The sequence below is a fragment of the Dama dama genome, chromosome 32 (genome assembly GCF_033118175.1).
Source record: "Dama dama isolate Ldn47 chromosome 32, ASM3311817v1, whole genome shotgun sequence".
Lineage (NCBI taxonomy): Eukaryota > Metazoa > Chordata > Mammalia > Artiodactyla > Cervidae > Dama > Dama dama.
This window is the reverse complement of record NC_083712.1, coordinates 49,393,537-49,970,252: the sequence shown is the minus strand read 5'-3', so window position 1 is coordinate 49,970,252 and position 576,716 is coordinate 49,393,537. Positions and strand designations below refer to the sequence as shown.

The window sequence follows — 576,716 nt, the reverse complement described above, 5'->3', positions numbered from 1 at the left end:
AAGGGGGAATATCAATATCATTTCAGCTGGCTGACAAAGGGTGAAACGTCCCAGGCAGGGAGCTGTGCAGCTCAAGGAGAATTAATTTTGTAGTTTGCTGCAAATTTTCTCCTTGCCCACAGGTCCCCCACGGAAATGCTTAAGTCTTAGTCACATACTGGATGGATGAAGTGAACAAATAGCCTGCTGGGGTCAGCTGGGATTGTGGTCATCTGCTTTGGAAGGCAGTCAAGGAGTAATTAGGCATGGGTCTCGCCCCGTCCAGTCTGACAATCTGGAAGGTTGGTGGCAGCAGAAGGAGCCAGCAGAGGCCCTTGGGTAGCAGGGAGCATTTGCAAGCCCATGAGCCTTCCCAAGTTAGATGTCTGGTATTATTTTTCTGGTATTATTTGTCTGATCACTTGCTTCCTGTAGCTCCTACATCAGTGCTGCTAAAATCTGGCTGATGATCAGAGTCATAGGGGGAACATTTTTCTTAAACTGTGTGTGTGTATGTTGTCAACCTCCACCGTAGATTCTGTGAATAAGAATTTCTCATGGTGGTTATCAATAGCATATAGTTTCAGAAACATTGCTCAAGCATTTCTAATGATCATCCACGGTTTGCCTCCACAATCTAAGATGGGATGATAGGGCTTTAACTAGAGAGGTTGCCCATTGAGGGGTAAAGCCATGGGAAAGGAAATGTTTTTCTGTTGCTGCATGCATACCTGGAGGGTTCTAGATTAAATGAGAAAGTTAGTCTTCTTTACTTTCTTCGGAGTGCCAGCAATCCAGCCACACACCACCACTGGTGGTTGCCTTGGTTACAGCAGACTCTTCTGTGAAATCCACTGGATGTAGATGGATGGGCCTCCCTTTGCCAGTTTGGCAGAGCTCCGTCCCAGACCACGGTTATAAGGGAACATCTTCCACCAGAAACACTGCAATCGGCAGGCTGTTGTATATACAGATGGAAACGTCAGTAGGTTAATATTTAACACACTTTTTGCAGTTTTATTAAGAAATGATTACTGCACATTATCATATAGCTTACGGTATAACACTTAAAGGTTCGATTTACACATACTGTAAAATGATGACCACAGTAGGTGGGCTTCCCTGGTGGCCCAGAAGGTGAAGAATCTGCCTTTAGAAGAATTGAGACCTGGGCTCAATATCTGGGTCAGCACTGGAGAAGGGAATGGCAACCCACTCCAGTATTCTCGCCTGGAGAATTCCATGGACAGAGGAGCCTGGCTGGATACAATCAAGGGGGACACAAAGAGTCGGACACATTGAGTGACTAACACTTTCACTTTCATCATCTCATATAGATAAAATATTAAGGTTTTTCTTACATATCATACAACAATGTTAACTATATTCAGTGTTGTACATTATATCCCTAGTACTTATTTATCTTATAACTGAAAGTCTGTACCTTTTAAATAATTACCTTCAAACCCCTCTTTCCCCAAACCTTGCCTGCAATCTGATCTCTTTTTTTATTAATTTGAAGTGGGGTTTTTGTTTGCTTCTTTTTTAGAATTCACAAACAGGTGAATAACAATACTAAATTTTTACCTATAAATAATTATTTTCACATAAATGGATAAAATTTTCTAATCAAAAGACACAGATGGCTGAAGGGATAAAAAAAAAAATAATCAATGATATGCTGCCTACCAAAGACTCACTTTGGTCTTAAAGGCACATATTGACTGAGAGTGATGGAATGGAAAAAGATATTTCTCACTTTGTCTTAGACTTTTGACAATTTAATTATGCTGTGTCTCAGTGCAGACTTATTTTGATTAAATCTATGTGCTATCATTTGAGCTGCATAGGTCTGAATGTCCATGTCTCTCCCCGGGTTTGGAAGTTTTCAGCCATTGTTACTTTAAGTATACTTTATCTTTCTCTCCTTTTGGAATTCCCAGAATGCAGGTATCATTTCTTCTCATGGAGTTCTGCAAGCTTTCCTCACTGAACCTTTGCTGTTCTGACCACATAATTCCCACGTCCTGCCGCCCAGGTCCCCATTTCTTCTGCATAGTGAAGTAGTCTGCTTTGAAAGTTTCTGTTGAATTCTTCAATTCAGTTACTGTGCTTTTCAACTCTAGAATTTCTCTTTGGGTCATTTCAATGGTTTTCATTTCTTTCTTGAACTTCTCATTTCTTGTTCATGCATCATATTCCCAATGTCATCTAGAGGACTGTATCTGTGTTCTTGCAGTTTGCTAAACTTTCTTACGAGGATTATTCTGAATTCTTTGCCTGATGGTATATAGATTTTTTTTTTAACTTTAGAGTCAGTTATTGGCCCTTTGCTAGCTTTCTTCAGTGATGTCGTATTGATCTGATTTTTTTGACTCTGACTGCTTGGGTTGATTAATAAAGTTCAGTTCAGTTTGGGTTTCTGGGCAAGCGGGGGCTCTCATTATGGCCTCTCTGGGGTGAGGCAGCTGTCTGAGCGGAGGCCCGGGCCGGCCAGTGTTCTGGCTGAGGACAGCCGCCCAGGACCGCCGGCTTGACTCCCTGGATGAGTGACGCTGTAAGATGGGCTCGCTCCCTGGTCAGTGCTTCGGGTGGCTGGGGCTGTGTACTCTACTGAGTACATGAACTGGTTTCCCTCATTCATGAGCTAGGGCCATGAACTAGTTTCCCTGCCTTGGCTGGGCAGAAGAGTGGGATCTGGGGCCTATACGGCTTGCCTTTGAGCTGCTCAATCAGGCAAGAGTGTGCGCTGAGCTCCCTGGTCAGGCAAAGTCGCTGGTTCTGCTCTGCAAGCGGGGAAGCCGCAGGCTAAGCTCCCCTCCCAAGTGTCACTTTAAGCGGGGCCGTGGGACGGGCTCACCCCTTCTCACAGGCTACATGCATCCGGTCGAGCAGGAGAACAGCTTCGAGTCCCCGTGTGTGTGTGTGTGCAGCGGTGGAAGCAGCTCCAAGCCAGGAAAAGCCTTGGGTGTTGTCCTAACTCAGGCTGACTCGCACCCCGCGTTCCTTGGCTGATCAGGGCCGCTGGCTTTGCTCTTCAGACCGTCGGCTCTGCCTGCCTACTGCTTCAGTGCTGCTGTTAAATATAACTTCCAGGTTTGGGTTTTTTCCTACCCCTTCTGGCCAGATGGAGCTTGGAGACACTTGCAACACTTTGGGCTGTCTTGGTTCCCTTGCCTTGGCTGGATGGGGAGGGGGCGCACCAGGTTTCTGCCAAGCTCTCCCAAACAAGTTTCTGGCTGGAGGAGTTGCAGATACCCTCACTCTGAGCTATCAACCCCCTTGCCAGGACATAGCAAGGGAACCCTGTATACCCAGTCCTGGATCTATTCTGGAGTGACAAGCTCCACCTGGCCACCTCTCAGCTTGAACATTGCTGGTTACACAGCTTCCAAAAACTCTTACCAGTCCTTTGAGTCCAATGGGGTCCGCACAGTCAGAATGGGTGGTGTTAGTTTCAGCTCATGTGCCTAGGCAGAATAGGGAAAAGCCGATTGTCCTCAAGCAGGCTTTCTCTTTGGAGGAGGCTGGGAGCTACCTTAAGCCTTGGCTATGAATCATTCCTCCTGAGCGTAGTGGGGGAACCACCTACACCCGGCATTGCCTTTGCATTTCGGGTGCTCAGCTTCACCTGCCAGCATCTCAGCTTGAATGTTGCTGGACTTCAGAGCTTCCTGGCGTCCTGGCCGCGGCTCTGGCCATGTGGGGGGCAGGCCTCTCTCCACAGTGGGTGGGGCTACGGCACCGGCAAGCCAGGCTCTGGGGCCAGCCGAACTATTCGAGGACCACCGTCAGGCAGCTCTGCGCCTCCGTGAGTCCCCCGGGCAGGATGCGCCACCCACTCGGTTGTCTAGATGGACAAAGCCGCCGGTGGTCACTGCACTGGAACACTGCAGGGATGGATTCAGCCGGCCAGGATCCCTGGGCTGATACATGCCGCTGCCCCGTGCGCACCACGGTCATCCCCGCAGCTGAGCCCAGATCGCCCGGCCGCTACGCTGAGCAAGACCAGGCCAGGCCTTGCATGAAGAGACTCGCGATGCTGGGGCGCCTGTGTCTCCCCGGGGCTGCCTTTTCCCACTGGAGAGGTTAGGTCCTCACGGCGGGAGTCTCAGGGAGGAGGCGCATCCCGGGACGGGCTGTGTTGTCAGGCGCCCTTGCTTCCCTCCCTCGGAAGGCGGTGCGCTCCGTGTCCGTGGGGCAGGGGCCGGCCTCCCCCTCCGCTGTGTCCCGGGGTCGCTCCGTGACTCGGGGTGGCTGTGAGGCCTTCTCCTTGCAAAGGGGGGAGATCGGCGGCAACCTGTGGGGCCGTCCTGGGAACGTCATCTCTCTGAGAATATTTACATCCATCCTTTGAGTAAAGCAGATTCTCCTCCCTGTTGCCCACAGGCTTCATCCAATCAGGCCTCACGAGCGAACCCCGAGGGTCCCCCAAAAGGAAGGAATTCTTCCTCCAGACTGTAACCTAAAAATTCTACCTAATTTTCTACCTTTCAGACTCAAAACTACAATACTGTGGGGAAGGAAAAATAATTTTCCCTGTACCATTCCAGATTCTTGGCTAAAAGGCCCCTGTAATAAAAGACAGATAAACAGGAGAAAAACAAGCAGAGGTTAGTAACATGCATTCCTCTTGCATGTACGACAGATAGCATAAGAAAACTGAAGAACTCTTTAAAATGGCCCGCGCCACCACCTTGAATACCATCTAAAGCTGAAGACAAAAGATGTTGAAAAGGGGGTAGCCAGTTATGGGAGATATTTGGTAAAGCACAGCAAATGAGGGTGTGGTTATCATGCAGACTTAACATAGCACCTTCTCTATTGATAAGAATTCTAGGGATTTGGTCATTCTCCATTCCTGACAGACCAAATGACCATTCCTGATAGAGGGAGACACCCTTAAAAAGAGAGGTTCCCATTAAATATATAAATGTCTCTAACAGAAGAGTAAGTTCTCAATTTTCATGGCCTTTTCTATGCTTATAGTTTCTTTAAAATAACCAGCTCAAAATAAACACTGTGCCCCAAAGGCATGTTCTAAGGTGGTATGTTCAGCTCCTTTTCAGTTCTCACCTGTGAAATTTTCAGTAAAGAGTTTCGCAGTCCAGAACCCAACAGCTAGATGCAGCACATCTCACTGAACCGGTCTCCCAGTCCTGAGAGTCAGTCATCCCAGCTAGGCAGCTGTGTCTCTCATTTCAGGAAGCAGACTTGCAGGTGAGCTTTTCAACTTAGGCCTGTCTGGTGTGAGCAGTGGGGATTTCATAAGAGGCCTTTCCATGGAAATACAACTCAGAGAAAGGTTAATTGTCAGGAAAGGCTATATGCGAAATCTGAGTCTTGGGAACTGCTAGTCCAAACGATCTCCAGATGTGATCAGAGCATCTTTTAATGCTTCTGATGGTGTCATCATATGCTCAGGTGAACTTTCTGAGTGGGCCGCATAGCAACAGGCATGAGGATTTTCTAAAAATGAGCTAACATCTCTGAAATTTATATCAAGTCATTCTCATTCAATTTTCAAGGCTTCAAGGAAAAGGACAGTTTTTGTTCTTAGTGACTCCAAGTCCAAAGTTGGGGAGAAAATAGGAGGTGTTAGTTTGAAGATCCATAGCATGTTTAAGGAAATTAGAATTTAGGATCCAGTCCAGTTTATGGGTAGAAAACAAAACTTCAAAGATGGTAACAGCACTAGAATTTAATATCTATCAAGGAACAAACATATTGTGTTTTCTCTCTCTCTCTCGAATCACCCACATTTCTACCAAAGATAATCATGGTAAAAACTAATTTGTTTGCAAATTATGTCTAGTTTCAATAAACTTGACCTGGTTATTTACGTAAGTGCAGCAAGAATAACTGTTGACCATATGTGCTAAGTGGCTTCAGTTATGCTGTGTCCGACTCTTTACGACCCCATGGACTGTAGTCCAGCAGGCTCCTCTGTCCATGGAATTCTCCAGGCAAGAATACTGGAGTGGGTTGCATTTCCTTCTCCAGGGGATCTTCCCAGCCCAGGGATAGAACACGCATCTCTTACATCTCCTGCATTGCAGGTGGGTTCTTTACACTAGTACCACCTAGGAAGTCCATATAGAATATATCAACCATATAGACTCTTTTAAATGAGCCTTGATGAAACTTTGAATAAGGAATCTCAGACTGAACATTTGAAAGTGCTAAAGGCTAGGAAGCCAAGACAAGGCAAGTCTCGCCCTCTGATTTTGCCTATAATATTTAAAGATTTGGGTAAATTCCTCTCTTATTTAGGTCCACAAAACATCTCAAAATTCCTGGGCTGCCAGGAAGTGAGCTTTTTAGTCAACTGGTAAGGCTACCATGAACCCTGTAAGCAAGATATCAGGATGTTTTCCCAAGAGGCTTTATTGGATCTGTAAAGTCAACCTGAGTCCCTGAAAGCTGCCTGGTTATATCTAAGTCTGTGTACATCATTCTCAAATACAACATTCCAGTCAAAGTCTTGGAGATATAACCAACATTTCCAACTGTGTCCTGTTACAAGAGGGCAAATTCTTATGGGATTTATGTAAATAACTTATGTAAATGCTCACGAGAAGTTTTCAAATTCTGGAGGGAATAGGCAGGGAGAAAAATTAAATGTTTTATCTTAGTTCACAAAGATAAAATTTACCAGAGTGCTGTAAAATATAGCTTAAGAGAAAGTTTTCTTAAATCTGGAAAAACACAATATTAAAGAAGCAGCAACAGCTTCAATGGAAACTCATGTGCATTACAGTCACCCTTATCAGTTTATTCAACCCCATGAAATTAATTCTTGTGGATTTTTATCTTTTGTTAGCAATTTTATGAATCCAGTTTTTTCATAAAAGTCTTTATAAATTTCTTACTCAGTTCAATTTTATGATTTAAAGATTTTCAGAAACCTGTATCTAGAGTACTTTTTCGAGTCCTTTCTATGAATCTCTCTGAAGATGAAACACTTTCACAAAAGCATCTGAATTTAAAAAAAAAAAAAAAAAAAGCATATCTATGAATGACAAAAATACTTAAAAATGCCCATGGTTAAAATCTGATTAGAGTTTATTACAATGCAGTTGACAAAGAAATTTGCTTATGCCCGTGACACACATTTCAAGATAATAAACAGAATTATGACTGATAACTTTATACCAGGACATATATTAATTTTATGTGTTACATATAACAATTTCTGGAATACATAATATATACCAATAAAAATACAACTTAAAGAAGGCTTAGTATTACTTCTTTGACAATGATTTCCATATAATTTAATACAGCAAATAAGCCTAATTAGTTAATACACCTCTCTTCTTTTTTAATAAGAAGAGAGAACAAATCTTTTGAGATGTTTTAGGGACTCTGTGGAAAATCCCAAAATTAATTCAATGTCAACCAGAATTCATTTAAAATTTGATTTTGGAGGTTTATCAAAACTAGCAATAGTTTTAGGCATTGACTAAAAAGGATCACACATCATTTAAAAATAATATTTAATGACAGTAAGTTTTCAAAGGAAAACACAAAAGATTAATAGCTGTGAGCAAAATTTAGCTGTTAATACTAAGACTCAGTTTTCCTGAATAGTCAAATCTGATAAAGTGCAGGAAATTATTTTGATAAAAACAGAAATATTTTGCTTTCTATATAGATTACTTCAAAGCTAAAGAAAAAGTTTTTATAACTCCTTTTCAAGAGTAGAGCAATAATAGTCCAACAAAACTTTGTTATTTTAGCATGTATAAAAAAATTAAGCTTTAGTTTTACGAAAGTACAGTGTTTATACTAAAGTTTCCTTTAAAAACTTATAGTACACTCATTAAGTTTTTGCCAGCTTGGTCACACAGGAGAAATTCTCTCCCTCTCCTCTCTTTCTCCCCAGCCCCCAATATACTGACTCTGTCCTTTATTACCCCTTTCCTACTCAGAAACAGCTTCTTTTATTGTAGGACAAAATTACTTCCATTTCACTTAACAAAAATACATTTCCATATCTCATAGGTTTTCCTACTCTAAAACATATTCTACTTTCTTTATATACAGAGCTGCTTCACTTATTATTTCCAGTAGTTTGAATTATACATATTAATTAGAATTACTAACCTATAGGACAAATAGATGAAGGGAATTAAGAGGTACACACTTCCAGGTATAAAATAAATAATGAACAGGTACGTAATGTACAGCCTTGTCTTGTTCCTTTCCCAAATTTGAAGCAGTCAGTTGTTCCATGTAAGGTTCTAACTGTGGTTCTTGACCCACAGACAGGTTTCTCTGGAGACAGGTAAGGTGGTCTGGTATTCCCATCTCTTTAAAATCAGTTTCTTGTGATCCACTCTGCAGTGGCCATAGGACTGGAAAAAGTCACTTTTCATTCCAATCCCAAAGAAGAGCAATGCCAAAAAATATTCAAACTACTGCACAGTTGTGCTCATTTCACACGCTAGCAAGGTAGTAATCAAAATCCTTCAAGCTCAGTTTCAGTGGCACATAAACAAAGAACTTTCAGATGTACAAGCTGGATTTAGAAAAGGCAGAGGAACCAGAGGTCAAGTTGTCAACATCCATTAAATCATAGAAAAAAACAAGAGAATTCCAGAAAAACATCTACTTCTGCTTCATTGACTGCGCTAAAGCCTTGAACTTTAATACAAAACTCACTATTTTATATTATACATAATAGTCAGATTCAAATTGTGTTTCTGGCGTTTTACCCTTACAGATGGCCAAAGTTTTTTCTTAATGATTGTTAAGGAGAAACTAGATTTTTCTTTAGCCGAGTTCCCCAAAAGCTCTTTTGTTTTTCTCATGAAAATCATTTCCCTAAAGTTTACATTTGAAAGAAGTGGCTCTTAGATCCCAAATAAGATGGCATAGAAAAATCTATATCACAAAGGCACAAAAACAGTATACAAACTTTCTCCTAGGAGTTTTCAGGGTATATTTGCAAATAATCAGATGTCTAGAATAATTGCTATTTAAATGTTTCCTTCCCTTTCTTAAGTGTGAGATCATTCTGTTTCCAACATCCTGAAACTTGTAGGAACATTGAGAGAAACAGTTCAGGGTTTGGGGTTGGTAAAAGGAGAGTCAGGCTTTGCTTCTCCAGCCACATTTCTTAATTTGTAAAGATTTGTAAGGAAATATAGTTGCTTTTAATTCCTCTAGTAATTGGATTGCAGCCTTAATGATGTCATGGGGCTGACTTGTGCATCCAAGTACATTATCTTCAATTTGCTTCTTTATATCAAGGAGAAGACTTTCAACTAAAGTGGAAATCAAAAGATTCCTGATCTAGAGCTTTAGGGTTTAATGAGGTATGGCTTTATAAGATCTGTGTAAAGCATTCAACAGCGGCCTTTGAACGCTCTCCTCTTTCTGACTGTACAGTTCAAACCCAGATCAATCCACCTTAGGGGGAAAGGTCTCTACTGTTTCTTCAATCAGACCTGAACCTTGGTTTAAGGTGATCCATTTTCTGATCATTTGCAGGAGGGCCTGGAGGAAATTATAGTCATTTTTTTCTTCTTTGAGGGAAAATCCCAGGGGCTGTGTGGCTTGTCTGATAATTACAGTACAATCACGGGCAGGAAGAACATCACTTAGAAGCAAGCAGGACCTCTGTCCGTGGGGTCTAGGTCAACTGTGAGCGGCCATTGATCTAGCTCCTCTCTGCATGTAGAGACTATAGAGGAGGCAAGAAGGGCTTTCTGATTTCATCCTGTTAGGGAAGTCCCTAAGGCCAGCTGCCATGCTCCTTTGAGTCTTCTTTTCTATTTAATCTTTCCATTGGTACCAATAAGGCAATTGTTCAGAATGAGTAGTCTGTATTTTTTTAATATAGAAGTATTTTCAATTCAAAAGAGCCATCATCTGGCCATTGATGAGTAGGATCTTATGTTAATCAAAGTAGTGACTCAAACCACCAAGCCTTTCTATGGCTACAACCGTGGCTATAAGAGATATCCCCGAAGACACAGCCCACACTAGATCCAGAACGTTCACTCATGAACTTAGCCTGTAAGAGCAAAAACCTTCACTGTCACAGGCAGGGTGAGTGGCGTCATGGAGACAGTGCCCTCGGGTTCCCATGAGAACATGAGAAATCAGTGATTCCGGTTTCCCACAAGAAGATGAGGCACCTCCAATTACACACTAGTAATCTGTGGCACCAGGCGGGTGCTACTGGAATGGAACTTTTGCAGCACTTACGATACAAAAAAGACCCCCTATGGACTGAAACCCCTGATAACAAACCCTCCTGAGAGCTTGCACGCTGGGACGAAGAGAACACTACTTCCCAGAGCCACAGCCCACGTGGCTGTCTACCAGATGCGTGCCAGCAACAGGCATCTTCTGATGGGCAGCAACTGGAGAATAGCATCCTGGCCAGGAAGCCAAGTTCTCAAGACAAGAATAAGCAGAAAGGAAAATACATCTGGCTTGTGGGTCTCGTCCTTACGATGAACAACACAAAAGACAAGGGGAAAAACTCCCAGCTTTGGGAGGAAGAAGGATCAATAGAAAACTAGACACTAATATTTTCCCCTTCCAATCTGCATTTGGAAAGGAAAAGGCAAGATTAAATTGTTACCTTCCTCTCCCAACTGAGCACTACAGTGTGAGAGCCAGGAGAACTGACTTTGGTAAAAAACGTTCCCCTTTGCCAGCTTCCATGTTTTCCAGGATTCGGTCTGCAGGCTCTGAGGGAATATGTTGCTTTAGCAAGTCACATCATGGGTCGCCAAACTGTAGAGGAGGAACAATAATTTTCCGTCTGCCATTCTAGTTTCTATTATTACAGAGATCCCTGTAATAATAGGCAGATAAATTCATAGGAGGGAAACAAGCAGAAGGTTAATAACACATGTATATTTTTTATACGTGGGAGACATCTGGCAAACTGAGTAACTCTCCCAAATGGTCCAGCCACCACGTTAAACACCATCTTCAGCTAAAGAGAGGGGACGCTGGAGTGGGGGCGGCGGGGGGCGGTGTAAGAGTTTATCAGGCAAAGTACAGTAAGTAAGGATATGGCTGTTCGGGAGGTTTAATTCTGTGCCTCCTCTGTCGATGAGTTTCTAGAGATTTGTCATCCTCCTTTTCCTGGTTTAGGGAGGGAGATGTCCGTAAAAAGATTTCCCTTATAAATGTTCTTGTCCCTTACAGAAGGGTCACTTCTGCCTGGTTTTCAGAACCTTTCCTGTGCTGGCTTCTTAAAAACAACCAGCTCAAAATAATTATTGTGCCAATGAAGCATATTTTGGGTGATATTTTCTGCACCCTTTCAATATCAACTCTTGCCAAAATTTCAAACCTGCCTAATGTACTGAGAATTTCAGATTTACCCACAATAGCAAGAGCCAAATCCTTAAAACCCACCCCACTTTCTCTCTCTCCACATCTATATTCTCTCTGGAAAATTCTCATTACTTAAAACAGATGGAACTTCAAATATTAAAAAAATCAGTCCACAGAAGTAACTTCATCATTGAAAAAGATACAGTGTAGGGAATAGGTACATAAAGGAAAAGTGGGATGACTATTCATAAAAATTACATATAAATTTTAAAGATACATAGACATACATTTGACTCCTTAAAAGTATAAAGCATCTGTAATTCCTTTAATCTTCCCAACAAATAAGTAAAAATGCAAAATCACATTGAAACATAATTACTGTAAAAATGAAAACAAAAGACAGTCTTTTACAAGTGTAATATTTGCAATATTTATAAGAAAACCTTTAGGCTCTTAAACAGTGGAAGTTAAGAGCCTGACTAGATAAACGTTAAAGAGTAAGTACTAGTAACATTGTATTAAAAAATGGAAAATCTAATGATAAAGGAACAAATGAAAACAATTTGACATTTTTATGTGTTAAATAAAGATAACAATGATAATATTGTTCATATTAGTGTGTATGTGATATAGGAATTATGGTAGCAACTGAAAATTGGGATGACATTTTTCTTATAGTATTATAGTGATATATAGCTTTTTATCTTGAGCAATTTGACAATATATAGCAAGTGTTACAAAATTATTTATAACTTCTATTCCCATAGTAAACATGCTGGACTCTCTTCTAAGAAAATAATGCAATGTATAGAAAACTATCAATACACAAAAACTTGATTTTAGTGTTGTAACAGTGAAAAAATATAAATGCTTAATTATGGCAGAATAGTTAATTAACTAATTAATTATGGCACCAACATCTATTGAGATATAATATAGAAATTAAAATTATGACTATGAAGACACATAAGTCAAGAATATCAAATTTTTAGATTAGAAATAATAAAGAGGTAAACTTTAACATATGGCCTTATTGCCATTTGTAAAGAGCATACACATGTGATGAAATACTGGGGAAAATAATTTTGAACCAATTATCTTATTGGTGGGAAGACATTCAGAAGAGTTTGGATAACTTTGCTTTTATCACTATGTTTCAATTTTTTTTTTTTTTAATAATTTCATTCTTTCCATTGACACTCTTAAACCTTTTAGTTTTCTCTTTTTCTTTCCTTTTTTTTGGGCCATGACACGCAGCATGTGGAATCTTCCCAGACCAGAAATTGAAACTGTGACCCCTGCGTTGGGAGTGTGGAGTCTTAACCACTGGACACCAGGGAAGTCCTGTTTTAAATTTTCTGTACAGGGATTACACATATGTTATTTTTCTTTTCAAAATCATAATTCAGCTATAAACATAAGCAATTTTATTTCAACATATCTTTCTTCAACAGTTTGTTAATGTCCAGCTGTTTTAATTGAGTGCTCTATTTGTGGAAATTATATAAAAATGATTATCTTGTTTTCAATGAAAAATACTTCTATAGTTTATGTCTACTTTTTAGTACACAGGGCCATAATCAAGCTATTTAAAAAGGAACACTGGAAAACTCAAAAACTGTAGCTATAGATAAAGTATAAATGAAAAACTAGTAGAGTGTTTCAAACAATTAAATCATGCATTCAGAAAGTTAATGAAAAATATAATATATGATCAACTCTATAGATAGCAAAGGTAATTTCCTTCCTGCATACAACCTTGAATTTATTCCAATCTATTTTGGGAAAGTTTGCAATGTAAGCATATACTAATCAACCTCACTTGAGGTGATGGTGTTCCCTTTGTGGGCAACATTCGTAGGCAATTAATGCAAAAGAGATAAAGTCTGGACCAAGGTCAGGAATATGTGAATCTCCATCGTGCAACCAACGTGTAAGCAGCTGAGGAATTAATTATGCCTGAATTGAAGAAGAAGACCAAGGTCAATCACCCTTTCAGTTATTTAACCTCAGAGAATTATCTCTCTCTCAGATAATTCTGGAAACTCATTAAAAGACCTACTGGATTAGTCTCTCCTCTAAAACTTAGGCTGGAAATAACGGACTAACAAGCAGAAGCTGTGAAATGGCAGACCTCCATTAAAGGACTTGTTTCTATGATGGGAGCTGGAGAACCGATTTTGAAGCTGCCTGGTCTTGTTAAGAACAGGGCGGTAAAGTGCTTTTCCTTCTCCGAACTTGGGGACTAGCAGATAATGTTCTGGGAGCTTTCCAATGTCTCTAACAGGAGTGGATGCTAGGATCAAAACAGACCTTTCCTTTGTGAAACTGATGAGCTTACAAAGAAATGAACTCTATAGTACTTCTTATTCAGGCACTATATTAAACTAAAACTTCAATATAATTTTATGCACATATATATAAATTTAGATACACTTGCATGCTGAGTCATTTCAGTTGTGTCCAAGTCTTTGTGACCCTATGGATTATAGCCCACTAGGCTCCTCTGTCCATGGGATTCTCCAGGCAAGAATACTGGAGTGGATTGCCATGCCCTCCTCCAGGGACCTTCCTGACTCAGGGGTTGAACTCGTTTCTCTAATGTCTCCTGCATTGGCAGGCGGGTTCTTTACTGCCAGCACCACCCGAGAAGCCTTACAGATATGCATATTTGGTTAAATAAAGGTTCCTTAATAATCTGTATTCAAAGGATTATTCAAGGTAGTGTCAATGATCCATGAACTCTAGGATTAAACTAACTACTTTATACAGAAATAAAACTAAAGTCCACAAAACTCGAATTTTTCCAGATAGAATACAAAGTATCTGGATGATGTAGAACCAGAGCCAGGTCTGGATGTAGCCCTCTCAACACCTGCCCTCGCACACCGAACCTGCTGCCCACCCTGTCTATTACCACATTGTTAAGAAAGCTACTGGTTACAAAGGTCTCTCAGAGGGGAGTGGTCGATGGACCGGAGCCAAGCCCCCCATCGTTAGACACCCGTGCAGTGTAACTCACAGTACACAGCTGCATATTTGTCACAGAGTCTGAGCGGCTCGGACGGGGACATGTCTACCCCTGGTTCCGTCGACCGTGACCACCGGAGCAGAGTGGAACAGTGTAGACGAGGATGCTGGGCACCAGAGGGTCGTTCCTAGTACAGGAGTCTCTCTACCAGTGGCATGCTTGCCAAGAGCTGCTGACGGTGGTCTTGCAAGACAAGAAATACATGGATAGGGAGAAAGTAAACAAGGAAAGCATTATGAAGTGAGAAGGGGCACATTTCCTGGGCAGCGATTATGGGGACGTGAAAGGAAGACAGAGCACAGTAATCAAAGCTAACGCTGCAAATTTGTGTTTAAGGGCAGTAATCGGAAAAGCAGGAAGGAGCTAGATTGTGAAAATCACTGAATACCATGGCTGTGATTTACACCTGTCCACTGAATCATAGACAATGGAAACTGATCCTTCTGAAGGAGGGAAAATCAGAGAAAACTTAGGTTAGAAGAACAATTCTCTTGTCTTCCCGCAGACTAGCCTGATCAAGGCAAATGCTGGCTCTAACGCCGTTTGTGGTGGGTCAAGCTCCCTCAGGGCCCTTGTTCTTCTCCATCTTCCCTGAGTGTGAGAGGCCATAGGATAGTTCTGACAGATGAGCTGTGATCACAAATGTCACACAGAACAGAACCCCTCCAAAGGGCAGGGGGAGGGAGACGGACAGACCGGGACTTTGGAATCAGCAGATGCAGACTATTACATACACGAGGGATAACCAACGAGGTCTACTCTACAGCACAGGGAACAATGTCCAAATTTCTGGGATAAACTATAAAGGAAAAGAATATGAAAAGGTAATGTATATGTGTGTGTAACTGAGTCCCTTTGCCATATAGCAGAAATCAACACAACACTGTAAATCAACTATACTTCAGTAAAAAAAAATAAAATAAAATATTTAAAAGCTAATAGACTAACTTCCCAGCTCTGTCTCCCTTTGTCTCTGTGATCCTGGAGGGCTCGTGTTGAGATGTCAGAAGCCACAGGATAGAAATTGTTTTAGTTTTTGAATCACCATTTGGAAAAATACTGCACTGAAGAGGTCACTCTAACACTTTGTATGAGTGATAAAAATGCATACGATATGTTATGTCTCTGAAATTTAGGGGGTTATTGAAGTGACGTGGTAGTAACTCAGTTGTGTCCAACTCTTAGCAACCCCATGGACTGTAGCCCACCAGGCTCCTCTGTCCATGGGATTCTCCAGGCAAGAATACTGGAGTGGGTTGCCATGCCCTCCTCCAGGGGGTCTTCCTGACCCAGTGATTGAACCCAGGTCTCCTGCATCACAGGCGGATTCTTTACCATCTGAACCACCATGGTGGTCCAATTAACCAGTTCAGTGGTTCTCAACTCAAGCAGGCACTGACATCCCCATGCTTGTTAAAGCATGGCTTGCTGGCTCCCATCCCTAGAGTCCTGATTCAGAATATCTCCACCAGAGTTGGAAACACTGCATTTTCCATTAAGTCCCCAGGAGCTGCTGGTCCTGCATTTGGGGGAGCCCACTTTGAGAATCATTGGTCGAGATAAACTGGCAAAATCAGACATCTCCTGCAAAATGAGTCTCATTTCTGAATAAGAGTGATAGCAGTGAAAAGTTTTTAAAAAGACAAATATAAGGAAGTTAAAAAAAAAGAAATTAGACATCTTATCCAAAATTTCTGGTGTTGGGGGGTTAACTGCAGAAAAGCAATCTCTTGACATATACTTTGAGCCTAGGTGACGCTGGATGCTATCTCTTTTCGACTTAGTGACTGCTCAGGGTTTTTTTTTTTTTTTCTTTCCAGTTTTAGAAACTCATTTTCCTGTCTCCAGTCTTCTCCTGTGACTTCAAACTCTGTAGACACTGATGTGAGATTAATCCTCACTCTAAACTACTGTGATAACAGCACTTCTGACTTAGTCTCTACTTGTTCAAGATGTCCTTGCTTATTTTTTTTAACTTTTAAAATTTCATAGTGGAGTAGAGTTGGTTAACAGCATTGTGTTATTTTCAGGTGTATCGCAACAGGATTCAGTTATCCACACACCTGTATCTATTCTTTTTCAAGTTTCTTTCCCAACTGGGTTATTACATAATACCGAGCGGAGCTCCCTGCGCCCTACAGGAGGTCCTGCGTGGTTACCCATCCTAAAGACAGCAGCAGCGTGTACATGTCCATCCCAGACTCCGTCCTTCCCCCTTCCCCCAGCCTTCCCCCTGCCGCTGCCGAGTGGCTTCAGGCGTGTCCGACTCTGCGGCCCCATAGGCGGCAGCCCGCCAGGCTCCGCCGTCCCTGGGGCTCTCCAGGCAAGAATACTGGAGTGGGTTGCCATTTCCTTCTCCAGCCCTTCCCCCTGTAACCATAAGTTCATTCTCTAGGTCCGAGAGTCTGTTTACCGTTTAGATTCCCCACCGTATTTCTCTGCCCTGTTTGACTTCCTTCACTCGGTTTGACAATCTTGGTCCATCCATGCGGCTGCAAGTGGCATTATTTCATTCTTATTGTCAGGAAGGAACAACCAAATACGTCTTGTTGGCCCCACTCTCCCAACTGGCTCTCCTGCCTCTTTCACCTTTAGTATCTGTACCTAGCAAGAGGAGCAGGGAGGAGCAGTCGCCTCCGCGAAAGGTCTGAGAATCATCGGGCCCCTAACGCTTTCCGCCAGAGCTGGAGAGGTGTCAGCAGCCGACACTTGAAGCAGGCGGAGCCAGAGACTCTAGCTGCTGCCAAAGAGGCGCTGATTCCTCACATGTGAGTGCCCTTCCGCCTGGGGCAGCGGCTCTTGACACCCGCCTTTGCACTGGCTTTCCATCCCCGATTATAATCACAGCTCTCTGCTTTGCTGACCCCTCGGAGCAGAGGGCTCCTGGCGGTGAGCTGGGATGAGGGTGCATGGCTAAGTCAGGAGCACGCACTCGAGATGAGGTCCTAAACTGGGATGAATGCCGCTGGGCGCAGCCTGGGGTGTCCTTTCCTCATCCCAGCCAGGTAACTGAGAAACAGCGCCACCTGCTTTGGAGAGCGTCTCCTGGCCCCCTCTGACCAGGACGCTGGATAAGATGACAATGCTCCAGCCAAGAGGGGGCGGGCAGAGCTGCGCGTCTGCAGAGCGCAGCCCGCGGTCCTACTCGGGCAGCGAGCATGGGGTGCGGGTCAGCTTGAGTTCAGACAACAGAGGGTTTTACTAGGTTAAGAGCTGCATCTCCCGTGTGCCTGGAGTGGGAAACTAATCCATGTCCTCACTCGATGCTAAATGCAGCCTTCAGCCTACACACACAGGGAACCTAACCCAAGCAGGCAGGAAGCTGTTCACCCATCCAACAGCGCTGCTCATAGAAAGCCCACGGCTCGCCTCATTTGCAGAGTGCATGGGAATGTAAATTGATGCAGCCGCTACGGAAAATGGTACGGAGATTCCTCAAAAAAATTAAAAATAGAACTACCATAAGATCCAGCGATTCCACTTCTGGGAACATATACAAAGGAAATGAAAATTCAAACTTGAAAAGACTTCTGCTGCCCAATGCCCACAGCAGCATTATTTTTATAACCAAGACAGGGCAACCACATAGGTGTCTATTAATAGATGAATGAATAAAGAAGCTAGGCATACACACACAATGGAATACTACTCCACCATAAAAAACAGATGAGGAAGCTGTACTATTTGTGACAAGATAGATGGATCTTGCTCCCGGGAATCTTGAGTGCAAGTGAAGAAGAACTAAAGAGCCTCTTGATGAAAGTGAAAGAGAAGAGTGAAAAAGTTGACTTAAAACTCAACATTCAGAAAACTAAGATCATGACATCTGGTCCCATCACTTCATGGCGAATATATGGGGAAACAATGGAAACAGTGACAGACTTTATTTTCTTGGCTTCCAAAATCACAGCAGATGGTGATTGCTGCCATGAAATTAAAAGATGCTTACTCCTTGGAAGAAAAGTTATGACCAACTTAACATATTAAAAAGCAGAGACATTACTTTGCCAACAAAGGTCCGTCTAGTCAAGGCTATGGTTTTACCAGTGGTCATGTATGGATGTGAGAGTTGGACTGTGAAGAAAGCTGAGCACCAAAGAACTGATGCTTTTGAACTGTGATGTTGGAGAAGACTCTGGAGAGTCCCTTGGACTTCAAGGAGATCCAACCAGTCCATGCTAAAGGAAATCAGTCCTGGGTGTTCATTGAAAGGACTGATCTGAAGCTGAAACTCCAATACTTTGGCCACCTAGTGTGAAGAACTGACTCACTGGAAAAGACCCTGATGCTGGGAAAGATTGAAGGCAGGAGGAGAAGGGGATGACAGAGGATGAGATGGTTGGATGGCATCATGACTTGATGGACACGAGTTTGAGTAAGCTTGGGGAGCTGGTGATGGACAGGGAGGCCTGGCGTGCTGCAGGCCACAGGGTCTCAAAGAGTCGGACACAACTGAACTGACTGAACTGAAGATGGATCTTGAGGGCATGATGCTATGTGAAAAAAAATCAGACAGAGAAAGACAAATACTTTATGATCTCACTTATATGGACTCAAAAAAAACAAAAATAAAGAACACCAAACTTAAAGAAAAAGAGGTCAGATCTATGGTCCTCAGAGATAGGAGGAAGGAGGTGGGAAGATTGGAGAAAGCTGGTCAGAAGTTAGAAAGTTCCAGTTAGAAGATAAAAAGCACTAGGGATGTAACATACAGCGTGATGAGTATAGTTATTGCTGCTGTGTGATATACTGAAAGTTATTAAGGGAACAGAGTCTAAGTGCTGCCATCACAAGGGGAATTTGCTTTCTTTCTTCATTGTCTCTCCATGAGACTATGCGTGTTACTGAAACCCATTGTGATCATCAGCTGACAGGCCATCATGCTGCACAACTTATACTGATATACGTCGATTTATTTCTCAATTAAACTGGGGGAAGGGGAAGGAAAATAAAGTGTCAATCACATCTAAAAATACCTTCATAACAACATCTTGATGGATGTGGGACCAATTAGCTGTTCCCTAGCCTAGCCAAGATGACACATAAAATGAACCATTAGTACTATGACATATTTTGCCTTTAAGTGGGAGGTAAAGCTCAACATTTTTCAACATTAATAAGCATTTTACAACTTTAGATAAAAGCCATTTATTCTACCAATTTTAAAAAGTTCCACAGTATGTCAATTTTTCTACATATTTGGTGATTTTAAACTATTTATACCCAGCCATTGTTCTGTTACTCTGCCTATATCAAATAATTGTTTTTAATATGTGATAGAAAAGACAACTATGGCTGTATCACTTAAAATATATTGTACTCAATCCTTCTAAAAACACATGGAAGAGACATTATTAGTATAAACTACAAATGAGGAAACTGAATCTGAGAATTTTGTAGTAATTTGCATCTGATAAAAATCACTTAGCAATTAGATGAGGGTCCTTATGAACCCAAGCCTGTTGAATTCCAAAACTCTTTTCTTTCCAGACTTTTAAAATTCCTACTCTTTCAGAACTATCTTTGGGACTTTTCCCTATTTAATTTTGCAGAAATGTAGTTGCTCCTTTTGTTGTTGTTGTTCAGGTGCTCGATTGTGTCTTACTTTTATGACCTAATGGACGGCAGCACGCCAGGCTTCCCTGAACTTCACTATCTCCCGGAGCTTGCTCAAACTCATGCCCATTGAGTCGGTGATGCCATCCAACCATCTCATCCTCTGTCATCCCCTTCATCTCCTTCCTTCAGTCTTTCCCAGCATCAGGGTCTTTTCCAAGGAGTCAGTTATTCACATCAAGTGGCCAAAGTATCGGTGCTTCAGCTTCAGCATCAGTCCTTCCAGTGAATATTCAGGACTGATTTCCTTTAGGATTGACTGGTTTGCTCTCCTTGCAGTCCAGGGGACTCTCAAGAGTCTTCTCCAGCTTCACAGTTTGAAAGCATCAGCTCTTTGGCACTCAGTCTTATTTGTGGTCCAATTCTCACTTTCACACAGGACTACTGGAAAAACCATAGCTTTGATCATATGGGCCTTGGTCAACAAAGTGATATCTCTACTTTTAATATGCTGTTTAGATTTGTCACAGCTTTTCCTCAGTTAACTAAAATGAATGGGAATGGGTGAATTTAATTCATCCTTTTTATCCACTATTGTGAGCAAGAATCCCTTAGAATAAATGGAGTAATCCTCATAATCAACAAAAGAGTCTGAAATGTACTTAGTACATTACTAATGTGTTAAGTACTAAATATACTTAGTACTTAAGTGCAATCTCAAAAAAGACAGAGCAATCTTGGTTCATTTCCAAGGCAAACCATTCAATATCACAGTAATTCAAGTCTCTGCCCCAACCACTAATGCTGAAGAAGCTTAAGTTGAACAGTTCTATGAAAACCTACAAGACCTTCTAGAACTAACACCAAAAAAAAGAAGAAAAAGTTATTTTCATCATAGGGGACTGTAATGCAAAAGTAGGAAGTAAGAGATACCTGGAGTAACAGGCAAGTCTGGCCTTGGAGTACAGAATGAAGCAGGGCAAAGGCTAATAGAGTTCTGCCAAGAGAATGCACTGGTCACAGCAAACACCCTCTTCCAACAACACAAGAGAAGACTCTGCACATGGACATCGCCAGATGGTCGACACCAAAATCAGATTGATTATATTCTGTGCAGCCAAAGATGGAGAAGCTCTATACAGTCAGCAAAAACAAGTCTGGGAGCTGACTCAGATCCTGAACTCCTTATTGCAAAATTCAGACTTAAACTGAAGAAAGTAGGGAAAACCACTAGGCCATTCAGGTATGAACTAATTCAAATCCCTTATGGTTATATAGTGGAAGTTGCTCCTTACTTGTACAATAAGAATTTTCCCAAAATTATTTCAATAAATCTAAAATTTCTACTATATATTTTGTTTATAGCCATAAACATCATACCAAAACTTAATACATGTAAAAAAGGGAATGAAAGAAAAATCCCCATAAACTCCATTTCAGTTAAACTGGGAGCATAGATGATGTGTATGACCACTATGTTTTCTCAGACCACTGAGAAAACAGCCAGTTATGCAGGAAGAGGTGAAGAAGGAGCCCAGTAGTGGTGAAAGGACCAACAGCAATAGATCATGGAAAGTATCAAAATTAATATTTCATTTTGGAGAAAGATTGTTTTGAAATACACATGGTATATTTTTCATTTGCCAAAAGGATTCAGTGAGTCACACATAAAAGCCATACATGCAGGAAATCATCTGAATCAGTGATGTTATCAGGATGGCTATTCCTCTCTGCTGTCTCCCCGCACTCCAGGAAAGTCAAACAAAAGCTACTACACACAAATCCACCTAATTTAACAGCTAGCAATTAAGAGAGTATTGGCACAGCAGAAAGATGCTTTATAAAAATGCAGAAAAGACCACAGTGAGTCCCCTATGTAGGAACCGTCAAGTTGGAAACTTCCAAAGATACTTCTGTGCGTTGTCATGTCCAGTCACACAAGCTGGTTCCTGTGTCTGGATCCCTGTGATGTGAACGCATTCTCGACAAGTAGTTGTGCTTTTGTGTACTTTGCAGTACTGTGTAGAGTACAGTGGTGCAGTATCTTTATTTCAAACCAAGGGTGTTCAGAAGCCAATGGTAAAAGCAGCAGCGTATATACCTGATTGTGTTAGTTGAGTACCTAGGCTAACTCTGTTGGGCTTATGGACAGATTGAACTTAAGAATGAACACGCTCTCAGAACAGAGCTCATTCATATGTCGGGGACTTACTTACCATGTTAACATAAAGACTATTAACCAGAAAAATATTAGAGTATATCAATTAAAACTAAATACCACAGAAAAGTCTAAAAAGATTAGTTTGGAAAAGTCCAATTAACGCAGCAATCGGTAATTTTAAAAGGGGGGGGTTCTGATGTAGCATCATGCAAAATTCCTCAAAAATATCTTAAAAAGTAGTAATACCTACATAAAATGCAGAAGATCCACCAGTGCAATGTCACCATAGGCCATTTTTTAAAGCCACTGTGTTTTTGAAAAAGATCTCTAGTTCACACCATAGAAAAGTGAACAATCTCCCTATTATATGGAAAATTCCTAAAACTTCAGAGGAAAAAAACACAATAAAACTATGGAGAAATAAGACTGGCTGAAGATATATTAGACATATTATAATATCAGAATATATAATATATTCTATATTTAGTAGAAAATGAAAAAAATGCTGCTAAACATGTGAAAAGATGTTCAGATTCCTCAAATTCATTTACAACAAGAGAAATGCAAACTAACCACATTAAATTTGGTGGACTTACTGCAACTGCCCCTTCAGTGAATCATGCCTCCAGATGGTAGTGCTTTTGTGAGGTTCCCTGCACTGGGACTTTGGCCTGAATCCCGGGAATCGCCTAGCCATTAGGACATCAGAAAATGTGATGCATGTTTGGGATCACCTCCTGGAAGGTTGCTGCCACCCTGTAAAAATGTTCAGTGTGGCTTTTTTGGGAATGATAGACCACATGGAGAGACACAATCCATTTTCCAAGGAGACCCGGAAGACCCAGTCCCAGGAAACCTCCAGCTGAATGTAGTTACATGAGTAAACCTAGGAAAAACCAGCAGAACTGCCCAGCCACCTCCCAGAGTGATGCACCACACTGACACATGGTTATTTCAAGTCAGTGCTTCTTGGGGGCAGTGAGAATGTTAGTCACTCGATTATGTCTGACTCTTCGTGACCCTATGGACTGCAGCCCACTGGGCTCCTCTGTCCATGGGATTTCCCAGGCCGGAATACTGGAGAGGGTAGCCATTCCCTTCTCTAGGGGATCTTCCCAACCCAGGGATTGAACCCAGGTCTCCTGCATTGCAGGTGGATTCTTTACCATCTGAGCCACCAGGTAAGCTTGGGGGCGGGGGTTGTCACATAAAAATAGATCATCCACATCCTGAAATGCCATTTTCAGGTACAGAATTGAGAAAAATCCATAACTTTCACAATTCACTTTAGTATAAGCTATGGGGAAAAGTGAACTCATACACTGCTGGTGGGATAGAAAATTCATATACTCCTTTGTAGAGGGCAATTTGGCAATACCTACTGACATTTCAAAAGCTTATTCCCCTCAACCCAATAATCATATTTTTAGAGAATTATTCTACAGATATATTTACACAGGTGCAAAATTATGTATGTAATGAACGTACAAGTTGATTTATGCAGTACTTGATGTAACAGCAAAAGATAAAAATAACCCAAAGGTTTATGAACTGGAGTCTGGTTAAATACACAATCGAATTATGATCTGTAAATTAATAAAAAATCAGGAATCCTTCCCTGTGTTTATGTGGAAAGAACATAAAGACATCATTAAGTGATAAAAACATACTGTAAAATGACAAAAATGGCCTGCCACATATTGTGTATGAAAAAAAAAGAAAAATCTATGTTTGTATGATTGAATGGGCATTTTAAAAACTCTGGAAGATAAACAAGTCTATCTGTGGTGTTTTGTGGGTTGGACACTTGGGATTTCAGCTGATAGAGAATGGGGCGTGTGAGAGACTTATCTGTATTATATTTTTATATCTGAGGGACTATATAAACATAAATATGTATTTTGTAAATTTAAAATAGCTCTCTGAAAAACTTTAATGTTTGCATAATATGCTGAGACATTTATCTAATGAAATGAAGCCCGTGGTTATTACCAATTTGATGCTACTGTAAACAATACTGCAGCAAGCATTTTTGCAGGATTATCTCTATAAGTTCTTTTTAAATCCCTCTCATCTAGGAGACCTGACTTTGGTAAGAATTCTCACCCTTTCCCAGCTTCCGCCAGCTTTCCAGGATCTCATCATAGCACACGGTTGATGCTTACACGAGGCCCCTGCACAGAACCTGTGAAGCAGCATGTGAGGCTGTGAGTCAGCTCGTTGCATTAAGTACCCGATTAAGGGTTCTGCCTCCACATCCTCAGGAGACTGGGCCAGTCCTCTGCCGATACGCACGGTGACCCCTTCACACTGAGCAGTGCATACAGGGGCTCCACAACCGCCTCCTCTCCCTGCAGCCAGCATCTCCTTGTCGGCAGGCCGCCCTGCTGCTGCCGGAACTACGTTGGCTCAAACTGGGAGAGAGCCAGGAATTCCCCTAATTAACCTGGGGCAGCCCCCAGAATGATGACCACCGGGTGCAGAAGTGTGAATCCTCTCACTCCCGTGGTACCTGATTAGGATGAATCTGAAGGCGTGAGCTCCATCACTCTGCCATCCCCAGAGCCCCCTGGACAGCGGAGGCGGGGGGCCCTCCCCGCCTTGCCTGCATCCTTCACATCCCGCTCACCCTTCCACCTCCCTTGTTGCTTCTCCTTGATCACACTCACTAATGAGTCATTGTCACATGACTGCTTGTCTGAGGCTGTACTTTGTGGGAATCCAGAGACATCATCTATTATTTCAATAGCATTCCACTGGCCCCCTATTAAACTGAAAATCATGGAGCTGTGCAAACCACTGAGGCTAGGAAATAAAGGAGCAAAATTATCAAATATAAATGCATATATGTTATCTCTTTTGCCGTGTTTCTGGCACACGGAATTGATCAAAGGCAAGCAGACTAGGTTGTTGAATGCACTTTGCTATTTAAGAAACTATCAGCATGACCTTCAAAGCCCGTGGCTGTTTGACACATGAAGCTGCCCGAGGACTCCCGTGGCTGCAGGAAGAAAACTCTCCCCAGTGCCTGTTTCAGAGGGGCCATGGCGTGCGAAACAGAAGGAAAGACTCCCAGAGCAAACACCCCAAACTGCTGAAGAGAACTGTGTCCAAACAAACGAACAACTACTAAATGTGCTATGGACCAGGAACTCGCCTGTGGGCCGGGACCAGGGGTGGTCAGAGTCCTGGCCCAGAAGACACAACTGTTCTGAACAGCAACCGCCGAGTGTTCCCCGTTCCACACCTTCTGCAAGGAAATGTTTTTATTACAGACGTTCTCTGCCCGCTTCATTCTCCATCATTCTAAATTGGGCATCGTAGGGATTAAGACTGCGGCAAACTCCTTGTATTCTAGTTTTCAGGTAGCAGAGCAATGAAAGGACACGCTAAGAACAGAAAACTCACAAACCCAAAGATCTTAAACCTGGGGTCAAAGGGAACAACTCGACGGGACTCTGACTCCTTTGGGTAGGAGCTAGTGATTGCGTTCCCAAAGAAGCTGGCAGAAGCTGGTTCTAGTTCTCCATCCATATCTGTCCTTCTTCCGTCCTCCTACTTCCGTCCTCCTACCCTACTCTCTAGGGTAACAGAACCTCTCACCCTAAACGGGGTGTGGGTGTAGCTTGGTCTCCCACCTAAAGACATTTCCCAGCCCCCTGTGCAGACAGGTCAAGCCGCAGAGGTTCTGACCAAGAGTATATAAATAGAAATTGTGAGTTTGACTTTCAGCTGATGCCCTCAGTAAAAAGGCTATGTCTTCCTTTGTCCTTTTCTCTTCTTTTTATGGCTTGAATATGCTTGTGATAGTGAGAGCTAAGGAGCATGACCATATCAGACCTGGATGACTTACGTGACAGGAGAGAGAATGAATCTGTCGTTTTAAACCACGTTTACCTGGGCTCTTGATTTGGCTGCTTAGCTAGTATCCTAAGGAATAAGAATAAATGTGCATGCACTCCTGAGTTTGAACTTACACTAACATATGACTCACCTTCTTACCTCTAACTAAGGAAGTATCAGTTGCAAATAGAATTTAGTTCTCTAGGTTTCCCAGACCCAATACCAGCAGGTGTCTGCTTCCTTCCAGCTTCTTTGAACCTAGGAAGATAAAAAAGGTGTGCAGCCATTACTTGAGGCTACCAGGGATAGATTCCCAACTTATCATAATAAACTACTACCAAAATAAGTCACATAATGATAAACTAATGTTTCTAAGAGCTTTCTTTATATTTTCTTTTTCAATCCTAATACCTTATAAGGTATATGCTATTACTATTCCTGTTTTACAGATGAGGAAACTGAAGCAGAGAGGTAAATAACATCTGGGATTAGAATCCAAGCAATCTATTTCTGCTTTGCAAAGGAATTCCTTTGTGTGGGGGATGGTGAATTAGGAGACTGGGACTGACAGAGACACACTAGTCTGTTTATTTCATTTTATTTTTTTATGCTTTTTTTTTTTCATTATTTTTATTAGTTGGAGGCTAATTACTTTACAATACTGTAGTGGTTTTTGCCATACATTGACATGAATCAGCCATGGATTTACATGTGTTCCCCATCCCAATCCCCCCTCCCACCTCCCTCCCCATCCCATCCCTCTGGGTCTTCCCAGTGCACCAGCCCTGAGCACTTGTCTCATGCATCTAACCTGGGCTGTGATCTGTTTCACCTTTGATAATATACACGTTTCGATGCTGTTCTCTCAGATCATCCCGCCCTCGCCTTCTCCCGCAGGGTCCAAGAGTCTGTTCTGTACATCTGTGTCTCTCTTTCTGTCCTGCACACAGGGTCATCATCACCATCAAATAGACAAGCAGCAAGGGCCGACCGCAGAGCACACGGAACTCCGCTCTACTCTGTGATAACCTGCCCGGAAAAGGATCGGAGAAAGAGTGAGCACACGCATGCGCACAGCTGAATCGCTCTGCGGTACCCGAAACCAACACGTTTATTGGTGAGTTAAAAGGGGTGGGTGTGTTTCTATTTGTTTGTGTTGGGGTCATTTTACTTGGCTTCTGCTCCAAACAGGTGATGAAGAGAATCTGAAAACCTCAATAAAAGAATAGTTTTCAGTTTTGTTCTTCCATTCCTCAGAAAGTAAGTCACCCCTCTAAGATGATTTTTCTCTTAGTGTTCAGATCTCCAGCCTCCTGGAAGGGCTGACTCCTGTTAAGTGGTATTACAGACCATTTCCAATGCAGAGGGCCAGCTTAACCTACTCAGGAGAAAGTAAAAACATGTGTTAAATTGAATCAGCCAGTGGGCCTTAAAGTGATGATCTGGTTTAGAATCAAAGAGATCTTCAGCAAAGGAGACAAAGAATCATGAAAGAAGTTAAGCAAAATACATGGAAGTTGCTTTAGCCTGGGAGAAGAAACATGATTATTATTCCAAAAAGGCTGTAAAGAGGAGCTGAAAAAAATCCCAAGTAAAGTTGGGAATAAGAGTGTACATTAAAATCAAATGTCTTTCAATGTAGAAACGCACTGAAATGTCAAATGTACATTAATTATCTAGGATCCACTTTGATGATGTCCTATTGTGAATTCATTTGTCAGACAGCAAAAGTTAGCAGCCCCAGAAGGAAGCCATCAAATGTGTAACAGACAGGGAGATTTGGCAGGCAGGCAGGGAAACTTTAGCCAAGCCAACACTAAACCACTTAAGGAAATGTAAAACTTAAGAATGTCCAGAGTAAGTCCCGGAACTCAAGACCTGGCAGATTTAGGCCCCAAGGACAAAAGTATATTTTTCACTTACATTTGCATGAATATGACTCTTTGGAAACTGACCTAATTTAAAGCAGGTTTATATGTTTGACAGTTTTCTCTTCCTTGTATAAAGCATTTCATTTAGTAACAGGAAGTGCTCTCTCTGGTTCTGGCGTGCAGGACGCATCGCGAAGAATCCTACAAATGTTTTTTGTTTTTTTTTCATTTTTATTAAACACATTATTTTAGCTACAAAGACCCTTATCTAAACAAAATGCACCTGCCAACAATGACTTAATTTCCCAAGTTGCTTGAGAAAGTCGATGGAGACTTGCAAACTTCAGGGGATAAAATTTAGACAATTCAGGTTTGGTTACACGACACCAGAGTGCTTACTTCCTGTTCCCTGGTCCTCAGACCAACAAAGATACATCCAGCCATAATGCTGGCCTGTAGAGTGGCCACAGCACAACCTCCCGCTCCATAGGAGACCGGGAAGGTTATGTTCTGGTTGGCTCTGATTTGACTGTTTGTAGTTAAGATAAATGACTCTTAGGAAGATGTCCTGAATATACCTTGTCCAGCAGATGCCAGTTGTTTAGACTGGGACTTGAGGAGATGTCATTTCTGCAGGTGAGTGAGCAGGCTGACCCAGAAAGTGACATGTGCTCTCTGGACTACCCCAGTAGCTTGAAAGTGAGTGAGAATTACTTGACACTCACTAACTATAACTAGGAAATGAATACTCTGCAATTTAATAATTCAATGTCCTGAAATGAGGAGGACTTTAAAAAAGATCTCCTTACCCTTAAAGGAAAAATTAAGATATTGATTGGATGTTCATCTCCACAGTGACTCTTTTTCAAAGCATTAAAACTATTAAACTCGTCTTCCACATTTGTTTAACTTTCTTTGGAGGGGAAGAAATAAATAAAATTCTCTTTATTCACAGACAAACTGATCACCTATTTAGTTAATCCAGTAAAATCTCTAAAGAGTTACTAGAACTGACAAATGATTTACCAAGATTACACGATACAAGATCCCCATCCAGAAATCAACTGTATTTCTATGTACTAGAAACAAACAAGGAGTAACTGGAATTATAAAAACACTGTTATTTTTCGTCATTATTTCTTTTATTTGTTTAATCTCCATTTTTTCCAAATGATTCTTTTTTCCTACCGTATACTTAATTTTGTTTCTACTCAATAGCCTTCAATAGGACGTATCTCAACCTTTAATGAATTTTTTCGAACAAATGCTCTGGAAAGTCCTTAGACCAGTGCTGCTAGTAGAGTGTTCTGAGATGAGGAGGACTGCTTCTGTGCTGCCCAGGACAGTGACCACTAGTCACATGTTGCTGCTAAATGAGCACTTGGTTGGCTGGTGTGAATGAGAACCTGAATTTAAATTTGAGTTAAATTTGAATTAACTTAAATTTAAATAACCACATGTAGCTAACTAGTGGCTACAATTTTGGACATTGTAGCCTGGAAGACCAGAAAACTTACCAGCAGAAATTTAGCGAGTGTGAGTGATTGCTGATTTCATATGTCAATTGAAAGAATCTGTCCAAAGTGTTGAAACTGATATTTCAACTGGAGGGGTGTTCAAATGAGAAGGGTTCATGGAGTTTAAAAGTATAATTTTTTGATCTAGCCCAATTAGGGTGTTTGGCAGAAACTATCTGTATTGATCAAAGAGGGGGGATTTCTGTGAAAGCTGTAGGGAATGCTCCAGAATGAAAGGAAAGGCTAAGTAACCAGACAGGGGACAGCGTCCAGTGATGGTCCAGAGAAATGAGCAGGAGGAGGACACGGACAGTCTCTCCTGGAACGTCCCACTGGGATGGGAGTCCTCCAACTGTGTTCCTTCCTGGAGTTTCTTCCCCAAATTCAAACTCCAGGCGCAGGTGGTCGCATTGAGCTGGTTTGGATCCTACAGTGTTCTTTTTACAGGGACAGTCAGGCATCTAGACTGAGAGTTGTATCATTAGCTGTCCTGAAAGAAAAATCCAGAAAAAAGAGGGTGCAAGTCCTTCATTGCTCAGTCCTGTCTGACTCTTTCTGACCCCATGGACTGCAGCCCACCAGCTCCTCTGTCCATGAGGATTCCCCAGGCAGGAATACTGGAATGGGTGGCCATGCCCTCCTCCAGGGGACCTTCCCAGTCCAGGGGTCGAACCCAGACCTTACGTATTGCAGACGGATTCTTCACCAGCTGAGCCACCAGGGAAGCCCCCCAAATGGAAAGGGCAATCAATAATAGACATCAGCTTTCAGGAACTGGAAAGTGTAATATTCAATACATGCCACGCTCTGTGGTTTCAGATTTGCCCCACAACAAACGCTTCTCCATACTCTCAGCCTTCATATTTAGTATGTGTACATCCTCAGTCATTTCCAAGTCTCTGTGACCCCATGGACTGTAGCCTGCCAGGCTCCTCAGTCCATGGGATTTTCCAGGCAAGACTACTGGAGTGGATTGCCATTTCCTCTTCCATCTTTTTAGTATATTTTAATTCCAAATGTAAAAAGATATATATTGAGCATTTATCATGTTAGGTCATTTGATATACACAATTGAAGCCCTACAAAAAAAATTTTGAGGGAGGTATTAAATTTTTCCAGTTTTCACAAGGAATCTTGCTCTCAACATTTTAAGTAACATGTTTGATTTTAGAAAGAAACATCTAGTCCATGCTTGAAGTTATTGCATACAAGGCCTTTTTTTTTTTTTTTTTGCAAAAGGCAGCACCAAAGAATTAAATGTTGTTAGACATGGATGAGATGGTCATCTTCTTTATTTTACAAATGAAGACCCTCACAGTCTAAAACTGCATTTTCCAGTGGCTATGAGCCACATATGGCTAGTAAACACTTGCAATGGAGTTGGTCTGAATGGAGATGTGCTGGAAATATAAAATACTGTATTTTACAGATTTATAATGAAAAAAATGTAAAATATCTCAATAATCTTGAAATTGATTTCATGTTTATATGATAATATTTTATATATTTGGTCAAGTAAAATGGATTTAAAATTAACTTCACATGCATGTGTGCATGCTAAGGCACTTCAGTCATGTCTGACTCTTTGTGACCTCATGGACTGCAGCCTGCCAGGCTCCTCTGTCCATGGGATTTTCCAGGCAAGAATGCTGGAGTGGGTTGCCATGCCCTCCTCCAGGGGGGTCTTTCCAACCAAGGGATCAAATTCGTGGTTCTTATGTCTCCTGCATTGGCTGGTGGGTTCTTTACCACTAACACCACCTGGGAAGCCCCTAACTTCACATATTTCTTTTTAAAAAAATTTTAATGTGGTTACTAGAATATTCAAGAATACATATAAGGCATGTGTTTGCTGCTTGACTTTTAGTCGGTTGGCCAGCGCTGGTCTAGGTTAAATGACTTGCCCGGGTGCTCACAGTGAGGCAGTGGCCAGTTGGAGTCAGCCTGGTTTCCTGGGATCTTCCCCCATTCAGCAGGGCTGCAACTGTGCTTCACACGGCTTAATTACTACTTTTTTTTTTTCCTGTTGGTATTACAGGGAACATCTTTTTGTCGCTTTTTAAAATATTGTACCTCACAATTATGTAAATGTGCTTAGGCCTCTATTATTATAATTAAGAAACCATAGTCCAACAAAAAACACTGGACAAAGAGATATTATGTCAATCCATTTTTTTTTTTCCAAATTAAAGGAGATAGCATCCTTTCAAGGACGTGTGCCCCCAAACTTCTATAGACTGTTTTCTCATCTGCTTTTTAATTTATTTTATTGAAGCATAGTTGATTTGCAGTGTTGCCTTAATTCCTCCTGTATAGCAAAATTATTGTGAGAGATATATATATATTTTTTTTTCATATTCCTCTCCATTGTGGTTTGTCACAGGATATTGAGTATAATTCCCTGTACTGCACAGCAGGACCTTTTTTATCCGTCCGACATGTAACAGCTTGCCTCTCTAATCCCAGAGTCCCAGTCCATCCCTCCCCACACACTCTCCCCCTCAGCAACCACCAGCCTCTTTTCTAGTATAGGTTGCTTGCAAATATCTTCCCTGAGAACATTAGATGTTGCACCTTTCCACTCCCTACCTTGGAGACAGAAGGAGTGTAGGAGGGTCACAGGAGCTGTTCAGGTTTATATCTATTTATACTAATTTAAAAATCAACCTACTTGCTTCCCCCCTCTCTTCCTCTGCATTATTGTTTGGGAATCTTCAGAAGTAATTGCCTTTTCCCGCAAGAGGCCGCGAATGGAGTCCTACTTTGCCCGTGACCAGGCTTCTTGGAGGCCTCTTGTCATCTAAGAGCTGACTGCTCTGCTTCCTTTAGAAGAAAGAGCAATAGCATGAGGTGATTAGGGAGGAGGATTTAATGACAGAGGGCCAGATCGTTTGCTGGTATCACCAACTCAATGGACATGAGTTTGAGTAAGCTCCGGGAGATGGTGAAGGACAGGGAGGCCTGGCGTGCTGCAGCCCATGGGGTCACAAAGAGTCGGACATGACTGAGTGGCTGAACAACAATGACTCCTCCAGCCTGGAAACAGGAACTCTCCACGTAGACTGATAACAAAACAGACAGCTGAGATTCCAGCGTTTGAATTCATTGACTCCACCCTAGAGATTGGTGAGAGGTGAGAGCCTTTCTGACGTTTTACTTGCCACTCCTCAACCCAGTCCTGCTTTCATCGGACTGAGGAAACTAACCTACACATTTGTCATTACTTAGACAAGAATTTGATGTTTATCTATGTATTAAAAAACTGCTTGTCTCACAGATAATTTTTAAAATGTGCTATATGCCTTTGGGTAAATATTTAACAGTGTATGCTTATACTCTCAAGAAGACATGGAAGCCTTCTGCAACTGTTGCTGCAAAGGATGAAATCTCTAGACAGGAATGTCCAGCCTCTCTGTAAGAATCGTCTCGGGGAGTCTCCAGGCCACGGCAAAAGACGGATCAGTGTTTGAAGGACATTTATCTATAGTGTCAGCTTCCACCTAAACGCCCTCAGCCAGGTCCTGTCCAGATTTAGGGGCTCGTTTTGTGATTTTTTTTTTTCTTTTGGTCACACCGCATGGCATGCCAGACCTTAGTTCTCCCCCCAGGGATCAATCCTGCACCCCTGAAGTGGAGCACAGAGTCTTAATCGCTGGATCGCCAAGGAAGTCCCTCTGAGGTTACGTTTAATCTCTTTTTTTAACTATAAACATATTGAAACTCAGAGGAGCAAAGTATCTTTCAAGGTTGTGAAACTACTTAACACTAGAAAGTTTAACACTGGTTATCTGACTCAAAGTTTTGTCCAGTTTCTTTCTACTATACAGAAATGTTTCTTCAACTCCATGTGTGTATATATATATATATATATATATATATATATATATATAGTTGTATATTATATATACAGTGCATCAGTGCATTTAATATACACCTCCAGTAAATTTAATTTGTGGTTATCCTCACTCTTTAATCCCAAATAACTATGAAGAAAATAATATTATTCATGCTGCCTCCTTGCTAAGAACAGCTTCCTTGTTCTGTACCCATTATTTCTAATACTGATAGACGTGGAAGGAAAAACGAGAGAAAGCCAGCTTCCCTTAATGTGTCTATCCCGTTTGGCTGTACTTCCTCAGAAAAGACACCTGTGCTTGTAAAACACTGTGATTATAGAGAATGTCTCACAGTTACACGTGACTGGTTGAAAAGTCCTCTTGCTCAGTCAAGCCGAGTCTTCGGCTCACAGAAAGTCAGCAGGAAGTGAGGAGAAGCTTTGGGAACATACACAGTGCAATCGTCCTTTACAGGAGGAAGAGGAAACTCAGGGTTAAGCTTGCCTTGGGCTATATTGAGACTTTTGTTTGGGAGATGCAGAAGCTAAGTGACCTTACAGGAGACAACACTCAAACCACGTAAATGTTCAATAGCAAGTGTGATGTTTCTTTTAGCAATGTACTAGCAAAAAATATTTTAATATGGCCATCAAAACTGAGATTGACAATTGAAGATCCTAGAACAAACTGACCAATGGGCTGGTACTTTGAATGAAAGAGTGTTTACTTTCAACTAGAGTAGGATTTACTGAACTAATAGGAGTATCACTTTACTATTATATTTGAAAATGTGTGGTCATTGCTCTTTTTGTTCTTGGCTTTGTTCGGATTTCATATTACAGATCTTTCTCAGGTTAAGTTTCACAGGTTATTTTTATCATTTAAAATATGGACATTTATATTTTAAAAAACTAAGTAATTTTAAAGCATATATGTTGGTATTTCTTGATTTACTTTCTTTAAGCTGTCAGTGCAGAAAGTCCTCTGTGTTACACCAGTCAGGGCCATCATCTGGTGGACGCTGATAATAAGGAATAAAAAATTAGAAAGAGTTTCCCAGTTTGCCTAAGACATCCACGATAGAGACATGCTGAGAAGATCCATTGGTCATAGTGTTCAGCTTTGACATGGAACTCTAGTCTGAAGGAGAGCTAGAACAAGAGAGGGAACGAGTGAAAAGGAAATTGAGCTGAACTCTAAACAGTGAGAAACGTGTACCTCCGTCCCAGACACAGCCCTCCCTGCCTGCTCGTCTCCAAGGACCTGTGTCCACCCGAGGCAATGCCTGTCAGAGGAGCGGGTGCTCACATGGCAATTATCCACACGCGGCGGCCAGCTGCCCCTACCAGAAGCATGGGCATCATCCAGTGAGGAATTGAAAATGTTCCTGACAGAAAGTCAGGGTAGAGTTCTACAGGGATCCATCCTCCTCTGGCAAGGGGTGGCTGAAGGAGAGGCAAGAGAATTTCAATGAATAATTTACATTAATTCCCGAGCATGACTCATTTGGCACAGTCACTTTAAAGTCAGTGGGGGGATATCAGCATTCATTGCTGAGATTGCATCTCTGCTGCAGTTCCATTAATGCATTTTCTTTTTTTTCCAATGACACTATTTTAGAACCTCTTTGCAGAGAGCAGCCCCTGCAACCATGTAAGCCATTTTCTTTCTTTGTGTGTGTGTGTGTGTGTGTGTAATAAAGTTTTATTAAAGTATAAAGGAGATAGAGAAAGCTTCTGACATAGGCATCAGAAGGGGGCAAAAGAGTACCCCTTTGCTAGTGTTAGCAATGGAGTTAGGTGTGGTCTTTCCGTGTTGCTCCTCCAAGAATCCTATCAGTGAATTTGGCCTGGTCAAAACTTACATTTGTTTTTTAATGTGGACCATTTTTAAAGTCTTTATTGAATTTGTTAAAATGTTCCTTCTGTTTACGCTTTGTTTGTTGTTTGTTTTTCCCTCTCACAGCGTGTGGGATCTTAGTTCCCCAACCAGGATCAAACCTGCACCCCATGCGTTGGAAAGCAAAGTCCCAACCCATGAACCACCAGGGAAGTCCTCATAATCTTTTTTTCATAGATTTATTTATGTATTCAATCGTTGGCCATGCACACAGCCGCTCTCTGGTTGCGGGGGTCTGGTCTGCTCTCGAGCTGCGGCGCTCAGCCTTCTCTCGGCAGTGCCCTGGTTGCAGAGCACGGGCTCAGAGCGCTGGCTCGGTGCTTACAGGACGCGGGCTTAGCTGCCCTCTGGCAGGCGGGGTCTTTGTGGAGCAGCGATCAAGCCCATGTCCCCTGCATTAGCAGGCAGATTCCTAGCCAGTGGACTACCAGAGAAGCCCCACAATTCTTGATACATTAGTTTTCTTCTTCTTTGTTTCCCTGACATCTACTAGCAACTGGATCACACAGCTTTTGGGAGATGACTTAATGCAGACATCTCCAACCACAAAGTAACACCATTTACCTGTTCATGGGTATTCATAAAAATCCTTGTTCAAATCTGTCCCTTGTATCTTAAAAAGAGTCAGTCCGTTCATCTCACATGATAAAAAGGGAAATCCACCTGTAAGCATTGGTGCTCAACTTAATGGATGCTTGTCAAATCCTACCCTTGCCGAAGCTTGTTCCAGATCTGACCTCATGCAGCTCAAGGAGAATTTTATCTCCTTTTTCCTTTTTTTTTCCTCTTAATTTAGGCATAGTCAATTTATATTGTGCTAATTTCAAGTGTATGGCAAAGTGATTTATTTCTGCATATATACATGTATATTCTTTCTCATATTCTGTTCTGTTGTAATTTATTATAAGATATTAAGTATAGTTCCCTATGCTATACAGAAAGACCTTGTTTTTCTCTATTTTATATATAATAGTATGTATCTGTTAATCCCAGACTCCAAATTTATCTCTCCTTCTGCCTTTCCCCTTTGGTACCCATAAGCTTGTTTTCTACATCTGTGAGTCTCTTTCTGTAAATCAGTCCATTTGTACTTTTCTCCTTCTTCTGTGCTTCTTGTAGGAATGCAACTGAACAGTTTAACTGAAGCCAAGACAGAAAAGAGGAAGGGCTTGAGGCAGCCTAGGGAATTTCCAAAGAGAAGAGCTGCTCTCTCGAAATCTGAAACTGTCAAAGCAAAGTAGTCTATTAGCCCTTGCACACATCCACAGAAACCCGCAGGACTTGAAGAGTCATAGGTAAAAGAGGAATCAGAGGCAGTAGGAAGGTTTATTAGTATGTCTGTACCATCTGGACCTATTGTAAATTTCTAAAATAGCAGGCTTCCCAGGTGGCGCTAGTGGTAAAGAAACCACCTGCCAATGCAGGTAGACGTAAGAGATTTGGGTTAGATCTTTGGGTCAGGAAGATCCTCTGGAGAAGGGCATGGTAACCCACTCCAGTATTCTTTCCATGGAGAGAAGAGCTTGGAGGCTATAGTCCACAGGATTGCAAAGAATTGGACACAACTGAAGTGACTTAGCACACACGTACCATCTGACCTATTGTAAATTTTTAAACTTGGGAATATTTACAATAGGTTAAGAAAAAAACCAGAGCAAGAATATCATCCCGGGAATTCCCCGCAGTCCAGTGGTTGAGACTTCACTGTCCAGAGTTGCACTGGTATCTGCCATACAACAGTGCAGATCAGTCCTATGTGTGTACATACGTCCGCTCCCCCTGGGGTCTCCCTCCCCCTCCATCCCACCCCTCTAGGTCACAGAGCACCAGACCAGGCTCCCTCTGTCAGACAGCAGCTTCCCTCGGTGCTGGGCGGCGCTTAGTCGCTCAGTCATGCCTAGCTCTCTGCGACCCCATGGACTGGAGCCCGCCAGCCTCCTCTGTCCATAGGACTCTCCAGGCAAGAATACTTGAGTGGGTTGCCATTTCCTTCTCCAGGGGATCTTCCCAAGTCAGGGATCGAACTCACATCTCCTGTGTCTCCTGCTTGACAAGCAGATTCTTTACAACTGAGCCACCTTTTAAAGGACAAGGTGGGACCTTTACAGGCAAGGGCAACTTCAGTTCCTTCTGAGCAGACAGACATGCAGGTACTTTTTTCAATATTGGAATACTGGATACACTGCACTTGTAAGAAGTTTGCAAAGTATTTATCTTTGTGAGAAACTGAATAACTCCTAAGACAAGACACCATATAGGCTGAAATCAACAAGCCCATCATCATATGTCCCTCAAACCTCCTGAGCAATTTGCAGCTTAATTCTTAATGCTACTCAATTGTTATGTTCAATATTTTTTGAGATCATGCCATAGTTACGTATGAATAACTCTCCTAGTTTCCTTGTTCATGACCTTAAAGATAGATAATCTGAAACCCAGTGAACCTCAGCCCCAACCTTCAGACAGGTAGGTAGATTTCAGAAATTTCAAGCTGCAGTTTCAACCCCTCATATCTCTTTACCAAAATGAAGCCCCTCTCCCACCCTGCCGATCTGATTGAATTTTAGGAGCATCCATCCTAGACACCTTAAATTCTCTACATTCCTGCCAGGCCCCTGAGCAGCAGGGAAGGGCAAAGAGCTTTTCGATGGTCTAGGAAGATTCACAGACTACAGTTTAGCTCTTAAGGTGTGCTCAATGGGCTTGTGTGATGATCTATGCTGCTGGCTTCTGGCGTGCTCCTCCTGAATGTATCATCGTGTCTGATCAGGGCCCAGGTGAACGCTAAGGGATTCAGCTCTCTCTGTTTTCCGGGAATAATGTGTGGAGTCGTCCACTTTGAGATTCAGATGGAGAATGTTGTCTGTGCACAAATGTGCAGTCGCCAGGAGTGCCACTCAAGGCAGAGGATGATTTTTATCGACCCATCTCGGAAGAGGAGAGCTTGTGTTCTTTGGTGTCAGAAGAAACACTGGTTTCATTTAATCACGGAAGGGAAATTTGCTCACAAACCTGTCCTCAGGACAAGTTCACGGCTTTGGAAAGTCTAAACAAAACAAAACTAGGGGATAAGGCAGTTCAGTTCAGTTCAGTCACTCAGTCGTGTCCGACTCTTTGTGACCCCATGAATCGCAGCACGCCAGGCCTCCCTGTCCATCACAAACTCCCGGAGTTAACTCAAACTCATGCCCCTCGAGTCGGTGATGCCATCCAGCCAGCTCATCCTCAGTCATCCCCTTCTCCTCCTGCCCCCAATCCCTCCCAGCATCAGGGTCTTTTCCAGTGAGCCAGCTCTTTGCATGAGGTGGCCAAAGTATTGGAGTTTCAGCTTCAGCATCAGTCCTTCCAATGAACACCCAGGACTGATCTCCTTCAGGATGGACTGGTTGGGGACAGGGCAGGGTGTGGGTAAATTAGGAGCTTGGGATGAACACACACACACTACTGTGTACAAAATAGATAAGCACAGGGACTCCACTCCATACTCTGTAATAACTCACATGGGGAAGGATCTGAAAAAGGCTGCATACATGTACGTGTACAACTGACTCACTTTGCTATCCACCTGGAACTCACACAACACTGTAAAGCAACTATACTCCAACAATAAAAAGTAAAAAATAAACACACCAGCTCGATCTGTCCCGTGGCTATAGTGGTAACAGCAGGGACGGGGAGAAGTGTAGGAGAGGAATAACAACAATAAATTTTAAGAAGACAGTACTTTTTATACACTGGGCTCCAGAATTCACATGTGGAGAAAGAGCTTTTCCATTTAGGATGAGTGACTTTATCTCTAGGTTTGTCTTTCATCCTCAGACCCAAGACAGGGTAGTCGCAGAGAAGCAGAGCTATTGTTTTCTCTCTTAAGCAGGGAGCTTAGAAAAGTCAAACTGCAGGTGGCCTTCCATTCATTCAGATATCTTCAAATATCTCCTCCAAATATCTCCAAACCCTAGAAACAATGTTATCTATCACTCTTTTCTCTGATTTCCAAACCCCCACAAGCCTGGTAAAAATGCAAAAGGCACTCAGGTGGAGAAAGGGCGGAAACACTGGTAACACCCAAATTCACAACACATCTGGTCCAAGCTGCAGGCTGGACAGTCGGTCATGTCCTGCTACCGTTACAGGCGTTTCTGTTGATCTTTACACTTGGAAGTTCATTTGCTGTGTTTTTTCTTTGTGACTTGTCCTTCATACATTATTCATACACGTAATTACTGAATATGCAATATTCTTCTATTGTTATTTCCCTCGTGCCCTAAAACCCCCCAAAAGCTTTCCACAGTGAGTTTCGTTTACCTAACCTTGACTCTACAGTCAGACTTTTTGAAACGGTGATGACAGGGTATTTGATACTCAATCACTGTCTCCCAGTCTTCACTTTCATCTCGCCTCAGCATCTGGAAATCTGAATTCTTTCTTGGCCACACTATTCAAACCACTCTTACCAAGGTAACAGCTGCCCTCCTAGCCTTGTGACCCTCAGACCCGCATGGAAGGACGGGGTATGGTTTTGATGGCCACACCTTTGGAAATGTTTCTGCTCCTTTCTGAATCCATGATAACACTTGTATCTGGTTTTCCTTTGAAATTTTCCTTCAAACTTTGTATGTTGTGTTCTCAGCTGATTTCTTTCCTTATCCAGAGTCTTCTCTTTACATTACAATTTTCCCCTGTTTTTACACTCTGAGGAATCCTCTGCATGCTATTAGCCCCTCTCTTGAGATCCAAACAAACCCTGGAAATGTCTGTGTTTCACACTTACGTTACACTAGGCATCTCCAAAATTTAACTTTCCAAATTCTCTGTAAGCTCATCGCAGCTCATGCATTTCCTTTCACAGTTAAAGGCGAAGCCGTTTGGCCAGTTGTCTCAGATAAGCGTGATTCATAGTCATGTGTAAACCCTTCTCTTTATTAATCTCTACACGTGGCGTCTCTTAGAGCTTCTGTGTTGGTGACATCCAGGGCCTCCACTGCACAGTGCTTCAGCAACGCTTGCCTGAACCTGGATTATTTTGAGTTTCCTAACTTACTTCAGGGTTACTCTTCTCCTGTCTACTAGTAACTTTATTCTGCTTCCAGTGGCTTAGCTGCCATATTGTAATTCATTAAAAAAAAAAATGTTACCCCTTAGAAAAACTATTTACAAGGCAGACACCATAGATTTTAACATTTTATTATGGCCAATTTCAATCAGATGATAAAGTACTCTGTTGTAACAAAATCAATATACTTGATAATGTTCCTAATGTATGGAAGAAAAGTGATTTAAGAAAGGAGTGTCTTATATCTCTTGCACACAGGTGTCACATGAAATAGTTGACACTGAAAAAAGTTAACTTTCTAGAACATAGAATTGCAGCATTTCTCTGGTTAAGTCTTCAATTCTTGACACTTGAAGGATACAGTCTAAGCTCCTTAGCAAGTTGTATGAAGCTCTGGACACCTTGGCCCAAGTTTATCCAAGTATATCTTTCATACTCACTTTGTGCTTCAGAGCCACTGTGAGGGCTTGGGGTCACAGCTGTATCTTTTTTATCTGCTTGGACTCTCTCCAACTCCTCCCGCCTATTTTCTACTTGCTTATCAAAATATAAGTCAAAATTTATCTTCCTGATAAGGTACTCCCAGGTACTATTTATTAATTCCTTCACCTATACATTTATATTTATACCAATTTATATATATAATGTATATAGAGAGTGTAAAATTGTCTGGAATTTAATTAACTATGTTTTAGGTTGAACTGTGGTATTGGAGAAGACTCTTGAGAGTCCCTTGAACTGCAAGGAGATCCAACCAGTCCATCCTAAAGGAGATCAGTCCTGGGTGTTCATTGAAAGGACTGATGCTGAAGCTGAAACTCCAATACTTTGGCCACCTCATGAGGAGAGTCTACTCATTGGAAAAGACCCTGATGCTGGGAGGGATTGGGAGCAGGAGGAGAAGGGGATGACAGAGGATGAGATGGCTGGATGGCGTCACCGACTCTATGGACATGAGTTTGAGTAAACTCCGGGAGTTGGTGATGGACAGGGAGGCCTGGCATGCTGTGATTCATGGGGTCACAAAGAGTCAGACACGAACTGAACTGAACTGAACTGAGGTTGGACTTAACACATAGGTAGAATCATACAAAATTGCCATCAAAAAATGATCAACTATTAGCAATTTCCTATGGCCCAAACTACTGTTTCTCCATGTGTGGGGCTGTCTTTTCTGTATTATTTGTTTATCTGTTAAATCAGCTATTTACTTTTGCATGGATTTTAAATCTAAATGGTTGTAAAAGAGAGAACATGTGAACATGAAAACGAACACAAGAAGAGCATGTGGTGGAGACTGTATGTTGCCCCACAAAGCCTAAAATCTTGATTTCTTCACCTTATATAGAAAAGTCTGCATATCCCTGCATTGAACCATTACTTACTTGCAGTAGAACTCTGTGTTTCCAACATACAGCACAGTGCCTGGAACTCTATATACTCAATGCTTATCAAACTGAACTAAACGACTGGTGAATTTCCTAAGAAAAATCAAGATGAGAATGGTCACAATTTCCTTTTGCTTTCTCAAGGAAGCTGGCTTTTCAAAATAGGACACAAAATGTTTGCTGTCTTGAGCACACTTTGCAGCTCACCCAAACCCAGCAACCTATGACCAAGAACACTGTAGTCAAATGACCCAAAGCCAGCATGCTCCTACACTGCCAGCATCAAGGCCAGAGATCAGCGTTATCTGTCAGTAATCGAAATGAAAGGAACTTGGGGTGGTGGTGGGGAAGGCTGTGTGTGACTCAGGGCTGCTATTAACTTTAAAATGTGTTGACATTGAAAGTCTTTACAAAAAAAAGAAAAAAATCTCTTCCTGAAGCACATCATTGCAAAGTACTTAAGGACTTGGTCCAAGAGCCCAAGTGCTTCATCACCAGTCACATTCCTGCTGAAGAAATGATCTAGCGAAGACTGCTCCTAAATCAAAAAATGTGAGATTGTACTTGGCAGCCACAATGCAGGGAAGAAAGATTCGCTTGGAACAACAGCCTTTTGCTCTATTCTGTACACTCACTTTTCTTCTTTTCTCTTGCTTTTTATTTTTATGTTTGCTGCACCCTGACAGCTTAGAGAAAAGGGATCTTTTTCAGAATCTTTTTGAAAGTGGGGTGTTCTGAAATAATTGGGTGAGTTAAACCCAATCCCTTCACAGTTAATCTGAAAAGACACTGTTGTTGGTATTTTCACCACGGCATTTAAGAAGTACTTTGCAAATGTAGAATTATTGAAATACTCATTTCCTGTTTTAGGTCTGTGCTGTATCACAGCTGTGCTCAATTAAGGCTTTTTGAAAAGCAGCAGACAGGAAGGAAAACAGTGCCTTTTCTCTCTTCTTTGTAATTCTTTGAAATAAATAAATAAACTCAATGCTTTCCACTGGAACCCCCTCCCATGCTTTTAGAATTATAGACGTATTAAAGCTTTGTTTCTAAGCAATGGGGAAAAAAAAAATTGCATGTTTCTAACAAACAACACAATGTAGGGAAGCCCTTTGTTTCCAACTATATCTCAGACTTGCTAGTTTCTGATTGAACTTCACATCTGCCGAACTAAGTCATTGAAACTCACCATGAAAAGCTTTTTAGTGTGCAAAGACCACAGGGTTTCAGAGATGAGGCATCCATGATATTAATAGATTCTGCCTTAAGAAAGTAAAAAGTATGAGAAATTCAAGGAGTAGCTATAACTTTCAGTCCAGGTTTAGGAGTTTATCCAGAATACTGGCCCGCCTAGCTCTCTCAGCGGTTGTTTGGCCCCTATTCTCCCTGCCAGCCCCACCCCACGCTGGTGCACAGCCATCAAAGAAATCTTTCTACAACATGAATGGATCAGTGTCACCGCCCCCGCGTGATCAGGGACTCTCCGGTGACTAAGAGCGCTGACTATGAATTTTGGATGGGCAATAACATCTCCTGCAGAGCTTTCAAAGTGTCTGTATGCTCCTCTCAACTTCAAAAGTGTCTGGATCTTTGGATCTGGGTTGGAGACACAGGATCCAGGGGACTCTGCTGCACAAAACCCAGACAGACAATCTCGAGACCGCGGAACAAGAGCCAGACTTCGGGATGACATACAAGCCCATTCCACTTGGGCTCATGACCTGCCAGGCCCAAGGCGCATATTTCAGGGCCAATCTTCAGACTTCTCAGTGGCATTTGAAAGCGCTATTTCTTGTGACTCTGGATATGCGTTTCCTTTTACATTGCTGTGTGCTCAGCTGCTCAGTTGTGTCCGACCCTCTGCAACCCCGTGGACTGTAGCCTACTGAGCTCCTATGTCTATGCCATTCTCCAGGCAAGAATACTGGAGTGGTCTGCCATGCCCACCTCCAAGGGATCTCCCCAACCCAGGGATCGAATCCGCATCTCCTGCATTACCTGCATTAGCAGGCAGGCTTTTCACCACTGCACCACCTGCGATCTTGTCCTCTATCACCTTCTTCTCCTTAAATCTCTTTTGCATATTTTTCTTTTCTTCCAGTCTCTGAAATACTGGTGCTATCGGGCCCTCTCTGCGGACGCTGCTGCCACTCTGCATGCTTTCCTTGGTCACGTGTCCACGCTACTGTGGTTCCAATGACCTCAGTGATGAAGGCCATGGACTCGTGGACCAGGTTTTCAGGATTCAATTCTGGATCTGTCACTCTCCTTGTCTGTGTTCCCTCAAATATCTACATCAAAGTGTTATTTTGAAGATTTAAGGAATTAATATGAATAAAGTACCTCAAGTAATTGAATAATCATCAGTCACTGAAGCATAGAAAGTCCTCACCATTATTGTCTTTCTGTTGGTGACTTACTACTGTTCAGTCGTGTCCTACTGACCCCATGGACTGCAGCACGCCAGGCCTCCCTGTCCATCACCAGCTCCCGGAGCTTACTCAAACTCATGTCCACTGAGTCAGTGATGCCATCCAGCCATCCCATCCTCTGTTGTCCCCTTCTCCTCCCGCCTTCAATCTTTCCCAGCATCAGGGTCTTTTCAAATGAGGAATACTGAGGACTGCTTTAGTCCTTCAATTCAAATCTCTCTCCTGAGTCCTGAAACAACACATCCGACTGACTCCTTGACATTTCCACTCAGAGGTCACAGGAACTCCAAAGAGAAGTTGCCTCTAAAACAGATCCCTCTTTTTATCTCTCATTCCCAGTTTGCTCCTTTTTCTGGGAGCCATACCTTGCCCAACTACCACCAAACGGTACGTAAGACGGGAAATTAGGCGTCAAATCTGGCAGTTTTCTATTTTGATCCACCTGAAATCCATCAACAAGTCATGTTGACTCTTGACTCAAATTCTTTCACTTGTTTTAAATGCCCCTTGTCACAACCCTGTTCAGCCACCTCAACTTGTTATATCACATCCTAAGTATGGTGCCTGTGACTTTTAAAGTAATGTCTCATTTCCATTCTATACTCTCTACTTCAGCCACAGTAAATGTTCTAAATCATGTCAATGACTATCTAAATATGTCCAATGGCTTTTCATTGCCTTTAGAATAAAATTAGATGTGCTTCTTATGGCTAACCATATCCTTCAGAGTCTCCTTTGCTGACGCCTCCAGTCTAATTCTCTATCACTTCCCACCTTGTTCTCTATACTCAGCTGAGGTTGAAATCTGTTCAGTTCCCTAGCATCATCTCCCTGGTCTCTGATGTTCTGCATGAATAGCCCTCTGCTTGGATGCTCTGTGACCCACAATTAGCCTCAGCTAGTACCTTGCTTCTCCAGGAAGCTCTCTTAACATATCATGTCCCAGTTAGGCATTCTCTCTCTACATGCCCCATGATACCTGTTACACTTATCATGTTACATTCTAATTGCTTTGCCTTCTCCTAAAACATAAATGCTGTGAAGGCAGAAACTTAACTCTTTCTATTCACTGCAATTCTCATATCACCCGGCACATAGTAAGCATTCAAAAAAATGTGATGAATAAAAGAATGGATACGTGAATACAAAAATTCCTTGTCACACCTCGTGTTTCATCCATGTCAAAACTTGATTCTACCAACACCTGTCTTAAAATCTCCTCTTATTGTTTTTCCTAAATGTGTAAATACCAGTAAGATAAATTTAAAACTCTTAAAGCAAGTAACATCTGTAAAGTATAAGAGATGATAAAACACAGAGTGTTAACATCCTTTAATACAATAGATTTATTATGGAAAATTGTTTTGAAATATTAGCAGGAATTCCAAATGCTGAAAGCACTGGCCCCTTGGGTGTTCATCTAAAACCTTGTCTGATTGTGGCTAACCACAACATCTTTAACATTAATCTGAGCATCTTACGAGATTTTCATTTCTTCCGGCTTTCTGGTTTCTGGCTCGGTTAGCCTGTGAAATCTGGATTTTGTTTATTCTTTACCAAGACAAGTACCTTATTTTAGAAGGAAAATGAATCAAAATGCATGAAATGAACATATTGGAAAGATATTATTTAAGTTTCCAAGGAGTGTCAGTGCTTATAAAAGATATAATATAAGAGTTGGAAGAGATCTGAAATATCACCAAGTCCAGTGCATTCGTTAGGTGACTAGAGAGCTACTACTTAGCCAAAGAAGTTCAGTAACTGACTACAAATCACCAAAGTGCTTGGTTTGGTGAGCTTGAATTGAATCACCAGAAATGGGTTCGAATTTGTTAAATCTTGTGCACTACTTATTCATATGACTTAAGAGAAATTTTATGTAAAGCTTTTTAGAGGACTGTAAATTTCTTTCACCTAAGGTAGTGATTGATTACTTCAGAAGATTCACAGATAACATTGGCTGTGAAAGTGTTGAAGAAAATACCATTGGGATCATTCTTCACACCTCCTGTCTACCTTTAAAGAATTTCTCAGGCTCGAGATCAATAAGTACTCTCCTGACTCAGGTGGGAGTGAGGAGGACAACTATGGAGTTAGACTATGAAGAGAAACAAAACTGTGGCAAGGGTGAAGCAAAGAAAGCCAACATATTTTGGAAAAATTCTAAGATTCCTTGTACAAAATGTATTATTCCATTTTATCCAGCTCTCTTTGGAACTCTGATTGCCTTCTAAGGGACAGAAAAGGGGAGATACTTGGTTACTATGGGTCTAAAGAAATGCACTCCAATTACTGCTTTCTTCATCTCTTAAGATTCTCTGAGAACTATAGTCATCAGTGCAGACTTAAAATGTTTATGCAGATTCCCACCTATGCCACTTGTTTTTTAATGGGTACCCCATTCTCAGAGTACATTCTCTATTCTGGCAACAGATTTCTTTCCAAACCAGAGGACTGGTCATATGGTAGACTTTGGTGGTCCCAAGAATCACATCTCTCACTCAAAATTTCAAAATTTTCAAGAATCTAAAACTTTCAGTGAATTTTGATAAACAATTCCTAGACTTTGAGAGATTAAAAGTTTTGTTTCTTGGCATTTCAAGACCATCTTTACCCCTTAAGAGCAGATTCATATGAGACTACTCATAATGCTAATGAATAAATTTTGAATGCCAAAAACCTCTTTATTTTTCCCCTTTGAAGGAAACTTATTCATCTCTCAATTCGACACAAGTTATCCCTGTATGCAGATTACCTGGGGAGCCAGCTTCTGATTAGATGGTGGCCTACACAGTGTGAGATTAGAACTGAGTGTTAGCATAAGCATCCGTTCCATGCCAGCTCATGAACTCACCATGTCAGCTCATCTAGACTCATCCTCTGCACAACAGGAAGTCACAGACTATATCCACGTGTTGAACAACTCTCCTTGGACAGAGATTTCAGGGTCTCTTCCAATTATCTCCATGAAAAAACTTGCCTATGATGGGTATAATTGAGGTGTGACCTAAGCAAAATTGGAAGAGCTTCAACAAGTCAGCCAATCATTTCATAAAGAGGTTTATGAAGAAAAGATGTCAGGGAACTAAGTTTTAAAAGATACAATTTTTGGAACTTTTTTCTTTTTATCATAAGAATGGAGTAACTTTCAACTAATATTCTTTTGAGAAACTTTGTAAATTTTTTTTCAGGGATGACATTTTACCTACTATTAAAAAAATAAAATCCCACATGCACCTAAAGAAAAACTTCAATTTGATAAAGAACGTCTACCAAAAAACCTAGCGCTAATATTGTACTTACTGGTGAGAACTAGATCATTTCTCGTTAAGCTTGGGAACAAGATAGTGGAAACACCACAACTATTCAGTATTGACCTAGAAGTTCTAGCTAGTGCAATAAAATAAGAAAAGGAAATAATAACCATAAAGACTGGGAAGGAAGATATAAAACTCTTTTTCACAGTTGACATGATCGCCTATGTAGAAAAGCCCAAAGAATCAACAGACATGCTCCTGGAACTAATAAGCAATGATAAAAAGGTTTCAGGACACAAGATAAAGATGCAAACATCAGTTCTTTTCCTATATACTAGCAACTAACAATTGAAATTTGAAATATAAAACCACAATACTATTTACAATAGCATTAAAAATACTATAGCTATAAACCTAACAGATATGTACCAGATAATCATGTATAAAACTGCAGAACTCTGATAAAAAATTAAAAGAATACCTACATAAATTAAGAGATATTCTGTGTTCATTGATTGGCAAGCTAAACAATTGTAAGATATCAGTTTTCCCCAATTTGACCTGTGGATTCAATGTAATCTCTATCAAAATCCCAGCAAGTTATTTTGTAGATGTCAGCAAACTGATCAAATGCTTATAAGGAAAGAAAAAGGAATCAGAATAATCAATGTGATACTGAAGAAGAATAAGGTTAGAAGACTGACATTAATTGACTTCAAGACTTGCTTTTAAGCTAGAGTAATTAAGACAGTCTAGTACTGGTGAAAATACGAACATATGGATCACTGGAACAAAATGACACAGGAATAAACCCACAAATATCATTAACTGATCTTTTACAAAGGAACAAGACAGTTAAATGGAGACAGTATAGTCTTTTTCAACAAATAGTGCTGGAATAATTGAATCTTCATAAGCAAAAATGTGAATCAAGACACAAATCTTACATCTTTCACAAAAATTAACTCAAAACAAATTACATACATAAATATATAGAAGAAAATCTAAGTGATCTTGTCTTTGGCAGTGAGTGTTGAGATACAACACCTAAAGAACAATAAATGACAAAATAATCAATAAATTGGACTTCATTAAAATTAAAAACTTGTATTCTCTTATGATACTATCAAAAAAATAAAGATAAGCCCCAGAAACTTAGCAAAAATATTTGAAAAATATGTATCTTATAAAACATTGGGTCCAAAATCTACAAAGCACTCTCACAATGAGACAATAAAACAGAATGCAATTTAAAAAATGTCAAATAACCTGAACAGGAAATCAACATATGGGAAATATGCATGTGGAAAGCTGTCCACATTATTTGTCACTAGGGAATTGCAAATTAAAGCAATAATGAGATCTTGCACACCAACCAGGAAGGGTAAAACAAAACAAAGACTGAGAGTGCGAAACACTGGTGAGCATGGGGTCCAGCAGGAGTGGGTGCTCGTTGCCAGGGGGATGCACAAACGGTGCAGCCGCACCACAAGACAGCCTGGCAGTTTCCTACAAAGTGAACACAAGCTCACTGGGCAACGTGTTAATCCCACTCCAAGTATGGCAGCTCCCCACCCTTGGGCCCCTGGGTTTCAATGTCTACAGTTTCAGTTATCTGCAGACAACTGTGGTCCAGAAATGTTAGATCAGGATTCCAGAAATAAGCAATTCATAAGTTTTAAATGGTACCCTGTTCTAAGTAGCATACGAAAACCTTTCCGCACCGTGCCCCATCCTGCCCAGGATGTGAACTATCCCTTTATCCAGCACAGCAATCTGTATATGTTACCCACCATTAGTCACTCAGTGGCCTACTGGTTATCAGATCAGCTGTCATGGTATTACAGTGTTTGAGAGTGAGTCTTATTTTACTTAATAATGGCCCCAAAGTGCAAGAGTAGTGATACTGGCAATTCAAATATTCTCTTACTGACTTATAAGTTAAACTTTATCATAAGTTTGTATGCTGATATAGGAAAAAACAAAGTATATATACAGTTCCAGTTTCAGGCATCCACTGGAGGTCTTGCAACATACGCCCCACAAACAAGGGGACCCTATGGCTGCATTTATCCAACCAATTAAAAAATTTATGTCCACACAAAAATCTTGATGTGAATGTTCATAGCAGTTTTACTAACCATCACCAAAACTGTAAGCAGCCCAGATGTCTTTTTGATAAACTAATGATAATGAGTTGGTACTTAAGTACAATGGAATATTATTCAGTGATAGAAAGAAATGGTCTGTCAAGCCAAAAGAGATATGGAAGAAACTTAAATATATATTGCTAAACAAAACAGGCCAACCTTTAAAAAGTGACATACTTTCACTTACATGACCTTCTAGGAAAGATAAAAGCGTAGCGATGGTGAAACTGTGGAGACGGTATGGAGATGGATGGGTGCTGGGACAGGAGTGGGTGATGCTGGAGCTGTGGGAATGTTCCAAGCAGCGAGGATACTGTATATGGTGTGGAATGCTATTTCCATGGCATTATGGATTGGTCAAAACCCAGAGAACTTTATACCTAAAAAGCAAATATTAATGTATTCAACAATTTTTTGAAATGGTTTAGAAGTTCAGGGTCTCCAGGAAGAAGTGATGACTGGGACAAAAGAATCTAACTGTATTTAAAATGTACGTTAAGGAAATAGTAACAGATGTTAACTGGACTCATTATATTGTACACCTGAAACTAATACATTCTTATATGCCAAGTATACCTCAATGTGGGCTTCCCCAGTGGCTCAGCAGTAAAGGCTCAGTCCACAGGCTCTCAAAGAGTTGGACACAACTGAAGTGACTGACCACGCAGGCAGGCACATACCTCAACTTTAAAAATACGGGAAACGACCTTACTGAAAGGTGTGTGTGTGGGGGGAATTGTTGTTGTTTAGTTGTTAACTCATGTCTGACTCTTTGCAACCCCATGGACTTGTAGCCCACCAGGCTCCTTTGTCCATGGGATTTCCCAGGCAAAAATACCAGAGTGGGTTGCCATTTCCTTCTCTAGGGGAGCTTCCTGACCCAGGGATCGAACCTGGGTCTCCTGCATTTCAGACAAATTCTTTACCAATGAGCCACCAGGAAAGCCCTGATGGGGAAAAGTACCCAAGCACTTTCGGACACTAGGGAAATCTATAAAATAAAGACAAAAGTCCTATATATCAGCACTGCATGCTCATGATACAGTTGTTTCCATTTGGCATGTGGATTAACAAGTCTGACATCATCTGGAATTAAATAGCTAAGTAAGTGGATAGGGGATCATGGGAGCCAGATTTCTCCCTATAAGAGTGTGAGGTTCAGATCAGCAAGTGGAGGAAGTTAAGTGGTCCATGCAGTAAGGGATTAGAGTTGAAGACATTCCTATGCATTTATGTTTAGTTTGCAGTTGGTACAGATCACTAGCTAGCTAGTGAAGTTGCTCAGTCGTGTCCGACTCATTGTGACCCCATGGACTGTAGCCGCCAGGCTCCTCCGTCCATGGGATTCTCCAGGCAAGAATATTGGAATGGGTTGCCATTTCCTTCTCCAGGGGATCTCCCCAACCCAGGGCTCGAACCTGGGTCTTGTGCCCTGCAAGCAGACTCTTTACCGTTTGCACCACCAGGGAAGCCACAGACCACTACATATGAAAATACTGGGTTGGCCAGAAAGTTCATTCAGGCTTTTCTGTACCATCTTATGGAAAAAACCTGAATGAATTTGTGGGCCAACCCAGTTTTATGTGCATAAACCTAGCTTACTATGGAAATATCTGTTCTCACTCTGTTCGATGGAAGGGCCTAAAAGCAATGGCATCCTAGCAGCAATGAGCACATCCAAACCAGATCGTGGTCTCTTCTAAAAGGAATCAGCACTGCCCCTTGGAGAAATGCCTGATTCTAGAACAGAGGCAGGAGATGCACAAGATGATAAGAGCAGCCTACCACGCCAGAAGTCAGGAAGGTCCAACAGTGAGAAAATAAACCACACTGAGAGGACATGTCGAAGGAACGCAGGAGCCAGTCCTACTTTCACTTCTTCCCCAGCTCCAGTGGCCAAAGCCGAAACAGTCTGAACACAATAAGACAGTATTGCAATACTTACATGAAAGGGAAAGAAGTGAAGTCGCTCAGTCGTGTCCGACTCTTTGCGACCCCATAGACTGTAGCCCACCAGGCTCCTCCGTCCATGGGATTCTCCAGGCAAGAACACTGGAGTGGGCCGCCATTTCCTTCTTCAGGGGATCTTCCCGACCCAGGGATCGAACCCAGGTCTTCCACATTGTAGGCAGACGCTTTACCCTCTGAGCCACCAGGGAAGTCACATATATATATGAAATATAAAGTAAATACACACAGTTCTATAATGATATGCATATATGAATAAATACATAAATGTGGAACAATAGGCAAGTCTCCCACACAGAATTCCAAATAACTTACATAAATACTCTGCTGTCAAAAGAAAGGGTTAACTTCCCCCTCCTTAAGTATGTGCCATGCATAGCAGCTTCCATCCAAAAAGTGAATGACAGAAAGGCAGAAAAAAATGGGGGACCTACCGTATGACACAGGGGTCTCAGCTCAGCATCACGTGATAGCCTGGACGGGAGGGAGGTTTGGGGGAGAAAGCATACGTGAATACGTGTGACTGCGTCCTTTCACCATTCACCTGAAACCATCACAACACTGTTCATCGGCTATACCCCAATACAAAATAAGAAGTTTAAAAAATAAAAAAAAAAATTATAAATTTTTTAAAAGGAGGTAGATTTTTAAACAAGATTAACATCAACATTGATAAACAGTGTTGTATTGATACATATTCTCTATGTGATATGATAGAAATGGGTCTCATAACTATATTTTAATTATGAAAAACATCTTAAGGCAAATATCAATAGAAGGGTATCCTAGAAAATGCCTGACAAGTACTTCTCAAAAATCGTCAAGGTCATCAAAACCAAGGAAAGTCTAAGAACTGTCACAGCCACAAGGAACGTAAGAAGACAACATGTAAATATGTACTATGGTATCCTGTGGAGTCTGGGAACAGAAAAGGAACATTAGGTAAAAACTAAAGAAATCTGAATTTAAGGATAAGACATCGATATTGGGCATCAGTATGAATTGATATAATTCATTGATTGTAACAAAGGTATTACACTAATGTAGGATGTTAATAATAGCAGAAGCTGGGAGTATATGGGAACTCCATATTTTATTTTATTCACTTTTCTGTAACTCTAAAGCTATTCTAAAGAATGCATTTTTAAAACAAGGAAAACAAAAATCAAAGTGCCTAGTGGCTTTAGCTGGAACAAGTTTAGCAAATGAATGATAATATTGTAATACAACCCAAAGACTAAAATAAATATCCTTGAGTCCATTCTGATAAAAACAAAATAAATAAACAAACGTAAAAGCAATGGTGAAAATAGAAAGTTCTCGTTAGAATACTCAGTAAAATTTGCTGCAGGCAGGAACCACTGATAGATGTTGAAATTAGTGTACAGAGTTTAAGGAGAACAGGTATTTGCATAGCCTCAAAGCATCTACTCTAAAAGAATTATTTATAAATTGCAAAGGGAAAAATAGTAACTTGACAGGGAAGAAACTAGAAGATACCACTTTAAGGATAAAGGTTAACATTATCAGCAACAAAACATTTGGCGTAATGTACCCTTGATCCAACACACAGAAAAGCACGTCATTGCATAAATCCAGTGCAGTCATGACAAAACATACGATGAACCAACAATGGATATTGTACGGAATAGCCATTCAGTACTCTTCAAAAGTCTCAAGGTCATGAAAGCCAAGGAAAAGCTGAGGGACTCTCATGGTTGGAGGAGACCAAGGTAACATGAAAATAAACGCAATGTGAGAACCTGGATTAGATCCTGAAACAGGGTGCAAAATGAAAAAGGTCTGTGGTTTAGGAAAAAGTCTGTGGCATCAAACAATGTTGACTCCTTAGAGGATAATTATATTGGAGCTGCATAAAATGTTAACACTAAAAGGGCCAGACTCACTTGGCTGTACACCAGTAACTAACACAACATTGAAAATCAACTCCACAAAAATTATATATTTTTTTAAAGAGAGCCAGGTTGGAAGGGATAAAGGGAATTCTTTGTACTAGTTTTGCAACTCTTCTGCAATTCTAAAAATATCATAAAATAAAAAGTAAAAAATAAACAAAAAACCAAATCTTCATTACAAAATTTTTTACACCAACGAGAATTTACTCATTTTATTTGAGAGACTTTTTGAGGCAATGTCTTTTCAGCTAAGTGAGGGCATTTAGCTAAGAACCATCAAGGGATAAATAATCTCTGCACTCTTAATTAAATGATAAGGCAACATTTTCCTTCTTCAAGAATGTAAGAACTCTTTCAAAATATATATTCTCCTGTCATTTTTAAAAGAACAAATTCCTTGCTCTATAATGCATTCTAAAATACCTTCAGCTTGGGAAGGAGATTTCTTTCAGGTCAAATGGGTTTCAATTATTTGAGAAACTGTATTTAACTATGACTCAAAGCCAGGTGCATAATAGAAGCCAAGGAAAGAAACAACTCATCCAGCCAGTTCAGACATCCAGTGACTTTCTTCAGCCTAATAAGCTGTTACCATAGTCTCCAATTTATCAACAGCTAAATCTCTTAGAAACACAATGTGACTTGTAGCATTTCATGAATGTATTCATTCCAGCAGTAATTTTACCAAGAAAGTACCTTTATCTATGTAAACTTACTCAGCTGTATAAACTAAATACAAACTTTAGAGGAGTTTGTAGGTAGAAAAACCCAGAGGTTTTAATCTGATAATCTGGTAACATAATGGTAGGACTAGATTTAAAACATGTTACTTGATAGTCTTCCCAAAGTTCCAATTCTATTCCAAGGGCCAGCTACAAGCGAAATGCCTTTCAGGCCCTGAAGAGACAGAGTTCTCTGTCATGGGATGTGATCCTCCCCACCCCTCCCCCAGGACTTTTGCATTAACCCAAATATCACTTTTTTTTTTTTCTTAACTGAGTTAAATTAACATATAATAATTTATTAGCTTAAGGTGTATGGCATAGTGATTCAATATTTTTATGAATTATGAAATGATCACAGCAGTGAAACCAGTTACCATCAGTCACCATGCAAAGTTGTTACAACATTATTGACTATACTTCCTCTGTGCATAACATTATATCCCCAGGACTTAGTCATTCTGTAGCTGGAAATTTGTAACTCTTTCTAGAAAAACATATCTTCATTTTTTGTAAGTTTATGTATTCAACAGATGTTTACCATTTATCTGGACCAACTTTGTGCTAAATACTGAGGATAAAGACATGAAAGAAAATGAACATGTTCATGTACTAGTGATGATGATGTTCATGAAAGCACATCACAATTTCTTCTGAAAATTATGTACATTCCTATCCTATAGGAGCAGAGAGATGGATTACACTGGGGAGGATGAACCTTATGGAAAGGAATAAAAAGTCTTCAGGAGGAAGGATGGCCGTTTACTATAATTCTCCATTTTCCTCACTGGATTGAGGATCACAGTTTCCTCATGTTTCATGACAAGGACCAAAAGTTACTAATGTTGAAGGAAGGAAGGAGATTAGTTTTATTTTGTCCTTTTCAGTAGAAGCACTAATGTAGATAATAGATGACATATTTACAGTATATTTCTCTGGAATGTTGTAAAGGAGTGTTTCTATATAATATTTCTAATCAGTCATTCCAGTTGACTGATTCTGGAGCTCTTACGCATGCTAATCTACCTCTAAACCCATGGGGCTTTTAATCTGACCATGTCCCTCAGAATTAGGCTCACTGGGCTTCCCTGATGGCTCAGATGGTAAAGAATCTTCCTGCAAAGCAGGGGACCTGGGTTTGATCCCCGGGTCAGGAAGATTCCCTGGAGAAGGGAATGGCAGCCCACTCCAGTATTCTTGCCTGGAGAATTCCATGGACAGAGGGGCCTGGTGGATTATAGTCCATGGGGTCACAAAAAGTCAGACACAGCTGAGCAATTTTCATTTTTACTACACCAGAACCACCATTAATTTTTATTCTGTTTCAACTGTAGATAGCTAAAAGATCAGGAAATTAAAATTTTTATCAGGCACGTCTGAAAGCATTTACAGAGTTTGTTTTTTTGCTGCCAATCTCTGCCTAACAAGGTTATAATTATTTGCCTTGGCCTATTATGCTTATCACTGTTATTAATTATTTCATAAATCCTCAAAAGGCAAAGATTTGAAACTGAAGCTGAAGTACATAGCAATACACAGAACTGTTCTGGGGTTTTAAATGAGGGAACTAGTACTTTGGGTCGGAGATAGGAATTAACACATATTTTTTAAAGATGTTGGTATTTGAAACACAACTTGACTACTTGGCGGAGGAGGTATTCCAATCAGAAGAACCAGAATTAGATTAGAAACCAGAGTACAAGGAGAAAATAGAAAACAGTCACCAAATGAATAGGATGACAAAAATGAAAACGTGTGTGATTTAATTACTTTCCTCATGGAACCCACAGGCTAATGAGATATGCCTGGAAATTCACTATCTAGAGAGAGATGCCTAGAAAGGCACATTAGGAATATGATGTTGAGACCAGGCTGAGATGATTCTTCAGTTAACAAGATATAGGGAAGGATTTTCCTGGTGGTCCAGTGGCTAAGAGTCCATGCTCACAATGCAGGTTCAATCCCTACTCAGGGAACTGGGCCCCACGTGCCAGAACTGAGAGCTCACCCAAGCCTCAGCTAAGACTGAAGACCCCATGTCCCGCAACTAAAACCCAGTGCAGACAAATGAATATTTGTTTTTTTAATTTAAAAAGCAAGTTATAGGTAGCTATTGAGGACTTTTAATTATGAAAAATAGGTGCTCAAACCTGTGCTTTATGAAATTTAAGCCAGAAGCACTATTTAGGACAAACTGTAGTGTGATGAAGCAAAAGGCAACAGCAAGTAAAATAGCACGAGAAGCATTAAGAGAAATTTTACCGATAAAGAAGGTTTCAAATCCTACTGAGGCAGGAGACAGATGCTCCCCACCCCCCGGGGTAAAGCTATTGGAGATTCATTCCCTGTGGATCGAAACTCCAAGACGAGAATAGCAGGACAATTAAGACAGGAGTCTGGGCCCTGCAAAGACCATGTGTTTCTCTTTCTTGAAGTCAGGAGACTTCCCTGATTCCACATGCGCAGAAAGGCTCCTTGGGGTCAAAGAGGAATTACGACAAGGGATGTTCTACCTGGATGCCTTTCCGGTAAAATCCATCTTGACTAAGAGATGTATGTGCCCACATGGGAGGGTCCTGAGAGTCACCAGATATGGGCTCTGAACGAGGCAAATCAAAATGATTGGCCAAAGGAAAACCGGAAGGAATGCCCCGTGAAAGTAATTCAGACTGCCGCCAGGGCACGACTCGGAGACTGTCTCTCCGTGAGTCTGCCCGTGTGTCTATCCGCACATACTGTACATTTGCCCCCTCCTAATAAATACTTCACTGTCTCATCACTTTCCATCTGTGTGAAAATTCTTTTCTGCCCAGCTGAAGGGCCAGGACCCTGGTCTTGGGGCTAGGATCTGGAGCTTTCACCACCACGATCCAGCCCGTCTCTGGCTGGGAACCCAAGCCCTGCTCCAAGTCATTGCAGGACAAGGCCACTTGAGATCACTACTGGTCTATAAATTCCTGGGGCTCAGAGCGTATCCACTTTCTTCACCGCTTTATTTTCAGTGTCCAATCTGGGATTAGGCAAGCAACAGGGCCTCAGGAAGTATTGGCTGAATGAATGAATTTCATCCAGATATTTTTATTCTTTTTGAGCAGATAGATATATTATTAAGGTATAGTTGATCTATATTATTTCCAAGTATCCAACAATGATTCAACCTTTTTCATAGATTATACTCCATCTAAGATTGTTATGAAATATTAGCTATATTCCCTGTGGTGTAGTAGAATTGTTTATTTGTATTATTTATTATTATAATTATATTTCTGAGTTATTAGAAAACTTGCTTATTTTATAGCACCTTGTGCTTCTTCAGCCCGTTTCCCTAACTTGCCCTTCCCCGCATCTTTCTCCCAACTGGGAACCACTCGTTTGCTCTCTTTATCTGTTTTTTTACAGTCATTTTTTTTTTTTTTATAGAACTCCTAAATTATTAGGATGAGATGCACATGCGAAGTATGGGGGGTATCAGAGGGGCGTCCCATGGGTAACTAGCCTCTCCCATGGCCTGGATATTTAACCCCAGAGATTCTCAGAAAGATGGAGTTGAGTTCTTCCATCTCACTCATGGAAGAGACGGAAGGATCTCTGATCACACATTCAGACAGGATATAATCGTTTGTAAGAAAACTGCTAAGGACATTAATCTCCATGAAATTAGGTCTAATTTCCTAGGCAATTCCTTTCTCATCTTGGACATCTGTTCTTAATAGCAAACACCCAGAGTGGCAAGATAAGTCATTCTGGACTTTGCTCCCCTCACAGGAAGAACAACTAACAGCTACTGATGAAGAAGACATCGCTGAGAGAATCCTGGAGCCTGGTGTTGAGGCTGAAGAGCCCCATGCACGCAGAGACCAAGACAGACTGCACTGGAAGGCAAGGAAACTGGTTCAACTTGACCACGCCGCCCTCCCCCAAGAGAGGTCTCCCCGAGTCTGTGCTCCTCCAGCGGGAAACCGGGGCCCAGCAAGGACCAGCAGCCACACAGGAAGGTGGGTCACCTGGCAGAACCCCTGTTTCTGTTCCGACCTCCCCTCCGCACCCCCGGGATTGCAGAGGCATCTGCAAGGCCCAGCCACTGGACACCCGATCGGAGAGACGGGGAGAGGGCTCGTGCTGGCCACCGCCGCTCAAGCAGTATCCCCATGGGAGGCCTCGCTTTTCTGCAGATCACAGTGGGTAACTGCCCAAGGACGTCACCAACAGGCACAGCAAGACCCCCAGTCTGAGCCAAGGGCTGAAGGAAGGTCTCTGCCAAAGCAGACCTGTGACATCTGGAAGAGTCTGATCACTCAAATGAGCAGACACAAGGAAAGGAATCATGGGTAATGAAAAATCAGGTAAATACAATGGTACCAAAGGACACCAATAAATTTCCAGTCACTAACCCTAAAGAAATGGAGATGTATCGACTTTCAGACAAGTAATTCAGAATAATAGTTTTAAGGAAGCTTAGTGAATTTAAAAAAAGCACACAGATAGACAACAAATTAAAAGTAGGGAAGCAATGCATGAACAAATTGAGAAGTTCCACAAAGGAATGGAAACTTTTTTTTTTAAGAAACGGCAACCTACAGTTGAAAAAATATTCAAACTGAATAATTCAATAGAGACTTTTTTTCAGAACTAAACTCAATAATGCAGTAAATGTATCATTGACCTGAAAGATATTCAAAATTACATAGTCAGAACTACAAAAAGAGTAAAGAATAAAATGGGGTGAAGAACATCTACAGGATTTACAGGGCACAATGAAAAGAAACAAAATTTACATTTTGTTAATTCCAGAAGGAGAGAGAGAGCAAGAGACAGAACATATACTTAGATCAATAATGGCTGAAAACCTCTTAAACCTAGGAAGAAAAACTGACCTCCAGGCTAGGATGCCTGAAGGACCCCAAACAAGTCTACACTTAGACGTATTATAATTACATGATCAAAAGTCAAAGGAAAATAATTTTAAAAAGCAGTCAGACTAAAGAGAAAAGTTGCATACAAGGGAATCCAAGGTGGATTTCTCAACAGAAACTTTCCAAACCAGGAAAGAAAAAAAGGACATATACAAATATTGAAAGCAAAAAACCAACAAACAAACAAACAAAATCAGTCTATCGAAAATTCTACACCTGGCAGAGCCATCCTTCAGATATAGAGGAAAGAGAAAGACTTTTCTGAAAATCAAAGGCTGAGGAAGCTCATTGCCTCTGTACCTGCCTTGCAGGAATCTCTGAAGGGAGTTCTTCCGGGGAAAACAATGACACTAATTAACATCAGAAAAACCTGAGAAAGAGAACATAACATTCACTGGGAATGCTAAATACACAAAGTTAGGCTTTGCATATGGTCGTGGTGGTGCATAATTCACTAGCCACTGTAATTTGAAAGTTGAAAAAATGAATATAGCAATAATAACAATAAATACAACAATCTCCTATTAGTTACACAATATTAAAACATGTAAATTGTAATAGTAATAACAAAAATGTGAGGGGGAGGAGAAATGAAAATGTAAAGTTTAGGAATTCTATTAAAGTTAAGTTGTTAACAACTTAAAGTGCTATGATTTTGAGATTACATAAGCCTCATGGCAGCCACAAGGGAACTGTAGCAATTACACGAAAGAACTTGATAAAGAACTTAAAGCACTGATGTTAAAAGAAAGAAGACAGCAGGATAAAAAACAATGAATCTACCCGCCCCCCCAAAAAAAAACAAAGCAATGAACAAAACGGCAATAGTGAATCTTTGCGTACATGCTTAGTCATGTAAAGACATGGAGTCTTTACAGCTCCATGGATTGTAGCCTGCCAGACTCCTCTGACAAGAACACTGGAGTGGGTTGCCATGCCCTCCAGGGGATCTTCCCGACCCAGCGACTGAACCCGAGTCTCTTGCATCTCCTGCATTGTCAGGCAGACTCTTTTATCACCGAGCCACCTGGGAAGCCCTAGTAAGTATTTATCAGACAACAGTTCACAATAAATAAACAGGTTAAATTCTCTAATCAAGGGCATGAAACGACTACAGGTTAAACAACAGGATCTGAGGGTATGCTGCCTACAGAGACTCACTTTAAAGAAATATATAAACCGAGAGTGAAGAATGGAAAAAGATATTTTAAGCAAATGATAGCAAAACAAAAGCAGGGGTAGCTACACTTACGTTAGACAAAATAGACTTTAAAAAGAGACAAATAAAGTCTTTATACAATAATAAATTGATCAACCCATCAAGAAGACACAATGGTTGCAAATACTTATGCTTCCAGTAGTGGCACACCTAAATACATAAAGCAAACCCTAGAAGAGCTAAAAGTGGAAAGAAACAGCAGTTCATTTATAGTCGGGGGCTTCAGTACCTCACTCTCAATAAGGGCTAGGTCATTCAGACAGAGAATCAGTAAGGAAATTGCACGTTTGATCTATTTTGTGTCTAAATCCATTTGCATGTTTACACAAAGCTTTATTTCAAAATTCTGTTTGTAACTTGCACAACTCTCCTTTTGCACATATTTTCAAGCTAGCCTGACTTTTTTTAATTAAAGAATGTCATCCACACCCTTATCTCTGAACTAGTTACCCCATTATAATATTTCTCTGTTCTCTCGTTCTCTCTACTTTTATGAAAGCAACTACTCTCTAAGAACTTAGCTCAAGTTCTTCTTTGAAGTACTTCTTCCTGTTCTTACTTTCCATTTCTCCTCACCACCCACCCATTACAGAATCTCGTGCTACTTTCACAATATTAACTTGGTACCTGTGCTTTCTTGTTTCGCTAGCCTCTTATGTATGCATCTTTTCTCCCCAGGAGAAGGTTCCACTTTTCTACTATATAAGGGTAGGACCATTTTTCTTATCCCTGATATGTCTGTATAAGATGAGCAAATGAATGGGAAGATACATTAATGACAACTTTGGCTATTCTCAAACTGCATATTCTTTAGGATGAACTTGCTCATACATCTGTTCTCTGAATTTTTGGAAGTTTTATCTACAGAGTTCTGTATCACCAAAGTCTCCAAGTCACCTTTTACAATTTCATAAAGAAATATAGGGGATGAATAGACCCCATTATATAGGCTGTTTTCCAGAGCTAAAGGTCTGCCCTTAAAAAGTGACAACTGCATAAGTGTGTGTGGTTGCTCTCGATCACAGTATTTCTTACTGTTACAGTTCATGTTCAGTGTCTTTTCCTTAGTCAAATAGTTGGACATATTTTAAAATATCCATGTTCAAACACTGTACAGTCATAATGATACACACAGTGAAATGGGGAATATAGTAAAACATGATCCAAGAAACATTTAGAAAACAATGTCTTTGAGGTAATTCTCTTTTTAAAAACATGATTGTTACTGCTCTTGAATATACTTGACAGATTTCCAGATGACCATTCAGCTTTATACACAATGTGTGTGTGTGTGCGTGTGTGTGTGTGTGTGCGTGTCTGTGTGTGTGAATCATTCAGTCATGTCTGACTCTTTGTGACCCCATGGACTGTCTCCCACCAAGTTCATCTGTCCATGAAATTCTCCAGGCCAGAATACTGGGGTGGGCAGCCATTCCCTTCTCCAGGGGATTATTCCAACCCAGGGATTGGAACCTGAGTCTCCTTCGTTGCAGGTGGATTCTTTACCCTCTGAGCCACCAGGAAAGACCTATACACAGGGACCAGAGGATAACTATATTCCCAAATTTCAAGTTAAGTTTACAAAATTAACTTCTTCAATCTTGTACCATTGCCTTTTATTAAAACATGATTTCATGATTCAAAGATCCCTCCACCACCTTTGCCCACTTTTCCCAGATAATATTTCATGATTTGGCAAATTAGCTAGAAGTCTGGTTAATAATTTAAAGGTCTCTGATAAAGACTACAGCTCAGCTATCTCGTAGCTCAAATATTTTAGTAATGATAACCCAAAGTCGAAGCCAAACACATAAATCATTGAAGGATTTTTTTTGCAAGATGACAGCTTATTTTCCTTGGCTTCTTCTCACAGCTCACATCAATTCCAGATTTACATTCACAAGCTGAATCTCAGGAAAACTTCATGTTAAAGTACAAAAACTCAATATTTGGTAAGACATGAAAGGGGACTTCTGCATGAAATATTCATAAGCATCAGACAATTATTTACTCATAAATTAAAGCTAGTTAAATTTTATAAGTTGGGGGTGCAAAATAGCAAGCACTAGATAGGACTCCTCTTAGCCATAGAGTGGTTTTTCTTTGATGGAATACCCCTGAATAGCTGCCAGAAATCAGTCTGTAAGCACTGTGGATCATGCCTTCATTCACATCAGGAGGGGAGGCTGCCACCCCAAAGTCAGTTCAAGTAATAAGAGTCTGCCCTGGCAATTGACACGCAATGGGAGAAAACTCTAGGAAATGTGGATACAGGGAAGTAGCAGTGAAACCTGTGGGCAAACAGCAGTTGATTGAGGTTTGCGCATTCATTCCACCAAGGATTACTGAGCCCTGTGTTCCCTGGGAATGAAAAATGGTGCAGACCAAATCCTAGCCCATAAGGCGTCAATCTTGGAGGAGGAAATGGCAGCCCACCCCAGTATTGCTTCATAAAGAGTCGCATGGACGCAGGAGCCCGATGGGCTCTCGTGCTTAGGGTCACAAAGAGTCAGACACGACTGAGCAACTTAGCCCACACACACATAGGGCGTCAATGGGCTTAGGTTGATCTAGAAAGCTCTTCTTTGGGAGTAAAGACATTTAAGAAAAATATCTAATTTTTATGAAGGCAGAGAATAAATACTTGGTGATTTCCATGCTACATATTGAACCAAGAATCAGACTCTGTTTTAGAAAACAGAGGCAAATGTTGGAAAAATCATGACATGGACTGTGTGTCCTCTTACTTCCTCAACGTCCTGGCATTTTCTACCACTCTTTATCTTATCTTGCTTCCTTAACTCCTAACTCCCAAATATATTTATGTCTGGCAATATCTTCTCTATTCTATCAAAAATCATCTCAAGCACATTCACACTCAATAAAAGCTACTCAAATTCCTTAGACCATTGTTTGCTTCCAAGGGTATTTGCATTTTACCCAGAGAAAGAAAAATAGAGCAACAGCGTCTGTTGAGAAATCTTAGGTGGCAGGCTGCAGATGAGGCAGGCTCTGAAGGTGACTGTGGACACCACTGACTCCTCAATTCCTCTGCTGAAGACGATAACCTATTTCCAAAAAAAAAGAGTGGTGAGATTGAACTGATAACCCAGATCCATTGAAGGACATTAAAATTTGCTGCTACTAACTCTCATCAGGCACAGATTCCTCCTACTAAAGTTTCTGTCACTAAGTCAATACATCAGGGTATTGACCTTACCTGGTTCAGCTCTGAACCCTGGGTGGGCTGCAACTGTGAGTCAAGTTTGGTGTTCCCGTCGGCAGTCGGTGAAGGCTGTCCTTGGCACTCTTATTCCCACACTGGCAACTTGGGATTAGTTGGTTTTTTCATTGCTATTACTTTTGACCTTGTACTAGTAACAGGAACGAAACAAAACCAAAAAAAAGCCCTTAAGCACTGCTGCTTTTTCCACATCCATCTCAAAACTGAAGACCGGGGCTAAAGGTGCTCAGGACTTTCCCCTCTGCTCAGAAAGATAAAGCTGTGTTTGAATTCCATGTGGCATTACGTTGCTTATGGCAGCTTCATAGAGCCAAAACGTGTAGAGAAATTAGTTGGAACACAGCTATCACAGGTAATCTCAGCTCATTACCTACTACAAGATATAACATGCTAGGTAATGTTCAGAGTTAAGGACATTCTTCCAAGGATATAGTTAAAACTAACCTCTTCCCCCTCTAAAAGCCCCCTAAATTTTGAAAAGAATCTCAAACTCAAAGAAGTTGAGGGAACAGGCATACATTAGACACTCATTTCCCATTCATTTAGATTCAACAACTGTCAGCATCATTTAGGCACATTTGCTTTATCACCTCCCTATCCGTTCACCTCTCTTTCTCACGGCTCCCCCTTGCTCAGCCGTCTTCTAAAAGACCCTGCAACTAGGGTTATATGACTATTTCCTCATGGTTAGATTCAAGAGAAACACTTTTGGCACGAATGTCACAAAGATGAGATGACTTATTTTCCATTGCATTCCACTGGGAGCACATAATATCTATTTGCTCCATAAATGGTGATTCTAAGTTTTGTATCTGACTTTAGATATCTTATCTCTTCCTCATAAAGGATTTTTTTTTTCCCTTTTATAAGTACTCAAGAGTCTACATGTATATGGCACTAAAAGACAAAGATTCTGCTTTTCAATAACCTTTCATCCAAAGATTTAAATATTTATTGCATGCTCCCTGCTAGAATCCAATAGAGCTGACATTTGAACAATGAGAGGTTGGGGGTGCAAACCCATCACACAGCTGAAAATCCACGTATGTTTGTCTGACTTCTGTATCTCCATCAGCGGATTCAAGTAACTGCATGCAGTACTGTGGTATTTAGTGAAAGATATCTGCATATATATATGGATCCTTAGAGTTCAAACCCATGCTATTCAAGGGTCAACTGTATTAAATTGTAGCTGTAAAATGATGATTCTGAAATTTTAAAATTTCTGCCACATATCTCAGTCATATCACAGTACACTTTGGGTTTGATCATATACATAAAAGAAAATTTTATGGCAATCAGAGCACATAGGTCAAGAAGGAAAAGAGTGACCTGTATCAGTATTGTATAAGCTTGCTTTGCTATTTGTATAGTAATATATTATCACTTGAAAGCAGTTTACAATAAACATGCACACTATGAATCCTAATGTGTCTATTAAAACAATATAAAGAATTCCAGCTAAAAGGCCCACAAAGGGGATTAATGAAAGTCATTTTAAAAAAATCAGTTGATCCAAAAGAAGGCAGGAAAAGGAAGAAAGAGAAAACAAAGTATTGTGGGCCTCCAAGACGGCAACACAGTAAGATTCTGAGCTCGACTCCTCCCGAGGACACACGAGCCCACAGCCGCTTACTGAATGGTCTCCTCCAAAAGGACCTGCAGGCCCGCTGAGCGGCTCGTCTCGGTCAGCACAAAAGCAGAGGCCCCCTGTGAGGCCAGCAGGACGGACGGGGGCTTCTCGCCATAAACCTCACCACTGATTCACTTTGTTGTATAGCAGAAACTAATACAGCATTGTAAATCGACTATATTCAAATAAAGATTAAAAAAATAATAATAAGCAAAGCACGCGCACGCACACACACACACACATGGAAAGCCCCTGGCCCTCGGGTCGCTGAGAGGCTGGGGTCTGCCGAGCTCCTCTCCGGGGACGGGATGCGCTCCCAGCTCCATGGCAGCCCGGAGGAAGCGGTCCTCCCGCCGCGGGCGCCGTCTTTCCCCGCCTCGGTTCTCCTTCCCCGCGCTCCGCGGTGCGAGTCTCTGGACAGACAGGTGCCTCAGGTTCCGCAGGCGAAGCCCAGGACACACCCTTTACCTGCCTGGCTCTGAAGCCCATGTGACTCTCAAAACTGCCCCAAGGAACAGCTGATGATATCCTACTGCCGTTTTATAAAGGAGAGTCTCTGAGCGTCAGAGAGTGCTCAGGACTCGACCCCAGTAGCCCCGTAAACTAATTCTGGAGACCCTGAGTAAGCCCAGTTCCCTCTGGTGTTAAGGTACGGAATCTGATCTTTACACTTGGCTGACCCCAATGACAAATTTTAGAAAGGATCTGAATTATCTGTTACTGTGTAACAAACTACCCTCAAAGTTAGTGATCTACAATAGCAACAATTTCTTACTCAACTCACACCTCTGCTCTCTGGGTAGGGCTCAGCAGGGCATCACATGGGTGGTTCTGACATCCACTTCTAAGGAGAGTCACTTACCTGGCTGACAAATTGGTTCCAGCTGTCAGCCAAGCGCGTTGCAGGGATTTTTTGGCTGAAATACCTGCACAGGACTTCATGTAGCTTTTGGCATAGATTAGCTGTACTTTCTTCATTTGTATAGCAATTAAATCCCAAAAGTAAGCCTCCCAATAGTACCAGGAAGAAGCTACATCATCTTTTATAATCTATAAACCAAAAGTTACATAGTATAGTCACAGCTCACCTGGATTCCAGGGGAGGTTATGAATTCCTCTCTCAGTGGGAGGTATACCAACAGCACATTATAAAGAGAACAGGTTAGATGGAGCATGATGAAGGAGTCATCTTTAAAAAACAAATAATCTAGGGTGTTATCTCTCAAAGTATGGTCCTTATACCATCTCAACAAAAACTACCTGGAGGACATGCTCAAATAATGTCATATGTTCATGCTGAGAAATATATAACTTAAAACTTTAATTTTCAGTCCCAGGAATATACATTTTTAACAAATTATTTGGGTGAGGTTTTTGCAGCCTAAAATTTGAGCATCGCTTATCCAGCCAAACTTTCTCACTTGAGAGAACAAGAAAATAAGAACTAGAGAAGTTAAATGACTTTCCCAAGAATACAGAGTTAAATATACAGCCTCTCTTAAGGAGTGTGTTACTGTTGAATTATAGGTTTACCTGAGAGATATCATGGGTTTGGTTCAGAGGAATAAACAAATATCACAAACAATGCAATAAATTGAATATCTCAAAAAAGTGAGTCACACAAGCGTTTTTGGTTTCCCAGTGCATATAAAGTTATGTATACAATGCTGTATTCTATTAACTATGCAACAGCATTATGTCTAAAAAGACAATGTGCGCACCTTAATTTAAAAGTACTTTATTGCTACAGTTGCTAACCACCGTCTAACAACGCAGGGCTGCCACACAGCTTCAATTTGTAAAAAAGACAGTGTCTTCAAAGCAGTGTGATGCGGTAGTGAGGTATGTCTATATCTGCATTAAAAACAAGGTCTTTTGTGATATTTGTCATAAAGATAAAAAAATATTAAGCCCAGGAAGAGAATTGCAAACTCAAACGCCTACAGGGGTGAGGAGATGGTAGAAATGATGGTGTCAGACCAGATAGTAACATAAAATAAGATAAAACAGGAAACTAGGGACTTCCCTGGCCATCCAGTGGTTAAGACTGCAAATGAAGCAACTGACAAAGAATTAATCTGAAAAATATACAAGCAGCTCATGCAGCTCAATACCAGAAAAACAAACGACCCGATCAAAAAATGGGCCAAAGAACTAAACAGACATTTCTCCAAAGAAGACATACAGATGGTTAACAAACACATGAAAAGATGCTCAACATCACTCATTATCAGAGAAACGCAAATCAAAACCACAACGAGGTACCAACTCACGCCAGCCAGAATGGCTGCTATCAAAAAGTCTACAAACAATAAATGCTGGAGAGGGTGCAGAGAAAAGGGAATCCTCTTACACTGTTGGTGGGAATGCAAACTAGTACAGCCGCTATGGAGAACAGTGTGGAGATTCCTTAAAAAACTGGAAATAGACTTCTATATGACCCACCAATCCCACTGCTGGGCATACACACCGAGGAAACCAGAATTGAAAGAGACATGTGCACCCCAATGTTCATCACAGCACTGTTTATAATAGCCAGGACATGGAAGCAACCTAGATGCCCATTGGCAGATGAATGGACAAGAAAGCTGTGGTACATATACACAATGGAATATTACTCAGCTATAAAAAAGAATGTATTTGTGTCAGTTCTAATGAGATGGATGAAACTGGAGCCTTTTATACAGAGTAAAGTAAGTCAGAAAGAAAAACACCAATACAGTATATTAACACATATATATGGAATTTAGAAAGATGGTAATGATGACCCTATATGCAAGACAGCAAAAGAGACATAGATATAAAGAACAGATTTTTGGACTCTGTGGGAGAAGGCAAGGGCGGGATGGTTTGAGAGAATAGCATTGACACATGTATATTACCATATGTGAAACAGATTGCCAGCCCAGGTTGGATGCATGAGACAAGTGCTCGGGGCTGGTGACTGGGATGACCCAGAGGGATGGGATGGGGAGGGAGATGGGAGGGGGTTTCAGGATGGGGAATACATGGATACCCATGGCTGATTCATGTCGGTACATGGCAAAAACCACTACAATATTGTAAAGTAATTAGCCTCCAATTAAAATTAATTAATTAATTTTAAAAAGACTGCATGCCAGTGCAGGGGGCAAAAGTTTGACCCTCGGTGGGGGCAGTATGACAGTCAAAACACGCCGAAACAGCAGCAGGAAACGGGAACGGGGCGGAGCTATAAACCCGGAACAGTCTGGCTGAGCGCAGACCCAGGGGCACGTGAGATCCCATTCAGGACTCGCAACACTTCACCTGGAAAACAAAACAAAAACCACGGCCACTACAGAAAAAAGGTCACAAAACGGAAACAGACTCTGGGCATGGAGGACTAACATAGCCCCGGAGAGCAAGGGCGGAGGGGACAGGCCGGGAGTCCGCACGGACACGTCCACGCTGCTGTGTTTAAATTCTGCGGCCGACAAGGACTACCACACAGCATGGGGAGTGCGGCTCAATACGCTAAACAACCTGAATGGGGAGTAACTTGAAAAATAACAAATCCACGTATATTTATAGCTGAATCGGTTTGCTGTAGACATGAAACTGACACAAACACTGTCAATCCACTAAGTCCTAATATAAAATAAAAAATTCTAAAAAAAGATTACAGAATGATAGAGAAATAAAAGATCTGTGGAAGTCAACCATTGCTTTGGTTCAAAGATGATTTCAGTGCTTCACACTGTACTTTAAGGCAAGAGTGTTTGCTGAATGTTTATTGAATAAAAGGTAGGATTGGGTAAGAAAAATCAAATTCCAGGGTCTCCAAGAAGTGGCTAAAACTGAGCAAATGACACACGGACTCATTTGTCCTAAGTATGCACACACATGCACACACACACTCACACACATACACGCCTAGACTAATAGAAGCCTTCATAACTGTGATTATGCAGAAAAAATTCCTTTAGAATTGATAATTCTATGAACATGCTTTGTCACTTCTGCAGATAACGGAGTCAATCAAGAGTTTATTGTTCTCCCCAACAGATGTAAGTTCTCCAAAATCAGTCCCCAGGGTTCCTGCTGACTCTTGTTCCTGACCCTTTCAAAAAACAGCTTGCCCTTTTGAGAAATGTTCAATTTTCATGTTTTAATGTTCCCTTATTATGGAAATAAAAACAGCTTGCCCTCTCAAAGCCTGCTGGATCAAAACCTGTTTCTCAGATACTAGTCTTATTTTTATGTAAGAGGAGAAGGAAAAATATTCTTAAATTCTGGTGAAGAGCCTACCTTTGTTTTATCCAAGTACATCTAAATGCAGCAGAAACAGCCATCCTTTTAAAAAAAGAAAAAGAAAAAGAAAGACTCCAAGGTAAATAGCCAGAGGCACAGTGGCAAAAACAAGAGCCACTTTTACACTTCTGGGCCACTGAATAAAGTGTGTTTGAAAGCATCAGAACCAGCTGAAATGAGGAGGTGCTGCGGCTGGGGCCTCTGCCGCTGCGAGCCCCCTGGTCTTTGCCTGTTGGGGCCGCTGGGATGCGGACACACGCCTCTCTTGTCTCTCTGCCATTGCTGATTGCTAATTTCCTGAGTATTAATTACAAAGTTCAGTCCTCCCCCTGTGGAGTCTGAAATAGAGAATGAGGGCTAACTTTAGAACAAAGGCTGTCAAATTCCCCCATCCACTCAGTACATTTAAGGCCAAGGACACACACAGCAAAGAGAAACTTTCCTCCCCTTTCAGGAAAATCTCTGTGAAATTAGAATGACTCAAACATTCCTTGCAGGTCCTTAAAATAAAAGGTGACTCTTCAAGGCGTTCCATTTTTAAATGGTCCTAAAAAGATCTTTTTTTTCTGGGAGATCTAGAAAGAGGGGTAAAATTGTCTCAGCCCCTGAACTGAACACAAGCCAATGTCCTGGTTCTCCTTCCGTGAATGATTCCACCATTGTCTTAGTCACATTGCTGGCCTCCGATTCCCAAATGTGTGCATTGCCCTAGTGTTGTTTTTCAAGAGGAGATGAGAAAGAATTTTAATTAAGCTTTTCACTTTTGATCTCAGAGACACACGACACACAGTGGGGTTGCCAGCTCCTTTCAGCCACAAGGTTCAATTTACAAACCCCCTCTTAGCCCCCTACCAAGGAGTTGTTTCATGGTTAGTGATTCCCATGGGAACCAGAAAGTCAGAAAGACGGAGGTAAACCACCTTCCTTGCTGATGTGGCCTGTGGCAGTAGTGAGGTGCTGTTCTAGCCACAGACACGATTTGACTCACGCACTGTTAGGGGCTTCCTTTAAACCAGAATACAAGGACTTCTCTGGATGCCCAATGGCTAGAACTCCGTGATTCAACTACAGGGGGAATGGGTTCAATCCCTGGTCAGGGAACTAAGATCAGTGGCAAGCCACGTGGAATGGCCAAAGAACCGTCCCCCACCAAAACAAAGCAAAACAAAAACTCCAACAAAATATATCTTCCATTTTAAACATTTCCCAAACAGTTAAGTGAATGCAGATGTTGGGGATAAGTGAAATCTGAAGCTTATAAACCCACATCTACTTCTCAGAAACTGAAATATCACCCAGGAAAGAGTTTTAGAATTCTATAATGTTAAAAAAAAAAATCATAAATCCTAAAATCAGATTGAAAGCTGGTAATCAATCTCAGTATTGTTCAGGGACTTCGTGATTCAATCTAGAAAGACATTAACCTTCTGCAAGGCCTCTGTTCCCTTATCAGTAAAACAAGAGATGCAGGAGAGGACAACGGTCCCCAGTCTGTTCTTGCTGAATTTCTAGAGCCATGCCCTGCTTCAAAAGCCAATGGATGTGGTCTTTATGTTGTTGCTGAAAGCTCGCCTTCTCTGTACAACAGTGCCAAATCAAATCTTGGAGACAGTTTTGGGTAGAGTAGAAATGGATAGCTTTATTACTTTGCCAGGCAAAGGAGGACACCCTGGCCTTCTTGAAAATCTATGTGTCTTAACCTGGAAGGATGTGATGAGAGATTTTATAACAGTGGTCCAAGGCCAAGTTTGCTGAGAAGATTAGGTCTCAGGTGGCCTACCTCCTCATCCTGATGAACTTCTCTGGTCCCTTTAATCCTGCCTCAGGTGGTTTCCTGGCTTCTCCACCCTTGATTCAGTTCAGTTCAGTTCAGTCACTTATTCCGACTCTTTGCGACCCCAGGGACTGCAGCACGCCAGGCTTCCCTGTCCATCAATACCTCCCAAAGTTTACTCAAACTCATGTCCATCACGTCAGTGATGCCATCCAACCATCTTATCCTCTGTCCATCCCCTTCTCTTCCTGCCTTTATATTTCCCAGCATCAAGGTCTTTTCAAATGAGTCAGCTCTTCACATCAGGTGGCCAAAGTATTGGAGTTTCAGCTTCAGCATCAGTCCTTCCAATGAACACCCAGGACTAATTTCCTTTAGCATGGACTGGCTGGGTCTCCTTGCAGTCCAAGGGACTCTCAAGAGTCTTCTCCAACACCACAGTTCAAAAGCATCAATTTTTTGGCACTCTGCTTTCTTTATAGTCCAACTCTCACATCTATACATGACCACTGGAAAAACCATAGCCTTGACTAGATGGACCTTTGTTGGCAAAGTAATGTCTCTGCTTTTTAATATGCTGTCTAGGTTAATCATAGCTTTTCTTCCAAGGAGCAAGCGTCTTTTAATTTCATGGCTGCAATCACCATCTGCAGTGATTTTGGAGCCCCCAAAATCATTTGATTAACAGCTGTTCAAATCTGCCCTTTGGAACTCAGGACAAGTCATGGAGGCTGGAGTCTTGCCTAGAAGAAGTGGGGGTTACAGGGCTTTCATGCCTGGGGGTCCCATGGGGTTTCACTTCACTTCAATATATAAAATAAAAATGCCCATCTAGCTAATCATCCTTTTTGCTTTAGCTGGATTTAAATCTATTCTAAATAGATAAGTAAGTAAGTGTATGTTCTCAGCCATGTCCAATTCTGCGGCCCTATGGACTTGTCAACTACAAATTGGCACTTGCCAAGAGCATTGCCAAAGACTGATCAGTGGGGGTGTTTGCCATCTGCCTCTATGGAGATGGAATCCCATGCTGTTGACCCTCAAAACCCCTGGGGAGTGTAGGGTGGAGTGAAGAGCTCTGTCCTCCAGGGAATCTGGTGGGACAGGTCCTTAGATAGCTGGATGTCTTTAGGAGCAGATGTTATCATCTCAGTCCTTGCATCTCCTCATATCTAGAGAAACACTAAATCCCTTCATGGTGTCATCAGACCCTGTGACCAGCAGAAAACCTTCTGTAAAATGAGTGTGTCATGGCCTTGAACTCCCCCCGCACCAGAACCTTATATATTGACCTCCCCCACTGCCGCTTGGGAGCAGTCTCTCAGAGCTGTCTGAGGTGCTGCCTCCAGGCTGCGGTCCTCATTTTTCTTCAAATAAAACTTACCTCACAACTCTCCAGTTGTGCTTGCTTTTTAGTTGACAGATGCTATCCCACCAGGCTCCTGTGTCTCTGGGATTTCTCAGGCAAGAAGACTGGAGTGGGTTGCCATTTCCTACTCTAAAAAAATGAGAGTGATCATTCTACACTGGTCAGAAGGCAAAGATCAGCTTAAATCCCTCTGACTCACTGAGACCTGCAAGAAACGGACCCCCCCTTGCTGGTGCCCCACACAAGCGGGCCATCCCGTACCTATACCACCTGCCTGACACTAACCGTGGTGTGACTCCCAGTCCATCAGCCCTCCGCACCAAGCAGTCTGTGGACGATGACCACATGTTGCTAAGCTTGTACCGCCTCTTCTCTCTTCCCTCCTCCTCTCTGATTCTGTCCTGGAGCAAGATATGTACTATTTAAAACCATCGAGCTTTACTTTTTGAAACCGTATTCTGTCCTTGAGTTCTCATTTTCCTCTCTAAATAACTTTCTTGCTTATTTTTACCTTTTCAAAATAATATCGCAGTTGTTGAAATACATTATTTCCACTCCCTAACACATGTTACTTTGATGAATAATAATGCTTTATGTCATTTGCCAAACAAAAATAATAAGAAAGCATTAGTTGGGCTTCTCTAGACTAGTGTTTGACCAAATATCTGGTTGTCACAGGCTAGCCAATTTGGCACATAAAATTAGTCATCACAATGAATTATTACTCATGTTGAATGCAATTTGGTCAATCAATTCTTTCAAAATATGAATTCCAGGTGATGAAAAGTTTGAATACTATAGATGAAGAAGTTTTTTTGAGGTCTTTCCCAAATCCATGGAAAGAGAAATATCCTGACTCAGCTAAGTTTGTTTGCTGAGTGGTTTGGAAGTATTAAGGTTTTCTCCTAACCTTTTAAGTAACTTTTGAAAGGTCCTCTATTTCTGTCCCCTGGACTCAGAGTGATAAAAATCTGTTTTTATCTGATACTTCCTGAGAGCCACTTCCCGCTTGCTTCTCTCACCTTTTATTTATTTATTTATTTATATTTTTTATTTGCTTATTTTTTATAAGATAGTCTTAGAACCAGAAGAAAGGGAAAGAAATGCTGATTGTTCCAAAGATTATCTCCTAGGAGCTTTTAAAGTATATGCAAATATGAAAGAAAAACTTTTAAGTATTGAGGAATTTAAAATAAGTCAAAATAGTGTAGTAACTGTTTATGAATTTCCACTGGAAGGACCTAAGTAAGTTTTCAAGTCACTCTGGAATAAGCTTTGCGGCAATCAACATTTCCTCTCTTTCTCCTGCAAAATTTTCCCTTCCATATCTGGCCAATCAGAAACAACTAGGAGTGTGGGACACGGCTTCCCATATCCTTCCTAGATCGAGGCTGTCTGTCACTCTATGATAGTGAAACCAAGCGGGACCCTGTGTGTCTCCTGGGCACAAAGGCCTTTCTGTGTCCCTCGTTTCTTGATTACAGGAAATGGGCTTCATTCATTCTCCACGACATTCCCCGAATTCCAAAGGTCCAAACAGGTGCTAACCAGGGAAGGGGTGAATGTGGAGACCAGTCAAGAAACCACAGTGCATCCTGGGGGCAGGGACACACACGATGGTATCTTTGAGCTGGTTGGCAGATACTGAGGCCCCGACCAGATGGGAGGAGTCGACTCTCTGCTCCCCAAGAGCATGTAGATTCCGGACTAGTTGAAACCAGCAGGTTGAGGATGCTGACCCCGCCTCCCTCACCACCAGCCAATCAGGAGAATGCCCACGAGCTGACCACGCCCTCTTTGAACACTTAACTACAAAACTCTTCACTACCCCCTCCAGATCAGGACTTGCAGTTTTGAGGGAATTAGCCCTCTGTGGCCTCCTTTGCCTGGCAAAGCAATAAAGCTATGCTTTTCTACTTCAACCAAAACTCTCTCAGAGATTTAATTCAGCATCAGAGTACAGAGGCCAGATTTAACTTCAAATGTCTTCCATCTCTGAAAAGTATGTCACATGGAAGAATTTTTCTCTAAGTGGATAAATGACTATAAGGATTTTACCTTGTCATATTATATTTGTTTTTCAAATATTTATAGAATTAGATCTAGATATGTTTAATTAGATAAATTCATGAACCCCTGTCTTCCCACATATGACGACTCCCTTCAAGATATGTTCCTGAGGAAGAAAAAGCCCAGGCATATTCCAGATCCCAATATGAAAATCAGAGTTCATCACTGAAAATAATTTTTAGAATTAATGCACTTTAATGGAGTTAAAAATGGAAAAATAATTAGATGCTATCATCCTTATTTGCATTCTTCAGACCCATCCCTGATTAAATTAAGCTAGTAGGGTGTTTTTTTTTTCCCCTTTCTATTGATGGCATTTTTTGTGAAGTGGCAATTAAGTCTCAGTCATGATGAGTGACCCACCGGCACCATAGGAAAGCCATTTCCCCAAAAAAGAGTTTTCATCCAGCCTGTCTAAAAGGACACTGTTTGTGAAATTAGAATTTTTCAGCAAAGGCGCAAAGGCTGTGTGCTATCAGAACTAACACTCATAAGCTCTGAAAGGAATTTCCTCCTGGAAACTGCTGAAATTCAGCCCTTACTCCCCTGGAGTGTGTTTGTGTGTATGCATTGGGACTGAAGGGGGAAGAATCCCAAAACTCTAAATTTACAGACACAAAATGTGCATGCCACTGAACTCAGCTGCAGTGTCTGTTGGATGGACTTGGCAAGAAACCAGAGCTGAAAGTGTCACCCCATTACTTTCAAAGCATCACCCAATTACTTTCAAAGCAATTGATTCTGTTGTATCCATTATATCATTCTGGATTTACAAAGAAAAGAAAATGGTGTGGTTTTTCATCTCTCCCTTCCAATGGATAGAAGCACACCTTTGCTCTCGGTGTGGGGTAAGTGAGCCTAATACAAGGTGTTCCTCGTCAGTCTCTGCATCTGACCCCGTGATGGGATGATGGGAGATGCACGGCCCCATCGCCAACATGCACACGTGCATCTCTGTGCGAGTCAGTTCCTGCTCTGTGCTTATCTACAGCAGCTTCCAAGAGCTAGACCAGCTTAAAAGAGGAAGAGACACCTCTCAGCGTCTGTCACTGCTCAACGCCTGAAGATAATCGATCATGTGACGGTAAGACAGCGGGAGGGTTGTTCAGGAGCTGGCACTGCTACTACTATCCGTCTTCATGTGACTTTTGCTGTTTACAGCACGTTAGCTAGAAAGAGATGTCATTGATTAACAGTACATATGTCGTCCTATGGAGTGGATGTTAAACCAAGGTAAAGAAAGTTAAAGAAAATTCAGTGCTCAATACCAAATATAGTTACTCAAGCATGCAACATAAGCTCTTTGTTCAAAGCTGTTCTGCCAAAATGAGCTTAAAAAGAAATAAGCAAATTCTCCCCAGAATACATTATAATATCAGAAGTGAAAGTTAAGAACAAGGAGAGTCAGGTATGTTTTGTAGGATAGTTGTTCCTTGGGTAGGAGTAGTCTACGCTGACTGTTTTATGCTGGTCACAAGGAGCAGGATGTGGTTAGAAGAAGACTTGCAGCAGGGCTCCCAGTTGCTTAGGTGATGACCAGTACATCTTTGGTAAAGCACAATGGTTCTGAAACGCTGCTTCACACTGGGATGACCTTGGAGTTCTAAAATACCCTGATGCCTGTGTACCACTGGCAGAGATCTGTTAAATTTTCTGGCTTTTGATCTGGTTATCAAGACGTCTAAAATCTTCCCCCAAATTTTTGGGTTTTGACCTGGTTATCAAGACTTCTAAAAACTCCCCAAAAATTTCAATAGGCAACCAAAATTCAGAACCCTAATTCTCAGAAATGAGGTCCCTATCATTTCCAACTAACTCGTCAATGCAGCCATTTGAACTCAAATTGGTCTGGGTTTTAGGAAATCCCTGTGACCACAAAACAAGGATCCAAAGCTTGTCTTTTGATGTCTTGGTGTTAATATCTTCAAACACCACTGAAGTCACATTTTTATCAGAAACAAAAGCTCAACTGGGAATCACTTGAAACATTGGAATGGCTTGCTAAAATTCAATAAATTCCAAATATTGGTAGCAAGGTATCCTTTAGCTTATAATCCATCTCTCACAGAAATTTGATTGAGGTAAGAAAATTCAAACCATGAAGTTTTAAGGGTATAAACTTCTAGTTATAAGAGGGAAACAGTTAAGAGGCCTAATGCAACATGGTCACTATAGTTAACAATATTTATATTGTGTATTTGAAAGTTGCTAAGAGAATAGATCTTAACGGTTCCAATCATAACAGCAACAATTTAAAATAATTGACTATATGAAGCAAAGGATGTGTTAACTTTTATTGTGGAAAATGTTTTACCATATATACCTGTGTCTATCTTCACACTGTGTACCTTAAACTTACACAATGTCATATATCTGTTATAGCTGTTATATAGCAATAAAGTTGGGAAAAAATGAAGAAACATTGATAAAGTTTAAGTGTTGATGTGTAGTGTTCCTTTCTAAAAAAGCACTTATTTATGTAAACTGTAATCTAAATCAATGGAATAAAGTTTATTGTAATAACTAGCACTTCTTTATCTGGAAGATGACATTTACATAGATATGTGGCTCAGCTGGCAGAGAATCTGCCTGCAATGCGAGAGACCTGGGTTCAATCCCTGGGTTGGGAAGATGCCCTGGAGAAGGGAGTGGTTACCCACTCCAGTATTCTAGCCTGGAGAATTCCATGGACTATATAGTCCATGGAGTTACAAAGAGTCAGACACAACTAACTCTTTCACTCATAATATATAATGTGTATTAAATATATATATATAGTGTATTCACTCATAATATGTAATGTGTATTAAATATATATATGTATATATTCCACATATGCATAAGTAAGCTTGTATATTTGTTCTATTCACAATAATTCAAAAAATGGAAAGGAAAACCACCCCCACTTTGCAAATGAAGAAAATAAGCTTTTACAATATGAAATGACTTGCTCAAGGCTGCTCATTTCCAAAGCAATGGAACAGAATCAAAATATTTGCTTCCTCATTCCAAACTAAGATACCCTTTCTCTGTGAGAGAGATATACCATGAAGTGTCTCAGAGTCTTAGCTTTCCTGAGGAGTAGTTAATTAAAATTTGAAAATTTTCCTTTACTTAAAATCAGAGCCAGTAGCAAAGTGATAGGAGGAAACACGTCTAAATACAAACCGAGTTTGAGGAAATGAGGGCATGCATGGCTGGACATCGATGAGTGTTTGAAATATGGTGCTTGGTAACTGCCTTGTGTAGGAACTGACTTGTAATTAATTAGAAATATATCAAGAGAAATAGAGCAAGAACTTCTTTCCCTTTTGGTGGTGGTATATGAAAGGCTGCAGAAATACTGTTCATGGGGCTTCCCTGGTGCCTCAGGGGTAAAAAAGCCACCTGCCACCGCAGGATACACTGGTTCGATCCCTGGTCCAGAAAGATCTCACACACCGAGGAGCAAATAAGCCCGTGAGCCCCATTGCTGCGACCGGAGACAGCTGGGAGCCCAGCTGCTGCAGCCGGTGCACCCAGAGCCCCGCTCCCGACCAGAGAAGCCTCCGCGGTGAGAAGTCCGCTCACTGCAGCCGGAGGAAGCCCCCAGCGGCGAAGACCCGGCACGGCCCCAAATAGTAAGAGTTACCATTTAGAAAGTAAACCTTTGTAGGTAATAATTCGGTGGTTTTTAAAGGTTATGTTTAAAGCCCACTTCTGAAAGTTTGAAAATATTTTGATAAATCTGTCACAAGCATGTTAGGATCCTGAGAGATATATTTTGTCCCTGGTGCATTTATAAGATCGTGATTCATAAATTAAGACTGCAAAGTTAAGAGTTAAGTTTACATAATGATTCTTAAGTGTTATTGCCTCCCAGGCCTCTTTGAGAAATGAATAAAAGCTATAGAAGTTATTTCTAGAAAGAGGGCTCATCATCATAGCGTTCCGACTACGAATTTGGTACAGGGCAGAACCAGCGGGCGCTGCCTGTGTCAGGGGACCATGGTCAGTATCAGCAGTGAGAGTCACGTAAACTGTGGTACCCTTGGCATGATGTGATTAGAATGGACAGCCTCTGTGATCTTTCTTCCAAGAACCCATCAGTGCAGTTTAAACATGAGAAAATACCAGACAAATTTCAATTGAGGAACATTTGAAAAAACACTTGACCAGCACTCTTCAAAACTTTCAAGGTTATCAAAAGCGAAATAAGCCTGAGAAGCTGTCACAGCCAAGAGAAGCCTAAGGAGACATATATATATATATGTCAGACAATAAATATATATATACAGACAATAAATATACTGTGGATGGGAGCCTGGAATAGGAAATGACATCATGTGAAAACTAAGAAAACACAAGTATACACTTTAGTGAATATTATTATATCAACATTGGTTCATTAATTGTGGAAAAAGACCATCTTTTTACAAGATGTTAATAATAGAAGAAACTGGATGCACGGCATATGACAACTGTGTACTTTCTTTGTAATTTTTCTATAGATCTAAAACTGCTGCTGCTGCTGCTAAGTCGCTTCAGTCGCGTCCGACTCTGTGTGACCCCACAGACGGCAGCCCACCAGGCTCCGCCGTCCCTGGGATTCTCCAGGCAAGAACACTGGAGTGGGTTGCCATTTCCTTCTCCAGCGCATGAAAGTGAAAAGGGAAAGTGAAGTCGCTCGGTCTTATCTCACTGTTAGCGACCCCATGGACTGCAGCCCACCAGGCTCCTCTGTCCATGGGATTTTCCAGGCAAGAGGACTGGAGTGGGGTTCCATTGCCTTCTCCGATAGATCTAAAACTATTCTAAAGTAAAAACTTGATTTTAAACTTACATAATGTTTATCATTTGTCAAACTCATGTCTCAAGGGTATTAACTTTGCCTTGTTAGAATGTTATATCTACAAAAAGATTTACTCCCCATTTACTCTCTATATTCTGTTTTTCTCTATCAGTTTCTGTATATATGTGTATATATATAATTTACTTTATTCACAATATAAATCTTATAGAGACCTCTATTATCACATAAAACAGTTATTTCCCATTTTTCTTTGCTCCCTGACATATATTTAGATGGATGTACACTGTTTTGTTTCTCACTCTCTCTTTTTCGTGAAAAAAATCTACATTTTTTGTTCTGACAAATGTGAATTAAACTCCAACTGCATTCTGTCAAAAAGAACCGGTTTACATTCAACAGATTAACTTTTGTGTTGACCAACATATTTTAAACGGAAACATAGCTGATTTACAGTGTTGTGTTAGTTTCAGGCATACAGCGAAATGGTTCAGTTATAAGGAGGTTATTCCAAAACATTGAGTATAGTTCCCTGTGTGTACAGGAGGTCCTTGCTGGTTTTCTATTTTATATACAGTCTGTGTTTATTCCAAACTCCGCCCCCCCCCCCTTTCTCCTTTAGTAACCATGCTTGTTTTCTATGTGAGTGGGTTTATTTCTTTTTTGTATATGTGTTTATCTACATTTTTTGAATTACACACATAAGTGATATCATATGACATCTTTCTTTATCTGACTTACTTCATTTAGTATGATAATCTTAGGTCCATCCATGTTGCTGGAAATGGCATTATTCATTTTTTGATGGCTGAGTACTATTCCATTCTATATAATGGAATTAAATAGGTAGATAGATGGATAGATATACTACATCTTCTTTATCCATTCATTTGTTGATAGACATTCAGGTTTCTTCCATGTCTTGGCTACTGTGAATAGTGCTGCTGTGACATAGGGGTGCATGTATCTTTTCAAATTACGGTTTTCTCTGGAAATATGCCCAGGAGTGGGATTGCAGGATGCTTAGCTCAGCTGCTCAGTCACCTCTGACCCCATGGACTGCAGCACGCCAGGCTCCCTGTCCATCACCAGCTCCAGGTGTTTACTCAAACCCATGTCCATTGAGTCGGTGATGCCATCCAACCATCTCATCCTCTGTCGTCCCCACCTCCTCCTGCCTTAATCTTTCCCAGATTCAGGGTCTTTTCCAATGAGTCAGCTCTTTGCATCAGGTGGCCAAAGTATTGGAGCTTCAGCTTCAGCATCAGTCCTTCCAATGAACACCCAGGACTGATCTCCTTTAGGATGGACTGGTTGGATCTCCCTGCAGTCCAAGGGACTCTCAAGAGTCTTCTCCAACACCACAGTTCAAAAGCATCAACTCTTTGGTGCTCAGCTTTCTTTATAGAAACTCCAACATCCATACATGATTACTGGGAAAACCATAGCTTTGACTAGATGGACCTTTGTTGGCAAAGTAATGTCTCTGCTCTTTAATATGCTGTCTAGGTTGGTCATAGCTTTTCTTCCAAGGAGCAAGCTTTATTCTTCCAATAAAGCAGAAGGATCCTATGGTAGCTTTACTTTCAGTTTTCACAGGAACCTCCATATGAACTTGTAACAACACTCAGAGGAACCAGAGATCAAATTGCCAACATCTACTGGATCATGGAAAAAGCAAGAGAGTTCCAGAAAAACATCTATTTCTGCTTTATTGACTGTGCCAAAGCCTTTGACTGTGTGGATCACAATAAACTGTGGAAAATTCTGAAAGAGATGGGAATACCAGACCACCTGACCTGCCTCTTGAGAAACCTGTATGCAGGTCAGGAAGCAACAGTTAGAACTGGACATGGAACAACAGACTGGTTCCAAATAGGAAAGGGAGTATGTCAAGGCTGCATATTGTCACCCTGCTTATTTAACTTATTTGCAGAGTACATCATGAGAAACACTGGGCTGGATGAAGCACAAGCTGGACTCAAGATTGCTGGGAGAAATATCAATAACCCCAGATATGCAGATGACACCACCCTTATGGCAGAAAGCAAAGAGGAATTGAAGAGCCTCTTGATGAAAGTGAAAGAGGAGTGAAAAAGTTGGCTTAAAGCTCAACATTCAGAAAACTAAGATCATGACATCTGGTCCCATCACTTCATGGGAAATAGATGGGGAAACAGTGGAAACAGTGAGATGCTTTGTTTTCTTGGGCTCCAAAATCACTGCAGATGGTGATTGTAGCCATGAAATAAAGACGCTTGCTCCTTGGAAGAAAAGCTATGACCAACCTAGATAGCATATTAAAAAGCAGAGACATTACTTTGCCAACAAAGGTCCGTCTAGTCAAGGCTATGGTTTTTCCAGTGGTCATGTATGGATGTGAGAGTTGGACTGTGAAGAAAGCTGAGCACAGAAGAATTGCTGCTTTTGAACTGTGGTGTTGGAGAAGACTTTTGAGAGTCCCTTGGACTGCAAGGAGATCCAACCAGTCCATCCTAAAAGAGATCAGTCCTGGGTGTTCATTGGAAGACTGATGCTGAAGCTGAAACTCCAATACTTTGGCCACCTCATGTGAAGAGCTGACTCATTGGGAAAGACCCTGATGCTGGGAGGGACTGGGGGCAGAAGGAAAAGGGGACGACAGAGGATAAGATGGCTGGATGGCATCACCAACTCTATGGACATGAGTTTGAGTAAACTCCAGGAGTTGGTGATGGACCGCTAGGCCTAGCGTGCTGTGATTCATGAGGTCACAAGGAGTGGGACATGACTGAGTGACTGAACTGAACTGAACAACACCCTGAAAAATAAGTTACTGAAACTGGCCTATGAATAGCTTTACTCTACAGTTGCATCCTGTTTGATCTGTAAATAATTAACAGAGGTAACCTTGATAATAAAGACTCACCTGCCAAGCTGATTTTCCATATTCTCTGACTTTGAGTCTGCTGTTGGGTTATCAGAACATGATCAGGCCTTGAGTGCCTGCCCCTTATGGCATGTTTACCACTGCACCTGAACACGGGCACAGGCAGAATCATAAAATGGCAAATTGCACGTTCAGATGCCAAACTGCAAGTCCAGATTGCTATTTACACCTGCAATTACAAACCAAGCTCACAGTACATTGTATGCTCCAAAGAGATCTGAGCTCACATTTTGCTGGTGCCGTCGGACTGCTGGGAATCATGGCCTTCACTGGCACAGTGAGTTCTTTGCTATAATCATGATTGCAGTTATGGGACTATTTTAGAGTTATGATGTGAAGGAATATCTTCCATTCCATGTTCCAGCTTCAAGGCTGCTTCTGCAAAAGAGATAGATTAATCATTTTAACTAAGATAACTAAGGATAATTAATATTCATTGCTGACAGAGATTTTTGTCATTCTGTATCTCAAACTCTCAGAGTAATTTTTTAAGAAGTTTATTTCAATATGGACAAGAGATGAAAAAATTGAAAATGATAGAAGTGGGTAAAACATTTATTAAGTGAAATTCTATTTTACATTGTGAATTACATGGAATGTTAAGTCACACAGAGTTTCTGGCTACAGAAATGTGGAAGAAAAAGATGCAGGGTGAGGGGAGAAAGGAACATATGCAAGATATAAATAAAAACTATACTCCTCAGGGAGACTTAGCCAGGGAGATGAGAAGACACTCAAATAAATATTCACTTCTCAAAAGAAATTCTGAAAATATAATCTTTCTAGAAAAATGTCTCAAGAAAAAGATGGAAATAGTCAAAGAAGATATTTCAAGATAAAAGGGTATAAAAAATGTGAAAAAAAAATCTAAACATGACAGAGCTGCAAGTTGAAACCGTTGTTCAGTCGCTCAGCCGTGTCCCAACTCTTTTGTGACCCCGTGGACTGCAGCACGCCGGGCCTCCCTATCCTTCACTGTCTCCTGGAGTTTGCCCAAACTCATGTCATTGAGGACGATGCCATCCAACCATCTCATCCACTGTTACCCACTTCTCCAGCTTTCTTCAGTCTTTCTCAGCATCAGGGTATTTTCCAATGAGTCAGTTCTTCACATCAGGTGGCCAAAGTATTGGAACTTCAGCTTCAGCATCAGTCCTTCCAATGAACATTCAGGACTGATTTCCTTTAGGATGGACTGGTTTGATCTCCTTGGACTGAGAGTCCAAAGGACTCTCAAGAGTCTTCTCCAACACCACAATTTGAAACCATCAATTCTTTTGTGCTCAGCCTTCTTTATGGTCTAAATCTAGAGGAACCTTTGCCAGCAAAGTGATGTTTTTGCTTTCTAATACGCTCTCTAGATTTATTACAGCTTTTCTTCTAAGGAACAAGCATCTTTGAATTTCAAGTCTGCAGTCACCATCCACAATGATTTTGGAGCCCAAGAAAATAAAATCTGTCACTATTTCCACTTTTCCCCATCTATTTACCATGAAATAAGGGGACCAGATGCCATGATCTTTGTTTTCTGAATGTTGAGTTTTAATCCAACTTTTTCACTCTCCCCTTTCACAATGCTCTATATTTCCTCTTCTCTTTCTGCCATTAGGGTGGTATCATTTACATATCTGAGGTTGTTGATATTTCTCCTGGCAATTTTGATTCCAGCTTGATTCATACAGCCTGGCATTTCACATAATGTACTCTGCATATAAGTTAAACCACTTCAATATTCTTGCCTCAAGAACTCCATGAACAGTATGAAAAGGCAAGTTACAATACGGAAGGTGAAAAAAATAAATACAAATTGAAGTACAATCAGTGATTTGTTGGGCAGATCAAGGGAAATATTTCAAAACAAAATGTTAATGAACTAAAATGTAAAAGTTATAATTAAAATTATAAATATAGAAGACCAAGGAAAGTTAAATCCCTGAAGATCAGAACTAAGTAAAACAGAAAACATTAGAAGAAAATTATTGAATATGCAGATCAAAATAGCTCAGTAGATCCTGGGATCTACTAATTCAGAGTGAGATTAGAACTAAGTGATAAAAACACTAAGGTCAGTTTTAGAGAAAACCTGTATGAAGAGCAACATTCCTTCAAGTTAGAATGTGCTCAGTTTGTGGTTCCCTGATAACCAGTGAGAGATTGAGTAAATGGGCACATATGCAGGCCTTGACTGCAAAAATATGTAGTATGTATTATATAGAATATGTAAATATAATATACACATATTTCTTATATATGATCTTTCTGGAATTTAGAAATCAAAGTGATTACATTTATAATTAATACAATATATAATAATAAATGTGTCCATCATACAAAAGGTGATTTCAGAATCCATAGACCATTAAAAAAATCAAATTAGATTTAAAAAAATTGATAAAAGAGTTTCTCTGCTGGACAATTCATGGTTTTGGTTTCCCTGGTTTCATCGTGAAGAAAGCATGAATAGATAAAACATAAAAGTTGCTTTTTGCATTGATCTAGCAGTTTATGCTATAGTTTTTGATTGAGTCTAAAAGTATTCTGAAAATAGGAGGCTGCTAAGTCACTTCAGTCGTGTCCGACTCTGTGCGACCCCATAGACAGCAGCCCACCAGGCTCCGCCGTCCCTGGGATTCTCCAGGCAAGAACACTGGAGTGGGTTGCCATGTCCTTCTCCAATGCAGGAAAGTGAAAGTGAAGTCGTTCAGTCGCGTCCGACTCTTAGCGACCCCATGGACTGCAGCCTACCAGGAGTCTCCGTCCATGGGATTTTCCAGGCAAGAGTACTGGAGTGGGGTGCCATTGCCTTCTCTGGAAAATAGGGGGAGAGATTACTTATTCTGAGTAAAGCAATGAATCCACCATGATAGAGTTCTTTTCTTCAGCTCATTTTAAACTTAGGATAGCAACATTTATAAGAGAAAAACCTGAAAGATATAGGTCTGTAATAGTTAATTTTATCTGTCTGCTTGACTGATCTATGGAGTGCCCAGACATTTGGTTAAACATTTTCTGGATATATCTGTGAGGGCAATTTGGATAAGACTAACATTTGAATTATTAGACTAAGCAAAGCAGATGGCCCTCTCTATAATGTGGGTGGCCTATCCAGTCAGCTGAAGACTAGATAAAAAATGTTGGATAAGAGGGAACTTCTCTCCGACTAACTGTTTTGAGCTGGGACATTGATCTTCCCTGCCTTCAGACTCAGAGCCAGACTAGAACTATGTCGTTAATTTTCCTGGGTCTCTACCTTATAGACTGCAGATGAGACTTGGGATTTCTCAGCCTCCATAATCAGGTTGTTTAATTCCTTATAATTTATATATATATTATATATATATATAATATATATATAATACATATAAATCCATTCTTATATCAACCTAATTTATATTTTTATGTCTATCTATATCCTTTCTATGTATATATTTTTTATTGATGACATTTGTTTTATACTCATTTTTAAACTTATTTCAGTAACATTTCAACTTATATATAATTTAGACACATTTTAGTTTCATGGGTTATTTGCAAAAAGTGAGTTTATGTACATGTCTTTTTTTTTTTAACATAAAAAGCACATAAGGACTGACATGAAATGACGAATCTCAGCTGGGGATTACCCAACACTTTAGCTCTATGGCAGCCACTGAAATATCTGAAAAAGCAGAGAGAGCAGAAAGCTGAGAATTACCCTCAAAGTAGAAACTGGATGTTGTCTCCCCATCACTTTTTAGGGCACATACACATATATCCTACTGTTCCATATCTCTGGGGAACCCTGGCTAATACAAGGTCGGAATTGAATATGGTAAGAACCAATGTTAAAAGTACAAAATTAACAAGTCTACAGATGTCTGACACCAAGGTGAGACAACAGGCAAGCTCATGTAAGTAGGGGCTGATAACCAACCACATGCTTTGGTCAGCAACTGGTAAACCAAGAGCCAGGATAACAGTCTCAAACCAAACACAGGCACTAGAAGCAGTACTTTGGAAATAATTCATTTCTTACATATTCAGGAATGTGTTTTCTTTGAGAGTTGGAACCAATCAAAAATGCATAGCCCTTCCAAACAGAAATGGATTGAACACATGTGGAATCTGATCATTCAACACTTAATTGAAAAAGTCTAAAAATAAGAATGTCTTTTGAAAGCAATATTTCATTTCTAAAGGGATAACAGAGGTTTTCTTTTAATGACAAATGGAAATCTAGTGAAGAAAAGTCACATAAAGTTTGTAACACTAGGTTATCTATCTGTGAACATCTAACAATATATTTATTCAAGTTGGACATGGCGTAGTTGCATGCTGTGGACACCGTGCTGTGTCACTGGGACAATCTACGTAGGACAAGGACAGTTGCTTAGAGTGCTGCCAGCCTCCAGCCCTCAGACGTCAGCTTCCTCCAAGAAGTGTCCTCATCCAAACAGAGTCCTTGCCCAGGACCTCTTCTGACGCAGCTACATCCGCTGGCTGTCGATGTGAAGGTCCAACTTCTGCCACTCTTCGAATCAACACATAAAGACTCTCAGCTTTGGAGTTTCCCTCTGGGCTCCTCTACCGTCTTTGTTAAGACTTTGTTGTGGTTATATCGGAGGCAATCACGTCTTCCTGTGCAACCTTGCTTCATTACTTTTCCCCATAAATTCCTCCTTCTCTAACCTCATGCAGAAGGTAGGCTTGAGGCAACATTTTAAAGACAATACCTTGTCAGGACAATATTGCATTCAGAATAAACTCTAAATTCCTATGTACTATATCATGCTTTGCTCCCCAAAGTAGAATGCAGGGTCCTTAAACCAAAGGGTGAAAACAGGGGCAGCTTCTCTAACCATCACTTTGAGTAACCCACCTCAAAAATCCGTTCCTCCACATCCCCAGAAATCCAGATTCAAATCTTAGTTCCCAAATGGTTCTTCTTCTACCAAGGGACACAGAGAGTATAGTGGAACTTTAGCGTATGGCTGCCACCACATATTTCAGACTCCTTAGGTTCAAAGGGACCAGTAGGAAGTAACAAGAGGAAGTAAAGGCTGCTCTTACACAATGGGGCCAGGGCTGGTGTGTGTTCAGCACCCAGACCATCCCCTTAGGCAACTCTGGGCGCTCCATTGCCCAGTTTTAATAGGAAGTGGTCAAGGGCAACAGTGTAGGCCTGAGACAGGCATGGTGACAAGAGACCTAGGTATGCTAGGAAGGAGGATCTGAGTCAGACCAGCAGAGAGGACTGGAAAGGGTGGGAGAAGGTTGGGATGGTTTGCAGAGGAGGGAAACAGTGAATATAAATTTGGGGACACCAGCTTCAATGGCAGAAACTACCATTCATTCTCCTAATCTTTGTGTTATAAACTCACTCCAGGAAGATGAGACCAACATAATCCCAAAAGAGTGACTTTCAGAACTTAAACACAGAAATGTATTTGAGCAAAGCAAGGGATGGGCTTCAAAGTTGGGTCAGTCATTCAGACGCCCCTTCTTTCCCCAGATGCCAGGAGTGCTGCTGGCTAACAGACTGAGTTTGGTCTACAGCAAACCATCTAATCAACATGCATTAACCATCTGGACATAACATGAGCTTTCTGAAGTTGACTATAACAGATGTTATCTAATTGCCCAAAACTGAAGAGGGCTGCCTCACCAGAATTGCACCAATCTTGTGGGCAGCCTGTATCTGATGAAATAGGGTATAAAGGCCTGGCCCTTCTGGCTAACCTTGGGATAACTATGAAGGTACAATCCCAACTTCCCAGCACTCTGTGGGGTCATCCAGGGTCTTTGCTATGATTGCATCATGGACCAGCTTCTCTCTCTGCCCAGTTCTGCGTTGAGTCCTTCCCACACTAACGTGAATACACAGTGTCCCCTAACTTCCTGGATGGCAATCTCTGCATCAAGGTTGATTTAATCTTGGGGAATTTAATCTTCAGTACTATCCAAAGATGAGAAATAATTAATTGAGTGGCTTCTATCCTTCAAGATAGAATGACCACCACCACCTACTATCATGATTTCCAAGAATGCTTGGTAAGGTATATAAAATTTCATAAGGTAATGTTGAGTGAAAAAGAAGGAAGGTATAGAATTTGATGGGGCTTCCCAGGTGGTACTGGTGGTAAAGAACCCGCCTGCCAAAGCAGGAGATGTAAAGAGACACAGGTTCGATCCCTGGGTTGGGAAGATCCCCTGGAGGAGGGCATGGCAACCCACTCCAGTATTCTTGCCTGGAGAATCCTATGGACAGAGGAGCCTGGTGGGCTACAGTCCATGGGGTCACAAAAAGTTGGACATTACCGAAACGACTTAGCGTGCATAGAATTTGATTACGAAGAGATGCGAGAGAGGCAAAGAAAGAGAAAGAGATCCAAAACGAAATGCTGCAAGGGCTTCCTTGGTGGCTCAGTGGTGATAGGTTCACCTGCCAATGCAGGAAACACAGGTTCAATTCCTGCTCCTAGAAGGGGAAGGAAATGGCAGTACTCTCCGGTACTCTTGCATGGAGAATCCCATGGACGGAGGAGCCCGGCGGACTACAGTCCATGGGGTCACAAAGATTCGGACAAGACTGAGCGACTTCACTTTCAGTTTCTGCTCCTAGGAGATCACACATGCCGCAGAGCAACTCAGCCAGTGCCTCAACTTTTGAGCCGGTGCTCTAGAGCTTGGGATCTGCAGCTCCTGAAGCCCAGGCTCCCTAGAGCCCATGCTCTGCAACAAGAAGCCTGCACCCCACAACTGGAGAGCAGCCCCTGCTCCCCAAAACTAGAGAAAAGCCTGCAGAGCAACAAGGACCCATCACAGTCAAGAAATAGATAAGTAAATAAAATTTTATATATATATATGTGTATATATATATATATATATATATATAAAGTGAAAATGCCCCAAGATGTTTAAATGGGCTTTCTAGACTCTACAAAAACTGTGATTGCCTTCTTTGTGCTCTCCTGTGTTTCTCGGCACTTCATAATTAATATGTATTGGTTTTTAATGAGAAAGCACTATAATTGGCCGGCATACCTTCAGGGCGGTCAGTCCCAGGACCTGCCCAGATGGGAATCCACAGTGCTCTGGACCCGTGGTCCTCCGTGCTAGTGAATTCTGCATCCTCTCCGACTCTGCCTTGGAGGATTCACCCAGGCAGGAGGTCTCATGTGGAACCCACAGATATGGGGGGTGATTGTCCATTTATTTTTTTTAAATCCTCTTCTAAGTAGACCCATGTAATTCAGATCCCTGCTGTCCAGGGGTCAACTGTATTTTAATTAATATCGCAAAGCTTGCTCTGACAGCACAGTGCATTTTAGTAAATTTTGATGTCAGTATGATTTTCACCCATGGCTATGATGAGTTTTTCACATTTGTCATATTAAAGGAGTTATGAGTTTCTTCATTTTAGCCAATATAGTAATTTTTGATGATTGAGGTACATTTTCTGTCTCCAAGTGAGATGAAATAATAATTATTATTTTCAAATGTCCACCCCTCCAGTGAGTGCCTCCAAGGCTAATTTCTGACTGGTCTGCCTTTAGGACAAGAGACCTAGGTGTGCACTTTGCCCTCTGCACTTCCTCCGACGCCAGGAGTGGGCGCTTGTGCAGGCTGCTGTTCTGGGACTGCGGCGATGCGTCTCAGCCCCGGCGCCGGCGCTCCGGTCATCAGGACCCAGGCTTTCTGCAGGTGTCACCAGGGCTGCGGTCAGCTATCAGTTTCAACCCCACCCCTTAATCCTGAGAGAGCCAGTTCCTAGGCAGGTTGATAAGACGTCCGGGATCCCCGAGGAGGAGATGGGGGTCTGGAATTCTCAAGGGGGAGGGAAGGACAAATATCTTTTCTTCCTTCTATATTCCTTAGTCTCAGTCACATAAAATGTTTTATTCTTTAAGTCTGAAACTGATGATTACCCAACAAACAACTCAGTTTAGGATTATATAACAAGCATGTATCCCGCTTGAGGACAGTTTCTCCTTCCTGAAAACCTTCTGACTAATCCTGTTATCTTAGAATGTATATTATGGGAGTGGGTCTGGTAAGATCTTTCTATTGTTAAGTTCTAATTCTGTCCCCTTAAAATGTAAATTGTGGGAATGGGTCTGGTAAAAATTTTTATCACCTTGAGACAGTCTTCTGATTTATTATAACTAATTAGAAAAATATCTACCTCCCTTACTTAGACAAGCAAGGGGACACTCTCTACCCCCTTCTGATGTCTATGTCAGAAGCTTTCTCTGCCCCTTTTCATACTTTAATAAAACTCTGCTTTTTTAATAAATAAACTCTACTTTAATAAAGCTCTTGAGCGATCAAGGCTGGTCCCTGGTCCCGAAGCTAAATCTTCTTCGGAGATCACAGATCCGACACCGTTCGCGGTAAGCTATATCAGTACTGCATGCAGCCTTCTCACAAGTCGCCTCTCATCTGATTAATTTACTCTCTTCTCTCCCTCTTCCAATACTGCTGTTTAACCTTGGGCCCAAGAGCAATAGAGGCAGCTGTAAAGGTGTGTGTGTGTGTGTGTGTGTGTGTGTGTGTGTGTGCACGCGCGCACACACGCCTGTGTGTGTCAGGAGCACGGTGCTATCTTTTTTAACAGCCCATTTCCTGGAGAGCTGATCTTCTAAATTGGAAAGATCCTTTATCTTGCACGACTGGCTGATGCGATGTCCGGTTAAGTGATTGCCTTCTGAGTGCTGGCGCCGGTGACTGATCCAGGCTGACAGGCCCAGGTAACTGAAATAGGCATCTACTGCCAGCTGCTGTTAACTGAAGCAACGAAAAAGAGGAGGAAAACACCCTCCACCTGTGGTCCGAGAATGAAAGGCAGCAGCGCAGCCGCGGCGGGGCGGGGAGACAGGCCTTCACCAGCTTCCCTTCTCCTTAGCACTTCCAGCTGAGCTCTGTCTGCGGAGCCAAATCTCACTCCTCCCGCGGATTCCCCGAAATGCTCCTGGTTTCTGCAGGTCTCAAGCTATCCTGAGTCGGCTACAAGCAGTCTCTTCCTTGTGTTCATTTTCCTTTTAATATTCTCTCCCAGCAAAATCAATTTTTTTCTAGCAAATAGAAAATGAAGTATGTGACATTTGTTATCAGAAATGAAAATACACTTGCCCTGCTTTTGGTAATTCATTTCTACCTCTCTTTTTCCACATTTAGTTTCGGTTATTATTTTGAAACACACTGAACCTTAAAAACTGGCCTAACAACTTGTGTGGAGTATATATAGCTACTAAAGAAACCTGAATCTTCGGACAAAGCTACCAACAAGTTAAGAAGGCAGACGATTATCCAACAAATGTCAGTAAAACCTGAGGTTCCACATTGTAAAATTCTTTCCAAGGCCTAATCAGCAGCCCATCTATTTTAAGTGATATTTGACACAGCATGATATTACTGCATCAAAGGCCTGTGGGCAGTCTTACGGCATTCCTGCTCTGATGGGTTTAGCTAAGTGAAGAAGGTTTGGTTTATTCTGGAATCTCTGCTTCAAGTGCAAGCAATTTAGAACTGACTATGCTTGAAATAGTCTATTGCTTTCTCCCCTATGTGCCAAATTTAGGTGTACTGTCACGCATAAGCAATTTGCCCAAATAAGAACTAACAGATTCACTACACATTTAATTATTACTTGCCAAAGAGTCCAAATCTGGCATCTTCATTAAGAGTAACTGAGCTCACTAGACAATGAAAAGTGCATAAAATAGTCAGAGTAGGTTAACTACGTGGCAGTGTGTGTGTTTAACTTAAAAAGAGAATACAAAATAATCAAGAGCTGAATGGTTGATTTAATTTCATTGACAAACACAGTGTTTGAAATGGAAATCAGGGGAAATATCTTGATAATTGTTTTTACAGCAATTGAGACAAAAAGGTTCCTGAAATATTCAGATAATTGTTTTACTCATCCATTTTTTACTTCAAAATACAGATTTTTTTTGAGACATTGATGATCAGAAACTTGTCAAATACAGTCACTAAAAGGAGAAATATATTTATGCATATAAGTGAGATTAATTTTTGATAAAAGGAATGAATATGAGTGAATGAAGCGGATAGCTATTTAGCTCCTTCTGTGTTTCAAAGATTTTTGCACGTTTATTTATTTTTAATTTGTTTTATTGAAGTAGAGTTTGTTTGCAAGGTTGTGTTAATTTCTGCTGTACAGCAAAGTGATAAAATTTCTTTTAACATTTTTCCACTTCAGCTTATCACAGGGTATTGAACAGAGTTCTCTGTGCTCTTCGGTAGGACCTTGTTTATCTATCCTGTGTATAACAGCTTGCATTTGTTCATCCCAAACTCCCAATGCTTCCCTCCCTCACGGTCTCTCCCCCTTGGCAGCCACAAGTCTGTTCTCTACATCTGTGAGTCTGTTTCTGTTTTGTAAGTAAGTTCATTTTTTCACATTTTAGATTCCACATGTAAGTGATGTCACATGGTGTGGTCACTGACCTAGAGCCAGACATCCTGGGGTGTGAAGTCAGGTGGGCTTTAGGAAGCTTTACTCTGAGCAAAGCTAGTGGAGGTGATGGAATCCCAGCTGAGCTATTTAATGTCTTAAAAGATGATTCTGTCAAAGTGCTACACTCAGTCTGTCAGCAAATTTGGAAAACTCAGCAGTGGTCACAGGACTGGAAAAAGTCAGTTTTCATTCCAGCCCCAAAGAAGGGCAATGCCAAAGAATGTTCAATATACCAGACAGATGCTTCCATTTCTCATGCTAGCAAGGTTATGCTCAGTAGCCTTGAAGCTAAGCTACAGGAGTACATGAACCAAGAACTTTCAGATGTATAAACTGGGTTTTGAAGAGGCAGAGGAACCAGAGATCAAATTGCCAACCCTTGTTGGATCATGGAGAAAGCAAGGGAAATTAAAAAAATAAAATAAAATCTGCTTCTGCTTCATTGACTGTGCTAAGCCTTTGACTGTGTGGATCACAACAAACTGTGGAAAATTCTTCAGGAGGTGGAAATACCAGACCACCTTACCTGTCTCCTAAGAAACCTATATGCAGCTCAAGAAGAAACAGCTAGAACTGAAACAACAGTTTCAAGATTGGGAAAGGAATATGTCAAGGTTGATATTGTAGTTCTGCATATTTAACTTCCATACAGATTACATCAATCAAAATGCCGGGCTGGATGAAGCCCAAGCTGGAATCAAGATTGTCAGGAGAAATATCAGCAACCTCAGACATGCAGATGACACCACTCTAATGGCAGAAAGTGAAGTGAAGAGGAACTAAAGAGCCTCTTGACGAAAGTGAAAGAGGAGAGTGAAAAAGCTGGCTTAAAACTCAACATTCAGAAAACTAAGATCATGGCATCACTTCACGGAAAATAGATGGGTAAACAATGGAAACAGTGAGAGACTTTATTTTCTTAGGCTCCAAAATCACTGCAAATGGTGACTGCAGCCATGAAATTAAAAGATGCTTGCTCCTTGGAGGAAAAGCTATGACCAACCTAGACAGTGTATTGACATCACTTTGCCAACAAAGCTTTGTATAGTCATAGCTATGGCTTTTCCAGTAGTCATGTATGGATGTGTGAGTTGGACCATCAAGAAGGCAAAGTGCAAAATATTGATGCTTTTTAATTGTGGTACTAGAGAAGACTCTTGAGAGCCGTTTGGGTTACAGGGAGATAAAACCAGTCAATCCTAAAGGAAGTCAACCTTGGATATTCATTGAAAGTACTGATATTGAAGCTGAAGCTCCAATACTTTGGCCACCTGATGCAAGGAACCAACTCATTGGAAAAGTCCCTGACACTGGGAAAGATTGTAGGCAAAATGAGAAGAGGGCAGCAGAGGATGAGATGGATAGATAGCCTCACTGACTCAACGGACATTAATTTGAGAAAACTCTAGGAGATAATGGAGGACAGAGGAGCCTAGCATGCTGCATGCAGTCATAGAGTTGGACATGACTTAGCAACTGAACAACAACAATATTTGTCTTTATCTGACTTATTTCACTTAGTGTGATAATATCTAGGTCCTTCCAGGTTGCTGCACATGGCATTATTTCATGCATTTTTAGAGCTGAGTACTATTTTATTATATATACAATTGTATATTGTATACATATACCACATCTGATTTATCTATTCTGTTGATGGATTTGTAGATTGTTTTCAATCTTGGCTATTTAACACATGTACTTTAACTGCTAATTATAAACAGTAACATACAGAATTTAAATTTGAGAATTTAATTTGTTTCATTTCTCACCATGAATACCAATCCATCCTAAGCTCTACCTCCATTATTTATAAAGTAAAAACACTAGTATATAGGAATATGCACCCCTGACTGACCAAAGACTATAACACTACTCATCCATCCTTCACTCATTTCTTTGACTCATGCATCCGTTCATCTATCAATTTAACAAACACATATAACTCTCTACACTATGCTGAAACTGTGGTATATACAAAAAGAAATAGACGTAATGTTTGATTTCTTAACTCTGGTGGCTATACTATATATGGAGAAGCTGAAACCTCTGACATCTGGGTTAAGAGCCTGATTCTGCCACTATCATGGTAGAGATTATTAGTTGTCTGCCCCAAATCCATCCTTGACTTTGATTTAGAAATAGAAACATTTTCTTCCATCCCACAGCCCCAGCAGCAGCGTCGCTCTCATTTGTATGTTGTATGTGGCACTTAATATAGAGGTGTTCGATGTGGATGGCTTCCAAGAAAAGTCCTCAAGAGGGGGGCACAAATCTGCATTGCACCAGTTCTATCTCCCTTGCGACTTCTTCTGCTTCCTCAGTGAACTATAAATGTGATTTCCAGAATTCCAGCAGCCACTTTAGGTAATGAGGCAAACTTGAAGATGAATGTGAAGTACGTAGTTTGGCAGAGCAGGAGGAGAAATAGCATGGGTATGTGAAGACTTATTGGAGGCTCCACATGAATCATAGAGTGCCTACTTCAGAACGTGCTTAACCCATGAATGAAGTTAATTTGTATTATGTTTATGTTAACAGTTAACTAACAAAAATTCTCTTCGGTATTCTTGCCTTGAGAACCCCATGAACAGTATGAAAAGGCAAGAAGATAGGACACTGAAAGATGAACTCCCTGGGTTGGTAGGTACCCAATATGCTACTGGAGATCAGTGGAGAAATAACTCCAGAAAGAATGAAGGGACGGAACCAAAGCAAAAACAACACCCAGTTGTGAATGTGACTGGTGATAGAAGCAAGATTCGATGCTGTAAAGAGAAATATTGCATACAAACCTGGAATGTTAGGTCTATGAATCAAGGTAAATTGCAAGTGGTCAAACAGGAGACGGCAAGAGTGAACATTGACATTTTAGGAATCAGTGAACTGAAATGGACTGGAATGGGTGAATTTAACTCAGATGATCATTATCTCTACTATTGTGGTCAAGAATCCCTTAGAAGAAATGGAGTAGCCCTCATAGTCAACAAGAGTCTAAAATGCAGTTCTTGGGTGCAATCTCAATTTCAGTCTGAATTTGGCAATACGGAGTTCATGATCTGAGCCACAGTTGGCTCCCAGTCTTGTTTTTGCTGACTGTATAGAGCTTCTCCATCTTTGGCTGCAAAGAATATCATCAATCTGATATTGGTGTTGACCATCTGGTCAACATGTGTAGTGTCTTCTCTTGTGTTGTTGGAAGAGGGTGTTTGCTATGACCAGTGTGTTCTCTTGGCAAAACTCTATTAGCCTTTGCCCTGCTTCATTCTGTACTCCAAGGCCAAATTTGCCTGTTACTCCAGGTGTTTCTTGACTTCCTACTTGTGCATTCCAGTACTCTATAATGAAAAGGACATCTTTTTTGGGGGGTGTTAGTCTAGAAGGTCTTGTAGGTCTTCATAGAACCGTTCAACTTCAGCTTCTTTAGCATCACTGGTCAGGACATAAACTTGGATTACTGTGATATTGAATGGTTTGCCTTGGTCAGACCATTCAGGTATGACCTAAATCAAATACCCTTACAATTATACAGTGGACGTGACAAATAGATTCAAGGGATTAAGTGTGTTAAACAGAGTGCCTGAAGAATGATGGATAGAGGTTTGTGACATTGTACAGTAGACAGTGATCAAGACCATCCCCAAGAAAAAGAAATGCAAAAAGGCAAAATGGTTGTCTGAGGAGGCCTTACAAATAGCTGAGAAAAGAAGAGAAGCTATTGGCAAAGGAGAAAAGGAGAGATATAGCCATTTGAATGCAGAGTTCCAAAGGATAGCAAGAAGAGATAAGAAAGCCTTCTTCAGTGATCCATGCAAAGAAATACAGGAAAACAACAGAATGGGAAAGACTAGAGATCTCTTCAAGAAAATTAGAGATACCAAGGGAACATTTCATGCAAAGATGGGCACAATAAAGGACAGAAATGGTATGGACCTAACAAAAGCAGAAGATATTATTAAGAAGAGATGGCAAGAATGCACAGAAGAACTATACAAAAAAGATTTTCATGACCAGATAATCACGATGGTGTGATCACTCACCTAGAGCCAGACGTCCTGGAATGTGAAGTCAAGTGGGCCTTATGAAGCATCACTCTGAGCAAAGCTAGTGGAGATGATGAAATTCCAGTTGAGCTGTTTCGAATCCTAAAAGATGATGCTGTGAAAGTGCTGCACTTGATACGCAAAAAAATTGGAAAACTCAGCAGTGGCCACAGGACTGGAAAAAATCAGTTTTCATTCCAATCCCAAAGAAAGGCAATGACAAAGAATGGTCAAACTACCTCACAATTGCACTCATCTCACACGCCAGCAAAATAATGCTTAAAAGTCTCCAAGCCAGGCTTCAAGAGTACATGAACCATGAACTTCAAGACATTCAAGCTTTATTTAGAAAAGGCAGAGGACCCAGAGATCAAATTGTCAACATCCACTGGATCATCAAAAAAGCAAGAGAGTTCCAGAAAAAGATCTACTTCAGCTTTATTGACAACAGAATAGCCTTTGACTGTGTGGATCACAATCAGCTGTGGAAAATTAAAATTCTTGAAGAGATAGAAATACCAGACCACCTTACCTGCCTCCTGAGAAATCTGTATGCAGGTCAAGAAGTAACAGAACTGGATATGGAACAACAGACTGATTCCAAATTGGGATAGGTGTACGTCAAGACTGTATATTGTCACCCTGCTTATTTAACTTATATGCAGAGTACATCGTGAGAAATGCCAGGCTGGATGAAGCACAAGCTAGAATCAAGATTGCCGGGAGAAATATCAATAACCTTGGATATGCAGATGACAAGAAAGTGAAGAAGAACTAAAGAGCCTCTTGATGAAAGTGAAAGAAGAGAGTGAAAAAGTTGGCTACAAACTCAACATTCAGAAAACTAAGATCATGGCATCTGGTCCCATCACTTCATGGCAAACAGATGGGAAAACAATGGAAACAATGAGAGATTTTTTTTGGAGGGGAGGGGGGGTGCTCCAAAATCACTGCAGATGGTGATTGCAGCCATGAAATTAAAAGACACTTGCTCCTTGGAAGGAAAGCTATGACTAACCTAGACAGCATATTAAAAAGCAGAGACATTACTTTGTCAACAAAGGTCCATCTAGTCAAGGCTGTGGTTTTTCCAGTGGTCATGTATGGATGTGAAAGTTGGTCTATAAAGAAAGCTGAGTACCAAAGAACTGATGCTTTTGAACTGTGGTGTTTGAGAAGACTCTTGAGAGTCCCTTGGACTACAAGGAGATCCAACCAGCCCATCCTAAAGGAGATCAGTCCTGGGTGTTCACTGGAAGGACTGATGCTGAACCTGAAACTCCAATACTTTAGCCACCTGATGTGAAGAGCTAACTCAATGGAAAAGACCGTGATGCTGGGAAAGATTGAAGGCAGGAGAAGGGGATGACAGAGGATGCGATGGTTGGATGGCATCACTGACTCAATGGACATGAGATTGATCATGCTCCGGGAGTTGGTGATGGACAGGGAGGCCTGGCGTGCTGCAGTCCATGGGGTCGCAAAGAGTTGGAGATGCCTGAGCGACTGAACTGAATTGAAATGAACAAAAATTAGTAACTGATAAAGGACATCATCATGGTGAGTCTCCTCTTCTCTCTGAACCTTCTTCTCTTCAGCTTTAAAATAATACCAGTTTTATAGTGCCAACTAAAAATTGTCACTCACCATCTGGCTCTAGAATAATTAAATCATTAGCCACTGCAGCTGCTGACCTTCCACAACCCCTGAAAAGATTTCAGGGTGGAGATCAGGAACGAGGCCCTCGGTGCTCTGGCAAAAACTGCCAGAACAGACTTCAAATAGATATTTTCAGTAGAACATCTGATGAGCCCACGTTGTTGCATCTTCTTTCATCTAGAAAACCACTAAAATCATTAGCAGAGAGATCTGCTCCTCGTGAGTAGCAACAACTTTCTTGTGACTAGCAGCAACCCTCTGCCAAAATATGTGCTTCATGTCATGCCTGCCCCTTAAGTAAAATCACATCCAGACTGCCCTGGTCCCTGCTTCTTCTGAGAGTGCCTCAGAGCTCCCAGAGGGGCTGTTTCCTGGGCTAGAGTCCTCATCTGACCCCAAAGAAACTTATCTCATAACTCTCATGTTTTGCTTTTTTTTTTTTTTTAAGTTGACTGTTTAATTTTCAACTAAATGGTTAAATGTTTATAAAACAGCCAGCATCTAGGGGGAGGCATAGCGGATATTCCCTGGGCCTGGAACACTCTGAAGTAGTCCTAACTGCTTGATGACGGTGCGCTTGGTTTTGATTGGTCAGAATATATGTCTCACAAGGGGCTGACCTGGTTTTGAACACCATGCCAGAATGTGTTATGAAAATTAGCTCCTCATATAAAGAGATTATTTATAAAAAGCTGAAATCATAATAGGATTTAAATAAGAAATTCAACAGAAATGTCCAAAAGCAGTAACACTGAGGGATCAACTATTTGGTGCCAAACATAAGGATTTGTGTGTTTTGAACTCTATAATTTTTTTTTTAACTTTACAATTTATGAGTTGCTGAAAGAGGAAAATACCAATGAGAAAGATTTATGTCATATACATGGCATGTTGGCATTCACAGAGGAAGCCATTTAAAAAATTATCAACAAAATATAGGATGTACATCCTACTACTGTGAAAACTGAAAACTGAAAGGTAAGAAAATCTCCTATGAAAAAGCCAAACATTGTAAACAAATATTGTCGACATTGCTTTATTCAAACCAAATGCAAGTTCTGTGCAAGTTTTTAGTTTAATTTTATTTAATCATTTCAAGTACACCTCAACTATGTGTATCTCTTTGAAACTGCCTGAAATGCTTTTTAGAAATAAGTGGATATACATTCAACAATAGTTATTAAATAAGTAAATTGACAAATAAATGTAAAAGTATGTAGTGGAAATAGGTAATAAATAATTTTGTTTCTGACTTTAGGTATAAAGGATTTATTATTTCAACCTAGTCACAACATGCAGAACATTTCCAAAGTATTGTTTGTGTTTGTTTTAAGCCCTGATGGTTAACCCAATTAACACAAATAAAGGAAATAATAATTAATACACACCAGCCTCTACATGACGTTTATGGCCTTCAGTGTGATGAATGAGGGGAAATACTGGCGTTTTGAATGATGTGATAATTAAGTAGGCAAAGGAGAGGGATCCATTGTCACTATCATGATGAAAGGTGCAAAGACATTCTAAGTACATGCACTGCCTCGGAACTTACCCAAATTCTTCCTGAGACCAGAAAAGAAATAATAGCTGGATGTCTTTGTGATCTGTCTTTACAGGAAAGTTGAGAATTATTGATGACCCTTCAAGTTACCCCCCTGATTACAGAATAAATGCAATTATAAAAGTGTGCAGTCTTTTACTCTGCAGTCAAGAAGAGGGAAAAAGGCACTTCCCTGGTGGTCCAGTGGTTAAGAATCCTCACTTTCAATGCTGGGGACTCAGGTTCAATTCCTGGTTAGGAAGATAAGATCTCACCTGCTATGTGGCTGAAAGATAAAAAAAAAAGAACGAAAAGAGAGAAAGCAACAGCCATGGGGTCACAGAGAGAAGTGGGAGAATCGTGGAGATCCGAACTTGCATTCTGCAGATAAGGAAACCAGGTCTAAAAAGAATATAGGTAATTCTTTAGGAATTTTTCTTGTCTGTGATTTTATGTCCGTTTCATAGACAGGATCATTTGTGTCATATTTTAGATTTCGCGTATAAGTGATATCATATGGTGTCTGTCTTTTTCTTACTGACTTCACTTAGTATGATAATCTGTAATTGCACCACTGTTATTTCATTCACTTTATGGCTGAGTGGTATTCCACTGTATCTATGTATTACCATATCTTTTTTTTTTTTTTTCCTTAAAGAGTGTGGTACCTGTGTCTTAACTGACAGTAAGACCAATGAAACAAAATGGAAATGCCAAAATATGTTATTGATATACAGCATTAGGATTGTTGTTTAGTCACAAGTCATGTCCAACTCTTTTCAACCCCATGGACTGTATTAGGCTCCTCTATCCTTGGGAATTCCCAGGCAAGAATACTGGAGTGGGTTGCCATTTCCTTCTCCAGAGGATCTTCCCCATCCAGGGATTGAACCTGAGTCTCCTGCATTGGCAGGCGGATTCTTTACCACTAAGCCACACTGGCATTAATGGAAAGAAAGAGGTGACGTCCCAGATCAGTGGTAAGGGCGCTCACCGTGTTCTTTATTCCCTGTTGGTGGCCGTGTAGGTGGCCTTCATGTCTTGGCTACTATGAGCAGTGCCGCTATGAACACAGAGGTGCAAGCGTCTTTCTGAATTAGCCTCATTAGGGCTTGGTCCAGGAGTGTGCCTGCAGGATTGTGTGTTAGCTCTATTTTTAGTTTCCTGGGGAACCTCCACACTGCTTTCTATAGTGGCGGCCCCAGCTTACTTTCCTACCAACAGTGTAGGAGTGTTCCCTTTTCTTCACACCCTCTCTAGTATTTGTTATTCGTAGACTTTTTGATGATGGCCATTCTGACCTGTGTGAGGTGGTACCTCATTGTAGTTTTGATTTGAATTTCTCTAATCATTAGTGATGTTGAGCATCTTTTCATGTGCCTACTGGCCATCTGTTAAGACATCTTGCAATTCTTGAGACCATCTGGCACAAGCAAGAAATGATCTTTATTATACACAATTTTCAAAAAAATAGCCACAAGGCAGTCAAATAAAGGAAAAGCTGACTGTATTTATCTGAACCCACACACAGCAAGTTTTCATAAAATTTAAAGTATTTTAGCAGTTTTATTTTATTTATTTTTGGATGTGTCATGTGGTTTGTGGGATCTTACTTGCTCAATCAGAGATTGAACCCTGGTCGTCAGCAGTGAAAGCATGGAGCCCTAACCACTGGACCGCCAGGGAATTCCATGACACTGTTTAAATGTATGCTGAAGGCTCCAGGAAGCGGAACTATTGTGTGTATAGAGTAAAGATCTTCCTTTGTTTTGTAAGGAGTTTTATATGGAATTGTTTGTTACTTCAGAAAGCTACATGCAAGCAGCAATGCTTTCATGATATTTGGGACTTCGTTACACACTCCTATATTCATCAGTATTTGTAGTTGTCTCATTCCAGGAATTCTACAGTTAGATGGAAACATCTGGCTACTTAATTTATCTTTTAGGATTTGTGTATCAAAACTATTATTTCATTATCATTTACTTTCCTTTTACATTATTTACTTTAGAATTCATAAACTTTTATTAATTTATGATGTGTATAGACAGTTCAGTAAATATGATTATCATTTCAGGATGCTAAAGAAGCATTACAAAGTACCTGTTATCAAAAGAATGCGGTGGGGCCCATGGTCTGCACTCCTAGTTAACTGAATTATATGATGTCTTTTGGTCCTGGACACTGGATGTGTAGAGGTCTCTCATTAGATTCCAAGGGCATTGCTATTGATATAAAGGGTTAGAATCAATATTGTGAAAACTGGAAGCCTCAAAAGACACCCTTGAACAATCAGGGAGGATTCTTTGGATTTTTATACTGAAATGACATAAAATAGATGCATGTTGTCTAAGGTCCTGCTTGGCTGACAGGCCTGACAGATCCAACAAGGTGGAGTTTGTCTGATAAGGGAGGAGGAGAGCAAAATAAGAATTTCTGGGAATTGGGGAACAATGCCCAAAGCCAAAGATTAAAAAAAAAATTAATGGAGTGTTAAATACATTCTGGGTACTCTAAAGGATTCCAATATTGTAAGGGAAAAATCAGAGTATAAAAGTTCAGGTGTAGGCCCCTTTAAGGAGAAGATAGTGACCATAAGTCAAGGGTCAAGGGTAAACAACTGATATATTGAGCTGTGTTTAAATAGTTAACATTGCACAAAATAGGGATCATCTAGCCCTCTCCCCAGCCCTAGGCATTTCATCAAGATGCACTGGGTAATGCATTTATCAAAGTATCTCAGCTTCTAAGTATGGGCCCTACCTATAGGTCCCCTCAAGTCTGATAAGCCCCCCAGACTGTGGTATTCTGTTGTAACATCCCAAATGAACTAAGACAGAAGAAGTTAACTCTAGCTTTGGGTTAGAACCATGTCTTTTGATCTATAAAAGCCACGGCATTTAAAAAAGAAAAGATAATCCACTTCTTATTGTTATGAATGCATCTCTTCATCCGTAACAACAGTTCTTCAGTATCCAAATGTATACATTTGAGCTAAAAAGTATACTGGGCTTCCCTCGGGGCTCAGTGGTAAAGGATCCACCTGCCAATGCAGGAGATGCAGGTTCAATCCCTGGTCCAGGAAGATCCCCTGGAAAAGAAAATGGAAACCCACCACAGTATGCTTGTCTGGGAAACCCCACTGACGGTGGGGCCTGGTGGGCCACAGTCCATGGGGTCACAAAGAGTCAGACACAACTTTGGAACTTAAACAACAAGTAGATTATTTTTTTTTTTTTTTTTAATGCTGTTGCTCTTATAGATCAAAAGATCCTGTTCTAACCCAAAGCTAGGTTAACTTCTTATTCTGTCTTAGCTCATTTGGGATGCTATAACAAAATACCACAGTCTGGGGGACTTATCAATAACATAAATTAATGTTTCACAGTGTTGGAGGCTGGAAGTTCAAGGTCAGGATGCCAGCACAGTCAAGTTCTGGTGAAGGCTTTCTTCCAGGTTGCAGGCCTTCTTTCTGTGGCCTCACATGACAGAAGGAGCTAGGGGGCTCTGTGGGGTTTCTCTTATAAGAGCACTAACCCTGTCCATGAAAGCTCCACTTTTGCGATCAAAGCACCTATGGAAGTTCTCACCTCCTAATAACATCACACTGGAAAATAGGATTCGACATATGAGTGGGGGTGGGGGCACAGACATCCAGACCACAGGTCATGAGGTTGAAATGGACTGTTCCATTGGGAGCACTCAGTGAGCCTTGCCTCATGCACTCATGTCTTATTTACCTCTCTCCCACATGGACTCCGGACTTGGCCGAGTGACTTGCTTTGGTCAATGAAGCATCAGCTAGTATGATGCAAGCAGAGAATCAATAAGCATTTGCACATTATGTGTTCCCTTTTGAGATGCTCGTATTATGTTCTTAGTTACTCAGTCGTGGCCAACTCTTTATGACCCAATGAACTGTAGCCCACCAGGCTCCTCTGTCCATGGAGTTCTCCAGGCAAGAATACTGCAGTGGGTAGCAATTTCCTTCCCCAGGGTTTTTTTTTTCCCAATCTGGGGATTGAACCCAGGCCTCTGGCATTGAAGGTGGATTCTCAGCTGAGCTGCCCGGGAAGGCCACTCATACCATAAGGGAGCTCAGCTAACCACAAAGCGGGGATGTCAACTAAAAAAGATGCACAACTTGAGAGCTGTGAGTTAAGTTTTATTTGGGGCAACATGAGGACTGCAGCCCGGGAGGCAGCACCTCAGTTAGTCTGAGAAACTGCTGAGAAGGTATATACAATTTTGGTGAAGGGGTAGTTCAATGCAATGAAGGGCTTACTTTGCAAGAGGTTTTCTACTCGTCACAAGGGTCTGATGTTATCATGAAGGGATTTAGTGCTTCTCTAGATATGAGGAGATGCAAGGATTGAGCTCATATAAAATCTGTTCCTAGAAACATCCAGCCATCTAAAGGCCCGTCCCACCAGCTTCCCTGGAGCACGGAGCGCCTCACTCCATCCTGCGGTCCTCAGTGGGTGTTGAGGCTCAAGCAGAGGGCTCAGTCTCACAGAGGCAGATGGCAAATGCCCTCGTTCTTGTCGTTCGGTCGCTGGCAAGTGCTCTTGGCAAGGGCCGACTTGTAGTTGACAGGGGCCAAACTGAACACAGTGAAAGAAAATAGCCCAGAGATAGAACCGAGGTCCTGAGCACATGACTCCAAAGCAGTCACGGGCAGCCCTTGGCGAGTGGGACTTGATCTGTGGGAGCCCTGGACACTGCGGGGAGACACAACCCATCTTTCGCCCGGCCTCAATTCCTGACTTTCAGAAGGCTGAGCAACAAAAACAAAATGGTGGTGGTTTTCAATCACCAAGAGGCAGAAGATAAGGGAAACAGGGAGCCTTTATAACCCTCAGCCAAGGCTGCTGCACGTGTGAAAGCAAGCTGATGTGCTTCACTATTTTTCTGTAGAAATGCTGGCTAAAGTCTCTGCTTCTGCTTTCCAGATCAAAATTCAAAGTATCTCTGGATATACTAAGTAGCATTTTTCAATACAAAATCATATGAGGGTTTGGGCATGACATGGATTAAGTTATTTCCTATTTGTTAGTTTTAAATGTCAGCATCATGCCATTTCTACAGGGTCAGTGGAAATTCTCAAGAACAGAAAATGGGGTGGAAAATTGGAAGTTTGACTCTTTGTAAAAATGAATATTCACCAAATGAAAAATTTGTTTTTCAATTTAGAGAGTAGGATTGGCAGTCTACAGCTCACTGCATTTGCACAGTAATATCATTAATATACTCTTACTAGTATACAGAATACCATGTAAATTGACCGTAACATGCATGTACTGCAACTTAGAAATATTTAACTATTTGTTTCTTTTTGATTCTAAAACTTAGATCCACATACTGTGGAATGTGTTTTTGCTTGCAGTGGAGCATGAGGGCTGTGATATTTTAATTCTTCCATCAACATTCTGTTTGGGCAAAATTTGAGTGTCTACAGTTTAAGATCTGTAAGATGCCTGGAAGGCCACCCCTCTTCCCTATCCTGGCTATAATTACATCATCCCCTACTCCACCCTTAGTGAATAACTGTTCCACAAAACCTGGCACAAATGGGTAGTTGTGTGGAAAATCTTGCTTTGCCCTGCTACGGGCTTGAAAGGACTTGCTGTCCCTAAATGCAGAGCCACTTGGTAAAGACACCCCAGGATTTCCACGAAGAACCACACCATCATCTTTCCTGATATGTTTGTATTGGGTAGATTCCCCAATTGTTTTGACAAGAAAAAATTTAAATTGAAGTTTACATTGTTTTATTTTCCTTATAATAAAATTATTTTCTAAGTCAAATCAAAATGTATACAAATGGCTATATCTCAAAAGCATAAGCTGAAGCAGTTATTTTAGCCATATTCTCTCATGCAGGCATGCCTCTTTTTGTTGTGCTTTTCTTTATCATGCTTTACAGATATTGCAGATTTTAAGCATTTAAGTTTACTGGCATCTCTGTGTCAAGCAAGCCGCTTGGTATCATTTTTCCAATGATATTTTCTGACTTTGTGCTTCTGTATCATATTTTGTTTCTGTCTCACAATATTTCAAACTTGCTCATTTCTGTATTTATTATGGTCATCTGTGACCAGTGATCTTTGCTGTTACTCTTGTCATTGTTTTCAGGTGCCATGAACTGTACCCATGTAAGGCAGTGAACTTAATCAAATATTTTGTGTATTCTGACTGCTCCATGGATGGGTCACGCACGCCCCCACCTCTCTCCCTCTCCTCTGCATCCCTATTCGCTGAGACACAATGACACTGAAACTAGACTATAATGTCCCTATAATGTTCCTAAGTGTCCAAGTGACAGAGTCACACACCTCTCATCTCCCATCAACAGCTAGAAATAATTAAGCTCATTGAGGAAGGCATGTCAACAGCCCAGACTGGCTAAAAACTAGGCCCTTTGAACCAAACAATTAGCCAAGTTGTAAATACAAAGGGAAGGTTCTTGAAGTGTGACTCCAATGAAGACAAGAATGATAAGAAAGCAAATCAGACTTATTGCTGACATGCAGAAAGTTTTAGTTGTCTGTATAGAAGGTCAAACCTGCCACAATTTTTTTTTTTTTAAGCCAAAACTTAGTTCAGAGCAGGGCCTTAGCTCTCGTCAAGTCTGTGAAGGCTGAGAAAGATGAGGAAGCTGCAGAAGGAATGTTCGAAGGTAGCAGAAGTTAGTTCACGAAGAGCGAGGGGAAGAAGAAAGGAAGTCAATCTCCATAACATAAAACTGCAAGGTGAGGGACTTTCCTGGTGGTCTGGTGGTTAAGAATCCACTTTGCAATGCAGGAAACGTGGGTTCCATCCCTGGTTGAGCACTAGGATCCCACAGACCTCAGAGCAACTAAGCTTGTGCACCGCAGCTAGTGAGCCCAGTGACAGCTGGAGCCTCTGCGCCTCGGCAAGGGATCTCACATGCTGCAGCTGTGGCCCGAAGCAGCCAAATAAATAGATGTTTAAAAATGAAGCAGCAGCAAATTATCCAGAAGATCAGGCTAAGACAATTAACACAGCTGGCTACACTGGAAAGCAGCTCTACAACGTAGATGAAACAGCTTTACATTAGAAGATGCCATCGAGGACTTTCATAGCGAGAGAGGAGAAGTCAATGCTTCAAAACTTCAAAGGACAGGAAGACTCTCTAGTTAGGGAGTAATGCAGCTGGTGACTTTAAGTTGAAGCTAATGATCGCTCACCATTTCAAAACCCTAGGGCCCCTAAGAATTGTGCTACATTTACTCTGTCTGTGCTCTCTAGATGCAACAACAAAGAATGGATGATAACACATCTATTTAAAACATGGTTTACGGATTATCTTAAGCTCATTCTTGAGACCTACTGCTTGGAGAAAACAGATTCCTTTAAAAATATTACTGTTCATTAACAATGTACCTGGTCACCCAAGAGGTCTGATGGAGTGATGAACAGGTATAAGAAGATTAATGCTTTCATGCCTGTTAACACAACATCCATTCTGCAGCTCATGTATTAAGGAGACATTTAGATTTTCAATTTTTTTTTTTTTTTAAGAAATACTTTTTGTAATGCTATAACTGTGATTCTTTAATGCATCTGAGTAAAGCAAATCAAAAACCTTCTGAAAAGGATTCATCATTCTATTTTTTTTTTTAATATTTGTTTATTTGGTTGGCTGCTCTGTCTTAGTTGCAGCACAACGGACCTTCCATCTTCGCTGCAGCATGTGGGATCTTTAGTTGTAGCATACAGATTCTTAGTTGTGGCATGTGGGATCTAGTTCCCTGGCCAAAGATCAAACCCAGGCTCCCTAGGTTGGGAGTGTGGAGTCTTAGCCACTGGACCACCAAGGAAGTCCCAAGAAGTCTCTGGTCTAGATGTCATCTTAAAACATTTGTGACTCACAGGAAGTCAAAATATCTACATTAACAGGAGTCCTGAAGATACCGATTCCAATCCTCATAGATGACGTTATGGTGCTCAAGGTGTGAGTTGAGGAAATACCTGCAAATGTGGTAGAAATCGCAAGAGAACTAAAGTTATAAGTGGAGCCTGAAGATGTGGCTGAATCGGGAAAATCTCAGGATAAAACTCTAAAGGATAAGGAGTTGCTTCTCGTGGAAGAGCAGAGAAAGGGGTTTCTTGCAATGAAAAATGCTCCTGATAAATGTGCTGTGAAGATGATTGAAATGACAACAAAGGATTTAAAATATTCTTGTATAGTCACTAAGTCCTGTCCAACTGTTTGTAACCCTATGGATTACAGTGTACCACACTTCCTTGCCCTTCACTATCTCCCTGAGTATGCTCAAACTCATGTCCATTGAGTCCATGATGCCATCCAACCATTGCATCCACTATGATCCCCTTCTGCTCCCACCTTCAATCTTTCCCAGCATCAGGGTCTTTTCAACTGAGTCTGTTCTTTGCATTAGGTGGCCAAAGTATTGGAGCTTCAGCTTCAGGATCAGTCTTCTAATGAATATGCAGGGTTGATTTCCTTTAGAATTGGCTGGTTTGATCTCCTCGCAGTCCAATGGATCTCAAGAGTCTTCTCCAGCACCACAATTCAAAAGCACGTTCCCAACCCAGGGACCAAACCTGCATCTCTTACATCTCCTGTATTGGCAAACAGATTCTTTATAACTAGTGTCACCTGAGAAGTCCTTAGAATATTACATAATCCTATTTGATAAACCTTACCAGGTGGTGCTAGTGGTAAAGAACCCTCCTGCCAATGCAGGTGACATAAGAGACATGGGTTCAATCCCTGGGTCAGGAAGATCCCCTGGAGGAGGAAATGGCAGCCCACTCAGATATTCTTGCTGGGAGAATCCCAAGGGCAGAGGAGTCTGGCAGACTACAGTCCATAGAGTCACAAAAAATTGGACACAACTGAAACGACTTATCATGCACACATGTGATAAAGCGGCAGCAGGGTTTGAAAGGGCTGACTCCAATTTTGAAACAAGTTTTATTATGGGTTAAAATGCTATCAAACAGCACGGCATGCACAGAGAAATTGTTCATAAATTAAAGATTCAATTGATGTGGAAAACTTCATTTCTGTCTTATTATAAGAAATTACCATGGCCACTCCAAACTTCAGCAACTACCACCTTGATCAGTCAGCAGTCAACACTGAAGCAAGACCCTCCAGCAGCAAAGATTATAACTCATTGAAAGCTCAGATGATAGTTTGCAATTTTTATCAATAAGGGCTTTTTAATTACAGTATTTACATTTTTAGACATAATACTATTGCACACTTAATAAACTATAGTATAATGCAAACATGACTGTTGTATGCACTGGGAAAACAAAAAATTTATGTGCCTCCCTTGATCACAGGATTCACTTTATTGACGTGGTCCAGAACCAAACACCCCATATCTCCATGGTATGCCAGTAATGCTTTTGCAGAATAAATTTGAAAGAGAATTTCTTGTGTTTTATTTTCAATTCCACACTAGTTCTGTAAACCTACTTCCCTGATTCTTCAACCATGACCTATTCCAATCAGAGGTTATCACATTTCAGATATTTCTGAGGTTGTAGAAGAGGAAAGCATAAATGGAAGAATGTAGCCATACTTGCAGGCTACCATGGAGAATCTTAAACTGAGAAGCTGGGAACCAACATGCCATTTCCAATTTAAATGAACAGCCAGGGAAGTGTTAGAAGTAGAAGGTGGGAGCCTGCAGGAGAGGAATGAGGAAGAGAAGGAAGGAACATGATGATGAGGCAGGAAGTAAAGGAGGAATTTCCTTCCAGGCTTATGTCAATTTCACTAATACTGTTCTGCGATCACCTCACAGTTTTAACCCCTTCCCAGCCTACTGCTTTGCACTATTTCTGTTTGTCTTTTGGTTGTGCACAGTAACTTCTCTGAATGTGAATCTTTAGATTCAACTGTCATATGTTAGGGAGGCCCCTGATTAGCAGAACCTTCAAGGCTCCTGAAAAGACAAGGTAACCTCCAGCCATGAATCCCACAGGGTGACAGAAAATGCCCTGGACCAAGTCTCAAAGCACAGGTTCTCTCCCACTTCAACGAGGAGCTTTGGTGGAAGCCACTTAATCTTTCTTCAGCCCAAGGTTGTTGTGAATACTGAAAACGGAGAAAAATGCTTTACTCTGTGGATCTCAAGAGCGACTTCCAAGAAAGTCACCAGTCAGATATCACTGCAACAAGGAAAAAGGGTCACAGTTCTTAATTTTCATCTCTGAAACCCAAACACGCTGACACCATGCAGTTGGTATACATATGTCTGTCTCTCTAAGCTTTATACTCTATATTTTAATTTTATGGTAAAGCTGAATACACACCTTTAAACTGCAATTTTGTAAATGGACCTTTAGTTTCACGCTGTACAAGAGTCACAGAAAATAAGATGAAATGGGTGAGATAGTAAATATTTCTAGGTCATACACAAAATACATTTAGGTGTATATTGAATATATTCAACGGGCTTCCCTGGTGGCTCAGATGGCAAAGAGTCTGCTTGCAGTGCAGGAGACCCAAGTTCAATCCCTTGGTCGAGAAGATCCCTTGATGTAGGAAATGGCAACCCACTCCATACTCTTGCCTGAGAAATTCCACGGACAGAGGAGCCTGGCGGTCTACATTCTATGGGATTGCATAGAATCAGACATGACTGAGTAACTAAACTACAGCAATAATAATTAATTCAGAGTCAATCCAGAGAGTCCAGGATAGTCTTCCCATCTCAAGATCCATACTATAATCGCATCTGCAAGGTTCCTTTCATGATATAGAGTAACATTCTCAAGTTCCAGGGATTAGGATATGTGTATCTTACCTTACCACAGTCACTCATTAGGCTAAATTAAATATCCTATTGCATGCCTGTGGAATATGCAAAGAAATTTGAATCTGTCATTTGAAATGTAAAGACAGAAATGTACAAAAGGAGAAAGCAATCAAACACGTTGACTGGATTTAAAAAGATATAGAAGGAAAATACAAAATGATATCTGAAAAGAAGATAAAATTATAAGATATTCAAGGAAGAAGAAATGTAAAAGAAAAGTAAATAAGACACATTATAAACAGACAATGGAGGAGACACAGGGGACCAGGGTTCAATCCTTGGATCAGGAAGATCCCCTGAAGAAGGAAATGGCAACCCAATCTAGCGTTCTTGCTTGGAAAATCCCATGGATGGAGGAGCCTGGCAGTCTATAGTCCATGGGATTGCAAAGAATCAGACATGACTGAGCAACTTCACTATTATATAAACAGACAAGAGAATGAAAATGAGATGACAACGTTAAAAAAGAGAGAGAAAATGGTTGAAATGAAAAAGAAGAAAAGACACTATGATACGTGCTAGAAAAGAAGAGGAAAACATTTGAACAGAATAGATGTGCAAAATTATGACCCAAGAAAAATTTCTAGACATAGTACAAAACATGAACGGTTCCACCAACTTGCTCTAAAGGTGGATGGGCAAGAATCAGCTTTGAGGTATATGTTACTATAATGATCGGAATTCAAAGGGAAAGAATACATCCTCAGTGTTTCCAGGCAAAAGAATGAAATAACTCAGAAGGATAAGATAACTGCACAGGCATCAGAGTCATTTCAAAACAACTTAGACATCCAGGCACGATGGAGTAGCATTCTCTAAAAACAAAGAGTCGATGAAAGCTTTCTTTATTAAGTACCAAGTTTGTTGGAAAATAATTTTAAACACGCAGGCACTCAGAGAAGCCTGCACTCCTGTGTTCTCTCTGTGGGGTCTACTAGAAATGAACTTGACCCAACCAAGGTGCCTGAACAAACTTAGACCAACAGAACAATGGTGAGTGTTTTATATATTTAATTTTACAACTTTGTCTAAAACAAAAAGTGAAAGAAGAATATGCACATGTTATATGCTCTGGTAAAATAAAGAATGTGATGGAAGAGCGGGAGCATGAGAGAGAGGAAAAAGGGAACAAGTCACAGGTTATTGTATAGAGATGCCAAGGAATACTGGCCAGGTGGTAAGAGGTGAGTAAAAAGCACGAGAAAGGGGGACTGAGAGCACTTTAAAAAGTGTAAAAGTAAAGTTATTTCTAGAACAAACAGCACAAGCAAAAACTGAAATCTTCATATCTACCAAAGTAAAATTTTAAAGCAGAGAAGACATGCCAAACACAGAAAGAAACACAGTAAATATAATATGCACAGTAAACAGGAAATGATAGTGCAGTTGAGCCCAAATATACCAGTCCCAACGGGAGCCCGTGGGCCTCGCTTACATTCGGAAGGAAGCGTTCCCAAGTGGGGTGAGCGGGCCTCCCTGGCGTGCCAGTGTTAGCACTTTGCCCTCCAGGGCACGGGGCGTGAGTTTGACCCCGGTGCGGGGGCTAAGTGCCCCCATGCTCCACGCTCAAAAACCAAAACAAAACAGAAGCAATGTCATAAGAAATTCAATAAAAACTTAAAAAATGGTCCACATCAAAAAAATCTTTTTAAAAAATTCGATCAGGAAGCAAAATCTACCTCAATGTGTATGCAAGAGAATACCTAAGAAAGGGATTCAAAAAGGCCGAAAATAAAGACAAGGACAGAGGCAAAGGAGAATTATATGAGAGCGTTGACTGCAATTCTGGTAGCCAGATAAAGCTGAATTCAGACCAAACAAAAAAGAAAAATTAAGAGGGCTGTATCATGCTAAGAGTACCCGAGCGGGAGAAAACGGTGTTGTGTTCTACGTCTAGTTCTCGCCATAAGGCTGATATCACAGGGAAGAAATTGGAACCCCCATTTTCCCGCATATGCAGTGGTAATGATAACTTTATCACACAGATATTACTGTCTTTCTGAAATAAATACAATCTACCTTCAGATAATGGGGAACCAATTCCTGGTACCAACCAAATGTCTGCATTAAGCTGAGTAGCATATACATGTTCGATTTGAACCAGTGTCCAGAGTGTACTTAAGTGCTCCTCAAGAGGAGTTTTTAAGGATATATCATTTAAAGCTAAGAACTTCCTGACTCTTTTGGACTTTTGAGATGACTGAACTATATTTCATGTATGGGTCTCCAAAGGAAGTAACGTGTAGACTCCTGGGGTAACACACCAGGGAATAATTGACAAAAGTCCACCTGGCTTTTAGCAAAATCCGTGTTTTTTATCCTCCTTTGGAGTAAACATACATTATTGAATCCTACTATGTACTTGAGGTCTTGAGGCCTTTTTTCTCATATTGGGATTTTTTTAAGTATTTATTTGGTTGCATTGGGTCTTAGTTGAACGCACACAGGAGCGTTCACTGTGGAGCATTGGATTCAGTACTTGTATCATGCAAGCTTATTTGCCTCATGGTATGTGGGATCCTAGTTCCCCCACCAGGGATCGAACCTGCCTCCTCTGCCTTGGAAGGTAGATTCCTAACCACTGGTCCACAAGGAAGTCCCTGCACTGGGATTTATTCTGACTTGACACGTTTTTGCTGAGGGACTGCTGTGGCAGGCACAGGGGTGGCCAGGGCTGTAGATATAAACAAGAGACACAGCTCCCAGGGACCTCACAAGGCGGCCTGAGGTTCCCCTCTCCTTACCCTCAGGAATTCTCATGCTCCTGTCCTGCAGATTCTGAAAATGACTCTTTGCCTGCTGCCCAGCCTGGAGGACCTGTGAACATTAGGCGGTGGTGATGGAAGCACAGCCAACAGGCTCAGGACTGTCCAATGTGGGTCAGTAAAGGAAACCCAACTTGACTTTCACAGACTGGATTCGGTTCCAAAGCTGTTGAGTGAAAAAAGTCAGAGAGCTTTTCCTTGCTGCCAGATACACACAAAGTTTTCATCTGAGCCCTAAAAAGAGGAAGGATGAAAGACAGGGAGAGCGTGAAAGATAAAATGAGAAAAACAGGAAGAAAGACAGGGGAGTTGCCTTGTATAGATTTTCAACTTCTGTCACTTAAATTGGCCTTTGAATATCACCAGAGTGTACCTGCTTTTGACTTCAGCTTTTGCATTATGTATTTATGTAAAATACGTGTAGCCAAGAGGAGTCTTTGAAACTGTCATTACTATTCCATGGGGGAAACTTAAAAACTCATTCTTGCTCATACAAACTCAGAGAGAGTTGTCTGAGGTCCTCTGCCATTTAATTGTTTAATCTGAACCTGACTGTCATATGTCTCTTTTCATTCCTTCCATCTGATTGACTGGCATGAAATTATCCCATGGTTAATATGTTTCATTAATACCTTTGGGTCCTGTATTTCTATTTTTGTTGTGACATCATTTGAGTAAAAATGCATTAGGTAGGATCAAGTCAATCACCTACACTGTCTCTAATAGTTAGCCACCTACAGAATTTCCAGATGTATTTTCAGGTTGCAGAGTAAATAAAGAATTGGGAACCTCAGTCATCATCCTGACTAAAAGTTGGAACTATTCATTGCAACAGTAGAGCCTGAAAGAACAGGCATTCGAAGATGTGAGTATGTATGTGAGATCTAGGGGAAAGGTGTAGATGAGCCTATGGGCAAGGCAGCAGTGGAAGCACAGACCTAGAGAAGGTGTGTATGGACACAGGGAACGGGGGACGGTGACCGGGACTCGGAAGCCTGGAGAGTGGAGATTGGCACATGTGTACTATTGATGCTCAGGACAGAACGGATGGCTAAGGAGAGTCTGCGGCACAGCGCGGGGAGCCCTCCGCCGGCGCGGTGGGGCTCTAAGTGGGAAGGGATCCAGAGCAGAGGGGTTATGTGTGCACACAGCAGATTCACCGCTGCGCTGCGGAACTAACACGGCACTGTAAGGCAACTACATTCCACTAACGATTATTTTTAAGAAAACAAAGATGTGAGCTGATTTTATAAGATTTGAGGACAACTTAGGGCATATAAGTTCTCAGATGTACAAAACCACCTGAATGAGCCATCTATTTATGCTAATATAAAGCAAAATCCATAACAGAAAACCAAATATTGGGGTATTTGTGACTGTAAGGCCTAATCAATGCAATAATATAAATATAAAAATTAAATATATTGTAAACATGAGTTTATTAGTTGTCTTTTCCTGGGGATGAACTGCTATGCTTTCTTATCAAGATAATGAAAATTTAATTTTTAACATTGTAAACATTGCAATCATGTATTCTAAGAGTTTAAATAATGAAAATGAGAATGATCCCAGTTCCATTACTAGCATGACCCAGACAACACCAAAAGAGAAGGCTAAGTGCCTGTGTTAATAACAGGCGGAAATACAACTGGATGAGGAAGGCAAATGATCGAAAGGGAGCATGTTAAATAACATGCAGAAAAGAATTTGGAAGTGAACTGGGTGGAGAAGTAGACAATCTCACAAGTTTGGGATTAGATACGCTAGTCCTTCTAAACCAAGTAAAAGCTTTTTGATCTCCCCCAAAGATATTGATGCTCAATAAAAAGCAACCACTGAATCAACTTGACATTCTTCACTTCACTAATCTGACAGGCTTCCCAGGTGTCCTAGTGGTGAAGGACCCGTCCTGCCAATGCAGCATATCTAAGAGATGGGAGTTCTATCCCCGGGTCAGGAAGATGCCCTGGAGAAGGAAATGGTAGCCTACTCCAGTATTCTTGCCTGGAGAATCCCAGGGACAGAATCCCTGGACAATCCCGGTGGGTTGCACTCCATAAGGTTGCAAAGAGTTGGATGCAGCTGAAGCAATTTAGCAAGCACACGTCTGTTTTGGCTTTTTCAAATTAATAATTGGTAGGTAGAAGCCTGGATCTACTGTTGGATAGTGAGCCTGCATTCAACAAAAGACTATGAGGAAAAGTGAAACAGAGAAGCTTAAGATAGATCTTTAAAGAAGTATGCGGCATGCCTCAAGGGTCCACATGGGGAAGTCAACGCAGGGCTCAGGCAGAGACAGCTGCAGGGCTTGGGACTGTCTCTTCATTAGGGTTAGTGCATGGGGTGCTTTTGGGTAGCGAAGCTAAGGCTGGGTGAGTCAATTCAAACCAAAACCGTGGATCTTTCAAAAGCTCCATGGGAGTCTCATCTAAGAAGCATGCAAGGGAGGGCCCGGGAGGAGGGAGACTGGACCACAAGGGCCGCCGGCAAGGCCACAACTGAGACTTGCATTTGCCTGTGACTCTGCCGGCTACTATCTAGGATGTGAAAGGATTTCAATGAAATGGAGAATCCCACACATTTAAGGTGGTGGGGGAAAGGTGGGCAAAGGGGAGAATCTCAAGAACAGGGAGACTCATTTCCCCTGCCTGATCTACAGAAAACTGTAATTGATCTCCTGATCAATGAATATCTGCCAAGAATCCCTCCCCCTCCTTAAACCAATTAATTTATCACATGGACTCTATTCCCGACATCCCACCCTCGGGCAGTCTTTGCATTCCCTGCCTGTAAATACAACCCATCCCAAACTTTCACCAGACCTGTTCATAGTTTGCTGCAATTTGCGTTTCCCAAATTATTTTATTTTTTTAATCCACTCTTTCTTTTTTTTTTTCTCCCCTTAAAGCTCAACATTCTGAAAACAAAGATCATGGCATCTGGTCCCATCACTTCATGGCAAATAGATGGGGAAACAATGGAAACAGTGACAGTCTTCATTTTTTGAGCTCCAAAATCACTGCAGATGGTGATTGCAGCCATGAAATTAAAAGACGCTTATTCCTTGGAAGGAAAGTTATGACCAACCTAGACAGCATATTAAAAAGCAGAGACATTACTTTGCCACCAAAGGTCCATCTAGTCAAAGCTATGGTTTTTCCAGTGGTCATGTATGGGTGTGAGAGTTGGACTATAAAGAAAGCTGAGTGCAGAAGAATTGATGCTTTTGAACTGTGGTGTTGGAGAAGACTCTTGAGAGTCCCTGGGACTGCAAGGAGATCCAACCAGTCCATCCTAAAGGAGATCAGTCCTGGGTGTTCATTGGAAGGACTGACGCTGAAGCTGAAACTCCAATACTTTGGCCACCTGATGCGAAGAGCTGACTCACTTGAAAAGACCCTGATGCTGGAAAAGATTGAGGGCAGGAGGAGAAGGGGACGGCATAGGATGAAATGGCTGGATAGCACCACTGACTCAATGGACCTGAGTTTGAATAAACTCCAGGAGTTGGTGATGGACAGGGAGGCCTGGCATGCTGCAGTCCATGGGGTTGCAAAGGGTCAGAACAACTGAACAACTGAACTGAAGTGAACTGAAGATCATTTTCCCATATAGCCCATTTCAGAATATTGAGCAGAGTTCCCCATACTACACAGCAGGTCCTTTTTACTTTTTTAATAATTTTTTAATTGGTGGGAAATTGCTTTACAATTTTGTGTTGGTTTCTACTGTCCCACAGCATGAATCTGTCATAATTATGTGTATATTCCTTCCCTTCTGAGCCTCCTTCCCTTCCTCTCATCCCACCCCTCTAGGTTACCACCAGGCTGGGCTCCCTGTTATTTAGCAACTTCCCACGATCTACATTACTCATGTTAGTGTGTATATGTCCGTGGTCTTTTCTCAATTCACCCCACTCTCACCTTCCTCCTCTGTGTTGGCAAGTCTGTTCTCTACTAGGTCCTTCAGTATCATTTTTCTAGACTCCATGTATATGTGTTAATACATGACACTTGTTTTCCTCTTTCTGCTTACTTCATTCTGTATAACAGGCTCTAGGTTCACCCATTTCACAACTGGCTCAAATCATTCCTTTTTTATGACTGAGTAATATTCCATTGTACAAATGTACCACACTTTCTTTCTACATTCATCTGTCAATGGACCTCTAGGTTGCTTCTGTGACCTCGATTTTAAATATTGCTTCAATGAACACTGCACGGGGTCCATGCAATTTAAGCTTGCCTAGTTTACCTCTTTACCTAGATTGGCAAGGGTACTTGCAAGAGAGGGCCCCACCCTGGCAGAACAAAGTGGAGGCCAAGATGGTACCTCCAGTAAGTGACCTACACTGTGGACAATATTGTATGACTCTATTTCTTATTCTATGAAAATGTGTTTCTGCATTTCCTAGTTCAGAGATGCAAACTAAAATGTCTTATGAGTAGGAAATTTTGAAAATATCTTGGTTCCTTGGAGTGTGTAGCCCTTTTTGTCATATCTTATTAACAATCATACATTTTATAGTATCTCAAATGATGGCTGAATCATAGAAAAAGCAAACAAATGCAAATGTTATCCCTAGCTATCAGGTACTTTGTTTGAAGAAGGTAGTTTGAAATTACTTTCTAAATTTCTATGAAGATTTTAATGAAACATGAGTACATGTTAAAAAATGTTGATATCCTGTCCAAATACCCTCTGAACTCTGCTCATCAAACTGTTGATTTGGCCAATAAAGCAAAAGTAAATTTTGAAAAATTCCATTCAGTTTATAAATGTCTTACAAAAGAAAACAAAAAGAGTTTACCTTGTTGAATTTTCTGCAAACCTTTACACAGTAGTGCTAAAGTGTGTGATTTGCTTATCTGTGAGAGTGAGGATTTTGTAGTGAGAATTCTTTTTTAACCACTTTTCAGTTTCCTTGAAATGTGTAGAAGAACATTTATGGTGTTTTAGACTTTATTGAAATAAAAGGTGATAGCCTTTTACATGTCTAGAGGATGACTCTGTGATATTTAGTTGCTCAGTCGTGTCTGACTCTTTGTGACCCCATGGACTGTAGCCCACCAGGCTCCTCTGTCCATGAGATTCTCCAGGCATGAACACTGGAGTGGATTACCATGCCCTCCTCCAGGGGATCTTCCTGACCAGGGGTTGGTCTCCTGTGTCTACTGCATTGCAGGCGGATTCTTAACCACTGAGTCACAAGAGAGATATTAAAGTGTTGGCCTATTGTAAAATCACATTTCAAAAGTTTGGGACAAGAAAAACTTTCTCCAATTTAGAAATATTTACATGGAGGATAAAAAATGGGAGAGGAATTACAATAAAACAGAAACTTCTGTGCTGTTTCTTTTAAACTGTTTAATGATCTTAAAAGGGCCATAATGAGTCGAGAAAAGGATGAACTGACTGCTCATGAATTATTTGATACTATATGTGGGTTGCAACAAAAATTCATTTAATGAAATACATGACACATTTACTGGAAATTCAAAAGTATGTCTACAGAAAAGGGAAGCCAAGTTTAATAGGACTTTCTCAATATCTTTACAAAAACTATAATTTAAAATTTGGAATCCAGTTTTGATTCTACAAGTTCAAATTATCTCTGAATATTAAAACCATTTTCCTGTGGAAATGTAACTTATGATGAAATCCATTGAACTTCTGAATGCTTAAAAATGATGGGTATTTGAGACATGGCTAATCTATATAAAAACTTTATAGATGAAAATGACCTGAATGGCAAGCTGTTCATCTGCCAAAACAAGCATCTAGATACAAAGTGGATGACTTTATTGTGCTTTTTATTTTAGTCACTATAAAAGGCATGCAGTTGCATCTCCTTTTAATTTGCGGTTCATTAATGATATATGATGTTAGCATCTTTCTCATATGTTTATGTGCCATCTGTGCATTTTCTTTGTTGAGTTTCAAATATTTTTTTACATTTTATAATTGGGCTTTTTGTTTCTTTTTTATTGAAGTATTTTGGTTTCGGTTTTATAGACTAATTTTTAAAGCACTTAAGACAACTTAAATATAAGTCTGAACAGAGTTAACTCTCAAAGTCCACAGTGATGCAGAAATGCATTCTTACTTCCAGACACTCACCAGCATCTTCCAAGTTTTCTCTTAGTGAAGAAACAGAGTCTGATATTTCATTCATATACATCCTTCTTATCTACCAAATAATCTACAATGCTGAGGCAGCATGGGAGCCCTTGTCTTTTTCCTGGTCTTAGAGGAAAATCTTTACACTTTCCACCATTGAGTATGATGTTGGTTGTTGGTTGTCTTATGTGGCCTTTATTATGTTGAGATATGTTCTCTCTGCACCTACCTTGTTGAGTGTGTTTCTTTACTGTTGACTTTTGACTTCTTCATATATTTTTCATGCAAGTCCTTTGTCTGACAGGATTTTCGCAAACGTCTTAATCAGTAACTTATCTTTTCTTTCTCTTAATAGTGCCTTCATAGCGTTTTTAATTTCAGCCATATTCCACTCATCACTTTTTCTTGATTGACTGTGCTTTTGGTGTTATATCTGCAAACACTCCAGGAGCGTATAACTTGTGAGCCGGTCAGCACTGAACCTCTGGCAAAATCATTACTTGAGTATTCCTGCTGGTACTCAGTTCAATCACGTGCTTTTGCTCCAAGTAAGCTGTGAATCCCTTTAGTCAACTGTCTCTTCAATGCCAGGGTAGGGTCTTGATCTAGAACCTCAATTCTTTGATAGATCAAAGAATAGCTGATGATTTTTAGTTTGTTTGCCGTTTTTTCCTATTTCATGGACAGGACTCTTAGCTTCCAACCTCTTTACATGTCAGACCGGAAGCTGGGAGTCTCTGGGTGACATTACTGGAAAATTGAAAATTAATTCCTACAAATTGAACAGGACTGCCATTGCTGGTAAGTAAAACCCTCAGTCTTCTGAGCTCTCATACTTCTGTTGGAGCCTATTTAGTCTGATGCTGCCGTATTAGACTAGCACCAGGAATCAATGTAGTATAGCTTTGATAAGGACAAAATTTCAAGTCAAAGTGAATTTTACCTTTAACTATGTTCAACTTTGCCACTACATAAAAGAATAAAAAGATATCCTAAAGGCAAAATGAAGTTCAGAGAAGTATTATTGAGAAGAAACAGAGAGATTAAAAGTATCTTATTCTATTGTGGAATGGAAAAAAAAACACACACCACTGTTATTTTTAAATAAAATTTAGGTAATATTTGTTTAACTCTGTCCATTATGTTGATGTTCTCCTTTAAAAATTCTTAAATTTATGTACCTCTAGAATATACAATAATGCGACCTGCGAAATAAAGAATTTTTAAAGTTTAACCGCAGAATCAAAGGACAGAAGGGAACATAAAATTACTGCTATATTTTCCACACATATTGCCTTTTATTAGTCTTACTGTTAATTACTATTAATTGTCACTGTTACTAGTCCGATTGTTGCTGTGCTTAAATAATAGCTGTATGTAACAGGAGATTCCCAGGTGGAGCCAGTGATAAAAAACCTGCTTGCCAATGCAGGAGATGTGGGTTTGATCCCTGGGTCAGGAAATACCCTGCAGGAGGGCGTGGCTACCCACTCCAGTATTCTTGCCTGGAGAATCCCACAGACAGAGGAACCTTGTGGGCTATAGTCCATATGGTCACAAAGAGTCGGACACAAAAGAGAATAACAACAATAAAAAGAAATATTAGATAACAAAAAAGAATACAAAATTTCAAGCATCTGTTTTTCATACTTTCGTGTTAAAGTAGTAACTCATAATTTAAATGTGAACAATTATTTCATATGTTCTATTATTATAATATTTTTGTCTGATATGTCTTTGTCCTGACTGCCTTTCTAAAGTTCGGTCACCCTATTTAACCTTCATGCTAAGAAGTATAGGCTTTCTCATGGAAACATGGGCACTCGAGGCTATGGCTGAGGAGCCAGCAAGGAAGCAGGTATAACAGATGCCATGATGAAATGCCAAGACCTATCCAAGCCCACAAAGTATCTGCCACTCATTCTTTAATAAAACCCATCCAATATTGCCAGCCTTCTGCAAGACCACAGAGAATAGAGGGAAGGGATTTATACACAAGATTGAAAACGGGTGGACAGGAAAATATAAAATCTGCACACCAGCAGGGCTCGAGGATGAAAATGTACAAGAAATAAGTGAAATCTTGGTGCTGACCATGACGTTGATCAAAGGTGAGGCACAGTGTCGAGACCATCACCCAGCGCGAAGCACGGAAGAGGGCTTCTACGTAGCTGGGGTGGCGGAAACACCAATAGCTTGAAAACTACCTGTGAGCATGGAAGACGTCTACAGACGCCCAGAAGTGTTGGGAGAAATAAGAAAGCTTGCAGGACCCGCATCGATGAGGGCCAGGCGTAATGACAGAGAACACATTGCGATAAAGATGGCAGGCTGCAAGCTAGCAACGATGCTTGTATTAGTCTGACTTTATTTGCACATAAGGAGGAGGAAGCTTGGTGACATTCAGGTGTCTGTATCTGTAAGGCTACTCTTGTTAATTGTATAATTCATGACCAACCTAGACAGCATATTAAAAAGCAGAGACATTACTTTGCCACCAAAGGTCCGTCTAGTCAAGGCTATGGTTTTTCCAGTGGTCATGTATGGATGTGAGAGTTGGACTATAAAGAAAGCTGAGCACCAAAGAATTGATGCTTTTGAACTGTGGTGTTGGAGAAGACTCTTGAGAGTCCCTTGGACTGCAAGGAATCCAACCAGTCCATCCTAAAGGAGATCAGTCCTGGGTGTTCATTGGAAGGACTGACGCTGAAGCTGAAACTCCAATACTTTGGCCACCTCATGCGAAGAGCTGACTCATTTGAAAAGACCCTGATGCTGGGAAAGATTGAGGGCAGGAGGAGAAGGGGATGGAACAGGATGAGATGGTTGGATGGCATCACTGAGTCAATGGATGAGTTTGGGTGAGCTCTGAGAGTTGGTGATGGGCAGGGAGGCCTGGCGTGCTGCAGTTCATGGGGTCTCAAAGAGTCGGACACGACTGAGTGACTTAACTGAACAGAATTTTGAGTGATGTTGACCATCTTTTCATCCGTTTATTAGTCATCTGTATGTCTTCTTTGGAGAAGTCTCTGTTTAGGCCTTCTGCCTACTTTTTGATTGGATTGTTTGTTTTTCTGATATTGAGCTGCATAAGCTGCTTGTATATTTTGGAAATCAATCCTTTGTCAGTTGATTCATTTGGTATTATTTTCTCCCATTTGAGGGTTGTTATTTCACCTAATTTATATTTTCTTTGTTGTGTCAAAACTTTTAAGGTTAATCAAGTCCCACTTATTTATTTTTGCTTTTATTTCCATTATTCCAGGAGGTGGGTCACAGCGGATCTTGCTGTGATTTATGTCAAAGAGGGTACCGCCTATACTATCCTCTAGGAGCTTTACATTTTCTGGCTTTATGTTTAAGTCTTTAACCCATTTTGAGTGTATTTTTGTATATCATGTTAAGAGGTGTTCTAGTTTCCTTGTTTACATGCAGCTGTCCAGTTTTAACTTACCACTATGCTTAAACATTTTTTGCTTTATGGGTTTGATTGTATGGTGCCTAAAGCTTTGTCATTATAGCATCTTCCACATAAGCTTCCTGCCAGGTGTGCTTTGAATTTTTAAAGTGAAATATTTTACTCACTATTAATTGGAATCCAGAGAACTTTTTTTTTTTTTTTACATTTTAATGTTCTAATTTTGTTCATCTTTTTTGTATGCCTTGTTAAATAAATTTTTCATTAGTCTCATAAACAGCTCAAGATTGAATCTTGTTTTATAATATAAACTAATATTGTGTATGCTTGCAGTTATTGATTACATTGGTTCCATTTTCAGTTATTTCACAACCTACTTACTGTCTTATTCTTGTCCTCTTGTTCTAGTTTCTCGTCCCACTTGGCCATGATGGGAATTATTTATAAATTGCTGAATATTGAATTTTACTTGGTATTATTTTGTTAAGAATTTTTACTTCTCTATTCAAGAGGGATATTGGGTTGTATTTCAACTTATCTTTTTTTTTTAGTACTATCTTTGTTTTTGTTATCAGGGTAACTAAATTCACAAAATAAACTTGGAAATTTTCTCTTCATATTAGTATTCTTCTGGAAGAGATTATGAATTGTTAATTCTTTAAACATTAGATAGAATTCTCCAATGAAACCATCTGGACTTTGGGACATTTTTAGGGACTTTATTAATTATAAATTTAATTTACTAAATAGTTGTAGGGTATTTCAAATTATTTATTTTAATTTCATTGATTTTATCTGTTATCTTTATTATTTTCTTCCTTATAATCACTTTGGAATTACTGTGCCCCTTTTTTCTAAGTCCTTGAGATCTGAGATATATTACCAATTGGATGCTTCTCCTCTTCTATAATGTAATATTTAACACTGGAAATTTCCCTCTCAAAACTGCTGCAGTTGTAGCCACAGATTTCATGCTATAGTTTTGTTTTTATCCAAGTTCAATTTATCTTTAATTTCTCTTGAAGCTTCCTCTTTAACTCAAGAGTCATTTAGAAATGTTTTGGTTGGATTCTAACTATTCAGAGATATCCCATTTATACTTCTGTTATTACTTTCTGGTTTGAGCCCAGTGTACTCAATGAACATAATTTGTATAAGTCTTTTCAATCTGTGTTTTGATGCACCATACAGCCTGTCTTAGGTCATGTCCCATGGGCACTTGGAAAGAACATATATTCTGTTGTTGGGTAGAATCTTTTAGCAAATGTAACTGAGATCCTTTTGGTTGATGGTTTTCAGTTCTTTAGTACCTAGCTGATTACCTCTTTAGCTGTTCTGTCAATTGTTGTAAGAATGGTGCTAAATCTGTACTTAAATTTTGAGATTTTTCTATTTTCCTTTCTGCTTTTATCAGTTCCTGCTTCACACATTTGACAGTTCAGTTGTTTGCTACATACACATTTAGGATCTCTATTGCAGCATGATGGACTTGCCTTTTATCATTGAATAATAATATTCTATTTCTCTGGTTATTTTCTTTGCTGTAAAGACTACAGAATTTAATATTAATATAGTCACTCCTTCTTTCCTTTGAAAAATCTTGGCATCTGATATACTATCTTCCAGCATTTTATTTTTAACTTACCTCTGGTTGAGGTGAGTTTCTTATAGACAGCATATGGTTGGCCCATGTCATCTTCTAAATATATTAGGAGATTGTTTTTCCTTTTTTGGAAATGTCCTCATCACCATGACAGACCAGCTAAGTTGGTGAGATGTTGGTTTCAAAGTCACTTTTGTGATTTATCAGCATTAGGTTTGGTAAGGACAAACACTCATTTCCTCCTATGAAGATAGTCTGACAGCTATTAGTTGGAAGCGTGAAATGATACTCCTTTGCATCCGTGCATGCTAAGTCACTTCAGCCATGTCTGACTCTGGACTGTGGCCCGCCAGCCTCCTCTGTCCACGGGGATTCTCCAGGCAAGCAAGCTGGAGTGGATGGCTGTGCCCTTCTCCAAGGGATCTTCCCAACCCAGGGAAGTCTCTTCCGTGTCTCGTGTCCAACCTTCATTGGCAGTGGGTCTTTACCACGAGTGACACCTGGGAAGCCAAATATTTCTTTGCTTGGTCCTTATTTCCCTCTGATTTCTTCCAACTCCTAGAACATGTTGGCTCAGATTTAGAAGAAGATACTCCTAATGAGGAAATGGATATAACTTGTTACTAAGAATATAAACCATAGAAAAATGCAGTTATGGTTTCTCTTCTACCTCTGTAAGCATTGGTTGGCTAAAAAAAGCTCACCCGGGTTTTCCTGTAAGATGTTGTAGAAAAACCCGGGTGAACTTTTGCCCACCTCAGGACAAGTTTGATGTGTCTCAGGGCCTTGGCACGTGTGGCTCCTGGGAGCTTCTCCCTTTTATTATTTACATGCTGACTCTCATTTAATTCATGGCCATGCAGAAGTGTCACTTCCTCAGATTCCTTCCTCAATATTTCTCTGTAAGATTCCCAGCCCCCTTCTACTCTCTTGGACTATGTCGTTTTTTTTGTTGTTGTTGTTGTTTTTTTAACACCAAAACATTTTGTATTGGAGGATAGCCCAATTAACAATGTTGTGATAGCTTCAGGTGAGCTGTGAAGGGACGCAATCAAACATATACACGGACTATGTCATCTGTCTTCATTGTATGATTGTTAGGTGAGCCGACCCAGGCTGTGAAAGAATTCACAGAAGTGTTAACCAGAGAAGAGAAGAGAGTTTTTATTCCCTTTCCGAGAGGGGAAAGGGGCCAGATGCATGGAGTCGCGTGGGCCCCAAGGGTGGCTGGTTGAGTCTTCGGTTGAGCTCTAATGGGCGAGTTGCAGGGGACAGCAGGGTGAGCTGAGGTCTGCTCTGGCCCCCAGCAGTATCTGGTGGGTGCATCTCTGTAAGGTGTTGTTTTTCTGAGAATAGACTTACTGACCTCAGAAAGTTCCAGTTCTGAGTGGCTATTGACAGGCGTTATTCCATTTTGAACCATGTTAGGTGGGTTTACAATGATCACTACCTGGCATTCTAGCTTATCAATCTGTTGGTTTATTTCCCCTTTTCCTGCCCCCGTCTAAAATATAAGATCTGCTGGAGGCTGGGATCTGTCTGCCTTGATCCCCATGATGTCATCGGTGCCTCCAAACAGTACCCAACTCAGAAGAGTCACTAAGTATTTATCAGAATGTGGCCAGAAAGGGGATTCAAAACCCCTCTTTGCTTCTCTAGAACCTTTCAGCACATGTGTTGCAATGTATTTGATTTATTACATTTTGCTCAAAATACGTGATTGTGGAAATAACTTATCATTCTTTTGGACGAAAAGTCATGTTTTGGCCTTTGAGGTTTACTTTCAAAACAATCTAATCCGTTCTATTCAGTTCAGTTCAGTTGCTCAGTCATGTCCAACTCTTTGTGGCCCCATGAACCACAGCATGTCAGGCCTCCCTGTCCATCACCAACTCCCGGAGTCCACCCAAACCCATGTCCATTGAGTCAGTGATGCTATATAGAGCTGAAATTCCTCTGGACTTGTATTAAGAGGTTTGGACCATTCCTTAGGTAGAGTAATGATTAAATGAATTTTCCCAAACTTTTTTTTTCTTTAAAATTCTTTTGACCAATTGCCATAAAGTGCAGGGGCTCAGGGGGAAAGATTAGGAACCCGCTTTTATCCCACCAGTTTTCCCAGGAGTCATAATATATTCTTTTCAATAATAGGATGTTGTATGAACATTCTAGAGCTGTGAGCATTCACTTGGTGATGTTGAGGGTACTGTGACTTAACAGGAAGGTATTTCCTCACACCATGTAAATATGAAACCTTGCAATAAACTAAATCCCTGGTTGCTCAGCAGTAAAGAACCTGCCTGCAACGCAGGAGACATGGCCTCCCTGGGTTGGGAATATCCCATGGAGAAGGAAATGGCAACCCACTCCAGACTTTTGCCTGGAGAATCCCGTGGAAAGCCCATGGGGTTGACAAAGAGTAGGACACAACTCAGCGACTAAACAAAGTAATAATCCGCATCTACTAATCAAACGTCTGTGCAGATGTTGTTAGAAGGAAAGAAATAATTCAATTTTAAAAATTGCTTTTTGTTATTAGTTCTTTTGATGTGAAGCATATGAATATGTTTCATTATGTATAAAATACATATTTCTATCTGACAGCAAAATTCAGCCTTCATTATATGAAGATCCTAAATATTTTCTAAACAATTTTAATATATACATATTAGGTATTAAAATGTAATTTACTATATGATGATTTTGCTTTCCTCACTGAAGAACTGTGGTTTTCAATGTGATAGACTTCAGAAAAGTTTGTGGATCTTCCACTCATGTGGTTTTGAGACTATGGGCATGCTAAAAAACTTCTTTAGGATTTCAGGGATTATTTTTCATGTATAAAATTCATATAAGAGTCTCTATCATAGCTCTGATAATTAAAAATATCTATAAAACCTATATAAAAGTCTTTAATACACCAAAAATAAATGTAAATGTTATGATTTTTAAAGAAAATTTAATTATACAACTAAATACTTATTGTTATGCATCTCTAGCTTTTTAATGTAAATAAAATCATAACTAGTAAAATTGATTATGCCAAAGAAAGCATATTGTTGTTTTGGGAAGCATGTTCCCTGGGATATCCTATTTGCTTTGGGATGTTAAAAATATTTGACAGTCAGCTATGAGAATGTAAATTACTTCTTTGTAATACTACTGGGTGGCACAACAAAGGCGTTTGGCCAAGAATGGGGGAAGGACTTGGTGGAAAAAAACAAAAACAAAACAGAAAAACAGGTAGGAAAGTATTAAAATTTTATACTTAATTTTCTTTTAAGTTTTTAAGTCCTGTATTTTAAGGACACAGAAAACTCCAGGACTGAATGACTGTTCAGTTCAGTCACTCAGTCATTTCCAACTCGTTGAGACCCCATGAATTGCAGCACACCAGGCCTCCCTGTCCATCACCAACTCCCGGAGTTTACTCAAACTCATGTCCATTGAGTCGGTGATGACATCCAGCCATCTCATCCTCTGTCATCCCCTTCTCTTCCTGCCCCCAATCCCTCCGAGCATCAGGGTCTTTTCCAATGAGTCAGCTCTTCGCATCAGCTGGCCAAAGTATTGGAGTTTCAGCTTCAGCATCAGTCCTTCCAATGAACACCCAGGACTGATCTCCTTTAGGATGGACTGGTTGGATTCCTTGCAGTCCAAGGGACTCTCAAGAGTCTTTCCCGACACCACACTTCATAAGCATCAATTCTTCGGCACTCAGCTTTCTTTATAGTCCAACTCTCACATCCCTACATGACCACTGGAAAAACCATAGCCTTGTCTAGACGGACCTTCGTTGGCAAAGTAATGTCTCTGCTTTTTAATATTTTATCTAGGTTGCTCATAACTTTCCTTCCAAGGGGTAAGTGTCTTTTAATTTCATGGCTGCAATCACCATCTGCAGTGATTTTGGAGCCCAAAAAAATAAAGTCTGACACTGTTTCCATTGTTTCCCCATCTATTTGCCATGAAATGAATGCCTGAGAGTTTATTTAACACATCGCCATAGCAACTTATTGAAGGCTGTGCCCTAAAGAAAGAAGTCACAACTTTCTAACTTCTACTAACTGGTGGATTCAGGTAGGGCTGAGACCTTGAAGCATGCATTGTAGAAATCCCTGTTGCAGGAGTTTACATCTGTTAGTGAGGTTGATGGCAATAACTGAGATACATCAAGTTCCCATTTATGGGCCAGTCATTTGCTGTGGGATTTGCACCAAGAGTTTATCCTAAACATGACTCTGCCAGGTACATCTTAAAATCTGATTTGGATTTTCTCATTTAAAAATATTTTATTATGGAAAATGTCAAATGCAAACAAGATAGAACAGTATAATAAATTCTCTGGAATCCATCGCTTTTATTAACTTACAACCAATATTTTTTTTCATCCATAGACCCACACACTTAAATCTCTCACATTATTTTGAAGAAAATCTCAACTATCTTATCATTTCAGTCACAAGTTTTTACTGAGTATATTTAAAAAAATAAAAAATCTTGTTTATGTTAATAATATAATCACAATTGTACTACTGGTCTTGATAGCAGGTTATTTGTAATGTTTTAATATCATGAATATCCCTTCAACAAATATCCATATTTTTCAAGACAGATGTGGAAGACAAAATGGAAGAAAAAAATAGAAAGTAATAGAAAATAAGTAAGAAATAATCAATTAAACAGAACAATATTATAATCACTTTAAATGTAAATAGTCCAAACACTCAAAAAAAGCAGAGAATGTAGGCTTGGGTAAAAGAATAATATTCACTGCTATATACAAAATAGATAACCAATAAGGACCTACTGTGTAGCATAGAACAATATTCTGTAATAACCTATATGGGAAAAGATTCTGAAGAAGAACAGATGTATGTAGACATATGAGTGAATCACTTTGCTGTTACTCCTGAAACTAACACAACATTGTTAATCAACTATATGTCAATATAAAATAAAAGGTTTTAAAAAAGAAAATAAAATGGAGTGTGGGAGGATGAGTGGGGTTGGTGAGAAATGAATCATGAGGCCAGATAGGCTCTTGAATTTTAAGCTGATTCCCGTGGAGAAGGGGCCCCATGAAAGCTGCTGGTTCAGGTTTGTCTGCCTACAGACAGTTACGCCTGTGCAGCACAGCTCCGTGAAGACCTGGATTTCCCATCCCAGCAAAGTGAAGTCGCTCAGTCGTGTCCGACTCTTTGCGACCCCATGGACTGCAGCACGCCAGGCCTCCCTGTCCATCACCAACTCCCGGAGTTTACTCAAACCCATGTCCATTGAGTTGGTGATGCCATCCAGCCATCTTATCCTCTGTCATCCCCTTCTCCTCCTGCCCTCAGTCTTTCCCAGCATCAGGGTCTTTTCAAATGAGTCAGCTCTTCGCATCAGGTGGCCACAGTATTGGAGTTTCAGCTTCAGCATCAGTCCTTCCAATGAATATTCAGGACTGATCTCCTTCATGATGGACTGGTTGGATCTCCTTGCAGTCCAAGGGACTCTCAAGAGTCTTCTCCAACACCATAGTTCAAAAGCATCGATTCTTCGGTGCTCAGCTTTCTTTATAGCCCAACTCTCACATCCATACATGACTCCTAGCAAACTCTGCTGTTAAAGTGCTTGATACGCCCTGCAGCTGAGCACGGACTCAAAGGTTGAGAGAAAAATGGGGTGCAGGCCACTAATGCTCCCGGAAGTGAGGCCTTGTTCACTGTCCCATTTCCCTGCACGCTCCCCCCACTGGAGGGCCTGGGATGACACAGGGCTGCAGGGCTGCAATGGCCTGGAGGGAGAGGTGGGCGACAGGCTGTTTTGAGGGGCTTCCCAGGTGGCTCAGTGGTAAAGAATCTGCCTGCCAGTGTAGGAGATGGGCTCGATCCCTGGGTCAGGAAGATCCCCTGGGGGAGAAAATGCCAACCAACTCCAGTATCACTGCCTGGAAAATTCCATGGACAGTGGAGCCTGGTGGTCCCCAGTCCACAGGGTCACAAAGAGTCAGTGGGACATGCCTTAGTGATTGAGCACACAGGAAACTGAAAAAACTACAGCTAAGAGGGATGAATTTGCTGTTTATAACCAAAACATGAAGACTTCATAGAACACATGTAAGAAGTGATGTTTAATTTTTTGAATAATTCTTGTGAACTGTGAATAAAAGTGTGAATAAAAGTCCATTTTGTGAATAATTCTTCAGTCTTCTTTAAATAAACAGCCAGGCTCTTGAAAATAAAAATAGAATAATACTCAAGTACATGCTGCCTGGACTTCCCAGGCGGCACTACTGGTAAAGAATCTGCCCACCAGTGCAGGAGACGCTGGAGACACAGGTTCGACCCCTGGGTTGGATGATCCCCTGGAGGAGGGCGTGGCAACCGATTCCAGTATTCTTGCCTGGAGAATCCCATGGACAGAGGAGCATGGCGGGCTACAGTGCATGGGGCCTCAAAGAATTGGACACAACTGAAGCGACTTAGCATGCACATAAGTATGCTGCCTATTAAAGACTCACTTTAAAAATAAAAACACAAATAAACTAAAAGTAAAAGATGGTAATTGCACAATAATAATAATAATAGTAAAGTGAGTGGCCATATTAATAACAAGCAAAGCAGATCTTAGAGCAAAGGACATTACCATGGATGAAGAGTAATTTCAAGAGCAGAGGGTCAGTTCTTCAAGTGGATGTAACAATCCTAAATGTTTTTTCACTTTACAGCAGATATTAAAAATAGATAAAGCAAAAACTAACAGAACTGAGAAAAGAAATAAGCACATCCATCATTATCATCAGAGATTTTAGCAAGTCTCTTTCCATAATTAATATAAGGAAACAGAAACTCAGTAAAGATGCAGAGTAGTTGAACAAGACTATCAATCAGCTTGCCCTAAATTGACATTTATTGAACACTCCAGCTAAAACCAGCAGCATACATAATCTTTTCAAGCCTGCTGCACGCCAGGCTGCCCTGACCTTCACTCTCTCCCGGGATTTGCTCAAACTCGTGTCCGTTGAGCTGGTGATGCCATCCAACCACCTCATCCTCTGTCGTCCCCTTCTCCATCACAACGTATGGCATACAGTTGATAGAATACTGAGAGATAAATCGCACTAAATGCTCACATTAGAAACAAACAAAAAAGCAAGATAAAAGGTCTCAAAGAACTCAGCTTCCAACTTAAGGAGAAAACAAAAGAGGGAAATAAAACAGGTGAGAGTAGAAATAAATGTAAATTAAGGAAATAAAAGGGAAAAGTCAATTAAATCACTTGAGATCCATGCAACCCAATAAGTGTTGGCCAAATTGATCATGATAAAAGAGGTCAACTGTAAATGTAAAATGTGACATGACATCAAAACAGACTGTGTGGATATTAAAAAGAGAATAAATGAATAATAGAAACCATTTCATGCCAGTATATTTTACAACCTGATAAAATGAGCAAATTCTTTAAAGACATAAACTGCTAAAGCTCATTGAAAAAGAATTAGGTAACATTAATAGTCCCACATCTATTAATAAAATTGGACTTGCAGTGAAAATTCTTCCCAAAAAGAAAACTTCAAGTTCAGATGGCTTTCCTCAAGAATTTCACTAAATGCTTAAGCAATAAATCATACTCATTTTACACAAAGTTTCCAAATAATTCAAGAGGAAAGTATACTTTCCACTTCATTCTATGAGGAAGGGATGAGTCTGATACCATAAACAATCCAAACAAACAAACAGAAACCAGAGATATTACCAAAAAAGTAAACTATAGACCTGAATTACACATTAAATTGGACACAAAAATTCTTCACAAAATTTTAGGAAATCACCCAATATATAAAAAAGATGATGCATCATTCCCAAGTATGGTTTATCTTAGGAATGCAAAGTTGATTTACATTTAAAAATCATTAAACATAATTCACCATATTGGCATACTAAAAAAGAAAAACTATTATCATTTCAATAGATTCAGAAAAAAGCATTTGACAAAATTCAATATCTGTTCATGAGAAAAATTCTGCACAAAGTGAAAAAAAGAGAACTTTCTCAACATAATAAAAGGTATCTACAAAAACTTCCAGTTAGTATTATACTTAATCATGAAATGCTAAATAATTTCCCTCTAAAATAAGAAGTAAGGAAATTTTATTTGTAATAGCCCCAAACTGAAGCAATCCTTTTGTTAAGCATTGTATTAGAGTGACTGCTAGTGCAATGATGCAAACAAAACCAAAAAAAGTTCAGTCAGGTAGGAAAGAGGCAGAATGATCAATATTCTCCGATGGCATGATGATCTTTGTAGAAAATCTGTTAGCATCTAAGAAAAAGTATTACAGTTAAGAAGTGACATTATCAAGATCTTAAGATATGAGTATACAAAAATCAATTCTATTTACACTGACAACAAATAATCAGATATTTAAATATCAAAGATTCCACTTAGAAAAACAAAATATGAAATACTTGCATGGGGAAAATTTTGACAAAAATGTGAAAAACTGTAGCTGAAAACTTCCAAACATTGCTGAGAGAAATGAAAGAAAACCAAAACAAATGAGTGATACCTTGGCTTCCGACCAATTCTGCAATTTATTTATAGATTCAGCATAATTTCAATCAACTCCAGTAGAATGTTTTGTAGAAATTAGCAAGCTGAATTTAAAATCCATATGGTAATGCCAAAAAGCCTTCTAAAACAATCAAGGTTGGAAGACTAAAACTACCCGATTTTAAGGGAATGTAAAACTACAGTATTGAAAATAGTATGATATTTACTCTAAGACAGATGAATAGGGCAATGAAACACAGACATACAGCCCAGAAATAGACCCACACTTAGATAGTCAGTGAATCCTCAGTAAATGTGCAAGGAAAATTATATAGGGGAAACGACAGTATTTTCAACAAATACTCCTGAAACATTCAGCTGAAATATGCAGCAAACAAACAAACAAAAAACCCACTTTGGAGTCATGCCTTGCACCATATACAAAAATTTATACAATTAGTTCAAAGATCCAAATGTAAAACTTAAAGTTATAATACTTCTGGAAGAAATATAAGAGAAAGCTTTTGTAACCATGCATAGTCAAAGGTTACTTAGACTTGACACCAAGAACATGAAACATATAAGAAAAAAACATAACTTGGAAATCATTAAATGTAAGAGCTTCTGCCTTTTGAATGACATTGTTAAGACCATGAAAAGAAAAGCCATAGGTTGGGGAAAAAACAATCTTTGCAAAGCAAATATCTGATAAAGGATTTGACTCCAGAATATGCAAATATTCTTTAGACTTCAACAATAAGAAAATAAACAGCTTAGTTGAAAGGGGCAAGAGGTGAGACTCAAGGTTCCTGGACCCAATTTCAACACGAGAGTGAGGGATTTCCCACACCTTCCAACAAGCAATCCTTGGATACTGCTAAGTGTCTGAAAATTCAGCTCACTTCTAACACTATATACCTGGAGACAGCATTACATTTCATCAGTAGAGAGCTAAATCCCACAAGACTGCTCGCTTGCCCCTACTTCAGAGGCCAGTTACAAGTCCAAATGCTTCTGACCCCACCGGCTAGAGATTGGAAACTCCAGTGACCACCTTGGGTTTCAGATGCCAGTCACAAGTCCAAGCTGTTGTCTGTCCTTCTGACCCACTGGCTCCCATGATCCCCTTCTTAGGTTTGATTAATTTGCTAGAGCAGCTCACTGAACCGGAGAAACATTATACCTGCTTGATTACCTGTTTATTATAAAGGATGTAAGTTGGGAGCAGCCAGATGCTACGGGGAGAGTGCGTGGAGCTTCCATGCACTAGACAGCGCCATGTCCCCCATTCCAGACGGTCACCAAGCCAGAAACGCCCTGGGCCCCATCCTTTCGGGTATGTGTGGAGGCTTCACTACATAGGCTGGAGAGGAAATGGCATCCCATGCCAGTGTTCTTGCCTGAAGAATCCCGTGGACAGAGGAGCCTGGTGGGCTGCTGTCCATGGGGTCCCACAGAGTCGGTCATGACTGAAGCGACTTAGCATGCATGCATGCATCGGAGAGGGAAATGGCACCCCATGCCAGTGTTCTAGCCTGGAGAATCCCAGGGACAGAGGAGCCTGGTGGGCTGCCGTCTGTGGGGTCGCACAGAGTTGGACACGACTGAAGTGACTTAGCAGCAGCAGCAGCATTACCTAGGCATGGCTGCTTAAAGCACTGGCCATCGGCAACTGGCTGAACCTCGAGCCCCTCTCCTCTCCCGGGAGGTTAGGAGTGGGGCTCCCTAATCAGACGGTCAGCCCCATCCTCAGGGACTTTCCAAAAGTCTCCCCATTAACATAACAAAAGACACCTTTGGTCACTTTGAACACTTAGGAAATTCCAAGAGTCTGGGGAGCTGTGTGCCTGGAACTGTGAAGGAAGACCACATACATATCAGAAATGTATTTTGGCCTTCAGAAGGACCAAAGTTATATTTTTCTTATAAATTAAAAGATTGCAAAGAGCTTTGAAGACACATTTCACCATGAAGATATACAGGTGACAATTTTTTTTTACATCAGTCTTTAGAACAAGCTAATTAAAATCACAATAAGATACTTCAGTTCAGTTTAGTTCAGTCGCTCATTCATGTCTGACTCTTTGCAATCCCATGGACGGCAGCACACCAGGCCTCGCTGTCCATCACCAACTCCCGGAGTTTACTCAAACTCATGTCCATTGAGTCAGTGATGCCATCCAACCATCTCATCCTCTGTCCATCTCCTTCTCCTCCTGCCTTCAATCTTTCCCAGCATCAGGGTCTTTTCCAAGGAGTCAGCTCTTTGCATCAGGAGGCCAAAGTATTGGAGTTTCAGCTTCAGCATCAGACCTTCCAATGAACACCCAGGACTGATCTCCTTTAGGATGGACTGGTTGGATCTCCTTGCTGTCCAAGGGACTCTCAAGAGTCTTCTCCAACACCACAGTGTGAAAGTATCAATTCTTCAGTGCTCAGGTTTCTTTCTAGTCCAACTCTCGCATCCATACATGACCACTGGAAAAACCATAGCTTTGACCAGACGGACCTTCATCTAATTAGAACCACGATGAGATAGTACTGCACAGCTGCAGCTGCTGACCTCCGACACCCCCCGAGGGGAACTCAGGGTGGAGAGAGAGGCGCCCTGTGCTCCAGGGAAACTGGTGGGACAGGTCTTTACTTCTTAGGTATTTTCAGGAACTGATTTCATGATCCCAACCCTTGCATCTCTTCACGTCTAGAAAAGCACTAAATCCCTTCGTGGTGACATCAGCTCCTCGTGACTAGCAGAAAACCTTTTTTTGTAAAGTAAGCTCATGATTGCATTGAACTCCCACTTCACCAAGATCCTATACATCGACTTTCCCCACTACACCTTTGGAACAGTTCCTCAGAGCTCTCTGAGGAGCTGTCTCCCGGGCTGAGTCCTCCTTTTGCCCTAAGTAAAGCTCACCTCACAAGGCTCACACTGTGCGTCTTTTGCAGTCGGCAGCACACTGGGGTGGGCTGCCGTTTCCTCCTTCAGGGGGTCCTCCCAACCCAGGGATTTAGTCCACGCCTCCTGCATCTCGTTCGTTGGCAGATAGATTCTTAACCACTCTACCACCCTGGAAGCCCTTTCTACACATCTGTTAGAATGGCTAAAATTAAAAGAACTGACCATACTGTGTGACAGCATACTATGTGGAGAGCATGTGGAGCAATTGGAAGTTCTCATAAACTGCTGGTTGTTATAATTACTTTGCAGCTTGGCAATTTCTTTAAAAAGTAAAACATATACATTCCATAAGACCCAGCTATTTCGGGCCCCGCCCCCGCCCGCTGCGCGCGCTGGCCGGGCAGCGTGGCGGCGGCAGAGGGCGCCTCCCCCCCCCCCCCCAAAAAAAAGAAAAGAAAAAAAGACCCAGCTATTTCACTTGGAGGTATTTAACCAAGAGATATGAAACCATAGATCAGTACAATGTACCCAACTCTTGATAATAATTTCATTTGCAGTAGCCAAAAACTTAGAGCAATCCAAATATCAATAGTATCAATAAAAAACTGGCATGCCAATGCCAGTGCAATGGAATACCATCTAAAAATGAAAAGGAATGACTTATTGATCCATGCAGAAATATAGATGAACCTCAAAATAATTACTCTCAGTAGGAAATGTTATACAAAAAAGAGTGCATCCTGTGTGAATCCATTTAGATAACGTTATAGAAAAAGTTTAAAAATCTCTAATGACAGAAGGAATATTCGAGATGGTCCTATGGAGATGTGAAGGGTATTTGGAGAGGGAAGAGATCACAGATGAAATTTGTGAGAATGATGAATGATTATTCTTACAATTATTATGTTAATTTAATGGATGTATACATGTCAAAACTTAGTAAATGTTATCTTTAAATATATACCTTTTATTGGATATCATTATTCCTGAATAACACATTTTTAAAACTACAGAAAATATACTTTTATAAATAGTATTGTTTCCATTTCTTCTACCCTATCTCCCCTTCCTCTACAAACATTCAAATTGCTTGCATAATTTATATTATTTATTAAATAAATAGTAGCATTCCATATAGAATTTACTCCACCTCACTTTTTCATGTGATTATATATCTTGAGATATATATCCATATACTACTATCCATATGTATATGGATACATTGCTCATTCCTTTTTTCAGCTGCATAATTCTCCAATGTGTGAATATATCAGAGTTTAACTGCTACACATTAATGTTGGGCATTATTTTCAGTATTTGGGTTTTAGTAAAATAATAATATACTGGTGCAATGGATGATCTTGACATTCTTTTCATACTTTTGATAGTGTATTTATGGTATATATTCTTACAATTGATATTCATCGGTGAAAAAAATGCAATATAAGTTTGCTAGAGATTACCAAATTCTCCTTCCTTGGGGTTGTACCATTTAATATGCCCTCTAGTAATGTGTGAGGTACCTGTATTCAGCAGAGTATCTTGTCCTGAATATACAGGCTGAATGGCAGAGTAACACTGGATCTTTGTCTGTATCTGAAAGATGAAAATTTTGCTTTAGCGATTTGGCTAAATAATAAGATGCTAGTGTCAGTAACTGGGCAATGTGGGGAGTCGAGTACCCCTGTATCACTGCTGTCATACATCAAAAACTTAACACTTCATAGTAGATTTAAATTAGCAGATTTATGAACAGAATTATATCTCTCCAGAATTCATACAATGAGGTCTCAAAACCTAGTACTTCAGAATATAACTGTATTTGGAGATAGAGTCTTTAAAGAGATAACTGAGTCAAAATCAGCTGTATGGGTGAATTCTAATCAATACAACTGTATTTGGAAATAAAACCTTCAAAGAGGTATTTAGATTACAATGAGGCCCATAAAGTGGGGCCCTAATCCAATGGGACCTAATCTAGTATGACCAGTGTTCTTACATAAAGACAAAGAAACTCCAGGGCTGCAAACACACAGATTAAGGTCATGTGAGGCCACAGCAAGAAGCTGACATCCACAAGCCAGGGACAAAGGCATCAGAAGAGAACAAATCCGTCAACACTCTGGCCTTGGAGTTTTGGCCTCTAGAGCAGGGAGTGTGAGTTTCTGTTGTTTAAGCTACAGACTCTGACATTGCGTCAAGGCAACCCTAGCAAGCTGACACAGTGTATCTGCTGTGGCGTCTTACTTAAGCCTATTGTTCCTGTTGGTAGTAACCACCAGTCAAAACGGGCTTCTGATGGCTCAGCGGGTAAAGAACCCTCTGGCAATGCAGGAGACACAGGAGATGCAGTTTGGGTCCCTGGGTCAGGACGATTCCCTGCAGGAGGAAATGGCAACCCACTCCAGTAATCTTGCCTGGGAAATCCCACGGACAGAGGAGCCTGATGGGCTGCAGTCCGTGGGGTCACAAAGAGTCAGACTTGACCGAGCGACTAAGCTCACAGTATCAATCAAAAAACATCTCATAGACATTTTATAATTCAGAAGACAGAACAAAAATGATGGTATTCTAACAATGGAGCAGGGAGTATATTACATACCCACTCTTTATTAAATCCAAGTGTTAACTACTGCCAACCCAAATACGCTTATTTCAATCTTACCCTTTCCCATCAGTAATTCTAAAAATGTGGGCACAGCATCTCCTGGGAACTTGTTAGAAATACACATCTTGGACCTCACTCCAAAGCAACCAAACCAGAAACTCTGCTGGTTCAGCCCAGCTGTTTGTGGAGTTTATTTATTTGAGTTTTTTTTAGTTTATTTGAGCTGTTTATTTGAGTTAATAAACTCAGGGGAGTTCAGTGCACACTCAGGTTGATAAACATTCTAATAATTCATCTCCGTGCATGTGCATGCGTTAAATCCCTGCAGTCGGGTCCAACTCAATACGACCCCACGGACTGCAGCCCACCGATCTCCTCTATCCATGGGATTCTCCAGGCAAGAATACTGGAGTGGGTTGCCATGCCCTCCCCCAGGGGATCTTCCCAACCCAGGGATCCAACCCATGTCTCTGATGTCTCCTGCACTGGCCGGAGGGTTCATTACCACTAGCACCACCTGGGAAGCCCAATTCATCCCCACCAATCACCAGAGCGAACTAGACTCAGAATGCAGGTTTCATCCTGTAGCTGCTCTCCGCTGCTCACTGTGATGTAATAAGTCACCCATAGCCAATATGATCTTCTGTTAGGAATTTAAACTAGAGGTGTTCAAATGTTTATGGTTATGATTTGGAGTTCATAGCCTAGGTCTGAATCCCAGGCTCTCACTTAATCTGTGTTCATGGACAAACTATGTAATTTCCTCCCCCTTGTCATAGGATAATCCCATGCCTACCTCATAGCATCACCGACCTGTGTGCTAAGTCTCTTCCGTTGTGTCCAACAATTCATGACCCCACAGACTGTGACCCGCCAGGCTCCTCAGTCCATGGGATTCTCCAGACAAGAATACTGGAGTGGGTTGCCATGCCCTCCTCCAGGGGATCTTCCCGACCCAGGATTGCTGAGGATCAAATTAGAATACATATAAAATGTTAGAACTGGGCCTGGTGTTTAATAAGTAGTCAGTAAATGTTCCCCTTCAGAGATCAGCTCCTTGTCGTGGCAAAGGAGCTTGTGTAACTCAGTGAAGCCATAGTCTTGCCATGTAGGGCCCCCCAAGACGGCAGGTCAGAGTGAAGAGTTCTGACAGAACATGGCCCACTGGAGGAGGGAATGGCAACCCATCCCAGTATTCTTACCTCAAGAACACTATGAACAATAGAAAAGTCAAAAATTATGACACCAGAAGATGAACCCCCCAAGTCGGAAGGTGTCCAGTATGCTATGAGGGAAGAGCAGAGGGCAATTACTGAGAGCTCCGGAGAGAATGAAGCGGCTGGGCCGAAGGGGAAATGATGCTTAGCTGTGCGGTGTCTGGTGCTGTAAAGAATGGACATGAGTTTGAGCAAATGTCAGGAGGTAGTCAGGACAGGGAAGCCCGGCGCGCTGCAGTCCGTGGGGTCTGAAAGGCCCGGCATGACTGAGCAACTGAACCACCACCACAATAAATATTAAATTAAAAAATGATTTATTATTTTCCTCCCACCCTTTCCTCATTAGCTAATATCACACTCCATCGCGTGTTGCTTCGCTCCAGTAATACTGAACCACCCTGGTACCCTCTATGTATTATGCTGTTTATTCTATCACTTTACATAGTCTGAATTTTTCTGAACCTTTTTTAAAGTCATAATGATTTTTGGTGTGTTAGGTCTCCGTTGCTGCGCGAGCTTTGCTCTAGTTGCTGCAAGAAGGCTACTTGCTGCTGCGGAGGCTTCCTTGTTGGGGAGCCCAGCGCGCTGGGGAAGTCGCGGGCTCCGCGTCTGGGGGGCGCTGCTCTGTGCACGCCGCGTCTTTCTGGGTCAAGGGTACCCATGCCTCTGGCCCGGGTGGGCGGATTCTTTGCTGCAGCGCCTCCAGGGAAGCTCCTCATAATATGAATCTCTACTTCTGTTGTTTCAGCCTTCTCGAGCACCCTCTCATATCCAGTGTTGCCTAGATAAGGCGTATTTATTTTTCAGCCAAGCCCAATGATGGTTTCTTCCAGGAAGTCTTTGCTTTTTCCCTCTTGACCACCCACCTTAGACTGAAGTTTGTAGTCCTGTTTTGCTTTTCCTTAGTATGTGTGCTTGATTCTGGGTTTATGATCCACATGCTCACAAACCACTTTCTTCCTCCTGGGCTCAAAGCGAGCGGATCTTTCCCAGTCTCCCCTGCAGGTAGCTGTGGCTTCCTAAGGGATTTCTAGCCAATCAGTTACAATGGGATTCAAGCAGAAGTGATGTGTAATTCTTCCAGGTCTGCCTTAGAGAACCTCTCTAAGATAATCCTCCGTCTTCTCTGACTGCTAAACTGAAGATGAAGCAAATGTTTTCAGAGGAGGCTGAAAGGATCCTGAGTCCTACATAAACATGGGAAGCCCATCAACTTAACCATTAGAAACACATATGTTGAAGTCATTAAAGTGTTAAACTGCTAAGACTTAAGAGATTGATCCGTTACAGTAGCTAGCCTTACTGCAAGGTATGCACTCTGTAATCATACTGAAAACTCAGAATGATTACAGAGTATTGAGAGGTACATGAAAACTACATATTGTAGATGATTAATAAATGCTATCTCATTTAACTTTTGCAACCATGCTTGTGGGAAATGTCATTTTCTCTGTTTTATAAGCAAAGGAAGGAATGCAAGAAGACAAGCATTTGGGCAAGGTTGACAGCCAGCCCATTGAGGCTGAGAAAGAATACCCAGATCATCCTAATTTTATTTAAAGCCCATGTGACCTCCTTGGAACATGTGTCACAGAGTCTGTGAAAATCTACAGTATCCATAGCCTTGTGTCCTATTTAATTTTTTTAAAGAAACAATTGGGCCATATTTTTGTTGCATGTTTCTCTGATGGAGAAGAAAACTTTTCAAAATCTCCCAAATTAATTTCCTTTCTAGAGAAACTTATCAGATGTTATTATTTTCCAAAATATTTTTGGTCAATCATATTCATCTATTTCATTTTTCAGACGTCTTTAGACTTACCTTTTGAATAAGTGCTCTAGGTTTTTTTTTTTTTTTTTAAATGGGAGAAAGAAGATGATTTTTCTTCAAACAATGAGGTAGTTTACGATTTAATCGAAAATAAAATACCAGCAACTTGTTATCTTCCAACAAGAACTCCGCAGTCTTTGCTTGCACACTCCTTATTAGTCTCCTTGGCAACGGGTAATCACTTGTTCCCCTTAAATAGATGAGATGCCAACAAATATGTAATAGTGGTTTGATACATCAGCAAAGAAAAGTGCTATAATGACAGCATAATAAATCTGAACATGAAAAGTTAATAGCTACATTAGTGACAGGCTAACTACAGAGTGAGAAGCGCATGGAGTCTGAATTTTCTGCTTCCGCTTCGTTCTCTCTGTGATACTCCATCCTCCCACTCCCCCTCCCTTTTCACAGCCTGAAACCTGCAAAGGAATACAAACCTTTCACAATAAAATAAACCTGTTAGTAATTTCTGTTTTCTTCTCATAAAAAAAAAAAAAAAAGGACTTTCAATTGTTTGGGATCCGGGTAAATATTTTTATAAAAAAATAGGAGCTTGAGGCCATCCTTGAAGAGTCAAATGTGTAATCTGAACCCAATATGTTCACCTAAATGTGTTGCCTTCGGGGGTGTTCACCTCGATCCCGCCCCATCGGGGTCCTTCGGCCCTGCCGGAACGCCCTCTCCTCCGGTTAAGCACCCTGCGGCCCTGGAGGCGGGCGGAGCTCAGCGCGGTTCTCCCGGGGAGGCCGGGCGACTGGGCGCGCTTCCCGCCTCTGGCTCTGGAGGGGAAGCCAGGGCCGCGAGCCCGCTGGATCCGCGCGGGGCCAGGCCTCTCATCACCGCCGCCGGGGACGCCTCAGCTCGGGAGGGGCCCGCGGGCGCCCAGGGCTGCTTCACACCTCTTCGGCATTACTGTCCTCGGCAGTGGCGCCAGATGTGGGCGACCGGGAGGGGTCAGCCGCTCGGCTCTCCAACCTCCTCCCTGCTGGTTTTCAACACCGCCGCCTCCACTTGCAACGGTTCCATCTTCCCGTAACCTCGGGTCCCCAGTTCTGTCTTTTTCTGTGATAGAGGAGCAGAACCATTTGCAAAATGTTTCTGTTCTCAGACACTAAGCAGTCCAACAACATGGAAAGATGAGACTAGAGAATGGAACTGACTGAAGAAGCAAGAAGCCAATCAATATAAACAATAGGATAATATTAGAATCATTGCTATCACCCGCCAAGGACCATGTATCAATCCATGTGTGAGATTCTATGCACGCGATTTCCACTCAACCCTTATAATATGGATATTGCTGCTGGGAGTTTTTAGGCAGCTGCCATTTTCACAGATGTCAAACATCCCGTCCAGAACTAGTTCCGTCCACAGAACAAGAAAGTGGCAGAGCTTGCGTGCTAGTCGTTCAGCTGTGTCTAACTCTGTGCGACCCTATGGACAGGCTCCTCTGTCTGTGGGATCTCCAGGCAAGAATACTGGAGTGGGTCGCCATGCCCTCCTCCAGGGGGTCTTCCCGACTCACGGATCCAACCCGCGTCTCCTGTGGCTCCTGCATTGCAGGTGAATTCTTTACTGTTGAGCCACTGGGGAAGCCCAGCAAGTGGCAGAAATCAAAATTTTAATCCACATCAGCTTGCTTCCAAAGCCAATGCAGAGTTGAAAGGGTCATTTAAGGCCAATTAATAATTTTCTACAAACTGCAGTCATCCTTCATCCAGAATTCTTTGAGAGTGATGAACCAAATTCTGAATAGTTCCAGGACCCTGCCTTCCGAGGCATCTACTGATAGTTAATAATAAGAGAAAGAATAGCTAATATTTATGTAATGCTTACAATGTGCCAGGCATATTCTACAATCCAGAACAGGATCTGCGGTTTTAACCACGGACTCTGAAATCACTGCATGAGTTAGAATCTTTATCCTAGGCTTGTGAGAGCTTGGGCCTCTGTACCTCACTTAACACCTTTGTATTTTTCATTTCTAACGTGGAGAGTCATAAGATTTCCTATAATGTATGGTTACTGAGAAAATTGGAGAAGGGCATGGCAACCCACTCCAGTACTCTAGCCTGGTGAATCCCAGGCACAGAGGAGCCTGGTGCGCTACAGTCCATGGCGTTACGAAGAGTCAGACATGGCTGAAGCAACAGCATGCACAAATTGTGAAAATAGGATGAGATCATATATATAACTCTTGGGACTGTGACTGCACAGATGAGGCATTCAGTAAATGTTAACTAGACTGCGAGTTATTCTTACTGTTCCTGTTTACGGGGCAATGTGCTAAGCCATTCACGTATTTCTCTTGATCCTCTTAGTAATTCTGTGCTTTCTGCACTATGATTATCCTTATTTTACAGATAACACAGATGAGGCACAGAGGGGTGAGACACGTTTTCTGAGGACACACGGTGGGGAGTGACTGAGCCAGAGTTCTAAGCCAGGCATGACGTCTCGGAAGCCGGCTTTCTCAGCATCAGGCACCCTGGCTTGATTGCCAGATGACATTATCAGTTCCAAAGTGTGCTTCTATGTGAAGCCAAACTCTTTATGTGAAATTTTAACCCCTTGGTCTTAGCTTTTGTTACCAATACTTTGCACACATCAGTGAACCACGAGAATGTCCTTTTTCCTTCCGTCTAAGGCTCCACGTCGCTCATTACCCATCCCAATGTTCCTGCTTCACTAACTTTACATCACGAGCCATTTGCTAAAGCTACTCTGGGGAAAAGGTGCAAAACCACTACAGGTAACTTAAGGCAAGAAGACAGATAGTTCACAATGTGTTTGACCAAAATTCTGTATAAAATTTACACAGGGATCAAGGGGTTTTTCTTATGATGGAAAATTAAAATAAAAGGCAATCCATTGAATCTGGGGATTTGTCCGCCAATTTTCCAAGAGGAGTCGGTCCTGTACCCTCTTGGCCCCCAGGACAGGGGCACGAAGTCCAGGTTCCACTACCCAGGAAGGGACAGTGGGCTCCGGCTTGGCCGCAGAGGGTAGCTCGCACCCACAGTGCTCCACCCTCCAGGAGTCGGCAGCTTGAGCAAAGCCCTGGGCCTGTTGCAGATTTGTATCATAGCAACATGCACATTTTTAATAAATAAATGGTTCTCCAAATAACTTTATTCACTGAGGAGCGATTTCCGGATCTTGCTGCTGTATCTGAATAGCAATTGATGTTCAGTCCTTCCTGTGTTGAATCTAAAAAACCACACAAACCCCCTTCCCTCTCTGTAAATTATTCTCACAAGTGGAAAGTGCTTTGGTTTTCAGGGGATGGTAAAACACCATGTGTCAAAATTCTCTGGAGTTACGGGAGAAACAATGTCAGGGATGAGAGTTTGATTTAAAAGGATGAATCTCTGTCGGATGTCATTTCCGAATTCACCACTAGAACAGTGACTTGGCTGAGGAGTTGTTCTGATTTCATTTCCAGTCATTTCACACTGTGCTCCTCTCAAGAATCTTGCAGTTTGCTCAGAACAGGGGATGGCGGGATGGAAAAAAGAAAAAAAAAAAATACGAGGTAGAACATCAAATAATTTTTACACACATAATTGCCTGAGGAATTAGGCAATTGAACCAACGAAATCAGTTCCAAGTAACCTCTGTTGAAATGTCAGCAATTCCATTTTAATTCATCCTTCATCCCTTCCCACCTCTGCCCCCCATGGTCTATGGTGAGGGGATTTAACACAAGCCAAAGAATCCTCTTATCAAATGTCTCTAGCTGTCTGAAAAAAAAACTTGCCCAGCCTCTGTAGACCAGCACTTCATCCTTTAGAAAGATCGTAGCATCCCTTCCTGCTTGGCTCTAGACTAATTTCAGCTCCTCGTCTCATCTGGAAGCCTCGCTGACTTCCTGTGTCCTCTTCCCCTAGAAGTCAGGCCCCTCTTGGGGTCTCACCACACTCTGTACACTTTCTTAGCATGGGGTGTGTGCTCAGCCTCTCCATCGCGTCTGACTCTTTGCGACTCCGTGGACTGTATCCACCAGTCTCCTCCGTCCATGAGATTCTCCAAGCAAGACTACTGGAGTGAGTCGCCATGACCTCCTCCAGGGGATCCTCCCAACCCAGGGATCGAACCCCGGTCTCCTGCATTGCAGGAGGATTACTTTACTGTCTGAGCCACCAGGGCAGCCTAGCAAATTTATATTTATTCATGTGCACATCCATTTGCTTTCTAAAGTGTGAACTTATAAAGGCAGATGCTAGGTCTTAAGCTTTTTTAAAAACCCCAATTGCAAATTGTCTTTTCAAGAACTATTTGTTGGATGGATGAATGGGTAGATGACCAAACTAAATAGTAAGACCTAACAGAAATCTTGGCATCACTACCTTTAAAGCTCACTAATTAAATACTCATTAATTTGGGGGATGATTAAGTAGAGTGAAAAAAGCAATTGGTTTTAAGGAAAAAAACACTTGGGATGGTAAACAATGTTCCAAAATTAGGTTATAGTAAATGTTGTACATTTCTGAAAATAAATGAAAAATCATTGGCAAAAGAAAAAAAAAAAGTCCTTGGCTTAAATGTCTACTATATTACTTACTTGCTATTTGGTCTGATTGCTTAACTTCTGAGACCATGAACTATCTCTTTTATAAGCTGGGCCTATTAAAGCTTGACTCAAAGGATTTTTATAAAAATGAAACAAGATTATGAATAGAAAGGGTTTGGTCAAATCTAAGTGCCCAATAAATGGAAGTTATCATTATTTCTAAACTTAAGAACCTATCTATACTCTAAAATATATTTTTGTTTCTAAAGTAAAATAATCGAAGATATCCCAGAATACACAAATGCATGCATAGACATATTTTCCTTAGCACTAAAATTCAAACCAATAGATGATTTATCATATATCCATGCATGCACACACACACACACATACACACACACAAACATATACAATCAGGAGTATAAAATGGATACTGCTCCCTGAAAACACCAGTTTGACCAAAGAACTCTTACTTGTTTGCTCAAGTCATCTTAAGGGATAATAATAATAATAACAATATTTATGTAGAGCATATGTGCCAGGTGCTGGATCAAGCACTTTACTACATTATGTTAGCTACTGAAATAAGAATACTTTAATGTGAGTGAATGATTCTTAAGCCAATTTTACAGGCAGGGAAACAACACAGAGAAATTCAGGAATTGGTTCAAGTTCATGCAGTTAGTAAATAACGTGGTTGCCAGACAAGTTCATTAAGGTAACATTCATACCAAGCTGTTGTTGTTGCTCAGTCACTAAGTTGTGTCCAATTCTTTGCAACCCCATGGACTGTAGCATGCCAGGCTTCCTTATCCTTCACTATCTCCCAGAGTTTTCTCAAACTCACGTCCATTGAGTCGGTGATGCCATCCAACCATTTCATCCTCTCGTCCCCTTCTCCTCCTGCCTTCAATCTTTCCCAGAATCAGGGTCTTTTCCAATGAGTCAGTTCTTTGCATCAGGTGGCCAAAGGATTGGAGCTTCAGCTTCAGCATCAGTCCTTCCAATGAATATTCAAGGTTGATTTCCTTTAGGATGGACTCGTTTGATCTTCTTGTAGCCCAAGGGACTCTCAAGAGTCTTCTCCAACACCAGTTCAAAAGTATCAATTCTTCAGTGCTCAGCTTTCTTTATGGACCAACTCTCACATCTGTACACGACTGCTGGAAAAACCATAGCTTTGACTACACAGACATTTATCAGCAAAGTGGTATCTCTGCTTTTTGATATGCTGTCTAGGTTTGTCACAGATTTTCTTCCAAGGAGCAAGTGTTCTTTTAATTTCATGGCTGCAGTCACTGACTGCTACCAACTTATGATACAAAGTTACCTCATTGTGAAACAGATGACTGGCAGGAACTAGCCCATGTTCCCAGATCAGAATACACCCAATCTTATCAAGCTAAACATCATGCAAAGGACTTACAGAAATGTGTGCAAGTCCAAAATACACGTGGTTGTTGGATCAGAAAGCTTCAGATTCTCACCCTGTGAATGCTGTTCCTTGACTGTCTGTATCTTTTGGGACCTCAAGGTGCAAGACCTTCAGGCATGATGGGTGGCAGGCAGGGGTCCTCAGTGTAGATACCCAGGGAGCCACTTGGATTTGGAGCTCGAAATACTGTATGTGATTTGTCTTTGAAGCCATAGCTGGGACATGTAAACTTTCTGGAAGTTCCCTCAGCTATGCAATCACATCAGCTGGTATTTAAGCCCTCCCCCTTATTCTGGTTGATCTGCATACCTGCTCTTTATTACAGTGAAAAATGGAGTCATCACACAAAATGAAACATACATATATGTATTCCCAATTGTTTCATCTATGGCAGTGGAGTAGTATAAATGAATAGCAAATCTCCAAATCAAGCATCTTTCACCTACATAGTGTATTTTCCAGGACAGAAGATTTATATCAAAGTGGAAAAATCCCTTTTATGTAAAAAGCCCAACCGTAGTGGTGACAGCATTCCAGTATTGCGCATTATGCCAAAGAGGTGGAGAAAGGCTACTGCAGGGTGCCAGAACTAGTAGTTCTTTTATTTACTTATTTACATTTGGAAAAATATTTAATTCATTTGGCCGTGCCAGGTCTTTGTGGTGGCACACAGGGTCTTCACTGCAGCGCATGGGATCTTTAGTTGCAGCATGTGAACTCTTAGTTGCAACATGTGGGATCTGGTTCCCTGACCAGGGATCAAACCCGGGCCCCCTACATTGGGCGCAAGCCATCTTAGTCACTGGAACATTAGGGAAGTCCCAGGAAGCTCTTTTAGCCAGGATTGGTAGTGCTAATGGTAAAGAGTTGGATTGCCAGTGTCATAAGAGACACAGGTGTGGTTTCTGGTTTGGGAAGATGCCCTGGAGAAGGAAGTGGCAACGCACTCCAGTACTCTCATCTGGAAAATTCCACGGACAGAGGAGCCTGGTGGGCTACAGTCCAAGGGGTCACAAAGAGTCAGACACGACTAAGCCGTCAGTCAGTCAGTGTTAATGCATGACAGAATCACCGAGACAGCTGGAAAAGCAAAGACACTGCCTCTGCCTCTCTCTCTTAGGCACAGGTCAGGAGCTTTCCTGGTGATTCTGGTGGGGGTGGCCGGGGTACCATACTTGGAAAAACAGTGCTCAAGGGCATCTTCAGCTATTTAACTGTTGATACTATTTGTTTTAAATGCTTTAAAGCCTGTAAAGAATTACAGACATGATCTCTTGACCCTTATGTCATTAGATCCCAAGATGTGCAGTTACTTTTGTACAGAAAATCAGAAGGCAAATGTGGCCTTGTGGATTTTTCTCCCACAGTTAAGATGCCCCTCCCCTGTCATCCATTTCATCTTTGTTGGTTGGAGCCCTTGTCTACAGACAGTTCAGTTCAGTTCAGTCTCTCAGTCGTGTCCAACTCTCTGCGACCCCATGGACTCCAGCACGCCAGGCCTCCCTGTCCATCACCACCTCCCAGAGTTTACTCAAACTCATGTCCATTGAGTCTATGATGCCATCCAACCATCTCATCCTCTGTTGTCCCCTTTCCCTCCTGCCTTCAATCTTTCCCAGCATCAGGGTCTTTTCCAATGAGTCAGTTCTTCCCATCAGGTGGCCAAAGACAGTAGAGGCAGAGAAATCTCTTGCCCAGAAGCCCAGGGTTTTATGCTTGCCAACTGCTGAAAAAGAATTCATTAGAATTTTGTCTGGATAGATGCCCAGGAGTAGGACTCGAAATAATGCCATTTGTAGCAATGTGGATGGACCTAGACATGATCAAACTAAGTGAATTAAGTCAGACAGAGAAAGACAAGCACCGCAGGATATAACTTATATGTGGGATCCAAAATATGACATGAATGAACCCCCTCCATGAGACAGAAACAGACTCACAAACGCAGAGAACAGATGTGGTTGCTGGGGAGGCGGGTGGAAGAGGGCTGGACTGGGAGTTTGGGATTAGCAGGTGCAAACTATTATATATAGAAAAACAACACAGTCTTATGGTATAGCACAGGGAAGTATATTCAGTATCCTATGATAAGCCATAACGGAAAGGAATATGGAAGGGAATAAACATGTGTAACTGAATCACTCTGCTGCACAGCAGAAATTAATATAACTGTAAATTAATAATACTGAAGTTCAAAACATAAATAAATATTAACTTTAAAAAAGAATTCATTAATTCAGCAGGGCCTCTCCTTGGTGCTGAGTAATTGATGGCCCTTCTAATATCAATCTTGTCATGGTATTAAAGCAACTACAACACAATGAAGACTAGACAAAAGCAATCTGTGATCTGAATACAGCAGGTATTACCAAGAACAGTGGAAGGGTTGATGGCAGGGCATAGATTTTGCACTTTGATCTGCACGTCTTAGATCCCTGTGCTGTAAAAGGAAAGATGGTAGACAGTGAAGAGCTCTGAATCCGAAGTAAGCTGAGTCATCGGCACCATTGCACCACTATCACTGTGATCATAGTCAACACTACTGTTTCACAGCCAATGTGATGAACAACTGCTTCCCTCACCTGTGCTGCAAACAATGATCTATTCTTTAGCTAGCTTCTGTGAAGATCTGTTAGTCTATGGAAGAGTCTGATTAAAATTTTTGTTCTTGTTCTAAGTATTGTCTCCAAAGCTCACTTACTGTTTATCCTGGGGCAGCTGCTCTGACCCTCTCTGGTCTTATTTATTTTATATTTGTTACGTGTGGACAGTAACATTTTATCCCTGTGATCATTGATCAGATGGAATTTTTTAAAAAGCAAAGGTTTGTGGTATAGAGACTGAGTGTGTTTCAGTTACATTCCCCTCACTTATCTGACATAGTAGAGGGTATGTAGCAACTGCCCACTAATAAAGAATGCATGAATGGAAGCATGGGGGAGGGAAGAACGGTCAAATAGAAAACATGATAAAACTTGATTTACAAGGCAAAATACCAATTATTCTTTAGGAGAGTCCCACAAAAAGCAACGTTTTATTTAATGGAAAGTACTATATCGAAAATTTTATTATTGGAAGAGTCCTTATATGTCAACTATATCAACCCATTCTATTATAAACTGGATAAAGGAGAGTCAAAAATAAACTCTCCATACAATTTATCAACCCAACCAGGACACCTTTTGTGCTTGAAATGGGGCACTAGTGACGATGTCATCGGCTCAACAGGTGTCAGCTTGAAGTGTTCCAGGCTGATGAGGACGACTCATCAGCTCGCCTAGGACAATCCACAAGGTGCCGACTGATGCCCGTCCCCTTTTTCCCTCAATTCAGCGTTTTCTGACCATCCCTGTCTCTTTTGATTGGTCATGTGCGCTCAGGCACTCAGCTGTGTCCCGACTCTTTGCAACCCCGTGGACTGCAGCCCGCCAGGCTCCTCTGGCCCTGGGATTCTCCAGGCGAGAATAGAGGGGTGGGTGGCCATGCCCTCCTCCAGGGGATCTGCTCCCGACCCAGGGATTGAGTCCATGTCCCTACAATGGCAGGCGGTCCTTTACCACTGAGCCATGGGAGAAGTCTCTTTAATACATGACTTTTATGTTATTGATCAAATAATACTTTAAAGCATTATTAAAACTATTCAGAGCTTCCCACGATGCCGTCCCGAAGCTCGCCCTTAGCTTCCCTCTCTGGCTCTGTCCTGCTTCCTTCATTCCTTTTCTCCCAAGAGCACCCCTCTGAGAAATCAGCTCTCGGGAGAGGCCCATTTCAGCCTCTGCTTCTGGGAGACCCAGTCAAAGACCACAGGACCGGTTGTGGACAACAAGTGTCAGAATGTTCGAGGGAAAAAAAGAAACAAGTTGGAGAAAAGATAGTTTGGGAGACCCTGTTCTGCTTGCCTGCACCTCAAACCGATCAAGGCGGAAGCTTTCGCGGTGCTGGTTGGACTCAGCGTGGAAATAACCCGTGGAAGGTGCCGCGCGGGCTGTGAGCGCCAGGTCCCGGGAAGCGCGAGCCGAGGCCGAAGGGGCTGGTCTGTCTCCGCCGAGCAGGTCTGCTGAGGCCCTCCCTCTAGCGCCCGAGAATGTAGCCCTGTTTGGAAATGGGATCTTGGTAGACATGCCTGTTCGGATGAGGTCCTAAACCCAGGGTGACCGGCGTCCTCAGCCCTCCAGGATAAAGGTGACGCGGAGACGCCCAGGGAGACCCCGGGTGGAAACCGCAGAGGCGGGCTCTGCGCCGAGCGGGTCTCGGACTGACGGTCACCCAGGCAGCCGGAGACGGCGTGGGGCGAGCCGCCTCGGGGCCGCAGGAGAAGCGCGCCCAGTCAGCGCCTTGACTTTGGGCCTCTAGATTCCAGAACTGGGCGAGAGTGGGTTTCCGCTGGGTTTTGTTTATTTGTTTTTTAATTGCATTAGAGCATGGTTGTTTTACAGTGGTGTGTGAGCTTCTGCTTACAGCGAAGTGAATCAGCTGTATGTTCACATGCATTGGCTCTTTTTTTTGGATTTCCTTTCCATGTCCACCGCAGAACACTGAGTGAACGTCTGCTGTTTTTTAAACCATCAAAGTTTATGGTCATTTGTTGGGATAGCCGTAGGAACTAATATGTCTAACTACACAATGACACTAAGTCAGTGTCCCTTCAGTTCAACCTCTCAGTCGGTCCGACTCTGAGACCCCACGGAGGGCCTCCCTGTCCATCACCAACTCCCGGAGCTTACGCAAACCGGTGTCCATCGCGTCGGTGATGCCATCCAGCCATCTCATCCTCTGTCGTCCCCTTCTCCTCCCGCCTTCAATCTTTCCCAGCATCAGGGTCTTTTCCAATGAGTCAGCTCTTTGCATCAGGTGGCCAGAGTATTGGAGCTTCAGCATCAGGGACTATAACCTGGGTTTTCGTTCATAAATCTGGCAGGACCATCTCTGTACCAGAGGTTGCCGGCAAACTTGTCTGGCCTCCTCCACGTCTCACCTAACTTAACCCAGAGGAAAAAACCGGGCAAAAGAGGCCTTGTTTTGTTCTGCCCTCTAAGGCATTCTGCTTCCATGGAGTCCTGCATCTTTAGCTAAATACACCACAAGTGTGCAGAGGGGATGATTGTGTAGCCTTTCCCATCACAACCCAACCCACCTAAAACACTCTGACACTCGCAAAAACAATTTGGATGAATGAATAAAACATGATCGGCTAATAATTAGCACTTGAAGGTGAACTCGTCCTCAGGAGGGTAATTCACTGCTGCGCTAATTGTTTTCCCCAGTATCAGACCTTAGCTGACATTTGGTTTTGACTTCAGCATAACAATTCCCAGCTATGTTTAGAAGGACTATGAGCAGTTTCCTAGGACTTCGCCAGAAATTATTTGCAATGCCTGGATTACACACTTTGAAAAATGTGAAGTTGTATGTTAGTCAAGATTCCAAATCTAGCTTTGGCTCAGGCTCCTAGCTTGGAATACTCAACAGAAACTTATGATCAGCCATGGCACTCCATTTCTAAGCAAAACAACATGAAGGAGACCTTTGCTGTTAGATAATCAGCAATTTAAAAATCACGGATGTGAATTAGCGTCAATGTGTCAGTTTATTGCCCAGCCCGGTAATAAGGATAGATATTTTGCATGGTATGGCTAATTCTATGGGAAATATGTTCCAAAATATGGGAATGAGCAGAGGTTATTTTGAACATTAATAATAAAAATCTTTTGTGTGGATTTTTTTCAAATAATCTGGCAGCTTCCAGGTATTCTGGGAAAGTTGTATGTGGCTCCTCTCCACCCCTCCCCACACACCCCCCCACCAAAAAAAAAAAAAAACCCCAAACTTATGTCCAGAAACATTATTATTTCGGATTTTTTCATCATGTTTAACTTGAAGAAAGAAACAAAGAAAGAAGAAATGTTTTTTCCTTCGTGTGTGAGATACTTGGTGTTTGTTTCTGAAATCCAATTTCTGCTCTTAGCTGAAGCCAGACTCTCCTAAAGGAAAGTGCAAAGAACATAAAAGAATCCCTTTTTGAATAAAGTTACCCACCGCCTGAATCAAACAGCTCCTGTGTCTCAACTCCAAGAAACCCACACACACTCCACTGCTTAATTTCTCACAAGTTATATTCTGGTAAAGGGAAACTTGACTGAAATAGATGGCAAAACAAGGTTCCCCAGGAAGCTGCCTATCCAAAACAAGAATCAAAAGCATTTGCAAGGTGAATCTAGGAACGACGATTTGACGGGGGTGAAGGTACGGGGATGCATGAGGCCCCGAATAATAGCTGCAACAGAGCCTGGGAGAGCTGAGGGCCAGTAAGGCCTTCTGCGCTTTGCGAGGCCAGGGACAGCAGTGGCCTGGCAGGAAGCAACGCGCAGATCACAGCAAACTGCAGCCCCCTCTCTCCCCAGAGGGGGCAGCAGGTCAGTTAGCAGCCAGTGGTTGCCTGATAGGAATGTGGATGGCTCAGGAAGGAATTCTCATGAAATGCGGAGAACCCGGTTCGATCCCTGCTTCGGGAAGATGCCCTGGAGACGGAAATGGCAACCCACTCCAGTCTTCTTGCTTGGAAAACCCCAGGAACTGGGGAGCCTGGTGGGATACAGTATATAGGGTCACAAACTTGGACACAACTTGGCAACAAAACAACACCAACTAGGGCTCTTAGGTTTTTCTGATTTTTCAGAGAAATCGGAATTTCTAATTTCAAAGGAAACCCTCTTTCTTTTCTTAAAAAAATATTTGGGAGCTAATTAAAATTTGTTTAGGCACTGTTCAGGCAAAATAAGCAAACAAGCAAAAAAGACCTTTTATGTCCTATGGAAACATGGAATATTATCCTGCAACATCTTGTCTGAAGTGAAATTTTATTTCAGCAAGGGCCAACCACTAGCTTTCGAAGTTATAAATAAAATGATTGTTCTGCGTAACACTTAATTGAAATGTACTAAATGATTAAAGATGAGAATTGGTGTCTTTCTAACAAGAGAGAAAGTAGGACCATAGAACAGTGTCCTTCAGAGATGAATAAACAGATAACATTTTACTCTGTCCCCCCATCAAAAAGCACATTTCTTTGGAGAAACAGTCATGAGATGCATGTCCTGTCACTAAATGTCTTAGTTGACACTTGGAACAATTGTGTTATATGGTTTTTCTGTACTTCTTGGAATTGTAAGATGTTGCAAACAAGTAGAGTAGAACATGCAGTCTACAAACTTGTTTGTTCTCAAAAGTCTTAAAGCTTCAACTAAGAATAAAAATGTGTCTTAAATTGGATACATTGCCTATGGGTTATTTATGGATGAGAGAATAATATGCAACCATCTTTATTTCATGAACTAAGTGAATAATAAAGACCCAAATAAACCAATCTCCTGAAATCGGCTGGAATGTCTGTTTACTTGGACAATTTTGAAATAGTCAGAGACAGAGGACAGGGCCTACCAATGTTTCTAGAACTGCTAAAGGAACCAGGGAGTCTTCATCACATAAAAACACCATTAGTATCTTCTATTTAAAATTGAAATAGAAAGGTTCTTTTTAAAGAATTCTTGATTTTTTAAAAAAGAGGTTAATTTGTTCACTTTGACTTAGTACAGGACCAGAGTCAGGATAGAATGTGTTATATTTTACATTTGAGTCAATAAAATGGATTCATTTCATACTGTGGAAATAGTTGGCACAGAGGGCATTTTTATTCCAGGACTTAGAAGAATGGCATGATGCAAATGATGTGAACTGTTCAGATTGTTATTATTATTTTGAATTTAGGACCTTACTGGCAGACCAGGGGACACTGGGTCAGCAGTGAAAAGAAGTAATATCAACAATGCAAAGAGTCATCACGCAGCTATCAAAATGTGAAACATGCAAAAAATTCCATCTCAACTGCCCAAGTCCACCTGGGGACATCCAGAACCTTTGATGAAAGGTTATTCAGCGTGATTTGGCAAGATGAAAAGAGCAAAGCTGTTCACCGCATGGGCGGGCTGAGGACTCGGCACAGGTCTGCAGCCTGAGCGCCCGGATCCCTGCAGCTCCACCGTGTCCCCTCTGATCCCGCAGCTCTGCCGTGTCCGCTCTGATTCCCCAGCACCTGTGTCCCCTCGGATCCCGCAGCTCTGCTGTGTCCCCTCTGATCCTGCAGCTCCCGTGTCCCCTCGGATCCCGCAGCTCCGCCATGTCCCCTCTGATTCCCCAGCACCCGTGTCCCCTCTGATTCCCCAGTTCCATCCCCTCTGATCCCGCAGCTCCGCCGTGTTCCCACCAGAGCGGCTGGAGTGGCCCTAACCCATGAGACATCAGTGTGGCTGAGTGATGGGTCAGAGATCCCCGTCTGTGTGCCTAGCATGTCAATTTCTCTAACCCTTGGTTCCATTCTTTTATTTTTTCCCCTTTCTTCATAAAAATCAAGCTAGTCATGTTCCCTATACAGCTTTAGTATTTCTGGTGATGCTTTTTTGAATATGAGGTATTATTGTTATCAGGTAAAATCTTATGAAACCTTTTGCAAGGCAGCTGATATTGGACAAAGCCCTGCTTGTATTCTCTAAGCTATGAGAATGTAGGAGGACAAAAATCACATACTTTCCCTCCTTCAGTAGTTCCCTCTGCCCTCGGTTACACAAATGTAGGACAAACCATAGTCTATTTTTTAAAATTTGAAAATACTACTCAAATGTTTAGAATGCTAACACCAGAGTTTCCCCTTAGAAGTCGGGTTGTCAAAAACAAACACAGCCTTCATTTTCGTTCACTAAATGCTTGTGGATTAGGTTATTTTTAGATCTTGAGACTAAGGCTCAAATTGGCTCCTGTCAGTAAATATCCGGGGTCATCACTCAATTCATTTGATAGGATCTGTCCCGTAGCTCTGTTGTTAAGAATCATACCATTTAAAAATAGTCACACAGGGAACTATACTCAATATTTCTTTTTATGTTTTGGTTTTCTGGCCCCAAAGTATGTGAGATCTTAGCTCCCGACCAGGGATTGAACCTGGTCCCATGAATTGGAAGACGAAGTCTTAACCACTGGACTGCTTCAAGATTTTGTGATAACCTATAATGGAAAAGACTCTGAAAAAAATATATAAGCATGTATAACTCAATCACATTACTGTACATCTGAAACAAACAGAATGTTGTAAATCAACTAAACCTGAAAAAAAATTAAAAAACAAAAATAACCAAATGTCCAGTTTTTGTTACAGTTGAATATCTCATCATATGTTGGCTAAATACTATATTTTCCTACAATTATGTAAAAAAAAAACAAAACTGTAGTTGAGCAGACATGATTTAAACTGATAAATGAAAAAAGAAAAATAAGACTAACAAATTTCCCAAGGAAAGCAATGTTCTTAGCATATAGCTTCATGTGTGTATAAGGCAGTATTTTTTGAAACAATCCATCAAGTTTCTTTTTTTTCAGGACAAAATTGTGTGTCTAATATAGCTGTATATGAGGTTTTGGAATCAGATCAGTTCCATATGCAGGAATATGAAACCTGTAATTATAAGGTTCATTTTTTTTTAATTTACTGAAATTTAGAGGAATTAGACTCAGGTTTGGAACCAATTTTGAGAGGCAAATGACTTGCTTTTACTACATTCAGCCTTTTTAAAAGCACATCTCTATAAAGTAATTCCATTATTACTCTTGTTTCTTCCAGAAGGGAATCATCAAAATAATGAGTTGCTTCTGTCTCCCCAGAGACGGTTTGTGCTGAAACTGGAAACCACACTGAGCGTTCTGTGACGGTCAGTCTTATGTCCTGACCCTGTGGTCACAGGGCTTTTCCCCAGTGCCCAACGCTTCCACATATGTTTCCATAATCCCCTTAAAAAACAGATGGCATACCATGAAATTCTTCTTGACTAGTTCATGAAAACTAAACTTTCTAGAATTTCAAGGACTTTTCTCCATCTAGTAGTAATAGCTCACAGTCAACACGAGACAGAAGGCATTTGGGGGAACATCTCTACCCAAGATTAGCCACCTCTAGCCCTAGCGTTGTGTGTTGAAATTATAAGATAATGTATTTTATTTTATTGGAATATAATTACTTTACAATGCTGTGCTAGCTTCTGTTGTAGAATGAAGTCAATCAGCCATACGCATGCACACATCCCTCCCTCTGAGAACTTCCTCCTGTGGTACCCCTCATTATCCCCCTCCCCAGGTCATCAGAGCGCTGGAATGATAACATATTTTAAATTGAGTTGACAAATATCCAAGGATATGCATATTGCTATCTGTAGCCAATAAAATTCTATATACTCTCACCATGGCTTAAAAACTGTAAAACTCTGTAACATTGTTTCTCAACGGATTCATGTCTCACTAAGTTTGGACAAATAGCAGAGTGGCTTAAAAAAACGTTTTTCCTGGAAAAAATGTAATCTGGGCCCCCAGTAAAGGATCCTCTCTTTGCCAGTTTTCTTTAGGCTTGTTTTACCTTGTTCTGCACACTACATGGATTGGAAGAAGATTGGATAAGAGTCCAATCCCTATGGTCAAAACGAGTAGACTGTATTCAATGATACAGTTGCATGACCCAACTCAAACTGCCAGCAAAGAGCCTTGCTAGAGAGTATGCTGCTGCTGCTGCCGCTAAGGCGCTTCCGTCGTGTCCGACTCTGTGCGACCCCGTAGACGGCAGCCCGCCAGGCTCCCCCGTCCCTGGGGTTCTCCAGGCAGGAGCACTGGAGTGGGTTGCCATAGCACCTTGATATTACAGCTGCTTGTCAACCTCCCCAATGCCCTAAAGTTAAGACTAAATTAGAGCTCCTCTTCTTAAAGTAAAATCAACCTAATCATTTTAAAATAAGATATTGAAAAGTGGTAGCAGGTAAAAGAGGTATTGAGGCTTACACTTAAAAAAGATGCATGTATCTCTCTGTCCATACACGCTTAGATTTAGATGCAGTGACTTACAACCTGGCTATGTACAAGTCCTTATGCTTTGTTATAATATCGCACACAAATCATTTCAGCTCTACTTTTTGGAAATTACTTTTAGAGGTGACTTGTCAGTCATGAAGAGAATAACCCCATTTTCTATTGCCCCTATTCTCAACTTGGTCACTGGTGTTAATCATCAGATTTGAGTTTAAATTTTGGCAGTCTCTAGAGACAACCGTCTGGGAAGAATGACTTCCATCACTGAGAATCGGGGAAAGAAGATGCTCATATTGAAGGCAGTTCTCGGTCCTGTCACGTCTGTGCCTTGATAACATAAACTCCGTGACTCTTGGCAACCTACTTGGGCTTTTGATCAAGGAGCACAGAGGAAGTTTTCCCAGTATAGAACCTGTCTTCCATCACCATTCGTAATTCTGGTAAGCTATAAACCCATTTCTGGAAGTAACAACCTTGTAGACCACATGAGGAAGATACAGCATCATACCCGTCTTTTCCTGGAAGCTCCGATACCCCTCTCAGCACAAGTAGGCAATGCAGACTTAACCAAAGACACGAGCCACTTCACTTCCTGATAGTAACCACTCTCATGACTGAGGATACTATAAAAAGACCAGAGAAGATGCTCTGGAAATACATCGGCCGTTTTAATGAAAAACAACAGCTACCATTTTGTAAAACATTCACTGTCAGGACTCAGTCCAAAAAATTCTTGCTGTGTCAATAACAAGAGGGCACAAGTGATACCCTTTGTTGGTGGAGGAAGTGGTCTAAATAAGGTGGCTCTTACCTAAAACACAGGCAAACTCAGGACAGGATTGGGGGTGGCTCAGAGGGGACCCCTTCCTGGTGAAAGGAGACAGCACAGCCAGGAGAACAAGGATGAGGCAAGTGAGTATCTGTGGCTGCCTTGGCAGGCACACTGCCGATTTTCTATCGCTGTTACTGGGGCTGGTTTCATTCATATTTTTCTATGCTTTAGACTGAAACAACAGACACAGTATATCCTAAACGACTTTGGCACGAATCTAATGATTAGCAAGTCCTCTAATAGTTGTCAGGACTTCCCTGGTGGCTCAGACGGTAGAGTGTCTCCCTAAAATGTGGGAGACCCAGGTTCGATCCTTGGGTTGGGAAGATCCTCTAGAGAAGGAAATGACAACCTGCTCCAGTATTCTTGCCTGGAGAATCCCATGGACCGAGGAGCCTAGTGGGCTACAGTCCATGGGGTTGCAAAGGGTGGGACACGACTGAGCGACTAAACTTTCTTTCTTTCAATAGCTGTCAGTGAGTCTACATTCTGATTAGTCAGATGAATGGAACTCCTGTGTGATGTATCCTCGGGAAAGAAAGGAATACAGAACACTTTTCTGAGCAAATGCAAATATTTGAGTGGTGGTATGGTATGGTTCGCTGTAAGAAAGCAGTGAGGATGGGAAAGGTGTCTTTTTGAATGCAGGCGTATTTAACCAGTTCGGTCTCTACTCACTCTCACTCGCATTGCTGATGGAGAAATGAATGCCAAAGCATTTGTTGACTATTGGAATGTTACCTGCTAGGCAGAAACAAAGTGCACGATAAGCCCTGAAATCTTTCGGGCTCCTGGTTTTCCTCATTCCTAGGGGCTTCCTTGGTGGTCTAGTGGTTAAGAATCTGCCTTGCAATGCGGGAGACCTGGGTTGGATCCCTGGGTTGGGAAGATCCCCTGAAGAAGGGAAAGGCTCCCCATTCCAGTGTTCTGGCCTGGAGAATTCCCTGGACTGGATAGTCCATGGGGTCACAGAGTCGGACACGACAGAACGACTTTCACTTGCAATGCAAGGGATGCCGGTTCAATCCCTGGTCCAGGAAGATCCCACACGCCGCGGGGCCACAAGCTTGACTTCTTTCAGGCTCCTTGTGTTTCCCTCACTTCTGTACGAACGCTCTCCTGTGCTGTGCTGTGAAGTCGCTCAGTAGTGTCTGACTCTTTGCCACTCCACGGACTGCAGCCCACCAGGCTCCTCTGTCCCTGGGGTTCTCCAGGCAGGAACACTGCAGTGGGTTGCCACGCCCTCCTCCAGGGGATCTTCCTGATCCGGGGGTCGAACCCGCATCTCTTCCAACTTCTGCATTGGCAGGCGCATTCTTTACCACTGGAGCCTCCTGTGTACAGAGAGTGACTAATCCAATGCCATCCACGCTAGTGTACAAGAAGGTGGTTCCATAGACCAACTGAGATTTGAAGGAAGTTTTCTCTCTAAACCATTCAAGTCATTTTTTTAGCTTTTTGATCTGATTTCTTCAGGAAAGTTGAAATATTCCATGGTGCGGAGACAAAGATATTAATCTAAAGTATTAATGGTAAGTGAAACTTGCTGCCCATAACCACCGTGTAATGGTTTTGTCCCTTGGAAACATATGTGAGCACATCCACAATAAACACAGAATAATCCTGGTTTTAAGCCTTTTCATTTTTATTCCTTTGTGTTATGATTTCCTGTCCTTTTAATTTCCAAGTAAGTATAAACGTTCTCTTGGCTAAACAGCTCCTTGGCAACAAAATATGTAGCACCTTTCAAAAAAACCAAATTCTATCTCTAATAATGGCAATGAATTATTGCAAGTGAAGAACGGAAACCCAAGAGGACCTGAAGACCGCAGTCCTCTGAGATGAGGTAGTGATATTAATGGCCAAAAGCCAATAGTGTTTGTTATGAGTATAGAACAACCACTCTTCAAAGTTCAGGACCAGGGAGAGGAGTGGTTTGTCACTTGTAATCACCTATTTTCTCCTAACAGAAATACACTGCCTTCCCCACGACTGTTTCCATTTGCCTGGGTAATCTGGATGAGGCACAACAATGCTTTTTCCAGAAGCATTTGGCTCTTGCAATGCATTTATATTTGTTTGAAATGAGGTCAGAGATGCCTCGTCTATCACTCCCTTGCCCATGGGTATGTGGCGTGAGAGGGGGCATAAGAATAAAGTCAGAGCCCCCTTGGGATGTTCAGAGCACCACTGCTGACCAATCTGAATTATTGATCTGTATTCATGAAAAGAATTTCCCTCAGGGAAAGGATAGAACTTGATAGCAGCTTGAACCACGATAGATACGGATCTGGTGTTGATAAATACATGGCAGGCGGGGAATCAATTCACAGAAAATCCAGCGTTAAGTTCTACGGTTAGGCTTCATCCTTTATTAGGTAGTGAGTAAAGACAACGGATGATTACAACTCCAACTTTAAAGACCATTTAAACAAAAATGGTTCCATAATGAAGTGAGGCTGAAGGGATTTAGGTGTTTCTGAGGTTTCTCATATGGCTGATGGAGAAAATATGGCTGATTTATTTGTCTCCCAGCAAATCATGAAAGTTAGTCACATCTCGTGATCCAGGGCTCCTCGATCGCACAGGCCCTGATTCCGGCGGGACCGGCTCCCCCACTTTGGTGAGACCGGGGTGGGGGGGAGGGGGGACAGCGGGGGTCACTGCAGCAAGACTGTACCGATCACACTGCGTTCCCCAGCAGAAGGAGAGGCTCTAAGAGGCGTGAATGCTGCTGGGCAGGGATTCGGGCTGACAGCGTGAACAGTGAAAATATCTGACAAAGCAGAATCTAAAGGTCAAGACTGTCCAAAACTGGTCACACAAGATATGGACAGACCCAAAGAACAAAACGCATGAGCTAACTCTCCACCTGGCTGAACAGGGGGGTCTGAGGGTGGAACAAAGCAAATGCTCGCTAAGACCAGAAAGTAGAGGTACTGGCAAACGCATTATCACCAGACGCTCTCAAAAACAGACTCCAGTCCTAGTCAACACGTTCAGGCAGAAGCGATATGGTTCAAAATCCCTTTTACCAAAGGCTGATGGAGCATTGTCTCTTTTCTCCTTTCCCTTCTGTCCTTCCTTCCCTCCTTTCTTCCTATTTGCTTTTGGTCGGTTGTTTAACAAAAGATATATAAAATCAACTGCTTTAAAGATGTGTTTACATGACAAATGTTTTCAGCTGGGTAGCAGAGAAGAACTCCAAAGACCATGTTTAATGTTGAGCACCAAGGACGCTACGGGTGTTTCTTAAATACAAAATGACAAATGATGAATACCCATCTCTCTAATGGTTTCACTTTGCATCTTCAGACCTCTCAAAAGTCTACTACATTTTAGATAAGAGCAATTCCAGGAAGGCCATACCCAGCCTTTCTGTATATTTTTAAATAGTTCTCTACAAAACCTTTTCAAAAATATTTTTTTTTCTCTAAACCTAAATCTGGTAGAGTGGATTTGTACATGTTTCCATTGTTTGAAGTTTGAGTGTCATTATTCTTATTAATGCAACAGAGCGGCTGCATCAAACCCCACCATAGGTGACAGGTATATGTTAGCTTTCTATGGGAAAAAGCAAATAGCCTTTACCACAAATTAAAGGCACAGCTATTTTTATGCCATTTGTTACCAACTTAATGATAACATGTAACACGGGATGGATATATAATTATTTTATATAGATTTTCTTTTTATAACTTATACTCTTAATCTTTCTAACATATATACAATATACATATATTTATATATACCCCTGATAAATCTTGTTTTAAAGGTAAAACATCAACTCCTTTCAGCCTTATGGTGAATATTGAAGGCTGTTAGTATTTCACAACTCCACTAGAGAAATGATGGCCAAGTGCAACTTAACAGTATTTTTTAACTCTATACCCCTGGTCTGAAATGAATGCAAATTCATTTTTCTTTGATTTTTTTCCCTAATATTTAAATATATATATATTACTTGTTTATATCATGTCAGTAGGAAATTAAAAAAAAAAAAAACCACCAACAACAGCTAATATCTACCATCATAGTCAAAGCAGAAAACTTTGCCTAAGAGACAGCCCTACTGGTATGATATAAAGGGGATATTGCAGAGGTGTAATATTCTTTGTTTTTAGTGGATATGCACTAACATGAAAAATCTGTAGTTTGCATTATCATGCTAGGTTAGGATTGTCCCTCGTCCTCGAAATGGAATAGTTGTACTGGTTTCTTTCTGGACCCCCACGATGCACGGGTTTACCTGTTTTCGGATAGAAGCACTTGAAAAACACTTCCTGTTTCCGGCAGCAATGCCCTGGTGTGGGGGAAAGCACTCTGCAAGCAGCTCTTTTTATTAAAGTCTCTCCCTCCTCTGTTCTGAGTCAGCCCTGTTCTTTTGCTCTGGACTGAAAGTCCTCTCCACGGTGGGCAGGACGGGAGGGTGGGCTGGGGACCTTCACCACGGCAGACGGTGCCGTTTATCTTCTGACTGCTTACCGGCAGGAAACAGTCGTTCACTGTACCTTTCGCAATTCTTGAGAACCTAGTGGCGTAGACTGAGACACAGCACTGTTGTTTCACAAGACGTCTACTGTATCTACCTCAGTTGGGACGAATACCCAGGAACTGCTGTCAGAGCAAGAGGACCACGGGTCATACTATTCACAGTGTTGCTTTTGCTTTTTGTGTTGTTGTTTTTTTTTTTTTTTTCCTTTTTTTGCATTATTTTAATCTACAGAGTAAATGATTATTTATATACACACTGGAACCAGTTAATGCCCTCAGACAATGTATAGTTGTCTCATAAAGCAGGAAAGACAATGCAGGGGGAACAGGTGCCCAAAAGGCGTGTCACAAAGGCTTCAGAGGTTCTAGGTACCACTACAAGTCAAGGCTGGAGATCACTTCTAAAACACTCAACGTTCAAGAGGAATGCTTTAATTTGGAGACAATACCACCCCTCCCGCCCGCCCCCAGACCGCCCTCTTTTTACTTCATCTTTTCTTTTTAATAATCTTTTCAGTTCACTATCAAAAGTCCTGGCTCTTCAGATATGCTTTAAACTATAAATAAACGCTGCATAGTTCTCTTTTCGGCGCGCGGCTTGTGAGTTATCGCAGTCCGCCCGCGCGCTCAGTAGGGCGCGAAGAGCACCGGCGCGTGCGCGCTGCGCATGGGCCCCGGCGCCGGCCGCAGCAGCGCGGGGGGCAGCGCGGGCAGCAGCGCGGGGGGCGCGGCCCGCAGCCCGAACGGCGAGCTCACGGCCACGGCGGCCGCGGCGGCGGCCAGCGGCCCGGGCAGCAGGCGCGGCGCCAGCGGCTTGGACGGCTCCTTGGAGAAGACCAGCTTCACCTGCGGGGGAGGGAGAAAGAAGAGCAGGTGAGCGGAAGTCTGCCCTGAGCGTCCAGAAGAGGGGCTGGCTCCGAAAGCAGAGCGGGCGTCCCCCACCCGGGTCAAGTCACACCCTGGGAACTGCAGCAGAACCCTGGGAGACGGGGATGCACGCCCGGAGTCCTGGGACCAGCCTGATGGAAGAGAACGCGAAAAGGAAGAGATACATTCAGAGCATCTATGGAGAAAGCCTGAACACGCTTCTTAGTCAACCCAATTATATACAGAGCATCTTATGGGAAGCCTGAACAAACTTTTTAGCCAACCCAATATATATTATATACCCTAACCCTATATATATATACACTCACAGATCATCTTATGGAAAATCTGAATAAACTTTTTAGCTTATTATTTTAGCTTTACATTATATATATACATACATGTATATATATACACACACATACAAAACATCTTACAGAAAACCTAATCACATTTTTTAGCCAACCCAATATATATTATATATTATATTATATATACAGAACATCTATGGAAAGCCTGAACATTTTAGCCAACCCAATATATATATATATATATATATATACACAATGCTGTTATTATATATTATATATGTATAACTGAATATGTAGAAATACTATATATGTATAACTGAATCACTTTTCTGTACAGCAGAAATTAACACAGAATTGTACATCAACTATATGGCAATAAAACAAATTTTAAAAGAATAATGGAAACTGTAGAACATCTTTCCTTTTGGAGGAACTGGAAGATCCCAGAAAATGGCTTGATCTAGGATGTTGAATGGATGTGCAGAAAAGTACTCTGCTATCTTATTTTTCATGATAAATATACCTCCTGAGGAAACTATTCATCTTGAGAAAAAATAAGGAATTTTTTTTACTCCACTCTTTACACACATTTTAACTAGCAGAGAATGGACATTTTAAAATGTTTATTTTATTTTATTTATTTCTGGGTGGGCTGCCAGCATCTGGAATCTTAGTTTCCCCACCAGGAGTCAAACCCACCCCCTGTGGTCAAAGTGTGGAATCTCAACCACTGAACTGGCTAGGCAAGTCCCAGGGAATAGACATTTTTAAAGAGAAATTGATTAATGCTGTCAGCTACTCTGGCTATGCAGATGTGACAAGAGAGTAGCATAGAAGGTGTGAGTACCAATCAAGAGATGTAAAAACAATAAAATTCCACTTTCACTAAAGAAGGGGAAAAAAATGATCTCCCCCAAAACTTTGCCATGTTTTGCCGCTCTCTGACACCTACGCTGCAATACCAGTTTATTCTCTGACTAGTACTGTTAGTAAGATGGCTGGTCTCATGAAGGGAATGTTCCCATTTATGGAAACAGTAACAGTGCTAGTTAAGCAGGAGGCTTTGGAAGCTAACATTAACACGATTTGACTTCTCTGTTTATTTAAGAACTATTCACTTGGTTGTTGAAAGTGGCATCTCCACCGGTCAGAAATAGCACTCAGGTTGTGGCTAGTACTGCTGAATCATCCACTCTGAGCAGAATTCAAAGTCTCTCACAGCAGCTAAAATGCATTCTATGCAAAGGAGCAAAGGGACTTCATTTGCATAAAAATGGGTGATGCTACTAAATTAATTGGGTCAGCTCATTCTGAGGTCTCACAATAGATGATTGCAGTTTTCCTTTAACTGTGTTTTCACGTGTCGGCAGCACACAATAGCACTGATTATTAATAAGATCTATTTTGAAGAAAACAGATTTCAAAATGCATAATTCAGCACATACTGTAGAGCAATTGTTCTCCATCTTAATTTTTTATACACACAGTTATGGTTTATTATAGCTAAACAGTGCAGAACCCTGCATCTCTCAGATGGAAGCTATGGTCACTTCAACCAGAAAAAAAGCCTATGCTTATAAATAATTAGCTTAAGATGTCAGGAGGCTTACAGATTGCCCCTAAAATCCTATAAAAAGTGGGTAGATCCCCTAAAATCCTATAAAGAGTGGGTAGCCTTTCCCTTCTCCAGGGTCTTTTCCCAACCCAGGGATGGAACCCAGGTCTCACGCATTGCAGGCGGATTCTTTACCAGCTGAGCCACAAGGGAAGCCCAAGAATACTGGAGTGGGTAGCCTATCCCTTCTCCAGGGGATCTTCCCAGCCCAGGAATGGAACCAGGGTCTACTGCATTGCAGGCAGATTCTTTACCAACTGAGCTATCAGGGAAGCCTATGCTTATAAATAATTAGCTTAAAATGCCAGGAGGTTTACAGTTTTCCCCTAAAATTCTATACAAATTCTAGGTCGGGACATCAGTATTAATATGCGTACTAGTGTAAAAAACAAGAGGGCAAGTCTCAGGAAGCACTTCCCAGGCCTTAAATAGTGTCCTTAGGTGATTTTTCTTCTTTTAAACGAGTCATGCCTTTCAGACTGTTGTTTAACAGCCAGAACTGTTGAGGGAAACAATAGCAATGCTTTATCTCTTGGAGATCTTAAAAAGCAGCTGGAAGAATTTGTTCCTCACCAACCTTTCTTAACAGTACTCGCTAACCTCGGGTTCAGATTTCCCGTGATTACTTACCTGACGCAAGAGACTGTCGGTTTCCTTCTGTCCCCATGCTCTCTATAAACCTGAGCCCTAATGAAAACATGTCTGACCTCAGCTAAGGGCGACAGGAGCCCACCCAACTCAGGGAACCAGTGCTTCTGTTGGCGGCACAGGGGCTGGACTTTCAAATCAACAGTCTTTACTTGGGCGTCTTCCGTTTATCTCCCTTAGTGTTAGTGGCTCAGTCGTGTCCGACTCTTTGCGGCCCCATGGACTGTAGCCCGCCAGGCTCCTCTGTCCATGGGATTCTCCAGGCCAAAATACTGGAGTGGGCTGCCATTTATCTCCTGTAGTAACTGACAAATGAAGTCCTCCGAGAAAGGCTGCACTCTACCTGGAAGCGAGGCGACACTCACCCCCAGCGGACGCGCTGCCTTCTGCAGCTTGTTGTAAGGACTGTACTTGGGCTTCGGGGGCTTCCCGGCGGCTCTGTCTTTGTGCCTTCTGCTGCTAATGTGCTATTGAAGGCAACGAGAAGGGACAGCGTTAGAGACCGTCCTCCACACCCCTCACAGACATGCTTTAACCTGGGGAGGGTATTCATTACTTCATGCAAGTTGCAGAAAGACAGAAATAAAAGAGCATGCCCTTTTGTCCTTGGTTGTGGATGCCTCAGGGAGAGAGTTTTATGCTGCCATTTTAGTCTATTTTTAACACATAGCAGGGTCTTCTTTTTCCCAGCTTCTCTCCTTATCAGAGCACAGATCTCAGTTTACAGACATTTACAAAGGAAAGAAATGTCTGAAGGAATTTTATGTGCAAATAAACCAAGGTGGCCAGGCAGGCACGGATTTATTTCCATGCTAATATTTACCCTCACATTTGTACAGCCAAATGTCAACCCCCTAAATTCTAAAGATAAATAACGAGGGTGCAAAAAATCAGTGCAAGAAGGTGCGTGTGCATATAAAACATAATACAATATGAGGGCTGGGACTTCAGGGAGCCCGGGAGACCCGATCCCTCTGGAAGGATGTTGGAGTAAAAGTGACTCGTCCCGTTAGCAGGCGGCCGCAGGATTCAGAACCGCAGCGCAGACCAGGAGGTAGGGCGGCCACATGAGGGAAGACCACAGGGCGGAATTAGCGGCAGCATGTGCGTGTCTAAACGAGGAAACACGGTGCCGCACTCTGACCCTTAACGAGAAGCAACCCTTTCGAGTGGGAGCCCTGGTAAAGAGACCTGCTGTAGCCCCCTGGCCTCCCACGCTTCATCTGTAAGACCCGCACAGACTCACTCGCTTCCGACAAGCTTGGAAGGATGTTAGAAGCCGTTGCATTTCAGTATATTCCTTTAAGCAGCTAACCCACGCACAGGTAAAGGGGGGTGAATCAGAAGCTGAGTGGATGGAGGGGTGGGAGGGGGCAGCCCAGGCGCGCGGCCCCGGGGGACCCCGCCCGTCCCCACGTCCGGAGTGGGTTCCGCCTACCTGTTTGAGCTGTGTCTCCGAGTTGACGTGCACATCGCAGATTTCACAGTGAAACGTCTTGTTCTGCAGGCCTGTGTTTCCCCTGTTAACCGGGCCCTTGCCTTTCACTCCCACCCGAGGGAAGGCTTTGATCGTCCCGCTTCCGTTCCGAGCTTCTAGCATAGTTTTGTGCTTCGTACCTGCCAGAAATTGAAAAAAGAAAGAAAAAAAAAGGAGAGAAGGCTTCTAGTAATCGCCTCCAAGACCCGATGCAGCAACACCGCGTGATGCGATGCTGAGTCTGCATGCACTGCCCCCGGGGATTCTGCTTCAGGCACGCTCATGACAGAAAATTGCAAACATGCGCTGTGACCGCCACGTGTAACATGACTGACCACGCATGGTTCCACGTCCCCTGTAACAAACAAGCACCAGCTACGGGAGTAAACTCGGAAGTCCTGAGAGGAAGTTAAAAGGGCGTGACTTCCTTTCCTCTTGATGCTGGTAAGACGTGAATGATATCTGATGAGGAAGGGTGATTTAGTTGCAACAGAGAAAGTTGGAGGTGAGGTGTAACAAATGCAATCAGCTTAAATAGGGTGTGTTTACATAAGTGGCACTAATTAAATACCCACTTTCTGAACAGAATACAAACACGCTTTCCTTGCTGTGTAGTTTAGACTCAAAGAAGGAACATAACAGTATAGAGATCTTAATGTCTCTGAAAAAAAAAAAAAGGTCCTGTTAGAATAGCAAAGTTCACATTGATTGGCTATTTAATTTCAAATGTTTAAAAAATAAATAAAAATGACTATAAAAGGGGGATTCACTGGCTAGGTGGGTACACTCTAAGAAATGCTTCTTTTTTATTATACCAGCCACATCTTTGCCCATCCCACATAACTAATGTTACTTTACTCACCAACATTTTTTTTTAACACTAAAATTCAGGATGGCAGTGTTCTCTCAAAATTTTTCTTCACAATTTCCTTCTTGGAGTTGATAAATATTCTTTACTTTCCTTGTTTAGCCATGTGTTTTTGCTCTGAAATTTACTTGTGTCATCATTTGTATTCTTCCTGCCATTCTGTTTTTTTTTTTTTTTTTAATTCTGTTTTAGAGGTTTTATCATCTTAATTGTGTTTATGAGATGGGTTTGATCCCTGGGTTGGGAAGATCCCCTGGAGAAGAGAAAGGCTACCCACTCCAGTATTCTAACCTGGAGAATTCCATGGACTATATAGTCCATGGGGTTGCCAAGAGTCGGACACAACTGAGCAACTTTCACTTTCACTTATCAGTTCTGGAAGCATAGGAAGAAAAAAAGAGATTCTTAACTTCTTGTTCTTGAACCAGCATCTCAGAACCATTCAACATCAATAAAGAAAGATGTCGAGGGCTTTCCAGCTTGGAGCCAGTCACCAATGTCTTCGATAAGAGGCAATGAATATATGGAGCAGGTTTATACCCATGTTTCTCTCTTGCAAAATGATAACTTTACTGAGTCCAATATTTAAAAATGCATATTTTTACAACTTAGGTCCCTCACTTTGAATCTCTATCCTTAGGCACAGCAATGAAGATATTCATATATCAACATATTAAGGAAAGAGAAAAGAGTCAGCATCTTGGGAAAAAACCAGAACAGCTGAAATATGGAGCCAGGGCACCTGTCCATGGTGGTGGGGGTGGTGAGGCTGTCTTGGGTTCGTTCTTACCCTGTCCCCTGTGGTCTAATGACCCAATTAGACCTACTTTGTAAGGTAGGTCCTTACAAAGTAGCTTCCTACTTTGTAAGAAGATGCCATAAATGAGAGTAGGCAAGCAATGTTTTGGGGAGCAATGCATACATATATACACACATAATGAATGAATGAACATGTCTATATATGCACACACACACATACGCATTACTCTGCCAAGCTTTCATATGTGTGATCCTTATACAGACCAGAGCTTTTATGTCACTACGTGAGCAGATGATTATCCAACATTCTCTATCCAAACAGATGATTTTATAAAAAAATTTTTTTTTTTCTATGCAGCTTATTCAGTCAAACTATGAAGCATTCTCAGGGCCCATGTGGCTTAGGAATGTCTAAGCAGCAGAGAGTAGGAGAAAATTCTCATCCTGGGCACTTCTCTGGTTCAGTTCGGTTCAGTTCAGTTGTTCAGTCGTGTCCGACTCTTTGCAGCCCCATGGACTGCAGCACAACAGGCTTCCCTGTCTGTCACCAACTGCTGGAGCTTGCTCAAACATATGGCCATCAAGTTGGTGACACCATCCAACCATCTCATCCTCTGTCATCCCCTTCTCCTCCCGCCTTCAATCTTTCCCAGCATCAGGGTCTTTTCCAGAGTTAGTTCTTCACATCAGGTGGCCAAAGTATTGGAGTTTCAGCTTCAGCATCAGTCCTTCCAATGAACACCCAGGACTGATTTCCTTTAGGATGGACTGATTGGATCCCCTTGCAGTCCAAGGGACTCTCAAGAGTCTTCTCCAACACCACAGTTCAAAAGCATCTGGTGGTCTAGTGATTAAGAATCCACCTTCCAATGCAGGGGATGGGGGTTTGATCCCTGGTTGGGGAACTGCACAGAACAACTAGGCCTGCATGCCACAACCAGAAAGTCCGTGGCCACAATGAAAGATCCCTCATGATGCAGTGAGGATCCTGTGTGCTGCAACCAAGACCCGGCACAGCCAAATCAGTAAATATTGAAACAATCCTCATCCTGACTTTCCTGAAGTCCCCTCAACTCACTGTGGTTAATATCGCCTGTGGTTTGAGCTGGTATTTGATAGTTGAAACCAAAATGAATCAAAAAGCTGTTTCCACCTGTGTGAAGATAAAAGTACTTTGTCTTGCTTGGGAGGATGATGAGAAAGTCTGGCTTGGGCAGTCTGACTCAAGATTGAGTGTCAGGTGGATTAGGAAGAGGAGAAGGAAATCAAGATTTGGCCCCAGTAGTAGGGGCTGAGCAATGGTAGGTAAAGATCTTAGCAACAGTAGGTAAGGATTCAGAAAACAACATGTTCTCCTCAATATCTTCAGACTCACCTATGTCTGACCCTAGAAGAAGAGATGTGAACAGAAGGTATGTGAACACTGGAGAAATACCAACCTCTCAGAAAAATCACTGCATCATGAGCATTGCTATTTCAGTGTAGTCCCTTCCCAGAAGCTACTAAAGATAGGAAATTAAGTATATCCACTCATGCATGCCTTGCCCAGATGCAAGCATGCACACACACACACACACACACACACACACCGCAAACACATGTTTAAAATCATGCCAAGATTGGGCGAAAAACTCCAGCTAATAGCTTTGACTCTGGGGTTACCATTCATCATCAAACACAGCGGAACTTTTGTACAGTGCAACCTCCTGCGCTAGTAGCAGATTGTCAGTCATAATTAAATTGCTATTAGTTTCAAAAGAGCTGAAAGCTTCAGTAGCCTGTCAGGGTAGCTATATTTGCTCCAAGTACAGCTACAATTAAGAATACACATACTCTTAATTCTGAAGCATTTACCTTTTTGAGAGCTCAGATGTGCATGGATAATCTGAAAACAGTGATTATTGGGAGGATTTGTGCCTATTGTGCTAAATTGCCTTCCTGCCCCTAGCTGCACTATGCGATCGGTGATGATATTATGCCCGTTTGAGAGATAAACTGGGACTAAGAACGGTTAAGTTACTTGCCTGGTTCACAAAGCAAACACTACTTGAAGTCACTGACAGGTAGAAGGTGGATTTCTAACTAAGTTCCTAGAACTATGGGGATTTAGCTAGAAATCCACTAAGGATGTCTGAGCTAGCTGAATTCCAGTTCCACAGGGATCTCTCACACCACCTTTAACTTTTCTATGTTGTTAACGCTGTCTTTTTTCTAAACTTGGATTTTAATATGAGTCTTCCAGATCCCCCTTCTCACTCTTCCCCTGTAAGACGCCTTTCTGCTCAGCAGAGGATCCGGAACCAGGGTGCTACATGAACGGCAGTGGTTTTGTGCTGGCTGGTTTGGTCACCTCTGGTTTTATCCATGTGTAAATATCTCGCCAAGCTGATGTCTTTCCTTGAGACTGCACAGCAGGGCCTCACAAAGCTGCTTCTGTACTTTGAGTGGGCTGTTTCCTTCCCATCACTTCTAAAAGGCTGGCGCTGACAATGACCTTCATTTAAAACTTCCATGTTTGCTGCAATGCAAAACCATCTCCAACCAGAGTTTAGATCGAGCAAGTCACAATGCTCCTAGAAATACTAATTTTGTTTGTTTGTTTTTTACTGGTTTGCTTTTGATTGCCTTGGATCAAGGTATTTTATCTGCAAAAATCAAAGTAATACGTGGTGTGGAGTGAATGGAGCCTAGCTTTCCCTTTTATCCCCCATCGTCTTTACAGATTCCACTTTTTGGATGGCTCTTTCTTTATTTGGATTTCATGCGTTCATTTATGGCTGTGCTGGGTCTTAGTTGCTGTGCGTGGGGTTTTCTCTAGTTGCAGCGACTGGGGGCCACTCTCTAATCACATGGTCCGCAGGCTCCTCGTCGTGGTGGCCTCTCTTACCAGGGGTCCAGGCTCTAGAGCACAGGCCAGGATTTGTGAAGTGTGGGCCTAGTTGCACCTCGGCATGTGGGATCTTATTTCGTGGACCAGGGATTGAACCCATGTCCCTTGCATTGGAAGGCAGATTCTTAATCACTGGACCACCAGGGAAGCCCCTAGATGGCACTTAAGTTATGTACTGGTGTAAAGAAAAGGGAGGTGAGCAAGAAAACTGGCAAATAGCTGTCTAAAATTAAATCAAATCAATCATCCATTAGGTCATCAGGGAAACTGGGGAAACTTCTTTAAAATGGAAATATATATATATATATATATAATTTCTCCAAGGAGTGGCATTCAGTTCAGTTCAATCGCTCAGTCATATCCGACTCTTTGTGACCCCCATGGACTGCAGCACTCCAGGCCTCCCTGTCCATCACCAACTCCCGGAGTTCACCCAAACTCATGTCCATTGAGTCAGTGATGCCATCCAACCATCTCATCCTCTGTCATCCCCTTCTCCTCCTGCCTTCAATCTTTCTGAGCATCAGGGTCTTTTCCAAAGAATCAGCTCTTTGCATCAGGTGACCAAAGTAATGGAGTTTCAGCTTCAGCATCAGTCCCTCCAATGAATATTCAGGACTGATCTCCTTTAGGATGGACTGGTTGGATCTCCTTGCAGTCCCGGGGACTCTCAAGAGTGTTCTCCAACACCACACTTCAAAAGCATCAATTCTTCGGCACTCAGCTTTCCTTATAGCCCAACTCTCACAACCATACATGACTCCTGGAAAAACCATAGCTTTGACCTGTTAAAGTCAGCCACTGTTTCCCCATCTATTTGCCATCAAGTGATGGGACCAGATGCCATGATCTTAGTTTTCTGAATGTTGAGCTTTAAGCCAACGTTTTCACTCTTTTCTTTCACTTTCATCAAGAAGCTCTTTAGTTCTTCACTTTTTGAAGTGGGTGGTATCATCTGCATATCTGAGGTTATTGATATTTCTCCCGGCAATCTTGATTCCAGCTCATGCTTTCTCCAGCCCAGCATTTCTCATGATGTGCTCTGCATATAAGTTAAATAAGCAGGGTGACAGTATACAGCCTTGACGTACTCCTTTTCCTATTTGGAACCAGTCTGTTGTTCCATATCCAGTTCTAACTGTTGCTTCCTAACCTGCATATAGGTTTCTCAAGAGGCAGGTCAGGTGGTCTGGATTCCCATCTCTTTCAGAATTTTCCACAGTTTATTGTGATCCACATAGTCAAAGGCCTTGGCATAGTCAATAAAGTAGAAATAGATGTTTTTCTGGAACTCTCTTGCTTTTCTGATGATCCAGCAGATGTTGGCAATTTGATCTCTGGTTCCTCTGCCTTTTCTAAATCCAGCTTGAACATCTGGAATTTCATAGTTCACATATTGCTGAAGCCTGGCTTGCAGAATTTTTAGCATTACTTTACTAGCATGTAAGATGAGTGCAATTGTGTGGTAGTTTGAGCATTCTTTGGCATTGCCTTTCTTTGGGATTAGAATGAAAACTGACCTTTTCCACTCCTGTGGCCACTGCTGAGGTTTCCATATTTGCTGGTATATTGAGTGCAGCACTTTCACAGCATCATCTTTCAGGATTTGAAATAGCTCAACTGGAATTCCATCACCTCCTCTAGCTTTGTTAGTAGTGATGCTTCCTAAGGCCCACTCGACTTCACATTCCAGGATGTCTGGCTCTAGTAGAGTGATCACACCATCATTATTATCTGGGTCATGAAGATCTTTTTTGTACAGTTCTTCTGTGTATTCTTGCCACCTCTTCTTAATGTCTTCTGCTTCTGTTAGGTCCATACCATTTCTGTCCTTTATTGAGCCCATCTTTGCATGAAATATTCCCTTGGTATAATTATCTTGAAGAGATCTCTTGTCTTTCTCATTCTATTGTTTTCCTCTATTTCTTTGCATTGATCACTGAGGAAGGTTTTCTTATCTCTCCTTGCTATTCTTTGGAACTCTGCATTCAAATGGGTATATCTTTCCTTTTCTCCTTTGCTTTTCACTTCTCTTCTCTTCTCAGCTATTTGTAAGGCCTCTTCAGACAGCCGTTTTGCCTTTTTGCATTTCTTTTTCTTGGGGATGGTCTTGATCCCTACCTCCTGTGTAATTGGCACCAAAAACTTCCATGTTCTCTGTCTGTTTTTATTCCTCTAAATGGCTAGTTGGAAGTACTGATGCTGAAGCTGACGCTCCAATACTTTGCCCACCCGATGTGAAGAGCCAACTCATTAGAAAAGACCTTGATGCTGGGAAGAGAAGGGAATGACAGAAGATGAGATGGTTGGATGGAATCACCGACTCGATGCACATGAGTTTGAGTAAGCTCCGGGAGCTGGTGATGGACAGGAAAGCCTGGCATGCTGCAGTCCATGGGGTCACAAAGAGTCGGACACAACTGAGTGACTGAACTGAACTGAACATTCTGTTTGTCTTGAGCATGAAACCACTCTTAAAAGAAATGGTACATAAAAGTACATGATAAGAAAATGCATCTTGACATAACTCTGAAATCACTCATTCTAGTTGTTCATCCATGAGAAGTCACTAAACCTGAAATAACTAAACTCTGAATGGTGACAGCTACATAAAATTCTTTGGTTAAATCATATATTCCAAATCACCCATATTTCAATTTCCAAAGTACATTATTTAAGAATTATAAGAATCTAAAAAATTCCAGCAGAACTATTCATATCCCTAAAGGATGATGCCATCAAGATTTTGCATTCATTATGTCAGCAAATGTGGAAGACCCAGCAGCGGCCACAGGACTGGAAAAGGTCAATCCTCATCCCAATTCCCAAGAAGGGTGGTACTAAAGAATGTGCTAAGCATCAGACAACTGCACTCATCTCCCACGCTAGGAAGGTCATACTTATAATCTTGCATGCTACACTTCAGCATTATGCAAACCAAGAACTTCCAGATGTCCAAGCTAGATTTAGAAAAGGATGAGGAACCAGAAATCAAATTGTCAACATCTGCTGGATGATAGAAAAACCAAGGGGACTTCAGAAAAATAAGTATCTCTCTTTCATTGATTATGCTAAAGCCTTTGACTGTGTGGATCATGACAAACTGTGGAAAGCTTTTAGAGAAATGGGAATACCAGACCATCTTACCTGTCTCCTGAGAAACCTGTATGTGGGTCAAGAAGCAACAGTGAGAACCCTGTATGGAACAACTGATTGGTTCAAGATCAAGAAAGGAGCACGGCAGGGCTGTCTGCTGCCACCCTGTCTGTTTAATCTATACGCTGAGCACATCGTGAGAAATGCCCGGCTGGATGAGTGACAAGCCGGAATCAAGATAGACAGAAGAAACATGGACAACCTGAGATATGTGGATGATGCCGCTCTAATGACAGAAAATGAAGAGGAACTCAAGAGCCTCTTGATGAGGGTGAAGGAGGACAGTGAAAGAGCTGGCTTAAGACTAAATGAAAAATCTAAGATCACGGCATCAGCCCCATCACTTCATGGCAAATTGAAGGGGTAGAGGTGGAAGCAGTGACAGAGCTCCTCTCCTTGGGCTCAGAATCACTGCAGACGGTGACGGCAGCCATGGAATCAGAAGATGATTGCCTCTTAGCAGGAAAGCTACGACAAACCTAGACAGTGTATTGAAAAGCAGACATTATTCTACCAACAAAGGTCCACATAGTCAAGGCTGCGGTCTTCCCAGTGGTCACATACGGTTGTGAGAGCTGGACTGTAAAGAAGGCAGAGTGCCAAAGAACTGATGCCTTTGAACTGTGGTGCTGGAGAAGACTCCTGAGAGTCTCTTGAACTGAAAGGAGATCAAACCAGTCAATCTTAAGGGAGATCAACACTCAATATACACTGGAAGGACTGATGCTGAAGCTGAAGCCCCAGTATTTTGGTCATCTGATGCAAACAGACGACTCATTGGAAAAGTCCCTGATGCTGGAAAAGATTGAGGGCAGAAGGAGAAGAGGGCGTCAGAGGATGAGATGGCTGGATGGCAACACCGATGCAGTGAACATGAGTTTGGGCAAACTCTGGGAGATGGGAGGGACAGGGAGGCCTGGCCTGCTGCAGTCCATGGGGTTGTGGAGAGCTGGACACAACGAGGTGACTGAGCAACAACAACAAAAGAGCAGACGTGTGTTCACGTGTAATGGATTCACTTTGCTGGACGCTGGAAACAGACACAGCATTGTACACCTACTAAAGGTCAAAAAAATATTTAAAAAAAAATTCCACTCTCTGATAGAAACTTCTGGGATGATGGAAATGGTCTTGATCTGTACCCACCAATATGATGGCCTTTAGTCAGAGACACTCTTCAGCACTTGATATGAGGCTACTGCAACTGAACTGGCCATTGATTTCCATTTAAATCACCACCTGAGGCTAGTGTTTACCTCATTAGATAGTACAGCTCTTGTACTCAAGCATGTCCTGCGTGAACACGTGTCACGCGAGGCTGTGTGGCTGAGCTGTCTTTTTTTAATCATTTGAAAGAAAGTTTAAAGAAGGCAGGACAGCAGACTTGTGATAGAAGAGTCTCTATGTTTTTTCCATCCAACTGAAGTCTTATCGTCATCCCAGAAGATGTTGAAGAGAAGTGATAGATATCTCTGGGCCTTAATAATAACAGGGCTGTGAACTTGGACTACTGCTGACTGGCTTAAATGAGTTTTTCACTTGAAACATGAAATGACAAATCTCTAGAGGAAACGAGTCTTTACACGGTCCCTTCCTGAACAGAGGCACGCACTGGACCTGAGCTTCTTGAAGGCAACTCCTTGATTTTGTTCAATTTCATTCTCAGGGCCCAATGCATGGTGGTCAATCAGTGAAGATTAACAAAGTATTGGATATTAATAAAGATCAGCAAACACAAAGTCATAAAGAGAGTTATGAGCTCAGGTTCTGAGATGGTATAAGCCACAGTTTGTCTCCATTAGGAGGTTTCAATTTACTGAACTGTTGCAGGAGGTACATTTTTTTATCTTAAGGTATTATTTTGGCATGTCCACAAACTCAAGAAATTTTAGTCAATCTTCTCTTTCTCCTTCTTAACATTGTTTTCATGTTTAAGCAAAAATTTAGAAATCTCTAAGCGTTCTAAAATCCAGCCAAGTCCATCTTTCAATAATGTTACATTTCTCTATATTAAAACTTAGTGAAGAAGAATAAGCTCTGTGTAGGTACAGAAAAGCTGGAATGTGCTTAGTGAAAATGATCAAGTGTTACCATTTTAAGTTATCACCAGAAAAATCTGCCAAATTAGTAATGAGGCTGCTTATAAAATTTCAAAGGATTTTTTTTCCCCAATTATATACAGGAACTCATTAAAATTGGCTAAGCAAAGCATTAACTTAGCAGGATGTTTGGGGGGAATTTCTGTAAAGAAAAAGACAAAACATATCTTTTGATAGTATCTGTGTCCATAACATAAAAATAAAAGGAGACTTCAGGGTCTCTTAGAAAGAGTGTGTCCTCTTAAGGTGTTGCAAGCATTCTTAGAAAGTTTTGTGAATCATGCTAGCAAGTTCAGGAGAATGGCTTTTCCTCCCAAATTTAAAACAAAAAAACAAAAAAAAAACACACAAAAAAACACAGAAATCCTATATTCCAGGGCTATTCCAAAAAATTAACTAACTTTGAATGGTTATATTGTAATGAAAAATAAAAAGAGCAAGCACGTGAAATAACACAGTGACCCAGCTGGGGCTCCCAGGCGACTCAGTTGTAAAGAGCCGCCTGCCGTGCCTAAGACACAAGAGACGCAGCTTCCACCCCTGGGACGGGCACATCTCCTGGAATAGGAAGTGACATCCCACCCCCCGTTCTTGCCTGGAAACTTCCATGGAAAGAGGAGCCTGGAGGGCTACAGTCCACGGGGCCACAAAGAGTCAGACATGACTGAGCAACTGAGCAGACAGCAGTTGCTGTGATTCTGCTAATAATCACACCATAATATTTCATCCTCACAAGGTGCATATGGCCTCTTAACTCCATGAGAGAGAAAGAGAGAGAGAGACGATGAACAGAGAGAGAAGGAGAGAGAAAGGGGCCCAAAGACAAGTGCCTTGCCCAGGTTCACACAGAAAAGTTCTCTGCAGATTTGAGGTAAAAATTAAATCTGATCTCTTCTAGTTCACTCTAGTCTATTACATTAAGCTGGAACAAAGGCAGTGTTTGATGAAAATTTGATGAAAATTCCCAATATTTATGATTAAGAATGCATTTTCAAGTCAAAATGTGGAAACAGCCTAAATGTCCATCAACAGATGAGTGGATAAAGGTGATGTGGTACATGTATATAATGGAGTACTACTCAGCCATAAAAGAGAACGGAATAATACCATTTGCAGCAACATAGATGGCCCTAGAAATTAATTACAATACTAAGTGATGTAAGTCAGACAGATAAAGAAATATATGATATCACTTATGCGTGGAATCTTAAAAAATAACACAGATGAACTTATTTACAAAACAAACGGATTCACAGACTTCAAAAAGAAACTTACAATTACCAAAGGGGAAACAAGGAGTGGGGAGGGACAAATTAGGAGGTTGTGATTAAAGCAGATAAACAACAAAGACCTACTTTATAGCACAGGGAACTCTATTCAATATTCTGTGTGTGTGTGTGTTAGTTACTCAGTCGTGTCTGACTCTTTGTGACCCCATGGACTGTAGTTTGCCAGCCTCCTCTGTCTATGGAATTCTCCAGGCCAGAATACTGGAGTGGGTAGCCATTTCCTTCTCCAGGGGACCTTCCCAACCCAGGGAGAGAACCCAGGTGTCCTGCATTGCAGGTAAATTCTTTTGTCTGAGCCACCAAGGAAGCCCACTCAATATTCTATAATAACCTATATGGGAAAAGAATCTGAAGAAGAATGAATATATGTATAACTGAATCACTTTGTCATACGTATGAAACTAACACAACATTGAAAATCACCTTCTCCAATAAAATTTTAAAAAGAAGAATGTGTTTTCCAAGATTAAGACTAAAACGTGTCTTGAAGGTAGTTGGCTTCCCGTGAACCGCCCGTAAGTACATAACTCTCCACTCAGTGTCACAGGCCTTAGCTCATGTCTCTGCTGCTGCTGCTGCTAAGTCACTTCAGTCGTGTCCGACTCTGTGCGACCCCATAGAAGGCAGCCCACCAGGCTCCCCTGTCGCTGGGATTCTCCAGGCAAGAACACTGGAGTGGGTTGCCATTTCCTTCTCCAATGCATGAGAGTGAAAAGTGAAAATGAAGTCGCTCAGTTGTGTCCGACTCTTAGCGACCCCGTGGACTGCAGCCTACCAGGCTCCTCCGTCCATGGGATTTTCCAGGCAAGAGTACTGGAGTGGGGTGCCATTGCTCTCTCTGACTCATGTCTATGACGTATTTCCAAAGGAATAAAAAAGAAAACACTTAGAATTACAATGTAAATGCAAAAGACACATCTCCCCATTCTGCAGCTGGGTTGCTTCTGATGACAACTGATATTCAAACCTGGTTCCCCTGAAAAACACAGCCAAGTCTTTTTCAGTGTTTTCCTGTTAATGAAATCTGGATCTAAGAAGAAACTGGAGAAGTCTTTTAAAGATCTATTGATGGGGTAGAGGTGAGTGGAGGAAGCAGTGGTGGGTATGCTTGTGGTCTGCTCTGAGTGCAGCTTGCAAGGTGGCCCTTAAAGAGAACTAGAAACCAGGGATTGGGTGGACTGCGATCCAAAGGGGTCCTGCTTTCCAGTAGCATCATGGACTGACAACGCTAAATGCTGTCATTGTGAGGACTCCTCTCTGAAAACTATTTTATTGGTGTATATTCTAAACAATGGGTGTAGTTACTGATGAGATCTAATATTTATTAAATTAGCAAACCATCTGCTCCATCTGTCAAACTCTCTATTATGCAGCCATCCCCAGAAACACAGAAATTCTACTACAAGCTTTAAGTTTCACTAGTCATTTCAGAGTAGTTCAAAATCCTCTGAGCTCACAAAGGCTGCATTTCATGCGCCTGGAGAATGACCTTTTTTTAATGTAAACAACAGATCGTAAATGGACAAGGAGAGCAATGCGATCGTAAGGATGGACGGCCCGAGAATCTGTCACAGAGTGAAGTGAGGAAGAGGAAAAAGCAAACAGTATATTGACGCATATATGCGGCGTCCGGAAAGGTGATGGAGACGAGCCAGTCTGCAGGGAAGGAGTAGAGGTGCAGACGGAGAGCGGACGTGCGCAGGGGAAGGCGGGAGGAGGGCTGAACGGGGACCGGGGCTCACACGCACACCGGCGTGTCACGCAGCCCGTGGGAGGCCGTGGCACCGCAGAGGAGCGCAGCGCAGAGCGCCGCGATGCCCTGCAGGGTGGGACCTGGCGGGCGCGGGGGAGGCGCCAGAGCGCGGGGACACGCGTATGCAGGCGGCGGATTCGCCTTGCCGTGCCGCAGAAAGGGACCCGGTAAAGCCACTGTGCCCCGGGCCTGAGGAAGCTCGGCTCCGCTATTCTGCGCGGCCCCTGGCAGGCCCGGCCTGTGAGGGATGGGGCCGGGCGGTCTGTCGGTGCAGGTGAGCTCCGCTGGGCCTCGTCAGCGGCCGGTCGGGGCCTTCGCGTCCCCGTCTCCTTCTCCCACCCCGATACCCCCCTAAAGCCCACGGGCCCTCAAACCCCTGCCTCCACACCTGCTTCCGAAGGTCCCCAAGCGGGAACCCAGCTCAACGATCTTATGGTGAGTCCGCCGAGGACCACTCCCACCCCCGGCAGGACAGGGGCGTATGTCGGACCTCGCCCTCTACAGTCCCCCGCGGGTTTCCGCTCAGCGTAACCCACGGGAAGGTGTCTGAGGCGGAGAGAAAAACACCTTAGAGGGAAGAGGAGGGTGTGGTGCGGTGTACCCCCCGCCCCGGGCTGAAACCTCGGGGAGACATGCCTAGAAAGGGGCTCGGGTCAGGGTGACAACCCATCACCTCCTAAGCCTCCAGGTGAGATGGGTTAGGCTACTTCTCAGCTCTGCCTGCAAAACGCTTTGCAACATTTTTGCTTTTTTTTTTTTCCCAAACACTATAGCTTCCCAGGCCCTGGCTATATAATAAATCAAAATCCCTGGATGTAGGAAATGTAGGAAATATATTTAGGATATATAATAGGATATATATGCAGGATATATGGACCTTCCATGTGGTTAAGTGGTAAAGAATCACATGTTCAGTCTCTGAATTAGGAAGATCCCCTGGAGGAGGGCATGGCAACCCACTCCAGTATTCTTGCTTAGAGAACTGCATGGACAGAGGAGCCTGGCGAGCTCCAGTCCTCAGGGTTGCAAAGAGTCAAGACATGACTGGATGACTAAAAAGCAGCAGCAGCAGTAGGGTATATAATAAATCAGAATCCCTGGATGTATATATATATTAATACATATGGAAATATATTTAAATAAGCATAAATGCATATATATTTAAATATACTTAAATGAATATAAATTTATTTATATATAAATATATGGATGTACTTTTATATCCATACAAAATATATGAATATATATTTATACATATAAAATATATACATATTTAAGGCTCCAAATGCAATTCTGACACACAAACCATAGATGACCATAGAACTGGAATATGGAAAATGCTGACCTGATGTGATAAAAACAAATAAGTCATTCCTTCTTTGCTCTTAATCAGATAGCTCTGATCAGAATTTCGGAAAGACTTCCAAATTCTTAATAAATTAACTGCAGCCTCCAAGGGTATGGTTTATCTGTCAAAATGGGCCTCCCCTCAAAATGAATGTTTCTCTGTCATGATGGGTAATGACCAGGAATGCTTGAGCACTGAATGGACATCCAGGAAGCATGTCTTTGCAGGAGGAAGGGGGGAAATCTGAAAGTCTGGAGTCTGACTTGGGGCCCGATGCTCTTCTCTGTGTCCCAGTCCCTGCCCTCCTGAACGCTCCCTGACTACGACTCGTGTTGCCTGCAGAGGGGGCGTGTGTGTGCGGAAAGAATTGTCCCCCACCTGCAGTTACACCCTTAGAGGCTTGAAGTCAATACTGGAATGTCACTTGGGCAGCAGCGATTGGTCAGTGACTCCATCCGTGCACAGCTGCACTATTAACTCAGGGTATGATTCACAAATGATTCTTTTCCTGTCGTAACAGCTGACAGAGACCTGGCAATGAACCCAGTCTTTCAGAGAAAAGCTGATCTTGGGCCAAAGGGCTGGCTAAAATCTCAGGCAGGACATAAATAAATAAATAAACAAAAAATAAGTAAAATCTTTATATAAGTCAATATAAATATATTCTCTCTCTCCATATATATTACAGATAGATAGATAGATAGAAGATAGATAGATAGATATCTAGTTAGATAGGCTTATATAGAGATATATAACATCTTTAAACATATATATATATATATAGATAGATAGATAGATAGATATAGAGAAAGCAAGTAGATGGAATCAAAAAAAGAGCAAGTAGATGGAATCAAAATATATCCAGAGAACATTCCATACTGGCTTATCAGTATTTTCAGTTCTGCTATATTAAAGTTTACTGTTTAAGATAGAGAGACCTGGGTTTGAATAATGGCTTGTCACCTAACCAATCATGTGTCTTCTCTGAACCTCAATCAAAGCAGGGGAATAGTATCTTTAGGTTGTCAGAAAGAATAAGTAAAATCTTTCACGTAGATACCTTACCTCAAGATAAGGTAAGATGTCTTATCTTGCTTCTGTCTATAGGAAGCATTTTCTTAAGTTTAATCGTCCAGTTCAAATAAATTTAGCCCAAACAACATTATTTACCATAAAAACCGTAATAAGGAGGTTTGAACCAAAATCGCACGGAGTTATGCAACCCAATTTTGCAACTCTATTATTGGTGCAACTTTAGAAAATTTCATTTAGAAGCAAATGCATGGAAATAACACAGCAATCTAGAAGTCATATAAACACAAAGCTGATGCTTTAGAATTATATTTTACTGTCTCTCCTCGTGTTTATAAAACACACACGCACATCCACACACACACACACACAGAGCACGGTGTGTGAGCCCTGGAAACCCTTCGCTGCCTTCATGCCAGTGACACTTTGCTTGTCATTTTTACTTTTTAATGGTTAATGAGTTCCATGTAATAATTGCCAGTTTTCTGCCACCCCTCTGTCCCCTGCTGCAAAAGATCTCATCTATTCAGAGGAGCATAATTGCAGAGCTGCTGAGACAGAGAAGGAACGGCTGCACCTCACCACTGTTGTGGGCCTCCAGCTGGGAGGCGGAGTTGACGGCGACCTTGCAGAGGGAACAGTAGAGCAGCCTCTTGGCCTTCTCCTCCTCCGTCTCCGCGGGGGGACACGAGCTGTTGCCGCTGGCCGGGGTGGGGCTCTTCTCCGCTTTAGAGGTGATCTCCGCTGTCATAACACTGCTCTTGCGAATCTCCACAGTCGTCGTCGTTGATATTGCTGGTGTCCCTGTGGTACTATCTGCAGTCAGAATACACAGGGGGAAGGCAAAGACAGTGGCATTATCTTTCCCTATTTGAAAATGCATCCCTGATACTGCATTCTGGTAATAATGAGAAACGCAACTAGCCCTGACCCCCTGTCAACCACGTGGCAATTGTCTCCTGAGGAAATGACACAGATGCACACTTACAGTTGTGTCTATTGATAGAACACATTTGGACAATTCTTGAAAATACATACAAATAGCTTTAACGTGCTTCCTTGAGGTAAATAAACATGCTCAAATTTCTCCTGTTAACATGTGGCCTTACTAAAATATTCTTTATAGTGCACTGTGCTTTGTATATGTCTGCTAGGATGGCTTTAAAAAATACAATGGAGAGTAAATGCTTCTAAGGTGTTTTCATTTCTCTTTACTACTTGTCTTTCCGTTTTCCTCTACATCTCTGTCTTTAATTTAAAACCAAATAGGTAAAATAGGGCTTCCCGGGTAGTCCTGTGGTTAGGAACCACCTTGCAACGCAGGGGACGCTGGTGCGATCCCTGGTCTGGGGAGATCCCACATGCGTGGGGCACCCGAGCCTGCTGAGCGCCATGACTGCTGAGCCCACATCCTGCAATGACTGAGTTGTCTGTACACCCTAAGGCCGTGCTCCGGAACAAGAGCCGCCACCGCAATGAGAAGAATACAGACTGCAACTAGAGAGATGCCCCCGCTCCCCATAACTGGAGAAAGCCCGTGTGCAGCGACAAAGACCCAGAGCAGTCACAAACAAATAAAATGAAATAAAATCATGGTCAAGACCCTTTAGAAAAGTTGGTTGTGATCCTGTGCGTGCTTGTGCAAAATATATGGTAAGTAAAGAACCCTGATATCACACTGCTTTGTCAAGATCAAAGGTTTATAAAATCCTTACCTTACTTACAAAGAGCTGTATGTTCAACAAATACAAAAAATCATCCATATACAAATAAGACTAACCCTAACCTGGCATATTTATTAAGCGTATGACCTGCACCGGGACGAGTTCAGGGAGTGTGTGACTCAAAAGGATTCAAACACCAATGACTACTCTTCATACGGAATTCACGGACTGGTCACACCATGTTAATGTCACAGCTTTCAAGAGTGTGATGACCAGGAAGGTGTTGATGCACTGTAACCCTGCAACCCTTCTGGCTCTGAACTCTGATTCTAAATCTGGAGAGGTCAACCTCCAAAGTGAGCCCACTTTGTCTTAGCTTCACTTGGGTAGACACAGCTCCCAACCCAAATAGGCTAGTTAACATGGTGTTAGCAACGTCTGCCAAGTCCAGCATGAATTGCAGATGAGCTCCATGCCCTCTGCTTTCTATTTTTATATCCCTTTTCACTGCCTCCCGGCTGGCTAGCTCGTAACCTCCTACTCAAAATATTCCCAGGCAGCCTTTCCAGCCACAGCTGCGCTTGGAATTGTTTCTCCTCCCACAGGCTGCCGTGCTCACCATCCAATGCTGCCCTAAAAGGTCCACGGTAAATGGAGTGGGCAGTGGTTACAAAGGACAGTGGTCTACCTGCAGTGAAGGTGTCCTCATAAAAATGCAGTTCTTGTTAATTTCTGTTACCAACAAGCCTTTGAACTTGGGTTTTCACTTTGATCTGGAGAGAGAGGTGGGAATATGGGTAAGGGTGGTTATGACTTCTTTCCCAAATATGGCCAGAAACACTAGTCAGTCAGAAGAGAGATGGATCCTTGTTGTTTGTTTTTAATTAATTAATTTTTACTAAAATTTTTGAACTATAGTTGATTTACAAAGTTTCAGGTGTACACAAAGTGATTCTGCAATATACATTTAGCTATTATATATCTACATATGTGTGTGTGTGTGTGTGTGTGTACTTATATATATATACTATATATGTGTGTATGTGAATATATTCTTTTCTGGATTCTTTCCCATTATAGAGGATGCTGAGGGATATTGGATAAAGCAATTTATCTGGAGCTTCACTTTGCTTGACCCTTCATATATTTTTAACCACTTATTCAGCTATAAGACCACTAAGGTCCCCTGCAGTATCATGGAGAACATCTTATAACTATGCTAGAAAAAATAGTCATAGTGTCATCACCAGTTTTTCTCATGGCAAGAGAAAAATAAATAAAATTAACTATCACCAATTTTTGCCACAAGAATGCATTACCTTGAACACTGAAAGGTCCACTTCCTGACTAGCTTTTACTCATTTTCTAAGGTACCAAAATTAAAATATCAGGTAATACCAGAAAATTTCAAATCCTATAAGATGACACTGTTAAAGTGCTGCACTCCATATGCCAGCAAATTTAGAAAATTCAGCAGTGGCCACAGGACTGGAAAAGGTCAGTTTCATTCCAATCACAAAGAAAGGCAATACCAAAGAAAATTCAAACTACCACACAATTGCACTCATCTCACAAACTAGCAAAGTAATGCTCAAAATTCTCCAAGCTAGGTTTCAACAGTACATGAACCGAGATCTTCCAGATGTTCAAGCTGGATTTAGAAAAGGCAGAGGATCCAGAAATCAAATTGCCAACATCCGTTATATCATAGAAAAAGAGAATTCCATAAAAAATCTACTTTTGTTTCATTGACTATGCTAAAGCTTTTTACTGTGTGGATCACAAATTGTGGAAAATTCTTAAAGAGATGGGAATATCAGACCACCTTACCTGCCTCCTGAGAAACGTGTATGCGAGTCAAGAAGCAACAGTTAGAACTGGACATGGAACAACAGACTGGTTCCAAATCAGGAAAGGAGTACGTCAAGGTAGTATATTGTCACCCTGCTTATTTAACTTATATGCAGAGTACATCATGAGAAATGCCAGGCTGGATGAAGCACAAGCTGGAATCAAGATTGCCAGAAGAAATATCAATAACCTCAGATATGCAGATGGCATCACCCTTAGGGCAGAAAGCGAAGAACTAAAGAGCCTCTTGATGAAAGTGAAAGAGAGTGAAAAAGTTGGCTTAAAGCTCAACATTCAAAAAATGAAGATCATGGCATCCAGTCCCATCACGGTGTGGCAAATAGATGGGGAAACAATGGAAACAGTGACAGACTTCATTTTCTTGGGCCCCCAAATCACCTCAGATGGTGACTGCAGCCATAAAATTAAAAGATGCTTGCTCCTTGGAGGAAAAGCTATGACCAACCTAGACAGCATATGAAAAAGCAGAGACATTTCTTTGTCAACAAAGGTCTGTCTAGTCAAAGGTTTGTCTAGTCAAAACTACTGGGTTTTTCCCAGTAGTCATGTATGGATGTGAGAGTTGGACTATAAAGAAAGCTGAACACTGAAGAATTGATGCTTTTGAACTGTGGTGTTGGAGAAGACTCTTTAGAGTCCCTTGGACTGCAAGGAGCTCAAACCAGTGAATCCTAAAGGAAATCAATCCTGAATATTAATTGGAAGGACTGATGCTGAAGCTGAAGCTCCAATACTTTGGCCACCTGATGCAAAGAACTGACTCATTAGAAAAGACCCTGATGTTGGGAAAGATTGAAGGCAGGAGGAGAAGGGGACGACTGAGAATGAAACAGTTGGACGGCATCACCAACTCAATGGACATGAGTTTGAGCAAACTTTGGGAGATGGTGAAGGACAGGGAAGCCTGGCGTGCTGCAGTCCATGAGGTCACAAAGAGTCGGACACGGCTGAGCAACTGAACAACTGTTCATGGGGTTCTCAGGCAGAAATGCTGATATGCTTTGCCGTTCCCTTCTCTAGTGGACCATGTTTTGTCAGAACTCTCTACCGTGACACGTCTGTCTTGGGTGGCCCTACATGGCACAGCATTATCCCCAGAGGATGAAGTACATTTATACCAAGAATGTCAAAGGTTAGAGACTCCTGACTGTCTATGGCTCAGGCTTAGTACAATACTGATGTTTTTTAAGGGAAGTCCCTTGCATGAGACAGGCTCAGGGAAATCAGGATCAAAACACTGAATTTCTGGTACTGATTCACCGGTGGCTCAGGGTAAAGATATGCCTACAATGCAAGAGACCCGAGTGTGATGCCTGGGTTGCGAAGATCCCCTGGAGAAGGAAATGGCAACTACTCCAGTATCTTTGCCAGGAGAATTCCATGGACGGAGGAGCCATGCAGTCCACTGGGTCGCAAAGTGTCGGACTCAACTGAATGACTAACGCTTTCACTCAACTTTGTTACATTTTTTAGGCCGCATAGCTGGACAAAGATCTGTTATTAATATTAATATTTTCTCAAGATTAAGGTTAGTTTGAGAGAAATACAGTTATGTTTTTCACTTTAAATTTAATATATAGATCTTGAGTCCATAAAGGTAAGAGTATTATTAATATATAACGAGATATGAATATTTCAGTTACTTTTAATTTACCAGTAGTAAAGAGGACTTTTTTTTAAACAAGTAAGGTAAATATATTTTAAGATTAAGCCATAAAGGAATCAACTATTTTATTTAGATGGCCCTTGGTTTCTGCATCCATTTTAAAATATTAAAAAAAAAATTCCAGAAACTTCCAGAAAACAAAATTTTGCTGTGGGAAGGCAATTATTTACATACCATTTACATTGTATTTGCAACTATTTACATAATGTTTCATAGTTTTAGGTATTAGAAGTAATCGGAGATGATTTAAAGTAAATGGGAGGATGTGTATAGGTTATGTGCAACTGCTACATCATTTTATATAAGCACTTGAGCATCCATAGATTTTGGTATCTACAGGGGGTTTGGAACCAGTTCCCCATGGGTATCAACGGATGACTGTAGTTGCATAGAAAATGACATATAGCAAAGCTATTTTCTTTAGTATGGAACATTAAATTACCAATTATGCATGATACCTATCCACTCATTAAAATAAAATTTTATATCATTGATCATGTTAATAACATACACTCTTGCTAGGATGTGATGAGACATACCCCTGTGATCTTCTTCCCAAAACTCATAACCCCTGTCTAACCATGATAAAAGCATAAACAAACTTAAATTCAATGACATTCTATACAATCCTTAATCAAGGGTCCTCAAAAATGTCTAGGTCACCAAAACAAGAAAAGTCTGACAAACTGTCATAGTCCAGACAAGTCTAAGGACTCAGGATGTCTAAATATAATCTGGTGTTCCGATTGGAATTCTGGGGCAAAAAGAAAAAAGGAACATTAGGTAAAAATTTAGGAAATTCAGAGGAAGTATGGGATCTTGGTAAAAACAGTGTATCAGTTCTGGTTCTCTAGCTTTGACAAATGCACCAAAATAATGTGAGATGCTAATAAGGAAAACTTAAAAGCATATACTAGAACCCTCTGTAGTATTCTTGTACCTCTTTTGTAGATTTAAAGCTAGTCTAAAATTGAAAGTTTATTGATAAAAAAGAACTAGAACCAGTCACCACACAATGCATCATTCAGCTGCTTTGCAGAATCACAGCAGTGATCTTGGTGGTTACATGCTACAGCTTTCTTGGTTTTTAGACGAGGAAATTTCCATAAAACTGGGACTTGACATTGCATCTCCCACTTCCAAATCCTTATTTCAGGTCCAGATTGTTATTCTATGTTGTAGTGATTCATGTATTTGAACTTCACTCCATCAACACTTATTGAGCTCCTGTAGCTCAGATGGTAATGTATCTGCCTACAATGCGGGAGACCCGTGTTCAAACCCTAGGTCGGGAAGATCCCCTGGAGAAGGAAATGGAAACCCACTCCAGTGTTCTTGCCTGGAAAGTCCCATGGACTGAGGATCCTGGTAGGCTAAACTGGAGAAACAATGTAGCTTTTATTTATATAGCTTTTAAAATTTTAATGTCATCATATAAATTTGTAAGTTATTGACATCCCCATAATAAGGAATTTACAGAAGGCTGTATCAGAAATGAGACAGAAATAATATTTACCTACCCATTAGTAGAAACATTTCATAAATCTCTCATTTGCCAGATATTTGGAAAAGCATGTTAGTGATGTTGTGCTTGTCTTTTAGTTATTTCCAGGTTCTAGTATGTGTTAACTTTTGTGGCCTAGGAAGAATCATCAGATAATCGTCACCCTGAAAGGTGAATTGATATTAGAAAGGGTTTTGAAACAGTAGGTGAAAACCAATTTCTTACTTCAGGGTAATTCAAGGTTTTTACCACAGTATGTGTTTGTGCTAAAAATCCACCAGTCTAATAGCTATGTTGGAGTAGCTGTAGAATGATTTACTTGTCGTGGCTGCAAAACTCATTGAGTATTTCTGCCCACTAATATCCCCTTTGGCTTCCCCGGTGGCTCAGACGGTAAGGCGTCTGCCTCCAGTGCGGGAGACCCGGGTTCGATCCCTGGGTCGGGAAGATCCCCTGGAGAAGGAAATGGCAACCCACTCCAGTATTCTTGCCTGGAAAATCCCATGGACTGAGGTTCCTGGTAGGCTACAGTCCATGGGGTCGCAAAGAGTCGGACACGACTGAGCGACTTCACTTGTTGTGCACTAGGCTCTACCTAAGCCACTGGAGATGGGAAGGATAACAGATGTTCATTACATGGCTCATGAGACATCCCATGATGATCTGAAATAACAGTGATAAATACACCAGCCCTTTTTCCATCCATTTTGTCCGTTCATACATCCTTGCATTTATACTTGACATAAAAATGCATTCAATAAATATTCATCCAAAGAAAACAATGAATGAATAAATGAACAAATGAATGAACAAGAGACAATTAGAGCTAAATAAGGTACAAGCAATTTTAAAGCATTTACAAATACTAACACACTCAATCATCATAAAAAACTAAGAGGGTATATTAGGAGTTTGGGATTAACTTTTACACATCGCTATGTATAAAATAAACAACCAACAAGGACCTACTGTATAACACAGGGAATTATACTCAATATTTTTTAATAACCTTATGAGAAAAGAATCTGAAAAATGATACACACACACATGAATCATTTTGATGTACACCTGAAACTAAAACACCACTATAAATCAACTATATTTCAATTAAAAAAAAATAACATAGGCATACCTTCTTTCTCCCCTCCTTAGAGAAGAAACTGGGGTGTGGAGAGTTTGGGGAACTTGCCCAATGCCAAAGCTGCCAGCTCTATGGCAATGATTTGAACTCAGCCTGGCTCAGAAGCACATGTTCTTTTTTGATAAAATTTTGAATTTTTTTCCTAAAAGAACTGATCACATCCCTTCAGTTTATTCCAATTGGTCATGATTTATTAGGATTGTTGGAAGACAGCATCTTAAAAATTTGACTTCAAAAGAAACAAAACATGGCCTGAGCTAGAGTCAATCATTTATGTCTAATCCTCTGTTCAGGCTAACATATTAAGTTGTTAGAGTCCATTTAGGAGAAGGGGAGAGAAGAAAAACCTACAGTTTTCAAACAATCTCTTCTGCAAAGTGATAAGAGTAACCCACAGGCCTTCCTTACTGCAAATTTTTCCTTTTCTTCTTTTTCCCCAAAAGATGTGAAAATAGAATAATGATTCACTTTTCTTAATGTTTCACAGGGGCTGATTCAGATTTCTTTCCACTGTTGCACCAATGATCCTCTAGGAACGTTATATCTGACAGGGAGTCAAAAGTAATGGGTGTGTTTTGGTGGGAAGGCAAGGTTTGAGATGGAACGGGTTTGCATTTCTGTGCTGTTCCTCTGCCAGCGCCGTGAAGCAAATATTCATTATTGTAACTGTCACTGTTTGGCTTTGGCACCAGAACATATTGCTAGTACTTTGTGGGGCGGTGCTCTAGCGGAGGATGAAAGGCAACGCGTCAGTATCCAGACTGGCCCACTTTGGCCCTCATTCTTGTATAAAAACCCTGGAGATACCTTTTAAAACATTTCATAAAGCATAAGAAAAGATTCCAGAAAATACTAAATTGAATTCTAGATAATAAAATAGAGTGGCCAACTTACATGGTCTGGGTACAAAAAGTATCTTCCTAGTTACAGATCTCATGATCCAACTGAGAGAACCAGAGGCAAGTTATGGAAATTCCTTCCAGGTAACAGAAATGAATGCATGCTCAGTTGCTCAGTCGTGTCTGACTATTTGTGACCCCATGGACTGTAGCCCGCCAGGCTCTTCCATCCATGGGACTCTCCAGGCAGGAATACTGGAGTGGGTTGCCATTTCCTCCTCCAGGGAAAATTCTCGACCCAGGGATCAAAGGCATATCTCCCGTGTTGGCAAGCAGACTCTTTACCACTGAGCCCCCTGGGAGCCCTGACAAATTAGTACTGTGACCCAAAGATGTTCATCATGTTTTCTGGTACACTGAAGACTCAGAATGATATTCAATTTATTTCCTTCTTGTTTGTGAGAATTTAAGTCTCAACCAAGCTTGCAAGCAAGTGAGGAGAACAGCTGCTTCCTGTTAAATATGCTGACATTCTGAAGTATAAAAAGGTGTTTCGTGACAAAACACACACACACACGCACAAGTTTTAGAAGTTATTACTGGCAGTTGTTTCTTTCTTCTGGGTTTTACCTCATTTAACCACCATCATCGGGGCAGCACTGCCCTCGTAGACACGGGCAGGAATGGGCCCTACACTGGGCTCCATACTTTTGGGGGCTCCACATACCACAAGCCACTGAGACAAAAGTCTATTTTATATTTTTTGATCTTATGAAAAATACTTTTTTCGAGTTTGATAACCAACTAAGCAAATGGGAATGTTAATTAGAAAGGGAAGTGAGAACTGGACTGGGTGCCCTGAAGGCCAGACTACAGAGTCAGAGAATTCACAAATATGCGTGAGCACGTGTGTGTAGAGGTTTATGAGTGTGTGTCTATGTGTGTGCATTGTGTCTATGTGTGCACATGTAGGTTTTGTGTGTGTGTGTGTGTGTCTATGCAGGTATGTTTTGTGTGCACATGTGTGTCTCTGTGCATGTGTGTACATGTATGTTTTGTGTGTGCATGTGCAGTTTTGTGTGTGCATATGTGTGCATATACAGTTATGTTTTGTGCGTGCATATGCAGTTATGTGTGTCTATGTGCACGTGTGGTTATGTGTGTTAAGAGGTAAAAGATCACAGCCTCTCTCTGGAAACTAGAGAAAGAGGCTTGTTTTCAAAACACCAAATGACGTCAAGTCACCAGATGTGCATCTACACAGAAAAGTCCCCCAAAGATACTGCCTCCCTCCCTGAAGGGGAAATGCTTCAGATTGGCTGGAAATCCCAAGCCCACAAAATGAGGTTGGGGAGAAAGGGTGCCTCCCCATCAGGCTCCCAGATTTGGGTGGGTCCAGTCGCCACCCAAGGGCTTTCCTGGTGGCTCAGCAGGTAGAGAATCCACCTGCAATGTGGGAGAGCTGGATTCAATCCCTGGGTTGGGAAGGTCCCCTGGAGAAGGGAATGGCTACCCACTCCAGTGTCCTGGCCTGGAGAATTCCACGGACTGTAAAGTCCATGGGGTCACAAAGAGTTGGACACGACTGAGCAACTTTCACCTTCAGTTGCCTCCCGATGGGCTGACTTGGGGGATAGCGTCTGCCCTGTCCCTGCGCATCTGTGTTACTCGGCAGGGCTGAGCTGACTCAGGCGGGAGGAGCCCCTGACCATCAGGTCACAAGGGCAATCCTTGGATACAGCCTACGGGGCTGCCAGGGATGCTTGCGGTACCTGATGAGCATTGAGCTGTGTGGTGTATGGTCTCCATTTGAGCTCTTGACTTGGTCCTGAAACTTTTTGGGTGGGCTTGATTGAATCCTCCTATGTTAGACCCTGTGTTAATCATTGGAGGTTAATAGGTAAAAAACGACATCATTTGTGGACCCAAGCGCCAGGCTGCATACCACAAGAGGGGAGGGAACAAGGGATTTGCTGTCTTTGAAGAGGTCGAGGAGACATCTCCAGAAAATACTAGAGAAATACTTGCACTTCAAATTCTAACTTTATCACACCTACAAAGGTCTGCTACTTGGAAGTATCATGCATAAAAATGATCCACTGTCCTTTTAAAATCAAGTCCTATAAAGACCTGATTAAAGCACTTAATGTCCCAAGGGATCAGGTGAGTAATTATTTCTACCTTTACATCACTTGAACTAGAGTTCCCAAGTCTTGTGCATATCAGAAATTCTATAAAGGCAAACAATTTAAAAACTTAAAAACAAAAATATCTAACTGCAAGTTTTGAGATGTTTCCTGAAGCTTCCTAATCTATGACTGCTTGAGGCAAAAAAAGTAGATTCAGACTCAGTGATCCTGGTTACTGACCTGCTGAACTCACTTTGGGTTGGGCACACCAGATACAGATTAGAACATCAATTGTTCTGCTGAAAAGTATTTGAGAGAGAGAGCCTGTTAAAAGAAATAGCTTATTCAACTTCTGAATTTCCCTCTTGAAGCCAGGACCATTTGATTTCATGGGGACTGGACACCATGTGAATCAGGTGATTTGAGAAGGTACTGTTAGATTGATTTCACAGAACAATTTATCAGGAATTCAGGCTATTCTTATCACTGACAACAATTTGGGAGGAAGAAGGCTAGAGAGTCAGGTTGCCAGATGAGTGAATGATTGCAGAAGCTCTCAGGAGGAGGAGGTGGTCAGAACTGGACCAAAGGATGCTTGAGCTGGGAGAGGCAGCGGAGAGCAGGAGGGTGGCAGAAGGAACAGGCCAAGAAGAAGGGAGACCAGAGGCTCCCGAAGCAAAGGGCCCGAGCAGGAGCCCCCGGGGCCCCAGGGAGTGATGCAGGGTCCAGCAGCTGGCCACCAGGAGCAGAGACCTACTCCGTATCCTCAACCTCAAATGTCCTTGACTTCAAAATGCATGTCTCTAGTTTTTTATTTAAATTTTATACTGATGTAGAGTAGATTGTATATTGGAGTATAGTTGGCTTCCTTGGTGGCTCAGATCTGGTAAAGAATCTGCCTGCAGTGTGGGATCCCTGGGTCGCAAAGAACCCCTGGAGGGAGGCACGGCAACCCACTCCAGTATTCTTTCCTGGAGAATCCCATGGACAGAGGTGCCCGGAGGGCTACAGTCCATGGGGTCACGAAGAGTGGACACGACTGAGCGACTAACACCTTCACACTTTCCTAGTTGATTAACAGTGTTGTGTTAGTTACAGGTCCACAGCCAAGTGATTCAGTCACACAGACACATGTTGATACATGTGTCTATTCTTTCCAAACTCTGTTCTCATTTAGGTTGTTCTATAGTATTAGCTTAAAGCCGAATTTCACCATATACAAGCAGGCCTCATCTCAGCAGTAGTCACACCACCCCCACCTCAGCCCCCGCGCACACACGCCCAACAGGCAGAGGCAGCAAGTGTAAAGGAGCGTGACACTGACACTGACAGTGTTGCTCACTGGGGCGCACACAACCCCACACAGAGGGGGCGGTCCATCGTGCCGTCCGGTCCGCCACCTGAGAAACGCCTGCCCGGTTTTACCAGTCGCTGTGGTTCTTACTGTGGTGAAGGCCAGAAAGTTTCACGTGAGATTTATGGGAGTTCTGTGTTAGGAGCCATGTGCGTGGTGTGCGTGAGTGTGCGTGGTGTCTGTGTGGTGTGTGTGAGTGTGCATGGTGTGTGTGGTGTGTGCGTGAGTGTGCATAGTGTGAGTGTGTGGTGTGTGTGCATGGTGTGCATGAGTGTGCATGGTGTGTGCATGAGTGTGCGTGGTATGCATGAGTGTGCATGGTGTGCGTGGTGTGCATAAGTGTGTGTGGTGTGGGTATGTGTGGTGTGCATGAGTGTGCGTGAGTGTGTGGTGTGCATGAGTGTGTGTGGTGTGCGTGTGTGTGGTGAGTGTGCGTGGTGTGTGAGGTGTGGTGTGCATGGTGTGCGTGAGTGTGCGTGGTGTGTGTGAGCATGTGTGGTGTGTGTGTGGTGTGAGTATGCGTGAGTGTGCATGGTGTGTGTGGTGTGCATGAGTGTATGTGTGTGCGTGAGCGTGTGTGATGTGTGCGTGTTGTGCAAGTGTGTGTGGTGTGAGTGGTGTGTGTGAGTGTGCGTGGTGTGCGTGAGCGTGTGTGGTGTGTGCGTGTTGTGCAAGTGTGTGGTGAGTGAGTGGTGTGTGTGAGTGTGCGTGGTGTGCGTGAGCGTGTGTGGTGTGTGCGTGTGTGTGGTGTGTGAGTGTGCGTGGTGTGTGTGTGCGTGGTGTGTAAGTGTGTGTGGTGAGTGTGCGTGGTGTGTGAGGTTGTGTGGTGTGCGTGGTGTGCCTGAGTGTGTGTGGTGTGTGAGTGTGCGTGGTGTGCGTGAGCATGTGTGGTGTGTGCGTGGTGTGTGAGTGTGCGTGGTGTGTGTGTGCGTGGTGTGTGAGTGTGTGGTGGGCGTGAGGTTGTGTGGTGTGCGTGGTGTGCGTGAGTGTGTGTGGTGTGTGAGTGTGCATGGTGTGTGTGTGCGTGGTGTGTGAGTGTGTGTGGTGGGCGTGAGGTTGTGTGGTGTGCGTGGTGTGCCTGAGTGTGTGTGGTGTGTGAGTGTGCGTGGTGTGCGTGAGGTTGTGTGGTGTGCGTGAGCGTGTGTGGTGTGTGCGTGTGTGTGGTGTGTGAGTGTGCGTGGTGTGTGTGTGCGTGGTGTGTGAGTGTGTGTGGTGAGTGTGCGTGGTGTGTGAGGTTGTGTGGTGTGCGTGGTGTGCCTGAGTGTGTGTGGTGTGTGAGTGTGCGTGGTGTGTGTGTGCGTGGTGTGTGAGTGTGTGTGATGAGTGTGCGTGGTGTGTGAGGTTGTGTGGTGTGCGTGGTGTGCCTGAGTGTGCGTGGTGTGTGAGTGTGCGTGGTGTGCGTGAGCGTGTGTGGTATGTGCGTGGTGTGCGTGAGTGTGCGTGGTGTGCGTGAGCGTGCGTGGTGTGTGTGTGCGTGGTGTGTGAGTGTGCGTGGTGTGCGTGAGCGTGTGTGGTGTGTGCGTGGTGTGCGTGAGCGTGCGTGGTGTGCGTGAGCGTGCGTGGTGCGTGCGTGGTGTGCGTGAGCGTGCGTGGTGTGCGTGAGCGTGCGTGGTGTGTAGAGGCCTGTGTGGACGCCGGCCTCCGCGGGGCTGCGGGCCGCCATGCTGAATGGCGTGTGGACCCCGAGCGCCGCGCCCCGTCCCGGCGCCCCCGACCGGCTCACGGCCGGCCTGCAGCTCTCCCGCCAAAGGCGAGGCCTCTCGCCAAGGGGAGAAGCTGCTGAGGGTTGTCTCAGCTTCTTCTTCCCCGGAGAACCTGCCCTCCTCCTTCCTCTCAGGGGAGAGCCTGCCCAGGACAGCGCCGAGGCGTCCGCGGGCCTCAGGGATTAGGGCCGAATGCCTCGGTGTCACCTCAGCGTGATGGCTCTATCACCGCCTCATCGTGTTGCAGCCTTGGTTTCTCTAAGTCAGCGCGGACTGTGTTCCCTACTCCTGCACCTTAGCTCGTATTTAATATATTCCACACGCGACTACGGCAAAGCCTGCGAGCTGTGTGGTAACTGACAAATACACAGGCTGCTGTCAGCAAATCTGTTCTGTCAGGTATTTGCCTTTCTTTCAAAAGTTGGGGTCCTGCCCGCATAAGGCACTAGACTGCCCACTGGTACAGCAAGATAAAGAGCAAATCTTTGACCTTATAATCTAAGTTTTCATCCTCATCCATTTTCACCTTCTAATTTCCTCCCCCTCTCTTCTCTGCGCTCCTTTCCCTCTCACAACATCCAGCAAGAACAGAGCCAAGATGCTGGAAACATCTGTGAACCGAGAGGCATCCTGTTCCTGTAAACGAGAGGTTCCAGGACTTTAGTATCCATGGAACCACCTAGAGGCTTAATCAGACACAGACTGTTGAGTCTGCCCTTAGAGTTGACGGCTCGAGGTCTGGGTTGGGGCCTGAATGTCTGCATTTCTGACAAATAGCCCAGTGCTGCTGTGGGGCTGAGGACAACTCTTCGGGAACCACCACTGACACGCCTGTCAACTAGTTTCTGGTTTGGCAACAGGTCTCAGCTTTAGAGCTATAATAACATATAAATAGAAAGTCATGAAGGTAAAACAGGGGAAGAGGACTCAGGGGACCATGGTCTTGTTCTGTCTGTGACTAAGGGAGCTTCTGAGACATGAGACTTTTAGTACTTTGGGGGACAGCCCCAGCAAGTCAGGACAAGTTGACCCCCCTAAGAAGTAATTTGGAAAAAGTTAAAGAAAACTCTTGAAAATATTTTAGGTACCTAAGCAAGCAATGAGTATTTCTTTTGAAAGGTACATTTTTGGAAACCGATGTGATTATAAATGAAGGAAAATGTAGATACATTCAAATGCTTAAAAGAGAGAAAACTAACTATGGGGTTTAACTAATCTGCCACTTGGCCTTGAAACGTGGGGTTCTTTTCGTAAGATAGTCTCCTCTCCCCAACCTAGAATCTGTGTTTTCAAGGCAATCTGTTTCCTACAGCACTCACAGAATATATGCGTCATCCCCTTCCTTCCAAACATAAATTATCCAAAGTAAATTAGTTCAAAACTAAATTACTAGAGCAAATATCACAAGATATCACTTATATTAACATGTGGACTCTAAATAAGACTGGTACAAATGAACTTATTTACAAAACAGAAACAGACCCACAGACTTGGAAAACAAACTTATGGTTTCCTAAGGGGAAAGACGGCAGGGGAGGGGTAAATAAGGGGTTTAGGATTAACATGTACACAGTAGTACATACAAAACACAACCATCAGGGACCTACTGCACAACACAGGGAACTATATGAAATATTTGTTAATAACCTGTAATGAAAAAGAATCTGAAAAAGAATAGATACATGTATATGTGTAACAACCACGTTGCTATACACCTGAAACTAACACAACATTGTAAATCAGTTACACACTCATATAGATAAAAATAAAATTCACATACACACTAAGTTACTTGGAAGGCAGGACCATGAGTCCTTGGGAGAGTTGATTCAGTGGTTCCACCACTGTCCATACAATTGATGAGCACCAAGAAGCCATCCTAAAGGAGATCAGTCCTGGGTGTTCATTGGAAGGACTGATGCTGAAGCTGAAACTCCAATACTTTGGCCACCTCATGCGAAGAGTTGACTCCTTGGAAAAGACCCTGATGCTGGGAGGGATTGGGGGCAGGAGGAGAAGGGGATGACAGAGGATGAGGTGGCTGGATGGCATCCCCGACTTGATGGGCATGAGTTTGAGTAAACTCCGGGAGTTGGTGATGGACAGGGAGGCCTGGTGTGATGCCATTCATGGGGTCGCAAAGAGTTGGACACGACTGAGTACTGAACTGAACGGAACTGAAGAAGTGGAGAGTTTTGTCAGAATCTATGAACTTTCTGATAAACATAACACAAGAGAAAGAAAGAGGACAAAAACACAATCAATTTATTCCAAAGTTATTTTAAGTGACCTGCATGCTACTAAAAGGCATAGGAAACTTTTTTGGGGGGGTAACAGATTTTTTTTTCCCCTAGTAAAGGAGAAGGAACAAAAACCTTTCCAAATTTATGAATGGTAGTTCCCCTCTTTCAAGAATTTTCTGCAGAGAAAAAAAGTACTGCATGCCACAGCGATACTTCCCACTTCATTAACAAGGAGACATGTATATTGAAAAATTTCCATTTTGGCAAAAAGCCAAGGCATAGCTTTTCAGCGACTGCCTTTGGTAATCTGTTGTGTTTATAAGGCGATGATCTTCCTTCCGACTGTGCTTTAGGCAAAGGTGAAGCTTTGCCTTGGGTGCTTAAATCTATAATATCTAACTACTTAGAATTAGGGCTTGATAAATCATGAATTTTGAAAGCTTTTACTAATTAAAATTGAACACAGAGCAAGGGAGAACCTGCTTTCTGACTAGTGAATTTAGAGCCTGTGGTGAATTGAGAAGGTGGAGACAGTCATGTCAAGCCATCGAGGACACAGATTCTTGCTGTAGAATCCTGTTAGGCAGCCCATATAATTAAAGGGAAGAAATAACTGTCAGCTCTTCAAATTTTGTAGACTGTCTCAAAGATAAGAAAATGAGCTCTCATAATGGATGGCACAATGATAAAATATTTAGTGGGGAAATGATTTAGAACATTAACCCATTTGGTCTGAGGTAATTCATTGTGTGCTAAGAGTTACATATAACTTTATGAACAGTAGCCCACTGGCTCTTGTGTCCTTCGGATTCTCCAGCTAGAATACGGGAGTGGGTTGCCATGCCCTCCTCCAGGGGGTCTTCCCCACCCAGGAATCGAACCCCCTTCTCTTACTTCAACCTGCATTAGCAGGTGGTTCTTTACCACTAGCCCTGCTAGGAAGCTTTCCAGGTGTCACTAGTAAAGAAGCTAACTGTCAACACAAGAGACCTCAGATGCTGGACCTCCATCCCCGCATCAGGAGACCCCTGGAGGAGGAAATGGCAACCCACTCCAGTTTTCTTGCCTGGAGAATCCCATGGACAGAGGAAGCTGGCGGGCTACCATCCATGGGGTTGCAAAGAGTCAGACATGACTGAAGCGACTTAGCAAGTAAGAGTTCCCTGGCTTCCCAGGTGGCGCTTGTGTTAAAGACTCTGCCTGCCATTGCAGGAGACATGAGAGTCGTGGGTTCAGTGGATGCCCGGGTCAGGACGATCCCCTGGAGGAGAAAATGGAAACCCACTCCAGTATTCTTGCCTGGAAAATCCCATGGACAGAGGAGCCTGGCTGATTACAATCCTTAAGGTCACAAAGAGTTCTAGTTTACAATCCAATAGTGTTTCATAAATTGACTATGAAGACAACAGTTTAATCAGACAGATACCATGATAAAACTGATATACATTCTTTTTTTCAAATTTCAGAACCAGGAAAGAAGTTTTCAGAGAGTAAGTTCTACTGGACAAATTATGGGGAATGACTGGCAAAGATGAGAAATATAGAAAAAAAGAAAACCTTAAAAAAATCAAGAAATCATATTGATAATACATATAGTTTTAATAAAAAATTTTCAACGACTAGGCATTCCATTTAAACTATAAACTGCATTGTTTCAAGATTCAGACTACCCAAATTATTTCATCCAAAACAGCAATTTATTATTATTTTGCCCACTGCAGGAAAGGGGGAAAAAGGGGGAAGTTATTACATAATACAATCACTTTTTGATAGAATTTCTTTCCTTGAAAAAGTTGTTTCCATGTAATGTTAATATACCTCAGCCAAGAAGAGTTTTAAGAGTTGGAGGACACATAAAAATTAGGGAGAATGTGCACATCAAAATGAATAGGAGAAATCAGAATTTTACTCATTATTTACTGAAAGGTTGCCTGCTGAAAAATTAATAGAACTGCTTGGAAATAATAAAATTCTGGAGCAAATGCCTCTCTTCACAGCAAAGCCAAAAGACCTATTTCCAATATTCCCCTTTTCAGCTACAGAAACCATATAAACCAGATTTTCACAAAATTCCAGATAAAATTGTCTCTCTTATTATAATGTCATAAACTGTCACACAGTTTCAGAAATTCCAAGCTACAGCAGACTGCCTCTTGCACTAAAATTCACCATACCATAAAATTTTCTTTTTGTTTTTGAGAATATATTTGATTGTAATCATATTGCAATTTCACCAAAACACTAACTGAAACACTAAAAACAAAAAATGTTAACCTTTCTTTTGTCTGAATAATGCAGAATAACCAATTAGATATTTCCTTAGACCTTATTGAAGATACTGGTCATTTTGACATTATTTCAACAGCTTCAAATCTAATTATTTATTCAATATTTTGAGTATATAATTAAGAAAAAAACACTTGTTCTTGGTTAGGTCTATCAAATAAGATTTAATTCAGTATGCTAGGGTAAATATATTTTAAGATAGAGCTGTGGTTAATAAAGAATACACTGTTAGATAATTAATTTAAAAATAGATTTTTATTATCTTTGACAGTTAGTCTGTATGGTAATTTTGATCCTGCAGAATGCTAACTATTTTTATAGCTACAAAGGGATAGAAATCTGGTCTCAGATGACCTGACCTCTGAAAGGATGATGGCATTTCTATTTCATCTCAGCCTTTGGGATCTCATTTCATGAGGCAAATCAGAACATTATATTCAAGACAATTTGATATGAATAGAAGTTCTGAAGTTCATCGTTAATTTGGATAAAATAATTTTAAAATATAATTCTTAATCTCTTTGTTTCCTAGATCACTTTCTTAAAGTTAACTTTGTTGAGAACTTCTTTTTTACGTGTCCTGTTTTCAGTAAACCTGTTTTAAATCAGCACTGGGTTCCTTTGAAGTTTCTCTAGACGTGGAAAAGCCCGTGGCCACATGTGACTGGCTCCACTCCCATCCTGCCTGGCAGCTCCGCTTGCTCCGGAGGAAGCCGGGCCAGGAACGCGCGTCCAGGGCTGGGCGTGGGGAGTCAGACGCCTGGGGGGACGGAGAGTGTGCAGGCAGGCACCACATCGACGCCTGGCGCTGGGAGGCCTGTGCCAAGAGGTCAAGATCCCAGCCAGGTCCCACAGCCAGTTCACAGGGCCCGGGAGAGAGAGGCTGGAGCCAGAGGCAAGCTGCTGGGAAGGAACGGCCCTGGGGCATCTGAGGACGCGGCCCTGCTCCACGACGGGCGCTGGTGACCTTGTCGGGTTATTTTAGCATGACGGACGGCCTCACGTCCTGGACGGCCCGTCGTGGTCGTACTGGAGAAGGGTGCTGGGCACCCGCGAGGCCAGGAGAGGCGGGTCTGTCCACTGCGCAGGCCCGGGCCTCGGGGCCCCGCTGGGAGGAACCGGCAGGAAGCACACGACTTTGCTTCCTCCTCTTCAGTCAACGCACCCACTCCCAGCAGCATCAAAAGGAGCAGTGCAAGGACCTCCCTCAGAGTCCGGAGGTGTAGACTCCGCCTTCTAACGCAGCGGTGGGCAGGTTCAATCCCTGGTTAGGGAACTAGGACCCCACATGCTTCCAGCCAGCAATCAAAACATAGACCACGGGGGCAATATTGTAACAAAGTCAATAAAGACTTAAACATTTTTTTTTTAAAATAACCGTATAAAAACTTAACACATGGATGCATATATAGCTCCCTCTGAGATTTTAATTTGTTCCTGTAAGCCACCACTCATTGAAGGCATTTCTAGAGAAAGCAAAAACTTTAAAAATCTTTCCAGGTCAGCTGGAGGTGGGGGGGCGGGGTGGGGGCGAGCCGCCAAGGATTAGGCAGGCTGACTCACAGAGTTAAGTTATATGATCTGGCTCATCTTTTCTCAGAAGCTCATTCAGAGAACATCACAGCTCAGGCTTGCCTTTGTAAAAATACAAGGCTTTTTATCAAAATTGAAGCCCCAAATAAATATGACTAGGTATTTTAAGCAGACAGGCAATTCTAAGTGTTGAGGCAATTCTTGAAGAATGTGCTTAGATTTTGAAGACAATATATTTTAGTTTCATACAACTTTATTTTTACTCAGCATGTGATTTATGGACTTTTAGCATTGCCATGCCATGATATCAGTAGTCATACTTTTTACTTAAGACTCCAGAAAAATACCTCTGTGACCTAATCTTCAAAACGCAATTCCAAAGCCGAGAGGAGTTTCACTGCTCGACTTGTCACCCTGGGTTGATACATGTCTCCTCAGACTGATTAACTTAAGGTGAATATATCTGAACGAGATAGAAATTATTTATTTTTCTTATTAACTCTTTTTTGGGGGGGGGGAATAAGAGAGAGCTAGAAACAAAAGAAACGAGAGAGAAAAGCAAGGGGACCACATCTTATTTGCCCTTTGAAACTACAGATCTTATAAGGAAGGAAGTTTTGTGAGCGTCTCCTCTTAAAAGATATTTTTATCAGTCAGTCCGGATGGATCAATATGATGAACCAATTCATGGGATTTGGATGGAATTCTTCTCTTTGGATCTTTGAAGGTCCCATCATCACAGATGTTCCATTTCTACTGAAGGAATATATCCTGTTAAGATTTCCGAGATGCTAACAGAAAAGGTGCCACCAAGTATGATGACTTACAAATTCTGATGTGAGTATCACTGAAACGCACAGATGAATGGTAAACGCCAACGAAGTCTGCACATGGTTTTACAAGATCTATCATGAGCTCAAAATGATAGATAATGCATCACTCAAAATGAGACAAAGACTATTTCTTCAGTTCCTTTTATGTCTCATTATTTTTTGCTGTTTTGCAGTTTGCAAGATACAGAGTTGCTCTCTCTAGTCAGGCCACAATTTAGCTATCTAGTTTTATAGGTCCTGAATCTAAATATCATCACTGTTACAGGAATCAGCTATCTAGCCTAACAGTGCACTCTCTTGAATGTAAACCTAAGTAATTACAAAATTAAACAAATGTGTGATGAAGAAACCTTCAGAGATACAAGATAATAGTGATATCCTACAATTGTTTGGTCCTTACTAGTTTTCAAATATACTTTATAGATTCTTCTTTGTTATCCTCAGGAAAATACTGTGAGATAGACATTGGAATTCTTATCTTATAAAAGAGAAAACTGGCTTACTGATATAACATCACATGCTAGAATCACATAATGATTAATTAGGAAAGCCATTATCAGTGCCAAAATTTTTTTAGAGTTTATTATTGCCACCTGATTAAAAAAAAGTCTTTATCATCAAGAACTAAGTTCAATTACATAATTTCAATAGGATATTGCAGAATCATATAGTAGCAATTGTTTATTTCAATAAAATGTTACAGATAAGACAATATGTATGACTAGGACACACTATATATTTAATTTAGACATTTTATAGTTTAATTCAGTTTAATTTAAATTTATAATTAAAATAATTTAAATTTTATAATCTAATTTAATTTAATATAGAGATTTTAGGAATTTATTCTAAATTTTATTTAGAATAGAGGCATACATTAACATTTTTGTGTGGTAACATTACTATGTTGCTTAATGTACCATATTAGATTTTAATATGAGCTTTACATGGTTACAAAGGTTTTTAGCATTACTTTTATAAATTATAATCATTTAAAACATAAAAAGACAAAGACATCCTCTTAAAATAAGAGTTATAAACCATCACTCTTCTCAACAGACCACAATAGCTCCTTATTTCACCCCAAATAAAAGCGAACGTCCAGCTGAAAGCTTTCTCCTCTAGATCAGGAACAAGACAACGATGTCTCACTTGCTACTGCTATTCAGGACTACTAAAAGTTCTAGCCAGGACTATTAAACAAGAAAAATAAATAAAAGCCAGATTTTAAAGAAAGAAATACAACTATCTCTCTTTTCAGGTGGCATCATCTTATATATAGAAACCCCCAAAGAATCTACCTTCCAAAAATAGATCTAATAGCCTAGGTCAGCATATTTGCAGAAAACAAGATCAACGTACAAAAGTCAGTTGTGTTTTTTATACTCTAGCAATGAAAAATCAGAAAGCAAAATGAAAAGGCATGAAAAGAATAAAATACTGAGGAATAAATGTAATCACTGAAGTGTGAAACTTGTATACTGACAACTATAAAAGCATTGCTGAAGGAAATCTTAAAATACCTTAACACAGAAAGACATTTTCTAAATTAATGGATTAGAGGACTTAATATTGCTAAGATTACTCCTGGAAGTGATTTACAGCTTAAATGCAAAATCTATCAAAATTCCAATAGCCTTTTTTCTCCCCCCTGCAGAATTGATAAGCTGAGCAAAATTTCATATAGAAATAAAGGGATCCTAATAACGCTTTTCAATACTGTAAAAGAAGAATGTTGTGGAGTATTCATACCTCCTTATCTGAAAACTTACTAAAAAGCCACAATAATCAAAATGGTGTGGCATAAAGATAGATATACAGATCCATGAAATAAAACTGAGAAATAAACCCACATGTCTATGGATAAGTAATTTTGACAAGGATGAAAAGATCATTCAAAGCATAAATAATAGTCTCTTCAACAAATGGTTATGGGAAGAATAGATAGTCACATGCCAAAGAATAAAGTTGGATCCCTGCTTCATACCACATGCCGCTCAAAATGGATCAACAGCATAAATGTATGGTCTCCTATAGGGAATGCAAGCACTCTAACTGGCTTCAGTCATGTCTGAATCTTTGCAACCCCATGGACGATTGCCAGTTAGGCTCCTCTGTCCATGGGATCCTCTAGGCAAGAATACTGGAGTGGGTTGCCATGCCATTAGGAAACATAGTTGCAAAGACTTGTGACCTTGCATTAAGCAATGCTTTCTTTAAAATGATATCAAAAGCATAAGGATCAAAAATAAATAAGTTGGACTTCATTAAAAAAACAAAAACAACTTTTATATGTCAAAGACACTATCCCCAAAAATGATGACAACAACCCACAAAATGGGAGAAAGTATTGTCAAATCAATTATCTGATAATAGTCTAGAGCAGACAACATATAAAGAACTCCTAGAACTCAACAATAAAAGACAGGGGGACAAGTGATTTGAATAGAATGTCTCCAACTAAGATGCAAATGGCTAATCAATGCAAATAGCCTACTTTACAAGTCATTAGAGAAATGCAGATAAAACCACATGAGATATCATTTCACATTGTGGCTATAATAATGATAAAAAGTTAAAAAAAAACAGAAAATAACAATTTTTAGCAATGCTTTGGAGAGATTGGGATCCTCATACATTGCTGATAGAATATAAAATGGTACAGTGCTGTGAAAAAGACTGGCAGCTTCTCAAATAGCTACACATAGAGTTAACATATGGCTCGGCAATTCCACTTCAAAAGTACATACCCATGATAAATGAGAAAATATTTTAACACACAAACATGTACATGAATGTTCATAGCAACACTTCATAATGACCAAAAGGTGGAAACAACCCAAGTATTCATCAACTAATGAATGGATACAAGTTTGTCCCTACAAGGGAATATTATTCAGCGATATAAAGAAATGAAGTAATGGCACATGTTAATGTTACAATATGGGTAAACCCTGAAAGTATTATGCTAAGTGAAAGAGGTTAGTTACAAAAGACTGCATGTTGTGTGATTCCATTTAGCACATCAGCCAACTCCACAGAGGCAGAAAGTCGGTTGATGAGAGGTGGCCAGGGAATAGAGGAAAGTGGAATTGAGAGGCATAGGTCTTCTTTGAGTGGTAATGGAAATACTAAGGGATTTGAGGGCTGTGATGGTTGCACAGCCCCCGCACAACCTCCACACTGTACGCTTTAAAACAGTGCATTACATCATGTGAGTTTTATCTCTGTATAAAATTTAAGCTGATGATGATCGATGTCTGTGCAACGGCCAGAAGACTCCCTGGTGTGGTTCCCCATCACCTATTTGACTTTTTCTTTTGCTGTCTTCCCTTCTGTTCTCCCTGCAGCAACCACGCTGCTCTGGCCTTCTCGTTCTTCTTCAAGAGCCCAGAGCATGATCACACGTTAGGACTTTCAGTCTGCTGTTTGTCTGTTTGGAATACTCTTCCCCCAGATAGCCACAGAGAGCATCTTCTCTCCATCTGTAGTCTGTGTCACCTTCTCCGTGAAGCGCTGTCTTCCCATCTGAAACTGTGCTCCCCCTCCCATGCCTGCAATGCCTCTTTCTCTTCCCTGCTTTCCTTTTCTCCATAGAATTTATCACATTCAAATGCTACAAAACATAAACAACCTGTTGTTTATTATCATCCTTCTCACCCCAGTGGAATGTAAACTCTACAAGGCAAGGGATTTTGGTAGTTCTGTTCTCTGCTGATTCTCAGCATCTAGGAATTTACTTGAAACATGACAGATTCCCAATAAATATTGAATATTTCTTGAATGAATGAATGAACAAATGAGACCACTGAGGAAATAAAATGATGCTCAGAAAGGAAGAATTAATCATAAAAGCAGGCAGAGAAAGACCCAATGTCAGTGTGTGATCTCATTTATGTAAAAAAAATTTTTTTTTACTCTCTAGAGACATTAATTTTTTTTTCGTTCAAGTGTGAGCTAAGTGATTAATTTAAGCAAGTGGTTATGATTTTTAATAAGGTATCTCATTCCATGATTTCTGAAATCCATTTCAGCTCTAAAATAAAATGATGTTTTGAGAAACATTTTTATAAAACTTTAGTTGTAAGTCCCACAGTTTCTAAGGAAGTGATTAATAATTTGAGAATTACCCACAGATAATTCCTCACTAGCCCTTCCATTGCCAAAGCCTGTCATCTAAATTAGATAGGGTATATGAGGAAAATAATTTTCTGTATTTGGAAAGTTATACCAGGAATCATATCATGAGAGCATTGCCACACCTTTCTCTCCCCTCCCCCGATCCTGCTAGGCCAGGAAGAAAGGGAAGATGTGGTCCAGAAAAAAACATTTCTGAGACTCTTGGGAGGAAAAAAAATACAACTAAACTTTAAACAGCTGAAAAAGAGATTAAGATAAAAGCTAGTAATGTAGGAAAAAAGACTGTGGGAAAATTTGAACTCTCAATCATCAATTATTTGTGTAAAGTCTAAGAAATGTGACTCAACATTAAGAAACAGATTGAGGCTTTCTCTTTAAAACCACAAGTAAAAATAGGAAGAAAAAAATTAATATTACTAAATATTATTGTTCTTTACGCCTTGTTCTAAAACTAAATGAATTTCATACATTATTAGGATGAGTTAATAGTCATAGTGTATGCTTGTCTATTTCATATTTTTGTTTTCCACACAAGCACCAGTATTGAGTAAGAACATATACTGTTTTTTTTTTCAGTTACTTTATTCTATGAGAAGACTATCTGCTAAGAGTATCAACCTAAGGATCCTTGATGAGTCATTTTTTACCTGGTAACTGAGAGTAAATAGTCTTAAACCTAATAGCCAATAAGTTGGTGCAGCCACTTTGGAAAATATTCTGATTCAGTTTTTCAAAAGGTTAAACTCAGAGTTATAGCCTGTGACTCAGCCTCCCCATCCTGTCCGATTCCACACATACCAGGAGAAAAGAAAACGTGTCCACACCAAAACCAGGGCACAAATACTCATAGCAGTGATACTGACAACACCCCCAAAGCAGAAAAAGCCGAACACATCAGCCATCAAAAGGAAAAGCAGCAACAAGGATGGGCCTGGTGACTGTCGTGCTGGGTGAAGTCAAGACAGAAGAGAAATACCGTACGACATCATCCCTTATGTGACGGCGGCCCTCGGAGCTCAGTCAGAACAGAATCCGCCTTCCGTGCAGCAGACCTGGGTTTGATCCCTGGGTCGGGAAGATCCCCTGGAGGAGGAAATGGCAGCCCACCCCAGGATTCTTGCCTGGAGAATCCCATGGAAGAGGGGCCTGGTGGGCTACAGTCCGTGGGGTCACAGAGGCAGACATGCCTGAGTGACTAACACTTAGTTTCACAAAGAAAGGTAAGCTCCCCCCGCCCCCTTATGTGTGGAATCTAAAAAGAAATGATACAAATTAACTCATTTATAAACAGAATAGGCTCAGGAAGTTAGAGAATGAATCATGCTTGGGAGGGGGTAAGGGGCAGTCAGGGAGTCTGGGATGGACGTGCACACACTGAGGGATCTGAAACGGATCACCAGCAAGGACCTGCGGTCCGGCACAGGGGCCTCTGCTGTGTCATGGGGCGGCCCGGATGGGACGGGGCTTCGGGGGAGAACGGATGCATGTATATGCATGGATGAGTCCCTTTGCTCTTCACCTGGAACTATCACGACATTGTCAATCAGCTATACCCCAATACAAAATAAAAGGTTTAAAAAAATGAATCTGCAAGAAAATTGAAATTAATTACAAAAAAGGAATTATACTAATTCACCATACTAATGAAAGAAAATGATTCAATTTCATAATGAACACCCGCCCCCGCTCAAAAAAGAGGAAAAATAAAGTGTGATCTATGCATGTGATGGATAATCACTCTAGTTAAAGAGGAATAAACACAGGATACATGTCACATCATGAATGAACCCTGAGGACATTAAGTTAGGTGAGAGAAATCAGTCAGAAAACACCAGGGATTATGTGACCCCATTTGCATCAACCACCCAGCAAAGGCAAATGTTAGACAGGAAGTCTTTCAGTGGTTGCCAGGGGAGAGGGGTTTTGGGGTAAGAGAGATTGACCACTAGTGGGTGTGCGGCTTCTTTGGGGTGGGCGGGGGCCTGAAATCATTGTGATGATGCATGCACAGCTCTGTGAACATACCAAACACCATCCAACTGTACACTTTCAACTGTTCAAACGTGGGTGAATCGTGTGGGATGTGAATTACATCTCAATAAAGCCGTTGGTTTTTAAAATGCTATGTTGTGCTGTCCTCAGTCATTCAGTCGTGTCTGACTCTTTGTGACCCCATGGACTGTAGCCTGCCAGGCTCCTCTGTCCATGGAATTCTCAGGCAAGAATACTGGAGGGAGTTACCACGCCCAGGGATCGAACCGAGGTCTCCCACGTTGCAGGCGGATCTTTTACCATCTGAGCCACCGGGGAAGTCCAGGAATACTGGAGTGCATAGCCTGTCCCTTCCCAAGGGGAATGTCCCGACCTAGGAACTGAACTGGGGTCTCCTGCATTGCAGGCGGATTCTTTACCAGGGAAGCCCAATTTTTAAAAATAGGTAATTAGTAAGGACCTCCTGTATAGCACAGGGAATCCTGCTCAGTACTCTATAATGCCCTATACGGGGAAAGAATCTACAACGGACTGGATGGATGTACAGAAGAAGCTAATTAGTCTTAAATCAACTATATTCCAGTAGTTGTCTCCAAAAATATAAAAAGTAATATGCTGTGAAAATTATGGCTCCATTTCTGATTTACTATGAGGAAGCAAGGTCAAATGCTGACTCCTGTCAGCTGAGACGACAAGAGTGGGGCGCCGTGTACACCAGCACGTCCGTGGGTACGGGGTGGATTTCAGATACACCAAGAGACGCAGGACCCCATGCTGCTTCTGCCTTCAGGCTGCATTTTGGCGATGCTGAGCCTTATAAATTAAAGCATGCAAAAAGGATGCAAAGCATCATATATCTCAAGCCAGAAAGACCCTCCTAAGTCAATGTTAAGAAAATCATGCCTCTGTTAAGAGCTTTGTAGAACAAAGTCTAAATTCTAGAGAAAAGGCAGGCTGACCTCTGAAAGCTTCTGAGCTGTGACTCCAGCTGATCCTCACCCACACACAGATGATCCTGTCAAGCTATCCTTAGGCCCTGGGTGCTACGATGTTTCTGAGCTTTGTGGGCATGCTTTGTCTAAGTCTTAGGACAAATGTCACCTTAGAAATTATTCCTTCTCCATATCCTTTCAATATCTTGTCTATAATCCTATTTTGGTACTAATCATGTTATTATAATTATTTTCTTAAATCCTGGTAACCAGGGAGGAAATGTGGGGAAAGGAAAAATTGGGATTCCGATTGACATACACACATTACTGACTGATGCTGATGCAAAGAATGCTCAAACTACTGCACAATTGCACTCATCTCACACGCTAGCAAAGTAATGCTAAAATTCTCCAAGCCAGGCTTCAGCAATACGTGAACCGTGAACTTCCAGATGTTCAAGCTGAATTTAGAAAAGGCAGAAGAACCAGAGATCAAACTGTCAACATCTGTTGGATCATTAAAAAAGCAAAAAAGTTCCAGGAAAACATCTACTTCTGCTTTATTGACTATGCCAAAGCCTTTGACTGTGTGGATCACCACAAACTGTGGAAAATTCTTTAAGAGATGGGAATACCAGACCACCTGACCTGCCTCTTGAGAAATCTGTATGCAGGTAAAAAAGCAACTGTTAGAACTGGACATGGAACAACAGACTGTTTTCAAATCAGGAAAGGAGTACGTCAAGGCTGTATATCGTCACCCTGCTTGTTTAACTTATATGCAGAGTACATCACGAGAAATGCTGGGCTGGAGGAAGCACAAGCTGGAATCAAGATTGCCGGGAGAAATATCAGTAGCCTCAGATATAGAGATGACACCACCCTTATGTCAGAAAGCAAAGAAGAACTAAAGAGCCTCTTGATGAAAATGAAAGAGGAGAGTGAAAAAGTTGGCTTTAAACTCAAGATTCAAAAAACTAAGATCATGGCATCTGGTCCCATCACTTCATGGCAAATAGATGGGGAAACAATGGAAACAGTGAGAAACTTTATTTTCTTGGACTCCAAAATAACTGCCGATGATGAATACAGGCATGAAATTAAAAGACGCTTGTGCCTTGGAAGATAAGTTGTGACCAACCTAGACAGCATATTAAAAAGCAGAGACATTACTTTGCCAACAAAGGTCCATCTAGTCAAAGCTAGGTTTTTCCAGTAGTCATGTATGGATGTAGGAGTTGGACTTTAAAGAAACCTGAGTGCCAAAGAACTGATGATTTTGAACTGTGGTGTTGCAGAAGACTTCTGAGAGTCTCTGGGACTGCAAGGATGTCCAACCAGTCCATCCTAAAGGAAATCAGTCCAGAATATTCATTGGGAGGCCTGATGTTAAAGCTGAAACTCCAATAGTTTGGACACCTGATGCGAAGAACTGACTCATTGGAAAAGATCCTGATGTCGGGCAAAACTGAAGGCAGGAGGAGAAGGGGACGACAGAGGATGGAATGGTTGGATGGCTTCACCGACTCTATTGATATGAGTTTGAGTAAACTCCAGGAGTTGGTGATGAACAGGGAGGCCTGGCGTGCTACAGTCCATGGGGTTGCAAAGAGTTGGACACAACTGAGTGACTGAACTAAACTGAATTGAGGGATGCTGAAACTCCAATATTTTGGCCACCTGATGCAAACAGCTGACTCATTGGAAAAGACCTTGATGCTGGGGAAGATTGAGGGCATGCAGAGAAGGTGAACACAGAGGATGAGATGGTTGATGGCATCACTGACTTGATGGACACACATGTGAGCAAACTTTAGGAGATGGTGTTGCGACTCCTGCTTTCTTTTGGTCTCCATTTGCATGAAATATTTTTTTCCAGCCCTTCACTTTTAGTCTGTATGTGTCTCTTGCTTTGAGGTGGGTCTCTTGTAGACAGCATATATAGGGGTCTTGTTTTTGTATCCATTCAGCCAATCTTTGTCTTTTGGTTGGGGCATTCAACCCATTTACATTTAGGGTAATTATTGATAGGTGTGGTCCCGTTGCCATTTACTTTGTTGTTTTGGGTTCACGTTTATACAACCTTTCTGCATTTCCTGTCTAGAGAAGATCCTTTAGCATTTGTTGAAGAGCTGGTTTGGTGGTGCTGAATTCTCTCAGCTTTTGCTTATCTGTAAAGCTTTTGAATTCTCCTTCATATCTGAATGAGATCCTTGCTGGATACAGTAATCTAGGTTGTAGGTTGTTCTCTTTCATTACTTTCAGTATGTCCTGCCATTCCCTTCTGGCCTAAACCTCGAATAGCCAAAGTAATCTTGAGAAAGAAGAATGGAACTGGAGGAATCAACCTGCCTGACTTCAGACTCTACTACAAAGCCACAGTCATCAAGACAGTATGGTACTGGCACAAAGACAGAAATATAGATCAATGGAACAGAATAGAAAGCCCAGAGATAAATCCACGAACCTATGGACACCTTATCTTTGACAAAGGAGGCAAGGATATACAATGGAAAAAAGACAACCTCTTTAACAAGTGGTGCTGGGAAAACTGGTCAACCACTTGTAAAAGAATGAAACTAGAACACTTTCTAACACCATACACAAAAATAAACTCAAAATGGATTAAAGATCTAAATGTAAGACCAGAAACTATAAAACTCCTAGAGGAGAACATAGGCAAAACACTCTCCGACATAATTCACAGCAAGATCTTCTATGACCCACCTCCCAGAATATTGGAAATAAAAGCAAAAATAAACAAATGGGACCTAATGAAACTTAAAAGCTTTTGCACTACAAAGGAAACTATAAGTAAGGTGAAAAGACAGCCCTCAGATTGGGAGAAAATAATAGCAAATGAAGAAACAGACAAAGGATTAATCTCAAAAATATACAAGCAACTCCTGCAGCTCAATTCCAGAAAAATAAATGACCCAATCAAAAAATGGGCCAAAGAACTAAACAGACATTTCTCCAAAGAAGACATACAGATGGCTAACAAACACATGAAAAGATGCTCAACCTCACTCATTATTAGAGAAATGCAAATCAAAACCACAATGAGGTACCATTACACGCCAGTCAGGATAGCTGCTATCCAAAAGTCTACAAGCAATAAATGCTGGAGAGGGTATGGAGAAAAGGGAACCCTCTTACACTGTTGGTGGGAATGCAAACTAGTACAGCCGCTATGGAAAACAGTGTGGAGATTTCTTAAAAAACTGGAAATAGAACTGCCATATGACCCAGCAATCCCACTTCTGGGCATACACACTGAGGAAACCAGATCTGAAAGAGACACGTGCACCCCAATGTTCATCACAGCACTGTTTATAATAGCCAGGACATGGAAGCAACGTAGATGCCCATCAGCAGATGAATGGATAAGGAAGCTGTGGTACATATACACCATGGAATATTACTCAGCTGTTAAAAAGAATTCATTTGAATCAGTCCTAATGAGATGGATGAAACTGGAGCCCCTTATACAGAGTGAAGTAAGCCAGAAAGATAAAGAACATTACAGCATACTAACACATATATATGGAATCTAGAAAGATGGTAACGATAACCCTATATGCAAAACAGAAAAAGAGACAAGAAGTACAGAACAGACTTTTGAACTCTGTGGGAGAAGGTGAGGGTGGGATATTTCAAAAGAACAGCATGTATACTATCTATGGTGAAACAGATCACCAGCCCAGGTGGGATGCATGAGACAAGTGCTCGGACCTGGTGCACTGGGAGGACCCAGAGGAATTGGGTGGAGAGGGAGGTGGGAGGGGGGATCGGGATGGGGAATACGTGTAAATCTATGGCTGATTCATATCAATGTATGACCAAAAAAAATAATAATAATAAAAAAAAAATAATTAAAAAAAAAAAAGAACAATGTGTATTTGTGTAACTGACCCACTTTACTGAACAACAGAAACTAACACAGTGTTGTAAAACAACTATATTCCAATTTTTTTGGTTTAATTTTTAATCTTTTCCCCAAACTGTGTCTCTCAAGAGCACAAGAGTGTTTACATTAAATCCTTTTTATCTGGCTGGCTGGATGAAAGATGGAATCTAGCTTTACATTTAACTATCTATTTGACATCTCTGCTCTGCAGGGAAGGAAGGAGAGGAGGAGTGACAGAATCCTTTAGAAATGAAATGGACAACTGAACTTACTGAGGTTGTGCAGGCCATCACAAAACCAATGAGTGGACCGTGGTATGGAAAAAGCACAAATTTACGGATTAGGGTATGTTTTCCTCTCATTGAGTTCTCAACGCCCATCCAGAGAGCATTCAACCACGGTACAATGAGTATATTTTATGTTTACACAATACTTAGACTTCCCTGGTGGCTCAGACGGTAAAGTATCTGCCTACAATGTTCAAGACCCAGGTTCAAACCCTGGGTTGGAAAGATCTCCTGGAGAAGGAAATGGCAACCCATTCCAGTATTCTTGCTTGGAAAATCCCATGGACAGAGGAGCCTGGTAGGCTATAGTCCATGGGGTCACAAAGAGTCGGACACAACTGAGCGACTTCACATTACTTTAGACAATGTAGCACTTAAGCCCAAACCCTCTATCTAGTGGTCACCCAACGTACCAAAGTCTATTGTACTGCTTTATGAAAATGGAACTGGTTGGACATTCAAGAGAGATGGCCACCATTTCAAGGGATGTCTGATGATACCTGATTTTCACCTTGGATGAAGGATTTAGAATCCAGATGGAGCGTCACTCTGTAAGGCTGCAGACTTAAGCTTCTGCTCCGGGTCTCAGTCTGACACTAACAGCGTCCTCCAGTGTGACTTCATAAGCCAGGCTGCAGCAAGCAGAGCACACCCCTAGACTTGCTGGCTGCTGCTGAACCACCTGTCAGGTCTTCTGAGTTCCCAGTCCCTTCACTCTGCATGTCAAGCTTGCTCTTCACATCCACGTCTCTGTGACGCTGACTCATAGAGGTCCCTGAGAGCCCGGGCCTGGCCTCAGGCTCACGCGCAGGTGCTCTGTCGGTAACACTGTCTTTTGTCCTTTCCGGCGCTGGATGAAACAAAATTCAAGGGTAGCTTAGTGCTGCATGTCCGACCTTGCATGAATGACTGAGGCAGATCTGGAGGGGTTGGCTTCCATCAGTCTGAGATTCGGATGCTCCCACCTACTGCTCTGTGTAACTATTCTGTAGACATCAGATCCCGTGAGAGAGTGTGGAGCAGCTGGTGGATATGGGGGGTCTGTAATATGAGTTGGCTTATACAGATTATATGCAGTAGAAAGCTTTAACAGCAAGCCTTTAAACTGTGCACTTCAGTGGGGACAAAAAGAGTAAAGAAGCTGATTCTTCTTGAGAATGCGACATTGCATGCCACTTTGAAATTAAATCTTTGTATATCATCTTGTAGGGAAGTTGCAACAAATGGGTCCTTTAATAAACACACAAGGGTTCACATGTGCAATCTTTGTGTTATGTATGTAAGAAGTAATATTTCACATCATTTTCTATCAAGTACGAAATTTTTCAGGCAAGAAGATGCAACAGAGGCACCTGTTAGAGCAGCTGTCATCTCTAAAATGGATGGTTTTCTTATTTGACACAGAGTCAGGATGTAGAATGTTCTAGAGAAAAGAGCAGTTAATAAAAGCAACTGGACTTGTGAGCTGACTCCTGAAAGATCTGAGACTCATCCTTCTCCCGTGAAAAATACATTAAATTAATGGCCTTAGTAATATTTAAGGTTTGTTTATCGCCATGCAATTTGCTAAATGCTTCATGCCTATTCATTGTCACAAAATTATTTTAAATCAGAGCAGCACTATTTTTGCTTCTTTTAAAATGTGGAGACAAAAGTTCACAGACTTGTCCTAGCATACCTAAAGACACAAGCTCTGAACTGCAGCTCCAAGACCAAGGCTGACTTCTCCCATCACGTATGGTGTCTTAAGGAATTGAGGTGAAAGAAGGATGTAAAATAGAAGGAGTCTCTCTGCTTTTCATCTTTTAAAATCATTTTCAAGTTTTAATTTTTTTTCTGGTTTTCACATTTTAAATAATATATGAATTCTTAAAATTTAAGCCTCTCTCTGAAGTTTTAATTTTGTTAAGTTTTGAAGAAGAAAGTGTAAGATAGTAACTCTGGTTTAAAAAAAAACAAAAAGGTATAAATTTAAGATATTCATGTTGGGCCAAATGTTAAATAGTAACTTAACTGCCTGCAAATTTGCACAGCAACTAATTAGGCCTCTAGCTATTTGGAGCCACACAGTATCAACTTGTACCTGAAAATGCTCATGGAAAGAAACGGGATGCTCTTCTGAAAGCATGCTACCTTGGCGGTTGCAAATGTCCAGTAAGTGCCTTGCTGGTGCACACGGCGACAGAAATTCATCCGCAGCCCTATTAAAGTATTTTTAACCTCGGAACACTTCCCACTGGGCTTAGAGCCGTGACTTTCTGGGCTCCCTGCTGGCTCAAGCACAACAGATACAGGTTGGTACCTCAGGTGTAGTTCTTGCTTAACAAATGTTTGGTCCTTTACAATATTTCTATCCCTAACCCTAACCCAAACCCAACAATGACAACATGCAAAAACAAATCCTGTGGACTAGAAATTCTAGAATGTCCTGTAGTGTTTTGGTGGTGGGAATTGTTGTATTCAAATCTAAATACAACTTTATACTTTGAGTTTAATCTCTTTTTTCCCCTAGGCTATCATTTTGTGAGCAGGATTCAGTATGCAGAAGCAAACATGTGCAGAGTTGCTGGACAAGCTGTCATGAAACTACCTGGAAGAGGTTTACTTCACAGCTGACCCTGACCTCCTCTGACGCTGCTCTCACTTAAGTAGGTCAAAAGAGGAAAGCTAACATAGAAGATAGGTAAACAGTAAGCAGATAAACAGTGAAATAGTGTTTTAAGAGTAAAAGGTAGACACTAAAATGTGTGTAACCATATGGTGGCTCAGACAGTAAAGATCCACCTGCAATGCAGGAGACCCAAGTTCAATCCCCGGGTCAGGAAGATCCCCTGCAGGAGGGCATGGCAAGCACTCCAGTATGCTTGCCTGGAGAATCCCATGGACAGAGGAGCCTGGTGGGTTACAGTCTATGGAGTTGCAAAGAATCGGACATGACTGAGCGACCAACCCTTTCACTTTTAATTTTAACTATGTGGTTTAGTTGATAAATCATGTCTGACTCGTGCGACCCCATGCACTGTAGCCTGCCAGGCTCCTCTGTTCATGGGATTCTCCAGGCAAGAATACTGGAGGGGGTGGCTATCCCCTTCTCCAGGGGATCTTTCCAACCCAGGGATCGAACTTGGGTCTCCTGCGTGGCAGACAGATTCTTTACTGTCCGAGTGACTAGGGAAGCCCCATTCAATCATCTACCAAGATTGAAAAACACTACATATACTGGGATCTCATTTTTATAAAAAATGCATCCTATATTTTTAAAGGGAGGCCAGAGGGTAATAATGGGCTTCCCTCATGGCTCAGTAGTAAACAACCCGCCTGACAATGTAGGCGATGCAGAGTTGATCCCTCGGTTGGGAAGATCCCTTGGAGAAGGAAATGGCAGCCCATTTCAGTATTCTTGCCTAGAAAATTCCACAGACAGAAGAGCCTGGCAGGCTATAGTCCATGAGTCGCAGAAGAGTCAGACATTACTGAGAGACTAAGGCAGCAGCAGATCTTACGTAAAGGAGGCCTGTGTACCCACGTAAATGGACTGACAGAAACTAAGCAATGCGCTGAGATGGGTTCCGCCAAAGTAAGTGCTCTATACAACTCCTGGCTTAAGCCAGAGTCAGCCTTCAACACATTTACATCTCTTCCTAAAGCCAAAGGTGAGGTTACAATATTCTCAGAGTATTTGATTAAAGTACACTTCAAATCATATAGCAGACTTCTGAGAAGGTAATTGCAGAGATTTCAAAATAACTTTATAATCCATGATTGGAAGGTTAAGGTAGGCTAATGCATGATACACATATACTGCTTTTGTTAACTATGTAATCCTATATTCTCAAGCGGAACACCAAAAGTCTGCTTCTAGGCGGGTCTGCTAACCTGAAGCAAATAATTTTTAAAGCTAAGAAGTACATTACATATACATTAAAAAACAAAAACACACATTCTCACGCTGTTTCCCTCTGTGTTTGTCTGTTCTCCCTGTGGAGGCACAAGCACATACACATATGCATGTATGTGAGCCCAGGGAACTTCAAACACTCAAATGCGTGTGGCTGCTTTCTCTCTGGAACATTATATTGGCTTCAGAAACAATAGCAGTTAAGTCTCCAAATAGAAGAGGCTCTAGAATTGCAGTGTTAAAACCACAGCTGTTAGAAACAGCAGTCCAAAGTTAATGTGTTTATGCCATGATTGCAACCCAGAGTCTCCAAAAACCCTTGTTTGTGAAAAACACAGACACATATACTCAATTATTGCCAGCCACCCAAAAGGAAACACACGGACACTCACGTTACCGTTTCTGCATGAACAGTGCTTCTGCAATAATTTCTGGATTAACAGAAAAGATTCCAGCAGATGTGGAGCACATTACAATGTCTGCAGAAACGTAACCCAGGAGAAAATGAGACAGCACTCCCGCTTACCAACCATCACTCAGCCAGGCGGCCGCTGCAGTGGTGTGCCGGCGCGGGGGCCCAGGCTAATTTATGAGGCTGTCATGTGACCCACTGCCGGCCAAAGGCTGCTACAAAGTAAGAAGCTATAAATTTCCTTCTCATTAAATACTTAGTCATCTTCACAGAAAGACTTTCGGCCCAGTACGCCATGTCCTGTGTTTAACAGATTTCCAGCCATGTCTCTTTATAGGGGACGTTTTCCATTTAATATTTTAGGCACATGTGTTTTCATGGTCCCCTTGCCTACCTGGAAAACCTAAATTGTATTTACATGTAGGTAACTATATTTACATCTAGAGTCGTCCCCATTTCTTTTGCTTTTAGGTTATATTTTTTTATATAACCCATCAAATGTTGAATGAAAAACACAAATTTTCAAAGATTCTCTCTTCACTGAATATTTTTTAGAACCATGGCGATGCTAGGCATTATGAAATGGTCTACCAACATCATACGTAATCTCTTGGTTGGAAACGCTTTCTCTTTTCTCAGTGGGAAGAATCATGCATTGAAATATTTCATGCAGAGCACAGATCTAATTGGCCTCTCCCTTCCTGTCTGCTTTTGCAAGCCTCTCTGCTCCCAAGAGGGCCACAACCTCCCATCACCCAGCATGGGCAGCTAACATGAGACAAAACATCTCAAAATCCAGGAAAAGTCAGAAAAGAATGAATGAATCAGAAGCCAAGCTTGCCAGCATCACCAGGGCTTAAGCCTAAGTTCTCAGTTCCTCCAAGATTGTGCTGGAGTTACGTACTTTTCTTGGCACTCAGGTTTCACATCTGTGTGAGTCTCAGGGCATCTTGTTTTCTGTCCTACTCTACTTCTCCCTTTCTATGAAAACGAAGCCAGGCAGAGTCCACCTGCGTGGATTTCTATAGGCTTTCTACAGCGTTTCTTGATCACCCGTCGTACGTTTGTAAATTGCAGCCCACTCCAGGATTCTTGCCTGGGAAATCCCGTGGACAAAGGAGCCTGGTAGGCTACAGTCCATGTGGTTGCAGAGTTGGACATGACTGAGCAACTTGACTTTTCACTTTTGAAGCCTGGGGCCGGGGTCAGATCCAGCACAAAACCGGACTCACTGCCTGCAGGCTGACCCTTCTCTGAGCTGAAGTAGCGCCTCCCAACTCAGGCTCCAGAGACGTGAGCGTGAGGGGCGAGGTTCCCTGCATTGGTTCCTGGTGGGCACCTCTCCTCCGGTTTGCAAGGATCTTGAAAAGTCGTTATCTCCATCTGCTTTGTCAAACTTATTCCCTTTGCCTTTAACATCAGTCCTCCACATCCAGGTGATATTCCTCTCTCAGCTAACAGAATTAATTTTCCAGGAAGCCTGCAGGGATCCCCCTGAATGGGCTATCAACCCCTCCTGCACGTGTGACCAACAGTCATGGATTTCAACACGTGTATCCCAATTTCCTGCCCACCAGTTAGCTGTGTCCCCCAGGAGTCTGAAAGCTCCATAAGAAATGATAACGTATTCATCTTCTCCTCCAGTTTGTCTTGTGATTCCTGCCCGAGGCATTTATTAGGCACAGAAATGAGTTAAATTAATGAAAGCCAGTTTCATCTCCTCTAACCCCACACCCCCCTGCCTCCCCCTGCCTCAGGTCTGTTGAGTCATTGGCCTTGATGAGCAAGTACAGAGACTTGCAGGAGACTGGAAACTCAGGGTATCTATTACTCAGGGTATCTATTACTATCGCCCCGTTTGATAAATGAGAGCACACTCGTCCAGAGAGGACACTGCCCAGGACACCGGGGGCAACGGGAGGGGGGCAGGCTCTAGACCTGGACCCAGTGCTTCTAAGTCCTGGTCGAGTTCTCTCGATGGCACCAGGCTACTCGCCAACGACCAGGAATTTCTCAACTATGTTCTCCCTCCAACTAGGTTCTGGTGTCAATACTTACACCCTGATTGATGGCAGATATTGATGGGGGTAGGGGGTTCATTTCATCCTTGACGCTTCATCAGTGTGTTCATTAGAACATACCAAAGCAAAACTAAGAAGGAAACTTGTCAGTAAAATTCTGTGTCAAAACTTGAATCTGCATGCACTTTCTTGATGCATGAACCTGGCAGCTTTTTCAAAGTGTGAAAATCAAGAACTAGTTTGTTTTCGTGGGTGCTGTATATATATATTTGCAAAGGCATGTTCTAAGTGCACATAAGTTGAAAAACTCAATAAGTTTCTTTAAGACATTATTACTAATATATACAGACTTTATAATGTCAGGGGAGCAAAATAGTTTCAAAAATAGAATAAGGCATTTTTCTTTTCCGATATTAAACATCTCCCAGTGAGTCTAACGTGCAAACAGGAGAAAGGGTAATGCTAAGAAACCTGCTGATTTCAGTTCATTTCTCCCGGGACGCCTTGGTCTTGGCCTTAGAGACATCTTTTGTGGGATCCATCACACCCTGGCTCTGCCCCAGCAAATCCAGGCTTCCTCTCTGTGATTATCTGAAGCTTATTTGGGTGCTACATTCTTCAGGATCCAGAAATTCCGCTTGCGGGCATTTGCATAGTAGCGGAAAGCACCCTGGAAATGCTGGTCCTGCCCCTGCCGTGCGGTGTGAGTTTGACTAAGTACAGCTTCTGCTTCTAGACCTTGGGAGTATTAACCTCAGTGGGAAATCCCATCACATCCTCTTAGAAAAGAATAAAATTTAAATAAAAGAATATCACTTCCATTTGTCGGCAAGAATATGGGGCAAGTGTCCAGTGTCTTTGGGCTCTAAAATGATACAATCTCATTGGAAAGTGTGACACTTCTTATAAACTGAAATGCAGTTTTTTCTTGGAATACAGCAATTATATTTTAAGTATTTACCAAGGAAAATAAGAATAAGAATATGTCCACACAAGAAGGTATACACAAATATTTAGAGTAGGTCTACATAAAAACACTGCTGCGAAGCAACCGAAGCAGCCGTCAATGGGTCAATGAATGCCTGTAGTAAATTCATAAATAGGGTGCAATTCAGCAATAAAACCTGATTAGCTGATACGAAAGCAGCACGGATGGAATTCAAATCCCTGCGTTGCAGAGAAACACTAGATGCAGGAGCACACGATTCCATCCATATCGCATTCTAGAAAAGGCGAGGCACCCTAAGAAAACTTAAAGAGGAAAAAAAAAGTCTGTAATTGTTTTGTGGTCTTGAAGTTTAAGAGTGGAGATCCAGGGCGATCTCGCGTTTCCTGCAAAGCACTCCACAAAACAGGTGCCTTAAGAAATAATTGCTGGGTGAGAGGAATAAGAATGGAGGTTCTAATGGAATGTGCTGACTTTAAAGTTGGATAAAATGGAAGTCATATCAACATAGCAGAACGGCTTTTCTCCCAGCACTTTGCTCACTGAGCGCCATGCTAGGCAATTACAGCATGTCCTCTCACCTTGAAAATACAAATTGTTGCATAATCACGGGGAGGGATAGATCACCTACTTGTTTTCTGTTTTCTTGCTTTGCCTAGTACCGTGTTGCAAACTTTCCAAAAACAAGTACTGATAGAACTAAAGAATTAAGAGCACATTTTTAAAGATCGTTACATTAAAAACATGCTTGATAGGAAGTAATTATCTACGTAGCTTGGACAAAGTAGGCATTTACCCAGATTCAGAATTCTCAGCCCAAAGTCAATAGCATTGCTTTGAAATGTGATGCGAGTGGGTGTTTCTTGCCTACGCTATCCTCAGATTTCTATAAAACTGGCAGAGTATAAAATGACTAAGAAAACACAATATACATTTCCAATTAAATCTTTCTAAAATGTTAAAATATTGTTTTATACAAGTAGTATCAAAAGACATCATTCAAAATAAATTAGTGGCATGAACATATATTTTTAAAAGATAAATTATGTGTGATATGTATCTAATATGATTTCTATCTTTAATTTTTTTTTCCGAGAGAACAAAAACAAATGATTTCCTATCATTTTATCAGGGAATGTTCTTTATTTTCGTAACACAGATCTAAACTGAGCCAGACCTACAATCTGGAAACTATTCCTGCAGATGGAATAAGTGTCCTCTGGGATTGACTATGGAGGTGAAAAAATAAAGGAAGGGCCTGGAGTCAACTATCATTGAGATGCAACTGTTGTTCTGCATGGTCACTCCCAACTTACAGCCACCACTGGGCTCAAGTATACCTCTATATATAGGTATATGAAAGTACACACCTTTTAAGGGCTTCCCTGGTGGCTCAGAGAGAAAAGAATCCACCTGCTATGCAGCAGACCTGGTTTTGACCCCTGGGTCAGAAGATCCCCTGGAGAAGGGAATGGCAACCCACTCCAGTATTCTTGCCTGGAGAATTCCATGGATTGGTTGCAAAGAGTCAGACACAACTGAACGACTTCCACTATCATATACCTTTTAAAAGGTGTAAAAAAGGTATACTTTTTAAAAGGTAAAAGTATACCCTGGTGGTGCAAAGAGTAAAGAATTTGCCTGCAATGCAGGAGACCTAAATTCGATCCCTGGGTGGGGAAGATCCCCTGAGGAAGGAAATGGCAACCACTCCAGTATTCTTGCCTGGAGAATCCCATGGACAGAGGACCCTGGAGGGCTACAGTCCACAGGAACATGACTGGGCCATTAACTTTCGCTTTCATAGCTTAAAATATAGGCAAAGGGCGAACGCATTGGAAAAGACCCTAATGCTGAGAATGACTGAAGGCAAAAGGAGAAGACGGCGGCAGAGAATGAGACGGTCAGATGGCATCGCCAATTCAGTGGGCATGAAATGGAGCAATCTTCAGGAGACAGTGGAGAACAGGGAGGCCGGGTGTGCTGCAGTCCATGAGGTCACAAAGAGTTGGACACAACTTAGTGGCTGAACAACAACATACCTTTACATGTGGGAGACACGCTGTGGGAAGGTTTTCAGTTATATTCCAACACGATGCGCCATTAAAGACTGACAGTGGGCTAGCACGTGTAGTGAAACTCCAAATCCATATTCCAAATCCAATTCTTGGTTAAAGACAAGAGAGGCTAGTGATCTATAAAATCACTGAAGGTTGGAATTGGACGGTGGGTCTCATAGCCATCCCGCTGTCACGGTCTGTGCCCTTACACCCTGACTTGTTCTCTTACCATTAGTTGGAAGGATCTATTCACACAAGGCTGTTATTTTTATGAACAAAGTTCAAAGCCATGGCCTTTTGATACTGCAGAGGTTCTGCTAACACATAACCCCTAAAACATCTGATAGGTTCACTGAAGAGTCCAGCGCAAACAAGCGAGCTCATTTCTCAGCAACACAACGTCAGCCTCTCACATTGATGGTGGGAATACCTCTGTGTTAATCAATCCACTACAGGAAACCTTCTAACGATCAAAAATGCCCATTAGATGAAGTACAGAGAACACGTCTCACCCTCAAGTTAAAACATCAAGATATTTTATTACAGTCAGTTTTGTCTTATTTGAAATAGCCTGAAGTATGTAACATTCCCCTTAAGACTCTTTAGTTGTGATACAGTTGGGAAAAAGATTTCTTTCCAATATATTTACAGGGTCTTTCTGAATATCTTTCTGCATAAATATCTCAGAGACAAAAGAAATCAATTGTTATTGGGTGGCTATATTTTTCCCCTCCCTGTTGGAGGGAAACATAATTATTTCTTCCCACTTCATTACATTACATGTTAAGTTCAGAAAACAAAATGCTCAAGTTTGCTAAATTACATTGCTTAATTTAGGGAGAAATTTTGGATTTATATGAAGATGGGTTGGCACTATTTTCATCTTGAAATATGTTCAAAACAGTGTGACCTTTTATCACTCTTTGATGAGTTCTCAAGTTGAAATTTCCAGAAGCGTCTAAAGCAATAATTCCTTATGTTTATAATACAACCATGTTCCCAAAGGTCAGAACATTTAATCCTATGTTAACCTTTGCTGAAACAGGAACTCTGCTAGGCACTCTAGGGAGATAGAAAGTTGACTTTGAAAAAGTCTAAGAGATCTCTCTTCTTGAAGAGTTTACACCTAGGAAAAAAAGCAGACAAGCATTTCACCCCATTGCAGTGCAAGGGGACATAAGAGGAAGGTCACAGCACAGGAGCAAGTGTGGAAACCCAAGAGCAAGGAGGCCTCCCTGCAGGAAGTCTGGTCCTCAGCCAGAGGACACCACCACGGCTCACCTCTTGCCGCCAGTCCATCAGCAAGTCCTCTTGTCCATCCACCCTGGTGCCTCAGACAGCACAGAATCTGCCTGCAATGCGGGAGACCTGGGCTCGATCCCTGGGTGGGGAAGATCCCCTGGAGAAGGGAATGGTTACCCACTCTAGTCCTCTTGCCTGGAGAATCCCACGAACAGAAGAGCCTGGTGGGCTACAGTCCATGGGGTCGCAGAGAGTCGGACACGGCTGAGCCCCCGAGCGTGCAGCGCCGTATCTGCCCCCACACTTGTCCAGGTCACCATCGCGTTTTGCCCAGACTGATGCAGTCACTTTCAATCAGTGCGGTCTCGCAGATTTCGCTCCTGACTTTGCAACCCATTCCCTGCACTACGGTAAAAGTACGAAAGAGATGAATCCACTTAAAACCTTCCAGTGGCTTCCCGTTGGTCATAAATGCCCAACCTCTGGTTGCAGCTTTCAAAGCCCCAGCATGATACAGTTTGTTCTCAAGCCTGTTCCTTCTTTAGCTTCCTTAATGAGCTTGTAATCTACTTTATCCCTTCGACCAAAGCAAGCTAAGGTGAATTCCAAATCCTGCCCTCCAACCCTGAGTGATGTATTTATCATCAGTTTCTCTAATATGCCAAAGTTTCTCTTGTTTTAACGTCTCTGCACATAGTTTCTTGCTTGATTGGGTTGCCTTCTTTGGGGTCCATGTGTTTTGCCTCTTGAAACAAATTTTAGCTCCTCAGAGATACTGTCTTTGACTGGTTAACTGGACTTAGATACTCCTCAATGTTTTCCTCTCAAACACTTTAAAACACTGGTTTTAAATTTAATCATAGTTAACATAAGCCGTAAAATATAAACATATCACAAAACACCAGATACTTTCTATCCCATATGTGAGATAGATCTATATCTACACAACTTGTTTAATCATAACTTCAGCCACTAACTTGTATGTCCTGCCACTTACTCCTCAACGTATATGTACCTACGTACCTTGGAGAGTGCCCGGCACAGATATTTAAAACACGAATTTTGTTGCTCCTAGGAGTTGTCCAGCATTTCAATTAGCCCGTTTTTCTTTCACAGCTGTTCATTTGACCATGACCTAGTGTGGAAACCAAGAGGGCGGCCTCTGTCCAGAGGGGCTGTGGGAGCCCCCCGACCGCTGAGGGAGCCAGGGGGCTCTGTCAGGGGTGTAGGGGGCCTGGGGTAGGCTGGCCGGGCCTGGGGACGATCCCGTCCATCCTCCGAGGCCTAGCAGGTCTCTGCATGTGGAGCAGGGGCTCGTGGAGGAAAGTGCGTTAAATGAACAGATCTCGCTCTCTCCTCCCACCTGTAACTGCGGTCCTGGGAGGTTAGCATGTGCTCCAAGGTCAATTGTGCTGTTTGGAGGGGATTCTAAGTTGGATATAATCAGATTCACAGAAATTATCCTTTTCCTCACACCATTCTCTTACAGTTGAAATGTCTATAGTTCTGAAATTTCTCTCATTTAATTTTTGAGGTCAGAAATATATTTCATTCTTTTTTAAATCCTGAGAGGGCAAATGTAATAACCTTTTGGGTGCTTAAACTTTAAAATGTATAGAATATTTTCTAATCAAAATTCTCTTACAAGCTGTGCTATCCCCAAAATCCAAAATGATTTTAGACAGCTTGAAGCCCAGATCGAGGCCTTTACTATAAACCTTATACATAAATGATAAATTTCTCATATTAATGACCACATTCCTCCTGGCACATTTCTTAAATAGTCTAATGTTTTAATTTTGACTAAGATAGATTTGCTGTAAATGATAAGGGCCTTTCCCTCTAGCTGCTTATATGGAAAATACAGAATGAATTAAGGAAAAATTTTGTTTTACAGCTAAATCCATGACATGTTATTCATTTTTCAGAGTCTACATTTTTCAGAGTCTACAGAGGGATAAAATGCTACAGAGACAGTAAGAAATTCAAAAGAAAAAATATCAAAAAATTTTTGTTTGAGGGAGGCAGTCATTATTTTGTGTTATTCTATTTATTATTACTTAGTACTTAAATTGATATTTATATTAGACAATTATATCTGAATTGATATTGGTGTTAGATTAGATATTTATATTAGAGATTTATATTAGACTTTTTATTATATTATATAGGTGTTCTATAACAACATGTCTGAAGGCATATAATGAAGGAGTCAACTCTTGTATTTGATGTTTAGGTAAATAATGTCACGTATGAAATAAGTTTGCTTAAAGTACCTTATAGCTCCTTTGTTCAACTTTTTTCTTGAAGAAATTAGAGATCTGATGTACATTTTTAACTCTCTCAGCTACTAAAACCAAAGTCTTCTCCTTTTTAAAAAGCCTGATGCCCTTACTTAGCCTGACTGCTCACATATTAAAAAGAACCAGGAGGAAATTCCCTCCCACTCCAGCATTCTACCATTGGGCAAATATTAAAACATCACTAGCTTTCTCATGAGCTAGGGAGCGCTGTTCTGAAAATGTTGGGAACACTTATATTTTGGGTTTAAAGTAGCCTCCATTGGCACACTTGGGAAAATCCATTTCTTTTCTCTTGGTCTCTATGGCTTGATGTAAGATCATTTCCAGAGTATTATGTATGAAAAAGATCTCATCGCTTAGGCACAGCTTCTGTGCACAGGCTTTCTGCAGGCCCAGTAAATCATCAACAGACATTTAAGCATTGTTGCTTTCTCAGCAATGCTGGTCATATGAACTAAGAGATAGAGCTCTGTTAAATATCTGTGATTATTTGAACACAGCTCTGTAAACATTCCTCAACTCTGAACTGCTGTTAGACGTTTAAACCACTGAAATTTAGGCAGAGAAGCTGCGAGCAATGATAGCGTGCATAGCCACTTTTTTTTAAGCACAGATCTTAAACACAAAATTAAATCTACTTTAGTTGTGGTCTCAGGCACAATTTAAGCATTGTCTCCATGAAGGAAGATCATTCCTCATTTCAGTGTTCACTCAGTCCCTCAAAGAGATGCGACAACATAAGAATAAGTAAATAATAAATAATAAAAAGGGACTGCTTTCAATGGGTTGTTAAATTTATTGTTAAACTTATCATTTAGGAGCTTAAAAATTAGACCCTCCACTCCTTTCATATATAGATTGAAAAAATTTTTTATTAGTTACATTGAACTCAATTTTCCCCTTCTTAACAGCAGAAGACACTGTGTGTTTGTTTGAATCATGTTTTTAGAAAACGTGCTCGGGGTAGGGGGGGCGGGCGGCAGTGTATGTGTGTGTGCAGTGTTTGTTGGAAGCAAGCCTGTACACTTTTTCTTTTTTTGAAAGTGAAGGACAATAAATTGCTTTTAAAAAATTGAAGTATAGTTGATTTAAAATGTGCCAATTTCAGGTGTGTAGCAAAGTGATTCCGTTACACGTGTACATATGCATGCATTTTTACATACTCCCTTTTATTTTGCATTTGTTGCACATACAATGTTAACTATTTTGCGGGAGAAGAGGCTACCCTTTTCGGATTATAGAACCTGAATTTAGATCAGAGTTAAACTAGAGCATGTCTCCTCAATGAAAGAAAGAATGTTATTTTCCAAACTCTATTTCTTATCTCCTTTCACCTTTCCACTCTGGGTAAAACCTGCTGCTGCTGCTGCTAAGTCACTTCAGTCATGTCCGACTCTGTGCGACCCCATGGGCGGCAGCCCACCAGGCTCCCCCGTCCCTGGGATTCTCCAGGCAAGAACACTGGAGTGGGTTGCCATTTCTTCCTCCAATGCATGAAAGTGAAAAGTGAAAGTGAAGTCGCTCAGTCATATCTGACTTGTAGCGACCCCATGGACCGCAGCCCACCAGGCTCCTCCGTCCAGGGAATTTTCCAGGCAAGAGTCCTGGAGTGGGGTGCCATTGCCTTCTCCGCTGGGCAAAACCTAGTTCTCCCTCAAACAGGAATCACGTGATGCTTTCGTTCTTTGTCTTCCAGGGAAGAGGTTTCGGGGGTAAGGGTTTCTGTAGGCAGAGATTCAGCCTGGCCCCCACCCCTCTGCTGGTCCATCCCAGAGTCGGGGTGATCTCCGGATCCCTGTCAGCCATCACACCACACACTCTCGGTCTGTAAGTCCTCCAAGCTGGTCTTTCAGGCGCGGCGGCCTGTCCTCTGCTACGTCTGCTAGACCAAGCCAGGAGACTGCAGCGCCCTTCAGCTCGCCCCTTCCTTTCTCTCCTACTTCCTTTCCTGTTCTGGGTAGCGACTGCATCGTAATTTACAGCTTCGCGAACATCTCCCTAGCATTCCTCTGTCAAGCCACAGCTGGCTCCCAAACATCCTACCAGTTGTCAGATTGGTTTCTCCAAGGTGAGGCCCTGAGCCCTTAATCGACTGTGCTGGCCCTTTCCTGTTGGCATTCCACCTTCCGCGTCCAATCCTGGCTTTCTAACTCCCTATTGACCAGCAGAACGTCTATTTCTGCATCCCTGTTTTTGTTCGTGGTTACTTTCACCAGGCTGGCTTTTTCTCTGACATCCCAAAAAAATCTGTGTCCAGGCAAATTTCATGCTTGAGCCTCATGCTCAAAGATGAAAACCAGTCAATATAATTCATGGCCACCCATTTCCACCCCTATACGCAAAGACCCCGCCTTTTTAAGAGACACCCATTTACGGGTATCAGTGACTTTCTCTGCTAGTACAATGGAGTTGGAGGAGGCGGCCTGCAAAATCGATCAGAGTCTTCAGGGATGTGTAGCAAAGTATCCTGGGCTCATTACCTCCTCCCTCTCCCTGACGAGAATTTCTTTCAGAAAGAAGCGTTTGTAGTCTCTAGGAAAGTAACATAAAATATCAAGCAATGTACTATCAATAAAAGAACAAAAGTATGTCTATGCTATTTGTTATTCAAGCCTAAACCGTAACACAAATCTTAGCACATATTAGACGCCCCAAAATATGTATCTCATAGACAAATATATACTGCATGGATATCAGCATCATTGTGGAAAATCAAATGTCTTCTTCAGATATCCAAGTGTCCTTCCCTGCCAGAGGACTGGACATGCCTGTGATCCACTGACATTAGGAGTCACATGGGACTGACTTTCACCCACCCCCAAAACTGACCCATGCAGGGCAAACCATTTAAAAGATTATGTTTTCCTACCATTTCTTTCATTTTCCCCACGTATGACAAGCAATGCCCAGACCCATCTGCCACGTCAAGCTATGCCCAAAATGAAGGCATCTTCAGCAGAATCAGAGCAGAGAACAGATCTTTGTTTTGTAAGCCTTTCAGATTTTGAGGCCATCTATAGCCTTGTGCGAGCTAAGTCACACAGCTGTGTCTGACTCTGTGTGACCCCATGGGCTGTAGCCGGCCAGGCTCCTCTGTCCATGGGATTCTCCAGGCAACAATACTGGAGTGGGTTGCCATTTCCTTCTCCAGAGGGATCTTCCCAACTTAGCCTCAGCTCTCTGATACTGAGAGAACCAAATATTTTCAGTAGAATTATTCTCTCTTGGTAGTGGCTATTGTTTCTGAAAGAAAGAAAGGGGCATTCCCTTTTATTCAGGCTTGTGAATATCGTCAGTACAAAAACACTGTCCCAGGGAGAACAGAAAAGAGACTGACTAAGTGGACAGAAAAAGACAAACCGTACCTGTTCTCTTTACCTTTGTTAAAATTTGGTAAGAGGACAAATTTGAGAAAGAGTGGATTCTAGGAAGTTTTTTAACTTTTAGGTCATATAAATTTCATAAAATGTGTACAATGAGATTGTACTATGTATAATTAAAATAGTAGTAATGATAAAAAGTATACGACAGGATAAAGCAACAACCAGAAATATCTTCTAAACATTGGGTGAAGATATTAACTGTTTCAGATCAAAACACAAATTATCAAGTTAATATTTTTATACTTACACTGGTGGACTAGAAATATTGGCATTATTCCCTCTCAGGAAAACTTTAGAAGATTCTAGAGTTGTAAATTTACTTAGTTCAATATTCAGGCAGAAAATGCATCTATCTCTGTATAATTTCACATAGGATACCACTTGAGAAATTTATCTCGGCTTTATGTAACTTTGGTGAAAATTTTCCTGCTCAGATCTGATCCATAATTTAGCATGTGTAATTAACACATGTAATGATGTGTTAATGATCTCTTACTTATACATCATGTAGCTCCAGTGAACACAGAGCACTCTATTTACTTAATTTATTCTCTAAACACATGCATCTGGAACTAACTTTGGACTAAAAATAAAATAACTCCATGAAAGTGTAGATTTCTGTAAAAGATTATTTTTTAAAGGGCAAGAATTAAAAATTAAGACATGGACATATTCTTTTACATGATGAACCGATTTAAGGGTTTTGATTTATAATTCAGAGGACTAGAATAGTTTCTCCAAACCTCTATCAGTGTTCAGCAGGCTCCCAATGAAGGTTCTCTAGGTAAAACCTTCCATTTTTATTAATATCAGAAGAACTTAATTTGTAACGAAAGGCTACTCCGCAGTTGCAGCTATTCTATATTTGCCTGCCTCTACAATCTGCTTCACTTACGGCTGTCTTTCACATTAATATTCATTACAAAAGCCCCCTTCCAATATTACTTGATTTGACAGAAATGCATTAGCTATGAGAAATGCTTCATAATGTACTCAGACAGTATTAATGCAAGCAGAACCTATGGTAATTATTGCTATTTAAACACGTAGATGATTTCTTTTGGTCTTTTATTTTAAAATGGAAATAACATCTTCAGTCACAAGAGATTAGAAATAGCTGCTTTTTAAGTACACTTTGTATTAATATCATTTCCCCTTATTAAAAGAGCCACATAAAGAAGTGGTACAGATGATAAACATGGTGGGTTCACATTTATTCAGAGAAAATAAGAAAATTTAAAGAAAGGATAAACTCTGCATTTGTATGAGAAAAAGGGTGACATCATGCAGAGAAGTTATTTGTTATCATAATAGCGTTAATAGTGAAAGTGAAAGGCACTCAGTCATGTCCGACTCTTTGCAACCCCGTGGACTGTAGCCTCCAGGCTCCTCTGTCCATGGAATTCTCCAGGCAGGAGCACTGGAGTGTAACCACTCCCTCCTCCAGGGGACTTCCAGACCCAGGGATCAAACCCAGTCTCCACACTGCAGGCGGCTCCTCGGGAATCTGCAGGGGTAGCCTGGCACTCACTATCGGTTAGGCCTCCGGAAGCCCCTTCTGCAGCCCGCCCGGCGGCCCTCACTGCCTGCAGCCAGACACCAGCTCCTACCAAGGAAAGGCCTGGAAGGTGACCAGGGGTTTCTGCTTTCACTTCAAGGAGCAGTGAGAAGGATAACACAGACGGCCTGATTCACTAATAATTTGTCTGACTGGCAGTGTTTGACGTGTTCAATCTTGTGAGCACAGCCCACGAACACAGTCATCTCCCCAAAATCCACGTCAGTAAACGGAGTCAGAGATCACTTCTTATCCGAGATTCAAGCAGCGTAAACCTATCCAAGATCCAAATACGTTCAGATGGATATCTGGATCTGATATTCTGTATGATTCTAACCCCCCGGCCGTGTCACTGACGGTCACTCACGACAGTCACCTAAGTCACCAGATGCCGTTTATTGTTTGGCTGTGTTATTACCTATGTTTCCATCTTTATTGATGTTGGGTCGTGACTGGTTCACGAGATCGAATTAGCTTCAGGCGCACAGCTCAGCAACCCAGCTACACATGTAGGTAAGTCTACTATTTTTCAAGTTCTTTTCCATTTAGATGATGACAGAATCATGAAAGCACATTTTTAGTTTAATTATCACATGTGTTAATCTTTAAATATTGATTTTATCTCTGAGATCCCCTAAGTTTATGAGTCGATTTACTGAGGCCTGCTTCAGGCTGGGCAACTCCAAGCTATCAAGACATTGGCCGCCCCATCACTGAGTAATGGAGCTTATCGAGAAGGGATGCAATTCAGATTTCCACTACCATAAAAACAGGGACCTAGGCAGAAGCTGGTTGAATTGTAGAAGCACACATAATATATATCAGAAGGTACAGACGGTAAAAGATTATGGAAAAAGGATGCAATCAATGAGATAAAATATAAACTACTGACATAGAACTAGAAGGCAAGGTCCAAGGAAAAGTAAATTTAGGCACTACTGAAACTCCAAAAGTAAATACTATTACTTACAGAGAATGTAACCTTTCAGATTCCTATAAATTGTCTCTTCAAATCTACAGATTGCTGACCATGTATTCTAATTTTGAATGGTTCCACTTGCTATGGCCTACTCTGATAAAATAGTTTGAAGGGACCTATCTCACAGGACACTTACAGCAATTATTATCTCAGTGGTTTTAAAATCTATTTTTTGCCAAGGGATTCTTTCTTCTGAAAAAGATTGTGCCGAAGTAGATGTCAGTAGATGGGCACAGTAACTCAGGCTGGAATAAGGAACCCAGAGTTCTGAACTCCTTCCCCGATGCTTCATGGAGTCCAGTGAGAGTCCTGGGTTCCCGGGGCAGACTGCAAACCCTGGTCCACATAAACTCCCCACTGAAAGGCCCCGGACCAGCTTATTCTCTGTGCTAGGTTGTTTTTGTTTGACTGTAAAGTCAAACAAGTTGACCCAGAGTAACTGGGTCCACGTGCAGATCTCTACATTTTCAGAGACGTCTGTCTCATGGAACTGAAATTCACCTTCCTGCAGCTTCCTTTCCCTGTCTGCTTGGTTAGTACCATAGTTCCCCCAGCCCCAGGGCTTTGCTGTCTGCACTTTCAGTTACCTACAGTCAACCAGGGTCTGAAAATATGAAATGGAAAATTCCATAAATAAACACAACAAATTTTAAACTGCACCTCCCAGAGTAGCATAATACAATGGACCATCCCACTCCGCTCCTCCCAGCGTGGGGACCTGTCCCGGTTTTCCAGTGTTAGGCACTCAGCAGCTTCCCAGTTATCAGATGGACGGTCACGTATCACACTGCTTGTGCTCAAGTCACCCTTATTTTCCTTGGTAACAGCCCCAAAGCTCAGGAGTAATGATGCTAGAAATTGGATATGACACCAAGAAGCGATACAATGGTTCCTTTAAGTGAAGAGGTGAAAGTTCCTGATTTAATAAGAAAAGAAAAAAAATTGTATTCTGAGAATCCTAAGGTCTAAGATAAGAAAAATTCTTCTATCTGTGAAACTGGGGAAGAAAGAAAAAAGAAATTCCTGCTAGCTTTTGCTATTGTACCTCAAACAGCAAAAGTTACGGCACAGTGCGTGAGGAGTGCTTAGTGAGGGAGGAAAAGGCACGAAACTTTTACAATAAGATGTTTTGAGAGAGAGAATATTCACACAACTTTTATTATTATTATTATTATTTATCATTGCACTATTATAATTGTCCTACTTTATTATTAGTTGTTAATCACTTGATGTGCCTAATTTTTAAAGCTTATATTGGCGTATGCCTGCTTTACAACGCTGTTAGTTTCTGCGGCACAGAGAAATGAGTCGGCCACCCGCACACACGCGCCCCTCCTTCTGGACTTTCTCACCCTCCAGGTCAGCGCAGGGCTTTATGTAGGGCTCCCTGGGCTGCATCCTGCATTCTCAGGGGTCACCTGTTTTACACGTAGCATCCCACTGTTTCATCAACAATGTACATGAGTCAATCCCGATCTCCCAATTCATCCCACACCCCTCCCCCTCAGCATCCATACAAATGTTCTCTACGTGTGTCTCTATTTCTACTTCGTAAATAAGATCACTTGTACCAGTTTGTTTCAGAGTCCACATACATGTGCTAATACACAATATTTGTTTGCTCTTTCTGACTTCACTCTGTGTGACAGCCCCGGGGTCCATCCACATCTCTACAAAACACCTGATCTCACTCTGCTTTGTGGCTGAGTAATATTCCACTGCATATCTATGTACCACAACTTCTTTATCTGTTCCTCTGTTTATGGACATTTAGGTTGCTTCCATGTCTTGGCTATTGTAAATAGTGCTGTTATGAACATTGGGGTGCAAGTATCTTTTTGAATTATGGTTTTCTCTGGGTATATGCCCAGGAATGGGATTGCTGAAAACAGAATTATCATATGACCCTGCTTAATTTATAAACTAAACGTTGTCATAGATATGAATGCATGTGGCACAAACATCGTCTATACAGGATCTGGTGCCATCTGCAGTTCCAGGAATCCAATGAGAGTCTGGTATCCCTGTGGATAAGGAGCACGTGTTATCTATCTCTTGGGCCATAGTTGCTGGATAAGTTAATAAACAACCGTAAATGTTTTAAGTCGTAAATTCATAATCTCTCTTCCAAACAGCGGAGTGCAGTGTTCAGACGTCATTGCTCTCAACACTTTCTCCTGGCCCGCTTGCTCTGAGTCCTTCTCCCACGGCATGCTTCCCAGGCCCTTCACCACCCTGTGTGATTTCTTCTGGCTTTGAAAAGCTTCATACACCTTCTTTAAAGCAAGAAGACCAAAGCTAAGTGCGACACATGAAGTATGGTTTGACAGGAGCCATTGGTTCCTTCACTTCTGGACATATTTCTGAGCAGAATTGTAAAAACTCATGGGCTGGGACCATCCCATGGTTGACATCTACTAACTGCATCACTTCACTCACTCGATCCTTTCCATCAGTGTCTACCCCTGGTCTACTGTCTGCTTTTGTAAATAAAGCTTTATTGGAACACAGGCACAACCATTCTTCTATGTATTGGGTTAAAGAACTCTTTGGCCAACCCAATATCACCTATGACTGCTTTAGTGACAATGGCAGAATTGGGTAGCCATGTCAGGGACCACGTGGCTTGCAAATTCTAAAATGTTTCCATCTGATCCTTTATATAAAAGGTTGTGGATCCTTGCCTAGGGCCAATTAAAGTTTACCGTATGAGATCATTTATACATGGAATCTAAATAAATGAAACAGAAGCAGGCTCACTGACACAAAGGACAAACGAGTGGCTACCAGTGGGGAGAGGGGAGAGAAGATACACGGGCGGGGAGGGAGAGGCATAAACGATTAGTGTGACACAGGCTACCTGCTAAGTTGCTTCCGTCGTGTCTGACTCTTTAAAACACTATGGACTGTGGCCCTGCAGGCTCCTCTGTCCCTGGGATTCTCCAGGCAAGAACACTGCAGCGGGTTACCACACCTTCCTCCAGCGGATCTTCCCGACCCAGGGGTCCAACCCGAGTCTCTTACGGCTCCTGCCTTGCAGGCAGGTTCTTTACTGCCCAGTCAACAGGGAAGCCCAAAATAAGCTATAAGGATATACTAAACAACATCAGGAATATAGCCAATATTTTATATTAACTGTAACCTTTAAATTTTGTGACTCACTATACTGCACACCTATAACTTACACAATATTCTACAGCAACTATACTTCAATTTTTAAAAAACCTAAAAAAAGTTCAGTCCAACATAAGCAGTGCCACCCAATGCCACAAACCCAGGGAACCAGGGAAGCTACTCCCTCCTAGGCAAAGGTAACTTTCGCCTTAGAATGCCTTGAAGTCAGCACTTTTTGGTTTCATTTTTACTTTCACACATTTTCAGACCAACAGAGAAGTTGCAGAATTAGTATAGAGAGAGCTCCCTCATAGTCCTCATCCGTATTTCTCCCCAGGGATAATATGATAACATTTTGAAAACCATCACAAATGCAATAGAGCATGAGGGGACGACAGAGAACAAGATGGTTGGATGGTATCATCGACTCAATGGACACGTGTTTGAGCAAACTCTGAGAGATAATGAAGGACGGGGAAGCCTGGTGTGCTGCAGTCCCTGGAGTCACAGAGTTGGACACCTCTGAGTGACTGAACAACAATAGCAAATGTGTCAAAATCAGAAAGCTGGCTTTGAATTCTACTATTAACTAAACCCCTGGAGGAGGGCATGGCAACCCACTCCAGTTCTCTTGCCTGGAGAGCTCCCATGGACAGTGGAGCCTGGTGGGCTGCAGCCTGCGGGGCGACAAAGAGCTGGACACGACCGAGCAACTCAGCACATTAACTAAACTAGAGACTTATTCAGATGTTAGCATTTTATCAGGTGACCTTTTCAGTGCGTATTTCTTTAAAATTTTATCGCATATACATATTCTGGTAAGGAAATAGTGTTACATCACTGCAAAGAGACTTCCTCATGTTCCCCCATTGCAGTTAGACTCTCTCCAGCTCTGAATCCTAAAAACTACTACAGAGTCTAATTTGAGAACGCTACATTCACGGAACAGTAAAGTATGGAGTCTTTTGAGGTTGGTTTTGTTCACTGATCGTAATGTCCTTGAGATCCACCTGAGCTTCAGAGGCATTCATAATTTATTCCTTCTCATTGTGGAGTTGCAGTCCATTGTATCATGCGCCGTAGCTGGCTAATCCATTTGCCCAGTGAAGGGCATTGGGTTATTGTTAATTGATCTTCTGTAGAGATTTATATCCAGTTTTCCTTCTGAGCAGAAGTTGTCAGTTCTGAGAGTTAAACACACAGGAACAGGACTGCTGGGTCAAGTGGCTGGTGTGTATCTACCTGTGTAAGAAACCACCAACCCCTCTCCCCATCGGCGGAGCCAGTTTGCATGCCTCCCAGCAATGAATTCCTGTTGCTTAGCATCTTCATTAAGTATGTTGGATTATTTAACAAATTTAACAACTAAATTTTGTTATTTATTTCACTGTAGCCATTCTAGTAATGTAGCACATTCTAGTGTGCAGTGATATCTTCCCATGGTTTTAATTTGTGTTTCCCTAATAGCTAAAGAAAAAGCTGGCTTAAAACTCAAAAGATCATGGCATCCGTTCCCATCGCTTCACGGCAAATAGATGGGGAAAAGATAGAAACAGTGACAGGACTTATTTTCTTGGGCTCCAAGATCACTGCAGACGGTGACTGCAGCCATGAAACTCAAAGATGCTTGCTGTTCGGAAGAAAAACTATGACAAACATAGACACTGTATTAAAAAGGAGACATCACTTTGCTGACAAAGGTCCTTAGAGTAAAAGCTATGGTTTTTCCAGGAGTCAGGTAGAGATGTGAGAGCTGGACCACAAAGAAAGCTGAGTGCCAAAGAATTGATGCTCTCAAACCGTGGTGCTGAAGACTCTTGAGAGTCACTCGGACACGGAAATCAAGCCAGTCAATCCTAAAGGAAATAAGCCCTGAATATTCATTGGAAACACTGATGCTGAAGCTGAAACTCCAATACTTAGGCCACCTGATATGAACAGCTGTCTCATTGGAAACAGCATCAGGCCCTGACTCTGGGAAAGATTGAGGGCAGTAGGAGAAGGGGATGTCAGAGAATGAGATGGCTGGATGGCATCACTGACTCAGTGGACATGAGTTTGAGCAAACTCCAAGAGATAGTGAAAGACAGGGAAGCCTGGCGTGCTGCAGTCCATGGGGTTGTAAAGGGTTGGACACAACTGAGACACTGAACATCAAATAGCTAAGGGTATTCGATATTTTCTCATGTGCTTATTACCATCTCTGCAGTCTTTGTTGAAGTATCTGCTCAAGCCTTCTGCCCACTGTCTAACTGGGATGTTTGTCTTCTTACTGTTGAGTTTAACGTGTTCTTTGTATATTCTGGATATAGGATCTTTGTCAGATGTATGAATTGAAAATATTTTCTCCCAGATGGAGGTCTGTCTGCCACAGAACAAGAGTTTTAATTTTGATGAAAGCCAATGTCTCCATTTTTGTGTCAATAGATCATGCATTTGGTGTCAGTCTTTATCACTCGGAGTCCAATCACAAGAGAAACTACACAGAGTTTTGAACATGAAACATTTACTATAATTCAGTATTAAGCTCTTGCTTAATGACGATTGCCTAGTAAGAAGTGACGAGACCTAGATCTAAGGAGCAGCCCCACCCCAGAGCTGAGTCCCTTGCCTAAAGAAGCGTCTCCCCCAGCCCCCCAAGCCCGAGCTCCAGGCCTCGCGGGAGAGGCTGTGACCATGTTCACTGAAAGGCCGCAAAGATGCTGCGGGGCCTCCCTGGTGGCGCTCGCTGGACACCCGCCCTCGAGGCATCAGAGCAAGCTATTCACGGAGAAGACCTAACGGGAGACGCAAAGCCACGCAACTGCCGTTTTTTACGCCAGGAGACGTTGCAGCCCTTGCGGACCGCAGGAGCTGGTTCTGTCCAGACGGCAGGAGACTGGCCAGGAAGGCCGGGCCGGATCCTGCCTCGGGCCGTGTCTCTCTCGCGCCCTCTACTGACGAAGCGGAACATCCCACAGCTGGTGGAGAGAGTGTTTGAGGACCGTCTTCGCAGGGTGAGGCCGTCCGTCCACAGACCCGCGGGGCCTGGTGGAGGGAACACGGGTCCGCTGGCCTCAGCGACGGGCACAGGCCGTCAGCGGGACGCTGGCCCCCAGCTTCTGAAGGGCCCGGTGAGCGGGGCGGGGCGGTTAGAGGCCCCGCTCCTCGCCCTGCGTGCCTGGAGGGGAATGCGTGTTGTCGAAAGGGCTGCATCCCACAAGGCTAGAAAGAGCACTAGGGGTCCACGAGAGGGCTCCAAGAGCGGCTGCGCTTCCGGCGCTGGGTCTGCACCCGCCGCAGTTCCAGGTGGCCAGCTGCTGTGTAGGCCGGGATCCATAGAAGGACAAGAAACAAACAAAGAAAAACACAAACATGCGCAAAAACAAACAGCCAAAAACACAAGAAACAATCCCCAAAAGACCAGGGAACGTCCCACCGGGTCATCCCTCAATCCCTGGGTCCCTTCTCCTCTTTTCCATTGTCACGGTCTTCTGATGGCCATTCTCTGTATTTTGTCCAGGGTTTCTGGCTGTAATCAGCAGGAAGATGGGATGGAATGCACCTACTCCTCCTTCTCTAGAACCAGAAACTGTTTAAATCAATTATTTCTTCGGGCTGGTTCCACGTGTAGGTGTTCCTGAGCTGGGGTCTTGCCATGAGCAGCTGGCTCAGAGAGATTCCTTCTAAAAACAGGGACCCTGATCCACAAGACCCTTCATTTGCTAAAGCTGGGCCTGGGCCATAACATGGGATTAAACAGATACCCCTGTTACCATGAAGGGCAAACTGAACTAAATAGTGGAACTGACTCAAGGAAAGAACTTGAACTGTCCTGAACTCCAGCTGGTGGAGCACTCGCCTTTCTAACACAGGAAAGGCTTGGGTGCTTCGGCATTGTATTGGCTAAACCAACATTTCTGATCCTGCTAATTATCAGCTTCCTCCAGGAGATTTGCTTTTAATGGCCCTTCCCATTTTTTTTCCCCTCATTTGTGAGACTCACAGAGGAGTGGGTACAAGATAATAATGATAATGACTGCAACAGGAAACAGTAACCGCCTGGAGAATTCCATGGACTGTATAGTCCATGGGTCACAGAGTTGGACATGACTGAGAAGCTTTCACCTTCACGATGTGCCTGGAATTATGATAGATGTCTTAATGGCATCATTGATCTTCTTTACTACAACTTACTATTTGGCAGATGAAGAAAACTAAATGGTACAGTAGAGTTTAGAAACCTAGAGTCTGATTCCCAATGCCACCTACTTTCCAATCCACCCCTAACCTTCACTCCTTCTAGCATATGTCTGTACCACCTCTTTTTGTCTGGAGCCTTAGGCACACATCATAGTATTTCCACTTTGGTTTCCACTAAATGAGACTGAAGTCTCCTTGCTGGCAGTGAATTTTCTTAGGTCCCAGAACACCGACCCAACACAGCACCCCGTGTAAGGTGCTGCGTGACTGCTGACTCTCAGCTGCCAAACAGGGGCTGTCCTCTCTGGAAACCGACTTAGCAGAGAGATTAAAAGACTTTATCTAGAGAGTCACAAATCCAGTCAGTGACCACTGAGTAGAAGGGATACTTGCTGAATAATGAGGCTAATCTGACTGGTGATCAGAGTTCGGCTATGCATGTATATGAGCACCCAACCTGAGATGAGGTTGCAGTAATTTACAGGCACGGATGCATTCCTTTACAGCTGCATGAGGAGAAACGGACCCAAGTGTCATTAATGCGAGCGCTGCCTTTCAAACACACGCTTTTCAGAGACACCTGGTTAGCGATGATGCCTGATAAAGGCTCCCATCAGTCACACCCCAGCCTGCTGTCCTGATTATAAAGTACAGGCTGCCCGTTTCTCTGAAGATGATGACATGCTATCAAAAGATGATAAATGTCCTCACAAACAGGTAGGGCTAAAAGAAATGTGTGCAATATTCCTCTGTGGTTTTTCAACAACAAATATCTTGACTGGATTTCCTATCGGCTGAGGAGTAAAAAGCAAAAGACTTTGAACTCTCATGAAGGCTCGAAAGTAAAGAAATAAACATCAGAGAATCTGGGCACTGAAATACTGTTCACATCTAGTAGAACCACAACACAAAGCTTGATGCAGAACATTCCTAACAGCTAGTCACATGACCTGTAGCAGAGTTCCTCAACAGCCAGTAAAATACCAGGAATGCCTTCTTTGATAGAAACCGCCTTTGTTCATTCATTCCTCCATTCATTCATTGGATGACTATGTATTTACACTGCTTTTTCTCAATGGACCAAGACTATACAGGGAAAGCAGCTTTAAACAAGACAAGACGTATTCCCACTGTTAAGGAATATTCCTTCCATGGGAAATGGCAGACAATAGACAAAACGGCACAAGAAATAAGTTACTGACAAATGAGATGGAGAGTCCCTAAATCTGAACCCACTGAGCTCTCTTGTATTTTTTTTTACCAAGTAGCCTGGGTCGTGTGCCTTCATGCCTCACAGAACAAGGCTGTTTTCATTCTTCTGCATGGTGACACCAGACACTCGAGGATGGGTACCGTCTTACCCTCAAACTTTTTTAGGACAAATATCTCCGAGATCTTTTTGACTCTTTCACCTTTGACAAAATGTGTGGCCCTTCAAACACCACTCTGGGCCCACATATTACATTTCTTTCTCTGTAAATGAATGACTCACAATCTATACTTTTGTTTATAATCACATTACCGCCAGTGAATCACACAGCCCCAATATAAATGCAAGACGGACTCGAATGTGGAGGAAAATATGTGAGTATTTAGGCAGCAGTGTCTCTACCGCAAATCCCAAATTTCACCTAACATCACAGTGGAAGATCTAACTACATTATCAACTTCCTCATTATTAATACTATACTTTCACTGATACTTCCAAGCATAATCACACACATGTATATACACTACCTAATATGCACACACAGAATAATATTAGCATTATTAATTATTATTAATAATATAATTGATATTATTAATATTAATATATTATTAATATTAATATTATGGAGAAAATTTGAAAGAGGAAACATTATCAAATATCATGCTTATTGAAACACAGCTGAATCACAGCCTCACACTGCAGGTGCAACATGCTCAGGACCAAGGCTCTGGGGAAGATTTGCTGGATTCCAGTCCTGGTTCTCTCATTACCAGCTGTGTGACTCTGGGTAAGTACTTAACCTCTCTGATCTTTAGTATAGGCATTTACAAAAATGAGAATAGAATCACAACCTTTCTCAAGTTATTGTGTGAATTAAATAAGCCAATCTATGTGACATATTAGAGTACTTGACTCACAGCGCCATAGTTGTCTATGATAATTTCTATTATTACAATTAAATGTGCCATGGAAATGCAATGTTATTCTTTGCTAAGCCCAAGTTGTGCATGCATGCTCAGTCATGTCAGACTCTGTGATCCCAGGGATTGTAGCGCGCACCAGTCTCCTCTGCCCATGGAATTCTCCAGGCAAGAATATTAGAGTGGGTTGCCATTTCTTTCCACAGGAGATCTTCCCAACTCAGGGATTGGAACTGGCTTCTCCTGTATCTCCTGCATTGGCAGGCAGATTCTTTTACCACTGAGCCACCTGGGAAGACTTAAAACCAAGTCAGTCTTCCTTAAAAACTTTTACCATGCTACGTTAGAAAGGTGAGGGAAAATGTATTTTAACCCTGAACTTACACATTTGTATCATCACAGTCCCTCCTGGGCTGATGATCTGGTTGATTTGGAGATGCTGGTTGACCAGTCTCTCTAAGGTTTTTAAATCTCTCTGGTGCCGTTCGGCCGCTCAGGCCTCTGTGACCCCGTCGACTGCAGTGCTCCAGGCTCTGTTCTGCTGCACAGTTAGAATTTATAACTCTTTCTCTTCTCACGCTTGATCGATCACTTCCTCGTCCCCTCCACTAACTTCAGGAAGATCACAGTCGTTCATCAGATTTGTTCTCATCTTCCTAGCAGTCAAGGCAAAAAGGGAAACGCAGCTCATTATGACAAGGGAGGAGTCCCACCGCCGCAGGAAGCTAATGTGACTGAGCTCTCTCCTGCCTGCATGTGCCTGCCCATTTGGAGCAGAACCTCCTGCCCTGTCCCATCCAGGCAAAGCTCCCAATCTCGGTCTAGTGCCTCTTGTTGTTCAGGCGCTAAGTCGTGTCTGACTCTTTGTGACCCCATGGATCACAGCACGCCAGGCTCCTCTGTCCTTCACAATCTCCCGGAGCTTGCTCAAACTCACATCCATTGAGTCAGTGATGCCATCCAACCATCTCATCCTGTGTCACCCCCTTCTCCTCTTGCCTTCAATTTTTCCCAGCCTCTGGGTCTTTTCCAATGAATCAGCTCTTCACATCAGGTGATGAAGTATTGATGCTTCAGTCAGCATCAGTGTTTCCAATGAATATTCAGGATAGATTGCCTTTAGGACTGACTGGTTTGATTTCCTTGTTGTCCAAGGGGCTCCCAAGAGTCTTCTCCAGCACCACAGTTTGAAAACATCAATTCTTGGGCGCTCAGCCTTTTCTATGGTCCAAGTCTCCCATCTCTGCATGACTACTGGAAAAATTATAGCTTTGACTAGATGGACCTTTGTCCGCAAAGTGATGTCTCTGCTTTTTAATACGCTGTCCAGGTTGGTCATAGCTTTTCCTCCCAGGTGCAAGTGTCTTTTCATTTCATGGCTGTAGTTCACATGTATCCCTTCCGTTTTTCTGATTCTTACTCTTCTGTCCATCCAGCATCACAGCCTTTTAGAAACAGGACAGAGTGACAATGCGGAGCCTGCCATGGAAGAGCCGTGTGCCCGCTGGGCCATGTGCCCCTTCGGTTCTGGCTGTTTTCTGAGGCCGGGGTTTTTAGAGCATGAATAAATCCAGCCCGCTTCAGCTCTCTGGAAGGAAAGCAGTGCCATTTATTTGTTTAATCTCTCCAAAGCAGCCCGAAAGCATTACCTGGAGGTAGAACTTGGAATTGGATTTGTGGTCCCAGAGGACCGTCGCTACTAGAGTGGGCCCAGCCCCACCGTGAACAGACACATTTGCAGTTAGAGACTATTAATAAACTGATGAAAGCTCCCTGGTTAAAAGCTGAAGAATGCGATTTAATGCTCTCTTTTGCTTTTAATGGACTGAAACCTGTTAAAACCTGCTAAATAATAAGGCATTTTTTTTTTCTTGCAGCTGATAGAGGGACAGTAGCTCACACATACACACTTGAGAAATGTATTTCAACAGGCTCTACACTTAAAGCAGCTGGAATGGAGCAGAACCTCGAGTCCACAGGGTCCAAGGAGCCGCAGAGGAAGGATGGAGATGAACCTGGAGACCTTCCTCTCAGAACTTCCGTGCTTGCATTATCAGCTTTTCCTGGGTCTGTTAAATCAACAGAGCAAAAGTGAGGCAGATGCGGTACGCAGACAGAGGCGGCCTGGCGCGGGGTGGAGCTGTAAAATGGCCCGGCAGACGTCCCAGGGCTTGATACCAAGGCGAGGCTCACAGGGCTCCTCTGGGGGCCCTGATGCAGAGAGTGGCTAATTGAGCACAGAAAGGAGAGAATGCGGGATGGAGTCTGAAGCCTCGCCTCCTTCTTGAACTTCCCAGATGGGCTGTTGCGTTTATTTTTGGAATCGTGATGTCAAAGCAGCCAGCTGACGCAGTCGTTTGGGTGAGATTTTTGCTTTGGGGACACCTGCCAGGAGTCAGCTTCACCATCTAAACCTGGTTCTCCCTTCCCACTGAGGCAAACACATCTGTCTGTCTGTCCCACTCTGTGCCACGGGCTGTCCTGGGCTTTGTAACAGCTTCCAGATGGCCACAAGGCCGCGGAGCTCCCAGCCAGGATGGGCTGTGACCTCCAAGTCAAGGGCATCTCCCGCTTCTGGTCATGGAAGCCTCTTCCTGATGCCCTGCCCTGTAGGCCTGGGCTGGAGCCACAGCTTCCTCTGAAAACGGGAGGCTCTGTGTTCATCTTTTAGGTACATTCCTGAACGTCTCTGACGTTGACACAGAGCTCTGTCTGGTGCTTCGAGCTTCTACAACTTGGGTTTCACTCCTTCTTGCCGTTGTCTCCGTGATCCAGGTGTTCTTCCTATTACAGTCCCAACCTCTCCCTTCATCTCCAAACCCTGTCCTGCCTCTTCTAAGGCTGCTGTTCAAATAGCCGAAAGTAGGGCGGGCTAGATTAAAACTCCACTGTGGCGGTGTCCTTTTGAAAGACGGCCTGAACAAGAACTCCCATTCCAGACGACCCGCTGGTGCTGAGCCTCTGCCTCACTGCAGCATCCTGAAGCCTTCCTCCGCAGCAGAGTTAAGTTCAGTGAAAGGGTCTTGGGAACTCAGAGGCTGGGCCATAAAAGCAATCAGAACTTCAGCCTGGCTGTCTTTCTGAAATGAAGATGTGCGAGGCACTCAGGGCATGCAAAGGCCCCCGGTAGGGCCTCCGGCAGACAGCTCCCCCACCCTGAGGCTCCAGCCAAAAGCGGCATCACCAACAGCCTGAGCTGGGGGTGAAGCAGGTCTACGGACAGCTCACCGCAAGCTGCCATTTGATGGTAAGAACACAGGAGACCTCCCCCTGACACCTCCACCCAAGCAAGAACTGCCTGCTGAGCCTCGGGATCATGAGAAGTTCTACAACGTAGTACTGATACGATACTAGTAATATACCCAATACCATGGGAGATACACCGTCCCCTACATCCGAGCAAGTTCCGCTCTGAGAGCCCACACATGAGTCCCATTTGGTCATTAGTCCAACAAAGTTGGCTCAGCTGGTAAAAAATCCGCTCTCAATGAGGGAGACCTGGGTTCGATCCCTGGGTTGGGAAGATCCCCTGGAAAAAGGAATGGCTGCCCTCACCAGTATTCTGGCCTGGGGAATTCCATGGACCGTATAGTCCATGGGGTCACGAAAAGTCGGACACGACTGAGTGACTTTCACTTTTACTTTTGCAGCAAAGTTAGCCTGTGCTGGGTGCTGTGATTAGTCGCTCAGTTGTGTCTGAGTCTGCGACCCCGTGGACTGTGGCCTGCCAGGCTCCTCTGTCCATGGGATCTTCCAGGCAAGAACACTGGAGTGAGTTGCCATTTCCTCCTCTAGGGGATCTCCCCAACCCAGGGATTGAGCCCAGGTCTCCTGCTCTGCAGGCCAATTCTTTACGGTCTGAGCCACCAGGGAAGCCCAAAGTGAGCCTAGACACCCAACTAACACACTTGGCTAAATAGACCGTAATAGGTTCACAGTGCATTCTCATCTCTGAAAGTTCACAGCTGTGCTGATGGTAAATGACGTCAAGCTTTAAGTGCTTTGTTGTTGTTGCTTCTTTTAAATTTCAACAATATTTTTATTACCACACTCACAAAGGGTTAACCCTTTAACCCAGCTAACAGAAAAACTGCACCTCTAACAGGAGCTGGAATGGAGGTACACACCTAATAAAGATTGTCTCTTTAACAAAAGGTTGTACACACACACACACACACACATATATATATATATACACTCACCTGTGTAAGTATATTTTTAAAAAAGCAAAATTTACCAGTATTGGGGAAAAAACCCAGGGAGTAGGGCACATTATAATACATGCTTTATTTTTCTTTCTGGAATCAGAAGACAGCTGATAAAATTGCAATTCCTGGATGTGCAGAAGTTTACATTGGGTGGAATTCTGATGAAGACAAAACAAAGACTTTCTCAGGTTTTTAAGTAAAAGAATATATTCAGAAAAACCAACATCTAAATTAAATTAATCTGATGACAAAGTACCCACATACTGAATGAGTTTTCTTTATAATTCTAAATGTGTTCTACCTGAAAAAAAAATTACTTTGTCTATGAAGTCTCATTTGGTTTCTTTCCTCAATTCCTCTTGGCATTACAAAAGAAAAAAATTAATTCCACAAGATGCAACTCAAAGAAACTGTCTTACCCTCCCCTGTTAATTGCAAGTTTGATAGAAGATGTCACCTTTACCCTTTGGAATAAAGAGGATATTAAAGTGAAGTCGCTCAGTCGTGTCCGACTCTTTGCGACCCCATGGACTGTAGCCTACCAGGAACCTCAGTCCATGGGATTTTCCAGGCAAGAATACTGGAGTGGGTTGCCATTTCCTTCTCCAGGGGATCTTCCCGACCCAGGGATCGAACCCGGGTCTCCCGCACTGGAGGCAGACGCCTTACCGTCTGAGCCACCGGGGAAGCCAAAGGGGATATTAGTGGGCAGAAATACTCAATGAGTTTTGCAGCCACGACAAGTAAATCATTCTACAGCTACTCCAACACAGCTATTAGACTGGTGGATTTTTAGCACAAACACATACTGTGGTAAAAACCTTGAATTACCCTGAAGTAAGAAATTGGTTTTCACCTACTGTTTCAAAACCCTTTCTAATATCAATTCACCTTTCAGGGTGACGATTATCTGATGATTCTTCCTAGGCCACAAAAGTTAACACATACTAGAACCTAGAAATAACTAAAAGACAAGCACAACATCACTAACATGCTTTTCCAAATATCTGGCAAATGAGAGATTTATGAAATGTTTCTACTAATGGGTAGGTAAATATTATTTCTGTCTCATTTCTGATACAGCCTTCTGTAAATTCCTTATTATGGGGATGTCAATAACTTACAAATTTATATGATGACATTAAAATTTTAAAAGCTATATAAATAAAAGCTACATTGTTTCTCCAGTTTAGGAAACTGTCAATTTTATGGAGCAAACTATTTATGACCATGAACTTTAGACTACATTATTTTTAAATATCATTGTATACTGATCTAAAATGTCTTAGTAACACAGGAAAAAGCATGTATTTATGGACCCTGAATCAATCCTTTTTTAAGTGACTGGGTTTTCAATTACCAAAATTACTGCACTAAATATCACTTTAGTTGACTGAAATAATTAACGCACTTTTCCAAAGTGAAAATTTCTAGAAGATAATACATATCCTTGGACTGCAAGGAGATCCAACCAGTCCATCCTAAAGGAAAGCAGTCCTGAATATAGATTGGAAGGGCTGATGCTGAAGCTGAAACTCCAATATTTTGGCCACCTGATGCAAAGAACTGACTCATTGGAAAAGACCCTGATGCTGGGAAAGACTAAAGGCAGGAGGAGAAGGGGATGACAAAGGATGAGATGGTTGGATGGCATCACCGACTTGATGGACATGAGTTTGAGCAAGCTCCAGGAGTTGGTGATGGACAGGGAGGCCTGGTGGGTGCAGTCCATGGGGTTGCAAAGAGTCAGACACAACTGAGAGACTGAACTGAACTGAATACATATCCTACCAGACTCCAGTCCCTTCCACTGAAGGCAGACTTCTGGTATCTTATAATTTTGTATATTCATTTAAAAAAATTCACATTTGACGGCCCCAAAACCCTAGACCTTGCTTTTTTTTTTTTCCTTTTGTATTAAAGTTCTGAGTTTTGATCTTGCAGAAAATTCTGTATTGTCTAGCTAGCATTACAAAATCAGTAAACACAGAAAATGCAAGATTGAGATGGTTTCACATGCAGCTTCTAAATGAACTAATATAAATTTTACATAGAAGGATCAAAGATGCTTCTTTTCAATACACACAAAGCTTTTCCTGTCTGGCAGAATAATAAAAATAACAGAATGGTTTCATTAAATAATTGAGAATAACCAAAAGCTTTGGCCCTTAACTTTATATTCTCTTGGAAGCCTCCACTCAGGTAAAAATCACAATAATGATGGGATGAGCTTAAATGTGGGCAGACACACAGGTCAGAATCTTTTAACAGATCCAAGATCTAATATGCAAAGGCAAATAATTTCAGCAGTACTCTTAGGGGTATTAGAGGGTTTTGCAAAATAAGAGGAACTCTCCTGGGTGATTTAGTAGTCCAGTAGCCTCCCAAATCAGAGCAGCGCTAACAAGGACGATGGGATTAAAGGGTTAGCTGCCCAAGAGGAGACCGCAGGTTGAAGGAATCAGAATGTGGTTCAAATCCCAGCTCTACCTCTTATACACGTGTGGACCTCAGTCAAGTTATTTCACACTGAACCTGGTTTCTTTATCTGCAAAGTAAGAGTCAGATTCTTCCATAGCCTTTCTGCCACAGATCCGGGACAGCCTCCTCTCTACATACAAAGCGAAGTCTTTCTTGGGATGCATAAGCCAGATTCATTGCTTCTCCTCTCTGGGCAGCTCAGAAGCCACGTTGTTTGCTCTGAGAGTCGCTGGCCACTTTGTGGCTATCTGAAGTAGAACTTCTAAAGCACTCTGTTGCAGCCTTTTGTTCTCAATCCTTCTTTGAAGTGAAACCACAAGAGGACAGGAGCAAATATTGAGCATGCCCTAAAAGGTTTAAGTGAAATAGTTAAGGAGTTCTTTTAGGGATTGCATACCCTTGATGTGCACTTAGTATTATTTCTGAACCATCTACTCCCTTCCTATGAAAGGCTCATTCCAGTTGCTCTGGATGCTTGTGGCCCTATATTTGCTATTGTCTCCTGATGAATCATTTCCTACCCTGGATTATACTTTGGGTTTATTTCTTGTTTTCCTGAGCCAGACTGAAGACATCTTGCAAGGAGCACTCCTGCTCTGCACCTTACTTTCCACCCCTGCAGTTATCTTTAATAGTGAAAAAATATTTGAATACAAATGAGTGGGCATGAATGAATAGGCAATTCAAAGAACTAATAAGTACCCTAGAGTTCAAGCTGGTCAAGCTCAAATCTCTGACCAGTTCAGAGAAGGATGGAAAAGATTTTCTTCTCCATATGTTCTTCTACTTCCTGGGCAGCATGAAAGAAATGCATTATTTTTTTAAAATCTGAATTTCATGAATTATACTACAGACTTGGTAAGAAAACCGAAAGCTGGGCAAAAAATAAGATAAGGTCCAAACGGGTCAGTATCCTGACAGCTACACATACTGCATCTTGACCTTCACGTTGGAGTTTGGCCAGGCACCAAATGTTATAATCTAAGGGTGAATGACTTGAGCAATCACGTAACTACTGGCAAGGCTGTCTACAGACAGTCACAACTGAAGCAAAGCGGATGTTGGGCACTGGCTGCATCGCCCGGACTCCACCCTATGCAGTTAAACACGCTCCCTGCCCTCAAATTTAACCTGATACCAGGGACACAATTTAGTTAGTGCAGAGTCGATCTAACTCAATAGAGCTTTTAAAAATGTTCTTAACTCTCATGAGAAACTGAAGTAGCAGGGACATTTAGGGATGAATCTGAATGCAATTATGATAATTAGAATAGCGACTTAATTTTATGCTGTCTCTGGGAAATGTTCAACTCACGGGTTGTGCATTCAAATTCTGAGTTAAATTGGTTAATATCTTTGATTTGCATTATAAAGTACAAGTAATAGAGTTCAATTAGTAAAATGTATTGACTCTAGGCATGGAAATGGTTACTATACATTTTGGGAGTGTGTTAGTTTTGACTGTTAAAGGAATTCCTAGGATGATATTGCTGAAATTAAAATTAGTGCATCACTGTTTATCAATGGTTTTATTTTTAAATTACATATGTATGCATATATTTGGCTTCACCGTGTCTTAGCTGCAGCATGTGGGATCCAGTTCCCTGACCAGGGGTCAAAGCCAGGCCTCTGGCATTGGGAGCACAGAGTCTTAAGTCACTGGACCACTAGGGAAGGCCCTATTTATTGACAGTTTTAATGTAAAACTCTCAGTGGCTGAATAAAGACATATGGGATAAAGGCATATGGTCCACCAAGCAGGTAAAATTTTGGTGGGATTGACAAGGAGGCAGATCCAGTTTCCATAGGTGCTGGGACAGGGCTGACACAGAAACCCGGATCTTTTTGCTCAGGTGTGTGTCTGTCCACGCACATTATCATTGGCGTGTAACACATGTATCCTCTGTGCATGGTGATGCATGGGGTGGAGTAAAGTATAAGGGAGCACTTTTCCAAGCACCAGAATGTATAGGCCTTGCCTGGGATCCTCAAGTGACTTTGGTGGGGTGGAGCTCAGGAGAGGTGTGAAGGACTGCCAGAAATGGTCCAGGCAAGGGACAGACCATAAAACGTCCTGATGTGCGAACTCCCTGGTGGTCCAGTGGTTAAGAATACACCTTGCAATGCAGAGGACGTGGGTTTGATTCCTGGTCCGGGAACTAAGATTCCACATTCTGCAAAGCAACTAAGCCTGCAACTAGAGAGTGATGTTCCACAACTAATACACAACACAGTAAAAAAAAAAAAAAAAAAAAAATATGATGCCATGTCTAAGAGTTTGGAATTCATAGAACATAAATGCAAGTATAAAATTTTTAATTTAAATATCTGTTTCAGTTTGTGTTTTACTAAGAATTCAATGGAAGCTTTATGCTGCTCGCCTGTAAGAAGTCTGCTGTGAGCATGTTTTGTTTCACATTTGTTTCACGTCCCTTACTAGTAGATATCAAACCCTTCACTTTTCCACTTTGGAGACAAAGTTCTCTAATGGTCCACGTGTTTTTTACATGTGCTCATTTCGTGTTCTGTCATATTTGATCACTGTTGAACTTTTCTGTTAGAGTTAAGAGTCTACATTAAGAATTATTAGTTTGCAGTTGAAATATTTTATCATTATATGAGCTCTGTGTGACGTGAGATATGCTTAGCCACTTAGTCATGTCCTACTCTTTGGTGACCCCATGGACTGTAGCCTGCCAGGCTCCTCTGTCCATGGAACCTTCCAGGCAAGAATACTGGAGTGAATTGCCATTTCCTCCTCCAGGGGATCTTCCTGACCCAGAGATCGAACCCACTTCTCCTGCATCTCCTGCATTGGCAGGTGGATTCTTTACCATTGCACCACCTGGAAAGTCCTTATGGAAGCTTATGTCCACTCAATTCCTAAGAAGAACATAAAAATAGGGGAAAAAAATCCCTCCATTAATTTAAAAAACACGCACAAGTGCACATGTAGACACAGATGTTTCCAGAAGTCTGACAGCTGTAGATGAAACCACTGGGAGTTTTAATTTGTTCGTAAAATTCATCCAGACGTCCAGCATTTCATAGACGCTGTTAAAAGATAGGTGCTCAACTTTCTATTTAGTTTACAGATTTGCTATTTCTGCTAAAGGCAGCCACGTGGAGCGTGGAAAGATACGCACACTCACACACAAGAAGTCAAGCACCCTGTTTCTTCGAAACAACAGAAATTGTGTCTATCTTGTCAATTTAGTCTTAATCTCCTTCCTATCAGGCACTCATACCCCAGCCCCTGACCACAGATGGCAGGTCCTTTGGAGATTCAGGTACACACAGCTCCACTCACTCATTATGTTTGGGAAGACAATGTGTTCCTGTCTAGAAGAGGAATTTTTTTTTGTGAAATTCTCTGATTCCAGGAGTGGGTTTCCGTAATGTATCTGGGTCAAAGCTTTTATCTGCAAAATACCATTCATTGTGATTTCCCCAGGCACAAAAGGGACAGACTGGAATATTGTTTGTGATTTCCATACCACCTTTAATGCAGAACCTGTCATCACTGATTCACACACAAGGATCCCAGGACCACTGTATTCATATAAGCATCAGGAGTTTGTGTGTGTGTGTTTCCTTTCTGAATTCCCCTTTTGTTTTAATCTCGCTAGAGATCTGCTCCCAGCACACTCTGCTGGTACTGATCATGCATCTTGATCAAGGAACACTCGAGAAAGTCCCTTTCTTTGACCAATCTGAAGCATGTCATGAGCCAGGGCTAAGAAAAGAAAAAACACTTAAGGCATCAGTGTTCTCACGATGGTACTTCAACTCCTCGCCAAGATGCTTGCAAAGGGGTCCTTTATTGCAGCAGTGATTGTCCCGGGGAGTCTTTGTTTGGGAGAATGGGTCAGAAGAGAAAGACCCCAGGAGCTAGTACAACGTCCACTCTGCCAAGAGGGGCGTGTGTACACCACTCCACTAGATTTAAGTGCTGACAGAAATGTGTCCGCTTACAAACGACTGCGTATTGCCTCTGAAAGGTCAACAGAGCCATGGCTTCGTAAGCCACAAAAGCTTGCGCTTCTCTTCTTAAAGAAAATGTGCAACACTAATAATGAAGGCCTGGTGTAGTGGGGTATTTCAGGAACATGTATTAAAGACAGAATCTTGCATATTCACAAATATGTGTATAACACATTTATATAATAACATACCATCTAATATATTCCATACTGTACTATATATACAAAGGTATAACACAGTTTCTTAAATGCATGGCTTTCTGATGTTAAGCCCAGCCTGTATTCTGTTATAACTTTCAACATTTGGGACCTTTGTTTGAAGCCTTTGTCAAGAAAGGCAAACTCTTCCCATCATCCTTATGAAAACAGAAACAAAGCTAAGTCCCACTTGTCCCTTGCCAAAAACTGTGTCTCTTTTCTAAACGACATCAGACTGGCTTTTCCTTACAGACTACTCAGCTACCCCTTTTATTTCCAGGTCACCATTCTCATGATTTGAGTGAGTGAGTGAAGTCTCTCAGTCTTGTCCAACTCTTTGTGACCCCATGGACTGTAACCTACCAGGCTCCTCCGTCCATGGGATTCTCCAGGCAAGAGTACTGGAGTGGGTTGCCATTGCCTTCTCATGATTTAGATTCAACCTAAATGGAAAGGCAAAAAAAGCATTTGCCTGACTTTGCCTGCCACTAGGCCTGATGTAAACAGCAGGCTTGGAGAGGGTCCTGCTCAGAGGAGAGACTCCAGACTAAGTGACCTAAAAAAACTGACTGTCATTCCCATAGAGGCTTTGTTTCCTAATGTATTTATTTACAGTCATTGGCTAGCATTTTGCATCAAACATCTTTATCATTAGAAAAGTACTCAACACTCTAAGTGTAAGTAATTTGAATTCCAGTAAATACATGGAATCAATTACTAGTTCAGAGTAAATAAACACTCCTTTGCATTCACAGACATTTTCAATCATAGATTCAGAAGTATTTCACTCTTGGGACCTTTGAGTCAGGTGAATACAACATCCTGGATGATAATTTTGGATTTCCCAAAAGAAAGGCGGGGGAGGGGGGGGGATTGATACAAAGAAGATTGAATTGTAAGAGTGAAAAGGGCAAATTTAACTTGTAACATAGTAGCTTTACCTAATAAAAATATTTGCAATTTTCTGAGACTTGAGAGAATTATGTGATAGAACCAGGGAGAAAGGTTCTTAGAGGGTACCAAGTAGATGTGCTACGTGCTGTATGCTGGGCTCAGGTGCTTCAGTCCTGTGTGATTCGATGACCCCATGGACTGAAGCCCACCAGGCTCCTTGGTCCATGGGATTCTCCAGGCAAGAATACTGGAGTGGGTTGCCATGCCCTCCTCCAGGGGATCTTCCTGACCCAAGGATTGAACTCATGTCTTCTGCATCTCCTGCACTGGCAGGTGGGTTCTTTTATCACTGAGCCACCTGGAAAGCCACGATGGCTAACGTAAATCTAAAATCTCAACAAACTAATTAACTCCTGATTGATAGTCACTGAAGGGACAGTAGAAATGTCAAATCTTCTTTACTTGTGTTAACTGAAGAATCTCAAAAGAAAACAACAAACAGGAAGTAAACTTAAGGAGTGAGACTTGACCATTATGAAAACCTGCAACTCTGAAATTCTCTGAGCAATATCTTAGAATTCCTTGGATTAATGAGAATTATTGTACTTTCATGGATTCAGGTATTCAAAGAACATCCAAAGAGTTGCTTTAATTCAAGAACAAAAGAGAAGAACTGATTGCTTCAAGTTTTCAAGCTATCTGTTATATAAAAGGGCTCTGCAAAGAAAAAAGGATAAATAAAAGGATCATAGCAAGTATGTCCTCTAAATGACCATGTCATCTGGAAACAGAAATAGACAAGACATAGGAATTATATTTGAGCAAGAATAGGATAGGGGAGCCAGGGGGTATGGATTCTTATGGGACTTCATAAGCAAGAGGAAGAAGAGAAAAGTGACCCACTTTCCAGGGAGAAATTTAGAACAGTATAAGAAACAAAGGTGCAGGGGGATCGTGTCTCTAGTGAAGAATACTGCAGGGAAATAACAGAAAAAAACATTTGAAAAGGTAGGTTGTGGTCAAACCACGGGGGACCATGAGGTCCAGCACAAAGGTTCCTTGCAGGTTTCTGAGTGGGTTGGCGCTCGGACTTACACTGTCTCCTGTAAGTGGGCAGAGGGTGAACGGTACAGTCGTCAGGGCCCGGATGGAGGCAGCTGGACTTGCACGGAGGTAAGGCAACCGTAGGGCTTCCCTGCTGGCTCAGATGGTAAAGAAGCCACCTGCCAATGAATGAGACCCAGGTTCGATCCCTGGGTGGGGACGATTCCATGGAGAAGGGAATGGCCACCCACTGCAGTATTCTTGCCTGGAGAGAATCCCATGGACAGTGGAGCCTGGTGGGCTACAGCCCGTGGGGTTGCGCAGAGTCGGACACGACTGAGTGATTAACACTTTGACTTGAAGGCAAGTGTAGGGGTAAAAACAGAGATCCATGCGGCCAGGATACGGGGAGAAATCATGCTTGAAAGGGTGAAAGACGCTTTCTCGGAACGTGAGGGGAGGGCGTTCCAACCACCAAGTAGACGCAGAGACTGGGACCGGAGGGAGCGGCTACGGCAGCAGGAAGGTTCCAGATCTACAGGCTGCGGGGCTTGGGAAGACAGAGGGGGAGAAAGCGGGTGGGGCATGGTCAAAGTTAGGCTTCTTTTTTTCTTTTTTTGAACCTGCAAAACAGAGGTGCTGCCAGCCCACCCAAGTGAGTGACCCATAAGCCACAGAGGTCAGGTCGGGTCTTGGGAGGACAAGGCTGAGATGCGGCCGCTGAGACTCGAGCACGAGGCGGTGGGAGCCGCGGTGGGAGGTGACGCTTCATTGCTCACTAGTGTCTGCTTCCCTTCCCGGAGGAAAATGTCTCTCCCCGCCCTTTACAACCAGGCTCGACCATGCGACTCACCAGTGAAAGCGAGAAGAGTTACGTGTCACTTCCACGAAAGACCTGTAAACGTCTACTGGTTCAGCCCCTTCTCCTCGCCTCTTCCAAAGAACTGGTGATGTCCACGTAGTGACGGCTCCATCAGCCTGGCCCCAGGGTTAAATTAACACGGGAAAGACGGCACGGCTGCTACGTGGGGTGGGAGAGCGATCACTCGTGGCTGTGTAAGCGGCGGGGTGTTACTGCAGTATCACCTAGCCTAACTAGCGGATAGACCAGGGAATGAATAAGTGTCCAGAAAGGGCAAGTAAAGGAAGACCGGGGGTGATTTCCGACGAGACTTAATCCAACAAGTGTGAACTGTCATTTCACAGAAAGAGTCAGCGGAGTTACATTTCCCAACTTACTTTAAGTGTAATTTCTCAATACTGGGATTACTTTTTCTGTATTAAGAATTTGCATCAACATAAGGGAAAGGATAAATTAGGAGTTCGGGGTTTAACAGATACACACTTCTGTATATAAAACAGACAAATAGCAAGGTCCTACTGTATAGCCCAGGGAGCTATAGTCAATGTCTTATAATTATCTATAAAGGAAAGAACCTGAAAGAAAATATATATATGTATATATACACACACATATATACACCTGTACCCTTGAAACTAACACAACATTGTAAAATCAATTATACTTCAATTTTAAAATAAATAAATAATTAAAAATCCTAAAACAGTTACTAGATCAGACAAAGTTGAAATATTCTTGAAATAGTCTGTAATGAACAGTAATCACCCTCCCATACCAACAATTCTGCATTCTAAATATTTTTAAAAATTTTATTTTTGCTTGTAAATTTTTCTGTGTTAAATTCACCAGTCTAGCACTCCTCATTAGATTGAAAGAACTAAAATCAGGCATTGCTCTCAAGGAGTGTGTTCTTGCTTAGCAGCAGGGGAAGAAGGCTTTCTGGGAGCCAGTGGGGGCTGATCACCAGATGGTGTCTACTGCTCACCATTGCAGCCTGCAGACTGAAGGGATGGAAGAGAATTCCGAGATCAGGAAGTCAAGGGACTAAGAGTTTAGCCAGCAGATCATGTCAGATATTTGTTAGCCTAAGACAGCAATTAAAACCCATAATACATGATATAGGGATCTCAAAGGAACTATTTGTCTAAATTATTTTTTAATAAGTAGATTTGGAATGAGAATTTGTTTTTCATGAGTATTCTATTTCTTGTATTTCAGAGAATCCAAAGCAATTTTTAAATTCAAGTCCACACCACTTCTTTCTGGTTTTTTGCTTTGCTTTGTTTTGTTTTTCACTATTGTTGCCCAACCTTCTCTTAAGATTCTTGTCTATCAAATCACTGTTTACTCAAGCATTTCTTAAAGGCAATTGGTTTATATATATATATATATAAGTTTGGCAAAATTAGTGAAAGTGATTTAACCTTTCTATACATTTTATGCATGCATAAATCACACACCTCAGTACATTAAGCAAGTTACAATTTGTTATTATTAAAACATACAGGGTCCCTGATTTCTGACTCTTCTCTCTCTCTCTCTCCTTCTGCTTCCATGTATTTAAGTATTCTAAGAAACTGGCTCAGAGACCCATTGTGTTTTTAGAGCTGCACCCCTTTCTAATCAGTATGAGCACCCAGACAGTAATAAAAGGACAGCTAAGAGCTTTAAGAAAACTCCCGTTTGCCAGCATAGGTGCCTTGGATTCACACTGCAACAAAATGGGATGAGAGTCTGTAATATTCCAAGAGCTTTCTGGGCTACTTTTCATAGGTAGTTTTGCAGAAATCCCAGGGACGGATAGCATTTGGCCTAAGACATCCAGTGAGTGTGCTGGGATTGTCAGTCTTTCCACCTGTATAATCTGTCTCTTTGCAAGCAGAGGCCCCCATAGGTCAGAAAGGCAGTGCTCTTCCAGACGTCCATCACCTCCTTCTTTTGGCTTTAAGATATTGGTACTAACTTTGCAGACTTTATTTTCCCTCTGGCTTCTAAAATTTTCTCCAGCTCCAGCTAGAAAGGGCCTTTCACCACTTCAGCACCACTCCAACCACTAGGTCAGTCTGGTGTCTCCACTGGGAAGCTATTTTATGTCGGCTGTTTCCCAATACCCAACCCCAAGTAGTTTTCACTCATCCTCTTAAAAGACAGAGCCCTGATGGCTGTGATCCTTCCCATTCTAGGCCCTAAGGTGAGGGATGGAGGTATGCATTCACAACTCATTTATGTAACAGAGATGAACTCACAAGGGAGCCTTTCTTAAGCCTAATGAGCAGCTCTACTCAGCATGTATGTATGTGTGTATATATATATACATATATATATGTACATATATATACATGTGTGTATACATATATGTATGTATATATATTAAATGGAGCTCATTCTCAGTGTAGAGGGATTTTTTTGCATTTTAAAGAAAAGCCAAAAGTAACTCAAACAGCCACTATTGATAAAAATGTCTAGGAATAGAAAAGTTTGAGAGCAAGCAAAAATTTACATCAAACTCATCTTTTTATATCAAATCTTTTACATCAAATTTACCTCTTTATTATTCCTACCTACCATCATTTTGTAAATGAAATATAGATCTTTGTGGCGAGCATGGCTTTAGGGAATCCCAGTTTGTGCCCAAATATCTGGGAGAAAAATGACACTCACTTGCTTCATGACTTCTCCTACAGTCCCCAAAATAAGGTAGTGAATTTTCAATTAACAGAGAAAAGGGTAATGTTTTCCATACAAGGTCTTACATCTGAACTAATATGATGGATGATTCAGCTCTTACTCAGACCTTCAAAGAAATGAACATGACAATTTTTTTTTCCTTTTGTATGTTGGGATACAAAATTGGATGAATCAGAGTTTTAAAAGGGTGAGAGAAAATGTAGCCAACAGTTTACTCAGCACCCACACTCCGTGAGACCTGGGGCCCGGGTTCAAAGGCAACAAGAGGTCCCAGCTTCAGAGAAGACACAGGGTCCTCACAGAGGAGGCAGACTGCATCCACAGTGATGCTCGCGTGAGGCATGTAAAATGCATTCTGGGGACTCAGGGGAATGCCATCACCCCTTACAGACTCACACAGGAGCAAGCATCTCCGCAGACCCTCTGAGGATGATGTGTATGTCTCACGGGTGTACCTTGTGTAATAAAGCTGCTTTAATCCGTTGTGTTCATTCACTGTTGTTTTTATATTTTCATCAGCCAAGGCCAGCAGATCTCTTCCAGGTAAGACATTACCATCGACAACAACATCAATGCTTTCTGCTATCTGTGGGGCCTGGGAAGCCACTGATACATAGCAGCCCTTGTGTTCTTGGAAAGTGATTTATTCAAGGCGCGTCCATGGATCACACTGCTTTCCTTTTATGTAAGTTCCGAGGACCAGGGGTCTTATATTTTAAAATGCCAGCTTACGGGAACCTCCCTGGCTTCCCTTGTTATGGATAAACTGGCTGTTTGAGGAGCTGTGTCAAGGGACCCTTCATAAGCCATTATTTCCCAGTGAGGACTGTTAAAAAGAATAGTTGGCACCAATAACACTTACCTGTATATGCAGAGGGAAGGTTACCCAGCCATAACAAGCCCAGCTTCACACAGCCACTACTTAAGAGAATGCAATATTTGGGATTTATGAGGATAAGCCCTGTCAGTAGTAATGCCCTTACGGGGGCCTTCGCGATTCATTTGGCATAGTCTGCTGTGTACTCACAGGTGAAGCAAATCTGCCATGCAGTTCTGGGCGAGGATGCTGCATACAAGATGCAAGTGACACACACTGAAAGGTTCGCTTCTCAAAAAGGGCTGGGGCTTCAAATGCCCTTTTGACTCTTGTGTTCCTCAAAAGCAGCCATTGGACTGTTTCCAGTACAAAATCTGCAATATTACTAGTGATCATCTGTCTCTCAAGGGTATTGGGAAAATGGGGGTGGGGGGGCATTACCATTACGCAGAGAGATGGGTCAGGCGTGAATCAGGGTGGCAGGGACATCGGCAGCGGACCAGGGAAGGAGCCCCCACACGACAAGGATGAGGGGGACAAGACAACAAAGAGCATCGCGTAACCTGTTTTGTCAGAGCTGGAATTGATGGTATTGGTAGTGATGGAGGTGAAGGTAGTCTTTGCGCTGTCCTTGGCAGTGACAGATTTCTGCTTATTTTTCATGGCTTCCAGTGCTTTGAGCTTCTTGGCATGTTTCGTGCCTTTGTAGTGGGCCGCAGCCTGGCTCTACAAAGGAGAACAAAATGAACCGTGCAATCAGGCTCATTTCTAAACTGGCATTCTCTGTATTACTGCAAATACAGACTCCCTTTCAATAATAGGTACCATTCAAGCTAATCCTGGCCGTGGTCAAGCAGTGGGGTTCTATTGAGAATGATGCTACGAAGCAATGGGAAGCAGGTTCTAAACCCTCTGGATGGAAGGGAGAAATATTCTATTGCCTCTCTTCAGAGAAATGGAGCTGCACACTAACATATCAACAACATTTTCTTTGTGGAGTGGGGGAGATAAATAAGAATTTACAGCCGCATTGCTTTTGTTCTGTCACCAAAGATGCTGGGCTCCCAAGATTAACAAGGGCCCTGGCAAAGAGCAGCTCTCACCTTCTTGGCTCAGGAAATGTGTTTTCTCCTTCTACAATGGGTCTTATTGACACAGGACCCAACAGGTGTCTATCAGGAAAGATTCACCGATAGCAATACAAGTAGGCACCCCAGAGACCGGGACTGAAGCGTGGGAATTCAAAAGCGAATGCCCTGTGAGGTCCAAATGGAGCCACGGAAGCCGGGCAGCTTTACCCTTCCTTCCTTTTCCTTGCTTCTCACAGAAGGTAGTCTGAGAAGTCCAAGGCAGGGGCATTCTTACAACACATGGGTCTTTTGTGCCCTGGTCCACTACCAGGAAGAGCCACTGTGTTTTGACTACTTCATGGGGCCAATGCAATTCTTTTGTTTGTGCTTTCTCAGATTCTTGTAAATAGCAATATGCATTTTCCCACATTTATATTTTCTTAACATTATTTTTTGGTACCAGAGAGACATTAGGTGAGTTAGAACATCATCTTAAAAATGTGTTTATTAATATTAATTTATTTATACCCCCCCCCATGGAGGGGGGGCCTATCATGGCTTAAGGTGAGGTGGAAGCAGTCAGGGAGAGTTTAGATTGGAAGGTTTTCCAGTTCAAAAGCTTTAAAATTGCCACCTCACAAAGAAGAAATCGCAGAGGAGGACTAAGTATACAGACATCACTTCCCATGACTTATTCAATCTTAATGTTCCATTTTGCCAGAAAATAATAGTCACACTGTCCTCTTTGTCACAGCAACTGTGATAGGGAGGGTGTTGTGGTACAATCTCTTTTTATAAATAGAGAAATATAAAATCCACACCTTCATTTGCATCATTCTGACAAGTATCCTCAAAGACCTAGGTACCCTTATTGAAAGAACACTGGACAAGGAAACTGTATATTAGAAACAGTTTGAACAGAAAGGACACTCATGCATCAGTTTTCCAACAACACATAACATCAAAAGACAGAGTGTGGGTCAAAATCTGAAGTTAAGACTTGTTATCATTCATTGAGGAACACAGATTGGATTGGTTTGAGCCTACATGGAGAACACTATTTTGAAGGACGGAGCAGTGTCCCTTTTTTGTCTTGCCTGACTTATTTTTAATAAATCAAATCCTTTTCATATGTCTTTTGAGGGCATGATGCTATATTTAATTAGATCGACGACATGTAGTCAGTCATCTTCTCCAGACAGCTCAGAACGCACTTTCCCTTAGAGCAAAGTTCATCTCCCTCTCCTGGTGCAGAAGTGAACACTGCACATACAACACATATTAAAATATAGGTGAGATGAACAGTGCTCTCCCCACATGTACTTTCAAAATGTACATTTAATGCATATTTTAAGGTACCTGGCAAACCTATACTCTTAGTGGTATTTCCAATCAGATAAGACTTTAATATACCGTCAGACCAAGTGATTGTCACTCTTTTGAATATTAAGAAAGTTACTCCAAAGGAATACTGCCAGTTAAGAGTGTACTTACATTAAAAAAAATAAATAAATACTCTCTGCACAGATACAGCTGAACCCATGCTTTTGGCAAGTGAAACAGCTCAGGGTGTTGTGGGGAGATCAAATCACCAGCCATCAGTGGGTCCCAGTCAAGACCCGACATGTGAAACAGCAAAACAAAACAAGACAAAAAGCATACTCACTCACTAACTGAACTACAGCCCCAAAGCACTCGGATAATAATTATCTTAATTTTTAAAAAATCTATTAAAAAAGCAACTGAGCCTTCCACAGATTAAAAAAAAGAAAAAGGTTGAGTGGTATGAACGTCCAAAATGCTATGGAGAGACCATGACGTGTAGACTTTCGGGAAATGAGGAGGCGGGGTGGGGGCTGACTATGACGCTGCAGAGGATATGTGTGTTGGGTGTGGATGTGGGTCTACATGTTGGAAATGCAGTGTAGAAAGATAACCCTCTGGATATTGCAAATGTTCTTTGTCATCGATCCTTATGTTTGAAGAATTTATTGGACGGCTCTTGCATTAATTACACTGGAATTAATTTCTATATCTATATACAGCTGCATCGCCACCCTAACTTTTTAAATGTTCTTTTACACTGTGGTTTATCATAGGATACTGACCATAGTCTCCTGTGATATACAGTAGGACTTTGCTGTGAATCCATCCCATACACAACGGTCTGCATCTGTGAACCTCACCCTCGCACACGGCTCCTCCCCCACCCCCACCCCCTTCACAACCACCGTCTGTTCTCTGCGACCGTGATCCTGTTTCTGTTTCATAGATAGGTTCATTTGTGTCATATTTAGATTCCACATAAGAGTGACGCCACACAGTCTCGTCTTTCTCTTTCTGACTTACTTCGCTTAGTACGATCATCTCTGTTGCCGTTGAGTCACTCAGGTGTGTCCAACCCTTTGCCACCCCAGACTGCAGCCCGCCAGGCTCCGCTGTTCATGGGATTCTCCAGGCAAGAAGACTGGAGTGGGTTGCCATTTCCTTCTCCAGGACATCTTCCTGACCCAGGGATTGAACCTGCGTCTCCCGCACCGCAGGTGGATTCTTTGCCACTGAGCCACAGGGGAAGCCTGTGATGATATCTAGGTCAATCCGGGTTTCTGCCAGCCCCTTAACTCTTGGCTCATCTTGATACAGGTGTGTTGCATAAAGGTGTGTTCTTGTGTAAGGAAAGAAGGTCCATCCAGCTCTCCCTACCCCATTACCCCATTTCACTAGACTGGACAGATTTTTCAGTCACATCTAACCTCTCTGCTATTGTAGACAAAACTTCAACCTAGGAAAGAATCCTTCTGGGAGAATTTTTTTAAAAAGTAGTAGTAGGCCAGAGATGTCTCTTAGGGGCTCATCCGCTTTCCCTTTGGGCAGAAGGGTGCTGGGTGTGGGTAACCTTTCCTTCCAAGGTTGTCTCGTATTATTTATCAGCCAGTCTCTGAGTCAGCTCATCCCCAGAAACCTGGGAACCGTCCAACACAAGCGGACAATTATTTTTCACAGGAACGATTTCAAGATTAAGTAAGTCTACGACTTCATCACAGATGTCAGAACTCTGCATTTTAAAACTCAAAGAGAATTAAGGGATTAGAGTACCCAGAGAAGGGAGCAGTCAAAGAAAAATTGGCTTCAACAATTTGGCTTCAAATTTGCCAACAAATTTGGCTTCAAAAAGATGCTTTTAGATCGTAGGTGGAATATTCCGGTATTGCACAATAAAAATCACTACTACCGACCTTGAACTAGCAGATGACAACATGAAATCTAACAAGTGTCATCCCAGAGGCAAGTGCTGCCATTAAAGATAATGTACACACATTCCTGCCGAAAAGCGTGCAGCCACTTTAAATGTCATTCCCATGTCCGTCAGCAGCAGCCAGTCAGAATTTTCAGTCTTCAGGTTTTGTCTTTAGCATTTCAAGAAGTCTTCCAGTTTAAATGCAACTGAAGTTCCAGAGTAGATAAAATTAAATGCTTAATGGCTAACATTTGAAAGAGGTACTTCAACATTTTGAAAAAAATGTACACACACATTTATTTTACTTAAGTTTTGTTATAAATCACTATTTTCTGTGAAGCTTACTGCAGATTTAATGTATATGTATGCTTTTGGTCCATTATCACCAACACCTTATACAGTTTTACTCTACCTGTCTTTTGCATAAAGTGTCTTAACATGATTTTTTTTAAAAATAGGAAGTTTACTATAATCAGACATATCTGATTATGTGACGAATTAATTTTCACAAACATATGATTTCAAAAAGAACAGACAAACTTTGCTAGTTTCTGACATCATTTAATTGGGTCACATTAAATTTTTACTAAGAGAAAATGAACATTATCCTATTAAAATGTAACATCAGAAAAATAAGGAGTGATTATCAAAGAAGTTACCTCTTTGGGGGAAGAAGAGATTTACTACTTGAAGACAGGAAATCTTTTTTTTTTTTTAATGTATTTATTCATTTACTTATCTTTGGCTGTGCTGGGCCTTCACCACTACAAAGGCTTTTTCTCTGGCTGTGGCCAGGGAGGGCTGACCTTCAGCTGCCCGAGCTTCACCTTGCGGGAGCTTCTCCCGCTGGAAAGCATGGGCTCTATGGAACACGGGCTCCAGCAGTTTCTGCCCAGAGGCCGAGCCGCTCTGTGGCATGGAGGGGGGGGTGGTAATGGGGGATCTTCCTGGATCAAGGATCAAACCTGTGTCTCCCGACTGGCAGGCGGATTCCGTACCACCGAGTCACCAGGGAAACCTTTTTCCATTTTTAAAGATAATTATCTGATTTCAAAACTTTAGACTGTTTTGTAGATCAAAAATCATGAAATGGTAAAATAATATAGTATCCTGAAAACTAAAACACCTACTTTAGATTTTTATTTTGAAAACTATTGACAAACTATACCTGGGAAAATAAGTTTAAAGTCTGTGTTTTACTCCGAACAGTTTTTCTTATGTTACATACATTCACTCAAATCTAACATCCAGGGCAACTGCACAGGATCAGCCAGGTGGCTTAAGATCAGTACGCATTCCCACTGGTCAGTGGCTTGTAAATATTTTAGAGATCACTTTTATATATACCAATAGAAGATTTTTAAGGTTTATAATGATTCTATTTAATTTGTTTATTATCAACTCTCAGTTTCATTTAGCATTCATATAAAGCATTAGTTCTCAAAGTGTGGTCCCCAGGCTGGTAGCAGCAGCAGCAGCTGGGCGCTTGACAGAAACGCAGAGAATTGCACCCAATATCTATATGTGCACCCACGGCCGATTCATGTCAGCGTATGGCAAAAACCACTACAATGCTGTAAAGCAATTAGCCTCCAATTAAAATAAATTTAAAAAAAGAAAAAAAATCTATAATGGAATATAATCTGGAAAAAAAAATGAATCACCATGCTGTGCACTTAAACCAACACAATATTGTAAATAAACTATACTTCAATTAAAAAAAAGCAATAAGATGATATTCTGTGAATTTGAAAAAAAAAAAAAAAGGAATGCAAATTCTCAACTTCTACCTCAAACTCACTGAATCAGAAACTATGGATACGAGGCTCAGCAATCCATGTTTTAAAAGCTGTCCACGTTTTCCTGGAACCACTCACATTAAATATTAGTGCATTTTCTCCAGAGACGGCTCCATCCAGTATAAGTGGCCAACATCTAGATTTTTACAGATTAACATAGAGTAATTTGAAAGATTGAATCTTTACATATGTCCAACTGTGAGTGATGTGTGTTACCCAAGAAAAATAATCAGAAGTTTCTTTCCTTAAAAACAAGTCATAATGGCCACCATCAAAAAACGTGCAAACAATAAATGCTGGAGTGAGGGGAACCCTCCCTCACTGTTGGTGGTAATGTAATCTGGTACAACCACTATGGAGAACAATGTGGACATCCCTTTAAAAACTAAAAATAAAACTACCATACGACCTAGGAATCCTACTCCTGGACATATACTCCAAGAAAACCATCATTCAGAAATATACATGCACCCGAGTGTTTTCTGCACCACTATTTACAATAGCCAGGATATGGAAGCAACCTAAATGTCCATTGATAGATGAATGCATATAGAAAGAAGATGTGGTATATAGATAGATAGATAGATAGATAGAATATTACTCAGCCATAAAAAGAACTAAATAATTTGATTTGCAACAACAGAGATGGACCCAGAGATTGTCATACTGAATGAAGGAAGTATGAACTGAAGTAAGAAAGACAAACATCATATGTATCACTTATATCTGGAATCTAAAGAAAAAAAACAAAAAGGGTACAAATGAACTTATTTACAAAAAAACTAGAGTCACAGATACAGAAAGCAAACTTCTGGCTACTAGGGGATAATTGGGGCGGGGATGAATTGGGGGGTTGGGGCTGATGCATACACACTGCTCTGTATAAAACGAATGACCACAGCCTGCTGTATGGCCCAGGGAACTCGAGTCAGTGCTCCGTAATGACCTACGGGGAAAAGAATCTAAAAAGAGAGCGGGCACATGTGTGTGCTTAACTGATTCACTTTGTGCACACCTGGAACCAGCACGACATTCTAAATCAACCACACTCCAATAATGCTTTTAAAAAACAAGCCATAAAACAAGCAAAAAATAACTCAGATAATGTACATCATCGGGGAACTTCTATCCAAGAGGGATGAATGCAAAATTATTATTAGCAGATAATAATAATAAATAGTTATTATATTTCCAAGTCCTTGTGGCTCTCTCTGTATATTTAACCTTTTCTCTCCAAGCTAATTTTTGTTTAGCATGAACTCTGACCCCAATATTTGTATCAGTGTTGGATGTTTTGGTATGACCCATTTGGTGTGGGCTGGAGGAATCACCAGCTTAATAATAATAAATAAAAAATTACACAAAAGCAAAGCCCTGTGTCATAACTCTTAAAACTTCACTATAACAAGTATCTAATTCACTATTATATTTAGGCATTAACTGATTTAGTGTTAGCCATGAGTAAAATTTTTCTTTATCTACGTAAGGCTTTTTTAACTGAAGGAAACTCCTAGCTAGTAGGCAAATAAAGGCCACTCTAGTAAGCCAAAAGAGTGGCTTACTTACTTCACAATTACTCCACTCAAATACTCAAATATTTAACAAAATATTTGAAGAAGAAATTTGAAGATAGAATAGTTCATTGTTATACATTTTCCTTTCTAATGTGAAGACATGTACTTTTCAAATTCTCTTACTCAATGGGAAAATGATGTGAGATAGATATTTTTATTCCTTAATTCCATATCCCATAAAGACTATTTATTTTAATTTGTGATTGTGCAGTTAACACAGAGGCAGATGACTACAGTATGAATAAAAATGAAAATTCACTTGCTTGAGTCTCAAAGTGAAAAACATGATTCAATTAAGAGTGTTCTTTTTGAGCTCAGATGATTGATGCCTTACTTTAAATGTGTTCCTGTCCTTTGTACTCTTCAATACAGAAATGAATAGTAACTGCCACAGAAAGAGGAAAATAGGAAAAGAAGATAATACCACTGGAGTAAAGTCATTTTTATATACTACCACTAGTCACTGGGAAAAAAAAAAAAAAAAACCAGATTTTAAATAAACATGGAGAAAGAGAGACATGTAAAAATTTCTCGGATACATTAGGTAAATCTGACTTTTACTAGATTTCCCAAGTGGCACTAGTGGTAAACAACTGCCAATGCAGGAGACCAAGAGATGCAGGTTTGATTCCTGGGTCAGGAAAATCCCCTGGAGGAGGAAATGGCAATCCACTCCAGCGTTCCTGCCTGGAGGATCCCGTGGACAGAGGAGCCTGGTGGGCTACAGTCCATGGGGTCACAAAGAGTCGGACAGGACTGAAGTGACTGAGGATGCAAAACTTTCATTTTACCTTGTCCCTGTGTGGTTGTGAAAAAATAATCTATATGGACTAACTTATCTTTTTCATAGCTTCTCAGCTCATCTAGAAACTTGATGATTTTTTAAATATTAAGTACTTAATGTTTTTAAGTATCTAATGTGGATGATAAGATAGCACTTATTTGAGCAAAAGAGGCTAATTTGAGAGTTTTTTCCTGGCTTCTGTTCTGAAATCACTTTTTGTTTATCTGGCATACAGACAGCTGCCTCCCTGACCTCTAATGGCGGGGGTGGGGAGGTGGGGTCTGGATTAAGGGACACTGGCTGACGGTGGGCTTTGGAAGCTGGGCCTCATGATCTGATAACTGACCAGGGTTCTTGGCCTCCCCAATCACTAGAAATAAGAGGCCAGAGAAGAAACTGAGGCAAGGCTTTGTTAATGCATGAGTGCTCAGTCATGTCTGACTCTACGACCCCGTGGACTGTAGTCCTCCAGGCTCCTCTGTCCGCGGAATTTTCTAGGCAAGAATACTGGAGTGGGTTGCCAAGTCCTACTCCAGGGGATCTTCCCGACCCAGAGACTGAACTCACATCTCCTGCATCTACTGTATTAGCAGGCGAATTCTTTACCGCTGCGCCACCTGGAACATCAGGCTTTCCTGGGGCCCCTGCTGCCCAGGGGGCAGTGAGAACACATGGCAGGTTTCCTTGCTCACTCCTGGAGGCCGCCGAGCGGGGTCCCCACAGCGGGGTAGGTGGGGGCGGGTCGGGGATCAGGCGGGAGGGGCGTCTGGGTGTTGCCCCCACCCCCGGTGGCGTTGAGTGCAGAGGCCACGATCAGTACCCTGCTTTGCGTCCAGCCCTTCAGAAGTGGAATTTGGTGAGGTTTTGGTTGTTGCTATTTTAGTCTTTCTGTATTGTGTTGTCCATAATGTGCTCCAACGGCATATGCACGCGGTTATTTTTTGCCTGATAGTCCCCTTGCATTTCATTGCTGGAGATGTTTGTCCAGGTGGAGCACTGCAGCCAAGGATCCCAGGTCCAGCGTGTCTCACATCCAACTGAGCCTAAAGGGTCACTTAGTCCTGATGATGTCTGCTCAGTCTTTGGGGGAGCTTTTTGTAAACCAGAGACGTCAAATGAGTTTTAACTCTAGTGATATGACAAAAATTTCATATGAAATTAAGTGAAATTAAAAAAAAAAACCCACCAGGTCTGACACTGAACCAGCAGACAGTTGACACTTCACTCAGTCTGTAACTGCCACGTGCCGTTTGAAAGCCGGGCGGATGGGAAACTTTGAATCCAGTCATGTCTGAGGGTCAAACTATCAAAGGTGTTGGTATCAGAAGCGGAGAAAATCTTCATTCCCTGATGTGACTTACATGCTTCCTCTAAGCAATCCCTAACCTCCTCCTCCTCCAAGCACCTCCTACCGACCACCCCGGTCACCATCTGCTCTCTAACGAGAATATCTGCCTGCAGGTCAACCAGGGATTGCTTAGTTTTGTTGAGGGCTCAGTCATGTCTGACTCTTTACGACCCCACGGATTGTAGTCCACCAGGCTCCACTGTCCATGGGATTTCCCAGGCAAGAATACTGGAGTGGTCTGTCATTTCCTCCTCCAGGGGATCTTCCCGACCCAGGGACCAGACCTACGTCTTGTGTCTCCCTTCATTGGCAGGCGAGTTCTTTACCACTGCACCACCTGGAAGCCCCTCAATAAGGAATAGCTCCCTCCTTTTATTCTCTTAAGGAAAGTGCTACAAGAAGAAATCGTTTTCAAAGCCTTCCCCCTCTGCCTGGCGCACCTTCACTTGCCTGACCGATTCTGTTTCATCACAGGTCGCCTCCTCCGAGGAGCCCTGGCTTTGCCCCCATGTAGCACTGACATCACTGTCATTATCGTTCATTCGCTCACTCTTGTCCGACTCTCTGTGACCCCAGGGACTGCAGCACGCCAGGCTCCTCCGTCCTTCACTCTTTCCCGGGGTTTTCTCAAACTCCTGTCCATCGAGTCGGTGATGCCATCCAACCATCTCATCCTCTGTCGCCCCCTTCTCCTCCTGCCCTCAATCTTGCCCAGCATGAGGGTCTTTTCAAATGAGTCAGCTCTTCCCATCAGGTGGCCAAAGTATTGGAGCTTCAGCTTCAGCACCAGTTCTTCCCATGAGGGCTAAATGTCTGTTTCTTCTGATAGAGACTAAATTCCTCAATGAAGAAAGACCTTATTTTATCCCTTGGACCTAGCAGATATTTCTAAATAGGTGTCTACTAAACACATGTTGAATTAATTCCACATTTTGATTTTAAAATGGAAATATGCATATGGTGTCTCAATGGATTCTGTATGTGAACAGGGTTCAACTTAATTCTCTGCCATTCTTTGGCACTCTGCCTTATCTGTTGAACACACTTCAGGGAATTTTTATAGCACTTAATGCTGGAAAAGCATCTGGCACAAACACAAACTATTATTTTTTCTCTGAGAGAAGCTTACCATCAACTGCAAATTGTGCTATTTATGGGAGCTCTCTTTGCATGGGATACAGCAAGGAATAATATTGAGATTGTTTCACTTTAAAAAAATTTTTATGAACAAGTTTTTCCTTTTTTTTAATCTAGGAAGTGCAATGAATGTTTCTGGTAATGATTTTGCATTTTAAGGTTTTTCTAAAAGTTCAAATTCTCTTAAATATGCATAGAGATATATTCAGTACTTGGAAAATGCTATTTCTCTATCAACACTATTGTTAATGTTTCCAAATGGAATATTTTATGCTCTAAAACAATATACAGAAATTAACTATGATATCATTAACCATTTTCCTCCTTACAAATCCACATAATAATCTATACCCCTGTATTTGCTGAAAAAGAGTATCTTCCATTAGGGGGAAATTGTTAAATTCCCTACTTTTCCATAAATCAAGGAAAGCCTTCCCTTTATAGTTTTATTGCATTTCTCATCTCAATTCGTGAATCTAAGAGTTATTCTGATTGTTCCTTTAATGAATTTGCTTCAAAGATCCCTTCTGAAACATATAATTGTTAATGAGATTTGTCCAGTCCACAAAATAATGGTATATAGCTGAGCAGATGTTTTGTCAGTGTTAAGTACCATGGCATTTTTCTGAAGGACTCAGTGCAGTGGGAAAAGATGATATTAAGGCCATAAATAACCTCAAGCGCCTTGACTCTGAGAGGCAGAGCAGAGCTGTATTCGCCTTTTCACCGCGCACTCATCCACGGAAGACTCACTGAAAGGCACGCAAACGCTGCTGCAGCTTTGTGGAGAGAGCGGAGAGTGAGGAAGACGGACAAATTCAGCTACGCTTACAAATCTCTATGAAAATACCATGAGAGTGTCAGTCGCTCAGTCATGTCAGATTCTTTATGGCCCTGTGGACTGTAGCCTGCCAGGCTCCTCTGTCCATGGGATTCTTCCAGGCAAGAATACTGGAGTGGGGAGCCATTTCCTTCTCCAGGGGATTGTCCCAACCCAGGGATCGAACCCACATCTCTTGTCTCTCCTGCATTGACAGGCGGATTCTTATCACTAGCACCCCAAAATACCATAGCAAACTCAAGAGGTTAGAAAAAAATACAAAACATATTAACAAGTGCTGTTGCAAAGATGTTAAGCTCTATGTTCCATAAAAAGTATCTAGAAAATCACGAGGAAAGAAAAAGTAATAACCATTAGAAAAATTAGCAAAGTGCTCACCCAATTCAATGAAATAAATTATGGCAAAGTACCTATGGCTTCCTAGGATAGAAAAGGGACTCAATAATGAGAACAAATGCTAATTTTCTTGTCAAAAGAAAGGGAAAACTAATGTTCATTTGTACAAGTCAATTTGGTGCCTCAAAGTTAAAACTCTGGAAATGGATGGAAATTGTGAAAAAACTACATTTTTGTGGAAATCGTGGTTCTAGGAAAAAAGGAAAAGAAAATGCTTTTAAATAAAGAGAAGCTTGGCCAACTTGACCTGACCTCAAGATATCCTTTTGACCAAAGAGGTCTGCAATAAGACATTTCACAGGCAAAACCTAGGGAAACGTACCTAACGTCTCAAATAATAGTGTCTTCCTGGATTTAGAAAATATCTGGGAGGCAGAAAAAAAGCTTTCACTGTTGCTTTCAATTTTCATTTACCAAAGTTAGAGGAAAACATGGCTTTAGTCCTGGATTAACTATCAGAGAAGACTGAGCAATGACTCCAGAACACTGATTTATCTGTGCACGTATAAATGCCTGATTTCTTGTTATGGCAAAATTTCTTCTCATTACATAAACACAGTTATGTTTAAGTTTCCTGATTGCCCATGGTGTAGATGAGCTGTGACAGCAAGAAAGAGTGCTAATCCCAAGAGTTTAGTGCTTAAGGAAAATGTCCACAGGCAGGTGCAGATAGCACGGTATCGGTACCCCTCACGCTCACTCAGTCATTCCTGGGCGCATTCTCGCTGGAGCGCTTTCCCCACGGCAATGCTTGGAAGAAGAGTTCACTGTGTCAGAATACAGAGAGTTCACTGTGTCAGAATACAATACTTTACGCCATGGGTGGCAAAGTAAGGCATGCATGGAGTGCTTCTCTGGGCCACGTGGTATGCTATACAGGTCATATACAAACCTTCTCACTGATATTTTACAAAGACCTACAAGGCAATTACGGTTATCAATGGCATCTTATAGACAAGGCGACTGAGATCCTGGATGTTAGAGAAGTTCAACCCCATAGAAACGGCTGTATTCCAGAAACCTCACCTGTAACTCTTCCCAATCCCAGTGAGAATGGACAATGGAGAGCAATCCTATTACGTGACTTCACCGTGGCTCCTCGTGTGAGACTAAACAGATATTAAACTCATTAATAAAAGTTGTTGATATCTGTGGTCATTGATTCATAGCATTTCACTCATGGTTTGTTGCAGGTCAATGCTTTAGATACTCTTATTAGTATCATTTTATCTGAGGGTCCACTAGTTCAATCCTTTCAATGCCAGATCCAATAAATCAATGCTGATGTGCTAAATACAGTGTTAGATGATATCCCCAAATACAAAGCCTTTGGGGCATCAGGGGTATCTTCAGCCACGCACCAGCTCTGGCAGAGGGACCTATAGGTGTGCTTCAGGATTATGTTCTTTACTCTCTGCTCAAGTGGAAGGCTGCTCCGAGGTCTTAACAAACAGACCATATAAACACGTTTGCATTGTCATGAGCTCACTTTGGCAGGAACAAAGAGACTGCATGGGAGGAGGAGGGCAAGGATGGGTAAGGAGCGGAGGGTTCTCTTCTGAAGGTTCGTGAAGAGACGCCCACATCTAATAGCTGGGTGATGACAGTGAGAGGAGGGAAGTGTGCACATGTGTGATTAGTATGTAAGTTAGAACTGTCAAGCCTTCATGGTGAATTTTGACGAGAGGTCACAAAGATGCTTCAACGGTTTCTGCTTGTAAATACATGATTAGAGGTTCCATCTCCTAGAATTGCTGATATTCCAAGAGGCCCAGATGTCTAGGGGAAGAGCGTGAGCTGGGTTGGGAAATGCGGGGTTGAAGAAGTCTTTAAAACATCTAAATAAAATGCGCGCTCTGCAGTTAGCTATATGGTCTAGAGATTAAAGATGGAGTCTGGGCTGTAGCTAATTTGGGGAGTTATCAGCAACAGATGGTAACTGAGGCCGTTGGGAAATGCTATTTGAAAGGCAAATAAAAGATTTTTTCCTGTTTAACCACTGAAACACAATTCTTAATCAGCTGCAACATTTGAATGAATGAACTAAGACTCCAAATAACAGATTTTCAGATTCTCCATTGAGCTAGAGTATACTTCATCACTCAGCTTTTCTTAAAAAGTGTTTTTCTTTTTTTTTTTTTTAAAAAAGTGTTTTTCTTAAAGTGCTTGAAATCTTCAAGTTTCAGCCATAGAGTGAATCATTCTCTTTTTGTCCTCACATTACAGTGAGTTAACTAGAAAGAAAGTGATAGGAACAGAGTAAAGGAACAAAGTAGGTGATTAAATTCCACTAAAGAATCATGTTGTCATTCAGTCGCTAAGTCATGTCCAACTCTTTGAGAATCATGAGAAAAGGAATCATAAGAAAAAAGTATAGGAGACCCTGTAAATTAATGATCACTCGAGAAAGTAGGTTTGCCTAGCCACATACCAAGCAGGCTTGCTTAGCAAAAAAACAAAAACAAAATAACAACCCTGCAACAGAAGAATGAGACACGCCCCCAAACAATAAAACAGGGGTGGCATGAGACCCACCTCCTGCCTGGTGGCCTTGGTAACTTAATAGTTCCTAGGACATGCTCCTCTGCCTAACTCTGTAAACAAAAATATAAGGAAAAGGTAACCTTACACTGAAACCCAAGAGGATTTACTGTTCTTCAGTCCACGGACCACCTCTTGACTATCGCTCCATGACCACACCAGTGTGACCAGGTAGGCACAAGAAAACTCCCCCACCCACGTGGAGGAGGAACTGATGATGCAAGCTTGATGTTTCCTCCAGGATGAGAAAGAAGATGATCTTCTGCACGCCCCCACTTTTCCTTTCATTATAAAACTGTAGCCCACGAAGCTCTCCGTGTGGCTCTCCCCTGCTCGCCTGCTGCTAAGACTCACAGAGTCCTATTCTAACGGGTTACTCCTTATCTATCACTTGCCTCTTGCTGAGTTCTTTCTGCGCTGAGACACACACAACCACAGCTCCTCAGAGCCCCCTGAAATGCATTTCTGTGGTTTCAGGAGGCTACACTTCTCTCTGTTACACAAGATGTCATACCCCCAGTGTCTGGTCTCTAGAAACCAGATTCATAGGGATAAAGGTTGTATCAGCAGAGCAGTAAAATGAGGATTAATAAAGTCTGACTGCTGCCAGTTACCATGAAATAGCCTCCCAACCTGGCAGAACCTGGCCCTTCTCTGTAAGTGAAAGTTACAGTGGAAGGAATTAGCCATTTACAGGGACCTTATTAAAGGGTAGGTCAAAAGCAAGAAGGCAGGATGGGAGTCCTAATCAAAGGCTGACCAAACGTGGAAGAAGACTGTGCTTAATGAATATTATTAACATGTCTGAAGTGAAACTATGTTAGTTGAAATAGGTTTCATTCTGTCTGCTTCTAGAAAAAGAGAAGTTAAAGACATTTCATATAAATTTCTTTCTCTCCCCCTGATAAGTACAAGGAAAAAAAAAAAACTAATCTTAATTTCAAATATTCTGTCTCTATTATGATCAAGAGCCAAGATATGTTCTATATTCATTTTTATATATTAAAATGTATTAAAATTTTATAAATGTGTTATTTAAAATTCTCAACAATTATAAATGTTTTGCACTCTGGTTTCTACATGTAATGAAACAAACAAAAAACTGCAACACACTGAGATTACTAAAACCATTTTTTTTCAAGATTTACTAATGTTAGTTTGAAATTTTTAAACAGACTTCTGATTTGTATGGTTTGGGGCAGAAGGTCAAAACAAGAACTACATTTGACAGGTGTTTTCCCCATAATACTTGTGATTAGCACTAAAAAAAAGTAGAGAAGAAAGCTTTATCTAAATAAGGGTAATTGAAATTTTCACTTGACAAAGCTTGAGAAATTTCTAGACCACTGGATTTTCTATGATATGATCTGAATCTCTAGGTTGCTTGAATTTCCAAGGTCAAGTAAGTTAACAAAATTAACAAACATCTATGTTTTCACACAAGCTGGGACATTTTGGATTCAACCCTAAATACAGGAGTTGTCTAAGTGGTGCTTGTTAATATCACTGCTTCTACTGCTTAAACCAGCAAGTGATTCCCCCCCTTGGGCATATATTAACAATTTACTTTTGCAGACAAGTGCACAAATATGATTAGCTTTTGCAAATTGCTCTTTATTCTGTTACTGGTAAGTAATTTTTATATTATTACAGTGTAAACAGATGCTATTTTCCACTACATATTCAGCTGTAATGAGCTAATTTAATGTGTTAAAACAACAAAAGAACTTCAAGAATGATTCAGTGATTCAAGCTGCATGGAAACCAAGAAAAAAATCAAACATGGGGTTTGCAAATGTTTTCCAAAATTCAGTTTTCAACAAGAAATTGTGGAGTCCCTGTTCATTGGGGTCATTTATCCAAAGAAGTGTTTCCACCTATGCAGGTTGAATCCTGCAAACAAACTTCAAAGGGATGAGCTGCTCGGCTGACTGAGCTCCCACTTCCTGAAACTTGCATCATGAGCCTCACGATGAGACTTAGTGATGTGCTTATTTATCTGCTCATTTAAATATTTGCGTATTCAACATGTTTATGCTGTGGGGCATTCCAACACACAGATAGGCACTGCAGAGGTGGAGCAAGAAAAGATGACAAAGATCCAGCAATGGACAGAAATAGGACAAAAACTTAAAGAATATGGTATCATGAAAGTCAAGAGAGACAAGAGCTTCTGGAAGGGAACAGTTTTCACCACTGGCTGCTACCTTGTCAAGGAAAAGGCAAGCACAGAAGTGTTCACTGGGTATAATGTTGGGATAAGGTTGGTGATTGTGATACAGGACAGGGTAATTTGATGCTTAGTTAATTGGAACAAAGGATTTTGAAAAGGTCTGGAATAAATGATGGATTGGAATGCTCAGTCATGGAGTTGCCAATCAGGGGGTCTCCAGATGCAAACTTCATCCTCCTGATACTATCATTCTGAACTGGGCACTACTGCCTTACTTAATTTGACTACTATATGTTTCTGTATATTAATATGTTTCTGCTTCTGTATATCTGGAAGCAGATCTGCATTTTGATTCCATCATTTGTAAAAGCACAATGATAACTTACTATTTTAATAACAGTTGTCTGAAAATACCTTCACTTTTAAAAATATTCCATGGAGTAGAAAATCTGAAACAATCTTAAATAAAGAGAAGGAATAATGTAGAATTACCTGTAAACAAATTATCTTGTATTACTGATACAAGATACTTATGGACTTTCAGGAATTATTTTCTATCATTAAGTATATCAGAGGTGCATAATATCTATTAGATGAATGATAATTATATATTATGGAAAAGGAAATGGCAATCCACTCCAGTTTTGTCTTGTTTTTTTTTTTTCCTGGAAAATCCCATGGAGAGAGGAATCTGGTGGGCCACAGTCTATGGGGTAATAAGAACTGGATACGACTTAGCAACTAAACCACCACCAGCAATTATATATTATCATTTGAAAAGATGATATTACACTCTTTACTTTTAAGTAACACACTTTATTCACTTATTAGTGTATCTTCAACATTTCTATATTTGATCAAGATTTTTGGATTTACATCCTCATGAGGCTTGTCACTCTTAGGGAGAAATGATGTAGTTGGTACAGTAGGAAAAAGCTAGAAAAGTGAAAGTGAGCCTCCTGAATCATCTCCTAACTTTATTCACACACCCGACATAAATCATTCCACTGCCAGTGTGAAATGTTCCCTGTCCCTAAAATAGAGTGATGGCACAAAAGGTTATTATCAGGTCACCGAGTGAAAGAATTTCTTAGTTACCGTGAAAGTAAACAGATGGATAGAGACTAAAAACGTGTCTGATCTTAATTACCCAGAGAGATATTAATTTCAGGTTTTCCTCCACAGATTAAAATTTTAAATTGGCTATCTTCTGATATTCAGTACCTTCAGTGTCTGCAATGGATGGCTGTGACTGGCTAAATCACCACAGACACGTGGAGCTGAGCTGGTGGCACCCAGAAACGCTCACTGCAGAGATCACACAAAAGAGAAACAGCCCTCAGGGATCTCTGGTTCTGTCTGGTTTAACGTCCATTGGGCACAACAGCTTAGACTTAATCTAACTGACATAAATACTCTGCATCGATTTTCAGGTGAGTAGCAAAGAACACAGGGCCCTGATAATGATAAAAATGTTGCTCGTGTTCAGTTGCTACGTCCTGTCTGACTCATTTTGACCCCATGGACTGTAGCATGACAGGCTCATCTGTCTTCCACTATCTCCCAGAGTTTGCTCAAATTCATGTCCATTGAGTCAGTGACGCTACTTAACCATCTCATCCTCTGCCGCCCCTTTTGCCTTCAGTTTTTCCCAGCATCAGGGTCTTTTCTAATGAGTCAGCTCTTCACATTAGGTGACCAAAGTATTGGAGCTTCAGCATCAGTCCTTCCTATGAGTATTCAGGATTGATTTCCTTTAGAATTGACTGGTTTAATCTCCTCACTGTCCAACAGACTCTTAAGAGTCTTCCTTAGCACCACAGTTTGAAAGCATCAATTCTTCGGCACTCAGCCTTCTTTATGGTCCAACTCTCACATCCATATGTCATGACTACTGGAAAAACCATAGTTTAGACTATATGAACATTTGTTGGCAAAGCGATATGTCTGCTTTTAATATGCTGTCTGGGTTTGTCATAGCTATCCTTCCAAGGAGCAAGCGTCTTTTAGTTTCATGGCTGCAGTCACCATCTGCAGTGATTTTGGATGCCAAGAAAATAAAAATCTGTCACTGCTTCCATTTTTTCCCTTTCTATGTGCCATGAAGTGATGGGGCTAAGTGATGATGTTAAGGTTTTTAAGTGTTGAGTTTTAAGCCAGATTTGTCTTTCTCCTCTTTCACCTTCATCAAGAGGCTCTTTAGTCCCTCTTCATTTTCTGCCATTCGAGTGGTATCCTTTGCATATGTGAAGCTATGAATATTTCTCCCGGAAATCTTGATTCCAGCGTGTGATTCATTCGGCCTGGCGTTTTGCATGATGTGCTCTGCACATACGTTAAATAAGCAGGTGTCGCATTCCTTTCCCGAATCTGAACCAGTCAGTTGCTCTATGTCTCATTCTGTTACTTCTTGACCCTCATTCAAAGAGCTATCGAATATCTGCCAACTAACATAGTCTACATGTGGTTGAAGGGACTCATATAAGGTTTGTAGTTTCCTTCAAAATTGCATTGTATCGTATCCATTTCACAGATAAGGACAGTGATTTTTTAGGTGTAATTTTTAGGTGACTCGCCCAAGGTCTGTAGGGAGTACATTCCAAAGGACAGATGTGAATGTGACCAGGCATTTCTGTCTCCAAGGCTCACAATCTCTCCAGATACCAGACAGAATTTTTCAAATATTTCTGCCTTTAATACAAATATTTAGCAAAAAAAAAAAAAAGAGAGAGAGAGAAAAAATTTTAAAAAAGAAGCATCTTTCTGATGGAGAAGATTTCCCAGTTTCTTCTATGATCTTCTATCTTTAACACAGAAACTAGACAGAATCATTTTTGCGATACACTAGCCAGTTTCTGGGTCACAATGTCTGGGAGATTTCTTCTTCTTTGGCCCATAGCTGAACTACTCAGACACACAGCCACTGAAGTATAATTAAAAAGCCACTTAAACTTCAGTGGCTGAGTGGCTGAGTGACACACACAGAGTGGAAGTGATCTGCAATGTGTCCAGCTGGGCTTACTAGACTCTGAAAATGGTCTTCCAGGCTCCTTCCACTGCTGCCCCTTTGATGCAGACAAGCATAGCCAGTTTGGAAGCTCCACGTTAATGATGTTAAAACCACAAGATGGAAAGGCTGGGATTCCTAACTTACCACTTGGAAGAGATTTGCCAGTGGACAAAGGACACTGTTGGATGCTGCAAAAGCAACATTTAATTAATTAGAGCCAGTGGACATCTTTTGATTGATTTATGCCACAGCTAGGGTTACATTAATGTAATGAACGCATCCACATTCTTCTTCTTATGCTTTAAACCTGATAAACAGAGAAAGAGAGGCTTCCCGGCCGATGTAAAGATGAAAGGGCAAGTGAGTAGAGAGGTACAATTAATGAAGCCTGCAAAGCTTATTTTTTAGCTAATATTTGCCTAAATGAAGCACCAAAGTGCTCTGCAATTCTCTCGTTTTGTGATTTTAAGAAACATAAGAATGTAAGGTGTCTTTCTTTTTTTAAAGTATTTCTCTGGATAGCGTGGAGTAAAGAAATGTCTAGGGGAGACACTGAGTTTCAGACCTGAACAGACCCAGGAGCCTTCCATACAACCCCTTGTTGGTTCTTATTAGATCACTGCTTTCCTGGTTCGGCAGGCACACCCACTTTCCCCAAATTCTCTACCTGAAACCAAGACTCAAGGTTTTTCTCATCAAAGCCAGGTCATTACCTGGCTTCTTACCACCATGCAACAGAATTTAAGTTTCTGAGATCCTATTTGACTTTGACAGAATACATCAAAAGACCCTCTCCTTCCTAAAGGGACCCACAAATGATTGATGAAATTCCCCAAGATTTTAATATCTTCAACTTCAAAACTAAGTACTACTTTTCCCAGGAACCCTTCAAATCTACAGCCTTTTATGTTCCTTTATTTTCCCTGGCTGTCCGTTCCCATCACACACTAAGAAAGCTTAAAAATTAAAATAATTTACTCATGTCTTTGAAAAAAAATTTTCCAGGAGACACAGAAATATAATCTTGTTATTCGTTTTTCAATCCTACCTGAATTTCAACTATCTATTTTAAATGCCTTTTGTAAATCATTCATTTTTCACTAACTTTGAGTGAAGAAGATAAGAAACATTGGTTGAAAATTGGTGTGTAGATGCAAAAACATATATAAATCAGTTTACAATTAATACAACCCAGAAGATCATGATCCCAGGTTACTTAAGCACTAGGCATTAATCTTATTCTAAGTAAAATAGATGGAAACTGATTTTCATTTAAAGTCTGGCTTCCCATTCACAAACTGTATGACCTCAAGCAAGTGACTATTCTTCAAACCTCAGGTTTTTCACTTACAGAATTATTATAGGAAAGGTTATTTTTTACTTTGTGGAAATCAAAGTTAAATAAGTAAACTTTCAGCGCCTTAAACAAAGACTAAATTTGAGTGTGATTTCTGGAATCTCCACCTCGTCTTTCACTTAATTAGCTCTTTATCACATCACAACCCTTTCGCAGAAGAGTTTGCTTTTCCTCCATCCAGTCCTCAGACCCATCTCCTGGGGAACCTTGACGAATGGCCCACAGCTACGAGAATGGGAGGAGGATTTATTACATCAGTAGTCTTAGTAACGTAGAAACAGAGATGTTAAGAATGTTTTCATAATAACTTACAGAGATTATATTAAAACAGAGCTTTGGCATGAGCAAACAAAATCTGTTTCATGGGCGTTTCACACTAAGGAACTTGACACATCTAAGTGCCGGCCCCCGCCCACCCCCCGCCCCCAAGCCCAGAGGATGCGGGATCTGAAGCTGTCCTCTTCTGCTGCAGCTCCCGCTAAGGGGAAGCAGGGTGGAAGGGGAGGCCCAGAGGACCAACAGTCCATCCAGCAGAGGCACAAGGAGAAGAGCTTGCCACGGCTGGGAAAGACCGAGAACACAGGAGCAGAGGGAATGAAGGAAATGAATGAATGGATGGATGGAGGAGGAAATTCGGGGGAAGGAATTCCCAAGTCCCATCCAAAGGGACTGATGCATGACTTTGTGGATGGATAGATGCGAGACTGGAGAGATAAATAAACCTGTGACTATGCACAGCCAACTGGCATGTGACTTCCTTACTGGCAGGAGGCTGGATCTCCCCAAGTTAGTATCACGGGCATAGCTACACTCTTACACGTGCTTGCAAAGCTTACACCTCCTCCTTGCAGGTAACAGAGCGTAAAGAGGAGCTGCTGGGCTGCAAGCCAGGGGTCGAAGGATGGGGGAAACAACCCTTGGGTGCTCGGTTGTCCTGCTCACAGATGCTGCTTCATGTCTCTACAGATGGAACTGAAGAACTTTCTCTGGGACCCTCAAAGGGAAGGGGTGGAGAAAAGCGATGCTGTCAGAGATATCTTTTCATATAACACCTTAGCTGTCACTGTCATAGTATATTTTTAAAAAACAGGAAGCAAGATATGTAGTGTTTCAGGAGAATTCCTCTGTCTTCTTCATTGAATAGTCTACCTCTGGTTAAAGTTACATGAAAAGACAAAATTCTGATTTACTTTTTCTTATAACAGATGGTGGGAAAATGAAAAATGGTGATGTTATTGTTGTTTCTTTTAAATTAAACATTGACTTGACTAACATCATTGTTAGTTTCAATTTCCACTCTCTCATTTTCTCTATAACTCAGAGGTGGGTCACATTTCCCCAGATCTTTCAAGAACACAGGAAACAAAACTGGAGTGCAAACTGCCAAAAGACGTATGTTCCCTTTTGTGATGGCTGCAAGAATCACTATGTTGAATGAAATTCATGGACTCTATGGTCAGAAGACCTGGCTCCAAGCCTAGCCTCACCCCTTGAAGGCACTGGGGGTTGACATAGCCAGAGCTTGAGCTTCTCATTAGCGAAGCTGAAGTAACAACGCTTGGTTATTTGTTCATTCATTCATCAAATGTTATAAGAATCCATACCATGGGCTCAATTCTGGGCTAGATCTAGGGCTAATGCTGAAAAAAAAAAAAGAAAGAAAGGACTCAATCCTTGTACTTGGTAAGCTTAGCATCGTTAGGATTAAAGGAGACTAAATTTAAAAAACAGTAAGTTCTTAATACATAATCATTACATCTACTATTGCCCAGAACACTGTAACTATTACGACACACAGACCAACCTTCGTTCAGGTTATGAGGTTTTTAGGGGATTTCTAGATTTCCATTTTTTTAAAATCAGCAAAAAAGAGCAATCTGCTTTCTGATGAAGTGTTTCTCCCACACTGGATTGCTATAAGAAAGACCAAAGTGAATTTGCATGCACATATGCATGAATCATACTGAATTGCTAGCATTTGGCCATTTCGACCTATAAAACCAGTGTTTTTATATGCCCATCATAATATGTCACCAGTGAGAAGGTGGTCATCAAAAGACATACGTGGGAAGGAGAACGCAGAGTGATGAATAGCACATGTTGCAAAAATTTCAGTCTATTCAACATCACATTTGACTAAATATAGATTTCTGATCATTAGACTTTAAGATATTCTTCAGAGTGGAACATTTTGGCTTCCTTCTGGTTTCAGCTCCAATGTGAGTTCTCCAAGTCTAATGAAAAATACCTTTGAAGTGAATCATCTGTACCCCATATCTGAAACAAAGGTAGGCAGCACTGCACAAAAGCCTCTGTCAGTGGTCTGTGATAAAATATCCTGAGTAAATATTTCAAGCAGAAACACATTCAGCATCTTCCCAGATCATGTTCTTCTTCACATTTCCTTCTTTATCCTTCACCAGTTCACTCCAGCACATACTGAGTTCATCCCATGCTTACTGAATGCCGAAGATGGCCAGAAAGCATTCTAGATACTGTGCATTCAAAAACACACTTGCAACAGTGTGTTTAGAGAGACAAACAGCCTATGTAACTTATTATCTGGCTCTCCAAAATATCCATAATGTCTGACTCCCAATACTTTCTGCAATCAGTTTCCACAGGTACAGAAATTTGAGGGGTAAAGATCTTGTGACCCGAAACCTGAGTCTATACTCCGTGAAGATGGATATAATCACTGCCATAAATTAGCCAGTTACGCATAAAGCTCCAGTGACAAACAAGGCCAGAAGCCATGCCAGGTCCCTGAAATTACTGATGCACGACCAAACCTACAGTGAGTGGGAACAAGTGGCCCTCGCCTGGGACAGTGCAGCTCTAAATCTTCCCTATGGGTTCAGAAATAAGCGCTTCACCATTTCACATGAGTGGAGGAACTCACTTCATCATTGGCCTGTCGTATGAATTGCTGACACAAGAAACTTATCCCCACTTAGAAAATCACAAATACCAGGAGATTGCTCATCAGTTGGAAAATGCCTGGCTTTTTCACCCATGCTGTCTTATATATGAAAATAAAGACCAGTTCTTACGGTGGTACATTTTGGAGCACTAAGCATTTAAACTCTAGCTTGGTGCGCTAATCCTCTAGCGGTAGACTTCTCGTGAATCTGTCAATGGCATATACATTTATTTATAACTATGCATCTATTACCTCCCTCTATGACTCAAAATGCCAGCAGTCTGATACCTGAGTAGCAATTCACCGGATAACATTTTGAAAAATGTTAGGTCAAACCTCCATTTATTACACATGATCTTGTGGTTGAGGATTAGAAAGTGAGAGAAAAGCCAGAATCAGCCTGTCTGTTTCTGAGTCAAGCTACAAACTGCTCCCAGAATTAACTGAAATCATTTATCTGTGTTTTAAAAAATAACATAGTGACTATGCATGTTCAAAGCTTCAGAGGGAGGCAGAACCGACCAAAAGGATAGACTCTACATTGGCAGAGCCTAATTGACATCAATTATCTAACTGAGGAAAAATGATCAAAGTACTGGACACTTAGAAAGACTTGCCTCAGACACACGTGTGGTTTTGAAAAGACGCTGAGTATGAATAACATGACTACCTTTATGTCACTATCAGGTATAAGAAGGAAAAAACAATTCACTCTAAATAACTGCTGGGAATTTGACACCTTGCTTATAATACTCTCTTTAATCCTCAGAGACATCTTATATTGTGGTGCTGGTATCTTTGCTGTACTGTTGAAAATCTGACATTCATAGACATTAAAAAAAGAGTCTTGCACAAAATTATACAACTAAAAAGCACCAAGGTAGGACTAGGTGGGTCCAAGTCCCTTAGACTGTACATTCATGAAGTTTGGGCAGACGGTACCCTGGGAAATAACTGTTTTATCACCTGGACTCCCACCGTGGAGCAGCTGCAAAACTGACAGTTGGGTCTTGGTGATTTCTCAAGGGATCATCCAGCGATTTTAAACAGTTTGCTCCATCAACACCTAAAGCTGTTTACTACAGCAGGCTTAACATGATCCCCTCTCTGTTCTCCAGAGAAAGGTGCTTCAGCTCTCTGTCACAGAGAGGCTGGGACGAAACTCGTCTCTCCTCAGCAGCTGTCCCTCAAGCTCTGACCGGGGGGTGAGCTGGGGCAGAGTTTCTGCGCGCAGCTCACTTCAGGAAGCACAGCTGGGCTGAGGAGACCTCTTTTCCTAAATTCTCTTGCCAAGCTGAATTTTATGATCTTCCCTGGCAGAGGATCAAATGCAAACTCCTAACTTACAGCCAAGTTATCTTACAGCAGCTGTTGGAAGAACTAATTTAGAATGCAAATCTGGTCCTTAATCTACAAAAAAACTGTTGCAATGATGGATGACTTTTGAAGCAATAGTTCATGAAAGACATCTCTAATGCCCTCTAGTATTACAGAGGAAGAGATATTTAGCTGCCATTTGCTTTTATTTGTTTGCTTTGGAGCAACAAAGCCCTCTAGGAGGGGCTTGAAATCCCAGGGAAAAAGGGTCCAGGTGTTTAAAATCTGCCTCAATTGTCTCTTCCACATAAGTAACACAGAGATCAGAAGACAGATGTGGATGTTAAGCTTCAGAGGATTTCTTTGTGTGCAGGACTTCACTGCATTAGGCTAAATCATCTAAAGGACAAGACACCCAGATGTAACAATTTGTCTAGAATTCCTAGCAATGTCAAGAAAATGGAAAAGTTCGTACCTATCACTGCTCACAGGATCCTGTTACTCCACTTATGAATTATCTAAGTTGACAGTGTTTCTTCTCTTTATTCACTTACTTGCCAGCTAACAGTGACCTTGTACAATACCTAATGTGTGAAGGGTTCACGGAATCTTTCCACAGCTTTGATCCTCAGGCCTTCAATCCACCAAAATCTCAGAAAATACTCAGTCCTGGGTATGAGGAAGTTTCTTATTTTTCCATTGAGTGACTAAAAAGAACCTGAACCTGGGGAATACCTATGCAGATCTCATCTGATGGCAGCTGTCAGAGAGAATGCAAGAGACCAAGAGACAAATGTGTGTCTCTACCTGTTCCTGTTTTATTAGGCATGAGAATGATGATGGCGGAGCTTCAAATCAATTCAAAGAACCATTAGGATAAGAATGGGATGGAATTTATTCATGTAAATAATGTTACTTTGAGAAATACAAACTGTAGAAGACAATATTTTAAGCAGAAAAAGTATGTTCTATGAGGCTATAAATTAAATTCTTAAAAGTATATAATTCATAAATACATATGAATATATTATAATAAATGTTATACACATCACATATTTATATTTATAAATATAAATATATGCAATGCATTATATATTTATGTAACATTTATTATGTATTGTATCATTTTAAATTTTATATTATATATAAAATTCTTAAAATAAAACATTTATAAATATATTTCATCTATATAAAATATAGTCATATATATGCATATATACTTATAAATTATATCATTTGCTTACAAATAATATCATGTTAAGCAATAGGACTTGATATTAATAATCAACAAAATTAGAAGAAAACAAAATAAATAATGAGAGATTGCTCTAAGGAGGAAAGAGTTAGAAAGGTGGAGATAAATCCACTTTGGGGTTTTTAATGAGTCTTTCAGTTTGGCTTTGTACATAATGGAGAAACACTTGTCCTCTAAGTAACTTAACTTTGACTGATTTATCTTGTGCTCAGGTGCTCAGTCGTGTCTGGCTGTGATCCCATGGGCTGCAGCCCACGAGGCTCCCCTGTCCACAGGATTTTCCAGGCAGGAACCCTGGAGTGGTTTCTCCAGGGGAACTTCCTGGCCAGGGGTTGCCCCCGAGCCTTGCAGCTCCCGCACTGGCAGGCGGGATCTGACCTCTGCACGGCCGGGGCAGCCGACCAGAGACTCTCAGGGCCTGCAGTACGCTTCTCACTCGTCCCTCTCTCCCGGGCTTCCTGCTCCGCCGGAGTCGGCGTGCTCAGAGCAGAAAGGGACAGCGGGGCAGGACCCACGCGTGTGTGCACCCTGCCTTTCCCCAGCCCATCCCACCACGGCTACCCGCGCTGACGCAGACACACAGCCGTCTGTGTTACTGACCCACCCGTCTGTGGGAGGGAAGGTGGGACTTCAACTGGGATCAGGAAACTCGCCTGGATTCCCAACAACAGGGGGGTGAGCGGGACCGACCGCAGTTAACAAATACCCTCTTTGCTCCCCAAGGGCACTGCCAAGGCCCCTGATCACCCTAAATCACGTATCTGGGCACTCATCCTGTTTGCTTTGGCAGTACTGGATGGAGGACCCCAGCAACACATCTGGTGTTAAGAATACCAAACAGATCCTGGATCCACCGTGGAACCACTGACTGTCCACGGAGGGACCAAATACTGTGGTATCAGAAAAGGAAGGCAGATCACAAGAGGACAACTCTTCATTCATGGAGGGTCCACTGGGGAGAGGGGCCTCCCTTCACGTCTTCTAAGAAGGCCTCCACTCCTTGGCATGGGGTGTGGGCTTTGATGGTGTGGCGAGGAAAATCAAGGAAGACAAGCTGCGAGAGGGCCGAGATACTTCCAAGCTCGGGTGAAACCAAGTCCAGGTATATCTACCTGCACGCATCATGGTATTTACTGAGTTGTTAATTTATGCACCCAGTAAATATGTATTAAGCAAGATATATCAAGTACTGCTCTAAGTACCTGGACAAAACAGTGAACCAAACAGGCAAAAATATTTGCCCCTATAGAGCTTACAGTCTGATTGACAGCAGACAATCAGCATAACAAATAAGTAAATGATGTAGCATAGTATAAGGTAATTAGTTCCTGAATGAGAATCACCAGGTAAGGAGAAGGAAGTGACAAGTGTTCAGATCCCAAGCACACAGGTCAGCATAAACATCACTTGGTGGTGACCTGGGGGCAAAGTTTGAAGAAACAGACCATGCAGAAATGAGGAAAGAGTGTACAGGCAGAAGTAAGAGTCCATGCAAAGACCTAGAGGTGGGAAGGCCTGGAGTATTTAAGACAGAGTCAGGACTGTGGGAAATTCTTCAAGAGATGGGAATACCAGACCACCTGACCTGTCTCCTGAGAAACTTGTATGCAGGTCAAGAAGCAACAGTTAGAACTGGACATGGAATAACAGAGCGGTTCCAAATCAGGAAAGGAGTACGTCAAGGCTGTTTATTGTCACCCTGCTTGTTTAACTTATTTGCAGAGTACATCATGCAAAATGCTGGGCTGGATGAAGCACAAGCTGGAATCAAGACTGCCGGGAGAAATATCAGTAACCTCAGATACACAGATGACACCACACTTATGGCAGAAAGTGAAGAAGAACTAAAGAGCCTCTTGATGAAATTGAAAGAGGAGAGTGAAAAAGTTGGCTTAAAACTCAACATTCAGAAAACTAAGATCATGGCATCCAGTCCCATTACTTCATGGCAAATACCTAGGGAACCAATGGAAACAGTGACAGACTTTATTTTCTTGGGCTCCAAAATCACCTCAGATGGTGACTGAAGCCACAAAATCAAAAGATGCTTGCTGCTAGGAAGAAAAGCTATGACAAACCTACACAGAATACTAAAAAGCAGAGACATTACTTTGCCAACAAAGGTTGTCTAGTCAAAGCTGTGGCTTTTCCAGTAGTCATGTATGGATGTGGGAGTTGGATTATAAAGAAAGCTGAGTGCTGAAGAACTGATGCTTTTGAACTGTGGTTTTGGAGAAGACTCTTGAGAGTCCCTTGGACTGCAAGGAGATCCAACCAGTCCATCCTGAAGGAAATCAGTCCTAGTGTTCATTGGAAGGACTGATGCTGAAGCTGAAGCTCCAATACTCTGGCCACCTGATGCAAAGAACTGACTCATTGGAAAAGACCCAGATACTGGGAAAGATTGAAGGCAGGAGGAGAAAGGGATGACAGAGGATGAGATGGTTGGAAGGCATCTCTGATTCAACAGACATGAGTTTGAGCAAGCTCCAAGAGATGGTGAAGGACAGGGAAGTCTGTTGTGCTGCAGCCCACAGGGTCACAGAGAGTCGGACACGGCTGAGTGAGTGAACGACAGCAATAACAACAGTTCCGGGCTGGGACCAGTTTGGGGTGAGTGCAATACTTGACTCAGGAGGAAATTTTAAGGGGATCCTAAAAGACTCAATAATCAAGATGAACACTATTTCAGTGCAGTATTTTGTAAACATTAAAGTCCATGCAAAATGGGACTTCCCTGGCAGTCCAGGGTTCAGCCTCTGTGCGTCCATGGCTGGGGTGCTGGTTCCATCCCTGGAGGGGGAACTGGGACCCCACACGCCTGTGCGGCCCAGTCAGAGAAACACACAAAGTCCATGCGAAATTCAGAAGTCCAAGGCGAACAAAACAGCAACGCTTGATACGGGACAGAATCTGACTCCGCACCGCCCAGCCCAGCCTCACTCACCCCATTCCCATAAAAGTTTATGCATAAAAACAGGCGGCCAGCCAGTGAGCCACAGCAGGCCAGGTCTGACTTTTTTCATGCTGCATTTGCTATTTGCCCTGGTGACTGAGCTGTCCCACACCGACTTAAACTCGGCATGTGCCTCGCTCACCTCGCCCTAGGCCTGGCCTGCGAAGGGGCCACGTGCCTGCAGAGGCGGCAGCGGGAGGAGGGGAGGTCAGGAAGGCCGCTGGAGGCCACGTGTCGAGGCCCTGTGGCTGGTTCAAAGACTCCGCCTTTCAATCCAAATGAAATGCATCACCCCTGGAGGGTTTTTTGTTTTTCAACAGAAAAGCCACCTAGTCTCAACTTGTCTTGTAAAAATGATGGGTAAAAGTAGAATCAGGGAGAATGACTAAGAAGATGTTCATGGTATTGGAGAAGAGAGGAGAGATGACCGTGTCGAGGATCAGCGGGAGCTGGTGAAGAAGTACTGATTCTGGAGGCATATTGTTTGTTTTGGTTGAAGTAGACTTGACTTACAATGTTGTGTGGTAGTGTGTGAAACTTCAGGTATTCAGCAAAATGATTCTGTTATACACATATATGTGTACACACACACACACACACACACAGGTTATTACAAGATATCAAGCAGAGTTTCCATGCTATACAGTAGGGTCCTTGTTAATCATCTATTTTATGTATTTGTTGTTGTTCAGCTGCTAAGTTGAGTCCAACTCTTTGAGACCTCATGGACTGCACCACACCAGGACCCTCTGTTCTCCACTATCTCATAGAGTTTGCTCAACTTAATGATCATCAAGTCAGTGATGCCATCCAACCATCTCCTCCTCTGTCTTCCCCTTCTCCTCCTCCCTTCAATCTTCTCAGCATCAGTGTCTTTTCCAGGGAGTTGGCTCTTCCTATCAGGTGGCCAAAGTATTGGAGCTTCAGCTATATCAGCAGTCCTTCCAATGAATATTCAGAGTTGATTTCTTTTAGGATTGACTGGTTTGATCTTCTTGCAGTCCAAGGGACTTTCAAAAGTATTCTCCAGCACCACAGTTTAAAAGCATCAATTTTTCAGTGCTCAGCCCCTTTGGAAATGAACTGAGATCATTCTATCGTTTTTGAGGTTGCACCCAAGTACTGCATTTTAGATTTCTTTATTGACTATGAGGGCTACTTCATTTCTTCTAAGGGATTCTTGCCCACAATGGTCATCTGAATTAAATTCGCCCATTCCCATCCATTGATTCCTAAGATGTCAGTGTTCACTCCTGCCATCTCCTGCTTGACCATGTCCAACTTACCTTGATTCACAGACCTCGTATTCCAGGTTCCCGTGCAATACGGACTTCATTTTCACCCCCAGATACATCCATGACTGAGTGTCATTTCTGCTTTGGCCCAGCCACTTCTTTCTTTCTGGAGCAATTAGTAATTGCCTTCTACTGTTCCCCAGAAGTGTTTTGGACACCTTCTGATCTGGAGGGCTCATCTTCCAGTGTCATATCTTTTTGCCTTTTCATACTGTCCACGGGGTTCTCTCAGCAGGAATACTGGAGTGGATTGCCATTTACTCCTCCAATGGACCACATTTTATCAGAACACTTCACTATGACCCATTGGTTTTGGTTGACCCTGAATGGCATGGCTCATAACTTCATTGAGTTACACAACCAGAAGGCTATGATCCATGAAGGGGCTTTTATATATAATAGTGTATATATGTTATCCAAATCTCCTAATTTATCCCTTCCCCTCTTTTCTCCTTGGTAATCATAAGCTTGTTTTCTATGTCTGTGGGTCTATTTCTGTTTTGTAAATAAGTTCAGCTGTATCATCTTTTTAGATTCCATATATAAGCAATATCACATGATACTTGTCTTTCTCTGAATTACTTCACTTGGTATGACAATCTCTAGGTCTATCCATGTTGTGGCAAATGACATTATTTCATTTTTCTATGGCTGGATATATTTTGGAGGTAAACTAACATGATGTGTGTAGAACTAGACAGAGAGGGTGAGATAGGAGGAAACGATGGTCTGGACATTATCATCAGGTGAACCAGAAGGATGGATTTGCCATTGTCAGAGAGATGCTGTAACAGAGAGCAGGTTTAGGAGAGTGGACCGTGGCCTTTAGCTCTGAATGTTTTGGGTTTGCGGTACCCAGATTTGCTCATCAAGTGAGCACACAGAGTGAGCAGTCGATATGACAGCATGAAGTGGAGGAAGAGATTTCAGCTAAAAATACAATATTGACACCACCTTGACATCTCTATGGGGCTTCCGTGGTGGCTCCAATCTAAAGAATCTGTCTGCAATGCAGAAGACCTGGCTTCAGTCCCTGGGTCGGGAAGATCCCCTGGAGAAAGGAGAGGCTACCCACTCCAGTATTCTTGCCCTGAGACATCAATGGATGGAGGGCTATCGTCCATGGGGTCACAAAGAGTCAGACACATATGAGTAACTAACATTTTGAAATTTGTATAGACAATTTATTCCCCTCTCTCACCTCCAGATACTGAAGCCACTGTCCCATGAACTGGAATTGAAAAAGCTTTTGTGTAGAGAAGACATCTCTTCATGAGATAGCAGTATGTTAACTTTCACTCTTTTGAGCATCTCCAGTGGCCTAGGAGTTTATTTAAAAACAAAAGAAACTGGATTCTCAATGAAGTACCTACAGTCAAGTTAGTTTCCACTGAGTTTCAATTCATCGAGCTTTTTTCAATTTAAAGATTGGCAGCGTGTTTTGGGCCAGAGGAAATGACAAGGTCAAACTGTTAGTAATGATGTCACAAATGTGTAACTTCCCAAAATCTGCATCACATTTCTTGTCAACCTGTAAAGTGCTAACAGAATTACAATGTAACTAAACACATCCACAGGGGGAACACAGGAGAAAGAGAGGGGAGAAAGGGAACTCTTCCCTGGGTCATTCATCTATATTAAAGATCTGTTATTTCATATACGTCTCCAGTAAACGATAATACATTTGTCAGACAATCTGAGTCTGTTCAGGTCAGTTCAGTTCAGTCGCTCAGTCGTGTCCGACTCTTTGCGACCCTGTGGACTGCAGCACGCCAGGCGCCCTGTCCATCACCAACACCCGGAGCTTGCTAAAACTCATGTCCATTGAGCCAGTGATGCCATCCAACCATCTCATCCTCTGTCGTCCCCTTCTCCTCCTGCCTTCAATGTTTCCCAGCATCAGGGTCTTTTCCAATGAGTCAGCTCTTCGCATTTGCCTTTGTTTTGTTTCACAGATTAATGTAAAAATTAATAATAGCTAAATGCATCAAATGAAAACAGCAGTCTCTCTTTGTAGTCCTATTTCACTCAAAAATAGAAATTTATAATATTTTGTAATAACCTATAATGGAGTAGAGTATAAAAAAAGAAATATATATGTCTAACTTAATCATTTTGCTGTGCAGTTGAAACTAACACGGCATTGTAAACCAACTGTATTTCAATAAAAATTTAAAACTCATGATTCCCAGCAACCAAAAAGTAGATGATGTATTAAAAAATAGAAATAAATCATTATCCTAGGCAGTCCATCCATAGAAGAAACTGTAGGTTTTGTTGATTCAACCTTTTGATAAAAAGGTACAGTTTCTAATTAAATCCATATTATTCTGTACTTCCATATTCTATGCAGGTTTTTTTTATAATGCTGTACTCTAAAAGTTAAAATAACTTTCATCCTTCTCTAACTTACTGATCTAAATTTTATAAAGTAATACAAATCCAATGAAATACAAGGAAGAAAAAATGTCTTTGTGGGGTACACAACTGACATATCAAATGTTTCTTTATATGGATGTTTATTTTAAATACTTTATGAAATCAATAAATATTTTTCCATGAAAACGTCTATCATTGCTCCAGTACTACTCTGAAAATGCCGCTGTTTTAAGAAATAAGAGTTGACTTAGAGAAATAAGAATTCCTTTTCCCACACAGAACACATATTACCATAGAGAAGAGACTTGAGGCTGCAAAGGAGGGGTGGAGGAGAGAAGGACTGGGAGGTTTAGACTAGCCGATGCGAACATGCAGGATGGATACAGCACAGGGGGCTACACTCCGTATCCTGTGATTCAGCGTCACGGAGAGAAACATAGAAAAGGGTACGCACACAGGTAACTGAGCCACTCTGCTGCACAGCAGAGACTAACACAACGTAAATCAAAAGTGCTTTAACAGGAATATCAGTATCGTCTTAGCTAAGAGTAATGCTGACTCTGAGCAATTGATTTAAAAACATTTACTTCTCAATGTCTTTTTAAACCACGAACAGAGCTAGTGTTACTTAAAATTAATTCAAAATTTAAGATAAATATTCCCGAGCCCAAGCCAAAACATAAAAGAAAAAAAAAAATCTAACTTGGGAAACCATTTTCAAATCCACAAAATTAGACTTGCAAACATTCTAGTAAAACGTATGCTAAACTGTCTTACAGCAGCATTGAATATTCATTGAATTATCATTCATATGATTTTAATTTCTACCATAACTGCATTAAGAACGGGAAAAAGTTAACACAAAAATAAGGAGAAATAGATTATAAGCTACTGTTTGGAATGAAGAAGGAAAAAGCACAATGATAAGAACAATACAGTAGAAATGACAAACCAGATTTTGAGTGCTATTTTGGGAGCATCTTTTGTATGAGGGAGCAGACTGAGGCAACGATAGCCGTGACAACTCAATGAGACCAAATGTAAATGATAAAGCCATGGACAAAAGCCTTGACGGAAAGTGCTTTTCCCTTCCCGGGGCGATCTGCGCTGGCCTTCCAGGTGTAATATGATGTTCACTGATGAGCTGATCAACAGAACAGAACATCTACCCAGCTGTAATCAAGAGTGATTGATGGTTGGGACAAAAAAGTTGATTATCATGACAAGTTCGCTGATGCAGAGAAAATAAGCCTCTGCTTGGGAAATGGATAAAACCTGTTCAGAGACTACCTCCTGAAACCTTATTATATGGAATCTAAGAGAAGGCTTAAAGTTGTGCAGAGGGGCCTCATGTCCCAATAAACCTGATAAGAATAAATCTGCCATACATCAATCTTCAGAGACTACTAGGTACAGGATTTAAAAATACATGTAGACCCAATAAAATGGAAGCCACGTACTCTCAAGGCTATGTGTGTGATTCTTAAAAGTTCTCTCTCCATGTCTCAAATTATCACTGAGAATTGCACACGGACACAGAATATTAAACTTTGACGGCAGAGCACGCCTCCACGTGTCCTCAATGCTCCTCCACACAAGGAATGGGCTCCCAAAGAACTGCAACGTTTACTACTATCAGATTCAATCTGTATCAAAACTGAGATTTGGATGGAGACAACAGATCCTGGAGGCAGTATTTTGCATTGAAAATGAGGTTTGGCAGGCTTCAGAAAGGTGAATCCAGGCCAGAACATAGGGTCCATGTACAGGTTTGTGAAACAGTGGCTGGATTATGCAGAGATCCACAGGTTGTGGAGATAGGCACCCCTCTTTTCAGGTTCTGGTTCTACCGTCATATTCTATCAATGCAACCTAAATTTAGTGCGTGATTTATAGCAAGCCTGGTACAGTGTCATTCTCCATCAATTCATGATACAACCAAACAGCCATTCCTCAACTAGTCATCCTAAAATATGCAGTGGGAGGAAGGTAGGTTCATCTCATCTCCAGAGAGATCTTTGGTCATGGGGACACTCAAGAAAGTTAAGTATATTTCATCACAATTACTGTAGTTAATTAGGGCTAGTGGTGCTAGTGGTAAAGAACCCACTTGCCAGTGCAGGAGAGATAAGAGACACTGGTTCAATCCTTAGTCAGAAAGATCCCCTGGAGGAGGAAATGGCAAGCCACTCCAGTATTCTTGCCTGGAAAATCCCATGGACAGAGGAGCCTGGTGGGCTACAGTCCATGGGGTCACAAAGAGTCAGACACGACCAAAGCAACTTAGCACACACACACTATAGTTAATTAATACAGAGAACAGGACTCAGGAAAAGAGACAATAACAAACACAGCTATAAGGAAAGGAAAAGTCCATAAAACCCAAAATGGCTTAAGAACAGTCTTATGAACTACCTCTCTCCCCCACACCTCTGCGCTATGTGGTCCTAAGTTTCCAGGGCTATGGTGAGACTGATAATATATGAAATGCTGAAATAAGTTACAGTGAAATATAATAAAAAATTGCAAGTAGCCTGATAAACAGTGACTACAATAAACGCAAATGGTTGAACAAACTTGATTTTTCAAATTTTGAGGCTTTTTATTATTGGCAACCATTAATGCAGTTGCTACTTTTGGTTTCTACAAGCTCATTAGTGCCTAGTGATATTATAAGAAATGCATATGGTGATAGAAAGAGATACAAAACAACTGAGGACATTTATAGAAGACATGTACATTAATGATTTCTGAGCCACGGGGCTACATCAAGGATCTTATTCCATGGCTAATAAAGACTTCATGAGTCAGAAAGTGAGGAGGTGGCTGGTGTTCTCTGAAACCTTCAGGGTATAATCATAAAGTTAAAATTGGGGGATTTGGACTACACTGATTTCTTTGCAAATAACTGAAAATTCAGAGGTTGTTACAAGGCAAGCTTTCCTCATCACAAGAACCAGCTTCGAGGCGGTTCTCAAATCTAATTCCACTTATTCATTTCTTTTTCAAGTCATGTGAATTTCCATTTCTCAGGTTTCAGGGAACCAGTTACTTAGGATACGAATCCTGCTTTGTAGGCAGGCGGTGGGGAAGAGGCAACCTAAAATTCCATTTTTTATCAAAATGCAGCAATTATTCTAAATGTTCTTAGTGAAGCTGCAATAGACACTGTCTTAGAAAATCCTGTTTCAATGTTCATTTTCTTGAAATGGCAATAAAGAAAAATGTTTCTGGTCTTGAGTACTTTGGACATTTATTTATTCAACATTTATTGAGTGATACCTAAGATTGGTAGAGCTCTCCCAACATTAATAGGCTGCCTGCCTCATCTTTGGGGGCAAAGAAAGAATTTTAGTATATTTAATCAGGATCATACCTCTTGCTCACCACGTTCAACCCTCCCCATCACACCCTGTCCTTGAATGGTTTACACATGCCTAACTCTCTTCTCATACTTTGCATCCAACAGGTGGCATTTGATGAAACAGACTTGCAGAGATTCTCTATTTCCCCCACCTGTCAAAACTTACTACAATAATGTTGCTTGCCCTTGAGGCAATTCTCAATTTTGAAATACGTTCCTAGGTTCTAGCAATCTGTACTAGTGGCAATCTTACCACTGGCATTAACCTTGACTAACTAGTTCGTTATTTGTGGAGCTGAAGTGACCGATTGTCTTGGCTGAAAACTCAGCCGACACCAATACAAGTCTTGAAATAAATTTTCTTTAGGGAAGGTCCCTTGATAAGAGAAGTAAAACAAGGAACACAAACTTTGATACAATAGACCTGTTAAACCTAATTGATATCTATAAGACATTTCACCCCAAAACAATGAGTTTCACCTTTTTATCAAGTGCACATGGAACCTTCTCCAGGATAGATCACATCCTGGGCCATAAATCTAGCCTTGGTAAATTCAAAAAAAATTGAAATCATTCCAAGCATCTTTTCTGACCATAATGCAGTAAGATTAGATGTCAATTACAGGAGAAAAACTATTAAAAATTCCAACATATGGAGGCTGAACAATACACCGCTGAATAAACAACAAATCACAGAAGAAATAAAAAAATGAAATCAAAATATGCATAGAAATGAATGAAAATGAAAACACAACAACCCAAAACCTATGGGACACTATAAAAGCAGTGCTAAGGGGAAGGTTCACAGCAATACAGGCTTACCTCAAGAAACAAGAAAAAAGTCAAATAAATAACCCAACTTTACACCTAAAGCAACTAGAAAAGGAAGAAATGAAGAACCCCAGGGTTAGTAGAAGGAAAGAAATCTTAAAAATTAGGGCAGAATAAAGCAAAAGAAATAAAAGAGACCATAGCAAAAATCAACAAAGCCAAAAGCTAGTTCTTTGAGAAGTTAAATAAAATTGACAAACCATTAGCCAGACTCATCAAGAAACAAAGGGAGAAAAATCAAATCAACAAAATTAGAAATGAAAATGGAGAGATCACAACAGACAACACAGAAATACAAAGAATCATAAGAGATTATTATCAGCAACTATATGCCAATAAATGGACGACTTAGAAAAAATGGACAAATTCTTAGAAAAGTAAAATTTCCAAAACTGAACCAGAAAGAAATAGAAAATCTTAACAGACCCATCACAAGCACGGAAATTGAAACTGTAATCAGAAATCTTCCAGGAAACAAAAGCCCAGGACTAGACAGCTTCACAGCTGAATTCGACCAAAAATTTAGAGAAGAGCTAACACCTATCCTACTCAAACTGTTCCAGAAAATTGCAGAGGAAGGGAAACTTCCAAACTCATTCTATGAAGCCACCATCACCCTAATACCAAAACCTGACAAAGATGCCACAAAAAAAAGAAAACTACAGGCCAATATCACTGATGAACATAGTTGCAAAAATCCTTAACAGAATTCTACAAATTCTAGCAAACAGAATCCAACAACACATTAAAAAGATCATACATCATGACCAAGTGGACTTTATCCCAGGGATACAAGGATTCTTCAATACCCACAAATCAATCAATGTAATACACCGCATTAACAAATTGAAAAATAAAAACCATATGATTATCTCAATAGATGCAGAGAAAGCCTTTGACAAATTCAACATCTATTTATGATAAAAACCCTCCAGAAAGCAGGACTAGAAGGAACATACCTCAACATAATAAAAGCTATATATGACAAACCCACAGCAAACATTATCCTCAATGGTGAAAAATTGAAAGCATTTCCCCTAAAGTCAGGAACAAGACAAGGGTACCCACTCTCACCACTACTATTCAACATAGTTTTGGAGATTTTGGCGACAGCAATCAGAGCAGAAAAAGAAATAAAAGGAATCCAGATTGGAAAAGAAGAAATAAAACCCTCACTGTTTGCAGATGACATGATCCTCTACATAGAAAACCATAAAGACTCCACCATAAAATTACTAGAGCTAATCAATGAATACAGTAAAGTTGTAGGATATAAAATCAACACACAGAAATCCCTTGCATTCCTATACACTAACAAAGAGAAAACAGAAAGAGAAATTGAGGAAACAATTCCATTCACCATTGCAATGAAAAGAATAAAATACTTAGGAATATATCTACCTAAAGAAACAAAAGACCTATATACAGAAAACTATAAAACACTGGTGAAAGAAATCAAAGAGGACACAAATAGATGGAGAAATCTACCATGTTCATGGGTTGGAAGAATCAATATTGTGAAAATGACTATACTATCCAAAGCAATCTATAGATTCAAAGCAATCCCTATCAAGCTACCAACGGTATTCGTCACAGAACTAGAACAAATAATTTTACAATTTGTATGGAAATACAAAAACCCTCAAATAGCCAAGGAAATCTTGAGAAAGAAGAATGGAACTGGAGGAATCAACCTGCCTGCCTTCAGGCTCTACTACAAAGCCACAGTCATCAAGACAGTATGGTACTGGCACAAAGACAGAAATATAGATCAATGGAACAGAATAGAAAGCCCAGAGATAAATCCACGAACCTATGGACACCTTGTCTTTGACAAAGGAGGCAAGGATATACAATGGAAAAAAGACAACCTCTTTAACAAGTGGTGCTGGGAAAACTGGTCAACCACTTGTACAAGAATGAAACTAAAATACTTTCTAACACCATACACAAAAATAAACTCAAAATGGATTAAAGATCTAAATGTAAGACCAGAAACTATAAAACTCCTAGAGGAGAACATAGGCAAAACACTCTCCGACATAAATCAAAGCAAGATCCTCTATGACCCACCTCCCAGAATATTGGAAATAAAAGCAAAAATAAACAAATGGGACCTAATGAAACTTAAAAGCTTTTGCACTACAAAGGAAACTATAAGTAAGGTGAAAAGACAGCCCTCAGATTGGGAGAAAATAATAGCAAATGAAGAAACAGACAAAGGATTAATCTCAAAAATATACAAGCAACTCCTGAAGCTCAATTCCAGAAAAATAAATGACCCAATCAAAAAATGGGCCAAAGAACTAAACAGACACTTCTCCAAAGAAGACATACAGATGGCTAACAAACACATGAAAAGATGCTCAACATCACTCATTATTAGAGAAATGCAAATCAAAACCACAATGAGGTACCATTACACACCAGTCAGGATGGCTGCTATCCAAAAGTCTACAAGCAATAAATGCTGGAGAGGGTGTGGAGAAAAGGGAACCCTCTTACACTGTTGGTGGGAATGCAAACTAGTACAGCCGCTATGGAAAACAGTGTGGAGATTCCTTAAAAAACTGGAAATAGAACTGCCATATGACCCAGCAATCCCACTTCTGGGCATACACACCGAGGAAACCAGATCTGAAAGAGACACGTGCACCCCAATGTTCACAGCAGCACTGTTTATAATAGCCAGGACATGGAAGCAACCTAGATGCCCATCAGCAGATGAATGGATAAGGAAGCTGTGGTACATATACACAATGGAATATTACTCAGCCATTAAAAAGAATTCATTTGAGTCAGTTCTAATGAGGTGGATGAAACTGGAGCCTATTACACAGAGTGAAGTAAGCCAGAAAGAAAAACAGCGATACAGTATACTAATGCGTATATATGGAATTTAGAAAGATGGTAACGATAACCCTGTATGTGAGACAGCAAAAGAGACACAGATGTATAGAAGAGTCTTTTGGACTCTGTGGGAGAGGGCGAGGGTGGGATGATATGGGAAAATGGCATTGAAACACGTAAATTATCATATGTGAAGCGAATCGCCAGTCCAGGTTCGATGCATGAGACAGGGTACTCGGGGCTGGTGCACTGGGATGACCCAGAGGGATGGGGTGGGGAGGGAGGTGGGAGGGGGGTTCAGGATGGGGAACACACGTACACCCATGGTGGATTCATGTCAATGTGTGGCAAAACCAATTCAATACTATAAAATAAAAAAATAAATAAATAAAACTGAAAAAAGAAAAAAATAGAGAGAGAGAGAGGTAAAACACAAAGCTGGGACTTAGGAGCCTGGTTTTCAGCCCTTGTATGATATGTTTCAATAGCTTAGAGACCTTGAAAAACTCACTATCTTGGCCTTTGGCTTTTCCATCCATACAATCTATAAAATGGACAGAATGATTTCTTAGACATCTCTTAAGTTCTAACTTAACAATTCTCTGAGGGACTCACAGTATTACATAGAAATATGAAAATCTCTATGATTACTGAAGGCTACATACACATCTGCTTGTCATATCTAAAATCAACTTTCTCTTTCTAGACTTTCAAAGTCAAATTTTCCATGTCTAGGGCAAGTCGATACAAAAGTGAATTTTATTCATTTGTTTTTCCTTGTTTATCAAGAAAACAAGCCCAGAGAAATATGGACTCTTTTATAAGAATTTTTCTTTTATTCTTAGTTCCTTACCCTTCATTCCATCCACAGCTGAAACTCTAGAATGTTCAAGTCTATTCAGAGTCCTAAAAGGTCCCAATATTGAAGGTTTATTTTTAAAAGCCTGACAAAGAAACACACCGACTCTTCAATAGATTCCCATATTCTTAACTGGCACATTGTCTCCCAAAATCTAGAACAGCCAGGCCCAGTATTTCTTGTTCGGTCTTACTGTTCAAGGTTTGTTTCCTGAGAATTCCTGGCAGGGTCTCGGGCTCTATGCAAGATGCAGAGTCGAGTGAACCGAGCACCCTCCAAGGAACCGCTCGAAGGAGCTCCTCCCATGGGCTGGGCCGGCGACTCCAGCCTACCGGGCCCCGATGGTGTCCTCAGGCGCCGACACTGGACTGCCCTGTCCTAGAACCGCATCTGAAGGGGCAAAGTGCCCAGGGGGAGGGCCCGACGGTCAGGCCAGTGCTCTAAATAGCCTGTGAGTCCCGGAGAGAAAGAGCACACACTTCTGAAAGAGATGCTTCAAAGTTGCCTGAAAATTAAATTTATAACTGGGTTCCTCTGAAGATCCTTTGGGACACAGCAGCAGCAGCAACAGACTTAAAGAGGTTGAGAGTTTTTTTTTTTTTTTTAAAGGCAGCTGTGCCAAGGACAAGTGGTACCTGCTGGTTTTAAAGGTAAAAGGTAAAGATTGACCTGGAGTGGGCGTCTCCAATGTTAACACAAAGATACACAAAGATGCTTTCAACAGGGTCGATCTCTGCAAGTACTTTTTTTTTTTTTTTAAGGAAGATATTTTCAAACTTCTATATTCCTTAAGAAGTACTTTAACATTTGAAGAGTGAAATATCTGTAACTTAGTTATTTATCCCATAAAATTAAAATGACCATTCCATTTCATTCACTATAGAGTTTATAATCCCATTGCCTACATGTTGCATTTTATATCCTTACAAAATGGCTATAAGAAATGGCTCATCATTTTAAATGAGATGATTGTGGAACACAATAAAGATAGGCTATTAAGAGAAAACACATCTAGACAATGGGTTGTCAAATTCCTGATAGAATTTTTTTTCTACCAATTCACTCAGCTTCTTTGGATGCTGTGTGTCTTCAGGTTTGAGGTTACATGGGTTTCCCCCAGGCATAGATCTGTACTAACCTTTCTCCTAAGATATCAATAAAACACTGAAATTTGAATGATACAACAATAATATCACTCAACTTTCCTGGGCATCTCGGAGACTGAAGATACGACCATAAACAGGCATGAAATATTTAGAAAATTGCAACTGAGACTTGCAAAATAAAATTTTCAATTTGGGATAAAACATGTAGCTTGAAAACCATAATAGGATAGTAGAGGCAAACATCCTTTATAAAACTGAAGCATACTCATAAAGGAAATTTGGAAAATAAGTAAAAACAAAAGAATAAATAGTTCTTCCACTCCAAACAAGTATGAGTTTTTGTTTTTCTCTCCATCTAAGCAGCGTTTCCTTTAAATATCAGGACTCTATCCGCCCCCCATATTATTGATTTAAATATTTAAAAGATGTGTCCTAAGATCTTATGTTAAAGACAGTGTAATTATCTAAGTTTGGTCATTTGGTAAGAAAAAATACTCCCATTAGCATCTTCATCATTATGATGCCACATTTGATTATGGAAGTTTTCAACAGAGATAGGAACTATATTCAAATGTATTGTTTGGTTCCACTACATTTCTGGGTTCTAAAATGCAGAACAACGATGATTTCTATTTTATAACACCATCGGGAAATGGATCAATTATACTGGTGATGCTCCTGAGGGTTCCCTCTGGAGGGGCTTGCAATCTGTAAAGAATGTCTTCTAAGGGGGTTGCTCCCCTCTGGTTCATCAAACAGTCCCCTGAAGTCATTACCACTTGGCTGTCTTGAGCCACACAGGATTTGTTCCTGCTGTATTCTAGTTCGGGGGTGTACACAGACACTTGCATTTTCCTTGTGTTTATGACTAACTGTGTGAGTGAAGAGCAGTGAAGGGGCATTGGGAAGGCTCTGCAGACCTTGCAGGGAGCGGAGCCCACGGGGTGGACGGCCCAGCACAGTGGACTGCCTGCCCAGGTCATTCCACCAGGCAAGGAGGCCTGGGACCCTCTCTCTGGGACGGCTGGGCGGGAGACACCCAGGACACCAGCCACCCCATCTCTGAAGGGGAGGCTGGCTCTCTGGGTGGACGTGCCGCCCTGCCTGGAGCAGGTGAGGCAGAAACGGCCTGGACACTCACACCAACCCGGCGCGGCCAGCCTCTGCCATGCAGCCTTGGACAAGCCTTCTCTGCACTTCATGCCTTAGTTTCCACCTTGAAATTAGCAAGCTTTCTTCCATCTCTAACATACCAGTAAGTGCTGTTTGGGGGACAGCCACCAGAGTGACGCTTAGATACTACAAGTTTGTGATCCCTCAGTTTTGGGGCCTGAGATCTTATTTTCCATTCTGTAAACAGTCATTGAGTAATTAATCATTCTCTACCTCACTTAATAATCTCACAGCCACGCTGGACTTGCTGTAAGTTGTCTTTCAAAGGCACACTTACTAACTCGTCCAGGCCAATGGTAATTTACACTTATTTTAAGATGTTGATAAAATAATTGGTCAAATTATAACTTTTCATTCTTTAATTGGAAGCCTTTTTGCATAACTCCATGTGTGTCCCACATAAATGCCAAAAAGAGTTTCATTTTTTCCCCAAAGTGAATGCCTGCACCAGGAGAAGGTAATCTGATTTAAAATGCATACAATATAATGTGCTACTTAGAAAAATATCCATACGGTGGAAAATGGAAAATGTACCACACAGGAAACATGTATGGTATAACACCAAACTACAGGCTTTATAACATGAAGGGTTAAAAAAATAAAAGCTTAGAGGGGAAGGAAATTGAATTTTCATGATGCAGAGATGAAAAGAACTACAAGCTATTATTTTCATTGGAAGAGGAAGAAGCTTTGAAATGTAAAAAGGTTCGTAAGGCAAAAATACTTTCCTATGTGACAGAGGATTCAACCAAGCATACAAGTGAATTACAGCGTCACTTTTCCAGATTCTAGGTTTAAGAATGGAAACAGGATGATAAATGCTTGGTATACGTGGAAAGAGCAAACAGGCAGTTTTATTGGGATTTAAAGCTTTTGAAGAATAAAATGATCTATATGCACATATATATGTATTTTCTCTTTATTTAGAGACATTTATATATGAATGAATGGATCATAAATCCAATTTATCTTGGCATTCAGTATTAAATATTTCATGAAATTGGTATTTATAGATATGACCAGTCAATGAATAAACAAATCTTATATTTTCAGCACATTAGTTTCCCTTTATTGACATCATAATGCCATAGAGACATTTTTAAGGTCTCAAAAGGAGTTTCCACTCCTATATTTCAATTTTGCAATAATTATATTTTGCTTGTACATCATAGTTAATAGGTTGCTATGCCATTCATAAACTCAATAATATTGGAACTTCCTACATAAAAAAATATAATTTAAAAAATGTGCACAGCATAGTAAATTTATATTCAAGGTTCAAGACAAGGAAAAATGTAAATAAGGGCAGTGAAGGCATGCGTCCTATTTGCACAGATCAGAGAACTGGCCTGTGCGAATGTTTGACACATTCAGGTGGCCATGCTATTCAGTCCAAAGCTGAATCAAACATCCACATGAGTATCTACTGAAGGCATGACAGGGATATTTAGGTCCTAATCCCTGGAATGATGGATATGTTGCTAAATTTAAAATAGAAAAGTTATTCTGGATTATCTAGGTGGGTCCACTGTGATCACAAAGGTCCTTAAATGTGGAAGGGTGAGGCAGAAGAGAGAGTGATTCCATATGAGATGAGCTCAGTCGGCCTTGTAGTCTTGAGGATGGGAGTGGGTATCAGGCCAAGGAAAGAGGGCAGCTTCTAGAAAAGAAAGACAAGGAACTGAAATTTCCCTAGGGCCCCCACAGGGCCATCACCCTGCTGACACCCTGCTTCCGGCCCTGTGAGACCCATTCTGACTCTCAGCTCCAGAACTATGCAGTGCCACAGCGGAGTCACCTTAAGACACTAAAGGTGTGGCACTCTGTTAGAGCAGCAAGAAGAGATGAACACAGCAGCATCTAACCAGCAGTCAAGCCTGCAACTGCTCAGTTATGTGACACTGATATGTGTCACACCTCCAAACACCGCAGGACTTCTCCTTTTAGAGGAATCTGAAAGCAAAGTTGTGAGAGTGAGAACCAATTTCCCTAAAAGGTCCATCCTGGTCCCTATATCACCTTGAAAATTCATTAGCAAATGAACACAAATACATTTTTTAATCCTCTCTTATGATGGAAATAAAATAACTTTACGTTTTAGAAAAGAAGTATGCAAATCTTTATTTTTATTATGTTTCATATGTTAATAATCATAATATGGTGTTTCCTAAAGCATATCTAGCAGCATTTCTAGTTTTTTTTTTTCAATCTGATTTTGATATCCATCTGGAAGGTTAGTAGAAACACTTAAAAAGATATTACAAAAAAAAAAAAAAGGATCAACTGTCTTGAAGTGGTGAGCTACCCATTACTGGAGGTCTTCAACCCACAGACTTAGTCTTGATCTGGCCAACGGTTTTCTTTCAATATGTGGGAGATTGGGTTAAATAAGCTTGAAATCTCTAAGACTTCAGTTTACAGGAAGTTTCCTTAACATGGACAAAAACATTAGCAGTGAAACTGTTGGCAGAAAGCTTGATATTTGAAGGAGCCCCATTAGATGTAAAGAGTGGAAATGCGGCTCCTGAAAGACTTCCTCAACATCATCCAGTCAGTTCCAAAGTGAAATATCAGAATAAAGGATACACTCAACAATTATGGAAATGTACAACTGCTTGCCAAGTATTGAAAAATGATCAGGACTGCACTACTAAGTTCAGAACTCTTGTTTGTATGTCAGGGAAACTTTTTGTGTACCAGCTGGGAGAGAATATTACATAATACTAATCACTTGAAATACTTGTAAGTCAAACTATAGTAATTTTCTTAAAATTCAAATCAAGGTGCTAATTATTAAAAAACAAACAATGAAACAAACAAACAAAAACAAAAGACAACCTTTCAAATAAAATGCTGTATGCTTACTGTATTCTTTCAATATTAATAGTAGCCCATTCGAGTGCTATGCAGGCAGACTCCTCTCCACGTTTTTAAGTCAGCAGAGGGAATGTTATAAAATTACCCTGGTGATTGTACCAGTTTAAGGATGAGATCATAAGACAATAGCAAAATTTATACAACATGAAATGTTCTCACAGAAGGAAAAAGCCACTCTTTTTGTGACACGTCTATTTCCTCTGCCTGATTATTTCATATGCGACCATCATCATCATATCACCTAAGGGACTTATTTGCCTAGGGTGATTAAATGCTAGAAGGCCTAACATTCTCTAGAACCCAGATTTTTTTGGTCATCTCCATACAGCACATCAATTTAGGGCCAGATCATGGAACCCTGGAGGGGTCACACTGACAAGCTGGGGTCCTCTATTTGCCAAGCGCACCCACAAATGTTCAATTTTTGTTCCTTCCAAACCTGCATTCCTTTTCTTTTCTGTTATCTCAGGACCAACTCCACACCAGGACAGGTTGAGGAGTGGCAGTATTTTCCATATGGGCTGCAAGCCAAATTAGCTTCTGTGTTGAATTCAGAGTTAACCTTGACTCTTAGAAAAGGTATAAAAGATGCACCTCCCTCTCTGTGAATAACATGCAAAGGGTCAGGTCTGCACTATCTCCCTCCTGCCATGTTTCCTCCTAACTTCTACTCATTAGGGGCTGGGCTCCCTTGAGGTCTTTAGAATCGCCTGTTAAAATGCTAGTCCTTCTAGGTCGGGGACTGGAGATCTGTAACACAAAAACAGTTAAAGGCACCAGAGCCGACCTGGAATTAAGCGTCATCAAAGCAGGAGAAGAGAATTCACAACGTCAAAACCATGGCCTTGAAATATCACCTGGGACCTACCTTATTTCAGAGATGTTATTTATTGAAAATCTCATTAGTCCTAAATTTTGACTGTTCCCCAAAAACAAGTGTGTTATCTAAATTTGGCGTTCCTGGGAGACTAAAAAATACCATTAAAGCACAAGTGCAGTTTGCTTAGGTGTGATTTTTCTATAGAAAATGACCAAACATAATATAACAAACTCCAAAATTAAAGCACATCAGGAGTTAAAATGTTATCCTTGAATTTTGACATCAATCACTGGAGAAAAATGTTTCAGAAATCTCTTCTGCAAGGTTAGAACAGCAAACTGCATTTTTTCAGTGAATACTAAATGGTAAACTTACATCAGAATTAAATCTCAACTGGCAAATGTTGCACGAAATGATCTGCTTTCTTCGATGAGGAAGAGGAACCCCGAAAGTATGATTTATTACAGCTTTCTGAATCGGGTCCATCTGTAATGACAAAAAAAATACAACAAATGGAAATAAAGCTTGTCAGTTCCATTGGAATGTTGCCTGTTTCATTAAAGAACGAATCTGGATAGCTTCAATCTACTGCTTGCACTAGAAAGAACATTTTTATTCTAAGAAACGGCATTTCCACTTTCTTAGAAAATAGACAACAATGAGTCGGAAGCACAGTGTGATAAAGAAATGATAAATGTACCCATTAGAGTCTGCATGCTAACCGCTTCTCTCATTGAGGATCCACAATGGTCCCAGTTTGATAACCCTCCTATATAATTAAAGATTTATCAAAACTCAAGTTATCGTGACTGTGTGAAATCTTACACAGCATTGAGTCTGTACCATTGCCTCAAATGGACTTCAAAATAGATGAAAATGGATAATTAACCTTCTGCTATGTTTGGTATCTTTTCTGCCTAAAGAATCTAGCATGGGTTTCCCCTGCTATCTGAAAGGAGAAGCCACTACCTTTAGCACCCATCTTGCTAACGGCTGCAAAATGCAAATGGAGATAAAGCACAGAGGTTCAGAGATACAGCGCAAAGCCTTGGTGCCTGGCCGCTGAGACACTGCGCGTGCTTCCCTGGAGAAAGAGCTAGCAACACCAACCTGCTGATCAGGGTCTGTGCCGCCTCAATAAGGGCTGTTGCAAAAACAAAGCTGGACACCATTTCCACCATTTGTCCTTTTTTTTTTTTTTTGTAAATCCACTTCGGATTTGCTTTGGTTAGTGAAAACAGGTATTAATACAGGTCTTTGGTTAAAGCGAAGTGATAAAAGACAAACTTCGAAAAATCAAGGGTTACTTGCACACAAATTCTGCTTTCTAAGAACTCAAAAATGTGGAACTATGGGTTCTTTCCACAATCACTGACTGATCACCAAACACATACTGCTCTCCTATGGGCTCATACTTGGAGGTCAGAGAGTTTGGTCCAGATGTCAGTTCTTTCTCTGCATCCCACTCCCAGGACAGGACACGGGACACCCAAGGCATGATGGTAGCAATCCAACGCTGGTAAAATGGAATGTCACCAAGGTTCGTTTCAGGGTCCTCATCCACTGTTCCCAAATGTTAGAATCAAACTTTGATTGTCTTCTTAAAACTTGCACAATCTCTGTGCTCTTTTGCATGTATCTCTTAAGCTTGTGACGAAGTTTAGTCATAACAATTCTTGAAATCACTTAGCGCAGTACAGTGCCAGGCACATTAAAAGTCAATAAATCTTGGCTATTATAGTTTCTCTTTTGTGTATACGTATGTGATGATTAGGGTAACAGGAGCCTCATATTCCTACAGTCTTTGTTGGCACTTTCTGTCTCTCACATATCCAAAAAACATTCCAAAATGATTTCAATGTCATACACCAGCCACTGATTCTGCTGAATGCTTGCAGACTTTGGAACTGTTAACTCTCATTCGATACAAAGTTCTTCTGAGAGTCTTCACCATGGTCTGAGTCAGTTCAGACAAGATTTGATACACACAACAGCTCAGAATAAGTCTGTGAAAGATGCTCTATGTGCTTCTGTGATACATTACAGTTCACTAATTAGCCTAAACCAGTCACTGATAAATTCTACCTCCTTTTGTGTATTTCAAGTCATCAGTACCCCATTAACTCATAGACTCTTTCCACCAGTAGGGAGGATAAAGGTTTTCTCTATTCACAACTTCTATAACGCTGTCTAGACACTCATAATGCACTGTTCTAAATAATAACAATAATAGCATCAACAAAGAAATGACAGTGCTCAGTATTTATTAAGTGCCCCTAGGTGCTAAGCACTAGGCTGGATGGTTTTTATATTAAACAGCTGTGATCAAGAAGAACTCATGGGTTCTCATTTTTAGCGTCCATCACCACTTTACATTTTTCCTGATGTTCATCCCAGATTTTGGATGAAGCTCAGCTGTCCCACAATTTTTCTGGTCACTTCCAGGATTTAACAAATTCTAGGATCCCCTCCCCAACTAGTGAATTATACCATACATTCTTTTCAACCAGTTTTAATTTTAATTTAAATACAATAAAGCTCACTAACGTTAAATTTACAGTTTGATGAGATTTGACAAATAGATACAGTCTTAATAATTACCTCATAGAACATTTCCATTACCCATAAAGTTTCCTTTTGAGGTCAGTTTGTGCCTTCCACCCCACCTGGTGAAATCACTGCTCTGCCTTCTCTAACTATATTTTTTCCTTTCCTCAAAGTTCATACAAACAGAGTCATACACCATATGATCTTCTGTGTCTGGCATCTTTCATTCAGCATGATGTTTTTAAGATTCACCCATGTTGTTGCATACATTGGTAACATTCCTTTTTACTGCTGAGTAATGGAGATCAGTCCTGGGTGTTCATTGGAAGGACTGATGTTGAAGCTGAAACTCCAATACTTTGGCCACCTGATGTGAAGAGCTGACTCATTTGAAAAGATCCTGATGATGGGAAAGATTGAAGGTGGGAGGAGAAAGGGACGACAGAGGATGAGATGGTTGGATAGCATCACTGACTCAATGGACGTGGGTTTGGGTGGACTCCGGGAGTTGGTGATGGACAGGGAGGCCTGGCGTGCTGTGGTTCATGGGGCCACAAAGAGTCGGACACGACTGAGCGACTGAACGGAACTGAACTGAGCAGCACTTTGTATGGGTGAACCCAGTGTGTGCTTCACTGGTGGCTCAGACTTTAAAGAATTCGCCTGCCATGCAGGAGACCAGGTTCAGTCCCTGGGTCTGGTAGATCCCTCTAGAGAAGGGAATGGCAACTCACTCCAGAATTCACGCCTGGAGAATCCCATGGGCAGAGAAGCCTGGCAGGCTCTGGTCCATGCGGTCACAGAGAGTTGGACACGACTGAGTGACTGACTTTCACTTTCACTCTAATGTGTTCATCCACACGTTAGCTGATGAATGAATTGTTTCCAGTAAATTCTATAAGTTTTTCAAATATTAATATATGACCCAAGCTCATTTCAAAATTCAGTTCTGCATCTGAATCCAAACATTAAAAATTAACATAAAGTTACAGGTTACTTTTCTTAGTTTGAACCTAGAGTACTCATCTGAAAGGTCATAGGGCATGGTACAGGATTCTTCTCTACATACACCGCCCTGTCTCCCACCCCAGTTAAGTCAAAACTTTCCTAAGCCCCACCTCGCCCCTGTTTCCTCAGAACCGAAGTGGACCATGGGCAGAACCTGAGAGCCAGCAGCCACAGGGCTGAGTGAGGGCAGGATGCTTCAGAGTCCGCCTCCTGCCTCCCCGAGTCCCTCTGACACCGCTCACAACTGCCATCACAATGCTTCTGTGACAACAGAGAGCTTTGGGGACAGCTTCCTTTCTGCCCAACAACTAAGGGGAAGTAAAAAGCTGAAAGAGGTGCCAATTTAGAGGCAGCTGCCTCACCATTTCTGTTGCATCTGTTTCATCTGCACAAACAGGGTCCATTTCTCTTAGGGATCAGGTGAATTACACCTATACTCTATTCAGGAATACTGAAGCGCCTTTATAAGGACACTGTGAAATAAAAATTAATGACATATTTATATTAAAGATGCTCTCTGAAAATACATAGTTTTAAGTTTATCATATTTTGAGAGTAGCTTTTTATTTTTGTCTTTCAGTAATGTTGGTCACTTTCGCTGACTGCATTCAATCCAAATCAGCGTAGGAGGTATTTTAGAAGCAGACACTTTAGGCAAATGTGGCATATTCTCTAGATTTAATTCTTTTTTTTTTGAACTGAATATTGTTCTGATCACTATAGCTATAAAATCAAACTTTAAAATGCAAAGTTTAAAATGTGTTCTTCTTCAAAGGCAACCTTATTTTCCAATATAGATTAAAAAAAAACAAAACACTGAATTATCCTTTAATGATGAAATCAACAACTATAGTTACACCACCACGAGTAATTCTCTATTATTATTTCAGGAACCTAGTACAACAAAATGACAAAAGTTTAATGCCTTCAGTAATGAACATAAGTCACACTCACCTCTTTAATAGATACATCTACAAATATATGGAAAACCGTTTACAACAAGGAATTTAAAAGGGCTAAATCTAAGTAATTTCTGCTGTTAAACAGGTAATTAAGTGATACCACGTGGTCTATGGTGGCGAAGGAAATGGCAACCCACTCCAGTATTCTTTCCTGAAGAACCCCATGGACACAGGAGCCTGGCGGGCTACCGTCCGTGGGGTCACCGAGAGTCAGACTCGACTCAGCGACTGAGCGCAACACATGGTGAATAACTAAACGTGCGCCTTCTGTCACTCAGGGACACATACAGCCACTTGGTTCATTTCGCCCAAACACACCACCATTGAGCACTGAGGATCCCGGGGACAGGGGTCTGGCGGGCTACAGTCCGCGGGATCCAGAGTCAGACAGGCTGAGGACGGCACACAGGCTGTGGATGCAAACTCAGACGCACGGCAATCAAATGTTCTGTGCAACAAGAAAGTCACGTGTGTCAGTTTTCTCTCTCTGAACCAACAGGTCTGATCAGTCAAAATAATCATACTTTATCGTGTGTATGTGTATCATCACTAGGAATCTGTCTACAAAATCAGTCTCAAGAAATGCAATGTGTGCAGGGGAGAAAAAAGAAGAAATAGGAAAAAAGGAGAAATAAGAATAAGAAATAAGAAAGGTCAAATACGTTGTAGGAAACCTGGGCACCATAGCCTGGGCATTCACAGTGCACATCTAACAAATTCTCTGCGATGTCCCACAAAACAAATTATCTGCTTTAAGTAACTATTTCTAAAATAATATAACCAAAGCTTTTGTTTGTTTTTAAATTTAGCATCTTTGTTCAACACACACAGTTTAAAAAATATGATCCTGTAAAATAAAACTTATATGAATATGAATATAATGTAAGCTTTTGTGCAAAAGTAAAGTAATTAAACTAAAAATGTAATACCCAGAAATCACAGTTGGACATTTCACTGAACCCATGCAGCCCTGAGTTAAAAACTAAAAAGAAATGGTAAAAGCTACATGGTATTTTAAGATATATTTATATAATACCTAAAGTGGGATATTTTGAAAGCTAACATTTTCCAAATACATTATCCAACACTCCCCAAGCCAACACACAAAAGTGAAGAATGATACACCAGCTATTGATATGCTCACCCCAACTCTAGAGTAAAATTCAATTTCAAACTCAGCCTAAGGCCTTATTTAAAGCCAAATGAATATGTTTTCCTTCATTTCAGGTTTAAGGATCTTTGGATTTCTTTCCCAGGCCTTGCTTTTCCCTCGTCTCCCCTCTGGGCTTTCTGCTAAATTGATTTATAGACGAGTGACCAGGGCCAGCCTCAGGTAAGTCAGCTGAGGTTCCCTTCCCAATTCCCTTTTCTAGGGTGCTGCTGCGTTTTCAGAGAGGATGGATGGGGCTTAACCCTAACTTTACCTTTCCTGCTCCAAGAGACCTCCTCTCTCTCTGTACCTATCAGTACTGTGGCTTTTGGTTTCATACCAAAGAGTAAGAATTTAAATGCCAGGATGTTTAGAAATCTAGAAATACAAAGGCTGCCTCTTCCAGCTGGTGTTTCTAGGTGACAGTGACCTGTGACATTCAGGCTAAGGTCACACTTGCTGGCCCCCACGGCGTATCTGTGCTTGTAAGCATTGCTTCTAGCCTAGCACCCTACCGAGGAGCTCTCATTGCCCACGGCCTACCATCACAGAAGTGGTAAGAAGCACAGCTTCCCACTCTGGCCCCCCCATCCAGCACCACAATAAAGCTTTGTGATATCCACTGTCCTGGAGTCTGTGACCCTGTAACATAAAGTGGCGCCACCGACTCGATGGACGTGAGTTTGAGCAGGCTCCAGGAGCTGGTGATGGACAGGGAGGCCTGGCGTGCTGCAGCCCACGGGGTCGCAGCGAGTTGGACACGACTGAGCGACTGAACCGAGCTGAGTATTAAGTGACACACAGTTTATCCCGTCGACTATGAACTAGTGAACTGTGTGTTTATATGACTCATACGCATGTGTGTTCGTTGCTTAGTGGTGTCTGACTCTGTGACCCCATGGACTCTAGCCCACCAGGCTCCTCTGTCCATGAGATTCTCCAGGCAAGAACACTGGAGTGGGTTGTCATTTCCTTCTCCATTATATGACTTACACATTATTAAAAATTATAATAATTGTGTTTCTTCAACAAATTTTTCCATTTGAGAAAACTTGCAACTTTTGCTCTCTTGTAAAAACAGACACATAATTTCCATACCCAAAAAGTGCATGCGTCTTAAAAGTATCATTAGTTGCCTTTTTGCAAACATGTGCCTGCTCCCATGGTATCCCCATTCCTATCAAGGACTTCAGCATTCCCCCTTTCTCTGAGGTTTAGGTAGGCAGGGAATTTGACAGGAACACCAATCACCCAAGACCAAGACACAGCTCTGAGAAGGGCTGGAGGGAGGCTGCCTGTGAAGTCTCCTGGTTTCTCTGCTTTTGCCCAACAGCAAAGGACACGTGTGAGCTCACTTCACAGATGCATTCATTCAACTAGAGGTAAGCTTTTTCCATCGTGCTTACTAATCAGGTCAAGCTCAAGTCTGCTAATTTGATACATTTAAGTAGGAAATTAAGGATACATTAAGTAGGCACTAGGGCACAATCAATTTTTCAATGCACCCAGCTTTCTTTTACCCTCGAGTCTTCTGCACATGCCTCTTCCTCTGCCTTGAAAACCCTTTCCCCACACCTTCTGCTTCATCTTCCCCTGACTAATGCCCACCTACTTCTCGGGACTCCAGATAGAACCCATCTCTTCTACCAGAATTCTCAGCTGACCTCCTTCAGAGAGGCCAGGTCCCCAACTCATGCTTCAGGCCACTGCACCGCCCCGTCTGAAGCCCTCTCTCATCTCGTGTCTCACCCAAAAGGGGGAGAGCCAAGGCGGCTGTGTCCCTATGCTCTTTGCACCTGGGAATTAACGGGGTGTCTCCCACTTGGGCCCGGGCCCACCACATGGCTGCTGAGTTGCTAAAACACAAACTGAATATTATTGAAGCCTGATATCAAAACTTAACATCAGTCTTGGAATGGTGTTAACCGCAGCAGTGAGAAAACCTGGGTTCACAAGGGAACCTTATGCATGAGGGGTGAGGAGAGTTTATTAGAGGTGAAAGCATGTGGATTAATGACCCCGTGATACAGCAGGGGTAGAGACGCTCCGAGCAGAGTCTGCAGCTGGCAGCCGCCACGCAGGACTCAGTACATTCACTTATGAACTCGTTTCTAGACACAGGTTCATTTAAGCACTGAAGCAATGGGTCACTGGTTCTCTTCCTACTTTACATGCCAACGTCAGACCATTTCCCCACCGGGGATCTTCCCAGGCAGAGGCTAACAGACACACAGTTCTGCTCAGCTCAGGAGAAGCTGATTCTGCTCAGAAAACCAGTGCTTGAACTTAAATGTGCCAAGCCATTTGGATGCTCTCCAAGTACTCAGGACATGTCCAAATGGAAGAGACCTTTCAGTAGCTTTCTGCCATGGCTATTTTCCCTAATCTTCTCCAAGCAGACTAATAATGTGAAATAGAGAGTTCAGAGTAAAGCATGATGAGCTTGAAGGGGTCGTAAGATATTATTTTTCTTGGAATCATTTATGTGCTCCGGCAAATTGCATCAACCAATGTATCGTGGCTCTGTCGTGCAATTCCCACGGGTAGCTGCGCTCTTGAGATTTTTTCCTTTTTTTTAATTAAAAAAATATTGACATATTTGATTCATGACACTATTAGTTTCAGGCATACAGCAAAGTGAGTCAGTCACACACACACATACACATACGTATATTCTTACTAAGATGCTCTCTCATTACAGGTTATGATGAAACACTGAGTCTAATTCCCTGTGCCGTAGAGTAGTCTGCTGTTCATCTGGTCCAGGTCTAGCAGAGTGGGTATCTCTGCTCATCCCAAATCCGTCGGTTTATCCCTCCAGCCTCCCTCCCCTTGGGGAACAGCAAGTTTGTTCCCTTTGTCTGTGGGTCTATTGCTGTTTTGCAGATCAGTTCATTATTGTATGTAACATAGATAATTTTACAGATTGTTTTACTTTATAGATTATTACAAGATATTGAGTATAGTTCCTTGATTTTTAATTGAGTTTGTGGCAGTATTACTGACACATGTCTCGTCATGGAAGTTTAAACCTGTTCATCTTTAAAAACCATCTGTATGTGGTATTTTCAGTGAGTTGGGGAAGGGCTACGTGTCACCCATGTTCTCATCCCCTATGGTTCTCATTTGTTTTCCTGGAACCCAGTGGAGATTAATATATATTTAAATCTTATTGACATATCTCCTCTATAATGAGAAAACATATATAAAGAGAGAAGAAAATAATCAGAGGAAAAAATGGAAGAAAAGAAAGTGATTTCCTTCTATAGATGGGCCTGCTTTTTCTGCAATGGGAAATTTTTTGTCAGACCAAAAGAATATTAAGTGTCTTTAAAAGGGAAGACTGCTGACTGATCACACTAATACCACCCTGTGGGGAAGACTCCAGTCCTTAATTTGGACAATTCGGACACCCTGTTATCAGCAATACAGGGACAGAATCTGACTCAAGTGCTTTTATCGGAATCCTGTTTCTGATGGACTTAAATGGCAAAACCTCTTTGGAAGACAATGCATGCCTATGGGGCTGCCTGAGCCAGAAGTCACGTTATCCAAGGTTCAATAGGCCTGTCTCTGAATAAGGTCTAAGTAATAAAATCTAACAACTCTAGAGCTGGGACTCCATTTACAAAGAACACCCCAGAGAGTTAGTGTTGTGGATTGGGCTGGAGGATAAATTTCAGAAATTCATTAAACTACCAGCTGCACCAGAAGTTCATAATCACATCTGGCTTCTCTGCAGGTCACTGAAATGCGGGTCGGGTGTTGGAATCTGAAGTGAAAAGACAGAGAGGACAGAACACTTTTGTATACAAATCATGGGTGGCTGAATGAAGGGTTTTCCCCTCTTAATCTGAAATTATGTCCTTGCTACTTTTGTTAAATTCTTTTCAAAATCATAATGCTATTAGATGGATGGATGGATGGATGGACAGATGTAGGTATGGATGGAAAGATGGCTGTGTGGATGGACAGATGGGTGGATGGGAGGATGGTTGGATGGATGGATGGAAAGATGTAGTATGGATGGATGGAAACAATTACAACAACAAGGCATGATATTGATTGACTTTTTAATCCTTCCTTTCAAATATTTTAACCATACATTAATTTCCTAGTGTTGCTGTAAAAAGGGACCAGCAGCTTACATCAACAGAAATTCATTACCTCATAGTCTTGGAGGTTAGAAGCTCAAAATCAAGATGCTGGCAAACCATACTTATGTCCTCTGAAGTCTGTAAGGAGAATTCCTCCCGGCTCTCCCTAGCTTCTGGTGTCTTGCCAGCAATCCTTGGCAACCCTTAGCCTATAGTCGCATCCCTCTAATTCTCCATCTTCACATCCCATTCTTCCTGAGTGTGTCTCTGTGTCCAAATTTCTCCTTATTATCAGAGTACCAGCCATATGTGATTAGGGACCACTCTTGTGAACTCATTTGAAATTGATTATCTCTGTAAAGTGACTATTTCCAAATAAGGTCACACTCTAATGTACTGGGAGTTAGGATTATAACAAACTTTGGGGGGTGGGGTACAAGATTCAACCCAAAACACACTGAATAGGCAACATAAAAGTCCACAAACTGGACATCCTTGGTGGCACGGTGGGTGAGAACACATCTGCCAATGCAGGCAACGTGGGTTGCATCCCTGCTCCGGGCAGATTTCACTTGCCACGGAGCAACTGAGCCCCGGCGCCCCAGCTACTGAGCCTGCGCCCCAGAGCCTGCGCCCCGCAGACAAGCCTCAGCGAGACGCGTGCGCACCGCGACTGGAGACCTGCCCCCAGCCACCGCGCCGAGAGAGCCTGCTCAAAGCAACGAAGACCCGGCGCAGCCAAAAATAAAGAAACCCAACTTAAAAAGGGACTTGGTGGAAAACACAATTTAAAAAATCTACAAACTACTGTGAAATTTTACTCAGGCACTAATTCTACGACTTCTTGATTAAAGGGAAAATCAAAATCTATTTTCTTGGCTAGTGTCTAAAAGGAAAAGTTGGAACAGTCAATGGATCACTGAGACCATTTCTTGTCTGCCTTCTATGGTTTATGATCAATTTTAGCTTCAAAGAGTCTTGTGATCCCCAAGAACCTAGAAAGAAGAAATACATTTCAGAAACTGAAATATACATAGAGACGAGGCTGACAGAATTGAAAGAAGCATGTCTAGGGGGCCTACAAATGATTTAGGGCTCCCCCACAGCTCAGCTGCAAAGAATCCGCCTGCAACGCCGGAGACTCTGATTCCTGGGTCGGGAAGATCCGCTGGAGAAGGGACAGGCCACTCACTCCAGCATTCCTGGGCTTCCCTGTGGGTCAACTCCTAAGGAATCCGCCTACAACACGGGAGACCTGGGTTCGATTCCTGGGTTGGAAAGATCCCCGGGAGAAGGGAAAGGCTACCCACTCCAGTATTCTGGCCTGGAGAATTCCATGGACTGTGTATAGTCCATGGGGTTGCAAAGAGTTGGACACGACTGAGCGACTTTCACTATACTATATGTACTACAAATGATTTAGATGAGGTAATTTGAAAATGTCACAAAATGAAAGTTATAAAGGCTATAGAAAAATTAAACAATGGAACATTGATATGAGCTATGCGAGCAACTATCCTGATTTTAAATGTTTGGTTAAAGTAGAAAAGACATAAATTTGGGGGTACATGTTTTACAATGTCCCTTTTCTTCTTGCTTTTCTACTTGTTTCCTTTTGTAAATCAATCTTTAATGACTTTAAGAATGCATAATGGTGTGGTTCTTTTTAAACAAATTCCATCTCCATAAGTAATTTATATGATCTCTTCTAGCATGAAAATCCCAAGATAACACATTATAAATGGAATTAAGCACATGAGAATATCCTTACTTCTCTTTATTTTTGTTTAAAATGCAAATATGTCTGTGCATATGTTTTGTGTGTGTATACACATGCATACATATTATTTATGTACCAATTCATGTACCAGTTGGTACAGTCCCTACATAAAATCTCTCACTCTTTTGAAATTGGCAGGCCTCAATTTCTTCTGTTCTGTGTTTGGGCTAGACTTGATACTTCCTTGAATTATTCTGCTCCTTGCACTGAAATACTCACTCAGTAATTTACACACACGTTTCCCCCATCCCCTATAGGTGGCCCATATGCTTATTTTTATTAGCCAGCGATGTGGAACTCACGCCATCAGAGGCATTTTGTGTTGGCAAGCACTGCCTCCACGAACTAACCCGGGTCGTGTCTTTGGATTGATTCCCATTCCTTCTGGCCTCCGATATTCTGCTCCAGTGATACAGATTTACTTGCAAGTTCTTGCATAATCTGGCGTGGTTTATTGCCTCCTTATCTTCTGTGGGGTTCTTTCTTTCCTCCAATCTTTATTGCTTACATGTTACATGTGTGATTCTTGCCCGTTTCTCCAAAATGCTCTCTTTCCAAGAGAAGCCCCTCCGGTCTCGTAGTAGACGGAGCCAAATAGCCCTCCTCCCCATTCTCACAACATGCCACACATCCCCACATCCTGTCCTACAGTATTCACCTCCCAGATATTCTGCTTACAGTCCTCCCTTCCCAAGACTGCAAAAGATGTAGTCAGTTTTACTCATCCTTGAAAAACAAGTACCAGAAAACAGAAAATGCTCAGAAAAGGTTTATTGTTGAAATAAGTAATTAAATAAGTAAAAGCAGCCACCTCAGCTGCTATCAATCATTTTAAGGAAAAAAAGTGCCCCAAGACATGATTCTTGGTTGAAGCCACACAGTTTGATTGCGTAGAAAATTTGCATTGTCATCTGAAGTTGACTGCATTTGGGAGTCTTGATGTAGATATTCAAAATAAACTTGCATGTTGAAAAAATAAAAAATAATAATCGCTCTTAAAATGGATGCCATATATTTAAGGCAACCATTCTCAACCCTGGCAATACAGCAGGAATCATCTGGGGAGCTTGTTAAAAGTATAGATTGAGATCCCAAAACAAGGCAAATTAGTTCAAGGCTTAAAAGGCTCCATGGGGGATGTCCAAGAAGTACTGGTCAAAACCTTGGTAACAGAACCAACTTCCCGGCTTCCCTGGTGGCTCTGTTGGGGGTAAAAATCAGCCTGTCAATGCAGAAGCGGCAGTGCTATCCCTGATCCAGAAGATCTCATGCGCCGTAGGGCAACTAAGCCCTGTGCCACAGCTATGGAGCCCACACCCTAGAGCCCTGCTCTGCAACAAGAGAAGGCATCATAACGAGCACCCAAGCATCGCAACCAGGGAGAAGCCCCGACCACAACCCAGGAGGAGCCCCAGGGAGGAGCCCTGATCACAACTGGGGAGGAGCCCCAATCACAATTTTGGAGGAGCTCTGATCACAACTGGGGAGGAGACCCGACCACAACCCAGGTGGAGCCCCAATCACAATCGGGGAGGAGCCCTGACCACAACTGGGGAGGAGACCCAGGGAGGAACCCCGATCACAACTCTGGAGGAGCCCCAATCACAACTAAGGAGGAGCCCCGATCACAACTGGGGAGGAGCCCCGACCACAACCAAGGAGGAGCCCTGATCACAACTGGGGAGGAGCCTCAATCACAACCAAGGAGGAACCCTGATCACAACTGGGGAGGAGCCACAGGGAGGAGCCCCAATCACAACTAAGGAGGAGCCCTGATCACAACCAGGGATGAGCCCCAGGGAGGAGCCCTGATCACAACTGGGGAGGAGCCCTGATGGCAACTAGAGCAAAGCCCAGGTGCAGCAATGGAGACCCGGCACACCAAAGATAAATAGATAAAATTAGAGAAGCAACCTCCTATGATTAAAATATTTCACCAGTTGTTTCCTGGAAACCACTGTCTTCTTTCCCAGAAATAAATAATTTTTAGCCAAAGAATTCTAAAAAGGGTGTGCTATTATCCTTGTTTTACAGAAGGAAAAACCAAGGAATAGCTAGGATAAACGATTTGCAGCTCCAAGATTTAAACTCCGGTTTATTAAAAACCGATGCTCCTCCTACATATCAAACTGACTCTCAAACATGTGTCAGAGCTCAACAAACTTCCGAAATCAACTTGAAAACTGGGTCTGTATTTAGGGTTCTAGGGAATTGGCAAAAGGCACCAGAAATACACACACGTTATTTTATTTATTTATTTTTTTTAAAGGAGAACTGATAGAGAAAAGTAAGCCAGAACAACCTACAATAAACAAGGGATATTGTAGAGTCTTTCTAACAATTGACTTGCTTGTTAACAAATGACATGGTAGGCTATTTTTAATCCCCAGGGTATTGTTAAAGTATTGTTTCACTTCTCTTTACATCTTTCAGGACCCTGCCTGTTTTCCACTTCCTGACCTTTGTTAAGGACTTAAAGGAACCGCTGTCAAGTTGAACTGTAGTGAAAAGCTTGAATGAGGTATGATGATAGTTAAGTGGTCGGCAAAGAGGTTCTCAATTGTTCAAGTCACAGAATGATGAAGCTGAGCTGTCTTGTCTGCCCAGAAATCCTTTGGATCAAATCCATCTGAACCAGGTAAAGGTACCCCAGTAAAGTACCCCAGTACCTAAGGACCTCTTTAACACTAAAGGTATAGTTGTGTCTGGTTGTATTTGGGGAATACATGTAACTCCATGGCTGATTCATGTCAATGTATGACAAAACCCACTGAAATGTTGCGAAGTAATTAGCCTCCAACTAATAAAAAAATAAATTAAAAAAATAAAAAAAAATTAAAATAAATAAATAAACACTTAATGGTGTCTACCATATAGAAATGCTTATATAAGCAATAAATGCTGGAGGGGGTGTGGAGAAAAGGGAACCCTCTTACACTGTTGGTGGGAATGCAAACTAGTACAGCCACTATGGAGAACAGTGTGGAGATTCCTTAAAAAACTGGAAATAGAACTGCCATATGACCCATCTATCCCACTTCTGGGCATACACACCGAGGAAACCAGATCTGAAAGAGACATGTGCACCCCAATGTTCCTCGCAGCACTGTTTATAATAGCTAGGACATGGAAGCAACCTAGATGCCCATCAGCAGATGAATGGATAAAAAAGCTGTGGTACATATACACAATGGGATATTACTCAGCCATTAAAAAGAATTCATTTGAGTCAGTTCTAATGAGGTGGATGAAACTGGAGCCTATTATACAGAGTGAAGTAAGCCAGAAAGATAAAGACCAATGCAGTATACTAACGCATATATATGGAATTTAAAAAGATGGTAATGATAACCCAATATGCAAAACAGAAAAAGAGACACAGATGTACAGAACAGACTTTGGGACTCTGTGGGAGAAGGCGAGGGTGGGATGTTCTGAGAGAATAGCATTGAAACAAGTATACTATCAAGGGTGAAACAGACCACCAGCCCAGGTTGGATGCATGAGACAAGTGCTCAGGGCTGGTGCACTGGGAAGACCCAGAGGGATGGGATGGGGAGGGAGGTAGGAGGGGGAATCGGGATGGGGAATACATGTAAATCCATGGCTGATTCATGTCAATGTATGGCAAAAACCACTACAATATTGTAAAGTAATTAGCTCCAGCTAATAAAAATGAAAAAAAAAAAAAAAAAAAAGAAATGCTTGTATATACTTTTGAAAAACCCCAAATACAATGCCATTGGATGACTGGTGGCTTTCTACATAAACTATGAAAAGTAAAATATAAACTTATGCCTCTCTTTACACAGCTTGAAGGGGCTTGCAAATCTCAGCTGGATTCCCAGGAGCAAGCATGTTGAGAACCTCTGATTTAAGAAGTTATTTTGTTAGCTGGAACGCTAACTAGTACATTTTGTAATTCCCATGCACTTCAAGTCTTCTTCCAGAGGGACTCTCAGAATACTGTGCTATAATTTCTTTTCTATTTTCGTTTATTGTTATCAAATAATGCGCACATGGTAACAAACCAAGGAGTACAAAGAGCTTCAGCCCAGAGATATTAATAAATGCCTGAAATGAAATGTTTATTATTATTATTTTATGCCAATTGATAACACAGCTCTAAATAACATACTAATGCACTTATAGACACTAGTAAAGATCATACTTGTCTTTGTTTTCATACTCCTCCACAAACATTTTCAAATTTTATTATGTTAAATATTCTATTATTATTTTACAACTATGCATAATATGTTTCCATATTTATGCATGGTTCCATTAGCTTGAGTCAGTATTTCAAATCCCCTGCTTGAAGTTACTCTTTTTTGTACATCTTTTCTTCCTTGATTTCAAATTTCCAAATTCTCTCAACTACACATACACTATTAAACATTCAAACTCTTCTAACTGAAATATTTTGTACTCTAACTACTACCCATTTTCCCAGGCTTTATTCAAGGATGAATCTAAAATTTAAAAGCTCAAAAACAGCATTATCATTGTTTTGACATCATCAATATTTTTGTCTATTGATCAGGTAACATGATAGGATTAGGTTATACATTCTCCAAGTAATAATATTATAAAACTTGGCCCATTCAAAGGAGAATGCTTTAGCTTCAAGCAAAGTAGCTTCTACTTTCTTATTACCAATTGCTTAAAATTATTATTTTCAACTGCTACATATATAAAGTATACTTTTTTATTGTTTTTTTGCTGCCTTTCTTTCCCTATAAAAATGTGTATTTATCTTAATTTAAAAATTTCCTCTTTTCAATCAGTCCTCATGTTTTCAGTCCCACCTGTCTGATGCTTTTTGCTTTATTCAATCAACATGGTATCAGCAAACCCTAATTCCAGACTTTCCCCAAGGTTCTGACTTCATACTTTTCTCTTCTTTCTTTTTCTATGCACTATCTTTCCACCATCTGGCATCTAGAGATGCTTTTTTATCCACACTGACCCAAAACACCTCTATTCTTTTGTGGCTATCTCTCTCCCTCTTTTTTTATTTCTTTAGCTTCATTTCAAGAATATCTTCAGTGAAAAGAAGTCATATTTGTACCATGTTTGCTTCATTTTGAAATAAAAACTAGAGGTTTTACCCAAATGTGTTTTAAATTAAAAAATCTGAATAAAAGGAAACTTGGCTCCTAAAAAAAAAATACAGTAGTCCAAAAATCCTGATATTTGATATCAATAAATTATAGTTTGCAGGCAAAGGGTTATTCTTGGTCATATTTAATCAGAAAATCTATTCCACTTAAAATAACCACCCTTCTAAATAATATTTTAACATCAAGAATATTGATTTAGGATCATGTCACTTGCTATGAAATCTTCAGGAAATCTTAAAGGAAGATGCTTTCCTCCACTTCTTAGACTATGTAATTTCTTTCATCATGAAAATAATATGTGGCAGCAAAAAAAATGACATTTTCATTCTTCCTCTGTTGCTGAATTTATTTGTATTTTAAGTGAACTTTCTAAACTAGTTCTCCAGATATTTCTTGAAAGCAATTTGCATTCAGTAAAGAATTCTTGGCTAAAAAAAAAAGCAAACATAAGAAGAGCAATCACAATGAAGATAATGTACTAATGCTTAAGATCTCCCCTAATTACCTGGGGCGGGGGGCTGCCTGAGTGGTTTGGGATGGAAATGTTAACTCTTCAGAAAACCCCAGCACATATCAAGTGTCAGGCTCCTAAACTGAATTTCAAACAATTTCAAAACAATGAACAGGAAAAGACCAGGTACTGCATAACAGGGCCTGGCAAGTGTTCCTGTAACATTTGCTCTTTCTCGTACAAATCCATGGGGGGATACAGCAGAAACAACACAGGGTTCAAACAGGTGACGAAGGGGAGAGGTGAGCCCTGGGAAACGGGGCTGAGAATGGTTCTGAAACAATAAGTATCCTGGAACACAGATCTTGTAGTGGGTGGATTGAATTCACATTCTAGAATGGTCACCTACTCATCTTTTGGCCTTAGGAAAGAGCGCTAAGAGGATTAAAAGAGATAATATATGTGAAGCACTTGATCCAGAGGCAGACATGTTCAGGATCCATAGTGATTTTGTAGTTTCCAGATACTCTCATCCTCTAGATATTTATGGGAGAAATAATAACTCCTATGCTCATTCTCCATGAATGATAAGGTAATGGTTGAAACACAGAATCATTTAAAAATATTCTGGATTGATTGTTGAGATGTTAGTTAATATGACAACAGAAAGCAAAGAATTTAAGATAAATTGGGAAGGTTCATCAGTTTGACAAGACCTTGACCATTTAGGCTTGCAAGGTGTCAAGGACAGGGAAGGACGCCCTGGGAAGGGGCCAGAGATGGTTTCTGGATCGTCACTAGATGTTTGTCAGAAAGATATGTACTCTAACTCCAGAGGAAGGTAACACAGTGCAAAACAAACAGCTCCAACCTTCAGAAAGGAACTTGGAATAGTTAGAAAAACATACATAAATTTTAGCTCAAATCAGCAAGTGTGAAAATAAACACCTGAGCAAAGTGTCAGAGGAGAGGAGATCTTTACTGGTGTGGGATATCCCAGAAGGCTTCACATGAATGACACCATGTGTGCTCAACAAGTAGGAATTATTTAGATGGAAATGACAAGTGTAAGAGAAACAACCCATGTGAAGGTATAAAAGAATGTGATGCTGTCAGTAAACATTTAAAATGTAGGTGTGAAAGGAGAACAGTGTGAGTGGAAGACGTGAAAAGAGCGAGGGAAACTGGGGCACATACACGCCAAGTGTGCCGGGCTGATGAGCCTGTACGTTCGTCCTTGCGGCAACGTTAGCTACAAGAAAACACCTAACTCTAAGTGATGACGAGCTAGTTGCTCAGTCGTGTGTCCAACTCTCTGTGACCCCATGGGTGGTAACCGCTGGCTCCTCTGTCCATGGTATTCTCTAGGCAAGAATACTGGTGTGGGTTTGCTACTTCCTTCTGCAGGAGACTTCCCAACCCAGCGTTTGAACCCGGGTCTCCTGCATTGCAGGCAGATTCTTTAGACCCACCAGAGAAGCTCTGTCCAGGTTTACTCAGCCATAAAATGAAATGAAATAGTGTCATTTTCAGCAACATGGATGGACCTAGAGATTGTCATACTAAGTGAAATCAGTCAGACAGAGAAAGAGAAATACCATAAGAGAACATTTATACATGGACTTTAAAAAAATGGTACCACTGAACCATTTACAAAACAGAAATAGAGTCACAGATGTAGAAAACAAAGCGATGGTAACCAAGCGGGAAGCGGGGGAGGACAAACCGAGAGACTGGTATTTACATTCACACCACACTACCGCACAACTGCACGCATCGCACACACTAGCAAAGCAATGCTCAGAATTCTCCAAGCCGGGCTTCAACAGTACATGAACCGTGAACTTCCAGATTTCAAGCTGGATTTAGAAAAGGCAGAGGAACCAGAGATCAAATTGCCAACATCCATTGGATCATCAAAAAAGCAAGAGAGTTTCAGAAAAACATCTACTTCTGATTCATTGACCACACCAAAGCTTTGGACTGTGTGGATCAGAAAAAACTGTGGACAATTCTTCAAGCTATGGGAATACCAGACCACCTTACCTGCCTCCTGAGAAATCTTTATGCAGGTCAAGAAGCAACAGTTAGAATTGGACATGGAACAACAGACTAATTCCAAATTGGGAAAGGAGTATGTCAAGGCTGTATATTGTCACCCTGCTTATTTAACTTAGATGCAGAGTACATCATGCAAAATGCTGGGCAGGATGAAGCACAAGCGGGAATCAAGATTGCCAGGAGAAATATCAATAACCTCAGATTTGCAGATGACACCACACTTATGGCAGAAAGTGAAGAAGAACTAAAGAGGCTCTTGATGAAAGTGAAAGAGGAGAGTGAAAAAGTTGGCTTAAAAGTCAGCATTCAACAAACTAACATCATGGCATCTGATCCCATCATTTCATGGCAAACAGATGGGGAAACAATAAAAACAGTGACAGACTTTATTTTCTTGGTCTCCAAAATCACCGGAGATGGTGACTGCAGCCATGAAATTAAAAGACGCTTACTCCTTAGATGAAAAGCTATGACCAACCCAGATAGCATATTAAAAGGCAAAGACATTACTCTGCCAACAAGGTCTATCTAGTCAAGGCTATGGTTTTCCCAGTAGTCATGCATGGATGTGAGAGTTGGACTATAAAGAAACCTGAGTGCCAAAAAATTGATGCTTTTGAACAGTGGTGTTGGAGAAGACTCTTGAGAGTCCCTTGGACTGCAAGGAGATCCAACCAGTCCATCCTCAAGGAGATCAGCCCTGGGTGTTCATTGGAAGGACTGATGCTGAAGCTGAAACTCCAATACTTTGGCCACCTGATGCGAAGAACTGACTCATTGGAAAAGACCCTGATGCTGGGAAAGATTGAAGGAAGGAGGAGAAGGGGACGACAGGATGAGATGGCTGGATGGCATCACTGACTCGATGGACATGGGTTTGTGTAAGCTCTGGGAGTTGATGATGGACAGGGGGCCTGGTGTGCTGCAGTCCATGGGGTCACAAAGAGTCAGATACGACTGAGCGACTGAATTGAACTGAACTGAACTATATATAAAATATATAACTATATATAAAATATATAAAATAGATAACTAAGAACCTATTGGGTAGCACAGGGAACTCTATTCAATACTCCGTAATGCCCTATATAGGAAAAGAATCTAAAAAAGAGTGACTATATGCATATCTGTGTGTTCACTTTGTTGTAAGCAGAAACTAACACAACACTGTAAACCAATGATGCTCCAATAAGTATTCATTTTTATAAAGTATATGTAACTATACCTGTATATTTAGAAAGATAATTTAGACAAGAACCTAAAGGTAGAAAATCAGTCTAGAGTCAGGAAGACAGAATAGGGCCTGTTTCAGAAGTCCATCAGAACAATATCAGTCGTAATTCAGCCTGCAGCAACTGGGAGATTGGGGGGAGGCCTGGGGAGGGTTTGAGGAGAGAGGCTTTAGAGTCAGCATTATCTGTTTGAAATAAAGCCCGACAAGGACTGATGCTGTTCATCTGGGGACTGAATGGACAGTGAGGACACTAAGCATTCCATGTCTACAGGAAAGGTGTGTGTGGAGATACATCTGTGGGTGAGGGAATGTGCACCATTGGGAAGCTAGGAAACTGTAAGTGGGGTCTAAAATAATCACACAGATGAACCTATTCACAAAACAGAAACCGACTCACAGGCATAGAAGGCAGACTTGCGGATGCCCGAGGTGGAAGGTGGTGGGGGAGGGAGAGACTGGGAGGTGGGGATTAACATCACACCATACATAAAGCAGGGAGCTTCCAGGGCGGCCCAGCCTCCCGCACCGCAGGCAGACTCTCCACCAAGCGAGCTCTCGGGGTCAGTCACAATGGTATATCTGATCCTTTACCAACTGATCTACGGGGTCAGTGACAATGATCTATAAATGCCCTCCCCCCGGAGCCTCTCCCCCCGACCTCCCCCCTCCAGGCCATCACAGCGTGCCAGGCTGAGCTCCCCGTTACAGAGCAACGTCCCTCTAGCGGTCTGTTTCCTGAACGGTTAGAGCCCCTTATCTATTAAGGCTGATTCCTATGGGCCTCCCTTGTGGCTCAGAGGGTAGAGAATCCGCCTGCTATGCAATGTAGGAGATCCTGGTTGCACAATCCCCGGAGAAGGGAATGACAGCCCACTCCAGTGTTCTCTCCTGGAGAATCCCACGGACAGAGGAGCCTGGCGGGCTCCAGTCCACGGGGTCCCAAAGAGTTGGACACGACTGAGCAATTAACACAATCTTTTGTCAGATTTGTGACCTGTCTTTTTGCTGTCTTTATAGGGACTTTTGATGAACAAATGTTCTTAGTTTCAAAGTTATCTGAACTTATTTGATTTAAGTAAAATATATATATACAATATATATATATATATATTGTATATATATATATATTTCCTACCTCAAGGCCATTAAAATGTTTTCTTAAAGAAGTTTTGCTGTTCACAGTGAAGTCTCGAATCTACAGGCCGTCAGACTGTCTAGTGTGAGGGAGAAATCCAGTTCTGTCCTCTCACACAGAAGGCCGTGGCGGCCTGGCTCAGTCCCTGCCTTGCCCCTGTGTCTCCGGCTCAGGACAGACACCCCTGCCGGAGTGATGCTCCCCCTGGAAAGTCTCCGCCTGCTGCCTGAAGCTTGCCCTCCAAGGGCCGTGCCTTCCTTTTCTCACATCCTCAGGCTCTCATTCAGAGAGACCACAGCCATCCACATCTAAAAACCAACACTTCCCCAAATCCATCCAACCCCTCTCCCCGTTTGCTTTGGCCCCTCACCCTCACTCTGTTTCAAGGTGTTACCCCGCCCCCCATTATAACTCAGCGCAGAGCAGACCCTTTCTGTTTTGTTCACTGCGGGAACTCCGTCGCCTGGAAGATGCTGGGCATTCGTCAGCACCCCGAGGCACGCTGGCTGAGAGGGTAAATGAGCGCACTGCGCCGTGAGGACGGGTCTGTCCGTGGCACGCGGACTGTCGCTGGTCTGCTTCTTTCTCTCTGGGTGAGGATCGCCGTCTCAGTGCGCTGTGTTTGCGTCGTTTGCTGTAAGGTTTGACACGGCATGGTCTCTCCAGGCGCTCCGTCTTTAAGGGTGACTTATTTATTTTTGGTAATTTCCTCTCCTATGTCAATTTTAGATTCACCCCAGTTTTAGAATCCAGAGAAGGCAATGGCACCCGACTCCAGTACTCTTGCCTGGAAAATCCCATGGACGGAGGAGCCTGGTGGGCTGCAGTCCACGGGGTGGCTAAGAGTCGGACACAACTGAGCAACTTCACTTTCACTTTTCACTTTCCTGCATTGGAGAAGGCAATGGGAACCCACTCCAGTGTTCTTGCCCGGAGAATCCCAGGGACGGGGGAGCCTGGTGGGCTGCCGTCTATGGGGTCGCACAGAGTCAGACACGACCGAAGTGACTTAGCAGCAGCAGTTTTAGAATCACCCTTTTGTGTCCGTGAACAAAATCTCATAGCTATTTGATTCACAGTATAGTGACTCTGTAGTTTGATTTGGAAAGAACAGAGAGATTTTTATTATTTCAGATCTTTCTGTCCATAACTGTGATATAGCTCTTATTTTAGTTATTCTGTAATGTCCTTTAATAATTTTTTTTAACAATTGTCTCTATAACATCTTGCACTCTTTGATAAATTCTTACTATTCTTACAGACATAAAGTTATTCATATAGTCTTCAGTTAAACTAGGACACTCTTATCTTTAACTAAACATTGACACTATACCTCCTAAAAATTAAATCACAAAACACCATGGGTTTTTTTTAATAAAAGTAAAATTTTGAAAGAAGCTGGTCATTGTAATTCATCAGAAATTTTCCATTTAGCTAAGAGACGATAATCTGAAAAGAAGCAGCTAATTAAAATTACAGAGAAATCTTTAAGAGAAAAAAACACTTTGTTCCTAACTTAGCACTTTTCTCCCACTAAGGAGGCTTATATGACCCATCGACAACAAAATCCACTAGTCTCTCCCTTGCGTTTTACAGCAATTATCATAATATTGTCTTGTGCTGTGATTATCTCTACACTCATCTTTCTTCCTTGCTGGAGGTGCATTGATGGAGACCAGGGACTCCCTCTGGCCTCTGTAGGAGCAGGTACAGAGCCTGCCAAGGGCTGACGGCACCATCAGCTTCTGGGCGTCCACACTGGGCACCCAAAGGAGACCACAGAATATACTCGGAGGAACATCTTCAAACGCCAGGGAGAAGCCCTCCCTTCCAGGTCCTCTCTCCCTGCAGATGTTATGTTCCTATTTCTCCCCGACTCATCTCTTCTGGCTGCCTTTTAATATCTTTTCCCTCTGCCTTCCCCGGAAAGATCAGCACTCCCGGAGAAATCTCGAGTAACTTTATCAAGAACCCATTCCACATCATCCATTCTCATATCTTCAATTACACCCAAAATTACTAAAACTGAACTTCAATACTGCATTGCATGCATGTTTAAACTGCTGTGTCTTATTGCTAATATCCTATGTATCTGCTACATATCTTATATAAAACCTGTTGTTAGCACACACAATGTTTTTTAATTTTTATTTGATATTGGAGGACAGTTGATTTACAATGTATAAGTTTCACACATATAGCAAAGTGATTCAGTTACACATCATGTATTTATTCATTTTCACATTCTTTCCCACTAATGTTATTGGACAGTAACTAGTGTAGTTACCTGTGCTGTACCGTAGGTCCTTGTGTCTCATTTTATATATAAATGTGCTCAGTCTTGTCTTACTCTGCAACCCTGTGGACCACAGCCCACCAGGCTCCTCTGTCCACGGGATTCTCCGGGCAAGAATATTGAAGTGGATTGCCATTTGCTCCTCCAGGGGATCTTCCCAGCCCAGGGATCGAACCCACATCTCTTGCATCCCCTGCATTGGCAGGTAGATTCTTTAATCTACCCGGTTTGATTCCTGGGTTGGGAAGATCCCCTGGAGATGGGAAAGGCTACCCACTCCGTTGTTCTTGGGCTTCCCTTGTGGCTCAGCTGGTAAAGAATCCGCCCGCAATGCAGGAGACCTGGGTTTGATCCCTGGGTGGGGAAGATCCCCTGGAGAAGGGAACGGCTCCCCACTGCAGTATTCTGGCCTGGAGAATCCCACGCACAGTCCATGGGGTCGCACAGAGTCGGACACGCCTGAGCGAATCTCACTTCACTTCATAACTGACTCACACTGTAGCACAGAAAAACCAACACAGCATTGTAAAGCAGTTATCCTCCAATTAAAAATGAATAAAAATAATAACAAACGAAATTAAAGATGAAGCCCTACATGGAATACCACCAATATACTATCAAAAAAATTTTAATGGGTATTTCACAGAAAAAGAAAAATAAGCAGCCAATAAATATAGAGAAAATTGACCAACTCTGTTAGTGTTCAGGGACAATTTTGAAAACACAAAATTACCTTAGAATCTATTTTTCAGATAAGAAATTGACATAATTTTTTTTAAAAAAATGTTCAGTACCGTCAACCATTTGAAAAAAATGTAGAACAGAAAGAATCCTTCAGTGACAGGTGGGAATAAAAGCTGGTACCATGTCTGGAGAACTTCTGCTGAAGAAGAGAACCGAGAACTGTCTGACCCAGCCTCCCATTCCTAGGAATGGACTCGAGAGAGGCATATTGTCTGTGCACAAACAGCCACATGCAAGGACGTTATGGGGAGCGGACTTCACGGCAGCAGAAACATGGATACAGACATTCACCTGCAGGAAAGCAGACCCGCCTCAGCCCTCTGACCCATTCATAACTGCAAGTCTTTCAGCACGGTAAGAACGGAAATACAGCTAAATGTGCCAACAGACACGAAGCTCAGACACATGCTTCTGATCGGAAAAATAAGTAACAGAGGAGTTACCTATATACACTGGCATTTCTATGATGCCAAAAAACAAGCAGAATTAAATCATGCTTTATTTAAAGGTATACCCGTAGGGGCGGAAGCAATGAATTAAAACATGGAAATGGTGGATAAAATATTTTGGATACAGATAACTTCTGACTGGAAGTCAGGGGAAGAAAACAAATTATTTTAAAAGTTAAAATGTTCAGTTTCTTAAGCTGGAGCGGAAGGGCATGGTGTTTACATTCAATTATGCTTTACAATTTCCGTATTAAAATAGTATATAGGGTTGGCCAAAACTGTTGAACAAATTTTTTGGCCAACCCAATATTCCCAGACATCAAATATTTCATTAAAAAAAAGAGAGTTTAGGAAAGAATGCTTACAAAGGACCTTCAAAATGCACCATAAAAAATGAATTACACTGTTTTTTTTCTACAGAATTTTTATGCTGGAGAACCACTGAAAAATGGCTCATACTACTAGGAATTTAAGTGAATTTAAATTCACTCAATGGAGGCAGTGGTTCCTTGATTTCTGTTTCTTCACTTAGGGATGGAAAAGAGCAGAGAGTAGAAGGGACACAGCCATGATGGAGTGTTGGAGGCCCCCTCGAAACTCTGTAACGGCTATCAACACCTTCCTCTAATCAAGGAGAAAACTACACACACTATACACAAACGAATCTCAACTAGATGACACTTCTCAGAAGTATATGAAAATTTTAAGCATGTATCTGGCATCTTCACATCCCATGCTAGTCAGGGCCACTCAGGAAAATAAGTATGAAAAATGTTTCTTGAGTGTCTTCACATTCTCTTTGAATCAGGTTGTAATGAGCTGAAATCCCACATGGTAACTGTCTACAGTGAGCAGGCAGTCACCGGGAGACAAGATTCTCTTTCACCAAATGGAAAGGAAGGGTCTACTTGCTCCTAAATGCCTCTTGGGGCAAGGGAGGAATCACTGAATGGTTAAGGAAACAGAATAAAGTAAAAGAAATTTAAAAGATTTCTAAAATCATTATTTATCCAGACATACTTTCAATGAATTGAATATACAATTATATACTATGATAATCAATGTTTAGCTTTAAAAGTCAACCATATGAAGTCTAATATGAATATCAATTAGCTTTCTAACTACACATAAGTGTGGACTACACTGTCCTCCTATAGAGAAAACACACAGGGGATTAACTTAGTAAGTATCAACCTAGTTTTGGGGCTTCCCAGGTGGCACAATGCAGGAGATGCAAGAGATGCAGTTTCGATCCCTGAGTCAGGAAGATCCCCTGAAGCAGGAAATGGCTACCCACTCCAGTGTTCTTGCCTGGAGAATCCCAAGGACAGAGGAGCTGGTGGGCTACAGTCCATGGGGTCACAAAGAGCTGGAGATGACTGAGTGACTGAGCACGCACGCGCGCGCGTGCACGCGCACACACACACACACACCCTAGTCTTAGAGTTACACCTTACACCTTAGTTTACCACGAACTTCACTGTCAAGTCTTAAATGCATCATTCACTCTGTCCACGAGCTTCTTTGGGTTTATTTCCTTTTTCCCCACATATTCCTTCACAACCCTAGTTCTTACTAATTGTAACACCTTCTCCAATATCTACCCTAAAATCTTTTGTATCAATGGTTCCCCTGCTTGCCTTGTTCCACTACACTGCCATTACATTTCTTTATATAAAATTCCCATCATAGATCAAACATTTGAATTCTTAGCTCTTCTGATTACTGCTGTTTATCTGTACCAGCTGCTCAAGGCCACCAACTCTAACCATTAGTGAGACGCAACACAAGTGAGTTCACCCTTTAAACCTGACTGTTTGTAATTAAAATGACAGGTGACACGTCGGCATATTGCAGGAGATCACGAGAGATTATATTTGCAAAGGACTCAGTGTATGTTCTAGTATACAACAAATTCTCATAATAACCACTTATGCTTGTTTGTAGTTTTCTAAACTTATCTGAGACACATGAAACCATCATGTAGATCTCCTACTTGGTTTCCACACTCTTGGGGGTTCTCCAGAAATTCCATGACAAAATCCTGCTCCTCTGCCCAGCTCTTAAACAATACCATTCTCCGTTATTCCATCTGTGTTCCAATTTGATAACTTATTTATCTATTGGGGCTTCCCTTTTAACTCAGTTGGTAAAGAATCCACCTGCAATGCAGGAGACCCAGGTTCCATCCCTGGGTGGGGAAGATCCCCTGGAGAAGGGAACGGCAACCCACTCCAGTATTCTGGCCTGGAAAATTCCATGGACAGAGGAGCCTGGCAGGCTACAGTCCATAAGGTGGCAAAGAGTCGGACATGACTTAGCAAACCTAAGCAAACCTTAGCAAACCACCTAAACCACCATTTATCTGTTACAATTTAGTGTCCTTGCTGAAAGGACGCTAATTTTAAAATTAAAAATAAACATCAAGAGAAGCAAGTTGATGATTGCGGTAAGCGGCCATATATCGATGTGTCTTGTGTTTCCCTCTTTTCACTGTGTCCCCCGTAATAGAATTTGTATTTTCTCATAAAGCCTCCTTTTTCACTTTTGTCTTTGGCAAAAAACCAAAACAAACAAACAAAAAAACGCAATTATTGCACCATGTGTAGTTTTCTGTTTTGGGAAGAAAAAGATTTTTTAAAAATCTCTGCAGTAAAGCTTTAGTTTGCTCAGATTCCTCCTCTGAAGTCAGATCTTTTAGATGTGAAAGGAATGGCAACTTCTATTTTAAGATTTAAAATCCCAGCAACAGGTACCTTTCAAGAATAAAACCTATTCCATTTTCTTCTAAGCAGAAAGCAGTTAGAATCTGTCAATCAAAGGACAAAACGTCCACAGGGGTAAAGCCTTCCAGAGCATAAAGCTGTCCACTGATCTAAATCAAACGAAAAGGTGGCTCTCTTAGGCAGGCCCTATCCTGAATCTGGGCCCCACAGTGGCTGAGGGACAACAAGAGCTGAAACAGGCGACACAGCCAGCTGCTGGCTGGCTGCGAAGGGCCCCCTGCACGGCAGGCCCGCACCTGACCCAGCGCATCCTGCACGGCGCCCCCGCGCACATCTGCAGCCCCAAGGGAGGCAGCCCTGGTCACCGATGCCTTGTCCTCCGGCCGGGGGTAGTGTGTTTCTCATAGGTTTCCAGTTTGTTCTGGTCACTCCCAACCAGGCCTGCTTCAGATCTCTTGACCCAGGGGCACTCCTCATTTCGAAATGAGGACTCCGCTTACCTCCCTTTCAAACAAGGACCCAGGGACTAGTGTTGGGATGGGGTGACAAGGGCCTGTCTTTTCTCTGTCTTTCCCCCCACCTCTGGCAGCCACAGCAGTGATCTTGGCAATGATTCTAGCTCCCCTTCCCTCTCCTCACTTCCCAGATAAATCTTTTGTCCTGCTCTCTTCACCCTTGGCCTAGACCCAGCTCTGGGTCGAAACATCCAAAACAACTTTTGAAATGTAAATGACTCTTACTCTATCCCTGGTGAACACAATTCTGTCTTTTTAAAAGAGTTTAACTGAAAAAAATGGGGACAGGGTACCTAAGTAGGTACTCTGCCTATAAGTAGAATAGAATACCGTTTTGCCATTCCTTGCTTGTAGTACTCGTAGTCAATCCTTCCTCCTAAAAACAATCCACACCACATGCCAAACATACGTGCACACATACACATGTACAGAGCTTCCCAGGTGGTGCTAGAGGTAAAGAACCTTCCTGCCAATGCAGGAGACATAAGAGACACAGGTCAGCCCCAGGGTTGGGAAGATCCCCTGGAGGAGGGCAAGGCAACCCACTCCAGTATTTTTGCCGGGAGAATCCCATGGATAGAGGAGCCTAGCAGGCTATAGCCTAGAGGGTCTAAAGGAGTCAGGCATGATTAAAGCAACTTAGCATGCACATGTACAACATATTTCAAAAGCTTGAACAGAACTTATTTTTGTATCTTGGTCCCGAGGAATATATTATAGGCTTTGTTTAAAATCACAATGGAAAACAGGAAAGAAAATGTGATCAGACACTATTGGCAATGAAAAGAGGGAGGCCAAAAGATAAGCTGGTTGGAGAAAACTGTAGGGACATAAAGGGGGAAAGGGCGGTTTCAAAAGGAAAAAACAAAAGAAAAGCCCCAGGGCACTGGCCAGCGCCAAGAGCCTCTCTGATGAGCTTATCCTGCATGAAGACCTACACCCCACGGCCACTTGCCATCTAAACCCTGGCTTCCCATTGGAGCGCTTTACATGCAGGGGGTTGGAGATGAAATGCTTAAAGCAGTACCATTCCAAGGAGACAGAACACAGAGAACTTTCTGCTAGACTTGCAGTCCCAGAAGGACATTGGTAATGGAAGATAAGAAGCAAGACAAGCAGACAGGACTTTCGCGTGACGGGCGGGTTCATTTCAGCAATGCTCAAATGTTGTTCCTTTATCAATGGAAACCATATGGGCTTCTATGTAATGCTCCCACCAGAACTGTCGAGATCATTCAAGTATTTTGCAGTGTGGATTTTCCCGTGACTGTAGCCTCCTCATCAAAGCACAGAATGACAAATAGGAACAGAGCTAGCTAACAGATAAAGACTGCGTAACTCTGTTTTCAAAAAGACCTGTCTGAGGTTTGCTTTCCCAGAAGCAGACTCTGAGATAAAGATTATATGGCACAAGTGAGTTTCAAAGACAGGCTCCTAAAAGAAACCAGTGAACCTGCAGGGGAAGCAGGGCAGACAAAGGGAAGACGACGGTGGAGAGCATGGTTTCAGCCTGATTCTGCACAGCTGGCTGGAGGTTACAGGCTCGCTGCAGCGCAGCCTGACCCGAGGTGAGGGAGCTGGGCGTGCGTGATCCCTCCTCTGTCCCTCACTGCTCAGGGCCTCTCAAGGGCATCTTCACCTTCCAGAGGTTTCTGGTCCTCTGTTTGGGCTTTAGTAGCCCAAGAGTTCTCTTATGAAGAAGAGTCAGAAGTTCAGAGTGTAGGAAGCAAAAACGCAGATACACTCAGGGATTCGAGAGGATCTGGGTGGCTAACAGTTTCCACGGGAGGCCCCGTCAGCAGCTTGACACAGTCACTTGAAGCCTTAAGCTTACCGTTCAGTGTGGCGTTTGTAAGAACTGGAGAAAACAGAAGCCAATCCTAAATCAGGAGACTTCCTCCACTTTGCCTTGGGCCCACTAAATTATCTTAAAATATTCACCTTGTTTAATTCTATGTTCATTTATAATGTCATTCAGCTCCTCCAGCCATGACCCATAAAGAAGAGGCAAAATAAACCCACAACCTAGGATATGACTGCCCTTTAAAGTCAGCTACTGAGCCATAATGATGATTACAGACACATTTAAAAAAATGCATGGACACACACACACATCTATGGATCACATAGTCAGTCAATACAGTACACAGTTAAACTACTCATTTGTTACTACAGGTGAAACCGACAGTTAATTCAATGTCCTACTCTTTTATAACCAGCAAGAAATAGTTAGGTGGTCCTGAAACTCTAATCTAGGCCTGCAAAGAGTACTTGTGTCTGAACAGCACTAGGAGCGTGGGAACGGGAACAGATTCAGGGGGCTCACGCACCATTGGACAGGCCCCCATCGAGCCCACCTGCCTTTTCTCCCGGGGCAAGAACGCAGCTCGCCCGCAAGCCCAGGTCGTGGCTGTCCCAGGCCCAGCAGACGCCCACAGCGGTTGGTCTCTGGCGCTCGCTGAGCAATCTTAGCAATGCGACTTCTCCCCTCTGCTCCGCCCTCTGCTTCACCCGCCAAGCCCTACGATCCGAGCACCAGTCTCCACACGGGCGCAGCTGCTGCCAGGAGCCCACAGGTGGCAACACAGGAAAACGGGGGACCTCCTCCGCGAGCAACATCGGCGTCCAGACCACCTCCAGGAACTTCCGGTTGCTTAGGGTTTTCTCTTCCGTCCCAGGACGCCACGCTCCCTGAGCTACGCCCCTCGTCACAGAGGGCGCTCGCCCTCAGCTGATGCTGCCCTCCCGACTGAGGCGACTCCTGAGAGGCAGAAATAATGATAAAAGCCTCTTGGTGAAGCAAACTAACCTGTCCTCAGACCTAAGTCTACTAGAGCAAGAAAGATAAAGTAAAGATGAGCGTGAACTGATCTCCACGAATACGTGAAGCAGCGGCCTCCAGTCCTTCACTCTGAGGTGGTTTTCCACTAAAAACGCACATGCAACCGAACTATAGGCTTCCCTGGGGGCTCAGCTGGTGAAGAACCTGCCCACAATGAGGGAGACCCCGGTTCGATTCCTGGGTTGGGAAGATCCCCTGGAGAAGGGAAAGGCTACCCACTCCAGGATTCTGGTCTGGAGAATTTCATGAACTGTGCAGTCTGTGGGGTCGCAAAGAGTCAGACATGACTGAGCGAGTTTCACTACCTAAACTGTGCCTTGAGGGTCTTCTACATCAGTCTAGAGGAATAGATATTAATGTACTTTCACAATGTGAAGGAATTTTTATTTTTCCAGTCATAAAAACCAGCCATTTGGCATCTCTGACTGAAATATAATCAATGTTTAGCTGCAAAAGTTCATAAAACTCCCTCTCACCTTTTCATTAAAAACAACAAAAAGATGACACAAGAAAGAAAGCTGTTGAAAGTGGTTCTGAGTTCCATTTCAGCAGGTGCAAGAGGGAGAGTAGGAAATTGAGTTGGAGAATAATTTACTGACAGACAGACACTTCAGTCATTTTCTAACAAAATTAAAAGGATAAAGAAAATTACAAAGCACATATAAGATTTAAAAGTCATAGACCACTCTATTCAGTTTACAGAACTGGGACATCTCCTAAGAGGGGACTTTACTTTCTGGGGGGAGATGCTTCGTCTCCTCTTCAAAACAGTCCACACGCTGGATGACACAGGTGGAAGATGGACTTCTCATGTGTCAAACATCCTATTTTTTTCAGGTGATAGAATGAGGAAAGGGAAGCCAGGAGTAAGATACAATCAGAACTGCTCTCGAGGACGAGGATTGGAATCCCCACCACCCCCCTTCTCTTTTCAAGTAGAAAAGGCACAGTCATGGTTAATGATGGAAAAACAGAGTGTAGCCTGGTGACACATTTTTTTACTTTCTCCCCACTTCCTGATCTGAAAATTACTAATTCAGTCTGAGAATGCACCCCTTCCCTGATACACTCTGGGCATGACAAGTCTTACTTTCATACCAGTGACACTATTTTTCTTTGTTTTTCTGGGTGTCGGATTATGCCAGCAATGCTTTTTTTCAGTATTATAGATGTCAATTTTATTTTCATTTATTTTTGGCCACGTGGCATGCAGAGTCTTAATTGCCTGAACAGGGGTGGAATCTGTGCCCCCTGCAGTGGGAGCACAGTCTCAACCACCAGACCAGCGACCTTGATGCTATACAATGTGATAGCCAACAGCTGGTGCACCCAGAGATTTGAAAAAGGTTTTAACAACTGACCTAAAACCGAAACGTTTTAATTAATTAATTAGGACTTGCTTTAAAAATAAAGCTATGTTTCAGTTATACTTTTAGTCAACTAGTTGTAACGTATAAGCTACTTAAGTAGCGGCTTCATTTTCTTCTCTTTGGGAACACACATAGCGATCATTTTCAATTGGTGTTATCCTGTGGACTCCTGCAAAGTGTACCACAGTGGTGTGTATTAAACAGAAGAAAGACAAATGTCCCATGATATCACCTATAGGTGGAATCTAAAAAAAAAAAAAATGATACAAATGAACTCATTTACAGAATAGAACATATACACAGACATAGAAGACAAATTTATGGTTACCAAAGGGGATAGCAAGGAGGTGAGGAGTAAATTAGGAGTTTGGGATTAACATACACACACATGTATACACACACACATAAAATAGACAACCAACAAGGACCTAGTATACAGCACATGCAACTATACTTAATATTTTGTAATAACCTATAAGGAAAAAGGTTCTGAAAAAGAATAGATATATTTACATACATATGTCTAACTGAATCACTTTACTGTGGACCTGAAATTAACACGTTGTAAACCAACTATTCTTCATTACAAAATAAGTAAATAAAATTGGAGTCAGCTACAAAAAAGAAGCAAAATTCCTGCATCTGTATTCAACCTATGTGAGCTAGAAACCGTGTTACTAAAAGTAAGCATTTAAAGAAAAATGAGATATTATATCTAGTCCCATGAAGCATAAACAGATTTCAAACAGAGTAGCAAACAACATACAAATAAAATGGCGTGGGAGACTGGATGGGGGAAAGTGAGAGCACTTCCTGATTAGAGTGAAGGGGGAAGGTTTCAGTGGGAAACGGCTCTGAAGCTTAGACTTCAGAGTGGAGTGGGCCTTTCCTGGTGGCTCCGCTGGTGAAGAACCCACCTGCCATGCAGGAGACCCCCGGTTCTATTCCCTGATCAGGAGGATCCTCTGGAGAAGGGATAGGCTACCCACTCCAGTATTACTGGGCTTCCTGCTGGCTCCGCTGGTAAAGAACCCACCTGCAATGGGGGCGCCCTGGGTTCAATCCCTGGGCTGGGAAGATCCCCTGGAAGAGGGCATGGCAACCCACTCCAGTACTCTTGCCTGGAGAGTCCCGTGGACGCAGGAGCTGCAGCTCGTGGGGTTGCAAAGAGTCAGACACGAGTGAGAGACTGAGCGCCCGGACAGGACTGTAAAGAGGGACTGGCGAGAGAGACCGCAGGCGGCTCAGCGGTATCTGCAAGCGGAGGCGTGTGCAAGCGGAGGCGTGGGGAGGGATGGAAGCGGCAAGTCTTTCTCAACCAGTGGAGCATTCTGTGATTTATCCAGAGTTGTTTTTATAAGATAAGCTCACCAAAAGCCCTTAATGCATTTTTTAATGCGTGGGATACAGCACCAGACACAGTCTTCAGAAAGTTGAATCTAACATTCCTGTGGCAAAATGGTTGAATAGGGAAGAATGGAGAAGACATGAAAACTAAGATATGCCTGGAATGGTCCAGGCATCACTGAATGTGCAATGGAAAACAAAAAGGTGACCTGGAAGAAAGACTGAGATCAAAGAATGGAAGAAGTAAATGGGATTAGCAACATGTCTACTGATTCATATGCCACTTAAAAAAAAAAAAAACTACTACTTTATAGAACACCTTTCAGCAAATACATTTATAATAATCTGTAAGGGGCTGAATTATTTATAATAGAAGATAATCATGAGAGTCTTAGAGAAATCATGCTCAGAAATAAGTGCTGACCTTTTTTCATCCTCTTCAAACTTAATACCTATGAGGGTATATTTAGCTTAATATTTTATACAGAAACAATTGTACAAACACACATCTCACTTCTAAATTATTTTTAAATTCTATATTGAAAATAATGTTTCAGAAGGTAAGGAGAGACAATAGTAGAGAACCACAGACATTCAGCTTTTAGCTAATGGATGAAAAATCCACAATAATCATTTTAGAAAATGTAGACACATTTTAAGCTTGGTCATTAAGAAGGAAATTTAGGAGAAGGAGCTGGCAGGTACTGTGTAACATATTCCCAATTGGATCAGTTAGATGTGAATAAACAATATAACTGGACCAAATTCTATAATTGGATTTACTGACAATGTCATTGCTCAAAACTGGAAAAAGTGGGATTTCTGCCTGATAGACAGAACACTCGAGTCTCAATTTCCATTGACTTGGATCCGAGAAGAAAAAAAAATCTTCAAGCATCTATTTATGACTATATGAATTTGTGTGCCTTAGTTTAAAGCACAGACTAGGTACGGTGGCTTAGGTAACATAAATAATTATTTGGGGACTTGAAATATGAATACAAATTTCTGATGTAACACAGCCAGTTTCAGCAGAGTTTCTTCTGACTTCTCAGGCAAATACGTGTCTGTTCAAGCTCAAAACTATGTATTATTTATACAACTTCTTAATAATTCCAGACAAATCCACCAGGTTGTCTAATATTCAGAAAAATCTTATATAGGTTTCCTCTACATGACTGGCCTGAATGGAACAAGGCGTCCTTGAGTCTACCGACCATGTTCAAAAATATTTCCAATGTTGTGTTTATAAAAGTGGCTGAAGAGAACTCCCCTAGGCAAGGCAGTGATTTCTAAATGAACGTCAGCTGTTTTTTAACTTGACTCTGGGGTCACACATTCACTTTTCTACAGGAGGTCGTTGCTAAATAAATGCTGGTTCCCATTATAGACAGACATCCGTCCCTCTCACAGCAAATGCAAGGCAAGCCCTTTTACAGACCTGGCTGAAACGTTAACTGCATACGAGAGAATGAGGGAGACGGGGATCGGCATGCATGGATTGTGTATGATACTGTGTATCAGACGGTGTGTGACACTGATACTGTGAGAACTGACCCAGGAAGCGCTCCTCAGCGCCCCGTGGTGGCCTGCATGGAGGGGAGACCCACAGAAGAGGGGGTGTATGTGCATGCGACGCTGATGCACTTTGCCGTACGATGGTAGACACTAACAACACTGTAAAACACTGATGCCCCAACAAAAACCACTTAAAATAAGGAGAAAACTGAGAAAGGACTCTGGGAAGGTTCTGCAAGGGATTCAGTATGTGCGTGCAAGGTCGCTCCAGCCATGTCCGACTCTGTGAGACCCCAAAGGAGGTAGTCCACCAGGCTCCTCTGTCCATGGGAGTTTCCAGGGAAGAATACTGGAGTGGGTAGCCATGCCCTCCTCCAGGGGATCCTCCCCACCCAGAGACAGAACCCATGTCTCCTGTGGCTCCTGCATTGCAGGTGGGTTCTTTACTGCTGAGTCACCGGGAAGCCCCAAGGGATAAGTATGGGGCTGGCAAGTACCTAATACTGAAGATACAGTCATGGGCTGAATGTATGAAGATACAGAATGGGTGAGTTATGGGTGGTATCAACCAACAGAAACGTTAAACATGAAGTTTGCATTTTACATTTTTAAAACCAAAGGTTTTCTAAGTTGCCTAAGCATTCCCTCTGAGGTCCAGGTAGGAGACAATGTCTCCAGGTAAACCGGAACGGCTCCTACGTGTGAGCATCTGCCTGCACCAGCCTCTGCTGACTAATGCTGACCCACCGCAGGAGCAGAAGCTGCTGTCACTGCTGGTGGCTTACAGACCGGGCAGAGGAGCTCAGAGAGGCGTCTACTAGTCACAGGGCACGCACAGCACATATCTAAGTCTGCCCCAAAGGACATAACTTGAAAGAAAATAATAGACTTCAGATTTTTGGATTTCTAACAGCCAAGCATTTCTATTTTGATATGTATTCATACCTTTCTCCAGTTTCAAAAATGTCCAGCGTGATTTTGATTTTTTTTTCTTTAAGATGATATAATCAGTTGGATTGATTAATACCAATTATGCAAAGTCAACTTGTATAAAATCATTCATATAATATACTGATTTTTAAAAGGATAAACTATTGGAGTCATTCGGCCTTATTTTTATTTTTAATGCAAAAATTTAAAATAAAATTTCATAGTAAATTAAATTATAGTTACTCATAAGATACACTAGATGTATCAATTATTTATTTTATTGTTTTTAAAAGAAAAAAATGAAACATGACCATTAAATAAGACTTTCTAACCCAATATGTATTATTGTCTTGGATAGGTCTGCACTGATACTATGAATTCCTATGCAACATATTGCTAAATGATCAAGTTCTTTAATAGTAGAAAGATTAAAATTTTAAGAAATTTTAATTTTTAAGTAGTTGGCACAATTTCTAAATTGAATATTTGACAAAAGTCAAATAACAAAGGATTATTTTATGAAATCAAAACAAATTCACACGAAAGGTGAAATAATTCTAGCAGGGGGATAAACAAATGTTTATTCCTTTCTCCTTTGATTTATCACCTCAAAAAATTCAAGGACCGCAAGAACCAGAATCAGCAGGTAGTATTTATGACCCTAAACCACAAATATGGAAAAAAGCATAAAAGATGAAGTCTAGACTTCAAGAGTGAGAATGAAAAAAATTAGTCTAATTTACGGCTCAGAGTCTCAGTGAGCATCAGTGTTGGGGAAGCCAGGCCCTGCGAGGGTGACTCTGGGGCTCACTCAGAAGCAGAGCGTGCTTGATCGGGGCAGCTAGCTGCCCAGCCCACCCATGCTTCCTGGTTCATGCTGACTCCATGGACCACCACAGGGACTAAGACGTGTATTTTCTGGAAATGTTCAAGACCAGAAGATATCAAACCCCACAGTCATCTGGAGAGGAATGACTAAACTGGAGTTTAGGAGAGGTCAGGAAAATCACTGAAATTTACTGAGCTTCATCCTCCCAACAATAGGAACCATGTTGTCAAAGATGGTAGCTACCAGCCAGATGTGGCTGTGGGAATTAAATAAATAAAAACCCATCTCCTTAATGGCAGTAGCTGTCTTTACTGTGCCTGCTGTCACCGAACAGACAGCTCTACTGGACGGCATTTCAGAAATGGCCACTCTGCAGCCCCCAGAGAGACACTTAAACCTGAAAGCTCCAGGGTAAGAGCTTCCTTTGAGTCTTGCAGCAAAAAATAATTCTCAGACTTCCAACCCTACATGGCTGATCCTGCCGCCACCATTCACACCGGTGATCAAATTAGCATTTTTGTGAGTTGCTCTTGAAAATAAATTCAAAGCTGAGGATTCCGAGACACTTGAGAAAACATTCCAACATGGAAGATAGAGACCTAAGCAAAAAACGAAAACTAAACACATACACGCGCACACACACACACACACACACACACACACACACGCACACACACACAGAGGAAATGCAGAGGAAACAGGAGCAGTGCAGGGAACAGAAGAAGGTTTAATTTCCGTTATAGATAACAGGATGTGTTCATGCAAGTAAAAGAATATTCAAATGCAAAAAAGCTCTGAGAAATTATAAATAAGGACATATACATTCAAAATACAGTAGAAAATTTTAAAGGTAAAGTTAAAAAAATATCAAGATAAAAAATGAGCCAAAGGTATGAGCAAGAGACCAAAAGTTAAGAAAATGAAAGATGAATCTCCAGAGCCGAGGTCTGAGTTCAGAAAAAAAGAAAATCCTGAGATTTTCCTGAGTTTAGGAAGTTGTAATAGAAGTCAGAGGAATACTTATCTGTATTGCTATTGTCATTCTTTAGGAGCGTTTTATCATTATTGGTTTTACCATGTATGCAACTAACACTGATAAAAACTAAAGTAATAATAATTATTTGAAAACCCACAAACAATTTTACAAGATGAAGTTGAATCAATATATTACACTGACTGAATAGCCAATAAGTCACTTGTAAATTGCATATTTGAGGTCAGTTCCTCAATGTGAACCAGGAAGATTTTTCATTTTAGAAAAAAGAACCATGGACCAAAACAGATCTAAATTCTTCCTGCTGACTCATTTGCATGAATAAAGTAAAATACTCAAAACCTCAAGAAAGATAAAAAACTTCAGCTAATGAGGCCATTCGTGCAAATTTATTAGCCTGAATACTTCCAGTTGATTAGCACAGAGTGTTACAAGGAAACCTCAAGAGTAAAAAGTAACGCATAAGTTTGGAGGCTGGTCTTCCAGAATGGAGAAAACCCCTGGGGATGAGGCCTGGCGAGTTAAGCGAAGCATCTGGCTCCTTTGCAAATGAAAATCTCTAAAAAAGCAACAGACACCAGTACTGACAAGTCTGGATTAGAGCAAATGCTTTGCTTTTATAAAGTGGTTCTAAAAGCAAAACCAGTTAAAGAAGGCAATATTCAATGCTAATTATTTACAGAATATTAAATAACATCATTTTTGCTCACAAGCATCCAAAGATGCCTCTTTCCTGCCAGACCAGGTACTGCCGTCATTAGTGATGCTGAATGCATCTGGTCCTTGAGATGACTGTGCCGTCCTCTCCTCCAGAGAGCTTCAGCTGATCAGTGCATCCTGGGTCATGAGGTGCTCCAGCCCATGGGCCCAGAGGTCCTATGCATTCCCATTTTAAGAACTTCCTCGAAATGTTCACAATCTTTTCCTTTGATCCCTGTCCTGCTTGATACTCTATGTTCAGAGGGAATCAGAAGCCAGGCTACCTCATTCATTGCTGTGGGTGGAGCTAACAAACTGTCCAGCACACCTTGCCAGGTTGACAACCATCAGTGGAAAGAATGGATGGGTACACGGAACTCTTCATTTCAGATACAAGGCAGTGAAATTCTAGGGACACAGATGCCAGCCCAGGGGCAGTCAGGAGCCAAACCAGAGCAGAACTGAGGTCTCAAGCGTCCTTGTTTACTGCTTTGCCCAAAGTGTGAGATCAGAGCTCCCTGGCACACAGTCCAGGACCACAGAAAAAGGACTGAAACTTCCTTCTCCACTGCTCATCCTCTACTCCCCTTCCACCTGCTGACACAAGATCTGCTCACTGCTGAGAGAAACCCAGCTTGCCCCTGCAGGTCCTGTTTAAGATCCCTCTATTGCTACCAGGAAACCCCTGTCTTCATCTTTAACCACCTCAAACTGACTATTACTCAGGGCCCAGCTTAAATGTTTTCACATTCAATTATAAAAAATAAAGAGAAATAAAACACTGAAAACTTTCAATGTACCAAGCAACATGCATGCTCAGTCACTAGTCCTGTCTGACTCTTTGTGACTGCATGGACCGTGGCCCACCAGGCTCCTCTGTCCATGGGATTCTTCAGGCAAGGATACTGGAGTGGGTTGCCATTCCCTTCTCCAGGTACCAAGCAACAGAGGAGACCAAAAGATGGATAGTAAATAACCTCTCTTCAAGAAGCATACACTTCAATCCAGTGATGAAAAGGTTGATAATGTCTAGAGTTGGTAAGAGAGAAAGAGGAAAACATTTTTATACATAATTGGCAGGGATGCAAATCAGTCTTGCATTTTTGTTTCCTGCTGAAGGGAGAGGGTTTGGTACCATCTCTCCACATTAAGAGTACCTGTCCCCAGAGAACCAGCAACTTTGCTGCTAGTAATTTCTCATGCATTAACAATGACTATGGCAGTTTTTGTAAGAGTCTAAAACTGCTAAAATAAGTGTTCACTTATAGGAGGACATAACATAAATCATATCTATTCTATCACACCTATTATATAACAGTACACAGATATGAGCTAGTCCTCTCTGAGCTAATGTAGAAGAAAACTCATAACATAAAACTCAATACCTAAAAACTGAACCCAGCAAAGTACAGAACATGCCTAATATAACTCCATTTGTTTAAAAAAAAGTCCACACAAATACATTATTATATACATTAAAATGATAAAAATATAATTTAAAAGTACAAGTAGCGATCAGCTCTCTCTAGAAAGTGGGATGGGGGATATAAGTAAGGATTGGCCCTTACTTTTCTCTATTTATTCTCTAATATTTGAATTTTATACTACAGATAGCTGTCATATTGATAACTATTTATAACTAAAATAAAGTTTTTAAAGTCTCCAGGTGTTTACCTAGTTGAGGAGAGATTGAATGAGACAGTGCTATTTGACAGAGGCCTTGGAGGGTAAACAACGCGTCAGTAGGCAAGCATGCCAGCAGGGTTCTGTGCAGAGCGGACCACACTCCCAGCACACAGCCGCGAGACACGGCCACTGAGGTCACTTCAGCCAATGAAATACAGGTAGAAGTGCAGCTCATCTCCAGGCTGGAGCAGGGAAAGCCTGTATAATTGATTCCATCACAGAGGAGATGGTGGAAAACATCACTGAATACCTTCAAGGAGAACAGCAGCTCTGCTGTGTCACACGGATCCTCAAGAATGAAAGATAAACCTCCTCTGTATAAAACCACTGAGATCGTGGGGTGTTTGTTACTAGAGCTAAGCCTAGCCTGAATGATACAGATGGCATCAGAAGAGGAAATAAATTATATATACAGAAAGGTTTTAAAAATAGAAGCCTATGTTTTAAAAGGGGGCCTTCCAGGTGGCTCAATGGGAAAGAATCCACCTGCCAAGCAGGAGAAGAGGGTTCAATTCCTGGGTCAGGAAGATCCCCTGGAGAAGGAAATGACAACCCACTCCAGTATTCTTGCCTGGGAAATCCCATGGACAGAGAAGCCTGGCGGGCTACAGTTCACGGGGTCGCAAGAGCTGGACAGGACTTAGACACTGAACAGCAATGATGATGTTTTTAAGACTGAGCGTCTCCGTGCATGGAAGGACAGAGTGACGGATGCTAAGGAGGTGACCTGGAGTTGAAAAGTAAAGGAGATTGGCTGCCACAATGAAGAGCTGCCTTCCGTTTCTTTGGATTAATATATTGTGAAATTTTTCTGTTTGCTTGGGCATCTGCTGTTGTTCTTATTGTTGATTTGCTTTTGCTTTAAGTGTGAAGCGACACGATCACAGTTTAGGGATTTCAATTACTTGCAAAATTAGCCCGATGGTGCTACATTGTAAAGGATATCTAGTTTGGGAAATGGAAGTTGGGTGTTCAGCAAAGAAAGGAGGAAAGAGAAAGAGATAAACAGGAGTGTTTTGCGTTCCAGAATCCAAGGACAAAGAAGAAATGGGTGGCTCATGGTGTGAACCGAGGAGGTGAAATAAAGGGAGGCTTGAGAATTAAAGTGATGCTGGTGATTAACAGATAAACTTGGAGAAAGTAATTAGTAGAATAAGGTGGAAAGAAACTAGGTTGTAAGAGTTAGAAAAGTGAGTGGGTGGTAAGGAAATGGGGTCACTTGGTGTAGGAAACCCTAAAGAAATGTGCAGAAGGAAGAGGGGAGAGATGGGAAGAGCTTGAAGAAAATGAATTAAAATTTAAAGAAAGTTTATTTAATTTTTAAGATATTGAGTAATTTTTAGGACAGGGAAGATAATGAAATATTTGGGAACATAGAGGAGCTATATACTATGAAGACAGAGAGGACATTAGAGGGTGGTGATTCGTGGCTCACGGTGTAATAGGGAAGATCTATATTGGGTCTGTTTCTTTTACTTTAACCTTTGTATTTCATTGCTTTTGCTGGAAAAATATTGCCTGTGGCCTGCAATGTACAGACAGCCCATTCTCAAGGCTCCAATCTTGAAGGGGATAACAGTTTTCCATTTATACAGAGATAAAAATTTGCAGGACAGAGAATAATATTGGTGTTATTGCAAGTTTATAGCAGCATCGTGACCAGACCTATGTGAAAAGCTTCAAGAACAAAGAATTCTATCAGAGAACTTTGCAGCAAATGGGAAGGAGTCATGAAGGCACTGATCACAGGTGATGTGTAAATAAACAGGAGGGAGACAACGTTTCTATATATAGACCCAATATAGATCCCTCTTCCTTCTGGCTGTTTACAGCAGCTAGAGACAACCTAAGCAATGAAGCTTCCACTCATCACAGTAAAGAGACCGTTTCCTCTGCAGGCATCTTTCACCATTTTTGTCAAACTCACTCCAATGGGTTCACAAGTCTCTATGTCTCAGTTTCTCCATCCGTAAAATGATCACAGCAAACACCATAGGGGTCATGTTAAGACTATTTTTTGTTTTTATCTCAATCATTACTAGTATCTGGTAAGTTAAGGATTATCAAGAATTGCCAAGTTATAAAGAAATTGAAAGAGTCTTACTGTGACCTTTAATGATTTTGTTAACATAACTGAAAGAGGAGAGTGAAAAAGCTGGCTTAAAGCTCAACATTCAGAAAACTAAGATCATGGCATCCAGTCCCATCACTTCATGGCAAATAGATGGGGAAACAGTGGAAACAGCGGCTGACTATTTTTTGGGGGCTCTTAAATCACTGCAGATGGTGATTGCAGCCATGGAATTAAAAGACACTTGTTCTTTGGAAGAAAAGCTATGACAAACCTAGACAGCACATTAAAAAGCAGAGACATTATTCTGCCAGAAAGGCCTGTCTAGTCAAGGCTATGGTTTTTCCAGTAGTCATGTATGAATGTGAGAGTTGGACTATAAAGAAAGCTTAGCACGGAAGAATTGATGCTTTTGAACTGTGGTGTTGGAGAAGACTCTTGAGAGTCCCTTGGACTGCAAGGAGATCCAACCAGTCCATCCTAAAGGGGATCAGTCCTGGGTGTTCATTGGAAAGACTGATGCTGAAGCTGAAACTCCAATACTTTGGCAACCTGAGGCGAAGAGTTGACTCACTGGAAAAGACCCTGATGCTGGGAGGGATTGGAGGCAGGAGGAGAAGGAGACGACAGAGGATGAGATGCCTGGATGGCATCACCAACTCAATGGACATGAGTTTGAGTAAACTCCGGGAGTTGGCGATGGACAGGGAGGCCTGGTGTGCTGCGATTCATGGGGTCGCAAAGAGTCGGACACGACTGAGCGACTGAACTGAACATAAGTGAACATAAACATGCCCTAATAACAGCATACTCCACACTGACATTGGATGAATCAAATGCAAAAGGACTCATATATACTACACAGGGGAAAACCACATGACGCACACCGTAGAATGTGCAGACGACACGGGTCACTCTTTCTGCCACCTCCATCCAGCCTCTGACTGTGTTTTCCTTGCCTCCTCTCTTCCCTGAGGGCTCACGCTCACCTGTACCCCTCCCACCTGACGCCCAGTTGCGGTCGGCCCTTGGAGGCACCAGCAGGGAGCAGGGGCGGGAGGTGAGAGCAGAGGCCCTCTCCCCTCCCTCGCAAGGCCCTCCCCGGGAGGGGCTGCTTCTCTGTCTCCCAGCGGGGCCCGCCGGTCTCTGCCCAGCCGGCTCTCCTGGCCTGTGCACTATGATTGTCCTGTGTTCTCAGGCCGGTGTCGTCTCCACGTGGGTTCATCTGGCAGTGTCCTCGCTTCCGAGCAACGTCCTCTCATTAACTGTCTCCCAATGAAACCCCATGAAATTGTCTCCCATGAAACTCTTTTGAATAGATGTTTTTCCTGTTGCTACCCTGAGTGTATGTGAATTACATCTGATGTGCAAAATGGAAAGTCCCTAATATATCTGAGGTCCAGAGGTGACTCTCGGATGCCTCTGGAATAGGGAAAGAAAGCCGGGGCTAGGGAAGGACATTGGCTCCCAGGCTGCAAAGCGACTCCCGCAAACCAGAGCAGGGACCAAGCTCCCAGTTTACACCGCAGACCCTGTGTGCCCCAGCATGCGGACTCCCTCCAGGGGGACCTGAGCTGGAAAACAAGCGATTCTGATTAGCGGAAGCAGCTGCAAGACAATGACTGTGGCTTCTCTCAGCCCTTTCCACCCCGTTGTCAGAACATCCCTACCATCTCTCTCTGTGGAGATAATTAGGATTTAACCTCCATGTCCAAGGCAGAAGGCTGCTAGCTTTCAAAAAGAAATGTTACTTAAGGGTCAAAACTATTTTCTTCTGATCAATTGTGCTGCAAATGGACGAAGTCCTTATATCTGCTTCTTGTGTCAGGGTCGGGGGTGGGGGGGTAATTCTCATCCTCTCTTGTAGACTTAGAGCAAATTGGATATTATTAGGCAAAGTTGAGGAATGCAGTCCTCAACCTTGATGCATTTACAGAGCAGGTAATTCATTCGCATTAATCAAAATTAGCTTTCTAGTTGTGTTTTGTTCTCCCCAAAATTATTCTTATAAAGATGCAATAATGAATAGCATCTTAAATACGCAAAACACACACACACAGAAATGCTTGCAGGCATATACACAAGTGTATGCCAACATATACACACAAACACACTCCTTAAAACTTACATAAGATTGATTAATCTACAATAAAGAATGATGAATATTTATATATTGATTAGGTAAGGAAACTTTTGCATTAATGAGCTTATGGAATTCTCCAACAACTAGAGGTGGCTGTTTATTATCATTTATTATTGCTGTTTAATAGGTGACAAAGTTGAAGCATACTGATGTTAATAAAATCAGCCTAAACTAGCACAGTTAGTAAGTAAAGAACAGAAGTTTGAACCTAAGCCTTCTTATATGAAAAGCATTTCCATTTTTTCTGGTACTCTATGATCCTGGTGCCCCTTATCACACTGATCCATAGAGGAAAACTGTATTGATGAGGCCAAGGGATGCACTCTGCTAATCACATCTTTCCAGTCCCTGCATCCTCTTGGAAAACTCTCCCATGCCCTTAAAGAGACAGCACCCCTCTGGTCAAATCCCATTCTGTCTAGGCATCAATGTTTCAGTCTTGGAGACACTGGATTGAGTTCTGTGGGTGCTCAAACAGAAACATCATTTGAGACTATGAGCTGGAGGTCATGTTCTTGTAGGACCAGAGAGAGCTGGTTACAGAGACAGAGAGAGTGCATATATCTAGAGAGAGACCAATGAGAGGCTGCTTAGTTATAAAGGGAGGGCTGTCTGGTCCTGGCCCTTTAAGAGGCTTGATTGTCAGTCCTGCATTTGAGTTTTATGAGAAGTCTCTTTATTCTTCCAGTAAATCGCCTTCTCCTTTAATTTAGATAAACAAGTTTGAACAGTATTTTGTCACTCGCAATCCAGTAACTCATATGCAAAACTGTAATTTTTTTCTGACAACTGGGTGCTCCTTTTAGGAATGTCATTATGAGCATGAATTCTGGGTGTTGCTGGTTATTACATCACAAGCAATCACTAGTGGAATGACAGATAACTGAAAATGTAGACTTAACAGATAGTGGTTAAAATTGTGGCCTCTGGACTCAGAATGCCTAGGTTCAAACGTTTGCAGAAGTATAACATAAAACAAGTTATTTTTAACATATTCTTCTTCTGTTTCTTTTTCTGTTGAATACAGAAAATAAAATAATTTACCTGAAAAGTTTGTTATGAAAATAAATTAATATGTAGAAATCAGTTACCACTGTAACTGACCCAAAGAACTCAAAAAATGTCAGGTTTTTTCCTGTTATTTTCACTCTGATCATACCCACAGTTACTTTTCCCTATTTTACTCTCTAGAAAAAGCTTCATTTTTGGTTTCATGTAGAAGTATCAAAGGGCTTCCCAAGTGGTACTCGTGGTAAAGACTGACCAGTGCAGGAAATATAAGAGATGCGGGTTCCATGCCTGGGTCAGGAAGATTCCCTGGAGGAGGGCATGGCACCCCCCTCCAGTATTCTTGCCTGGAGAATCACATGGGCAGAGGAGCCAGGCAGGATACAGTCCATATGATCGCAAATTGTCAGACACGACAAAAGTGACTTAGTGTGCACGCACGCACACACAGGAGTGTCAAAATTCCATCTACAAATGAAAGGAGTTTCAAATCCAGTTGTGAAATAAACTTATGGTCTGCCATAGTTACCCGATTAACATTCATCCTTATTCCTTTGTCACTGTTTAACTTTCCAGTTACGTTTCATTCATTCTCCTAAGAATGGCTTGGGACACAATAAGACTTCCCTGAAACAGGGGTGGAGGAGGGGTGATATTTCTCAACATCTTGTCTGTGATACTTCCGACAGCCTTGGGACGTATTCAAGAACCTGATAAGAAAATGACAGTGCCATTTCCTAAATGGAAATACCTTTCACGAGGAGTGGCTACAGTGTTGTCTTCCCAGCTGTGCTAAAGAGAATTGTGCTAAATAATTTCACTCGCTTTGTTCCATATCCCAAAGAAGGTGTTTCCAGAAGGAGCTTAGAATAGAATAGAATTCATCCTCCACAATGAGTGAAACCTTCTGGTCCTCACAGGGATTTGCCCCCCACATCGGACTCATTAACACACAGCTCCAGCCAATTGAGTTAAATAATTAGGGTCAGCTATAGATAGAATTACCATTAATTGTCTTCAGATTTCAATCTCTGGGCCTTTCATTCCAGAATCCCTAATTAAAATAAAGAAGAAAAAAGTGCTCAGAAGTGTAGAGTCAGTTTATGCTTCATAATCATCTATTAGCAAGCCAAATGGCTCATTTATGGAGGATGCCATCCAAATCAGGTTTTCCAGTAGTAAATATTTAAATTCCAGGCACTTGAGGAAAATGTTGCTAAATAAACTGCAGATACCGCTGTTTTGTCCAGTTAACACGTCTTCTCGCCCTCATTTTGGGAACAGTGCCCACTCAGGAATGGAAGTAGCCATGTGAACTATTCCCAGACTCTCTAAGGGCACTTTGGCCCAAGGGGCTCACACTCACTGGCATGAAGTGGCCGAACAGAAACTAAGAGGAGGCAATGATAGTCATCCCTGGGATTCTTTTCAAGAGGAAGCCAAGAGAGGATGTGTTCTGGAAATTCTGGTGTGGGAATTATTAACATATAAGCTAGACTGGCTTGCAGCCATTTTCAAAGCCATACAAAGACAAATGAAACCCACACGCGGAATCAGGGACGAGAGCCCAAGAAGCGTAAAAGGGGCCCTGACAGCATCGAACCCTCCTTTCCATCTGCTCCTCACTTTACCATTTCCAATTACAAAGCTGCTAAATTTCCCAGTTTTCTTACTTTTCTTTTTCTAATCTAACTTGGGTTTCTGTCACTTATCAAAATGTCTTGATTAATAAGTCACCACACCAGGATTACTTTAATATTGTTAAGCCTTGCTTCATTTAAAAGAGCCCAAAATTATAGGGGCTATTTAGGCAGTAGTCATATCTATAAAAATAGACACATATGAAAGTATGCATAGACATAAGAATATGTCTGCATAAAGGAATCATCATAAGCTTCTAGAAGATTGGACTTGAGAGCCCTGACTAGAAGGATGGGTGGTTTGTCCAAATTCACCCATATTCTGCTTGTCATGGACCACAATACTTCCATCACAGCTGGACTTAGAGAGGTCTTTGGTAACAATGGATGGGAAAATAAAGGAAATTCACCTCTAGAGAGCATCCCTATAACTTACCATTGTTCTAGGCAGTTCATGAATGTTACTTCATTCAACCTTCAGAAACTCTGTGAAATAGTCACTAATTCTAACTTCAGATTAAGAAACTAAGAATCAGAAATGCTGTGTAACTTTCAATATAGAATTAAAACTCAAGACTTCTTCAAGATGGATAAATAGAGGAAATATATATTTAAATATATATATATATATATATATGTCATGGTAGAATTCATTTATTCAGTTATTAAATCACCACGGGGTAATTGACCTCTTAGAACGGATCAATCACAGACATATAAAAGCAATGATAAGTCAGATTCAATGTCACAAGCTTTTTAAAGAGAAACCATTGACTTGGGACTCAAAAGACACCATCCTACATCTGGCTATATTGCTAGACAGTCATGTGTTCAAGTCAACTGATTTAGACTCTGTAGCCCACAGCTTATAAAAATGGTGTTAATTCTCTCTGCTCTGTTTTCACAAAGCAGCTCTGGGTGACAAATTATTCAATATATCTGTGAAAATAAAGCACTATAAATGTAAGGAGTTATCACAGTCATGGACAAACAAATTCAATCTTGGACCTACGTAGCTTAAAGTAATGGTCAGAAGACACACATCCTCCCGCAGAATCTCCTTTCACGAGAGAACCTAAGAACACATACTCTGCACTGCAGTGAACACTTAGAACAAAGGAGGAAACAGTTAACAGCAGAGAACAAACCCTGTCTTGAGTGGGTGACCCTCCCTGGAAGGAGAGCCACGGTGGGCGGGAAGGTTTGCACAGAGCTCACGCCAAGGCTCATCACTGGGGCAGATTCAGGTTTTCTGAGGCCTCACATGGAAATTGATACCATTTTGGTGAGTACTTTTAAGAAAAAGAACACATGCTTACAAATGCATAATTAGATTAGAAAAAGAGTATTTTTATAATGAGGAAATGTAAAACAAAGTCCAAAAAAAAAAAAACTTCAGACACTACAAACATAATAAAATTCAGAAAAAAAAATTAGCCTACTTACTAACACTTTTCCCCCCTCTGCATCTTCTTGCTACATACTCTTTGATTGCCTCTACATATGTCAGTGACTTTATAACACTCAGTGAAGAGATTAAAGATAAAGATCAGTTTCTCCTCTGGTATGGTTGACTGATTTTTAAAAACAAATAAAAAAAATAAAATAAAAAAATAAAAACAAAATAATTTATTTACAAAACAGTAACAGATAATTTTCTATTAATTAGTGTCTGGTTTCACCATTTGATGCCTCTCTTTTCCTCTATGGCAGACACAACTTCGGTGCCAGGCTTTTTAGAATTGGTTCATATTGAGATCAAAACATTTCTGTTAGGTTCTTCTGTGTGTTACTGATGACGCAGAAGAGATCCCAACATTACAGGAAGTATGGTTAAGAAGACCTTTGATGAGCTCTCCTTTGTTGTGATGACATAAACTTCTGCTCTTAAACTCATTAAATGGTCCTTTGAACTCTGGAAATAGTAGTAAGCAGGCAGACTTGTATTACTAGCCGGAGGCAGAGAGAGAATCAAAGCTGATGCCCAGACACCTCCCTGGGAAGGGAAGGGGCCCCCTTGGTCCTCAGCTCCTCCTCCAGCCAGGCCCATGTTTATTTCAGTTCCTGCCCCTCCATCCGAAGCCTGCCCGTGAAGAAACCACCTCTACAAAGTAGGGGGGTGTCAACTGCTCTAACAATTGGCCCCCGAGCGTAAGAATGACTCACACACAGGGAAAGCAAAAAACAGCGCTGGGGGGCGAGCAGGGTGGAAGTGAGACTCCCGTCCACATGGTCACTCGCGGACCCCGAAAACAGAGATACTAGCAGATCTAGCATGCGGCTTCAAGGCCACGCTACTAGTCTGCTCAGGCTGCCAGGAGGAAAAAAAACTGCAGATTTCAGGCTTCAACAACAGAAATTTGATTTCTCACAGTTCCGGGGGCTGGAAGTCCAAGACTAAGGTGTCAGCAGGCTGGGTTTCTCCCGGGGTCTCTCTCCCTGGCTTGCAGATGGCTGTCTTCTTGCCGTGTCCTCACACGGCATTTCCTCTGTGTGTGCAGCCCATCTGTCTGTCTGTCTGTGCAGCCTGTCTGTCTGTCTGTCTACCCTAATTTCCTCTCTGCAGAAGGACACCAGATAGGCTGGATTAGGGCTCTTCCTAATGACCTCCTTTTAGCTTGATTACCTTTTCTTTTAAACATGTTAAGTTGATGCTGAAGCAATATTTGTTTCTGTGTATTTTTATTTTCTATTCCTGGCCGAGCTGTGCCTCCATGCCTGGGCATGTGGGCTTTCTCTAGTTCTGGCAAGTGGGCTCCTCTCGAGTTGCCCTGCACAGGCTCCTCGTCGTGGAGACGTCCCTTCCGGTGGAGCAAGCTCTGGGGAGTGCAGGCCCAGCGGCTGTGGTGCTCGGGCTGAGCTGCTCCACGGCACGTGGGACCTTCCCGGACTGGGGACCAAACCTGTGTCCTCCACACTGACAGGCAGATTCCTAACCACTGAGAACAGGAAAGACCACAGATCTCTGCAAGAAAATTAGAGATACCAGTGGAATATTTCATGCAAAGATGCGCACAATAAAGGACAGAAACAGTAGGGATCTAACACAAGCAGAAGATACTAAGAAGAGGTGGCAAGAATACACAGAAGAACTATAGAAACCAGACCTTAATGACCCAGAAACCACGATGGTGTGCTCACTCACCTACAGCCAGACATCCTGGAATGTGAAGTCAAGTGGGCCTTGGGAAGCATCACTACGAACAAAGCTAGTGGAGGTGATGGAATTCCAGATGAGCTATTTCAAATCCTAAAAGATGATGCTGTGAAAGTGCTGCACTCAATATGCCAGCAAATTTGGAAAACTCAACAGTGGCCATAGGACTGGAAAAGGTCAGTTTTCATTCCAATAAAAAAAAAGGCAATGCCAAAGAATGCTCAAACTACTGCACAATTGCACTCACCTCACACACTAGCAAAGTAATGCTCAAAGTTCTCCAAGCCAGGCTTCAACAGTACATGAACTGTGAACTTCCAGATGTTCAAGCTGGATTTAGAAAAGGCAGAGGGACCAGAGATCAAAATGCCAACATCTGTTGGATAATAGAAAAAGCAAGAGAGTTCCAGAAAAACATGTACTTCTGCTTAATTGACTACACTAAAACCTTTGACTGTGTGTATCACAACAAACTGTGGAAAATTCTTAAAGAGATGGGAGTATCAGACCACCTGACCTGCCTCCTGAGAAACCTGTATGCAGGTCAAGAAGCAAGAAGCCACAGTTAGAACCTGACATGGAACAACAGACTGGTTCCAAACAGATAAAGGAGCACGTCAAGGCTGTATATTGTCACCCTACTTATTTAACTTACGTGCAGAGTGCATCATGAGAAACGCTGGGCTGGAGAAAGCACAGCTGGAATCAGGATTGTCGGGAGAAATATCACTAAACTCAAATATGCAGATGACACCACCCTTATGGCAGAAAGCAAAGAGAAACTAAAAAGCCTTTTGATGAAGGTGAAAGAGGAGAGTGAAAAAGCTGGCTTAAAATCAACATTCCAAAAAACAAAGATCATGGCATCCAGTCCCATCACTTCATGGCAAATAGATGGGGAAACAGTGGAAACAGTGGCTGACTTTACTTTTTGGGGCTCCAAAATCACTGCAGATGGTGACTGCAGCCATGAAATTAAAGGATGCTTGCTCCTTGGAAGAAAAGCTATGACCAACCTAGACAGCATATTAAAAGCAGAGACATTACTTTGCCAACAAAAGGTCCATCTAGTCAAAGCTATGGTTTTTCCAGTAGTCGTGTATGGATATGACAGTTGGACCATAAAGAAAGCTAAGCACTGAAGAACTGATGCTTTTGAACCGTGGTGTTGGAGAAGACTCTTGAGAGTCCCTTGGACTGCAAGGAGATCCAACCAGTCCATCCTAAAAGAAATCAGTCCTGAATATTCATTGGAAGGATTGATGCTGAAGTTGAAACTCCAATATTTGGCCACCTGATGCAAATAACTGACTCATTGGAAAAGACCCTGATGCTGGGAGGGATTGGGGGCAGGAACAGAAGGGGACGACAGAGGATGAGATGGTGGGATGGCATCACCGACTCTACAGACATGAGTTTGAGTAAACTCAGGGAGTTGGTGATGAACTGGGAGGCCTGGCGTGCTGCAGTTCATGGGGTCACAAAGAGTCAGACACGACTGAGTGACTGAACTGAACTGACTGAACCAGGGAAGTCCTGCCTAATCACCTGTTTAAAGGTTCTCTCTTGAAATATACAGGGTCTGGGGGTTAGAGCTTCAGCATGTGAATTGGGGGGTACAATTTAATGCAAAACAGTTTTCTTGAGGGTTCTCTTGATCCCAGTCACAACAAAGTGCAATGACATATGGAGAGAAGTAATACTGGGTGACTTTTTGTCAGTCTGACCCAATGTACTGGGTCATCAAATCGAGCCTGGGTCTTTCAGCTGAGTTCACACCCAGAAAGCTGGCGAGTTAGTGCCCTGGGTGGACGCCGCCCAGTACAGCTCACACCGTGGAAGGCGGGACGGGCTCCTGCTGGACGGGGAGGCGCCTCCGCCGCGGCTGTGTGCTCACACCTGTGGGCTCCTTGTTGGAACGCGGCCTGGAACCCACACAGCAAGAGTCAGCGGACATGCCCGTGTTCTATCAGCGTTCGTGTCCCCGCTCGTCCCTGCCTCTTGCTGATCTCGCCTTTTGGCCCTGTCCTCGACCCTCTTATTCAAACTTCAAAGCATTCAAGTTTCATTGTTTTTGCAGTTTTCCTTTTGCTTTATCTTGCATCTTCTATTTAAAAAGCTTCGTATACCCAGGGTTTCAGGTGACTAAACTATAGTTTATTAAAGCCTCCTCCAGCTAATCTCTGGAGAGAATAACTGTCTAGAACATGGGGCATGTGTGTGTGTTTGTTGGGAGAGTGGTAGGAAAAAAAATGATCAATTTCAAAAGATCTCATTATTCAGTGAAAGAGGGGAAAAAGCCAAACAAGCTAATCTCAACTCTCGCCTTCAGGAATCTGAGCAGCTTTATTTACCTCATGTTTGGATAGATAAGTTTCCAAAAGGCTAATCAGAATTAGTGAATAAAAAAGTTAAGGAATAGAATTAATGCATGGAAATTAAGAAATGAAAAATTATAATCAGGGTTCAAGTTTGCTTTATTTAAATAAGCTGAAATCTATTAGAATTTTAAAAATCACCCTAAGACCACCTTCTCCTTTCATATTAAAAACTGAACGAAAGACAACAAAGAAAAGGAGCTACAGTAGTAATCACACAACGTGCATCACCTCACACAGGATGTGAGATAACAAAGGTCCGTGAAGGGGTAAAAGCACACGCTATCAGGTGATTTGAGAACTTTCGCTTCAGGCGATTTGGGACAGGGGCACAATTCATATTATTATTATTTTTTTTTTGCAAAGGAATCTGGGTAACAGAAGCAAGGCAAGGAATGACTTAATTCTTGTTTACTGCTGGGAATATACAGACATCTGACTCACTGATAGGGCTAAATTAGCTGCTTCTCCACTGATGCTAAAGATACCCTTCAGTACCTTCCGCCAGAAAATCAATTTCCTTGCAGAAGAGTTTCTGAAGAAAGCTGGGGGCCCTTCTACTCTTATGCTAAATAACGAGTCACAGCAAAACACATTTTTATTCCTAAAATGACCTCTACAAAACAGGGCACCTTCAGTCTTGCAAATCACAAATCCTTCAAGTCTAATTAGTTTTACCACTTAAAAAATTTAAAAAAAGAACAACTCAGGTATTCCTGCTTATTTTTAGTGCTTGTTATGCTTAATCAATGGTTTAAGTATCTCCAAACAACAGTGAAAAGCTCTGGAAAAATAGAGGCGTGTGTGTGTTTGTGCCTGTGTCTATAAGGCTCACTCATATCTGGTGTCTAAAAGTGTCAAAAACAATTTTTTTTCATGGTATTGTAGGCTTCTGATAAACAAGACAATTTACCAACATAGGTCACTTTGAAGCTGGAACTTCAATGTGTTATAAAAAGAATATGTACTTTGTCATGACTTATGAATTTGCAGCAGAGTTCTTTATTGCAGCAATACCCAAATTATAAATTCCTCTTTGCTGATTATTTTGTGAAAAGCCTCAAAAGAGTCAGAAGTTACCGTCTGTGACTAAAACACTAGAACACGCTGACTTTGCCCCTGCTGCACCTTTTACAAACACAAACCTGACATTTTCCTCCTTTGTAAGGGCCTGAATTTCAGCAACATCTTCTCTGTCCTTGGAAAGTGTGTCATCAATAACAATTTCTATGTTCACAAGCCTAAATGTGTTGAGTAATGGAGAATTCTGGTTTCTCTAGCCCCTGAGGATACCAAATTTTCATTTCTACTTAATAAAGTTGAGAGTTAAGTTGTCTCAGTGCTCATCTGCTGAAACCAATAAGCTAAGTCCTTTCATGAAAGTTTTCCAGCAAGAACTCGAGGTACACACATGGGAGATGGGGACTCAGAACTGAACTAACCAGGCTCCAGAGAGCTGGCTTTGGAACAAGCTCTGTTACGAAGGACCCAGCACACGTCAGAGGCCCCCTTGCGCACGTCTACAGAGCACGGTATTTGATGTGATACTGGCTAAAGGCAGCTAATGATCCAGAGGGGCCACATGACCCAGATACTTTCTGTGCTTTCAGAGTGTTAGTTTGCTTCATCCTCAGAACAATCCCAAGAGAGAGGTACTTTAATAACCTTTGCTCTACAGATGCAGAAACCCCAGGCATGGCAAAGATAATAATCTTGCCCAAAACAAGTGAGCAAGAAGCAGGTTCAGCCTGGGCATCCCCGCTGGTTGCTAAGGTGTTTTCCAGCACCGCTGTACTCTGATTTATATCCATCTCTCTCACCAAACACCTAGATCCAGTGTCCTGGCTGAGGATTTTGAGACGAGTCACGGGATGGAAGGAACAGCAGCTGGGCCAGGGGCCAGCGACTGGCTTTCTGCCCCCTGCCCCCTGAGGAGGCTGTGTGTAGCCAGGAAGGATACCCATCAATCGTCTGTGCTATACACATCCTTAAAGTCCCTTCTAGTTCTCCATCTGTAGGAGTTTAATGCTGAATTAACAAGTGACACATCTCTCGTTGTGAATGGAGCCCCAGATTCGCAGAACAATGATTTATGTTCGCCTATGCTGGGAGTTGAATGGTGGCTTCCCAAAAGATACATTAGTAGTTCAGTCGTGTCTGACTCTGTGCGACCCCATGGACTATAAGGAGCCCACCAGGCTCCTCTGTCCATGGGATTTCCCAGGCAAGAATATTGGAGTGGGTTGCCATTTCCTTCTCCAGGGGAACTTCCCAACCCAGGGATCAAACTTGAGTTTCCTGCAGTGCTGGCAGATTCTTTACCGTCTGACTCACCAGGGAAGGCCCCAAAAAGATATGGCTGAAGAAGGAGAAACAGGTAATTAAGAGATGACCAGAGCTAGCCCCCAGCTTCCCCTTAAATCGCCTTGTGGACACACTGTGAACCAAACAGCATCTCAGGCAAGGTCTGCACAGTGGGGGTGATGATCCGACCTCCCATCTCAGGATGAACAGAGCTCACGTCCCCTTTTCCCTTTGAAAACATTCATGGCTGAGCAGAATCTTCGGCCGTGGTTTTGGGGGAACACTGAGTCCACCATCTCCCCAGATCACTGGCGTTCTGCTTAGAGCAACTTTTCTCTCTACCAACGCTGGCCTCCCTCTAGGGAACTGCACTCTGAGCGGCGAGCAGCCAGATGCGGGTTTGGGAACAGCCTCGCCTTGCTGTTGGGAAGACAGATTTGAGCTTTGCTTCCTGTCTTCCTAGCTTGGCCTCTGCAACAATTTTTCTCTGCTAAAACCATCGCCTCCCTATCTGGTCTTTTCACTGAGCCAGGGCACAGGAATTCTATGCAGTGTGGTAACACCTGGGAGCTTTCCTTTCTAATGTTATTGTGTGAAAGTCGCTCAGTCGTGTCCGACTCTTTGCGGCCCCATGGACTATACAGTCCGTGGATTTCTCCAGGCCAGATACTGGAGTGGGTAGTCTTTCCCTTCTCCAGGGGATCTTCTAAATTCACACTCAATTATGGAACCAAAACAACCCTGATAAAACACAACTCTGATGATCACATTATTCTCCCGCTTAACATTGTCTATGTCGTATCAGAGAGTCCATTGGAAACGAGCAGTAGGAACTGGGAACTCTGCAGCAGCCTTGGTGCTCTCAGCCCTGACCCACCTGGGGAGGAGGGACAGGGCTGGCCCCGGGACACTCTGAAGCTAGTTGATCAGGTGACTCTGGAAACTGCACTGGATAAAGAGAAGATTGGGACTCCTGTGAGTGCAGACCCAGCGATTTGCCTGTGATGTACCCGAGAAAGAACAGGAAAGGTGATCATTTCCTGTGTGGGGGGTCAGCCCCTATTCCGGGTGCCATCCCAGCAGCTGTCTTCAGAGCACCATACTAACAAATAAGATGCAAGGTCCATGCAACCTGACTGACAGCCCCTTGGGGTTAGCACTGTCAGTCTTCGAGGGCCTGTTAGCAGAACATTTGCACATAATCCAGTGCCAGGGAAAATTATCTTAGAAGACAACAGAGTACATCAGAAATACAGCATGGGGACGTTCACGTTTGGAAAGAAAAGCCCTCAGAGATCTCTGACTTCTTTGTATTTCAAACGGGGGCCCGGAGAGATCGAGGCACCAGGTGCCCTGTGCCTTGTGTTCCAAACAGGAGCGTGGCCGAAACGGGGCTGCCTGCCCTTCAGGTGAAGCTGCATCTCTGCAGAAGGGTCTTCCTGACGGCTTCTGAAACCTCATCCTCCCTCCCCGCACCTCCTGGGTCCTTCCTCCTGGCTCTTTTCAGTGAACAGACGTGAGATGGGGATGAGACTATTCTACTTTCCTTAGCAGGAAACTCTGTGTGAACAGAGTGCCATTTTTTTTATTATTATTATTATTATTATTTTTTGTCATACATTGATATGAATCAGCCATAGATTTACACATATTCCCCATCCCGATTCCCCCTCCCACCTCCCCCTCCACCCGATTCCTCTGGGTCTTCCCAGTGCACCAGGTCCGAGCATGCCATTTTATACTAAAAAGCCAGTAATTAGTCTGATCCAAAGCAGTGGCTGGGCGCAGACTGGGACTCAGGCTCCTGTTATGCCAGGGCACTTTTCTCTCAGCACCCAGGACTGTCTTTCAGCAGCAGACTCTGAGAATGGCAGGCAAAAGCGTTTTAATGTCCAGCCGTGGGGTTTTCATTGAACGCCCTTAGCCTCCTCGAGCGCGTGTTTCCATTTGGCCCAGTATGCCGGATCCCGATTCACACACTAAGCCAGGCCTGCCCATGCCCCTCGCCCACCAGGTCACGGGTGGCGGCGGCGGTGGTCCACAAAGGGCTCAGGAGGCAGAACTGGCCAGGGCCTCCGAGCGCCACATTGGAAATCCACAGACGCAAACTACCAACAGGCGTCGTTACTACGCAAATCCTTTAGTCACACCCAGCCCCAGACAGAGTAGGTAAGCAAGCCTGTGTGCTCCTGTGCCGTGCACACGTGTGCATGCACACACACACAATCACACACTCATCACCTATTTTCTGAAGCAGTGGAGGCCTGGCCTGGGTTAACCATTAAGCAACAGAAAGCAATTGTCTCCTTGCTAAACACCTGCACTGCTTACCACGATGTTAACAAGGAGGCCGCGAAAGCACAGCCTGGGTAGGAGGCTCCTTCAGCTCACACTGGGTGGGAGGGAACTCCTCCTGCTCACACTGGGTGGGGGGGAACTCCTCCTGTGCACACTGGGTGGGGGGGACTCCTCCTGCTCACACTGGGCGGGGGGGAACTCCTCCTGCTCACACTGGGTGGGGGGGCTCCTCCTGCTCACACTGGGTGGGAGGGAACTCCTCCTGCTCACACTGGGTAGGGGGGACTCCTCCTGCTCACACTGGGCGGGGGGGGAACTCCTCCTGCTCACACTGGGTGGGGGGGGCTCCTCCTGCTCACACTGGGGGGGAGGGAACTCCTCCTGCTCACACTGGGTGGGAGGGAACTCCTCCTGCTCACACTGGGCGGGGGGGAACTCCTCCTGCTCACACTGGGGGGGAGGGGCTCCTCCTGCTCACACTGGGGGGGAGGGGCTCCTCCTGCTCACACTGGGCGGGGGGGAACTCCTCCTGCTCACACTGGGGGGGAGGGGCTCCTCCTGCTCACACTGGGCAGGGGGGAACTCCTCCTGCTCACACTGGGGGGGAGGGGCTCCTCCTGCTCACACTGGGCGGGGGGGAACTCCTCCTGCTCACACTGGGCGAGGGGGAACTCCTCCTGCTCACACTGGGGGGGAGTGGCTCCTCCTGCTCACACTGGGCGGGGGGGAACTCCTCCTGCTCACACTGGGCGGGGGGGACTCCTCCTGCTCACACTGGGGGGGGAACTCCTCCTGCTCACACTGGGCGGGGGGGAACTCCTCCTGCTCACACTGGGGGGGGGACTCCTCCTGCTCACACTGGGTGGGGGGGCTCCTCCTGCTCACACTGGGTGGGGGGAACTCCTCCTGCTCACACTGGGCGGGGGGGAACTCCTCCTGCTCACACTGGGGGGGAGGGGCTCCTCCTGCTCACACTGGGTGGGGGGAACTCCTCCTGCTCACACTGGAGGGGAGGGGCTCCTCCTGCTCACACTGGGGGCGGAACTCCTCCTGCTCACACTGGGGGGGAGGGGCTCCTCCTGCTCACACTGGGTGGGGGGGACTCCTCCTGCTCACACTGGGGGGGAGGGGCTCCTCCTGATCACACTGGGCGGGGGGGGCTCCTCCTGCTCACACTGGGTGGGGGGGAACTCCTCCTGCTCACACTGGGGGGGAGGGGCTCCTCCTGCTCACACTGGGGGCGGAACTCCTCCTGCTCACACTGGGTGGGAGGGAACTCCTCCTGCTCACACTGGGCGGGGGGGAACTCCTGTTCACACTGGGTGGGGGGGAACTCCTCCTGCTCACACTGGGGCGGAGGGAACTCCTCCTGCTCACACTGGGTGGGGGGGGCTCCTCCTGCTCACACTGGGGGCGAGGGGCTCCTCCTGCTCACACTGGGGGGGAGGGGCTCCTCCTGCTCACACTGGGGCGGAGGGATCTCCTCCTGCTCACACTGGGCGGGGGGGAACTCCTGCTCACACTGGGCGGGGGAGAACTCCTCCTGCTCACACTGGGCGGGGGAGAACTCCTCCTGCTCACACTGGGTGGGGGGGGCTCCTCCTGCTCACACTGGGTGGGGGGGGCTCCTCCTGCTCACACTGGGCGGGGGGGAACTCCTGTTCACACTGGGTGGGGGGGAACTCCTCCTGCTCACACTGGGGGGGAGGGGCTCCTCCTGCTCACACTGGGTGGGGGGGCTCCTCCTGCTCACACTGGGGCGGAGGGAACTCCTCCTGCTCACACTGGGCGGGGGGGAACTCCTGCTCACACTGGGCGGGGGGGAACTCCTCCTGCTCACACTGGATGGGTGGGGGCTCCTCCTGCTCACACTGGGTGGGAGGGAACTCCTCCTGCTCACACTGGGCGGGGGGGAACTCCTGTTCACACTGGGTGGGGGGGAACTCCTCCTGCTCACACTGGGGGGGAGGGGCTCCTCCTGCTCACACTGGGGGCGGAACTCCTCCTGCTCACACTGGGTGGGAGGGAACTCCTCCTGCTCACACTGGGCGGGGGGGAACTCCTGTTCACACTGGGTGGGGGGGAACTCCTCCTGCTCACACTGGGGCGGAGGGAACTCCTCCTGCTCACACTGGGTGGGGGGGGCTCCTCCTGCTCACACTGGGGGCGAGGGGCTCCTCCTGCTCACACTGGGGGGGAGGGGCTCCTCCTGCTCACACTGGGGCGGAGGGAACTCCTCCTGCTCACACTGGGCGGGGGGGAACTCCTGCTCACACTGGGCGGGGGGGAACTCCTGTTCACACTGGGTGGGGGGGAACTCCTCCTGCTCACACTGGGGGGGAGGGGCTCCTCCTGCTCACACTGGGTGGGGGGGCTCCTCGTGCTCACACTGGGGCGGAGGGAACTCCTCCTGCTCACACTGGGCGGGGGGGAACTCCTGCTCACACTGGGCGGGGGGGAACTCCTCCTGCTCACACTGGATGGGTGGGGGCTCCTCCTGCTCACACTGGGTGGGAGGGAACTCCTCCTGCTCACACTGGGCGGGGGGGAACTCCTGTTCACACTGGGTGGGGGGGAACTCCTCCTGCTCACACTGGGGGGGAGGGGCTCCTCCTGCTCACACTGGGGGGGAGGGGCTCCTCCTGCTCACACTGGGCAGGCGGGAACTCCTGCTCACACTGGGCGGGGGGAACTCCTCCTGCTCACACTGGGTGGGGGGGGCTCCTCCTGTTCACACTCGGTGGGGGGGACTCCTCCTGCTCACACTGGGTGGGGGGGAACTCCTCCTGATCACACTGGGTGGGAGGGAACTCCTGCTCACACTGGGGGGGAGGGAACTCCTCCTGCTCACACTGGGTGGGGGGGAACTCCTGCTCACACTGGGTGGGGGGGAACTCCTCCTGCTCACACTGGGTGGGGGGGAACTCCTGCTCACACTGGGTGGGGGGGAACTCCTCCTGCTCACACTGGGTGGGGGGGAACTCCTGCTCACACTGGGTGGGGGGGAACTCCTCCTGCTCACAATGGGTGGGGGGAGCTCCTCCTGCTCACACTGGGTGGGAGGGAACTCCTCCTGCTCACACTGGGCAGGGGGGGAACTCCTGCTCACACTGGGCGGGGGGGAACTCCTCCTGCTCACACTGGGTGGGGGGGGCTCCTCCTGCTCACACTGGGTGCGGGGGGCTCCTCCTGCTCACACTGGGTGGGGGGGAACTCCTGCTCACACTGGGTGGGGGGGAACTCCTCCTGCTCACACTGGGTGGGGGGGCTCCTCCTGCTCACACTGGGTGGGGGGAACTCCTCCTGCTCACACTGGGTGGGGGGGCTCCTCCTGCTCACACTGGGGGGGAGGGAACTCCTCCTGCTCACACTGGGTGGGGGGAACTCCTCCTGCTCACACTGGGCGGGGGGGAACTCCTGCTCACACTGGGTGGGGGGGAACTCCTCCTGCTCACACTGGGTGGGGGGGACTCCTCCTGCTCACACTGGGTGGGGGGGAACTCCTGCTCACACTGGGTGGGGGGGAACTCCTCCTGCTCACACTGGGTGGGGGGAACTCCTCCTGCTCACACTGGGGGGGAGGGGCTCCTCCTGCTCACACTGGGCGGGGGGGAACTCCTCCTGCTCACACTGGGCGGGGGGGAACTCCTCCTGCTCACACTGGGTGGGGGGGGCTCCTCCTGCTCACACTGGGTGCGGGGGGCTCCTCCTGCTCACACTGGGTTGGGAGAGAACCCCTGCTCATACTGGGTGGCTTTCCCCACCCCTGATAATTATGCATCGACTGTCTAAGATTAATCAAGGAAGGTAATGATGCAAAGAATTACATTTATAATCCAGTCTGAATACAGCTGTACTGCAAGCTCAGTTCGAAGTCCTATTAAAGTAAATGGAATTAATGGACTGTCGCTGGCAATCTTTATATCTATCAGTTACTAATTAACATTCTTCTGTAAAGAATAGTCGGTGGTGGGGAAAAATAAAACATACCTGGACAGGAGCGATGGTCAAAGCTTCAGGAGAGTCATTAAAGGCAGGCTGCGCAGTGGCTCCTGAAGATGACCACACAGGTGTTCACGAGGCAGGCGGTGTGGCCCGTGCGGGAATGCCAGCTTGCCTTGTCATCAGTTAAAGAAGAGTGTGTGTGTCTGTGTCTGTGTGTGTGTGTCTGTGTGTGCGTGTGTCTGTGTGTGCGTGTGTCTGTGTGTGTGTGTGTCTGTGTGTGCGTGTGTCTGTGTGTGTGTGTGTCTGTGTGTGTGTGTGTCTGTGTGTGTGTGTGTCTGTGTGTGCGTGTGTGTGAACTGTTTGTTTTACACAGCAGCAAATGATCATCACTAAGGATGACCTTTAAGTGGGAAATGTCAACTCCAGCTAATAATGCAAGGACAGAGAGCCGAGAGCTGCAGGAGGAGGAGTCAGGTTAGCTGAGTCTGAGAGGTGAATGGGCGCATTGTCACACCTGCCGCTCTCCGCACAGAGAGCTCCCGTTTGGTTACTGATCCTACCGTCTTCCATCCGTGTATTAATTTGAAGTGTCCCTTCCAACACTTTACAGCACTTTGTTTTCATGTGTGTGTTTTGTTTGGCATACAAAGGGAGAGGAATTATTACTCTTCTGGATTTTTAATTCTTTTCTTTTTTTTTTCCTTTTATTTCCTTAGCCAGAAGCATGTGCAACGTCGCTTTACAGTCCAGAAGAGACTCAATTTGCTAATGAAGGACGCAGTTTCTTTTACAGGAGACACTGAGAGCTTCCACTCATTTTTTATTACTCACAAATTGAGACTCTGATGCAATAAAATCTCCCTTAGGTACTTTCACAGGAAAAAAAAAAAAGATGAATCATTTTAACAGGAGAAAAGTGATTGAGGAGGAAGGCATTTGTAAAGAATGCTTTCAAAAGACAACAACGTCAAGAGCATCTGCCCTCTAATTTTCAATAACCCAAATCTGCCTTGACAGCAAAGAGTTAACATTAGTCTGAGAGATAATTTGCTTGTAAACTTCCCAGATTTTCAGGGCTTGCTTTTTTTCAGACAGGTTCATACTGACTCTCACAAAGTGGAGGAAAGGACATTTTAAAATCTGAAATATAGTTGATTTGCAATATTCTGAATATTGTGTTAGTTTCAGGTGTATAGCAAACTGATTCAGTTATATACAAGCATATATACATATATATATATACATATACCTATATTCTTTTAAAATTCTTTCCCACTATAGTTTATTATAAGATATTGAATATAGTTTCCTGTGCTTTAGAGTAAATGATCTGTCATTCTCACTCCTGAGCATACACACAGAGAAAAGATGAGAGCTGTAATTTGAAAGATACCTGCACCCTGATGTTTATAGAGGCTCTATGTTCAGTAGCCAAGACTGGAGGCAACCTATATGCCCATCAACAGAGGAATGGATAAAAAAGATGTGGAAAGGCAGGATTTGAAGAAGTCAAGTGACCGTTGAAATTGAGTCCTCGATTCTGAGTAAAAGGTGAAGGTTGGAACCGTGGGTCTGTCCGTCACTAAGACGGAAACCTGGAAGCTAGACTCTTCCACCCACGCCACGGATGTCACGTCAGCACACACTTTTCCTTTCTCCTAAGGAGGTACTGAGATGGTCAAGGCTTCCTGCAAGAAGACAGGAAAGTGCTCATCAACGTGAATGAGTTTTCTGTGTTGAAGTCCGTCCCTCCGTGAGCTAGTGAGAGACAGACGCGGGATCCGTGCGGGTCCAGCAGATCACGGCCGCAGGGCCGGGACGGGAGTCACTGCATCCCTAGGACCGGGTGGGGGGGTCAGGGGTCCCCAGGACCCCTGCGGCCAGTTCAGGAGGGCAGCCCGGGTCCCTCCCGCTGTCCCAGGCGTTGCTTCTCCCGCTGGAGGTCAGGTACCTGTGGCGCTCACATCTGATCTGGGGGCACCGCTCACAGGGAACAGGGGGCATGTTTAAGGCACCGCGCCCTGCCTGGGTCTCCCCACTGTTCTGACCGTCCAGGCCCCCAGCACTGACAGAGGCGGGCAGCGACCCCGGCCCTGTGCACCCCCATCGCCCAGGAAGGACCCCGCCCCCCACTGCAGCGTCTGCCTCCTTCCTCGGGACTTCCCAGGCTGGGCCCACAGTCTCCTGCCCCGTCTCACGGGGCACCTGCTCCCTTCTCCCCTCAGCTCGGCCCCCAGGACTGGCAGCCCTGGCACAGAGCCCCCACAGGAGAGACCACCTTCTAACAGGCCGTGATCACCCTCTAAACCATTCAGAACACAGCGGAAGGCATTCTACAGTTCCGCCAGAAAAGTCCAAACACACAGCATATTTAACATCACCCCAAAGCACAGCCCTTCAGTTTCCTGCAGACGTGGGAAGACCTGCATTCTATGTGTCATCAGGGGGAAGGGCCTTCAGGAAGGACCCTGAAGAGGGCTTTGGGGGCCAGTCTCCATTGGGAGCAGGATGGAGAAGGCAACTCACCAGGAACAGGGCAACGGCCCTTACATGAATGATGTTTGTCAACAAATGTTGGAGAAGGTGCGGACAAAAGGGAGCCCTCCTACACTGCTGCTGGGAAACTAAAATGAGAACTATCATAAGGGCCAGCAAGCCCACTTCTGGGCATACATCCAGAGAAAAGCATAATTCAATACATGCATCCCAAAGTTCACTGCAGCACTGGTTACAACAGCTAAAGACATGGAAGGACCTAAATATCCACTGACAGATGAGTCGATCAGATGCGGTGTGTACACACAGCGCGGTATGAGTCAGCCATAAACACTAAAATCATGCTATCTGCAGGAACACGAGTGGTCCTAGGGATGACCGTACTGAGTGAGTGAGTCAGACACAAACACACGTCACACTCAAACGGGGGATCTGAGCAAACGGAGTAACTGAACTAACCTATGAAACAGGAGTCACAGAGGCAGAAAAGAAACTCACAGCTACCAGGGATAATGGGGAGAGGGTTAGACTGGGAGATTGGAGCTGACATATACACACTGCTATACATGAAGCAGGTAACTAAGACGCGCCTGCTGTCCCGCTGTCTGCTCAGGGAACCCTATTCAATACTCTGCAGTGACCTAAATGGGAAAAGAATCTAAAAGAAGAGTGGAAATATATATACGTGTATATAAATATATATACACACGTATGTATGTATGTATACTGATTCACTTTGCTGTATATCTAGAACTAACACAACACTGTAAATCAGCTATATTCCAATATTTTTTTCAAATAAATGTGCCTGTGTTCAGTCGTGTCTGACTCTTTGTGACCCCATGGACTAAAACCCACCAGACTCCTCTGTCCACGGGATTCTCCAGACAAGAATACTGGAGTGGGCTGCCATGCCCTCCTTGATGGGATCTTCCCGACCCAGGGATCAAACGCCTGTCTCCTGAATCGCAGGCAGATTCTTTACTGCTGAGCCACCAGGGAAGCCCTCCCACCCTCACCCCGTCCCCTGGCCTCGCCAAAAAAAAAAAAAAGAACAGTGTTTAGGAAAAGCAGAAACAGGATCTCTTCTGTTTCAGGCCAAGCCTGCTCTGGAGAGCCCTGGCATTGCAATAGCAAAGCCGTTCCCTCCTTTCCTGTGGGAGATGTGGAATCAGCAGGAATGGGGCGTTGGATGATAAAGAATAGGGCTTGATGGTGTGGGAATGCTACAAAGAACGTTGATCTGCACTGAGTGGATGATAAATATTATAAATACGTAAGGAGCTCTTCTCCACCCATTATTCTAATTTTTTTTCAATAGATCACTATACAGGCCCATGAATTTAGTAACACTTTGTAATCAAAGTGTTTTACAGACAAGAGCTCCTTCAAATAGAATTTGCCCATGCTCTGCATATGCTAGTGAAATTCTGTGGGGATTCCTGTTTTGCTTGTTGCTCTTTTTTTATTAAATATATATATATATGTTTACAGTATATTCAGTCAATAATTCTATGCTCTTATTTTATTAAGTATGTGTGTGTGTGTGTGTGTGTATATATATATATATATATATATATATGCTTAAAATATACTCAGTCAACAATTCTATGCTGAATTAAATCCACCTATAGAGCTCAAGAGGTCTTAGTTTAGATTTCTCTTGGACATAATTATTATTTTGCTTTTTAATGTAAAATGGATGTTGTAGTTTGCCTAATCCTCATTTGACTTGACGATGGCTATGATACTTCTATAACCAAGGCTCATTTTAACTAACGCTCACGTCTTCCAACTAATTCACCTGTTCTTTCAGAATGATTTATGCGGACGCTCCAAGCAAAATGTAATGGCAAGGGAAAATCATGATTTGAAAATCTTGCCACCAAACAAAAATGTTTATTAGCCTTTCTTTTCCAACTTGTCACTGAAACAAAGTAATGTCCAAATAATGTTCTTAACTAGGACTCCCACGTTGTATAATCAGAGGCAGTATAGCCTGTGTTTGGGAACAGAGACTTGGGTTTCACAGTTCCTTCTCATCAGAGCTCTGGTCTTCACTGGCTGTGTGATTTTGGCTCTAGTTTCTTCATCTATATGCAAAGATGACACGGCACACGCATAATTGTTGTAAAGCAAACGTGAAAGTCCTGTCCACATCTTTGCGGCCCCATGGACTGTAGCCCACCAGGCTCCTCTGTACAAGAAATTCTCCAGGCAAGAATGCTGGAGTGGGTAGCCATGCCCTCCTCCAGGGGCTCTTCCAGACCCAGGGATCAAACCCAGGTCTCCTGCATTGCAGGCAGATTCTTTACCTTCTGAGTCACCAGGTTATAAGGATCCAAACAATGTAGGTCACGAACTTGTGCATGGTACCTAGGGCCTAGAATATGTTTATAAATACAAGTTCCTATTATTTTATCACAGATGGTAGTGTTTTTCCTTCATAACACTTTTATTACACATTAATCACAAATCTCAAGAAGAAAATGACTTTGCACGTGAGCCTTAAAATGACGACAGTAGGTGGGAGGACGGCTAGAACCACAGCCGTTCGGCTTTGCCTCTTTAGATGACACACGGCCTGACGGTCCTAATTTTAAGCCATTTTGCTCCATTCCAAGTGTCATGACGATCTGAGCTGCACATTCTCGCTCTTGCGAAAGTAAAGCAGTACAACTTTGACAAAAATTAGCACTTGATTATGCATGCTGGTGGATTTGCAGAGAAAAGTTGAAATATGTTAAAATCATCAGGGTGCATTGAGAAAAGTGAGAAAGAACCCCATGATGCTTTATGGTGGTTTGTTATTCAATTTTTTTTTTCCAGAGACACAAATGGACTGAACCATGCATCTTGTGAGATGGAGCAAGACACGGTAAGATGGTCCAGGACTCAGTTTGTTTCTTCATCCCACTTCACGTGCAACCAATGAACATTATTTATATTATGAAAACCAGCAGTCCTATCTAAAGAGATGCCTCTGTTCCTAAAGTTGCTTTTTATTGCCATCACAACCCAGCTTCGGAAATAGAAGTTTGGGTTGTTTTCAGAACTTTCCAGGTTGGCCAACAAACATTACAAGGGAGCCCAGCTTTCCCTTGTACCAAGGATTACCTTGTCATATATCTGCTTTCTGGGTGACCTGCAAAATTAGCGGAATAGGAAAAATTGGCATTACAGGAAGTAATTCTTTTTTTTTTGAAAAGTGCTGGAATAAAAATAACATGCTACTTTCTAGTCAGATAGATACCTGTAAGAGATGAGAAAGACAAGTTACCAGAATTGGAAAAGCTTTGGCTTGTTTGAAATAACAGAAATCTGGGAAATAATCATACTCCAGGCCTCATAATGATTACTGGCAAGAACTAAACTGGTGGAAATCCAAGCCGCTAAGGAAACATTGGCTCAGCAACTGCCAGAGGAACCTGGAGTCCCACCCGGGACTCAGGAAGGAAAATGTCTCTCCCCACTCTCGCCCACCAGCCTCGGAAGACCCAGCTTGGGTCTCCTGCAGGTCTGGTGCTCAGGATTCCAGGAAAATCATGAGCCAACTGGGATCTGAATCCTGGAAAGTGAGGAAAGAAGATCTTATTTCAACCAGAATCCACTCTGCAGGCTCCAGACTATTTCCTATTTCTGAGTTCAAGCCAAGTTTGAAGCCATTAAAAGGCAGAGGTGAAAGTTTCCCTCTCCTTAGAGTGAACTGTACCACCAACCTGATCTCTACCACCAAACATAGGCTTTGAAAGGAAGGACTCAGAGTCCTTAGAAATCAGACTTTGCAGGTATTTATTCACTCTCTCTAGTACTCTTGCCTGGAGAATCCCAGGGACAGAGAAGCCTGGTGGGCTGCTGTCGATAGGGTTGCACAGAGTCGGACACGACTGAGGCGACTTAGCAGCAGCAGCAGCAGCATTCACTCATGAATATTTTTATGATGTACCTTTTGCCTGTCTCTTGAAGACTTTCTTTGATCCAAGTATAAGGATGAATAAAGTAAGATTATAATGTAACAAGACAGAACAAAACTGATTTAAAAGATAATGTGATGGTAGATCCCAATAGTCAAAGTTACACAGAAAAGTTGATCTAAAATATTTTGATGGTAGACCCCAACAGTCAAATAGTTATACAGCTGTTATCTAGTTAACTTTATTAAATAAGAAGTAAAGAAAACATTTGCTAATGATTCCAAATTCAGGATAAAAGATTTTCTTGGTCTTCCCAAAGTTCAGATTCTCGCAGATGCAGGCATATCACATGTTTTCGCCCTTTCTCCTGACAATAAGAAGAGGAAGAGAACAGCAGAAAGGCCTTCATGAGACAGAATTCTGTGGCGCACGTTCAGACAGAGGGCTTCTAAAGCAGCTATGGTAGAGCTTTCAGGGTCTCACGGACAAGGTCGGCCACCGCGTTCGTTTCTGAAGCTAGTCCTCTTCAACGGGAATTCTTACCAACATGTTCTCTTCCATCACTGATGGCTGCAGAAACACACACGTATTCACTCCGTCTGAGCCATGTAGGAGAACAGTGCTCCTGACACCACTGGGAGACAGTCTTGACCTGACTCCAGACTCAGCGCCTGGTGAAGAGCGCAGGGGAAGACCTGACTTCTGTCCATTGTGGTGACTGAGTGGCTGAGACGCAAAAGAGGTGTCACACGACTTCACCCTCTGCTGCCAATCCCAGATGCCGGCTAAATGCGCCTGCTTACACGTCAGCTCACTCAAACCCCAAATCCAGCTGCTTGACCTCACTAGTCACATTTCTGTGGCCAGCAGTCACAGGGGGTGGGGAGTGGCTACCACGCTGGATAAAAATAAGATGCTTTGATCATTACCTCCAGTTCTAACGGGCAGTGTTGCCAAGCTGGTTGAAGCACTCTGAGGTCACCAAGCCCTCTCCTTTCAGATTTCTTCAAGCTTCCATTTTACTTAAATCATACTCCAGGCGAGCACTCTCCACAGGTCATCTCCGTTTATTTTTCAGAGCTGCCCTGTGAGCCCAGGGGTTTCCCTGGTGGCTCAGCTGGTGAAGATCCACCTGCAATGCAGGAGACCCTGGTTCAACTCCTCAGTTGGGAAGATCCCCTGGGGAAGGGAAAGGCTACCCACTCCAGTATTCTTGGGCTTCCCGGGTGGCTCAGCTGGTAAAGAATCCACCTGCAATGCAGGAGACGATCCCTGGGTTGGGACGATCACTTGGAGGAGTACCTGGCAATCCACTGCAGCTTTCTTGCCTGGAGAATCCCATGGACAGAAGAGCCTCGTAGGTGACGGTCCATGGGGTCGCAGACAGCAACAGAACAGCTAAGCAAAAAGCCCAAATGATGTCCTCACTTAACCTCGACAAGGCATGTGGGTCTGCTTTAGTAATTAAGTGCCTTCACTAATTAAGTGGATGAGCTATCATCTCCTGAGGCCACGCTGCTTCTGACCCGTGACTTTCCCTCTCTCCCTTGTTGGATGGTCCAGTCCCCAGGGGACCAGGGGAGCTAAAGCCTGAGGCGCTGCATTGCTGCCCTCCCCTTGTGGTGACCTTGGTTACTGCAGTACCCCCTCCGCGGCTGGGAAGGCTGGGCAGGTGGGAAGCACTCCCCACCTTGGGTACCAGGGCCTGAACGTGAGGGGGAAGTGTCAAGAGGAGCCTGAAAAGTGAGTCCAGGCCAGATGCCAACGTGAGACACCCAGGGGACATACTCAGAGGCAGAATGGGGAGAAAGAGCTAGGGAGAAAGAGAGGCAAACACGTGCTTTAGAACGTCAACCGGCATTGATCCAAATGGATCTCAGAGCCAGGGGCAAGGCTGGGGCCTCAGTGCAGACAGATGTGGTCCTGACAGGCCCGTTTAAGAGATTAGGATATTGAGGGGCTTGGGGGGGAAAGTAAATGTCACTAGGGATTTAGCACCAATCAAGGATGAGTTTTTCAGTGTTTTGCAATAAAATAAAATATTAGAGAAGTCTTTTTTCCCCCATAAAACTAAATAACTACAATTACAGGATAATTTTTTCCTCTGTGGTTATGTCTTTGGGCTTTGAAATATGTTTTAAAATTAAATGACATTGATAGTATTGCTTGCTCCTTGGAAGAAAAGTTATGACCAACCTCAACAGCATATTCCAACAAAGGTCTGTCTAGTCAAAGCTATGGTTTTTCCAGTGGTCATGTATGGATATGAGAGCTGAACTATAAAGAAAGCTGAGCGCTGAAGAATTGATGCTTTTGAACTATGATGTTGCAGAAGACTCTTGAGAGTCCCTTGGACTGAAAGGAGATCCAAACAGTCCATCCTAAAGGAAATCAGTCCTGAATATTCATTGGAAGGACTGATGCTGAAGCTGAAACTCCATACTTTGGCTAGCTCATGCGAAGTACTGACTCATTTGAAAAGACCCTGATGCTGGGGAAAGACTGAAGGACGCCAGAGGATGAGATGGTTGGATGACATCACCAACTCAATGGACATGAATTTGAGTAAACCCCGGGAGTTGGTGATGGACAGGGAGGCCTGGCGTGCTGCAGTCCATGGGGTCGCAAAGAGTCAGACATGACTGATCGACTGAACTGAACTGAACTGAACTGAACTGATAGTACTGCTGGTTTGTTCATTTTCAATATCCTTACTTAGTGAAATTAAATACTGGCCACCTGCTCAAAAAGATGCAGGTGTGTGTGTGATTTATCACTGGCTTGTGAAGGTCAAGTCTAGGAACCCCTGTGCTATGGGGAAGCTAGTGAGAAGCTAAGCCCATCTCTGTACCCCAGAGTTCCCCAACCTTCCAATTTACACTGAGTCCTGAACCTTTTGAAAAATGACTTTTAATCAGCATGTCATATTTTATGAGGGAAGCTGAGGGTTTTCAAGACAAAGAAATGCTGTGAGAATCAGGTGACAGATCAATTATTTTTTCCTTTTCACTGTCCCACCCAATTACCGAAATTCCTCACACCTTCTTTGTTCATCAGGGTTTCTTAGTTGTGCAAATCACAAACAATGGAGTAGATACAGAGAAAGTAAAAACTTAAAAAAAAAGGTTAAAAACAGCTGCCTCAGGCAATGCACAGCAGTCCAAGGCAGAAACAACACATCAAAACGCGTGTCTCTGGAGCAAGCATGGCCCCTGAAGTGTCTGCAGCTTTGAAGCTGAAAGGAAAGATCTATTAATGTAACCCTGTTCCAGCCAGCTATGCAAAAGGAGGTCTGCTAGTCATCTAAGTGCTTTTGAGTCAAGCCCCTGAACTGGGAGATTCTGACTTACACCAGGAACATCATCTGCTTTAAAGAGCTTACTTTACATGTAGCTGTGCAGACAACAAGCAGAGTGGCGAACATGCCACGTGTTTTCTCTGCAAATCTATTCCACAACAAGGGGAGGGGGTGGGGCGTCTGTGAATAATCCTTTTCTCTGTGATTTGCAAGACAAAACTCAGCCATGCACTTTAAGAGCACTTGGCTCCTCTAGCTCCCCCTGCCACCTCGCCACCTCGCCACCTCGGAGCCTCTCCTGGTTCAGCCTGAGGCTGTGGATGAGCCCTGGGCAGGACAGGTTGCTCCTGCAGACTGCCGGCCGCGTGCGAGGCGGTGCGTCCCAAGGACCCGGAGCCGAGCAGAGTTCCCCCAGGCCCCTCGCTCCGACGCCAGGGCGTCAAGCAGCGTTTCCTGGGCAGATGGACCCAGTTTAACCGCTCGCCGCCACAACTCTGCTGCTGGGCATTAGCTAAGGACGGCTGTGGCATTCACGGAGGGGGCACGCGTGGACTGGCAGCGAGAAAAAAGGAGGCTGGGTTCCCAGATCTGCCACCGACTGGCTGGTCACCGTGGTCAAGGCGTTCCTACACATTTCCTAAAGTCTGGGTTCTCTTGGAGAGAAAGGGTTTGGCGTGGCTTCTAGGAACAGCCTAGATCAAAGAAGAAAGTTGATGAAACAAGATGAGAAAAGGAAGTTGTTTAGCTTCCCCAAGCCTCTGTCTTTGGAGAAAGGCAGCAGGGTTTGTCAGCGGCTGGTCAGTTCCATCCAGAGCCGGGGACGCGCTGCCAGGGTGCGATTCCGTGGGCTCCTCACGACCAAGATCTCCTGCACGGACTCTCACCTGCTGAGAGTGCCCTCACTGAGTAAGTCTGAGGAGGCGCCGTGGGATCTGAACCAAGAAAGGCGGCATCATTATTAGATACCTATAAACAACACCCGCTCACCTGCCCCAGCCCTTGGCACCTGCCTGAGACTCTACAGAAGCACACCCCGTCCCCACACGACCTCCTAACTCACAGTTTTATGCCTGCATGTGGCTGGCCACTGGTGTTTTCCTGGGAAATATTTATTACATTTATTATGAGCAGGACACTAACTCTTTTTTGAAGAAAATCCCCCAGTGAACACTGTATTTACAGGTAACAGCTGCTGTAGGCCAGGGTGGGGGGTGAGGGTCTCAGCAAGATGTGTGTTCAGCTGGTGGTTCCTCCCCACACAGCACCATGTGAAAATCGACTTCCGATTTCCACTTGTTTTTCTCCAGACCTCTTTTGCTCTCACCAGGCAAGAAAGTTCTTTTCTTAAAACAGAAGAAAACCTGAGAAGACGTGCCTGTTCCGGATTCCCAGCTTGGTGACTATTTTAAGCTCTACAGGCAATTAGTTTCCAGAATCAACAATGCAATTCATAACATGAACTCACCTAGCTTCTGAAAGTCTATTCATGGGTCAAACAGAAAGAGGCCAACCTGGAACACACTGTCTTGACTCACCCTAGAATTGCTCGGATGGCCTTGTGTTTTGAGAACATTTCACTGGTCTCCGACAAAGAGGGTGAGGAAACCCATCCCGACATTTGCTGCCAGGCTTCGATCTGATATTCATCACATTTATGGTGTTTTCTCTGCAAGGACCCTTGGAGAAAGTGTCCCCTGTATATTTTTCTTCAATGAACCCTCCTAAGTATTCCATAAAGTAGGGCTTATTATCATCATCATGAGCGTTTGACAGTTGAGGAAAGTGAATATTATAAGATTTAAGAAATTCCCTATAATTATTCAGTTAGTAAACGGTACAACCAGCATTCAAAATCAAGATTTTTTACAAATCCATAACCTTCATTTTCAAAAGTTGAATTGCATTTCTGAAACACCAGCCGTATCTCAGTGTCACTAACAGTATGTACACTGAGGCAAGTGATTTCATTTCTTTGGTCTCACTTTGCTCATCTATTAAATAGGGAGACACAGCTGAACAAACTCAAAAGTACATTTGAGGTTGGATGTATGATGAGTTTTTCATCACTGTTCTCGTCAGAAAAGTGGAATTCTTTCCTCTTCATCACATTATAACCTTCATCACTAAAATCTATCGAGTACCTATTAGTAGATTAGATTAAAATCTAATTAATTAATTAAAATTAGATTAAAATCTAATTAACAAAACAAACATGTACTATCATGTCAGAGTTTGGTAAGTATCATGCAGAAAACCAATCCTGGAAAGGAGGTCGGGCACACTGGTGAGGTAATGAACGCTGGTAAATTTTAATTAAAAGCAACCAATTTGAGACTGGCTTTCTTAATGTATTTGTTTACTGAGTTGATACTATTAGTTTAAACCCTTGGGAAATATATGAAAATTTTACTTACTTCTCATGTTGATTTTTGTCAATTCAAAACAATTCTGCATGAAATGCAGTAAGTTAATTTCCAAAAGAACGTAGTGAAGGGGGAGAAAAGGCAATGTAATAGCGTTTTGCTCTGGGAGATTGAACAGTAATGCACGATATGAATTGGACCACAGAGTGTACTCTTTAATGAAGGAAACCAGATAAAGGAGACATAACACATTTATTTTCAGATGCAGTCGACACGGACTGCTGCCTCCCCCTAATTTGTAGTGGAGCATACATCATCCTCTGTTGGATTGGATGTGACAAAACTGAGGGGAAACAAAATAGAAACCATCATTTGGTGTGAAAATTGGAATCAAGTTACATAGTCATCAAGCAATTTGAAGTCCTAAGAAATTGTCTTTTTATGTATCTTAGTCACATATCATAATCTGAATAACTGGGATATTTGCATTATACCTCCTTTACTTATTATGAATTAATTTATTGGAGAGTTATTCTTATATGTTTTCTCCAGTATATTTATTTTTAATTAATCTATGATATTATTAGAGTTTCCTGGCAGCTCAGCTGGTAAGGAATCCACCTGCAATGTGGGAAACCTGGGTTTGATCCCTGGGTTGGGAGATCCCCTGGAGGAAGGAACAGCTGCTCACTGCAGTATTCTGGCCTGGAGAATTCCATGGACTGTATATTTATTTTGAATAAACCTATGATGCTATTAAAATGGATTTTTAACCATTAGTTGGATTGAAACACACTGAAGAAAGAAATCTAAAATTTGGCATATTTGTAAGACTTAACAGAAAATTATTAGTTATCTAGCTATCACAAGCTAGATTTTAAAGGCAGAGGGATAAAAAGAAATTAATTCATTTTGGCCCCATATCATATGGGAGTGAAATTAAAGTGAAATCATTAGAATTGTAGCGGTTTTTATTTTATTCTATTATTTTAATCTTTATTTTATTCTATTTCATGATTATTCAGTTTGAATAAGAGCTGGCTATATATAGCACTTGGATTACATAAAGTCGCAAGAATGTGGGTGTCGGAATGACTAATCTTTAAACTGGAGTAGATGTGCATATGGAGAAAAGCAAAACAAAAAGTGAAGAGGTGGGGCAGAAAAAGCCTTTCATATGTTTACTTGTTTTTGGTTACTGAGCCAGATTACTACATTCAAGCTGCACTGATCATTAGTTCTGGGTGCCATGCCTTCACTAAGGAACCAACAATACTTCTGAAGTGATCTATATCATTAATAAATTCATTAAGATTCTGAAAGCTGGAAGTTTTAAAATTGTGTTCTGATAATGATTCTAGTAAACAGGAAATTTACTATGAAGTATTAACATTTCACAAAACTGCACATTTCTTCCATCTCTAGCTTCTCATTAATGTATACATTGCATTATTCATAACATTGAATGACCTGATGAATCTATGATCTTATATACTTTACTAGTGCTTTAAACCAGGGGTACTGGTGGGTAAATAAAGCAAATAAAAGGAAAAGATGGCTTTTCTTTATTCATAGCAAAAATAAACCATAAAATTAGCCCTGAAGGAAATTCCTGATCTTCAAGCTCTAAATAGCATTGTATACTACACATCTCTGTTATATTTTAAAACATGTAATGTATTTTTAGTATTAAATCTGACAGGTACTTATCAAAATTTAATTATCATTTGTCAGTCAATAAAAAGGGGAATAAGAGATATACTTAGTCCATAAGGATATAAAGGCTAAGTAACATCCTTCTAGTTTTTCCAATTACATAATATTTCAGTAAATTGCATGTATGTTATGTGGTTGTGATGGTTTCTTAAAAGTACACAAGTATCTAACTAATCAAATTATATGCAAATTAACCAATGTTCTTGAACCTGATTTTCCTTCAGTATGATTCCAGGCTAACTTTTTTTTTTTTTTTTTTGATTGCAAATTTTTTCTTTTAGATTTTACTTTACAGAGAGAAGAGAACTGTCACTTAGAAGACATTTAATTTAAAATGAGAGTAAAAAAAATGAATTTAGCCATACATATCAAGGTAATTGTTGTTAATTAGCTTAGGATTTCAGTGGGAGTAAGCCATGGTTTTGTTCTTCAGGTCTAATAGTCCTATTAAAAGGCACTTCCCCAAAAGTCAAAGCAGAGCCTTATTCCAGCAGAGACTCATGGACACACATGCATGTATAGAACAATGTCACGGCCTTTCTGTGTGTCTCCACAGACGGACACACACGTACATATAGAACAATGTCACGGCCTTTCCATGTGTCTCTAGACGGACACACATTCATGTATAGAACAATGTCATGGCCTTTCTGTGTGTCTCCATAGACGGACACACACGTATGTATAAAACAATGTCACGGCCTTTCCGTGTGCCTCTATAGACGGACACACACGTATGCACAGAACAATGTCACTGCCTTTCCATGTGTCTCTATAGATGGACACATAGGTACATATAGAACAATGCCACAGCCTTTTCGTGTGTCCCTATAGGTGGACACACATGTATGTATAGAACAATGTCATGGCCTTTCTGTGTGTCCCTATAGATTGTTTCAGGATTTTAACTTGGAAATTTCTCTTATTCATATCTTCAATAAATATATGATCAAGCACCTACTTTGTATGAGGCATTGTGGTTGCCTAAAAATATAATGATGAGCAAGCTAGGCTAAATGGATTCAGTCATTGTTATCTAAGAAAAAAAAAATAAACAATTACATGATACCAAAATAGTTCAAATATATCAAGTACCCACCACATGCCTGACTATGGTGAAAGTGACTGATATATATTAACTATTTTAATCATCACAATAATCCTACAAGGCATATTCATATGCCTTTTATGTGTTAATAGATGGGAAAGTTGAGGCACAGCAGAATGAAGTGACTTGTCTCAAGCCATGAGCACAGCTGGGATGGGATTCTGGCTCAGGCAGTCTTGCTCCAGAGTCCACAGTCTCCAGTTGTGGCCCTTTGGTACCCAAGTCTGAGTGCACCCCCACAGTCCATATTTGCCAAAGAACTTTCGGTGTGGAGTTTAGACAAAGTACTGTCTGTAAGAGGGCCAGTTTTCCTCTTCCACCCTCCTGCTTTTCCTTCCCAGTATCTCTCCCCACAACACCGAGATTCGAGATTTTGGATGATTTCAGCAATGAGCCTCAGAGGAAATAGTTTCTTTGTTATAAGAGGAAATAAACTTTTTAGGACCTCCTGATTATTTCCATACATCCAAAATCTCTACTACTGACTCTGGATCTAAATGGAAACTGATATTTAGTCCTAATGCCTTTGTTCTGTACTTTCCTATCCTTATCTGTTATTAAACACAGCATTCACAAAAGTCCATACTAATCAACAGAAGAAATTAAAAGAAACACAGCAATAAAAACAAACTAATATTCTCATTCGTTTATTCTGTATACACATTGACAGAGAAATTTTCATCTGCATTTTTCTTAAGCATACTAACAAATATGAATGAACTCAAGCAAGCAGACACAATTTTAAGCAAGTACAAAGAACTCACAAAAACTCAACATGCAATATTCATTCAGGAGAAAATTCTCCATGAGTTTTTGTGTTTCTGCACTTCTGAGCAAAGGGGTTTGACAGCTTTCTGGACTATGTTCTCGTGAATGTCTATATAGCAAGCAGCCTGGGAAATTAGTGTCTTCTGCTGGGCAGAGGATATTTTTTTCCTGACACTACAACAAATATGGTGCCTCTCTCTGGGGCAAACATTAGGAAGGTTTGCTAGGAGTCTCCTTTAGAAGATTATGGTTTTGCTAAGCTCGGGGTTCCTCAGCTGGGACATAGACCCACTGCATGTGGCATCAACCTGAACCTCCCTGCGCTCACCAGCGGCCTCGGTGGGCAGAGGGAACCGAAGGGAATGTGGAGCTCCCGGTGCATGAGGACCTGTCAGTCATAGTCATGTGTCTCTGGCCTAGAGGCCTCCCGTCATCCGTAAACCTGTGCTGGGCTTCTTACCTTGCAAGGAACGTAACGTCTCAGGTCCTGACCTGTTCCTAACACAGTCCAGTGCAGTAAGAGGTACTTTGTATCTGGCAAGATACTTTAATTATCCTGCATTGAAATATTTATCTACTTCTCATAACCCTCGGCTTTCTGGAAGAATGCATAGTGAAACAGAAGCTTATACTTGAACTTGACAAGAAATGACCCAGTGGCAATCACAGAGCAAACTTTAACCTAGAGAAATGTCCTCACAGGTGAAGTACCTGCCTGTATTCACTGGTATGAAATGACAAGGAAATGGCAGTTCTGACAGACATCACAAGAGATAGGTTCTTAAATTTAATAAATAAAGACACACACCCCACACACAGATATACACAAATCCCAACCTCAAAAAGAGTAGACCTCATATTTCCACTTAGTTTGACTACCACTCTGTGATTTATTAAAATTTCAAAACTTAGATAGAATCAATCACAACTTGTCTAATTATTCAAGAGTAATTCATGTAATCATCATATATGTCATTTTCATAGCTAAGTCCTTTGCCAATACAGAGCCCACCACTCCTGGAGTCTCTACATCTCTGCTTTATGTTTTTCCAGATCAGTTAGCACCTTCTTTCATACTTTGTATATTACTTATTTACTTATTATTTCTCTCTCCCCACTAAAATGCAACTAGTATGACCTCCAAAAATATAATACTTAGTAGGTACCCAATCAGTGATGAATGAATCAATAAGTATATTAAATAAACAAATAGATGTGCTAATTGATTTTTTCATAAAATTAGGGAAATACTGAAAAAATAATTTTGCATTATACTTTACAAATTAAAAATGAGTCTTTCCCTATGTTACTAAATATTCTTTAAAGCCATTATTTTCATGGCAATATAAAATTCCATTTTACTGATCTATGATAACATTTCCTTAGGGTAGACACTTGGCTTTTAACCCAGTGTTTGATATTATAGATGATCCTACCGTATATTCTAGTGACTATTAATCTCTTGCTACCATAACGCTTCCAAGGCAGGATATCGTCATGTCAGTTAACTCCCGATTATACAGTTCTACATGAAGAACACATATCGTGGCAGACCTGCTCGCCTTAAAAAAAAAATGATAAAGTATAATTATTTGTATTAGTAATATATTTTTTCTTTTAAAAAATGTTCATCATATGAGTTTCTTGAAGAGAATTTTTTCAGCACACTATTATAGTTTAGGAAAAAGAATTGAGACCAAACATTTCATAGTTTTATTACACCATTAGCTGTCCAAGTATTCTTGAAACTATGAAAGCCATACTTTACAGCTTTCAAATGATCTTTCTGTATTATGCCTTTTTCCCAACAGTTTAAGTAATTGAACATTTAATTGTTAGCACAAAATTACCTTGGATTTTAAAACTGGAGTTCTTTTTCTCCTTGCTTAAAGTTTTAACTTGTTTTCTTTTTCTAGATCTCTGAGAAAAAAATAAGCTTGAAAGCCACTCTGTACCATGGAACTATTGAAGATCTTATACCGGTCCTTCCAATGTTTCTAATTCATACATTCATTGCAATTAACAAGGTGGAAAGTGGGCTTCACAATTGAAATACACACATACACACACACACACACACACACACACACACACAGATTATTACAGTAATTCATCATCATAGTTTCATCTCTCTGTTTTTTTTTTCCACTTTCAGATTGAGCCACTGTATTTGCAAAAATAAAAAATAAAAATGTGAAAGCGGGTTCCACTTCATGTAAACCATGCTCCTAAGGCACCCAGGTCTCCCACATTGCAGGCAGAGTCTTTACCATCTAAGCCACGAGGGAAGCCCTCTTACTGTCTATCTTCAAATAATGAACCATCTTAGATTCATCACTCTTGGAACTCAGATGCTTACTATTTTCCAAACCTATTACTTTTTTTTTTTTCCCAGACACTAAGAAGTACAATGGCTTTTAAAGGGGAAAGCAATCTTCTTGCAATCTGGGGCCCTCAACTGAACACCTGTAACAACCTTCCAGAAGTCTCGGTGAGGAAGTTCTCTGGTATGGGTAATGGCACATTTGAGGACTCAACGGCTTTACCTGCCAGGAAATACGGAGGAAGGAGCGAGATGGTGCAGTAACTCCAACAGTTAAAGGATTTCACTGCTTTCTTACAAGCTCCGAGAAGACCCCTGACAGGAGGTTGGAACTTTTTTGTGACAAAGATCATGGTAGGCTGGCCCCTTCTGTTTTCTTGACCACAGGGTCAAAGTCACCGCAACACACTAAATAGAAGACTTTCACACCAGCGCCAACTCTAGTCGGTGGTCTGTGGACTTGCTGCACTGAGAGCTGAGAGCCGTGTGGGCAGTATCTAATATACACTATTACAGTGCACTAACATGCACTGTTACAGTGCACTAATATACACTATTACAGTGCACTAATATACACTATTACAGTGCACTAATATACACTACGATAGTGCACTAATATACACTGATAATGCACTAATATACACTATTACAGTGCACTAATATGGAGATCCAACCAGTCCATCCTGAAGGAGATCAGTCCTGGGTGTTCATTGGAAGGACTGATGCTGAAGCTGAAACTCCAGTACTTTGGCCACCTCATGTGAAGAGTTGACTCATTGGAAAAGACCCTGATGCTGGGAGGGATTGGGGGCAGGAGGAGAAGGGGACGACAGAGGATGAGATGGCTGGGTGGCATCACAGACTCCATGGACATGAGTTTGAGTAAACTCCAGGAGTTGGTGATGGACAGGGAGGCCTGGCGTGCTGCGATTCATGGGGTCTCAAAGAGTCAGACACGACTGAGTGACTGAACTGAACTGAACTGAATATGCACTACTATAGTGCACTAATATACACTATGATAATGCACTGATATGCACTAATAATAGTGCACTAATATACACTATTATAATGCAGAGAGAACTGAAGTGGGGTTCCTATAGATTAGGATTGACTAACTTTCTCTGTAAAGAGCCAGAGAGTAAATATTTTAGGCTTTGCAGGCCAGAAGGTCTCTGTCTATCTCTCAACTACTCACCTCTGCTGTTGCAGCGTGAAAGCTGTCAGAGACAAGTTTTATTGACTGTATGCCAATAAAACTTTATTTATAAATCAGTGACCCACTGGATTTGACTCACAGGCTCTGGTCTCAGGATCTCAGTTCTTGTGGCACAGTGACTAAGCGCAGGAAAATCACCTCATTACTCAGGACCTTAGATTCACCATCTGTACCATTTATGGGATTCCCAGGTGGCTCAGACATTAAAGAATCCGCCTGCAATGCAGGAGGCCTGGGTTCAATCCCTGGGTCGGGAAGATCCCCTGGAGAAGGGAATGGGTACCCACTCCAGTATCTGGCCTGGAGAATCCCAAGGACAGAGGAACCTGGGGGCTACAGTCCATGGGGTCGCAAAGAGTAGGGCACAACGATTTATAGAATTCTAGAGTCTTAATGTGCTAAAGAATACTGGCATGTATGTCCAAACACACAGAATAAGAAAATCACACATAGATCTCTGAATATTTTTTATTATAAACACACATACGCACGGGGATTTGATAAGATGCCATATTTGATGTCTCTGCTTCAGCTACTCCAAAGGTAACTTTTAAGCATCTGAATGGAAAAAGGTGGCCTGAAGCATGGGTCAATCTCCAGCTTTATGAACATGGATAAATTAGTTATTACCTTTCTGTCTCATACCCTTTTTTAAAGTAGAGATTACTTAACTACACAAAATTATTCTAACTACATGTGTCACAGAGATGTTCAAATCTACGTGGCATCAAGTCAGTCTCTCAGTCCACTCTCTCAGAAGCAAGAGTGTCCTGGTGTCCATCTAAGTGTGGTGACTTAAAAACAAAGACCAACCATGAAAACCCCCTGAGCAGCAGACAAGCCAGTTCAGCCATGCAAAGAAAGCTTCATTTGGTTTATTTCACAAGGTGACCTGGCCTGGCTCATTTCTTGCTTGCTGCTGCTGCTGCTAAGTCGCTCAGTCGTGTCCGGCTCTGTGCGACCCCATAGACGGCAACCCACCAGGCTCCTCCGTCCATGGGATTTTCCAGGCAAGAGTACTGGAGTGGGGTGCCATTGCCTTCTCCCCATTTCTTGGTTATGCCCCTGGAAATCACAAGCAAAACTTAACCCTTTCCTGAAACTGATACCAGGTAAGTACTAACCAATTCCCTATAATTTAAGAACATTTGAACACTACAACCAACCATGGTGAAGAATAAATAATCACTGCTTTCTCACTATATAAGCTGCTTTATGATCATAGGACCTTAAGCCTCATTTCAGTTTTGGTTTGAGAACTCCTGGTTTGCAAACTGTCTTTTCAGTGTATACCATAAAATTTTACTAATGACTATTTCAGTGGTTCATTGGTTTTGCTTCTGTTATTTACAAACTCTTGACAGTTCGATGCCCCAAATTCTCATCAATAGCTCTAACAGCTGGAAGGAAAGCGACAGTTTTCCTATGCAGTGCTTGCCTTTGCTGTAAGGACTTCCCCATTAGTTTCTACAATTAGCATTCTTTCTCACTGGTCTGTTTGGGTATATTCTGGAGTTGACCCCTCATCTTCAGTTTTCCTAGAGCTTTTGTGTTTACAAGAGTGTTGTGAACAATTAAGAGAGACCTATAGATCAGCATGAGGAAGGGCGCATGATACTAGTCAAGTTGAAGCGTAAGGCAAGCAGGAGGGGGAGAAAGAGGAGGAAGAGAAAAAGTAATCATAATAATCATTAATTATACTTATAATGTTAGTATCATCTATCATAATTATTAATCATAATTATTTTCTTTTAATATTTGCATTATAAACTATGTAATTTCTCTTATAATTCTATGTTATTATTGCTATTATTTATATGAGTCCCTATCACTAGGAAGTGCGTAGTCCCATCCCTCTATTGCTAGGCCTCCTACCACGTTCTCAGACTCCTCTTGCTTTCTAACCCATCATCACATCTCTCACTTCTCTCTATCCCCACGTATCTCCCACATTCTACAATCAGACAATGTAAACTTTCCCTCACTTTACTATGCAGAACAAATCCTCCCCCTTTTAAGATCTCCTTAAAGTCTCCTTATAAGTCAAGGCGAACTTTGAGATATTTTCACTCTAACCACAATTTAATCAGCAGCATCTGTCAGCCAGGAGAAAGCAGGAACCTCTGGGCATACACTCAAAAGCTCCGAAGGCAGGGGCCTGAACAGATATTTGCATGCCTATGGTCACAGCAGCATGACTGACAGTGCTGTCGTTCAGGTGCAACGTCACGTCCAACTCTGCGACGCCACGGACTGCAGCATGCCAGGCTCCTCTGCTTCCACTATCTCCTGGAGTTTGCTGGAATTCATATCCACTGAGTCGGTGATGCTCTCTAACCGTTTTATCCTCTGTCTCCCCCTTCTCTTTGTGTCTTCGATCTTTCCCAGCATCAGGGTCTTTCCCAGTGATTCAGCTCTTTGCATCAGGTGGCCAAAGTATTGGAGCTTCATCATCAGTCCTTCCAATGAATAGTCAGGACTGATCTCCTTTACAATGGACTGGGTGGATCTCCCTACAGTCCAAGGGACTCTCAAGAGTCTTCTCCAGCACCACAGTTTGAAAGCATCAAATCTTTGGTGCTCAGCCTTCTTCATGGTCCAACTTTCACATCCGTACATGACTACTGGAAAATCCATAGCTTTGTCCACAGAGTGAAGTATCTACATTTTAATACACTGTCTAGGTTGGTAATAGCTTTCCTTCCAAGGAGCAAGTATCTTTTAATTTCATGGCTTGCAGGAACCATCCGTGGTGATGTTGGAGCCCCAAAAAATAAAGTCAGCCACTGCTTCCACCTTCTCCTTATCCATTTGCCATGAAGTGACAGTATTGGGATGCCGTGATCTTAGTATTTTTTAATGTTGAGTTTCAAGTCAGCTTTTTCACTCTTCTCTTTCACACTCGTCAAGAGACTCTTTAGTTCCTCTTCATTTTCTGCCATGAGAAGAGCCAAAGGCAGAAAAAAGCACACATCCATCGATCGTGAATGGATGGACAGAAGGTGGTATCCACGTATAATGGAACTTCATTCCTCCTTTAAAAGGAAAGAAATCTGACACATGCTTACAACACAGATGAGCCCTGAAGACATCCGAAGTGGAACAAGCCAGACAACACAACAGGCAAACACTGTGTGATTCCTTTCACAAAAGGTACCAAGTATTTAAAGGCATAGAAACAGGTTGCCTGGACTGCGAGAGAGAGAAGAACTGCTATTGAATGGCTTTCTGAGTTTCAGATTTGGAAGATAAAACATTTTTGGAGGTGTTCGGTGGTAGGATTGCACAGTGTGAATGTACTTAATGCCCTTAATACACTTAGAATGGTTAACATGGGAAGTTCTATATTATGTATATTTTAACATGGTTAAAAAAAGATTAAGCCACAAAAAGGCAATTGATTTTTTAAAAGCGAATGTTTTTGAATTCTAAGAGCCGGGCTCTTGAGTTTAAAAGCATACGCTCTAAAGGCCACAGTGTACAGAGGAGCTGCCACCCAAAGACAGATGGAGACACATGCACGCTCAAGTAAACAGCCTTTTCTCTCACTTCAAAAAACAAGACTCTTCTCTGGGCTGAGGCAGGCGGCAGAGAGGAGGAGGAGACAAAAACTTAGCGTTGGTCTGTAAATAATAAAGCTCGAGCTAAGTGGCAAGATGACCGGATGACTATGGGCTTTTGGGGGAAAGGTGAGAACAGGAGACGAGCTTCACCCCTCACCCCAACACCAGGCAAGGCCAGTAACAGCGGGAGCCCAGAGCCTTGTGCCCAGAGCCTGCTGTGGGGTGGGAGCAGAAGCCGCGTCTACGCGGGGTGGAGGGGGACAAGCGAGTGAGTCAGCCTCACAGAGAACCAGAGTGCTCAATGACCACCATGCGTGCAAGGGTTCTCACACACACCGGGGGCACCGACGCCAGCAGGGAACGCACGGGCTCCTTCAGGGCCCTTCCTCAAGGCGAGATCTTCCAAGGATCCAGAGAGTCATGGGAAAAGGACTGAATTTATTTTTAAGATCCTTCACAGTGTGTAGACATTGCTGGAATCAAAGCAACCTGCAGAGACCCTATGTTTTAGAATGGTGCTGACCAATGCAGTAGCCATTAGCCACATGGAGCTCTTGAAGTATAAATAAATTAAAATTAAATACAATGAAATGTTCAGGCCCTCAGTTGCATATAACCACATTTCAAATTCTCAGCAGTCACAAATGGATCCTGGTTACCCACTTAGGGCCGATAGGGACACAAAGTTCAACTGGACATGTGCTCTATACCACAGCCTATGAAATGTGCAGTAAGTAGTCTTTTACCTAGAAGGATAAAGTACATACCTTAAATCAAAAATACATTGTTGCAAAAAATAAGTGCTAGCCATCATCTGAGTCTTCAGTGAAGTTATGATCTTTTTTGCCTGTGGATGATTTGAAAAGCTGTGAGAATTGCTAACATCTGACACAGAGACATGAAGTGAGCAAATGTTTTTGGAAAGATGGTGCCCAGAGACTTGCTCAACAAGGGGCTGCCACAAACCTCCAATTTGTAAAAAGAACAAAAACAAGCCCCCACAATATCTGAGAAGTGTAATGAAACAATAGAGTATGGTAGTGTAGTATACCTACAGACACGAAGTTCAGTTTTTTGTTTTTTAATGTAAAGTTTACTGCACACATAGCCTTATGCATTACAAAAGATAAATGACACTTCCCTGAGACAGAACAGAATTCCCTGTTGTGTGACAGTGATCACAGCACCTCATTTTTAAGATACAATTATGTCTTGATCCTCCCCTAAATGAAATGCCCAGCTAGGGTCTGGGTTATGGACGAAACTCAAAAATAGTTTCTCTGATGACTACTTCCAGCATACATCTTCTCATAAACACACAAAATAACACAAAATAAAAGTGTGTACCTATCTGAGCATAACCAAAACCTCAGGATCTAAAAAGAACAAGACGACCTCTGAGACTAGATGGACAGTAGAGTCCTGGGCATCCTCTAAGTCAGGAAGCTCAGCATGGCCCTCAGGCAATGCTGCCTGAGAACATTCTGAGAATTCCAAACCGAGTTCCCAGGTTCTTGCCTCCACGGGGCAGAAACAGAATTGGCAACAGCTGTGCCGTCAAAGCCACACTCATCAGTTAACAGTTGTCCAAATCCAGTTGCAGCCAAGGCTGTCACGGATAAAATAAACAGCTGTTGGGAGGGAGATGGTACTGGCCGGTGAGGTCACACAGCAGCTGGGGCTTGGGCGTGAATGAAGAGACGCAGGAAGGAAGGGGTGGTGGACTCCAGAATAAGCAACCTACCCGCCCTCCGTCTCCAACCTCCCCCTCAGGCAGGATCTCAGCGGCACTTGGAACTGACAGAAAGGAGAGAAGATAAAAGGTCAGAGTCAGGGGGCTTGTTCCTGCCATACAGCCTCTATTTTGAGGATGACAGCAGAACTTAGAAACGAATGATAAACCTCCAAATCCACTGGCAGGCTGCGTTGAGGGATTTCGAGCTGGACTGGGAATCTGAGAAATACAGCGCTGGTTAATTAGCCGGTCAGCTAGTCAACTGCAGAAGAGGGTGCGGCACACGAGTTCCTGGAAAAGCTGAAGCTGCCTGCGGTCCCCATCTACTTCCGAGGCAGGGACCACCCTTCCCAGCACCAACAGCCTCTGTGCAGGGGGAGAAAAGACAGAAAGAAGGGGGGGCTCGACACAGGTAAAGTGACTTCATTTCAACGGCCTGGGTTTCCCTGCTCGGCTTGAAGCCACAGCAGCTGGGCCCCAGGTCACCGTTAGCTTTTTCAGGTCCATGCTCATTATGAGGTACAGACAGAAACTGTACATTAACGAACCTTAAAAAAGATACAAATGAATTTATTTGAAATAGACCCTCAGACATAGAAAACAAATTTATGGTTATCACCAAAGGGGAAGAGAGGAGGAGGGATGAATTAGAAGTTTGGGATTAACATACACAGGCTACTACACGTAAATGGATAATCAGCAAAGACCTGCACAGGGAACTCTACTCAACATCTTGTAATAACCTATAATGGGAAATAATCTATAAGAGAACATACATAAAACTGAATCATTTTGCTGGACACCTGAAACTCACACAGCATTATGTCAACTACACTTTCATAAAATAAAATAAAACATTAAAAATGTAGCGAGCATCTCTTACACCAGCAAGGTTTTTTAGTTTTTGCACTTGATTAGTTTACAGTTCAATACATTTGAATTTCAAATTTGTCTTCTATGTCAAAGGGCAGCTAATTGCTAGAATTGGGTTGACATAAGCCTCTCCTTAAACTCAGAGGGCCCTAGTGCACAGAGATTGGGAAGAGGCCTAAAAGCAGAGCAGCTGCCCGTGGCCACAGGGCCACGTTAGATTTTTTAAGAAGGAAAAGTTTAGGGAAGATTTTTAAATGGCTTTTTCTTTTCAAAAATTGAGGAAGAGGGCTATATACTTGTGGGATGTGAAAACAAACCATGGAATGAAAGGCAACCGTGGGTTCGGTTTTGAGGAAGAAAAGGAAGGGAAATGCCATTCAGTGAGCACCTACTTACCTGGGACTGTGCTCAGCACAACAGTATAAACCATTCTTGGATTGGGAATTTTGCTTATTACTATTTTAGGCACTTTTATCCTTATTTTATACGTAAAGAATCAGTTGCTAAGGGAGCTGAAATAAATGGACTGAAGACTACACCTGCTAAATGGCAATGCTTCAGTTTGAACCACATCTTCATTTTCAGAGGTAAGCTGCAAATTTGCAAAAGAACTTAACAGCCAGAGATGCCAAGACTGATTCGTTCAGCCCATACTAAGTGGGTGTCTACTGTGTGTTCACCAGGACTGTGGGAAACTTGTCAAATAGAGGATGTGGAGAACATGTCAAATCTAGAGAAAATCTGCTCGCTCTGACAAGTCTATACCTCCACCTACTTCAGAGGCAGTGACAAAGAATGAAATTAACGTCTTCACTTTTCAACCCTCAGAGGCCTACTTAGGACGCTTCATTTCCATATTTCATCTGGGAATGTCTTCAGCCGGCATTTGGAGCCAACAGCCTCAGCTTAGGGATTGCACACAGGAGGCAAGGGAAAGTTCTGGGTTTCTGTGTATGAGGATGGCACTGCCCAGGCCCACGCTGCCAGACTCCTCGGCCTGCTGAAATCAGAGCTGGGCAGAGTGACGGCCAGTCCAAAGTGCTTCTGTGAGCTGTCATTCATCCTAGGTTACTGAGATCTTTTCAATTGGTAATCAATGTCCCAATGACACATGTAGTTTCTAATTTCTAAGCAAAACAGAATAGTCAAGAAAAACAGCAGGTGTAGCCAGATCTAAATATCTCAATATTATATTTACAGCCAATCCAAATGTCCAGAATAATTCTCATTATCAAAATCCTGATATGGCTCTTAAGCAAATTACAGTCATTTTCTCAGTACTAATCTTTTAAACGGATTGCCTAAATAGCATGTAATAAAAACTACACAAAACTTCAACATGAACGTCTTCTTATGATCTTACTGGAAATCATTTCCAGACCTCCACGTCTTTGGCAGAAGAGGCTAAATGGTAGTGATGAATCAATCCTGTTTTCCTTCCCTCCCTCCCTTTTTTCTTTCTTGCTTCCTTTCTTATTTCCCTCCTTCTTTCAATTTAATTACCACCACAGATGCAATGAATGCTTACTTTTCAAGAGCATTTTGGGGGCTTCCCTGGTGGCTCAGACAGAAAAGAATCCACCTGCAATGCAGGAGACCCGGGCTCGATCTCTGGGTTGGGAAGATCCCCTGGAGGAGGGCAAGGCGACCCACTCCAGTGTTCTTGCCTGGAAAGTCGCATGGACAGAGGAGCCCAGTAGGCTGCTACAGTCCATGCAGTCGCAAAGAACGGCACACGACTGAGCGACTAACAGGAAGGATGCAACAAACGCTTGTTTTTCAAGAGCATTCTAAGTTCTGAAGACTATCAGGTAATACAGCTAATTATATAACACCCATTAACACAGCTGAATCCCTAAAACAATGATTTTGTTCTATTTTCATTATCTATAAGTCTGTTTCTTTTACCCACAGAATTAATTGTGGTAGTAAAAAGTGCTACTTCTTTTTTATCCCTGACTGGTTGAACAAAATACTTTCTTAAAGTACATCACTTTTCATTTTAAATGTAGTTTAAAAAAAACAAGTTAACAACTGCCTACAGTTAACTGTAGATTCTATGTGCTATAATATTATATGTCATCCATTACCAATTTTATAGGCTGAGCAGAGTAAAATAATCATTGATCTTTCTCATCTGAATGCTATTAAGAAAAATGGTGTAAACTTCAACTGATTAAGTTGTTACTTAAGATGCTTTATTAAAATTTATTTTAAAGTAATTTTTCTCATTAAGACTTGACAAATCTGGGGAGCACTTCATTTAATCTCTTTTATGAGAATGTTTTGCATGCAAAGGACTCGAAGGGTTATGAGACTCCAGAGAGACTTGGGCGGTCTGGAGTTGCTGAGACCTGCAGGCAGTTACTTCTTGCGGATCTGCTGTGCAAATTGCTTCTCCCACAAATCAAGGTGGGAAGAGAAGGCAGGGAATCACAATCTTGCTTACAGTTTTCGTTTGCTATAAACACCGATACAAACAAAGATTGCCAATTACTCTCTGTGAGAGTCTTACCATCTTTTATGATTACTTAATCAAAATGTCCCAAAACAGGAATTCAGCAGATTTAAGGATGTGACAAAAGAAGTGGAAAAGACCTATCGAGAAATAACAGAGAAGAGACTGTCATTGCCGTTCTCACAACGACTCCAAACCGGCACGGTGTTAGCTCACTTAACTATGTGGTGTCTCATTTAACTCACAAATAACCCACAAGGCGATTAGTAGCATCAGCTCCATATTACAGATGAGGAAATTGAGGCATAAGTAGACCATGTAACTTCCCCATCACTGCATATTTAGTTGTAGTGCACCTAGAACACAGACCTCAGACTCTGACCCCACACCCGTCACCTGCAGCTCTAAGCCGTGCTCCCTGACATGGGGTTCACAGCCAGGCAGCGCCAGCCTGGCCTCTGACTCCGTTAGAAGTGGGTGATCTGCTTTAGCTGCACACTGGCCCCATACCACATAACAATAATGTGGTCAATAACAGTGTGTGTTACATCAGATACTTCCTTATTGCTTAGAACTGTGTGCACATAGACTGCTTAACTGTGGGCTAAACAAGCTTAGAAGGCAAGCAAGAAGAATGTTCTGGAAGAAAAGAACTCTATTTGGATAGCGCCAGCGGGTGTTTGGTACTGTAGTTTATAAACATACCGTGAACACTATCTTCTCTTGGAGAATGGTGAAGGGAGTGGTCGTGAATTCATGTCCACAGAAACTACTTAGCGGGCTGACATCATGGAATTTTGCTGAACTTGCCTCAGAAGGGTTGTCCAACCACATCAAAAGCTTTCTTACCAAAAGTCACCCTTATTTCCTTTCTGAGGATATATTGAAAGAAACCCATTCCCTAAGAGTTTCCATTTATACAAGGAGGAATCTTGGCAAAACAGCTCTTCAGAACCAGAAAATATTTAGAGTTTCAGTACTGTTACTGTATATTTGAAATAGCTCAAAGACCAAGTTTAATTAATTTATATTGAATGTAAAATTGGATATAGCTCTTTTATCATAAATGCAAGCTAGCTAAAAGAGAATGAGATGGGATGGAATATTTTGTCCAATTCTTTGACATTGTCCAAATAAAAGCCCACTGATTCATTAAAAGAAATCAATCTGTCAAATTAATAGTATTGAACTTACTACTAAAATTACATGAAGTGTTTTGGTTTCTTTTGCCTGCCTCCTCATCTAAATTATGAGCTTTATCCTTCATTTCTTCTAAACATTCCACAAACATTTATAAATTCAGCTATTTTCATCTCTGAGAGTTATGTTAGTCACATAATAAATGCCTATCATTCATAAATCAAAATAATTTCTTCCAGTTTCCCTAGATCAAGAATCTAAGATCTTAAAGAGAAAGATAGGCTCTTGGTCATTGTCTAGCTCCCATGACTATAACTTTAATGGTAACAATATTTATTGACTTAATGAATGAGTCAAAGCTTGCAAAGAAGTAGGAAGTTGCCCTGTTCTTGAAGTGGCCATGAAGACTGTTAATGCCAACAAGCAAGTAATACCTACTCTAATGGCAATAGTATGAATATCTTATACTTTAAAATGTAAATAAACAATGGAATCTTTACATCCTAAAAACCCTAAATGAGACTAGTTATTATTGAAGTTTTCAGTTTATAGTTATCCCTTACTAGTTCATATGATTTGTGGCTCTATATGATTTGCCAGCAATCAAGCTCATAAACACATTTTCACATTTCATATATATGCTTCTTTTATTGATACTCATATCTTGATACTCACATTATCAAGAGCCAATATTTATGGGAGCAAAGCTCATAATTATGAAACAGAAACTAATGATTTTGAGGCAGAATTCCTTTAGGTCAAGTCCTTGCACATCAGTGTTCCACACTAAAGACATATTTGTCTTAAACAGTATAAATAAAATACAGGTTTTTATTATAATGGTGCTTTGTAGACCACTTCATATCTGTAACACTTTTGTTTTTCTTAAAAAGTAAGAAAAAAAAGAAACTGGAACAGATATGCCCAGGATAGGAGAGAGAACTAGAGCGATTTATTCTTCTACATCCTCTACTGAAAAACACAAGTTGTCAACATCAGTTAAAAATAATGGCTACCAACCAGCCAATACATCCATAGAAAGATAGAAAACCTCCACTGAAGCAAGCCAATGTCCTAAATATGGAATCAGACAGTGATCACAGAACTAATTACGATATTTACAGTCAAACATTGAAGTTGGCAAGAAGATTCATAGATGCGACAGGCAGGGAAGCATTCAGAATCCTGGCATTTCAAAGACTGAACGTGTGGGAAGGGTGGCCAAAATAAAAGCAGGAATGAGGCATGGCATACAGAATCAATGCTTCCAGACACCTATAGCATTGTATATTAAATGTAAACCGATCCCATGTGTCATCAACTTTAAATCCCAGAAATGACTCCAAGAGCCAAAACTCAGTTTGAAACACGTTCCTTCGCTCTTGTGGTGAGTGTTTTTTCAGGATGTTCTTTGAAGCTTACTTGGCCCTCTCCAAGAGTCAAGCTAATGCCCTTCTCGCTGCCAACTACCTCTGGAGACTTATTAACCAGGTCGAATGGGTAGCACCGTAAGCAGGGGTGAAAGAAGTGCTTACATTCATGCATTTGTCTATATTAGGCGTGGACGTCCTTAAGGGATACACTTTTCAAAATTCCTTCCAATAGCTCATCGGCATCTGCAAGTGACAAGCTATTTAGGATAAAGAGCACAGTGGATCATACTTTCAAAAGGATTCCGAGAGCTGTTCAGGCTTCCCATTCTGCACATTCTCCTGTCAGATCCCCGACACTTTTCAGGGCAGTTAGACACCAAGGAATGCCGCCCAAGGCGCAGAGTGCTTCCTCCTCACTGCACAAACCCACGGCTTCTCAGAACAGTGCATACGACTTTGAAAAGAGGGAAAGTCATTGTGAGACGTCAGATGGAGTCGTCAGCAGATTCGAAGTTTGCTGAAGTCAATGCGGGCTGTTTTCCTTTTTAAGGTGTATGCTAGCTTTTATATTTTTACTTTTTCCAGTGATATAGTTTTCAGCCCTCCTTATGAAGTACAGTTGCTCTGCTGCTGCTGCTGCTGCTGCTGCTAAGTCACTTCAGTCGCGTCCGACTCTGTGTGACCCCACAGACAGCAGCCCACCAGGCTCCCCCGTCCCTGGGATTCTCCAGGCAAGAACACTGGAGTGGGTTGCCATTTCCTTCTCCAGCGCATGAAAGTGAAAAGTGAAAGTGAAGTCACTCAGTCGTGTCTGACTCCTAGCAACTCCATGGACTGCAGCCCACCAGGCTCCTCCGTCCATGGGATTTTCCAGGCGAGAGTCCTGGAGTGGGGTGCCATGGCCTTCTCCGACAGTTGCTATACCGTCTCGTGTTAATTACTGACGTACAGCAAACTGGTTCAGTTATACATCCATATTCCTTTCCATTGCGGTCTGTCACAGGATATTTAATACAGACCCCCATGCTCTGTGATGGGACACGGTAGATTATCCATTCTGTACAGAAAAGCTCGCCTCTGCACACCTCACCTCACACTCCATCCTCCCCCAGCCTCCTCCCTCCTGGCACCCACCAGTCTGTTCTCCCTGACATTTTTGAAAAGAAAAAAGTGAAGGAAATTTCCGAGGCTAAAAGCCTATAATTTATCACCTCATTTCTGTACGGGTTTATGATATTTTCATTCAACTAAAACTAAGCATATTCATCAGATGTTCCACAAAGTGCATTTGCAATCACTAAACTCTATTGTGTGGAGGAAACAGTGCTTTGGTTCTGTTTGTATTTGGAATCTCAGCAGTCTGGAGTTTTTTCCCTCTTGTTTGAGTGGTGATGAGAGATTTCTTTGAGTTATTACTAAACATGGTTAGGATGTATAGACAGGTCCAGTCAATGAACTTTAAATTTGAATTGGACTCTTTAACTTCTTTAAGAAGTTGTATGACAGGTATGGTGTAGTAAACTCAATAATCCTTGCTTCTAAAAGGAAAAAAAAAAATTCCCAATATACATAGAATGTACAAAAACGGTACTGATGAACCTGCGTGTAGGGCAGGAAGAGAGACACAGAAGTGAAGAACAGACGTGTGGACACGGGCAGCCAGTGGAGAGCGCAGCCCTGACAGACGCACGCCCGTGGGTAAAGCAGCTGCTGGCGGGAAGCGGCTGCAGAGCGTGGGCGCTGAGCTCAGGGCTCTGGGAGGGATGGGGTGGGGAGGAGGGCGGCTCCAGAGAGAGGGGTATCCCTCATGTGTAGCTGGGGCAGGCGGCGGGACTGCAGAAAGTAACGCAACACCGCAGAGCAATCCTTCTCCAATCAAAATAAATAACATGTATATCAAATAAAAAATAGAGCCTGTGAACACCCGGGGGGAAAAAAAAAAGAATGTGATGCTTATCTAAAAAGTATGGCAATTCCTTGGAAAACAAAGACTTTTCAGCAGAAAATCAAGTGCTAACTCAACATTGTACATTTGCTGTCTGCAGCAACTTGCTCTAAAGGATGTGTAAATAAAGTTGGCCACTTCTCAGAAATATTCAAAGGGCAGTGTTTAAATGTGGATATTAATTTGCCCATGACTCTGAAATATCATCCCTGCTATGCTCAAAACTTGATAGAGCCTAGGACTACCTCAATCAAATTGTATTACAATCGGTATTAATAATAAAATCCAGACAATTTATTAACCTCACTGACCTTTACCGAATGTGCAGGTGTTTAAAGGATAATGTCTACACTAATAAAACTTGAAATTTGATTTTAGTAATAAGTTGCCAAGCTTGGCCAACATGTTCTCCGAGTGACTTTGTAATCTCACCTAGCGTAGAAGGTAACAAGAGTCAGTGCATTAGCCTTTCTACCTAGATCCTAACCTAGATACTAATTTTGGCCTTTCAGCAAGTGAAGTCTTAGGTGTGACACAGAAATCTCAGAGCTGGGGCCACATTGGTCAGAAAATGCAAATGAGGGGCACATCTAAATATTAATATCAGCTGAGCCCTTAGCAGATCATGTACTATAGGTAGTACATGTTGCAATGAAGTATTTTGCTGAAGATGTGTGCAACATACAAAATTTGAAGTTTTTGCAATACATAAAAGATGTAGAATATATAATAATTATGTACTGCTTCCTTAGAGTGAGAGATATGGGCTTCCCTGGTGGATCATATGGTAAGAGTGTCTGTCTGCAATGCTGGAGACCCAGGTTTGATCCCTGGGTCAGGAAGATCCCCTGGAGCAGGAAATGGCAGCCCACTCCAGTACTCTTGCCTGGAAAATCCTATAGACAGAGGAGCCTGGTGGGCTACAGTCTGTGGGGTCACAAAGAGTCGGACATGACTGAGCGACTTGACTTCACTTACTTAGAATGAAAAGCTACATTAATAACTATTTTTTCCAGATATCTCTTTTTTAAAATGAGAAAACTTGGACACTGCAGCCCTACAGACAAGTTCCTCTCCCTGACCAGGACTCGTGTGTCCCGCTCTCCTCAGAGCCGTCTGCAGCTAAGGCCTGAGGTGCGGCCTCCCAGCCCGTGCTGTCAATCACTGACAATCAATCTCTCTCTTTCATTGCCACGTGATTTAAAAATGCACACGTAAGCTTTCCATAATTCTGTACACAACTCGCAACCTGTGTTCTTCCCCACCCAACATTATGCTTTTATGGTATTCCCACATAAAAACAATTCTTTCATTTCAAATGCCCCTAAAGGTACCTTTCAAAAAAGATCTCAATATCTATACATCTATTTTGCCTTTGATAACCACATTAGCTTTTATGTATTTGGGGGTTTTTTGGCTAATAAACCATTGCTGGATAAGCCATAATGAGAAAGAATATGAATAAGAATGTATACACACACACACACACACACACACACATATATATATATATACATATACACACACACACACACACACACATATATATATACGTTATACACATATATATATGTGTATAACAGAATCACTTTGCTGTATAACAGAAATTAGCATGACATTGTCAATCAATCAACTATATACTTCAATAAAATAAGTGTAAAAAATGCTGCAGTGAACATCTTCAAGTTAAGCTTCATGAACACACCATGGCCCCCAGTGAAAAGCATATGTACATACATAAACTATATATCCACATACGTGTTTATGTATTTTTTTCAAATTCTAACTTTTTACTATGGTTTTAGGTAAGCAAAATAAAAACAAACCCAGAGCTTAAAATCATTCTACTTTATTTTGCTGCCTCTTTCCAAAGCAGGATCTCAACCTAGGACATGTTAATGGATCTGAGAGGTAGTGTAAGAGGGAATTCAGTTAAAATTAATTAAGTTGATTCTGAAAATCAAATCAGTACTTTCCAATTCTTTTAGTTAAAAAACAAAACAAAACAGAATTATCTGGAAAAACAAGGCCATTCTCGCCTTACGGCCCATCTCACACAAGCTGCATCTATGTGAGCAGATACACCTGTAAATGTACAAAGCGCCAGAGAGGGCTGATTGCCTCCTCCTCCTATCCCAAATTCCTAAAAGAGCAGAGACTTGCTTTTCAATGAGGCAGGTGACAAAAGTCATGGAAACACTAAGGCAGTAGATACACAGAGATGCTCTGAAGAACACAAGGATGTTTGCATAAAACTAATGTTTTTCTGTGGGATTGTTTTTGAAAAACTGGTGTAAAAATGTTCCCAACTTACTGTAGTACTGGACTATTTATTCTACTTTCTATTTAAAAAATGATTTGGATTTAGAAATCAAAATAATGAAATATCTTACCCTCATGTACAGTCACTGAAATTTTCCTTTTTTCTTTAGTTCTCTAAAATTCCTCAGTGAGGTCCTTGAAGTAAATTCCATTTCAGAGTGTTCAAAAAGACAGTTCGGGAATTAACTGTTAATTTTACCGCTTTATGATTCCCCAAAACTCATGATAAAATGTGGCATAAAGGGCGTGCTTCAGACAGAAGCCCATGTGAATTATTCCCCTTTTGCTGCTACTACTGTCTTGATTCATGCGTCTCAGGGAGAGCCACCCGCCATTGCCACGCCTCACCAGGATCAGGGAAACTGGGTGGAGTAAAAGAATTTGAGTCAAATTGCATTTGCAGCTTCTTCAACCATACACCGTGCAACTTACCTAAATTTAATAACTGCTTCAAAATCCCTTCACTTGCAACATGTAGATGGAGCCCTGAAGCCTTAACAGTAACAGAGCACTGCTCCCCAGTGCCCTCTGCGGATGGGCCAGCATTCCCATCAGTCACAGCCTCAGATTCAGGAAGTGAATGACCAGAAAAAACAAAATGACAAAGATATGCAAAACACGAGTCATAACTCTGTATTAGCATCAACAGATGTCAGTCTGCTCTCCTAAGTTGCTGTAATCTTCTAAAGGGGGCTCGCCCTCCCATCTCAGCACTTATCTCATTGCAGACCTGGAATCAGTTCTTGGACCAGTACATACAGGTCTGAGAACCACACTTTGAGAAGCAGTGAGTCATAAAACTAAATAGTCTGCTGGCAAAACGTTCTCATTCCTTTGACGAAGAGCCATGAGAAACAGCGTTAACATTGTTCTTTGCATTCGCGTTGGGAGGGTGTGGAGCATCCCTCAAAAGACAGTCTGAGAAGGCTGCTCGTTCATCTGTGCTCTGCTGTGAAAATGGATTTTCCCACCAATTTTGGCCACAGAGTGGAATTCAGTGATTCTCAACCTTTAAGGGGCAAAGGAATCACATTCGGGAGGTTGTAAAAGATGTTCATTAGGGTCCCGACACCAGAGCCCAGAATTCAGAATTCAATATAAGTCCTTATTATACAGAAACACGTAATATTCATCTTTAACATCTTTAGACACTCTTATGTGATCAATATGATTACTCTCATTTCACAGATGAGATAATGAGGACTCAGGGTTCTGCCAAAGATAACATATTAGATCTAGAGTTCAGATCTTTTAGAGCCTAAATTTAGTAATTTTTTCTTATGTGTGAAGATAGGTCTTGAGTCTTAAAATTGTTACTAGGATGGGAAGATTTTTTAAATTTATTATCATTTTAAGTAATTTATTCCCCTAACAATGACTGGCCATGTTCAACATCAATGTTTGTGAGGGTGACTGAAGCTCTAGATATTCTTTTTCATAACTGTCCAATCACAGCCAGGATGTTAATTAGGAAATAGTTTATTATCTTAGAGCTAAGCCTTCTAAGGAATTAAAGATTATTTAGTTAATTAGCTTGTAATGCATACTAAGGCTCTAACAATTGATTAAAGATAGTACAACTAAGAAATGATACAAATGAACTTATTCACAAAACAGAAGCAGACTCACAGACTTGGAAGACAAACTCTGGTTAAAAAAGGGGGAAATGGGGGATAAATTAGGAGGCTGGCATTAGCACACACACACACTATTATATACAGAACAGACAATCAGCATGGCCCTACTTATAAAGCACAGGGAACTCTGTTCAATATTCTGTAATAACCTATATGGGAAAAGTATCTGCAAAAGAATAGATACATGCGTGTGTGTATATATCACACACACACACACACACACACACACACACAGATATAATGTGCTGTGCTTAGCCGCTCAGTCGTGTCCTACTCTTTGTGACCCAGTGGACTGTAGCTCGCCAGACTCCTCTGTCCATGGGGATTCTCCAGACAAGAATGCGGGAGTGGGTTGCCACGCCCTCCTCCAGGGGGTCTTCCCACCCCAGGGATCAAAGCTGGGTCTCCCACATTGCAGGTGCATTCTCTACCATCTGAGCCACTAGGAAAGCCTATACATATATATAAAATTGGGGCAAGTTATGTTACCCCAAACCTTTGGGTTTCCTTACCAATGTCATCCAGCTAACACCTTTAAGACATAAGGCCCTTATGAAATCGGATTTTTTTAAAGGTGGGTATAAAATTGCATTCCTTAATAGCCCTTATTGCTTAGTTTGTGATCAATAATTTTTTTTTCATAAAAGCAATATATCGTGCTTTATCTTCTTCCTTGGTTTATAGCAGTTACAGGGAGCCTGCAGTGGCTCCAAATAGAGAACTTCTTTACAGCATGTGTGACCAGTGGTGGAGAGTCCCTCTCTTCCAGGGGTAGCCTTATTTACTGTCATAGGAGACAGTTACGTAAGAAGCTGGTGACAAGTTGTCAGAAACACTGCGGAGTGCCAGTGTAGGTAGGTAGACGAGATGGCTCTAAGAATCCTTTCTGGCTTGGGTGGACACCATGAAGTATCACAAACTGGGTGTTCTTCAACAACAGAAGTGTATTATCTTGCAGTTCTGAAGGCAAAATCGAAGTGTGAGCAGGGTTGGGTGCATCTGAGGGCCGCAAGGGCAGGGTGGGTTCTGGGTTTCTTCTCGTCTTATAGAGAGCATTCTCCTTGTGTCTCTATGGCATCTGCCCTCTCTGCTTGTCTCAGGGTCCAAATGTCCTCTTTCATAAGGATACCAGTCATGATAAATTAGGGCACACCCTAATGACCTCATCTTCACAAAGTATATCCTTAACGACCCTATTTCCAAGCATGATCGAATTTCTAAGGCACCATGGGTTATGAATGCTGCGGGTACACAATTCTACCCACAGTGATCTGATTCGGTGAGAAGCACCCAAGTGAGGGAGAAGTCAGGAGTCTGTTTTCTCTTAGCTCTCCCACTTCTGTGCCCTGAAACTGGAAATGTCTGCATCACTCTAGGCTTCTCTGTAAAATAAGTGGTTTGCACCAGACACAAATTAACTCTAAAACGCTTCTTTCCTTTTTAACGTGTCTATACGTGTGGAGCAGGAAATCACCCAGAGAGTTTCTGGATCCCACAATAAACTAGGAGCTTAGACGGTCTCTTATCTGGGTCCTCATAGTGGCCCGGGATCACAGTTAGTACGAAATTCAGACTAAGCAAACAGGTCCAATATATACTTTTGCAACAGCAAAGCTTCAAATCCCTATGATTTGATGGGCTGAGAAAGGAAAACAAAGGTATAATGTGTATCATGCCTCAATCTTTAGTGAGAAAAACATGCTCACACCTCAAATATCACTGGAAGGACAGACACAGAAGCCACTAACCGCCCCTGAGAAGAGAATGAGGCCAAGGGGAGGCCAGAGAGGGGAATGTGTTCTCATCACAGCACGTTTGGAGTAAGAGGGAAATAGGCTTCTTGGTCAAAGTGTGCACAAGCGTTAAAAGGGAAAAATATCTGTGTTGTCTGCAATTGTTTAGCCTTTTATTTTCAAGCCTAGATATTCTGTGTTTAAGTCATTCTGTGTTTGAGGGTCCTTGTAAGTATTCTCGACTTTTACAATTTTTGGTTCACAGGAAGAGGTATGGCTCATGCGAATATTATATACCTGTTTCAACATGAAGACATATAATGAAAGATTTAATAACCACATGTTTTTTAAGATGCCTTTGCTATACAAATATGAAACACAATGCACAGAATTGGCTAGAAATCTGCTACATTTGTCTTCAAAGGGCAAGGAACTCAGTAATCAATACCGTATTTACTATGGCATTTTTCATCTACAAAATTTCCACACCTTCCACCAGTTGTGACTAAGAAAGGTAGGTTTATTTTTCTACCCATAATTTCACCTTGGCTCCCTACCTAATTTACTGAGAGCAGCAGTTGTAAAAACTTCATAGGAACAGTTACTGATGTGTAAACTGAATTTAACTGATACCTCTCTGGACCAAACAAACAGAGGGGTGATGAACACTGTTTCTGTAAGTCCCACACCGGCCAGGGGAGGAGGGGTGACTCCACAGCGGGAGCAGGGAACAGTGCACAGTGGGGGGCGAGCACAAGTCAGAGTGATTTGTGAAAGGGAAGGAGACAGAGCGTGCCAGTCAACATGGCAGCCTTTCCACTTTAAATGTGGGGAATAAAGATCCTGAAGGGTTTATATCCAAAGGTTAAAAAAAAACCTTGGAATTTCCTATTTTGAGTTCTGTATTTTTGTCATTCACTTATAATATTATAAATGCATATTTAAACATATATTTAATGCAATTTAATGCATAAATGTATATTTAACCATATTTAAAGCATATATTATAAATGCATATTGTGTATTTGCATAATATTTATAAATGCATGTTTAAGGGTGTAGAGTAATCTCTATACATTAAAACACATTTAAAGCTGTCCTTTTAAAGTCCTAAAGTGCCTCACCAACATTTTATGGTGACAGCCCTTCTGGGCTCACATGAAGTCGTTGATGAGAAATACAAAGGATTAGTTTTAGATTATACTCTGTAGGCAGTACTGGGATTTTTACACCACTCTCCTTTTCTAAAGCTGGAGTAATAAACATATGACCCAACACAAGATTGCGAATGTATATTAAGGGGATAGTTTGATGCTATGCTTCCTATGTTTCCTAATAATTGCTTAAATTGATAACTTCTGTTATACAGAAATGATCTAATGTATGAAGCAGTGAGTACTAAGATTTTTTAAAGTTTCATGTTTCTTATTATACAACTGGGATGACTTTTTCTCCTCTATCAGTTACCTGTCATGCATTTTTCTGTCTGTCTACCTACCTATCTGTCTATCTGCATCCATCTACCCTCCACCCATTCATTCAAGAAATGTGTGCTGAGGGATACAGAACACAAACTTATGGCTACCAAATGGGAAAGAGGGCTGGGGGAGGGATAAACCAGGGGCTGGAGAGTAACGAGCACACACCACCACGTGTGAAATATATAAGCAGCAAGGACCTTCTGCATAGCACAAGGAACCATAATCAGTCAGCATCCCGGGATAAACCACAGTGGAAAAGAATATATTTATATACATATGACTGAGTCGCCGTGTTCTGCACCTGAAACTAAAAGAGCACTGTAAGTCAACCACCCTTCAGTTAAAAATAGACGTGCGTTGAGTCTTTGTGATATTCCAAGCTCTGTACCTTAATGAATAAGGTAAATATGGAACTGATCTCAGATCCTAAATTCAACCTTAACCTTTACCATATAGCTTTTTTATAAAAAGTCAATTTATTTACTTTAATTGGAGGATTAAAGTACAACACGGTGATGGTGTCTGCCATATAGCAACATGAGTCGGCCACGCGTGTACATGCGCCCCCCCCTTCCTGAACCTCCTCCTGCCTCCCCCCCACCCCATCCTCTGGGTCGTCCCAGAGCACCGGCTCTGGGTGCCCCGCTTCACGCATCGAGCTCACACTAGACACCTATTAGACATATGGTAGTGTAGTGTTTGTTTCAGTTCTATTCTCTCAATACCATGCAGCTTTCTTTGCTCCCCTCCAAGTGACCTCTCTTTCCCTTGACCTCAGGTAGCACTTTAATTGCTGATTTAGTTACTGAGTCCTTTATAGAACATTTTAACTACCCTACCCCACTTTGCCAACAAAATGCTGGCATAGAGCTCATTGCCTAATGGAGTGCCTTATATCCAGATGTTTCACCACTTGCTGATAGAAAGGTGTTACTCTTTTAAAAAAGTGACAGATCAACTTGGTTGATGCCATAGTCACAAAGACTGTTCCTCCCTCATCACCTCTTCCTCTTCTTATCTTTGCTTTTATATTTCTAGGTCTACTAGGGTGTCAGACACACCCTCAGTGCTTAATAAATGCCCAGAGAATGAATCGGCGAGTAAGATGAATTACTTCTTACCCCTCCTCGTACTCTCTGTTGTTCTTATTAGCACGATCCTTTCCATAGATGCTTCTTTAAAGATTCATTTATTTTTGGCGGTGAAGCATGGCATGTGGCATCTCAGTTCCCCAACCAGGGACTGAAGCCGCACACCCCGCATTGGAAGCACAGGTTCTCAACCACTGGCCTGCCAGGGATCTCCCACCACACAGGCTTTGATGGAGCTACTTTGCAGAGGCCGATTTTTCAGTCCATAGAATTATTCCAGTGAGACTTGAACTTTTACAGAATGAAGAAATCATTCAGTGAGTAAATGAATGAAAAACTCACTCATCTATTTTTCTCGACAACAATTTTGAAATTGCAGTGCACATAAAAGTTTAAAAATTTCGTAGGAAATAGATTTGCTTTTATCCAGTTGGGATGCAAGTGATGATTTTACATACTTAGTCCATAATCAGTATTTCATGACTGGCGGCTATAACCAATATCCTGAACAATGAATAAGTAAGGCTCCAAGTACTTCTGGGAGCTAAAACCCAACCATACAAGGGTCATGTGAGGTAGAGCTGTGGTCATTGACACCTTCAAAGGTCCCCAAAGCTCCACCAGACAAACACAAGGGAGTGAGCTCCACAATAGCAGAGACTCGGCTCGTAGTTCTGCGGTTGAATCCTAAGGGCGCAGCACATAGTAGGCCTCAATAACTGTTTGCTGCGTGAATGAAGACACACTCTGCGGGAGTGTCTGATAACTGTCTCAGGGGGCTCCTCAGTGGTAAAGAATCCACCTGCCCGAGCAGGAGAGCTGGGTTAGACCCCTGCTCTGGGAAGATCCCACCTGCCACGCAGCAACGAAGCCCGAGTGCCACAGCCATAGAGCCGGGGCTCCAGAGCCCGGGGCCCCAGCTTCTGAAGCCCGCATGCGACAGAGTCTGAGCTCTGCAACGAGGAAGCCCCAGCTAGAGAGCAGCCCCCGCCCCCTGTGACTAGGAAAAGCCCAGGCAGCAACGAAGGTCCAGCCCAGCCAGCAAACAAGCAAAACGACGGGAAAGAGAGACCTACCCAATGCATGTCATCATTCTCCTGACGCCCCCTCCCTCTGCCCACATAAATGTTCAGGCCCTACCCTTGGACTGCTAAGTCAGACTCTGCACTTAACACAATTCCCTTGATTCTTCGCAGGCACCCCCAAACATGGGGAGCATTCCTATAAAACACATCAAGTTCACTCGTCTGCCCCCAGCGGACAAAACTTCCAACCGAAAATGACACTGTATTCAAGTGTACAGGGCTAGTTGTCTGTAAGGTTACTGCTGTTTTTGACAAATGATGCCAGACATTAGGATTTGATCTCTTTCTCTCTCGGCCTCTCTCTTTTCCCCTTCCTTCCTTCCCATTTGTTTCCTCTCTGGAAATGAAATAATATGACACAGAGGAAGAGCACAGAGTCAAACTTTATATGCTAATTTCTGTTTTTAATGTTCAAAAACATGTTAGTCAGGGCACCCTGCAAAGCAAAAGCGTCTCCCCCTGCATTTGCACACCTTTCTGCCTTCCTGCCCTCTGCGCGACCTCCTCCCCTTGCCCTGTGCATCTTCTGGAAGAGACGAGACTCGGTATTTGCTGAGTATCTGGCATCTGCAGGTGCGCGAGGCCAAGCTTACCCATTCAATCTGTACGCCAACAAGAAACCCGGTCATGGGAGGGGAGCAGGGAGCCAGGTTCACTGTCAGCCCTCATCAACCATCCTCCAAGTGCTACACCTTTTTAATGACACTCTGAATGCTCATTATCGTCCTGACTGCTGAGCAGAATATAAAGAAAGTATGCTAGAGGAACAAAAATCAGAAAGGCAGCTCTGAAACCCTTGGAGAAACTTGTCTGGGAACACAGTCATTTTTTATGGGTTAAGTCCAATCGAAACGGTACCCCAAGGTCTTACTCACTCAAGTCCATTCCTGGTTTCCACCTCCAGCGTTTTAAAGCCCAGCTACCTCTCTGATAACAAACCTAAGTGATATCGAGTCACTGTTCTTTCATGGAACAGGACACTGGGGCTCCAGGGCACTTAGCCTCTTGCTCTAATTGCTGAAACGTTCGCATTTCGGATTCCACAGAGTCCTTTCATCCTGCTGTTACACCCTGTCTTCTGCTGACAGCCCCTCACTGTCCCTCCTTCTGGGTGGTCCCCTGACATCCTAAGGACAGGAAGCCCAAGGTTTATGTCCCCACAGGGCTCTGCCCGCGAAGTTCAGCCTAAGAGTCACTGAAGATTTGGGATACATGTCTTTGGGATACCACATTAATGATGCTATCACATCATCACGTCCTACTGTGTGGTACATGATATGTATTTGTCAAATTACGGATGACAATATTGATCAGTTGAGCAAGATCAATGTTGCCTGCTAGGTGTCTCCACTATAAAATTCCTTTTTCTTGTGGAAATATTCGGAGACTATGTAAATACAATGTTCCCTATTGCACCTTCATCTAGTATGCTTATCATCCATTGATGTCTCTTGCTGAATAATGTTTGCAGAATGGTAATTTTCATTTTCATTTTCCTATGTTTATTCACTGTATTTTAAGTAAAGGCTTTATCTTCTCTCTTGTTATATCTGTGTGGAATAATAGATTCATAGTTCATTCAACGGGTTATAATCTCTTGTTATCTTTTGAAAAATCAAAAAGCATGGGATTTGGATGAAAGTAACTGGGATTACTGGGCATCCTGTATTTCTGCAACTTCCTGACTCCATGAAAACAAGCTGAAAAACCAAGAGCCAGCACCAGTCCTCTCTGACCTTTGTTTGCCCAGCACCTCCAAATGTTTTGTAAACATCTAAATCCTTCTATTAATTCCCTTCCTGTTTGCACGCCGAGAATAGTTTCTATTTTTCTCACCAAACCTTCACTAAGACAACCTTTCACTCCTGTCCTTGAGTGGTCATTCTATATTACACATCATTCTCTATAAAAGAAACTGCATTCACAAATATTTCTTTATTTGTCCAGCTTCTCCTTTATAACTTATTTCATGGCAGAGGTCACAACATAAATTTTGTTATCACTATTCCTAGCATATAATAGACGCCTGATAACTAGCAGTTGACTAAATGGACCACATTCATGCTACTTAGGAAATGAATATTTCTTTACTATCAATAAATAGCATTAATCTATTTCCAGGATTGGTTCATTTCAAGACATGCACATGCAGAAAGGGATCACTGAGTTAAGCGTGGTCCTAAGCACTGAGACTCCATTGTCTAAAGAGACGGAGGTACGGGGTGGGGGTACGAGAAAAAGTCAAGGACACTTCTGTTGTCTGAAAGCTACTGGCTACAACAACCCTAGGTCAAGGTAGCAGCTTCTGTTGCTACTCCTCAGGATTTGGCTGTAAGCAGATTAAGGGATCCCAAGGGCTTTGTCGTTTTATGTATCCACAGCTCAGCTCCCATCCTACAGCCATTGTTTCTTTCTCTCCTAACTGCACTTCTTTTTTCCTAGATGCTTCCTGATTCTTCCTGACCCATATCTGAACTCAATGGTTTACACCCTATTTAAGGATAATATTCAGATATATCCAATTAAGTATTTTTTACCTGCATATCCTTACTTTTTTTTTTCCTTTGCCATCCTGCCAGACCACACCCCAAATAGACAGACGATTCTGTACTCACATCCCCAGAGAAGGAATACAACAAGAAGACAGTCTCTGACCATCATGGACTCTGTCAAAAGGTCAGAGGAAAGAAGGCCATGAGGTAGCAGAGAGGTAGCAGCACTGGGGCACATCTGGGTGGGAGGGGCCACTGTAGCCTCACACGTTTGTGTGCCCGCAGTGGAGAACTGGGGCCCCAAAAGCCACTCTCATGAGGGGCTCATCATCCCACAATCGCCTGTGTAGATCCATCCCTTGGTGAGCAGACGAACTCTCCCCCCAAAAGCTGGGTAGATAGCCTGTTAGATTCCAGATCCTTAGCACATTCTGAAACAATTCAATTTCATTTCCCTACAGACTCATGGAATGAGCTTTTGAACCAGAAATAAAATCAACTTACAGCCAAAAAATGTTATAGTTAATATACCCTGAATTTGTGCATTGAGATTTTTCACACCTGCTACAAAAGCAAGAACTCAGGGTGTTACTCAAAGAGATGCTCTGTACATCTGGGAATTACAGGATATGGGGCTTTGCAACTTTTCACTCATTTGGAAACACAGACTGACTTAATCTTGGACTGGTTGTGATTTAGTCAGCACTAGAAGGAAATAGCCAATAGGTGTAGCAACATGGGGTCTCTTGGTTTAACTGGAAAAAACACCAGCACAAGTCCAAATCAATCACATAAGAAAAGTAATCAAGTAAAACTTTGGCAATCCATTAGTCAATGAACTTCCACATTCAAAATAAGAAGGCTACTTATGAACATAATACTTGTCACTCAAACAGTGCTTGTTATAGGCTGAGCCCTGTTCTAAATGATTTAACCCACATGATCATGACCACATGCCTAGGAAATAGGTTAGTTATTCATCCCATTTTACAAACAAGGACACTGAGATACATAGGGATTATAGGACTTAGCCAAGGCCATGATGATGGTGAGAAGCAGTTCTAAGACTTGAACCCAGCCACTCTAGCTCAGAAGCCAAGTGGACCACTACACAATGCTGTCTTTGTCCACAAAAGCTCAGCTATTTTGAACATTATAAACCCAAAGGAAGAGATCATCAGGTCCACTCCCTTTATTTTAAAGATGAGGAAACAGCAGCAAAGAGGATAAAGAGATTTGCTCACTGTCTTATAACTCAATATATCACTCATCTTCATTTAATGACAAAGAACACTCACTGTCAATCAAATTAGTCATTTCACTTTTCATGGTTCCCAAAAGGCAAATCAAAAGTTTAAAACCAAGTCTTTGGCAACCTTGCAGGAACTGTACGTCGGCTTCTCCAGAGCTGTGAGTGACAGGAGGCCAAGTGGTCTCAGAGGCCTGGTAAAGCACCTGATGGATCGGCTCCAGTGTCTGGGAAGAAGATGGTGCCAAGAAGCCACTTACCAGTGGAGCAGGCAGGCCGTTCAGAGAGTGGGAGCCCAGGACTCTAGTGTGGTCGCTCAACGGCCAACAAATCTGATTCTGAGCAAGGTTTTCCTCTACTTTTATTGAAATACCTAGAACTAGAAACCTTTACTTTGGAAATATGATCTTTATGCTGCTCTATTTATGGCTCATCCATTTCAAAATAAGACTCCTATGGAAAATCCTTCATGTTCCCCAAAGCAAAGCAACCACTGTGATTCTCCAATGTCCTTCAGTAAAGGCGAGCACAGAACGGCACCCTCTCCTTGGCAGGGCCAAAGTCCTGTGATGAAGCATAATTAAAGCAAAAGAGACCCACTTCTGTCTCCTCAAGGAGAATGGCCTAATTGTGGACAGACTGCTTTTTTCTTTTTAATCCATCATGGAGGTCAGATGTTGCAACAAGAAGCCTGTATTATTTAGCTGACTGGGCCTTCAGAGACCTTATATCTTAATCCCCTTGGCCTTGGTTGTATTGACAAGTTCTGTCATTGATAAACTCAGACCTGCATTATAACAATTGTTGAAAGATGAATCAGATATTAGAAAACAGTGTCACTAACTGGCTTCTAACCTTTTCAACCCTTATTTCTATTTTCATCCTAAGGATATTCTCAGTGCTTGTCCAAAAAAAAAAAAAAAAAAAAAAGGATGATGATGCATATGAGGAATCTGTCAACTTTTAAAGACATGAACAAGAGTGAAAACAGAGGCAAGTAAGTACTGTGCTGGTGTTGAGAAGGCTGTTGACAAAGCTCCCAAAACATGGTTATTTGGATTAATCTCAAAAATATACAAGCAACTCCTGCAGCTCAATTCCAGAAAAATAAATGACCCAATCAAAAAATGGGCCAAAGAACTAAACAGACATTTCTCCAAAGAAGACATACAGATGGCTAACAAACACATGAAAAGATGCTCAACATCACTCATTATTAGAGAAATGCAAATCAAAACCACAATGAGGTACCATTACACGCCAGTCAGGATGGCTGCTATCCAAAAGACTACAAGCAATAAATGCTGGAGAGGGTGTGGAGAAAAGGGAACCCTCTTACACTGTTGGTGGGAATGCAAACTAGTACAGCCGCTATGGAAAACAGTGTGGAGATTTCTTAAAAAACTGGAAATAGAACTGCCATATGACCCAGCAATCCCACTTCTGGGCATACACACTGAGGAAACCAGATCTGAAAGAGACATGTGCACCCCAATGTTCATCGCAGCACTGTTTATAATAGCCAGGACATGGAAGCAACCTAGATGCCCATCAGCAGATGAATGGATAAGGAAGCTGTGGTACATATACACCATGGAATATTACTCAGCCGTTAAAAAGAATTCATTTGAATCAGTTCTAATGAGATGGATGAAACTGGAGCCCATTATACAGAGTGAAGTAAGCCAGAAAGATAAAGATCATTACAGCATACTAACACATACATATGGAATTTAGAAAGATGGTAACAATAACCCTATATGCAAAACAGAAAAAGAGACACAGAAATACAGAACAGACCTTTCGACTCTGTGGGAGAAGACAAGGGTGGGATGTTTCAAAGGAACAGCATGTATACTATCTATGGTGAAACAGATCACCAGCCCAGGTGGGATGCATGAGACAAGTGCTCGGGCCTGGTGCACTGGGAAGACCCAGAGGAATCGGGTGGAGAGGGAGGTGGGAGCGGGGAGCGGGATGGGGAATACGTGTAAATCCATGGCTGATTCATATCAATGTATGACAAAACCCACTGAAATGTTGTGAAGTAATTAGCCTCCAACTAAAAAAAAAAAAAAAAATTTAGACCATTAAGAAAAAAAAAGAAAGACTTAAGTTGAGGAACTGTGTCTGGGAAGAAAGAAAAAAAAAAATTCTTTCTACCATAAGAACACTAATTGCTTTTAAATTTAGAGGGAGAATGTGCTTTATGCATAGAATCTATCTCTGGTGTGATGATCAGGGTCCTCTTTATTAAATTAGAAAAGAAGTAACAGATCTGAAAATTAAAGTAGAAGGCCCAGAGAGAAGAAACATACATTTAAGTTTTTAGACATCGACATGAATCCGAATGCTCTCTAACACATTCATTACCTTTCAGTTAAACTGAACTTGGCATAGAAAAGAAACTAATAAAATGGCTAGTGTTGCCCAGAAAGACACTAAAAGGGAGGCACAGATTCATGACCCACCCCATCAGATGCAATCTCTGTTCCTCTTTCCCAAAGGAGGCTGGCTCTGGGGACCTCACACAACCAGGCAGACAACTAACCTCATCATCCTTTCGGCCAAGCTACAGAGTAAAGCGCAGAGTAGAAAGGAGGCCATGGCCAGCTCACCCCTGGCCCTGAAAGCTTTCCATTGCCCACCACCCTGGCCCAGGCAGACGGCGCAGGACTTACCGCATTAAAATTGGGGAAGAGGTTGACTGCGGCCGCCGTGTCGAGAGGAAATGGAAGAAACGGTTTAATGTCCAGCGACGGTTGCAAAGGTGGGGCTGGCGGCCGGACCAGGGCTGGGAGAGCGGGGCTCTGGCATGTGCCACCTGCACAGAGGAGAAGAGAGGGCACGGTCAGGGTCCTAGAGCACAGAAACTCACAGCACACAGTCACCCAGGCCTCTCTGAGACCAAAATGCCAGCCTTCCGGGTCACTGGAGAAAGCAAGACAGGGAGCGAACCAACCCCGAAGCCGGCCACCCAGCAGGTGTGCCGGTGAGCAGAGAGAGTACTATCACTGCTCCTGTCCCTCTTGGATCAGGACTATCTGCCTACATAAGTAACTGTTAACATTTCAAACATTTCATAGCCCACAGTCCGCTCTTCTTTTTCTGCCTTGAGCTCTGGATTGAGTAACCAGCAAACCTGTAACTAAGATCCCTTGATTCAAAGGGAAAACCCTTCCGATGCTCCCCCGACCCTCTTTGAAAACGAACTTTGGCTCAAAATATGCATCCAGTCTGAGTGATTCTTTTACAGAACTGCTCTTTTCCACCACTTCCCAGACTCTGTTAGCAAGATGCCATGAAGCTGGCACGGGAAAGAAACTTAACCACAAACACGGGCAGCCGTACCTGACAGGCCTGGTGACCAGAGACTTAAAACCAGCAAATCCAGCTACAAATCACCGGATCCCTGAGCTACTCAGCACCCCTGTGGCTTTAAAGATTCAAGACTACCTGCCCACTTCCTTCCCAGTCACGAGTAGGTGGAATATAGAAGGTCATCAACGAGAAGGCAATGGAATGTTATGGCAACAGAGACACCTCCTTCGCACACCAGTGGGCCAAGCCTGTTTACAGGAGATGCACACCTCTGCCCCCTGTTCTAGGATTTCACTGCATTCGGAAGCTGAAAGGAGCCCACCTCCCTGTTCTGTCTCTCATACTCTGGTAACGTTCCAAAACATCAATTTGTCATTAATTAAAGGCTGTTTGAATCCTAGGAAACTGTTAAAATATGCCAGCATTCTTCTAATCTGAGAGGCAAGCAACAGACTGTAAAAACCTACTGGTGAGAATCCAAAGAAGCATTAGGAAAACAAAACGCGCTGGGATTTTTCCTTTTTCTCATGGAAAAGAATTCTAGCAGACAGAAAAGAGAATAAAGGCTCCTGTTTGTGCCACTTCCTTACCTGCCACCTTGCTTTTAAAACAACCTAGAATGAGATCCCATCCAAATTATAGTTACACATCTTACCAAGTCAGCTGCACACAGACCAGCCTCTTGCCCCCCATCAGCTACCTGAACAAAGGTGAACATTTAAAAAATGATTCCCCCATGCCAGATCAACCCTATTGGACCAGAGGATCTCCCAACAAGGTGGGTGACTTAACATCCACAGCAGAAGCCATCAGTGCAGGATTTAATTAACCATACCAAAAAAACCATTAGCTCTCCTGGCTACAGGTATAAAATCAGCCAGCGCCAAATTAACAAAGCCAGTATTTGTCCCACTCTTTCTTACTTCCCTCTTGAAACGTTCTTCAACAACAAGGCCAACAACATCCAGTTTGAAACAACAAACCAATTAAAGTGAAAAATAGTAAGGAGTCAGGAAATAGAGGGCTGATGTTAAAACAGAGGGAGATAAAAGCAAAATAAAACAAGTTACACTCACCAGAGCATACTATAAACTTACTTTATTATCCGCCTGGTGGTATAGAAAGGGCATTCGTAAAACTCTGGTGATAGGCCTGTCATGAATTTAGTATTGCTACCAATTTCTCTTTTGATGAAAAGTTAAAGAACCAAAATAAAATTTTGGTTGGTGCCTCTTTAGAAAACTCAGAAGTAAAATAAGTTTGGGTTGAAATCTGAGGTGCAGTTTAACAAGTCCACAAATAATAGTGAGCTTTAAACATATCATTTTAAATTACTATTACCTGTGTCAGAGTCATGCTTTGCAAAAGGTATTCATTCATGTATACCTATTACCTTGTTTGACCCTAAAATCTCAGAAATCAGGTAACGGAGAGCATAATATTATGGAGAGAAAGAATAAGTTGATCAACTCTTTGGCTGTTTATGCTGCTTCCACAGAAACATTTCATTCTTCTAATTATAAGAATGCAATTTAGCAGGAACATATTCTGGAATTGTTTCATTTAGAAGTTCCCCTTTGGTTCAGGAGAGCCAAAGTCTGGAAAAACTCAGGCTTCTTTTTTTATCTACCACGCTGAGAGGAACAAAGAATAAATATACACTGATTCTACTGCTAAGGTAAGTTAGTTCTTCTAGACATATACCTCTCTTCCTCTGAGATATGGGTTTCATTTGAGTTTTATTATACATACAGTTCAGGGCCCTCTCTTAAGGTTGCAACTGGGGCTTCTTACATAGGGGATAAGAAGACCTCAAGGAAGAGACATGGCATTGGAGGGGAGCTGTAGATGCTATGTGAGTTCAGCCCTTTCTACCCAGTTGAAGAGAGAAAAGTGAAAGATCATTGGAAACCATAGAACATGGTATGACCATACATTCTTTGGCCACTTGCCATGCAAACCCAGGTGGGGTGGACAACAGAGGATGAGATGGTTGGATGGCATCACCAACTCAATGGACATGAGTTTGGGTGGACTCCAGGAGTTGGTGATGGACAGGGAGGCCTGGCGTGCTGCGGTTCATGGGGTCGCAAACAGTCGGAAACGACTGAGCAACTGAACTGACTGTCTGAATTGACTATAGTATTGAGGCCCCAAATTAAGACTGTCTGTTAAAAAGTATCTATGACTAACATTTCTGTGAGTTGACTCATTGGAAAAGACCCTGATGCTGGGACGGATTGGGGGCAGGAGGAGAAGGGGATGACAGAAGATAAGATGGTTGGATGGCATCACCGACTCAGTGGGCATGAGTTTGAGTGAACTCCGGGAGTTGGTGATGGACAGGGAGGCCTGGCGTGCTGCGATTCATGGGGTCGCAAAGAGTCGGACACGACTGAGCAACTGAACTGAACTGAACTGACCATTTCTGCTTTTAAAATTAGGATACATTCTGACAATATCTTGCTTGTTCCAATCTGTATATGCTCAGCAGTAAGAATACTATTGGAAAATAGTATGAAGTTAAAACCGGCAAACTTAACATGTTTCCTGTAAAGCAGACTAAAATGTGCTCCTTGAGAAAACAGCTTTTTCACTCTTTCATTTTTTTAAAAAGAATTTATTATATTTAGGGCATGAATGTATGTTTACTATTATTTTCTTTATCTTAAAATTATCTTGACTTTAATAAACATCAAGATATATATTGAATGGGTAGACAGGACTGTGGGTAACAAAGAGTTGTTGTGTCATTACTATTTACCCCAGTGTTGCTTCTTGCATCAGAATTTCACTTCTGGAAATGCTGATGCTCTTACTTTGAGAAAAACATCTGAAGCCTCCATGGGTTGGGAACAGAAAAAATACAAATGCACACCCTTTGTATGGAAAACTCTATGGTGCTGCTTCTAGTACCACATATTTCATACACTATGCAATTTTAACTTACATAGCTTTTAAAAATTAAGCCTTAACAGAATATTCAGATTTTAGAACAGTTAATATCTCTCTATTCCAAATTTCTTTACATTTCATTATATTCAATAAACTAAAAATACATTCATTAAATAGAGATCAGTTATTAGACCTATACTGAGTAAGGAATTAAATAATGAAGGTAAATATGGTAAATATGATGAAGCAAGTGATCTAAGCTCATAAAACTCCTCTCTGTCCCTTCTTGAGGTTTGGTTCTGCTAGCCTAGATTCATATTTAGAATTCAGAATTGAATTATAGAGCAAAGATATACTACAGAGCATACTTTGGTCTATTCACAAGACAGCTACCTCTGTATTCACAGAAGTGCAAATCTGTGAATTTAAAAAATACTGGAATAACCTGTTTGTTTATAGAATATTTGTTAATAGAGATTATCTGAGAAAATAAGACATTATACACTTCAAAAATTTCCATTTTTGAAAACCTAAGTAAAATGCCAATTTGGAAATATTTGTTTTAATAATTTACACAGACAAATAGGAATTCTAAACCACTGGCTGTCAGCTGAAGCATCATATTAGAGAAAATGTAGGTAAAGTGCCTAGCAGAGAGACTGATCAGGTGGTGCTAAGTGAGGCGGGTTTTTTTAGTGAACCCAATAAATTCCAAAGGAATGCTCAGGTTGGTGCAGACACATATCTGGGCTCCCTGGAAGAGGTCAATCAAGACAACTCTACAGGCACATGCCAATTCTTCACTTGGTTGATTCTGACCCCTGCAGAAGGAGAGACTTACAGTAAGAGGTTACCTTGTAAATCAACATTTTGAAATATTCCTTGAGTGTAAAATAGTGTTCTCTCCATAATATAACACTTCTAACCTTGAACTTCTGCACTTGGTCCATTCATGGTTCATAAAACAGTCAGACGTCCTGTCTCATAGCTTAACCTACTACTTAATCACTCATTTCCCCAAATGGCAAAACCAAAGTTAAAAATGACCAGGGTTTGCTGCTGTTGAATATTCATGGCTGTGTATGCTGTAGAACTGTGAAACATTGAAAAACAATATATTATGTATATTGTTAAAGTACATTATTATCATATATATATACATATATAATATCTATATTTATAGAAAGCAGAAGAAATCCCTGATTTCTTGATGGGAGGAATAATTTCTATCGCATCTTTTCCTTTCAGTATAAATTGGATTATATCTGTATATGTACATACGCTTGTGTGCTGCACTAAGTCGCTCAGCCATGTCCAGTTCTTTGCGACCCCATGCACTGTGCCCTTCTGACTCCTCTGTCCATGGGATTCTCCAGGCAAGAATACTGGAGTGGGTTGTCATGCCCTCCTCCAGGAAATTTTCCCAACCCAGGGACTGAACCTGCATCTCCTGCCTTGCAGGTGGATTCTTTACCCACGGAGCTACCTGTGAAGCCCATATATATGCTTATCTATACTGAAATATACACACATGTTTCAGTAGTGTCAACAGTGAGCCAGAGGTAAACTGCTAAACTGCTCCGAATATTTATATGTAGTAGGGAAACACTGAGAACATTTTATACATCAAGTCAGAAGTCGTTACTTGCAACTAATCTGACAGAAGTGGAACATTACTGACATCTAATCCCAACTACTTCAGTTTGAATTTGCCATGTGTGCTGAGGGAGGGAAGGGCAAGACAGGGTTTCTGGGGTCTATATGATCAAGGACATAAAGAATTAGATCTGATACCATAAACAGGAAGTAGGAAAGAAATGATGGATTGGGGGCATAAAAGCAAAACTTGATTTGACACAGAACAGTGGCCATTGAGTGCTGTTGCTGGTAAAATAGACCAGCCAGAGTGGAAGGGAGTGAATGCTGGGAAAAAAGTTAAATTTTGCAAATCTATTAAGTAGTTGGTATGTATTAGGTCCTGCTATGGGCCTCCCTTATGGCTCAGATGGGAAAGAATTTGCCTGCAATGCGGGAGACCTGGGTTTGATCTCTGGGTTGGGAAGATTCCCTGGAGAAGGGAATGGCTACCCACTCTAGTATATACCCTTAGTTCCTTTAAAATACACAATAATTCTGCCAGGAATCTATTATAATGCTGAAATTTACAAACTCAAAAGTCAAAGCTATCACCTAAAATACATTGCATCTAAAAATCACACGGGTAATAAATGGCATTCAGTGTGACACTGAGTAATCTTGGCAGGTTTCAATGCACTGATACTAACAGGTTTTAAATTAAAACAACAAACACAAACAAGATGACAGCAAAAAAGAACACTGTGAAGTCCGTTCTGTCACACCAGGCACGCCAGCTCCCTTGCAGCCGGAATGGAACGCACTAAATCAGAGGTCTTGTGAGAAAATTTTATTACAGCTCAAAGAAAAAGAAAAACAAACAAACAAAAAAAAAATAGGAGTAGACTCATTCCTTGTATAGAAGATGATAAGGAATGTTCAGTATTTATTACCAATATTTGTCTACATGGGAAAATGCTGATACTGCCCTATCTTTGAGAGAGTCTCCAGAAACACAGGGGCTTCACATCAAATGTTTCAAAAGCCCTGCAGTTTACATTCTTTAATATCTACTTGCCAAATCAGAAAAACAATTACGTGTTTGTCACATTCCCTTGTGTGGCTGCCTCCCAAATACTCAAGGCTGTTGGCTGGGGATTACAATGGGCAGTCTGTTGTTGAGGTTATTTTTTACTCCTTAGCTAGAAAAACTGTACGTTTACCATATTCCCTTCAACGCCGGCGATCCAAACTCCCATTCAGTTCCCATCTTTGTTTAAATGTTGTTCCCAACTGAAAGATACAACTAGAAATGGATTTGGAGATAAAACTGAATTTAGTGTGACTCGGTCACAATTTTTCTTTCATCGCTTTCACTTTCCCTCTGTTCTGAATTGTTGATTCACCTACTAATTGACCTAGCACCTTCTACCTGAGGACAAAGCTCCTTGTGGGCGTAAAGTGAGCTGCCCTTGGCAGGTCAGTTTGGATATTAAAGCAGGATCTGGTCCCCAGGGGCAGCGGGCAGCACTAGGCTGTTCCTGCTGGGGACCGCTGCCCCAGCCATTCTCACCGTGACCACAGAGGGGAAGGAGGTAAGAAGGGGACTGAGTTACGGCAACTCTAACACTAACCTGGAAACCATGATGCAGAAACATTTGCCCAGGTTAACTGTCTGACTCACACTTTACCTATAAAAGAAAGCCCATGTGAGGGATCTGTTTTCCCCTGTTTAAATTCTTTATTTATTCAAGTCATGGAATTTAAATATTTCAGGACATCCAGTGCAATAGAACTCAGCTGTAAAAAGGATGGAATAATCCTTTTCATTTGCAGTTACATGGATGGACCTAGAGATTATCATACTAAGCAAAGTAAGTCAGAGAAAGAAAAACACCATATGATATCACTTACACGTGGAATCCAAAATATGACACAAATACACCTATGTACAAAAAGAAACAGCTCACAGACATAGAGAACAGTCTTGTGGTCGACAGGGGAAGAACAGCAAGAGAGGCATGGAGTGGGAGTCTGGGACCCAAACTAACAGAGAATGGGCGAGCTCTCGCTAGCACAGGGAACCATGTTCGTTATAAGTCATAATGGAAAAGAATATGATTAAATAAATGTTCCAGTAAATTGTGTCAAAGCTCATTCTGGAAGAAAGCTAAGAAAAAAGGACTAAATAATGCTTTCTCTCTCATCATCATTGAATACTGGCACCAAAATAAAAATATTGCTATCATCCAGTTGCCACATCTTCACTAGAAGCAAAGTAGACTCTCTCACTTATTTGCCCCACTCTCATGACAATTCCTGGTGCCTGCGAAACACTATGATGATTCTAAGAGTACCAGAGTAAGGATTTTTAGACATTTAATCTTACATATTCCTCTGCACTTCAGCCCCTCTGTTAGACCATGTATAAGTCAAGACAAGGAAGTTCTCTCAGGTGATCAAACATTTTTGCCTGGAAACTTCCTTTCAAGTCTGCAACAGTGAATGTAAAAATGTAAAATTTTTCCTCAAGAACTCACAAGATTTAATTTCACAAAATCATTTGTAACTAATCAAAAAGATGCTCTAATGCTGAGATGTCCCGTATGGTCATCTTTAGCTATGTGTGGTTACGCACAAATTAAATAAAATTAAATGTTCAGTTTCTCAATCACATTTCAAGTGCTTGATAGCCACATGTGACAGAGGCTACCTCAATGAATAGAATACTGCAATTAAAAAAAAAGGACAACTGAGGAGGGATGTGGGAGGGGGTACAGGATGGAAGGGGAAAATGCATGCCTGTGGCCGATTCATATCGATGTAGAGCAAAAACCAACACAATATTGAAAAGTGATTAACCTCTAATTAAAATAAGTTAATTAATTAAAAGAAAAAATACTTCTATCACTGCAGAGGGTTCCATCAGACTTTGTAACTTCAATGCAAAACCAACGATCACCAGTGAGGAGTCATTTACAGACAAGATGCCTGATACAGTCTGTTCCAGAAAGCACTGCTGACAGGGGAGAACTCCTTGCTTTCCCCTGGGTCCGTCTCCTTTGGGAGATGGCTAGGAGAGCTTTCCCAGAGGCAGCATGGCCACTGTCAGGAGGCAGACCCTGCTAGGACTGGGTCAGCAAGAATTAGTCCTCCATTCCTGGAGAAGACAATGGCCGGTCTAGGAATCTTTTGTGATCAATGACGATTATCCTCAAAGGAGAACTTAATGTAAAAAATTTAATGCTGAAATCAGTATCAATGAGTAAGGAGTACTTTGGATAAAAATGACACCACATCTGCAAACCAAAGATACAAAAAGGGCCAGTCCTGGGGCAAATGGTATTTTTTTAAATTCTGTTCTTTCTTGAGAGTACTACCAGGAAGCTGTATTTCCCCAAAGTGGGTCACAAACTAGAGTCACTAATAGCCAAATGTTCAAAGCTAGCTAATGCAGACAGTTAAACTTCCCTAGATACCTCTGAATCACCCCCAGGGAGTAATTCTGTTCATAATAATGAGGCTTTAGTCATCTGACCCTAAAAAGAAAAAGAAATGCTGTCTTCTTGTGACGTGGTCTTGTTTTCGCACGATCTGGGCCTGGCAGTTGGGCTCTGCCCACGTGAACATCTCTACGCCAGCACAGCTGGGCGTACAGTCCGCTGTTCCCCACACCCTGATAAATATCTTTCTGCCCCCACGCTCTTTCCTTTCGGTATTACTGATATATTCTTTGCTTCCTCTCCAAGCATTTGCCAATCTGTGTAGGCATCAGTGCAACCCAAGGTTGCATATTACTGAAACATCTCCTGAGCTTAAATGGTGTAAAGTGGGGTTCCCAGTACCAAGAAGGTAAGCTAGGTAAGCATCACACAAACTAGACAACACCTTTGTTCATCTCCCTAAAGTGTCTTCAAGATACAGATGGTGAAGGAGAGCATGTCTAAGAGAAGACGACAAGTTGAGAGTTTGACACCCTGAGGCTGAGGTGTGAGTGGAAATGAAGCCATCGGGTAAGTGGTCCTAGCACTTAGAAGACAGCTCTGGGCAGACTTCCTGCTGGGGAACAGTGGGGAGTCCTCACATAGGAACTGGAATTATGGACGTGAAAAAGATTTCCTTCAGAAAATGTAGAACAGACAGACCAGCCTCCTGAACCTGGAGGCTCGTTAGCCCAAGGAAGGAGACTGAGCAGGACTGGAAGAAAAGATAAGAATAGGGAGAATGACCGCCAGAGGCCAGAGGGAGAGTGTGTTTACAAAAGGAAACAGTAAGTGTCCGCACTGTCGAAGGCTGCCGTGGATCAATTAAGATGCCAACTTCTGAGAGACTTAACGTCGTCAAGGTTTTTGGTGACCTTCATCAGTTATTTGTTCTTGTTGTTGTTCACTCACTAAGTCATGTCTGACCTTTGAGACCACACGGACTGCAGCACACCAGGCTTCCCTGTTCTTCACTATCTCCCAAGGTTTACTCAAACTCATGTCCATTGAGTTGGTGATGCCAACCAACCAACTCATCCTCTATTGCCCCCTTCTTCCCCCACCTTCAATCTTTCCCAGCATCAGGGTCTTTTCCAATGAGTCAGCTCTTCCCATCAGGTGGCCAAAGTACTGCAGTTTCAGCTTTAGCATCAATCCTTCCAATGAATATTCAGGACTGATTTCCTTTAGGATGGACTGATTTGATCTCCTTTCTGTTCAAGAGACTCTAAAGAGTCTTCTCCAACACCACAGTTTGAAAGCATCAAACTTCTTCAGGGCTCAGCCTTCAAGGTCCAACTATCACATCCGTACATGATTACTGGAAAAACCATAGCTTTGACTGCTATGGACCTCTGTGTTATTTAGTGAGCAACCTCAAAGAGAAGTCATTTTCTCACAAAGCATTTGTTCCATGATTGCCTGGATACCAACATCTGAGGATACTCAGGTCCCTTATATAAAATAGCATAGGATTTGCATATAACTTACATACATCCTCCTGTACATTTTAAATCATCTCTAGATCACTTATAATACTTAATACAATGTAAATGTAATGTAAATAGTTGCCTGTGCCAGCCCAGCAAATTCATCTGGAGTTTTAAAAAAATATTTTCCACTTGCAGTTGGTTGGATATGTTGATACAGAATTTGTGAACAGAGAGAGCTGAATGTGTATCAAAATTAAAGCTTCCAACCTTTGAAAGGTCCGTCTAATCAAGGCTATGGTTTTTCCAGTGGTCATGTATGGATGTGAGAGTTGGACTATAAAGAAAGCTGAGTGCTGAAGAATTGATGCTTTTGAACTGTGGTGTTGGAGAAGACTCTTGAGAGTCCCTTGGACTGCAAGGAGATCCAACCAGTCCATCCTAAAGGAAATCAGTCCTGAGTGTTCATTGGAAGGACTGATGTTGAAGCTGAAACTCCAATACTTTGGCCACCTGATGCAAAGAGCGGACTCATTTGAAAAGACCCTGATGCTGGGCAAGATTGAGGGCAGGAGAAGAAGGGGACGGCAGAGGATGAGACAGTTGGATGGCATCACCGACTCGATGGCCATGAGTTTGGGTGGACTCCAGGAGCTGGTGATGGACAGGGAGGCCTGGCGTGCTGTGGTTCATGGGGTTAGGGTTACTCAGTGTTCTGTAATAACCTAAACAGGGAGACAATTTGAAAGAGAACAGATACATGTGTGAGCACAACCGACTCACCCTGCTGTACACCTGAAGCTATGACAACACTGCTGACCAACTACGCGCAAATATAAAACAGAAAGTAAAAAGGGGGGGGGCCAGCTATTGCTAAGAAAAACAAGCATGCAACACATATATTTCACAAAAAATTGTGTTTGGAATATATAAATATTCTTATAGTTCAATAATGAGCTATTAACTCAAAGATATGCAAAAATTTTGAACAGACATTTCACAAAAGAAGAAATACAAACAGCAAATATGCAAATAAAAATCTGCTTAGCATCAGTGGGGAAATGCAAAGTAAAACTATTAGATATTACTATCACCTACTAGGAGGACTAAAATTAAAAAGAAACACAATACCAAGTGTTGGCAAGGATGTAGGTCAATTGGAAATTTCATACTTGTTGGTTGAAATGAAAAATAAGGTGTCACTTTGGAAATATTTGGAAATTTCTTACAAAGTTAGATTCACTTACTATATGACCCTGCAATCCCCTAGGTATTCACAAAATAAAAATTAAAATGTATATGTGCCGAAAAAACGTGAAGTCTGACCCTTTTGAGAAGGGTCAGGGAAGGAGGAGGGATTCAGAATGGAGTCTAGTGGGGAAAAATGATTTGAACACCTTGGCTGGTAAGGAAAAGGAAAGCAGAGCCCTACTGATATGGGTAAATATTCTTCCAAGTTATGGAAAGGAACTGATTCAATCTAGAGTAGTTCATATAACTCATTTTTTGAAAGGCAAGTTTCAACTAGCAATTAAGCCTAGAAAATGTGAAGCCATGGCAGTGTATTAAGCACTGTAATTTGTATTTATTTCAGTCACATTCCACTCCACATATACTCTAAACCCACATCAAAGTATGGCAAATAACCAATCATCTTGTCCTGGTTCAGGACACAGTTCAAGCCTGGCTTCCTCGATGCTGGGAGACACTCACAGCTGTCCGTATAGAAGGAGCCTGTGCTTGGGACCCTCCCCGGCCCCGTGCCTTCATCTGAACATACATCACCATGCTTCCATGTCTGCCTCCTCCCGTGAGAATGCTGGGTCTAGGAAAATATCTGGTGTAATCCTTCTTGAGTTCTGTGCATGAGGGGGTTCCTGGTACCTACATGTCTGTCTTTTTCTGGGAATGAATGGGTGACTATACGGAAGGATGAGCAGACAAATGACTGAGGGAAACTGAATCACAGCCTACTAGATACTGCACCCTTCCTTCCTCTGTGCCCAAACTCACAATCTTCTCCACTTCAAACCCCAGTAACTTTCTTAAAGATGAGGGGAAAAGCAGAGAGTTTACTGAAGTTCATTGCTGAAGGTGAGGAACAGTTTATCACAGACATTTAAGCCAATACAGCTTCCATGGTTGATTTTTTTTTTAAATAAATAAGTAGTCAATCATAATTCTAATCTTCTTAGACTATAATTTTATAACATTATTTTCTCAGCACGACATAAATTTCTTAAACCTGTTTCATTTTTAGATATGAATTTATTCTCTCTTCTAACAGGCCCCCTTTCCTCTGCAGGTATAAAGGCAGGAACATTCTGAATGCTGGATACTCCCTGGAGTATATCTCCTTTGTGCTCTCGCAGCCTTAAGGAAAGGACTTCCCTGGTAGCTTAGCTGGTAAAAGAATCCACCTGTAAAGCAGGAGACCCTGGTTTGATTCCTGGGTTGGGAAGATCTGCTGGAGAAAGGATAGGCTACCCACCCCCGTATTCTTGGGCTTTCCTGGTGGCTCACCTGGTAAAGAATGTGCCTGCAGTGCAGGAGACCTGGGTTTGATCTCTGGGTTGGGAAGATCCCCTGGAGAAGGGCATGGCAACCCACTCCAGTATTCTTGCCTGGAGAATTCCATGGACAGAGGAGCCTGGTGGGCTGCAGTCAATGGGGTCACAGAGAGTCAGACACGACTGAGTGACTAAGCACAGCAAAGCACTGGCTTAAGGAAACGGAGCCATGATGAAGTTAAGACAGTTGTTCAAGATCATACAATAAATTCTAGAAGATCAAACCTGCATCTCCTGTGTCTCCTGCATTGGCAGGCAGATTCTTAACCAGATATCAAAATGCTATAGACGAAATTTGCAACCCAACATTCTATTTCCAAAGTCTAAGCTGTTACATTTACATTTTATTCAGAGATTCCTTTTTTTTTTTTTTTTTGATGACCTGTAGTAGAGAAAACAAAATTAACAAAATTTCATAAATAAAATGTGGTTTCAGTCAAACTAGGCCAAAGCCAATCACATCAATTACATTAAGATTCATTCATTTGTAAGACACTAGATTATTTAAGCAACAATCTCATGTGTCTTGCCTTTGCTGGGGCTTATAATCCAGTATAAGACACATTATGCATATGTTGAGTCTGTGTGCTCAGTTGTATCTGGCTCTTTTCGATCCCACAGACATCAGTTTGCCAGGCTCCTCTGTCCGCGGGATTCTACAGGCAAGATTACTGGAGTTGGATGTCATTTCCTCCTCCAGGGGATTTTCTTGACTCAGGGATCTAACTTGCATCTCCTGCTTTGGCAGATACCATAATGTTATAATGAGAATGCTCATGTCCCCTACTGTCAAAATAAATATGCTGAAACTTACAGCCCTCCATGGGTGATTAGGCCATGAGAGCAGCATCCTCAAGAACAGACGCCATGCCCTGTCACAGAGACCCCAGAAAGACCCCCATCCTTTCCAGTGCAGCAGGCCCCATCTGTGACCCTGGAAGCAGGCTCTCACCAGACACCAAGTCTGCCAGGGCCTTGACCACAGACTTCCCAGCCTCCAGAACTGTGGAAAGCCAAAGTCTGCTGATCATAAGCATTCATGGTATTCTGTTACAGCAGCCCAAATAGACTAGAACATATGTGTTCATCCAAAGGTAGCAGGTTTTTACTGTTTGAATGAATCTGTTATTTGTGCCTGCATGCTAAGTCACTTCAGTCATGGCCAACTCTTCGTGGCCTTTTCTGTCCATGGGATTCTCCAGGCAAGAACACTGGAGAGGGTTGCCATGTTCTCCTCCAGGGGATCTTCCCAACCCAGAGATCAAACCCTGGTCTCTTATGTCTCCTGCATTAGCAGGCAGATTCTTTACCACTAGCGCCACCTGGGAAGTCCATTATTTTGTTCAGCTCTCCCTTTCATTCTGTCTACATATTCCAGAAGGGCAACATAGAAACTAAACTTATATCTATCATAATTAATTCTACTGAATTTAATGGTAATATTGGGCAACCATTTCCTTCTCCAGGGGATCTTCCCAACCCAGGGATCAAACCCTGGTCTCCTGCATTACAGGCAGATTCTTTACCACTGAGCCACCAATTCAGTTCAGTTCAATTCAGTCACTCAGTCGTGTCCGACTCTTTGCGACCCCGTGAACCGCAGCATGCCAGGTCTCCCTATCTATCACCAACTCCAGGAGTTCACCCAAACCCATGTCCATCGAGTCGGTGATGCCATCCAACCATCTCACCCTCTGTTGTCCCCTTCTCCTCCTGATCCCAATCTTTCCCAGCATCAGGGTCTTTTCAAATGAGTCAGCTCTTCGCATCAGGTGGCCAAAGTATTGGAGTTTCAGCTTCAACATCAGTCCTTCCAATGAATACCCAGGACTGATCTTTGGGATGGACTGGTTGGATCTCCTTGCAGTCCAAGGGACTCTCAAGAATCTTCTCCAACACCACAGTTCCAAAGCATCAATTCTTCAGCGCTCAGCTTTCTTTATGGTCCAACTCTCACATCTGTACACGACCACTGGAAAAACCATAGGCTTGACTAGACGGACCTTTGTTGGCAAAATAATGTCTCTGCTTTTGAATAAGCTGTCTAGGAGCCATCAGGGAACCCCCAATATATCCTAGAGAATTCACTTATTGTGAATATTTTCATTCACTGCTTCACTGTGATTTTTTTCCATATTTCAACTGAATTTTCTTTTACAACAGCCATGAAACAAAATTCCAAGAAATGCCCCTGGAGTTAGCACTGAGTGACCCTGAGAAATAACCATATAAGAAAAGACTATGCCACCATTCCTATCACCAAATTAAATGAAATGTGTCAAGAACAAGGAAGATCCCATTTTTGCTATTTTAAGAGGCCTGTACTTAGCACATCCCATTTGTACCATCCATTAACTTCCGAGATTTAGTCAAGGCGAGTCCTGGCTTCCATCAGTTTGGTGAACATTCTTACAAACTCTGTGAAGCAAAAAGAAACTCTGACCTCAATTTCCTCAAGAACACTCCCTGCGGAGCTGACATGGGCTGTGTTTAGTCTCAGCCGATGTGACTGTTTCTTCTGGCAGGTTTTGCATAAAACAAACCTAACTTTATATTTTCTTTTAATTCTCAAACATTTGGTCCTTGGAAAGGATGTAAAATCAGTTACTAATAGAACTGTAGTAACTGTGATATTCTGGAAATGACTGGCTTTAGAATGGCAGAGAAATAAAACGTGTATAAGTGATTGCAAGCAAGAAGATACATACAACCATACTTTATTTTTATAAGAAGCTCTGTCACTTTGAGCACTTATTATAGCCTGTGTTCTGTGCTAAACGGCTTTACATAGATTATTTATGTAAACAATGAAGATATCCTTGTTCTCATTTTACAGGTGAAGCAATGGAGGCTTAGTGAGGTCATTTTTCTGAAGATAAACTGCCTTCTTAAGGAGTAGAGCTAAGAAGAATTAGCAGCCAGAGAGGTCTGACTCCAAAGCCCATGTTCTTTGAGTATATTACATCCTGGACCCATTCAAACACCTACAACATTGTCAGTCCCACTAATTTGAAAGAGGAATTGATGAAAGTGAAAATTGCCTCTGAGGAAAGGACTTAAATTTCCACATTCAAATAGCTGGGAGTCAGCAGATACAGGATTTACAAATGCAGGGGGGAGAAAAAGGAAGCAGAAATTGCTTCCAACCTCAGGGAGAAGAAAGTCAGACACCAAGGTTACAGTGCCATCCCCAAACGGTAACACATAATGAAAAGGGATATCAGTATTGTGATAAAACAAGGGACATTATAAAATACTGCAGTTAATACAGAGAATAAAGTGAAACTAAAACGGAGAAGCAAACAATCGGTGGAAGCTGGCCCCACTAGGAGTCATGTCGGTAGAGATGATGGGCCTTAAGACTGCAACCTGAGCCAACAAACACATGAAAAGATGCTGAACATCACTAGCTATTAGAGAAATGCAAGTCAAAACCACAATGAGGTACCACCTCACATGGGTCAGAATGGCCACCATCAAAAAATTTATGAACCTTTAAGTGCTGGAAAGGGTGTAGAGAAAAGGGAAGCCTCTTACATTGCTGGTGGGAATGTAAATGGGTGCAGCTCCTATGAAGAACAGTATGGAGGTTCCTCAAAAAACTAAAAATAGAGCTACCATATGAGCCAGCAATCCCACTCCTGGGCATATACCCAGAGAAAACCATCATTCAAAAAAATACCAGCACCCCAATATTTATTGCAGCATTATTTACAATAGCTAGGACCTAGAAGCAATCTAAATGCCCATCGAAAGATGAGTGAATGAACAAGATGTATATATACACAACAGAATATTACTCAACCACACAAAGGACTAAAATAGTGCCATTTGCAGAGATGCGGGTAGACCTAAAGACTATCATACAGAGTGAAGTAAGTCAGAAAAAGAAAAATAAATATTGTATATGAACGCATATACGTGGAATCTAGAAACACGGCAGAGATGAACTTTTTGCAAAGCATAACTAGAGACACAGATGTAGGGAACACACTTATGGATATCAAGGTGGGAAGAGAGGAGGGATGAACTGGGAGACTGGGATCAACAGAGATACACTGCCCTGCCTAAAAGGAGGCATCCCTGGTGGCTCAGCAGGTAAAGAATCTGCCTGCCAGTGCAGGAGACACAGGAGACAAGGGTTCAGTCCCTGGGTCCGGAAGATCCCCTCGAGGAGGAAAGGGCAGCCTACTCCAGTCTTCTTGCCTGGAGAATTCCACGGACAGAGGAGCCTGGTGGGCTACAGTCCATGGGGTCACAGAGTCGAAAACGACTGAGAACACACCACCAAATGCCTAACAGAGGGAACTAATGGCAGCCTCCTGTAGAACACAGTAAACTCTACCCAATGCTCTGCTGTGAGCTAAGTGGGAAGGAAATCCCAAAAAGAAGGAATGTCCATGCTCAGTCGCTCAGTGGTGTCTGACTCTTCATGCCCTCATAGACCGTGGCCCAGCAGGCTCCTCTATCCATGGGACGATCCTGACAAGAACACTGGAGCAGGTTGCCAATTCCTCCTCCAGGAGATCTTCCCAACCCAGGGATCAAACTCATGTCTCCTGAGTCTCCTGCACTGACAGGCAGATTCTTTACCACTGAGCCTCCAGGGAAGCCCAAAAAAAGAAGGGATATGTGTGTAGATATAATTGAATCAGGCTTCCCAGGTGGCTCAGATAGTAAAGAATCTGCCTGCAGTGCAGGAGACCCGGGTTCAATCTCTGGGTTGGGAAGATCCCCTGGAGAATGGAATGGTGACCCACTCCAGTAGTCTCTGGAGAATTCCATGGACAGAGGAGCCTGCGCTCAGTTGTTCTGTCACATCTGACTCTTTGTAACCCCATGGAACCTGCCAGACTCCTCTGTCCACGGGGATTCTCCAGGCAAGAATACTGGAGTGGGTTGCCATTCCCTTCTGCAAGGGATCTTCCCAATTCAGTGATGGAACCCAGGGCTACATTGCAGGTGCATTCTTCACCATCTGAGCCATCAGGGAGGCCGACGGAGGAACCGGGTGGGGTACAGTCTATGAGGTCACAATGCGGCAGGCAGGACCGAGTGACTCACACACACACACACACAACTGCATCACTTTGCCGTAAAGCAGAAACCAGCACCACTCTGTAGAGCAACTATACCCAATTTAAAAACGAAATGTCCAGCCGGCCTCCCGGAGGGGCCCTGCACTCAGAGAGCAGCAGGACTGACCGGCGGTCCGCTCAGAGGCCGCGCTGCCGCAGAGAAGGCAGCTTCCTGGCTGCCGTGCCCAGCTTCGCACTTTCCAGTGTAGCGCTGCCTGTGATGTGAGCTGCTGACTTGCCACGAGGCACACACACACACATCTTGACTTGTGCTACGAATTCGCATCCATTTTACTCCACTTACTGTGAGCCAGAAGTCACTGACTGATGCAGGACATCATAGAAATTGTCTCCAATTTTTCTTTGACTGCAAATTTAATGGAAGCTCATTCTCTCATTGTTCCTTAGAACTGGGATATTCAGAATAGCACAGGACTAAACAAATCTCTAAGAGGAAAACCTAATTTAGAAATAAGAGTAAAATATTCCAGTAATTAAATTATACACTGCTGGTGTATAGTGGACCATGCAGACGGAATTATTCAAACAGTTCTAATTTCAAATAATAACGATAACTACTAAAATAATACTTAATAATAACCACTGTCAATTTTTGAGCACTTCATACATATGTATATATGATTTTAATTTTATATGTATATATGATGTATACATTGAACATGCATATAAATATATGATTTTAATTTTCACAAAAATTCTATTAGTTCTTAATAATTTAGCTTTTTAACAGTGGAAACTGAAGTTGTATAAGGTTAAGTAGTTTAGAGCAGCAAAGTAGGGATGTAAACAGAGGCTGACTGATTTCAATACTCCAGCTTTTTGTAAAAATCATTTTCTATCCATTGTCCTTTTAAGCCAAGGATAGAAGTCCATGATATTGCTTTGCTTTCTAGTACTCAGGGCATATGTTACCCAGCAACCATATTTCTAGTGGGTCTCAAAACCCTCTGCGACACAGCCTACCACTGGAATCTATGGTAGTTCGCTGGAGTTTTCTATCCCTGACAGATACACTCAAGATGATCTACGCACGGTACCATTGGAGCACCCTGAGCTCTGCTCTCACGCTCATCGATGAGGTCAGAGGACGATGGAAAACCCTGGAAGACGGGAGGTGAAACAGGCCGCCTGCTTTCCTTATGCCCAGCCATCAGGTGAAGCGCTCTGCCCCCTTTTGGGGAGAACCTGGTGAGAGGGCTTCTCTGCCCACGGGTGCCCAAGTGATGAGGAAGCCTGGAGAGCTGCACTCGCCCCTCAGTGAGTGGAGACATCCGCCTTTACCTTTCTGAATCAGTAAGTACTGACACTTCCCATACCATGCAAGATTCCCACATGACCCGTCTGTGATGAGCAGGCGTGCCCCGCCATGCTGAGAACATGCGGTCTCCTCACCGCCAACCTTCCCCACCCATCCGTCTCCCAGACGAGAAGTCAAGGCCCGAACGGACCCACGGAATCCCCAGAAGTCACATGGAAAACGACTGACCCTCAAAAGACACCCGGGAAGGGGCTCTGATCATAGACGCAAGGAATTCGAGCGAGCCTTGCAAATTCATGGGCTGGTTTGCCCTAAATTGTAAAGATTATTTTTTGTGATTTTGAAAGGACATTAATCCCAAAGGAAGAACAAAACAGAATGAGGCAAATTGCTTTGAGCAGGAAAGCCTGCTGAGAGAGGCAAGTCTGTAAGGAGCAGCTTTTCTGAAATTGGCCCTGCATTTTCCTGAACGATTCTGATCTGTCCTGACTTTTCAAAAGTCATTACGCCTTCCAAGAACTCACTATCCATCTCTGTGTCATCAATGTCATTCTGACCTTGTCTCATCTATTCCTACAGTGTAGCAGCATCCTCATATACCTAAGCTAAGGGAAACACTTCAAATTTTTTAAAGTCTGTCATTCCTTTAACTCCTCTGAGTCCTTCAAGGTTTAGGGGAAATGTCACTTCTTCCAGCCTTCCAGCCTTCTTCTCCCCCAACCCTGTCCATTTAGCACCATAATCAATTTTCTCTTTCCCAAACTTCTACAAAATGGTTTTAAGTGGTTATGAGAACAGACTTTGTTATTAGAATTCTGAATCCAAATTCCAACAGTTTCATAGCTTAAGGAACTTAAGTTTTTTTGTTTCTTCTTCTATAAATTGAGGAAAATAGCGCCCAAATTTCAGAATTTCTGTAAGATTATACAGAGAATATTTTTACAGAGGAAGTACTAAATTACAGTAACTATCATTACTGCCTTTCTTATTTTGCTATATGTTATTGTTTAGTTGCTGAGTAGTCAACAAAGTCAACAAAAGAGTCCGAAATGCAATACTTGGATGCAATCTCAAAAACGACAGAATGATCTCTGTTCGTTTCCAAGGCAAACCATTTAATATCACAGAAATCCAAACTATACCCCTACCAGTAATGAGGAAGAAGCTGAAGTTGAACAGCTCTATGAAAACCTATAAGACCTTCTAGAACTAATATCAAAAAATGATGTCCTTTGCACCATAGGGGACTGGAATGCAAAAAGAGGAAGTCAAGAGATACCTGGAGTAACAGGCAAGTGTGGTGTGGAGTATAAAATAAAGCAGAGTGAAGGCTAACAGAATTTTGCCAAGAGAACCCACTGGTCATAGCAAACACCCTCTTCCAACAACACAAGAGACAACTCTACACATGGACATCACCAGATGGTCAGTACCGAATTCAGACTGATTATATTCTTTGCAGCTGAAAATGGAGAAACTCTATAAAGTCAGGCAAACCAGGTCCAGGAGCTGTCTGTGACTCAGATCATGAACTCCTTATTGAAAAACTGAGACTTAAATTGAGGAAAGGAGGGAAAACAACTAGGCCATTCAGCTATGACCTAAATCAAATCCCCTATGATTATACAGTGGAAGTGACAAATAGATGCAAGGGGTTAGATTTGATAGAGTGCCTGAAAAACTATGGACAGGGTTTGAACACTGTATAGGAGGTGGTGATCGAAACCATCCCATGAAAAAGAAATGCAAAAAGGCAAAGTGGTTGTCTGAGGAAGCCTTAAAAATAGCTGAGAAAAGAAGAAAAGCTAAAGGCAAAGCACAAAAGGAAAGACATGCCCATCTGAATGCTGTATTCTAAAGAATAGCAAGGAGAGATAAGAAAGTCTTCCTAAGTGATCAATGCAAAGAAATAGAGGAAAATAATAGAATGGGAAATACTAGAGATCTCTTCAAGAAAATTAGATACTAAGGGAACATTTCATGCAAAGATGGGCTCAATAACAGATAGAAAGGGTATGGACATAAAAGAAGCAGAAGATATTAAGAAGAGGTGGCAAGAATACACAGAACTATAATGACCCAGATAACCATGATGGTGTGATCACTCATCTAGAGCCAGATATCTTGGAGTGCAAAGTCAAGTGGGCCTTAGGAAGCATCATTATGAACAAAGCTAGTGAAGGTGATGGAATTCCAACTGAGCTGTTTCAAACCCTAATAGATGATGCTGTGAGAGTACTACAGTCAATATGCCAGCAAATTTGGAAAACTCAGCAGTGGCCTCAGGACTGGAAAAGGTCAGTTTTCATTTCAACCCCAAAGAAAGGCAATGCCAAAGAATGCTCAAACTACCACACAATTGCAGTAATTTCACATGCTAGCAAAGTAAAACTCAAAATTCTCCAAGCAAGGATTCAACAGTACATGAACTGAGAATTTCCAGATGTTCAAGTTGGATTTAGAAAAGGCAGAGGGGCCAAAGATCAAATTGCCAACATTTGTTGGGTCATAGAAAAAGCTAGAGATTTCCAGAAAAATATCTACTTCTGCTTCACTGACTACACCAAAGCCTTAGACTGTGTGGATCACAATAAACTGGAAAATTCTGAAAGAGATGGGAATACCAGACCATCTTACCTGCCTCCTAAGAAATCTGTGTGCCAGTCAAGAAGCAACAGTCAGAAACAGAAATGGAACAGAGACTGGTTCAAAATTGGGGAAGGCGTATGTCAAGGCTGTATATTGTCACCCAGCTTATTTAACATATATGCAGAGTAGTACATCATGAGAAATGCTGGGCTGGATGAAGCACAAGCTGGAATCAAGATTGCTGGCAGAAATATCAACAACCTCAGATATTCAGATGACTCCACCCTTATGGCAAAAAGCAAAGAGGAACTAAAAAACCTCTTGATGAAGGTGAAAAAGGAGAGTGAAAAAGTTGGTTTAAATCTGAACATTCAGTAAACTAAGACCATGGCATCTGGTCCTATAGCTCCATGGCATGTAGACAGGGAAACAATGGAAACAGTGACAGACTATATTTTCTTGGGCTCCAAAATCCCTGCAGATGGTGACTGCAGCCATGAAATTAAAAGACACTTGCTCCTTGGAAGAAAAGCAATGACAAACTTAGACAGCATATTAAAAAGCAGAGACATGACTTTGCTGACAAAGGTCTAGACTAAGCTATGGTTTTTCCAATAGTCATGTATGGATGTGAGAGTTGGACTATAAATTAAGCTGAGTGCCGAAGAACTGATGCTTGTGAACTGTGGTGTTGGAGAAGACTCTTGAGAGTCCCTTGGACTACAAAGAGATCCAACCATCCATCCATCCTAAAGGAAATCAGTCTTGAATATTCATTGGAAGGACTGATGTTGAAGCTGAAGCTCCAATATTTTGGTCACATGATGCAAAGAGCTGACACATTAGAAAAGACCCTGATGCTGGGAAAGATTGAAGGTGGGAGGAGAAGGGGATGACAGAGGATGAGATAGTTGGATGGCATCACAGACTCAATGGACATGAGTTTAAGCAAGCTCTGGGAGATGGTGAAGGACAAGGAGGCCTGGTGGGCTGCAGTCGAAGGGGTTGCAAAGAGCTGGACATGACTGAGCAACTGAACAAGTCACTAAGTCGTGTCCAACTCATTTGTGACCCCATGGACTGCAGCCCACTATGCTCCTCTGTCCATGGGATGCTCCAAGCAAGAATACTGGAGGGGGTTGCCATTTCCTTCTCCAGAGTATCTACATGACCCAGAGATCAAATCCATGTCTCCTATATGGGCAGGAGGATTATTTACCACTGAACCATCATGGATTATTTTATTAAAATGATAGGAAATAATGTATGATATTTTATTTTTATTTTTTTGAAATTATTATTTAAATCATTAATCATTCTATGTCTCATGGGTCTTACTTTTTGTTTAGTAGTAAAGATATTTGGTTTTGGCTTGAAAGTTTTTAAAGGGGATTTTCCACGTCAACATGATCTTGATTTTTTTTCCATGATGCCTAAAGTGCTTTGAACATTACAGGCACTCAAGTGGCCTTGAGTCAAAGAATGAATAAATAAATGGGTAAATAAGACATTGTTTCTTTGAAAGTTAATCCAAAGAGAGTAAGTGGAAATGGCAAACTATATTTAATTTCATTAACACCATTTGGTTGATTCCTATTAAGAACATGAAACATTTACTGCCGCCTGTTTTCAATGTGTGAGTATCATGGTGGTAGGAAATGGAAACAGTATTCTCAAAAGAGAGAAAAATAAAAAGGAAGTAATAAGGAAGGAAATGGAATGATCTGGGGAAACGACCACATCCAAATCAGATATGTAGGTGACTCACTTGACCTAGACAGAACTGTTACTGAAACATCCCATGAACAACATGGAAACTGTTCCCAAAGACATCCTACATGTAAATATCCACTCTTAAAGAACTCATGGTAACTCATAGTAGCATTTCTAGCTTTTAAATTGGAAAGTAACCAATCAAGTGCATGATAATATCTGACAAAGCACTGCATGGAACGGAGACTAGTTCAGTGTCTAATGCAGAGTGGATACTTGGAACATAATAGCTGACTCTGAGATGGAAGCATTTAATACCATTTTTGGTCAGTGGGAACATGGACACACACTAACTCCTATCCACCCCTTTTTCACGGTTCTCAAATAGCTCACCCTTTTAGTCACCCCCTCCTTCACTCTCCCCACTTCTTCCACTCCGATGTACTTAGCTCATCCATTCTCTCTCACAAGCATCCATGGGGTATTTATTAGTGGCCCGCTCTCCTGAATGCACTGGCAAAGACACCGAGCCCTTTAAGTAAACAAAAACAAAAGCAATAGCAAGGGAGTAAGCACACTATTTTTTCCATCCTGGTCTCTATGGCATCCCCTTTGGGGATGTTTTCTCCTATTTAACAAAATCAAGTCGTCTTCTGAACTATGAAGTAAAAACAAGTGCAATGTGTTAATAGTAGCGTGAAAGTGAAAGTTGCTCAGTCTTGTCCGACTCTTTGTAACCCCATGGTCTATACAGTCCATGGAATTCTCCAGGCCAGAATACTGGAGTGGGTAGCCTTTCCCTTCTCCAGGGACCTTCCCAACCCAGGGATCGAACCCAGGTCTCCTGTATTGCAGGTGGATTCTTTACCAGCTGAGCCACCAGGGAAGCCCAAGAATACTGGAGTGGGTAGCCTATCCCTTCTCCAGAGGATCTTCTCGACCCAGGAATTAAACCGGGGTGTCCAGCATTGCAGTCAGATTCTTTACCATCTGAGACACAAGGGAAGCCCAATATTAGCAAATATATTAACAAAAGCAAATGAGCTTCTAATTGGACATTGATTAGCCTCAATTTGGTCTTTCCTCCATTTTTTCACATAGTTTGAAATTCACTTTCTTTCATAAAGAGATATGTGTGATATTTACTTAATAGCATTAGATGACATTTTTGGTCAAAATGTGCTATGTTCTGGTATTCACATAGACTAGAATAAAGGCCACTCGATGTTATGAGTGACTTTCTCATCCATTTTTACCTCTTACCACTATTCCAGGCGTCAAAGTTTTAGATGGCATATCGACACTAAGGGACAACTTGATAAAAATTGTTTATGGCAGTCTTGCCTGAAGCTGAAGAATTCAATTAGTCCAGCCAAAATTTTAGTTGGCTCTTTTTTCAAATCCCTCCAGCCAAATCATGAGTGCTGCACAATTCTACAGAAAAATATCCTTTCTTCCCCATCCTTAAACACTAGTCCATAAGCTTATACGCTCTGTTCCCCACTGACAGACATTTGTATACACAGCCTTTCTTCAATGACCATTGCCACAAAACCACCTAGATACTTTAGACAGTTTCTATTTTCATTTTTAATTTTAATTTCATTCTAATTTTTGTTTAAATTTAATTTTAATTAAAAACAAAAAATTTGTTTTTAATTTTAATAAAAAATTATTAAAATTTTTAATTTTAATAAAAGACAATTTAATTGTCTTCCATTTTCCATTGCACTTGGTTACATTTCCTCTTAGCTAGTCTGGGCAGGGTCTCAACTGATTGATATATTCCATTTATATATAAAGCAGAGTAGAACTGTTTGCAAAGAATGCAGACTCTCCCATCATGTTTCACAGTATTATACTATACAAATATTGAAAGTTTTCCCCTGAAAATATAGAAAAAAATGTGATAAGGTAAATTTCCTCACAAAGCTAGTTATTTTTATATTAAATAAGTCATATGTTCAGAAATCTTATGTGAATATATTCTATGAGTAAAATCCTACATTTTTGGCACATGGGATACAAATTTGATTGGCATGGAGCAAATTATATTATTCATTATGTTTCTGGAAAGGTAAAGCCTGCACAATTGGTAAATTAAAAGTGATTATTTCAGTAATGAGATATTTCAAATAAGCAGGCTTTAATCTGCTAAAGGAAATGGCAGGGTCTACCTCTAGGGGCAAGCTTAGGAAAACTGGCTGTTCTTCAAAGAAACTCATAATACCAAGAGTACAAATGTACTTCACAGATAAAGTGGGTAGAAAAGAAACTCAAGGGGATAGAACAACAGCTCTGCATATATTTGGTAGACACACAAAAACATGTATTCTGGAAGAATCCAAACTAAGAATGACAAAAGTCAAAACAAAGCAACCAAACAAAAACAATCATGGATATTAATAGCATCACAAATTAGAAAATATCAAGATGAAGGATCAAACATAAGGTGATTAAAGGAAAGAAAGAGAAAGATTTCACTGATGATTGATTTTCTAAAAAGGAAATGAGAAAAGGATTATAACATGAGTTGCATACTTGGAGTATGTAGAACCGATAGGTTGATCAATTAATCACACGCCTGTGAAAACCGCCATTAAGTCAAATGTTTGACATCATTGAGTCCAGCCTCAGAAAGTAAGGATTAACTCTATTCTGATTGTTGGACTGATTTTGGAAAGAAGGGTAAGTAAGGGATGCAGGCCACCTTTAATGAACTTCAAGCAAAGGTAAGGTCAAAAGATACACAATTCCATAGAACTCTTAACAAAATAAAGAGCTGAAGCCTGGACTCTTGGAGAGTTTTAGTTGTTTTGTTTTAAAAGAAGCCAGAAAGAGTGGCAAAGTATGTTCAAACTTTAATAACTTCTGAAAGATATACACAGTCTAGTAAATATCCCAAGTAGAGAAACATACATGACTGAGAGGTAGGCAAACAGGAAAAGGGAGGAGATGGGGAAAGTGAAGGGTATTGGTGATGTTTGCCTGACGGGAAGACACTCAGTGTGACTTAATAACCTTCAACTATTTGAAAAGGAATATAGGAAGGATGGTGAACAGATGGTCTCCAGTTTCACTTGAGACATGCAAAGTGGACAGAGGACTAAAAGTAAAGAGGAAGGATAAAAGAATTATTTTAGTTGCAATCAAGTCTGGAGGAAATGACCCACTTTCAGGCCCCCTAAGAGGAATTAGGGGTTCAGGCCCTTAACAGGAAATAGGTCAAGGGTTAATTCTTTTTAGGAGAATGAGCCCCTAAATCTCATGTGATTTTGTGAATTTATACGGAAAGATGCACAAAACCAGAACAAGTCAGAACTAAACAAGACTTGAGCACACAGGTTATCTACCACCTGAACAAAGGTGGGCAGTTTTTATTTTTTTTTTTTTTTAAGGAAAGGGCCAAAGAATAAACATCAAGTTGGCCAATAAGTTTGTCCAGTTATTTCCAGTAATGGAAAAACCCAAATGAACTTGTTGGCCAAACTAATATTTTAGGCTTTGTGGGCCTTATGGTCTATACTGCAATTCCGCCGCAGTAGTGTGAAAGCAACCACAGATAACATGTAAACAAAGGGGCATGGCTTTGTTCCAATAAAATTTTACTCATGAAAGCAAATCATGAAGCCAGATTTAGCTGTCTGGCACCAGCTCTTTGCTGACCCTGGTCTGAAGTGTTGATGCTCATTCATTTTAATGAGCATCAGAAACACCCAGAGGATTTGTTAAACAGACTGCTGAGGCCTACCTCTGCCTAGAGTTTCTGACTGAGTCTTGACTGAGGGCTGCTCATCTGCATTTCTGACAATGTGCCAGGTCATGCTGATGCTCCTGGTCCAAGGACCACACACTGAGAACTCTGAAGCCAGAGAATAGAAATGAGAAGCCCAAGGTCCAGGTGGGCAGATTTCTAGGATGCCCCCTAAGATTCCCAGCCTCCCTGTGTATACAAGACTGTGGATTCTGGGGTTGTTCCCCCTGTAATTAGATTACGTTATATGACATGACCTCAAGATTGGGGCGATTATTAAAATGTGCCTGAGTTAATTACATGTGGACTTTCAAAGCAAAAAATATCCTTCTTCTGCTCACAAAAGCATCAAAAGGATTCAGTGTGCTGTTGGAAGCCAGATGTTGAGGAGCTAAGTAATGGCAACCCTAGGCTGACAGTGACAAGGAAATTGAGACCTCCGTCCTGCAACCACGGGATCTGAATTCTTCCAACAAGAATGAACTTGGAAACTGATTTTCGCCCCAGAGTCTCCAGATGAGAACTCAGTCCAGTCAACATCATGATTTCAGTCTTACAACGCCCTGAGCGGAGGACACAGTGACACCAGTAGTGGACTTCAGACCAACAGACCTGTGAACTAATACCTGTGAACTAATGAAATAAATACATGTTTTCAGCCCCTGAGAGTTTCTGGTAAATTGATTTCACAGGAATAGAAATCTACTACTCTATGTGGTACGTGTCCCGCCCTAGAGCTAAACCTCCTCGGTTAGACAGGCTATGTATCCACTGGCCAACACTAGTACTTCCCACGGTCCCCAGCACTCTGCCTGCCCACTGCCTGCTCCGCACTCGCACTTCCCAAAGCATGGTTTCGAAAGCATCCCCCTTTGAATTAAAATACTCTCTGACCACTCAGCTCACTTTCTGTTTCTGGTCAGGGGCTCAAATAAACCACGGTAAGAAGTAGCTTCTATGTTTGGCAAGCACAGCCATACTAAACCTAAAAATAGTTAATGATTCTTCTTTCCAAGGACATTTACATTCTTTAGCATCTCATTTGAGCCAACCTCAACTATTTCAATGGCAGAGCCCCTTTAAAAATCTTTAATAAGCCCCAAATTCACAAAAAGCTCAAATACCCTCAACAGTTAAGTATTATAAAATACTATTAATTTAAAAGCATTACATTTTCTGACATTTAAAAAGTTTTTGACGTGGCATATCCATAGTTTGATTTTTCTAATGTTCTTATAAAGGTCATGTTTATGGTATAATAAGCACACATTTGCAAGGGTTATTAATCAGAGCAAAGCTAGGTTGCAAACAGATTTCCAAAGAATTTCCTATTTTTTATTCTGAGCATCTTAGCTACTTAAGAATGTCACATTTTTCAAGAGCCTACTTGGAAAAAAAATTAACGATTAATTTTGTTCAAAGGGATGTCTTCATTTTAAATGAAGGGGAAGTGCAGCTTGGGAAATAAATGACAGGATGCTTTCTGCTAGTTCAGCAAATTTACATGGCAATTTGCAAAATTATAATTTTTAAGCTCATGCTTAATGGCAGGTACATTGCTCATTAGCAAGGAAACCAATCACATCTATAAGCCTCACAAAAAATCCAGTGGATACTGGCAACAGGCTTTTGGTTTTTCTGTTTTGTTTTTTTTTTTTTTTTTCAATTAGTATGTGATGAACGGAACATCTCTTACGAATGCTGAGAAATACTGCAAAATGAAAATATGTAAAATTTTATTTTCTTATGCAATTACCTTCCTGTTTTGTCTTAGCAAGACAGATTATTAGATAGCTCCCTTCTTGTTGAGTGCTTAAAAAATAGACTTCTTTTGCTTTAATATTCAACACATGCTAAGAAGAGGAGCCTCCCTGAAGATTCTGTGCCTACTGGCTATTTGGAAACATTATTTGCCTTGGTAACAAGAATTCAACCCACCCTTGAAATCTAAGCATGCTTTCACAATATTAAGCTTAACAAAAAAAAAACAAACACACAACATGCCTCAGACTAGCAGTTCAGAGAAGACAGCAGAAGTGGCAGACAGCATCCAATTTTCAAATTTCTGTATCTCTTCTGTTTTTCCAGCTGAATGTCTCTAACCCTGTGTGTGATGAACTTGACAAACCCAACAGACGAGCTGACACACAAAATTCTTCTTCAAGAAGAGGAAGCATCAGCTCCAAAGCATCACCTGATGTTTAACCCAAACACTCCAGTTAAATTTCCAAGGCTCCAAATAGCATGACTGAGAAAAAGACCAAGTAGAAACCCAGGAAATGATGAAATTAGTCATGGGCAGCACCGAATTACTAATGATAAAAGAGTTCTGGAAAACCTTTCCTGCATAGAATAACACACATCGCCTCTCTTAATTTAGCAAATGAAGTGCTAGAGTACAAATGATCACCCACCCTGAGGTCAGGCCAAGGGACCAGGGAAGCAAAAACCACACGTGGCAGCAAGGCAGGTGGATTCCTGGGGCAATAATTCCTCAGCGGAGGCCATCAGAGCACAGAGAATGGGTCAGCCAAGAAGTGGGGAGAGAACGACCCTGAAAACTAGCAGGCAGACACCTAGACCAGCACAGATGTCCAGTTTGGATTTCTACACCAGCAAAGGACAAAAAGGCAAATCGAAACATTCTTGCCTTTCCTGTGACCCACATAAGAATAATTAAAGATAAATCACACAGAATAAGGCAATGGAAACAAAGGAAAATGCAGAAAGTAACTTTTTAAAACACCAAACAATTTGATAGTGGTAAATATTATCATTGGCAGAAACTGTACTCAGTTTGTAAGTTTTATTTCGAAGTCTCTTCACTGACACAAAACCAAATTACTGTTGTGCTTGGCTTTTAAGGCTGCTCTAATTGCTTCTTGCAAGTTCAGATTACACTTTGGTAAGAGGTTTAAATATTGCATTTTGAAATTTGCTTCCCTGGTGGCTCAGCAGTAAAGAGTCCATCTGCCAATGCAGGAAATGCAAGAGACACGGGTTCAATCCCTGGGTTAAGAAGATTCCCCTGGAGAAGGAAATCGCAGCCCACTCCAGTATTCTTGCCTGGGAAATCTCATGGACAGAGGAAGCTGGCAGGCTACGGTCCATGGAGTCGCAAAAGAGTTGGACGCCACTTAGCAACTAAACAACAACTTTGAAACTACGTACAGTTTAGGATTTCAAATCCTGAAAGATGATGCTGGGAAAGTGCTGCACTCAATATGCCAGCAAATGTGGAAAGCTCAGCAGTGGCCACAGGACTGGAAAAGGTCAGTTTTCATTTCAATCCCAAAGAAAGGCAATGCCAAAGAATGCTCAAACTACCACACAATTGCACCAATTTCACATGCTAGCAAAGTAAAACTCAAAATTCTCCAAGTGAGGCTTCAACAGTATGTGAACCGTGAAATTCCAGATGTTCAGTCTGGATTTATAAAAGGCAGAGGAACCAGAGATCCAAATTGGCAGCATCTGCTGGATCATCGAAAAAGCAAGAGACTCCCAGAAAAACCTCTACTTCTGCTTTGTTGACCATGCCAAAGCATTTGACTGTGTGGATCACAATAAACTGTGGAAAATTCTCAAAGACATGGGAATATCAGACCACCTGATCTGCCTCTTGAGAAACCTGTATGCAGGTTATGAAGCAACAGTTAGAACTGGACATGGAACAACAGACCAGTTCCAAATTGGGAAAGGAGTATGTCAAGGCTGTATGTCGTCACCCTGCTTAATTAACTTATATGCAGCATACATCATGAGAAATGCTGGACTGGCTGAAACATAAGCTGGAATCAAGACTGCCAGGAGAAATATCAATAACCTCAGATATGCAGATGACACCACCCTTATAGCAGAAAGTGAAAAAGAACTAAAGAGCCTCTTGATAAGTGAAAGAAGAGGGTGAAAAATTTGGCTTAAAACTCAACATTCAGAAAACTAAATTGATCTAAGTTGAACTAAGATCTTAGAAAACTAAGATCACGGCATCTGGTCCCATCACTACATGGCAAATAGATGGGGAAACAGTAGAAACAGTGACAGACTTTATTTAGGGGGGCTCCAAAATCACTGCAGATGGTGACTGCAGCCATGAAATTGAAGGACGCTTGCCCCTTGGAAGAAAAGCTATGACCAACCTAGACAGCATATTCAAAAGCAGAGACATTACTTTGCCACCAAAGGTCCATCTAGTCAAAGCTATGGTTTATTCAGTAGTCATGTATGGATGTGAGAGTTGAACTATAAAGAAAGCTGAGCTGAAGAATTGATGCTTTTGAGCTGTAGTGTTGGAGAAGACTCTTGAGAGTCCCTGGGACTGCAAGGAGATCAAACCAGTCCATTCTAAAGGAGATCAGTCCTGAGTGTTTATTGGAAAGACTGATGCTGAAGCTGAAACTCCAATATTTTGGCCACCTGATGCGAAGAACTAACTCATTGGAAAAGACCCTGGTGCTGAGAAAGATTGAAGGCGGGAGGAGAAGGGGACGACAGAGGAGGAGATGGTTGGATGGCATCACAGACTCGAGGGACATGAGTTTGAGTAAACTCTGGGAGTTGGTGATGGACAGGGAGGCCTGGCGTGCTGCAGTCCTTGGGGTCGCAAAGAGTCGGACATGACTGAGCGACTGAACTGAACAGTTTCCAGCCATGTAACTAAAAAACTCAGGATTGGTAGGAGGTATGAGAAACTAAGAAAAGTGTCAATTTGTACCAATGAGGAACTATTGTATAGCATAGGGAACTCTGCTAAATACTCTGTAACAACATTACTGGGAAAGGAATCTGAGAGAAGAATAGATGCCTGTGTATGTATAACTGAATCAGTGTGCTGTACAGCTGAAACTATCACAACATTGTTAAACAAACAGGCTCCAATATGAAATAATTTTTAAAAAAGCATTGGTATACATACCAACACTCGTGAGATGCAATATAACGTGAACTCAGATATGAGTCACATGTGTGATTTTAAATTCCCTAGCAGCCACACGGAAAAAGTAAAAATTAACAGGTGAAACTAATTATTTATTATACACAGAAGAGCATTTCAGTGTAAGAGCAATCTAAAAAAGGAGCTAGTTTACACTCTCATTTTCTCTACTGAGCCTTGGTAAACCAGGGTATACGTTGCACTCACAGCACACCTCATTTCAGACCAGTCCATGTTAAGTTTTCAGTACCCATATGGGCTAATGACAACCACATTTGGCACCATGGGCACAGACGTTAAGAAATCAAGGCTTTGGAATCACACTCTGAACTTAAACCTTATCCCCGCTGTTAACTAGCTGTGACCTGGGAAGCCTGGTTAATATTTCTCAACCTAATGTCCCCTTTGTGTGAAATGGGAAAAGCCATAGCACTACCCTTACAGTTATTCTGCTGATTAAATAATATAATTCATAAAAAATAATGTGAATACTGACGATGCTGAACCCAAACATTTCATATGTTTTGGCTTTAATATTGATATAATGTTTTGAAATAACAATGGAACTACTTATAGTCTCAAGATGTGAGAGCAGCAAAAGATGTTTAATCAATGACTCTGGGATTCTGCCTTTGGTGTTTCAGTTATCCCTCTGACAAATAAGAGGAGAATGTGGCCTGGTCCCGTGAATCCCCCACGGCCTGAGGTCTGCCTTCCCGACAGAAAAAGGCAGACGTGATGCTCTGTGCATTCCAGGGTCTGAGCCTCAGGATGCCTTCCTCTGCTGCCCCTGGCTTCTCTGATAAACCTACCCAAGACCAGCAGGAAAGGACATGGGTCTATTCTAATGAAGGAAGAGGGGTCGTGAAAAGGAGAATGAGGGTCCATGGTCAACAGCCAGCTCCAGTGTCCAGAAGCGGGGGTGATGTCATCTTGGACCTTCCAGCCCAGGAGACTCTCCAGATAAAGGCTGCCAGGTAAATGACTCAGAAAATACACAAAGGAGGTGCCAAAACCCAAAGTATCACGAGAAACACTGCTACTGTTGTAAACCAGTTCATTTTGGAGTTGGTTTGTTATGGAGCTGTTGCTGCTAAGTCGCTTCTGTCGCGTCCGACTCTGTGCAACCCCATAGACGGCAGCCCACCAGACTCCGCCATCCCTGGGATTCTCCAGGCAAGAACACTGGAGTGGGTTGCCATTTCCTTCTCCAATGCATGAAAGTGAAAAGTGAAAGTGAAGTTGCTCAGTTGTGTCTGAATCTTAGCGACCCCATGGGCTGCAGCCCACCAGGCTCCTTCATCCATGGGATTTTCCAGGCAAGAGTACTGGAGTCGGGTGCCATTGCCTTCTCCATGCTATGGAGCAACAAATAGCAAAACTATTACCCATGACCTGTGATATGTTTTCTTGAATAAAGCAAAAAGTACTTTTATACTCACAGGGAATCAACACAAAAGGGCAAAACAATGTTTCATCAGTGATAATCAAGACAGTTTTGATTTGTTCCAATTGAGAACTAGATAAATGGCTTAATGAAGCCTTATGTTCATTGAAAAACATGTTGAGTTCAGTTCAGTCACTCAGTCGTGTCCGGCTCTGAGACCCCATGGACTGCAGCATGCCAGGCTTCCCTGTCCATCACCAAGAGCAACATCAATATCATCACCAACAAAAAAACAAAGAAACAAACAAATGGAAAAAAATGGGACAGTATAAATAAGCATAAAATAGAATTTTTCTTTTAAAATCACTATAATCTCAATACCGGAAGTTACCTCTCTTATTTGGGCATCTCTACTATTTTGATCCTTGTTAAAACATTTTCTTCAAGGAGGTCAGACACATCAGTTTACACCTTAGCTTACAAAAACAAAATCATTTGAAACTACCTTTGTTCTATTGAGAATAACCATACATCTTAGCAAATATGCTTCTAAAATCTCAGTTGAAATTCTAACAATCACATTCTTTTAGGATTATACCATGACTGATAACCAAGGCCTTATCTTGAGCATTTATATATATATATATATATATATCTTCAATATTTGTCATTATAAACAAAGATGACATAAGCTAATTCTACAATCATAAATAAGTTATTTCAAATGAAATAAGATTAAAAAGCAATCAATAAATTGGGGGGAAGAGGCAAAGCATATCATGAAACACATAATAACATTATTCATTAATTATCTTTATATAATAAAATTTGCAAAATGAGTCTTTATCACAGCTAGACATTAACTGCATTCTAAGTCTCAGTTGCTTTAAAAGTCTTTAAGCAATGTGTCTACTTCCACAGTGCATGTGTATCAATAAACTGTTTTTAAAATTCACGAATTCTGCCATAATTATTGTTACAATGGCAAGAGTGAATGTTGACATTCTAGGAATCAGAGAACTAAAATGGACTGGAATGGTTGAATTTAACTCAGATGACCATTATATCTACTATTGTGGGCAGGAATCCCTTAGAAGAAATGGAGTAACCATCATAGTCAACAAAGGAGTCTGAAATGCAATACTTGGGTGCAATCTCAATGTCCTAATATTCAATTAATAGCTCTAGAAATGCAATGGGAAAACTAAATACCAAGTCACATAATTTGTAAGATGACAAAGAGAAATTTCTCAGTTCCCACGCAACAGCTTTATACTCTAGCCATATGTTTATAAGATCAATTAAGAGCACAGCAGGATAGCTGAAAACAGCATGCGGACGCTGTGAAGTTATTGTAATGTGCTTGTTTTCCCAACAACACCCTTTTACCTATAGAGAGACGTCCATAGCCAAGAAGAGTGTTGTCTTCTTAAACAAGTAAACTACGAAAAATATGCTCCAGGACAAATGAAAAGAACTCGCACATACAAATCTTAGACATTCCCATGGCTGAGGCTGTACAGTCCCCAATGGAGAGCTATTTCGGGTGTCCAGATATTTACAATGACCTGGCCCGCCCTGCCTTCTTGAAGCACAAAGATCCTATCACATTTAAAGTGAACAACTGAATCTCAAACCCTCTGTGTTCTAATTACCGCACTATCCATGAAAGTAGAGGCCTCAAGAGAGACTTCTGCTGTTTAGCTCTGTTCGGAGGACATGACCACCACACTGAACACACCTCTAGTTGCTGGAGACATGCGCTCTGTTGCGGGATAGCAGAAACCCCCTGGAATTCACAATGGCTCCACGGCCTCTCATTCAGAATGCTCAGCTTCCTTTTTCTCCCACACTCACCAAGTCACCTGCACATCGACTGTTACTTCTCAGAACCTAGAAAGGGTGGACTTGAAAAGCAGCTAGAAATAAAACAGTCACCAGAAATTCAGTGTAGACTCAAGTGTTGCTCAGTCGCTAAGTCGTGATCACCTCTTTGTGACCCCATGGACAGTGATCGCCAGGCTCCTCTGTCCTCCACTGTCTCCCGGAGCTCGCTCAAATCCATTGCCCATTGAGTTGGTGAAGCCATCCAACCATCTCATCCTCCGTTGTCCCCTTCTCCTCCCACCTTCAATCTTTCCCAGCATCAGGGTCTTTTCCAATGAGTCAGCTCTTCGCATTAGGTGGCCAAAGTGTTGAAGCTTCAGCTTCAGCATCAGTCCTTCCAATGAATATTCAGGGTTGATTTCCTTTAGGATTGACTGGTTGGATCTCCTTGCAGTCCAAGGGACTCAAATACACATTAGCAATTAGACGCATAGTTTAGATTCCACCGGCACTGAGTTCATACGTGTCAGACTTTGAGAACCAGCTTGCAGTGACTTGTTGCAGTTTCTCATGAAGGAGAAGCCAGGCAGGTAGCATCAAACAACAAGAAGCTCAAAAGCAGGGGTTCTCAAATCTGACCAGACTCACCTGGAAGGCTTAAAAATCAGAAATGTCAGGGCCCCATCATCTGAGGATCTGCATTTCCAAGATGTTCTGAGGTGACTCCAGCGCTACTTATTTGGGGACCTCAGTCTTTGAGCCTCTACCCGAAAATCTCTCCAGATTCTGTGGTGACAGCAGCTCACACTGGATTCTAAACAGACGTCTTCACAGAGGCCACGTGAGTGCTGGAGTGACGCTTCAGACCCGGTTCCTCAGGAAACAGAGCCTGAGCCAAGAACTGGGGCTTGCTTTGGGGGGTGCCTGAGGAGGGCGCCGAGACTGAGGGAAGCGACAAGGTGGGGGCAGGACGAGCCACTTGGGGCGGCGCGCGGCCCCCGCCTCACGATGGGGGCAGGACGAGCCACAAGCGCGGTCACCGCCTCACGACGGGGCCACAAGCACGGCCACCACCTCACGACGGGGCCACAAGAGTGCGGTCACCGCCTCACGACGGGGCCACAAGCACGGCCACCGCCTCACGACGGGGCCACAAGCACGGCCACCGCCTCACGATGGGGCCACAAGCGCGCGGTCACCGCCTCACGACGGGGCCACAAGCACGGCCACCGCCTCACGATGGGGCCACAAGCGCGCGGTCACCGCCTCACGACGGGGCCACAAGAGTGCAGTCACCGCCTCACGACGGGGCCACAAGCACGGCCACCGCCTCACGACGGGGCCACAAGAGTGCGGTCACCGCCTCACGACGGGGCCACAAGCACGGCCACCGCCTCACGACGGGGCCACAAGAGTGCGGTCACCGCCTCACGACGGGGCCACAAGAGTGCAGTCACCGCCTCACGACGGGGCCACAAGCACGGCCACCGCCTCACGACGGGGCCACAAGCACGGCCACCGCCTCACGACGGGGCCACAAGCACGGCCACCGCCTCACGACGGGGCCACAAGAGTGCGGTCACCGCCTCACGACGGGGCCACAAGCACGGCCACCGCCTCACGACGGGGCCACAAGAGTGCGGTCACCGCCTCACGACGGGGCCACAAGCACGGCCACCGCCTCACGACGGGGCCACAAGAGTGCGGTCACCGCCTCACGACGGGGCCACAAGCACGGCCACCGCCTCACGACGGGGCCACAAGAGTGCAGTCACCGCCTCACGACGGGGCCACAAGCACGCGGTCACCGCCTCACGACGGGGCCACAAGCACGGCCACCACCTCACGATGGGGCCACAAGAGTGCGGTCACCGCCTCACGACGGGGCCACAAGCACGGCCACCGCCTCACGACGGGGCCACAAGCACGGCCACCGCCTCACGACGGGGCCACAAGAGCGCGGTCACCGCCTCACGACGAGGCCACAAGCGCGCGGTCACCGCCTCACGACGGGGCCACAAGCACGGCCACCGCCTCACGATGGGGCCACAAGAGTGCGGTCACCGCCTCACGACGGGGCCACAAGCACGGCCACCGCCTCACGACGGGGCCACAAGAGCGCGGTCACCGCCTCACGACGGGGCCACAAGCACGGCCACCGCCTCACGACGGGGCCACAAGAGCGCGGTCACCGCCTCACGACGGGGCCACAAGCGCGCGGTCACCGCCTCACAACGGGGCCCCAAGAGCGCGGTCACCGCCTCACGACGGGGCCACAAGCACGGCCACCACCTGACGACGAGGCCACAAGCGCGCGGTCACCGCCTCACGACGGGGCCACAAGCACGGCCACCGCCTCACGACGGGGCCACAAGCGCGCGGCCACCACCTCACGACGAGGCCACAAGCGCGCGGTCACCGCCTCACGACGGGGCCACAAGAGCGCGGTCACCGCCTCACGACGGGGCCACAAGAGTGCGGTCACCGCCTCACGACGGGGCCACAAGCACGGCCACCGCCTCACGACGGGGCCACAAGCGCGCGGTCACCGCCTCACGACGGGGCCACAAGCACGGCCACCGCCTCACGACGGGGCCACAAGCGCGCGGCCACCGCCTCACGACGGGGCCACAAGCACGGCCACCGCCTCACGACGGGGCCACAAGAGCGCGGTCACCGCCTCACGATGGGGCCACAAGCGCGCGGTCACCGCCTCACGACGGGGCCACAAGCACGGCCACCGCCTCACGACGGGGCCACAAGCGCGCGGCCACCGCCTCACGACGGGGCCACAAGCGCGCGGCCACCGCCTCACGACGGGGCCACAAGCGCGCGGCCACCGCCTCACGACGGGGCCACAAGCACGGCCACCGCCTCACGACGGGGCCACAAGCGCGCGGCCACCGCCTCACGACGGGGCCACAAGCGCGCGGCCACCGCCTCACGACGAGGCCACAAGCGCGGCCACCGCCTCACGACGGGGCCACAAGAGCGCGGTCACCGCCTCACGACGGGGCCACAAGCACGGCCACCGCCTCACGACGGGGCCACAAGCGCGCGGCCACCGCCTCACAACGGGGCCACAAGCGCGCGGCCACCGCCTCACGACGAGGCCACAAGCGCGGCCACCGCCTCACGATGGGGCCACAAGAGCATGGTCACCGCCTCACGACGGGGCCACAAGCACGGCCACCGCCTCACGACGGGGCCACAAGCGCGCGGCCACCGCCTCACGACGGGGCCACAAGCACGGCCACCACCTCACGACGGGGCCACAAGAGCACGGTCACTGCCTCACGACGGGGCCACAAGCGCGGCCACCGCCTCACGACGGGGCCACAAGCGCGCGGCCACCGCCTCACGACGGGGCCACAAGCGCGGCCACCACCTCACGACGGGGCCACAAGAGCGCGGTCACCGCCTCAAGACGGGGCCACAAGCACGGCCACCGCCTCACGACGGGGCCACAAGCACGGCCACCGCCTCACGACGGGGCCACAAGAGCGCGGTCACCGCCTCACGACGGGGCCACAAGAGCGCGGTCACCGCCTCACGACGGGGCCACAAGAGCGCGGCCACCGCCTCACGACGGGGCCACAAGCACGGCCACCGCCTCACGACGGGGCCACAAGCACGGCCACCGCCTCACGACGGGGCCACAAGAGCGCGGTCACCGCCTCACGACGGGGCCACAAGAGCGCGGCCACCGCCTCACGACGGGGCCACAAGCACGGCCACCGCCTCACGACGGGGCCACAAGCACGGCCACCGCCTCACGACGGGGCCACAAGAGCGCGGTCACTGCCTCACAATGGGGCCACAAGCACGGCCACCGCCTCACGACGGGGCCACAAGCGCGCGGCCGCCGCCTCACGATGCGGACAGGAGGAGGAGCCACAAGCGCGCATGTCTCCTGACAGGCTGTTGGGAAGAACCGCGAGTGGAGCTGCCCGGGAGACAGAGTGGGGATAAAAGGCAGCGTGGCCGCCTTCTTTCTCCTTCCCTCTACCGTCCTCGGTGTGCCCGTGGCCGTTACTTCTGCCGACCGGACAGCGACATCGTCTGAGTCCAGGGAGAAGCACGTTCCACGTTTCAAGAGCTGCAGCGTTTCAACCCAAGGCTAGACGCTTCAGGAAAGGCCCCAAACCCAGAGCTTCGCCCTGGCCACACTAGCCGTTTACCCTCAGGCCGTCAGAGCTAGTCCTGTGACACCGACGGCAGCTGACACAGCGCGGGAAGCTGAGGGTCGCGGAGATGAGGCACGGAGGGTGTCCAAGGAAGACCAGAAAAGTTGTCTGTGGCCCGGGGAAATGGAAAAGCGCACCCCGGGTCACTGACATCTCCAGGGAACAGGGGCCACCCATCCAAACCTTAAATGACGGATCTTGTTAGCAATTCTGGGCTCAGTGAGCTTAGCCTTCACCCTCTTATATTCTTAATTTTCTATTCTCCCTATCATCACCTTCAGAGCCCCAGGCCATTTCCTCATGATCTTTGGAAACTTCAGCAGCAGAACAGAGCATCCCTCCTTCACCCTTTGCCACATATACCACTTACAGCGGAAAGACCCCGGTGCCCCCAGCCACAGGTTCTCCTCTGTGCTCTACTCCAGCCTCCAGTGGTTCTCAAAGTGTGGTCTCCAGGCCAGCAGGATCACCGTCAAACAGGAACTTGTCAGAAATGCAGTCATTGGCCTCACTCCAGATTCTTGGAATCAGAAAGTCTAACTAGAAGGCATGTTTAAAGAACCTCAGGTAATTAAGTTCATCTGTATCATTTTTTTCTTTAGATTCCACATATAAGTTATATCATATGACATTTGTCTTTCTCTGTCTGACTTACTTCACTTCATATGATAATCTCTAGGTCCATCCATGTGGCTGCGAATGGCACTATTTCATCCTTTTTGATGGCTAAGTAATATTCCATTGTATATATGTACCACCTATTCTTTATCCATACATCTATTAAGGGATATTGGGTTGCTTCCACTATGAACATTAGGGTACACATACCTTTTCAAATTATAAATAGACCCACAGACACAGAAAACAAACTTATGATTACCAAAATGAAAAGGGGACAAAGGAATAAATTAGGAGTTTGGGATTAACATATACACACTACTATTTAAATCAACAATGACCTACTGTATAGCACAAGGAACTATGCTCAATTATTTTGTAACAACCTCTAAGGGAAAAGAACCTGAAACAGAATATGTGTATGTGTGTGTATAGACATAGTTGTACACCTGAAACTAACACAACATTGTAAATCAGCCATACTTCAATAAAAAATTAATTAATTAAAGTTAGAAGTTAAAAAAAAAAAAACCCTCAGGTAACTCTGATGGACCTGACTTTTGAGAACCACACCCAGCTGCATTCAGGTTAATACCTAGTCACTACCTGAAACTACTCTAGAACCCTGGCACTCTGACCTGTGATCACAATCCTTGTTACTTCCTCTTGCTTAAAACCTCTGATCCCTGAAATGCTTCCAGGAGTCCTCTCAGCCTCCCAACTGCATCTTCTCTCCTCTCCAGCTGGAACCACGAGGCTGACCGATTAAACTACATTCTCACAAGCATCCTCAATTCCCTCTCTTTAACTTTTGACCACAGCTGTCTCGCTGATGCCATACCTTAAATCAATCCAACTCCCTGTTTCTCCAGGTCGTTTCAAGGTTGCCAAGAACTGCTCAGAAAAGTGGCACAGCTCTGCTCCCTGGCTCTGCTACGGATGTACTCTATCCAACCTCAACTGCTCGCTGTCTGCAACTTGGCAGTTCTTTCATCCTTCCTCAGTCTGCCTCCTTCCCACCAACAGCAGCTGGTCTACAACTTTGTGACTTTCCCCATGTCCCCAACCTTCCCTGGTGGTGCAACAGATAGGATTCCACCTGCCAATGCAGGAGACACAGGTTTGATCCCTGGTCAGGGAAGATCCCACTTGCCATGGAGCAACTAAGCCTGTGGGCTACAACTACTCAGCATGGGCTCCAGAGCCCGGGAGCCACAGTTACTGAAGCCATGCACTCTAGAGCCCAAGGTCCCCAACAAGAGAAGCCAGCACAAAGAGAAGCCAGTGCGCCACTACTAGAGAAGGCCCAAGTGCAGCAACAAGAATGAATGAATGAGTAAAAACTATGCATCTTCTAGCCAGAGAGGAGAAGACACTTAGAGTTAAAATTATTGATACTGTAAAACTTTAAGACATCTTTTCAGTAGAGTCTGTTAAGGAGTACCTTCTGATAGAATAAGGGTCCATGGGGAAAACCATGAAACTTAGACACATTCTCAAGAGCACAGTAGCAGGAGCTCTGATTAGGAGATGTCACTTCTCCACGTGGCCTGAATCTGCTTTGTGTGAGCCCTTCCAGAACACTAACAGGCCCTAACAGCCAGATGTGGACACGAGGGGAGAATTCCTGAGTCTCAGAACCTCCCACACTTGACAGAGGAAGCAATTTGGAAACAAAAGGGAGAGAAGTCATAACTAGGGCAAGTTGAGTTCTCACTTGTGTACATCTAGAAAAAAAATGGACTTGAGTATTTAAACATGTGACAATGAAAGATGGTAACTGAGAATGCTTCTTGTGATGGATCTCAATGAAGTAACTTGAAATCTACCTTACCATGTAATTACTAACTGCACAGGGTCAAGCTGGCTATTTAACTCTATTGAGCCTACTAAAAACAAGCATAAAAAGGCTTTTAAAAAACAGAGAGAGAAGGGGAGGAAAAGAAAATGAGGAGAAAGGGAAGAAGAGAAAAAAAGGAAAAGGGGTAGAAGGAGAAGCTTGGCTTTTAAAGTTAGGCTGACCTGGGTTTGGATCCTAGCTTCACCAAAGAATTGCTTACTGTTTAACATAATATTTAACTCTTCTATAAAATGAATACCGTATCTTGAAGATGAGATACAGGGCATAAAAAGTGTTTGGGACATAGTAGTTACATATAAGTGAACCTCTTCTATCAGCATTGTCATCATTACCATCTTTACAACTATTGGCATCATATCACCTCCCAGAATACAGAAGTGTGATGCTAAAGCTGAGAGTCAGGCATCCAGAAGACATCAAAAGAAGAGCAATGGAATGCAGTTATTTTTCTCATCTGAAGTAGCTTTTGGAAATTGCTTTTCTTTTCCCTTTTAAATTAATCTTCAGTGCCTCTGGAGATGGGTGATTCTCAAGAGTTGATCGAAAGTGAAGCTGATCCATGGTATATGGTAATACCCAAGGGATACAGTCTGGTTTGCAAAATGTGTGTCATCAGCAAGAGCTATACCCTGAGTCATCAGCTACACCCTGTGTGGCTCCTTTTAGCTCCAAGGTTGCAGTCACATGTGATTTTAAGCAAGCATCTCTGCAGGACACAGTGTGTGTGACAGCTTAAGTAGAACTTGTCAATGGCCCATCCAGCTAATGCCAGGTCTCCTCCTCAAATAATGCCAGATGCTTCCATGGAAAGTATAAAAGCCATCAAATATTCTTCACCATGTTCTACATCATCAAAGAGAGGATTTCTTTTTGACCTCAGCTAGTCATTGAGCCATGCCCAGAAGCATGAGATCTGGCAGCCCTACTCATAACTTCCTCCTTGTAGTCAAGCTGCAGATGTTATTTTATATATATATTCTACATAGAGAGTCCATGGAAACCCCACTTTATTCCTCTAAAATACCCTTGTTCCAGACATAGAGAACAAACCCATGGACACCAAAGGGGGCCAGGGGGATGGGATGGATGGGGAGACTGGGATTGACACATACAGGCTACTGACAGTCTGCATAAAATAGACAATAAAGAGAAATGATTGTACAGCTCAGTGAAATCTACTCAACACTCTGTGGTGACCTAAATGGGAAGGAAACCCACAAAAGAGGGGACATACGTGTATGTATAGCTGATTCACCTTGTGGTAGCAGAAACTAACACAGCACTCTAACGCAACTACACTCCAATAAAAATCTGTTTGGAAATGCTCTCCCTTCCAATGTTAATTGCTGCTACCTCCTGTTGGGATGGGAATACGTGGTATAAAGAGAAACAGCATCTTATTCTCCTGAAGTACCGTACAAAATGCCATGCTTTGTAACCAGAGAGATGATTGTCATTACAGAGTCTTGTAAACACCAGACCCTGGGCTAAGCAACTTTGACATACAACCTTTCATCATAATAGTGCTAGTGGTATCAAAGTACCATTTTACAAATGAGAAAAGTGAGGTTCTCATGGGATATATCATTTCACCCAATTTCCTACTGTAATAAGTGGGAAACTGGTCTTAACAGCCAGATCTGGGCACTAGGGGAGAATTCTTGGGTCTTGGAAAAGCCCATACTTAACAGAGGGAGATAATTTAAAAAAAGAGAGAGAGAAGTCACAACTATGGAGAATCGAGTGCTTATTTGCGTACATCTAGAAAAAGATGGACTCGGGTATTTGAACATATGACAATGAAAGAGGGGACTTGGAATGCTTCCTATGATGTGTCTCACTGAAGCAACTTGAGATCTAAAGCATACTAACTGTGCAGGGTCAAGCTGGTTATTTAACTTCACTGAATCTAATAAAACAAACAAAAACAGACTTGATAGGGGATGGACCTGGCTCTTTGTGGCTCCAAGGCCACAAGAGTGCACCTCCTGTGAAGGAGCAGAGGGCCCTGGTGACTGTTTAACACCACGGGGAGCAGGGGGGAGGCTGAACGTGGCCTCTGGATCCAGATCCTGCACGTCAGAGCTTTGGTGGGTGACTGGTGCGACCTTGGCATCATGAGATGTCTCCCAGCCTCAGTTACTTTATCTGTGGAATGGGGACGGTCAACTCTCCGATCTGAGCTAATGCTGAGCTAATGCCTGAGACCATCCCTGGTCCCATCACATATGTTGCACAGGAATCATAACCTGTACTGATGGCTGTTGTATCATTGTGTTGTGACAACACTTAGCCATTACCTATGGTCAGGTCCATGGTCATGAAACTGAGACGGCAAATCCAGCCACCATTCAGAGCATTTAAACATTTCCCTCTGAAACCACTGTATCAACGAATAGTGGGCTTTCTGATCTAATCAGCGTAAGTGTATGTCCACATGACCTGCCCACATCCATCAAACTACAGCTCTAGAAACGGCTGATTGTCTACCAAGCTCATTGCAATGCATTTCCAGAGAACTGCTCCACAAAATCATGGGAACCTAGCTTCTGCCAAACAATGCTTTATTGTGTGAAAAAATCTACTCTTTAGTCAATCTCCCCGGAAATGAGCAGAGTGTGAATTACCTGAACCGGAAGCTAACCAGTCCTCTCTAGATATCTCTAAACAACCAGACATTATCATTTTATTACTCAGCTTGTGTCTTGATAATATTCTTCTTAATTCTCTGTTTTTATTATGATTTGATTATAATGTCCTAAGTAAAATTATCAGGAAAGCATTAGCAAGTGAGAGTATATCATTCTCATGAATATATTTGTGTATGTTTTCAGTTCAGAAGAAAAGCTGACAGTAAGCTTGTGCTCTCAAAAAGCTGCCCGCCTGGGTAGAAACCCACTCACTAGCCATGTGGTCCCAGGAGACGACATCTCCTGAGTTGCTGGCTCCTCCTTCTCTTCTTGCAAATGGGGGCGGGGGGGTGGGTCAAAGCTGAACCTGCTGCCTCAGACTGCTATCCATCCAACAAAAATCTGAGTGCTCACTTGGGGAGAGGCACTACTCTGCATATGTTCATACCCTTAAAACGTTGTATATATTATATACACACATATATATGCCTTATATATGTCTTCCCAGTGGCTCAGTGGTAAAGAATCCACCTGCCAATGCAGGAGATGCCGGAGACACGGGTTCATCCCCTGGGTCAGGAAGATCCCCTGGAAGAGGGCACAGCAACCCACTCCAGTATTCTTCAGAATCCCATGGACAGAGGAGCCTGGTAGGCTACAGTCCATGGGGTCACAAAGGGTCGGACATGACTGAGCAGCTAAGCACACACCATGTTATATATATACCTACTATAATCACATAAAGAAAGACAGTAAATTAATAAATGAACATATAATATGCTAATCCCATGTGCTTACTGAGCTTTTAATATGTGGCTGGTCCAATTTGAAATGTGGTCTAAGTGTCAATTCTATGTATTTACCAGATGTACCGTAAATTTAAGCACCAGCTTTTGAAGGCTTAATATGAAAGGGGAATATAAAATAACTCATGAATCGTTTACATTGACTGCATGTTGTAATGATAATTTCTGAGATATAGGAAATTAAAAGAATTATATGTGTATCTTTTTGCTTTTTTAAAATGTGACTACCAGAAAGTTTTAAATCACCTACGTGACTTGCATCTGTAGCTCAAGTTATCCTTCTGTGTCTTCTGGGCTAAAGGGGGACATGGGCCAGGCCTGGGGCTGAGGATGCATAAAGCAGTCAGGGCAACCTCTCTAAATAGCGTACCCTTGGGGCAGGACTGCAAGGAAGTGAAGGAGGGGGCCGGGTGTGTTCCAGGGAAGAAGCATCCAGGCTGAGGGAGAGTCAGAGAGAAGTGGGATGATCTACGCCAAGCAACAAGAAGAGGCAGTGCCTAGAGGAGGAGCAAAGTTCAGCTCTAATGATTACCTGGGCTCCGGGAACCTGGACTGATATTTACAGCTCTGCATTTATACTACATGATTATCTTTTTTTGTTGGCCATGCAGCATGTGGAATCTGAGCTCCCCAACCAGGGATCAAACCAGCGCCCCCAGTAGCAGAAGCTCGGCTTCTTAATCACTGGATCACCAGGGGACTCCCACCATAGGACTGATTTTAAAAATTAGTTTTGAGTAATCTTCTTCCAAGAAGGAACAGCCAGGATTAACTCTAGGGATTATAGAAAGGCAACTGGACTGACAGAAGGCCTGAGCACACTCTGGCTCTGACAACTTTGTGACCTTTTGACCTTCAGTAACTCACTTGGCCTTTCTTTTTAATTTAATTTTTGATTGGAGGATAATTATTTTACAATATTGTGATGATTTCTGCCATACATCAACATGAATCAGCCATCAGCATACAAGTGTCCCCTCGCTGGTGCACCTCCCTCCCCCTCCCTCTCCACCCTTCTAGGATGTCACAGAGCAACAGCTTGGCGCTCCCTGCATCATACAGCAAATTCCCTCCGGCTATCTCCTTTACAGATGGTCATGTGTATGTGTCAGCGCTACTCTCTGGAATCATCCCACCCTCTCCTGCCCCCAGGGTGTCCACAAGCCTGTTCGCTGTATCCCCACTGCTGACCCTGCAAGTAGGTTCACCAGGCCCATCTGTCTAGATTCCACATATATGCATTAATGTATGATATTTGTCTTTCCTTCTGACTTACTTCACTCTGTATAATAGCCCCTAGGTTAATCCACCTTATTTGAAAATGCATTCCTTCTTATAGCTGAGTAATATTCCATGGAATCTACATACCATATCTTCTTTATCCATTCACCTGTCTGTGGACATCTAGGTTGTGTCCATGTCTGAGTTATTGTAAACAGTGCTGCCGTGACACTGGGGTGCATGTGTCTTTTTCAATTATGGTTTTCTCAGGGTATACGCCCAATGGCGGGATTCCTGGGTCACGTGGTAGTTTTTTTCCTCCAGTTTTTTAAGGAATCTCCTTGGTGCTCTCCATAGTGGCATTCCCCATGTGGCCTTTCTGAGCTTCATTTGAAGGATTTCACTGTTCATAGTGACTGTATCAATTTGCATCCCCTACTTGGCGTTTCTGAGCCTCATGCACTAGCATTAAAATGGAGGAAAGAGATGAATAAGAATTTTGACTCTTCCATAGAAAAATAATGTGAAGCTTTAGAAAGTTATTTAAATTAGATAATGCAAGAGAAATCACATTGGAATCCTGAAATGACATACCCATGCTAATTTCATTACTGAAATGCACAGGGGAGAAATTCAAAACTGTTCTCATTCACCTCCATTGGCAACTGCCTGTAATGCCTTCTGTCGAAAAGGATGTCCTTCAGATTTAAAGGAAAAAAAAAATTCAATAACTGATCTGAACATTTGCTCTCTGCCCCTCACACATCCTCTTTAGCATTTTTCAGACTTTGCTATGCCCTGAGATGCTAACCTATGTGGACTATATCCAGGGCTCCTTTGCCATATAGTGTCTGATAGCTACGGCAAGTCACAAGTGATCTGAATGCAGAATAAGTTCAAACTTACGGGTGTTATTCCCTGATGGGTACCTCTGCCAACAAAACCTCCTGTGAGGCACCACCCTGGACACAGTTCAAAGATGTCCTTTCTTCTTGTGCTGGACTCTGCAGTTCTGTTGATTTCCTGAGGTCCTACCCACCCTTTGTAAGTAGTCCTTTTACTAAATTATTTCTCAGTGACCGTTTGAGTGTGCCATCTGCTTCTTACTGAATCCCTGTCAATAACAAAGTATGTGTAAAATAAACTATATAAATGAGAAAGCAGTTCTTGCAAAACCTCATAAAAGTAACTTATGCTGTGCCTCCTCTCATGAAAAAATCCAGGACCTCCACCCTCCTGCTCAGAGACGCCGCTGAAGACGGTGCTTTCCTCCTGTGGTCCAAGAGGCTCATCTCCAGGCTGATGAGCTGACTAAATCCGTTATCCGTGATTCCTCCCCTTTCTGATCTTTCGGTTTAATCTGAGCCACTTGCACAGTAATTCCCCGCTCTCCCTTCATGGCCGGCTCTCACGGCTCCCTTCGCCAAAGCACACACCCCTGAGCTGCAAAGGGGCACCGTTGGCTCACCACACACGCCCAGCTCCCTGCAGACTCTGTGCCCGGCGCCCGCACCACCCGTCACCTGGGCTCACACCACCACTCCTGCGGCTCGCCCCGCTCAGCTCCCTAACCAGTCACAGACGCCAAAGGAAACTGTGTGCCCTTCTCTACGTGCAGTGCTAAGAGAAACAGAACTCACCTGTAAAAGACAAAAGGTCTGTATTTGGGAATCAGAGTTTTCCAGGCCTTCGGACCCCACATAAGTTCCCTGGGATCAAACTCTTAGTTTTGTGGTGACGTGGCACTGTTTTTTAAATTCAGCTTATGTTCGTTTGCCTCTTCAGTCACCCATCAGAGTTCCTCTCTGTTCTACAAGATCGTACTCAGGTGCAATTTCTTGCTAAAAGCCACCCCTCAACCCTGGACCCTGGGTTAAGAGCCCTACTTCATGCACACACCCGTATAGAAGTCTGCCCCACCCCTGCCCTGTGGAATATCTCTGTAACATAGGACAAAATTTAACAAACACCAGTACCCAGACTTGAAAGCGGAAGTGTCAGTTACTCAGATGTGTCCGACACTTTGTGACCCCATGGGCTATAGCCCGCCAGGCCCCTCTGCCCAAGGGATTCTCCAGGCAAGAATCCTGGAGTGGGTTGCCATGCCCTCCTCCAGGGGACCTTCCCAACCCTGGGATGGAACCTGGTTACCCAGACTTGGGAACTCCTTTAAAGACATCCAAAGCAACTTCTTAAGGTAGATTAAGAAACAGCAACAAATGTTCCTATATCTGTATTTGTTCAAGTTTTCCCTTAGACGACACAAAGAGTATGAAGCAAAATGCCACTAATTAGAATTTAATTTAAAACAATCAAAAGTGAATCTTCCGTGATATAAACTCAAGGATCTCCAGGGTCCCATGACCTGTTTGTCCCGGGATCTCTTTCCACGGGGTGAGGAGGGCACAGACCACAAGAGTCAGATGTCGCTCTGCCAATCTCGTCTTTGCATGGCTTGAGTGCCCTTGAGGAAACGCAGGTGGAGCCTCAGACTTGCCCGAGGACTTTTAAGGGCAGAGCTGGAAGGGAACCCACCAGGCCCCGCTCTGGGATCCACCTGCACTGCGTGCAGCCCCATCTCCCACACCGCGGTCCGCCCTCCGTCCCTCCCCGTCCCCCATCCCCCGGGGGGTCCACTTCTCCAACTGCCGGGTGCTTCCCTCCCCGCAGGACCTCATTGTTCATGTCTGCCCCCAACCAGCACCCCCAGCCCCGGGGTGCCAAAGCCCCAGCCTGGGACCTGTGCCCAGATGGGCTCCATGAGGTCGGACGCGGGTGGGAAACAGAAAGGTGCCATCGCACAGGCGCGGAACCGCGGAGGCGCTGCAGCGCCCCTGCAAGAGTCTAACTTCCACGTGACTGGTCCTCCTTAAAACAGTTCCTCAGTGGGGACAGAACTAGTGGTGTTGAAACTTTTGTTTGTTTGTTTGTTCCCCCCAGGACAAAAACAGAACAGGGGTCTGCAAGACCTTACAGTCTTGCACAAGCACACTTGTATTTACACAGAGCTCCTTGTCATGCGATCAGCTTTTCTCTCTTTTTTTCTTTTGCATAACAGTTTGATTGAGGTATAGAGTTCACACCCCATACAACCCATCCCTTAAAAACAACCAGCTTTTGATAGATCATGCATAACTTCTCACCCCGGAGGCAGTGAAAGACCACATATCCCCACAAAAGGGGGCATTTTCTCGTAGAAATTACAGGGAGGCCAGGGACTGACTTTGCATGAGTTACAACATATTTATGATTTGAGGGTACAAAAAAGAAAATCCGACGACTCTTTTCTAAGTTATTGTTGGCACCTTGAGTAGTCAGGAATTGGGTTCTGAGGCATTTGGTTTCCAATTGATGTCTGTGTTAGCTTTATAATCTTACCATCAGAAGTGATCATGAGGACGTCCGTGGTGGTCCGGTGGCTGAGAACCAGCCTGCCAACGCAGGGGGTGTGGGTTTGATCCCTGGTCCAGGAAGACTCCACATTCGGCAGGGCAACAAAGCCCACGCATCACAGCTACTGAGCCGGCGCCCTAGAGCTGGCACTTGGTAACCAGAGTGTCCCGGGCACCACGAAGGAGAGCAGCCCCTGGCGATGGGGAGCAGCACCCCCCGGCCCCCGCGATGGGGAGCAGCACCCCCCGCCCCTCCCCCTTGTGCCCGCAACTGAGAAAAGTGCAGCAGTGAAGACCCGGCACAGACCAAAGACAAATAAATACACAGAAAAATAATTATTTAAAAAGTGATCATGAGCCAGTACAGTTTATTCCAGTCTCTAAACTTTTCAGATGTCAGATAGTTAATCATAGTATGGCCAATACCCAAAAACCTATTGCTTTGCACCTACCATGAAGGCAGTTGCTAGAGTAACAGAGCCACAGTTCCAAAATTCCAGTCCTAGGGGAGGGGCATTTAGATAGGTGATAAACAGATAAGTAATAGACAGATAATAGGTAGATATTAATAAAGATTCTAATACCAGGGACAAAATCAGGTTTAGAGAGCTGATGGTTTATTTTTTCCCCACCTCTTTCAAGTGGCTGCCTCAGCCTATGTTCCTCAATATGCATAGACATATCCAGAGATAATTTTAAAAGTTTTTAAAGTTTAAGTTCAAAGGCTTTCAGTAGCTTTCCTATAATAGAACACAAATGTGATTCAAACTCGAGTGGGCCTCACTTGCCAGGAGTATTAGTTATTAAAGAAAAACAGAGCAGCTGATGACCTGGCTCCCACTCTCTGGGGAGAGAGATGCTTGGTTAAATAGTTATGATTCTTTTTAATAACTCCTATTTAGATTGGCCTCATTGCGTGGCTTACAAGTCACATCATCTTTATTAAAGCCGCTTAAAATATTCAACATGAAATGAGATTCCAAATGTGTGATTTATTATAAACTGTGCACAGGTGTGGGACTGTTTGCAGTCCTCTGGTGTAGAAGGAAGTTAAGCTTTCATTTATATCTCATGGTGCAGTAGCTGCAGTTTTATTGTTAGGACCGTTACAAGGAGTCTAAAAAACATGAAACAACTGTCAGTGCGGATCTACTTTAAGACTCCACCACCACCACGATACCACCCTATGGCCACTGCAAGTGTTTCTTTGTTAAAATCATACACACAGAAAACACTGAATTCCCTAAATGCTCTGAGGAGGAGGGAAAAAAAAAAAGAAAAACTTCAGATTAGGGAAGCGCATGCTAATATGGGCAAAACCTGCAATGGACTCCCCTGGGCAAGAGGCATTTGGCAAGGGCAGGCTGAGCTGAGAACAGCTATAAATTTCCTCTGAAGGTGAGATCATCTGAGAATGCCCTGGTCTCTTTGACTGTGGCTTGGTTAACGTTTCCCATTAGTAATACCTGCTCTCTAATCAGCCCTCAGAGACTGGAAAAAGCACAAATTGTTGAAGATGACAGATCAGCTCTTTAAAATGTTAAAAGATGAGAAATGAGTGAGTAGAATTATATGTGTGTGCGCTTAAATGACCTGAAGTCACTGATTCCATGGTGACGCGGAGGAGCTTTGGGCTGGGAACAGACAGCTGGGTTTCAGCGTTGGCTCTGGTGCAAAATGCATGTGGAACCTTGGAAAGTAACAACCCTTCTGTGATTCAGTTTCCACATCTGTCCAAAGAGCAGCTGCACTTCCCCTCAGCACCGAAACTCCATGACCACTTCGATTATTAGGCCAAAGATCCTGAGAATCACCCTTAAAATTGTTAGTGATTATAAGGAAAAAAGGGGAAAAAAATAACAAGGCGCTTTGGGTTAGTTTTGACTACTATTAGCAACAATGAATGCGGACATGGACTGCAGGTATGAAATTAAAAGACGCTTGCTCTTTGGAAGAACAGCTATGAAAAACAGTGTATTAAAAATCAGAGATACCACTTTGTTGACAAAGATCCATCTAATCAAAGCTATGGTTTTTCCAGTAGTCATGTATGGATGTGAGTTCAGTTCAGTTCAGTCACTCAGTTGTGACCTACTCTTGGCGACCCCATGGACTGCAGCACGCCAGGCTTCCCTGTCCATCACCAACTCCAACATGAGTTTATTCAAACTCACGTCCACTAAGTTGGTGATGCCATCCAACCATCTCATCCTCTGTCGTCCCCTTCTCCCGCCTACAATCCCTCCCAGCATCAGGGTCTTTTCACATGAGTCAGCTCTTCGCATCAGGTGGCCAAAGTACTGGAGCTTCAGCTTCAGCATCAGTCCTTCCAATGAACACTCAGGACTGAAGGGACATGAAAGTTGGAGCATAAAGAAGGCTGAGGGCCCAAGAATTGACACTTCTGAACTGTGGTGCTGGAGAAGACTCTTGAGAGTCCCTTGGACTGCAAGGAGATCCAACCAGCCCATCCTGAAGGAAATCAACCCTGAATATTCATTGGAAGGACTGATGCTGAAGCTGAAGCTCTGATACTTTGACTCACTAGATAAGATCCCGATAGGAAGGACTGAAGGCAGGAGGAGAAGGGGATGACAGAGGATGAGATGGTTGGATGGCATCACCGACTCAATGGACATGAGTTTGAGCAAACTTCAGGAGATGGTGAAGGACAGGGAGGCCTGGCGTGCTGCAGTCCATGGGGTCGCAAAGAGTTGGACACGACTGAGAGACTGAACAACAAGAAGGCCTGTCAGTCCAGGGTCTGCCTGCCTGCAGGGTGCAGCCCAACAGCAAGGCCTAGTCTGAGTTCCCCGGAGAAGCGCTGACACTTGTCTCCTGACTCTCCGTCCTACGCCTCCATCCTCTGGTGACTGGATCTCCAGCCCCACAGCGCAAATAGGTGAGGAGGGCCCAATCTGCACTGTGTTTCTGAGCTGGCTTTAAACAACCCACGTTTTCCCAGTTTGATCTCATTCCCTGGTGCCTCAGATGGTAAAGAATCCGCCTGCGGTGTAGGAGACCTGGGTTCAATCCCTGGGTTGGGAAGATCCCCTGAAGAAGGAAATGGCAACTCATTTCAGTACTCTTGCCTGGAGAACCTCACGGACGGAGGAGCCTGGGGGGCTACAGCCCATAGGGTCGCAAAGAGCCGGACAGGACTGAGTGACTAAGCACAGGCGTGTTTGTAGCAGGACTTGCTAAATGACAGCTCAAGCCAGGAAAGGAATGCGCTAATTCCGCAGATCTCAGTGTGGGCAGTGACACTGAAGGTCCCCAAACCATCACGTCCAGCCATCTCCTCTATGGGCTCCAAGGAGAGACTTCATGGGGGGAGGGCGGCCAGGGGTTCACTGCTTCAGGAGAGAGGCTGATTCATTCTTCCACAGTCTGATGTTAAGAAATTCTTCCATTAATAACCCTCACTCATTTCTCATGAACTAAAATACTCAAATCATTTTGCTAATTGAAAGCCTCTCTAATTTTTCCTTATGCCTTCCTCTACCATAGCTATGTGACCTCTGTCCTCGGGAAAATGAACACTCCTGACCTGAATTCCCCTTCCCTCCATATTTTCTAGAAATCAAATATATAATTCTCTCCTTCTGTAATGAACCCAGAATTTCTTATGTTCTATTAATAAGCTTGGAAAGATAGCAGAAACGGTTAGGATATTTGGAAAGACTTCACCTTTAACTCATTTCAACACTTTTTTTTTTTTTTAACAAGAGTAATTATAGGAGAATTCTACTATCAGTTAGCCAGTTTTGACACCCCAGAGTCCCTACACCAGTGCTATTCTGTCTGTAACTGTCATAGGGAGAAAAGGAACAGAAATCTTCCCTAAAAAACTCACTTGTTCTGTCTTTTCAGATTTTTCAGCACATCCAAGTAATCTGGGTATTCATATGTAGCTTTAAGGACATATGCATTTTCAAAGAGCTTAAAAGGAAAGTAAACAGTGATTTCTAAGAGGTGGGAGAGAAAATTCTGAGCAGGGAGGAGGACAGCAGCCAGGGGACTGAAATTCCATTAGGAAAAAACATTTTTCCACCTTTCCCATATCACTGGCATGAAAAAATATAGAATTACTGACCAAATAACAACCATCTTAAAAACCCACAATGACATACAGGAATGTCATTTTGGTAATTAAAAGCCTTCTGCAATCCCCTATCAGGACAATGATACACAAACCTTTAACTGATGGAGCACTCGAGGCCTCTTTTAAAGGTCCCATCGCCATTCCCAGCCTGTCCCAATCTACCACATGGCCACGCCTGTCCATGACAATGGCCAGTACCCTCCCCCTGCACTTGCTACGTGTTTTCACATCTTTGCACCTGTGTTCACCATGCAGTTCCGCCCTAAGATACTCTTCCTCTTGCAAATCACTATGAATCTCTGCAGTCCTTCCCTCGCGCCCTTGGCCACGCTTGCTTCCAAGGCGACACTGCAGGGACGGGGTGTCCATGTTAAGGTAAGGAGCAGGATCCCTGCACCTCCAGGCCAGGGGTCCTCCAGAGAGAGCCTCACCCACCCTCCGGCACAGCCCTGTGGCCAGCTGAGTACACCATCTCTTCTTACTTCTTTACACGGAAAATTCCTCTCCCCTGGAGAAGGAAATGGCAGCCCACTGCAGTATTCTTGCCTGGAGAATCCCATGGGCGGAGAAGCCTGGCGGGCTACAGTCCATGGGGTCGCAGAGAGTTGGACACGACTGAGCAACTCACTCACCATATTGCAACCAACAGTGCCTACAGTCTGTCACTTCTTCCTGTTTGCTTGGCTTCAACCAGCAGGAAATAATGTTACTTTAAATAATAGAAAAGTACAGATTAAAGGGAAAGATTTCTCAATAATTTGGACACACTTGCAAAATCCTATTAAATAAAACTTTGATTTGGAGAAATTACTATGCACATTGCAATCCGACGTGAAGATTTCATGCAGAAGGAAATGAGAAGACGGCATATGAAGATTATTCAGGTTTGCAAATATATAAGCTCTTGAAAACATGGATTTTACTATTGTCTAAATACATAAAATCTGTTAGCTGCCTTTATCTACTCTGAGCAAACAGAGCTTTCTTTACTCAATCAGGATTAATTTATTTCTTGAATGCATCATATTCTCTCAGCCTCTACTGCCAATGAATTAATCCGATCTCTATTTGTCTCCTGAAATATTGCAAGGAACCCCTAAGTGGCTTTGAGGCTTTCAGTCTCAACACTACACACACCAACACACGTGCACACACTTAGCTTTCCATTAACCAGTGGTGGCAGCTTTCTTACATGTAAGGATCACTTTTCATGGTAAAAAGAATGTCCTTTCCCTTCCCCACTGTGCTAACTTGACCAACCTTGGGGCCTCCAAAGGAGAGAGCCAGGCGAGTACCCAGTTACATAAAGTAAGATGGCTCTTGTATCCTGTTCAGTTCAGTTCAGTCGCTCAGTCGTGTCCAACTCTTTGCAACCCCATGGACTGCAGCACACTAGGCCTCCCTGTCCATCACCAATTCCCTGAGTTTGCTCTAACTCATGTCCATTGAGTCAGTGATACCATTCAACCATCTCATCCTCTGTCATCCCCTTCTCCTCCCACCTTCAATCTTTCCCAGCATCAGGGTCTTTTCAAATTCTATTGCCAGAAACCAAATCCACACATGTGAATAAACACTTCCCAAAGGCCCCAAGGACCAATCCCCTAGCAAAGTGCAGGCCAGCCTCCTTCCAGAGAAAAGCTGGTGGCTCTGCAGGCCCCCATGTGTCCACACCCCAGTCTAGTGTGCGTGGTCCATCACTCCAGTCCTGTCTGACTCTCTGTGGCCCCACGGACTGTAGCCCGCCAGGCTCCTCTGTCCACGGGAACTCTCCAGGCAAGAACACTGGAGAGGTCGCCGTGCCCTCCTCCAGGGATCTTCCCCAGCCCTCTCTTTATGCCCCCTGTGTTGTCAGGCAGGTTCTTTACCACCAGTACCACCTGGGAAGCCCAAGGCAGCCTCCCAACTCAATGTGCTCCTGAAAGGCTCTTTTTCTAAGTACATTTTTTAATATGCCTTTCTTAACTGACTTATTTGGGTGTGCCAGGTCTTGGCCGTGGCATTCAGGATCTTTAGCTGTGGCACCGCAGGATCCAGTTCCTTTCCCAGGGACTGAACCCAGGGCCCCTGCGTTGGCAGCGAGGAGTTTAGCCACCGGCCCATCAGGGCGAGGGCCACCCCTGAGGACCCCCTCTGTAACGCCTCCCTCCACGCTTTCTGCGCCGAGGGGACCCTGGGTCCTTACATGTGGAAGGTGTTTTCTCTTCCCATCTCCTTGTCCCCCAGAGCCTGGAGCTGGGGGACCTGTTCTCCTTACCGCCAACCCCAGGCACCCTCCCTCCGCACCCCCAGATTCAGTGTCACCGTTGGGAGCAACCACGGACCCCAGGGCCTACCTCTGACACTGGAAATGCAGCTTCTGTGCGCTGGTGCCAAGCTGAACCTCAGACACAGAGTTTTGGGTGAAGGAAAAAAGAATGTTCTTGCTTTGCCAGGCAAAGGGGGACACAGCAGCTCATGCCGGCAAAACTGTGTGTCCCAGCCTGGGGGGATATGGTGAGGAGTTTCACAGCAAGGTTCAAGGGCAGAGCTGCTGATAAGAATCAGGGTGTGTGCTGGGCTTGGATTCCTTAAATCCCGACTCAGATGGTCTCCTGATGAGTTTCTCTCCTTCTGCGCTGTGCTGCGCTTACTCGCTCAGCCGTGGCCAACTCTTCGGGACCCCATGGGCTGTAGCCCCCCCAGGCTCCTCTGTCCATGGGATTCTCCAGGCAAGAATACTGGAGTGGGTTGCCATGCCTTTCTCCAGGGGAATCGTCCCAGCCCAGGGATCGGACTCAAGTCTCCCACATTGAAGGCCAATTCTTTACCATCTGAGTCACCAGGGAAGCCCTCCTGCAGGTTACCAGACTGTGGCCTTCTCTCTGAAATGAAGAGGGCTTCCTCAGAAACCCCTTCCATTTGGTGGGGTTTTCTTTCTACAGAAGAGCTCAGAGATGCCGTCATGTGGATCTCCCGAGGGGAACCAGGACCCTGTCCCGTGGCCACACTGGCTCCCTGACTGCTCCTCCCTTTCCATATCCCCTCCCTTCCCTGAGGAGCAGACGTCTGCATCTGCTTTTTGGAATCCGGGGAAGATGCAGGCTGAAGTTTTTCTCTGGAAACGAAGAACAGGGGACTCAGAAAGGCTTCCGTGGCCTGGAGCCACGGGGACGCAGGGGCCTTCTCCGTTTCACTGTTTCTGTTCCTGATGGTTTCAGCACTTGTTTCTCTACCACCGTCCCCGGAACTATTTTTTGATGCACCTTAGGATGATTTCAAGATACCCACCGCCAATATTTCCAGTTCCCTGGAGGTTCCCTCTTTGGCGTCCCCTTCTCCAACAATCTCATCTTCCACTCAACTTAACCAATCCTTCCCATGGTCATAGGCCGGACTGTGTCATTCTCAGTAACTGCAAGGTCACCATAATCTCAGGTTCAAACATTCTGGGCTGCAAATGCCCCCGTCCGTCCTGACAGGTCCACCTGACTACAGCAAGCCCAGCAGCCCTCCAGCCCGTAAGGCCCAGAATCTGCTGCTTCCACGGGTTCAAGTCTTCGCCCAGGTCACGCTTTTCTGTCCTTACTCAGCTTAATCGCGAACATTCCTGCTATATCCTCAAATGCCCCGCCCTTTTCTAGTTCATCCCCTTGACTGGATGAAACAGTGCTTAGATTTAAATCTTTGCATACTCTGATGGACGCGTTCATGCAGCTGAAGTGGGCAGGAGGAATTAAATGTGCCTTAATGACTGCTCTCAGTTTAAACCCAGGACCATTTTGGTAGCAAGCGGGCCACTCATTCTGCCCAGGAAACAATCTTTCTCAACTTCATACAGTCGCTCTGCTTCTCTCCTAGACAAGTATTTTATCTTTTTCTGCTTCCTCATGAAACTTTCAGTACCTCTTCCCCAACCCACCTCTGAGCAAATGGCCTTGCTTCACACTTCACGGAGAAAACAGAAGCAAGAAGGGATAAATACCATACACTGTCATAATCTCATCTGAGCCTACATCCCAGCACCCCTGCTTCTAAGAATGAACACCATTCTGAGCTAAGGCCGACCCTCCTCTTGATCCCTGCCCTGAGGTCTGCACACACATCACTCATCCCTCTCTTCTACATCATCAGTTTCCCTCCCTCCTAAATCAGTTCTGTTGCTCTTTACATGTTAGTATCTCTTGCCTTTAAAAACAAAAGCAAGCAGAAAACCTTCCTGGCCCGACATCCTCCTCCAGGTAACATTAATCCCTCCTTCCCTCTGCAGCAAAGCTCTCTGAGACATTTGTCTGTTTGCCGTCACCAAAAGCCCTGTTCCTGTTCTCCCTTAATTTCGCTTCAACCAAGCCACTGCTCACATCTCATCATAGACACTCTTACTGCGTCCACTAAAGACAGTGCGCTGGTCTCATGTCGCTCGGCCTACAGAACCCTCCTCTTTGGGTTTTAGGTACAGTAAGCCCCCTACACACGAGGCTTCAAGTCGGGAACTTTGAAAGATGCGCACGTGCATCCGGTTCCAGCAGGAACCAGAGCCCGCGCCGCCGGCGGCCCCTCGGCTCCGCCGCCTCCCGCCCCACACCCCGACCCAGTCGGGGCTCTTCCTGCCTGTTCGCCCGATGCCAGCCCTGGGTGCCGGCTGCTTTCCTGCCCTATGGTGCTTTTCAAAGTACCATGAGTGTGTGTTAGTCACTCAGTCGTGTCTGACTCTGTGACCCACGGACTGTAGCCCGCCAGGCTCCTCCGTCCATGGGACTCTCCAGGCGAGAATGCTGGAGTGGGTTGCCATTTCCTTCTCCAGGGGATCTTCCCAACCCAGGAATTGAACCCGGGTCTCCAGCATTGCAGGCAGATTCTTTACTTTCTGAGCCACCAGAGACTACACAGTGAGGTTAAAATGTTGTCTTTATTTTGTGTGCTTGTTTTTTATGTATTGTTCGTGTGGAAAATATTATAAATGTGTTACAGTACAGTACTGCGTAGCTGATTGCGTTAGCTGGGTACCTAGACTAGCTTTCTTGGACTTACAAACAAACTGGATTTACGAAAGCACTCCTAGAACAGGACTTGTTCACATGTAGGTTGCTTTTCAGGCGCTCAGTCATGACCTACTCTTACCCCATGGACTGCAGCACATGCCAGGATTCCCTGTCCTTCATCATCTCCTGGGGCTTGTTCAAACTCACATCCATCGAGTCGGTGATGCCATCCAACCGTCTCATCCTCTGTCATCCCCTTCTCCTCCTGCCTTCAATCTTTCCCAGCATTAAGGTCTTTTCGCATCAGGTGGCCAAAGTATTGGAGTTTCAGCTTCAGCATCAGTCCTTCCAATGAACACCCAGGGCTGATCTCCTTGAGGATGGACTGGTTGGATCTCCTTGCAGTCCAAGGGACTCTCAAGAGTCTTCTCCAACACCACAGTTCGAAAGCATCAATTCTTCAGCACTCAGCTTTCTTTATAGTCCAACTCTCACATCCATACATGACTACGGGAAAAACCATAGCCTTGACTAGACAGAGCTTTGTCAGCAATGTGATATCTCTGCTTTTTAATACGCTGTCCTGTTTCACTGCTTTTCTTTCAAGGAGCAAGCATCTTCTAATGTCATGGCTGCAGTCACCATCTGGGCTTCCCTGGTGGCTCAGACTGTAAAGAATCCACCTGCAATGCCAGAGACCTGCCTGGGTTCAATCCTTGGGTTGGGAAGATTTCCTGGAGGAAGGCATGGCAACCCTCTCCAGTATTTCTTGCCCGGAGAATCCCATGGACAGAGGAGCCTGGTGGACTACAGTCCACGGGGTCCCAAAGAGTCAGACTATGACTGAGCGACTAAGCGCATAGCACAGTCACCATCTGCAGTGATTTTGGAGCCCAAGAAAATAAAGTCTGTCAGTTTCCATTGTTTCCCCATCTGTTTGCCATGAAGTGATGGGACCAGATGACATGATCTTAGTTTTCTGAGTGTTGAGCTTTAAGCCAGCTTTTTCACTCTCCTCTTTTACCTTAATCAGGCTCTTTAGTTCTTCTTCACTTTCTGCTATAAGGGTGGTGTCATCTGCATATCTGAGGTTATTGCTATTTCTCCCACCAATCTTGATTCCAGCTTATGTTTCATCCAGTTCGACGTTTTGCATTATGTACTCTGCATATAAGTTAAATAAGCAGGGTGACAATATACAGCCTTGACGTACTCCTTTCCTAATTTTGAACCAGTCTACTGTTCCATGTCCAGTTCTAACTGTTGCTTCTTAGCCTGCATACAGGTTTCTCAGGAGGCAGTTAAGATAGTCTGGTATTCCCATCTCTTTAAGAATTTTCCAGTTTGTTGTGCTCTACATAGTCAAAGTCTTTAGCGTAGTCAATGAAGCAGAAGTAGATGTTTTTCTGAAATTCTCTAGCTGTTTCTTTGATCCAACAGATGTTGGCAATTTGATCTCTGGTTCCTCTGCCTTTTCTAAATCCAGCTTGTCCATCTGGAAGTCTCGGTTAACACAGCACTGAAGCCTGGGGGACTTAATGTACTGGTTTCCTTCCCACTGCTCTGACTATCCTTCCTTATTCTCCTTTTATTGGTTCTACCTCATCTCCATGGCCTCTAAATGTTGAAAACCTTCAGAGTCTGGTCCTTATAATTTACTGAAATTCCCTTTATATGGTATTTATTGGCAGTCTTTTTCAATCTCATGTTTTAACCATTTACACTTATGTTGAAAATTCCCATATTTATTTCGCTAACCCAGACCTTAAAGCTAGACTTTGCACTCAGTACCTCCAGCTGCCCTCTCCACGTTTCCACTGAGTATCTCACAGGCATGTCAAGCCTTACACGTCCAACACCTTGCTATTTGCCCTTCAATCTGCTTCTCTCAGCATAATGACCATCTCACGAAATGCAAGCTTCATCCTTCCAGTTACTCAAGACCCCAGCTTTGAATCACCCTCAGTATGCCAAACCAAATCCCTCGGCAAACTCTGTCAACTCCAGCTTGAAAGCAGCCATTCCCCACCCCCTCTGCTATGACCACCCCTCTCAGGTGGGCTGTGATGCTTCAGCTGAAATATTCTGAGAGCTTCTTAATGGATTTCCTTGCTCCCATCCTTGCCCATGTTCAAGTTACTCCCAGCACAGTAGCCAGAATGATCCTATTTAAAATGCACCTCTCCTCGGAAACGGTCAATACCTTCCCGTCTCAGAGTTAAATCAAGGGTCTTATAATATCAGAAGGTCACCTACAATCGCTCTGTCATCTCCCTATATGATTGCCATCACTACCACCTTCTCCCTGGGCATCCACCTCCTGCAATTCTCTCCTCTGCCAACACGCCAGCCACACTGGGCACCATGCCATGCCTCTTACACGTCGGGGCCCTTCTCCCTCAGGCCTCTGACCTCTGCTGCCCCTGTGCCTAGGACGGTTTTTGCCCAGGTGTCTGCCTGGTTTGATTTCCCAGCTTCCAAAATATGTTGCCCAAAGTTCATTTTTTTCCTTGAAATCTTCCCTGATTCCCCCCCAACAGGTCTCCTCATTCTTCCTTCCTTTATTCTTCTACTTACAAATTTATTCCTAAAATAGAATGAAATTATTTCATTGCATGCACATGCCATGTGCAGCAACATGAACTCGAAATGATCATGTTAACTAAAGTCAGTCAGGGAAGGACAAGTATCCTGTGAGGTCACTTATATGTGGTACCTAAAATATGAGAGAAACGATCTATGAGACAGAAACAGACGCACAGACAGACAGAACAGACTTGTGACTGCCAAAGGGGATGGACGGATGGGGGTCTGGGGTTAGAGGGGCAGGATGTTATAGAGAGAGTGGGTCAACAGGGTCCTACCGTACCGCACAGAGACCCATATTCAACATTCCAGAATAAACCACAGAGGAAAAGAATCTGAAAAGGTGTATATACACATACTTTATATATTATATAATTATATATAATAACTACATATTAATTGTATATGTGTATGTATTATATGTATTATATAGACAATGGGTCAACAAGGTCCTACTGTATAGCAGAGATCCATATTCAATATGCTAGAATAAACTGCAGTTGATAAGAATCTGAAAAAGTGTATATATATATATACTTTATATATAATTATATATAATAATTACAAATTAATTGCATATATGTATGTATTATATATATAAAATACATATATAGCACAGATATGTATACATATATATAAATATACATGTACACACACTCAGTCACTTTGCTATATAGCAGAAATTATCACAACACTGTAAAACAATTATATTTCAATAAAATAAATTGAAAACGCATTCCTATACAGCACAGGAAATATTTTACTTATTTAACTTATTCCATCTCTGTCTCTCCACCAAAGATGTAAACCCCATCAGGGGAGAGAATTTTATCACTTTGCTCACTCTTCTGCCTCCAGTACCTAGAAAAGTTCCCAGCACAGAGCAAATCTTCATTAAATATTGAATGAATAAATGTTTTACCTCCAGCTCTCATTTGATTGATGAAATACATGGCAACAAGCGCTTACAAATGCAATTATGCCGTTAAATAGATTTTGCCTTTTTTAACCACAAAATCATCTGGTACATTCAAAGGAGGGTGGAAGGGATGTGTGCAAGAGAGTATTTGGAGCCACTGGGATTTTCAGACTTGAAGAGGATACGCAGAACTTTGTGACACTGTCATACCCCTTGTGATAACTTCCGGGATTTCTCTGCAGCCCCAATGCAGAGATTAGAGCCAACGCTTCACTCTTCTGCCAACATGATCATTCCACAGTATAAGAGCCCGCTTATATCATGTCTCTGGTTAACATCCTTTAGGGCTGCCTATGCCCACAGCAGTGCTTCACGAATTTTCACTTGCATTAAAAGTACCTGGAGGACTCCTTAAGCCACAGACTGTTGAATCTCATACCAGAATTTCAAATTCAGTCCTTTTCAGGTGGAAGCAAAAAATCTGCATTTCCAATGACCTCTCAGGAGGCTTGGTTACTACTGGTGCTAAAACCACAGCTCTGGAACCACTGGGCCAGCAAATGAACACGTCGGCTCACCCTGTGAGGTCCACAAAGTACCCTCCAGAACTAGGCAATCCAGGCCCTTCCACAGGGAGCCTTTCCGGGATGCCAGTCCCTCCCACACTCCTCCCCAGACAGCCCCACTCTGCAGTTGGATCCCTGCGGTTGATTCAAATACAGTTCTTATGTGGTCTTCTGAGAGATCTTTTCAGGGACCTTTCTGACAGCCGAGTCAAAAGACTGAGTCCTGGGAACCCCTGGTGCCCACATTGGTCAGCCAGCTACGGACACCAGCAAGGCAGAACCTTGCTACTCAAAGTGCAATCTGGGAACCAGCTATATGGACCAAACCTGGGGACTCTTTAAAAATGCAGAATCACAGACTTCACTCCAGACCTGCTAAGTCAGAATCCACTTTTTAACAAGAGCCCAGGAGACTCTTACTTACTTGATGCTAAATTTCAATTCCAGATATATCAGTAAAGAACTGTCATGCAGTGAAAGTACCCTCGTCCAGACATCAAGAGAACCAATGCACACAACTGGCTGGATGACCCTGAATGATTTCACTGCTCTCAGCCTCCATGTCTTCACCAGAAAAATAAGGAGAAGGGTGGACCTGGAAGAGTGGTTTTCAAACTTAGCTGCACACTGGGATCATCTGGGAATCTCGAAAAAAAAAAAAAAAAAAGATTGATGTCTAGTTCTCAGCTCTCGGGAATCTAATTGGTCAGGGCTCTGGCTTGAGTGGACTTCCCAGGTAGCACTAGTGGTGAAGAACCCGCCTGCCAATGCAGGAGACGTACGAGACGCAGGTTGGATCCCTGGGTTGGGAAGATCCCCTGGAGGAGGGCATAGCAACCCACTCCAGTGTTCTTGCCTGGAGAATCCCGTGGACAGAGGAGCCTGGAGGGCTAGAGTCCAGAGTGTTGCACAGAGTCAAGCACAACTGAAATGACTTAGCACACGCACACACACACAGCTTGAGAACTGGGATTTTAAAAATGCCCTCAGTTAGGGGAGACGCTGACGGAAACTGGTCACCCCAGCCAGGCACCACAGTACCCATTTGCATGAGTTATTTTACAACAGGAAATCCTGGTAAGAAACATGGAACTAATGAGCCACCACTGACTGGAAGAGTCGGGAAGAGACGAAATGAGACAGGGGACACCGGTCCACGCGTCCTCCCAGAACCCTCCTTGCTGGAATCCCTCTTGGCTGAGCCACACGTGTGCCACCAGGAAGGACCCTGCATGAGAATGAGTGGCCACAGACGACCCGGAAACTAACCATCACCGTGAATCCAGGACCGCGAGCCTCGTGGCAGAGGTCTTCTCCTGGGTCCCCTTACCCTATTGCTCTCCACCCGAGCACCCCTGTCCAACAAAGTCTCTTGCTTGTCAGCACACGGGTCTCCTCGGACAACTCATTTCTCCTTGTTAGACAAGAGCCCATCCTCAGGCCCTGGAAGGGGTCTCCCTTTCTGCAACACCTCCAGTGGCTCAATTGTTGGGAATCACTGGTCTGGGATGGAGGTTTAAAGCATCTGCCTAAGCCAGCAGCATCAGTGGCACTTGGCCACTGGTGAGAAAGGTATATTCTTGGATTCTACCTCAGATGTGCTGGATGAGAGGCTCAGGCCAAGGAACCCAGGGGTCTGTGGTCCAAAAGACCTGCGAGTCTGCAGAGACTTCCGGGCTCCTGTGCACACCCCAGTTCTAGAACACGGCTCTGGAGAATTATCACGGTCCCTTCCTTCTATAGAGCTGTAACATCGGCATATATTTCTGATGGGAAAAAGTCAACTGTATGTTTCCCCCATGAGGCCCAAGACATCTCACTGGAAGACCTCCCATTTGGGGGTGGGGGATGGGGAAGAAAGAAGAGATCTTCAGTAAGATTTCCAAATGGGGATGAAAGATCCCTGACAGCAACCAGGCAGTGTCACTCAGTTGTGTCCGACCCTTTGAGACCCTTTGGACTGCAGCATGCCAGGCTCCCCAGAGTTTTCACAAATTTATGTCCATTGAGTCAGTGATGCCATCCAGCCATCTCATCCTCTGTCATCCCCTTCTCCTTTTGTCTTCAGTCTTTCCAAGCACGAGGGTCTTTTCAAATGAGTTCAATGAGTTGGGTCTTTGCATCAGCGCCAAAGTGTTAGAGCTTCAGTATCAGTCCTTTCAATGAATATTCAGGGTTGATTTCCTTTAGGATGGATTAATTTGATCTCCATGCAGTTCAAGGGACTCTCAAGAGTCTCCTCCAGCACCACAGTTTGAAAGCATCAATTATTCGGGGCTCAGCCTTCGTTATGGTCCAACTCTCACATCAACGCATGACTACTCTGACCTTAGCTTTGACTCTATGGATCTTCCTCAGCAATTACTTGCACCTTTTTCCTGTGAGGTGAATGTCACAATGGAGGGGGACTGAATAGCATATGCCCATCTGCTGAAGGACACACTTGCTTAGAAGTCTATCTTTTGCTTTTAAACGTCTCTCTCCTTTTCAAGAGAAACTACAACGGAAACTTTTCTAATGAGCAGGCTTTAATGTAAATAAACTCCCGTGGCCTCTATTTCTGGAAAGGGGCCTATCTACCTCTCCCTCCTTACTTGGATGGCTGCTTTCAAGTCCTCTGTAAGTCCCAGGTGTGGGCACACTCTGCCTGTTCCAAGACCCACAATCGTCAAAGGATTTAACCCTCCCACCATCAACCAGAGAGTTGAAGCCAGGTGCGTGAGATCTGAACATAGCTGGACATTCATAGAGCAGGGAGAAATCTTTTAAGAGTCCAGGGGCCCTGCATCTCCAGGATTTAATGTCTGATGATCTGAGATGGAGCTGATATAATAATAACAGAAATAAAGTGCACAGTAAATGTAACGTGCTTGAATCCTCCCGAAACCATCCCTCCCACCCTGGTCCATGGAAAATTGTTTTCCATGAAACTGCTCCAGGGTGCCAGAAGGGTTGGGGGCCACTGCTTGCAGACAGTCTCTTGGTGGTCTGAAGCATCCTTTCCATGGTTATGAAAAGAAGTCATCCAGAGAAGAGAGCATCAGATGTTGGCACAGCCTAAAAGGACGCCACAAAACAAGAAAATCTCCATCATTTCCCTGGGCCTTGAGTTTCTTTGAGGTTTCATAATCAAAACGAGGACAAGAAAATCCTATTTTGGAAAGTACCTAATTTATTTGAAAATACTTTTGATCCTTAAATCCCTTAGCAATTATAGCGATATTAATTCAGGCTATGTTAGGTTACGCAAGAGAACGGTTACACTTTATAGAAAAGATGTGTTTAGAAGTACACAAAGCCTCTGAGCTACATTTTATAAAGATCAGCATGGGATCTGGAGGCCAGCCTGGCATTTTCAGTCCCATCTCCTAGAGAGATTAGCCACCAGATAACAGGGTGAGGGGTGGGTATCTGGTCCCAGAGGGACAAGCCATAAGTTAAGGGCCACCCCCAGCAAAGTGATGCTTCCGGCAGCCCCTGTGGTCTGGCAGAGACCTGTGGACAGAGACCCCTCCTTAGACACCGGTGTGTACAGTTAGGCACTTTGGAGGATATCCTCTCTCTGCCTGTCCCATTTACCCTTGAAAAACAGTGCTTTCAAGGACTTTCCTGGTGGTCCAGTGGTTAAGACTCTGCGCTTCCAGTGCAGGAACTAAGACCCTTCTGCCCCAGGGAGTGAGACAGTGAAAGTTGCTGAGTCCTATCTGACTCTTTGCAACCCCAAGGCCTGTAGCCCAGAGGACCAGGCGCCTCTGTCCACGAGATTCTCCAGGTAAGAATCCTGCAGTGGGTTTCCATTGCACCTCCAAGGGATCTTCCCGACCCAGGGATCAAACCCAGGTCTCCTGCACTGCAGGCAGATTCTTTACTGTCTGCACCACCAGGGAAGCCCTATGCCACAGGGCGTGGCCGAAAAAAAATTGAACTTGAAAAAAATAGGTTAAAAAAAAAAAAAAACAGAAAAACAAAGCTTTCAGTTGTCCCATACTTAGGTTCTCTGTCCGTCTTGCCTTTCTCTGTTTATCCCCAACAGGAAACTCGGTGGCCCTGACCTACCAGAATCTAGATTCTGAAGCCCCGGGCCCCTCCCGCTGGAGGAATTTAGGATTTCGTCCTGCTCCCAGCTAACCTACAGGGAGGCCTGGGGCCTCTGTGGCCGCTGAAAGCAGCTTGGATTCTCCACGCTCTGCTGGGCCCTGCGGGGAGCCCAGGTCTCACACTGTGACCCCTCTCCGCCTCCTGTAGCCAGGTGTGACCCAGATTCTCTGGCCAAGCTCCATATCCAGGGGACTAGCTCCTTTTCTCCAGGTTTCAAAGCAATTTGGAAGCTTGCTGGCACTGAACAACGGTCTGAAAACCTGTAGTAAGCCAGGCCCTTCTCCAGGGTATCTCCCCAACCCAGGGATCAAACTTGGGTCCTCTGCATTGCAGGTAGATTCTTCACCGTCTGAGCCACCCTTCCGTGTCAGCGTCAGTAAGGAACCCTAACTGCCTCCAAATCTACACTGTCGTTCGTCAGACTTTCCCATCCTCCCCACGGCCGTCCGCACACCTCTGTGGACTTGCTGTCCCTGTGAACAGAGGCCCCTGACCTGGCTGTCCTGGGTCAGCTTCCCAGGCCCACGTGGTCTTGATTCATTCTTCAGCCTACCCAGCCTGGGGAGGTCAGGACCCAGGTGGATCCCAAACACGCCGTATGGTGAAAGGAAGACAAGATCCAGTGCCAACCCATGCGGTACCCTGGCATGTTCTCTCCCCAGGTTCTTTAACAGGAAAAAAAAAAAAATCCAAGGTTTTGTCAGGTCACAGAAGCTCAAGGTCTGTGTGTTACCATCCCAGAACATGTATCCACTTAAAAAATGCATTTGATTAAACATTTTTACCTACCGTTTTTTTCATTTTTATTGGAGTACGGTTGCTTGACAATGTGGTGTTAATTTTTCCTGTTCAGCAGATGGGTCAGCCGTGTGTTTGCATGCCCTGTGTGTGGATCCCCTTCCCGGCCCTGTCAGCGCGGAGTGTGGGGTGGCGTCCCCTTGGGGCACGGGAGCTCTCATCACTTGCCCACTCTGCACACACTACCGACAGTGTCTGAGTGTCGATTCCAATCTCCCAGCTCCTCCCCCACCTCCCTTTTAGCGTTGATATGTTTGTCCTCTACCTCTGTGTCTATTTCTGCTTTGCAAACAAGTTACTCATCACTCTGAAACAGAAATTGAGACTAACTGAATGGGTCATAATAAAACAAGTCATAAAACCCTACAGCTTTCTGAGGACCTAGTACAGGCCTGCTGCTTTGTCAAAGTTTGTTTGCCCTTTTAAATGTCGACAGTAATTTAAATATTCTTGCCACTTCACAGGTGAGGAAACAGCCTCAGTGTGGTCAGGGGTCCTGTCCAGCTGACTCAGCAAGTCAGTGGCAGAGAAGAATTCCAACTCATCCAAACTTAGCTCAGACATGACCTTCCCCACAAGGCCCCCTCCTGCACGCAGGCCATCCCTCCCCTGCCCTGCTCTGCCAGAACCCTCCTGAATTGCACTTCCCACCCAGTGTTTACCATAGTTTACCTTACTGTATGAAAATTAAAAGATGCTTGTGCCTTGGGGGGAAAAAAGCTATGACAAACCTCGACAGTGTATTAAAAAGCAGAGACATCACTTTGCGACAAAGATCCATATAGTCAAAGCTATGGTTTTTCCAGTGGTCATGTACGGATGTGAGAGTTGGACCATAAAGAAAGCTGAGCACCGAAGAACTGATGTTTTCAACTGTGGTGTTGGAGAAGACTCTTGAGAGTCCCTTTTACAGCAAGGAGATCAAACCTGTCGATCCTAAAGGAAATCAGTCCTGAATATTCATTGGAAGGACTGAGGCTGAAGCTGAAACTCCAATACTTTGGCTACCTGATGTGAAGAGCTGACTCATTTGAATAGACCCTGATGCTGAGAAAGAGTGAGGGCAGGAGGAGAAGGGGATGACAGAGGATGAGATGGCTGGATGGCATCACTGACTCAAAGGACATGAGTTTGATCAAACTCTGGGGGAGATGGTGAAGGACAAAGAAGCCTTGTATGCTGCAGTTCATGGGATCGCAAAGAGTCAAACACGACTTAGCAATTGAAAAACACAGTTATGTTTATTAGTTAATGTCTGTCTCTTCCCAAGAAAATGGACCTTCTGCAAGGGCAAGGATGGTTGTTTTGTTCACTGACTTATCCCACGGTGTCTAGAAGCCTTGGCCGCCCTCAGCATGGAGGGGAGGAACCTTCTCATGAAGGGGTGATGCCACCCCTCTGCCCCCCTGCCCCACCGCTGCCCATGTGCAGACTCAGAAATTCCATCCCCGCCTCCCATGCAGAGTCACCCTCTGAGTAATGATTCACCTTCCAGCCTTACCAACAGCAAAAATCCAAGTAATAACATTCAAGTATGCCTCATACCGTGAGGTGTAAAGATTTATAAACAATCAGACTTTAAAAGCAATAAAAACCTAAACATGAATCTCTCACAAGGGCATAATTTTTTTTCTATTTTTTTAAACGTTTTTTTTTTTTAATTTTTGTTTTTCATTAGAGCATAGTTGATGTATAATGTTGTGTTATTTTCAAGTGTACAGCAAAGCGATTTAGTTATGCATATACACATCATCTGGAGAAGGAAATGGCAAGCCACTCCAGTATTCTGGCCTGGAGAATGCCATGGACAGGAGAGGAGCCTGGCGGGCTACAGTCCGTGGGGTCACCAAGAGTTGGGCACGACTGAGCCGCTGAGCCCAGCATAGCACATACGCATTATGCATGTACATCCATTCTTTTCCAGACTCTCTTCCTTTTAGGTTCTTACAGAGTATTGAGCAGAGCCCCTGTGCTGTGCGTAGGTCCCTGATGGTGATCCATTTTACACACAGCAGTGTGGACAAGTCCATCCCAGACTCCCCACCATCCGCCTCCATCTCGCCCCCTCGGTAACCGTGAGCTTGTGTAATTATTTAAACGGCGGTTTCCCAGTCATTGGCTAACAGGCCTTCATTCAAGCTATTTTAAGATGAAGAAGAGGCAACGCTTGCTTTATAACCCTGACTGAAAGTGGATTGTCTCCCCACTCCACCGCCTCTGAAGATAAGACCGTCTTTTCCAGCAGCAGCGGGAGGCGGTGTGACGCGGGGCTCCTGGGAGCCTGTCACTGCTGAGCACTCCCCCTGGACGGAGGCTTCTGTCTCCCTGGGAGGCTTTTACAGATAAGGTCCTGGGCTCTCCCAGCGCCTTCCCAGGCGGGGCTCTGCAATCTCTCAGAGCTCAGCCCTGAGCTGGGCTAGCAATCGACAGGATGAGAACTCTGGCATCCGGTGAAAACCCAGGGGATTCTGGAAGGAGCCCAGAGGGAGAGGAAACACCTTCCTGAGCCTGAGTGATGAAGGTAACCACGACCCCTGCAAGGACCGGGACCTTCGGGGCACCAGGGAACGGGGCTAAGAAGGAACCGAGCCCCAGCTCTGCTGGTCGCAGAAAGGGAGCAGCCTGCTACTGGGTCTGGAGTAAATCCGCAGGTGAGCGCTCAGCGGCTTCCCCAGAGCAGCGCGGGTGCAACACAGTCTGGGGCCTGTCCGAGTGCTGCGCCCACTTGCTGCCTCTCCCCTCACTGGGCGTCCGCCCAGACCCTGACTCTGCGAAGCTGCCGTCAACTAAGAAGACTGCGCTGTGGACCATTGTGGTGGTGTTTAGTCACCAAGTCACATCTGACCCTTTTCTGACCCCATGAACTGCAGCCCGCCCGGCTCCTCTGTCCATAGGATTTCTCAGGCAAGAGCACTGGAGAGGGTTGCCATATCTTCCTCCAAGGGGATCTTCCAGACCCAGGGATTGAACCCACATCTCCTGCTTGGCAGGTGATTCTTTACCACTGAGACACCTGGGAAGCCACGCTCACGTCTCATTTAAGAAGCGCCCGAGAGGAAGCTGAGATGCACACAGGAAGGTCTGGCCGGAGCCACTCTGTTAGCAGGCACGAGAGGCGCTGCGGTAACAAGACGTGGGGTTACTGCACTCCGCCAGCGCCAGCTCCACTTCCAGGGGCCTCGGGACAGAGGGTTCCGGCCGCACAGAGTCCTCCCGTGGGGAAGGGATGGCTGCCCGGGACAGATGGCAAAGGCACGCCCCGGCTCCGGCTGAGCAGAGCATCTCCTGGGGAGCTTTGACATGAACCTCACAATCCTTTTAAATGGATACAGTTCTCAGAAAGAGAAAAACAAATGTCGTGCATTAATGCATATCTGTGGAATCTAGAAAAACAGTATGTTGTTCAGTCACCAAGTCATGTCTGACTTTTGGCGACACCACGGACTGCAGCACTCCAGGCTCCCCTGCCCCCCACTGTCTCCTGGAGTTTGCTTAGATTCATGTCCACTGAGTCGGTGATGCCATTCAACCATCTCATCCTCTGTCATCCCCTCCTCCTCCCACCTTCGATCTTTCCCAGCACCAGGCTCTTTTCAAATGAGTCAGCTCTTCGCATCAGGTGGCCAGAGTATTGGAGTTTCAGCTTGAGCACCAGTCCTTCCAAAGAACACCCAGGACTGATTTCCTTTAGGATGGACTGGTTGGATCTCCGTGCTGTCCATGGGACTCTCGAGAGTCTTCTCCAACACCACAGTTCAAAAGCATCAATTCTTCGGGGCTCAGGAAAATGGTAAAGATGATTGCATTTGCAAAGCAGAAATAGTAGAGAAGAAACCCACATACAGATACCAGGCGGGGAGAGGGGTGAGGTGAATGGGCAGACTGGGACTGGCCCATGTACAGTATTGATACTATGTATAAAATAGATGAACTAATAAATAATGAGAACCTACTTATAGCCCAGGGAACTCTACTTAATCCCAAAAAGAGGGGATATAGGTATACACACAGCTGATTCAATTTGCTATGCAGCAGAGGCTAAGGTAACCATGTAAAGCAGCTATAGTCCAAGAAAACTAATAAAAAATAATACGGTTCCTGCAATATGTCTGTCAGTGCAGAGGAACAAGAGGAGAGAACTGAAAAAGTGGCTCATAGGACAAAGACGACCTTCGACGAGAAGAGCAAAGCAAGCCGGTCACTCCACGTCCAGCCACGAGGAGCCTCTGATTCCTGGGCACAGAGCGGCGGGCGATCTATTCCCTGGCCCAGCGGAACACTGGCTGCACAAGGTGACTCAAGGAGCGTAAGTGCTGCCCAAAGCCGATGACTGCTAACGATCCATACTGATGGAGACGCTACAGCAGATCCTGTACTGATGTTCACTTCCGTTGTTTCCAGTGTGAGCTTTAAAAATCCACCCTGCATTAAACCTCCTGAGTCATATGGTGAGAGAGCTCTGGGGAATATGCAGTATGTTGCTAGTAATAAGCTTATTAGGGTAAGAGTATTTGATATAAAAAAATAAGCATATAGAAGTATTATTGGAGCATCTTGTACAGAGTTCAGAAAAGATGACTTCCTTTGCATACAACTGTGTGTAAGAGTGGCTTTTGTCATACCCGACTTTTAAAAGTTTACTAATCTCCCAAGTAATGATTATATATATCCCATCATTTCTGTTTGTTATGATGATTGAAAATTAATGTAATTCTATATTTTCACTGGCAATATATTTTTATTTGTAAAGTATCTGTTCATATTCTTCATTTTTCTTTAGTTATCTTTTCTTATTAATTCTTATAAGCTCTGTTTAGTAACTAAAGAAATTAGCCATTTATCTGACAATGATGTTGAAATACTATTTTCCAAATGTGTCATTTGTTTTTATTTTTCACTTAGCTCTTGAATTATTTTTCCCAAACACAAGTTATTAATTTGATGCAGTTAGATTTATCCTTTCTCTCCTTTATAGTATGGGTTTGTGTCCTGATTACAAAGGCCATTTCCATTAGGAGTATAAATTTATTCACCCAGGCTTCCTTCCATAAATTTATGGCTTTACCTTCTATGTTTGAATCTTTGTTCAACCTATAATTTATTTTGGTGTAAAAAGTAGAATAGGCATCTGTTTTATTATCTAAATGTATATCCTGTGGGACCCAAACCACTGATTTAATAGTTCCTGCTTTCTACAATGAATTTTAATATCATTTTTATTATAACTGACACTTCCTTATACATAAGTATTAAGGTTTACTTCTAAAAGTTCTATCTGTATTTTATTTATTTATAATATACCTATTATTCAAAACCAAATTATTTAATTTTTATGGGTTGATGACATGATTTAGGATAAGTCTCTCCTGTCAGATCAATCTTTTTCATAATTTCCAGAAGCATTTGCTTATGTTTCTTCTTTCCAATAAATTGCATCATTCTGTCTAGTTCACAATTAAATCCTATTAGTAGTTTCTGCGCTACTGCATTACTTTTCTGGGTTTCTCTGCAGAGCCGACACTCTCATGGTATTAAATTGGGGCAAAGTTGAAAATACATCCATGGTTTCTTCCCCTGCTTTTCCGACTCAGGAAATCCAGAGTGGGAAAGTGGGAAACAGAGGACAGAGGCCTCTAAACTCTCCAGGTGTCTGCTCAGACGAGTTTGGGAAACACCCTACACGGAAATTCAGAACAGAGTGTTACTCCTTTTATGAAGGATTAGATGGTCTTTAAGAAAAGGAGGTACATTGACAACACACTTTCATGAAGAATTAGTAAGATTATGTTTTTATTAATGCATAGAACATTTAAAGGGCATTTTAAAGAAAAAAAATGAGTGAAAAAACAATGGATGCTTAAAGTTTCAGAGACACAGAGGCAAAAACAACCATGAGTCGGGCAAGAAGGACAACCTGGGGCAAAGTCTCAGAAGGGCTGGAAACTAGGAGTGGTTCTGCAGGGCCAGACTTGGGGTGGGAGGAGGGGACTGCGGTAAAAATGAAACGGCAGGGTAAACCGGGCCCAGCAAGGGCTGTCCTGACCACCTGGAGACGAAGTTCCGGAGCTTGGAATGAGGAAATAATTACAATCGGCATCCGTGTGTGTGTGGGGAGGGGGTGGCTATCGGGTCTGCAGCTAAGCCTTGGCCTAGCAGAGGTGTGTGAGTGTGTGTTGGGGGGTGTGTGTGTCTGGGGCTATCAGGTCTGCAGCTAAGCCCTGGCCTAGGAGAGGGGTGTGTATGTGGGGTGTGTGTGTGTGTTTGTGTGTGTTGGGGGTTATCGGGTCTGCAGCTAAGCCTTGCCCTAGCAGAGGGGTGTGCGTGTGTGGTGTGTGTGTGGGTGTGTGTCTGTGTGTGTCTGGTGTGTCTGTGTGGTGTGTGTGTCTCTATGTGTATGTGTGTCTATGTGTGTGTGATGTGTGCATGTGTGTCCGTGTGTGTCTGTGTCTGTGAGTCTGTGTGTGTGGTGTGTATGATGTGTGAGTGTGTGTGTGTGATGTGCGTGTGTGTCTGTGTCTGTGTGTGTGTCTATGAGTGTGTGTGTGTGGTGTGTGTGATGTGTGAGTGTGTGTGTCTGTGTGTGTGTGTGTGGTGTGTGTGATGTGTGAGTGTGTGTGTCTGTGCCTGTGTGTCTGTGTGTGTGTGTGTGGTGTGTGTGATGTGTGAGTGTGTGTGTCTGTGCCTGTGTGTCTGTGTGTGTGTGGTGTGTGTGATGTGCGTGTGTGTGCATGTGTGTCTGTGTCTGTGAGTGTGTGTGTGTGGTGTGTGTGATGTGTGTGTGTGTCTGTGCCTGTGTATGTGTGTCTGTGTCAGTGTGTGTGTGTGATGTGCGTGTGTGTCTGTGAGTGTGTGTGTCTGTGAGTGTGTGTGGTGTGTGTGATGTGTGAGTGTGTGTGTGTCTGTGCCTGTGTGTCTGTGTGTGTGGTGTGTGTGATGTGCGTGTGTGTGCGTGTGTGTCTGTGTCTGTGAGTGTGTGTGTGTGTGGTGTGTGTGATGTGTGTGTGTGTCTGTGCCTGTGTATGTGTGTCTGTGTCAGTGTGTGTGTGTGATGTGCATGTGTGTCTGTGAGTGTGTGTGTCTGTGAGTGTGTGTGTGGTGTGTGTGATGTGTGAGTGTGTGTGTGTCTGTGCCTGTGTATCTGTGTGTGTGGTGTGTGTGATGTGCGTGTGTGTGCGTGTGTGTCTGTGTCTGTGAGTGTGTGTGATGTGCGGTGTGTGTGATGTGTGTGTGTGTCTGTGCCTGTGTATGTGTGTCTGTGTCAGTGTGTGTGTGTGATGTGCATGTGTGTCTGTGAGTGTGTGTGTCTGTGAGTGTGTGTGTGGTGTGTGTGATGTGTGAGTGTGTGTGTGTCTGTGCCTGTGTATCTGTGTGTGTGGTGTGTGTGATGTGCGTGTGTGTGCGTGTGTGTCTGTGTCTGTGAGTGTGTGTGTGTGTGTGGTGTGTGTGATGTGCGTGTGTGTCTGTGAGTGTGTGTGTCTGTGAGTGTGTGTGTGGTGTGTGTGATGTGCGTGTGTGTGCGTGTGTGTCTGTGTCTGTGAGTGTGTGTGTGTGTGGTGTGTGTGATGTGTGTGTGTGTCTGTGCCTGTGTATGTGTGTCTGTGTCAGTGTGTGTGTGTGATGTGCGTGTGTGTCTGTGTCTGTGAGTGTGTGTGTCTGTGAGTGTGTGTGTGGTGTGTGTGATGTGTGAGTGTGTGTGTGTCTGTGCCTGTGTATCTGTGTGTGTGGTGTGTGTGTGGTGTGTGTGATGTGTGAGTGTGTGTGTGTCTGTGCCTGTGTATCTGTGTGTGTGATGTGCGTGTGTGTGCGTGTGTGTCTGTGTCTGTGAGTGTGTGTGTGTGTGATGTGCGTGTGGGTCTGTGTGAGTGTGTGTGTCTGTGAGTGTGTGTGTGTGGTGTGTGTGATGTGCGTGTGTGTCTGTGAGTGTGTGTGTCTGTGAGTGTGTGTGTGGTGTGTGTGATGTGCATGTGTGTGCGTGTGTGTCTGTGTCTGTGAGTGTGTGTGTGTGTGGTGTGTGTGATGTGTGTGTGTGTCTGTGCCTGTGTATGTGTGTCTGTGTCAGTGTGTGTGTGTGTGATGTGCGTGTGTGTCTGTGTCTGTGAGTGTGTGTGTCTGTGAGTGTGTGTGTGGTGTGTGTGATGTGTGAGTGTGTGTGTGTCTGTGCCTGTGTGTCTGTGTGTGTGGTGTGTGTGATGTGCGTGTGTGTGCGTGTGTGTCTGTGTCTGTGAGTGTGTGTGTCTGTGAGTGTGTGTGTGTGGTGTGTGTGATGTGCGTGTGTGTGCGTGTCTGTGCGTCTGTGCGTGTCTGTGTGTGAGTGTGTCTGTCTGTGTGTGTGTGGTGTGTGTGATGTGCGTGTGTGTGCGTGTCTGTGCGTCTGTGCGTGTCTGTGTGCGAGTGTGTCTGTCTGTGTGCGTGTGGTGTGTGTGGTGTGCGTGTGTGTCCGTGTGTGCGCGCCGGGGCTGTCGGGTCTGCAGAGCTCCGAGCCGGAAGCAGAGGCGAGCCAGGCGCGCTCGGCCCGCGGAGGACGCTGCACCGCAGCCGGCGGCGTGGGAGCAGGTCTGCCGCGGGCCCTGGGCCGCGGTGACTTATCCGGGGAGACCCGCCCTCTAACCCGCGGCCACGGTAGGAGCAGAGTCGCAGGGCTGAGCGGGGCCTCTGAGGTCCTTCAGAGGCCGAGACGGGCAGATGGTCCCACCCAGAAACCCCACTCGGGCAGCGGGGCAGCCCCGCTGGGAAGCAGAGACAGCCAGGAGCGCTGACAGCCGTCAGTCCTCCGTCCCTAAGGCGGGAGAGCGCTTCATGAAGAACCACCGCCCCTAACCCTGAGCCGCGTGTCGGAGCCGCTCCTGGCTGACCCTTGCGACCCCCCGGTCTGTACCCCGCCAGGCTCCTCTGTCCAGGATTCTCCAGGCGGGAACACTGGGGCGGGCTGCCACCTCCTTCTCCAGCACTGAGGACGGAGGGTCGGTTGGTCCAAGGAAGGAGTAACCTGGATTCTAGGCAGCCCGGCTTCCCCACTCGCTACTGACTCCCCATTTGGGCTACACAATGAAACCCACTAAGTTCCCATTTTCTACCTCTCAGGATAAGGATGTGCGGGTCAGATGAGATAGAAGATGCTATCCAGACTAGGAGGTTCTGCTAATACATATTCCACAGGGCTTGCCTCACTTCTAGGATGAGCGAGGACCTTAGATGCTCCAGGAACAGAGGGAAGCGTAATCAGGACACTTGAGAGTGAGTTCTACCCGGGACTCCTAACTGGCATATAAGAACGTGCAGGGATGTACTGATCTCCTTTATTAACTGCTAGGATGGCTCAAAGAGACAGCAGGGAACAGAGGAGCCCGTCTCTCCAACGGAAGAAGAAGAGACGGCTGGTCTCCCCACTCCTCGGAGCCCTTCCGAAGGGCCCTTGGTCCTGGTTACACTTCATCAGGGGTGGCTGTGTCTGTTCATCAGACCCCCCCACGGCACAGACCGGGAAAGTGAGACCCTCCGTTTCACAGAAATGCCCCCCCCATCAGAGTTCTACAGAAGGGCCCCAGGACTCCTGTGCAGAGCAGAAAATCCCAAACAATGGCGGCAACCCTTGGCACCCAAGACATCCCATCACAAGGCCCTGGATTCGAATCCCGTGCCTGCCATTTTCAATCTACTCAACTTTGGACAAGAAATTGAACCTTTGAGGGAACCTTTCTTCTTTTGTAGAGAGAATGACATAGAATGATATCTCATTCACTAAAACAGGATCACTGCTCTAGGGAATAAATGAACGTATGTTTGTAAACAGCTCAAGGGTTCAATAAATGGTGATCATCATTACTGCTTAGAGATTTGGGGGCTTCAATAAACATGGCATTTTTATCACAGAGACATGCAATAGACAGTCCAGACTATTTCTAGGTCTAATGCTTTCTAAATCATGATGCTGAAAAATATGAAGACAAACATGGGAGTTAGGAATATGTAGAAGGAAAAAATCCTTGAAATATGGAATTATGCAAATGTGCTTTTACCTCTGAAGGCTCACGGGCGCCCAAGAAAATGAAGCTTCCAATAGAAGTTGAATTTAGATCTAACTAATTCAGAGCTCTTTCGAGGATCAACATTCTAGTTTTGAGGTGGGATGGCACCCCTCACTTAGAAGACCCATACACCCCCATCCTGAAAGCACAGGGCATCTTTTGACTTCACGGCACCGTTGCTTTCTTCAGTATTGAAATCACACCCACATGGAATTAGCACAATGGAGTTAAGTGGAGAAACAGACGGGAGGAGAAGGCAAGGCCGGAATGCAGGAAGTCACTCATTTTGTTCCACTTTGAGAATTCATGCTCTGAGAAGGTGTCAAGACCATTTTCACATCAACAATGCACCAGTTTGGAAGCAGCTATTCCCTCCTTTGTAAGAGAAATATATGCAGAAATCAGTCAATAAGAAATTCCCATGGGATACTCTGGCAATACCTGTGAGAATTAAATATGCCTTACCCCCTAAATTCCACTTCTATAAACTTACTCTATGGATATATGTGAACATGCATACAAAGGACTATGTATGCACAATGATATTCATTGTTTTTATTAGAGAAATGTTGAAAATTTATTTTTCTTTTAAAAGGACCAGTGAAATCAATCACAATATGTTCCTACATTAGAATATCATTTAGCCATAAAATTAAAAAAAAAAAAAAGAAAGATCAGTGTATGCTAAATAAAGCAATATGAAAAACAGGGGGCATGGTAGGCTTCCACTCCATGTAAAAATAAGAGGGGGTGTATACATATGCCCTTCCATAGAGCTTACTTTTCCAGTTTTATTCAGATATCATTGACATGTAGCATACGTTGAAGACATACAATATAATGATCTGATGTGTGTGTACCCTGAGAAATGATCACTACAATACATCTAGTTACAATCTATCACCTCTCATGGCTGCAAGTTTTTCCTTCTGATGAGAACTTTTAAGATGTACTTTTCCTCAAACTCTTAAATACCCAATACAGCACTGCTAACTATAGCAGCCACGTGGTACATGACACCCCCGGGAGGCTTTTATCTTATAACCGGGCCAGCCTCATCCACCCTCCCCTTCTGGAGAAGTCGGTCTCCCAGATAAACGAAAGCGACCAGGGTCGGGGGAGGAGATCTCGTTTTCACTATTTGAAGCCCTTTTACAACATTCTATTTCAAAAATGGCACATGCATTAGCTTTTCAAAAATTGAAAATATTCTATCACGGGTATAGAAAGATGCCACAGTCTCCCTCAGTTCCTGGTGCTCTATAGACTGCCTCCCGATTATTATGCAATAAGAAAGCCTGGCCTGCATGGGGCGCTTTGTGTGGACTCAGGAAGGCGCCTGTGAGCACCGACAGGCTGCTCTGCCTGGAGGGGGGCGGCCGCTGGGTCAGGCACCCAGAGCCGGGCCGTGAGCTACTGTGAGCTCTGGTTTGCAGCACGGCACGCCCCATGAACAAGGCTTCCTATCCCCGACCCTCGTGCAGACTTTCTGGAAGGAGCAGGAATATTCCCCTGCTCTCAGCCTCAGGCCCCACCCCAGGGGGTGGCTTGGCCCTCAAGCTGGGGTGCACTCTGCTGGCGCATCGGGCCGCGCGTTTGCCGGTGGCCTGTTTCTCCCTGCACCCTGAGGTTTGCTCAGGGCTCTGGCTTTCAGAGGCTGAGCTTCCTCAAGGTCACACCGGTGTGGCCAGGCCGCCAAGCCTCTGGGGTCCACCCAGCCTGCGCGCTCACCGCTGCCTCCCTGCTCACCTCTCTGAACTTGGTTTCCTCGCCTGCAAGCCAGGCTCACTGATCGCCCTCCCAACCAGGCTGAGCCCTGGGGACAGCGGTTGGCAGGCACCCCGCACTAATACACCTCGGCTATTTTTAGTAGTTAGAAGGCTGCCTGATGAGTTACCACGTTCTCACTTTACTGATTTGGAAGCTGAGGCTGCGGCCATTCTTCCAAATTCACGCCACTAGGTCAAGGCTTGGCTTGAGATCTCTGCGTGGAGAAGGGCACTAACCAGACGCCTGCATTTCCCAAAGCGCACGTCTACGAAACAGAGACTCAGACTCCATCCATCACAGGGCACATGCCAGAATGGAAGACATTCTGACTATAGCAAGCAGAGATGAGCCTGGAGATAAAATTTCCCAATTTTGCCTCCAAGATGCTCACCAGTGAAAGTGCAACTGTGTTGAGACTTCCCTACAATCGTATTTTAGGCCCGAGGAAAGCAGGAGTAGCTTCTGCTTTGTTGCTCATTTGTTTTCTTGTCTGAAATGCCAGTCGGCCGCAGTCCAGGCCAGATAACCCCTACCGTGGAATAATTTGCTGCCTGGAGCAGACCTACTTACCACACATCATAGAAAAACAAAGCGCACCCTGCTTCGCACACGATCGTCACATGGCTGGCAGACTAGGCGCTCCCATAACCAGATGGCAATTGACAGGTGAGTGAACTGGCTTTCCCAGGTAAGGGAGGGCAAGGCTTGCAGCTTTCACCCGAGGCCAGCCAGCCGAGCGCGGGCATTTCAGCGGACGCTGCTTTGTCTGTGCGCCTGTTGTTTTAAGACTATTGATTGTTACGACCGGGATGGGTCAGGAGATGGAGGAATAGTCATTAGCGGCAGCCGCCCTCATAAGCTGTTACGAGGCTCAGAGCAATACTAATGGATAAACAAGGTCAACGGGGACACAAGCAGCCAGTTCACCATGTCCCGAGGTGGCCAAGCCTCAGCCAGGCCTTTCTTCCCCTAAACAACAAACAAGATCACCAGGATCGACATTCGGGGTAGGCAGACTGCACACAGAATGAAGAATGACTTCACCCAGCCTGCCCACCGTATCTGAGGGCAGAAGGTAACCCGCAAACTGCCCTCGCTGTGGACAGCTGGTGCAGTAAAGGTGATCCATGGCCTCTAACACTGGGTCTTTGGGTGTTTCCTCTTCCCAGTGATGGATGGGAGTGCCGAGCCAGCTCCGTGTTCAGCAGAAGGAGCACAGGGACAGCAGGCTCCGTGGACACCAGCTCATTCCATCCTTATCCTTGTCACAGGCGGTTTCATTTACTGTTCTTGTTTCACAGACAGGGAAGTGGGGGCTCCAAGAAAGCAGGTCACTTGCTCAAGTTCTCTGGGAGGAGCTGGGTCTTGAACGCTGAAGCTAGGATTCGAACTTGAGCTAGGATCTGAACTTGAGCTAGGACTCAAACCTAAGCTGCTGGGACCACGGGGAACAATCCATCCCGGCCTGCATGAGATGCCCTTCATGTCGGCACTGCTGAAAGGCCCACACCCGAGGACCCCCCACTCTTTTGTCTCAGGCAAAAGCAGGGTGTTTGGTCCCCCCGCCTGGAGCTCTAATGAAGGACCCTTCGTTATCTGGTGCAGTAGAAACAGAGGAACTTAGATTAAGGATGCAGGCCTGATTTTTCACATTGGCAGAAAGCCATAGGTCCACTGGATGATCACTGAAGACCTCCTACGGAGAGTGTGGTCAGATAGGCAGCAGCGCTGACATCTCCCAGGAGCTCGCTGAAAGGCAGGATTCCAGGTCACCCCAGACCTACGGAATTGAGACCTGTTTTCTAATAGGATCCTCGGGGTGTTCGTATGAACATTAAATTTTGAGAAGCAGCTTCTAGAATCCTTTTCAGAACTGTACCTCTGTGACGCTGACTCAACGAGCCAGCATGGAGCTCTCTGGGGGCCAGCTCTACAAGGGGCCCCAAGGGCAGGAGGCAGGGCTCATCCCTAGGGACCACCAGTCTAGAAAGCAGGGGGCAGCACAAAGCTGCTTGCAGTGGGCGCAGACCTCACGCCACGGGCAGACTTCCTTCCATGAAGGCAGCGTGTTGGGGGCAAAGGACACAGGCTCTAGACTCAGACTGACCTGGCTGGGGGTCCTGACCAGGGTGACCCAGCCGGCTGGGCACTCTTGGGGTGCTGTCTTCAAGCTGGCTGTCCTTCAGAATCAACTGGGGCATTCCAGAAGAAAGGCAGGTGCTGGGCCCCAGAGAAGCAGACTTCATCCACAGGGCCGTGGCCGGAGCACCGTTCCAGAGTCCCCAGGGGGCCCCTCGGTGCAGCCAGCACCCAGAACCCCAGGCGGCCTCTAAGGACGGTGCTGAGGGGCCCGTGAAGTGACTCACGCTAGCGTCTGGCGCCAAGGCGGCAGCCGTGCTCCTGGAAGCCCCCTCCTCCGTCAGCCGGGGCACCGCTCGCCACGAACGGGGCTGAGGAATCCCCCGAGGACACCAAGAGCTCCGTAGGGTCCACGGCTTGGCCTTCTCATGGTGATGTCCTTACTCATTTTGTTATATTTTATGTTGCTATTTATTTTGGCCGCACTGCACAGCTTGTGAAATCTCAGTTCCCCAACCAGGGATTGAACCTGGGCTATGGCCGTGAGAGCCCAGAATCCTAACCACCAGGCCACCAGGGAACGCCCTTATTAAGAATTTACTTTTTATTTGTTTGGCCAGGCCATGCAGGCAGCATGGAGAATGTTGGTTTCCCTGTGCTCAGCTGCTTCAGTCCGGTCTGACTCTTTGTGACCCCAGGGACTTGAGCCTGCTAGGCTCTTCTGTCCCTGGAATTCTCCAGGCAAGAGTACTGGAGTGGGTTGCCATTTCCTTCTCCAGGGCATCGTCCCGTCCCAGGGATCGAACTCTTGTCTCCTGTGTCTCCTGCATTGCAGGCAGATTCTTTACCCCTGAGTTACAGGGGAAGCCCTACGCGGGATCAAACCTGTGTCTCCCACATTGGGAGTGGGGAGTCTTAACCACTGGACCATCAGGGAAGTCCCATGAAGCCTTTTAAAGTTAGGAAAAACCAGGCAACAGTGTCAAAAAAGAACATTTTTTTTTTCATTTATTTTTATTAGTTGGAGGCTGAAAAAGAACATGTTCTAAGCAATCTACTTCTAACGCACCATTTAACTGATAGAGCTTCCTTAGGTCATGGCTCCCCAAAACCCCCACAGATGTGAGATACAGCCCACGCTTCCTGGGGCTGCAAATGGAAACACGTGTGGTGACCACATGCCCGTCGGGCTGGGCATCACAAGGCCACGCTTCCTGCCAGTTACCTTCTCGTGACCACATAAGGGCACCTAATGTTATAAACCCTCGCAAGGCTTTAGGAGTCAGCTTTGAGAGCGATGCTAACGGTCCCATCCAAGAGGGGCAGAATGCTGGGCCTTCCTTTTTTTTCTTTTTTCCTAATAGCACAGCCAGTCAGCCCAAGAAAGCCGTGTTTAAAAGTCAAGCAACACAGGGAAGGATAGATAAAAATCGATACCAAATCCTTCTTCCCGTCCCAAGCAACTATTAATAAACTCCCTCAGCTTTCAATGTGTCTGTCCCCATTAGAGTCTCGGGCAGGAAGGAACACGGGGCATGGAGCCCTAATAGAGATTTCCTGGCCTGCTCATCTCTCTCCTGCCTCTGCTCCTAACGTTTTCCTTTGTTACATAAGAACAGAATGACGGACAGCAGATCAGCAGTGGCCTGGGTGGGATCTCAGCTCCAGAGGACCAGCGGCTGCCTGAGGGGTAACCACCCGCACCCTTGCCCAGTGACCCCAGATACTCCTAGGGGAAGCTCACCAGCATCACTCAGCATGTATTTCCAAACTGTTATTTCTTCGAAATCCGCTTGTCTTCCCCTAATTTTATTTATCTATTTATTTCTGGCTGTGCCGGGCCTTCCTTGTTACGTGGGCTTCTCGTTGCAGAGCAGGACTTCAGCAGCTGCAGCCCGGGGTCTCAGTGGTCGGGGGTCCCCGGCGGTGGCCCAGGGGCTCAGCTGCTTCCTGGCGTGTGGGATCTTCTCGGGTCAGGGGTCACCGGCAGGCGGACTCTTTAGTGCTGCACCACCAGGGCAGCTCCCACTCTTGTCTCTGTGGTCCATCTGTCTTTCCCACCGTCATGCCAGGGCCCACGCGTATGGTGCTTTGCAGATTATGAAGTTTATTTCAACCTCGGATTGGATCTCTCTGTCAGACGGAGCCTTCAGCCCACTGTACAGAGGGGAAAACTGAGGCAGAGAGAGAGATCCACTAGTGTGTCCAACGCTGCACCAGCCGAAGGTCACAAAGGAGGGCCCTCAGCGCAGAGGACCGGTGAGGAGTCGCTGAATGCCCTGCACCCACGTTCCCTTCTCGCCTACCTGCAGCTCCCCCAAGGAACACTGCACTGATACCCAAGATATCTTTGCAGAGACACAGATGCAGAGAAGAAAAGCATAGATGTCAAGGGGGAAGGGGAGGAGCCGGGGGAGGAGTGGGGAGCCGGGGACTGAGGTACTATGTACAGAGTCCACGGGGCGGCAAGGAGCCGGACCCCACGGAGCGACCAGCACTTTAACGTTTGCACAAAGTAGACAACAGGCGCCTACTGTATACCACAGGGAACCCGACTCAGTGCCCTGAACTGACCCAGGTGGGAGGGAAATCCAAGAAAAGAGGGGATCCGTGTACACACCCAGCAGGTTCACCTTGCCGAACAGCAGACACGACCGCAGCATTGTGAAGCAACTGCGCTCCAGTGCAGATGAAACAAATAAATAAAGTGCTGCTCATATCCCCCCTCCGGGCCCCCGGCCAGTCTGCCCTGAGGTCCGCCTCTCAAACTCTCCCAGGACCGCCCAGACGCGGACCGTGCGGGATGCACTGCACAGGCGGCCTTGCCTGCTGGCCTCTGTCTGGGCCCCACCAGCGAGAAAAGAGAAAAGCTCAGTCGTGTCCGACTCTACCCCATGGACTGCACCCCGCCAGGCTCCTCTGTCCACGGGGTTCCCCAGGCAAGAATCCTGGAGTGGGTTGCTATTCCCTTCTCCAAGGGGTCTTCCCGACCAGGGTTGGAACCTGGATCTCCTGCTTTGCAGGGGGACGCATTGCCCTCTGAGCCGCCAGTGGGAGGCAGAGGCGATGCTCGGGAGGGGGGTGAGGGGAGGGGTCAGGACATCCCCCCAACTCTGTGCAGGAGGCTGAACCCCCACCCCCACCCCCATCCCCGGGGTCTCCCTTCAGCCCGCCAGGATTCTAGCTCCGAGCAGGAGCCCAGGGTCCCGGCCTCCAGGCCCCCTCTCCCCTCCCTCCATCTCCCAGCGCCCCCGTTTCCCACTGCGCTAAGCCCTGGGTGCCTCCCGGCTCCTGGACAGGCTTCTCCGCTTCTTCACCCACAGAACAAACAATCGGCACTAAAGTCCTCCTTGGTGCACTAGCTGGCTCGGTTCCTGTTTTCTGGTTTGACCTTAAAAGATTTCATCAGTTTATTCAGGTTTATACATTTGTATAGTGGGTTGGACATAGAGGGAAAAAGCAAGAAAGAGTCAAATTTTACTGACAAGGGATCACCGCGGACTTCCTGGGGCTTGGCACTTTTATATGCCTGTATATTTTAATCCTCAAAATAGAACTGTAGGAAGCATATTAGCATTAGTCTCCATTTGTTCACACACACACACACACAGACAAAGTAACAAACTGGACACCAAAATGTGAGGTGACTTGCCCAGGAATACAGAGCCAGTAAGTGGAACAGCTGAAATTCTAACATGGGTCATTTTTGCTTCTTTATCAGTTGTGGAAAATGACCAGGCTGGGACTCTATCTTGAACAAACACTGGAGATAATGTTGTAGATATGAAAGTGTGTAGCACAAATGACTTGCATCATTTCTGCAAGCATTGAGTTAAATCATGAAACAGCAGGTATGTGTAACACATAATTAATGCAATCCTCAATATCCAACAATACTTTGGAAACACTGTAGCAGTGTTTCCTGTAGCACAGGCAGAAGTCAATTCATGCCTCTCAACTGATTTCTTCTGATTATTCAATGTGGAAAAAAAAAAAAAAGGCAGAATAAATAAAAGTGTGAATTAAATTCAGATTTCTGTTTTTGTGATTCCACAAAGTCAAAACACAAATATATCTTAGACCTCAATCATTTGTATTCATATCTTTAGCAATTAGCTGGAACCCTCACCCTAGCATTATTATTATAAATAGTCTTCCATTCATAAAAATACCACTCCATGCTCTGCTGTAAAGAGAAAAGGACATTGAAATCAGCTCCAAAGAACTGAATCGGAGTCTTGGCCTTGACACGTGTGACCTTGAGAAAGCTGTTTCAGCCATCTGAGGCTCAGATTCCTCATCTAAAAATAGGAATAATTATATTTTGTCTACCTCCTGCAATGGGTCATTTTGAGGATAAAAAAGCATAATGTAGATGCATTTTAAAAAATACAAATTTCTCTACAAGGATCCTGTTTATTAAAGCACGTTTACATTCACTCTTGTGTTTTTATCCTCAGAGCAATCTGCCACAAGTGGGTTCCTTCATCAGCATAAGCACGAGTAAGTAAAAGGTTTTAAGTGTGAAGAACAATTTTATGAAAGCCTTGCAAACAGCAGGCAGATTATCTCCATTTTCCCCAGCCTTAACAAATGGCAATTTTCAAAAACTGGTGGCCCCCCCGGGCACTTCTGGTTACCTATGCATAAGGAGGTTCCTTGCCTATCCCAGCCCAAAGGCCAGAGGATGCCAACATCTGGGGAAGCACCTAGGAGACAGGTGCGGCTGAGAACTGACCTTGTGACCCGGCAGACTGACGATGGAACAATTCTATCATCTCATCTGAAGGTTCCACACATTCTTCCAACACACTCGAACATTAGCCTCAATCTTCTGAAGCTCTGTCCCTCTCCTTTTTACACTGCAGAGTCCCATGAAGAAAGAAGCAAGCAAAAAGAAAAGAGGCTGCGGAATTCCACACCTTTATTTAAAGATCTAATTTCTAAGGACGAGTCCTGGCTTTGACATATTGAAGAAAAGCAGCTACCATTTCAGAAGCAAAGGGGTGCGTTTCTCTTGTCAACACACAGACACCAGCTCTGCTAGGGAACATCAGCCTTCTGGATCCGCTGAAGACTCCCTCCCTCTCTGATCTCCAGTGCCCGGTCCATCTTGCAATCCCAAGGCCTGACCCTGGCCGCGGTCCGCACCTCCCTCCAGCACCCTGGTGCTCGGGGTGGACGGCATCGCTGGAGCCCAGACTGCTGCTACAGGTTCCTCTGTGACCTTGGCCAGGTAACTTTCCTCCTTCCTCCCGACTTACAGAAATGGGATTATTGCAAGTGGGCAGAAGAGAAAGAGAAACTTAAAAGTGAAAAAGAAGAGGCTCAGTGCCTGCCATTCAGCACTCTGATGCAGGTTCATGTGCATCCCAGGTGTCAGAATCCAGAGGGTTTCATGGAAAAGCCTTCAGTTTTAAAGGCTGTGCAAGCCTGGGGTTCACATTCAAAGCAGGCCGACTTCCAGCTGCTTTATAAGGATTCTGATGCTGCACCAGAGCAAAGCGTCTTCCTATTTTCAACCCTAGCAATTTGGTTCAAACATGATCTCAACCACTTTAAGCTTTGATATTTCCAGTCACCTCTTATGCTGTACTTTTTCTTAATGCCACCAATCATGTGTGAAATTCTGTTGCAAAACTAATCTTTGTGGGAAATGATATGTAATGACTTCTTTAAAGAGAGACGCACTCAGAGAAAGGGCAGTGACCGTGACCTTCATTGTTTTTCAACATGTTTCTCATAGTGTCGCACAAATCGAAACAGTTCCTTCTCAAGGTCAAAGTCGAAATAGTTTTCTGCTTATACAACCATCACTCTCTCTTAAGCAGGAGAGGCCGCAAAAATTATCCTTATGACTTGACTTTAAAAACCTCTAAGCTATATAATGGTTGATAAACTTGAAAGCCAGCTGTTCTCAAAATATAGTTTCATATCCATCTTATTAAATCAATTCTTAAAGTTTTGCATTGCAAAGGATGTGAAAAGATTTAGGAATCCACAAGAGATGTGACTGAGAAATAAATGTCGGGGTATTTATATAACAAGGCACTATTTGATGATCCAGTGTTACACACACACACCCCGCATACACACAAACACACACACAGTCACACACACACCCACACACACACGCACAGTCACACACACACCCCCACACACACACATCCACACTCACCACCACCCCACACACACACACACACTAGCCAACTCTTCTGGTGGTATCATGGGAGGTTTCAGTCAAAAGCAGCTGTGACCAAATACTCTGCAATGGAAGTCAGAAACCGCTAATTTAAGTTTTTCATTTGTTTCTTGGAACAATCATGCCACCCACAAAAGGGTGACTTTGCGAGTCGTCATTATCTCATGAATTTGGAACACATCCCTTAAATAAACCCATCTCATCTCCATATAATTACAGCCACTAAGAAGGTCCTAAAAAACAGAGAAAACCTTAGCTCGAAATGTAAGGGTCCTCATAAAGAATCCATGTTACTGACATGCTGATCACACTTGAAATTTGGCTCCTGGAAATGAGAAAGTCACAGACTCTGGGAGAGAAGTCACTCAGCTCTCAGGCGAGTCACTCCTCACCTGCCAGGCTCTGCCCCCTGTTATGCAGCAACTCACTGAGTGTCATTTAGACGCATTTGTAATAACACACAGTGGTAATGACTTCAAACTTTAAAAAGGGTAACCTGGACTCACGAATTCCCTCCTGAATTATCCTCTCCCCTCGAAGCCTAGGAAAATAGAAACCTATCCAGTGTGTTTGAGCAACTCAGGTGGACCTAGTCCCCATAACAGGTCACCCAGCGCAGACTAATTAGGATGAGTTAAATGTTTCCACTGAAAACGTACACCAAAAGAAGAATGCTTTTCTCCGCTGCCTGCTGTTTTCTGCTCATTTCCTTCCTCCTAACCTTGCCGCTTAACTGTTTTTCTAACATACTGCTTTGGAGGTGAAACTTGATGGCCCAACTGCAACCAAATGTATAAATGCTGACTAGAGAATGTTTTAAACATCCCAGGGGAAACACGGAGTCCTTCCTATGACAGTGTACAAACGTGTCTATCATAGGCAGGGGAACAGGCTGCTGGTCTAGAATTTTCCTGGAGATTTTTTTTTCCTAGCTGTTGTATCAAAAGCTTCCTCCATCAGTGATAGGCACACCACACAGGTCTTTTTCTGGTTTTTCTAAGGCATTTAAAGGGAGACAGCTGATCCACAGTTAACACCTCTGCTGAACTTGAATGGCTGGTTGGCACTTTCTAAATTTTGCCCGCCCTTTTTCTCTGGGCTTAATGGCTATGTCATCAGTACCAGCATCCAGAGTGAGCTCTACTGTTTGCCTGAGTTCTGCTCACTTGTGGAAGGCGCATCCTTTCCGTTTCTCACAGCAGGGGCCTCAGGGAGCAAGCCCCGGGTCCTGCCTGGCGGTGACCTCCCCGGGGTCTCCGTCTGGTTGGCCTCCGGCCACACGGGGTCTCCTCGATGTCAGAAGTCTCCCGCTTTCTATGCGGATGGCAAAGCCTTGGGACACGACAGCTCTCTGGCCAATTGGGGACCACTTGTGAGGCTGGCAGGGCCAGGAGGCCGCGCATCACTGCAGCCGAGGAGAAGGGCCCAGGGCAGATGGAAAGCAGCGATGATGAGTCAGACCGGGAGCCTCAGGCAGGAAGGCCTTGGCCTCCTGCAGATGCGCCACCCAGACCTCACCGTGACCTGCTGGCACAGGGCGGGCCTACAGAACCCACAAAGCCCTGAACTCTGCCCTCCTCTGGGGGAGCCTCTCAGCTGCTGGCTCTTACTTCTGGATCCGTTATTATTATTATTATTATTTTAAATTAATTCACTGTCGCTAGGTCTCATTTGCAAACTGAGGATCGCAGTTCTAACATTTGTCATCTGTCCACACAGCTCGTGGGATCTTAGTTCCCTGACCGGGGATCGAACCCATGTCCTCGGCAGGCAAAGTGCCTGACCACTGGACCACCAGAGAATTTCCTATTTCCGGATCAGATATCAGTGGCTCTTCATCCTTGGCGCACGTCACTTTTAAGTATGTCAAATACTCCCGGGGGTGAGGAGGGTAACTTCAGAAGTCTTCCTGATTTTTCTCCTGCTTTTACAGTAAATCCCAACCCGCCTACTCACTGGGATTTCTCCTCCCTCCTTTCTTGTGGGTGAACTTGATTTTTAACTCCAAGTAATGAATGCAAGATCGATAGAATAAGGAACAAAAGTATCCACGGCGACTGACAGCAAACTCTTAAATCACAGCGCGGTAAGTGCAAACACGCAATTATTGAAAACACAAGCGCTAAAATTTCAGTAGGAGATAAGAGTGAGGCTTAAGTCATTAAAAGACTCCATTAGTCTCGTGAGTCTGAGACACACGCAAAACATGAGCTGTTGTGGAGAACTGGGAATAGCACGTATTCCACCAACATGCACCCACATAGCTGACCGACTGAGAAAGACAGGGTCCGGGCGTCCCGCCCCTAAGGGCAAGGGGGCTCCAGAGGGGCAGAGGGCGGGCCATGCGTCCAGGCGATGGGCCCTCAGTCACATCTGAAAGGCGGCGGCAGGGGAGCACCACTGACGAATCAGATGGTTTGCATGGGAAGTAAATATCCTGCCTGCATATCAGTTCCCTGGGTGTTTCAGCATCACCCTGCTCTCGGTCACTCCCTGCTGGGGACATAAGAGAAGACTTCTGACACCACGACCCCACTCCCACAGATCACCAGGAAGGCCCGAGAATGCAGCCCTGCTCTCCCTTGTCTCTGTCCTCCCCGGCTTGAGAAACACTTGACAGCTGAAATGTGAAGAAGACGGTCACGGGCAGCCAAACGGCAGAGTGAAAGCCCTGTTTTGGAAAAAAAGCCCTGAAGTAGCTGCACACACATAAACGCACGTGTGCGCCGGCATGCACACATTCATACTCTCAGGGGGGTGCACCGTTAAAATGCTATTGCATCTTAACACGCCTGGCTTGCATGTCAATTCTGGCCCGAGAGAATGGGCCACACATGTCATGACAGACAGCTGTGCTCCCCAAGTTCCGGATGTCAAACTGCCTGAGAGAGGGGGTGCACAGCAGAACCTGAAAGAAACAGCATCCCTAAATACATAGGATTTTCTCTGAGAACAGAGAAAGCATATCTCCTGCCGGGATTGTGGTAAGCCCGAACCGAGCTCACGACACAGAGAACCACCTTAGCCTCTCCTTTAAAAGAATACAATTTCATCTCAAGCAGGACATCACATTTCAGGGTGAGCTATTAAAAACTTGCATTGCACAGTGAAACTAATTGCCCTGTGAATCACCCTGCTTTACAAGACGGCTGGACGATCATGCAGTTAACAATACGTGCTAGCCCAGTGAATACTTCTCCAAGAGACAGAGGAAAATCCAATACAGCACAGATGGCCTTTGGACCACGACTTTAAGACCACACTACTGCTCCGGTTAACGCTACATCCTTACCACCATCACCTCAGGCATTACTGCAAGACGCTGAAAACTTTAACATTATAGTCTCCCTTTCCATCCCTCAAATACCATTACCGGTGATAAAATGTTATTTTATTCAAAAGGTAGGTTGTCTTTACAAGCTTTTGCAGGTATTAAAAACATATTCACGGTAAACACTTGCTGTTTTATGAACTGCCAATAAAGACGCTTACCACCTCCATCAATATCACAGCCTGGAGCATTAACACTGGATTCTGCTTAAATCTGGCTATGCAATGAGCCTTTCCTTCAAATCATCGTTAATTATTTTTAAGCCGTCTTTTCTAATATGACACAAATTATAGGGAAATCAAAACTGTGATCAAGACAATTAAATGAGCGGTCAGCTTTTGCATACTTTCGCAAATGTTTCAAAGCCTCAAGCAAACAATATAAGTACACCCCGAAAATAAACACCCAAGAAACTAACACTGCCCCAACGCAAGTTAATCCAAATACCTCTTTAACTGAAAAATGACCCTAGCTTTATTATTTCAAGCAAGTCAACCAATCACCCGGAGCATCAGCGCCTCGGAATACTCCCTCCCCGGCCTCTTAGCGGCTCTCACAGATCTGCTAACATCGCTTAGATGCCCTTGGGTGCTGACGCGGGATGGCACTTACAGAAGGAAAGCATAGCTTCTGGAGGAGGACTGGGTGTCCGTCTAACCCTGGGCTTGCAGTTCAGGGCAGGGCTCCGCCGTCCCGCCGGCCGTCAGGCGCCGCGTTCCGGTGCAAACGCTCGGCTCCCAGCCCACTGACATCGCTCCCCGGCGAGCCGAGCTCTAAGTCAGCCTGAACATGCTCTCCCGAAAGGCAGGCGGCTCTGGGGAGACCTACGGGAGGTTTCCAGCGCGGCACGCAACTCAACTGCACACACATTTAACGGCTCCGAGCCCTCCAGAGGTTTAAAAGACTGTGCATTCCGTGCCAGGCGCCGGAGCTCGATGGAAAACCGGGAATGGGGAGAAAGGCTGTTCTGAGCGGCTCGGGCAGCGCGCACCCAGGGCTGTCCTCCCGTCCTCTTCGGAACCGGGGGCACGCCGACACGCCTCTGAGCCGCGGGCACGGCCGGCTCCCAGAGCATCTGCAGGACCAACTTCGCCTGGCACCCCAGCAAGTTCGCCCCGGACTTTCCCACGCCGCCCCCCGCCCTCCCCTCTGAGGTGTCCGCCCCGCGCACACGCGGCGGGTGAAGTTGGGGCCCCCCACGCCCGGCTCTCCTCTCGTCCAACTTCGACTCCCCCACGCCTTGCGCCCGGCCCCGCGCGCGGCAGAAAGGCGCTCGGGGGCCGCGCGGGTTCCCCGGTGCCCGCCGGCGTGGGGGGGGGGGGGCGGTCACCGGGACGGATCCCGGGGCTTCCAGCGCGGGGGACCCCAGAAGGGCGCCATGGGAGCGCGCACTCACCGAGATACATGCTGCGTCTCCCGGCGCCCGGCCGGAGCCCCGGCGGCGCGCGGGGCCTGGGCGCTCAGGCCGCCGCCTCCCCCGCGGCCCGCGGTCCCCGGCGGCCGGAGCGAGCGCCCGCGCCGCCCATCCCCGCCGCCCGCCGGCTCCGCCTCGCGGTGTCCCCGCCGCGCCTGTGACATCAGGGCCCGGAGCGCGGCGGGCGGCCGCCCCCACCCCGCCCCCGGCCCGCGCCCGCGCCGCCCGGACCGGCCTGCAGCCCCGGGGGCGCGCGGGGGGCTGGCTGAGCGCGAGGACGGGCCCCGCGTCCGCGAAGGCGCGCGCGGGGGACCCCCACCGGAGCCGGGGGTCCGGGGGGCGAGGTCGGCCCCTCTGGCGAAATTCAACCCCCGCGCGCCCCGCCCTCCCGCGGGAAAGGCAGCGTCCTCGCCGCAGCCAGCCGCCCCTCCCGAGCTGAACGCGCGGGGGAGGACCGTGCCCCGCGCCTGCACCCCCGCGGCGGGGGCTTCGGGGTTGGCGGGGGGCGGTGACGTCCACCCTAAAGACTCCGGGGGCCACGGCTAGGGTAATAGAGGTCTCCACGGAGCGGTGATCAGGTCACAGACCCCAGCAGCGGGAGAGGAGTTACCTTTATTTCTCGAGTGTTTGCTGAGCTGGGTTGATAGAGAAATGTACAGCAAAATAACTGGTGATAAAGTCACCTGGCACGTTCAGATCACATTTGCTGTGTCTCCCTGAGCAGGTACCAGAAGGGCGCTGAGCCTGAAATGGCCCTTCACCCCTAAAGGGGACAGACATTTCAGCCTGAAAAATAACGAAGGTTGCGGCATAATTTAACTCGGGTCACCAGTGTAACACACGCACACACACACTCCCCTTAAATCTGAGAGGAACAGTCAAGAGAGGCAAAGCTTAGCAAAGCCTCTGGCTCCTCCAATGGTCTAATGAATTGCAGTCCTTATCTTACATTAAAAAAAAAAAAAAAAAAAGATGTTTGAAAGAAATCCCTGAACAGTGTACTGATTAATACTTAAACGCTCTGCATAGAAAATAAACCCGTAGAACAAGTTTAGTTTCATAAGCACTCATCTCTTTGAGACCCAGCTTACCTACTGGACTATTTAAACGTAATCATTTTCACAAAAATCCATTAAGCTAAGAATCGAAGATATTATTGATAAGCCATAATGGAAACGAATGTAAAAAAGAAAACGCAAAGAGAAAGGGGAAAAAAAAAAAAAAACTGAAGATAAAGAAAGAAGGGCGGTAGCCTGGGGCACTTGCCATGTTTTACAGGCGTTTGGATAAGCCATGGCAGCGGATGTTTCTACACTGTGATATTAAAATTCTCCACGGTCTTTCCTTGCATAGTTCTGTATGGTCGGTGGATTTAATGCATCTTGGAATTAGGCGGGGGCTGAAGCTCCTAATAGCTTGCTCTGCAATCTGACAATGGATTTGGTGAATGCAAATAGGTTATGATACATAAATCAGAGACTTTAGAGTGAGTCTCAGCACAAATCTGGTGCTTTTTCAGAAGTATTCTTCATTTAAAGCAATTTGGAAGAAGAAAATGTCAATAGTAAAGAATATTTACTTTTCTTTCTCCTATTTTTAATTTAAAACTAAAAAGAATGTTACAAGAAATTCCTGAAGAAAACATAAGTGTTTTTCCTTTTGGACAGATGGAAGGCATCCAAAAGTACAATTAATGGCCTTTCCCTGAGGCAGGAGAACCATCTGTGGTCGAGCTTCTTCATGAAGCTCGGCGGCTGTCCTGACGGCCCACGCGCGCTAGGGGGCGCCCAGGGGTAACGTTCGCGTTCCTGGTCCTTTTGACTTTCTGGAGGTAGAAGGTGTGAGAGTTGAGAGTGGCCTCTAAAGCAGGAGATTTAAGACAGCAAAGCGCTCTTTTAAATCATTAACAACACTCCTGAATTTACATGGCGTTCTGCAGTCACAAGGTCTTTTCACTTATGTCATCTTTCTTACTAACAAACTGAGATCTCAAAAGGTGTCTGTTATAATCACGATGACCTGAGACTCAGAGACATCTAGGCAACTTTTTCAGTGACATCAGTAAATGCCTGCCCAGAACCGTTGTCTTGCTATTTGTATGCTGAATTTATGTTCCAGCCCCTAGCAGAGCGCTTTATTCAAATATATAAGCTCTAAATTTCCCATTTACAGTGACCCATGTAAACGCCTTCTCCAATCACATTACGTCGGTGCCTGTTTCAGAAGTGTGTGCATCTGTCGTCGTGCTGTGAAGAGAGAGGCAGCGAGTATTTGGTACGAGAACATTCCAGCCTCTCACGGTCGGAGAGAGCCGCGTGTAGCCTCCGAAGGAGTATGGCATCCGGGAGCAACTGAATGCTCCATTCATACCGTGGAATTCTGTTCAAACCAAAACCAGGAGGTGTGTGCTTTATTTAAACATGCACACCCCACCCACCTGCATTTAAGGGTCATCTGGAATGTCAAGGCCTCAGCGTGGCTTATTTCTAGATGGAAAACAAGTGATTTTTATTTTCATTGTACACTTATTAGCGTTTCTTTTAAAGTGAATTTGTGTGTATAGATTATAGAGAAAAAATGTGACTGTTTTTATTTGGAAACAAAATGACCTCTAAATAAAGGCCCAGCTGAGGCTGGCTGGACGTGGGGTCGTGAGCCTCCCAGCCGACAGGGAGCCGGCCCTCACAGCCGCGGCCTTCTCTTCTCTCGGAGCTTCTGAGGAGCCAAGAGGTTCCTAGCAGGAGCTAGGTCGCTGCTCGCCAGGTAGAAATACGCCGCTCGCCGGTAAGACCAAAGACGCCCTGAGACGGGGCGCACACCGGGAGCGCAGAGCTGGGAAGACGTGGCTTTTCTCTCTGCTCAGATGCACACAGAGCTGCCCGCCCGGCCCTCCAAGTCTCATTCCAGGTTTGTGTGCGGTCTCCGTGCTCTCTCTCTGTCCGTTCAGACAGCCTCCGGCCATCCCGGCTCTTCTTCCCCGCCTTGCTCCGCTCTGAGTCTCCGAAGCACTTCTCACCATCCGGCCAGTACTGCGGCATCTGTTTATTTTGATCCCTCTTCACTGGAAAGTGATCTACAGGAGGGCGTTTGGTCGCTGTTCACTGCTGTCTCCACCGTCCTTCCAAGGGTGCGCCCGCTTTTTGCTTCTCGGGAAACATCCGGGAATGAAGGAACGCACACACCTGAGTGCACCCGTATCGGGTGTAAAACATCGTACTTTTCCGTGTGCCTACAGTCATTTCTCTGAGACGGACGGCGTTTGGTGCGAAGCATCTACACAAACCGAGTGTGTCCACGCCTAGCATCAGGGCTTCCCAGTGGCTCGTGGTAAAGAATCCGCCTGCGGTGCTGGAGACGCAGGAGACGCGGATCCGAACCCTGGGTGGGGAGGATCCCCCGGGGGAGGGCATGGCCACCCACTCCAGTGTTCCTGCCGGAAGAATCCGATGGACAGAGGAGCCTGGCGGGCTACAGTCCGTGGGGCTGCAGAGTCAGACACGGCTGAGGCGCGGAGCACGTATGCGCCCAAACTTAGCAGCAGCTGTTCTTAAATTCCAGCAGCGCAGACGCCAGGTGGTCCTGCAGACCCCAGTCTGGAGCTTGTCAGGTTCTCACAGCTGAACGCGCAGCCACTCAGCCCTGACTCTGCCCGGCTGGCCGAGTCTTCCACTGCCTTCCCCGGAGCCTTCGTTTTGTCCACTTTCATCTCTTATTTGTATCCCAGCAAGAAACTTTTATCCAGCGTTCTCTATTTCAGGCTTGCCCGTGTCCAACCCATTCTCCATAATAGATCCATTAGTATCTTTCTAAATGAACGTGATCAAGTCACCCCCTGGTCCAGACTGCTCACTGTCTATTTCATCTCCCCAGGCACTAGGCCCTTTCACAACTAGCCCCGGTAATGCCTCCATCATGAACGCTTTCCCCTCCACAGGTTTCACTCCCGCCCACCCCATCTAGAGGTCTTCTGAAGACTTTATTCCTCTTTCCTCCTCTCTTTCCCTAACAGCTCTTATTCAACCTAGGTGTCTCTGAGTAACGACTATTTCTGCTGAGAGCCTTTCATGACCTCAAGACTGAATGAGGTGCTGATACTTCTTCATTCAGCCTATAATCTAATTCCTGCATTAGCACTAAAACAGTGTGGGAATTTCCCCTTCTCCATCTCCTAAGTGAAAGGGGGTGATCTTCTTTATTTTAATTTCCAAGACCTAGTACAGATCAGCATTTAATGAATGAATTCATTATTTACCTATGCATTCATTCCATCTTTATTGAATAAAGTCAATATCTTTTGAAGCTCTACTTCATGCCATATGTTTCACTAGACGATAGATAAAGAACATTGAAGAAAGTACACAGGGCCATGGGCACATGCCTGGGGGCTGCAAGAAAGAGCAGAAAGACCTGCTCGTGCAGAAGGAGGTATGAGGAGGATGTTAATAACTGAAGTCAAATAGGTCACATGGAACCCAATTCAGTAAAACACGGGTAGGCCATATCATAGGGATTTAGACTTATTCTGACTTATATAGAATGCCTTTGGAGCAACATAATTTGACATGTTTTAACAGGTTCACTATAGCTACCTGTATAGAGAGCTATACCTGTATAGCTATTCTCTCAGTATAGAGAATAGATAAAAGGGAGCAGAGGGAAATGTAGGAAGACTTTGTAATAATATAGAAAGAAATGGTGATCTGGACTGGAAGAAGCAGTGGAGATGGTAAAAAGTGATTCGAGTCTATACATATGACAACGTGGGTCAATAGGATTTCTTGATGAGTTGGGAAAGTGATGGAAAAGAAAAAAAAAGAAGAAGCAATAGATTATTTGACGTTTGGGGACTGAGCAATTGGAAGATAAAATTTCCACTAACTGATAAGAAGACTGGAGAAGCAAGTCTGGGTGGGGTTAGAAGGTAGGCAATGTGGGGCATATTTAATTTGAGTCCTCTTATGTATTCAAGTGAAAATGTTCCCTCCCTGGGAGTTTGGCTTATGTGACTCTGGAGTTCAGGGGCGATTCATATTTAAATTTAAATTCGTCATTTGTATCATTTGTTTACATTCCACGTATGAGTGATGTCATATGATCTTTGTCTTTTTCTGTCTGGATTCCTTCATTTAGTGTGATAACCCCTAGGTCCATTCATGCCGCTAGAGACGGTGTTGCTTCACTTGTTTTAGTGGGTAATGTTCTGTCAGGCGTGTACACCGCATCCCCGCCCACTCCCGTCCTCAGACACTGAGGTTGCTTCCATGGCCCGGCTACTGCACGTGGTGCTTCAGTGAACACCGGGGGGCGTGTGTCTTTTCAGATTATGATTTTCTCTGGACGTGTGCCCAGGAGTGGGACTGCCGGACCATATGGTAGCTCTATTTTAGCTTTTGAAGGGACCTCCATAGTGGCTCACCCCTTCACATTCCCACCAGCAGTGTAGGACGGTGCCTTCTTCTCCACACGCTTTTCAACATTTATAATGAACTTATTTACAAAAAAGAAATAGACTCACAAACATAGAAACAAAAACCTCTGGTTTCCAAGTTAGGAGTATGGGATTAATATATACACACTACTATATATAAAATAGAGAACCAACAAAGATCTACTGTATAGCACAGGGAACTATAATCAATATTTTGTGATAACCTGTAACAGGAAAGAACCTGAAAATGAATATATATATATATATATATAATCATGCATATATGATTCAGCTATGTATATATGTATGTATAACTGAATCATTTTGCTATGCACCTGAAACTAACACATTGTAAATCAACTATACTTCAATTTTTTTTAAAAAAGAGAGGATATAAAAGCAATAAAAATATAAAGTTGTATTTTCCAATTAAAAAGTCATAATCTTATAAATAGTGATTAATCCATGAGCCCAGGTGAAACCTTCAAGGGAATATAGATGGAAAAGCAGAATAGGGTCAACAATGAACCCTGGAGAATTATACATGCAAGAGGCCTATGTGTGGATATCAGATGATGGAATATTTCTTGAAAGCACAATAATCTGTTGAATGGATATTTGTTGACATATAAATGACATCTGATGGAAGGCTATTTATTTTAAGCTTGAGTTTGCCTCTGTCTAGCATACCACGACCCAATGTCAAAACAGTTTGAAAAATGAAGAAATAAGTAATTTATGAACAAATGACTAGTTCAAGGGATCCATGTAGTGTAGTGATCAGATTTTTTTTAGACTGTATAGATACAACTATAAACTCATAAATCATTTTTACTCCTTGATTTCGATTTGATGCTTCCATTGAAATTAAATGCTTAGGGACCTTACTATGGAAAATTAATACCCTATAGTAAAAAAAGTGTTGATATTGTGATAAGAAAAAATTCTTTAAATTTTAAAATTCTATAAATACTAAAATATTCTAAAATTCTAAGTAGCTGAATTTTCCTAACTTCTGAGACATCTAATAAATCCATTGTAAGTGTGATCAGTTAACAGGGCTTTTTTTTTTAAATAAGGTTTACTAACCGGCATTAAGAACCTTGTTAGAATCCTTAACCTTGGAGGTGGCTATGACCTAGGCATATTTACTCATTCAAAAAAACAGTTCCTGGGTACTCATGTGCCAAACACTGTTCTAGGTGCCGAGGTACAACTGATGAAAACGCAGTGTCCAGGGCTTGCATTCTTGGGATGTCCACAGCCTAGTCTCTCTGGTAGGATTTGGAACCTCTTCTGCCTTTGTCTCACGAAGGGGAAGACTCACAGCGTCCTTCGTCTCGTTCATTCACGGGTTACAGCTTATTGCCGCTTTACCTCTGATAGAAGGACACGCGGGCAGGGTACACCCACCATGCTCATGCTGCACCAGCACCTCAAAAGGGTCTCAACAATAGGAGGCACGCCATAAATATTCATTTTATTAATTTATCACTTATTTGAATGAATGAATATCTCAAAAGTCTCCCATGTGATGCCCCATCCTGATTCTGCTGAGAATACACATGTGCATGCTAAGTCACTTCAGTCATGTCCAGCTCTTTGAGACCCTGTGGACCGTAGCCTACTAGGCTCCTCTGTCCGTGGGATTCTCCAAGCAAGAATACTGGAGTGGGGGGCCGTGCCCTCCTCCAGGGGATCTTCCCCACCTAGGGATCGAAACTGCAGCTCTTTTGTCTCCTCCATTGGCAGGAAGATTCTTTACCACTAGCGCCACCTGGGAAGCTGAGAATATGGTTGTATTCTACCAGGAATGTCCTTTGCTATTCCCCTTTAAGTGTCAAGATAGTTGCATTAATCACCCAAAACAGCTAAGATATTTTGTTTTCTAAGAAGTCTTCCCTGGGCTTATTTCTGACTCATGTTTCCCTAAGATATTTCCAAACATTGTTTGTGTAACTTTATTACAGTGTATTTATGGCTCAACAGGTAAATAATCCACTGGCAATGCAGGAGACACAGGAGATGAAGGTTCGATCCCTGGGCTGGGAGGAGTCCCTGGAGGAGGGCATGGGACCCCACTCCAGTATTCTTGCCTGGGAGATCCCATGGACAGAGGAGCCTGGTGGGTTACAGTCCGTAGGGTCGCAGAGGGTCGGACACATCTGAGCAACTAAGCACGCGGCACGCACACATTTCAGTAACTGGTCCAGTTATCAGTGTTCCTAAAGTAGAATGAAGGTATTTGGGAGTCATGGAAAAATAGATAAATATTAATTCCTTCAGCATTTTAACATATCTCAGAATACAGCGGAAATGCATGCCAAGGATTTGGCAGTTCAGGTTAGTAACTGGAGCATGCCATTAACAGCCCTGACTTGGGAAGCTGCAGCCTTTGCTGAGGCTGGAGGTGAGTATCAGAACTACCCAGACAAGGAGGCGACCCCACGAGCCACCTCGGAAGGGAGAGTGAGTCCCAGCGACGGAGGGAAGGCCGGCAGCACCCAGAGACACGGCAGCCAGGAGGCAAGAGACGGACCAGAGCTGTGGGGGAGCAGATCAGGAGCCCAATCGGGAGCCCAGGATTCCCAGAGTCGGGGACACAGAGTTTAGGCAGAGAGGGACTTGGGGAAGTGGTCAAAACCCTGCCGCTCATCCAGGTGGCGTTTCTCAGCGCATCCCCCCGAGGGATCCAGGGCCCTGACTCCCTCATAGCAGGAGCATCACAGGCTCCCTCTCTGAAGGCGCTCAGGCTGGCTCCCTGCCACATCTCTCTTTCTTTGTATTTTCTCTTTCCCCCCTTCTAAAGCCCTCCGGGGACATGTTCATATTTTTATCTACTTTTCCACAAGGTTTATATATATCCACATTTTTTATATTTATCTAAATATTTTCTCCAAAAATCAATGGACATCCCCTAGTTTGGTGCCTTACTCATAGGAGGTTAAATTATTATAAATATTATCATTTCTGATAAAAACATAAGTGATGATTCTATATAACAGGACCCTGAACTGAAATCTTTAAGCTACTGCTCTGCTCCTCCAGGCCCTTGGTGTCTTATTTAAGATGATGATGCTTTCATACAAAAAAAAAAAGTAAGAACAAAGGCAATACTATGTAAATGGTAAGAAAACTCTAGGACACACACGTAAGGGTTTGATAAAAGAGGAAATTGTAATAGCTTCAAGGCAAACCTGGAAAGCTGAGGAGAAGAGGAGTCACTTAAACTCAGTCTTTATTAGTGGCCGGGGTGGATGAAATGCAAAAACAGTTGGCAGAGGATATAATGCGAGAGTGGAACTGTGAATGGTGTGTCTCGGAGACAGAGAACAAAGAAGTGTTCAAGAGGAAGCCTCGTGAAATGTGTTCACGCAAAGTGAAGCCAAAGAAGGAAACAGAGTCCTTGTTGGATGTGATCTCATGTCCCAGAGGAAAGCTTTTGAGTTTAATTCGAATCATGATGCAAGAAGTGTTTCCTGAATGAATACGTGAAGGAAACTCAAAGTGCTTCCAAGGACAGAAATGTAATCATGTGCCTCCCAAGATGTTTGGTGACACCCTAACATGAGTTAATACATCTTGTATAGCAGGTTGAAAGATCTTATACACTCCAGAGGTTTCCAATTTTTCTTAAAATAAAATTCACTTATGGCTCCTGGGCAACAATTTAAGGATCAGCCCTTTCCCCACCCAGCCCCACAACAAATGTGCTTGCAAACCAAATGGAAGAAGAAAACAACATCATATTGAATTTCGCCTTTTGCTTTCAAAAAAAAAAAAAAAGATCTTTCAAGATAAATTGAGTACAGCTCGAGTAAATTTGGATGCTTTAGGTCACGGGCATTCCATTTTTATATACACCGTGATAATAACTATATAGAGCTAGCAGAGAGACAGTGCAGTGCGCCCCAACATTGCAAGAATTCACAAAGTAATTGAAAGTGTTTCCAAGTGTGCTTAATTCTGTGCCTCCAGTCAAATACTATAGATGGAAATTTGTTTGGCTCCCTCTGTCAAAATGTCTAAAACACATAAAGGGAATGTGTAAATGGAAAACAAAATATTACAGTTTCAACATTCTTTTAATTATGTCTCAATTTCCATCTTGACTTGGCTCAAACGTAGTAACAATCCTAAGGGCTCATCTCTGATCTTTTTTGGTGGATAAAATGACCGAATGTGATTTTTACCCTTGACTCAAAAGTGTCAGTTCTGGAAATCTGCAGTATTTGTCACCATGAATACCATTTAACTGCGGCAGTACCCAAAGGAGCTCTGCACAGCCATACGTGAATACGGCTGGAGGAACTTAATTAATCTTGCTGTCACTTCCATGATGCTTTTCATTAGTTTTGCTGCTATCTGATCAGCTGGCCTGCTCTGTATTGGCAAGGGCTACCCACAGCCTCTTGGAAAAGCATTTTCAAAAGGTAAACAAAGACTCACCTTTGTGGTAGGGAGTTCTTATGCAGACAGACATTATTGCTGCTACTCTAATATGGAAGTGACCCTCACGTTTCCTATTTGAGATCATAAAGTCACAGAAAACATAAATATCTATTCTGTCCCCAGCTGAGAAACTGATTAATAGTCTGTACAGAGAATATATATTTGAAATAAAAGGTCATGTTTTTCTTTCTATTCTTTTCATGAACAGGCATGCTTAATGCATTATCATGAACTGTACTAATGAAATATAGAATATAAAAGAAGAAGAAATCTAGACATTTTCACTGAACACTGGTAAGAGGATGAAAGTTGGACTTAATAGACGGAATGAAGCAAGTGGATATTCAATGATAGTATCGCTCTCTCTGTGAGTCATAATTTTGAGAGATCAGTTTAAAATTCTAAGTCTAATTTTACTTGGATGCATTGCTTTGCATTATTGCCCCATGCTGACTACAGTTTAATTTACTAAAAGGAAACTAGGGAACGTCACTGGCAGACTCCACACTCCCAAGGCAACGGACAGGGGCTTGTTTGATCCCTGCTTGGGGCACTAAGATCCCACATGCCTCATGGCATAGTCAAAAAAAAGAAGAAATTGGAATGATTTTGTAAAATGTCATCACATTCTGACTGTACGAATGTCAGCTCAGTCTTGTGGAGTACTGGAAAAGGAAGTGGTTTTCCTCTGTGGGGGCTCTGATGCAGAAGTACAAGTCACGTGGCCCCCTTCTTCCCGCGTGGAAGTCGGATGAGGTCGGCACAGGCGAAGCAGCTCTGTGGGGCCGCGTCCTCTGGGGGAGGGGCGCTGGCATGCCAGGGGGACACTCTGTGAGCCTGTGAAGAGGGGCACAGCCAGCACCCATCACCCGCGTGCCAGGCCGGGGAGTGAGCCACCTTGGAAGTGGACTCGTCAGCCTGGATCAAGCCTTCATACACCTGCTGCTGTGAGCAGTGTCTTCCGTGCAACTCACGATGGGGGCTTCCCAGGAGGGGCAGTGCTAAAGAACCCACCTGCCCATGCAGAAGACGCAAGAGACTTGAGTCCCATCCCTGGGTTGGGAAGATCCCCTGAAGTAGGAAATGGCAACCCACCCCAGTGTTCCTGCGGGGATAATCCCGTGGACAGAAGAGCCATGAAATCCAGAAGCACTGCACCGCTTCATCCCTAAGTCAGGGGCTGACCAGAAGGGCGCGCGTTCTCCAGGATGATCGCTAAAGTCATGATTACTGCCTACGTTTCTCATGCCTCAAGAAACATTATTTATCCCTTTATAAAGTTCCTGGCTGTGCCTCCCTGTCCCAAGTGTGGGACCTTGCTTGGGAGGATGAACGTGTCTCATTTATTTAATTATCATCACTGGGTGTTTTTGCAATGCCTGCCCGTGAACGCACCTCACAGATCTCCCTATGATGAGTTCTTACTCAGCTGCTAGGAGTGCTTCAGACAGAAGGCCCTTCAGACATTGTCTCAGCTGCTAGGACCTGCATTGCTAAGGTTTTTCTGCCCTGTGTGTTGGCCCACATCAGTGATCAAGGTGGAAATAGAAGGTCTGGCCGCCTCAGACCAACTTGGAACAACCTGGTCACGTTGGGCCATTTCAGCGCCAGAGGGTCCAACGCTGACTCTGGACTTGCATCCAAGCTCGACTTGCTTTTCTCCCCAGCACCTTTCCTCTTCTCCCTTGCACATTGCGGATGCAGAGAGTTCCTGGAGAAACGCCCTGCCTGCGGACCATCATCTCTGTTTCCCGGACAACCCATCGCCTGACACTGTCGACGAGGAGGCACTCAGTACATACATGGTGGTTTAACTAAGTCCCAAGTACCTAAGGTCAAACAAGACTAATTTCATAAGGAAGAGAGCAGGCTGACCCCCCAAGAAGTCTTTGAAATTGCTGGATAATTGAGAAAGAAGACCCACCTTTTCTCCAGAGACTTGTTGATTTGGGAATCAGTGTGAAGAAAGGAAAGCCCAGAATTTAAATGAATGCCCTGGTCCACGTGCTCTGTCTGGGTAACAGTGATGGCTCAGAGCTGTCAGGCCTGCCAAGAGGTGCTCGATCACGAAGCTCTCCTCCTTCTTTTCAACAGAGGTAATCACTCTGCATTTTATCTTTTCTAGAAGGTGCCATTACTTTGAAAAGACATTGAAAGTCTCACAGGGGGTTCTACGTAGTGGCATGCTGTCTCTTCACCTTCAATTAAAAAAAAAAAATCTAGAGGAGAGACCCTAATTCATTGGAGCATGAAGAAATAGCTTTAAGGAACTTGCATCATTTTGAAGTATAAAAATTTGAGGGGAAATCCTTTTAAATTGAGTAATTTATCACGTCCTTTAGTTGCTAAAATACACATCACATATCGTTGAAAATAACATTGCATCAGTTAAATAACCAGATCACTCTTTCTGGAGGTAAAAACAGCAACAAAAATATTTTACTTAAAAAAAAATGTGAGGCATAAATATATGTGGAGAGTCTAAAGAAATTGTCAACAATAATACCCTCTGAACCTCTGATGGGCAGACAGGGAGGGAAAGTGGGCATTCAGGGCAGTTAGAGAAGACTCGTGAGCATGTGGCATCTAAAAGAGTGTGGATAATTTCAAATTTGATATGAACAGAGAGCAAGTATCCTAGGCATAGTTAACAGCATGGGGAAAAGTCCGGGGGAAAAAAAATGAAAAAAATGAAACATGAGGCCAGGGCTGAGAGAGGCGGAAAGTGGTCCAGAGTGAGTGAGTCTGCGACGTGGGGGCCGTCAGGAACCTGCCGCAAGGATGCAGGGACCTCCCGCAGAGGGCTCATCAGGAAAGGGAGGGCCATGTGGCTGCTGACTCTCCAGGTGCCAACAGCCACCCACCACGCACTCTGTGGAAACAAGGCACTCTTATAACGCGACTTAGAGAAGCGTATGCAGAAAGGCCCTGAATCTCCGACATACGCCCGCTTCTCCTTGCTCAGGGTTTCTGTCTGTACGTCATCCAGGGAAGCACAGCAGACATGACAAAGGAAAAAAGAGGTGTTTTGCATGGCTGGCCTTGTCTAGTCTGGAATCACTAATTCAACCAGTTTCGGGGTAAGACAGCTTTTTCAGCTGTCATGGGAGCTGAGCATTGAACACAAGGATGAAAACTGAAGAGCTGACTGTTTGACAGTTGACCCAGATTAGCCTTCAAATGATGGAGTCAGTGTGTTGGCTAGATGGGAGTCTGTAGTATTATACATGTACATATTATATGCAGGTAACTGTGTACATACATCACACATATGTAATGCCCAGTTTTAGTATAGTTCTACATTTCTGGCTCACAAGCCCGAGTTTTTTAATTGTTTACTTCTCTTGGGCCTGCAAATTTCATAAGTAACATCTCTCACATTATGGGCGGCCTTGTTTTTGAAGCACTGAACTCAAGCACTGAAGAGTATTGGGAGACCGTCCTGCCTATGGTGGCCTCGAGGAGATGAAGTCGTACATATCTGCAGTGGCCGGGAATGTTTTGTTTCTTCTGTAAATTTCAAAAATGAGTGTCTTTCTAATCACAGCAGTATTTTCAAAAGATAAGCTGGTTATTGCATTTATTTCTGAGAAATAAAGGCAGCCACTTCCTAAATGTTATGTACGTGAGCCAGCTACACGCGCACACACACTCACACACACACAAAGAAGGCCAAGTGCTGGAGAATCGATGCTTGCAAATCGGTAGTGCTGCAGAAGATGCTTGAGAGTCCCTTGGACAGCAAGAAGATCAAACCAGTCAATCCTAAAGGAGATCAACCCTGAATATTTGTTGGAAGGACTGATCTTGAAGCTGAAGCTCCAATACTTGGCCACCTGATGGGAAGATCTGACCTACTGGAAAAGATTCTGTTGCTGGGAACGATTGAGGGCAGGAGGAGAAGGAGATGGCAGAGGATGAGATGGTTGGATGGCATCACCGACGTGATGGACATTAATTTGAGCAAGCTCCTGAAGATGGTGAAGGACAGGGGAGCCTGGCATGCTCCAGTCCATGGGGTTGCAAAGAATGGGGCACGAATTAGCAACTGAACAACACAACATATATATATGAACAACACAACTATATATATAATATATAATATATATGCACACACACATATATACATGCACACACACATACACACACATATACATGCACACACATATACACACACATGCATGTATGAGTTTTTACTGTCTTACTTTCCTAGAAATATAAGCAAGGCCTCAATCTTGATAGAAATACAGGGGACTTGGACATATTTCAAGGTAGCTGCCAAGTCATCCTCCTCTCTGGGGAAATTCTTTTTCCATATGAAATATTCAGGGTTCACTCACCCCTGGACATGACTGATTTGATTACAGTGCCCTTTGAGTAGGATTTTCTGAGACCTATGACTGGTATCGCCTGGCTTGAAAAGATGAACTGAAAGAATCATGTTTGTTCTTGAAAACATAAACAAAGAAATGGAGAAGAACTTTTCATTAGGTGATGGACCCTGGGAGTGGGAGGTCATATAAACCCCAGTCCTGTGGGTGCCTGTGCACAATGGAGGAGGCAGAAAGGCGGAAAAGAGAGGGAGAGGCAGAGGTGGAAAGAGAACAGCTTCTGTATGCCGGATGGAAGGAGAGGCTCGTCCTTCCAGGGCAGGCTTTGGCTGTTCCCCGGCTTCTCCTCATGTGCACCTTTCAAATAATTCCATTTCTTGCCCCAAGGCAACTTGGATAAGTCTCTGTTCCTTCAGCAGTAATAGCTCTTATTATGCCCTCAGTTAATTGGAGGAAATTCCATAGAGTGACAATCAGAGGCGTCATGGTGACGTTCTGTTCTCGGGGAGGGTCTTGTGACCATTTCTCCTGAAGAAGAGAGCGTGATACTGCAGCTTGATAAAGAGGGAAAGACAGTGGTCCAGGGAAGGAGGAAGAAGTCATGCTGTGGGGCCCCAGGGTACTCAGGGGCTGACTAAGAGCAGGCGTGGGCTGATGGTGACGGTTTCTAGAAGGGATAACAGCAGTGTCTAAGTCTCCAGATCAAAGAGCTGTTCTCCTTCAACCTTTATTTTCCACTAATGCTTTGTGAAGATGTGATTGTGAAGAATAGAAGTAAAGGCTTTTGGCTCTGAGAATTGATAACGTAGCTTGTTTTCCTTCTGCTTTTATGTAGTGGTTTCCTGATAATCAAACATCTTTAATTACTAGAACGACAAAGAGCACTGAACTTTCTCAGCTAAATGATTTCCCGTCTGTTGTGGATGAGTGACATGCTTCCCGTGTTAGAACCCAAGTCATGACTTTGGCCCCTGTATTGAGGCATGCTCAGCACCCTCTCTAGAGACGAGTTTGTGTTTTTGCAGAAGTAAGGGTGTGACCCATAATTGGCCAGGAGTAACATGGATTCACTGATATTCTCCTTTATCTCTATTTCTGATCATTCACAACAGATCTACCAGATTTGCGGTATGATGCAAATCTCAGAGGAAATCTTGCAAGAGGACAGAGAAAGTCTTATTAAACCACTCTGGAAAGTCCATGAGAGGATGAAGCATAACAGACAAATAAATAGTAAGGTCAAGACAAGTAAGTTAGAAAAGATGGAATTTGAAAGAAGGTATATCAAATGGAGCCAAAGGTGGAACAAAAGGCTATAACTAGTTGGAAGGCAGGATAAAGTATTGGAGATCCATGAAATATTTTTTATTTCATGTAGTTCAAATAATATTTACCAGAAAAATTGTTTGGAGTTGAACCAGAGTACTTGAAAGGACTTGTGGCTGTGGGTAAAGAACACAGTCAGATGTGGTTCTATTAATACAAACCTTCTCTAATCCGATGCTTGACTCAAGCTCTGGGCTCAGTGACCACATTTAATGCAGCCATCAGACATAAGAAAAAGAAATCAGACTTTTCAAATCCAGTCTTTTTTGTTGTTGTTCATGAAATGTGGCTAAAGAGATTGTACAAACACTTCCCAGCACACACACAGGCACCCCCCAGCGACTTCTGTATAAGCCTGGATTGGCGTGGACTTTGGTGGCAAATATAACCAGCTGGGAGTCTCACAGAAATCACAGGTCTTGGGGAATACCAAGACGAGGTGAGAGAGCCATCCCCTGCCCTTTTCTTGAACTCAAAGTTCAGCATTTTGTTTCATTTAAATTTCTATCGGAGAATAGTTGATCCACAAGGTATCAGTTTCAGGTACAGCAACGGGAATCAGTTAAACATGTACATATATCCATGCTTTTTTAGATTCTTTTCCCATATAAGCCATCACAGAGCACTGAGTAGAATCCCCTGTGCTATATAGCAGGTTATTATCAGTTATCTCTTTTATATACAGCGGTATGTATATGTCAGTCCCAAGCTCCCAATTCACCCCTCCCCAACACTCCCTGGTAACTCTAAGTTTGTTTTCTACATCCATCACTCTACTTCTGCTTGATAAGTAAATTCATTTGTACCTCCCCTTTTTTTAGATTCCACATATAAGCAATATCATATGATACCTGTCTTTCTGGAGATAGCCACCTTTAAACAAGGCTGAATCTACACATGCATCTTAGGTTTGTATAGCTATCTTACAAAATACATATACCTTTCTCACTCAAGTCGCTCCTGTTTCTGACAAATATCACACATGTGATCTCCAAGCTCAAGTCTCTTCTTCCATAGCGTCTCATGGCTCTGCAGAGACCCCTCCCGCCTGCTTCCTCAGCACACTCTCCTTGGTGGTGATGCACCTGTAGTAACTGTCTGGGCAGGTGCTTCCACAGGACTGCAAGGCTCCTCCCGAAGGCGGATGCCCCCGTGAACCGGCCCCAGCACCTCCAGGGTCTAGTATGTGGTTTACGGTAAGTACCCGACACATACCTGTTAAGTGGATGGATGGATGGTGAATGCAGAGAGTTAGGGTGGAGCGTGGGGAAGCGGGGAGAGAAACTTACAGAGATGAGGAAGGAAGGATTACACACCATGATTAAGCATATGACCTGAGAGTCGCATCAATAGATATTTGGATAACAGACAAATACGACCTTTCTTTCGGAACATTTTAGTAATGAAAGACGAGAACTCTTTATAATGCTGGGGTATAGCACAAAAGTAAAATGATAGTTTTATATCACTGTGAACCCTCATTGCATATCCAATGGACTAGCCCTTTAGCATAAATTCTAGCCAACAAGGAAAAGATACTTGAATTCTTACATGATGACAATTTGTCCAACTATCCACATAAGCGCATTCTAAACATGAGAGGATAATGTGGACACGCTCGTCTCCATTTCCAGCCCTGCTCTAGGTAATAAAGGGTCTTAGAGGGAGATATCTTAGTGGTCTATGAAGCTCCTTTAGGGGGCTAACGAGAGAATCCCCAGGACCCTTCTTGCCATGTGACGTAAGCCTGCCTTCTGGTGACGGGCAAAGACTAAGGATCTTCCAGAAGGTAGAGAGAGTCATGACCCATTTCATCAGCAGAGCCGAGCATTGAGAAAAGAGTGCTATACTATGATTAAATACACAAAAAGGGAGCTGACAATTAATAAGAACTTATTCTTAAAGCCAAAGTACGAATGTTTTCCTTGTTACCTTCTATTTCCTCTTTATCGCTATTTAAGGAAGCAGAATCAAGGTACAATTAACAGGTCTGCCCATACCGGGCAAGGTCATCTTATGGAATAAAACTCTAAAAAGAGTCTTCCTGCACTACCCTTTCCCCAAGGAAGATGCAAGGCCTGCATCTTTCTCCACCAATGTCAACCTAAAGACAGCTTTCCAGCGGCTCTGACCGCACTGTGTCATTGACGTGCGCCTGCATGCCCCCCTTCCCTGGACGCGCTTCCCCGGGGCAGAGCGTTGCCCCTGTCTTCACCTTGCCCGTGTCTGTGCCCCTGGATTCCACCGAGCTGTCCACACTGACTTGGCGATACATGTTCGTCAGGTGAGCCGATGGATGTATGTGGGAGGGAGTGAATGAACAAACTCCAGAAGAGGAAGAGTCATCACTGGCCGTGTGGTCTGTACATTTTCTTGGGTGAATCTCTGGCAAAGATGGTAAAGGAATGTTGGGGCGTGGGATTTTGCCATGAGAAGCTGTTGTGATGTTTCGCTTTGTTTCTGCCAAAATAGTAATATACCATCTTAAGGCAGGAAACCCTTTTGCCAGCAATTGATATGCCGCTGTTTCCCATCTAAGACCTTCTCCAGTTCCTCACACTATTTAGTATGCAGAAGAGAAATATTAGATAATTTGTTGTTCTTAGGAAACACAATATCAGACCAGAGGAAGATGGAAAGACTTAAAGGTTTATCCAGGTCACTGGGAAGTTTTCGGCAGAACTCCCATCCCATGTCTTTGACACTTAACACCATTAAAGTTTAGAGTCCCACTCATCTGGACAGTGCTGGACAAATATCACCAAATTTGAGTCCCTTATTTAGTACTATTTAACTACAACATCCTATAAATCACTTTATTCCCAAATCTGGTTTTACAGTGTTCAGGTGTAGAAATTCCACATATCTTAGTTTAGGTGGTAGTCACATGAGTACATTTGTCAAACTAAATCAATTTTAGACTTAAGCATTGTGTTTTAAAATCACATTCCAAAGAAAAAGAAATGGAAAAATATGCTAAGCACACACACACAAAAGAACTGGATTGGGTAAACTTAAGGTTGAAAGTTGGAGTTAGCTATATGAGATGGTTAGAAAAAAAAAATCAGAATGAATCTTTAATTTCTAATGGACTCGAGGCAAGATTGTTCTGAAAACCAGGAACAATGGGGCCCGAGGGCTTTGGCAAGACAGGATGTTACAGCAGAAAGAACGCAGCTTTGGAGCAGTCCTGCCCAAGGACTCAGTCAGTCCAAGCATTGCCTCTCAACAGCTGTGTGACCCCAGGGAAGCTCCTTAACCTTCGGAGATTCCATTTCCTCATCTGTAAGATGGGGAGGACAATCCCTCCTTTGCTTTGTCGTGTTGAACAGTTGGCTCAGGTAGGCACATAATAAATAGCAGCTCTCATCCTTATCGGGGCTTCCCAGGTGGCGCATGGGTAAAAAGGCACCTGCCAATGCAGGAGCCACAGATTGGATCCCTGAGTCGGGAAGACCCTCTGCAGGAGGAAAGAGCAACCCACTCCAGTATTCTTGCCTAAAAATCCCATAGATGGAGGAGCTGGGCGGGCTACAGTCCAAAAGGTTGCAAAGAGTTGGACAGCAAGCACAAAGCGTGCATAGTTATTATCCATGGCCTTAATAACATCATGCTACTTTCTGTACATTTAAAAGAGTTATATGAACATGAAAGAAAAATTTACTCTGTTATGCTTTCATGCCTGGCCACCTCAGGCTTCTCTAGTCTTCTCCTCCCTCAGATGAGTTTTCTCTGTTAAAAATGAGGATCAACAAGAACTGACACCTTGAAATAAAAAAGCCCTTGATGGAAGGGAAAAGGGGAACCAAGAAAGATGTAACTCAATTTTGTGGTCTCCTAAAGCCCAAAGGCAGTCCACAGAAAGGACATTCTGATAGGCACAGAGGTTGCGTGGAGCAGATTAATGTGGAAACGTTGAAGGGATTTTGTGGACTGGCTGGATAAAGGATGATGGTGCTGGTAGGGCTGATGATGCGGATATGATTAGGAATAATGTAGGCTGTTTCCAGTTCAGGACTTATTATTGATATAGGCACCTGGGGGGAACCCTGAAGATGCCCAGTGTAGGCGGAGAGTTAACAAGAGTTGGTTAAGATCTTTGTGGTACCTTTGACACAAGGAAATAAAAATGACCTAGACAGTTGAGCAAAGGGTCTGAAACAGGGGACGGATGGAGGCCAGAGATACTCTGGGAAATGTTTAACAGCTGGTTCTCTGGTGAGACAAAGCCCTGATTTGTAGCTTTAGCTGATCTCTGTGGTTTAAACACTCTCATCAAGACACCAATTTCATGGCATCGATGCAACCAATAGAGCTTCGGAAGAGACATGCACGGTTGGCTCTTGCAAAGAGGTGCAAACCAGTTTCATCACATGAAGGCTGACTCAAGAAGGAGTTCTATTTTATCTCGTATATTCTAGACTATCTGTGACCCTATTCATACCTATCTGAAGTTTGTTCCTCTGCTTATAGCCTTCAACAAAGTACCTTGTATGTTCTCTTGATTTCCAAGTTTAAATCTACAATTTTGTCATGACTATTTTGGTTATATGTGCATCTTTTCTTCCTCCCTACATATTTGCCCTTTTGGTATCTCCAGAAATTAAATTTTTATGTTGAAATACTACAGGGGTTTCTTAATGAGAGGGGATTAATGAATCATTTTCTTATTGATACAAGAATGTGATTCTTGAGAATATTTTTGGATTGTCTAAGCTAAAAATAGTAGACCTTTTTAAATAGAGCACATTTTTTCAAAAGTGACGTTTTTTGCTAATTATGCAATTTTGACGTGCTCCTGTTAAAGAATTTGCAAAATTCAGAAAAAAAATCAAAGAAGAAAATAAGTATTCATAATCCTTTACACAAATATTATTAATAGTACTATTTTCTATCAGATAGTCAACTTGATAACCAACATTCATAATAGCATGTATAGTATATATATTAAATATTTATTATAGTATTTCTTTGTATTCTAAAATTTTGTTTAATATTATACTAATCAACATCTTCCCCATGTCATTAGATTCTGCAAAATACAATCTTAGTTGCTGAACAATATCTTCTGTCATGTACTTAAATATTCTCCTACTTTTGGACAGTTAATTGGTTTCCAAGTTTTCATTATTGTAAATTGTATGGCAATGGACCTCCCCTTCCATTGGTTTTTGTGCTTGTTACTCTTTGTTTCCTTAAATAAAGTCCTAGAAATGTAACTATTGGGTTAAAAGGCAAAATCTCTGAACAGAGCTTTGGTACACAGAATTCAGTTGTGTTCATAAGAGGTTTGTACTGACTTACAATGGGTGCATGTCCTGACTTATAATCAGCATTGTGTGTGTCTATTTTCACTGTACCATAGCCAGCACTGGTTGTTTATTACCGTTAAGAAAAGGAATGTACATGGATGTGTGTCTGCCTGTGTACACGTGTGTGTGTATCCTATCAGATAAACACTGATTATTGTTAATTACTTGTATTTTTTTAAATTGGGCTTCCCAGGTGGCACTAGTGGTAAAGAACTTGTCTGCCAACGCAGAAGACGTAAGAGATGCAGGTTTGATCCCTGTGGGTTGGAGGAGGGCATGGCAACCCACTCCAGTACTCTTGCCTGGAGAATCCCATGGACAGAGGAGCCTGGCGGGCTATAGTCCATGGGGTCACAAACAGTCCTGTGTATGTGTGTGCATGTATCCCATCAAATAAACATTGATTATTATTTCTTGTATTTTTTAATAAAGTAAGTTAATGTTTTTATGGAAAAATGTGTGTGTGTATGGATTTCTCTTCTCATCTTTTGCTCATCGTTTAATTGGCATTTCGCATTTTACCTTCCCTAAGGAATTTGATGTAATTTACAGGTAACTGAAAGAACAAGCTTTATTTGAACTTGTGGAAAGGTAATTTCTAAATGGGGGCATCAGAAATTACCATAAAAGGGAAAATGAAGCTAAATTGGGAAAATGATAATTACAAATCATAATTAAAGAGAGCTAAAAGGCACGTTATCCCTCACAGCTATGAGAACTCTCTGTGAGAGGCTTATTTGCTACACTTCTGGTCAGAGACGGATTCTGGAGTAAAGATGAGGCTCAGAAGGCTCTCCAGTCCCCTCCCCATCACTGCTAAGCGGAGCTGCAGAGGAGTCCTTGCGGACGATCGCTCTGAGCTCCAGATACGACTCGAGCTCTCCCTCGGCCCCCAAACACGCTATTTCCTCAGTCTTTTCACCACAAGGGATCATGTTGCCAATAACGTCTTTGGGATAAATTTGAATTCATCAGGCTTGACTTTAATTACATCATGTAAACTAGAAAATGTCCCCAGTGGGCTTTGAGGGAACCGCTCCCGGATGCAATGGCAGCATCCTGTTTTGTCTGAAATATTTGCATTTTGATAAATCCACTCTGACTCCAAACCAGGTTTTGATCTTTGTCAAGAACTCATTTTCATAACATCAATCTGAATTTACTTTCTTCCTTTAATAAATATTTGCAAAATTTGCATAAGTTCCTTCCCTCTAGTCCACCTCCTCCCCAAACACCTCTCTCTTTACCCAGGTTGGAGCAGGATGGTGAGAGGAGGTGGGCAAAGTGTCTTTTTCATGGGTTATCAGAGCAGGGAGCGGCAACCCACCACAGTGATCTTGCCTGGAGAATTCCATGGACAGAGGAGCCCAGTGGGCTGCAGTCCATGGGGTCTCAAAGAGTCGGACACGACTGAGTGACTCACACACGCACACACACACACACACACACCCCAGCACTGTGGAAGTGGGCATGTATCAATCAACTTCTGAATAGAGAGTATTCTGAGTCCAGAGAAGAGAGGCTCTCAGAACAATCAAATGAGGAAAGAAGACTCATCTGAGACTTTTCACAGACTCCACACAGGTTCATCATGACGTCTGTGAAGGTGCCGTATGAATCCCCCACATCACATCATGGGCCCCCAGTTCTTACGCATCCCCATATCCAAGCCCTTTGCCGTGTAACTATGTTGTCCCTCTCTCTATTGGATATATTAGATTTCAACCACTACCTTCTACTGGGCTTGGTCGCATGATCAATTTCAACTCACAGGATGGAGTGTGGCGTGTTTGAGCCTAGCTCTCTTGCACTTCTGGAATCGCTATGAGGAAACCCTCCTGTGGTGAGCCTGCTACTCCAAGGAGAACGTGAGGCACATGGAACAGATGTGACTCAGTATGTCCAAGAGGAAAAACAGCAAATCACGGTTGTTTTAAGCCAACAAGGTGGCTCTTCAGCAATGGAGATGCAGATCGAGGACAGACTGGTGGACACAGTCGGGGAAGGAGTGGGGATGAATCGAGAGGGTAGCATGGAAACACACACATGACCGTATGCAAAAGAGACAGCCATGGGAATTTGCTGTTGACGGGGGAGCTCCACCTCATGCTCCGTGACAACCTAGAGGGGTAGGTGGGGCGGGAGATGGAGGAGTGTTCGAGAGGGAGGGGACATGTGTGAACCTATGGCTGATTCTTGTTGATGTATGGCAGAAGCCAGCATGGTATTGTAAAGCAATTCTCTTTCAATTAAAAAAACTAAAAAAAAAAATAAAGTGATAAAATATCTTTGGACTTCCCAGGTGATGCTAGTGGTAAAGAACCCACCTGCCACTGTAGGAGACATAAGAGATGCAGGTTCGATCCCTGGGTTGGGAAGGTCCCCTGGAGGAGGAAATGGCAACCCACTCCAGCGTTCTCACTTAGAGAATTCCACGGACAGAGGAGCCTGGCGGGCTATGGTCCATGGGCTCGCAAAGAGTTGGACACGACTGAGCAACTAACACTTTCGTTTTTCACTTTCAAAAAGCCTTTGGAAACTTTGGAAAGTGCCACTTCCACACTCCGTGCAACACTTAAGAAAAGTAAAGGCCGCTCAGTTCCGTCCATCAGCGCCCCCATCTCGGGACGGTGCTGTCCACTCTTCTCAGGCTCTGGCTGATGGCTCCTGAGATGTGCCTCGTACTGGAAGCACTTCTTTAAAAACTTTATTGAAGTATAGCTGATTTACAATGTAGTGCTGCAAAATTTCTGCTGCAGGTTATACACAAACATGTATCCTTTCTCATATTGTGGCTCACCACAGGATGCTGAATGTGGTTCCCTCCACTACACTCCAGGACCCCGCTGCTCATCCATTCTCTGTGCTGTGACCATTTGCATCTGCTGACACCCAGACTGTCCCTCCATCCCTCGCCTACCTCCCTGTTTCTGGAAACCACGAGTCTGTTCTCTGTACCAGTGAATCTGTTTTTGTTTCATAGATATGTTGATCTGCAGCATATGTTAGACCCACGTGTAAGTGATACCATATAGAGTTTGCCTTTCTCTGTCTGACTTATTTCATTAAGTATGATAATCTGCAGGTTCCTTCATGTTGCTGAAAATGCCATCACTTCATTCTTTTTGATGGCTGAGTAATTATGTGCTGGAAGCATTTCTATTTATTGGCTTTTTAAGAAGCATTTCTCACTACAAACTTTTTTCCCCCTCAACACACGTAGGTCATTGCTCTTCAAATCTCTCAACTATGTCACTCTTTCCCTACCCACAGAGATGCAGAGAATCTGAGCTAGGTGTAGTGATGGTTGAGTTCAGAAATCAAGCCAGCCTTTCCATTTCCTTTTCATCTTGCAGGGTAACCTAAACACTGAAGCTCTCCATAGTCAATCAGGCAAGCTCCCAGTGCCAGCTCTTGAAAGATGCAGAGAAACAATTGTGATTCAGGGCATGGCTCATGACAAGGAAATCTACAATCATGAAAAAAATATATGTACACATGTCTCAAATGAGGCAGAAAAATCACATCCCTTGTCTTCATTACTGACTTCTCGCAATAAAGAGAGGAACATTTTTATGATTTAATTCAAAATAAAATTTTAAAAATCAAGTCCAAACTCTCTTTTGTCCATGGTATGAATCAATTTTTACCAGAATCAGTAAGCCACTTGTGGCTAAACATTTTATAAAGAGTCAGCAAACTCAAGGAAAAACACTGTGATGAAAAGACTATTTTAATAAAACAGAACGACTGTCTGGCTCATGGTCTGGAACATTACTATATGTGGACAAGGTCCTATTAATATCCCTGCTTTTCTAAGGACAACAAACCTGGCTTATTTCTTCAGGCAGAACTCAGTTTTCCCCATGCAGAACCAGGTTGGAAGAGAAGATTCTTTCAGCAGTACTCAAGAAGAGGGCCTCTGATGGCATATGCGGACAGAGGTATATACCATTTTGCCTGGAGCAGAAAAAGATCAGCCATAGTTATGACTGGGAGATGGACAGAGGCCTGGGGATTAAACATTCCTTTCTCAACACCAGTGACAAAGCCACCAGCATCAGTGTCATTAAGGACCACTGCGTGTTTTAGGACAGAAACATTCAAAACACTCGATTTTCTGTGAGACTAAGAACTACCCCCTGGACAAACATCCAGAGAAAACCGTTGAAAGGATACACGCACCCCATTGTTCGTAACAGCACTATTTACAACAGCCAAGACTCGGAAGCAGCATAAATGTGCATCGACAGATGCATGGATAAAAAAGACACAGTGGACTATCACTTAGCTGTAAAAGACCATGAAATAATGCCTTTTGAGGCAAGATGGACAAACCTAGAGATGACCATGCTAAGCGCAGTAAGCCAGACAAAAACAAATACCATATGATACAGCTTGTATGTGGGATCCAAAAAGGATGATACAAATGAGCTATATAAAAACAGAAGCCAACCCACAGACATAGAGAACAAGCTCACAGTTACCAAGGGGAAAGCGGGAGACAGGGATGCATTAGGAGTGTGGGATTAACACAAACATGTCAGTATATACTGATACAAAATAGTGAACAAAGCCCTGCTGTATAGTGCAGGCAACTCTACTCAATATTCTGTAATGACCTATAAGGGAAACTTCCCGACCCAGGGATCGAACCCCGGTCTTCTGCATTATAGGCAGATTTTTTACCGTCTGAGCCACCAGGGAAGCTTCTAAGAGAAAATAATCTGAAAAATTATACACATATATGTACATTTGAATCACTCTCCTATACGCCCGAAACTAACATTGTATACCAACTATACTTCAGTTAGAAAAAGGAGGTTATGCACACAAAACTGCTTTTCATCTCTATGATCATAAGCTCCAAATGGTTTAAAGGTTCACATTCAGAAATGCATCTACACAGTCGATATGGAGAAATAGATTCATATTTCTAAAAGCTTTTCAAAAATGTGAGGAAAAAATTAAAAAATGGGTGATTATTGCGTTTCTATAAATTGCATAGCCTGAAGCATAATATTTAATTATATTGTGAATATGATAGAGTCAATTAAACATCTATTATAATTAGTGAACTTAGCACGTTGAATTTACACAATAGCTCTTTCTGAACAAACAGCTATATAAAAAAAAATTATTTTCCTGACTTTAATTTCTACCTTGGAGGAAAAGAAAGGGGCAGGCACTCACACTGACTGAGTACTTTCTTAGCAACACCCAGGTGACATGTGTGCGTGGTCATTCAGCGTGGTCCAGTCACGACATCCATGACAAAAGAGCAAACAGAATATGAAATACAGACCTATTTAGAACCACACGGTCTCACATATCTAGATATGTTTACGGTAATCTTAAGCATGGCCTTGGATTGAGCAGATTCTGTATTCTGTTGAGTTGGTAGACGCATCTACTACTTCTGTTGAGAAGTATAAGTATCTACTAACAATTACTCAAAATAATGCTTTGTTCTCCTTTTTGTAGTTACTAAATATTTACTTAGAGTTAGCCCGAAAATTAATTGTACATTAAAAAAAAAAAAAGACTCAGGAGAAACCATCATTCCATATGTCATTTCCACACCTGTCTTACAAGGCTGACCTGATAACTGAGAAGAACAAAGAAGAGTGCGCTTAACTTATTTTATGTGAAAGTGGCTTGCAACATTGAGTACGTTCATGCACGTACACAACCATCTGGATAGGAGAGAAATTCTTCTGGAGCGCCAACACCACCACGAATAACAAAGCCACACAGCGCTTACCGTGTGCCAGGCGCTATTCTGAGTACTCACTTCTATTAACTATTTTAATCTCCCTAAAATTCCTATGAGACGGATTGCACTCATTTCAAAGCACGGCAGCAGCTTGGCAGGGTGCTTCTGTCCAGAGGCTCCTAGACACAGGGCTCATTGCGGATGCCAAGCGGGGCGCTGCGGGGCGCCCGGGCGCCACGCCTTGCCGTGTGCCCTGCTGGTCCTCTGATGTTAGGCAGCGGCCTCGGTCCGCCTCCACGACCTTCCCCGAGCTCCAGTGCGCAATTCAAGGGAGCAGGCACGAGGACCCGAGAGAAACAGCCGAGAGAAGGCGCAGCGCCGCCTTGCGGCACGGGTTCGCAGCAGGGGCCGCACGCTGCGCCTCGGCGGTTCTGCAGTCACTGACCCCTCCAGGCGGGGGCGCTGCCGAGGAGCCGGCGCTGAGCTGCCCCCCGCATGCCGGGCGCAGGCCAGCCGGGCCTGCAGGCTGACGGCGCTGCCCCCGCTGACCTCGCCACCGGCCCATCAGAAGAACGTCCAGGAGCTGATCGCGGCCTCGTTGGACCCTGACTGCAACCTTCTCACTGTGCCATCCTCTCCGAGCGGGGACACACGGTGTTTTGAGGCTGGAGGCCGCCGTGTCCGCCTTTGCCCGGCGGAGTAATAACGCTCCCCTTGTCGACCTCTCCCAAAACCCTGTCTCTGAGATTCGATTCGGCATCCGTGTGTAAGAAGCTGAGCCTCCAGCATCACCCACCGCACATCTACCAAGGGCGTCAGGTCGCTGTTGCCCGAGTTTTCCTTCAACCTCACTCTCTTCCTCTCCCGCGTTGTCCCTGCGGCCCAGCCTGCGTCCTCGTCTGTCTTTTTTATACACGGATAAAACGTGTATCTACACTATTTATTGGTACTGTTTATGGAAAACATGAACATGTTCTCTTTTCAAATCTTGAGAGTGATTTGGCCGAATGCTTACTTTTCCTTTCTCTGAATTCTCGAGATGTCATACGTGACAGACGGAGGCAGTTCTCACGGGGACGCAGACACACAGACGTCTGAGTGTCCACAGGCGCGGCAGAGTGATTCACAGGACTTCCCGGGACCTGCTGCTTTGTCCCCAAACCGCTTTTCTCCAGCTTACCCCAGAAGAATCATTTTCTAGGACCTTCTCCATCAGGTGACTAGTAAGAATATCCAGATATTAACAACAACCACAAAACCAAGGGCTTTTTCGGAGATCCAGTCAGCATGCCTGCTGGTTGGGTACTTCTAAAGTGGTCACAGCAGTTACATAAGACGTGAACATTTGAAGCAATCAGCTTCAGATGCAGTCTATTGGAGAAATTTTGAGGTAATGCTTCTAATGGGTTGCCTCAAGTTGGATGGAGCAGTTGAGAGATTGTAACAGAGAGGGAAGAGGAGAAGGTAAAGTCAGTTATACTAATCTTTCAGAAAATGAAAGAAAAGGGTACAAGATAAATATGAAGTCTAGGAATACGATAATTGTTCCTCCTTTGAAAGATAAACATGGGAAAATGGACTTCAGCAAGAGAAAAAAATTGCACTTTCAAAGAAAATGTTAGATGGAATGAGCGGTAGAAATTGAATCCTCGCTTACCTTAATAGATGATCAGCCTCTCTACAACTAAAATAGATACAGTCCCTGAAATAGGCCACAAATTCCTAATTTATTTCAACTCCCTCTAGACCTCCTCTGGAAACAAATCATGAACAGCAAATATTCAATGTATCAAAGGCTGTGCCAAGGACTGTCAAGGTCTTGAGTGTCCATGAGATATAAAATATTTTGAGAAAATTAGGAATTCTTTATAGAAATCTTTTTGAGTAATGATTCCTTTACAAGTGGTTTGGGGCAAGTGTTTCATGAGCCACAGCTCTAATAATTCTTCATCTAAAGTCAGGCTGGATGACCTTGAATGACCAAGGATTCCTTGCTGTTCTTGACGACATGAGCCAAACACCTTGGACAAACACGGCAGTCTTATTATTATGACTCCTAAGCTCTGAGTGTGGAAGGTTACAGACTTGAAGCAACATTGGCTTTTGAGACTCCCTCTTTTACCAGACCAGCAGACAATTTTTTTTTAAAAAGTTAAGCATAGTTGATTCTCAATGTTGTGTTCATTTCCACTGTACAATGTGACTCAATTACACACACACACACACACGTATATATGTGTGTATGTGCACTTAGTTGCTCAGTCATGTCCAACTCTCGTGACCCTATAGACTGTAGCCTGTGAGAATCCTCTGTCCATGGGATTCTCCAGGCAAGAATACTGGAGTGGGTTGCCATGCCTTCCTCCAGGGGATCTTCCTGACCCAGGGAGCGAACCCATGCCTCTTAAGTCTTCTGCATTGGCAGATGGGTTCTTTACCACTAGCACCACCTGGGAAGCATATACAGCATATATATTTATACACACACATATATTCTTTTTAAATATTATTTTATAGTATGGTTTATCAGGAGATACTTAATGTACTTCTCTGTGCTCTACAATAGGATCTTGTTGTTTATTCAGGAAAATTTCTTTCAAGTAGATCTCCAGCCCACAGGTCAAAATGAATCAAATACTTGACATCCCAGAAATGGCATTTGACCCAGAAAAAAAAAACAAAAAAACAAAAAACAACCCTTAGTGAGAGCTGAAAGGGCTAACTGGGGATGGAATGACCAGCAACTTTCATCGTGCGCAAACTGATGAAAATTGCCTCTATCAATAAAACAGGCACCTCAGCTTTTTCTCATCTCCACCAGACAGAAGACTCACGCGCATGGCTTACCCTCTGCTCTCTGATGCTTCTCTTTAATGAAAAGCAACTCATTTCAGGACCTGAAGCAAAGACTGAAGCTCTCTCATCATCTCATCTAATGCACCCCTGGCATCGCTCTTCCTGAGAAGACAGTGCTCTGCTCTCATGCTGATCCACCGCTCCTGCGAGAGCTGTGTATGTGTGTCTGCGTGTGTGTGTGTGCACGCGTGTGTGTGTGCATGCGCGCGCGTGTGTGCGCGCACATGTGTGTGTGTGTGTGTGTGTTCGTATCTGGGCAATGCGAGAGCCGTGTGTGTGTGTGTGTGTGTGCGTGTCTGTGTGCGTGTGTGTGTGTGCGTGTCTGTGTGCGTGTCTGTGTGCATGTGTGTGTGTGTGTGTGTGTGTGTATCTGGGCAACCCTCGGTGATGCCGGCCAGCTGGAGAGCATCATGGAGCTGAGAGAACTTACATGTCACCTGGAGGGGATTTAGGGACCAGAGTAAATATAACACATCGTTTTAAAATGCAGGAACTGAGGCTGGGAGAGATGGAGCAGTCTTTTCAAGGTCACCACCTGTGACTCAGGACAGATGAGTTTCTAATTCAGGACCTATTTATCTAGACTCTGACCATTTTAATTTTCATACTATGGGTAGATGATCAAATTAATTTGTATCTTTTTCAACCTTTTTTTCAAACTTTAAGCCTCTAAAGATTTGCTGTGTGACTTTGAGCAGGTTACTTAACCTCTCTGAAGTTATTTCCTTATAAATAAAACATGAATCATAAGACGCCTGACTAATATAAACTAGTATAACTAAGGTCACCATTCTTAGGATTGTTGAGACAATGAAAGAAGACAACACTTGTACAAAACATGGTCTATTACATATTATATTTAATGCAATGAGAATATGATGAATATGAGTTCCCTGCCATTACTCTATGGGTGAGGGAGGGTGATAAAATGCATTGAAATAACGAATATGAGAGTTAAGGTGTGCTTGAACACAGGGTGAGGGGGAGAGTGGACAGGGACTTGATTTAACTTTGCATCCTGGATGCTTAGGTCCCCCTACCGGAAAACCTGCTCTGAGGCTCGAAACGCATCCAGACTCAGCGAAGCAAGACCTCACGGAACACGCATGCCTCACCCGCACTCCTGCTCACACTCCTGGTCTCCCTGCGGAGTAAGTGGTCGCTAATCCCCCTGATCTTTAGTTCAATATTTCAAGATCATCCTAGGAGGAGAATACCACATCCCACTGAAAAACCTTATCTGGGAGCCCTCACACCTCGCAATTTTCTGGTGGTGTAAATAGGTGGACGTGGGAAATAACCTGGCATAGGAAAGACCTGAAGAGGTGAAAAAGAGCCACTGACTCACAGTTCTATGCGTAAAGGGTTTTGTTCAATCAGGGTTTTTATTAAATCATATTCAAAATTAAGCTCTCCCAGAGACTCCCAAGTGAGTGAAGTGGCTCAGTCATGCCTGACTCTTTGTGACCCCATGGACTGCAGCCCGCCAGGCTCCTCTGTCCACAGGATTTCCTAGGCAGGAACCCTGGAGTGGGTTGACATTTCCTTCTCCAGGGGATCTTCCCGACCCAGGGATCGAAACTGTGGCTCCTGCATTGGCAGGCGGATTGTTTACCTCTGAGCCACCTGGGAAGTGTCACCACACGTGGCCGTTTGGCAAAAGCATTTCTAGAGAGGCCTCACTGTGCCTCTTCGGCCCGTCTCGAGCAGGGTCTAAAGCAACGCTCCCAGCACAGGTTTCTGCACACGCACGCAAGCACCGTGCTGGGGAGGCGCGCCTCTCCCCGCGTTCATCTGAGCCGGCAGGTTCTCCAGCCTTGTTCCCACAGCGCCGGCCCCTTCCCTGGCCTTTCTGCACACAGGCGCCAGCTAAAAGATGCTCTCTGCAAAAATAAATAAGGAAATAAAATAGCAGCCCCCGGACAAAGCCTACTGATCTTTTCCCTCACGAATGTGCGGATATTTCTGTGAATCAGGGCACATTCAAAAGCTCACAATATAGCTGGGGAAAGTTAAGCCTTTCCTAAAATATCTTGATCGACACCCACTTCCTCTGACAAAACTAAAAATACAGCATGTAGTCAAGTCTTCCAGAAAGAAAGTTGTGGCAGTGATTTTTTTTCTTTTTTTCCCCTCCTTTTCCATCAGACCTCAGAGACAGCAGTGCTGTTATCAGCATTGCCAGACTCGTTCCGGGCAGCCAGGCCTCGCAGGCGCGGGCTTATCCGTCTCCTGGAAGAAGTCTGGCGTTTCGTGCACTACGGGTATTAGGACCAGGCTAGTGGGAGCGAATTCTGCCAAGAAGAAACCTTTCAGAATCAGCCTATAGAGAGGAAGAATTTCATTATGGCTTCAAAATCCAAATATTTAAAAGGAAACTAGAATCAGCCTTTGGATGGGTATACTTAAAAATGGAAACCTCCCTTCCTAGCAGACTATCAGTGTGGGCTATTTACTTCCCTAGAGATCTATCTTTGGGTGTCACACTCCACAAATACCAACACAATCACACGCACTGTAATGTCGGCCCGAGAGTCTCTAAGGGGATGGCACTTCTGTTCCGTCTACCTGGTTTCAAGATGGTTATTTCAAATTAGTGGATGCTATAAAGAAATGCCAAACAGTCTACTTGCTTAAACTTTTTTTTTTTTTTTACCACACTCTGAGGCATGAGGGATCTTAGTTCCTCAACCAGAAATCGAGCCCACAGCCCCTGCATTGGGGGTGCAGCATCTTAACCACTGGGCCACCAGGGAAGTCCTTCAAATATTCTCTCTCCAACACACACACACAACCTCTTTTTACCTTTATGAAATCCTTCTACAGCATCCACACCTTTATTATTCAAAGAGGGTCACTGAGGTTCCTAACCTCTCAACATCACAGCCATAACGGGCCTCACGTTCAGATCTTTCTGACTCTCCTTTTCCAGTGCTCCTCAGGCAGAAATTTACAAGCTGCTCCGAATGCCAAGTGAGATCCTGGTGTCTGTACCAGGCAAGGACAGGCCGCCGCGTCCCAGGCACCGCGTACCAGCTAACATCCGAACAGAGATGCTTCTGACAGTCTCATTCCAAGAAAGTGAAGCAGGGCTTGAAAACACACTACTTCTCTGGGGAAGTCATTTTACTTATTTATTTATTTTTAATCTTCAGTGTTTGCTTTGGCGTATTTCAGATGTTAAATATACACAATGCAAGTAAATGGAATATAGCGCCTGCAGCAAGAATTATTCAAAAAGCTTTCATCAGAAATTTTGCTCGCATTCCCAGAGCCCTGAAACCACATAACCTGTACATTATCTCTGAATCAATCTATGCTGGGCCGTCAGGGAGGAAGAACAACTCTCAAATGCCTCCCATTTTGCAAAAACTATGATCTGGAACAGAATAGCCTCAGTGGTAACAGAGCCATTTATACTTTTCTGTTTGATGGAACCAAGTTCCATTGAAGCCATTTTTTCTTTCTTTCTTTTTTTTTTTTTTTTTTAGCATTCAGCTTTGCAATGTCTGTGGACATATGCTAATGAATGAAATGAACAGATTTTTTTTTCTATATAAATGAACCTTATCTTTTAAACCAGAAACAAATTCTCAAACCTAAACCTCCAAATATATTTCCCTGAGCCCCATGTGGAGTAGCCCATTATGTTATTTCAGGACTTACACTACCAAAATAAAGGAAAAAGAAAAAATTATATTTATTTAAACCTCATGACAAAACATAATGGATTGAACACATGTGTTTATCTTCATTCTTGCCCGAAACCACACTCAAATGGCAGCAAGAAAAAAAGAAAAGTATAAATCCATACAGGTAAAGAAATGAGAGGAAACAACAATACATAAATAATGTCAACTCAATTTGGGGAGATAAAGAGGGAATGGAGGAAAATATGTGATCAAGCAAAGCAATGGAAGCTGACACCGAGGGTCCACGGGAGATGCTGAGGGGAGGTCAGTGCGCCGGGCTCCAAGTTCTTTGAAAGACTTGGGAACTGGAGCTGTGAGTTTCCTCCAAAGATGAGGGTAAGAGAAGCGGGCATTCCTCCTCTGCTTTTGCAGAAGAAAGGAGACTTCAAAGACCACACGGGGATGTGAGGCACAGAGGCAGAGGGAGAAAATAAAATAGAAACGTGCGGGTGCAGTCACGGGAACAGCGCCCTCCGCCCGAGGCCTCTGCTCCAGCTCCGCGTCCAGACGCCAGGGGCCGGCACCCCACCCCACCCCTGACCCGCGGGGTGCCAGACGCACCTTCTCAGGAGAAGCGGAAAGACCCCCAAAAAACGCCCTTCAGAGACTGGCACTTTGGAAGCTGCCAAGAAAAAGCCAGCTTTCCACCTGATCACCGCAGCGAAGCTCCCCAGCCCCCCAGCCACACTATCATCTTTGGAACGCGTCATTCTTTAACATGAATGAGCAGAAAGACCAGCACATATCTCAGGAGACTCTCCATCATGAAACGCAGAGACCCAGAGGCTGAGGATACCTTTTTCAAAAAAGAAAAACCACGGTTAATAACTTCAAAGGTGTGCATGTTAATATTGCACCATACCAAAAAAAAAAAAAAGAAAGAAAAAGAATGCCTTGAAAGGAGGCAATCAGATGAGAAGAGCATTGGGAAATTAAACTATGAAAGGAGTGATCACATATTCAATAGAAGCATTAGAAGGGAAAGTTAAGATGTCTTGCAAGGAATAGAAATAAAAAAGATGGAAAGTAAGAGAGAAATGGTAACAAAATTAGAGACTATATATATAGATACATATATATACATATATACACACACAAGTTTCTATTTGCATAATAGTAAATCCAGAAATAAAGTTAAGGAGAATAAATTATATATACATACATACACACGTATAGTATACATATAAACACACACACATAAACACACACAAACATACGCACATGGGCTTCCCAGTGGCACTAGCAGTAAAGAACCTGCTTGCCAATGCAGGAGACTTAAGAGATGCAGGTGTGTTTCCTGGATTTCCAGGAAGACCCCCTGGAGGAGGGCATGGCTACCCACTCCAGTATTCTTCCCTGGAGAATCCCATGGACAGAGAAGCCTGGCGGGCTACAGTCCGTGGGATTGCAAAGAATCAGACACAACTGAAGTGATTAAGCGCACAGACACACACACACACACATATCCTACACAGAAGAACATGTGTCCAGAGAGAGGGCCCAAATTAAATTTAAAAAAAATGGGAAACAGGATCCTCACTTGTAACACATCGTGCAGTGCGAGGGCAGACTAAAACCATCTTTAAGACACTAAGGTTTCCAGCGAATGACCTCTTCTCCCTCTCTTCAAGCAGGAGGTGCTACATTATGTAAGGAGGCCACACTCATTCCAGAGAAAGCATGGGACCCAGGGAATAGGAATCAGGGGTTCCCACACCTGCTAGAAGTCTGGAAATTTCCAAGGTGATGACCAATGTTGTGAAAACACAGTCACGCAGAAGACTCGAGGGCTGCTGTCCTGGATTGAGGTGGGAAGTCAGAGGGCATCAGGAAGGAGGAATTAAAAGAGAAGGGATCATACAGAGAATCTGACAGTCTGGGCCACGTGCTCTTGAAAAGTGTGGGGAACAGTGCAGTATCCCTAAAGCCCTGAGCAACTGCAAAAATTCAAACCATGTTTAACTCCAGGAAATACAAGAAGAAATTAGACAATAAAGTAAAAGTAATTATAGTCCCTTATTTGACTTCCCCACGAACTCTATGCCAACAGGCACAATAAAGAAAACACAAAATACTGAATTAATTAAATCCATAATACAATTATCATTGGAGGATGGGGGGTGGTGTGCGTCACACACTAGAATTGAAAAATACAGGACACACTGTCTAAAATTATAAATCAGCCCAAAGCAATATACTCCCTGTTATTGGTTAAAAGAAATTTTATTTTATTTATTTTTTTTAGCCAGAAAGATAAACACCAATACAGTATACTAATGCATATATATGGAATTTTAAAAGATGGTAATGATAACCCTACATGCAAGACAGAAAAAGAAACACAGATGTATAGAAAAGAAATTTTAAAAAGAAGAGACACACAGGAGGACTGAAAGTGGTAGGTTCTGTTGAGCAGAACTTAGGAAGGGGAAGAGTTATGACGAAATATTGGTTTGGATGTTGCTGTAAATCTTAAAGATTGGTGAGACTCTCAAAGTATGAGCATGTGTTCATTTGTTAAACATATAAATTAATAACAATTTTTCAAAAGTTAATAGATGCCTTTGACCTGCATTCCTGCAAATGACTCTCCTTGAGGAATGAAGGTAGAAATCACCGACATACAAAGTCAGAAAACAGCCTTATTTATAGTCTGCCATTAGAAAATTCTGGATTTGTATGTTTATGTTAAAAATAACTACATAATGCAAAATGAGAAATTCAGTTAAATACTAAACAAAGATCCAACACACTTAAAAGTATTTAGTAAGATTATTGCATGTTTATTGTGTTTATCACATCTCCTGTGACAGATTTTTTGATGCAATTAATGAATATTCTATGCCCTTCATGTGTAAGATTTCTTGGCTTCTTTCAGATTTTCAGTTTTGTCAGAATATGGCAATAAACTAAAGGGACTCAGAAATCTTCAATGGGAAATTGAAGGTATGCTCAGACCTTAAAACGAAACATTTTGCAGCTGTTACTGGGTTGAGACACATCTATTTGTAAAGATATCCAGCATGTAGAGATTTCCATATTTATTACTTAAATATATTAAGTAATAAGGATCCAGATGTAGAGAACGGAGTGTATTCTGTGATTCCCTTTGTGCACACACGTATTTATACACACACGTATTTGTACGCACACGTATTTGTGTTTGAGGATGCACAGGCTAATTGGGGAGAACAGGATCCTTATCATACTGTTAAAGTGTCCGCCTTTCACGGGGAAAATTCGTATTTTCATCCCAAACTCTTGAATAGCCTGATTTTTTAACCTTAACCTTTATTTTCATAAAGGAAAATAAAATGCCAATGCTTACCAATACCACCACTAAAATAGATGGTTTTGAAGAAGAATGGAAATGGAATGATCTATCAAGTTATACAAAGTGGGGTGGGGGGGAAGAATATGATCATTTTTATGTAAAAGTAACACCCTGTTGTTGAGGGGTGAGATTTGAAATGAGTGTTGTTTCTTATTTCTTGTTTATTTTTTTAAAGTTTACAATTTCTACGGTTATCTTTCTATTGCTTTTAAAATGAAAAAAAAGAAGAAAGAAGAGAAGATGGCATCCCTGTATCAGTTCTCTAGGTTGCAGACGACATTCAGCCATAGTGTGGCATTTCTGGGAGGAAGAGTATGCATCTGGGTGTTACATTTGCAGATGGACTTCACACAAAGCATATGGTAGATTTTCTCAAAGAAAATTGTTGCTGCGGAAGCACCAGTTGCTATTTAAACCTTGGCAGACTCGGCTCTTCTTATGCTTGACTTTGCTCTTTCCATATGTGATTTCAGCATCTGCTCAGGTTTTTCTTTAGGAGTTCCCTCACTACTGAAATCAGTTTCTGTCCCTTTGCTGTCCACCTCAAACGGATGCAGCATTGTTAATCAGCTATACCAATTTTAAAAATTTGAAAAAAGATTGGTCCAATCCAAGTTGCATAGATTAAACAGATCTAAGGTACATGAAAAATGCCATTTTCAGCAGCATGAATGGAGCTGGAGATTGTCATACTGAGTGAAGTGAGTCAGAGAAGGAGAAATATCACATGACATCCTTCATATGCAGAATATAAAAAGAAATAAAATGAACTTATTTACAAAACTGAAGCACAGAGAACAAACTTATGGTTGCCAGGGGAAAGGGATGGTTGTGGAGTTTGGGATGGACGTGTCCACAGTGCTGTATTTAAAACGGATCACCAACAGGGACTGCAGGGCGCTCTATGGCGAGGGAGCCCTGCTCAATGTCATGTGGCAGCCTGCATGAGAGGGGAGTTTGGGGAGAATGGTGCATGTGTGTGTGTGGTTGAGTCCCTTCACCATGCACCTGAAATTACCACACATTGTTAATCAGTTGTGTATATATACATACAGATAGATAGATAGATAGATTGATAGCTATATATATATAGCAGATTAGCAATGTTGTTAATATATATAAAAGATGTTGCTATATGTATGTAAAGATTAGTCCAATACCAATTGCATAGATTAATTTAAAGCACTTAAAATTAATTTTTCCTTTTTTTTCTTTGTAAAGACTGTAAATTATAGACTAGGAAAATGTAAGAGCTTACATGGGTGGCGGTGGGGAGCATAATTTTTTCACTTGTCCTTTAGGCCTCTTTATTTTTTCTCTCTGCTCCCTGAGTTGCCAGATATGTGAAAACAAGGGCTAAGGACCCAAAACAACACCCACAGCACAGTAAAAGCCACGATGAAGACATTCACACGACCAGCGGTCCTCCAGCCAGGCACGCGTGGTACCATTGCAGAGTGACAAGAAGTTTCATTCTCTATCTACCACGGGTGATAGCTCTAAGACTCACAAGTGCTTTTCATGGGAAGTAAATGCCATTATAAAGGTCAACACAGAATTTAACAGGTTTATTGTATGTTTTCTGTCTTTTTCTTATGTATGTAAAAGGAACATGATAGAAAGTTGTTTTTTTAACGTCTTTTCTATAACACGAGGAGGTTAAACTACTTTGCTTCCACTTAGCACATTGTTTTAATCTCCGGTAAATCCATGATTTTAAAAAAGACTTTTTTATGTGGACTGTCTTAAAGTCTTTATTGAATTCGTTACAATATTGCTTCTGTTTTATGTTTGGTCTTTCGGTCATGAGGCATGTGGGATCTTAGGCCCCAGTCCACGGATCAAACTCACTCACACCCCCTACACTGGAAGATGAAGTCTTGACCCCTGGACCCCAGGGACGTCCCTCAAGCAGGTTCATTGTTAACAACACACAAGCTTCCCTTTAGTGGCTTAAATGCAGGCGGGGAATGAGAAGCATTTACCCAGGAGCAACAGCGCCAGATGGGAGGGGTCGCAGCAGTGTCTGCACCACAGAAAATTGGCCGTTTAAGTTTAGGGTTTTCAGCTGAAAGTTTTAAGAGATGCCACTTTTCCCAAAGTAGAAATCAGGCTCCTTCAATTTCCCCTTCTGCTTTGGAGACAAAAATCTGGAACTCTGCTAATGCTTGTGGTGTCCCCAGGGGTTATTTCACAAAACATTAGCGATGCTAATGGTTTCCATTATTTACTGATTTCTATCTATCAGGCTGGAACTGAATGATAACTGAAGCAAAGTTTAGAAAGTTTTAGGCTTTGACAACTCACAGTCTGTATATTGGGCCTGAGCTCAATCACTTTCATGATTCCCTTTGGCCTTTTCTGCAACAGATATTTGATAATCAAAAGATTGGGCTTCCCTGGTAGCTCAGTGGTAGAGAATCCACCTGTCAAAGAAGGAGATGCGCCTTTGATCCCTGGGTCGGGAAGATCCCCTGGAGGAGGAAATGGCAATCCACTCCAGTATTCTTGCCTGGAGGATCTCATGGACAGAGGAGCCTGGTGGGCTATAGTCCACGGGGTTGCAAAAAGTCAGACATGACTTAGTGACTAAACAACAATGACAAAATCAAAAGACAGGGACTCAAAACTGTAAGCTTCTTTCATAAGGTGCATTGGTTTGAACCATTTGCTTCTCTGGGCCTTAACTTTCCAATCTACAGAAGAAGTGATGCATGCATGCTAAGTCACTTCAGTTGTGTTCAACTCTTTGCAACCCCATGGACTGACTGTAGCCTGCCAGGCTCCTCTGTCCATGGGATTCTCCAGGCAAGAATACTGGAGTGGGTTGCATTTCCTTCTCCAGGGGATCTTCCCAACCCAGGGATCGAACCCGTATCTCTATGTCTTCTGCATTGGCAGGCAGGTTCTTTATCATGAGGGCCAAGTGATGGGTCAAATAAATTCTGATTTCCCTCCAGACTTTGACATTGAATGAGGAGGACTTGGATTTTTTTTTTTTTTTTTTGCTTTGTAGAGCTCTTTCCCCCTCTATTAAAAGAAAGACATTAAGAATTTATAAAGTCATGACAACCACTCTCTGCCTCTAGGAAAGTAAACGTTTGTCTTCACAAACCTTTGTAAAGGGGCAAGGGGCTGGCATGTTTCAGCACTCTGTCAAATCCAGCTGGTCATCTGAACACAGACCTGTTTGGCTGGCTTGTAGTGTATGACTGCGTTCAGGCTACACTGGCAACTTGAGTACCCACACCAACACCGCCTGGCACGCAAAGCCTAAGATATTCACTACCTGGCCTTTTCCAGGAGGAGTCGGCCAACCCCTGGTCTAGAAGCTTCCTAAACTGCTAGGGTCTTTCCTGGCCCCATGGAATTGTGGGACCTAGGAGGTGCCCAGAATCTTTAGATTAAAAGACAAGTTGTCATCAGAAACATGGGGCTTCCCTCATAGCTTCCCTCATAGGGGACACTTCCCCCACAGGGGCTTCCCTCATGGCTCAGTCGGTAAAGAATCTGCCTGCAGTGCAGGAGATCTGGGTTCGATTCCTGGGTTGGGAAGATCCCCTGGAGAAGGAAGTTGCAAGCCACTCCAGTATTCTTGCCTGGAGAATCCCATGGACAGAGGAGCCTGGCGGGCTACAGCCCATGGGGTCGAAAGAGTTGGACACAACTCAGCGACTAAACCACCACCACCATCAGGAACATAATCTGTGTGTTTATTAAGTCAGGCGCGTTCAACTCTTTGCAACCTCAAGCACTGCAGCCCGTCGGGCTCCTCTGTCCATGACATTCTCCAGGGAAGAATACTGGAGTGGCTAGCCATTCCCTTCTCTAGAATATCTTCCCCACCCAGGGACTGAACCTGGGTCTCCTGTATTTCAGGCAGATTCCTTACTGTCTGAGGCACCAGGGAAGCCCAAACATATTGCTATTTGATGCCAAATGATGTTGTCTTTCAAAAATGCTCTAAATTAGCCTCCCTTTTTATATTTTAACAATCTCTGACCAGGACTCAAACTTTTTGGTTGGTCACTGACCTGTTGGAGAATCTGATTAAGGCAATGGACCCTCCCACAGGAAAATGTGCTTGTATAATTCACACAAAATCTTAAACTCAATATCCTGGGAGGGGGGTGGTTCACATTAGCCTAAGACTTCAGAACACATGGCTACCACTGCTTCTAAATGTGGTCCTTTGTATAATATTCCAAAGGTAAACATACTACTATATAGGATTGAATGCCAATGTGATATAGTAGAAAGAATATCAGATGAGGAGCCCCCAAAAAAACAGGTTTATGCCATGTCTCTGCTAGTAATGAGACAGGGCAGACCACTGAGGAACTCTTGGCTTTGGATCCATCATTTACTGTGTGTGATGTCACTCAGCCGTGTCTGACTCTGCTGCCCGATGGACTGCAGCCTGCCAGGCTCCTCTGTTCACGGGATTTCCCAGATAAGAACACTGGAGTGGGTTGCCATTTCCTTCTCCAGGGGATCTTCCCGACCCAGGGATGGAACCCACGTCTCCTGCTTGGCAGGCAGATTCTTTACCACTGAGTCACCTGGTCAACTATAATCCAAGATAAAAAAAAAAAAAAAAATCTGTGCTCACAGAGTTCACTGCCTAGGCAAGATAGACATAAAACAAACACAACATCCTATGGGAAGTTTAGAAACAGTTGATCAAGATGCGGAAATCTGCAGAGAGTTGCCATCTATTATTATGTGGTCATGGAACTGTTGTCAAGGCAAGCTGGAGATTCCTAGATGATCTCTCTTTATCTGCAAAGTTGTCATTTGGGAAGTGGCCTGTCTGTTTCCCTGTGATACCTCATTGAGATGGAGTAAAAGCAGATGGGGGAACCGTGTAGGCTTTACCGGTGACTTCCCCTACTACACATCACTTCTTCCTTGAAAGGCAGAAGTCCTAGGAATCAGAAGGATCAGGACAGGACGTGGAAGAGGATGCGCAGAGAGGAGCAGAGAATGACTGGGTTGTTGAGACAAACAAACAAATGTTGCTGCTGACAGTAAAATCAAGAAAGTAATTGAGAGAGACTGGATGGGGAGCCGCATTTGTCTGGGTGACAGAGGAAGGCACCTTCCCTTCCCATCCATCCTCTGCCCCAGCTGCAGCTTGGCAGGCTCAGCATTCAGGGCCATGGGGAGCAGACGGAAGTAGGGAGAGATGGAAAGTCTTAACCGAAGAGAACTCCCCCTGATCAGTGAAATGGGTGGGGGCTGAGCCAACTGGGAACCTCTGGACCTTCCTGAGGGTTTCTAGGTTCTGAGCCATCTCTCCTCTTCAGAGCTAGGGGAGCTGCTCCAGGAGACAAAAACGGACAGTGGGCTGAGAGGCTCCGGCTCAAGTTTGAAGGAAAGGCAGCTCCCAGGTTGTCCAGCTCAGACCACTGAGGCAAGGAAGAAAGTGGGATTCAGAGCAGGTCCCACAAGTCGGGTGGAAGCGTTTTCCTTAAACTGTTTCAGAACCCTGAGCATGGCAGATGAGAATGGAAGGGAGAAGACTCAAGCTGAATGGATTTAAAGCATTGTAACCTTTGCGGACTTCCTTGGTGGTTCAGGGGTTAAGACTCCGCACTTCCACGGCAGGCAACACAGGTTTGATTTCTGGTTGGGAAACAGATCCTGCGTGCTGGGCCAAAAGATAGAAAAAAGATAAAGAAACAAAGAATGATAAGCTTTGAAACTGCTGCCGCTGCTGACGTTGGGGTGTAAGAGAAAAGGCAGAGCGTCTTGATTAAAAGAAGCCTGGGCTTGAGTCCCAGTTCTGCTCATTGCCATGGCCGTGTGGTTTTTTGCAAGCCCCATCGACCTCTCTGAGCTAACCTACAGACCAGCATCTGTGTCAGATACACGTCACACTGGGGCTTCCCAGGAGGTGCTAGTGCTAAAGAATTCACCTGCCAATGCAGAAGAGTTAAGAGACCCAGGTTTGATCCCTGGGTTGGGAAGGCCCCCTGGAGGAGGGCATGGCCACCCACTCCTGTATTCCTGCCTGAAGAATCCCATGGACAGAGGAGCCTGGTGGGCTACAGTCCATGGGGTCACAAGAGTCGGACACAACTGAAGCGACTTAGCAGGCAGGCACACACACGTCACACGACATTACTCTGACAATGCCGTGGAAGAAGCACTGCACGCGCGGGCGCTGAGAGTGCCTGCCTCACATCCGTCCCGTCTCCTCCTTCCCCTGAAGGCGCGGTTTGCTGACCCGGTGCCCACTGCGTGTTGACGGGGGCATTCAAGATTCATTCAGCATCCTTCATTAAAACACAGTGCAAGTGTACAATAAATCAAGAGTCTACTGCTCCAGGGTGGGTGTCCCAGTCCTGCTTGTTCTCAGCTTATACCCTTCGAGCCTGGTGATCCAAGCCTGCTCAGAGCTCACCCAGGGCGGATGGAAAAGTCATCAGAGCCGCGTGTGTAACTATAGGCACAGTTGCCGTGGACCTCATGGGCCCCAATGTCGCTCTAATGAAAGATGAGCTTGGAAAGTCTGTGCCTCCCCAAGCTGCAGCCATGATGGGCTGCGGCCTCTCCCCGGTGACAGATGGTTTTATGAGCGGCCGCTGCCAGACCCTTGGCTCCGGGGAAGCACGTGGTCGTTAGCGTCTGTCCCCCTCTGGTGGAGAAGCAGCCGTGTGCGCACAGAAAGCTGTGTCTGAAAATAATTGACAGCGAGGGAGACGATGCCCTCTTGACATCACCCAGGGAAAGCACAAGCCGGAAGGAATTAAAGAAAGAGAAGTTCCCTTGACTCCCGAAGCCCAAATCACCGCAGTATCTCCCTGGAAGAGGAAGGTCTTTCCCAGCGGGGAGAAGGCAAAGCTGGGAATGTGGAACACGACGTCCACAGGCGCCAAGACTCACTGAAGAGAGGAGAAAAACTGGCCGTGGCTCCTTGGCAAGCATGTTTAGAACAAGCACAACCCAAAACCCGTGTCCCCATCTTTCACCTGTTCGGATTATAGGTGCTCAAATCTGGGGAAGGGACAACCATCACACAACATGCCCCAGGAAAGTATGCTCAGCGGCAAATACAATTTTTTTTTTAACAGAACCAAAAGTCTAAGAATATTCATATTTAAGACCTGCAATGCTTTTGTGTTCCAGGTAGTTAGCCACAGAGACCAATAAAAGTATTATATTCGAAAGATCTAGGAGTCTGTGGTCAGCCACTCAAACAGAAGCAGATTCAGAGCAGCAGCATCGCAGCAAAGCTCAGACAGCACGCCCTCTCTCGGCATCTGACGCATGCACCGGGCCAGCAGCGCTGCGGTTGTCCTAGTCAAGGCGTGGGAGGTTTCCCTAGTCCTCTGGCGCTTTCCCCGAGTCAGAATGCCATAGAGAACTTCACTCTCAGTCCAGTTTAGTCGCTCAGCCATGTCCGACTCTTTGCGACCCCATGGACTGCAGCACGTCAGGCCTCCCTGTCCATCACCAACTCCCGGAGTTTATTCAAACTCAGGTCCATCAAGTCGGTGATGCCATCCAACCATCTCATCCTCTGTCGTCCCCTTCTCCTCCCGCCTTCAATCTTTCCCAGCATCAGGGTCTTTTCAAATGAGTCAGCTCTTTGCATCAGGTGGCCAAACTATTGGGTTTCAGCTTCAGCTTTAATCCTTCCAATGAGTATTCAGGACTAATTTCCTTTAGGATGGACTGGTTGGATCTCCTTGCAGCCCAAGGGCCTCTCAAGAGTCCTCCAACACCGCAGTTCAAAAGCATCAATTCTTCGGCACTCAGCTTTGTTTATAGTCCAACTCTCACATCCATACATGACTACTGGAAAAACCATAGGCTTGACTAGGTGGACCTTTGTTGGCAAAGTAACGTCTCTGCTTTTTAACATCTTAAGTTTCTTTCTCTGGTGATGAAGGACCACAAATGAAGCAGCTTAAAAATAGCACCAAAGTCATCATCTCCTAGTTACAGACAGGAGCTTGGGCACAGCTTGGCTGTTCCCTCCGCTAGAGGCCCCCCAGGCTGAAACTGAGGCAGTGCCCAGGTTCAGGATCCTCGTCTAAGCCTACAGGTGGTGGGCAGAATTCACTTCTTAGTCTGGACACTGAGGTTCACATTTTGTTGCTGGTTCTAGACCAGGAGCCATGGTCGCCCTTCCAGGCCGCCCTCAGAGACCTACCGCCCAGCCTCCTCCCTGCTCAGCACGGCAGCTTCTGTCTACACGGCCAGCAGGAGAGCGCTGGCCGCAGCAGCTTGTCTTTGGGAAAGGCTCACCTGATCAATTGTTTGTCTTGTAGATTCTTTTGGATTCCTTAGGATTTTCTATGAATAAGATCATGTCATCTGCAAATAGAGATAGTTTTACTTCTTTGTTTCTAATCTGTATGACTTTTATTTCCCTTTCTTGCTGAATTGCTCTCTAGAACCTCCAGTATTAGCATCCTTGTCTTATACTTGATCACAGGGAGAAAGCTTTTTATTTCACTGATGACTATATTATTAGCTGTGGGTTTTTCATAATGTCCTTTACCACATTGAGGAAGTTGAAGCCTATTCCTACTTTGATTGTTCTGTTTTTGTTTTTAATCATGAAATGGTATTGGATTTTGTCAAATGATTTTTCTTCATCAGCTGAGATGATCATGTATATGTGTTTCCTTTTGTTCTATTAATGTGGTATATTACAGAGATTGATGTTATTGAATTGAATTTTATTGAGTTGAATTGCTCTTGCTTTGTTGGGATAAATTCCATGTGATCCTGATGTTTAGTACTCTTAAAGGCTACTGGCTTCAGCTTGTTAGCCTTTTCTTGATGATTTTTGCATCAATATTAAAAATGGTTATTCATCTATAGTTTTCTTCTAACGTGTCTTTTCGGGCTTCATTTATTATCAGGGTAATGCTGGCCTTACAGAATGAGTTAGGAAGTGTGCCTCCATCCTTGATTTCCTGCAGTTTTATTAGTAGAAGGGTTGGTGTTAATTCATGTAAAATGTTTGGTGAGGTTCACTGTGAAACGATCTGGCCCTGCACGTTTCTTCGCTGAGAGGTTTTTGTTTCTGTTTTACATTAGCACTTCACTCCCATTACCTTTGCACTTATCTATTTTTAATTATCAATGTCTAGCTGATGTCCTTGGAACTTAACTGAGACACTGTTTCCTTTCTCTCTTTGGCCAAAACACTGGCATCACGAATCCACTGAGGCAAAGTCATCATTTTATTTAGCGGGAAGACCGCGTCAGAGCGCCGTGGGCTCCAGAAGGTCATGCAGCTGCTGCTGCTTGGAGCCAGAGAGCAGAGAACTTGCCAGCTCGAAACTGGGAGCTACAGAACACTGTTATATTATTGTCTTAGAGGTATCGAAGCTTGAGTGATCTAGAAGACAGAGCAACTATAAGGAATTAATGGCTGTCTCATAAACACTAAAAGGAAGACAAACAATTAAGAAAATGTACCTTTCTCCATAAAAGGGAAGGAATATAAATTTCAACTTCTCCAAGAGACTGGATCGCTTTCTCAAACTAGGTCATCCACTAGGCAGTCAGCTACAGAAATATCTAATAGATACATTTCCTTAAAAACAACATAATTGTGAATAAAAATCTAACTTATGGCTCATGAAAATGATACCCATTATCCAACATAAATTACAATTCAAATTTGCAAAATTACAATATTGTCCAGGAGCTTATTAAACTTATGAAGGAGTCAGCTTATATTAAATCTTTTTTTTTTTTTCAAACAAGAGTAGATAGTAAGAAAGGGCTTGCACTTCCATCATGGAGATGGAGTCATTTCTGTGACAAATCCAATCTCTGTTTCCATAGGGAAATAGACTCAGCCCATTGGAAATGATTTCACGTTGCTGTTTCCAAAACAACTTTCTTTTTCTTTGCCTAAGACTCCTTAAGCAGAAGGTTCTGAGCCCTTTCAAAAGCACAGAGTCAAAGCAATGTTTATGTAATAGGTATCTTCAAATAAAACACTTGAACCAGCATCTTGTCTTGCAGAAAAATAACTTCATCTGCAGACTGGATCCATTCTGGTGGACAAAGGGTAGTGGGTACAACCTGAACTGCACGTGCTCGGGTGATGGCAGGGCCGTCCACGCAGACCAGCTGCATCACGATGACTTTCCTACTCTGGAGGCTGAAACACTCACTAAGAGTGTGGTCCCGGCAGGGCCGTCTCGCTCTGTGTGGACCCCAGTCAAGTCACTTAACTTCTGAGCCGCTCATATTAGGACAAAAATGCTCACCTGCTCATTCGGCAGATGAAAAACATAAGGTTGACAAAATGCTTCGAAAGCCACGGACATAAGCAAAGTCAAGCCTGCGAGGATTTATATGCAGTGATGGGTGAGGAAGCGCTCCGTCCCCTAAGAGACAAGGAAGGGAGTAGGGCAGAGGCGGGGCAAGCTTTAGGCAAGGCTGACTCTGGGGGAGCTGGAGAGCGTTACCTCGGTCAGGATGCCTCTCTCTCAGGCAAAACGGCAGATGGTCCTTGCCAAGGTCCCTGCCACGGGCTGTCAACCCCGTAGGTGCTCCAGTTTACTGGGCACCAAGAAACACCAGGCACCAGGAAAAGTCCTCCAGAGAGCCCTAGATGCAGATGGCACCTTAGAGACAAGCCACCCAACCCGAGGCAGAGAGGGCGGTTGCTCTAAACAGTAAAACTGATCTGCTAAGAGTGTCCACCATAATCGCCTTTCCCAGCATTCCCTCTCCTTCCCAGACTTCCATTTTTTAACAGTCTTCCAGAAAACTGTCTAGACAGTGTTGTTTTATCCTGTAGATACAGTCTGCTATTTAAAATCAAGATGCTTTAATAACTGCAAACCAATTATGGTTCCAAAACTCAGCATAAAGCTTAAAGATTCCATAACAAAATAGCCTTTCAAAATGTTTCCATTTTTGGCTTAAGTTTGCAATAAGGAAAAAATATTTTTCTTTAAAACTATATCAGACAGATGTGAAAACAATTTAGACAATGTCCAGGTATGCTCTAGTACATGAAAGATACATGTACCATCCCTGTCATAATTCAAGTAAAATGTAACTTGTCCAGACAAGCACATCAAGGAAAAAAAGCATGCTTTTCAAGCTTAACCATTTTTTAGGCTTCCTGAAATTGGACAGTTTCAAGAAGTTTTTTAGTGTCTCCATATGAGATAGAGTTTGAAGGGAATCATTTATCCCAAGAGTCTTGGGAAATGAGCTAGTGGATGGGGAAAATGCTTTACTGGGTCCCTGCGGGGTAATTAATCATCACTCATTTTGGAAGTGCACTCAGCGTCTGTGGCAGCTTCATTTGAGGATGAGAAATTCAGTATTCTTCAACCTCAGTGCGGATGTTGTCAAGTTCTGTGGAATTTCATTTCAGGTGTAGACGACGACGGAGTTTTTGCTAGAAGTATCTCAACCCATCAAAAATCAAAGGTAGGGAATTTTACAAAGACATAAACTATTTCCATTGAAAAACTAGGACTGTCACAGGACAAATGAAAAGCCCTGCACATTCTTACCCGGAATAAAATGGCTGGGGTATAATGATGACTAAACTGAAATGTTTGTGCCATTTTATAGGTGGTCTTGTTTGCAGAGCAGAAATAGAGACACAGACGTAGAGAGCAGACGTGGATACCACGGGGGATGGGAGTTACCGGGAGCCGGGATCGATGACGTGACGCACCACGGGTGAAACGGACAGCGGAGGGGAACCTGCTGCGACTCGGGGCCCTCCGGGCTCCGCGGTGACGGAACGGGAAGGGGCCCAACAGAGGGAGGTGTGCGTGTGGACGGCTGGCTCATTTTCCTGTACAGTGGCAGCTAACACACCATTGTAAAACACCTGCGCTCCGACAGAAATTAATTTGAATAGGAAAACATATGACAGAGTAGGGCGTTTTTATGCCACATGCCTAATGCCGACAATTACTGTCCTCCATGAGTTTTTCATTTGCTTTCTTACAGGATGATATGGAACTGCCACCTTGATTGGAAAAGCCTAAATCGACCTCTGTTTGCAAGCTGCAATTAAAACGAGCATGCGTGTGGTGATGGCAGTTACCAGTGGAGAGGAAAGCGTTTAAGGAGCCAATCAGGTGAAACATTAAGTAAACCGATCGTAAGGAAGTACTTAAGTTTCTCCAGGGTGTGCAGAATGACTGAGAGAGATGGTTCAAAAACAGAGGGAGTGATGCGTCTCTTTCTTTCTTCAAGTCTGGCCCAGCCTGTGAAAAGCTCACGTGCCCCATCAGAAGACAGCTGTGAACTCCAGCTTCCCCTTCTGAGCTGTTCATCCTGGCACAATTCACGTCAGCATCTCTTGTCTTCAGATTCTTCCTAATTTACCTAACTTAAACTTTTAATTTTTATTTACATCACTTATTTATACAGATGAGGAAACCGAGGATCAGAGACACTAAGTACTTGGTCCAAGATGGTAAATGATGAAGGTGGATTCTGTTTCAACAAGATTTTACTTCAGCTGTTTCCACTGTCTTATCCTATTTACTTCTATCACTCGATTATTAAAAAGAATGTGGCTTGGAAAGTCACTCTTAAGGCTGAACACTTAATAATTATCATAATTTCTTCTTTGAGATATTAAAGTTCAAAACACAACAAGACTCTCTGGAAAATTCTAGATAGAGTGATGTCATCCACTATGGCAGCCACCAGTCACACATGGCTATTTTAATGTAAATAAATTCATTTTTTTAAAATGAGAAACTCCTCACTTGCAAGAGTCATATTTCAAGTGCTCAAGAGCCACATATGACTCCTGGCTACCATACTGGAGAGCAGGAATAAAGAACATTTTCCTCATCACAGAAATTTCCATTGGACATTGCAGGCTAGAGTCTAGAGTCAAGGCTTGCGCCACTGTATTTTATAGTCACTAATGTTTTGTCTGTGTGTTGTTGTGTGTTACTCCTAGGCGTGGTATTTTAGCTTACTCTCACAACCATAGATGACAGTGCTCATCTTTAAGCATTTTGTCACATATGCAGCAACATAGAAACAACTTTGCAAAACAACAAATAAGCCTAGTGGTTTGGAAACACAGACATTTTCTCTCATTATTTGAGAAGCCTGGAAGAATGCTAAAATGCAAACTCCAGGCAAGAAGCTGCTTAGAGTCTTCTATAGACAAGAAGACAAGAAAATAAGACACCAGATATTAAGACAGTAATTACGAGCTTTCCCCACCTGTTGCTTCTTTTTTTATACAAAGGGAGAAATGTGTAGGCAAAGCAAGTGCCACTTTGGACAGAAGCAAACATTTGTTTCCTATTGAGCCCTGGAGGTAGAGTGATGGAGGTATCTGATGCTCATGAAGGTGGCTTGTGTCTCTAAGGGGTTTGAATTTTCAAGCTGTTCAGAAGAGACTCTCCTCCCCAGCCTTCTGTTCACTGAACCACCTCTTCCCCTTCGACATCAGTCATGTGGGAGAGCAGTACCATGTGCCGATAACAGAGGAGCAGGGAGTCTGTTGGGTGGTGGTGAAAAATTAGGTGATTATTCAAATTAGATGTGTGTGTGTGTGTGTGTGTGCATGCCCCATGCATGTGCATGCTCACAGGAGGGGGCGAGAGACAGCAAGATTATGTGCTTGTGTAAGTGGTGTGTGTAAATCCATTATCAGTGTGGGTGTAAATGCGGGTGTTTAGGCATGCAATCTGGTCACTGTGTGGACTCAAACACAAACCAGACTCTGAAACGCAGTACTGCTGATTCTCAGTGATTCGTGTTTATAGATATGAAACCCACAGCTTAACAGTGTCCATTCAACCCAAGTCAAACAGCCGACTCACTGCAATTAGGAGAAATCACAAAAGAACACCCCATGGTTCAGAGACTTGTCTCTGCCCATGTGACCTAGCCCGCTGGCTCCCTGGAGGCCACTGTCGTTTATAAAATGAATAAGCTGAGCCGTCCTGGGCCACCCCACCTCTGACGTTTCGATTCCTCCCTGCCACAGATTTCTGCAGAGCTGCCCTGCGTCCAGGAGTGTTGACAAGACTGGCTTCCTCCTTAGCCTCGTGCATCTGTCAAGGGGAGGTGCTGTTGAGCAGGGAAATGGCCCATCACACGGACGAAGGGAAAAGCAGGCAGCGGCTCAGAGCGTGGGATCTCACGGAGCATGAGGCACTTTCCCTGAATAATTAGCATGTGGCGGAAATGCCTGCTGCGTGCTGCTTCTGTTTACCTCCCCTAGACCTCGAGATGGGAATCTGAGAGATGTCACTTTCAGTATGTTTTGGAAATCATAAAATACAATGCCTACAAATCAATAGCATTGAATATACAACCTTGCATTTGCCCCTGTTCTCATTTGCCCAGAGAAACTGATGTATCAGCCGCACGGCAAAGCTTATTTGTCTGTTACCCAAGTGGGGCTTGCCTTCCTGCCTTCCTTCCTTCTCCCCTTCTGTTTCCGCCATCCTTCCTTTTTTCTTTAGTTTGTTACCAATCTAGACTCCTTTTGCCTTTCCTACCTGAAAAGGGATGTTAGCACACAGGTGCCAGGAACACTCTTGCTGTTACGGATCCAACACGGCTTCATCAGAGCCTTGCTCGCTCTTGCTAAAGTAGGATGAGAATCCCTGGCAAGCCCCTCCAAGAATTCCAATTTACCAGAATTCACTTCCTCCATTAAATATAATACCACCATTTTACACGTTAATTAGAACTGGAAGAAATGATATGGGCCAGAAAGAGGTTATTTTATGGTTCATTGCAGTCATAATAAAAGTATATGTGAAGCTAGTGCTATTTTTATAGGAGAATAGAGCTGTCATTCCAGAATTTCTTCCTCTAAACCACACATGCTTAATTTTTTATAGATTTTGTTGTCAGTGCAAAATCTGTGTCATTTCACAGTAATGACACTAATTTTCCAATTGACTCAGAAAAATTTGTGTTTTTATCTCCCTATATTAGTGGCCTCCCCACCCTCGTGGTCAGAAAACTTACCTGAGGCTTCTTTTTAAAAATGCAAACCCTGCAATCTCTCCCTTGACCTGAAATAAGACTCTCAAGGACAGAAAGCTTAGACTCTGCCTGCTCAGAACATCAGCAGTTATTCTTATAAGAAGAGCCAAGTTTGGAGATCATTCATTTATCTCCAGAATGGAAATGTCCCTGCCCATGTGTGCTTTTTCTGAAATCAATGCCATTCTTCCTCCTGCTTTCCTGATGTGAATCTAACCCTTTCCCTGGTCCACACTGTTGTGTGAAATCAGAAGAAAGAGAAAATTGAGGAGTTAGCATAGTATTGTCCAATAAAAACATGATGCCAACCACATGTGTAATTTTCAAATTTGCAGAAGCCATATTTTAAAAATTGAGGAAATAGTTGAAATTAATTTCAACAGGATGGTTCATATAACTCAACATATCCAAAGCACTGTTGTTTTAAGATGTAAATAATAGAAAAATATTGAAATGCTTTGCATTCCTGTTTAGAACAAAGTCTTAAAGTCTAATTTATACCTGGTGCCTAGTTCTACTTGGACTTCCCATTTTTTAAGTGTCTGATGGTCACTGTGTTCAGTGATTCAGAATATACAGGTTTATGACATGATGGAAGCAAACAATAATCCGTATTTATCCCACTCATTTACCTTGGAAAAAATCACAGCAATCTGTGGGCATTCTAATGATGATTTGACTTGCTAAGTTTAGAAATAAAAAGAAAACAAGGAACAGATAAGGGAAACCACACGGTCTAGCTTTAGAGTTTCTTACAGATAGTATTTCATTGTCATCACTTAAAAATCTATGCTGAGTTAATAAATATAATAGAGAATACTTTCTAACTTTAATTATCAGGTATTAGGTATTCATTCTTACCATGTCAATAACATGTGCGTGCTAAGTCACTTCAGTCGTGTCTGACTCTTTGTGACCCGTGGACCGTAGCCCGCCAGGCTCCTCTGTCCGTGGGGTTCTCCCGGCAAGAACGCGGGAGTGGGTTGCCGTTCTCCCCTCCAGGGGGCCTTCCTGACCCAGGAATGCAGCCCACGTCTCCTGCCCTGGCAGTCTGATTCTTCACCACTAGCACCACCTGGGAAGCCCACCAATAACACATCACACTTAGAATATATTTAAATAATTATTCAGTATTTGCGGGATGGAACCATGGGGAAAATGTTCCTTAGAATATTTCACGTTCTTCTTTTGTTATATGTTTAACAAAATATTAGCTCTGTTTTATAATTTTCTAAAGTTTTTCAGAATGCTAGAATCTGTTTTTTGATGTCATCTCTAAACACGCTGATTTCTGACAAGGCCCACTTCTGAGAGGGTTTGTGGAAAGTCTTTGAGATGCTGTCGTAGTTTTTACAACAGTTACTTACTCAGTCCCTATATGCGATCCTAAAAATGAGGCCCAGTTGAATTTCCCATAATATTTTATTAAGATGAAGTAAGAGTACAGACCCAGGGAAAACATCAGTACCTGGATTCCAAAGTCAATGCATTTCCTTGATAATATGTGGAGACAAATTTGCTCCTCGAGGTATGCGTGCGCGTGCCTGCTCAGTCGTGTCCAACTCCTTGTGACCCCATGGACTGCAGCCGCCAGGCTCCTCTGTCCGTGGGGTTCTCCAGGCAAGAATCCTGCAGTGGGTTGCCATTTCCTCCTCCAGGGGACCCTCCCGACCCACAGATGGAACCCCCATCTCGTTGGTCTCCTGCATTGGCAGAAGGATTCTTCTCCACTGGGAAGCCCTGCTCCTTGACGTAGACAAAGTCAAAATAAGCATGAGCTGGTCACAGGTATCTTGTTTCTTACCCTATTTTTTGGATATAAGCTAAACTTACAGAAGAAAATTATTTCCTCGACATTTGTAATGTGCCAAATGTTCAAATCCTATTTTCACATTAAATCTAACCTCATGTATAGCCAAATGTGTTTCAGAAGAGAGTAGGTCAGTGTTGATTTTATTTTTACCTTTTCTCCCTGATATTACAATGACGCGATCATGAGATAGGATGACAGAAGTTGGGTTAGGAAGAAAAGAACAAAAAGGGTCTGGCAATCAAACATCTCTCCGCAGAAGCTACAGTGGTAACAGTTTCCTTGTTGTTGCACACGTGTGTTTCCTCAGCTCACTTCAGTCGCTCCCGACTCTTTGCAACCCCGTGAACTGCAGCACGCCAGGCCTCCCTGTCCATCACCAACTCCCGGAGTTCACTCAAACTCATGTCCATCGAGTCAGTGATGCCATCCAAACATCTCATCCTCTTGTCATCCCCTTCTCCTCCCCTCAATCCTTCCAAGCATCAGGGTCTTTTCAAATGAGTCACCTCTTCACATCAGGTGGCCAAAGTACTGGAGTTTCAGCTTCAGCATCAGTCCTTCCAGTGAACACCCAGGACTGATCTCCTTTAGGATGGACTGGTTGGATCTCCTTGCAGTCCAAGGGACTCTCAAGAATCTTCTCCAACACCACAGTTCAAAAGCGTCAATTCTTCAGCGCTTAGCTTTCGTTATGGTCCATCTCACATCCATACATGACCACTGGAAACACCATAACCTTGACGAGATGGACCTTTGTTGGCAAAGTAATGTCTCTGCTTTTTATTTATTTATTTATTTTAATTTTTTTTTGTCTCTGCTTTTTAATATGCTATCTAGGTCAGTGATAACTTTCCTTCCAAGGAGAAAGCGTCTTTTAATTTCATGGCTTCAGTCACCATCTGCAGTGATTTTGGAGCCCAGAAAAATAAAGTCAGCCACTGTTTCCACTGTTTCCCCATCTATTTGCCATGAAGTGATGGGACCAGATGCCATGATCTTAGTTTTCTGAATGTTGAGCTTTAAGCCAACCTTTTCACTCTTCTCTTTCACTTTCATCAATAGGGTCTTATTTCCTCTTCACTCTCTGCCATAAGGGTGGTGTCATCTGTATATCTGAGGTTATTGATATTTCTCCTGGCAACCTTGATTTCAGTTTGTGCTTCCTTCAGCCCAGCGTTTTTCATGATGTACTCTGCATATAAGTTAAATAAACAGGGTGACAATATACAGCCTTGACATACTCCTTTTCTTATTTGGAACCAGTCTGTTGTTCCATGTCCAGTTCTAACTGTTGCTTCCTGACCTGCATACAGGTTTCTCAAGAGCCAGGTCAGGTGGTCTGGTATTCCCATCTCCTTCAGAATTTTCCACAGTTTATTGTGATCCACACAGTCAAAGGCTTTGGCATAGTCAATAAAGCAGAAATAGATGTTTTCTGGAAGTCGCTTGCTTTTTCGATGACCCATTGGATGTTGGCAATTTGATCTCTGGTTCTTCTGCCTTTTCTAAAACCAGCTTGAACAACTGGAAGTTCACGGTTCACGTATTGCTGAAGCCTGGCTTGGAGAATTTTGAGCATTACTTTACTAGTGTGTGAGATGAGTGCAATTGTTCAGTAGTTTGAGCATTCTTTGGCATTGCCTTTCTTGTGATTGGAATGAATACTGACCTTTTCCAGTCCTGTGGCCACTCTTGAGTTTTCCATATTTGCTGGCATATTGAGTGCAGCACTTTCACAGCATCATCTTTCAGGATTTGAAATAGCTCAACTGGAATTCCATCACCTCCACTAGCTTTGTTCATAGTGATGCTTCCTAAGGCCCACTTGACTTCACATTCCAGGATGTCTGGCTCTAGGTGAGTGATCACCTAGATCACCATTGTGATTATATGGGTCGTGAAGATCTTTTTTGTACAGTTCTTCTGTGTATTCTTGCCACCTCTTCTTAATAGCTTCTGCTTCTGTTAGGTCCATACCATTTCTGTTCTTTATTGATCCCATCTTTGCATGACATGTTCCCTTGGTATCTCTAATTTTGTTGAAGAGATCTCCAGTCTTTCCCCTTGTATTTCCTACTTTTTCTTATATGTCACACACACACTCATACACAAACACACCTGTAATAATAAGGAAAGATAGTCACACATCTCCTGAGGTCCTCACATGAAGGAAATTTAAGTAGTGATATCAAACACAGGGCACATGTTTGGACTAATTTCCACGCTCCAGCCCTCCAGCTCCCTCTGCAAATGGAAACACAGTGAAGTGGGGTGTCAGATGTTTCTCAGCCCACCTTGAAGTTAGGGCTGCCTGTGTGACGTGGTGACAATCAGTTAGTGTAAGCAGAAGTTTCTGGTTGGGGCATTTAGTTAAGGCCCTTACCGTACAAAAGAGCAACTTGGTTTGTGACTTTTTCACCGCACTTCACGTTTCTTTTGTTGCTGAGACTGTTTAGTTGATGCCTGGAGATAAAGTATTAACAGCTCTTGATTGTTGGATCAAATGTCTGCGGAGGGCAGCTGGCCCCAAGGATGGGGATGCACAAAGTCAAGACAATGTGAGAGCCTGCTGGCATCATGCATCACCGTTCCCATTTCAGCCTTCCATCACTAAAGCTGAAACTGGTCGGTTTAGTGACTTGCCCTGAAAATCTCAGACAGTCTTGGAACACACTGAAGAACTGTTCTGAACATATGAGAAATATTAGCATTGTTTTCAGAAGTAACAGGGAGCTCACTGATAAAATTATCTCCTGTATGACAGCCTTCTGCATCTAGTCAAAAACAGGTCTTCTGGTCGCCTGCATTTTCTTGTCACTTGTTATGGACATTGGCTAGTGTCTTATTAAGACAGGGTATGATGAAATTATGGGTAGGAATCCATGATTAGGAAAAACTCTTGGAAGGTTTGACCATGGAGACTAAAGCTGCTAACAGGGTCATCTTGACTTTGCAAAGTTCGGAGTCGAGAATACCAGCAAGCAGTTCGCTTTGACTCAGGATGTCTCCAAAGGCTGTCAGAAACTTCTGGCACTGTCCGCAGACAGAAGCTGCATTGTGCTGATAAGGAATAGAAAGTAATTTCTTACATATAATATATAAACTCTTTAAATTGATTTTTAAATCTGCTCTTTCCAAATTGTCTGTTCCTGAGCTCAGCCTGATACTCTCATTGCCCAGAAAGTCAATCGTGATGGCCAGCGCACGCCACGCACACAGGCTTGCCTCCCCTTGACTTATGAGAAAACACATGACTGCCCATCTGCTTCAGATGCAGAAGCTTTATCAGATGCTGGGGGCCAGGAGGACAGAAGCTGCCGTCAGTCATTGATGTCCATATACATTTTCTGAAGTGGGTTTTGCTACAACCCACTAGGTCTCTTTCCAAAGGAAATAATTCATCTAGATAATTTTTATAAGGGAAGGAAAATATTTGTAGAAAACCAAAAGTTTTAGAGATAAAGAACAAGTAAATAATTAAGAAATACAGTAAACATGTTAGGGAAACATAAAAAATTATGTAATTGAGCCTATGATCATATGTATTAATAAAATGGTATATGATATATGCAAACATATATAATTTATGAAAATGTGAACATGCTAGAAATCAAAGATAAGCTAGTGGCTGAATATTTTAATACATCTATTTTAATGTGACTAGATTAATAGTAATGTGAGCTGTATTTTACATATATGTATATACACATATATATGGAGTAGGAAATGACAACCTACTTCTGTATTCTTGCCTGGAAAATTCCATGGACAGAGGAACCTGGTGGGCTACAGTTCATGAGGCTCTAAAGAGTCAGACACAACTGAGAGACTGAGAACATATACACATATATATACATATATATATATATATATATATATATATATATATATATGTTACACATATATATGCAATTGTGAGTATTAATCTTTTAAAAATATGTATGCAATAGCAAAATGCTATAAACCATGAAAACCTTGATGATTTTTCTCAAGTAACTTCAATGTTAAAAATAAAAACAAGAAAAAGTTAAAGAGCTTAGCTTATTTATTAAGGAGCTTAGTTTTTTAACTTAGAAAAATAAAATGCCCATCTACTCACTCTGCTTGCATGTGAAATAAAAGTAACACAGTATCAACAAAGGTGTATTGGAATTATTTCAAATGCATGAAACAAACAAACAAACAAACTTGAAGGATTGAATTAAATAAATACAGGCACACTTGTGTTTAAAAAAAAAAAAAAGATGTCCCATAAAATCACAGTCTCTTTACAGGAGGTCCTGAGTGTTCAAAGCCTGTGACCTTGCCTGCTCTCCTCGGGCAAGCCCCAGAGGCTGGGACTCCTGCTCCCTGCTCTGCGCTGGGGCCTCCGGGAAGGTGGGCAGTTGTGCGGAACCATCCCTGTCCTGTGCTAGAGACGGGCATCCGTCTCACACACACACACACACACACATGCGCGCACACGCACACGCGCACGCACACACACACACACACACACACATGCGCGCACACGCACACACACACACACACACACACACCGAGCCCCGTGCATGCGCGCGCACACGCACGCTTGCGCGCGCGCACACACACACACACACACACACGCACACACACGCACACGCCCCGTTCGCCCCCGGCAGAGGCTGTTAGGAGAGCTTCCTGGCTGGCCGCCTCTGCCCTGCAGTAACAGAAGCAGACACTTCCCCGGCCCTTTGTCAGCGCTGGGGCGACACACACCGTCCTGGGGGCTCGGCCCACTGTTCCTCCCCGGCCGACACTAAGGGCAGCGAGCGGGCAAGTCGCCGACTCTCCCAGCTAGACAGCGGGCGAGGATGATGCATCGGGAGGGTCTGGGTGAAGCGAGGCTTTAAGTCAGCGTGAGAAGTCCCGGGGCACAGCGTGGCGCCGCTCCTGCGTGGAGCCAAGCAGAACCAAGCCAGCAGAAGCCTGGAGGCCTGAACACTGCCCAGCTCGGGCCAGCCGCTGCTGAGCGGACGAGTCCGCAGGCTAAAACAAACAGTGCTTCAAAGGCTTTTAAAATGAGATCGCTGTTTGAACCACAGCCCACAAAGACACGTATTCTAAACTTCAAGGGGTTGCTGGCATGCTGCAATAGATGACTTAAATAGAAACCAGAGTCTCATAACCTAAACTGTCCGGGATACAATGAGAAATTGCTCATCATCTCTAGAACTAGGAAAATCTCAACTGGGATGAGGAATGCTCATCAAAAGAGGCCAAGTGCCATGATGACTCACACGCTGGAATTCTCTGATGAAGACCTTAAAGCAGCTATCATAAAATGCTCCAGCAAGCTATTACAAATGTTCAGGGAGAGGAAAAAAAAAAAAGGTCTCAGCAAAGGAAAAGTAATTGAAATTCAGGAACATGTTGATAATAAACAAAGAGCAACAGAGGCGGTAAACACAAAAGCTGTTCTTACTTTAAATTTAAAAATTACTTTCGATGATTAAAATTAAAGATTATAATACTGTCTGATGTGATTTTCACTGCATGTACAAGTAATATTTAAGGCAATTTTGTTATAAAGGTGGAAGTGGGAGAGAGGCCTCAAGAGGGTAAGGTGGTTACATTCACCTTGATGTGATAACTTATTGAAACAAGATCATATGTTTTGATAACCGGGAAATGTATGTAACCTCTAGAGCAACCATTAAAACCACTGTGCCGATATACACTCAAAAACACTGAAGACAAGTTAAGACTGAATACGAAAATATTAACAAGGAGGCAACAAGGACAGAGCATAAAACACACGGGGAATAAACAGGAAACCAATAGATGGCCAGAACAGAGCTACAAGCAGGAAGGAAATTAACCTACAGTGAAAAACAAAGCTTTCTGAAGTAAAATATCTAGGCACAGATTCATACATTATTCACTGGAGGATTCTCCCAAACATTTTGGGAAGAAATAACTCCATTTTACGCAATCTCTACCAACAAATAGAAGAGAAGGGAATGTTTCTCAATTCATTTTATGAGACCAGCATGGCCCTGATACCAAACTGACAAAGACAATACCAAAAAAAAAAAAAAATTGACTGATATCCTCCATGAACATGAAAGAAAAATCATCAATAAAAAACTGGCAAATTCAGCAATATATGCAAATAAAAATATACCATGATAAAGAAGAATTTATAGCAGGAATGCAAGGCAGGAACAATATTTACATATCACTTAATCTAAAGATGAAAATGACACAATTGTATCAATTGATGTGGAAAAAGGACTGTTATTCATGATGAAAAGAAAGATGCTGCTTTTATTTTTTAAAAGCCTATATATCTGTATGTATGAATATATACATACTATACTCACACAAATATGTATTTATATTAAATAATGAAAATGTATATGAGAACTAAAACTGTTTACCTATGGGGAAGAAATGGAACACAGTGGAGAGAACAGAGATTAAAGCTGGATTATATGAATTATCCTTGTTTACAAATTTGGTTTTGCATCCATATAAATGTTCTACATATTCATTAAACAAAATGACTCAAAGGAAACTAGCTGTATGTCAAGCTGGACACACCTATGCTAATAAGATTTATTTCAGTGAGTTTAAACAAAGGGCTTTGAGTACACATATCTGGTGAATATAGTCAAAGGATCTATTTGCCACTTCTGCTGTATAATCATAAGGGGTTATATTTAGGTTACACCTGAATAGCCTAGTGATTTTCCCTACTTTCTTCAATTTGAGCCTGAATTTTGCAAAAAGGAGCTGATGATCTGAGCCACAATCAGCTCCAGGTCTTGTTTTTTCTGACTGTACAGAGCTTCACCATCTTCGGCTGCAAATTATAAACAATCTGATTTTGGTATTGACCATCTGGTGATGTCCATGTGTAGAGTCATCTCTTTGTTGTTGAAAGAAGGCATTTGCTGTGACCAGTGCGTTCTCTTGGCAAAACTCTGTTAGCCTTTACCCTGCTTCATTTTGTATTCCAAGGTCAAGCTGGCCTGTTTTTCCAGGTACCTCTTGACTTCCTCCTTCTGCATTCTATTCCCCTATGATGAAAAGGATATCTTTTTTTGGTGTTACTTCTAGGAGGTCTTGTAGGTCTTCATATATCATTCAACTTAAGCTTCTTCAGCATGAATGGTTTGGGCATAGACTTGGATTACTGTGATATTGAATGGTTTGCCTTGGAAAGGAACCAAGATCATTCTGTCATTTTTGAGATTGCAACCAAGTACTGCATTTCTGACTCTTTTGTTGACTATGAGGGTTATACCATTTCTTCTAAGGGATTCTAGACCACAGTAGTAGTTGTGATGTTCATCTGAATTAAATTTTAACATTCCCATCCATGTTAGTTCACTGATTCCTAAAATGTTGATGCTCACTCTTGCCATCTCTTTAACCACTTCCAATTTGCCTTGATTCATGGACCTAATATTTCAGTTTCCTATGCAACAGTGTTCTTTACAGAATGGGACTTTAGTGACATCACCAGACACATCCACAACTTGGTATCATTTCTGCTTTGGCTCAACCTTTTCATTTTTTCTGGAGCTATTTCTCTGCTCTTCTCCAGTAGCGTACAGCACATCTACTGACCTGAGTCAGTAGATCTTCCCAACCCAGGGATCGAACCCGGGTCTCCTGCATTGGAGGCAGATGCTTTAAACTCTGAGCCATCAGGGAAGGTCCACTGGAGAAGAGAATGGCAAACGCTTCAGCATTCTTGCCTTGAGAACCCCATGAGCAGTATGAAAAGGCAAAAAGATAAGACACTGAAAGATGAAGGACTTTCATCATGTGAAGTCGACTCATTAGACTGAAGGCATGAGGAGAAGTGAGAGACAGAGGATGAGATGGTTGGAAGGCATCATCAACTCCACAGACATGAGTTTGAGCAAACTCTGGGAGATGGTGAAGGACAGGGAAGTCTGGCGTGCTGCAGTCCATGGGGTCCATCTCATTTCTGTTTTCCCCTTCTCCTCCCACCTTCAATCTTTCCCAGCATTAGGGTCTTTTCCAATGAGTTGGTTCTTCACATCAGGTGGCCCAAGTATTGAAGCTTTAGCTTCAGCATCAGTCCTTCCAATGAATATTCTAGGTTGATTTCCTTTACCACTGACTGGTTAGATCTCCTTGCCGTCCAAGGGAGTCTTCTCCAGCACCACAGTTCAGAAGCATCAGTTCTTTGGTGCTCACCCTTCCTTATGGTTCAACTCTTACATTCATATACGATACTGGAAAACTCATAGCTTTGACTATAACGACATTTGTTGGCAAAGTGAAGTCTCTTCTTTTTAATATGTTGCCTAAATTTGCCATAGCTTTCCTTCCAAGGAGCAAGCTTCTTGAATTTCATGACTGTAGTCACTGTCCACAGTGATATTGGGGCCCAAGAAATAAAATCTGTCACTACTTCCACAGATTGCTAATATATGGCACTAATTAATTACTCCGAACACTGATAAAGGAAAGGAGATTGGAATTGACATATGCACAGTACTGATACTATGTATTAATAGATAGGGCTTCCCTGGTGGCTCAGTTGGTAAATAATCTGCCTGCAGTGAGGAGGCCTGCGTTCAATCCCTGGGTCAGGTCAATCCCCTGGAGAAGGGAATGGCTACCCACTCCAGTATTCTTGCCTGCAGAATCCCACAGATGGAGGAACCTGGTGGGCTATAGTCCATGCGATCACAAAGAGTCAGACAGGACTGAGTGACTAACAAAGACACACACAGACCCACATGTATAACAGATGAGAACCTACACACACATATAACAGACGAGAACCTGCACACACATGTAACAAATGAGAACCTGCACACACATGTAACAGATGAGAACCCACACACACATATAACAGATGAGAACATGCACACACATGTAACAGATGAGAACCTGCACACACATGTAACAGATGAGAACATGCACACACACATAACAGATGAGAACATGCACACACGTGTGACAGATGAGAACCTGCACACACGTGTAACAGACGAGAACCTGTGCATACATGTAACAGATAAGAACCTGCACACACATGTAACAGATGAGAACCTGCACACACATGTAACAGATGAGAACCTGCACACACACATAACAGATGAGAACATGCACACACGTGTGACAGATGAGAACCTGCACACACATGTAACAGACAAGAACCTGTGCATACATGTAACAGATGAGAACCTGCACACACATGTAACAGATGAAAACCTGCACACACATATAACAGATGAGAAGCTGCACACACATGTAATAGATGAGAACCTGCACACACACGTAACAGATGAGAACATGCACACACATGTAACAGATGAGAACCTGCACATACATGTAACAGATGAGAACCCACACACACACATAACAGATGAGAACATGCACACACGTGTAATAGATGAGAACATGCACACACATGTAACAGATGAGAACACACACACATAACAGATGAGAACATGCACACATGTGTAACAGATGAGAACATGCACACACGTGTAACAGATGAGAACCTGCACACACATGTAACAGACAGATCATGAGAACCTGCACACACATATAACAGACAGCTCATGAGAACCTGCACACACATGTAACAGATGAGAACCTGCACACACATATAACAGATGAGAACCCACACACACATGTAACAGATGAGAACCTGCACACACATGTAACAGATGAGAACCTGCACACACATGTAACAGATGAGAACCTGCACACACACATAACAGATGAGAACATGCACACACGTGTGACAGATGAGAACCTGCACACACATGTAACAGATGAGAACCTGCACACACACATAACAGATGAGAACATGCACACACATGTAACAGACAAGAACCTGTGCATACATGTAACAGATGAGAACCTGCACACACATGTAGCAGAGAACCTGCACACACATGTAACAGATGAAAACCTGCACACACATATAACAGATGAGAAGCTGCACACACATGTAATAGATGAGAACCTGCACACACACGTAACAGATGAGAACCCACACACACATGTAACAGATGAGAACCTGCACACACATGTAACAGATGAGAACCCACACACACACATAACAGATGAGAACATGCACACACGTGTAACAGATGAGAACATGCACACACATGTAACAGATGAGAACACACACACATAACAGATGAGGACATGCACACATGTGTAACAGATGAGGACATGCACACATGTGTAACAGATGAGAACCTGCACACACATGTAACAGACAGATCATGAGAACCTGCACACACATATAACAGACAGCTCATGAGAACCTGCACACACATGTAACAGATGAGAACCTGCACACACATATAACAGATGAGAACCCACACACACATATAACAGATGAGAACATGCACACACATGTAACAGATGAGAACCTGCACACACATGTAACAGACAGATCATGAGAACCTGCACACACATATAACAGACAGCTCATGAGAACCTGCACACACATGTAACAGATGAGAACCTGCACACACATGTAACAGATGAGAACCTGCACACATGTGTAACAGACAGATCATGAGAACCTGCACACACATATAACAGACAGCTCATGAGAACCTGCACACACATGTAACAGATGAGAACCTGCACACACATATAACAGATGAGAACCCACACACACATATAACAGATGAGAACATGCACACACATGTAACAGATGAGAACCTGCACACACATGTAACAGACAGCTCATGAGAACCTGCACACACATATAACAGACAGCTCATGAGAACCTGCACACACATGTAACAGATGAGAACCCACACACACATATAACAGATGAGAACATGCACACACATGTAACAGATGAGAACCTGCACACACGTGTAACAGATGAGAACCTGCACACACGTGTAACAGGCAGCTGATGGGACCCTGCCGCACGGCTCAGGGAACTCACTCTGAGCTCTTTGGACCCAAATGGGAAGGAAATTCAAACAAGATGAGGTATGTGTCTATCCTGCCTTTGTGTGTAAACTGTATTTCAGGAAACCAAGCAATTGATGAGGAATGGTACCTCTTAATCAAGGAACTCCAGCTAATTAATGGAGAAAGAAAGAACATTACCTTTCTGCAAACTCTAATGAAATTATATACATAGACAATGATCAATTTTTCCCAAATTATCTAGAAAAAGATTGACTGATGATGAATTGTATAATGAATGGATTAGAATGAAAGAAAAAAAAGAAACTAAACCCATTGGTCGATTTTAATATGACAGAAAAAGAGATGATGAAACATTTTATACCTTCTGATAGAATACAGTAGAAAGTACACAGAAACACCTACAAAATATTTTGGCCAAAAAATAAAAATAAAAATCAGTCCTAAACCTCATCAACTCTATAGACATAAGTACTAGCTTAAAAGATACACAGAGCACAGAGGAACAAATCAAAAGCCACCAAAGGAATGGAACCACTCAATCTGTACACACAGAAATAACCTGATTCCTTTAATTAAAAAAAAGAAACTCTTATAGATAAAAGAGACCTATTAACCAAATGCTATGTTTTGGTCTTATTTGAAATTTCATTTAAATAATCAATTGTCAAAATATATTAATGGGATAATTGGAGGAAATTTGAACACTAACTGGATATTTGATGGCATTAAGGGATTATTTTTATATTTAAGTGTGATCATGATAAGGCATCACTTTTAAAATAAAGAGCCATTATCATTTAGTTATATTTTGCATTTTTTCTAGACTAAAAATGTAATACATAGTAGCTGCTTGAAACAATTCTTTAGGGCATATGGGATAGTGATATGACCTCTATTAGGACAAAGGATCATATTGGGGGAGCTGGGTAAAGAGCATTTTTTATATTATCTCTTCTTTTCTGGGTATATTTTTTAAGATTCTATATTAATAGAAAAAGCCATGCCAGGTTGAAGAAGATGCCAGAAGGAAGGAGGGAGATTAAAGATGGAATAATGGACAAAGAAACTGAGAACAAGGGGATGGAGCTAAACCAACATTACATTAAGTGATAAAAATATTTAATTTTTCACATTAAAAATAAAACAAAAGAGAACTGAAGTCATGGCAGAGAACTGCACATAAGCTATTGGAAGGTGACTGTCACTGATAAATTCTAAGGGGCTTATGTTTGTCTGGAATGGAAATAATATAAGTGTATACTTGGTTATAATAAATGTAGCTTCCCCAGTGGCTCAGGGGTAAAGAATCTGCCTGCAATGCAGGAAACGCAGAAGATGCAGGTTCGATCCCTGTGTTGGGAACATCCCCTGGAGGAAGCCATGGCAACTCACTCCAGTATTCTTGCCTGGAGAATCCCATGGACAGAGGAGCCTGGCGGCCATAGTCCATGGGGTCGGAGGGAGTCAGACAAGACTGACGCAAGTGAGCACCCAGCAGGCACATGGTAAACATGCTGTTAAATTGTTTTCAAGTAACCACTAAAAAAGTAGAAATAAAAGAGAAAAAAGAGTCAGAAAAAGGCAAAAAGAACAGAAACATAAAAGAAGCAGAATAAATAAAAAGGACACGGATGTGATGTTAGAAATGAATTCAAATGTATCAATAACTACAATCAATGAAGATAGACTAAATTCTAGAATT

At 42.9% G+C, this 576,716-nt stretch overlaps 1 protein-coding gene across 1 annotated transcript; it reads right to left on the bottom strand.

Annotated features, from left to right (window-relative positions):
• Positions 1–164,286: 164,286 nt before the first annotated feature.
• On the bottom strand, positions 164,287–510,853 carry ZNF385D (zinc finger protein 385D). Its single transcript, XM_061134610.1, has 8 exons — positions 510,826–510,853; positions 418,120–418,262; positions 308,995–309,105; positions 261,910–262,072; positions 184,498–184,731; positions 168,683–168,861; positions 167,610–167,711; positions 164,287–164,649 (listed from the first exon to the last, which is right to left on the bottom strand). The coding sequence occupies exons 1-8, from the start codon at positions 510,833–510,835 to the stop codon at positions 164,431–164,433; spliced, it is 1,161 nt and encodes a 386-aa protein (XP_060990593.1). The 5' UTR covers positions 510,836–510,853; the 3' UTR covers positions 164,287–164,430.
• Between the last annotated feature and the right edge of the window lie 65,863 nt (positions 510,854–576,716).

Coding starts and splice junctions, on each gene's coding strand:
- ZNF385D (XM_061134610.1), bottom strand. Junction 168,862..184,497: donor GCTGGAGGCCCACAACAGTG/GTGAGGTGCAGC, acceptor AATTTCTGGCAG/GTACGAAGCACAAAACTATG. Junction 164,650..167,609: donor AGGCAGCGCGTCCGCTGGGG/GTGAGTGTCGCC, acceptor CCTCCCCCGCAG/GTGAAGCTGGTCTTCTCCAA.